Genomic DNA, 576,716 nt, shown 5'->3' with positions numbered 1-576,716 from the left:
TGAGCAAGAAGTCTTTTTTCATTCCCCTTCTAGGAGGAAGGGTGGGGAAGCTGGCCCTGCAACTACCATTAGGACAAAAGATTTTAAGTGTTTGGGCTCTCCATTTACCTTTTATTGTGTACTCCTAGAGGCAGAGGTCAGGCTTAGTTCTGCATCCTGTTTAGTAAGATATGCCAAAAGCAGATAAGGTGTCAAATACTTAAAAAGAAAAATTTATAAGGGTTATATTTCCCTTGCAAAGAATTAACCTAGAGAGAAGATTGCATAAAGAAATTAGTTTGGAAAATAGTGCTGTCAAGGGAGCAACAGAAGAGATGAAAGATAAAACCATGTATTTGGAGTGGGGGGAGAAGAAAAGGGAACAGCAAGTGCATCTTGTTAATGGGAAGACATGTCACAAAACACTAGTTTTATTTAGAAGGCTGTTTTGAAAGCACCATGCACAAATGGCTCCTCAGAGGAACTCCCAGGTGGAACCTGGAAGTCTGAGGTCTAAGTGTCAGGTCCTTTGGCAGATTCTCCAAGGACTCTGCTCTAGCCCTTAGCACACCAGGAGCTGCATTTCAGACTTGATGGTCCTATTCTGCTTTGTGTAAGCTCTGTTCCTTCTTGCCACCAAAAAGAGACACCAGAATTTATGATTCGTGCTGCACAAAATAACTCACATTTGTATAGGGTTTTATAGCCGTGAAGGATGTGGCATCCATTGTCTCATTTTATCCTCACAACAGTCGTGTGAATTCGCAGGACAAGCATTACCACCCCCATCTTATTCTGAGGCATTCAGAGATATTAAATGGTTTTCCTGAAATCACACACTAGGATGAAGCAGAGGATTTGAAACCAGTTTTTCCAACTCCAAATTTGGTGTTTTTTTCCACTTTACCATTTTACTCTTGAAACATTGCTCTCTGTAGGTCCCTTCAGACTGAAAGGCAACACTAATGCCTATAACTAATGCTCTAAGATGATGTAGGAAGGATTGGTAGGCATTAATTTTGGTAGAGAGAGAAAATAGCATGAAATGGTAGAGGTGGCCCCATCTCCATCTTTTAGTCACATACCTTTCTGCCAGGTTACTCTGAAAATGCTCAATTTTCCCTCCTGAAATAGGTTGACCTATATGCAAACTACTGAGGAATAAAGCCAGCATAACTTCTCCCCTGTGGTACATCCCCTTCTCTTGTCTGTGAGGGCAAAGGCCCCAGCAAGATGAAATGGACAATTCCAGTTATAATCTAAGTAAATCAGGCCACAAAGTCACAAGAAATATTGACACAAAACCATTTTTTGCTGCTTTGAATTATCTGGGTAATTACTTTAATTCCCCACAGCCCTTGGGTGCAATGCAGATGCTGATCTAATACACCTACATTTTGGACACCTGTCTGTTTGTCAGTGCCAGTGAGACACACTGCCAATGATGCCTCAAACCCTGTTTGGTGTAGAGGCCAAAATGGCAGCGATTGGCCTTGGGCAACGGAGAACTTCTGACATATGGTCGGCTGCCAGTCATCTGCTCTCCTCACTTGAGTTGCCAGAGAGGCTTGTATGGTTGCTAGAGGCAAGCCGGGGAGACTCTTTTTCACTGCCTACAACCAAATGGCCTTATGCAGTTACCAGGCCATTGTCAATTGACCCAAGTCAATTTACTGATGATCCAAAAAGAAGTCTGCTCTAATATCAGGTACCATTTTCACATTTGGTCCCAACAATAGGCAAGGATAACAGTTTACTGTAAATTGAATTTTCAAATAAGTATCCTGTCAGGTCCTGTTAGGATTTAAAAAATTAATAGGCTGATCATCAATGAGGTACTAAAAACTGGCGTCTGGCGAATATGACAGTTGTAACTTGGATATGAAAGAGGTGGCTTGGGTCTTTGGAAAAAACTGTTTCCTTTTAGAATTAGGTCTCTTTTTTTCTTTCTGATATCTCAATTCCTCTTCTGAATAATAATGCTGAAGCTTTATTAGTTAATCAATAAGACATGATACAGGGTATGGTTATCATAAAATAATCACACCCAGGAGCATTTTGAGGCATGAGCCTCTTGCCTCTAATCAGATTGGGGCGAGATGATCTTTTGATAACCACACCCTGGGGAACTGTCTCATTTCTATTATGAGTACATTTTATGGTAGGGGAAAACATGAATTTCTACTGGGGGGAAATGAAGTTGACACTCTACACTGAGCAGCCATTTTAGCTGGGGTGAGAGATGTGTTAAGTCTCTTTTTTAAAACAGTCACACTGAATATAACTCTTTTTCGAGATATCTCATTGTAAAAGTCATCTAGTTATGGAGAGTCAGCCATGCAACATGATGAAAACCACTGTGTTTTTTTTATACTCACACTGTATACTTCAAATTAATATGAAAGCTTAAATGGGTAGGAGTTGGGAGGAGGGGTGGGAGGAAGGCATTAGAAACTAGATATAGCCATATTGTAAATAGAAGGAACAATAAAATGAAAGTGAATGTCATGTAATTATAAGGAAACTTGGCCCAGAAAAGGAGTTAAGAATATGCCATTTCCCCCTTTCCTTGGGCAGGAGGAGGACTATGAATGTAGAGTTTTATTATACTAGAAGTATGTTAGTTAATTTACTGAATTATTTTTTTCCTTCCTTTGTTACAAAGCAAGTCTCTTTCAGTATGAGAGGAGAGTGGGATCTATTCAGAAATTATTTTGGTATAAAACTGAAAGCATCAATAAGATAAAGAATTTTAAAAAACTATGATAGATTCAAGATGACAGAATATAGGTGGGACTCAACTCTCTCAACATTTCTTTTCAAACAAATTCAAAATAATACCTCAAATTAAATTTTGGAGTAGCAGGGCTGACCAAAGATCAGAGGGAGACATTTTTCCAACCTAAGATAATTTATGAAGTCTGCAGGAGAGATACATAAAACTGGGGTGGGCATAGGTCCAGAAGGTGGCTAGAGTACCACTTGTAGGCTGTGGGGATGCCCACAGCAGTCACATCTCACAGCCGGGAGATGGCAAAACGTTCAGAAGGAGATTATTTGCTAACACTGTATTTAGCTGGTTCTGATTGGCAACTCCATTGCCTTTAAACCATTCTGGGTCACAGTTCCAGGACAAAGAGGAAATCTTGTAATAGCTCTGAAGGGAGCAGGGGACCTGATAACAGTTCCAGAGCCAAGAGAAACACTAGCACTTGGAGTTTTAGGGGAACAGGGGCCCCTTCTGGGAAAAGACCAAAACATTGATTAGAAGAGCAGTGATCACACCTCTCCCAAGACAACAACTCCTTGGAAGAAAGCCAAACCTTGCAGTTTGCAGACCACCAAACCTTGATCTGAAAAAAAGCACAACCCCCCCCCCCCACAAAGCTCAGCAGAACACCTCTCCTCCTTAACTCTAACATAAAGTTTATAGCAAAGAAATAAACAGGGAAATGGAGCAAATAACAACAAAAAAAGAGAACCCAAGAATAAAAAATTCCTAGTCTGGCAAAAACCAAGAAATAAATTCAGAAAAAAGACAACAATGTGTAAATAGCTACAACTAAAGGCTCAATGAAAATTCAATTAGATCCAAGGCCAGCAAGAATTTCTTGAAGAGTTAAAGAAAGATATAAGAGTGGTAGAATAAAAATTGGAAAGTAATACAAAAGAATTAACAGCTTGGTAAAAGAGGTACCAAAAATACTGAAGGAAATAATACCTTAAAAAGCAGAATTGGCCAAATAGAAAGCAAGATATAATAGCTCACTGAAGAATATTCCTTAAAAATTATAATTAGGAAAAGTGGAAGCTAAATTACTCCATGACACTTCAGGAAGCAATAAAACAGTCAAAAGAATGAAAAATTAGAAGAAAATGTTAAATATCTCATTGGAAAAAACAACTGACCTGGAAAATAGATCCATCAAGATAACTTAAGAATTACTGGACTAACAGAGCTTTAAATTGTGTATATTCTTTGATCCAGAATACCGTTACTATATCTGTATCCCAAAGAGATCAGAAAAAAGGAGAAAATACCCACATGTGCATAGATGCTTGGAGTAGCTCTTTTTATGGTGGCAGGAAGTTGAAAAGTTAGGGGATGCCCATCAATTGAGGAATGGCTGAATAAATTGTGGTATATGAATATAATTGAATGCTATTGTTCTATAAGAAATGATGAGCAGGCAGATTTCAGAAAAACCTAGAAAGACTTACATGAACTAATGCTGAGTGAAGTGAACACAACCAGGAAAACATTGTACCCAGTAACAGCAACACTGTGTGATGATCAGTTGTGATAGACTTAGCTCTGCTCAGCAATACAGTGTTCCAAGACAATTCCAATAGACTTATCATAGAAAATGCCATCCACACCCAGAGAAAGAACTATGGAGACTGAATATAGATCAATGCATATTATTTTAATTTATTTTTGTTTTTTTATTTCTTGTGATTTTCTCCTTTTTCTGATTGTTCTTTTATAACATTACTAATGTGGAAATATACTTAAAATGGTTGTACATGCATAACCTATATCATATTGCTTGCTGTTTTGAGGTGAGGGAGAAATAATTTGGATCTCAAAATCTCACAAAAATGAAGGTTGAAAACTATCTTTATGTGTAGTTGGAAAAAATGAAATACTATTAAAAGAAAACAAGAATTACTGGACTGCGTGAAAATCATAATCAAAGAAAAAATTAACTCATATTTCCAGAAATTATAAAGAAAAACTGCCCCAATATTAAAGCTCCCAGGTCAGGGAGAAAATATTGCAAATAGCTAGAAAGAAACAATTCAAATATTGTAGAGCTACAATTAAGATTACACAAGATTCAGCAACTTCCAAGTTTAAGGAGGAGAAGGTTGGGAATATGATATTACAGAGGGGGAAAAAAGCTAGATCTACAGCCAAGAATAATCTACTCAACAAAATTAAGTATGATCTTTCAGGGGAAAATATTGATGTTTAATGAAATAAAGAATTTTCAAGCACTCTTGATGAATAGACCAGAGTTGAATATAAGATTTGACATTCAAAGAAATGTAAAAAGGTGAACATTAAAGGAAATCAATGAATTAAACTGTTTACATTCCTATATGGGAAGATTATATATATAATTCCTAAGAACTTTATCATTGTTAACAGAGTTCAAAGGACATGGATGTGAACCAATTATATTGGGATGATCTCCAAAAAGAAATGAGAAAGAATGAGAAAGGGAGATACACTGAGAAAAGGGGAAGGGAGATGTAAAATAGGGCAAATTTCCTTACATAAAGGAAGTATACAATAAAAAGCTTTTATAATGGAGGAAAAATGGGGGGGGGGTAGCAAGCAGAGCTTGAACCTTATTCTAATCAAAATTTGTTCAAAGAGGGAAAATATTTATATATTCACACCCAATTGGGTATAGAAACCTATCCTACCCAACAGCTAAATTTTGAAGGAAAAGGGTAAGAGATTTTGTGGGGGGGGAAGGTACATGAGAATTAGAGGGGGAAGGGTGAGTTGGGGGAAGTAGTAGTTGAATGAAAAATAAATTTCTGAGGAGGAACAAGATAAAAAGAGAGAAAGAAGGAAAAACAGAAGAAAAGGGTATGGAGGGAAATGTATATATAGTCATTATAACTGTGAATGTGAATGGGATGAACTAACCCATAGAACAAAAGCAAAATAGATTAGAAATCAGAAGCCAATAATATGCTGTGTATAAGAGACATACTTGGGACTGAAAGATACCCACAGAGTTGAAATGAAGAGCTAAAGCAGAGGATATTATACTTTAGCTTAATGAAGAGAGCAAGGATGGCAATCATGATCTCAGACAAAGCAGAAACAAAATAGACCTAAATGAAAGGGATAATATAGGAAACTACATTTTACTAATAGGTACTGTAAATAATGAAGTGTTTTATATATCTATATATTTACAGCAAGTTTCTCTAATAAAGGCCTCATTTCTTAATGACATTTCAAATTTATAAAAATAAAAGCCATTCCCCAACTGATAAACGATCAAAGGATATCAACAACCAGTTTTCATAAGAAGACATTAAAATTATCTGTAATCATATAAATAAATGTTTTAAATAACTTGATTTGCATTCTTGTTGTTACTGAGTCATTTCAACCTTTTCATGACCACATTTGGGTTTTTCCTTGTCAAAGACACTGGAGTGATTTGTCATTTCCTTTTCTAGGGCAAACAGAGTTAAATGACTTGCCCATGGTCACATTGCTAGTATCAGGTCTTCCTGACTCCAGGCCTATTACTCCATCCACTGCATCATCCAGCTATCCTATTGATTGTCATTATTGATTAAAGAAAAGCAAATTAAAACAACTCTGGGTTTCCACCTCACACCTATAAGAAATGACAAATACTGGAGGGAAGGAAGGAAAGTAGGCATATTAATGAGCTGTTGGTAGAGTAATGAGCTAGTTCAATCATTCTGGAGAACAATCTGGAACTATGCCCAAAGGACTATAAGACTGTGTGTACTCTTTGATCCAGCAATACTATTACTACATCTGTAACCCAAAGAGATCAAAGAAAAGGGGAAAGGGCTTATTTGGATTTTTTCCCTTTAATTTATTTAAAACTTAGATACCAAATAGAAAAGGGGAAAAAAGCAAAATAGGAAAAGGAAAGACAGAAAAAGAAAAAAAATGCTATGTGCACAGCAGGACATGAGAGGATTCAAAATACAAGACAATAAATGTCCATTTCAAGAAAGTCTTATGATAAACACTACACATTGTGTTCAGAGTTGTCCATTTTTTCTTTGCTTCCTTGTAGGTTTTCTCTCTGCTCTTTGTACTTTTTCTCTCTTTTTTTTCTCCACCTTCCTCCCAAGAAGGCTACAATTAAGCACAGATATATTTATATGTAATATATATAGATATACATAGATATTTACAATCATAAACACACATATGTAGATATACATATATAGATATATATTCATATACCTATATATACCTCTGTACTATGTTTTTTGTCCTCTTCTTCTGAAGGTAGATAATATCATCTTTATAAGTCCAAGTTTTTTCATGTTTCTCTAAACCCACCAAAAAAAGAAACTATTTGTACAAAAATATTTATAGTAGTTCTTTTTATGGTGGCAAAGAATTGAAAATTGAAGGGATGTCCATCAAATGGGGAAATTGATGAACAATTGTGATATATAATTATGATGTGCTGTGAACGATGATAAAGGAGGTAGCATTTTCTGAACCTACCTCCTATAGAGAGGTAACCTATAGGTTACAGAGAAAACTATAGGAATTGATGCAAAGTGAAATGAGAAGAAACAGGAAATCATTGTGCACAGTATAACAGCAATGTTGTAAGGATGATCAACTGCAAAAGACTTGGTTACTCTGATCAATAGTGAGCCAAGACAATACTAGAAGGCACTTGATATAAATAAATTTTATCCACCTAAAGAGAGAAAACTGATGAACTCTGAGTACATATTGAAGTATAATTCCTCACTTAATTTTTAATTTTTTGCTTTTTTAAAGATATGGTTAATATCTTTCACATGCAAAACTAAAACCTATTGTTTGCCTTCTCAGTGAGTGGGGCAAACGTGGAAGGGAGAAAGACAATTTGGAACCCAAATTTCTTTTAAATATTAAAAATAAATCATAAAATTAAAAAAAATAACTACATAGAGGTGTTTATAAAAGTCTCTTTGTGAATCATCTGGGTTTTTTTTTGATGGGTGGGGTATTTCAGTGTCCAATATGACTATCATGGCAGTAAAAGCCTCATTCTCTAATTTCCTACATAGAGAGACAGTGACGCATGCCTTCTGCCCTAATCCCATGAGGCTGCAGATTCTCCAGCAGCAACTTGCCTCCACTACCCGTCCTGATCAGCAGAAATTTTAATCGAGTTACATATGTTTGAAAGTGGAAAACAGAAAAACTCAGTGAGCTGTGAAATACACTTTCAAACAGTGTTTGCAGCAGTGACTCTATTGGTTCAAAATATCAGTTCTATGAGGCTGGATGAGCGTGCTGTGCCTTGCGATTACAAACTCCCAAGACTGGAGGTTTTTAAATCCTACTTTATTAAGTACAATATTTATATGCTAGAGTCTTTTTAAGGTGTTAAATGCTTTGAAAAAAAAGATAGCAAAAGTACTTTGCCTTGTTAATAGCCTTATGACAGAAATCATTATTTATTATGGCTGAAAAGACTGAGCTGCAAGGAGGTCAGCCAGTTTGCCTAGTATTACATGGCAGGTCAGTAGCAACTATTGTGAATTCCTATAGAATACCTATTCTTTGTCCTGTCATCAACATGATATCTGTCCAAGGAATCAGCATGTCACAGTGGGAAAAAGTGGGTAACTCCGATTAACTCCGAGCTCAAATTTAGGTTCTGGCCTTACCTGTATGAAATTAGTCAAATCCCACTTAACCTTCCTAACTTTCAATTTCTTCATCCATAGAATGAGGGAGTGGGACTAGATGGTTTGTAACCCATCCTCTAGCTCTAACTGGGGAAGCTTCAAGCCTAACTTTGGGAGGGAAAGGGGAAGAGATTGGAACCACAGGCCTTGAGACCTAAAAAAGAATGCTTTCTCTCATGAATATAGTTTTATAATTTTGATTAGCTCCTACATGGCAAAGTTAAATTTAATTAGTGATTTGACATTCTAATAGTTCATTGCTCATAACAGGAGTAGCAAACCCCTCCCTCCAACACAGAACCATCCACCACTACCACCATAGCCCAATCCTGCCCTTCCTGTGTCCTGACCTTAGAATTGCTTGATTCTATCTGGAATTATTGGACCATAACCTGAAAGACTCTTAAGTCACCACCTGTTTTTTGTTCTTAGAATTTCTTTTGACAGAGATATGGACACAACATCAGCCATAATCTTACCAATAAATTTGAGTGATTGGGCATCTGACTTGAAAGAAATAAGGTCAGTTCCAAAAGAGCTGAAATGAGGTTCAATCATGACATTTTAATATTGCTTTTATTGATGTCTTTGTTTTTTGATCTATATCATTACTGGATAAATACAGTCCTCTACCAACACCCCAGTTACAGAATGAACCCTATTTCATGACAAGAGAAACAATCATACAGTGAGTATGTCTAACAAAATTTGCAACATTCTGTCCTGGAAGTTATAAAATCAAAAGACCAAAAATCTGAGGTGAAAAGCAGAGGATAAAAGGATCAGAAAGGTTGTTTTGCTCAAAATCACACAGAGGAAGTAAGTGTAATAAACTAGGATTTTAAACCTAGGCTCATCTTCATGATCTAGTACTCATTCCATTGTACTATCCTGAGTGATAAATTTCATTTTCTTTTCTCTAGGACCATTTTTTTTCCAGTTATGTAGCTTTCAGCTTCTCATATGAGAGTTTTACTTCAAATTGGAAGTACATGTCACAGTTCTGGTACCCACAGGAAATCTGAGAAAGGGTAAAATGTTGGAGCTCAAGTTGCAGATTTGGGAGTTCTCAAGATGGCTCATTCGGTGAGAGTGGGTGAGCTCAAACAGAAGAGAAGAAGGCTGGGGGTTTTCAGCCTTAGGGAGATATTCACAGTGAAAGGACAAAGAAGAGTCAGCAAAGTAAGCTCAATGATGATGGCTAGGGAGTAAGAAGAAAATGCCAGTGACCCATAATGTAAAACAGAAGAAGGTTTCAAAGTGTGAGTGAAATGATACAGAGCAATTAAGAAAGGGAAGGATTTAATTAGGAAAGGAAGTCATTGATGGCCTTAGATGACAGTCTGGTGAAGCCTGTGATTCTATTCTCAGAATCATGCTTTTAAATGAATAAAATAAAATACATAGGATTACAAAGAAAAACAATTATCAAGAAATTTTTTTTAAGTTCATGGATAAAATGTTAAGAACTGCTTTATATTTCAAGTAAGCAGTTTCTGTGGAATTGAAAAGACAGAATTTGGATTGTAAGAGATTAAGGAGAAAGAGAGGGAATGTTGAGGTGATAGAAGTAGTAGGAAGTTTCCACTGTGTCTGGGGCAGTGAAGCATCCTGGGAATTTTCCAGGTCAATGTTAGACCAGCTTTCTCCAGGAAAGTCCTAACTAGAATAGACTCTTCTAGGCTTTTCTTAGTCTATCCCTACCTCCAATGGTCACTCAAAGAACTTAAACACCAAGAATGTGAAGGCAGGGCCAAAATTTGTTTTTTGGCTGATTTTATTTTTCCTAAGTAAGCCAAAATGACAGCCTAACAAAACAAAATATGAGTTACCCATATCCTGAGTAGGGAATGAAAAGAAAAATATTTGGAAATGGAGGTGATTTAAAACAAAAGGAGTCAATGAAACTTTAAAAATTGGGGGGAGCCACTTCTCTTGAGCCTTAGTTTCTCCAATATCAGGAGTTTTTATTTATGTTGTTGTTTTGACTTGCAATCTTTCAGTTATTTGGTAACTCTAAATTTGTGATTTCTTCAGCCCCCTGAAAAGATGCCCCTTTCTAAGTAAAATCATTTAATTTAGTGGAGGAACAATTTAGTGGGTTAGAAAAAAATTAGTTCAGGGGCATCTAGGTAGTACGGAAGATAGAGTACCAGTCCTGCAATAAAGAAGACCTGAGAAATCTGGCCTCATATACCTATTAACTATATGACTCTGGACAAGTCACAACCTCAAATGTCTCCCCCAAAAAAGGTTCATTATGAAGAAAACATCAGTTTATCCAATAACAGTTATATAGCCAAAAGAAGCCAATCTAAACCCAGTTTAGCTCTTCTAAATCAGTCTGTCAACATGTGCTTATAAAATGTTTAATATGTCCTAAACCCAAAACTAAAAAAGACATAAATAGTGCCCACTTTCAAGGAGTACACATTTGAAAAAGATCCAAGTTGCTCCTTATTGGTCTCTTTCTTCAGTTCCTCTTGTCTAGGAAGTAAGTGATGTTTATTTTTCTCTTAAAAATAGAATCCCCTCTGTCACAATTTGAGCTACATTTCTGATAAGAGGGACTCTTGGAATAAGATATTGAACCTTTTTAGGACAGCTAAGTGAAAACAACCTCCATTGGGTGCAGGCTTTTTGACAGTAAAAATGTTAGTAGCAAAATCTGTCACACTCTCAGGAAAGCTGTGCCTTTGACTGAATGGCCTGACAATGAAATCCTAAATTATTTTTAAAACACCTGTTCTGGCTGAATATGGCACTAAAGCAGTTGGTAAATCAAATTGTGACTGAAATCTCAAGGAAAATTGAGCAGAACACTGAGTAAAGGTAGAGGTAATAATTCTTTTAAACTCTGTTTTCTTCTGTCTTCAGTGAGAGTAGCTATTTTTATCAAATCAGGTATCAACACAGTGTTTCAGGCTGGGCCACTTCAGTTCTATCAAGACTTGTTTTTACTTTGTGGACAGACTGAAACTGAATTCAGTTTAAAATGTGCATGCCCTAAATTCTACCTCCATAGGTACCTGCTATTCAACAAGGTCTTGATCACCTCTAATACCTACTATTGCAAGATCTAATCCTCTAAAAAGTGTTGAATGTGCTACAACACATGGGATGTCATTTTTGATAGGAGTCCAGGAAAGGAGGCTCAAATATTTGGCCAGGAAGAAATCAGACAGGCATTTTGTAATGTTTGACTGTGTCTGTGTACACAAGGCAATTCTATTGTTTTAACAGAATTAACCAAACAGCTCAAATGATGGATTCTTCTGATCTTGCCCAAATTAATGAGTTGTTTGATAAACCTAATAGGTTATTTCTGTTAATAGGGTCAAACATGAAAGCCTCAGACTTTCAGATAAGCAATGGTCAATGTTGCTTGTAATTACCTATGTTCAAGAGTCTTAGATTATCGATCAAGTACTAGCTGAAAGAAAATAAACCTTCAGCTTGTCATGAGCCCTTCTTATTGGTTTCTTGATGAGCCCACATGGTCCAGTGGGATCATAAATCATAGAAACATAGTTTTAATGTTAGAGGACCTTAGAAGTCATCAAGCCTGACCATCCCAGCTTTATATGAGAGGAAACTGAGACCCTAAGAGGTTAAGTGACTTGTTCAGTGTTATAGAGTGGATGGGGCTAAACTCAGAAGTGAGAAGATCTGGATTCAATTCCAATCTGTGACATTTTTTACTTTTGTGACAACAAGAAAATCATTTGACCTCAGTTTCCTCACATGTAAAATGGTGTAATGGTAGTATGTATAATGGTGCAATGAAGTAATGTAAAATGGTGTAAAAAAAAGTGTTGTGATGGAATGATGGAGGAAGACAAGGAGGTTTTTTTTATTAGTGGAGAAGGGGCCAAACTATGGTGGGGTGGGGAGGGGTGGTGGAATAGTATCATAGAATCACAGGAATGCTGATCTTGAGCTGGAAGACATTTTTGAGGTCATCTACTTCAAATATAACTCCTTCATTTTGCAAATGAGTGAATCGAGGCCCAGAGAAGTTAGGCATCTTACTTTAGGTCACACAGTTAGGAACTGGAAGAACTCTTGTTCTCTGATTTTAAAACCAGAGGACAGATCAAGAATCAGATGCAGCTTTAACCACTATAGCAAGAATAATAGTAGCATCTATTCATTTCATATCGGCAAACATTTATGTGCCAAGTACTATGGATACAAAGTCAAAGATGATACAATCATCTTCAGCCAGCAGGAGCTTATGCTCTTCTGAGAGGTGGAATGGATGAAGAAAAGGCATGTCTAGAAAGGGAGGGTAACTCTATTTTGTAAAAGATCTTGAATTTCATTCAAAGTCATCTGGATTTGACTCTGTAGGTGATGAGGATCCATTACAGAATTTTGAGTAGAGGAGGAATAGGGCCAAATGTCTGCAGAAGGAAGATTGTTTTTGAAACAATTTGAAGAATACAGTGAAGAGAAGGAAGGAGATTTTGACTAGGATAGCATAACAATAATCTAGGAAGGAAATAATTTGGGATTATAATATTGTGTTGGTAATGGATACACTAGATATTACAGAGGTAAAATTAGCAGTATTCAGTAATTAATCAAGAATTTATTAAACATTTACTATGTATTATAAGTACTAGAGATACGAGTACAAGAATGTCACAAGGAGCTTACATTCTGGAGGAATGCACAGGGCCTGGAACAAACTAAATAAATAGAAAGTAAATGAAATATATATTAAGTACAAGGTAGGGTGTGAGGCAGGGCCCTGGCATTTAGAGAGGTAAAGAAAGGCACTGTGCATCTATGTTTTTTTAGTTTTGTTTTAGGATTGGGAAGACTTGAACATATTTCATGTCTCAATCAATCAATAAGTATTGGAAGAGATTGAACAAATAGAGGGATTAGCCATAGTGAATAGGAATGCCTCTTTTTGTGACTAAAGATGGTGCCAATGTATAGTTGATGGTATTCAGTTCTGAGGAATTTCTATCAAAGTCATATCCCTTCCAGTCACTTTCAAGTCATCATTAAGTATTTATTTTCCTTCACCTTCCATGTCTGCCAACTTTTGTTGACTACCTCTATATTTCTTATATTTGTCCCCCTCTCTCCATTCATATCATATCCTCCCTCATCACCTTTTACCTGGACTATCTCAATAGCATCCTAATTTCTCTCCCTGCCTCTAGCCTCTTCTATATAGCTGCCAGATTAATTTTCTTTCTTTTTTTTCAGATTAATTTTGCTAAAGCGTATATATGAATATGTCACAACAGCGTCCAAAAAACTTCATCAAATTCCTATTGCCTCTATGATAAAACACCTTTATTTATTTGACATTTTAAAAGTTCTCAATGGTCCCACTCCCTTTCTTGGTTTATTTCAATTATTCACTCTCATGCAACCTATGCTCCAGTTAACTTGCCTATTTACTGTTCTTACATTTGACCTTCCATCTTCTCCTTGCAGGCTGTCTTCCATGTCTGGAACATACTCCTTCCTCACCCCCACATCTCTTCCAGTCATAGGATTAGAGTGGTAAGGACCCTAAACATTATGTAGTGCAATCCCTTCTTTTCACATAATAGGAAGTCAAATGACTTGTCCAATGTAACAAAGCCAATGAGCATTTAAGGGGAGATTGGAAAGCTGGACTTCAGAGAGTACATGTTCTTACTTCCATACAATGATGACTTTTAGCTTCTTTCAAAAGTCAGTTCAAGGTTTACCACCTATAGAAGTTCTTTTCTGATCCTCCCAGCTACCTTTTAAGTATATATATTTTGTCCCTCGATAGCATGTATGCTCCTTCAGGGACACAGCTAAGTGGTGTAGTAGATAAAGACAAGCTTGGAATCAGGAAGACCTGAGTTCAGATGCTTACTAGATATGTGACTCTGAGTAAGTCATTTAGCCCTATTTGCCTCAGTTTCCTCATTTTAAAAGTGAATGGCAAATCTCTCCAGTATCTTTGCTAAAAAAAATCCTAAGTGGGATCATCAAAAGTCAGACATGACTGAAAACTAACTGAGCAACAACAAACTCCTTGAGGGCAGGGACTGTTAGGTTTTTAATGTTTGTATCCCTAATGTTTAGTGCAGTGCTGAACACATAATGGATGTTTAAAAATTGCTTTTTGTTTGAGGGAAGCTGACCTGCCTAAAGGTCTCGATCTTTTTAGAAAAGTTAGAGGTTAAGTCATCAGCAGTGTGTTAGAGGTGAAAATTAGGGAAAGAAGAAAAAACTAGAAAGAATATTGTTATTTTTAGTCACTACTGAAGTATCTTCAAACTTATGACTGGTTCTTTATACAATAGTATACTTTTATAATCATTTTCCACAATTATCATCTGAAACATTCTTCATTAAATCATGAATCATTGGATCGAAACAATCTTCATTGAAATTATTGAATCAAGCAGTGTTTTCAACTAACATTTTAGATTAAAACAATTCCTGTCTTCTTTTCTTTAAAAGAATAAACTTGGCAAAGTTTTGTTCCATCAAATTGTCTTGTGAATTTATGATGAAAATTGTTTAATAGGATTATGGCTTTTTTGGTGCCAATGTGTGAAAAAATGCACAGGTTTCAAAACATTTCAGCCTGTGTCACTGTCTCTCCCCTTGGAGGACTCCCCCATTTTACATGAACCTAGTTTGCTTATGCCTGCTGTTATGAGTGTCGTCAATTATTTCAGTCAGCTATGCTTTGGAACGCAGGATTAACTCACTTGTGTTTCATCTCGAGGGCAGGTGGTTTTATTGGCACAGGACCAAATTGGACAGTCTCCATCCTGGGTATTTATAAAAATTACTTGTCACCAATGTGGTAGATTTACAAAAAGCAGACCAGAATCAAGGAGGGCAGAATGGAAGGTTAGCCTCTAGGCAATCTCTACCAGGTAACAGATTTAATTTGGGTCACATTTCAAGAAACGATTGTTTAATAGTGTCTCCATACATGGAATAGCAACTGCTGGTTACACATGGCTGCTTTTCATAAACAGTACATTCTAAATGCATATTCCCCCAGAAATACCTTATTAAAGCAACAAAAACAGAATGATGCTGTGGCTCCCAACAGCAGTTCCCAAATAAATATTTCACACATTTATCACTGAAATGGAAGTGAGAAATATTAAATAACTGCATACATCCCAAACTGGGACTTTAAACTGGGTTCCTCATTTGGTACTGTCTCTGAGTTACCTCTGGCAATGACATCATTGTTTCCTTAGTTACGAAGTGTGGAGGAAGAAATAAATAAACTTGATATAAACCCAATATCTAATGGGGTAAGAGTGCTAGAAACTTTTTTTTTTATTGCTGTGAGCACTGTGAGACCAATAACTCAAAATGTGGTCACTCAAAACTTGCAAAAATAAAAATGTTATGGGGTCTGTCACTTCGTTGCTTAATGAAAACATAACATAGGCCAAATGATGCTCTACACCCTTGGATTCTTATGGGAACAAGACATGACTGTTGTAATAGTGTTAGCCAGTATATCAGATGAGGCTTTGTGGGAAAAAGAAATTTAAAAATACATATATATAAACACACATACACATATACACACAAACACTACACACACACATACACACACACATACTAAGTTGTATTTGTATCATAATTCATAAAAACATCTTAGAGGTATTTGGTGAACATCACAAGCTTTTAAAAATGTATATTTATTTACAAAGCATCTTTGTATTAATTCTAATCCAGAGTTTCTCGATCTTTTTTTATGTGACAGATTCTGGGTATTTTGATGAAATCTATGTGTCCTTTCTCATAGTGTTTGAAAATGCATAAAATATATAGAGTTACAAGAGAAACCATTATGTTGAAATAAAGATGTGATTCTTTTCCCATTTAAATTCATGGACCCTTTCAAATCCATCCATGGACCTCAGATTAAGAATTCTTGTTCTATAGCTCTTTTACATCTATTATCTCCTCTGATCCTCCCAGTAACTCTATGGTGATAGAATAGAAGGTATTATATCCATTTTCCAGATAAAGAAATTAAGGTAATAGGAGATTAAGACTTTTTTTTGAAACATGTAGATAGTAAGGGGCAGAGTTAGAATGAAAATCTGTCTTCTGACATCCTGTCCAATGCTAGAGTCTACATTACTCTATTTTATCTCTCATTATTTGTTGATTTTAAAGATAGTTTGATGGAGAAGCTAAGTGGTACAGTAGATAGAGCACTGGGCCTGGAGTCATGAAGACCCGAGTTCAAATCCAGCCTCAGACACTTACTAGCTGTGTAACTCTGGGTAAGTCACTTAACTCTGTTTGCCTCAGTTTCCTCCTCTGTAAAAATGAGCTGGACAAGGAAATGTCAGACCCACTCTAGTATCTTTGCTGAGTCACAAAAAGTTTGTAACAACTGAACAACAACATCAAAACAGTTTGGTATAGTCGTATTAGAGGCACACAAGACAACAGCACCCTGCTAGTTCAATATTGGTTTGGGGACAAAATGAGACACTTACCAGTTTTTGAGCACAATAAAAGAAAATTTACAAAACTCTAACATAGCAAAGATGCGCAAACCAAAAAACAGTGATGTTTAACTCCTACAGATGTGCCATTAAAATGATAGGTAGCCTTTATACAGCTTTTGCCATGTGTGAGATGGCATTGTGCCAAGTGTTTTACAAATATTTTTTCATTTGATCCTTGGCTACAATCTGATGTCTTATATCCTTTTGGAAAGATGGGTTCAACAAGGCAAAATGTGTTGTTTTGTGTGGTCTTCAGATCTCTAACAAGCAAGAGGACCTAATTTCACCTAAAAAAGACTTTTTATACCCAGAAAGTATCTGGAAGCTGTATCAGAGGCACACAGAGACAATAATATGACTTGAGTTGTACTTGAGACAATGAAAATCTATTAAAAGCAAACAAACAACTGGCATTGCCTCAAACTGGGATGGATCTCCTAGTGAATTCCTCATTGCTTTAATCTTTCATGCAACTAAGGATGTGGATTCTTGCATTAGCTGAAAATTTGGATTCCAATACCAGAGAATTCTTCTCCTAATTCTAAGAACAGTTTTCAGATCTAGGTGGTTTGGTCTTTGATTCAAGTATTAGATGGATGGGAGCTCAGTAAAGATGTATGGTTGGGAAGGCCTCTTAAACTTATCCCTTGAAACAAAAAGCCATAAGAGTAGGTGTATGGAGTAAACCCAGTAGTGAAAATATGAATATGGTTCACATCTATATGGCTTTTTGAAAGTGCTTTCACAGATCTTCTCACTTAATCCTCATAGGAACTCTGTGAATAAGGCAGAAAGGATATTATTATCTCTATTTTATAAACAAGGAAATAAAGAACGCAGAGAGGTTGTGACTTTGTCTGAGGTCACACAGCTAACAAATGGCAGAGCTGAACCAGAGCTCTTTCAATCTTCGGGCTATAAGCATAGATGGCAATCCCTAGGGACACTGATGGTGCTCTTCTTCTAGTTAAAGCACATGACCAAGGTTGACAAATACAACTGTTGCACAACAATCTAAGTATTCTATTAAATATTTATGTAAAAATAGCATATTTTTCAATAATGAAAAAGGAAATTTCTCTAATTTTATAATCACTTGTAAATGGAGAGAAGTCATCCAAAGTATCAGTCTTTGCAAATATTTACTGATTTTATTATTTTATTTGATAATAATATTTCATAGTTCAGTTTGGCTAATAAACTTTATATCTTTTTTATGAAGTTTATTCACCCAAAAAGAAGCATATTACATTAGTCAACTTGGTTCATCAATCTCAGCTAAAAAGCTCATGCAACTTAAAAAAAAAAAAACCTTAATATTTTAAGGCTATTCACAGCATGGTTCTGTCAATTTGAATTAGTACTATATTTTTGAGATTACAGAATTTTTTGAAAAGAACTAATCATGTCCTTCTCATTCTAATATCTCCCACTGGTAACAAATTGTATTTGCAAGTAAAAGAAAAAGAAAAAAAAATAATTCATGTTTGAGACTTAGTAATACAAATGAGATTTAGTTAAGAATATATCTTTTGCAAAGCTGATTGAATCCTGAGCTGAGATACAAATTTCTAAAGTTATATCCAGCAAAAAAATGTCTGTGGTAGGGGACCTAAAGATGATTTCCAAGATTTTCACTTTGTACAGGAAAAATTCCATCTCTGGCATAGGTTAAGGATGCTCTTTCACTTCCCATGGATCCCAGAACAGTAACTTTTGGGAAAACAAATATTACTTTTTACCTTTATTCCCAGATCGTTAGTTTTGATATTTTAGAACACTCTGATTAGTTGAGAGACATAATAAAGGAAAAGAGAAATGGGAAGGAGGCACGACCCATCCTATGATAGACTTTGGGCTAGTTCTCATAGAAACAGAGACCTGGGTTTTCACAGCCTTGAAAGGATCCTCTAGAAGGTATCTTATCTATCCCACTTTGCAGTTTGCTTAACCCTTCACAAACAGAGGGATTGTTTCATTGCCCATGATACTTTTAGTTCCCTTGATGTTAATAGATTTTTATAATCTTACCTGAAGTAACTCTTAGAACTCCTGCATTTTTGAATGGCCTGAAGCATATTTTTTTCTTGCCCTTAGCTTTCATTCATGTATTTCTGTTTTTTAAAATGTTTCTTGCATGCAGCAACAAATAGTTCTATTTTGATTTTCTTAACTAATCTGTTATTCTCCCTCTCTCTCTCTCTCTCTTTAGCTAATCCATTCACAGTAAAGTTTTAAACTATTAAAGTTTATATCCTTCTTCATTTAATTCTCTAGCACTGATTCCCTTATTTTATCCTTCCTCTTCAAATATTTTATATTGTGTGGATGATAATGTATTTACTTTTATTTTTCAGTTTGGTTGGCATATAATGCTACATAGCAATTTCTAATTGTTCTCATTTCTGTTCTTTTCATTGTAAATTTACTTTATTCATTTTAAAAATTTTAATAATTTGATTTTAGTCTTTATTTTTTAAACATTTGGCTAAAAGTATCAACCCCTACTCTTTTTTAAAATACAATTTTAAAACTCTTAGTTTTATGTTTTTTTTATTTCCAATTTTATCCATTTATCTTCTATTTTAAATATTTCCTTTATGGTTGTTTTGGAGTTGTCAACTTGCTTATTCTATACTCTTTTAATTAAAAGATTTGGTTTAAATCATAGTTTTCTGGCACATAACGAACAAAGATACATTATTGTATATTAAACAAGTTTTTAAAAGACCTATATCTTTATTTTCCAGTTCTTTTAGGGTTTTTTTGGGGGGGTAAATTTATTTTCTTTATTCTGAACTTAACAAATAAATAAAATGGGCATTTGTACATACGTAATAGAACAAAAAAGGGGGAGTTGTGCAATAAAATTTCTTTTAAAATCTTTTTAAAAAATTTTTTAAACAAAGTAATTGGGGCAAAGTAACTTGCTCAGAATCATACCGCTAGTGAGTATTAAGTATCTGAGGCTGAATCTGTAGGTTCTCCTGACTTAATGACTGGTGCTCTATCCTACAGGGGTCCTCAAACTTTTTAAATAGGGGGCCAGTTCACTGTCCCTCAGACTGCTGGAGGGCAGGACTATAGTAAAAACAAAACCTTTGTTTTGTGGGCCTTTAAATAAAGAAACTTCATAGCACTGGGTGAGGGGGATAAATGTCCTCAGGTGCTATATGTGGCCCGAGGGCCGTAGTTTGAGGACCCCTGCGACTACATCATCTAGCTGCCCCTTTTTAAAAATCTTTAATAAATTCTATGTGTAATTTTTAAAACTGTCCTGTTTATGATTCTTGCTGGACTTCCTTCTGTTCTCTCCTGTAAATTAAAAAAATATATATTTTAGTGACTTTCTTTTCCTTTCTGCTCCTAAAATTCCTACTACTTTTTTCCTACCCAGCTCTCCAAATTGAAGAAGTAAAAGAAAAGCCCTCATCAAAAATACATAATTCAGAAAAACACTTTTCACACCAACTATACATGAAAATATTACTCTGAATCTTGAATCCATTGCCTCTATTAAGAGGATAAGTTGTCTCAACATCAGTCCTGACACAGTAGAAGGGGGCTTCATCTTTCAGAATGCTGAAGTCTTTCATAGTTGATTGTCTTTACATTGTAGTTGTATAACTTTTTCTCCTAGTTCTGATTAATTCCTTCCGCACCTGATCATAAAACTCTTCCCACAATAGCCTGAAGATATATGCACTATATTTTAGTAAATCTGATAAAAATCAACACACTAATGTATGGCAGCTAAGTGACCCAGTGGAGAGAGGTCTGGATCTGAAGTCAGGAAGACTCATCTTCATGAGTTCAAATTTTGCTTCAGATACTGTACTAGATATATGACCCTACATAAGTCACTTAACTATTTTTTGCCTCAGTTTCTCATATGTAAAATAAACTGGAGAAAAGAGTGGCAAATTACTCCAGTGTCTTTGCTAAGAAAACTCTAAATGGGTTTACAAAAAGTTGAAAATAAACTAAAATGACTGAACTCTAGCAAAAATTATTCTAGTCAGTTCCAATAGTGTAGTAATGAACAGAACCAGCTACACCCAGCTAAGGAACTCTGGGAAATGAGTGTGAACCACTACATAGAATTCCCAGTCCCTCTATTTTTGTCTGCCTGCGTTTTTGATTTCCTTCACAGGGTTCTTTCAAAGTCCAATTCTTCTTGTGCAGCAAAATAACTGTATGGATATGTGTACATATATTGTATTTAACATATACTTTAACATATTTAACATGTATTGGTCTACCTGCCATCTGGGGGAGGGGGTGGGAGGAAGGAGGGGGAAAATTGGAAAAAAAGGTTTTGCAGTTGTCAATGCTGAAAAATTACCCATACATGTATCTTGTAAATAAAAAGCTATATAATAAAAAAGTATAAAAAATTAATTCTAGTCACCAACTCAAAGAAATAAAGCTATTTATCCCCAAACACTTCTGCAAAATTATGACCTACAATTACTTTTTTAGTGTTTTGTCTACTTAAGGTTAAAATGTTAAAAAAAAGAGAGGGCTCATATTTTGTCCCTTGGGATATTATTAAATAATACTTGAGACAGCCACTAGATATTCTTCTCAAAATAATTAAACTTAAATTTTCATTTTTTAACCAGAATCTAATGTCTCTGGTTTTTCCATGTGAGCAAGGGTGGGTCTTCCTCTTTCACAGAACTGGTTAATCCTAATAGGAACAAAAAAAGGGAAGAACAGAAAATATAGCTAAAACAGTCACTATTCTTGGATACAATGATATCCATATTCCTTGTTGAAGTATACAATAATCTAAGACGCAATTCTGGTCTTTTTGTGGGAAAATCAGTTTCTCTACTATGAAAATAATAATTATAGTCAAGGAAAAATGGAAAATCCTCTTGGACATACTGCCACTAGTCAAGTTTTCTAGTAGTCAATCAACCAAATCTTTTTATAATGATCTAAGCAAATGTCAAAATCAAGACATCAGATTTTTCATTCATTAAGGAAAATTGGAATTTCCATTGCTACCTTTTCTGACCTGGTGCTAAAATGTCATTTAATATAAAATCTTTCACGACTTTAACAAGCTGCAAAATCTGTGCAATGTTATAAAGGCACTGATCAACAAAGGGGCACTTAAGGGACCAGGAAGCTATTGAATTCTTTGCTCTTTCCCACCTGGTGCAAAGTCATAACATTCCCCTTTGATTTGTCTCAGGCCACAGATTTTTTCTGTACAAGGTCAAAATGGAGAAATGCTGAAATACACACATGTATTTGTTTTTGGATTTAAACTGGAGCTCTAATTTTATTGGCATAGAAAATTCCCAATAAGAAGTTCTATAGTGAAGCAGATAAGGATCTGATTTAGTTTATAGTTTTAGGGAGCTGATTGGCACAATGGGAGACTAAATGACTTTTCCAGAATCACACCATGAGGTGTGACTTGAACACAGGTCTTTCTGACTTCCAAGTCAGGTCTCTATCCACTATCACACTTATATTTATTAATTAAGTTACATAATATCCTGATAGGGTAATTATCTGATCCCATTCTGCAAATGATAATAGTAATGATCATTGAAAGCAATTCATTTCTTCTCAAAATTATTGGCAAGAGAATTCAGTGATGAAAATGTGTCTGGAAAAGAGATCTGGCAGAAGTATTCAGGGTAGCAAGATATTAAAGAGTTTCTAGAGCCAGATACAGTCCAGGATGCTGTGATATGGGGTGATCATGACTGAATCCAGGTAATGAGAATGAAGAAAATAAGAGTGACTCTGATACGTATTTCAAGATGAATCAACAAGAGTTAGTGAAAACTTATAATACAGCCAGCAAAAGACAGGTGGGAATGACTACTTTTAAAATGTTTTTTGGTCTACAAGGTTAGAGTCTTACACTAAATTTTACTGATATTTCATAATAGCATGGAGGTGACCATCCATTCTTGAAGGCTATTTAGGGCAACTAGGTAGAACAGCTAGGTAGTGCCATAGTGCTCAGAGGGCCCGATCTGGAAGAGTAAGATTCTTCTTCCTAATTTCAAATCCAGTCTCAGACACTTATTAGCCGTGTGACCCCCCAGAGGAAGTCACTTAACCTTGTTTACCTCAGTTTCCTCATCTGTAAAATGGACTGGCAAACCATTCCAATATCTTTGCCATGAAAACTCCACATGGGGTCAACATGAGCTAGACATGATTGAAAAACAACAAATGTAGCACATAACCAATGCGGTGGCAGCAAAGAGGGTGGGCTTAAAAGGTGTCCTCAAGGAATTGTGTGATAGAATAGATGAATTGGTCACCTGGAGAAGTCAAGAGAAATCAACATCCAGAGCTCTTTACTGGCCTTTGGAATGCCAAAAGATAGAAAGGAAGGCCTCCGCACACTAGGTAGACCCATTGGACCAATTTGTAGGAGGACATGGATTAGAGTAACAAGAAATTGGATGAATTTAATCTGTATCACTGATGCAGGTAAAAGTAGTTTACCATAATTCATCCTATATGACAAATAGTATTTTTTCAGAGAGGAGAAAGTAGTCAGAACAATGGATTGATACATTGAAAAATTCTGAAAGCATGTGCAAAGGAGGGGTATGTTGAGGGGTATTTTCTCATATACACCTTAATTTCAATCCCATTTTTGATCTTTATAATTTTGTTAACCTTTTAATTTTCTTTCTTTGGTGTGTAGTTTCTCTTTCCATTTAAATTGTTGTGATCATTGTTTATTTTGTTTTCTTGGATCTACTTATTTCATTCTGTACAATTCAAATAGATCTTTTCACACTTCTCCTGAGTCATCACACACATCATTTCTTAAAACACATTACATTAATGGCCAATAAGGTGTGTAGCCATTCTCCAATTGATGGGCAAATGTTTCCAATTCTTAGCTCTTACAAAAAGTGCTGCTATAAATATTTTGGAATAAGTAGGGACATTTTTTTCTTATTTATAGATTCTTTGAAGTATAAACTCAGTAATGAAATATCTGGTTCCAAGGGTATGGAGATTTTAGTCACTTTATTTGCATAATTCCAAATTGTTTTTCAAAATGGTTGTGCCATCTCACAGCTTCATCAACAATGTATTAGTGTGTCTATCTTCTCACAATCCCTCCAATATTGAATGTTGGCATTTTTTGTAATATTTGCTAATTTGCAGGGTGAAACTTCAGGGTTGTTTTGAATTGCATTTCATTTATTAGTGATTTGGAGCATTTTTTTTAATGTGGTTGTGAATCATTTGCCATTCTTCTTTTGAGAATTATTTTTCATATTCTTTGGCTACTATTGGGGAATGGTTATTAGTCATGTATGTGTGTGTACACACACATAGCATACATGTGTATATGTACATATATATAATATATATGTACATATATACATGTATATACATATACATGCATATATCTATATCCCTATATCTATCCATATGTGTGTATACATGTATAATATATATTTTATACATCTTGAATACCAAACCTTTTTTTGAGAAATTTTCACAATGCCTCTTCTTGAGACAAAGGCCTATTAAAAAAAACAAGAACAACAACACAATATTTATCCAGTGGTACTGTATGGATATGATTCATAGAATACCATAGCCACTGAAGAATTAAAATTGAGAGTCAAAGAGATATGAATAGGTACATTATAATCACAAATAATCTGCAATACAATACTAAAAAAGATGTTTGATAGTGGTATAAAAGATGAATGCCACCAGAGAGATTTATGGTTAATAAAAAAAAAAAGTGGGTTGGATACATTGTGAGGGGAAAAATAAGTGAAAGCCCAAAGACTCCATTGGTATTTATACCACTTCAGGAAATGAAAAGTTTAAGGGATAGAATTAAATACTTAAACAAATTTCAATGTCCAATTCCTCTGTAGGCTTGACAAAGTTATGATTTGTCTCACTAGTACTAACTAGTATCCATATCAATTATGACTTCTCAAGTAATTCTTTTTAAGGAACTTATCATCAAGATGCTATCATGTATGAGGTGCTGTGTTAAAATAATTCAGTAAGAAGAAGAAACTTTGAGAACCACAATCACTAGAAAAGAAAAAAATAAGAAATTTTACTTTTAGAAGGATTAAAAAATGCTCCATGCTATAAATAAAATGGAATAGTTAACATACAAAGTATTTTCAGTTCATAGAAAGAGGCCTTTTCATTTTAGCTAATTCTAAACAACTAATTTTTAAATAATCAGCCTTTTACTCAGCATCTGGAAATGTGCCCAGAACAAGCTAGAAAATGGTTCACTTAACTGCATTAGGCAAGAAGTCATTCAAAGTAAATGCTAGCCCAGTTGCAACTTACAGTGAACAAAATGACAAATCATGTTATTTATTATTGTTGTTGTTGGCAAGGCAATCAGAGTCACACAATTAGTAAGTGTCAAGTGTTTGAGGATGAATTTGAACTCAAGTTCTCCCAACTCCAGAGCTGGTTCTCTATCTACTGAACCACCTAAGTGCTCTCAAATCATATTATTTTAATTCTTACATAAATGCTTCAAAATGAAACCATAAACGTGAGAAGGCAATAAGATCAATTTCTCCTGATTTGGTCTGACTCGACAAAACTAGATCAATCTCTAAAAGGAAATATTAGCCTTAATACACTATTCCTTCACACACACACACACGCGCACACACACACACACACACACACACACACACATACACACACACATCTTATTGTCGAAATTGCAGTTATCTTTGAAACCAGAAATAGTAAATTCATGTCTTGTCTTAGCTAAACACCTAGATGACATATGTGTAAAAAAGTGCTATATTGTGCTCAAAGGAAATAGGAAGTGCATTCTCTTTGCTGATAATCTCTAGTTCATCCTGTACATATCTTGCTTATGCCTAGTTATTTGTATATTTTCCCCAATATCCCTCCCTGCTTCTGTTACTCCCCTCTTGTATTCTAAGTTCTTTGAGGGTAAGGGCTGTCTTTTGCCTTTCTTTGTATATCCATTGCTTAGTTTGATGCCTGACGCATAATAAATACTTAATAAATGCTTGTTGACTGACTGTATGTTTGAATACATCTTGTTTCACCAACCAGCAAATAAGTTTCTCCAGAATGGGCTACCCTGTCTTGTTTTTCTCTCTTAGGGAGAGGGGTTGAAAGAAGATGGGTGGAAGTCTAGAAGTCCTCAGCAAATCCTAGTCAATTATTGGAAGAAAAGGTGTATGACTTGCTATTCATGTTGTCTTGTTTGTGCATACTAGGGAGACTTCCAAAGTGGTACGAGGAGAATTGCATATACATGCTTCAGTCCTGTCTTTGGTGTTGACTGTTATAATTTCTTTGTCACTGGACTCAGGAGTGGAAAGAAGCAGTGTCTCAGGGAAATGGGACTCCTGTTTATACCCTGGCCACCACTATTTCTGTTGGGGAACAGACACGTTTGCCACATGTGCCCTTCTTTGCTACACCATGGCAACTAAGGCTAATCTAGTGAGTATCATTTGGTTGACTGCTTATCTTTAATAGCAGAATGTTTGCTTATTTGAGAGAGATTTTACTTGACCTTATCAAACATTTAGTTAACTTGTTTGTTCTTATTTTCAAAATAGTCTGTCTTAGCCAAGTTAAGTCTTAATCAGCCATGTTTATTCCATTCTCCTAAATTAGTTGGCCATGGGGTTTTGAAGCCCTTAAATTGCCTACTTTTTGTTTGTATTAAGGTCATGTATAATGGCAGTAAAAAGCAGGATGGCATACTGGTAAGAACAATGGGACGAGAAGCAGATTTGAACCCGGGTTCAAATCTTATCCCACATAATCTGTCTTACCCTGGACAGATCATTTAACTTCTCGGCACCTCAGTAACAAGGATAATAGTGCAAGAAGATTAAACCAGTTGTGTTGCTATGATTATTATCCTCAAATCTTCTCTCATGAGCAATCCTTCATAGATATTTGGACAATATTAAACCCTGAAATATTATCTCTGAGATAAAGGAACTAATGAGTAAACCACTATCAGACTCTAGATGATCCTGCAGTGACAAAGAAAAACAACAACAACAACAACAACACTTAGCTTCTCATTTAATTTGCTAAACATAGCTGCCAGGTAAATCAAAATCAAATTATATTTAGGAAGAACTGAACCTAAATAACTCTGCATTCAAAGGGTATTATTTTTGAAAACAACAACACTGAGTTTAAGGTTTACATGGGGAGGTTTTTTTTACATATGTAGTAAACTCATTTCATCTTCCATGTTATAAACTGTCTTTAACAAATGTTCTCATGGTTTTAATGACAAACACCAACTCTGTTTAAAACAGGTACTTGGTGAAAAATCATTTTAAAGCTACTTATTGTTACCTCCAGAAACTTTAAGAACAGAATACTTATTTACTTTCTCCAACTCATCGAAGGCCTGAACTTGAATTAAAAAAAATGTTTTTAAACTCAAAACAAATATTAAAGAATACTATTCCCTAGGTCATTTTCTTTAGGTGTAAGAAATTATCCTAACTCTATCCATCTGAAGGTACAAAGTAATCAATCAATTGGACAACAAGGATTTTGTTAAGTAGCTATTATGGGCTTGGAACTATTCTAGGTACTAAGGATACAAGAATGAAATAACTCCCACCCTCAGGGAGTTTATATTCTAACAAAGGAGACAGAATAAATAGAAAGAACAGATGCATACAAATACAAAATAGATTTGGAGATAGAACACCAGCAGCTGAGGACTTCAGGGGTTGTTATTGTTGTAGTTTGTCATTTATTCTTGATATTAGGGAGGTGATGCCATGACTTGGAGTGAATTGGATTTAAGTGAGGGAGGGTTGTGCAAAGTCACCTGTCTTACTTTCTCCTCCAGAGTCATCTGGGCCCAGTGACCAGAAATAGATGAGACTGCCCGGAGATGGTCCTGGATGCAGTGGGAGACTTAGGTCTTTTTAAGCTCCGGTCTTTCACAGGTCTCAGTTTGATTGAGGCAACATTCATAAGTGATTAAGACTAGATAAGAAATAAGGCAGAGAATGGACTCTTTTATCTAATGAAAAAATTCAATATGAAAGGGGAAGACCCTCAGGGTTTCTGGCTGAAACAAAAATAATTGATATTTACATTCACTCTGAGCTAATTAGGGCCCAAACAATGACCAAATGGGGCTTGACTTGGAACCTATTGTTGGTCTATCATGAGAATCAGAGTGATTTTGGCATTTAAAGCAGGCACAGTTCTAGCCCTTAAACTCCAAGATATCTTGGGGTGTTTCTGAGATCAAAATTAACATTCCTTTGGGCAGAGCACCCACAGCTAAAGATATGATAAGCTAAGGGGACTGAGGGAAGGGAAGAGAAAGTTGAAAGGAAAGAAAAGAAAAGCTTCTTGAAGGTAGAAATTGAGCTGTGTCTTGAAGGAAGGAGACTTTATGAAGCAGAAAGGATGGAGTTAGGACTGGACAGTGGATTGTAATACGTGAAACAGGTAAAAGAATCAAGTAAAAATCAAATTAAAAAGGAAGAAAAATAAGAAAAAACAAAATTTAAGGAAACAACAATAAAAAAGGTGAAATAATATATTGTGATCCACACTCAGTCTCCGCAGTCCTCTCTCTGGATGCAGATGGTTCTCTTCACCACAAGACCATTGGAACTGACCTGAATCACTTCGCTGTTGAAAAGAGCCATGTCCGTCAGAATTGATCATCATATAATCTTCGCATATTTTTCATATCTATTATGTATATATTTATTTCCCTCAAATAGAATGTAAGCATCTTGAAAGCAGAGACTCTTTTATTTTCACCTATGTATCGTTTCGTTAGTACATATGTATAGCACATAGTATTGAATTCTTTCAATAAATGCTTATTGATATATTGAAAAGGCTATATTGAAAAATGCCATTAAAAAAAACTACAATGACCTAATAAACAAGAAATCTATGTTAATTTTTAGATCAAGAAATTTATCATTAATCTTGCCTAATTCTTTAAATATCATGTTTTTCACAGTATCTTTTTCTAACTAATCCTTCAATTGCAATTTACTTTAGTTTCTGAAACTTATATGCCCTAAATTACATTTCTTCATCTTACAAAATAATGATTTCAGTTGATTATAATATTAGTTTTAGGATTTTATAATCCAATATATAAATAAGTAGAAATTAAAGTCACTGTTTTTTTCCCCCTAAATAAAGGTCTTAAACATGGTTCATCAAAGTAAAAAATTTAAAATATTTACAGCATACATACATTTTCCATTCAAAAACCAAATAAAGTAATCTCATACAATAGTTATCTTTTCAATCAACCTTTTCATATTTCTGAATAGTCAGTGCTATGTTTAAATCAATAAGTTATGTGTTATGCATATTCAGCAAATGAATTTTTAAAACGTGTTCTGTTGTATGAAATTATGTTTTCTTGAAACAAGGCAAATGGGCAATCTTTACTCAATACATGTATTGCTGATTGTGGATTTTAAAGTTGAGAGAGATGGGATGGGGGATAGGAAAAGGAGGGAGAGAAGAGGAGAGTGAGGGAAAAATGTAGAGAGAGAAGGGGCAAAGGAGGTAGGGAAAGGAGATGGGGAGGGAAGTGGAAGGAGAGGTTTACTAAGAGGATTTCTAAATAATTCTATTTAAAAAAAAACTTTTCCCTCATAAAAATGGGGGGGGGGGAGCTAACTAAACTTCAATGATTTTTTTTTAATTTCTCTGTAACTTAACATGAATAGAAGTCACCTGTAATCTTGATTATATCTATGATTAACCTTGATTGACTATATTGTACTTCAGTGGATCTGTGATCTCTTCATGGCTGGCACTACCTTTAACTTATCCAAAATTTTTTTAATCCATATGATTTTGTTACCATCTTCCTTTGGCATCTACATATACAAAGCTCTGAAGGACTTCTAGGTCAGGGGTTCTTGAATTTTTTGTGCTATGGTCTACTCTGACAATCTGTTAAAGCCTATGGCGCCTTCTTAGAATAATGGTTTTAAATATTTGATGTAAATGTTAAATTTCAGTTAGAGGTTAATGAAAATAAAGATATAATTTTTTTTCCATCCAAATTCTTAAAGTCCTTCAAATCTATCAAAGTGTTATCTTAAGTGGTCTATGACCCCAGATTAAGAATATCTGCTTTAGGTCTTTTAATGTTTTGTGGGTTACTGGACTGTACTGCAGGCTATATATTTACCATCTTGTTCCTCTTGCTACATAGTCACTCTACTTCCTTTTTTGAACATATATTTCATTGATGAAATCTTTTAAAAAACAGAGTATCCCATAAGTCAGTGTAGTTTTGATCCTTAATTGTTTAAATAGCTAAAAATGCAATAAGAATTTAGAGATATCATATATATGTGTTTATTTTATTTTTTGGCCAGGCAATTGAGGTTAAGTGAGTTGCAAAAAGTCACACAGCTAGTAAGTGTTACATGTCCGAGGCCAGACTTGAACTCAGGCCCTTCTGACTCCAAGGCTGATGTTCTATCCCCCATGCCATCTAGCTTTCCCCTTTTAAGAAATTTCATTGTCACTGCCCAGTGACCACTATCCCAATAGAACCATATCTTCTAATAAAATCTAACTAAATAAAACAATTCATCACAATGGTCAAGTCTTGCAATATATGCTCAATTCCATACCTATGATCTATTACCTTTCCTCTGAAATGGGGGAGACATCACCAATTCTTTAAAGTTAAAATTGATGAACATCTTTTTCAGATTTTTGACTTTTTATAATACTGTTTTGCTACATATACATACATACATGCATATATGTGTATATGTGTATATATTTAATAATATATAAATTGTTGTCTTTATTCTGTTTATTTTGCTCTACTTAGATTGATATTTATCTGTACTTTTGCACTGATCAGCCTCATATTTGTAATGTACTTCTTATTCATTGCTGCTTCTTTTTTTTTTTTTTTTTTTTTAATTTAATAGCCTTTTATTTACAGGATATATACATGGGTAACTTTACAGCATTAACAATTCATTGCTGCTTCTTAAAATCATACCCTTCCTTTAATACACAACTTGTGCACTACTTTATATGTGAAACCTTTTTTGAACTCCCAGTTGCTAATGCCCTCCCTCCCAAAGAAGTGTCTAACTATTTTGTATTTATCCTATTTTATGTACCATATATATTTATGTTGTATGCTTATTATCTTCTTTGATAGGATGTAATTCTTTGTTTCATTCTTTATATTTATATACCCAGTGCCTAGTACATAATAGATACTAATAATGCTTATTGATTGATATTTCTTAAGGTTCTCTAAATTTTTCATATATGTTTTTTCTTATACCACAATGATATTTCATGACCATATATCACAATTTTTAAAATATATATAAACGCTACATATTCTCAATTCTTTTGTACCACAATAAGTGTTGTTTTAAATATTTTTGTATTTATGGAACCTTGCCCTCTTTCTTTGATCTTCTAAGTCAGATGATGGTCCCACCATGTTAGAGTATATACATTTATATTAATTTTTGTACTACAGTTCCATTATATTTTTGAAAATAGACCAACCATAGTTCCAATAATGCATTAGTGAGCTTCTTTTATAGTCCCTCCAAACTTAATTAACATTTTTGTATGCTATTATCATTGAAAATTTGATAAATTAAGAAGAAACTTTGTTTTAATTTGTATTTGTTACAAATGATTTGAAGAATTTCTTCAATTGAAAACTATCTATACCCTTTGACCACTTGTTTACTAAAATGATTCTTGATTATACATATGTATTATTTTCTTTATATCTTGTGTAGAAAACTGTTAAAAGTTATCTGCTGTTAAGATTTTTTCCCATCATGGGCTCTTTTCAATAATGTGATGCCTTAAAGCAATTCTAATAGAATTATGATGAAAAGTGCCACCTGAACTCAGAGAAAGAACTATGTGGATCCCAATGTGGATCAAAGTCTATTTTCAACTTCTTGTTGTTGTTGCTGTTTGCTTATTTGTTCTTTTTTTCTTTTTCACGGTTTCCCCCTTTTGATCTGATTTTTCTTGTGCAGCACAATGAATATGGAAATATGTTTAGAAGAATTTCACATTTAACCTATATCAAGAGAGCTTGCTCTCTTGGGGAGGAGGGGACAGGGAGAAAAAATTGGAACAGAAGGTTTTGCAAAGGTGAATCTTGAAAACTATTTTTGCATGTATTTGGAAAAATAAGATACTGTTAAAAAAATTTTAAACATGTTTCCCTATCCCTGAACTTAAAAGCTTCTCTCCTGATTCTAGCTGCATTTAAATCATATGTAAGTGAAATTCTTTTAAAATTATTATTCTATCTTATATGCCACATTTTCCATGCAAATCACTGTTAGTTATATACTGAAATCCATGTGTGTTCATTTCATGTTTCATAGTCACACAAGAGACTATTAGTGTTAAAAAAAAAAACCCCAAAAAAAGATGGGTTTTTATGCCAGGGAGCAAGGAATGATAATAATAAAATTCTGCATTGTTTCCTAAATATAGTTCAGTTCATTCTCTTATTATTCATATCTAGGTTCCTTCATCCAACATAATATGGTGAAATGAGAAACATTTGGAGCCAAAATATATTTAATTTAATAATAAATATATTAGTAATGCTATTTACTAATTATGTGATCTTAACTATTTTGCTTCTGTTTTCTTACATGTAGACTAAACATATCAGCTAAGATAATATCTTTTGATATTTGGTGATATTTGAACTCCAAATATTCTGATTTATCGATTTGGTTTACCTGTGTGGATTGTTGGGCTAATCATTGCTAAGTGGTCATAAATGCATTGAGGTGGTCCTATGATATTCTGGGACATGACAATCAGAAGCTCATAGAACCATGTTATTTCAGTATATACATCTACCAAACTATTTTGTATGATCATCTCTTTAGGATAGCAACTGTGTTTGGATTACTGATTGAAATACTTTCTAACTAAATCTTGTGCTCTCTAATACTACTCAGTCACTTGTAGGATTGTGAATATATGATTTGCTTTAGAAAATCATCTGCAAAAGACTTTTTACTTTTTAATATTTTTATCAACTATAGCCTCAACAGATATATATATATATATATATATATATATATATATATATATATATATGTATTTTAAATAGTTTTCTAGAGATAAGAGGCAAAAGGTTCTATATTTACTGATATTTTAGTTTCTGTGGTTTGGATTCAATATAAAGAACTTTCTAGCACATACTAATCCCTTTCTCTGAAGTATCCAGTTAGAGACTAATGACAATTTATCAGTAAATGTTGACTTTTTTCAATGAGCAGTTCAGATTTCTTAATCTCTAAAGCAGAATGTAAGTTCTTTGAGAGTAAGGATGTTATTTTTTTTCTTTGTATCCCTAATAGTAATTGACACTAACAGTGGTAGACAAATGTTTGTTGAATTAAAAATATCTCATAACCACAAAAGAACTGTGCTGTTGAGGTAAGATTAGCATGAGCAGTCACCAGTTTTGTCTTTTCTCAGTCCTCCTCGCTTTCTCTGTATAGTAAATTCTCGAGACTTTTTCACATTCAGAGCAAATGGCGAGGGGTGTGTGTGTGTGAAAAAGGCACTGGTGCTCAAAACAATTTAATGAGATGTAATAATTATCTGGAGAACTGGAGAACTCCCATCAGTCTTGTGGATTGTGCAGGTCAAGTGAAAGGTGTTAAGGGATGCTAAGAGCCTTGGCTCTCTTATTGTAAGACCCTGATTTCTTTCCAACTCTGAAGGTTAGTAAAATAATAGTAAGTAGAAGGCTAAAGTCCTCTGGACTGGTGTTCCTATACTGCTCTCATAGGCATGTATAAGGCTCCATAAACACAGTACTAGCTCTCACATTATAGATCCAAAGCTAATTATGTTGAGTGGAGTGCCCAGAGAAGCAAATTATATTTCTTTCCCACAAAGCAGAGCAGATATAAAAAAGGTCTAATATCTAGGTGGTTTCCCCCATATTCCCCCACTCTTAGGCATGGAGTAGGCATGACTTTTGGTCATGCTTTCTTTGTGTTGATAAGTCAAGGAAAGTTTTATCTTTAATAATATTGTTTAAGCAATTCCTATTTGCTTTGTCAGAGAATACGTCTACAATAGTTCCTGAGATTAAATAGTAAAAGCACAAAAAAGAGTAGGATAGTATTTATCAAGAAAAGAAGAAATAAGTGAGAATGAAGACAGCAAGTCTTTTAGTCAATAAATATTTATCAAATGCATCAGGCACTATGCTAAGTGCTGGGGATACAAATAAGGGGAAAACCCCCCCACAAAAACTAGTAGCTGACTAGTAAAAGAGTTTCCTAAGAGTGCTAGAAACTTTATTGCCTAAAACAGCCTGAAGCTAGAGAGAAGGCAGTAGAGAGAGCAACCCAATATAAAGCAATTTAGACTACAGAGAGGATTGTAGTTGGATGATGTATTCTGGCTTTTCCATTTTAGTCAGATGAGATGGACCATTGCTAGAACAAGAAAGGATTGGATTTACATGGAAATAAACCTGTGAAGGTACAATTCTTTTATGTCATTCTTGGGAGGAATGAAAGTAACCAAGAGACAGCCCAAGCTGAATTACTGGTTTGATTTATTTAAGAGATAAAAAATCTTGCCCAGATCAGCCTTTCTTACATGTGCCTCAAGGCAGATGGTGAGACATAATACAAACCTCCCTTTTTACAATAAGATTCAATTGTATTTACGTTGTGGCTCTCCACTACCTAATATGATATCTGGATGATCTCCCACCTTATAGAAACAACCACAAGGAAAAGTTTTTTCTTCCTCTGTCTCTCTGTTTTATGTCTCTGGCTATCTCTTTTCGCATATATATTGAATATTTTGAATAAACAAACAAGTTGAGTATTTTCATTTACTTATTCATTTAATGACTCTATTATATGTACAAAGCACTGTTCTAGGCTTTGAAAAAGGCAGCTAGGTAGCACAGTAGATAGTGGCAGGCCTGTTTCTAAGTTCAAATTTGGCCTCAGACATTTAGCTATGTAATCTTGGACAAGTCACTTATCTATTTGTCTCAGTTTCTTCATCTGTAAAAATGATCTGGAGAAGGAAATGGCAAACCATTCCAATATCTTTGCCAAGAAAACTCCAAATGTGGTCACAAAGCATCAGACATGACTGAATAATAATAACAAAGGCTCTCAAAAAGGTACAAATATGCTTAACATGTGATTTTATTCTCATGAGATTTATAAATCTAACAAACTATGAAAATGACATTTCAGAACAAATATACAGAACCACACAATAAATATACAAGACCTAAAATGCAGAATAGAATATGGTAAGAGCATAAGAAGGTTCAAAATACTATGCATAGTCTAAGAACATACCCATCTAAAGATCATTTCCATCTGTGGCTATCAGACTGACATAGGAAACCAGGTAATTTCTCCATTTTTCACTATAAGAATATTATAATTAAAATTTATCTCCGATACATAGTTAAATATTGAATTTCTCAACTGAAAGGATTCTTTAGATTTTTTAAAAATTGAAACCTAATGTTCTTACTTATTGAAAATTTGTTGATGTCACAATCTTTTTCACTTTGTGACATAAGTTACCACATCAGTACAACTTAGGAGTCAAGTATATATATAAGTCTATAATATTTCAATGAATCTATGATTTCATGGATATGGGCAATTCTTCCAGTTGTGTTGTTCAGAAGTTAACCATGTCTCTTTATTTTGTGCAACTCGTTCACATTCTCCTGTAAACTTTCTCTATAAGGGGTCATTCTTGAAGTCTCAGCTTTGGTATTACATGTATACCACTGCAGCACATAGGTTGATCATTTGTTAAGCCACAACCCTTGATATATGACTAGTCTACATCTACTTTTGTAATCACACATTTCATAATACAATTCTTTATTGTTACTGATAGTCTAAATTATGCCTCGCATAATCCTTTCATTGCTCTTTGAGTCACCTTCAATTGCAAGTTCTCAGTTTGTGATATTTTGTGACTCTTGGAATAGACATATGGCATCGCCAGAAAAACACTTGTTAAAAAAAATGAGGTTTTGTCTCAGGGAGAAAGACCATGGAAAATGCCGTACCTTTTCCCAAATGCCATCTAGGCTGATTTTTCTTCCTTCTATCCAATTTAGTTCCTGTTCATTGAACAGGATAATCTGCATTATCTATTCAAAATGTATATAAAGATAGAACATCCAACTACATTTTTCATGTACTTGGTGTTGATTTTGTAGAGTTAATCTAAACTCTTTTGAGTGTTTGTGGATCTTGCTTTGGTGATTTTGCAGTATTCCAGTGCTAGATACAATTTACAAAATGTCATCTACAAATGACAGGATATGGAAGACCACCCTATCTACAGAGACATTTCTTTCCATTCAGATTTTACACTGGACATTCTCCACAAAAGTGACAAATGCTTTCAATGAGTATCAAGTCCATGTTTTATGACTCATTTGTTATTAATAAGAACATTAAAATTATCTCATTTCAAAGAATGTTGATATGCCTTATCATATGCACCTTCTCAGAAGAATGCCTTGAAAGCTGACATCTGACTATAGTAACAAGAGTGCAAGCATATTGCAAATCATGTATGAGGTAATCCATTCAAACAGAGCAAAAGTAGTGAAGTATCTAAGGGGAAGAGAGATATGGTACTAAAATTCTAACCACTGGATCAAAAATAAAGGTATAATTGAATCAGAACAAATGAATATTGTAAATTGTGTTTTATAAATTCAGGAATACCAACTACCAGGATAAGACTTTCCTATTTAACAAAAACAAAAACAAAAACTATTTAACAAAAACTAGAAATGCATGGGAAAAATTAAATTTGGACTAGTGTTTTATGCCATATACCACAATGAGCTCTAAATGAATACATGACTTAAAATGTAAGTTCATAACATAAAAAAAAATTGGAAAAGAATGGAAGGCTATAATTTTTGAAACTATAGCTAGGTAAAGAATTCTTGACTAAATAAAGGATAGAGGTGATCAAAGAAAATATAATGGACAATTTTCATACATAAAATTGAAAACTTCTTGAATGACACAAACTAATGTATTTTTGTAGCCTTTTATTTTTTAAAAATTATGTTTTATTCTGAGTTCCAAATTCTCTCCCTCTTCTTGTCCCTTCTTTACCTCTTGAAGATTTTTCACTATGATATTCATTATAAATGTGAAGTCATGAAAAACATATTTCAATATTAGCCAGGTTATGGTATTTTGTAGCATGAAACTTTGCTGAAACTATGGCCTCAATTAGAATCTGCCAATTCTCTGTGATTAAAAAACAAACAAACAAACAAACACCATCATTGGCAAATGGGAATAGTTTTATCTCCATTTTACTTTTTCTACTAATTCCTTTTCTCATCTTATTTCAATTGCTAGCATTTCAAGAACTATGTCAAATAATAATAGGAAGACAGAACATCCTTGTTTCTCTTCTGTATTGATTGGAAATGGTTCTAATGTATCTCTAGTTCATATGATGCTTGCTTTTGTCTTTAGAAGTCTTTTATGATTTTTTTCCCCCTGAGGCAATTGGGGTTAAGTGACTTGCCTAGGGTCACACAGCTAGGAAGTGTTGTGTCTGAGGTCACATTTGAACTCAGGTCCTCCTGACTTCAGGGCTGGTGTTCTATCCACTGTACCATCCAGAGCCCCTTTAATTATATTTTTAAAAAGGTTCCTCAATGCCAATTCTTTGAATTTTTTTTTTAGCATAAAACTATTGTTCTTTATTAGAGGTTTTTCCTTCAACTACTGAGATGATCATGTGGGGTGATTTGGGGTATTTTTATTTTTAATGTATTTTGTTAATTGTCTTCCTAATGCTGAATCCCATCCTTGAATACTTGGTGTAAAGCCCACTTGATCATAATGAATGATTTCTTAGACAAATGCATTGTAAAGTTTGGTAGGATTTTACTTAAAATATTTGAGTTAATATTCATTAATGATATTGTTCTCTACTGTTCTTTCCATGTCCAGTTCTTTTTACCTTACTCTCCTCTCCCCCAGTTTAGGTATTAGAACCATATTTGTCTCATAAAAGGATTCTGGAAGGGTTCTTTTGAAAATAATTTGTTAACAGAGTATTAAACTGTTCTTTAGAAGTTTGATAGAATTCTCCTGTGATTCTTTTTTGGTGGTTCCTTTATAGCTAAATCTATTTCCTTTTCAAAGATTAGAGCATTTAAAATCTTTATCTGGTCTTTTGATAGTTTGGGTATTTTATATGTTTTTAAAAAATATTCCTCTTTTTTTGTTCACACATAACTGCATTATATATCCTGATTATTTCTTCTTTTGCTGTGATTTCACCTTGTTCATTTGCTATTTTATTGATTTTATGCTCTCTTTTTTTTTTAACCAGATTAGCTAAGAGTTTATCAATTTTCCTAGTTTTTTTTTTAAAGTAGATTTTAGTTTTAGGTATCATTTGAAGGATGTTGTTTCCAATTTATTTCCCCTCTAATTTTAATACATTTTAAATGCTTGTTTTAGGTTTATTGATTTTCTAATTTTAAAAAATGTATATTCACATCACTAATCTTCTCTTTTTCTATTACTATATGATTATAAGTGATATAGACTCTAAAACCAGCTTATTATCTTCCCTCATCAGGAAATGCTGGGAGGAGCCCATTCTACTATTATCAGGCATAATCAAGTCTCAGACTGTACTGTTTGTACAGAATGATGTAAGGATGGAACTCTTTTTTTTTTTTTTTTAATTTAATAGCCTTTTATTTACAGGATATATACATGGGTAACTTTACAGCATTAACAATTGCCAAACCTCTTGTTCCAGTTTTTCACCTCTTACCCCCCCCTCCCCTAGATGGCAGGATGACCAGTAGATGTTAAATATATTAAAATATAACTTAGATACACAATAAGTATACATGACCAAAACGTTATTTTGCTGTACAAAAAAGAATCAGACTCTGAAATATTGTACAATTAGCTTGTGAAGGAAATCAAAAATGCAGGTGTGCATAAATATAGGGATTGGGAATTCAATGTAATGGTTTTTAGTCATCTCCCAGAGTTCTTTTTCTGGGCATAGCTAGTTCAGTTCATTACTGCTCCTTTGGAAATGATTTGGTTGATCTCGTTGCTGAGGATGGCCTGGTCCATCAGAACTGGTCATCATATAGTATTGTTGTTGAAGTATATAATGATCTCCTGGTCCTGCTCATTTCACTCAGCATCAGTTCGTGTAAGTCTCTCCAGGCCTTTCTGAAATCAAAGGATGGAACTCTTTGTCAGTTTCTATTGTCTACCAATCCAATTGCTGTGACTGTCTAGTTAGTATCTTTAAACAACTTTTGAACCCAAACTATCTTTATGACAGTCCTCATTATCTCAATACACATCCTAATCACTGCCCACATCCTGCCTTTACTTCCTCCTGAGCTACATAAGTCTACCTCTTCTCAATACAAGTAAGAAAATCATTTTTGGATTTTGTCTGTGACCTTTTCTCATGGTAAAGAGAATGCCATTATGATTTTGTCATATGCACCTTGCAGCTCACCTTTTGAATCAGGAATTGCTCTCCCAACCTTCATCAAAAAGATATGATTTCCTAAGCACTACTTTAGCTGAATCCTAGACCTCTGGAATGCTGTTTCATTATTAATCTTTTATATAGTTATTATTATAGAAAAAACAAATTTGTTCTTTGATTAGTTTTTATATACAATTCAATTGTTCAGTCTTCATTTGGGTCTACCTTTTATTTATGCTTGCTTTCCCAGACAATTTCTATTCTTATTATTGTCTGTAAAGGATGTAATAATTATTTCTTCCTTTTTATAGTGTATGTGTGTCCTACCTAATACGTGTAGATTTTTGTAATAGTTTATTATCATTGTGCAGAGAAATAAACATAAATAAGCATATGTCCATATATTCCTTTGCTATCTCATTTAGAAGATGCCATAATTCTTTCAACTTAGATTCTACAGAAGTTTATTTAGTTCCATATATTCTTTTATGTCTGTTAAACTCATACAAAATTGATATGAAGATATTAAAGTTTCTTATCATTATGATGTTATTGTCTATGTCTTCTGGACATTCTTTTATGAATTTGGATGCTAAAGCAGTTGGAATGTATAAGTTTATTACTTATACTGATTTGCTTTCTATGGTTTCTTTAAGCATGTTTCCTTGTTTATATTTTTACTTTTGCAGTGTTTCTGTTTTGTTTGGTAACATGATAGCATTTTTGGTTTTTTGGATTCACTTGATGCATAGGAAATTTTTTTTCAACCACTCAGTTTTATTTTGTTTTTGTCTGTTTTTTAATGCGTTTTTGTAAGCAACAGATTGTAAGGTTTAGTTTTCTTATCCAATCTGCCTTTTTTTGTTTTATTGTATTGTTTAATCCATTCACATTTAAAGTTATGAGTCAGATTTATATTTTTTCTATCTCTTTAAAAGTAGTTTTTTTCAAATTATATTCTCTTCTTCTGTAAGCACAGTATTATATTCTTTTAGTTATTTTACTTTTTAAAGGTGGCTCTGTTCCTACTGTTTCTCTTCCCCTCTCCCCTGGATCTCTTTCACTTTAGGATTTTGTTTGTTAGTTCCTCTTCTGCCTTGATCTGGTTATATATTTCTTCACTGTCTTTTTTCCTCTTAGGCGGATTCTCCCTTCTTTTCTTCACCTTTAATTAGACCGATCGATTTAATTTCACTTTTTTGTCCCCCTTTCCAAAAAAAGAATTTCTTTTACTTTTTTCATTGTTCATTTTCTCTTTGCTTTAGATCCTCATTCTCTAATTCATGGTCTTATAATCATCTGGTCTCTGTCTTTTCTGTGTTCTTCATACAACCAAAGCTTCCAAGATGTTCATTCTAGGCTCTTCTCTCTAGACACTTTTTACCATTGCCTTATAGATTCCTTTTTCCATTGTGTCTTTCTCAAAACAAGGCCAATTACTGCAGTGTCATGGATGATATTGCTTCAAGGTAGAGAACCTTCTCCCTATATCCTTTTCCTCTTCCCCAGTTCTCAATCTCCAGCCCTTTTTGTGAACTTTTTAATAAACATTTTCATGAAAATCTTCTTTCTGGGGTTTCAACTTTTTCTCTCTTGGGAAAAATAGATTTTTCAGGAACCAAATCCCTCAGACTTCACCCAATATAAGGGCCTCACCTTCTTTAATACATAGGAGCATAGATCACTGAAACTTCCTTCCACCTCCAAATTAAGGCCTCCCTTTTCTCTTCCTTCTTAATCCATCCCATTCCTGTCACTACTCCGCTGGAGGCTTTTCTTTGAGACCACTGAAGTCATCTTATTTAATTTTGCCCTGGCACATCACTCATTCTTCTTTATCCTCCAGCTCTCTTCCTCCCTTTCATGTATTCTCCTATATTGTAATGTGGTCCCACAAAAGCAGTGATTCTCTTGTAGGTAGAGTATGGCCAGGTTCTGTCCATAATGTCTACCCTCCACCTCTTCACTGTCACTGCAACTGGACTTCCACTTATCCCTGTATAAAAAGAGAAATCTATTATTGATCTTTCTGTTTTGACTATTGCTTCTGCTGACTGCATGCCTACATTTCTTTTGTTTAGTATGTTTGAGAAGTAAATCTCTTCAGTTTTGGTTTTCTTTCTAAAAAGTTTTCAAATTCTTTTTTATCCATCTTTTGTCTTGTATAGTTAAACTTACATTTATGGGACAGGTCAATCTGGACTCCAATCTGAAGCCCAGTGCTTTTCTACATATTATTCCATTCTTTCTTTTTTCTAGTGAGTCTAGAAAAATCTTGTGTCATTCAAATGTCCCTTTTATCTTTGAAAGTCTTTCTCTAGATGGCTTGCAGTACTTGTTTCTGAAATGAATTGTTAAATTTAACCACCATATGTCTTAGAGTTTGCAGCATTGGTTTTTCTTTTTTTTTCCTGGAGGCAATCTGAGAATTCAATAGCAACTTCATTTTCTGTGTTCAAAATTTTTGGACAGATCTTAAGCTATTTTGTCCTGTCATATTCTTCTGAGAGATCTATGATCCCTAGGTTGTCTCTACACATCTTACCTTTAAGAACCATGTTTTCCTTGTATAGTAAGTATAATTTCTTTTCATGTTATTTTTTGCTTTTCTTATTCTAGGTTGTCTTTTATGTCTGTGTATTTGCATTCCCAGGCCATTTTTTTCTCTTTTATTTCTTTGGTCAAGTTTGCCATTGCAGATTCAAGGTATTCTATTTTGCTCATTGTTTTTATTGTAAAGAACATATATTCTCATAATTATCATTTCTTTTTAAAATCACTCAAGGACAGAACATTGTGGTCCCACGTTTTTGTCAAATTTCACAGGGTGCTTCATCTCATCTCATTGCTGAACCATCTTTTTTAATTGTACAACAATCATTTATAGATGTTTGAACTTATTTACTAGATTTGGGGGCTATATTCCCTATTGTTAAATTCTATTCCCCTGTTGGTTTATCTATTTATGTTCCAGGTCTTTACAATTTCTTCTTTCTAGAGTCTTCAGTATTTTCATTTCTCCTCTCAACCCCCATCCCATTTTCCTTATCACAACTTTCTAACTCATTTTTTTGTGCTTTCCTTAAGCACTAAATTCAATGCATTTTGGCCCCTCTCCTACATTGGGCAATGCATGTATACCTGCCTGGGTCTCTGGCTGCAGCTGGATGTTGTGCTCTTCCTTCAAACTTTATGGAATGCTCCCATATGTATAAAGTCCTATAACTCTCTGTTCTTTAGTTCTCTGGCATAGCATTGTTTTTTCCAGAACAGTTTGCTTTCCCTGACATCGTAAGTTAAGAGCTACCAGTGATTCAGAATTTCATAGCATCATTGCTTTTGAGTTGCAGTTCATAGCAGATTTTTACCTCGAAGGGCTGTGGCCAAGCTAGCTGTCAAGGTCTGAAGAAACTTCCTCACCTTGGACTCAGGGTCTGTATGGCACTGCAAAAAGGGGATCAGAAGGAATTATGATAATAAGTTTGTGTATATGGGTCTGCTGGTATAGTCTCACTGCCAATAATATGGGAAATGGTGGAAAGGTAATGTGTCTTCTCAGAGTCAGTATCAACTTCTGTTGTTGTTGTTGTTGTTGTTTTTTTAATCTTTTGGATTTTGAGTGTTCTAGACCATGGAAACAGCTTAAGTTTATTTGGTGCATAAAATTCTGTTTTGGAGAGATCTGATGGAGAGGGATTGGAGAAATGTCTATTCTGTCATCTTGGTACTCAAATGATTTGCAATTCAGACTAGATGATTTTAAGATTCTGCAATGGTTCTGGAACCTCATTAAGGTGAATATTCTCTCCATTGGTGAAGACTGCAATCTATTCATCCCTTTAAATAATATATATCCTTTCATATCCTTCCAAAGATGCTCTGGAGAGGATCCACTCATTTGAAATCTTCTAAGTCTTTTTTTCATTTCTTGGAGCTCTGACTACTTAATGGTTATTTTTCATTCTTGTTTCATGACTATCCTATACCATTTCCTGGTCCTCAGTGAAAGCACTTATCTCACTTCTTAAGGTAATCATTGGGGAATTTGCTGCTTTAGATTAAGTTATACACTTAATTCCTACAACATCTGATTCCTCAGAAATTGTCTCCCAGTATCCATTACAATACAGCATCATTGGAAGAATATTTGTGTTTAGAATAAGAAAAAATATTGACTTCCAAAGATATTACTATTAAACATATGCTCCAATGAGGTCTAAGACAGAAAATCATAAGAATGAAGTCATTCATATATGTCAAATATTTATAGTAGCACTGTCCTATAGCAAACAACTGAAAACAAAGTAGATGTCCATCAATATGGGAAAGCTTAAATAAGGTAATAGAATACCACTGCACTGTAAGAAAACAATGAATATGAAGAATTCAGAAAAGCATGGAAAGTTTTATATGAACTGGTGCAGAGTAAAATAAGCAAACTCAAAAAAAGTGCAAAATATCTACAACAAAATAAAAGTAACTTTCATAATTATAATCATTAAAATAATAGGGCATGTAAAGATGAGGATTCTTGAATAATGTATATATTATCAGATTCAATTAATGTGTTAGTTTTGTTAAATTTCTTTTTTATCTATTTATCTTTAAATTCTAGGTTACAAGAGATGGTTCGGGGAAAGAAGAAACATTTGGAAATGAAGTACAAAAATATATAAATATATCTGTTAAAAACAGGTAGGTTTTTTGTACTTCAGAGTAACTGGACATTGCTAAATCATTTTCCCAAATATAATCCAAACTACTTTTGTTCTCTTAGTTAATTTTGGACTCATTGTACATCTGAAATATTTGGTTTTAGTATACATACTGATGGACTAATTTCATAGAATGACCATTGTTAGTTTGAATAATTAATATCTTTTCATCCATTTTTCTTTTATGTAATATTAGACCAATATATATTTTTCATAACTATGGATCTCAGTGTGATAGCAATCAACAGAATCTTATATGTAAACAAAAGAACCTACAAGACTTCACAATTTATGGAAGAATCTCTTTTTTTAATTTGGTACTTATATAAGATTCTATGACTGTGCAAAAATCATTTTTCAAGCATATAACCCTGTTTTATACTTCCCTTGATGTTAATAATTAGGGGGTCATTGATTATATTTATTTCTGAGGCTATAATTCTCAAGGAACTTTTAAAAATCATCCTATATATGCACGAAAAACTCCTCATTGGAGACAAGTGAGTATTTTGCTCACTGAGTCAAATGGTTAAAAGGTGTGTGTGTGTGTGTGTGTGTGTGTGTGTGTGTGTGTGTGTGTGTGTGTGTTTGGGTAATCAATCAACAATGAACAATGTGGGATCTTGTATTTGCTACATGCTTCCATGAGTCATGTATCCGCAAAAATAGTTTGCTGAAGAATATTATTTGTGAAAGTATGCTGTCTCTCACATTTTTAACAAGGAAATCTTCAGTATGCATATATATATGTGTGTAATTTGTATAAAAATTATAAAAATGAGAAAATAGGCATATTAATCAGTATTTCTTGATATTCTTTCAATTGCCTTTTGGGATTATTACTCATTTTAGTGTTTTCATTTCTTTTGGTATATTCTTGTTCTGGTCAAGGTGCCACACTTGGTACCAGGGATCACTAAGAACTTGAGAACTCAAACAAATGATCATTTAATAAAAATATATTCAAATACCCTGATACAGTGCTCAATGTGATTAAAAAGCAGTACAGGAAGACAAAAAAAGGAAAAAAGCTAATAGCAAGAAGGCTAAAAGCAGTTAGTAAAAAGATTCCCTGGGTCTCAGGAACTCCCTGATAAAATTCCAAAAATTATTTTTATACTCATATAAAGAGTTTACAGATGAATTAATCAATCCCTTTGGGAGGCAATGTTAACTTAAACTATCCCAGGTCTGTAACACAACTTACTGTGCTGTGGAAATACAAGGGGTTAACTCATAACTTACTGATTCCATCACTATCCAGGTCCACACCACATCTCCCTAATATTGCCCAAAATCACACTTCACTGTGTTTCAGGTTGCATTGCCTCTAATACAAATTTCCTGCAAATATAAGATTTGGTCTGCTCCATCTCCTCTGCCTAATAGTGTCTTGGGTGCTAGTTCCAATTCTCTGGATAGAATATTGAAACGTTAATGTAAACATTTGATGGTTTCTCTATCTTTGATGACAGGACTATATTGTTATAGGAATATTAACAAAGTTGTTCAATTTTCTATTTTTTTGATGTCTTGCCAATTTCATCCATGAAAGCTCTTGCTACTATGTGGGTCTCACAACCAAGTTTTCAGGAAGTTTGTTTTCACTTCCTCTGCTTATTTTTGTTTTGTGAGGAGAAGCTGTTGACAATGTTCCACCACTCTTAGTACCATTTTAAAATCAGTTTGCATTCTAAACTGATGTTGACCTTGGCTACCATCACTTTCCATTTGGCAGTGGCATGATATGCAAGCTGGTTAAGAGGTTTCTGGGCTTTTTTGGCTTCCCTCTAATGGCAATTATTCTAAAAAAGCTAAATATTTGCAATCAATGATTCAGATCTGTGTCCTTTTCATATCTCCCATTTTTGGGGCTTTGAAAGGTCATTGTTTAGTTCTAACTAAAATCACTACAAATATTCATGATACCATATCTATGGATTTTTCTAATTTAAGTTAATTTTGATATTTCTACAACTAGATGATTGTTACACACAGAAAAGGTAACTGATGATTCCTAAACAGGAGAATGTTCTATTAAGATTCTGTCAAATTTATTTTTTGTTATTTTTTTGAGGATTAATATATTCAGTCTCTTCCAATTTTCTATTAGAAGAATACATTCATGGTATAAAGACAAAGCTTCTCTGTATAAACTTTTTTCCTTTTCTTGAACCTGGGTCATATTTTTCCAGAATATATTTTAAACTATTCTTTTTGATATCCATCTTCACATTGAAGCTACAGATTGTCAAATGATTTGTTGGCTTGACTAGCAGTATCGTCACACTGTGCAGCCACTGCCTCAGACCAGCAAATTAAGGATTGCCCTGATCACCTTTAGTACAGAAGTTGTGTTTCTTATTGCTTTTGGTTGTATTAGGTGACCATTATGCCATCTCCTTTTTCTCCTAAAGAAAAAGCCCATGAACTACCTGAAATGATTACTTCTTATATTAGTAATCAATTATTTTTGGAGAGATCCAGGATTTTTTCTCTTATTTCCTCCTTTCCTCCTAGGTCAAATCAGTCCCTAAGAACAGGGCTTAATGTTCTCCTCAATCTTGTTCATATCCCACCAACTGGGGAAACCTATTGTGTTCCTCTCAGGCTTGATTAGGGGAACAAATCTTTTGTCTAAGTTGCCAGAATCAGGGGATGGTCTGGGTAGCTGGATAAATAATGACATAGCCAAAGTCATGGCACCCTGACCCATCATTAGAATAGTTCCACCTCGAATTGTGAATACATCCAACCATTCTGGAGAGCGATTTGGAACTATGCTCAAAAAGTTAACAAACTGTGCATACCCTTTGACCCAGCAGTGTTTCTACTGGGCTTTTATCCCAAATAGATCTTAAAGAAGGGAAAGGGACCCATATGTGCAAGAATGTTTGTCGCAGCCCTCTTTGTAGTGGCTAGAAACTGGAAACTGATTGGATGCCCATCAATTGGAGAATGGCTGAATAAACTGTGGTATATGAATATTATGGAATATTATTGTTCAGTAAGAAATGATCAACAGGATGATTTCAGAAAGGCCTGGAGAGACTTACATGAACTGATGCTGAGTGAAATGAACAGGACCAGGAGATCATTATATACTTCAACAACAATACTATATGATGATCAATTCTGATGGACATGGCCCACTTCAGCAATGAGATGAATCAAATCAGTTTCAATGGAGCAGTAATGAACTGAACCAGCTACACCCAGAGAAAGAACTCTGGGAGATGACTAAGAATCATTACATAGAGTTTCCAATCCCTATATTTTTGTCTGCCTGCATTTTTTATTTCCTTCATAGGCTAATTGTACACTATTTCAAAGTCCGATTCTTTTTGTACAGCAAAATAACTGTTTTGCCATATATACTTATTTTGTATTTAATTTATACTTTAACATATTTAACATGTATTGGTCATCCTGCCATCTAGGGGGAGGGGGTGGGGGGAAAGAGGGGAAAAATTAGAACAAAAGGTTTGGTAATTGTCAATGCTGTAAAATTATCCATGCATATAACTTGTAAATAAAAAGCTATTAATAAAAAAAAGAAAAAAAATAAAATAGTTCCACCTCTTATAATATTCATTCTCTCATTGTTAATCAAAGTTGATTACTGTCTATCAGGAACACCTACTCTTCCAAGAGCATCTAAGCTACAAGAGGCCACCATAATCTATCGTGGTTTAAGAGAGAAGGCCAAATGACTATTTTTATTATTTGATAGTCATAATTAATTATTATCCAGAAATTATGTCTCAAATTATTCATTCATCACATATCCTTATATTTACTTGTATTAAAGAAATCCTCATTCCTACATATATTGATCATTAAATACACAAGAGAAAAATGTATTATTTTCTAAGCCTAGATCTGCTTAAAGAATTTCAAAAAGGAGGATCCGCCCTTTGTCTCTTACTCTGTCTCCTTTGCAATCTGTCCATCTCTGCCTAGCTCAGCAAACCTTTACTTAGAAAAAAATAATAATAAATGCATTTTGATGCTTCTACTCTTGTCCTCTGTTTTTTTCTACTGGGTGTATACAAATATTAAGATTTAATTCTTCCAATAGTATTTGATTTGTTGGTCATTAAAAAAATTCATACTCTACCTCTACCTAATACCCAAGTTTAAAAAACCATAGGTTGTTTTTTGTTTTTTTTAGTATCTTCTGTCCCTGTCTATAATTCTATCACCATCACTATGGAAATAGGAAGGGTTCACACAAAACTGCAGACCATTAAATTTTTTTTGTTATCTTTATGTCACAATGGGATAATAACTCAAGACTTAGAATCTCTAAGTCAATTCTAAAAACTACAACTAACATATATCTAAGACCTTCAACATTCCGGAGTCATTCCCTAAATGTCTCCCAACATCTGTTTGCAAAAGACTAGACCCAAACAGCTGCTTCTATATTCTGAAAAATATTACTTTACGTTTTTACCAAGAGTTACCCAACCATTTTTTTTTTCAGAGACTGAATACTTTGGTAAGTAGGTAGACAGGAATGAAGGGTCTCAATAATTCTAATTGACAAATATGAGCTAGTTTCCAAGACTCTGGAAACTGAGCTAGTGACTTTAGGGCTATTGTTTGGGGAAATGATTTCAAAATAGTCATGAAGTCTTGTTATGGCTTTTGCTGAGGCCAAGCGTTGATATTTAAAAGGGAAAATTTTTCAAAAAGCTTTATATTATGCACATCTCTGAAGCACATCTCTGTAGTACAACTTGGAAGGTTGTACACCTTGCATTAATCTTTCACTGGAGTTATAAAGGGAATGTTTGTTTTTTTCTAAGAAAGGAATCTGATTCTCAGTTCTTCCCTCTCCCCTACTTCTAGAAAAGGTAAAGGGGCTAATATGTTTTAACTACATTGTTTTTTACTTAACAACCATTTATTTTTTTCTCTCTTCCATCTTTTTTCCCTTACTGGGAAAAAAAAAATCCCAAATCTTTACAGCAGATGTACATAATTAGTCAAGCAAAACAAACTGCCGTATTCATTCATGCTCATTCTGCCCATTTAGCCCATCACACCCACACCAATGGAATCATAGTTGATCCTCAGAGTTTTTAAATCTTTCAAAATTGCTCATTTTTATAAGATTATAGTATTAAATAATGATTTTGCTCACTTTACATGAGTTCCCATAAGTCTTGATTGTCTCTCAAGTTGTCCCTTTACTACTGTTTTTCCTAACAAAATAAGATTATATTCCATTCACTTACATAATTTATTCAGCCATTCTTCAATTGATAGACATCCCTTTAGCTTACAGTTCTTTGCCACCACCATATTTTCTGCTAATATTTTTATACATAGAGGACCTTTTCTTTTTTCTTTGTTCTTTTAAGGGTACAGACCTAGTAGTGGGAATGCTAAGTTCACAGTTTAGTAACTTAGGGGGACAAAGTTTCAAATTGCTTTCCAAAATGACTGAAACAATTCACAGTTCTACCAACAAGGTACTCATTTTCCTTTGGAATCCCAAACATTTGTCATTTTTCTTTCTTGTCAATTTTGCCAATCTGATGAATATGTAGTAAAACATCAGAATTGCTTTGATTCGCATTTCTCTTATTAGTAATTTGGAGCATTTTCCCATATAGCTACACCCAGCTTTGATTTCTCCTGAGAATTACCCATTTTTATCCTTTGACCATTTATCAACTGGGAAATGGCTTTTAGGTAGAGGATTAATTTTTAAAATGGTAAAGAGGATTTCTGAAGAATGTCAAGATAAGCATGTGGAAGACTTCTGAAGTAACATAAAATTGCTTCTACGTCTGCTACACCCACAAAATTTATAGGCGTGAGTAGATATATTTATTTTGGGGTTGCTGTTATGTTACATTGGATCCATGTTGCTAAGTAATTTTAGTTAGCAAATATCCATTTAAATGCTATTAAAAATAGACAAAGTTTGATGGTGTTTTTGTTTTGTTTTAAAAGGAACACAATGTTAGTTGGCCTCAAAACTCACCTGTCTTGAAAGCAGCCCCATCTGGACTGTTTTCTTGCAAAAACTATGTCAACCTGTTAGGGCTGAGATGGACTAAAAGTAAATGGACAAATGCACTCAATAATAGTTCACATCAGGAAAAAAAAGCAATTTAAGTTTAGATTCAAATGAAATTAAGCTCCTTTATAAAGATGTGTATTAAGATAAATGCCAAGGTGGGTCAACTTTCATGTTTCCATGCCTCCAGAAAATCCCCTTAAATTAGGTCAATGTGCTTTTCAAAGATTAAAAGCTTTTCTCTTTTTTCCCTTCCCCATTTTTTAATTATTCATGTTTGCAGAAAACACAACCAACAACTTAGTGACTTCATTTCAGTTTATTAACATTTATTGAGGTTTCTGATATAAAAAATAATTAGCAGACACATTTAATTAGAACTCAAAATATACACATACTCACAAACAAACATATATTACTCACTTGTTAGAGAGGTACTGGTAATCATAAAAGAAAATTGAGGGGCAGCTAGGTGGCGCAGTAGATAGAGCATCAGCCTTGAAGTCAGGAGGACCTGAGTTCAATTTTGACCTCAGACACTTACCAGTTCCTAGCTGGGCAAGTCCCTGGGCAAGTCACTTGACCACAATTACCTCAGGAAAAAAAAAAAAAAAAAAAAAAAAAAAAAAAAAGATTAAAAAATAATTTAAAATAAATAAAAATAGTATTTATTATATGGTTGGTTCTTTGGGAGGGGACTCAGAAGAGATACTGAGAAAAATTTGGATTATAAAAAGACATCAATAAAAAATTCTTTAAAAAAAAGAGACCTCGTTAACAAAAAATAGCAAATATATTATTACCCATGTGATACTAGAATGATGTAACTTATATAGAATAGGACAGGATTCATGACCAACAAATGCTGGGCAACTTTACCAAGTTGTGGTAGGAGTGGGTTTTTAAAGAGTTTTCCTGTGAGGTTATAGCAACACCCAATCATTTGGTAATTTTAAGCACTGTACTTTATCCATTTGTTGATACAATTCATGTTATACTTGTAGAATCTCTTAACTAGAGTAGTACAGATCAGGCAACTGGCCAATGATAAAAGGTCCTGACTAACCAAAGTGAATATTTTGATTATTTACAAGCACAAAAGAATAAGGGTCAAGTTAGAACTATCCAAATCTTTCTCGGTGTTTCTTTTGCATCCTCTTCCAGAGAGCCACCTCATATAATTTACTTGTTTAATTTATTTACCTGATAGAAACTTCAAGCAAAGTTTATTTTTCAGTCAAATGCAGAATTCATATAGGAAGTAAAATAAAATCTAAAGTCATAATATTTAAAAAACTAAGCCTATGATCTAAGTAGGAATCTCTTCTACAAATGCAGAACAGCACCTCTTCTATAATTATATATATATATATATATATATATATATATATATTTTTTTTTTTTTACAGAACTACCTACAGCTATGCTGTTTGCCCTTCCTTCTCAAAGAGAACCATGACATCAGGAAAGTGATGTTGTAACATGCAAATGAACTGAATTTAAGTGAAGGAAGGCTGTGTAAGGTCACCTGCCTCACCTTTTTCTCAAGAGTCATCCGGATCCAATGGTCATATATAGATCAGGATAACTAGAAAGAACTTTGGATGCAGTGGGAGACCTTGGCCTTTTTAAGCTAAAGTCTTTAACAAGTCTCAGTTTGAATGAAGCCACACCCATTCAGTGATTAAGGCTGGATAGCAAATGAGGAGAAGAAAGGCTTCTTTCACTTAGCTAAAAAAAATAATTAATTAATCTGGGGGAAAATCCTTCTGGGTTTCTGGCCCAAACAGAAATGCTTGCTATTTATATTCACTGAGTCAAAAGCGACTAGCCCAGGGTGACAAAGTCAATATATATTAGAGGCAAGACTTAAATCCAGGTTTTCCTAACTTGAAGACCAGCTTGTGAATTATAATATCAATTAAACCATATTGCTTCTGAAGGTAAATATGGGCAGAGCCTATTATATTAATTTTAAAACTGTCAAAAGTTTAAATGATTTCTCATATTAGAAAAAATATTAAACATATCAGGATGCTCTGGATACTAATATGATACTTATACAATATTAAGAACTTTTGTTATGAAAGTTTGTCTTAAAGGTTTACAAAAATTGCTTCTCTAATTTACCTGCGTTATTTATCATTTAAATGCAAGAGGAGTTTAAGCTAAAGCTGCTGAAAAATATTTGGCAACAGTAGACCACATATTAAGAAAGGAAAAGAATATTATATTCAGCAGAAATGGTTAAGGAAAAATTCAGGGCATGTATAAACGTATAAATTTTGTAAAGATAATGTATGGTTACCTATCCCTCAGTTCTCTACACAGTCTCTTGACTTTGATTTTATGGTTCATTTGTTAAAAACTCATCTCCAGAAGCCAGAGTCCTCTTATTCCTATTAATTAATTAATTAGATATTAGGATTAAAAAGTCACTTAGTTTTATGAATCTACAAAATGAAAAAACTAAGGTATATAAAGATAGAATGATTTGTCCAAGTCTACAAAGCTAATAAGTGAAAATATAGGGGCTTGCACTTGGTTCTATCTAAATCCAGTTCTTTTGACAGTGTGTTGGCATATAGCAGACAATTAATGTTTATTGACTGCTTTTTAAATAGCACACTTTTGGTCTTTGAACATATGACATAGTATAATAAAAAGCAAAATCTACTCTATTTCATTCAACTGACAGGGCAAAACTTCCGGACAGAGGTTAAAAGCCATGCCATAAATCTTTCTGGACAAGGTCAATGCAGAAATAATTTTGCTTGACTATGTAAGTTTGTAATAAGGTTTCTGTTTATCTTTCATTCTCATTTGGATAGGAGAGGATAAGCGAAAAGGAAGAGAAGATGAACTTTTGCTGTTTGAAAAATATATAATTTTTAACCATCTATACCCAGAGAGAAGACTGTGGGAACTAAATGTGAATCATAACATAACACTCTCACTCTTTTTGATGTGCTTTGCTTGTATTTTGCTTTCTTACTCATTTTCTTTCCTTTTTGATCTGATTTTTCTTGTGCAACAAGAGAATTATATAAATATGTTTACACATATTGGATTTAACATATATTTTAACATGTATAACATATATCAGATAGTTTGCCATCTAGGGGAAGGGGTGGGAGGAAGGAAGAGAAAATCTGAAAAACAAGACTATGCAAGGGTTAATGTTGAAAAATTATCTGTGCATATGTTCTGAAAATAAAAAGCTTTAAAAAAAAGAAAAGGAAAATGCTTAATTTTTAAAATGAATCAACAGGACAAATTTGGGGACTTATAAATAGTTGGGGGAGAAGAAGGAGACAAATATATTTCCTAATATCTAACAAATATTCAACAAAAAAGAAAATTTATTTTCTGCATTTTTTTTCTATTGACTGTCTGACCTCTCTATCTGCTGAGTAAGGAGGAAAGGGCCTGCTAGGAAAAGATGGTAACATCCTAGCCTCTGGTCTGATTGGGCCAGCCATTTCATAATGCTCCCTGGGAGCACCCCCTGCAGCCACATCAATTTCATCTTCACCAACAGCTTCAGCTTAGTCTTCCCTGTTTTTCAGAGAAGGCTGAACATCAAGGGAGCATAACCTATCTGAACTCACTCCTTCACAATTAACACATTCCCACTCCACCATATCCTTCCTTGTCAAGTGATTCTGAATGGCTGGTTGTCACCATTCAAACCCTGTTCTCCAATCTCAACAACCAGTCTCTTACTCCCATCTCCCTCACTCTAAGCCTACTTCACCACAACATCCCATTCTAAAGCTACTAACCTGTTGCACTGTGTTGTTTTCAGTCCCTTCTCCACTGGGAACAAACTTGCTTTCATCATTTTTCTTTATCATTCCTTCATCTTCTTGCACTGAGTGGCTTTTTCCTGACGACATGGTGTCCCTTGCAATCCTCTTTTCCAGCATTAGGTGCATTTTCACTCATAACAAACTCTCCTGGCATTGCTGATGGCAGTGTCCACGGGAGACATGTTGGGTGCTCTGTTCCTCCTGCCCAGCCTCCTGGGAGCAGCTCTGGCTGGTCCTGTGTTCAAAAAGGAAGAATGTGCAAAGGGTCCCAAGGTCTGGTGTTGAGATTTAAAGACAGCATCTGAGTGTGGAGCTCACAAACACTGCTGGCAGGCTATTCAGAGAAAGCCTGCTCTGAAATCTGTCTCCTGGGAAGCATGTAAGAAGGTGGCTATGATAATTGAGGACTTTCTGAAATAAAATGGCACTTAGGCTGGAATTGAGAGTTACCTGGAGAAGGAATGTGAGATGATTCCTCAAGCCATTTGGGTATCTAAGTGCAAGGAGATCATGGAATCCTCCTTATCAGTTATCATCAATGCCATCAAAGGGGAAATGAGCAATCCCCAGGAGGGGCGTAGCATGCTAGTGTTTTGCTGGTCCCTTCAGAAACACATGGCTACTCTGAATCAACATCAGCAAGAACCGGAATCCAACTTGCTCCCTGAAGCGGACCTGCCCAGAATGGTGCCATATGCTTCATGGCCAATGCTCCTCTCCTCCTTTACTCTCAGGGAGAGACCCAGAAAAAGCTGTCTTTGCCAAAGGCCAGAAAGGGTGTGTGCCAAGACTGTGTTCAGTTGGCAACGGATGTTCAGAATACCATAAAGACTAACACCTCCTTCGTTGTGTCTCTAGTGGATCATCTCAAGGAAGAGTGTGATCACCTTGGACCTGGCTTGTCAGACATGTGCAAGACCTGTATCAGCCAATATTCTGAAATTGTCGTTCAAATGATGCCACACATGCAACCCAGGGAAATCTGTGGGTATGCTAGGTTCTGTGCAGACAAGAAAATGGCTCTATAGGCCCTGGTTCCAGCTCATGTGGCCAGCACCAAAGCGATTCCTGCACTGGAACTGGTGGAGCCAGTCAAGAAGAACCTGGTTCAGATGAAGGCTGGTCCTACTTGTGAGCTGTGCCAGTATGTTATCAAGGAAGTCATCAAATTGCTGGAGGGTAACAAGGCCAAGGAGGATATGATTCATGCAGTCAAGAAAGTGTGCTCCATGATTCCCAAGTCCATGGTGGAGGAGTGATGGGGATCTGGTGGAGTCTTATGGGCCGCTCATTGCAGATCTGCTCCTGAACAAGATGAGCCCCAACTTGGTCTGCTGCTTGCTTAATCTTTGCCAGAACAAAAAGTCAATTAACAATGTTTAAGAGTGGCATCTTCTGTGACATGTGCAAAAAGATCGACGGCTCCTTGGGACCAGAACCTGGATAAGAACAGCACAAAGGCCATGATTTTCTCTGCCTTTGGGAAGGCTTGTAGCCTGTTGCCAAGAGTTTACAAGGATCAGTATGATGAGTTTGTGGAAGAGTATGACCTCTTCTTCGAGGTGATTTCTTAACTATTATGATTTTAAAATGAATATAGATGACAAGATCTTGCTTTTCTTGCTTCCTAGTAGAATTGTGGCTGACTCACTCAAGTGTAAGTTTCTCCCTTATTACCAAACTGAGGCACAGTCTCAGTTTCTCCTCTTGTGATAGTAGCTTCTGCTCTGCCTTCAAGGTGTTTGAGGAGGCGAGCCATGTTGTGCTATTAAATGGACTGAATGTTAATTTTTTAAAATTTTGTTCTGGTTTTGCCTTAAAGCTTTCTGTAATTAACAATAAAAGTTCCAATAAACTAAAAACAAAAACAAAACCAAAAACAAACCAAAAAACAACAACAAAAAACAACCAAACTCTCCTCTACCCTTTCAACTCAAGAATCATGGTGGGAGAGTTGGAATGAATAATTCTTGCTCCCCACTGCTCCTTCCAGGCCTCTCTACCCCCATAACCTTTCTTCCAGGTTCACTCAGTCCATATTTACCATCAGTCAAGATGCTGGTAGCTGTTATATTTCAACCTCCACAATTTCCTCGAAAAGTTTAATGTGTAACTCACAGTCTTTCTCTCTTTCTCAGCTCCTGTCCCCACATTGGGAGCCTTCAATATACCAACAATCCAACTTTCTAGTTTCTTAACTTACAAGACCTGGTAAATTATCAGGCTTAAGCTTATACAGATTGATTTCTCATAACCTGCTTCTCCACTTACCTTGGCTATACATAGAAATGGTCACTCTTTGCCATTACCCACATGTTCTATTTTGATGTTCATAAACTTTGAATTTCCCTTATCAAAATCTATTGTTGTTCCATTCCCTCAACCTGCAAACCCAAATCCTGTTCTTTATATTTATTGAGACATCAAATCCTTGCCCTACCTCAGTTCTTTCCCGGGCCAACAACCTTGCACTGGCAAGAGTTTTTTCTATTCCCCATATTGATCTAATGATGAAATTATTTAATTCTATACTGCCCTCTTTTCTTAAACCCTTTGTTCTCTTATTGCCCATCAAGTCCTCTCAAGCCTCAGGGTCGAATTATTCCCACCATCTGTAGCCTTTACTCCTATACATATGATGCTAAATTAAACTGGAGAAAACCATGTTACTGCTCGTTAGGTCCACTACAAATTTATGTTACATAACTTCAACTGGTCCTTCACTGCTGTAAGACAATCCTTTTATAATTCACTAATTGATTCCCTTCCTCATTCACTTCAGCACCTTTCCAAGCCTTTTCATCACTCCTCAAAACTGGGCTTCCCTTCTTCTATTTTCTCTTTTTTTTTTTTATTTAATAGCCTTTTATTTACAGGATATATACATGGGTAACTTTACAGCATTAACAATTGCCAAACCTCTTGTTCCAATTTTTCACCTCTTACCCCCCCCCCACCCCCTCCCCTAGATGGCAGGATGACCAGTAGATGTTAAATATATTAAAATATAAATTAGATACACAATAAGTATACCCGACCAAAACGTTATTTTGCTGTAGAAAAAGAATCAGACTCTGAAATATTGTACAATTAGCTTGTGAAGGAAATCAAAATGCAGGTGTGCATAAATATAGGGATTAGAATTCAATGTAATGGTTTTAGTCATCTCCCAGAGTTCTTTTTCTGGGCATAGCTAGTTCAGTTCATTACTGCTCCATTGGAAATGATTTGGTTGATCTCGTTGCTGAGGATGGCCTGATCCATCAGAACTGGTCATCATCTAGTATTGTTGTTGAAGTATATAATGATCTCCTGGTCCTGCTCATTTCACTCAGCATCAGTTCATGTAAGTCTCTCCAGGCCTTTCTGAAATTATCCTGTTGGTCATTTCTTACAGAACAGTAATATTCCATAATTTTCATATACCACAATTTATTCAACCATTCTCCAACTGATGGACATCCATTCAGTTTCCAGTTTTTAGCCACTACAAAAAGGGCTGCCACAAACATTCGTGCACATACAGGTCCCTTTCCCTTCTTTATAATCTCTTTGGGATATAATCCCAGTAATAACACTGCTGGATCAAAGGGTATGCACAGTTTGATAACTTTTTGAGCATAGTTCCAAACTACTCTCCAAAATGGTTGGATTCGTTCACAACTCCACCAACAATGCATCAGTGTCCCAGTTTTCCCGCATCCCCTCCAACAATCATCATTATTTTTTCCTGTCATCTTAGCCAATCTGACAGGTGTATAGTGGTGTCTTAGAGTTGTCTTAATTTGCATTTCTCTGATTAATAATGACTTGGAGCATCTTTTCATATGACTAGAAATAGTTTCAATTTCTTCATCTGAGAATTGTCTGTTCATATCCTTTGACCATTTTTCAATTGGAGAATGGCTTGATTTTTTATAAATTAGAGTTAATTCTCTATATATTTTGGAAATGAGGCCTTTATCAGAACCTTTGATTGTAAAAATATTTTCCCAGTTTATTGCTTCCCTTCTAATCTTGTCTGCATTAGTTTTGTTTGTACAAAAACTTTTCAGTTTGGTATAATCGAAATTTTCTATTTTGTGATCAGTAATGATCTCTAGTTCTGCTTTGGTCATAAAGACCTTCCCCTTCCACAGGTCTGAGAGGTAAACTATCCTATGTTCCTCTAATTTATTAATAATTTCATTCTTTATGCCTAGGTCATGAACCCATTTTGACCTTATCTTGGTGTCTGGACGTTAAGTATGGATCAATGCCTAGTTTCTGCCATATTAGTTTCCAATTTTCCCAGCAATTTTTATCAAACAGTAAGTTCTTATCCCAAAAGCTGGGATCTTTGGGTTTGTTAAAGACTAGGTTGCTATATTTGTTGACTGTTTTGTCCCTTGAACCTAATCTATTCCACTGATCAACTAATCTAACTTCTTCTATTTTCTCATCTGAGAACCTTGTCTCATATTTCACTGAAAAAATTAAAGATATTTACTAAGAGATCCCTCTTGTTTCCTCTTTTTTATCTCATATCTTTTCACCAACTTTGAAAGATATAATAATGGATGGAAATTCACACACATACACACACACACAAATTGGAGTTCCAAAGGAGATTTTAATTTCATATGGTATAAGTGGGTTTAGCAAATTAAATACATTGCATGCAACATTGTTTCTTGGTTTACATATACCAATGGAGGTATCATATATGGCTAAGGAAATGCTGACAGAGCATTTTCACAATTTAGAGTTCTTATAATATGTGAAAAATGAACTAAACAAATTTATTTTCTATCACCTTTCAAAATCATATTGTTGGATAATGGCACCTGAATATGCAAGCTATCTATATAAATAATGATTTTTTTCTTAGCAGGTGAAATAGGGAAAATTTATAATTCTTTTTAAATGATATGTGGAAATCAAGGAATATATTTAGGATGGCATGCTTTAATAAAGCTGTCAAGAATATACTATTATGAAACTGTATCTGTCCACTTCTTGATTATTCATTTTTTCTTGAAGTACATTTAGATCAATGTGTCCATCTTAGAATATAAACCTACTGGGATAGGAAACATGGCTTTTTAAAATGGATTTATATATTCCCTTTCAAAGGAAGTAAATTCATCTTGAAATCCTAATAAGCACACAATGACAATAGTTTACTTGACATTAAATGAAAACTAGAAAAGATCAAATTCGAACATATTTCTTAAAGCCAAATGCCACTTTTAAAATCCTATCTAAGGGGCTACCCAATTCATTTGGTCATAAGGAATTTTGCTTTGCAACACAGGAAAATTAATGAAAGTAGAACTTCCTACCCTAGCCATCTTCACATCTTCAAATCAGAGACACTGGGAACATACATATCTATAGACACTTTATAAATGATGTTTTGTATATGAAGCTAGCTTTAAGTGTCCTTTCTCAAACTAAACTGCCAAGCATTTCAACTCTACTGCAGAGAGCACAATTCTGTTGGACTAGCCACATTTTTCTTAATTTCACCTTTTCAACATCTCTCCAATATGTCCCCTTCTTTCCTCTTAACACCGTAATCACTGTAGTGCAAGCCCTCATCACTTCATTCCTGGATCACTGCAATAGGCTGCTAAAAAGTCTGCCTCCAGTCTCTCTGTATTCCAAGCTATCTTCCATATAGCCACTAAAATGAGTTTTAGGAAACTTGCAGGTCTCATCATGTCATCCCTCTAACTTAAAAAGCTCCAGTAACTTCCTCTAGCCTTCAGAAGCAAATGCCAAATAATCTATTTAGCATTCAGTCTTTCATGACCTACCCTCCTCTAAACTTTACAATTTTCTTAGAACTTTCCCCCTAAAATGTATTCTTCAATCCAGTGACACTAACCTCATGGCTGTTCCACACACATTCCTATTTCATGGCTTCCAGTATTTTCCTTGGTGTCCCCCATGTCTGGAACTCTTCTTTCTCCATTTTAACTTTCCTTGGCTTCCTTCAAATACCAACTAAAATCTTACCTTCTACAGGAAGCTTTCCCCAACTCCTTTAATTCCATTGCCTTCCATGGGTTAATGACTTTCTATTTATCCTATATGTAGTTTGCTTTGTATATAGTTGTCTGCATGCTGTTCCCATGTTAAATTGTTAGCTCCTTTTGCCTCTTTTTGTATACCTAAAGCTTATCTATGATGTAGATACTTAATAAATGTTGACTGACTAAGACGTAATTCTTTTGAATTTATCTTGAATCTAGTGCTTAAGGAAAAGTAAATTTATTTAAAAGGAGCTGGAAGGTAATCATTGTTGAAGATCCTAAAGGGTCTTGTGTATTCTTTCAGGAACTTTAGAAGTATGACCTATTAGTAAGTCCAGACTCTCAATATACAACAACACTTATTAATTATGCCACATTGCAATATGTAGGGAATATTATTTAAAAAACAACAGGTCCATAATATTATGAGTACCTAATATTTAAGAAGAGTTAACAATCCAAAGCCCCGATTTAAATGCCAATAATCAGTTTCTTAATAGTACTGAAGTACTGATATAAAGTAAAATATGGTACTACTTGCAGCTACTGGGATAGAAGGAATCAGGATAAAAGAACTTAGATTAAATAAAGAGAAAGAAATTGTGAAAGTGCTTTTAGTGGATCTGAAAATACAAATAAATCAGGAGAGTGAGTTTTGGGGAAAAGAGATTTGTAGATATTTGGAAAAATTTGAGGACATGCTGAAGGGATAATAACTTGAACTAAAAAAGAAGAGATCAATGTAAAGGAAGAATCTGTCTAAATGAAGAAAAGGATTAGAAGAAAGAACCTAAGAAGAAAGGAGAAAGTAACTGGCAAGGGAAACAAGAAAAGGTAAGTAAAACAAACTGAAACATACAACAAATTAGTGAAGTGAGAAGTTAGTGGTAAAAGGGAACAGAATCAGAATATGGCTGTAAAAACGCTCTTGAGACAAAGAAAAGGAAGTTGGATATGGCTGACAGATTGCTTAGAGGTGATTAAAAAGCTGTAAAAAATATTAAATAGATTTTAAGGAAGTAAGGAATAAACACCCATAAATAATTAAATCTCAATCATTACAGAGCCATCATTTGTTGTGACTGGATTCAGCATATTTATAGTTCTGCCACAGCAGATAAATAAGAATCTATTTTACAAATATAATTGCTTATATAATACTAATAACTGATTTCTATAAAAATTTTAAGTTTGTAAAGTCATAACTAAGGCTCACAAACGTAGGTTTCTTGTTTTAGGATTACCATACCCCAACATCATATCTCAGTAAATAAAGGACATAATTGTCAATATTTGCAATTCTGGGAAGTTCCAGAAGACAATCAAACATGGTCTTTTAAAGTGTCTTATCTAGGATTTAGCATTGAGTTCCTAAAAAGCCTATCGTTGTCAATAGTATCGCAAATGTCACATAAGTTTCAAGCAATTCCTCAAGTACAGTTCTTAGACCTTTGAAAATTCCAATCTTTGGGGAATCCCCAAAATTCACTCTCCTGATTTATTTGCATTTTCAGATCCACTGGGGAATAGGGTCTATTCCTCCTACAGCAAATGGGCCTATATCACTATCTAGCTCATTATCACTATTAATACAAGAGGTGTATCAATTTAACAATAGTTCATAGCATTTCGTGATACTTTTCTTTTTTCATTATTATAGCTTTTTATTTACATAACATATGCATGGGTAATTTTTCAACATTGACCCTTGCAAAACCTTCTGTTCCAACTTTTCCCCTCCTTTCCCCCACCCCCTCCCCTAGATGGCAGATAGTCCAATACATGTTAAATATGTTAAAGTATATGTTAAATACAATATATGTATACATATTTATACAGTTATCTTGCTGCACAAGAAAAATTGGATCTAGAAAGAAGGTAGAGAAACCTGAGAAGGAAAACAAAAATGCAAGCAAACAGTAACAGAGAGTGGAAATGCTATATTGTGGTCCACACTCATTTCCCCTAGTTCTCTCTCTGGGTGTAGCTGATTCTCTTCATTACTGAACAATTGGATCTGGTTTGAATCATCTCACTGTTGAAGAGAACCATATCCATCAGAATTGATCATCATATAGTATATTGTTGTTGAAGTGTAAAATGATCTCCTGGGTTCTGCTCATGTCATTCAGGATCAGTTCATGTAAATGTCTCCAGGCCTCTCTGAATTCATCCTGCTGGTCATTTCTTCCATAACATTCATATACCACAATTTATTCAACCATTCTCCAATTGATTATGATACTTTTCTTAAACGCATAGAGCTTATTCACTCCTGGACTCTAGTTGCAGACTGCCAACGTAAAATGTATTCTCTCATCTCCCTGAGGCAATAGATGGCCGCCTCCTATCGGTATCCAGCCCCCAGCATTCACTTTTCTCTTTACTGAACTTTCCTTATTTCAAGGAAGTTATTCTAATCCAATACTGTTGATTTTACTAAGTGGTATAAGCCAGTCATGATTACGGTCAGTTTAAAGCTTCAAGTTTAGAAATGGCATAAAAAAAGAGATTTGTCATTTAACAGAATATAGAAAGGCTACTCAAGCAAAGAGACAGCATTGATTAAGCTACAGATTTAGCCAAAGGGAGAGTCAGTCCTGCATTCTATGGGCTAGCTTTTAAACTTTAGGTCACTAGAAAGCTCTCTCAAAAGCTTGAACCTTAGCACCCCAAGCCAATTAAGGAAAAAATGAGCCTACCTTACTTGGCAGACACTGCTCCTACCACATAAGTTCTTGCTGTCCTTCTATCTAGGACATCATCCATTTCTTCAAATCATCCTTGAAATATTTACTCCTACCCTTAGCATAGCCTGCAATTTTAATAAGGGCTTTACACTAACTATGCAGCAAAGTTAAAAAATTATTTCATTGTTCTTTCATAGCATATAACTGTCCCAACACTAATTTACTGGAGTTGTATGTTAATTGGTAACACTGTATCTTGGATTCATTCATTTTACTGTCTATTATGACACTCAGATCTCTTTTTATTGTACTTAATCTGAACAAATCATGCTTTATCTTTTAACTATATGCTTTCCTTTCTCAAATGTATTGCCTTATATTTCTTTTTTTTTTTAATTTAATAGCCTTTTATTTACATGATATATACATGGGTAATTTTACAGCATTAACAATTGCCAAACCTCTTGTTCCAATTTTTCACCTCTTACCCCCCCACCCCCTCCCCTAGATGGCAGGATGACCAGTAGATGTTAAATATATTAAAATATAAATTAGATACACAATAAGTATACCCGACCAAAACGTTATTTTGCTGTAGAAAAAGAATCAGACTCTGAAATTGTACAATTAGCTTGTGAAGGAAATCAAAAATGCAGGTGTGCATAAATATAGGGATTGGGAATTCAATGTAATGGTTTTTAGTCATCTCCCAGAGTTCTTTTTCTGGGCATAGCTAGTTCAGTTCATTACTGCTCCATTAGAAATGATTTGGTTGATCTCGTTGCTGAGGATGGCCTGATCCATCAGAACTGGTCATCATCTAGTATTGTTGTTGAAGTATATAATGATCTCCTGGTCCTGCTCATTTCACTCAGCATCAGTTCATGTAAGTCTCTCCAGGCCTTTCTGAAATTATCCTGTTGGTCATTTCTTACAGAACAGTAATATTCCATAATTTTCATATACCACAATTTATTCAACCATTCTCCAACTGATGGACATCCATTCAGTTTCCAGTTTTTAGCCACTACAAAAAGGGCTTATTGACTTATATTTCATCTCAGTGAATTTTAATCCAATCTAGTACTATTTCTGTAACTTGTCAAAGTCATTTTGAAGACTAATTCTAATTTTTTTTGCAAACTATATATAACCTTCCAGATCAGTGTATTCCATGAACTTAATAAGTGTGTTCTCTAATCCATTCCCCAAATCTTTAAACAACAATGAATAATTTCTAATTTAGGAGATACTTTGTAGAACATTCACCATGCCTTCCAAATAATTTAAAGAAACAAAGTAGGGGCAGCTAAGTGGCACAGTGGACAGAGCACCAGCCTTGAAGTTAGTAGGACTTGAGTTCAAATATGACCTCAGACACTTAACACTTCCTAGCTGTGTGACCCTGGGCAAGTCACTTGACCCCAATTGCCTCAGCAAAAAAAAAAAAATAATAATAATAATAATAATTAAAAAGAAAGCTACAAATTTTGTTTTGAACCCCTGCAAGGTTCAAAATCATCCTGCAAAAAGTTTTTACTAGAAAAATATTAATTGTATGGTAGGGAAAGGCTCTGGGCCTTTCTAGAGAAATTGTTAGAAATGAGGAAAACTATCGAGTAAGGAATAAGGTTGTCAACTGGAGAGCTGTGACCATTTGGATATAGCTGTTTCCCAACAGAAGGTAACAGGATAAAGAGAAACCCTGAATAAGCAGGATTTAAGAAGGCAGGTAGGGCTGGAATAACAGGAAGAATTGGAGACCATTTTTCTTTCTGTCATGGCTTCTAGAGGAGTGCTGCCACCACCTGGGCACTGGATAACTGTTAAACAAGGAGTTACTGACTTCTCAGCCGCCAGGCATTTCACAACCCCTGCATTTGTTAAGCCTATATTCTATATAACCTGGCTAGTACTACACTGCAATTTCTTAACAACCTACAATTCACAGCACCCATGGTGGATATACTGAATGTTTGTTTCTGACACTTCTTGTTTGACTCTGGACAAGTCATTGACCAGTCTGAGGGCATCAGAAGTCACACTCTCCGGGTCCCTTCCAACTGTAAATCCATGATCAAGGGTCCCAAAACATGCCAGATTATCTCCGATGAAATTATGTTATTTGCAGATCAAAAAATTTAGGTAATAAAAAGTGCCCAATTACAGTGCAAGCTATTTTTGTAGATTCCTTTTTGAGGTAGACTGAGAACTATATGATTAATGGACCAAAGTCTCTCTAAAGGGCTCTGGCGATCTGTGGGCTTTCCTCAGCCCTATTAATTCAATCAGCAGTTCTATTGAGCCCTCTTGGGGGCAGTGTGGCACATCAGAAGGAGCACAAAGAATTTGAAAAAGAAGAGGTCTAGGTTTGAATTCAGATCTAGCTGCCTGTGACAATCTGGGCAAATCAGTCATCTCACCTCTCTGAACAGGCTGTGGGAAAGGAGTTGAGTAACTTTATCTATCTTTGAGGAACTATTGAGAGAGAAAAGACCTGGGGAAAAATCACTCTTACATGGATATGTGATTAATTCCCTTCTTTCCACCCTCTCAGCTATGGCCTTGCTTCTTCCTTCACAGATATAATCTGGGTCACTTGTGATATCCCTTTTCTCCTGTCTTCCACTTTGTGCTAATCTCTATAGTTTCTAATGAAGAAGTAGCCCATCTCACCAAGGTTAGACAGACCCTCGATAGGTACTTATATCATCCCCTCCCATCTTCAGAACTGACTCCCATTATCCCCTTACCTTTAACCTTTAATCCCTTCCCATACTCTGGTTCCTTTCTTTCTACCTAAACATATACCCAAGTCTCCACCATTTAAAAAAAAAAATCCCGACTAGTTATCATTCTGTATCTCTTCTTCTTAGCTAAACCCCTTAAAACAGCATGTTTCCATTTCCATTTCCTCTCCTCTCGATCTCTAATCGAACTCACTACAACCTGACCTCTAATTCCTTTATTCACATGAAACTGCTCTGTCCAAAGTTATCAATATTCTCTTGTTAAAACCTATAGTTTTTTTTTTTTGTCATCCTTTGTAACATTTGACTTTGTTGACTCCCTTTTCCAGAATATTTTTTAAAGTTCCTCTTGATTCTATTCCTTTTTCATTTTCTTTGCTGAATGCTTCATCTGTCACATCCACTATGGGTATACCTCATATTGTGTTGAAATTAGTTTATATTATTAGCTTTTGAGAGTCAACTGTTAAATTTTCAGTTTGAGTATTTATACCACAGAAGACAAATGCTATAAATTACAATCTAATGTTTTGTTGATTGTTTAGTCTTGATAAAGTGGAGAAAATCTTAATGCAGACTGAATTAAAGTGTGTCTTGCATTTTTTTAAGAGGGAAGAGCTTATTTGTTATACATTTACCACTGTATTCCTGGTGTATCTCAGTATTCTGTGGCAGGCTCCTCTCCCTTTTCTGTATTCGTGAGACTGCCAAAGGCTTGTACCACATTTCCAACTGTTTACTAGACATTCCAAACTATATATTTTAGAGGCATCTTAAAATCTTCAAAATAGAACTTATCTTTCCCCTAAAACCCTATTCTTTTTCAAATTCACCTAATTATTATTGACAATATCTGAAACTTGTGTCATTGACTCTATTCTTACTTATCCCACCTCATAGTCAAATCTTGTCATCTCTATCTCTACATCTTTTATATAGCCCTCCAAGAAAAAAAGCTGTAATCTTAGACTGCATTAACAGAAGTATAGTACAGAATAAAGGAGATGAAAATGCACTATTTCACATTGTAGTGATTAGGTCATTTCTGGAGCTCTGGACATTCAATGCTTAATGTCCAATTGTAACAGGAACACTGACAAATTAGAATCTATCTCAAGGATAACCAGAATTGTAAACTGTTCTATGCAGAAAAGTTAAAGGACATGGGGATAGCTAGTTTCATTCAAATACTCTTCCTCACTTCTTTCTAAACTCAATTCATATCCTTTCCTGTTCCATTTTTTTCCTCTCTTCCCCCTTCTCCTAGCTGCTAAATGCCTTCCTTCTGAAATTAGCCTCTATCTACTTTGCATATTTTTTAATATACATAGATGTTTGCAAATTGTCTCTCTCAGAGAGAAGGCTATATTTATTTTCTTTCTTTGTATCTCTTTGTAACACTTATGTGCCTGGCACATAGTAAGCACTTAATGTTTAGTGGTCTCTTTGAGAATGTGAATAGCTTAGAATGGCTCTAGTCAGGGAAGGAGGAGAGAATTGGACAAATGGGTGTCTATATTCAGCTTAGTTTGAGTATATTCCTTCTTTTTGTCCAATTGAGCACATTAAAAAAAAAAAAAAAAAAAAGAAGGAGGGGGGGAAGCACTCTATAGCTTTATAGCCAGGGAAAACAAATTTCCTCATTGGTTATGTCTGAAAATGCATGTTCCTGCATTATAAAGTTATCACTTCTCTGTCCTAAGGCGAGCAGTTTTCAACTTTCTTCATTAAATTCATAGATCATAACTATATTGACCAAAGTTCTAAAGTTTCTCAGTTATTTTTCTTTATCATCAATTTTCCTAGTTTTGTTTATTCTATATCAGTTCACAGAGGCATTCTCAGTGTCCTTGAAATCAATCCATTTCATAATTTCTTATGGCATAATTTCTCATTATATTTATATGCTACAATTAGTTTATCAATTTCCCCACGGAATATTCCCTTTGGTTTCCATTTTTTTTCTTTGCACAAAAAAAAAGTTGCTATATGTTTGTACATAGATTGTTTTCCTATTTCTTTGAGGTATAGACCTAACTGGATTTTTTTTTTGGGGGGGGTGGGGGGGTGGGGATAGTTCCAAATTGCTTTCCAGAGTAGCTAGATGAATTCACGTCACCAACAGTGAACACTTAGTATGCCTAGTTTCCTGCATTATTGTAAAATGTCATCTTAATTGGTCTAATAGATGTGAGGTAGAACCTCAAATTTGCTTTAATTTGCAATTTGCTATTAATGACTTAAGACTATTTTGTTCATGATTGATATTTGGAATTCATGCTTTGAAAACTTCCTATTCATATCATTTTATCTATTGGGGACTACTTTTAGTATTATAAATCTGACTTAGTTTCTTATATACCTTGGTTATGATACAGAGAAATTTGTTGAAGATATATTTCCACTTTCCTTTCTAATTTTTACATTAGGCATGTACAAAATCTTAAACTTTATGTAATGAAAACTGCCTATTTTATTTTGTCTATTTAGATATGAAATTTTCTATGCAAGAGCTGAATGGTAATTTCTTCCTTAGTTGTCTGTTTCTAATTTGACCTTTTATATGTGAATCATATATCTATTTGGAGCTTTATTACAGTAAGAGGTGTTGGTCTAAACATAATTTTTGTGGGTTTGATTCAACATAAGAACTTTCCTACAAATGGAAATATTAAAAAGTAATGCACCATTTCATTAATACTGTGTTCTCTTTTTGGGAAGTACTTAAATATTCAAGGAATTTTTGTAATGAACAGGCCAGACTACTTGGTCTTTAAAGCAGAATGTAAGCTCCTTTAGGGTAAGAATGTTTTAAGATTTTTTTTTTGTTGTTGTTTTTGGATTAGTGCTACACATAGAGCAGATGGTAGATAAAAATGTTTGTTGAATAAATTAAACTCTCTCCTAACCACAAAAGAGCCTGTACCATTGAGACAAGATTATTATGAACAGCTACCAGTTTTGTCTCTTCCCAGTTCTCCTTCCTTCCTGTGTGTCTGGGCTTTCTTGGGATTTTCCCAAAACTCAGGGTAATTGGCAGGGGGATCAAAGAATAAAGTGTCTATCCTAGGCTCAAAATAGTTTAGTGAGATGTGCTGAGTGTCAGGAGAGCATCCTGCAAGGAAAAGATACATGGGAACTCAATTTTCCACCTTGGAAATGAGAGGGCCGGGAACTTTGAGATAAGCAGGCTTCTTCATCACACCTGAGGCGCCCTTTTGTGTTAACTAATTCAGGGAGTAAAAAGGCTTTGTACTTACTGGAAGGGCCATAGGACTTTCCCAAAGAAGGGAAACAAATTATAGGAGAAATATTAACCACAGACTACTGAGAAGTTCTTAGATCCAAGGTGTTCCTGTGCCAAGCTTAGAGGTATAGAAACACAAGTAGATGGAGCAGTGAGATAAAAGTGGGAGTAAAAATTTCTTGACCAAGTCCAGAGCTTGTGTCAGGGTAGAAGTTGTGGAAGAACCAGGGAGCAAATCCAAACCTCAGCCTTCCCTAGTATTTTGAGTGATGCGGATTGTGTAGGTTAGGTGGAGAATGTTAACTCCAATAACCCTATTTGTGAAGGAATCAATTGACTATATTTGTTTCACAGATTTTGCTTAGGATATCAAAGATTGGATCTGGTCCCTGGGAGTTCAGATATTGTCGGGGGTAAACCCTGAAACCATGTCCCCTTTAACCTGTAAAAGAAGGGAGTTTTGGGGTCTCAGGCTCTCCCCTGGAAAGAGCATACCTTTCCAAGACAAGCCCTTCCCAAGTAAGTGGTTTCATTCAATTGGAGATCTTGGTCAAATTACCCTCCATTGAAACTCAGATCTTTTGGGGGTGGCCTGGATCCCCTTCAGGGAGTTTCCAGACTCTGGGGAAAGCCTTTAAACTCCCATTTAAGTGATTTTATTCAATTAAAGATCTAAGCCCCAGGCACTGACAACTTTGAAGGAATTCAATTTTGAATGTAAGTCTGAGCCTCAGAGGGCTAATAAAAGACAACTATGAACTCGGAATCTTTGCAGAAGTTCAAAACAAGATTATGCTTGCTAAGGGAGTTCTCTCCTTGGCAAAGATGCTTGCCAGGACTTTTGCCCACTGGGAAGATATTCTCTTCTCAGGTGTTAACCTTTGCCATTTTCCTAATAGGACCTTCCCACTAAGAAGTCTGTCTTCCTAGCAAAGCTGGCTTCTCAGTGCCAATAAAATTCCCTTTTGCCATACAGTTTTTTGGGTTTCCAAATTCTTTTGTATTGGACCTGCGCTGACCAGAGGGGATTCCCCACCCCAATTCTCTCACCTCTTCATTACCACTAGCCTTATCATTTGAACATCATCAATATAAGCTTGTAATAGTTACCTGTTTCCTGAAATCTTATAATTCCATCATTAGTAAGATAAGTTTAGTAATGTAGCTCTAATTTGCCAGACAGAAGTATATTTGGATAGTTTAACTCTACAACTACATTTTGTTTTCTACAACTACATTTTGTTTCACTATGTTAGGCTGAAGCACAAATCAAACTTAAGCATGTTCAAATTTCATCAATTTCATTAACCACTAAAAAAGGTTTTGACAATCAAATGAAAAAATACAAAGTATTTCATAGGATCATAGATTTAGAGCTAGAAGGGAACTTGGAAGTCATCTTGAGCAGATGAAGCAAAAGCTTTCAGTTCCTTTAGTCTCCCTTAATTATTATTAACCCTCATGTACATGGCATCCACTAATCATAATTCTGTCAGTCTTGGTTGAAATTTAAAAACATGACAACAACAAAAAAAGGAAACATGAATTATAATAGAAGGGTTTGTTCCACATGAAGATAATAAATTCAGAGTTTAACACCATAGTATTAAATAGACCCCAAAAGGATCTTGGAGATGGTCTAGTCCTATCCCTTTAAAACCCAGCAAGGTTAAATAGTAAACCTAAGGTCCTAGAGGTGATTCCAAGTCCCAGGTTCTTTTCACTATACCACAGTACTCAAAGTGTAATTATAATCAATCAATACCTGGTACATGTCAAGCTAGTATTCTGTTAAATCAACGGTAGTTCTAGGTCTAGCATTTCAATGTAGTGATTCCAAGTCCTCCTACTCAAGCCAAGATTCCATAACTGGGCCTGAGTTTTATTTTGTTTTTTGCAATTATGATAATTTTTGGTTTCTTAAGCTCTGCACAACGATGTCTCTTTTCATGTCCTCAGGTTTTCAGTTATCCATTGAAAGAGAAAGTCAGGTTAAGTAGGGTTAGAAGGTGGGTATGGCAATCATGCATAGGCAACATGGCTTTCGTGGTTTCCCTCCTTGTGCCCCCACCCCCAGTCCAAGTGTTTTTTTAAAGGGACCAGAGTGACCCAAAGGGAAGATTCTGACTAGATGTAAGGATCCATGAGTAAAAGATTGCTGGTCCATTGCGTAGTAAAATAATATTGACTGCCCTTAAGAAACCATTACAAGAAACAAGATAAAGTTATTTCCAATGCATAAAAAAATTTATATATACAAAACTAAAAAACTGAGACTTCTTTTATGAAACTGCAGGTAGACAAAGCAGTTGAGGCTTAGAAACCATCATTCAAGTTTCCAAACAAGAGTGTGTAAGGATACATCTGCCAGTAAGACAAACTATTCTATAAAAAGAATTTTTCTTAGATTAGTTGTCAAAAGCCCATTTCCTGGTAAAAAACCATAACTGTTATTACACATAAACTAGTTATACATGTCACTACCTGGCACAGAAAATCAAGCAGTCTTACAACACTTAATAGATATAGTCAAATAGCTATTCAAGTAATTACAAAATTTGCTTACCAACCAAACCTGTGTTAATCTTTTATTTCCTGTAGATTCAGCTACATTAACTCACCCTTCCTGCTTGTTGACTTTTACATTCCTTTCACTTATGTATTGAGAGACCAGCCATTGTGAGAACTCTAAATCCCCCCCCCCAAATAAATGTTCAGCAACAATTACTTGGGAAAAATAACATTCTTTAGTGAGATCATTTCCTTCTAATCCATTTTAAGGCAAAATGTGTCAATGAGTGTATAATTTTTAAAAATTTCTTTCATATAGAAAGGGATCTTAACCCAAATTTGCCGGTTAGCAAAAGACTTTTGCCTTTAAAAAAAAAAAAAAAGAAGTAGGTATTCAAGACTTGCATAAAAATAATTAAGAGGGGCATCATAGAATAATGAAAAAAATTGGGTCTGGAATAATAGGCTTAGAGATGGTAGGGAGTATGGAGATCTTCAATCCTCTCATTAGGGAAAAAATTAAGGACCAGATAAATTAGGGGTAAAATAGCACTAAACCAACAAGGGAACTCATTCCAGATCGGACTCACTTCTTTAATAAAAAAAAGTCTTTAGTTCATCTGAAACGTTAGGTTTGCAACCAGCCGAGGGCACAAGAGCAAAAACTAAGGCGGAGGGTCCGAGGCGGAATTGGAAAACGCTTGTCCCAGCGCAGGGGATGTTCTCGCCTCCCCGGGCGAGACTCTGCATCGCAGGCAGTACGCGGCGTAGAAGATCGCGCCCTCTCTCAAAATCCCTTCCAGGAGCCCGGGGCGCCCGGGGCTTCCGGGACCGGATGTCTCCCCTCCAGAAGACCCTGCCGGGACGGGCTCTGCCGAGGGTCAGCCCGCCACGAAGCCTGGGCAGCCGCTTCTCGGCCCGGGTCTTTGTTCCAGCCTCGAGCCCGGCTTCTCCCACCCCGGGGTACCCCGGAATACTAGGGCCTACTCCACCCCTCCCAAGGCCGCGCCTCTCGTTCCAGAAGCGCTGGGTCCGAGGAAACAAAGCCAGCCCCGAGGGTCCCGTTCCAGCCGCCGCCGCTTCCCCTCCGCGCGGCTCGGGCCCTGGGGAAAGCCGGCGGCCTCTTCCCCTTCCCCCAGTCCCGGCACCTCCACCTCGACCGGAGGAAGCGGCTAAAAGGAAAAAGGGCACGCAAACGGCCCGAACCCGGAAATCACCCAGCCGGCTTCCCCCTCATTGACCTCGTTCCTGAGGTCGTGGCCCCGCGTGGCCGCCGAGGAGGCCGGAAGTGAACCCTGCGCGCCGGCACCGGAGGCCCTTCTAGCCCTCTAGGCCCCTCGGGTTCCCAGTCCGGTCCCAGCCTCCGCGTCCCCGCCCTTGCTCAACTCTATGGCCGAGCGGAAGGAGCTCGGGCTTCCTTCTTCCCGTTTCCGGTCGATTGGCTGAGTCTAGGGAAGCTGGAGTCCCGCAAAGAAGGTGAGAAAGGGGCGAGGTTGGAGGGGCGCAAGTCCTCGAGGTTTGGGCGAGGGTCGGCTGGGGGTCCGCGATCGGTGGGCTGCGAGCGGGAGGCATGGGGGGGAGGGGGGGGTGGAGGCAACGAAATAGGCCCGACCTGACTGGTCCTCTCCCCCCCTCCCCCTCCCCCTCCCCCGGCAGCTCCCATCCTGGACTCCTGGGGCTGGGCCGGGCTGGGCTCGGCCGCCGGCGCCCTTAGTCCCAAAGCTAGAAGGCTCTTCCTCCAGGCTCCCGAAGGAGGACGAGAAACTCCCCCCGGCCTCTCAAGTCCTAATGTTAGGGTCTCCAAGTGGTCTCTGGGGTAGAGGGGGCGGGGCGGGGGCACCGAAATCAGCAAAAGAAAAAGGAGGCACCGGGGGTTGGAGACGGTTGAATGCCCCGGGCCCGGAATGGAGGCTTTTCCTTTTTTGTTATAGTGGGAAAACTCGCTTCAGGGTGGCCACATGAGTGCGTGGTCTGATGGATGACGTAGGCTCTGGTTCTGACCCAGAACTGCTGGGTGACCCTGGGCAAGTCACGGGCTCTGGGATGGACACGCTTTGATTCTTAACTTGCTAAAAAGATATGTCTGCCTCGGAAGAGGAAATTTCTTCATTGCAAAATCCGAATGGAAGATACTACTCTATACTGCTCTCTGTCCGGTGACAGGCTGGAGTAGTAGTAGGGACACTAGTTTGGGAGGTAGACCTTGCCACAGTTTATTCTATCTGTTTATCTCAAAAGGGTTTCGAATTCATGACATAATTTGCGTGAAGACTCCTTGTGAATTATACTGATATTTAGCATTATTATTATTCATTTTAATGATTCTTTTACCTGGCTCTTCAAATCTGCTGGCTTAGTTCTTATCACAGTTACAATGCTGTTACCTCACTTTTTCGGGTAGTAGCATTTGGATGCTGATTTAGAATGATATATTAGGTGTTGCAAAAGTTTGCTAAGAGACAAAGGGATTGGAAGCTTTGTTTTCCAAAACTATGGCTAATTTAAATTTTTTTTTTCATTTTTCACCATTATTTTTCTAGTGTAAAACCTCAAGGTTCTCAACAGTGTCAGGAATGGTTCTGCTGTAACATCTTTGGAAAGGTAGTTATTTTTTTTAAAGGCATTTTAATAGCTAGATAAATAATCAATAAACTTGCATATAAATTCATTAGAAGTTTTATTCATATGTGTTAAATACAGCTAGGAAGGACAGAGATTTGAGTAAAATTAGTATATAAAATGCATATAACTAAATTTTTATGATTATCCTGATAAATTTTTAAGGGTTTTTTTTCCTATTCTTAGCAACTATTTTATAATAATGAATCTAAAATTTTGCTTTCCTAAAAGTGTATATAAGTAGTAAAGACCACCTCCCCCCCAAAAAAAAAAAACTAAGAGAAAAGAAACCTACATTAAGCCACCAGTTAATGACCCTCTGGGCATAATGGCTTATAATATGGATCTCACCTGAACTTCAGTGGTTGTCCATCTCTGACCCTTTCATAGAAGGATAACTTGGTTCACAGAAGTAGATACATGTGTGATGAAAGGTGTACAACCCAGTCTCTTACTCTAAAGAGACTGCTGCTTTTTGACCTAGACTAAGTAGAAATTATGCTCTCTCCCAACAATGCTAAAGTGTTTAAAATACTGGAGACTAGCAAAGGACTGTATTTGCTTCTTTTGTTACTTGTTTCAGTTAGTAAAACATACTTAACCTCAGGAAGAAATTAACAGAAAGTAACATATGAACCAAGCAGGAAACAATACATTGTTATTTACTTGAGAGAAAGAAAGAGCTCTAAATGTGGCATCAGATGAACTGTATTCAGTTTCAGCGTTGGCCACTAATTGTAACCATAGGCACACTTAACTTCCCTGGTCTTATTTTTTAAATGGTAACTTGTAGATTCAAAATAGATGATTCTGTAACTTATGGTTGTAATTGGTAACAATATGTCTTTTCAACTCCAGGCATGAAGCTGACACACACTATACAATGTATATTCCTGCTCTAAGATCTTCTTCATGGCCATCATGCTTTTGTTGTCATACAACAGATTGGCCATCTTTTGTAACTTTATTACTGCTTGTACTACATAGAATGTGTTTACAGATTGACAAACTAGATTCAGAATTTTCTTGGGAGAATTAAATACACCTCATAATTCTTAATGGGTGACTGCAGCCAGACAACTTTGTCTTGAATATACCATGTGTGAAGTACTTTTAACTTTAATGAAAGTTAAATTAAAATGTTTATAGAATCTCATAGCTGAAGGGAACTTCATATTCTCTAATTTATATCCAGATGCCTAAAATAAGTGATTTTATGCATCATTTAAAATATTTTAACTTAAATAAATAGCTTTAAGTACATAAATATTTGATAGTCATTCAGTTCTTTGTCTTAATAAGGTAATAGGAATAATGGAGAAGGAGAGTTAAATAACTGCTTATGTAGTTTTTTTGTGTTTCTGATTTTAATATTTGGTTAACGAAGCAGACTTTTTCTGATTTTACATAGGATTTTTCCAAGGACAGCTACGGAGATGATTGATGTAAAAGCTTGGGCTGAGTATGTTGTGGAGTGGGCTGCAAAGGATCCATATGGCTTTCTTACCACAGTGATTTTGGCTCTGACTCCACTTTTTCTAGCAAGTGCAGTACTGTCTTGGAAACTGGCAAAAATGATTGAGGCCAGGGAAAAGGAGCAGAAGAAGAAACAGAGACGTCAAGAAAATATTGCAAAAGCCAAACGACTAAAGAAGGATTGAGGAAAAAATTAAGAAGAAAATCTTTCTCATTTAAAGAATCCACAGTTAAAGAAAAATTATATAAAATGATGCACTTCTTGAAGAAACACTAGGGTGCTTTTGTTGTATTTTATAACAGTATTATCCAACTATTTGACCATGTGAAAAAATTGAAATTCTGTAACTATGTTATAATTTTTCAGCTTGGATACAGAAACTTGTTGGTGCCTGTCAACTGACATTTATGTTGCAAATTTCTTTGAACTCATTTTGCTGTTGCTTTTTGGTAGCCCCTGTGCTAAAGTGAATCTGTGTTAGGGAAGAAAATGTCTTAAGATGTGATTTGTTGTCTACTGGTAGTTTTAAGTTTGGGGTCCTGTTTATGGATAAAGATTTGAAATATTGAAAATTAAGATTTTTTTTCTTCACTGGGGGGGGACAGGAAAAATATTAAGACTTTTTTTTTCTTAAACAGTTTTCTTGACATTTGGATGGATTTATGATTCATTGAGTTGAATAATTTGCTCCACTAGGATATATCACTTGACTTGCATGTTTTTCTCATCCTATGCAATTGTTGATGTCATTCCATAAATCTTTCAGAGAAGCCACCCGATAATGGTATAGCTGTATTCCTCTAGTTCTTTTAATATTGGTGCTTGGGAGAACTAATGTAGACTTGGGCTATCTGTTTTGTTTTATTCACAATATTAAACCAGGCTACCTCTCTTTCTGATCATGCATGTCTTTATGATACTTTATGCTATCCTATAGATTTTATTCACATTTGGTTTTTTTGATGTGGAATCATTTCTGGGAACAAAAGCAAATCTTGATGAAGTAACAGCTCTGCATTGTTAATGTCATCTATACTTGGAAGGTAATAATAATGTAATTTGTAAGACATTTCATATTTGATTAATTTTAATATACTGTGGAATTGTTCCCTGCTTACTTTTTTTTGACAGCATGTTATATATTGAGCAAATAGAGTTATGTGCAGTTATAAAGACTTCTGTCTTCCGTAGGAATCATCTGCAAAAAAGAATTTAGGGTTGCTATAAATATGCTAAACTTAATACTATCTGGCTTATTCATGCTCATATTGTACAGAAGAGTGAAATGGTTAAAAAAAAGTTTTGTTAGCTGATTCTTCTAATACATATTTTTTAATCCATTATTTCATTTTAACCTATGTGGTTAATCTATGTCAGGTGACTCCATGTTACAAGTAAGTTTCTTGAGGCATTTTAAAAACTAGTCCTAAAGACACAAAACCTATTTTTATTTGATGTATTTGGATAAAAAGACAATAAGGTATGTAAATTAAATTGGAATGAAAATAGGTTGATTGTTTTTAAATTTCAAGAAAAAGGCTTTTTAAAAAAAAGTCCTTTCTTTTGTGAAAAATAATTGTCTAATTAAAATTTCATGTATGCTTTTTATGACCTAGTCCATTATTAAATTTTAATGGCTATGATCATTTTTTCCTTTGAAATAAATCTAAAATTTTTTAAGTGTATTAATCTAGTAACTATAATTTAAGAAATAAATTAGTTATAAATAAATTTGATACTTTTTTAAGATGTTGATTGTCTTCATATTTATTGAGTGTAATGTTTATTGTTTTTAATCAAAATACCACACAAATTTCATCAAAAAAAGAAATCTGTGTGAAAATTGACTACATTTCTGAGAATGGTATTGACCATTATAATCACTGAACTTCCTAGGAAGTAACATTTATACTACTTAGCCACCTTTTATAGTGATGTGTGAAATCATTTTTTAAAACTATCAAAGAATAACTTCATTTTTTTACCTTGTAATTGATACTCATATTGAGTGGCATACTTCATCATATTTTGTTAGCACTATCTTTCATAGAGAACTGACATGTAGACCTTTAGGAGGGCATATACTTTGAGTTTTTGTTAGTAGTGCTTTCTGCTTCTCTTTACACTATACAAGTCATAAGTTCTTTATTGCTACAAGAATCTTTATAATGTTAATGAACACTATTAGTACTTGAACATTTTTTCACAGCAGGATTTAGGGTTTTTTGGTTTTATTTCTTTCTTTTGCAAGAATACATGGATATTAGTCTTTCTGGTCAGTATTTTCCACTGTCTTCCCAGTTGAAACAAACAAGTAATAAATTCCAACTCTGTTATTCCTGTGTTTGAAATTTGTGCTCTCAAGTTAATGATCTATACCAGATATTTATCTCTTTTCATTTAATTGTGTCTAGACTTATGATATCTTCTGTGAAAATAAGTTAAAACTATAAAGTACTAGTCAATTACTAAAAATAAAGTTTTTGATGTATCATTTAAAACTGAGCCACATTGTAGCTCCAAGTATTTTCTTGAGAATTCTCAATAAACAAATATTTACTCTGCATCTGTTCAGTGTGCAAGATCAACCTTGAAGCTAGAGAAGCAAAGAAAAAGTGAAAAATTCTTGTCATCGAGAAGTTCACATATTGTATGATAATGTACATGTAAATATAGGGTAATTTGAGAAATTAATTGAGGTGCCAGGTGAGATTTTCTGAGTGAGTTGGAAAAAAATTAAAAATTCCTAGAAGCAGAAGTAAAGAAAGAATACATTGCTATCAAGGACACGGATGGGAATTATAGGTGGAATTCCAGGTTCAGGAGAGCTAGTCGACCAGTTTGACTAGAATGTGTAACGTGTGTGTAAAATAAGGAAATACAATTTAGCACTCTGGATTGTGGACAGCTTTAAAGGCCAGGCAATAGGAAGCCACTATAATGAGTACATGAATGGTATTCTCATTAGGCCTTGAGTTATTTTGACATCTATGTAGCAGAAGGAAGAGAATGAAAGAGCAATTTGAAGGTTATTAAAATCAGGGTAGTGACTTTGTGAATGCAAAGAGGAATGGATAGACAAGGCAGAATAAATGGTATTGGGCAAATAGATAGGGAAGATGAGTCAAGAATGACTTGAATTGAAAAGTTTGAAAGAATGAGGACAACAACAATAAGAACTTTGAGAAAGGACAGGTTTGGAGAACAAGGGAAGTTGTATTCTGGACATGCTGAGTGATCATTTGGTAGGATAGCCAGTCAGTGAACTGTTAGGAGAGAGGAAAAAGAAATAGATTGGGTTGGATATATAGATGGGAGAATCATCTGAATAGAGATAATTAAGACCAAGATCATCAAAGGGAAAAGAAGAGGCCTCAGGGAAAGAGCTTTAAGGGATACCCATATTTAGTACATGGGATAGTGGTTCTCAAAACTTTTGTTGTCAGTATCTTCATGTTAAAAAAAACTATCGAGGATCTGTTCAAACAGTTTTTGTTCACATGGGTTATATTTATAGCTATTTACTATATTAGAAATAAAAAAATTTTTTTGAATTTGAAGACCCTCTAAAAGGGTTTCAGAGACTCCAACAATTTTCTGGACTACACTTTGAGGACCACTGGATGATCCAACAAGAGACAGAAAGAGCAATAAATACTATAGGGAGAAGTACTTTCATAGAAGATAAAGGAAGACAGATCCAGCAGTATGGGATTGACTCAAAAGTTTCAGATAGGTCAAGTAGAATAAACAGTAAAGGTCATAAGACAGTAGTTAAGAGATCATTGATTATCTTGAAAGTATTGACTTTGTTTGGGTGTTGGGGTTGGAACACGCATTTGATGGGGAGTTAAGAAAATAGAATCACTGTATATAGACAGCCTTATTTCAGAATTTGACTACAAAAGGAATATATATGTCATGGCTTGTGGAGTTAAGAAGAATCTTGAAGATGATCACTTCTAACCACTTCATTTTTTAGATATAGGCCTGAAGTGCAGGTCTGAACATGTCATCCCTCCTTTTCAATAAACCCTTATAGCTCCCTATTATCTCCAAGAATAAATATAAAATCCTGGGTTTGGCTTTTAAAGTCCATAACTTGACCCCTTCTTAACTTCCCAATCTTAGCTCTTAGCTTCATCTCCACCCCTGTGTACTCTTTGATCCAGTGACAATGGTCTCCTTGCTGCTCCTCAAACAAGATATTCCAAATTTCCCTCTCCAGACATTTTCTCTGGTTGTCATCCATGCTTAAAATGCTGTTTCTTCATCTGTCTCCTGGCTTTCCTGGCTTCCTCCAAGTCTTGGCTAAATCCAGCCTTCTACAAGAAGTTTATACTAATCTTCCTTAATGGTAGTGCCTTCTCTCTATTGATATTTTTTAAAAATTTATCTCATAACACACACGTATATATGTATAAACACATGTGTATATGCACATATTTATATACATAAAAAAGCTTCCTAGCTCTGTGACAACTGGTCATATTTAATTGCCATCTTGTACATTTCTTAGAAAAGTTACCGTAATATACAAAATGTATGTAACAGCTTCTTTAGCTACCTTGTAAAACTTTCTCACCACTATCCATATTTATGTTTACATACATATTTTTCCTTTCATATGTCATGATGTCTATGTATATTGTTCTGGTCATTTCTTTGGCAATACTTAGGTCATTCAAATTTCTATATATTCTCCATATTTATAATTTTACTTTTTATAGTTTTGAATTCTGTTGATGTACCATAATTCCTTATCCTTAATCACTGAATGGGTAGTTGCCTCAGTCATACTGAGATCTATAAAAGACAAGGTCTTCCACTGTATTCAGTCATCTCCAATCATTCTGATCTATGGTCACTAGACCCAGATGGCTCTGGAGGTAAAAGTGACTTTGTATAGCCTTTCACAGTTCAATTCACTTCTATGTCACGGCATCACTTCCTTGATGTTACAGTCATTTTCAAGAATGACAACAATAGAGTAGCATTATTTGTCTGTTTAATGATATATACATATACCTGGAGAGAGAGTGTGTGGTATTCTTCATCAAAAAGAGTTGTAAACAATCTAAATGTTCGATATTTATGTATGGTTGAATGAGTTTGAATATATCAAGAAAATGTAGATATCAATATAGAGGTGGGCATGGATGTGTATGTGTGTGTGCGTGTGTGTGAATGTGTAAGAGAGGGGGACAGAGACAAAGAGAAACAAAGATCAGTTTTTTTTATTAAAGATTTTTATTTACAAAACATAAATGCATGAATAATTTTTCAGCACTGACCCTTGCAAAACTTTCTCTTCCAAATTTTTCCCTCCTTCCCCCTACCCCTTCTCCTAGATGGCAGGTAGTCTAATACATGTTAAATATGCTAAAATATATGTTAAATCCAATATCTATATATACATATTTATACAGTTATCTTGCTGCACAAGAAAAATTGGGTAAAGAAAAAAAAAAAACCCTGAGAAAACAAAATGCAAGTAAACATCAACAGAAAAAGTGAAGATGCTATGTTGTGCTCCACACTCGGTTCCAGACTCCTTTCTCTGAGTGTATATGGCTCTCTTCATCACTGATCAAATGGAACATTTTTAAATCATCACATTGTTGAAAAGAGCCCCATCCCTCAGAATTGATTGTCAGATGGAATTTGAGTTAAGTCATGAAGGGGACAAGGTATTTCAAGGGATAGATTTTTTTTTTTTTTTTTTTTTTTTTTTTTGATGAGGCAATTGGGGGTTTGATGGGGCAATTGCCCAGGGTCACATAGCTAGGAAGTGTTAAGTGTCTGAGACCAGATTTGAACTCAGGTCCTCCTGACTTCATGGCTGGTGCTGCCCTCAAAGGGCAGATTTAAGGAGGAAGAATATCTCAAGACATGGCAGACAACCTCTGCAAAGGAAGGAAGGAAAGAAGCATTTATTAAGCACACACTAAATGGCAAGCACTGTGCTAAGCACTCTACAAATATTATCTCATTTTATTCTAAGAACTACCTTGGGAAGTAGGTGCTATTATTGTTTCCATTTTCCTATTGAGGAAACAGACATAGACAGAGATTAGGTGATTTACACAGCACCAGATAGCTAGTAAATATCTGAGGTCAAAATTAAACAAAACTTTCTTACTCCTTGTAATGTTCTGGTAGGTTTTCTAGAGGTCTCTGGACCAGCCTTCATTTCAGTTCAGTAATCATCATGAGAATAGCCAGGGATAAAGTCCAAATTCTTTACTGTCTCCTTGCCTGGGGCTGGGAAGCTTTATGGAGAGTCTTTCAGACCAGCCTTGGTCTCGGTGGGAGAAGCAGAACGAGGACAGGCCTGCCACCATGGTGATGTGAGATGGAGTGAATGAATCTGGTTCTGACTCTGGCTGAGTTTGTCCTAGCTTATATGCTCTACACTGAGTATAAACCAATCATTATATCTCTAGGAAACCATTATTTGTTGTAAGATTAAATCAATCATACTGAATTTAGAGAACTATTAAACACCATGCTGAACTAGATAACCATTGTCTCATCAATTCCACTGAATGAGCACCTTGTAAGAATCCTTATTTTAAGTACAGACTTCTGGCCAATAACATTTCCCGCTTTCTTTTATTTTAGAATATAGCTGGTCACTCTCCCTGATTTCTCAAGGAGGTGAGAACCCCAAAAAGGAGGTGATCATGCCCTCCCTGACTTCTCAGAAAAGTGGGTGACAATTCCATAAAAGGAGGTGATCACACCCTCCCTAACATCTCAGGAAGGAATCAAACCAGATTAGCGGTTTTCTGAAGGATTTCACTTGAAACAGGTATACATAAATCCATCAATATGGTAGGTATTACAAACAAACAACATGAATCAACATGAGGAATTATACATGTCCATAAATCCTAGAAATAGTCCAAAACCAATCTATCGTCCATTACTTCATGTGTCAGGAATCCAGTGATTCTTGCAAAGTTTTGAAATTTTGTAACAGTCTCATTATCAGTCATGCTCTTTCATAGTGTCAGATTTTTTTAGGTCTTCTCCTTTGTTTCAAGGTTTTTCTCTTTTTCTGTCTCTTTCCAAGTGCTCATTGGCACCCATCTGATTCCTTCTCCATCTGTAGAGAAACAAGCAAACCCTCTCCTCCAAGCAGTTAACCTATCTGGTCCCTTCCATTCACTACTTTCTGGATCTCTCTCCACATCACTTGGCAATTACATTGGAGCTGCTCACACTGTACACTGCCCTTCTGTTGGGTTAAAAAGCCTGTATTCTCCCCAATTGTAATCCCTTTCTCCCATCTGATTGCTTCTCTGCTGATTGATCATATCAGGGTACTGAACTTCTAAAGACTCTCTGGGTATAAACTCAGCTGCCATCATGCCCACCTGTTTTTTGTTTAAGGTCTTGGAGCTGGGCCCCACCTCTCATTTCCCTGAGTCAATCTACATTCTGAGGCCCAGTGGAAGCCTTTATTGCATGAGTTTTGGGTCTTGTTCTCTCACCCTGTTTTCTCACTCTATCTCTATGCTTACACTGAGCTTTCAGATGCCCTACTTTACCACATTGAAAGCATTGATGAGTCTCTCTGGAAGTCCCTTGCCAAGAAGGACCGTGTCTTCCATGTTCTGCATCATAGCCTGGATATAAAAGGCATTTGTGCCACTGTGGCACAGAATCTTATAATCTCTAAAGGAGCATCTTTGTGTAGTCCCCATATAATTCTTCTACAAACCTCATTAGCATTTTCTTTAGTAAATTGATCATTATTCCTAGTAGCTGCATTTTAACCAGTCGTTCTTTTTTCACTGTCTGCAGATGTCCCACAAAATCAGCAAAGGGTTCATTTGGACCTTGCTCTAGTTTCATGAAGGTTTCCCCTCTATCTTGTTTTCCTGGGAGGGAGCTCCATGCTTTGATAGCAGCAACAGCAATTTGCTCATATGCTATCAAAGAGAAATTAATTTGTGCTGAAGCATCTGTATACTGACCTTTACCTGGCTAATTGGTCAAAGATGATTTGTATATTAACTCCAGTTTGCCTATTTCATTGGGCTTGTATTCTGCATAGTTCACTGTATTCTGAAAGCCATAAGTTTTGTCCAGATTCTAAACATGTCCTTGCTATAGATTTCCAATCACTCGGGGTTAAAATTTCATAAGCCAAATTCTTTAATACCATCTTAAGATGATATAGCTCTATAAAGAGTAAAACCCTTTTTCAAATTTTTAATAATTTCCAGATCAAAAGGAGTTTATCTTCTCCTGACTTGACCTGAAGAGTCAAACTCTTCAATAACAGGGTATGCATTTATTTGTAAATCAGATATATCCTGTTCTTTTTTAGCTTTAGTGTCTTTTGTTATCTTGTCATAACCTACTTCATAGATGTTGCTGATTGTGTCCCTGCTCCTCCCCCTCTTCCTTCTCCTTCCATCCATGAAGGGTTTATTGAGAGGGGAGGGTCATGAGATGAGGAATGCCCTAATGGCTCCTGCTGTGAAGCACCACACTCCTTAATTTCATCAGAATCATACCTAACTCCATTCTTGTCTAATTCTTCATTCTTTTCATCTAGCTTGTCTGTATCCTCCCCCTCTTGGTCTTTCTTCTTTTTTCTTATTCTAATACTTATATAATTCCTTAAAGCCAATTGTATTAAGTTATATGTATAAAATATTTCTTTAGGAATTGAATTAGGACCATTATCATTGTAATATTCACATAGTTACTCTCCTACTAATTTCCACTTGTCTGGATCCAATTCTTTTTCCTTAGAGAACATAGGAGATGTGTAATGTAATGTTTCTAAAAGCAGAATTATCTGCTCCCAAGTTATGATCAAACCTTGGTTTTTTATGAGTTTAACTATGCTTTTGACACATTTTCCTTGAGGTGGAAAAAAAAGGCTCCTTTCTAAACATTTGTCCCATTTCACCTGTCCCATTTCCCTTAACAAATTTTCCTTCTTGTTTATTTTTGTACTTACCCTAATTTTTGGGTCACAGAGACTTTTTCACTGAATGCAGGATTGGAGACTTTTTCCACTGAACTCAGGATCAAAGGCTTTTCCACTGAACTCAGGATTGTGTCAGTCCCTATTTGGGTGCCAAAATATAGTGTTCTTGTTGGTTTTCTGGTGGTCTCTGGACCAGCCTTCATTTCAGTTCAGTAATCACCATGAGAATAGCCAGGGATGAAGTCCAAATTTTTTATTGTCTCCTTGCCTGGGGCTGGGCAGCTTTCTGGAGAGCCTTTCTGACTGGCCTTGGTTGGGGAAGCAAAAGGAGAACAGGCCTGCCACCACTGTGGTGTAAGATGGAGTGAAGGAATCTGGCTCTGACCCTGGTTGAGTTTGTCTCAGCTTATATGCTCTACACTGAGTATAAACCAATTATTATATCACATTTTATTTGAAACTTGGATCATTTGCTCTAGAGAGAAAGTTTGAATTATTAAACTCATTGTGTGATTTCCTAAATGCAATCTAGTCCACTCTTTCTTCTCTTTATTACAGGAATCAACCAATTGTCCATCTGATGCAATAACTTATTGAACTGGCCATCAAATTTAGTGTTAGAAGCCAGACAACAGATATCTTCTAACCATTTGGTTTTTCCTATATGGATTATTAAACTGATTTCTTTTAAGTACTTAAGAATCTTATTGATGTCCGTAGATTTGAGATGAGGAACACAATAACATCCACAAAGAGGACCCTTCATAGGACTTCTCCATGAATATGGAAAACTGAGAAGTCAGGGAGGGCATGATCACCTCCTTTTTGGGGGGTTTCACCTCCCTGAGAAGTCAGGGAGGGCGTGATCACCTATGTTCTAAAACAAAAGAAAGGAGGAGATGTAATGGGCCAGAATTTTGGAGAAATATACTTGAGGCAAGGAATCTTACAACAAGGTGTTAACTCAGTGGGATAAGATGATGGTTATCTAGTTTAGCATGGTGCTTAATAGTTCTCTAGTTCAGTATGATTGATTTAATCTTATTTTTTTTTTAATTTAATAGCCTTTTATTTACAGGATATATACATGGTTAACTTTACAGCATTAACAATTGCCAAACCTCTTGTTCCAATTTTTCACCTCTTACCCCCCACCCCCTCCCCTAAATGGCAGGATGACCAGTAGATGTTAAATATATTAAAATATAACTTAGATACACAATAAGTATACCTGACCAAAACATTATTTTGCTGTACAAAAAGAATCAGACTCTGAATTATTGTACAATTAGCTTGTGAAGGAAATCAAAGATGCAGGTGTGCATAAATATAGGGATTGGGAATTCAATGTAATGGTTTTTAGTCATCTCCCAGAGTTCTTTTTCTGGGTATAGCTAGTTCAGTTCATTACTGCTCCATTAGAAATGATTTGGTTGATCTCGTTGCTGAGGATGGCCTGATCCATCAGAACTGGTCATCATCTAGTATTGTTGTTGAAGTATATAATGATCTCCTGGTCCTGCTCATTTCACTCAGCATCAGTTCGTGTAAGTCTCTCCAGGCCTTTCTGAAATCATCCTGTTGGTCATTTCTTACAGAACAGTAATATTCCAGAATTTTCATATACCACAATTTATTCAGCCATTCTCCAACTGATGGACATCCATTCAGTTTCAGTTTCTAGCCACTACAAAAAGGGCTGCCACAAACATTCGTGCACATACAGGTCCCTTTCCCTTCTTTATAATCTCTTTGGGATATAATCCCAGTAGTAACACTGCTGGATCAAAGGGTATGCACAGTTTGATAACTTTTTGAGCATAGTTCCAAACTACTCTCCAAAATGGTTGGATTCGTTCACAACTCCACCAACAATGCATCAATGTCCCAGTTTTCCCACATCCCTCCAACAATCATCATTATTTTTCCTGTCATCTTAGCCAATCTGACAGGTGTGTAGTGGTATCTTAGAGTTGTCTTAATTTGCATTTCTCTGATTAATAATGACTTGGAGCATCTTTTCATATGACTAGAAATAGTTTCAATTTCTTCATCTGAGAATTGTCTGTTCATATCCTTTGACCATTTTTCAATTAGAGAATGGCTTGATTTTTTATAAATTAGCGTTAATTCTCTATATATTTTGGAAATGAGGCCTTTATCAGAACCTTTGACTGTAAAAATATTTTCCCAGTTTATTGCTTCCCTTCTAATCTTGTCTGCATTAGTTTTGTTTGTACAAAAACTTTTCAGTTTAGTATAATCGAAATTTTCTATTTTGTGATCAGTAATGATCTCTAGTTCTGCTTTGGTCATAAAACCTTCCCCTTCCACAGGTCTGAGAGGTAAACTATCCTGTGTTCCTCTAATTTATTAATAATTTCATTCTTTATGCCTAGGTCATGAACCCATTTTGACCTTATCTTGGTGTACGGCGTTAAGTATGGATCAATGCCTAGTTTCTGCCATATTAGTTTCCAATTTTCCCAGCAATTTTTATCAAACAGTAAGTTCTTATCCCAAAAGCTGGGATCTTTGGGTTTGTCAAAGACTAGGTTGCTATATTTGTTGACTGTTTTATCCCTTGAACCTAATCTATTCCACTGATCAACTAATCTATTCCTTAGCCAATACCAAATAGTTTTGGTAACTGCTGCTCTATAATATAGTTTTAGATCTGGTACAGCTAAGCCACCATCATTTGATTTTTTTTTCATTAATTCCCTTGAAATTCTTGACCTTTTGTTTTCCATATGAACTTTGTTGTTATTTTTTCTAGGTCATTAAAATAGTTTTTTGGGAGTCTGATTGGTATAGCGCTAAATAAATAGATTAGTTTAGGTAATATTGTCATCTTTATTATATTTGCTCACCCTATCCAAGAGCATTTAATATTTTTCCAATTGGTTAGATCAGACTTAATTTGTGTGAAAAGTGGTCTGTAATTGATTGATTTAATCTTAAAACAAATAATGGTTTCCTAGTGATATAATGATTGGTTTATACTCAGTATGTGATGAATTGATTTAATTGTAATAGAGTATATAAACTGGGGACAAAGTCAGAGAAGAGAAGACTTGACCAGCCTCATGGTGGCTCTCCTGTCTTCATCACTTCTCCACTAAGACCAAGGACTCGGGCTGATCCTGAGATCATCCAGAGACCTAGTCTGAACACTATATTTTAATCTACCTCAGTGTGGGGGCTCTAGAAAGCAATAGTGTGTTTTGTCACCCCAACTTGAGGGCTCTAGAAAGCAGGACATTACATTTTGGATGTGCTCTTGTTGTAAGGATCCTTGCCTCAAATCTATCCAGAGTTCTAGCCCATTACAGAAAACCCCTTCCATTCAGATTTTGCACAAGACATTGTATATAATAGTGCCAAGCATCTTTAGCAATCACATATCTCTGTATTTTATGCCTCTTTCCATTAAGTAAACTAAGAGTCACTAAATAGAATAATTTTTGTGGTTTAATTAAATTTACACACAAATCTTCCATGATTGTAATGTATATACAAAAGATTCTTTGTTAAAGGAAAGCTTCTGTTTTCCTTGGTTCAGTCAACATTGTTTTTTCATAATCAACAAATAATACCTTTCAGCAGAATTTTTTATTCTTTGTACTTCTCAGTCAATTGTGACTATAAAAATGTGATCTACTATACAGAATAGATTAAATCTATCTGTTCCCTTCTCATTTTTACTGAGGATACCTAAGATATAGTTGTAGGTCATTCTTATAAATATATTTTTAAAAATGAGAAAATAGCCATATAGGTTGGGAGTTATTAATGTGGTGCCAATTGATTTGAGGAGGGTATTCATTTCTTCCATTTTTTTCTATCCATTTACCCACTCTCCCCTCCCATGCAACTTTCATAACTATAGAAGAAGCATGGGATAAGAAAGGGGACTAGGGAATATTTAATCAGGAAGATTTGGGTTCAAATTTTAGCTTCTGCATATTAGCTATGTGACCCTAAGCAAATCATTTTGCCTCATGTGATTCAAGCAAATTCCTAGGATTTATGTAGGCTCAAACTGTTTTGGTAGAAGACTTTCTACACTGATATTTTCTGATACTATTTGAATGACTTGGCTGTTTTAATGAATGATACTATTTGAAGATCTTTTGGGCATCTTTACATTTTAAAACTTTTAAATACATTTTTAGATATGTTTTTATACAAACTAGAATCTTTCCCAGGAAATATATTATTCTAATGTTAAAATTCTGTTATCTTATATTGTTATTAATTCATTTAAAAAATTTTGACTTCTAACGTGATGAAGGGCAATCAGTTGTATTGTGGATCAGGACACTAGTAAAACTGTGAAGGCTCAAGTTAGTGCTCACATTCCCACTAGACCAATCAGACTTTGCAGAATAGACCTGTGGTAGTTTGAGTTAACTCTACTCCTAAGTAGACTGCCTTTGGATATAGCCGAGTCCTTTCGCCAAGGAAGATACCAGTTTTAGGACTCTGGAGGCAAGAAGGAACTCTTGAAACCCTAGATAACTTCATTGCTGTCTTTAATCTACTTTCCAGTAACTTTTATGTACTTTTTTCTTCGACTTTTTTTTTTTTTAACTGCCTTGAGGAATGCTTTGATGTGGAGGTTTTTGGAAATGTTTCTATGAAAAATATTGCTTATCTGAACCCTTAGGCTCTGAATGGTTTGTTGCACTTAACATGTAACCATGCATGACTGGGACATGTAGAGGATAGCTGTTTGGAATTGCTATCAGGAGACCTGGGTTAAAATCTTAGCCCTTATATTTATTAATTGTATGCTCATGGGAAAATAATCTTTCTGAGACTCAATTTTCTAATCTATAAAATGGGGGAAACAATCCTTGAGTTCTACCTAGTGGTGTTATGTGTATTATTTTTATAGATTCATATAAATCAGTTATTCGTTTTATGCTTTAAATAGGAGTTTTTAATTTCTTTTGTGTCAAGGACCTCTTTGGAAGTCATTGAAGTCCTTGGATATCTTCTTAGAATGATAAAATTAAAAACAAAGTACATAATATTACAAAGAAAAAAAGATGAGTGGAAATAGAGATGTAATTCTTTTCTTATTCAAGTTCATAGGCCTATAAAAATCTACTCAGACTTCTTGGGAGTGGGTGTGTGTGTATAAATCCCAGGTTAAGGTTAAATCCCCTACTTTAATTTCTATTTGCTTTGTAATCTAAGTTATTCCTTTTTTTCTTTCCTTACATTTTCTGAATTAGTCTTCCTTTAATGCATTTATTACCTCATTTATTTTATCTTTTGGTATTCTTCCATCATTTAGGATGCTGATTCAGCTTGCATTTCATGTTCATTATTTCTTTTTTCTCTCCATGGTTCCTTTTTATTGCAGAATTTCTTTGGAGTAAGAGATTTTCTTTGATTTGTTCATTGTCAGATGTTTCCCTTCCTCCCCCTTGTTCTATGGATTTTTTTCCCCCATTTCTTTAATATCTTGAGAAAAGTAGATAATGCTGGACTTAAAACGAGTTTCCTTTCTTTTTTCCACTCCCTGGTTCATGTTCCTTTAGCAATGGAGATGATGATTGTAGGGCAAATGCATGCTTTGTTCCAATGAGAGAAGTGAAGTCATAGTTTTTTTTTTGTTTGTTTGTTTGTTTTGAAAACCTAAGTTTTGATGTGAGGGTAAGGAGATGGGTAATGCAAAGTGATACTTTTTTTTTTAAATTATGTTTTATTTTTTAATGAACAAAAATACATTTTCTCTCCTCAACCCTCAGGAAAGAGAAAAAAAACAAACAAACCTTTTTTGGGTAACAAATATGTATAGTTAAGCAAAACAAATTCCCATGTTGAACATGTCTAAATACATATATACATGAGTGTGTGAAGGTGTGTGTGTGTGTGTGTATGTGTGTGTAATCTTATTTAGCATCCGAAGTCCATCCTTTTTTTTTTTTTGTCAGGAGGTAAAAAGCATGTATTTGTTTTATCAATCCTCTGCATAGTTACTGTATTGATAAAAGTTTTAATGGCTTTCAAAATGGGTTTTTTAATAGTGTTTTTATTGTATACATTGCTTTCTTTAGTTCTGCTTTCATCTGTATTAATTTAAACAAGTCTGAAGCCATACTTCCATCATTTCTTACTCTACAATAGTATTCCATCATATTCATATCATTTTCTTAATTACCAGTTCTTTACTACTCCAAAAAAGCTGCTTCAAAAATTTTGCTACATACCACTCCTTTTACTCCTTCTTTGATTTTCTTGAGGTAATATTGGTTTCACTAATTCAAAGCCTATGTACAGTTTAGTAACTTTGGGGGCACAGTTCCAAATTACTTTCCAGATTGGTTAGATCAATTTACAGTTCCACAAATAATAAATTAATATTCCCATTTTCCCACAGTCCTTCTAACATGTCATTAACCCCTGTTTGGGCTCAATTTTGCCAATCTGATAAAATGTAAGGTAAAAACTTAAGAGATGCTTTAAATGGAATTTCTGATTTGCAGCATTTTCTTTTGCATATGGCCATTGATAACTTGAATTTCTTCCTTGGAAAACTGCCTGTTCACATCTTTTGACCATTTTAAATTGGGAAATAATAAGTGATACTGAAAAAAGGAAGAAAAGCAAGAAAAATGTTAAAGAATCACTAAAAAAAGAAACAGAAGAGAGTAGAAAAAAGTTCAAAAGAGGACACAAGCAAGCAAAGCAGTATTGAAATTACCGAGTTAAATTTGAAATAAAAAAAAAAAAGAAGCACCAAGCTGTCCATAATGGAAATTGATGGTTTCATAGGCAGTCTTCTTTTTCTGTTCTTAACAGTGTAGTGCAATTTCTGGCACTACTTATCCGGCCTCTCTACTTGTACTGGCAGATTGGGTCTTCAGAGTGTGATATTTACTAAACTCCTAAGGGTTCTAGGGGTTGAGGTTGATTTCTAATGCTATGACTCACAAGTGCCACAAATGTACTTCTGCCCATTAAATATGGCAGTCATTCAGGCAATTAGTTTTGAGACATCAGTTTTTATTAGTGATGTAAAGCTAACATAAAGCATTCTCCCAAAGTAGGGGCACACTCTTTTATAAGAACACAGAGTAGGGGAATGTGGGCTTGACTTTAGGGTACATATGGCTTCTGGAAGTCCTTTTTTTGGACTCCTCAAAATGTGGCTCTTGGGTATGTGAGAGCTTTCTTGTAAAGTCCAGAAGGTACCTTTCCTAAATGTGTCTTCTTTGCTCTTTCCTTCAAATGTAATGATTTTCCTTCAAAATGGGGGTCAGTCATTGAAAAGACACCAAAAAGAAGTTAAAATTCTCTGATCCTCTGAAGTTCCTAAGGTCATCCTGTGGTTAAGGGCCCCTGGTAGGGTTTTCAATCAAAATTTTGCCTGAATTTGTCCTTTTCAATAAAGATCTTCTCACTTGATAATGGTATGAAGGATTTGTTATTTTCTTTAAAGTGGGCTTCATTCAATTGACCCCTAAGCCTTAAATTTGTATAAGGAAATATGGAGGACCACAGATATTGGGGAACTCTGAGAAAAGTATACTTGAAGCAAAGATACTTACAGCAGGGTGTTTGTTCAGTGTGATTGATAAGACAATGGTTCTCCAGTTCACATATACTTAGTACTTAGTATGGTTCTACAGTTGGCACATGCTCAGTGTGCTGTATTGATGCAATTGTACCTTAAGGTATATAAGGGCAGAAAGGACTTGAAATAAGCAGAGCTCTATCTCAGACTCCAGACTTTATCCCTGACCATTCTCATGGCTGACTCTCCTGTTAAGACCAAGGCCCATCCAGAGAACCTTGAGAATTCTAGCCTGGACATTACAAGGAATGTTGCTATTTTCCAAATTCTTAATAATAAACAAGAAATTTTGGAAAAAGAAAACCTGAAACACATAATTCACTGCTGGTCCTTTCTTCTAATTTAATGTAAATTTTGACCATTTTTTTTTTTTCTAATTAGTCAGTACCTTGACTTCACTCAGCTCATTCTGATAAGACTCTGACATAAATAATTAGTTATTTACTGTCTTTTAAGATATTTCACCAATTTCAATTTGTGTTTTTAGTGTTTGCCATGTTCATCATCTTCCAACTCTTTTTTGAAAAGAATATTCATTATATATATATACACACACACATATGTATGTATACATATATATATATATATATATATATATATACATATAATATGAGGATTCTGAATAGCTAGTTTATTTTTACTCTCTTTTGTTACTGAAACCTGACCCACCTGCCACTATCACATGGCAACCTCTTCTCCATTGAGATTCAGTGTATCATCTCATATTATTCTGTCCAGATGTGTTTTTTGGGCTTTTTTTTTTTTTTTTTTTTTGCTGTCATTAATTGTTCTCCAGTTCACTTTTTCCTTTCTCAAGGGGCTTAGTACCTGGTTCATGGTTTCCAATACAAACCCTGCTTTCACACTTGGACACTTCAAATAGAAACATTGCTGTCTTCTTGAATTCTGAACCTTCAAACTCAATTTAGTAAAATGATAATGATAATAATAATAATAATGTGTTTATTTTGTATAAGGCAGTGGGCTGTGAGCTGGAGATAACCAAGATACTCACATCCTGGAAGGAGCCCTATTTCTAGTTTCTCTCATTTTTAGTCTAGCACTCTTTCTAAAGCACAGACTTGACCTGGACATTCTCTTGCCTAGATGTCTTCAGTGGCTTCCAATTCCATCGAGGAAAAAATGCAGACTCTTTTGCCTGATATTTAAAGTCTTTGATGTAACTCCAACCTAACTTTCTAGCCTTATTTCAAATTAATTTTCATATATTTTGTTTCAATCACCCTGGATTACTGAGCTATCCCCTCATTCCTGGTATGTATTCACTGATCACTTTAGTCTTGAGATTCCTTTTTCCTTCAAGGATCCTTTCAGGTACCACTTAGTCTAGGAAGTTTTTCCTGATATTCCCCAAATAGACTCCTCAAATTATATTGTATTAAACTTATCTGTGCACATGTTGTAGCTTCCTAATACTGTAAATCATAAGCTTCTTGAAAGCAGGAGCTTTTTCTGTCTTTCTATCTCTAGTAGCCCAGTGCCATGCACATAAGGTACTTAATGTCTGTTGAATGAAAATTTTAGTTAGATATAATTACTACCTTCTATTTAGACTTGATCTATGCTTTACAAAGCTTTTCCAGACTTTTCATGAGTATTTAAAATCCAATATCTAATGAAATGCAACCCTGAATAGTTCTTTACCTTTTTTCAGTTTTGCCTCAGAAGCTGTCCTTCTATATCTTCTATTCTCCTTAGCAATGTTTCACCAAATTTTTCTGCCATGACACAGCTAGGTAACACAGTGGTAAAGAATCTGGGCTGAAGAAAGGAAGACCTGAGTTCAAATCAAGCCTCAAATACTTATCCTGGACAAGTCTCTTAACTCCTATTGGCCCCAGTATCTTCAACCTCTATAGGGTTGTAGAAAGGATCAAATGAGATGTTTGTAAATTCCTTAGCACAGACTTACATCTTATTTCCTTCCCCTTTCCATTTCCATGTCCAATTCTACACTTATCTTGAAGCAACTTTATTTCATCCCTTCTCATCTAGCCTATCATCCCATCCTTCCCTTTACTTTAAAACTCCTAAATTAGGTTTTTCCTGTCTCTGATTTCCCTACTTATACTTCATTCCCAGCTTCTAGTCTGCTACTTTCTAGTCAATGCACTACTTTCATTAAGATTATGAATTGTATCCCTATAGTAGAAATATTAACAGCTCCTAAATTTTACTACTCCTGTCATTATGTTCTTGAGATCTTTGGAAACTTGTCTCCCGATGCCCAACATACTTCCCTGTGGTGTTTTTGTTCTTTAAAATATAATGGTATGATGGTTCTCTCTGGGTGTAGGTTTCTTGGGGAGGTTTTCTGGAGGCAGCCTGCGTTTCAGTTAAAAGTAATAATTACTCCAAATGCAGCCAGGTGATAAAAGTTCAGATCTTTTATTTCTTATCTCTTTCCTTGGGCCCGGTTAGCTCAGAGGCCTATCTCTCTTCTTGGTTCCAAGAGCTCTTGCAGATTGTCCCTTGCTTCTACCTCTGCTTTCTTCAGCCTCCAGCCATCACCTCCTTGCCTGGGGCTGGGCAGCTTTCTGGAGAGCCTTTCAGACCAGCGTTGGTCTCAGTGGGGGAAGTGCAGGAGCCCAGCCACCACAGCTGTGTGAGATGAAGTGAATCTGGTTGCGCCTCTGAGAGTGGGCTTCTCCTGAACTGACTTGATGCTCCCCTCTCAATGTTTTCAGCTCAACTCCCCAAGAGAGCCTCTGTCTGTTTCTTATATATGATCTCTTCTGAGAGAGTGGGATTATGGGTTTCTCCCAGAGTGCTCTCTGGCTCTGAGAGCTTCAAGGGAGGTGTGAATTCGGATATCTCATACTAAACCCTGAAATCTCCCAAATGTGTGAACTTCAATGAGTACTTAAATACTTCTTGCTTATATGAGCTCTCTAAAAGTGTGAACACAAGCATTGTTTCTATCAGTTGTACTTAGTACCTAGTTTCAAGTTCTGGCCCAAAACATCTCCTGGTAGGATCAGATCAATCATACTGAACCATGCTAAATAAGATAATTATTGTCTTTATGACTTAACACTTTGTAAAGATTCCAACACTTCCCCCTCTTGCTCACTGTCTTGATTCTTTCCCCTTTGATGGCAACTAGTGGTTTACTGGCCTATGTGTCTGTCCCAAGTACTTCTGGGGGGACAGAACTGGCCCTAGTTGACTAACACAGTGTCCTGTCCTGCTTCCTCCATTCTCTGGACTGGTATAGTTGTTTGGAATGTGGCTCCACTGGTGCTGTGGGATTGATTTCTATAATGTGGGTATTTGGACCTCTGATGAAGGGGGTACTGAATATGGTGTAGAGCTCTATTTATTTTTGTTTTTGTTATTTTTACTTTATCTTCTCAATAGTATTTTATTTTTCCAAGTACATGTTAAAATAATTTTCCACATTCATTTTTGTAAGACTTTGTGTTCCAAATTTTTCCTCCTTTTGTCCCCCCTCCCTAAGATAGCAAGCAATCACATATAGATTAAATATATGCAATCCTTATATAAACATATTTCCATATTTGTCACGTTGTACAAGAAAAATCAGACCAAAAGGGAAAAAAACACGAGAAAGAAAAAGCAAACAAACAAAGGTGAAAATACTATGCTTTAATTCACATTCTGTCTCCATAGTTCTTGTAGAGTTCTATTTCTAGTCCAGACGCTCATCTTGCTCATTCCTCTATGTCATTCTGCACTCCTGGTGAGATTTTTTGCAATATAGAACTCTGCCCATGGTAAGGTTGGCTATTGTGGCCCCAGTTAGGTTCTGCCCCTGGAGCATTGCCATAGCACTGGCAAATCAAGAGGCCAGGCAAAATTCTGTAGTCTAGCATGAAGATCATCTCCATGACACTGGAAAGGAAAGGGGGGGGGGGGAAGAGAAGTGTGAGGCTGAGTTTTATTGTAAGCAATGTATCCAGTTCATGGCTTGACTAAAAACATCACTGCTAGTAAAATGGGAGGTAAAGGAAGAGTTACTAAGTGAGCTCCAGGCAGATGTCAGTTGATGTTTTGTTTTGTTTTTTAAATCTTCTTTTGAATTTTGGTGTCCTAGATCATAGAGATAGCTGCAGTTGCTTTATCTTTGGCATGTAATTTCTTCTTTAGAGAAGTTTGAGAGATTGTAGGGATCAGAGAATATGTCTAGTCTGCTATCTTGTTAGTTATGTGACTTTTGTTATAAATCAACTATTTTTTATTCCTAGTTTATTTTTAAATTTTCATTTAATTTATATTATTTATTTTTGCTGAGGCAATTGGGGTTAAGTGACTTGCCCACCGTCACACAGCTAGGAAGTGTTAAGTGTCTGAGGCCAAATTTGAACTTAGGTCCTCCCGACTTCAGGGTTAGTTGCTCTATCCACTGCACCATCTAACTACCCCTAGTTTATTTTAACCGTCTTTAAAAAAAATATTCTTAGGAATCTTCTTGTCCTTTCCCAATTCCACAGTTACTTTTTACTGTTTCTTTTTGGAAATATTTATGGGAGATGCCTGAATGATTACCAAAAGCCACAACTTGTTGACTATCCATGTTCCCATGTCTGGTATTTCCCTTGAGTGAGATGGCAATTAAGGGGAGGGGGGGTGTCATAGAAAAATAAAGAAGTACATTAAAACGCAGCAAGAATTTAAGTAGAAGTATTTAATGTGTTTCTAACTTTATGGCTTCATCAAATTCAATTTTTAAAAATGGTTCCTAAAAAGAACAATTAAATGTAATGGAATGTAGCTCAACTGTACATCTAGAAAATACAAAGTGATCAGTTTTTTAATCTGTTTTTATTTTTAGTTGTTGAAATAATCACATCCATTTAATTGAAAAGATTTTACCCACAGCAAATGTGTTCATTTATTTTGGTTACTGCTTTCTCGAGGTATCCAGGATCCTGGCTGGAAGGTTTTACCAGTGCTAGTGGGGTCTTCTGATGGGTTATTCTTTCCAAAGTCAGGAGCTGAAGCATGTCCTTTAATCTGAATTTGAACTGGTGAAGCAACAAGCATCTCCTCCTTGCTGTCTGCTATTTGAAGTTTTTCTTTTTCAGAAATATCTTTGATTTTTATTTTAATATCTTCTCTATATTTCTCATTCTTCATTATTTCCTGCATGAACACACAGTAATGGAAGATGTGAAAAATCCTGTTAGACATAATTTGTGGTTACAAAAAGAAAAAACAAGAAGGGACTTAAGAAAATATATACTTTCCTTAAAAGAAATTAAGTCATATATAATGTCTGTTCATATTTAATGTGTGTCTATTCAGTGTAAATGTAGAATGGATACTACATCTTATCATCAAATTAGAAAATTAAATTGTTTCATCCTTTTGTTTAGTATACAATAATAAAATGGAAGACTATTAAATAGGCATATTCATCACAAAAATGAAACAAATAATTTAATCAAAATGAGCTCACAGTAGCCATCAACATAGACCAAAACAGATAGATAAAATTAGTCTTAAAACACACCATTTGAATTTATTGTTCATTTTTTTTTTTTTTGGTAACTAGTCATTACTCAGATCTACCACAGTAGAAGTGGCTGGCAGTTTCAGGGCCAGCATAGACACAAGAGATGTTAGGAACCAAATTACTGCTATGGCTACTTTCCTTCTCTCCTTAAAAAAAAAAAAAAAAAAAAGATGAACGTAAGAAGTCTAAATTCAAGCCAAATGGGACCAATACTAAATTGTAGATACTTTTCACTGGCTCTCCTCTATTAAGGATTGCATGTTACAGGAAACATAGGTATATATAGAATGAAACCCCTATTCTAGGCAATTGCCATTTGAAAAACTGCACCAAATAAATAACATGAAGGATGGATTAGAAGAAAAAAAAGATTGAAGAGTCAGAAGGTTACAGCACAACATATTAAGGATTGTGGGAATAGAGAAGTACTGTGAAATACTTCAAAAGTAGATTAGATAGGACTTAGAAAATAGTAAGATATGAGAAAACAGGCAATCTTGGTGGATGAGTTACAATTTCACTGATAGAAACAATGAAGTCAGTAGAAATAGACTTTTTAGGAACGATATTAAGGTAGGGTTGCTACATATTATGTATGAAATGCCAGTAGGACAGGTGGGGATATCCTTTTTTTTTTTTTTTTTTTTTTAATTTAATAGCCTTTTATTTACAGGATATATACATGGGTAACTTTACAGCATTAACAATTGCCAAACCTCTTGTTCCAATTTTTCACCTCTTACCCCCCCCCCCCTCCCCTAGATGGCAGGATGACCAGTAGATGTTAAATATATTAAAATATAAATTAGATACACAATAAGTATACCTGACCAAAACGTTATTTTGCTGTAGAAAAAGAATCAGACTCTGAAATATTGTACAATTAGCTTGTGAAGGAAATCAAAAATGCAGGTGTGCATAAATATAGGGATTGGGAATTCAATGTAATGGTTTTTAGTCATCTCCCAGAGTTCTTTTCTGGGCATAGCTAGTTCAGTTCATTACTGCTCCATTAGAAATGATTTGGTTGATCTCGTTGCTGAGGATGGCCTGGTCCATCAGAACTGGTCATCATCTAGTATTGTTGTTGAAGTATATAATGATCTCCTGGTCCTGCTCATTTCACTCAGCATCAGTTCGTGTAAGTCTCTCCAGGCCTTTCTGAAATTATCCTGTTGGTCATTTCTTACAGAACAATAATATTCCATAATATTCATATACCATAATTTATTCAGCCATTCTCCAACTGATGGACATCCATTCAGTTTCCAGTTTTTAGCCACTACAAAAAGGGCTGCCACAAACATTCGTGCACATACAGGTCCCTTTCCCTTCTTTATAATCTCTTTGGGATATAATCCCAGTAGTAACACTGCTGGATCAAACGGTATGCACAGTTTGATAACTTTTTGAGCATAGTTCCAAACTACTCTCCAAAATGGTTGGATTCGTTCACAACTCCACCAACAATGCATCAATGTCCCAGTTTTCCCGCATCCAGGTGGGGATATCCTATAAGTACTTAGAAATTCAAGTTTATAGCTAATAAGAAAGGGGACAATTGGAGACATAGATTTGTGGGTTGGCAGCACAGAAATGATATGAATGAATAATATCAAAGGATTCAGGATAGAGAGGACAAGTGGGTCCAAGACAGAATCTTGAATATCTACTTATGGTGGAAGAGGAAGAGAAAATAGGAAAAGACAAGAAAAGAGTAATTAAAGAGGTAGGCCACTATATCAGAAGCCAATGGGAGGGGAGGAGGGAGAGAGAAAGGATAAGAGCATAAAATAGAGAGGGTGTGGTGAATAATGTCAAATGCTTTAGGGAAGGAAAGGAGTACCAGGGTTAAAAATAGCTATTGTGTTTGCTTATTAGGAAATCTCTGTTAACTTCTGAGGAAGCAGATTTAATTTAATATTCAGGATGAAAGTTAGGTTATGAGAGACAGAGTGGAAAGCAGGAGGAAAAAAGTTTTAGGCAACTTTTCCAAGAATTTTGACCATGGAAGAGAAGAGTCTGATGGATTTGGGTTAAATGTTAAAGAAAGGCATTTTTTAAGGATTTGTGTATATGTGTGTGTGTGTGTGTGTGTGTGTGTGTGTGTGTGGACAAATTAGAAGGAAGAGAGGGATTAGTGAAGATTATGATGGGGGGAATACTGATGTAGCAAGGTTCAGGAGAAGCAAAGAGGTGACAGAGTTAAAAGTATAAGTAGAGGGAATCAAAATTTTTTTGAGACAGGATAGAAAGTAGGGAGAATGAAAGGCTATTCAGAAAGTTTGAGGAACAGAGGAAAACATTTTAAGAAGCTTTGGCCAGATATTTTTAATTTTACTAATTAAATAAGTAGGCTACTTTATCTTGGATGGAAGCCTGGGCTTGAGGAAAAAGGAAGAGTAAGTAGGTTTAAAACAGCTGCCATGGAGATACAGATTAGACTAAAGGGAAAGAAAGACTAGTGAGTAGCAGTGAGGGACCAGTTGAGGTAATACAAATTATAATAGGTGAAATCAGCATAGATGCAATGACTTAATCCAGGCAAGAGTCTTAAGGTGCCACTTGTTTCCTCATCTGTAAAAAAAAAAGGGGCAATAATTGCATCTACTTCCCAGGATTGTTGTGAGGATAAAATGGGATACTTATAAATTCTATTACTATTATTATTGTTGTTGTTGTTTACTGGTATCTGAAGTTGTGATAGAGGAAGTTTGTGGAGGTGGGCAAGAAAGGGAACAAATTAAAATAGATAAGCAGGGTTCAAGGACAGGTATGGAGGTGAGGAAAGCCAAAGTATGGAAGATAAATGGGAATGGCAGAGAATCACAATCAGGGTATGAATGAAAAGTTGAGGTGGAATGAGAGTAAGTTGTATTTCCAATTGGAATGTAAAAGTTCAGGATTTTAAAGACAGTTTAGTTCTGTGAGAGGCAAGGTCTAAAATGTGAAACATGGCATATTGATTAGTGGAAAAAGGGGAATGCAAAGAAACTGAGGAATACTAAATAGTATTTTGGTTAATTTAAGAAATGAAGCTCTTGAGAAGGATGGCAAGAAATGGAAAGGAAATGAACTTGGTGCTGAAATTGGATTTTGAAGGAAGAAAGTTAGTGAAGATGGTAGCAAAGCAGAGGTGGAAAGCTAAGGTATACCAATACCTCTTCTGATCTTTTAAAGTTGAGGGATGTGGGGAACCAGTGGCTTTCTGTGGAGAGAGTTTCTAGGAATGTGGTATTCTCAAGGGGAAAGCCAGGTTTTTCTGTTAAAGTGAGAAGTGGGAAGGATATTATAGAAATCACACTCTATAATAAGTTAATTGCTTATAGTCTCTGAAAATTCAAAATAACTATCTTTTACAGAAACTCTAAAAAATGTGTTGAAGCTGAAAGAAGTGGATACATGAAAAAAATTTTCATTATATCTTAGGGGCTGAAAAGAATTAGAAGTTATTTAATTTTCCATTCAAAGGAGAAATCCTTTTTAAAGAATTTTTAATAAGATATTATTTTTCCAAATAACATGTTGTTTAACTAATTAAATAACTAATAACATAGTGTTCAACATTCATCTTTTCAAAAACTTGTGTTCCAATTTTTGTCCTTCTCCTCTTCCTTCCTCCCCTCCCCAACATGGCAAGCAATTTGATAAACATGTGCAATTCTTCTAAACTTATTTCCATACATATTTGTCATGCTGTGTAAAAAAAAAAAAAAGTCAGGTCAAAAGGGAAGAAAACAGAGAAAGAAAAAAAAAATAACAAGCAAACAAGCAACAACAAAAGGGGAAAATATGATGCTTTGATCCACATCAGGAATACTTTTTATAAATACATTACTAATTATAATTTCCAACAATCCTAACAATTGAGATACTAATAATGCAAAAAACTGTTTTGATGTATCTTTGATCAGTTATTTGGGTTATGAGGAGTAAATTGATGCCATGTAGTGTATGTATAAAACTTTAGTTTTAATTATTCTAAAATCTGAAATTTTACTCCTTAGGGGAATGGCCTGAACTCACATCCCTAGGATAGGCCTGGAGGGATGAGGAAGAAAGCTAACAATAAATAAAGAAGTATGAATATCACTATCTTCATTGGTTCCAGGAAATGACCAAAAACTTGTCTCAATTAATGAGAGAAAAACTAAGAGCAATCCAGTAAGGAGCATAGAGTCAAAAACACAATAGAAAAGGGGCAGCTAGGTGGCACAGTGGATAGAGTACCAGCCCTGAAGTCAGGAGACTGAGTTCAAATCTGACCTCAGACACTTAACACTTCCTAGCTGTGTGACCCTGGGCAAGTCACTTAACCCCCCAAATGCGTCAGCAAAAAAAAAAAAAAAAAAGTATAATAGAAAATTAGTCGAAGAGGAAATCTCATGCTGAGTGCCAACAAGGATGAGAGGTTTAGAGATCCTGAAATAATGATGAAGAAACTTGGGATTATGACCTGTGCATATCAGCTATAGAACCTGAGGATCTAAAAAGAAGATTTGGGGACAGGTGGTAGGGAATGAATTTCAGCATTGTCTTTATCCAAAAGGTTATCATGTGGAAGACTGATTAGGTATGTTCTGCATGGTGCGGCAGAATTATGAGCAATCTATGAAAGTTGCAGACATGCAAATTTAGCTTTTATATGGGCATAAATTTCCTCATTATTATATAGCCTCAAAATTGGCACACACTGTTTTGGGAGATACTGGTTAACTATGGCTTATTAAAGATTTCCAAGTAAAGGTTGGATCAATGCTTGATGATGCCTCTTGTTGAGGCATGGGTTGGATTTGATTGTCTCTAAGATTTCTTTCAACTCTGTGATTCTGTGAGACCTAAGCTTAAGATTTCAGGTCTCTTTTAGAATCCTATTATACTTTTCTTCTAGGTAGAAGAAATAATCTCACAATTTAGGGCAAACCAGTCACTGCATGAAAAATATGATTTATGCAGACCAACCAGGCATCACTCAAATGCATTGAAGGCATCAGCAAAAAGGGCACCTGCAGAGTTAGAGAACTGAGGAAGGTCTGGAGCTCAGAGTACACATAGCTTTGGAAGACAGATACTAAAGTCTTTTTCAGATGGGATCTAGGAAAAATAAATGGGGGAAGGGGGTTCTCCAACTTGAGAGTCAGTAAATCTAGGTGAAGCAAATTTCTTTATATTTTGTAGGACTAAAGCTGATAGTAAGACTAATCATTGGGGGACCATTTCCCCCAAGTTTTCTACACTTGTGATTTATAGGCAGATTTAAAAACTAACAGTTTTTTCAATGATATTCATCAACAAGAAAGCTAAAACTGATCTAACGAGTATCAAGAATAGAACTTGACAGACAGCAATCAGTCACAAGGGAAAAGGGAAAGAAGGACAAGGTCTGTTTTCTTGGAGTTGGTACTTTGAATGATAGGATCATAGATCTAGAGCTGAAGGGACCTTAGAGGACATCTAGTCCAATTTTTTCACTTTATAGGTGGAAAACTGACACCTATGGAATAATGTGCTCAATATTAAGTTTAACTTATAATAATGTTTATAATTTGTAAATTTTATTCTTTATTTTCTATTAAATATCTTTTCTCTATCCTCTTATACTTTTCAGTAAGTGTTTTGAATGGAAAGTGAATTAATGAATAAAAGAGTGTTTTTAAAGCATTTACTATGTACCAAAAATAGTTTAAAAAATTCTTGAGATACAAATATAGCCAGTCTATCTTAAAGATACTGCATTTAAATGGGGGAGAAAATACCTATAGGACAGTGATACTAAGGAAGATCGGTAAGTGGTACTAGGGAAAGGGTGCTGGGCCTATACTCAGAAAGACATGAATTAAAATCTGGCTTTAGAAACTTATGAGCTGTGCAAACCTGGACAAATTACCTAACCTTTGTCTGCCGCAATTTTGTCAACTATAACACTGCAATTACCCTCACATACTGAAGCGAAACAGTTTTATGCATTCTCTCCAAAGAAGAGGTTATGGTCAGAGAAAGCTCATTACACATCAACTCCTAACTCATAGATTAATAGCTTCTGCACCCACATTATCTATTCTATGAAAGAAAAACAAGTTGAACATGCTCTCCATTCTTTCCCCCTCTATTTATGCAATTTCTTTTCCAGAACTCTTCCAAGCCACCACTTCCTTTGTGATAGTTACCACCTCTGCAAATGGCCATGCTAACAGACCACAGTGGTCAGTCACCACAAGATGACCATATATGAATTAGTCACCTTTTCACGTAGACAGATGGGTTAAAACTTTGAGAATTGTTTGAAAAATTTTATTTAAAAAAAAAAAAAAAAAAAGAAAACCTTTCATTTTGGGGAGAAGAATTTTCCTCTTTTCTTTTTAAAACTAATTACAACCAGATCCTTTCTGACATCGTCCAGAAAAACTAAACAGAATATAAATCATTTATGTGAGGGGACCTAGTTTTATAAATATTTGGAATAGTCAAGATGAAGGGAGTTATAGTTAGGTTAAGAAAAGAGCAATTTATATAATTAAAGATAAACAGATGTCATCTGTCAAAAAATCAGCTTTAAAGTGCTTAAAAAAATCAAGGAATTTCCCTTATATTTTCTCAGATATAAAATATTAAATCTCAGTATGTATGTAAAATAAATATTATATATTGCTATTGAATTCTTAAAGGACTATGGAAGAAGGTAATTACTGGACATAAAGTCTTGCTTTTGTCAAAGTCAAGTTGCCTTGAATTCCTATATCTTTTTTATTTTTTTAAAAATTTAAAATGACTAAAATTGAGTGTAGCTTTTAAAAAAACCTGAGTACTCAAGATGGTTCCAGGATTGGCCCAACTTTGGGTAGATAAGAATTTTAGGGAGCTGTTAAAATTTATTTAAGATATTAACATTAATGCTTTAAAAAGAATGATTAGGAAAAAATATGTACATAACTCATTCATGAGTCTGCCCACACATACATAAAAACTGTTTTTAGAGGTCTGATCAGGATGTAAAAAGTGTTGCATTATCTCTAAATTGACTTAAAATGGAATTCTTCTATTACAGATATGAAGGTATTGTTAATGCTTAGGCAAAAATGTTAATTTTATATAAGTAAATGTTGAGGATATACAGAAATAGTTATAAATACGATGAAGTTGGGGAAATGGTTTTCTAATTCAGAGTGGCACCTGAAAGGATAAACATGAGAAATACTTTTATATATATATATATATATATATATATATATACACACACACACACACATAGATAGATCTATGTATAGGGTATTCTAATGGTATATATATATATATATATATTTTTTTTTTTTTTTTTTTCCTGCTGTAAGTCAATTTGGAAGGCATTATGGCATAAAATTGGACATTTTAAAAAATATACTAGGCATGGGGGTAGGATGGATAGCTATTGATATAGGGTTTATATAACTGTTGGTATGTGGTATTTAACTATGGTCAAATTGCTGAATTCCTGGGAATTCAGGAATTACTGGGCAAACTCCCAAGGGAGCCCACATCCAGCTGTATACAGAATGAGAATTGTGAATCACAATTTACTGTATAAATTACAATAGTGAAGCTATCAACTATTATATCTTAGTTCACAACATAATTCATTTTTATACTCTTAACCAACATAGCATCTTTTCCTGTCTACTAAATCAAATTATCTTACTAAATTTTGAAAACACCACATTATCTTAATATTTGAAACCACAAAATTATTCTAAATATCGCCATAAGATTAAGGAACTTTATTAGAAAGTACCTTAGAATTCATCTAGTCTAAACTCAATTAATGCAGGAATTCTTTCAACAATATTATGACATATAGTCATTCCTTTTCTTCTGGAACATTTTCAATAACTGGAACTCAATATTTTCTAAAGTAATTAATTCCATTTTTTGTACAACTCTAATTGTTATAAAATTTTTCCTTATATTGAGCCAAAACCTGCCTCCCTATACTTTTGATCAGTTGGCGTTATTTCTGCTCTCTGGAACTACAAAAAAGAAATTGAACCCCTTTTTTCTATATAATAAGCAATGTGCTGTTGGGAAAGATACTGGTTTGAGCTTAGAAAGATTTGGGTTTAAGATCTACTGAAATAAAGGCCTATGTGACCTTGGCCAAATATTTGAAATTTTCTCATTTGAAAAATGACAGTAAAATAGTTTCAATATTTATTTTACAGGAATGCTGTGGGCAAAGTCCTCTCTAAACATCAATAAGCCATGTAAATATGAGTCATTATAATGATAAACATTCAAATATTTAAAGATAGTCATTCCCCCTTGCCAACTCCTCAGGAGGCAAGGCATGATAGATACTAGACTTGAATTCAAGTTTGTACTCTGACAATATACTAGTTGCATGGTGGGTGACTCAACCTCTCAGTGCTCTAGGCAACTCTTTTAAGACTTGCTGAGGTGCAGACATGAATGAATAGGAATTTTCTTATGCAAGAATTTCCTACATCAATGAAATTATAGGTCCCCAGTCCTTTCTTCACTGGCCTAAACGTCTCTATTGTCTTTAACAATTTCTTTATATTGGCTTTGTTTTCAAATCCTCTAGCATCCTGGTTACCCTTTTTTGGATGCTCTTTTATCAATATGCAAATACATAAAAGGCTTGATATTTAGTCAGACTGTGATTTCTAACCAGATTATGACTACAAGCCGATGACTTAAGAAAGTTCTAAAGAAACAGAGGTTAAATTGCTTTAATTTTTAATTAAATTAATCACTAAAGTAGCAAGTATTCACAGGAGGTCTAAATCCTGATTCAAAGCCTACTACTTTCCACTATTCTGCTGCCTCGCTTCAATTTGGCAATGATTCTTTAAAAATGTGGCAGTTAATTAATTGGATCTGTATCCCAAAGGGATCATAAGAGGGGAAAAGGCCTACATGTCCAAAAATGTTTAAAATGGAAATTGAATGGATGGCCATCAAATGGGGAATGGCTAAATAAGTTTTGGTATATATGCATGTAATGGAATATTATTATTCTGTAAGAAATGATCAGCAGACTGATTTTAGAAAAGTCTGGAAATACATGAACTGATGCTGAGTGAACTAACAGCAAAAGTATGGATTGATTAACTGAAGTAATAGCAAGTCTGTGGGTTGATTAACTATGACAGACTTGGCTCATAGCAATACAATGCTTATATTGTATAATACAATACAATATGGTGATCCAAGACAATTCCAACAGAACTAGGATGGAAGATGCCATGATCATGCAGAGAAAGAATTGTGGTGACTGAGTACAGATTGAAGCATACTATTTTTGCTTTTCTTTCTTTCCTGTTTTTCCTTTTTTGATTTCATTTTTTTCACAACACGACTAACATGGAAATATGTTTTGAATGATTGTATATGTATAACCTATATAGGATTGCTTATTGTCTTAGGGAAGGGGGAGATAAGGGAGGGAGTGAGAAAAAAATTTGGTTTATATAAGTGAATATTGAAAACTATCTTTACATGAAATTGGAAAAAAAACCAAAATGCTATTCAAGGAAAAAAGCTAGACACTAGATTTCAGATGTAATCTGACAAAATCAGGACACAGTGAGGTTATTAATTTTCTTGTTGTGAATACTGTACTTCTATTAATACAGAATGAAACATATCAGCTTTTTTTTTTAAAGCATTTTTATCACTCTAGAAGCTAAATGAAGCTTAGCTGTTAACTTAAATTCTGCAACTATTTTTTTTCTTGTTTATTTAACGTTGAACTGTTAAGTCTTTTCTCATTCTACATTTTATTAAACTTGAATTTTTGAACACTAAGGTGGGATTTTCCATTTATAGCTATTAAGTCTCATCTTTTTGATTCAGGTTCACAATTCTCATCTGTTATCTATTAGTTGATACTCTTTGGGTGCTATGAATTCACTTGATGGTAGGTTAAATTAAATAATTTGCTAGAATCAAATTATGCTATGCCCTACCCTCTATACTATAAAACAAATTACAGGTTTGTTGGATATGGTGTGAATTAAATTCACTTATATTAATTCCATGTAAAATTATTTTATCAAATACATTTTCATTAGACTATCCATGAGATGGCAAGGGTCTCAACAATATATGTATATATAGAATTTCTCAACCAAAATACGTTTTTTTCCTTCTCTTTTTCTCTATCAAGGAAGCAGTATTTGTATGGTCTGGTGGCCAGATGTAGAATAACTCACTGTGCTGAATTCATAATTATGATTATTCACTAGAATGGGATGCTATATGAGAGGCAGCATGCTGTAGCAGATACAGGGTTGGCCCTCAATCAGGAACAACTGGGATCAAGTCCAACATCTGATACATTACTATATGTACCTCTTGCTGCCCCCAGGTGATTGAGGCGACATGTAAATATACAATTGAACTGCTCAAATTCCTCAAACCAATAAAACCACAGATATAGAACAACAACAATAACAACAATATATTTGTGTTATAGACCGTGGCTAAAATCAATTGATTTATGTTATGAACATCAAAGATCATCACAGTAGTGATAGATCATATGATATTTCTGTTTTTAACAGAATGGCTTATTTAAAAATAATTTTCATTAGGGAATTCTTGAATTATTTTGTATTATTAATAATTATTTTTCAGGTGTAATTCTTGTTTTCTCTCCTTAGCCAGAAGGCAGCAGGATACAATAGAGACAGTGCCAGATTTGCAATTTAAAAATATCAGTCCAAATTTCAGCATCACTTTAACAGTGTAAGAAGTTACTTACCCCTAGGGGAATCCAGCCTCCTCCTTTGTTAAATGAAGAAATGAGACAAGATCATTGTTTCTCAAACTGTTGTTGTTGCACGTGGCCTAGTATAATTCTTTTGTTTGAGAAATTGAAGAACATCATGGGACAGTTGAGAAACTCATGCATGTATGACTGCAAGCAGAATCTCTGGGCAGTGCACCAAGGCACACCATTAAAGAACCACTAAACTTGAAATAATTTTTCTTTAACTTAAACTATATTATTTCTATTTCTACTTCTCTAACTTTTTGTTGTTGTTGATATCATCATTTCTATTTATTGTCAATTGCCTATAGTCTGGCAGACAGTTAAATGAAAAAGAATTTTTAATCAAAATAATTATTTTTAATGTCCTTCATTCCTACACCCCCAGTACCCAAAGAAGACTATCACATTTCTTTCTCTTTTTAAAATAATTGGGGATAAGGAATGGGAAGATGAGGCATGGATGATCAATTTGGTCCTGAGGAAGGGATTTGCTACTAAAAAATAATGCTACCACCAGCATGGAATGAGGAATAAATGTAATGAGAAAATGATACAACTTTCTATTTCTTTATGTTGGATATTTAACAATGTGGTTTCACTGCTTGACTTAAAATATGGTCTCAGAATAAGGATATCCATTGTTCAAATATGAGTGCAAAGCACGTTCCAAAGCCAAATATAAATGAATATTTATTCATGTTATTCACTTAACAAATTAATAACCTCCATTTAAATGCATAGCTGACAATAAATTGTATTTTAGAGATGAATTAAGGCAGGGAGCCAAAGTATCTAGTTAAAGCCAAAATTATGACATGGCAATAAAGTTCCTTAATATTTTTAGAAGAAATTAAAACCCATTATTTCACAAAATTAGAGCATAAAATAAAATCTTACTAACATATAGAAAAGGAAAACCAGGACTAGAAAATCACTACAATTTAGGCATTATAAAATATTTCATAATGAAAAGTTTTAGGTGAACAAATAGATTCTGGGGTCAGGAAGATCTAAGTTCCAGTTCAATTTCTGACAAACACTGGCTATATAACCATGGATCATAGTTTTGTCATTTGTAAAATGAGAGAATGGCATTGATAGCCTTTGAGGTCCCTTCAAGCTGTAAATACTCTAGACTATGTAATTCCAATCAAACTGATAAGCAGCTTGAGGACAGGGGCTATCTTTTGTTTTTATTCAATTAATTAATTAATTTTGTATCGCTGGTGTTTAGCACAGTGCCTGGAATATAATAGGTACTTAACAAATGCTAGATGAACATTATGACAATATCTAGAGGCAAAGTCTATGAAGATGTATAAGGCTAAGTCCAATACCCTCATTTTCCTAATAACTGAGGCAGAGAGGAATTAAATGACTTGGCTAAGGTCACACATGTAGGACGGTGCCAGGCAAGTTTTGCAGGGCAAGACCTCTCAGTGTCCCCGAAAGTCATTTAAGACAATAAAATATGATAAAATCATTTGATCTATAACGGAAAAGCAACTTCCATACTGGGAATTCCTCTCGTTTATGAAATCAGAAAACTAGATTTAAAATGTTCAATAGGTATCAGAACTAGACCTTTATAAAAATCCTACTATATTGCTCCACTGGAACATGGAGGTGACCCTGGGTTTTTGAAGTTTATGCCAGCAGAGTCTGATCTCCATGTATGACTTTCTGATATACATATGTAGATACAATTTATTTTCTCTTCTGGGTTCCAGGTTCACTATCACAAATGATTACTGTTTATAGTGAATTAGATGTCCCATAGACACCTCAAATTCAACATGTCCAAAACAACTCATTATCTTTTCTCTTAAATCTATCCTTCTGAACTTTCGTATTTTGAGGATCCTCCTATCAGGCATCTGAGATTTGAAATCTCAGTATTAGACTCTTGCTGATTTCCCCACCTTACACATGTAATATAAGTCCTCAGACCTTGTTATTTCTACTTCACATCTCGTCTCTTGTGTCTGTCCCCTTATTACTTATATAGCCACTATGTTGGTGGACACCCATAACCACCACCTAGACAATTATAAAGGTTTTCTAAATGGTCTCTCCTCAAGTCTCTTCCAATTCCACTCCAGATGCTAAAATGATTATCTTAGAGATATCTTCCAACTTCATAGTCTACTTACATATTATCTCCCTTTTCAAACACTATATTCTCATCAAATGGGCCAATTTGCTATTCCTTACATGTGGCACTCTTCTACCTCATGTGGCACTTCTACCTCAAAGAAACCCCTTCATTTCAAATTGTAACTCAGATAACACCAAAATCAAGCTTTTCCTGATTCTTCCAAATGCTAGTGACTTCCCACCCTAATGTATCTCATTTATTTTTCATTTATTCTGTATTATGTATGTACATGTTTTTTCATTTATTCTGTATTATGTATGTACATGTTGTCTACTCCAAGAATGTAAGCTCCTTGAAGGCAGGGCCTATTTCACTTTTCTCTAGCAATTTACTTCACACATAACATGCTTACTAAATGCTTGTTGACTGTCTGCTTTTTCAGTTGGAAACACTTCAAACACAAGTATAGTAATAAATAGGGTAAAGATCTTATCTGAGAACTATCTTAGTTAAGTTCACAGAGACTCATCAAGATAGGGTGATTAACTTTTTGGCTGTAACAATTCTTAAAGACTACCTATTTACTACATTACCAGAGCTGTAATCCTGATGTTTTCCAATTCAGAATGAAATCTCTAGAAGTCTATTAAAAATGGTACTAGAAATGCTCTGTTCTTGAAGAAACCCATCCATCTTCTAAATTATTTTAGTTAAGAAAGATGTCACAAATTCACATCTTTCTCTTGTGCTATCAGGTATGTTCCATAATTTCTACTGAATATGATTTGGCAGAATTTCACCATTTTATCTCAATAATTTAATGTAGATTCTTTCATAGGCAATTTGTAGTTAAAGGTATGACATTCAAGTATTATTAAAAAAATACCATATCAAACAACTTCAGAATTTGTCTGTGTCTACTTTTGGATAAGTGAAATCTTGATGTAATCTTGGAAGATTCAATATTTGATAAAAAAGACTTACAAAATGCAAATTTACCATAACACTTCCTGTTACATAAAGTGGAATTTGTTATAAGGTGGATTCATTCTGGGGCTTGGTCATCAAGACTGAGTCATACTGAAGAGACCCCAAAACCTCTCATTAATATGGGTTTACCCAGATGGTAGGTCTCTCTCCATGAGGATTAGAACAAGGCTGTGGTATAATCTTGTTTCTAAATATTATAGTTTAATATTCATTGTACATGTGAGTTTCTTCCACAGTTGAGAGACAATTAAAAATGTTACAAACACTTAGGTGGGGCAAATTTTTGAAAATTACCAAATTTGAATGAAACCACACTTTCTTATTCTACTTGTTAAACTGCCAAGATGAAATGCTAGGATATTAGGTCCCCCAGTCAATGCGAGAAAGGAAAAAATAAAAGTAAGAGATGGTGGTCTCATAGATGAGCACTACATACATGTTTTTACCCTAGACAACTCCTTTTAGATTAGCAAATAAAAGTGAATTTAATTTTGCTAAGATGGGAGTGGCCATTAAAAAGGTTAAATTAAAAATGAGCTAGTATAGAAGGGTAACATGTTATAAGATAGAACTGGGGTTGCTAAGAAATCAAGTAGAGTGAAAAGCAGCTAACTTTAGCGAAAGCTGTTCCTACTATGTGTTCTTGCCAATCAGTTATAGATCTCTGCCAAATCAATGTCATGTTTAATTTATTCACATTCCTTCTATTGAAAACACTTACAACAATTGCAATAATTAAAAATGTGTTTTGTTATTTATGCTTTCTTGTGCCCTGCATTTTTTCAAAACATTTCTATCAGCAACAAATTAATCTCTTCTTATTGGAGGAGGTAATTGTAAGCTTTGTTTATATTCTTTGCTGGCAAGAGATTTTTGGCATATAGTGTCTTTTTTCCCCTTTGAACTTGAGCCAGTTTAATAATTAAATCCCCATATGCTGCTAAAATGAACTAATCATAAAGCAAAAGTTATTAATTGTTCTACAGGTGGTGCTTTAATAAAACAGATCAACTTATATACATGAACAAATGAAGGTATCTTTAATAAGAAAAACACAATTATTTTATTGAAAGAAAAACCAGGCAATTACAGCAATAAAAAAAAAGAAAAGTGTAGTCACTTAGCTAGTTTTACTTTTGATATTTTTACTAGTCATTGCAAAATCAATTAAGAAATTGGTATTGATATGGTACCTTTTTTTGTTTTTAGAAAAATGGATAGAAATATTTTAATTGTTAATAGCACAGCAATCTGTGAGCAGTAAAAGAATATTACTTTAAGTGCTGCAAAGCTATAATGTTTCAGTATCATGTACTGTATCTCCTGCTTCTAGACCAGGGTTTAGCATACTCTAGGTGCTTAATAATACATACTTATTGACTGCTTCAGCAATATTATGGGGCACATAAAAAATTTCCAGACTTTTACTCTCCACACGTACTCTGATTTTATAATGTATAATTTACATGCATATTGCACACATGCTGTTGCAACAGATGCTGACATAAAGCTTCATACCTGTACTTTATTGATATAGTAAATATCTATCTTGCTTCTATCCTTACTTCTCTTCTCACGCAGACCTAATCAGTTCGTCTTTTGAAAGGGAATTGGGATAGAAATGCTCTCATAATTATTGTGCTATTCTAGATGGAATATATACCACTGGGGTATTAGCTAAATCAGTACCCTCACTCTTTCCAATGCATTGCTTAAAGGTATACACACAACACTCTCCATCCCCCTCATTTAAAGAGAAAGCTCCAAAGTAACAGTTTGTTTTTCATCAACAGTACCCATTTGTCCATTTCATTTTTAAGAGCATTATTTACTGACAGATGCCACCTGCTTAGAAAAGGTTTTGTCTTAAATATTTGCCACATTTACTTAAAAACATTTGGCTTCCTAATGCCCTTTCTAATACTAGTGAAGGAAATTTACAGTCTGTAAAAAAAGGGTTTGCTTTCAGATGCTGAAATGATTTTCCAAAGGTCACACACAAAAAAGAAAGTCATTGAGGACACTGTTCTTGACCCAAGAATTAATGATTACCTCACCAAATCAGTCTTTAAAGAGGTTTACTGTAAAGTCATACATTAAGTATATCTATTTACACCAAATAAAAGAAAGAAATAAAGATGGCCTGTTAATATAGATTCTTTAACTGTTTAACTGAACAGGCCGGCTAAACATTTATTAAGCACCTATGTACCAGACTGCAAAATATTGGGGATACAAAGAAAGGCAGAAGATAGTCTCTGCTCTCAAAAAACTCACAATCTAATAGGAGAGGCAAAGCTTTAGCATCAAGAGAAACCCAACACACAATAGAAAGGCTGATCTAAAGTAACCTGGGAAATCCTATGTTACAGTGCCTTTAAAAATGGGAATTTCAAATTCTCCAAGGCATGGAAAGCATTACTGAATTATCTGAGAATAATAGTATTTATTTCAGGACAACATGAAACACCTATAACAATTTTAATAAGTCAATGATAATCTCATAAAACGAATACACATCTATGATGTGGTATTTTTTTTTTTTTTTTTTTTTTTTTGTTAAAGGAATGCATTAATGTCCTTGCCTCTGGTGATCTCTTTCTAATTAGCAAGGATAGGTTACAAAGCACATATAATACAAGAGAATGATGCCTCACATACAACCATTAATGCACCAAATGTCACTATGTAAAGCTAATAACTAACATATTTAAGAATACATGAGAATACCAGGCTACCAACATCTTAAATATTGCTTCCCTAGGTCAACAAAGCACTATTTGGTGTTCAAGCAGACATTTTCATGAAATCTCTCTTCAAAAAAGCAACCATGTTCATATTACCTAAGAGAGGCAAACTGTTTTCTTATTCAGAAATAAATTTGAATGTGGAAACAAACATTGCATTTAGAACAGAGAAAATCTTTTATTTGCTTTAGGAAAAATTATCTTCATGTTCTAAAATGGAGTAGATATGGACATCAATAAAAGTTGTTAACAAATCCAAGCATGAGGAAATTTTGCCGTGTACTGGAACTTCATAACCCTCCATTGTGTACTTTCCTTTCCTTTTAATTTTCTACTTCCCATAAAGATTTGTATGTCATTGTCCTGGCATATTTTAGTATGCCTTGTCCTATAGTTTTCAAATACTGTTGGATTTTTCTTTCCATTCTTTCCAAATTAGCATGCAAACATCTGAACACACTCCTCAGTATATATTTTTGCTGAGTATATATATTTTGCCCAGGACAAAAATAGATAAAACATCTCTGATTGAAAAGGTCATGCAGAAGAAGTTGAGATCCCTACACTTGCTTGGTTTTCTCCCCCCAAATTACACCTCCAATTTTAAAATCTATTGGCCCCAATAAAGTTTTTATTCCAATTTGTTTAGAAAAACTGCAGATGTTTATTATTTTATCAAGAAATCTATCTATAACTAAATCGTCTAACAAAAAAAAATCATTTGACAAAATGCCAATCAACTTTATTGTAAGAGGAGATTGTTACAGTATTCCTCACAATATATTTAAATGATAATGCTTTCTAGCATAGTATCTGGCACACAGAAGGTGCTTAATAAATGACCTCTTTTCCACAGAGAAGAAGGGAACAAGCATTTATAAAATACCTACCACATGCTAGGCACTTTACTAAATACTTTACAAATATCCTCACAATCCTGGGAAGTAGGTACTATTATTGCCCTCAATTGGAGACAAATTGAGGTTTTTCTTTTTCTTTTTTTAAAAACGATCTTCCCAAGATTATACAGTTAGTGTGTCTGAAGCCATATTTGAATTCAGGTTTTCCTGACTCTAAATCAAATGCCCTATCCAGTGTGTCATCTAACTGCCTAATAAAAATATTCAGCCAATTAAAAATATAAATAAAGTTCTTAGGAAATATAAACTTTTGAGTATAATTTTCTATTACTAGGATGAACTACTATAAAAATTAACATAACATCTTTACCCAAGATTTCTTTTTTGTACCCCAATGAATTTCCCTGAAATTGTATATGCAGCTTTAGTTAGTTAATAATTCTGAAACTCCCAATTTTGACAAACTTGAGTTTCACTGAATCAATAATGAAACTGCCAAGCATATTATGAGGGCAATAAATGTTGTACAGTACTATGGATTTATTTGACAAACTTACCTACTACCTACCAACAAGCTTTCCATTCTGGTATAATCATCTCCTCTGCTTTCAGACTAAAGATAAAACCTCACTATTTTCATTCAAAGATATATCTTTTGGGGTTTTCCTACTATTCAAACAACTTCATTTTGAATTAATTTTGAAGCATATGCATGTCTGGGATATAGTCAAATATGATGTTTAGATGTAGATTCCTATTTAGTTGTATACCAGAAAAAATCCATTAAAAGCATTTAATTATTTTTATTAGGTAATATTAATTTCTTGGCAACTACTCTAAAATTAACAATATCAAGAATATCTTTCCCTCTTTCATTCCATTGTTTTTCATTCCTTCCCCTGAATTACTGCACAAATTTGTTTTTTCTTTGACAAGAAATCCCATACAAACCTCTTACTTCCAGGAACAATTTTCCATTTTTTTTTTTTTTCAACCAATGATTGGAGAAGCCTAGTATTCCTCTCTCTCTTTAGAAACTTTCTGGAGAGATTAAATCATACTTAATTTATATATTTATTCAACTGGGGCCACCCACTGCATCCATTTTTCTTGACCTCTTGTTTTTGGTTTAGATTTGGAGTTAAATATAGTTGTCTTAGGTGTGGAACTTATCTTCTAAAGAAATGGTTTTACTGTTGTTCAGTTGTTTCTAATACTTTGTGATCCTGTTTGAGATTTTCTTTGAAATGATACTGGAGTTGTTTGACATTTTCTTCTCCAGCTCATTTTACAGATGAAGAAACTGAGGCAAACAGAGATTAGTGATTTGGTTCAGAGTTCACAATTAGTGTTTGAAACCTGATTTGAACTCAGGAATGACTCTAGATCCAACACTTTATCCACTGTGCCACCTAGCTGCCTATTAAGAATGATAGCATTTTATATATAATATACTAAAATTTTGCATCTGATGGTTACTGTTTTGAACTGTATATCTGTTTTACATGTTAACCACGATGGGAGGGAAAAAGCCAGGGCAGCTAGCTCGGGGGAAAGAAGTCAACAGATCACACAGACTTATGGTGTTCTTAAGACTCTCTTCCACTAAGGGTTTGCCAATAGATGGGAAACAAAAGCAGGAAGAAGTACAAATTTGGTGCTAATGGTTATAAGTTGACCCATGATATATCCCAGATGCGGCCCACTGAGGACGTTTATATGGCCCGCCGGGTTATGGCAAAATCAGACCAGAAGTGACATTTGACCTAAACTTGCATTAGCAATGCACACTTCCGGCACTGGGCTGAGACGGCAGAGACAGAGTGTGAGGCGATAGGGAGGTGAGGTGAGTTCCTAGGCCAGGGTGTGTGGTGTGGGGAAGGGAGAGAGATGCAGAAGACAGAGAACTGACAGCCCACGGCCTTGTACAGTAATGGCAGCCACCACAACAGACAGGCACAGGAGATGTACAGTTTATGCTGTGCATGTCACGGCCACTGCAGGGGGAATTCACTGCAGCAGTGAAGGTCGGAAGTGGGAGCGTGAAACAGAGGCATCACAGCGCAGAGGCAGCTTGGAGGAAGTTGGGCATTGCAGTCTGTATGTCTCTGTGTGGGCAAAGTTATTGCTGGCATATTGTTTTTGTAGCGCTGTGTGTATATATATAGTTATTTTACTAATAGCAATTTGTAATCCCTAGGAAACAATGATGTCAAAAAAAAGAAAAATTGACTCGGAGTGTAGGATATTCAAAGAACAGTGGACTTATGATTACTTTTTTATGCAGTACAAGGAAAGAGCTGTATGTCTGATATGCCAGAATATAGTGTCTGTGTTCAAAGAATATAATTTGTGTCAACATTATGAAACTCAACATAAAGATAAATATGATTGTTTGGTTGGAGAAGTGAGAAAAGATAAAATATTAAAACTGAAAAATACATTGACAACTCAGAAAAATACTTTTGTGAAGCAGAAGCAGCTAAATATTTCATCACTGCAAGCAAGTTTTCAAGTTGCCAAGCTAATAGCACGCACTGGCAGACCATTCATGGAGGAAGAATTTGTTAAAGAATGCCTTCTTTCTGTTGCCAAAGAGATGTGTCCAGAGAAGGCCGATTTATTTAGTACAGTGAGTCTTTCAGGACCTACAATTACACGGAGGATTGAAGAAATAGGATATAATCTGCATCAGCATTTGCAAAACTCCATTAAAAAAAATTTCATATTTTTCCTTGGCACTCGATGAAAGCAATGATGTTCATTATTCTGCACAACTTTTAATTTGTATTTGTGGGACGAATGATTATTTTGAAGTCATAGAAGAGCTGATTGCACTGCAAAGCATCAAAGCACTACAGAAGAGGATATCTATGAAAAGGTTTGCCAAAACTATAAATGGTTTGGAGTGGGACTGGGCTAAACTAGCCAGTGTGACAACTGATGGTGTTCCTAGCATGGTGGGGTTTAAGAAAGGGAGTAATTGCTCACATTAACCAAGAGATGGACAAACATAACCATTTTCATCCAATAGCCATACACTGCCTCATCCACCAACAAGTGCTGTGTAGTAAATCACTGAAGTGGGACTCTGCTATGAAAATTGTGGTATCTTGTGTTAACTTCATTAGAACACAGATAATTTCAGGAATTTCTGTCTGAGCTAAATGTTGAGTATGAAGATGTTCTATATCACACAGAAGTCCATTGGCTGAGTTGAAGGAGAGTTTTGAAACGTTTCTATGACTTACTTCCACAGATTACAACTTTTCTGCTTTCAAAAAACAAAGAAGTACCAGAGCTCAATGATGCAGAATGGAAATGGCACCTTGCCTTTCTGACAGATGTAACAGAGCTACTCAACAATTTCAATATGCAACTTCAAGGTAAGGGGAAGCTCATCTATGATATGCAATCACATGTCAAAGCATTTGAAGTAAAATTAGGCCTCCTCATCAAACAAGTGAAGGAGGAAAACTTCTGCCATCTCCCCACAACTCAAAATCTGGTAGCGGAAAAACTGCTGATTTCATTCCCAAACAAAACATGTGTAGATTCACTGGAAAAATTGCAAAAGGAGTTCCAATTTAGATTTAAAGAGCTTCATCTCCATGAACAGGACATACAGCTTTTCCATAACCCATTTTCTATTGACATTGAAAATGTGGATACAGTTTACATTGTGACTCTCTGAAAGACACATTCAAGTCAAGCAGCCTTCATAATTTCTATGCATCTCTCCCCTCTGAGATATATCCTCTCACCTCAGGAACCATGCACTCACAATGGCAACCATCTTTGGTAGCACTTATGTCTGTGAACAGACTTTTTCCAGAATGAAACATTTGAAATCTCCAACCAGATCAAGACTAACGGATGCACACTTGCATCACTTGTTAACGACTAGTAGTGACAAATATGGAACCAGACATTGACCATCTCATTAGCTAAAAGCAGACCCATAGTTCCCATTGAAATACTGTTAAGTTTGTTGATTTAACTTTACTTCATTTTAAATATTATATTTGTTCCCGTTTTGTTTCTTCACTTCAAAATAAGATATATGCAGCGTGCATAGGAATTTGTTCATAATTTTTGTTTTTACTATAGTCTGGCCTCCAACATTATGAGGGACAGTGAACTGGCCCCCTATTTAAAAAGTTTGAGGACCCCTGGTATATCCCTATAGAACTGATAAGTCCCAGGAGGCAATGTGGGTTAAAGAAGAGTTGTTCCTCTTGGAATGGAGGATTTAAACAAAATTCAAAGTATAAACCAGAGGCTAAATTGGGTCAGGAATTGGGGCTTTTCAGAATATAAAATCAAAGGGATGAGAAGGAAGTAGGAAAGATGGGAACCAGGAACCAGGAAGAGAGATTTCAAGACAGATGTCTGCACTAGATCAGAACCATGCTAACAGAAATTCTGATGAAATAGCTTTTCAAAACCAACTTCTTATCCAATGTTTTAGTTTTATATGACAGAATGTTTCTTACCCCAATTTTGCAAGCTTGTCAAGCACAGTCAGGGGTCAGGCCTGCTAATACCTTCTTCTGACCCAGCTGTGTTTTAATTACTATTTGGGCCAGCATAGAATTTATATGATACTTATTCATTCAAGGTCAGAATACCAAGACTATAAAATTTACTGAGAGCCCTGAGATGACAATGTTTTAAGAATTGCACTATGGAGGAGCCAGGCAGTTTGATTTTAAGAATCAGTAAGAGGCAGACTATGGGTTGTGATATGAAAACTGGTTGATGTGAAGGAAGGTGGTAGCAAGCAGGCCTACTGGAAGATATCTACCTGTCCTATTGGAACCTCAGAGACATACAGGAAGATTTGAATGGGTATGATATCCCATAAATACCTTGGCTCACAACATGCTGTGCAAGATGTTTCTTTGGGGAGAAGGTTGGAAGTTCCCCACAACTTTAGTTATGACCAAAGGCTTGACACATACACATGGTCAGATAGGCAGGACTTGAATTATATACGTGTTCAGATAAAAATGGGTGAGTTGATAGTCAGGCTCACCTGATGTACTTCATTTGGGTGTACATTTTTGAGACTTTCAACAAGGGTAGAAAGTTATGTATGTCACATCTTGACAGGGTTAAGAGATGTTTTCTACTATGGTCCCTTATTACTGCCAAAGCTGGTGAATCCACTGGCTGGCTATCTCAGAACTTTAAGGGATGTCAAAAGTATCTCACGGAACTCTTAAAAGAAATGCTTCATATAATTCTATACTCCCCATTTCCCATAAAGTAGGGCCAGTGGGCAGTTAGTACAATTGAGCAGGATACCATTGAGTCCAGCCTGGCCAGGGCCATGGAAATTCATGAGGGCTGAATTCCACAATGTTTACTGGTTCAGAAATCCTGAAAGTCTAAAAAAGAAGTAAGGTTGATTCATAGTGTTTTCCACAGGAAGAGAAACTACTTCCAACTAAAATGTCAGAGCACTGCATTTTCTCCACAGGAATAAAAGGCCTCAGAAGTGAAGCAATTTTAATAGAAGTCTACTCCAATGATCACTGAAGTTCAGATCTCTGTAGCTGCCTGCTAGAGGGTCAGCAAGAAGAAAGAAGTCTTATCACCACAGAAATGTGGGGAATACAGCTTGAAGGGCATTAGAAAACACATTTATCCTAATGACTACAAAAATGTCCAAGTGTCCTCTACCTCCTTTAAAACAAATAATCAAGATCATTTGATTTTACCATTCCTGAAAGTTACTGACTTCTATATCTCCTCTTCTTTTATTCTTCTACAATTGGTGGCTTCATTTCTGCTCCACTTTTTTCTTCTTCTTCTTCTTCTTTTTTTGCATGAATGAATGAGCAAGCATTTATTAAACCAAACACTGTGCTAAAGGCTAGAAACACAAATAGAAAAACCTAGGCAATTCTTTTCCTCAAGTAAGTCATATTCTAGTAGGGAAAAAAACAACATAAATATAGTATTTGTATGTATGGAATGGGATTTTGGTCAGAATAGTCTCAAGCATAGTGAATGTAATCAATGTAATAGTAGAACATATGATAAAATGATAAACCATTTCCAGAAATGCTACTATTGGCTTAATTATTGTTCCTGGACCTTGAAGTAGAAAGGAGAGGAGAATTGTATCAGTTTTGTGATATGTTGTGAGAATGATAAGGAAAAAATTGATGGGAGATTAGGTTAGACTAGAAATGGTGAATGGTCAGAAGCTAAGGGAACTTGGTGATTAAGTAGAGTATTATGCTTTGTTGAACAATATTTGAGCAGCTTAGATTTCTGGTTATAAAATTTTCCTCACTGATGCCCAATCCTATCTCTGCTTTCACCTTACATAGTAGAAATAAGGCAGTGAATGTTATTGAGACATAGCACAGATCAATGAACCACCAAATTCCTGGCTCTCAAACTTGTTTGCATTCTGGTCCCATTGGCTAGTCAGCTATACTACTTCTTCTTGTGCAATTCCAATCCTTTTCCAAGTAGGATCTCCTTAGGCTAAACCTAAAACTCTGCTGTCATCTACCTTCCAGCCTAATCTTACATTACTCATCTCTGACTGTATTATATTCCAGTAAATTCAACTTGCTAGCTGTATCAAGAACTCAATATTCCATCTCTCACCTCCTTGTAATTGCACAAGCTGTCCTCATACCTGGAATTTTTTTTTCACTACTTAGAATCATTATTTTCTTAGTTCAGAGTTCACTTCCTCTTTGAAGTTCTTCCTGATCTCCCTAGCTGCTAATAAATTTTCCCTCCAAAAATGTCATTACATTTACTTATCTATTCATGTCATATCTCTTCAGCTGATGTAAGCTCCTTGAGATTAAGCAAAATCTCACGTTTGTCTTTGCATCTTCTGTATGTAGAAGTAGATTGCCTTTAAGAAATTATACAGTATCTTTTTAATGACTTCAAGCTTTCTCTGAGACAGTCTCATCTTTTTGCAATCAACATTCCTCCAGAGATGTTGTATGACTGTGAATCATGGAAGAGTCTTCAAAGATATCACAAATCACGCAGAGGACAATGGAAAGGGGCATAGCTAGTGCGAGTAGCACTATCAAGCCAAGTCAGATGAAGGGACACTTAGTAATCACTATGTTCCAGCACTGTGCTTAGTGCTGGGGATTCAAAAACTGTCCCACCCAGATGTCCCTACTTTCAAAGAGCTCACAATCTAATGGAGGAGACAAGTTGGAAACTATTACAAGGAAACAAATTATATGCAGGATAAATTAGTGATTAATAATCCACAGAGAGAAGCCTTTATTACCATTAAGGGGGATCAGGAAAGGATCCTTCTAGAAGGTGAGGTTTAAAATAATACTTAAAGTCAAGGAGACCAGGAGATGGAAATGAGGACTCCCTCTAATTCTTTCTTCTAATTCTCTATCATCTGTCTTAAAATTTCATCATTCAACTGAAACAGCTTTCTCCAAAGTTACCATTATCCTTCAATTGCAAAATCTAATAGCCTATTCTCAATCTTTAATCTTCTGGACCTCTTTGAAGCATGTGACATTTTTGATTAACTTCTCCTCTAGCATACTATCTTATTGCTAAGTTTTTTTCTAATTTTATTCTTTTTGCGTTTTTCTTCTACATCTGATTACTCCTGCTCAGTCTTTTTTAGTGTTGTTGTTGCATCTTTATCCTCTGATGCTGCTATAGCATCAGGCGCTCTAGTGCAGGCCCTCATTATCAATGCTTGCATTGTTGCAATTGCATCCTGGTGGCTCTGCTTGCCCCAAGACTCTTTACATTCTCATTCACCCTCCATTTAATCACTAAAGTGATTTTTCTAAAGTGCAGTTCTGATCATATCATCCTTGTGCCCTGCCAATTCAATAAACTTGAATGACTACCTACCATTTCAAGTAGTAAATAGAAAATGCTCCTTTTGGTATTCAAAGACTCATAATTTCTACCCCTCCTACACCTTGCCAGTCCTTTTACTCTCACCACCCCTACAGTGTACACTGTCATACACTGACATTGGTCTCCTTGATGTTCCGCAAAAAGACATAATCTTATCTTGTGAGATTTTTTGTGATCTCCCTTAATGCTAATGCCTTCTGCTTTGTGGTTATATTCTATTTACTTTATAGTCATCTTGTTGGTAAACATTTTCATTTTACCATCCTCCTTTTTGGTTAAACTACTTTAAAAAGTAATCCACAGGATTTCTACCTCTTACCATGCAGTCAGAGACAACAAAAGCTATTTAAAGAGAGATTACAGTTGAACTCTTTTAAAAAGATCTTTTAAAAAAACCAAAAACAAAACAAATAAAAATTTTGGGAAAGGCATGATCTTTATTCAGACCAATACATTAACCACAAAGTTTTATATATATAGTCTTATTGGGAAGGTTTTAAGTATTGGACCAGTAACCACCTGACTATTCTCTTAGCTTCCTCACCCTAAGACAATGTGTGTTAATACAATGCTGCATTAAAAGAGATAGAGCATTCAGAATAGAGGAAGTTAAAGTCCTAATTAGACAACATTAGAGTACTGGATCAAGGTCTCTGTACTATATTTTAACAACAGTAAACATATCTATGGTTGTACTTTAAGGCTTATGCTATACTTTCACTTCAATTCTGTAAGGTAACCGGTAGAGCAAATTTTATAATCCCCCTCTTTCAGATGAAGAGACTGAGTCTGAAAGCAGTGAATTAACTTGCACAAATCTCTCAGGAAGGTCTCCAGGCTCTAAGTTCAGTGTCTTTCTACTACTCCATGCAGCCTTGACATTAAACAAGCTAGAGTATATCCAGAAGATTATAACGGAGAAAAGATGTAAAACTAATGCACACAAAGATTGATGGAACTGGCGATATTTACCCTAGAAGGAAAATACCTCAGTTTTGTTGACACATGTCTTCAAATACTTAAAAGACATGGCATGGAGAAGAGAGAATACAGATTTGGAAATGTGTGGAATAGAGAGATAAGGTGAAGAAGTTATAGGAATGTGTGAAGTCTTTTTCTGTATTTTATTTTCATTATTTCTGTGTTTCCCCTATGACTTGCATAAGTACAATTTGTGCAGGCCCATATTTACCACTGTCTGCTTGATTATCAAAAGCCTGAAGGCCTGATTTTCTGTTTCCTAGAAATCAGATGATCTTGAGGAAATAGAAACCTTCCATTCCAATCTCTCCAGATAGCAAAAACCAATTAGATGCCTCCCCCCACCCTTCTCAATGCTCTTACTTGTGATGTAATCTCTTGTATAAAAGCTATGTATCTTTACTATTTCTTTAGCTCTCCTACCAGGAGCTTTTACTTTCTCTTAATCTTATGATAGAACTGCTCATCCTCTGGAGGATTAATAAACACCTTTTCTGCTTTCTACTTTGAGTGATCTCTGAATAGTCATTTTGGGTAAGGGTCTTCTACACCCCTAACAGAAACTTAGAGATTTTTAGAGGAGAAGAGACTTTAGAAGTCATCTGGTAAAATTCCCACATTTTGCTAATAAAATGATTGAGATTTAGAGAGATTAAATAGCTTGCTTATGACCATCCTTGTTTTGTTTGGCTCTAAAGGGCAGATATGAGCAATAAGTAGAAGTTACAATGAAGTAGATTTTATCTCAACAAAAAGAAAAACTTCCTAACAATTAGTGTGGTCCAAAGGTAGGTGTCCTACAGCAGGCAGGAAGTACAGTGGATAGAGTGCTAGTTCTGAGTCAGGCAGACTCATCTTCCTGAGTTCAAATCTGACCTTAGATCCTTTAAGAGCTTTGTGGTACTGGGCAAGTCACCCTGTTTTTACCTGTTTCTCATCAGTATAATGTGCTGGAGAAGGTAATGGCAAACCACTTTTTGCAAAGAAAATCTCAAATGGGGTCACATGGAGTTGAATGTGACTGAAATGACCAGACAACAAAGTTGCCTTAATGAGTAGTGAACTCTCTATCACTGGAGATATTCAAGTAAAAGCTGAGTGACTTCTTATCAAAGACATTGTAGAGAACAGGCTAGTTCAGGTATGGATAGGACTAGCTGAGCTAATTATGAAATGAGAATCTATAAACCCCTGATTTTAAGATACAAAGGAGGAAGTCACAATTATCATTATAGCTGCTGCGAGGCAGCCATAGTAGTTGTTAATCCAATGAGGGATAATTCTAAAGAGTTATCAGAGCCTTCTACAGCTTCATAAAACACTACATTTACATTTGAGTCTAAATTTGTAAGACCAAGCAATTTCCGTAAGGTATGAAAGGCTAAAGGTGCCTCAAGAGACAAATCAGAAAGTCAAAGAAGCATCTTTGGGTGCTTTATTGGTTCTGCTCATTTAACAAGGAATAACTGTTGGAAGTTTCTGAGACCTCTATGGTGTCATAAAACACTGCATTAAATACAAGGTTCTTTTGCAGGGAAAGGCTGCAGAGGGCTCTCAAAGTTTGCATGGCAAAATACATGGGAAAGCATCAGCCATTAAAAGCAACGAACTTAGTATCTGCATTCTCTCTCTCATCCTAGTATAAGTAATTTTTGCACAGTTATATATAATTAAATGCCTTAAACTTTTCTGCCAAATTCAAATTTTAAACTATATCCATTATAAATAATTTCTTATAGCAATGTTTTCAAAACTGTATTCTATTGACCAGTTATTCTTTCCATACAATGTAAACAGAAGTTATAGAAAAATATGATGCTAGTAATAGTTTCTCCTCTAAAATACTAAAAATGAAATTAGATACTTTTAAATTACTTTTAGGAAACAACTTTTCACTATTAATATGCCCTTAATTTTCTTTATCTGGCTTCAACATTTTCTTGGTTTCTTTATTCACCCCCCCCATATTCAAAAGGTTTTATATTTTAAACATGTAGACCAACATTTAAGATATGTGCACATGTATTTTAAACTTCAATGTGTTGTGACTAAATTGGGTTGGCATATTTGATGCTCAAATGGATCTGTGATCTAATTCATTTGGAAGTTTCCTCCAAAGATACAGATCGAATCATTTATACCTGCCCATTCTATGCTACTCTTAACTGTGTCTTCCTATAAATTTGCCATAGGGGTCCACCCAATCTGCCTGGAAATTTCCTTACTTTTCCCCCAACATTTTGATCTCATCAGTGAAGCACCTGAACTATTCACCTGTCATTGTTCCTTACTCTTATCATTTTCACAAGTGAAAATAAAAAAGGTAGCTTGAGCCACTTTTTCTCTGAGTAATATAATAATTGTCAGGGCATGTCCTATATTAAAGCAGGTCCAATGATTTGCCTCAGTTTAGTCAAGAGAGAAACAATAAAGATGCAACTCCTCCTCTTTATAGGTATAGAACAAAGAATAAAACAGAAAATGTGAGGAAATCACACAAATGGTGACAGAACTGGCAGTATTATGGGAGTCAGAGTAACATGACTGGTTACATTAAAGTAGTTTATACACACAAGGGACTAAGACTACCCCTTTCTGTTTTAGAAAAATGCTTTATGGATTAATGGAAACCAGCTGTATCTCTAGGCCATTAATAGTGGACAAGGAACAACAGACTCACTGGCACTTGGGAATGAGATTAGACCACTTTTAATTGGGCAAGGAGGAGGCTAAGATAGAGTAAATTAGCTTGTCCACTCTCAAAGACAAAATACAAATATCATGAGAGTTTCTCAGGAACTGAAGTTCTAATAAGTTTCCTTGGATAAAGTAATTTGCAGGTGGTTCTAGGATAATAGTTGTTTTTAAGTGTTTTATGACAATACTGAACTTCAAAATGTAGCTCAGAGTTTTTCCTTTAACTAAAACCAATCAATAGAGAAAATAAAAACTTTGGCATCTAACTATGGGAAAGAAGACTGGACTTTTGAATTCATGAACTTCAAACAGAAACAAAGAAAAAGATTAGGTTATATAGAATACAAAATAAAGTTACAGAGAGTAGAATCAATTAAAGTCAAATCAATTTATAAAATACAAAATCAATGTTTACTTTTCTCAACATGCAACTAGAGACTTGCATATAGAGTCAATTTAACCTTTTAAATGTGTCCATACTTAGTAATCATTGTAAGAAATTGAGGAACTCTTGTGACACAGAATGTGAATAAGCCTACTTCTTGAACTTCAGGTACCTTGACTGTAGTAAAAAACTTTTTGTCCCCACTCACAATATACTGTCTCTCCTCTGAATAAGAGCTTTTCTCTACATGGGAATGAGCTCTATAAAGTTACCTTTTCACATCAAAATTCTTATTTATGAGGTACCTAGATGGTGCAGTAGATAGAAAACTGAGCTGGAGTCAGGAAGACCCGAGTTCAAATCCAGCCTCACACACTAATTATATAGCCTTGGGCAAATTCCTTAATCTCTGTGCCTCAGTTTCCTCAAATGTAAATAGGGATAATATAGCTCCAATCTCACAGGGTTGTGAAGATCCAATGAGACAGTATTTGTGAAGCCTTAGCAAAGTGACTGGCTCACAATAGGTATTATATAAATGCTTATTCCCTTCCCCCCTTTTTTCTTTTCCATCCTAGATTTGAATTAGAAACTTGAAACTAATTAGTCTACAAGCTCTTCAAACTTTGTACTTCCCCAGTCCTATAGCTAAACAAAACAAAACAAAACAGAAAACGCTTAGTTTGTGTTGTTCTAATCTCTGTGAATCAGAACCTCTGAATCTGGGCAAAACCCTCTTTCCTGCTATCTCTTCCCATACTTTGCTTCCCAATCAGTTCAGTTGCCACCTTCGTTATTCCTTGGAAATTCATGCAGGAATGAATTCAACAAGATTGAATCCTTCATTTCTAAGGTTAACAAATTGCCCTTTATCTTAATTTCTGGCTTCATATTCTGGAATACAGTGAAGTACAGTTTTTTTCCTGAATTCACATCACCTCTTGTCACTTCCTCCAGACTTGACTATTCTGCCTCCAATTAGGCAGAGTCACATTACTATGTCCAGATTCTTTTTCTGCTGCCATCATCCAGTGATCTCTATCCTTGTAAAGATCTCACCAAATTTTATCAATTCCAAATTCTTCTTCTCATGTAAAAATCTCAAGGTCATTCTCCCTCCTTTCTCAATGAACTCAATATAGACTCAGTTTTTTTTTTTTTTTCTGTATCCTATTAGGGTTTCTCTTGGGAGGTAGACTCTCAAGCATTTTAAATTGTCTGCAGTTATGCTAAATGGAAATTTTCTATCTCTTCCTGGGTTTTATTGGTAATAAATAGAAATGTTCATGATTTGTGTGTTTATTTGATAACCTGCAACTTTGAAGAAGTTGTTGTTTCAGCTAGGTTTTTGATTGATTCCCTAAGTATATCATCATGTCATCTACAAAAAATACCAGTTTTATTTCCCCATTCTCTACTTTTATTCCTTCATTTTCTTTTTCTTATCTTATTGCTAATATTTCTAATACAATAGTGAATAACAATAGTGTAATTTTATTGGGAAGGGTTTTAATTTATCCTCATTATATAGATAATGCTCAATTTAGGTTTTTAATAAATAACTACTTATTGCTTTAAGAAAGGATCCATTTATTTGTTCCCATGTTTTCTAGTATTTTTATTAGCAATGGATGTTATATTTTATATTACATATGTATTTGTTATATATATATATTGAGATAATCATACAATTTTTGTTGTATGCTTTTGTTTTCCTAATTAAGTTTATTGTTTCTCTAGTATTGAATCATCCCTGCATTATCAGTTTAAATCCTAGCTGGTCATAGTATAGGATCTTTGTGATATACTGTTGTTGTTTTATCCTAGTCAAAGTTTATTGGGATTGCCCAGAATCACTGAATTACTGAGAAGAATCAAGTCTTTCATAGCTGATTATCACACAATTTTATACTGTGTACAATGTATTCCTGGTTCTGCTTGTTTCACTTAGCATCAGTTCATGTAAATCTTTCCAGTTGTTTCTAAAATCAGCTGGTTCATAACTTTTTATAGAACAACAACAATCCATTATCTTTATATAAACCACAACTTATTCAGCCATTTCCCATCATCCATGTGATGGACACATACTCATTTTCCAATTCTTTGCTACCAAAAAAAGAGCTGTTACAAACATTTTTGCACATGTAAATCCTTTTACCCTTCTTTATGATTTTCTTGGGATACAGACCCAGTAGTGGCATTGCTGGATCAAAGGGTATACACAATTTTATATGGGCATAGTTCCAAATTCCTCTCCAGAATGGTTGGATTATTTCACAATTCCACCAACAATGCATTACTGTCCTGTGATATACTGTTGAAATTTCCTAGGTAGTATAGTATTTTACTAAATTTTTTTGGTATCATTATTCACTATGGTAATTATAGTTTTCTCTCTCCTTTTTTCTGTGCCTTGTTTAGATTATCAAAATCATTTTTGTGTCATAAAAGGTATTTGGTAGAACTCCTTGTATACTTATTTTTTTCCCCAAATAGTTTATATATTATAATTAGTGATTCTTTAAATGTTTGGTAGAATTCACTTGTAAATCCATTTGGTCCTGGGGATTTATTCTTAAGGAGCTTATCAATGACTTGTTAAATTTCTTTTTATAATAAAGGATTATTTTAGATATTTTATTTTTTTACTGTTAATCTGGGCAACTTTATAGTTTTATAATTATCTATATCACTTAAATCGCTAATTTTATTAATTAATAATAAAATATTAAATATTTTAATTTAATTGAATTAAAATAATATTTAATTAAAAATAAAATAAAAATAATAAGAAAAAATAGCTTTTCATAATTGCTTTAGTCTCATCTTAACTGGTTGTGCTTTTATCATTTTCATTTTTGGTACTGGTAATTTAATTTTATTCTTTGTTTTTAAAAATAAAATTAACCAAGGTTAATTTTTATTGTCTACTTTATTGTCTTTATTCTCCCTCCCCATAAAAATGGCTCCTACTTTTATTTTTAAGTTCTATTTTTCAATATTATTAATCTTTTTCTCCTTTGATTTTTAGGACCTCCATTTTGGTGTTTAATTGGGGATTTTTAATTTGTTCTTTATCTAGATTTTTTTTAGTTGCATGTTCAATTCACTGATCTAGACTTTCTTTTATTGATGTAAGTACTTAGAAATAAAAAATTTCCCCTAAATATTGCTTTGACCATATCTCACAAATTTTTGTGTAATCTTGTGGTGTGTTATTTTTAACTTTCATAAAATGATTGACTTTTTCTATGATTCTGCCTCCCTTGATCTATCCTCCCTATTTCATCAGCCCCCTTCTTTTCTCTCATTCCCTTCTTCTACTTCTCTGTTGGGCAAGACAGATTTCTATTCACAATTCAGTGTGTGCACATACACGTACACATGCATATACACTTTTCTTGCTCTCTTTGAATTAGTTTATAAGTGAGATTCAAGTACTACCCAGCCCTGTCTTCAGTGTAAAAATTTCCTTGTGTACCTCTTTTCTGTGGAATAATTCCCACACCCTTCCTCTCCCTTCTTTTCCTAGAGCACCCCTTTTTCTCACTCATCTATTTTATTTTTGAGACCATCCCAACTTAATTAACTTGTACTCATGTCCTATATCTAAGCAGCCTCCTAAGGGATCTAATAATAATAAAGTGTTTAGGAATTATATTTACCATCTTCTCTTATACAGTTTAACCTCATGAAGTCCTTTATGGTTTCTCTTTACCTTTTTATGCTTCTCTAGAGTTGAGTATCTGAAAGCCAAATTTTCTATTCAGATCTGGTGTTTTCACTGAGAAGGCTTAATTTTTTTCTATTTCATTAAATATTCATTTTCACACCTTGTTTATCAGTTGCCAATTTTGTTCTTCAGGGAATCTTCATATTTTTTAAAAATTAATTTTTATATAAAGCTTCTTACTTTCAAAACACATGCAAAGATGGAATAGTTTTAACATTCATCCTTGCAAAACCTTGTGTTCCAAAATTTTTCTCCCTTCCTTCCTCCCACTCCACTCCAAGATGGCAAGTAATCTGATATATGTTAAACTTATGCAATTCTTCTATACATATTTCTACAAATATCATGGTGCACAAGAAAAATCAGATCAAAAAGGGAAAAAAATGAAACACAAAATGCAAACAACAATAAAAAGTGAAAATGCTATGTTGTGATCCACATTCAGTCCCCACAGTCCTCTCTTGGAAATGGCCTAAACTACCTCATTGTTGGAAAAAAAAAATCACATCTATCAGAATTGATTATTACATAATCTTGTTGCTGTGTTCAATGTTTTACTCACTTCACTTAGTGTCAGTTCATATAAGTCTCTCCAGGCCTCTCTGAAATCATCCTGCTGATTGTTTCTTATAGAACAATAATATTCCATAACATTCACATACCATAATTTATTCAAGCATTCTCCAACTGTTGGAAATCCACTCACTTCCTAGTTCCTTGCCATTAAAAAAAAAAAAAAAAGGGTTGCTACAAATATTTTTGCACATGTGGGTCCTTTTCCCTTTTTTGTAATTTCTTTCGGATATAGGCCCAGAAGAGACACTGCTGGATCAAAAGGCATGCACAGTGTGACAGCCCTTGGGGTATAGTTCCATATTGCTCTTCAGAATGGTTGAATAAATCAGGTTGAATCACAATACATTAGTGTTCCAGTTTTCCCACATTCCCTCAATGCCCTTCATTATCTTTTCCTGTCATATTAGTCAATCTCAGAGGTATATAGTAGTACCTAAATTGTCTTAATTTGCATTTCTCTAATCAAGTGATTTAGAACATTTTTTCATATGACTAGCAATTGTTTTAATTTCTTCATTTGAAAATTGTCTGTTCCTATCTCAAGGTATTTTCTTCAGTATTTTGGTACCTTGTTTACCAAGCTGTGAATTATTTTTCCATAATTTTCTCATATCACTCTTTATTTCTTTGTCTTCATTGGATTCTTTGCCTTTAACTGTTTTTACTTGGTTGTCTTCTTTAGCATTTGTATGTTGATTTTTATTGTCATCAAAATAGTTATTTATCGTCAGGTTCCTTTTTTGTTATTGTTTTCTCATTTTTTTCTAGCCTATTTCTTGACTTTGAACCTTATTTTAAATAAGATAGGGTACTGTTCACCTTGGGTGGGAGACAATGTCCCAAGCTTCAGGCTCTATAGCATTACTGTTTTTATTTTAATTATTTAATTGATTTCTTTTAACATAGCTGTTTTTAGAGTCAGTTCTAGAAATTTGGGATGTTTTTGGTGCTTCTAAGGTGGTGTGATCTTGGGAGAGGTATAGTCACTGCTTGTTCCGATCTAATTCCAATTCAGTAACGACTCCTGATCCCTTGTAGTACAAGAACTACAAGGCTCCTTTGGGCCCCTACTCCTTTGCAACTTGACAAAGTCTTCACCCTGGAACTTCAATTCAGAAGTGGGAATAGACAATGGCTTTGCAAAACAGTATCCAGTCCTGCACCTCTGTAATCTCTTTCTGAACAGTTGTTCAATCTTCTTGCTGTCTCTGGGCTGAGTGCCACTTCCATGTCACATAGCTAGTATTGCCATCATGTGTATTCTTGGCCAGCCCCTACCCCAGAGTGGAGGATTTGTCCTGTTCTTCAGTTCAGTAAACATTTATTAAATACCTTCTATATATGTATAAATAAAACAAATAGGATAAATCCCTTCAAATGTAAATGAAAGGAAATCTGAAAAAAGTTTATTCTCCTTCCTCTCCCCAGCCTCAAAATCACAGAAGCGAATGGAGCACCATATTTTTTAAAAGAGCTCAAGATAAAATCCAAAAAGACATACTTGAAGACCTAAGAATAAACATCAACTTAAAAAAAAAGGGGGGGGGGCATTCAGTTAAAAAAATTTTTTTGTAATTCTTGCAGAAAAAAAAAAAAAAACATCCATGTCAGCAGATCTGTAAATATCTCAAACTAGCAGAAGCAGAAGGCAAGTAAATAAATTCAGCTATCAAGGAAAGTAGAATTAATGAAACAAAGTACTCCACATATCTTTAGAAATTATCAAAACAAAAAAATTAAAAAGAGAAAGATGGGTTTGAGCTAAAAAAAACAATAACAAAGGGACTACTAAAGGATTTCTTTTATAAAAGTACAAAGAGGATAAAGCTGAAGGTGGAATTTAAAGAAAAAGGAGAAATGATGATAGAAAAGCATACATGGATTAAATTCCAAAGTGTTTGTGGTAAGAGAATACAAATTGGGAGAGTGCATAAAAGGGTATTGGGGCTGGGCACAATAGTCATACCTATAATTCCTTTTAATAAAAAGGCTGAAACTAGTGGATTATATTGGTTAGGAAATTCCGAGCTATCATGGGGCTAAAAGCTGAAAAAGTATTCATATTAAGTCTGGCACTAATATAGTGAGCCCTAAGGAGTAGAGGGGTCTCAAGCTACTAATGGAGGAGAGAATCTGCCAAATCATAAGTAGAGAGATTACAATTTCCATGCTAACTACTATTGGAAATAGGCCTAATAGAGCCCCCTGAGTTTCTAGTTTGTACAATCAAGGAGGCCCTGGGCTCAAGAAAAAATAAAAATAAAAAAGAGTATTTGGGAGGTTGTGGATAAAGGGGAATATGTGCTCTGTTCTAATCAAGTTCATGAGCATACAATGAATTTTTTATCAAGAAGACAGGATATAAAAAAAAAAAGTGAAAGTGTCAAAGGGAAAGATGAAAAAAGAAAGAAAAGGAGAGGTCTCTATCCAATGAGGGGAGAGGTTTCATCTGAAGGACGTTTTAATGGGAGAAAATGACTCGACAATATGCTTAGTCTGCAGAGATGTGATATACAGATAGATGATTTCTACTGAGAGACAGATAAAATTCTGTCTTAGGAGAAAGGAAATGAAAGTTCCTCAGGGAAACTGCTATCCAGAAAAAAGAAAGAAACATGGACTCAAAGAACAGATTACATGGTTAAAGAGAAAAAGAATGACCATGGTATGGTGGGCAGGGAATAGCATTGGGCCTTAAAATTTGGGATACAGGGGAATTTCTACCATAGCATAGTATTTCCATCCTTATTATTTGCCTTAATACCTCAAACAATAAGGCACAAAAGAAAAGAAAGGTGACTGGGAAAGACCTAAAGATAATAAAAGTAAAATTGGTTAGAAGAGGAAACTCAGATTTAGAATTTTGAAAGTTTTATTTCCATGAGAAGAAAAAAGGAAAAAAAAAAAAAGATACAGACCATGAATTAAAGGATAAAAGTTCAAAATAAGTAAAACAAGACAGAGAATTAATGAAAAAAACAAGGTAAATAAATCCTGTTTAGAAAAAAGAATTGAAAAAAAAAAACCCCCTAAAACCCAAGAGAAATTGGAAGGGAAAAGAAGAGGGGTATTTTCCTTTAACTAACAGGCAAAAGAGAGGGGACAATTCAGATAATAAAATGAAATAAAAAAGTTAAAATACAAAACGGGGGGGGGGCAATTGAAAAATGAAGAGAGTGGAATTGAGAGTGGTAGTAAGCAGGATTGTAGGAATAAGGTTGCTAGTTGGCAGATAAAGTAAATGAGTAGACAAACTGTTGACTTAGACAAGAAAGTAGAACAAATGTAAACCATAATTCTTTCTTTTTTATTATTATTATAGCTTTTTATTGACAAAACATATGCATGAGTAATTTTTCAACATTGACCACTGCATAAATCCTCAGCATTTTTATACATCACCAACAAAATCCAACAGCAAGAGATACAAAGAGAAATTCCATTCAAAATAATTGTCTATAGCATAAAATATTTGGGAATCTATCTATCAAAGGAAAGTCAGGGATTATATGAGCAAAATTACAAAACACTTTCCACACAAATAAAATCAGATTTAAATACCTGGAAAAATATTAAGTGCTCTTGGATAGACCGAGCAAATATAATAACGATGACAATACTCCCTAAACTAATCTATTTATTTAGTGCTATACCTACCAGACTCCCAAAAAACTATTTCAATGATCTAGAAAAAATAACAACAAAATTCATATGGAAGAACAAAAGGTCGAGAATCTCAAGGGAATTAATGGAAAAAAAAATCAAATGAAGGTGGACTGGCTGTACCTGATCTAAAACTATATTATAAAGCAGCAGTCACCAAAATCATTTGGTATTGGCTAAGAAACAGATTAGTTGATCAGTGGAACAGGTTAGGTTCACAAGACAAAATAGTCAACTATAGCAATCTAGTGTTTGACAAACCCAAAGATCCTAACTTTGGGATAAGAATTCATTATTTGACAAAAACTGCTGGGATAACTGGAAATTAGTATGGCAGAAATTAGGCATGGACCCACACTTAACACCATGTACCAAGAAAAGATCAAAATGGGTCCATGATTTAGGCATAAAGAACAAGATTATAAATAAATTAGAAGAATATAGGATAGTTTATCTCTCAGACTTGTGGATGAAGAAGAAATTTGTGACCAAAGATGAACTAGAGACCATTATTGATCACAAAATAGAAAATTTTGATTACATCAAATTAAAAAGCCTTTGTACAAACAAAACTAATGCAAACAAGATTAGAAGGGAAGCAAAAAAACTGGGAAAACATTTTCACAATTAAAGGTTCTGATAAAGGCCTCATTTCCAAAATATATAGAGAATTGACTCTAATTTATAAGAAATCAAGCCATTCTCCAACTTATAAATGATCAAAGGATATGAACAGACAATTTTCAGATGATGAAATTGAAACTATTTCCACTCATATGAAAGTGTTCCAAATCACTACTGATCAGAGAAATGCAAATCAAGACAACTCTGAGATATGACTACACACCTATTAAATTGGCTAAGATGACAGGAAAAAATAATGATGAATGTTGGAGGGGATGCAGGAAAACTGGGACACTGATACATTGTTGGTGGAGTTGTGAACGGGTCCAACCATTCTGGAGAGCAATCTGGAATTACACCCCAAAAGTTATCAAACTGTGCATACCCTTTGATCCAGCAGTGCTACTACTGGGCTTATACCCCAAAGAGATACTAAAGAAGGGAAAGGGACTTGTATGTGCCAAAATGTTTATGGCAACCCTGTTTTTAGTGGTTAGAAACTAGAAAATGAATGGATGCCCATCAATTGGAGAATGGCTAGATAAATTGTGGTATATGAATGTTATGGAATATTGTTGTTCTGTAAGAAATGACCAGCAGGATGAATACAGAGAGGCTTGGAGAGCCTTACATTAACTGATGCTAAGTGAAATGAGCAGAACCAGGAGATCATTATATACCTCAACAACGATACTGTATGAGGATGTATTCTGATGGAAGTGGATTTCATCAACAAAGAGAAGATCTAACCCAGTTTCAATTGATCAATGATGGACAGAAGCAGCCACACCCAAAGAAAGAACACTGGGAAATGAATGTAAACTGTTTACATTTTTGTTTTTCTTCCCAGATTATTTTTACCTTCTGAATCCAATTCTTCCTGTTCCGGACAGAGAACTGTTCAGTTCTGCACACATATATTGTATCTATTGTGACCTATTTAACATGTATAGGACTGCTTGCCATGTGGAAGAGGGGGTGGAGGGAGGGAGGGATGGGAAAAGTAAGAACAGAAATGAGTGCAAGGGATAATGTAAAAAATTACCCAGTTGTGGGTTCTGTCAAACACGAAGTTATAATTATTAAAAAAAAATATAAAAAAATAAAAATAAAAAAATGGTTAACAGAAAGAAAAGTAAAAACCAAAAAACCCCCCCAAAAAACACTGACCATTGCAAAAATTTCTGTTCCAACTTTTCCCCTCCTTCCCTCTACTCCTTCCCCTAGATGGCAGGCAGTCCCACACATCTTAAACATGTTAAAGCAAACCATAATTCTTTTTAAAAATTGTTTTTCCACTTAATAGTATTATATCTCCCCCCCCCCATCACACATGAGGATAGTTTTTAACATTCATTTTTATAAGATTTTGAGTTCAAAATTTTCCTTCTTCTCTTCACTTGTGGACAGCAAGCAATCTAATATAGATTATACATGGACAATCATGATCATATTTTTATGTTAGTCCTATTGTGGCAAATGGGGTTAAATGTCTTGCCCAGGGCCACACAGCTAATAAGTGGTCTGAGGTCTGATTTGAACTTAGGAAGATGAGTCTTCCTGATTCCAGGCATGGCACTCTTTGCAGTACGCCACATAACCGCCCATAGATTTTCTAAAAACATTAAATACACTTCAACATGTCCCTAGGTACTAAATAATCCTATGAGACAGAACCAGCCTATGTACTCAAGTCTTTGCCTCTCTGACTGAGCAATAGTTTCTTTCAAAATCTCATTTTGAAGAGGGGACCCAGATCATTTATCTCTTTATTTCCCACTTGGGTACACTCCACAATACTTCTCTATCACTCTTTCTTCCCTTTCTTTGAGCTTTCTTTTGTATATTATCTTCCCCCATTAGAGTGTAAGCTCCTTGAGGCTAGGGGCTATTTTTTCTTTTTCTTATTTGTATCCTTAGTACTTAGTCCAGTGCTCAGAACATAGGAATTCATCTAAAGTAGTCCAAAGGGGAAACATTCTATCCCTAAAAATCATACACTAAGAAAATAAAAAAGGAGAAGATTAATGAACTGAATATACATTAAAAAATTAGCAACCATTAATAAATCCAAAATAAAGAACAATAAAAAAAGGATATCCTGAAAATCAGAGGATAAACGTTTGGAAAACAAAGACTATAGTACTGATAAAACTTTTAGCTAATCTGATTTAAAAGGCAGAACATCAAATCAACAAATTTTTAAAAAGAGCAAGTTAAATCCCAAGATGATAAATAATAATTTTTAGAATCTATTTGCCAACAAAATAAATCACAAAAAAAGACTACCAAGAGAAATATAAAATACTCACACTAAATAGAACATAAATCAAGATTTTAAATAATTAACTTTCAAAATTAGACTGTATTATATATTAGGAACTACCAAAGGTGGTGGTAGGGGAACTGGCCCTGATGCATTTATTGAAAAATTCTATAAAAAAATTTAAATATCAATATTTATATTACAAAAACTATTTTCAAAATCTGAGAAAGTATTTTATTAAACTTCTTTTATGAGGCAAATATAGTCCTAACACTTAAACCTGAAAGGGACAAAGCAAAGAAGAACAATAGAGCAATATCACTAATGATATTAATTCTAAAATTTTAAATAAAATCATGTCAAACAGATCAGTGCAATTTATTCAAAAAGTCATTCATATTGATCAAGTTGGATTTATACCAGGGATGTAAGGATAGTTTAACATTGTAAAAAAAAAATCATTTTAATTATGCTTAAAAACAATTCCAAACCACATGATTATTAATAAATATGGGAAAAGTCTTTGACAAATAGTACAATGCTTATTTATATTAAAATTTTTAAAAATAACAAAATTGTCTTTTTAAAAACATATTATAGAGATTTATTTAAAATAAAACCCAAGCAAGCATTGTATGTAATGGATATACACAAGTCAGAAGAATAAAGTAGGGATGTTCCTGTCTTTGCTATTTTATGATACCATGCTAGAAATGCTAGCAATAGCAATAAGACAACAAAAAGTTAAAATTTTGGAATAAAGATAAGCTAAGAGAAACCAAAAGCATCCCTATTTTCTGATGACATGACGTTTTACTTAGAAAAAGCAAAGAAATTCAGACAATAGCTTCAGCAAAGTTGCAGGGTGTGTAACAAAAACACTTTTTATAATATAACAAAATCCAAGAGTCAATAATAGAAAGGAAAATTTCATTCAAAACAACAAAATGCATCGAATATTTGGAAGTCAGATCACTAAAGCAGACTCAAAACTGTATAAATTCCATTACAAAATGCTTAAAGAAATAAAAGAACAACTTACATAGCTGGAGGAATATTTGGTACACATGGCTAGTGCTCATCAATATAATAAAAGTGACAAACTACTGAAGTTAATTAAGAGAGTTAGTGTTATTACAATAAAGCTGTCAAAGGAACACTTTAACCAGCTGCATAGAACAACAAAATTCATTTGGAAGGACAAAAGATCTAGGCTATCAAGGAAAATAATGAAAGGTAGAAAAAAAGGGGAAATAGTACAACCAGACTGAAACTATATTAAAAAGTAACAATTAGCAAAACTATTTGGTAATAAAAAACAGAAAAGTAAATTAATGTAACTCAATAAACTAATGCTCAGTAAACCTGAAAACAAAGATTTCCTTAAAAAGAACACCTTATTTAATAACAATTGTTGTGAAGATTGGAAAGCATGAAGGAAGAAGTAGGAATCTTAAATCACATTCTATGATAAATCTGAAATTGATATATGGCCTGTCTTTGCTGGTGACCTGGTGAATTTTTTGTGTTAGTTCTGAAGTGGAAGAAGCAGCTACTGATTATAGTTTTTCATTGGATTTCTAGATCATTATTTGATCTATTTGGTCAGGATTTTACTAGAGGGACCATTCAGATGGTCATCTTGGTGGGAAGTTCTCTAATGCTTTTGGAGAGGTAGAGGATCTACAGGGATTTAGTAGAACTGCATTTATTAGAATATTTTGATGTCTTGCTGCTTTCATTTTTTTAAAATTCTTTTATACAAGCCATTCCCCCATTGATAAATGGTCAAAAGATATGAACAGACAATTTTCAAATGAAGAAATTAAAACCATTTATAGTCATATGAAAAAATACTCAAAATCACTATTGTATGTACTCAGCAGTGGAGTGGAGAAATACAAATTAAGATAACTCAGATACCATCTCACACCAATCAGATTGGCTAAAATGATAGGAATAGATAATGATAAATGTTGGAGGGTATGTGGGAAAACTAGGACATTAATGCATTGCTATTGGAGTCATGAATTGATTCAATCTTTCTGGAGAGTAATTTGGAACTATGTCCAAAGGGCTATAAAACTGTGCATACCCTTTGACCCAGCAGTGCCATTACTGGGTCTATATCTCAAAGAAATCATAGAAGAGGGAAAAAAACCCACATGTGCAAAAATATTTGTAGCAGCCCTTCATGTATTTATAATGCTAAGTGGCGTCAAAGAATTGAAAGATGAGTAGATGCCCATCAACTGGGGAGTGGCTAAATAAGCTATGGTTTCTGAAAGTAATAGATTATTATTGTTCTATAAAAAAGGATGAAAAAGCTGATTTTAGAAAGGCCTTCAAAGATTTACATGAACTGATACTGAGTGAAGCAAGCAGAACCAGGAAAACATTGTATCCAGCAATAGCAGGATTATGTTATGACAAACTATGATAGATTTGGTTCTTCTTAGTAGTTCAGTGATTCAAGACAATCCCAATAAACTTTGGATGGAAAATGCCATCCACATCCAAAGAGAGAAAACTATGGAGACTGAATGAAGATCAATACATACTATTTTCACCTTTTTTTTCCTTTTGTGGTTTTTCCCCTTTTTTCTTATTTTTCTCTCCCAACACAATTCATATGGAAATATGTAAAAAATGAATATATATATATATGTATAACAAAAAATGTTTTTACATGTAACTGGGGAAAATTTTTAAAAAGTTTTTTGTTATAAAGAATGGTTCTCTGAGAGGAGTTCGGGGGAGGAGAGATAAAGCTTGGTGATGTACAAAAAAAAAATATCAAAATCTAAAACTGGAGGTCTGACTATGATAGCGTCTCTTTCCTCTATGTATTCCAAAAGATCCCTCTGACCTCCAGGATTAACTCTAAATAATCAAGAAATAATGTCATGCTCTTTAAATTTTTTTCAAGAAAACTTTAAGTAATATACAGAATTTTAATTTTAAACATAAACATACATTTTTGGAATTGAGGTAAAGAAAGCACATTGGCTTGTAATGACCTGGCTCCACTGCTGATCCTACTCTCCACATTATCAAACAAGTCACTGAACCTCTCTATCCTTCAGTTTCCTCATCTGTAAAATGAAGGAGTTAAGAGAGATGGCTTCTGATTTTCCTTCTAAGTTCTAGATTTAGATGCTATGAATTATTGCTTTTGTTGTTGTGTTATCCCCTACATGTAACATCAAAGAATGCTATCAAAATTCCTTCATAAGGGAATTATGAATAATTCCTTATGAATAAATTAGAATTCCTTCATAAAGACAGATGATTTTAACTCATTCTGCTTCTTAGTAAATAGTCTAATGGATTTTTTTCCCCCAGCTCTCAAAATCAGAAAATAACCTGATCTGTTGGACCTGAAAATATGAGTTTTCTCTATTTTGATATTGACTTTTCTCTTGAACTTGAAATCTAAACCCTTTTTTGCAAGTAATGTCTTATAATAAATTTGCCCCATAATGATTCAACTCGATGAGCCACGTAGCCAAAGAAAATATTAACATTATGAAGACACTTCACTATTAGAGAATAATGATGCCTCCTTTTCCCTTTTCATGTATTCCCTTGATGTGTATATAAACCACTTTCATAAAGATTTTATAAAGGAAGCATATGAGTTGGTAGTTGTTTATATCTCTGATTATCTTTTCTCCCCTAAGACAGGGCAATGGTCATGATCTTTTTCATCTTTCCCTTTTCTAAGCAAATCTAACAAAAGATCATTTTACATAGCATTGCCTATAGTTGCAGATTTAATTTGTATGTACTCAACAGGCTCTTCTGCTCTACCCAATCTTACCTTAATAAGAATTATTTCTACTTCCACATATGGCATATACAAAAAATCTGCTCCATATTTTAGTCTTTTTGTTGTTTCTCTGCCTTTTTTTCATTTGCAAACACTTTCTAGATAGTCAAATTTAGCTCGATCTCATTTAAAGGTTTCTCAGAGCTAACTTTCTCATGATTTGCCTTTTACTATTATGTGAGGGGACATAGCTCAAAATCTTCCATCTTCCTCATTTACTGATTTTGCAGATAAATTTAAGATGCAAATGGATATAAATTGGTGCTGTCTTTCCCAACCAAATTTCTTTGCAAGATTAGAGTGTGCTGCTATTTTAGCAGCTGCTGTGCTTATATGATACTTTTAGGTTTATAAAACATTTTACATACATTATCTCTTTTAGTCCTCACAATATTCCTTATCTCTGAGATTGCATAAATGAACAAATAGTCCCTAAGAGAGGACTTGAAATCTAAACACTTTTTTGCATGTAATGCCTTATAATGAATTTACCCCATAATGATTCAACTTGCTGGACCATGTACCCAAAGAAAATATTAACTTATGAAAACATGCAGGTTAACAAGGAGTCAACCTAGGTCCTCTGATTCCAAATCTAGAACTCTTTTAATTACATCACATTTCTGACTCCTTTCATCCCTTTCCATTTTCAGAGTTGATAGCTTGTTTAAACAAGGCAAGGTAGCAACTACTGAAATACCATGTAGTTCTTTCTCTCATTCTTTAGTCTAACCTTTGTTTATATTTAGTGACCTTTACTCATTAATGTTCTGATTTGTACACAGATAGCTGATTCTAAAATGACAAAATTTATAATGAGTCTGTTACCTAATATGGTAATTACTAATTGATAGTTAACTTTCCTCCAAGTTCTCTGAAAGGAGACCATAGCAATGCTCTCCAATTCTTTAAAATAATCCTAGCTCCAACTTGAAGATTAAGTCTCTAAAGGAATCAGCATCAGGCCACACTGTATGGAGGGCCAACGTTATGCTGTTACAGAGTTGATTTCTCTCAGTTAAAAATTGAACACTTCCTTTAAAAAGTGTTAGCAGCCTCTGAAAGTAGTCCATAACCAACAGATTTGGCATAGAGCTCGGAATATAAAAGGCTAATTTTGCTTACTTGCTAATACCAAAGGGCTAAAATATATGTGTGTATACATATATACACATATATATTTTTTAAATCTAGGAAGGGGTAATTTTTACCATCTTCTGAGTCACCTGGCTAGACTACTAATAGTAGAAAAGATATAGAGAAAGCACATAGAACTCTTGTTTCATTTCTGGCTTCCAGCCAGACCTGTGGTCGAATCTCCTTCTGGGTCTGAATTGCTGCCAGGCCAGAGGCTACATCTCATTCTCCCTGTTGTCTGTCAGACTAGTGGCCTGAAAATACAGTATCTCTCCTTCCCCTTGGGCATCTAACCAGAAGGTTAAATTTCTCCTCCCTTTTCTTTATAAGCAGATGGGAAGACAGGTGGCCATTCAGGGTCTATTCCACAATCAAACCTCCTCCCCTCCAGAAGAGGAGCTCTATGACATGCCTTGCTCTACTCTTCCACTCATTCTGTAACCCGAGTGACTTTAAAATTTTAGACTTTACATTTGGCCATAGCTGAAGGAAAGAGATGGTAAGGCCTAATCTCTTCATCCATGAATGCTCTATAAATGTTTCTGTGTCCTTAGGGTTACTGTTAAAAGCTATATTTTTAATTTGTGAAAGTCAAATTAGGTCTACTTACATGTCTAAATTGAACTAGACATTTCATCGTAAGTTCCTATGCTTGACAGCTCTTATTGAATATTCTTTTCTTTTCAAGGAAGCAATTTGATTCCTCAAGCAGCCTGTTAATTCAGTGGCTATTTAAGATTTTAGAACTGCATCAACATTAAAATGACACATTGATAAGTCTTGAAATTGCGTGATTCTTAGCACTTTTGCTTCTTCTTGTGCCATACTTCCCTTGCAGAACATCAAAGGGCCTCTCCTTTCTTTACATAGCTATATATATGTTTGTGTATACATGTTGTTGTGCAGGTATTTTTCTTTTTTTAATTTTTATTATTATTATAGCTTTTTATTTACAAAACATATAACATGGGTAATTTTTCAACATTGACTCTTGGAAAACCTTTTGTTCCAACTTTTCTCCTCCTTCTCCCCCTCCCCTAGATGGCAGGTAGTCCAATACATGTTAAATGTGTTAAAGTATATGTTAAATCCAATATATGTCTGCATACTTATACAGTTATCTTGCTGCACAAGAAAAATCGGATCTAGAAAGAAAGAAAGAAAAAACCCGAGAAGGAAACAAAAAGTGCAGTTATTTTTCAATTGTGTCTAATTCTATGTGATCCCATTTGGGGTTTTCTCGGCAAAGATACTGATTTGCGATTTCCTTCACCAGCTCATTCTACAGATAAAGAAACTGAGATCAATAGGGTTAAATGACTTGTGCAGGGTCATACATCTAGTAAGTGCTTGAAGCTGCATTTGAACTCAGGAAGTTAAGTTTTCCCAATGCTAGGTCTGGCACCTTTCCATCTTTGTTGTTTGTCTTTTGCATTTAAAGACTATCATGACATTAGAAGGAGATGCCATGACATACAGTTAACTGGATTGAAGGAGGTCTGTGCAAGATCACTTGTCTCACTTTCCCCTCCAGAGCCATCTGGGTCAAATGGCCAAATCTAGGTCAGGACGACAGGAGATGGCCCTGAATTCAGTGGGAGACTGTGGTCTTTTTAATCTAAGGTCTTTTAACAGGTAGCTGCCCTATGTATGGAGGGATATTTATATAAAGGCTTTTTAGTGTTTCCGTTATTGCCTCTAGGATAAAAAAACAAACTTCTCTGTGAATTATTTAAATCCCCTCATAATCTGGCTCCATCTTATATTTCCAGGCTTACTATATATTACTTATTTTACCTACTCTAAGAGACAATCAAAATAAATGAACTACTTGCTGTTTCTCCCACATGATATCCCATCTCTGCCTTTGCATTAAGTAACCCTCCATGCCTGGAATGTTTCCACCTCCATTTTCATTTTCAACTTCCTTAGAAGAAAGTAATTTCCTTCCAGGTACAATTCTGGTGTTATGTTCTATATGAGGCTTTTTCCAATCCTGAGGCCCCCACAAGAGGCTAGTATCTTCCTTTCTCCAGCCCCCCAATTACTTTGTATTTACTTTGTACATGTTGTTTCACTTTGATAGAATTTAAGTTCCTTGAAGCAGGAACTATTTCATTTTTTGGCTGATACACCACTAGCAACAGGGAGAAACTAGCTACCTAGGAGAGATAAGGGGCCAACTAGCAGAAACAGGGACCCAACTGGTGTGTCAGACAACAATAAGCATAGGTGTATATCCCAGTAGCATCAATTGGAGGAGCTGGCAAAGATGTGAATACCGGCAGTGATGAAAGAAAGTTGCTGGTAGAGAAGCAGGTCTCAGTTGCGAGGGACAGTAAATCGGCTCCCAGCAGCAGTGGCAGAAGAGTGAGTACTGTCTGCTGACACTAGACCCCGCATATGTGCCTGATATCTACTCTGCTGGGGTCAATTGTTAGATACTGTGTTCACTGCAGGTCAATTGCCAATACTAGGATATAGGATCTTTTGCCCTAGACTGGGATCATATTGATGGAGGCCTGAGCATTATTGTCTTGCCACTGCTAGGGCCTGAAGATTGCAGGGTAAGGTGAAGAGTAGGGGAAGAGGGTAGTGAGTTCCTATTGCTCAGACCTGAGTCTGGTTCCTGTTCTGGAGGAATGATACAAAACCCCTCTACAAAAGGCAAGAAAGCCACAGGCTCTTCTAGGACAATACATATGTATTCAGTAGCAATTTTTGATGGGATTTAGAAAATACTCCTGATGTCTGAGTTTTTTGTTCATCAGGAAGCCCTTGCTCAAGGCTCCAGAGAGAATATGAGCTCACAGTTTAGGGTTGAGTGGAAACTTTTAAAATTCAGACAATATCCCACCTATCCCTAGCTAATTAAAGGGAGTGCAACTGGCACAGCCCAATTCCAAAAATATTTCTGGGTTTCTGGGGAGATTTTAGCACAATCCTTTCAAGCCCTCCTAATAGCTTGTGCCAAAGGATCACAACTAAATCCTTTTGGTAAAATTGTGGTTGGTCGCTCAAATTCTAAATTAAAAAACAAACAAAACTCAAGCAATTTCTTCTGCAGAGTTGTTAACCCTAAAATTCCAGAGGTTTGTTTAGGTTTGCATTTGCTTACTCTTGAGATCTCTCATGCCACTTAGCAATTGCTTGTTATATGAATGTATTTAACACTACAGGTTCAGCAACAGCTACACTTCCAAAAAGCCATTTAAAACCAACCTATTTAAATATGATTTCATAAAAGCTTGAAAGGACATTTTTTTCAAGAGATCTCCCTCAAATCTACTGGGCAATGATGACTATTAGCAATTCAAGGATTTGCAGTCCTAGCACTGATTATATACAGCTAGTTCTGAATCAATCCTTTCTTAATGAAGGGAAAATATATTTCTCCCTCCTCAAAACTTCAGTTCCTGCAGGCTGCTTTGAAGATAATAAAATTCTGGAAAGATTTCCTAGAAGAACTTGGAGAATTAAATAACTTAAGAAGGCTTAAATGACCAACAAAACTAGAAGGCCTCAAACCTAGTTTACCACAATTATGGGAATATATTTGCATAGGTTTATTCTTGCTGAATGAATTGATTTTTGATCTCAAAAAGAAGAGTTGGGAGAGGACAATACTTTTCAGTAAACAATTGTCATTTTTAGAGGCATCATCAAGAACATCACCAAAGGCATGGTGGTCAGTCTAGGTTTACCTTCCTCTGTACTACCCATCCCCCACTATAATGAATTTATTATGTTTCAAAATTGGAAGACTATGCTAATTGTTTAAGACTGAGTCTGATTCAAACCAGTTCTCTGGTAGTTTAGATTCAGCACTGGAACAAAAATGAGATATCTGTATCTCCCCCCTTTTCTAGACCAAATATGGCTGTATTTAGCCATAGCATATGCAAAATTATCTTGATTAAGTTATTCATCAAAATTCATCAACCAAGAATCAAAGAGCTCCTGGAGTTCTGCATGGTTGTTTTATACTTAAATGATAAAGAAATGACCAACAGTTTCACTAAAACAGACCAGACTCAAGAAAAGTCTTAACAATTTTTAAGGAGAAACTAACTTAACCTGCATGTGAAGAAGGATTAAGATATTGACATCAGCAAAACTATCAAGGTCTAAAAAAGAAGGTGGGTCAATTACATCCATCAAATGAGAGGTGACAGAAAGATAAGATGCTAGGCTTATCCCACTGAGGCACACCCAAAGAAATTCTCCCAAATTCAAAACTCCCAAAATGTGAACTGAATCAGATTAAAATGGAATTGGGAAATATTTAACAAAATTAAATGAAAATAAAATATGACATAAATAATACTAATTAGTGGTTTTCTAAGAAAATATATAAAAGCAAAGACCCTTTTCTATTTGGATTTGACACTACTGGTGTGAATTATAGATTTGAAATGGAAACAAATAATCTTTCATGATTATTTTTTTCTTCATTATGTTTATGCTCATACCTTAAAGAAAAAATATATTAGTGATGTTACACAGAAAGGTGATACAGTAGACAGCAGGACTTGGAGTTGGGGAGAATGAAGTTGGAATTTTGTCTTGTATCTTGACCAGGTAACCTTGGGCAAGTCACTTAACCACTGTGTCCCAGTTTTCTCATATGTAAAATGGGAAATAATAACATTATCTACATCCTAGAGTTTCTGTGAGAATAAAACGAGATCAGATTTGAAATGTGTAATGTTTTGCCTTGTAAATCTTCAATGCTAGCTATTACTAGTTTTATAAACCGAGTTTTTTAAAAAAACTTTTTGGAGAGGTTCAGGTGAACAACTTCTATGCATACTACTTATGTTTTATCCTTTCCCCTTGTACCTCTAAATTCATTTGCCTTTTATACTCATTTTAAATTTGTCAATATATAATGATTATGATATAAAATAACAATTAATATTTATATAGTAACTAGGTATTATACTAACAAGTATTATCTCATTTGATCCTTATTACAACCTTAGGGGATAGCTTCTATTTTTATTTCCATTTACTCTTAGTTGAGAAAAGTGAGGCAAACAGAGGTGAAATAACTTGCCCATAGTCATAGAGCTAGTAAGATTTTAACTTGGGTCTTTCTGATTCCAGATGTAAGCACTCTATTCACTGTGCCATAACCTATGACTATCGATTAATATATAAATATCTTACTATCCTGCCCTACTAAAATCTGTTATCAAATATAACAGTCTGCAATTATGACATTTAAATTATTAACTAATGTAAACTTCTGGCACCCCATCTCAAAGCTAATTAAAACTGCATCTTGATCTAGAACAGGAATTTGAAAGTGTTATAAAGAAACCAATTTTGCAAATCACTGTTCCCCCCCTCCCCAGTATTTATAAATAAATTATATTAAATAATAAAATTGCTAAGTAATATGATAACCAACAGATAATATAATTATTTTAACTTTTGGGGACCAGACAATTAAGGAAACCTTATGTATATTAGTACTCACTAAATATACCTTTTTCCTTTCATTAAAAGGGAGACTGTCAAAACAGAAAAATTTGGAAAAACCAGAAATAGTATGAAAAAAGACAGAAGCTGTCAGGATGTTTTTTTTTTTTCTCTTTAAAATTTCATTTTATACCCAGCTACAATTCAGAAATAAATTGATTTTGTTACAATATATCAAGTATATCATACATTAGAAATGAAATGTAATCTATGGCATTTATTTTTTATCCATTAATTATTTCTGGAAGTAATTAAGAAAGAAAAATATTAATATCTATTAAAAAGAATCTTAAAAACATATGATAATGATTTGATTTATACCTTAAGCTGCTGAGAAACATTATGAGCTAAAAACAGTGTCACTTTACAAAATAGCACAAAGTGATATTAAGGAAAATAAAGTCGCAAAAGATTTGGAGTGATCCTGACCTCTTCAAACTATTTACACATGAAAGGAAACATCATAACAAATAGATGGAAAATGGAACAGATGTACCAGTGTTGCTTCTGCTATCTATTGATAACAAAAGAATGATTATATTTGGATCAACAACTTAGTAACCAAGGGACTATAAAAAGGAATTAGAAATGGCACTTAAGATGATGAAGTCCAGAAGAGCAGCTGGTTCAGGTCAAGTACACATAGAGAAAATCTGTGCTAGAAGTGACCCAGTTTTGAAAATATCAAGGGATTAATTTTCAAGATCACTATGGGATTTCTTTCTTTCCCCCCCAGGGGACATCACATGGAGGAGATGTAGCTGACCTAGGAAGCCTCTCTCCAAGGAACAGCATTTATTATCTTTGGGTTTTTGCCCTCCTCCTTTCTTCTCTTTCCCAGACCCTCAAGGGTGTTTTTTGATCAAGTCTGATATTTGATGGAACAATTCAGTTCACTTCAATTCAATAAGAAGTTGGGATTCTAGTTCTGGCTCAATCACTGAAGTGATCTTAGGCTAATTACATAATTGAGTCCTCAGCTTCCTCAGTGATATAATGAAAAATTTCAACTCAATGACCTCTCTAAGCCCTTTTCCCCCTCCCCCTGAGATGTAGATCTATGAACTCAACTTATGTGCAAGGAACTGTAATGGTCCTGCTCTCAAAGAGCTTAAGAATCTTCTAGGGATAGTTATAATGCAGATACAAAATAAATACAAAATACAAATAACTTGAGCTTTGAAGGGAGCTTGAAATTCTGAGAGATAGAGAAGGCATTCCAAAAATAAAGGGATGGCCAATGTAAAGGAACTCAGAGGTAATACTAGTTATCACAAATATAAGGTATCAGTCTTAAAAAGGCTTTAAATGCTAAATTGTGTCAAGGATGCTCACATCTTATCTGATAATTAGGCCATAACCATGGAGAGGACAACCTGAGTGCAAACAAAAATATCAAAAAACCCAGATGAAGTCTGAACAACTGATTGACAGACATTTAGCTATAAGCTGGGAACTGTGCTAGGCCTTGGAGACATAAAATACAAATAAAATAATCAATATTCTTTTACTTATAGCTTTTTATTTACAAGATATATGCATAGGTAATTTTTCAGCATTGACAACTGCAAAACCTTTTGTTACAATTTTCCCTCTCCTTCCTCCCACCCCCCTCCCCTAGATGGCAGGTTGACCAATACATGTTATATATGTTAAAGTATATGTTAAATACAATATATGTGTACATGTCCATACAATCATTTTTCTGTACAAAAAGAATCGGACTCTGAAATAGTGTACAATTAACCTGTGAAGGAAATTAAAAATGCAGGCAGACAAAAATAGAAGGATTGGGAATTCTATGTAGTGGTTCATACTCATTTCCAAGAGGTCTTTTGCTAGGTGTAGCTGGTTCAATTCATTACTGCTCTATTGGAGCTGATTTGGTTCATCTCATTGTTGAAGAGGGCCATGTACATCAGAATTGATCATCATACAGTATTGTTGAACTATATAATTATCTCCTGATCCTGCCCATTTCATTCAGCATCAGTTCATGTAAGTCTCTCCAGGTCTTTCTGAAATCATCCTGTTCATTTTTTACAGAAAATAATATTTTACAACGTTCATATAGCACAATTTATTCAACCATTCTCCAACTGATGGGCATCCACTCAGTTTCCAGTTTCTTTCTGACCACTATAAAGAGGGCTGCAACAAACATTCTTGCACATACAGGTCCCTTTCCCTTCTTTTAGATCTCTTTGGGATATAAGCCCAGTAGTAACACTGTTGGATCAAAGTTTGATAACTTTTTGGGTACAGTTCCAAATCGTTCTCCAGAATGGCTGGATGTATTCACAATTTCACCAACAATGTATCAGTGTCCCAGTTTTTCCATATCCCCGCCAACATTCCGCATTATCTTTCCCTGTCATTCTAGCCAGGTGTGTAGTGGTATCTCAGAGTTGTCTTAATTTGCATTTCTCTGATTAATAATGACTTGGAGCATCTTTTCATATGGTTAGAAATAGTTTCAATTTCTTCGTCTGAGAATTGTCTGTTCATATCATAGCTTGATTTAATAATCAATATTCTTAAAAGTATTTATATACTAGTGTTGTTGCTGTTGTTCAATTATTTCAGATGTATCTAACCCTTCACGACACTATCTAGAGTTTTCTTGACAAAGAGTTGTTTGCCAGTTCCTTCTCCATCTCATTTTGCAGATAAGAAAACTGAGGTAAATAGTATGAATGAATTACCCAGGTAATTACATAGCTAGTAAGTATTTGAGGCTGAATTTGAACTTAGGTCTTTCTGACTCCAGGCCTGGAGCTCTATTTCACTACCTAGCTGCCAAGCAGCTACATATATAAGTATATATGGAATAAATGTAAGTAAATACTAAATTGTTTAATACAAGATAGTTTAGAAGGGAGAATGAGTAGGATTGGGAAGGAAGGATGAAATTCATAAAGGGTACATGTAGAAGACAATACTTGAACTGCATCCTGAAAGAAGAGAGATTCTATGACACAGAGTTGAGAAAAGAATGCATTCCAGGGATGGGGGAAAATAGTGTTTGCTACCCAACAACTACAAGAAATGTCACTAGCAGAACAAAGGTCCGTGAACATTGTTTGTAAATCTGACCAAGGCCTTTGATAGTGTCAATCATGAGGACTTATGAAAAATTATATCAAAATTTGGTTTCCCAGAGAAGTTCATCAATACTGTAAGTCAATTTCATGATGGCATGCTTGTCAAGGTTCTGGATAATGAATAATGCTATTTCACCTTCTTAGATACCAGTGGAATAAAAGAAGGCTGTATGCTTGTTCCCATGATTTTTAGAATGATGTTCTATCATCCTATCATCTATCAGCCATGATGTTAAACACTTTCATTGAAGATGAACACAGCATTTGGTCAGCTACTGATGATAAATTCTTCAACTTGAAAAGGCTACAAAGTCAAGACCAAAGTGAAGGTTTATGGTGTATGACTTTTTTTTTTTTCCTACAAATGACTGTGCACTCAATGTAAGCAATCAACCAACCAACCAACATGCAGAAGATGGTACTTGAGCTGCATGTCATAGTTGAGAATGGAATGCATTCCAGGAACAGGGGAAAATTTCCATCACAAAGAAAGGGAGATGGGAAATGGACTGTCATGTAGGAAGAACAGAGAAAACCAGCTTTGTTTGATTGTAGAAGGTAAGAGTAGAAGTAATGTCCAAGGAGGATGAAAAGATGACGAGTCAGAGTTGTAAGGGATTTTAATCATCCGGTAGCAAAATTACGCAACATATCTGAAAGCATAAGGAAATTTTGCTAATTTTAAAAAGACAGGTTCATGGGAGGAAAAAAAAAAGAAAACACAACTAGAACATTTGAAACATGAGGTGGACACAGAGGTGTAAAAGACCAGAAAGTGAAATACTGCATCAATGAAGAGAGAAATGCAATGATTTAAAAATAAGTTTGGATAAATAAGTCAATATCTTTTAAAAATGAATAAAAGAAAGAAAAAGAAATTAAAATCAATCCTGTGTAGTTTTAATGCTCAGTTAAAGAATCATAAGGAAAGTACAGAGATTTTCTTGACACTAGAAAATTTTAAAGTATAACTTTGCATAAAAAAAAATAAGGCAGAAAGAACAACCCAGGTTTCAAAAATTGTAACACATGTTTTTTAAGGAAGCTTTTTCAGATGTCCTTGAATTAAGAGGAGAATATAAAAAAATATGAATTTTGCTATGCTCATGGAACTGTGAACTAAGACAGAAGAAATGCTTCTTATAAATATGAGGTACTCTAATTAAAAACAGGCCTCATCATTGAAAATGATTAGATCAGGAAAAAAAGAAAAAGAAATTTGACATAGGATATTTGTTAGAAACTGGGACAAGAAATCCTTTGAAAAGACTTTTTTCCTGGGGAATAAAATTTGAGATTTCCAAACTTCATTTTACTGATACCATTATTCTTATGGAACTGGAAAAGTAGATAGAATCCCAAAGCAACTTTTAGAATTGAGTAACTTAAAATTTATATTATTTGGTTGACAAATTAACTGGAGATAATCATGACACTTCACATAAGTTCTGGATAGTAATTGTTGGACAAGGGTGTCACACTTTTGTAGTAATGAGAGAGAAAATGACACCTACTCTGTTCTGTTAATGCAACCAGTTTAGATACCAACATTGAGTATGAGTATAGAATTTTTTTATATGCATATGATTTAGAGATTTATTAAATTAGATGATTGTGAATAGTTTTTGATGACAAGAAATTTGTCTCATGTTTATACCAAATTCATAAACTTATTTTTATTTTGATTAGGTATTTAATCAATATAAAAGTTTTGTTACATAAATACAACTAAAATGTACATGTCTACACATAAAATATATAAGAATATAAAATGATTGTGTATATATCTATCTAGAGGAAGAATCATTTGTTGGTATGATCTGAAAAAATCACTTTATGACAGGAACTTTTTTTTTAATAGCCTTGTATTTACAGGTTATATGTATGGGTAACTTTACAGCATTGACAATTGCCAAACCTCTTGTTCCAATTTTCCCCCTCTCCCCCCCCCCCCCCAGATGGCAGGATGACCAGTAGATGTTAAATATATTAAAATATAAATTAGATACACAATAAGTATACATGACCAGACCGTTATTTTGTACAAAAGAATCAGACTCTGAAATATTGTACAATTAGCTTGTGAAGGAAATCAAAAATGCAGGTGGGCAAAAATATAGGGATTGGGAATTCAATGTAATGGTTTTTAGTCATCTCCCAGAGTTCTTTTTCTGGGCATAGCTAGTTCAGTTCATTACTGCTCCATTAGAAATGATTTGGTTGATCTCGTTGCTGAGGATGGCCTGATCCATCAGAACTGGTCATCATCTAGTATTGTTGTTGAAGTATATAATGATCTCCTGGTCCTGCTCATTTCACTCAGCATCAGTTCATGTAAGTCTCTCCAGGCCTTTCTAAAATCTTCCTGTTGGTCATTTCTTACAGAACAATAATATTCCATAATATTCATATACCACAATTTATTCAGCCATTCTCCAACTGATGGGCATCCACTCATTTTCAATTTCTAGCCACTACAAAGAGGGCTGCCACAAACATTCGTGCACATATAGGTCCCTTTCCCTTCTTTATGATCTCTTTGGGATATAAGTCCAGTAGTAACACTGCTGGATCAAAGGGTATGCACAGTTTGATAACTTTTTGAGCATACTTCCAAATTGCTCTCCAGAATGGTTGGATGTATTCACAGTTTCCACCAACAATGTATTAGTGTCCCTGTTTTCCCACATCCCTTCCAACATTCCACATTATCTTTCCCTGTCATTCCAGCCAGTCTGACAAGTGTGTAGTGGTATCTCACAGTTGTCTTAATTTGCATTTCTCTGATTAATAATGACTTGGAGCATCTTTTCATATGACTAGAAATAGTTTCAATTTCTTCATCTGAGAATTGTATGACAGGAACTTAACTGAATCAGTTCTGGGCGAGTTTGGGAGAGCTTCATATTTCTTCTGCACTACCAAATTTATGAGAGTACAGCTCATTAATGAATTAAAAGTAAGTAATAAGTAAGTCTAATGGGAGGATATACTCCAATGGGTGAAACATGTTCTGGAGTCTAGGATTTCTTGAATAAGCAGCTGAGAGTTTTACATAGTGACCTTACTCATCAATGTTGGTATAACAGTCTGTGCAACATATCAGTAATCATTTCTGATCTGTTATCATAGTAAGGCTGGAGATTTTCAGCTTGGTGAATTCAATCATTCACAATTGTCTTTCATGTCTATAATACCACTGAGTTGGGGGCTAAGATATAAGGATCTTTGGAAAAAGGCATGTAGCCTGAGTAATCTTAGTATATCTATCATGATATGTAGGAGATCAAGTGGCTTAGGGAGCCTAGTTCCTGGAATAATACCAGATATTTGGTATTGAATAAAGAGTAAGTGAGCTTACTAGACCTTTGCAAACGTCAACCTGCAGTATGAATTTAGGATTTTTTAAGAGATTAAAGATCTAGGGAGCCAAGATGGCGGAGAAGACACACGTGGCTTTCTAAGCTCCTCTTATTCCCCTCATAACCAACTATTTAGCTTCAAAAATAGCTCTTCACTCCTCAAATTCATGAAGATTAGAAGCACACAATTTACCAGCAGAAGATAATCTGGAAGATCCCCAGGAAAGGTTTGTCCTGAGTGGCCAGGAACAGACTAGCGCAGGCAGTGAGAGGCTAGCATCCTGAGTAGACCAGGGGAAGGGGTGATCTCTGTGGCTAGAGAAGTTATAGAGACAACTCTGCTATAGGCTAACTGCTCTGCCTTGATTACAAAGCAGAAACTGGCAGAGAAGGTACTCTAAAAAACGCCAGAACCTAACAAGATCTGGCTGTAACTACCCAAATCTGGAAGTGACTCAGGCAGACTGAAATACAGCCCTGTAGCCACATCCTGCAGTTTGGGGGTTTTGCAGGGGCAGTTACAAATCTGCACAGCAGGGGGACACAGCCTGGGCAGCCTCTAATCTGCACAGTGGGGGGCTCGGCCTGGGGCAATAGAACTTCCCCAGCAGACTGTGCTTCCCGGGGCAGAGATACTTCTGGTCCCTGAAGGGCCACTCACTGCTCAGCTGCTAATAGCCCCAGCCCCAGGGTGGGATTTAGCTTGGGATAGTGAAACTCTCACTGCTCAGAGTCTAGCCCCAGGGCAGGCATTATCCAACACAGCGGGGGTTCTTTGCAGGGCACTTTCCTAGCTCGGCCCTGCAGGCCTGCGTTACTTCCGGGTGGGTAACTCTTTCCCAGAGCACTCCAGTACCTCCCTGCTTTTTGTAGCCAGCTGGCAGGACAGGTACACATCTATACACCTATCACTGCTCTGCAGAGGAAGCTGGTAACCTCCTGGTTCTGACCCTACAGGTTTTCTCATAATGAGTAAAAAAATCAAAAGTACAACTGATAGTTTCTATACAGAAAGAGAGCACTTTTCAACCCTGAAGAGACCAATAGCAGACAGTCTCCAGACAATTGTCGGTCCCCAATACAAAAGGCTCTCCTAGAAGAGACTATTAAAAACCTTAAAAGAGAACTAGAAGAAAAATGGGGAAAGGAAAGAGAAGCTATGCAAGAGAGCAACAACTTCCTGAAATGTGAATTAGAAAAGGTAAAATTCATCGAACACCTTCTAAAAAAGACCCTAAAATAAAGATTCCGAGGAATATTGTGGCCAAATTTCAGAATTTTCAGACTAAAGAAAAAATATTACAAGCAGCCAGGAAAAAACAATTCAAATACAGAGATGCTACAATAAGGGTCACGCGAGATCTGGCTGCCTCAACATTAAAGGATCGAAGGGCCTGGAATCTGATATTCTGAAAGGCAAAGAACTTGGAATGCAGCCAAGAATAAGCTGAGCTTTTTTTTCCATGGAAGAAGATGGACATTTAATAAAACAGGGGAATTCTATTTGTTTCTAAGGAAAAAACCAGACTTAAACAAAAAATTTGATCTCCAACAATAGGACTCAAGAGAAGTAGAAAAAGGTAAAAGGAACTCTTGAGAACTGTATTTCTGTTGTGGATATACATAAAAACCACATGTATAATTTGACTTTACTGATATAACATAAAAAAGGGAAGTAGAAATAGAAAGGGGATAGTGTCAGAAAAAGGGAAAAGGGGAGATAAAAAGAGGGAAACTACATGCAATGATGAGGCAAAGGAAACCTATCATATCTGAGGGAACTTAGAGAAGGGGAGGAACATTGTGTGAATCCTACTCTCATCAGAGTTGGCTCAAAGAGGAAATAATTGACATATTTGTTTTACAGAGAATCTTCTCTCATCTCATTAAAAAGTGGGAGAGGAAAAGGGAAAAGGAAAAAGAGTTTTAAGGGAAGGGTACAAGAAAGGGGAAAGGATTCAAAGGGAGGATGGAGGGATCCTAAAGTAGGAGAGCTGCGTGACGCAAATGGGACCAATAAGTTTAATACTAGGGAAGGGGGTAGGGGGGGGAAGAAAAGAAAAGCATAATCTGGGGATATCAGGATGGCAGGAAATACAGAATTAGTAATTTTAACTGTAAATGTGAATGGGATGAACTCTCCCATAAAGAGGAGGCGGATAGCAGACTAGATCAAAAGTCAGAACCCTACAATATGTTGTTTACAGGAAACACATTTAAAATAGGGAGATACAATGGACCCACACTTAACACCATATTCCAAGATAAGATCAAAATGGGTCCATGATTTAGACATAAAGAACGAGATTATAAACAAATTGGAGGAACATAGGATAGTTTATCTCTCAGACTTGTGGAAGAGGAAGAAATTTGTGACTAAAGACAACCAGAGACCATTATTGATCACAAAATAGAAAATTTTGATTACATCAAATTAAAAAGCTTCTGTACAAACAAAACTAATGTAAACAAGATTAGAAGGGAAGCAACAAACTGGGAAAACATCTTCACAGTTAAAGGTTCTGATAAAGGCCCTCATTTCCAAAAATATAGAGAATTGCCTAATTTATAGAAACCAAGCCATTCTCCAATTGATAAATGGTCAAAGGATATGAACAATTTTCAGATGATGAAATTGAAATCATTATCACTCATATGAAAGAGTGTTCCAAATCAATTATTAATCAGAGAAATGCAAATTAAGAACAACCTGAGATACCATTCACCCTCGATTGCTAAGATGAAGGAAAAAAATGATGATTGTTGGAGGAGATGCAGGAAAAACTGGGACACTGATACATTGTTGGTGGAGCTGTGAACTAATCCAACCATTCTTGAGAGCAATCTGGAATTATGCCCCAAAGTTATCAAACGGCATACCCTTTGATCCAGCAAGTGTTTCCTATGGTTATACCCCAAGGAGATACTAAAGAAGGAAAGGGACCAGTATGTGCCAAAATGTTTGTGGCAGCCCTGTTTGTAAGGGCTAGAAGCTGGAAACTGAGTGGATGCCCACCAATTGGAGAATGGTTGGTAAATTGTGGTATATGAATGTTATGGAATATTATTGTTCTGTAAGAAATGACCAGCAAGATGAATAAGAGAAGCCTGGAGAGAATTACATGAACTGATGCTAATGAAATGAGCAGAACCAAGAGATCATTATATACCAAACAACGATACTGTATGAAGATGTAACTGATGGAAGTGGATTTCTTGACAAAGAGACCTAATCTAGTTTCAATTGATCAATGATGGACAGAAGCAGCTACATCCAAAGGAAAAAAAACACTGGGAAATGAATGTAAACTGTTTGCATTTTTATTTTTCTTCCGGTTATTTCTACCTTCTGAATCCAATTCTTCCTGTACAAAAGAAAACTGTTTGGATCTGCACACAACATTGTATCTAGGATACACTTAGGACATATTCAAATATATAGGACTGTTTGCCATCTAGGGAGGGTGGAGGGTGGAGGAAAAATCGGAACAGAAGTGAGTGCAGGGATAATGTTGTAAAAAAAATTCCTGGCATGGATTCTGTTAATAAAAAAGTTACTATAATAATAAAAAATAAAAAATAGGAGATACAACAGAGTAAAGGTAAAGGCCTGGAGCAGAATCTATTATGCTTCAGGTGAAGTCAAAAAAGCAGGGGTAGCCATCCTTATCTCAGATCAAGTAAAAGCAAAAATTGATCTAATTAAAAAAGATAAGGAAGAAAACTATATCTTGCTAAAGGGTATTATAGACAATGAAGCAATAGCAATATTAAACATATATGCACCAAGTGTATCTAGCTTCCTAGAGGATAAGTTAAGAGAGTTATGAGAAGAAATAGACAGCAAAACTATAATAGCGGGAGATCTCCATTATATACTTCAACAACAATACTAGATGATGACCAGTTCTGATGGATCAGGCCATCCTCAGCAACGAGATCAACCAAATCATTTCTAATGGAGCAGTAATGAACTGAACTAGCTATACCCAGAAAAAGAACCTTGGGAGATGACTAAAACCATTACATTGAATTCTAATCCTATATTTATGCACACCTGCATCTTTGATTTTCACAAGCTAATTGTAAATAATTCAGAGTCTGATTCTTTTTGTCAGCAAAATAATGTTTTGGTCATGGTATACTTATTGTGTATCTAAGTTATATTTTAATATATTTAACATCTACTGGTCATCCTGCCATTTAGGGAGGGGTGGGGTGGGTAAGAGGTGAAAAATTGGAACAAGAGGTTTGGCAATTGTTAATGCTGTAAAGTTACCCATGTATATATCCTGTAAATAAAAGGCTATTAAATTAAAAAAAAAAAAATAAAATGAGAACCATCATAGCAAAAAAAAAAAAAAAAAATAGCGGGAGATCTCAATCTTGCACTCTCAGATTTAGATAAATCAAATCACAAAACAAATAAGAAAGAAATTAAAGAGGTAAATAGAATATTAGGAAAATTAGGTATGATAGATCTCTGGAGAAAACTGAATGGTAACAGAAAGAAGAATATTTTCTTCTCAGCAGTTCATGGAACCTATATAAAAATTGACCATATATTAGGACATAAAGACCTCAAAATTAAATGCAGGAAGGCAGAAATAGTAAATGCTTTCTTTTCAGATCATGATGCAATAAAAATTACATTCAACAAAAAATTAGGTGTAAATAGACCAAAAAGTAATTGGAAACTAAATAATCTCATCTTAAAGAATGATTGGGTGAAACAGCAAATTATAGACACAATGAATAATTTCACTCAAGATAATGACAACGATGAGACATTATACCAAAATTTGTGGGATGCAGCCAAAGCAGTAATAAGGGGAAATTTTATATCCTTAGAGGCTTACTTGAATAAAATAGAGAAAGAAAAGATCAATGAATTGGGCTTGCAACTTAAAAAGCTAGAAAAAGAACAAATTAAAAACCCCCAATCAATTACCAAACTTGAAATTCTAAAATTAAAAGGAGAAATTAATAATATTGAAAGTAAAAAAAAAAAAAAAACTATTGAACTAATAAATAAAACTAAGAGTTGGTTTTATGAAAAAAAAACCCAATAAAATTGATAAATCTTTGATAAATCTGATTAGAGAAAGGAGAGAGGAAAATCAAATTAGTAGTCTCAAAAATGAAAAGGGAGAACTTTCCACCAATAAAGAGGAAATTAAAGAAATAATAAGGGGTTACTGTGCCCAACTTTATGCCAATAAATTTGATTACCTAAATGAAATGGATGACTACCTCCAAAAATATAGGTTTTCCAGATTAACAGAGGAAAAAGTAAATTGCTTAAATAGTCCCATTTCAGAAAAAAGAAATAGAATAAGCTATTAATCAACTGCCTAAAAAAAATCCCCCAGGACCAGATGGATTTACATGTGAATTCTACCAAACACTCAAAGAACAATTAGCCCCCATGCTTTATAAACTATTTGAAAAAATAGGGAATGAAGGAGTCCTACCAAATTCCTTTTATGACACAGACATGGTACTGATACCTAAACCAGGTAGGCTGAAAACAGAAAGAAAATTATAGACCAATCTCTCTAATGAATATTGATGCTAAAATCTTAAATAAGATATTAGGAAAAAGACTACAGAAAATCATCCCCAGGATAATACACCACGATCAAGTAGGATTTATACCAGGAATGCAGGGCTGGTTCAATATTAGGAAAGCTATCAGTATAATTGGCCATATTAATAACCAAATTAACAAAAACCATGATCATCTCAATAGATGCAGAAAGCATTTGATAAAATCCAACATCCATTCCTATTAAAAACACTTCAGAGTATAGGAATAAATGGACTTTTCCTTAAAATAATCAGTAGCATCTATTTAAAACCATTAGTAAGCATCATATGTAATGGGGACAAACTGCAACCATTCCCAATAAGATCAGGAGTGAAACAAGGTTGCCCACTATCACCGTTACTAATTAATACTGTATTAGAAATGCTAGCTTTGGCAATAAGAGTTGAAAAAGAGATTAAAGGAATAAGAATAGGCAATGAGGAAACCAAATTATCACTCTTTGTTGATGATATGATGATATACTTAGAGAACCCCAGAGATTCTACTAAAAAGTTATTAGAAACACTCCACACCTTGAGCAAAGTTGCAGGACATAAAATAAACCCACAAAAGTCATCAGCTTTCTTATATATCACTAACAAAATCCAATAGTTAGAGTTACAAAGAGAAATTTCATTTAAAGTAACTACTGATTGTATAAAATATTTAGAAATCTATCTGTCAAGGGAAAATCAGAAACTTTATGAGCAAAACAACAAAACACTTTCCATACAAATTAAGTCTGATCTAACCAACTGGAAAAAACATTAAATGCTCTTGGATTGGGTGAGCAAATATAATAGATGACAATACTACCTAAACTAATCTATTTTAGCGCTATAACAATCAGACTCCCAAAAAACTATTTTGATGACCTAGAAAAAATAACAACAAAGTTCATATGGAAAAACAAAAGGTCAAGAATTTCAAGAGAATTAATGGAAAAAAAACCAAATGAAGGTGGCGCCTAGCTGTACCAGATCTAAAATTATATTATAAAACAGTGGTTACTAAAACCATCTGGTATTGCTAAGAAATAGACTAGCTGATCAATGGAATAGGTTAGGTTCAAAAAACAAAACAGCCAATAACTATAATAATCTAGTGTTTGACAAACCCAAAGACCCCAGTTTTTGGGATAAGAACGCATTATTTGACAAAAATAGTTGGGAAAATTGGAAATTAGTATGGCAGAAACTAGGCATTGACCCACACTTAACACTGTACACCAAGATAAGGTCAAAATGGGTTCATGACCTAGACATAAAGAATGAGATTATAAATAAATTGGAAGAGCATAGGATAGTTTACCTCTCAGACCTATGGAAGAGGAAGGAATTTATGACCAAAGAAGAACTAGAGATCACTATTGACTACAAAATAGAAAATTTTGATTACATCAAATTGAAAAGTTTTTGTACAAACAAAACTAATGCAGACAAGATTAGAAGGGAAACAATACACTGGGAAAACATTTTTACAGTCAAAGGTTCTGATAAAGGCCTCATTTCCAAAATATATAGAGAACTGACTCTAATTTATATGAAATCAAGCCATTCTCCAATTGGTAAATGGTCAAAAGATATGAACAGACAATTCTCAGATGAAGAAATTGAAACTATTTCTAGCCATATGAAAAGATGCTCCAAATCATTATTAATCAGAGAAATGCAAATTAAAACAACTCTGAGATTCCATTACACACCTGTCAGATTAGCTAGAATGACAGAGAAAGATAATGTGGAATGTTGTTGGGGATGTGGGAAAACAAGGACACTGATACATTGTTTGTGGAATTGTGAACACATCTAGCCATTCTGGAGAGCAATTTGGAAGTATGCTCAAAAAGTTATCAAACTGTGCATACCCTTTGATCCAGCAGTGTTTCTACTGGGTTTATACCTCAAAGAGATACTAAAGAAGGGAAAAGGACCTGTATGTACCAAAATGTTTGTGGCAGCCCTGTTTGTAGTGGCTAGAAGCTGGAAAATGAATGGATGTTCATCAATTTGAGAATGGTTGGGTAAATTGTGGTATATGAATGTTATGGAATATTACTGTTCTCCAAGAAATGACCAGCAGGATGAATACAGAGAGGATTGGCAAGACGTACATGAACTGATGCTAAGTGAAATGAGCAGGACCAGGAAATCATTATATATCTCAACAATGATACTGTATGTGGATGTATTCTGATGGAAATGGATTTTTTTGACAAAGAGAAGATCGAACTCAGTTTCAATTGCTCAATGATGGATAGAAGCAGCCACACCCAAAGAAAGAACACTGGGAAATGAAATGTAAACTGCTTGCATTTTTGTTTTTCTTCTTGGGTTATTTATACCTTCTGAATCCAATTCTCCCTGTGCAACAAGAGAACTGTTCAGTTCTGCACACATATATTGTATCTAGGATATACTGTAACCTCTTTAACATATGTAGGACTGCTTGCCATCTGGGGGAGGGGGGAGAGAGAGGGAGGGGAATAATCGGAACAGAAGTGAGTGCAAGAGGATAATGTTGTAAAAAATTATCCTGGCATGGGTTCTGTCAATAAAAAGTTATTTAAAAAAAAAGAGAGATTAAAGATCTAGATGAAATGTAAACTTTGTAGGACTGAAATGAATTGGAATGATGAGTACATAGATTTAGAAAATCCATTTTGGTTTTAAAAGAGTTCAGACTATCTGTCGGACAACTGACCAGCAGAACAACAATCTTTAACAACATTTGTCTTAAATTAGACCACTTTAATCTCACACAGCTTCATCAATCTGTATAACTTTCTGGCTACTCTTTGGGCTAAAGACTCAAATATCTGGTTAAACACTATGTTTTTGCTGCCACTCACTATCTTTCTCCACCTTCTCACTGTATTGCTGAGAATTAAGTCTATCATAGTTTATCATCACAATTTTGCTGTTACTTGTGTATGATGCTCTCCTGGTTCTGCTCCATCACTAGCCTCAGTTCCTGTAAATCTTTTCTGAAGTTAGGTTGCTCAGAACTTTTTATCAGGCTGCTCCCATTAACTTATTCAGCCATTCCCCATTGATGGGTATCCCTTAATTTTCAATTCCTTGTTGCCACAAACATTTTTGGACCTGTGGTTCCGTGTCCCTTTTTAGTTACTTTTGCTAATTGCATTCCCTGAATTTATTCTTGCTCTCCTTTCATTCCTTCCCTTCTCAAAAGTATTTTGCTTCTAACTAACCCCTATTTCAAATTTTTCTATCACTTGCCCCAACTTCCTTTTTCCTGTCCTACTGTCCTTTAGAATAAAATAATTTTCATACCCAATTGAGTGTGTATGCTATTTCCTCTTTGAGCGAATTCAGATAAGAAAGTAAGGTTTATTCACCCCCTTTCCTCCCACTCTTCCCCCTTCTACTGTAAAAGCTTTTTCTTGCCTCTTTTATGTGTGATAATTTACCCCATTCTATCTTCTTTCTCAGTATATTCCTCTCTTACCCCTTAATTTTATTTTTTAAAGATATTTTCTCTTCACATTTAACTAACACTTCTTGCCCTTTCTATAATTACTCCTTGTAACTGCCCAAATAATGAGAAGATTCTCATGAATTTTAAGTATCTTCCCAAGTTATTCTTGTTTGTAATCCTAGGTCATGTACTCTCTGGAACAGCATATTCCAACCCTTCTGATCCTTTAATGTAGAAGCTGCTAAATCTTGTCTTTTCCTGACTATGGCTCTGCAATACTCCATCATGAAAAGAGCTGCTACAAACATTTTCACACATGAAGGTGTCCTTTTCCTTTTATGTTTTCTTTGGGATACAGGTCCAGTAGTTATCCAGTTCTATTTTTAAAGAAGTTGTTTTCTTCAGTGGATTTTTTTCCCCCATTTGGTCAATTCTGCTTTTTAAGGCAATCTTTTTTCATCATTGGCTTTTTGTTCTTCCTTTATTATTTGGCCTTATCTATTTTAAGGTGTTATTTTCTTCATTTTTAAGGGGGTGTCTCCTTTACCAAGCTGTTGACTTGTTTTTTATGATTTCTTTGCAACATTTTCATTTGTCTACCCAATTTTTTTTCTACCTCACTTATCTGACATTTTCAAAATATTATTTGAGCTGTTCTATGTTCTAAGATGACTTTCTATTTGTTGGGGGGGGAGACTTCAGATGGGGGAACTTTGACCTTTGTTATCGTCTTCTAAATATATCCTTGTCACCATAGTAACTTTCTATGATCAGATTCTTTTTCACCTATTTGCTAATTTCCCTAATCTATTATTTGGCTTTTATCTGTTTATTAAAGTAAATAAAGTAAACTCTGCTTCCAGAGTGGAGGGTGCACTGTCCCAAATTTCAGGCTTTTGTGCAACTGTTTTCAGAGATGTTTCTAGGGACCTGAAAATGTTCAGTTCTTCCAAGGTGTAAGATCTAAGGAGAGGTTTTTACACTACTTTCCTGGCCTATGCTCTGGTCTGTAAGTTACTAAAAGTACTATTTTCTGCCATGGCTGCAAGCTCTGGTGTGCTAGTGCTTCTCACCTTGAGACTGCCACCTAAGACTATGACTCAGATTGGAATACGGACAAAACAACAAAGTCCTGCATCAGTTCTAGCAAAAAGACTAGTGTAGGGGCAGCTAGGTGGCGCAATGAATAGAGCACTAGCGCTGAAGTCAGGATGACCTGAGTTCAAATCTAGTCTCAGACACTTTAACACTTCCAGGCTGTGTTATCCTGGGTAAGTCACTTAATCCTAACTGCTTCAGGAAAAAAAAAAAAATTCTGTAATTTCCTTCAAACTAGATTCAGAACTTCTTACCATCTGTGGCTAAGAGTTCGGGCAGTCTCTATTGCTGTTACTGCTGGTTAAGTGGCTTCTAAGGACTTCCTGGTTTGCTTAGGGTAGAACTGTGCCAGTGTGGCCTGTGCTGGAAATATGCTCCATTCTCACCTAATATCAACCTTTCATGCTGACTTTCCATGTCCTGGGCTGGAAAATTATTTCACTCTGTCTTTTTGTGGGTTCTGACACTCTAAAATTTGTTTAGAGTCATTATTCAAAGGTATTTGGGGAAGCTTGGGGGAAAGAAAAGGCAAATCACTGCTTTTACTCTGTCACCTGGGCTCTACTCTCTGCATAGATTTCTGTATACTATCAAAAATAACCTACCATAGATTTAAGACAAGCCTCACAACCTTATTCAGGCACTTACAGAATATATAGTTCTTTTCACCCTATTATTTGCTACAGCAGATAATTTTAGAATAAAACAGGGGCATATCTATAATGAATCAACTGAAATGCTGCCTGAAGAATAAGAACAGTTATATAAGAGATCCACAAACTAATGAACATATATCATACTTCAGATTGGTTTGTAGGAGGCAAAAATGGAAGAATGTGGATGTACAATAAGGCTACCCATTCCAGCATCACCCATGCCCTTTATACTCTTTTAGAAATAGTAATAAATAATATATTTTTAATGTCTTGGCCTAAACTCTTTAGTATTGAGTGAGGAAAAGATTTAATCAGTTTTCCCTAGTGTAGATGGCATGCAAAGGAGGAAGTATTCTATATCACTCATACTGAAAGCCTAATCAGTTTTTAAGAGAGAAAGCTGATGAAGTCAAAGGACTCCCTGAAACTTAAAGAAAAACATCTTTACTTAATTCACTTAACAGAAAAATTGCTGGAGCTCATCTAACCAGGTTGGAACCAGGTTCTCCTTCCACATAGGGAGTGGTTATAGATGGATAGAGTGGTTTTAAGAAAATGATTTCCAAGAATATTCCAAGAGTGAAGTGACTACTATTCTACTTGTCAAATCAAAACTGTTACTTGAAGTGTGTGATTGCGTTTTATCTTACTGAATTTTTGTCCCTTAGCCCTATAAATTGTCATCTGAAAATGGTTGACAGAGATAAATTTCCAAAGGCAGGATAAATCTCTGTCTTTGGATATTCTCTTTAAGCAAACATGCTTAAAATTAATAAAATATTCTGGCACATGTATGTGCCTAAATTAAAGAATACAGAATATGTCTTCCCCACATTCACTGACAAGATCACCTATCACTTAAGTGCTGAAGCCACATGAAGGTTTACAAACACAAAAAGCTTTCAATAACTTTGGAATTATATAGTTGCCTATAACATCTGGATGTATTACTGGGCCACTCAAGTCCTGATTCCTACTTAGAATAAGAGAATAAGAGATTTTTAAACTGGAAGGGACCCCAATGGATATCGTAATCTAATCCCCTCATTTTACAGATGAGGAAACTGAAGCTCAGAGACAAAAGCAAATGCCTACGGTCATATAAATAGGAAGTAGCAAAACCAGGATATGAGCATAGGTCATCTGATTCTAAAGCTAACACTTTCTCTACAATGTGACATTATTTCTCTGGGATACTTCAATGGATCTGTCATTATAGTAGAATCTTCTATTCTTTGCAGCATCTTTTCATCAGTAGTATGAGTATAAAGAATTGGACTCCTATAGAATATAGTTTGTAAGAGCCTGGTTATTTTCATTCATACAATTTCATCAAGGATGGTCTCAATATGTATTTAAATTATTCTTTAAAGGATTTTGTAGAAATGGGAAAGTAAGCATATGGGGTTGGCAGTCACTGCTATTTTTCTTGTTTTCTCAATCATTTCTTAGAGGATTAATAAATTTCATAATTTCTTCCAAGTTATTTATACCCTATTTCCTCTTTTAAATATCTTGAGAAGAGATTCCTAAATTCTCTTAAAAGTAAGTGATCTTCTGAATCTACCTCTTTTAATTTACATTCGATTTAGTTCAGATATTCTTACATTTTTTCTTTTTCTCTTCACTGACATTTCAATTTCATTCTACTAAAAAAAAAAAAACTGGCAAAAGTCAAAATCCTAGTTGACAATTTAAGACAATACTGAAAATAAAGGAAATGTAAAAGCAACTTGAAGGATACTTAAGAATTTGAGTGAAAAGTTCCACAGTCACAAGTAAATTTCCCACATGCAATAAATACAATTTTTTGTCTGCGTCTCCTATTGAATTCTGGGGCCATTTTATCATCCTTTTACAGTTTCTATCCAACACACAAAAACTTCTTAATAAGCCCTTTGGGGTTACCATCTAACTTCATGTTATATTCTGGAAATTGGGAATTATTTATGGTTTTTTCAATGTGGAAAATTAGTCTGATCTCTTAAAGTGATTACAAATTCTAGTTTGAATGCTTCACAGAGTTCTGGGGCTTAACACAGTCAGTATATCAACTACATACTGAAGAATCTGGAATAAAGAACTTAATATGTTAGGGAATTTCTTTTACATCTAGAGTCAGTGCTGAACAACTTCTATGTATGACAAAGGTGAATACCTTTAGCAAACATAAATCTCTCTATGTTGTACCCAGATTAACATTAATCCTCTGACTAAAGAAGAGATTTGTTTAATAAGTAATGTGCATAGTAATCACTGAATAAATGTACATCTGTTGAATTTACTGTGTGGTACTTGATTCAATGAATAGTAAACATTTTTTCTTTCTTTCTTTTTTTTTTTAACTTTTATTTATTTTATTTTAGCTTTTTATTTACAAGCTATATGCATTTCAGCACTGACCCTTGCAAAACCTTGTTCCAACTTTTCCCCTCCTTCCCCCTACACTCTCCCCTAGATGGCAGGTAGATTAATACATGTTAAATATGTTAAAGTATATGTTAAACACAACATATGTATACATATTTATCCAGTTATCTTGCTGCTTTAGAAATAAGATAAAAATAACCTGAGAAGGAAAACAAAAATTCAAACGGACAATAACAGAAGGAATGGAAATACTACGTTGTGGTCTACACTCATTTCTCATAGTTCTTTTGCTGGGTGTAGCTGTTTCTCTTCATTACTGAACAATTGGAACGGATTTGGTTTATCTCATTGTTGAAGAGAGCCATGTTCATCAGAATTGATCATCATATAGTATTGTTATTGAAGTGTATAATGATCTCTTGGTTCTGCTCATTTCACTTAGCATCAGTTCATGTAAGTCTCTCCAGGACATTCTGAAATCATCCTGCTGGTCATTTCTTACAGAACAATAATATTCCATAACATTCATATACCAAATTTATTCAGCCATTCTCCAATTGAGGCGCAGACATTAAATTTCAGTTTTTTGCCACTACAAAAAGGGCTGCCACAATTATTTTTGCACATACGGGTCCCTTTCCCTTCTTTAAGATCTCTTTGGGATATAAACCCAGTAGTAGCACTGCTGGATGAAAGGGTATGCACAGTTTGATAACTTTTTGAGCATAGTTCCAAATTGTTCTCTAGAATGGCTGGATGCATTCACAATTCCACCAACAATGTATCAGTGTCCCAGTTTTCGCACATCCCTTCCAACATTCCGCATTATCTTTTCCTGTCATCCTAGCCAATCTGAGAGGTGTGTAGTGGCATCTCAGAGTTGTCCTAATTTGCATTTCTCTGATCAATAATGATTTGGAGCATCTTTTCATATGGCTAGAAATAGTTTCAATTTCGAATGAATAGCAAACATAAAACTTGTTATTGTAATAATTTTGAGTTCCCTCTTCTCCCCTAATCTACATCTCAACACTTTTAATTACCTGAGGAGGACTGCAGATATTGTGAAACTCTGAACCCTGTTCAAAGACATCCTCCTTTTCAATATTTAGGATATAATATATATCCAAAGGTGCTTACAGTACAAAAACTTTCTTTAAGAACAGAGAAGTTGAACAGTTTAAATGATTTTCAGAAATTGATAGGAGATCTCTAATAGATGTATTCAGTGTTAGGCTTAACTCTCCATCACTTACAACCATTATATGACATTTTAAGAGGAAACATTGATTTAAACTTACCACACCAGCTTACAAAAGAAGCTCAAGAGGCTTTGAGAGAAGTTGAATTGGCTTTATCCAATGTAATTGAGTTACTCAAAAACCTTTGGAAATAACAGGTTTTGCTATAAAAGAGGCACCCACGGTAGTCCTTCATCAAGGAGACAGTGTGATAGAGTGGGTGAACCTCCCAGCATAACCAGAACAAAGTCTTACCCCTTACCCAGTGCTTGTGGCTAGAATTTTATTAAAGGCCATTAAGTGAGCAGTACAATTATCTGGGATAAGACCTGACAAACTATACACCTTTTATACCAATGCTGCGAAACCATCCCAGAGTAGCAAATTTTATTAGCCACAGCTCCAAATTTTACACACGGGTCTCCATTAAAGATAACGTGGCTATTACATAATTGGCAATGGATTTTTGAAGAAAAGGTTTCTAAGGTTCCTCCTCTTCAAGGACCAACTATCTTTACAGATGCATCCAAAAATAACATTTGTGCTGTATAAAAACAGTAGTCAAAAACTCCTTTTCAGTCTACTCAGCAGAATGAATTGTATGCAATCATGCTAGCTCTTACTTTTTATCCAGGAAATGTAAATATAATATTTGACTTGGCCTATTCAGCAGGTATGGTACAAAAAATTACCACAGCCCAAATAAAATTTGTAGTTTTATATAAATATCAGCTTTTTAAGGAACTTCAAGAGCAAGTGAGAAAGCATTCAGGTAAGATTTATATCTTTCTTGTATTGTCCACTCTCATAGTAGATTTCCAGGTCCCATTTTTTATGGATAATAATAGATAGATAGTTTTTTTTAACTAAGTTAGCCAATACTCCTTTATTTCAGGCAGCCCAAGAATCTCATTCTAAATATCATCACGCTGCTCAAACTTTACATTTGCAATTTGGGATAACAAAAGAGGAAGCTAGGAGCATAGTAAAAGCCTTTACAGCTTGCCTTCCTTTCCACACTCCTATGCTCACTCCAAAGAAGAACCCTTGTGGTTTGAGACCCAGTGAAATTTGGCAAATGGATGTGACCCATTATAAATCTTTTGGTCATCTGTCTTTTATCCACGTTGTGGTAGACACCTTTTCGGATTTACTTTTGCAATACCAGCAGCAAAAGAGACTGCCCAAGTAGTCACTGAATTTCTTATACAAGATTTTGCAATTATGCATGTGCCACAAGAAATAAAAACAGATAATGGACCTGCATATACTTCTAAACATTTTGCACACTTTTGTGCACAGTATCAGATTTTATACACCACTGGCATACCTTTTAATGCTCAAGGACAGGCAGTAGTAGATAGGAGAAACAGAAACATCAAGATGCTCCTCCAAAAACAAAGGAAAGGGAGAGCCACAGGTAACCCTGGATCACTTTTAAATTTAGCTCTTTATACTATTAATTTTTTGATTTTTGATAAAGATGCTTTGGCTCTGCCAGATAGGTTTTATAACCCACCAGAAGGGCAGTGTCCAATGTGAACAGCTCCAGTATCTTTAGATAATTGTCAGGTGATGTGGAGAGATCCAGAAAGTGATGACTGGAAAGGACCAGATAGGTTAACTGCTTGGGGGAGAGGGTTTGCTTGTATCTCTACAGATGGAAAAGGAATCAGATAGGTGCCAATGAGCTGCATTCGCCTTGTCCATCAGAGAGACACAGAAAGGGAGAAGATGATCCTTGAAACAAAGGAAGAGACCCAAGAAATATCAAATGGTTCAATCTCTGACTGCACGTGCCACTGATGTGTATGGCAATTGACTCATGAACATCAAAAATTGTTAATGAGATTGCTGTAGGACTTCAAAATCTGCAGAAATCATTGGATTCCCTAACACATAAAATAATGGACAATAGATTGGTTTTGGACTATCTCTTGGCTGCTGAAGGAGGTGTATGTGTGATGGTTATTTATATACCCTCCTTCTAGGACTCATGGACATATATAATTCCCCATGTTGATTCATATTGTTTGTTACATCTCTACTAGCCTGTGTTATATTACTATGTGCTTGTGTAATACCTCCCATGCTGATGGATTTATGTATACCTGTTTCAAGTAAGACCCCCTTCAGCCCAGAGGAAACCTGCTAACAATATCTGGTTTGACTCCCCATTTTCCTTTGGTGCCCACTTCCCTTCCTGAGAAGTCAGGGAGGGTATGATCACCTCCTGTTGTTGTTCTCACCTTCCTTCCTAAGAAGTCAAGGAGGGCGTGATTACCTCCTTTTTGGAGTTCTAACCTCTCTGAGAAGTCAGGAAGGGCATGATCACCTGTGTTTATGCTTGAAGCAAAGATACAGTGGGTGTTTACTAATGGTTCTCTAGTTCACATATACTTAGTATGGTGATATAATGATTGTATATACAGAATCACTGGCACATGCTCAGTGTGCTGTAGTGGTATAATTGTACTGATATTTAAGGGCTAAGAGAACTTGAAATAAGTAGACTCGAATGTGTGAGCTCGAGCTCAGACTCAAGACTCCAGACTCTATCCCTGGCCACCCTCATGATTACTTTCCTGCTAAGATCAAAGCCCATCCAGAGACCCTTGAGAAAGCTAGCTCGGACATTACAATCACTCATTATCTTCCATTTTCCTTTTACTCCAGTCTCCAATCCTCACATCATGACCAAGCACTCTCAATGTAACCTTGATTCTATGTCCTTTCACTATATTCCAGCAGGTTTTCCCATAATAATAACCTCCCCTCCTTTTCATCTTTAATATTCTACTGGTTCCCTTGTTTTTGGCTAAAAATGATCCTAGGTTACCTTTTCATATTTAAAAAAATCTTCACAAGATCTATAATCTCTTCAAATTAACTATATAACTACAACTTCAAATGAAATAATAATATATTTAATTCTCCTTTTCACAGCCAAAGTCTCAGAAAAGGTGTTCATATTCCTTTGTTCCACTCCCTCCTCAACTCCTTAAAATCTGGCTTTGTATTTCACTGGTCAACTAAAATTTCTTTTCAATGTTACTAATTAACTCATAATTGTGAAATCTCATGCTTTTCTTCAAATCTAGTCCCTTTTGATTTGATTGTAGAATTTTATACTCCTGACCACCCTTTCTCTTTCCTGGAAACTCTGGGTTTTCATTACATTGATCTTTCCTCTTATTTATAATCTTCCTGGTCCCTCTTCCTTAGTCTGTATCATGATTTATATCCCACATACTCATTGGGGATATAAACCAAAGATCTGTCTTGGGTCCTTTTTCTCTATTTCCTCTTTATATTCTCATTAGTTCCAATTGAGTTCAATTATAATTTTAATGCAGTCAACTCCCAAATCTATATATTCAGCCTCAGTCTCTCTCCTCTCAATTAGATATTACATGGTGAATTCCCACAGAAGCATCTAAAACTCAATATGTTTAAAAAAGACTTTATTCTGGCTCTTCCCAAATCAATTCCTCATCGAACTACTCTATTTCTGTTGATATTATCACAGTTCTTCTAATTATATCAAAAACATAAGTTTGGAGTCATTTCCTATTAGGTAGCCTCTTCTTCAATATTCAGTCAATTTTCAAGTGATGCTGACATAACTACTGCAACATTTCTCATATTCATCTTCTTCACTAACATGGCAACATTCTACTTTAAGATCTCACCTAAAGATCATAAATTTAGAGTTATAAATAGACTACTTTTCAGAGGACAAGCTGAATACCCAAGATTAAACTTGTAATAATACACCTCACCTGGACCACTGAAATAGCTTCCCAATCGAACTCTCTACTTTAAGCCTCTGTCCTCTCCAATAAATACTCTATATAGATCCCCAAAGGAATATTCCTAAAAATAAATCTGACCATGTCACTCTCCTACTTAAACAGCTTTAATTATAAAGTACAAATTAATGAATGACTATAGAGGGTCACAGACAGTGGGGAAACTCTTGGTGATGTATAAGACCCCTCAAGCCCAGAAGGAACCTGCTAACAATGTCTGGTTTGGCTCCACATCTCCGCCAAGGGCTCTTGGCCTTCCTGAGAAGTCAGGGGATAGTGACAGCCTTTGTTGTGATTAAAGCAGAGTGATATCAGGTGGTAAAAAGTGATACCAGGTGGCAATCTATATACAATAGCAAGTTGTTTATGTGGTCCCACATGAGCAGTATATACTAGGCACATGCCCACTATTGTTTTTGTTACATAACGGTATAAAAAGGGGAAAGTGTTTTTGGAATTTGGAATAAACAGACTCCATTTTCCCATCATCCTCAGGAATCCCACCTTATTACTTCTCCACTAGGAAGGGATATTTTAATCACCCTGGGGTGGGGGCTCTAGAAAGCAATGGTACATTTCGTCACCCCAACTTGGGGGCTTTAGAAAGCAGGACACAGCAAATGACATTTAAAGTCCATCATGATCTGGCTCCAACCTACCTTCCTATGCTTAGTACATGTTATGCCTCAGCATTCAACTCTTTGATTCACACTCCACATTCTATGAATTTTCATGTCTTGCAAGGACTATTCCCCGTGTCTGAAATGCACTCCATCATTTTCATCTCTTAGAACACTTTGCTTTCAAAGCTTAATTTAAGGACAATTTTTTTAATGCAAACTTTCCTGAAGCATCTCATTCTTACCATTCCCTGTCTCACCAGCTAAAGCTCTTCCCTTGAAAACTTAATTTATATTTCATTTGTACATTTTCATTTTCTTTCTCCTAAAAAAATACAAGGTCTTTCAGGGCAGAGAATGTCTTGTTTTTTGTCTTAGTATCTCCACTGTCATGCATAATTGCCTGCCATACATTAAGCATTTAAAAATTCCTGATATTTGAACAGCTTAAAAACTAGTGTCCTGAAATGAAGTTTGGGGGCTTGATGATTTTTAAGAGGTTCTTTTCAAGCTTTTTTTCTACAAGTCTTTGAAAAGTGGGTGCTGCAGGACAGGTAGGTGACACAGTGGATAGAGCACCAGCTCTAAAGTCAGGAGAACCTGAGTTTAAATCTAGCCTCAGACACTTAACACTTCCTAGTGGTGTCTGGGCAAGTCACTTAACTCCAATTGCTTCAGCCAAAAAAAAAAAAAAAAAGTGGGTGCTGCAAAAATCTTGGAAAGTACAAATGATTTCTGAATTTCCCTATATGTATTATAATAATATTCAATCTCTTATGACTGATTTCTTAAATTAGTCAACTATGTAGGACATGTGGCAAACTACCACTTTATCCTTGTCATATAATAGCACCATATTTTATGATAAATAGAAAAATTAAAATCATATCTTTGGATATTCCTGATTTTCCTGCAGTAGGGTCATTCATTTTTACCTTTTCCCACAAGTTTGTTGTCTATTTCTTCTATGTGAATTTCTATCTCAAAGTAGAGAAAAGATTAGGATATCATTATCTACAATTCTAAATGCAACTCCTTTAGTAGTTAATTCAAACTATTGTGAGGAATCCAATAAATGAAGACAATCATGAACATTAATCATTAGAAAATAAAGACAACTCGGGTTAATCTGGAAATAGTTTGACAAAACTAATGTTTTCCTTCTGTAAAACTTTATTCCTAATTAAGATTATTGTGGACTTGAAATATTCTTAAAAGAGACAGTTCCTAAAAGAGGAATATTTAGTTTAACTATTTGCTCACATATTAGATGGATAAAAGGGCCATCTTGATAACAGAAGTTAGCATCATTATTAATAATAACAGTTAATATTGTTGTAATGCTTTAAATGCAAAGTGGTTTACAAATATTATCTCATTTGATACTGAAAACAACCCTGAAAGTTAGATTCCCATTTAACAGAAGAGGGCACAAGTTAAGTGACTTATTCAGGGTCACATTAATTTATCAAGTGATTGAGGTGAAATTTGAAATCGTCTTCCTGATTCCAAGCCCAGAAACCCACAATGCCATGTAGTTGCATCAATTATTATACTACACTATATTATTATTAAACTATTACAATGTGTGTATACATACACATATTTATTTACAAATCATTTTCTTGACCTGAATATATTTGTGTTGGCTATTTGGTATATGAAGATATGAAAATCCATTTAAACATTAAAATACAGAAACCACGTATCAAATGAGATATATTATAAATGTGCATACTCTTTATTATCACAGAAAAAGCGTATTCCAACATACACAAAAATTAGCTAATGAATATAATTAAAACTGTTTCAGCAGCAGCATAATTGCATTGAGAACAAAATATGGCATATTTCAAAGTGAAGTAAAAACAGGAAGTTAAGTGTCTCTATTGGTTCTGTATCCCAAAGAGATCATAGAAAAGGGAAAAGAACTCACATCTGCAAAAATGTTTGTAGCAGCCCTTTTTATAGTGGCAAGTAATTGGAAATTGATGCCCATCACTTGGAGAATGGCTAAATATGTTATAGTATCTGAATGTAATGAAAGATTATTCTTCTATAAGAATGATTTCAGAAAGGCTTAGAGAGACTTAAATGAACTGATGCTAGTAAAGTGAAGTCAGCAGAACCAAGAGAACATTGTACACAGCAACAACAAGATTATGTGATGATAACAGTGATGGACTTGGTTCTTTTCAACAGTGGGGTGATTCAGACTAATTTTATAGACTTGTGATGGAGAGAGCCATCTGCAGCCAGAGAGAAGACTATGGGAACTGAATGTGGATCACAACACAGTTATTTTCACTTTCATTGTTCTGTTTGTTTGCTTTTTTTTTTCTTTTTCATTTTTTCCCTTTTGATCTGATTTTCCTTGTGCAGCATGATAAATGTGGAAATATGTTTAGAATTAAATTTAACCCTATGTTGGTTTACTTGTCTGGGGGAAGGAGATGAAAGGGAAGAGAGGAGAAAAATTTGGAACAAAAGGTTTTGCAAGGGTGAATGTTGAAAACTATCTGTGGAAAAAAAAAAAAAAGAAAACTATCTGTGCATGAATTTTGAAAGATAAAAAGCTATTATTATTATTAAAAAAAACCCTACAGGATACTATAATTCAGCATGCAAACTGACTTTAAAAAACCAAATTATTGACAATCAATATGATCATCAGCTTAGTTCAGAATTTAACATGACCACAAGTGCAAAGCTGTAGTTTGAGATGTAAATACATTTGTATTATGCTTAGTAATACTTCTTTAAGGGAGTAGAGAAAAAGATTATGGAAAATTCTTTTGTCAAAATATTTTTTGAGTTGTAGGTAAGAATTCTTGGCCATTGCAACTTCCCTAATTTTTAGCCCATCTTTAAAAAAGATGTACTTGTGTTTCTAACCAATGATATATATGACTTGTCACTCACTTCTAAATCAAAGTTTTACATTTAAAAAATATATATGTATCTCTTTTTACTCTGAAGCAAGAAATAATTGGGAACATGAATAGACCTAAAAAGAAATGAATAATAGCAAGTTTTTCCCCCAGGTTCCTATCATCCTTCTTCTTAAAAAAACAGAAAAAAGTCAAATAAGATGAAAAGAAATGTGTTAATAAACCAGGTCTGAAATCAGAAGTCAGGTTTATCAAAGACAACTCAGCAGCAATCCATTTGTGTTAAGATGCACCAATACTTTGTTATGAACAGATAGAACTTTTAAAATTTGTAGGACACTTTTTATTGTACTGCAGCAAAAGCTAACCTCTTGAAGGTCTGTGAAAGTTTTACAAGGATTTGTAGCCAAACTTGGATCTCAGTAAAAAATACAGTCACAAAATTTCAATTGCATAGCTACATCCAGACTTAATTAGTCTAAAATTCAAACTAGTACAAGAATGGTTGAAAGTAACATTCAAATATTTCTGCCCAGTCCCCTAGTGGCAATTAATAAAGACCTATAGTTATAGATAATGTAACAGTCTGAAGATGGAATGGATTTTTTGTGGAATTTGATAATTTTCTTTACAGTTTAATGCTTTAATTCAGAGGAGTCCAGCACTTAAAATAATCTAATTTAATTTCTTTTAAAATGTTTTCTAGATATTATTGAATTAACAGGAGCAATTCAACCAAAACCCTAAGTTACACATCTTTCTTACTGTCAACCCAAACCCTAAGTAGACATCTTTCTTATTGCCACACATCAAACTATATGACATAAGGGAGAAAGGGATGAGAATTGGTATCAATTTGTGGTTTAAATCTGTGGGTGTAATGTTCTGCTATAAAATAAGTTCTGCTATAACTTTTTATCTATACAAACAAGTATAACTTTATACATATACATAATTTCATATAAATAGAAGTTCAAAACACTTAAGCAAAATTGACTAATATGAGTTTTCAAAACCAGGTTTGTTGATCACTTCAATGATTGTACTTTAAATACAAATCTCATTGAATGATCAAAACAATGAGTGAAAAAATATTTATTTATTGGATGTTTACAATGGTACATAATTAAGCGAGATAATTCCTCCTTTCAAAGTTCTTTTGTTCAAATAAGAAAAATATAACACACATACACACACACACACACACACACACACACATATGGAAATGATAATTAGGGAAGAAAGCTTGGTCTGTGAAGTCAGATTTTAGTAGTAAGATTTTAATCGACATGCCTCTTGCAAGTGGCATTCTTGGTTTGCTTACTATGTTGAGAGAAAAAAATGGGATGGGCAGGGGGTGGGGTAGAAAAGAGATGATGCATATGATGGTAGAGAAGATGACAAAATGGCTTGGATAGAAAGCTGGAAGGGATATGAAACTATAGAGGTATAGTGATATATATATAATAGCTATAGGAGGCTAGGCAAATCTGCATTCACTCAAGCAGCTAGCTCAACCTTAGTGGTAGGAGATCCAAAGATGAATAATATAACAGTTATAATTGATACTTTCAGTATTATTTTACATTGAGGTTACTCAACATTATGGGATGATACTTAAAGACAAATATACTTTTTAAGTGAAAAAAATGAATTAAAACGCAGTTTGAAAATAACAAAGTTCCAAACTGTCCATGGATCTTATCTAACAATTTGCCACATACTAATTTAGAGCTCTAGGTGAAGTGTATATACTTCATGCTCATAGAATACAGTTTTTCATATTACAGCCTGGAAAAAAGCAAGTCAAAAAGCAATAAATTTGCCTGATATTTTAGTTGGGCTTCCATATTAACACAGATCAAAATCTGGAAATTTTATGTTACACCAGTATACAATCTTCCTAAACCTGCATTCAGTGTTTAACACTGGGGCAGGATAATAAATGAATCTTTCAACATGTAGCCAACACATGATAGAATTTAGAAGCATGGGACTCTTGCGTAATTGCCCTAGGACTTGGAAGGCATGCCCACAGAGCACACAGTCCAGAAGATCCTACAAAACAAGAAAGGCATTTCCTACAGACAGGGCAGTGCTTAAGGAATGTGCCACAAAAGGGAGGTTTAGCAGAAGAGGTCTTTACCACCAGAGAGTGTTTTGAAATGTTCATATACTTTACACTACTATCTTTAACAGGTGGCAGAATATGTTGACAAGAAGTGAAAATCATTAGTAAAATATGAATTTTTATGGAAAAGTGTATTACTAACCATAAAAGACTATTCAAAGTATAAAGGAATATTTATATATTTCCCACAAATCTGCTATGGATTATTAATTTTAAAAAATCAAAGAACTATGCTCTTGAAACACCTTTAGTAAGAGACTTTTCTTGAGGAGTTTTTTTTTTTTTTTTTACTAATTTACATTTAAATCGTGAGTAAGTAGTTGCTGATATTTTGTATTTTAAAATTCCATAGACTGTATAACAAACATAATTAAATATTTATTCAAGTGGAAAATAAACATAGTTTTCATTTCTTATGAGTAAATACACTAATCAAACATATTATTAGAATGTTTTCATAGTGAAATCTTACCTCAATGGTAGGTGGATTCTTTCTTGTTTTCCTAATCCAAGCTGTAAGGAAAAACAACACTGAAATGTATTACCCCATTATAGGAAAAAATGAAAAAAAAACAAAACTGATTTATAAAATTAATTATAATTACAATGGAATATGACTGAATTTCTTGAACCACAGACATAAATTGTGTAGGGGAGATGGGTGAGAGAAGGGAGGGAGAAAAATTTGAAACACCAGGTTTTTCAAGGGTAAATGTTGAAAACTGTCTTTATATGTATTTTGAAAATTAAAAGCCATTATTATTTTTGAACCATACAGTGAGTCTCATTCCTTAAGAGTCACATCTCATATAGTCTGAATTAATTTTAAGGTACTACAGCATTAAAGTGAACTACAATGAAAACTATGATTGTGCCAGAATTTGGCTTATTAAATTGAGAGGGCTGAGACTTAAGAATCCTTTACTCATAAAAATTGTTATTTTCAATATTCTAAGGCTCAATGATGTATTTGATGTGAGTTCTTCCTCCACTGAGAATGATTGCAATCTACCCACTTTTTGACCTCTGCCCATCTCCTCTTGTCACACACCTCCCTAAAAGGTATTCTCACCATGCTGAAGGAATCTTTTTCTCCGTCTCTTGAGATTGTTTGGACAATTGACAGTGGGATGTTCATTTTCTTACTTTCATTCTCCTTAAAGACCTGCTCTGCCCATTTTTCCACTCAAAAAGATGTCTAATAACATTATTTACATCTGCTCTGCCCAGTTATTCCTCAGTATTGTATATATAGTCTCATTGTATATATATTGTATATATAGTCTCATGCCTACTGTGAATCCAAGTCATTGTCCTTTGGTTGACCTACAACTTTAATTCTTTGGAGACTGGGATATTACATGATTCACAGTCATATAATATCTTAAGTGAAATAATGATGTTGAAAACATGGGCCTTAGTTTCAAGAAGAAGCTGGAGTTTATTATAAATCTTTCATGATTTCCCAAATACAATAAAGCCTACTTTTTGCTTTCTATTCCATTCTAGATCCAGTTCATTATCTTCAATGTATACCCAAAAATATTTACTGATACTTAACTGATACAATTCTAGTTTGTACATTCAATTGCTTGTTACAATTGACATTTCAATAGAGTTTGCAATATACTCAATTTTGATTCTCATTTAAATCTAAAACTTAAAAACACTTTTCTATGTGTCATGGCCCCTTATGGCAGTCTGATGAAACCTATAGATTTTTAGAAGTAAAAAAAAAATTACAATGGAAGGAAATGGTAAATTTCACTTAGAAATTAGTGAAAAGAAGTATGCAATTTCCTCCTCAAGCAAGTTCAAAGACCCCCTGAAATCTATCCACAGATCACTTGGGGCCCCAAGTTAAAAATCAATGTTTTGAGGGAAGATAGTGTGTTGTTATAATCTGTGTTTCATAGATGAGAAAAAAGGACTAGAAAGAAAGAATAAATAAACTGTGTCACACCCAGTAAATACCAGAGGGATTTAAAACTAGGTCTACCTAACTAACCTAAGTCTAACATATGGCATATCCACCAGACATCAGAAATTCTTCATCTGTTTTTTTCTGTTTGGAAAGGCTTAATTCTTTTGAGGAGTAACTTACCTCAGAGTTATTGTAAAAATCAAATGAGATAGCATATGTAAAGCACTTTGAAAATTTCAAAATGCCATGTAAATATTGGGTGGTATTATTATTCTATTCACAACATTTATGAGCTTGATATAATCAAAACAATATCTACAAACATCATGTACAAGGAGTTACTTCTATTTGGATTCTGTGCTGGACTTTTTCTGGGATACTAACAGACATCTTTTGTGAGTATATATGATCCTGTTTTATATTTTTCTTGATGTCTAGTAATCTTTGTTACATCTTGACTCTTATATGATTTTAAATTATGTATGGGAGTTATTTTATTGGACACTGAGGTAGTGTTTGCTCTGCCAAATAAAATGCTTTCTTATAGTCAACAACCAATAAACACAATGGGATCTTCTCCTATGTATTTCAGTAAATTATATATTTATAAGGATGTATCTCTCTGGTTCCTTCTCACATCCATCAAATATATTCTTCCGGATATGTATAGGCACAGAGGTCAGTAGTTGACATTATATCAGTAGGTTTTCTTCTTTGATTATAAAACCTGTGATTTTATTTCTAAGCATTTGAAATGCTTCACTTTTCACCATGAGACTTCATCTATTAATGTCCTCAAGATTTAACAATAATAGTTAAAATTTCAATATATTTTTTCTTTGAGTAGGGCTTTAATACCTATTGAAAACAAGGTTCTTTATAGAAATAGTAGTAATAATCAAACCTTTCAAATGACTCTCTATAGTTATAAGCTAAAGTCAGCAATCTAATGGTGCTAACATTTCTTAGGAATAAGGCCACTTTTAGAAAAAATTAGTGCATTATTCAGTTAAAGATTTTTCCTTTAAGCTTTTTGATTAATCCTTAGAATGGTATTCATTCCAATGTTGTAGGTACTTTTGATTATATCAGTGTCCCTGTACTCTCTCCATTGCTAGAGAATGCAGTTGGTTCATTCTTCAAATTAATATTCTTCTAGTCACAGAATTTGAGCTGGAAGGGACCTCATTAGCCATCTAGTCAAATCCAAGCAGGAAATATAGCCTTGTGCATATTGTTCCCAAGTGTTTAGTCATCAAGACTTTATTATTGAAGATCTTTAGTAAAGGGGAACCCACACCTTTAAAAAAAAAAAGTATTTTTAGTGTATCTAATATGTGCCAAATACTGTGTTATGTCCTTTAAAACAATAATAAAACCTCACTGAGGTTGGTGCTATTGTTATTCCCATTTTACAAAGGAGGACACTGAGGCAGATAGAAGTTGATGGACTTGCTCAGATTCACACAGCTAACTGTCTGAGGTTAGAATTTGAATTCAAGCTTTCCTTTCTCCAGGCACAGTTCTCCAACAATGTCAGCCTAATCAAACCATTTTTGCATATCTCTATTAAGAAGATTTTCCTCAAATTAAGCCTAAATTTTCCTATTAACTTTTAAACTTCAATCTGGCATCAAGTAAAAAGCAAGGCAAGACAAAAGCACATATTAAGTGTACCAGGAACAAGATGATTCCCTCTTAGGAGGACCTACATGTGCAAAAATGTTTGTAGCAGCCCTTTTCATAGTGGCAAGGAACTGGAAATTGATGGCCGTCAGCTGGGGAATGGCTAAATAAGTTATGATATATAAATGTAATGGAACATTTTTACCTATTTTTGTTATTTATTTTCTTGTTTTTTTTTCTTTCTCATGTTTTTTCACTATTGATTTGATTTTTCTTGTGCAGCATGATGAATATGGAAAAGAATATGGAATATGCACAGCAAAGATGACTATTTAAAAGAACTGCAAATGTTTAACCTATTTTGGATTGTTTGCCGTCTTAGAGAGGAGAGGGGGAGAAAAAAAAAAACCCGAGATTTTGTAAAGGTGAATGTTGAAAACTATCTTTGCCTGTATTTGGAAAAATAAAATATTTCAAAAAAGTAAAGAGAAAAAAAAAGATATTTCCCTTTTCCACAAGATAGCTCTTTTTTTTTAATCTATCTACTTTCTCTTCTTCAGGCTAAGTGTCTTTACTTCCTTCAATCAATTCTTATATGGTGATATCAAGGACTTTCTCCCCATTCTGGTTGTCCTCCAGTTTAACAATAGTTTTAGTAAAATGTGACAACTAGGAGAAAATGCAAACAATGGAGATGCAGTCTGGACAAGCAGAGCATACCTCTTACTGCTCTGGTCCTGGAGGGCCTACTTCTCTTTATACAGCCTAAGATTACACTTATATTTCTTCAGTTATAGTATAATTAAGTTGATATTAAGTCATTAATAAAACACATTAAAACTCCCAGGCCTTTTACAGAAGAATTGGGATAGTATCTTGTTACATTTCCTTTGCCTTATATTTATGATCCCACTTTATTAGACATCATCTTAGCAGCAACTCACTAATTTTCTAGTTTGTCAAGTTATTTTTGAAGCATGCAGTGGGCTAGCCATCCCTCCCAGTTCTCCATTATCTGCCAATTTGATAAGCTCACTATTATGCCTTATGCAAATCATAGATAAAAATGAACTAAGTACAAATTCTGTGTCATTCCACCAGAGGTCTCTTTCCAAGCAAAGATCAAAATACTGAAGATTATTCCTTGAATCTTACCAATCATGCATTTTAAAATCTACTTCATTGTATTATTATTTTGTCAAATGTTTTATTAAATTTTATTTAAAATATTTGCCATATTCCTTGATTTATTAATCTAACAATTATATCAAAAACAGAAATAAATTTAACTTGACTTATTCTTTGGGAAGTTAAGCTAACTAGTAGTTCCATAAAAAATGCAAATCCTTAATACATTCAAGAATCTTGCCAGAAATCAAAGGTAAACTCACTGGCCTCTAGTCTAGAGACTTCATTCTATTTCCTTTTTTCAAAATTAAAACATTTGTCCTATAATTCTATGACTTTCATTTTCTATGCTTTTAAAAAAAACTTATTTTTAAAAATAATATCTCATTGTCACTTCTTAGTACCATCCTCCTAAGAAGCCTTCCTTGTAATAAATAATCAACACAAACTGACAAGAGAACATATTCTTTTCTTTATACCTGTAATTCACCATTGTTCTATGAAAAAAAAGAGATCTGACTAACATGCCCTTAGAGTCAGTGGTGGCCAGTGCACTGATCTAAGTTCTGATGTCTTTTAGAGTTATGTTCTTTACTTTCCTGTGGTAATTATGTATTCTAATTTTTTTTTATTTAATTCTCTTTCAGTTCATACAAGTTATCTCAAGTTTCTTTAAATTTTCTATATTAGTCATTTCTTCATAATACTTTTTTTTAGCCAATTCCCCAACTGATGAGAACTTACTTTGCAAAAAGTATTGTTAAAGATATACTTGTATAGATAGTTCTTTTAGTAAACACACATACACTCACATAACCTTGCATTTTTAAAATACATTTTTAAGGATTTTAGCTTGTTCTTTATATTGCTTATATTTTCCCTTATGTCATTTTCTCTTTCCTCACTCAGACACATTGTTTAGAACCCACAGTCCAAAAAAATTCTTTCAAAGAAATAAAGAGGAAGAGGAAGTATTCAATAAAACCAATCAACACAATGAAAAATATGTTTCAGGCAATATTCTGTGCTCTTGGACCCCGACTTCCACAAAGAAGCAGGTGGAAATGTTTCTTCATATCCTTCTTTAAGGACAACTTGTCCTTTACATCTTATAATGTTTGTAATATAATGTTCTTCACATACAGTACTGTAATCATTGTGTATATTGTTTGCCTAAATGTTTACTTCACTTTGCATCAGTTTATGTTCATCTTCCTATACTTCTCTATATTTATTTTGTTTATAATTTCTTACAGCATAGTAATATTCCATCACATTTATATAGTACAATCTGTTTATCATCCTTTATTAGATAGTACACTTTAAAATTCTTTATCACATAAGAATTTTAAATTATTATTTCTCTTCCTTGAGACAAATGACCAGTAGTGGCATCATTAGGTCAAAGGGCATGAATAGTTGAATCCTTTTAATAGTTTAATAGTTTTCAGTAAAATCAAATTGTTTTTCAGAATGGTTAGACCAATTCACAACTTCACGAACTGTGTAGTGAAGTATCCATCATTTCATAGTATTTGCAGCCTTTAACTCCATCTTTTATCATTTTTACTTATTTGAAAGATACAATATAAAACTTCATAGTTTTTTTTTTAATTTACAATTCTTTTACTTTTAAGTGACATAGAGCATTTTCCTCACATAGCTATTAATCATTTGCATTTTCTTTTCTTTTGTTTTAAAGTTAAACATGTATAATCTTTTAAAACATATATCCGTATTTGTCATGATGTACAAGGAAAATCAGACCAAAAGGGGAAAAAAAGGATGAAAATACTATGCTTTGATCCACATTCAGTTTCTAAAATTCTCTCTCTGGATATAGATGACATTTCCATCAAAAGTATATTAGAATTGTCTTTAATCACCGCATTGCTGAGAAGAGCTAAGTCTACCACAGTTGTACATCACATAATTTTACTATTACTGGTGTGTACAATATTCTCTTGGTTCTGCTCATTTCATTCAGCCACAGGTCATATAAGTCTTTCCAGGCTTTTATGAAATCAGTGTGCTCATCATTTCTTATAGAACAATAATATTCCAAATACATTCATATACTATGATTTAATCAGCTATTCCCCAAATGTTGGGGAATTTCCAATTTCTAATCTCTTGCCTTTAAAAAAAGAGCTGCTACAAACATTTTGCACATGTGGGTCCTTTTCCTTCTTTTATGATTTGTTTGGGATACAGACCCAGTTGCACTTCATTTTCATAACACAATTTATATTTTTTGATCATTCAACAATTGGGAAATACATATTTTAAAAGATGACCCATGGGCAGCAATATCTCAGCAGCAGTGGTGAAGGTAATTTCTTCCTTCTCTCTTTTCTGGAACATAGCCTCTCGTGTAGATATCTCATGTCGGGAGATTAATGTGTTTAACAACACAACAATGCACATTTTCCCCCCACTTTTGATCCCTTTTCACCAGAGAAATTTTTAAATGACTCTGGGTATAAAGGTATGTAAAATATGTATAAAAATCAAACATTTATTACTAAGTCGATTTCATGACCTCTACATTCAATTATGAGATCCCTTATGGGGTTGTGAACTACAGTTTAAGAATCTAGGTTCTAGATCACAAGAAATAAAGAAGTCCCCCACCTCCATAAAAAAAAAAAAAAAAAAGACAACAACATTGTTTTGGAGAAAAGACAGATCAACTGTGGATAATTCTCTCCATGATACTTTTCTCAATGTGCCTACAAAATATGGATCTTCCATGATACTATAGGTAGTATAACTACGCACCTCTCAGATTGGCTAAGATGACAGGAAAAGATAATGACGAATGTTGGAGGGAATATGGGAAAACTGGGACACTTATACATTGTTGGTAGAATTGTGTGTAGAGGGCTGGAACTCTGAAAAGGTGAACTTGAATCTAAGGCAGCAGAGTACTTAAGGCTAAATACCTATTCAATGTGAAATAATGGTTCTAATAAACATATACTGATATGGTGATGTGATGGCTCTCCTCACTTGTTGAATGTGGTGTGGTAAGATAATTGGAGGGAAGGATTGGAGGGCTGATGGAGAGACTTGAGAGTCTCTTTGCTGCAGCCTGCTCAGTAGGGAAGACTTCAGGATCCAGACTCCAGAGTCCAGGTGCCATCTTAGAGGAGCCACATGGCAGCTTGCCTGCCTCCTTCTCTTCTCCTTCTAAAGACCAAGGACTTTGACTAATCCTGACTCTGATTGATCCTGAGGTTGTCCAGAGAGCTAGCCCAGACATTATAATTGTGAATGGATCCAGTCATTCTGGAGAGCAATTTGGAACTCTGCCAATGTATAAAGAGCTTCGGGTTCTGCTCACTTCACTCAGCATCAGTTCATGTAAGTCTCTCCAGGCCTCTCTGAAATCATCTTGCTGACTGTTTCTTAAAGAACAATAATATTCCATAACATTCATATACCATAACTTATTCAGCCATTCCCTAACACTCAGTTTCCAGTTTTTTGCCACTACAAAAAGGGCTGCCGCAAACATTTTTGCACATGTGGGTCCCTTTCCCATCTTTAGGATATAAGGCCCAGTAGAAACAGTAAAACACTGCTGGATCAAAAGGTATACACAATTTGATAACTTTTTGAACAGAGTTCCAATTCTGACGGGCATGACTCATCAGTGAGATGATTAAGGCCAGTTCCAATGATTTTGTGATGAAGAAAACCATCTACACCCAGAGAGAGGTCTGTGGGAAATGAGTGAGGATTACAACATAGCATTTTCATTCTTTTTGTTTTGCTTGCATTTTGTTTTCTTTCTCATTTTTTTCCCTTTTTGATCTGATTTTTCTTATGCAGCAAGTCCAAAGATCATTACTTTTTGCAAAACAAAACAAATGAACAAACAACAAAACAGCAACTTAGAAGCAAAATAAGCACCTCCTACCTTTTCTCTGTCACTGATTGTACAAAAAACAACTCGAAAGCAAAATAAGCACCTCCCGCCTTCTCTCTATCATTGATTACCATTGTACTATCAACCTGAGCAGCAGTTCTATCCATAGGACCAGTTATTTTTCTGGAACAAAAAGAATTTATCATCTCATAAATATCTATCCTCTTAGTTATAAGAATAAAGAGAATTAAGAAAAATCCACTGAATTAATTTCAGCAGAATATAACAATTCCAAAATATAAGTATAAATAATAAAAACCTCTACAAATTAATCAAAATTAGTATGCTACTCAAAAGTAGTATATCATATAAGGAGTACATTTTATCTAGTTAGTACAGGACAATGATAGACCAATGATGTGGGTTTTAGCTATTGTTTGGTTAATCTTGTAAAGAAAAAAAAGTTGAAGAGTTAAACCATGTTTCTCCCAATTTTAGAGAGACAGTTCTTAAGTTTTATTACTGGTTACAAGGAAACAAGGTAAACAAATGTAGATAATACAATTTAAATTCATCATCATTACAGCAAAAACAACTTAAAGATGCATGTGAAATATACTATATTCATTATTCAGGGCTATGTAGGAAAAAATGAAATATTTTACTTCAGCAGTAACTGTCTAAAATATTTTAGTTAGAAAATGGTAGCACCATGTGACAGTTTTAGTATGGGGTATAATAATCATGTGAAAAATCTGATACACAATTAAAAAAACCTTTCAAAAATACAGAGTCCCACTACAAAGAAGCATTTAATGTATTATAAAATTATAACAATAATGGACATTCTTAAGGTAGAGGAAAATGGTTTATAAATTTGATGCAGGCAAAGAGATATTGGGGATCAAAATGTGTTTTCCTTAAAGACAGATGGCATTGTATTCCTAAGATCACCACAATTATTATTACAATGGCTAAGTTCACAGAACTGTACAGAAATATAATATTCTTTCTATCTCAATAAAGAGGAACCTGGTAGCTGAGAATACAATGCTGGAATAAGAATCTGGAAGACATGAGCCACATCTTAGGTATTTGACCTTTGGCAAATCACCTAACCCCTTTTTCTCTCCATTTCATCAACTTTAAAATGGGATATTATAATAGCACCTTTTCCCCTTTCTCCCCTCCAGGTCTACCTGTCTCAAATAGGCTGGAAATGGATTATCTACTCACATGTCCTATCTCAATGGTGAAATTTATGGAAACTTTGATCTGCTTGTTCACCCCTCCTTCAACAGTCTGATGGTTTTCACATCATCCATGGGTTTATCATATTAGTGACAGACTTCATGTAAAAACCTGAGCAACTTAAAATCTACTGAAGCTCAGTACTCCTAAACTTAAAACATCTACCAGTCATAGTTTCCTCCAAAAGCATCTTGAGATCAAAGGCATTGTATAACTACATGAGGCTAAAGTGTTTTTAATAATACCTACCTTTATGTCACGAAAAAATACATAGTATGATTGTTTTTGATATCGTAGTGAAGATTTGTGCTCAGGTACAGATTTGTATAGACTGGATTAATGTTCTCCAAGATTCATTCCAACTGTGAGTTTCCTTGAGATTTTATAACTCTATGTGGTTCTTTAATTTAATTTTAAATGGATGACAGGAAAGGAATTTCTTTTACATAAATATGTGAATGTTGTTACTGAAACATTCTTCCTATTTCAACTAGAATAGAATCTTAATAATTGAAATTATGTCCTTATAACTGTGATGATAGTTGATGCTTGTTCATCATTTTCACTTATATATTCAGTAAAAGTTGCAGTTAAAAATTTCAATGTGAACATTTATTTATGGAAATTTCCCAAGTCCTTAAAGAAGGCAAAGGTTAGGAAGAAATTAAAATATATGTATTAATATTAAATTGTTGCACTTTTTTTTTTCTCTGAAACTGAACCTGTATCCAATTTTCAATGGTATAATTATGTTGCCATTGCTAATTATGTCTATGTGGTATATCCTACATTCAGCATTCATTATAATACAAACGTTGTCTGTGTGGAATTTGGAAAGATAACTGGACATTTCATACTTTTGAGATACTGGCATTCTTTCATCAATGCTTATTTGCATTCTCATTAGTATGCATGAGATTTTCATTGAACTTTAATACTCCTACTGGCACATAACATACCATAATGAGTGTAAAAGTGAGCATGCAAATTAAAACTCCCATTAATCACTGAATGTTACCAGCTTTTTTTTTTTTTTTTTTTTTTAAAAGAAGGACAGAAGAGGAAAGCAGTAAAATCCTGAAGGAAGCAATCACTGAGTCTCCAAAGGCATTGAAAATGACTGATATCCTTTCAGAGGCATTATTGACAGGGGTGAGGAGGTAAATGAGATATTCTATCACTAGATATAGTAGGTGACCATTTAGAATTAAATTACAGAAAGGTTATCAGTAGTCTGCATCTGTGCAATATTACATTAGGAATATCTATTATTTCCTTTTCTAAAAGAGAATGAAAAAATATAGTATTGTGATGAAGCTTTATCACCTAAAAAGTCATCTTTGTTAATTCTGTGTACGTATATTCATAAAGGATATTAAAATACATTCTATTTTTAAATTTACAAAAAAAGGTATACTTCAAAGAAAAGATTTTCAAACAAACTTTATATAATAATTGCAAAGGAAGGTGGCCTAGTTGTACCAGATCTAAAACTGTATTATAAAGCAACAATCATCGAAAGTATTTGGTACTGGCTAAGAAATAAAGTGATCATTGGAAGAGGTTAGGTATACATGACACAGTAGCAAAAAACGTAGTTAATTTACTGTTTGAAAAACTGAAAGACTCCAGCTTCTGACATAAGGTCTTATTATTTGAGATATTGATTTATACCTACTTTTTGCAGCAATTTTTGTCATACTCTAAACTAAGATAAAGTTGAAATAAGCAAATTAAGAGAATAAAGAACAGTTTACCTATCAGATCTATTGAGAAGAGAAGAATTTGTGACCAAAGATAGAGAACATTATATGAAATGCAAAATGGATCATTTTTATTACATTAAAGTATTTTCACAAACAAAGCCAATGCAACAAAAGATTAGAAAGAAAGTAAAATCCAGCTATTCTGGAGGGCAATTTGGAACTATGCTCAAAAAGTTATCAAATTGTGCATACCCTTTGATCCAGCAGTGTTTCTACTGGCAAAGAAATCTTAAAGAAGGGAAAGGGACCTGTATGTGCATGAATGTTTGTGGCAGGTCTCTTTGTAGTAGCCAGAAACTTGGAAACTTAGTGGATGCCCATCAATTGGAGAATGGCTGAATAACTTGTGGTATATGAATATTATGGAATATTATTGTTTGGTAAGAAATGACCAGCAGGATGATTTCAGAAAGGACTTACACGAGACACTTACACGAACTGATGCTGAGTGAAATGAGCAGGACCAGGAGATCATTATATACTTCAACAACAATACTATATGATGATCAATTCTGATGGACGTGGCCATCTCCAGCAATGAGATGAACCAAATCAGTTCCAATAGAGCAGTAATGAATTGAACTAGCTACAATCAGTGAAAGAACTCTGGGAGATGACTATGAACCATATTACATAGAATTTCCAATCCCTATATTTTTGTCTGCCTGCATTTTTGATTTCCTTCACAGGCTAATAAGTACACTATTTCAAAGTCCGATTCTTTTTGTACAGCAAAATAACTGTTAGGACATGTATTTAATTTATATTTAACATGTATTGGTTAACCTGCCATCTGGGGGAGAGGAAGGGGGAAGGAGGGGAAAAATTGGAACAAAAGGTTTGGCAACTGTCAATGCTGTAAAATTACCCATGCATATAACTTGTAAATAAAAAGCTATAGTAAAAAAAAAAAAAAAAAAAAAAAAAAAGAAAAAGAAAGTAAGAAAGTAGAAAACTGGGAAACAATTTTTATAGGCGATGTTTCTGATAAAAGCCTCATTTCTCAAATATATAGAGAACTGAGTCAAATTTATAAGAACACAAGTCATTGCCCAATTGATGAACAGGATATGAACAGGCAGTTTTCAGATAAAGAAATATGTAGTCATATAAAAAATGGTCTAAATCACTATTGATTAGAGAAATGCAAATGAAAATAACTCTGAGATACCATCCCGCACCTATCATATTGGCTAATATGACAGAAAAGGAAAATGATAAATGTTAAGAGTTGTAATGCCGGAGAAACTGAGCAAGATAGAGATTAGAGAGTATTTAATAATTTATTTAATGGGAGAGATTTACTGGGACCAAATGGATCCATGGTTTGGTCCCAGGGCTGAATGAGAATATCAGCTCCAAGAATCCAGCAAACAATGTGGGTTCTCAATGACCTATATACACACGGCTCAGCCTCAGGGGACAGACTGAGGTGGGGGTGGAGTCAGAGTGCTGAGAGCAGGAACACGATTCTAGGACTCTCACAATCCACTTCTGACATGGTGAAGGGAGGCATGGGGGGAGGAACCCTAGAGATGGGGAGAGGAATCCTGATAAGACAATATCTGACATTCTTGGGATGGGGAAAGGCATTCTGATATTCTAAAACATAAGATCTTTTATCCTTATCAAATATTCTGATAAAGAGGGAGGGGAAGTTTTGCAGGACTTAGCTTTGAGAAGCAGGGAAACTGAGTCAGGACTGGGTCAGGATAATTATGGAAACTGAGAACCAAGAGAAGATGTGAGAAAATTGGAACACTAATGCATTGCTGGTAGAGTTGTGAACTGATCTAACCATTCTGGAGAAAAATTTGGAACCATGCCCAAAGGGACATAAAACTGTGCATACCCTTTAATCCAGCTGTGCCAATATTGGAGCAGTAACAGCAACTCTACATGGTGACCAACTATTACAGACTTAGCTCTTTTCGCCTATACAATGATTCAAGACAAATCTAAAAGATATGTGATAAAAAATGTTATCCACATCCAAAGAACTATGGACTCTGAATGCAGATCTATTTTCACTTTTTTTGTTGCTTTTTTTTTCTTTCTCATTTTCCCCTTTTGTTCTGATTCTTCTTCCACAAATGACCAAAATAGAAATATGTTTAATATGTTTGTATATGTCTAACCTGTATCAGATTGTTTGTTGTTTTTGGGAAGTGGAGGAAAAAAGAGACAGGCAGAAAATTTAGAACTTAAAATTTTACATAAATGAATATTACATGTTCTAATTAATGTATTTGGAAAAAATAAAGTGCTATTAAGCACAAAAAAAAATGAGAAAGGAACATGATTCCTTGTGAAATATTCTTGTAGAATATCAAAACATATATGGAATAAAATGTGAGAAGATCTGCATTTTTCCTCTAAGTATTCTCAGAAAATGGGACTGAGGTAGTAGCTAAGAATGTGATACTGTAAATTTTACAGATTACTGTTCTTTTAGAATAAGAAACTATTATAACTGCTACTTAGAATAAATGTTGGTAAGAGACAGTAATTCAAGACCTTAATGGGGCTCCTTCACTAATATCTGTGGCCATTTTTGATTTTAAAAAATACCTACCATATGCCAGAACTTATACAACCAGTCCCTGACCTCAAGGAGCTTTATTTGGTAAAGTGTCTACTTACTGATTTAAAAACAACAACATATTTTAGATAACAAACTATAAGTTTTAGAAATGAGAAAATGATGGTTAAGAGCTTTCAGGTGCTGCCTCAGCTTTGCCAGGCCCCATTCAACTGCTCAAAGCAAGGTAGTCCCTAAATGAGTTATCCTCTTTTTGGTGATTACTCCTATTTGGAAAGTCTCCGCATCCCACCTAGAGGGCTACTTGAAGCAAGGCTTCTCTCATCTTTCTATTCTGTTCTTTCCTCTCCATCACTCCTTTTAGGCTAGACTCTCTTTGCTCTTTAGGTGACAATATACAATTCCGATAAAATTCAGTGTACTAATATTCTAGTAGAAGGCTCATAGGAGCTCTTCAGGGGCTCACTTTCCCTTTCTATGTATCAAGTATAGATTATAACAAGAACCTTCTAGAGATAATGAGTAATTAATATTAGATCTATTGTATTAACCTGTATAAAGAAACTGAAATAATAAAAACATAATAATCAGTAAAGATTAGATTAATGGTAAATGATTAACATCACCTACTTGTCTATCTTGTTCCTCTTGGTAGAATAATAGGTCACTATGGGGAGCAAAAGACTGAAGCTGCTGTCAGAAATAATTCCTGTGTTAGCTGACTTTGTGATTTTGCTCAACTACTTTCTTAAAAACAATGGAGGATTATATCAGAAAGGCATATTGGGAAATAGTTGTGACATAAAAAACTCAAAGGTTTTCATTAAAACATAATACATACATATATAAACATTAAATTTGGCTCTTCAAAAAGTTGTATTCAATTTTTCAAATGACTTGTTTTAAGAAATAGGAATTCTTTATTATGTTAATTATTGAGTAGGGATTCTTAATTTGTTGTTGTTGTTGAGGCAATTGGGCTTAAATGACTTATACAGGGTCACACAGCTAGAAAGTGTTAAGTGCCTGAGACCAGATTTGAACTGACTTTAGGGCTGGTGCTTTACTTACCCACTGCGCCACATAGTTGCCCCAATTCTTAATTTTTGTAACACGAATCCTCTGTCTACAGATACTTGAAAGTGTTTTTAAGTGCATGAAATAAAATACATAAAATTATAAAGAAAACCAATTATATGGAAAGTTTTTTCTTAGTGCTACTTAACTGTCATTGATCTCTTTCTCTGTATCTTTAACATCTAAGTTCACAGATACCGGGGTTAAGAACCTCAGTAGATAGGGTAACAACCCTTTCAATAGAGTAATTGACTGGATACTATAGAGGTAGTTCTGAGAGAGTTATATGAAGGTGTTTTATGCTGTGCTAAAAAATATTCCTCCTCTGAGAACAGAAAGTGCATTGGAAATAAATGGAGAATAATAATATGAAAATCTACTTTCTTGTAATAATTTGTCATCTCAATGCAAGTTATACTCAATGGAGAAATTATCAAAAGTTACTCCAGTTAAAGATGAAGGGGACAGAAAAAGATAAAGGCATTGCTATTTTTTCTCAAGCAACCTGGTTAAGCTGAAGGAATAGAAAAGAAACTCTGGGTGAGAGTTTCTCATAGATTTCAACCAAATTTCATAGATCCTAAACAGAAAGCAGGTCTGAAGACTCTTTATTAGCAGAACAGAAACTAAGAGGGTTAGCAGATGATAAATATTAACACGAGAAACTCAGCAGTGGAAAAGATTAGATACAGAAGACCCATGAGGGATTAAATAAAGAAGCATTGTGTTTGATAAAACCCAAAACTTCCAACTTAACGAGCTAAGAACTTACTATTAAACAAAATATTGAGAAAATCAGAAAGCAGTGTGTGGCAAAATTTAGGTTTTGATCATGTCAAATTGTTAAGTGCCAAATGGGTAAATATCCTAAATTTAAGAAGTCAAATCATAAACAAATTGAGTAGAAAATAATCTTTTACATCTGTGGATAAGGGAAAAATTCTTGAACAAGGGATAAAAAAGATCACAAGAGATTAAAATTGGCAATTTTAATTTTAAAAGTTTTTGCACAATGAGATGTAGTTAAAGTTAGAAGTTGAGGCATTTACTAGAAAAAATCTTTGCAGTCAATGTCTGATATTCAAGAGATATCCATAGGGAGAATTAATTCAAATATATAGGAACAAGAAGTATTCTCCAATAGATCAATGCTTAAACAGTATGAAGAAGCAATTTTCAATAGAAGAAAAGCAGATGATCATAACAACTAGATGGAAAAAAAGCATTGCATCATTAATAAGAAGAAAAATACAAATCGAAATATTTTAAGTTCTACTCTACACCCATTGGAATGGCAAAGATAATTTTTAAAAAAGATAATGAAATTGTTGGAAGAATACTGGGAAAATAGACTATTAATGTATTTTTGGTTGAAACCATGAATTGGTTGAGTGACACAATTTATAACAAGGAAAACAAATTGGAACTTGATTCCTAAGTCATTGAAGTATATTATACATTCTCTTTATTCAGTGAATTCCTGACTATGCTTATATTCCAAAGGAATCAAAAGAATGGAAAAGAAGTTCTTAATTGAGAATGGCAGAACAAGTTGCAGAATATGAATATAATGAAATATTCACTATAATAAATAAAGGGGCAGTTTCAGAGGAACTGGAGAAGACATATGAAACTATGTAGAATGAAACAATCAGAATGAGAAAAATAATTTAAACAATAACAACAACACTGTAAAGACAAACCTGAAAGAATGGAGAATTTTTTTTTCTTGCTTAACTTTACATTTGTTACAAGGGTTTTGTTTTGTCTTGTTTTTCTAGATGGATGGAAGATTTGGGAGAAAGAGGCAGACCAAAAAAAGAGTTGTTTGCCCGTAAGTCCAACCAAAGTAAAGAAAAGAAAAAAGGCATCATAGAATATATATGAGTGTATATATGTGTGCATGGATTTGTGTGTATGTGTATGTGTACAGGTATAAAAGGTAAGGCACAAAAGAGAACAGAGAGTCAGAAACACAAACAAAATAATTGTGAAAGTTACATAACTATAGATAGTCGAGAATTCAACAGGTAAGCTATAGAAAAGACTACAGAAGATAAAATTGGTGATTTTTATTACATGAAACTGAAAATTCTTTTCATAAATAAAATCAACATATTTAAAATTAAAAGAGAAAAACGGTTAACTAGAGGAAAATATTTGCACTAAATTTCTCTAAGTTCTCACTTCCAAGGGAAATGATTCAAATATATAAGAATCTTTCCTAGCTAGACAAAAGATATGAAAAGACAATTCCAACCAAAAGAAAAGTGAAATATCAAAAACGTTATGAGAAATGTTCCAACTTACTAACAGATAAATGCAATGCAAAACTCAACTTTGAGGTTGTATTTTACACCCATCAGAAATATACCAAAAAGGAGCTGTTTGAGAATATGTACACTAAGGTATTGCTGGTGGGGCTATGAACTGTTTCAACCATTATAAGGCGAGTATTTTGGAGTCATGCCCCTAAAAATCAATAAACTGTGACTTTAACCCAGTAATTTCAATACTAGGACTATTCTCCAGAAAGATCAAAAGAAAAGGATCTATATGCATAAAAATATGTTTTTTTCTTTTTCTTTTTTTTTTTTAAAAAGAAATGGAAACAAAGTAGCTGCTCAGAAATTAGGGAAGGGCTGAACAGATTATGAATGTAATATGAACATAAGGTATTATTAAGTCACAAGAAATTACAAGAGGGATGATTTCAGAGAAAACAGAGATTTCTATCTCAGTGGGTAAACTTAAGGCAGCAAAGTAAAGTGAGGGGAACTAGGAAAATATTTTATATAATGACTATGACACTGTAAACAAAAACAACAATGATTTAAGACTTAAGAACAATAATTTCAATTAAGGAATGACAGAAGTAACATATATATATATATATATATATATATATATATATATAAATCATGAAGTTATGATTGTTATGATATGATAGATGAATATAATGCAAAAGTACTGTATGAATCTACATATCTTGTACTACAAGAAATGATGAAGGCGATGGTTTCAGAAAAAACCTGGGAAGATTTGCCTGAGCTGACACAAAGTAAAGTGAACCAGGAGAACAATTTATGCAATAACAATATTATAAGATAATCAACTGTGAAAGACTTAGTAGCTGATCAACACAACAACCATAATTCCAAAAGATCCATGATGAAACATACTTTTTATCTCCAGACAAAGAACTGATGGTCTCAGAGTGCAGACTGAGGAATATATTCTTTTTTCCTTTCCTTCCTTTCTTTTTGTTTTCTATTTTTTGGAACATGACTAATAAGGATATTTGTTTTTCATGATTATACATATAATAGGTTTCTTCTCCTTGCCTTCTCAGTGAGAAGAAGAAGAAGAGCTGGGAGAAAATTTAAAACTGAAAAAAAAAATAAGATTGAATTTTAAATTAAAAAAACTATTCAATAATTTTACATATTAAATGATCAAAGCAATGGCCAATAATAACTCTCTACAAGTTCTATGATAAAACATGTTTCCCATTTATTGGCAAAAAAGCTGATGGACTAACTAGAGATCATAGTATGGCCAGTGTGTGGATTTGTTTGATGAAATTATCTGTCACAAGGGAAGATGTTTTACTTTAAAGAGTTGGGCAACAACGATAACAATGACTAAAAAAAGTAGAAGAAAAGAATATCAATAAATCATATGAAGATACAGAAAAGAAAAGGAAGTCAAAAAGGAGACAGACAAGTAGGGTATTGTTAGAACTACCATGCTAAATTTGAAATACATGCAAAAACGGTGTATTTAGCAGAGATTTGATTTCATCTGGACCTTTCTTTTTTTGTTCTTTGTATAGGCAAGTGTTCCCATTTGTTGGTTTCTTAAGATTACAGTAATAAAGAGGAAAGATTTAAAAAAAAAACTAATAAAAATAAATTGGCTAGTTTAACTTGGAATAATTTTAAAATAGTTAATTGTAAATCATCTATAATAATCCCTAGGAAAAGTTAGTTCACATAATCTTAACTTCATTTATATTTTACTTTAAAAATCCATTCCTTTCATCTATATTTGAATATGGATACATATTATGCTATAGAAATTTGTAATATTTCAAAAAAGTTAGGAGTCATCATATGAAGACTGGTTCAGAAAGAACTAGAAATCTGTCAAGCTTTTTTATCCTGTTTTGACTTCTTCCCATTCTAAACTGAAGATGAAGAACACATATAAGACATATCATGCATTAAGCAAGCAGAGATGTTCAGTTTAATACCCTATCTGTACTTAAAAGTTCTTTCCTTCCAGTTCTTGGTAGACTGTAGTAAAGTTGCTGGAAAAAGAAATGATCATGCACCAAGAAGTGAATCAAGCTAAATAATGTAATAATAAAAAAAGAACCAAAGTTATGTCAATGGATCATCCCCATGTTGAATAGATACATTTATATGTACTGCTTTAAACAATGGCAATAAGATGCTGCATTCTCCTTGCTTACACAGGAATACTTATAGTTAAGTTTACAGTTATGAACATCTTTCACATATAAAGCTTACTTAATTATTCAATACTGTCCTCAACAGTAAGACAGAACTTCATAAAAAAGGATGATTTAAAGGAAAAGATAAGATCTTTTTTAAAAGATACCTTTGAATATCCACTTCGAGATACTTAAGAGACAACTGTGTGAGGTGATATGTTACTTTAGCTCATGAGAGAAGTGAGGATTAAAGATGCAAAACCGAATCACTTGAACAAAGATGGTAAGTAAATCCAATGATAACTGATGAGAATAATAAGACTGTATAGAATAAAAATAGAAACCCTCAGATTAAAATCAGGGCAGATACCTACCATAAGTAGAATGACATGGATGAAGCAGCAGCAAAAGAGACCTAAAGAATGGTAAGACAGATAGGGAAGAACCAGAGGAGATGAGTATCATGGAAACTTAGAAAAGAAAATATCTAGGAAGAAAAGATAAATCAATAATTAACAAATACTGCAAAGAGGTGAAGGTGGATAACATTATTTTTGTTCTTTGTAGTTATTCAATGGTGAGAGCTATTACAACCTGTTCACATTCATCATGCATCTTTCCATTGTATAGTATAACCCATGTATAGTATTAATTTGTAATTCCTTGATAACCACAAAGAAACATTAGTTGGTGTAAAAACTGTTTAGACTGTTGGAGTAAAAAAAATTAAAAGAACTTTGCAATTTCCTATAAGACTATGTAAATCAATCTCTCTTTTTAAATTCCAGGCCCAACTTGCATACAAATACTGATACACAACTTTACATCTATCAATAAATACATAGGACATAATCTAGGCAACAGACATTTTCTATTCACTTGGTCTTTCCTGTGTTGATGATCAGCCAAGTATTTCATAAAGGTTACTCGTATGTCTTTTAATTCAAGAAACAACTTGATATAACCAGAGCAAAAAGAGAATTAGAAACATTTGGAGGACCTCACCATTTATAAAAAATTCTTCAAGTTGGCTTCAGTGATATAACCATTCGTGAATATATAGAACTTATTCAGGAATGATTCCTACATTATAGTTATTTTTTCCTACATATTAAAATATGTTTAGTCATGCTATTTGGCATTTGCCATATCTAGTACCTATCAGTTTTTTCCCCCTCAAAAAAAGCATTCATGATACAACTCTGGTGTGGGCTACAGGTCCCCTATCATTTCTTCTTCCTGAACCAACCTTTCTTTTACATACAGCTATATATAGGTGTATGTATCTATGGTTTTTTAATACACGGATACACACACACACATATGTATTTTTTCTCACCATTTTCATCTATTCCCATTTTTTCATTAAAGCCATCAATATTAAATGTATTTGATTTAATTTGGATGGTCTTAGCAAGTTTCTAATGTAATTTTCTTTACCTCTTCATACTCTGCAACCAATATTGGCACATTATAGCTGCAATTATCTTCTTTCTCTCAATACTAATCTTGAATACTTCAATATGAAATGACTCGTCCATGAAAGAAAATTTGTATTGCCTTAAATGAAAAATAAAACTAACTCTTCAACTCCTTTTTTTTTTTTTTTGAACTTTCAAGGAGTGCATATGAACTATTTTTTCGTTTAAATTTAATTTTTCTGTTTCTTTTGATCTTGTTTATAAAAAGAACATCAAGACTGACAATATTCAGCTCCTTCAGTAGTATGTTTATCTCTTGGTCAGGACAGGGATCTCACATTTAGATTATCAAGTCAAGTAACAACGTACAGATGATTTAAAAATTGATATTTAGATCCTCAGTTCCCTTCCTTTTATCATTTCACAGTCATTGCAGAAATGGAAGGGGGATACATAAGATTGAGGCCATTTTCTGGTTTTGTTTGTTTGTTTATTTGAGTGTTTCATGGTTTGCCACTATCAAAATATTCACTACTAAATGGTCATTTTTACTATTTATATGACTCTTTGTCCCTAGCTAAGATGGTCCTCAAAAAGCAGACTTAGTCTGGTACTAAAATCATACTCAAAATCATTGTGGCATTGCAAAGAGGATGTCAGAATTCATGCTATGTGGGCATTGCCTTTGAGAACTCATGAGCATCTGAAGTACCAAATGAGGTATCGAGTAAGATTAGATAGGGAGGTGAAATAATTATGTCACTGGGTCATATAACTGGGTAGGATGGGTTTATTTGATTTTTTTTTTTAATATAAGGAAGGGTTAACAGTGGGATAAAAATAGCTAGAAATGACTATAGGTATCAAACCAAAAGGCTTATGAACAAAACTTTTTAAAAAAAATTTTTAATTGATTTTGAATGATTTAATATTTTTCTTTTTATTTATTTATTTTTCTTTATTAAATCTTTTTATTTTTCAAAACATGCATGGACAATTCTTCAACATTAGCCCTTGCAAAACCTTATGTTCCAATTTTCCCCTTTCCCCAACTCCTACCCCCCAGATGGCAAATAGCCCAATATATGTTAAATATGGTAGAATATGTGTTAAATTCAATATATATACATATTTATACAATTATCTTGCAAGAAAACCAAATCAAACCAGAAAAATTAGAATCAAAATAAAATGCAAGCAAACAACATGAAGAGTGAAAATGCTACATTGTGAACTAGTTCCCCCAATCCTCTCTCTCTCTCTGTGCAGATGGCTCTTTTCATCACTAATCAATTTGAACTGGTCTGAATCATCTCATTTAAACAAAACTTTTGAAAAAAAATAATGCTTTAAAAAAAGCTCAGCTTGAAGTGAGCAATTTTACCTCTCAAAATGAGGAGGTTAGAGAAAAAGAGCAAATTAGACTGTAGTTACATATGTTTAAACCATTATTGTTTCATAGTTAACAAAACAAGAAAAAAAGTACCTTCCCATTCTGTTGGAATATCTCCTTCTGTGTAGTCTACTTCTTTCATATTTCTTGCTTCTATGAGTCTTCTTTCTCGCATTGTTTGTCCTACAAAATAGAAGGTGAACATATTTAGAACAGGAAGCAGCAGCCCTGGGAAATACTTTCATATAACACAATGTTATTAATTATTACCATCTAATATGTCACCACTTAGGATTCTATCACAAGAAGAAAAGTTACTATCAAAAGAATGGGTAGGGATTTTATCTGGACGTAGGGATACAAATTGGGGAAGTTTCAAATATCAAAATCAGCAAACCCCTCCTCCTTAAAACCATTTTCCTCTTCACATAGACAAATGAAAAAAATTTATAAAAAATTTTGGTAGCATTTTTTTGCCTAAATCCAGGTACTGTATATAATAAACATAACAGTTCTACCATAATGCTTCTTTCAAAACCTGAATTTGTTCCAATGCCATTAATTTATTAGGTATATTATGAACATAACATTAATTTTGAGTTTCCTTCTGTATGATTTTTTTATCATGACTTCCCATTCATGGTCTTTACATAACAATGCCCTTCACAATGTAGCTGAGAATGGAGTGCTGTAGGCCTCTAAATCTATGTCTACAATAGGGCAACAGTATGGCAGTTCCAAAGAGGTCTTTGCACTTGTTCTCTTTTTGGATTTTAATTTCATTTCTGACCTGCTAGAGATACTCTTTATCTTCTGGGGAATTTCCAGGCTAATGACTGGTGGGGAGCTAGTCAGGTAGTCAATAAATGTTTGTTAAGTGCTTACTTTGTGTCAAATACTGTGCTCAGAATTGAGGATTCTAAGAAAAGCAAAAGATAGTCTTTGTTTTCAAGGGAGTTATGATCTATTGTAGATTATAAAAGGGAATCAAATATGTTCAAACAAACTATATGTAAGATAAATAGGAAATAATCAACAGAAAAAAGGAATTAAGAGAGATTAGGGAAAGGCTCTCTGAAGAAGGTAGGTTTTTAACTGAAACTTGAAGGAAGCCAAAGAACTCAGGAAACAGACAAAGGAGAAGATCCTTTAAGAAAGAGAGGGACAGAATGGGAGAAAGTGTGGCGGGCAGGAGAGCATGGAGGGAGTGTAAGGAATGTGTAAGGAAAGCGTGAGGGACCAGAGATTGCTGAGTGGTGGGAGTGTGTGAGGAACCAAAGAGACTGGCTTGCGTGGCTGGCAAGGGCAGACGGGGATTCAGAGTCTGCTCTCATCTACATTGGGTCTTCCTGAAATAACTATGTTCCACATGCAAAAAAGAAAAAAAAAAAAAAAAAGAGAGAGAGGGACAGCCAATAAAAACATACAAAACTAAAAGAGGAAATATATTGATTGTGGAATAGCAAAGAGGTTGAATCAAAAAATATGTGGTATCACCTAACACCACATACCAAGTTAAGGTCAAAATGGGTTCATGATTTAGACATAAAGAGTGATATTATAAGCAAATTAGAACAACAACCAGATCTGTGGAGAAGGAAGGAATTTGTGACCAAAGAAGAACTGGAATTCAGAAGTGAACACCAAATAGATAATTTTGATTATATTAAGTTTAAAAGTTTTTGTACAAACAAAACTAATGCAATCAAGATCAGAAGGAAAGCAATAAAGTGGGAAAACATTTTTACATTTAAGAGTTCTGATAAAGGATTCATTTCTAAAATTAGAGAATTGACTCAAATTTATAAGAATTCAAGCCTTTTTCCAATTGATAAATGGTCAAAGGATATGAACAATTTTCAGATGAAGAAATTAAAACCATTTCTAATCATATGAAAAGGTGCTTTAAATCACTATTGATCAGAGAAATGCAAATTAAGACAGATATACACACCTCTCAGATTGGCTAAGATGGAAGGAAAAGACAAGGACAAATTTTGGAGGGGATGTGGGAAAACTGGGATATTAATACATTGTTGGTGGAACTGTGAATAGATCCAGCCATTTTGGAGAGCAATTTGGAATTATGCTAAAAAAAGTTATCAAACTGTGCATACCCTCTGATCCAGCAAGTGTTTCTATTGGGTTTTATATCCCAAAGAGATCTTAAAGGAAAGAAAGGGAACCACATGTGTTAAAATGTTTATGGCAGCCCTTTTTGTGGTGGCAAGAAACTGGAAACTGAGTGGATGCCCATCAGTTGGAGAATGGCTGAATAAGTTATAGTATATGAATGTTATGGAATATTATTGTTGTATAAGAAACGATCAGGAGGATCATTTTAGAGAAGCCTGAAGAGACTTATATGAATTGATACTAAGTGAAATAAGCAGAACAAGGAGATCATTGAACATAGCAACATCATATTATATGATGATCAATTCTGATGAACCTGACTCTTTCCAACAATGAGATGATTGATGCCAGTTCCAATGATCTTGTGATGAAGACAGCCATCTACACCCAGAGAGAGGACTGTGGGAACTGAATGTGGATCACAACACATAACATTCTCACTCTTTTTTGTGGTTGTTTGCTTTTGCATTTTTGTTTTCTTACTCATTTATTTTTCTTTTTAATATGATTTTTCTTGTGCAGCCAAGAGAATTGTATAAATATGTTTACACATATTGGATTTAACATATATTTTAACATTATAACAAATATTGAATTGCTTGTCATCTAGGGGAGGGAGTGGAGAGGAGGGGGAAATTTGGAACAACAAGGCTATGCAAGGGTCAATGTTGAAAAATTATCTGTGCATGTTTTGAAAATAAAAAGCTTTTAAAAATATGGTGGTAAGTTATAAGGTATAAAAAGACTGGAGAGGAGTGTGTGAGTGTGTGTGTGTGTGTGTGTGTGTGTGTGTGTGTGTACACATATATATTATGAAGGGCTTTGAAGATCCACCAAACAGAAGATTTTACATTTGATCTTGGAAGTTATTAGGAGGTTAGGAGAGCCTAAAATGTAACATGGACAGACCTGCCCTTTAGGTAAATCACTTTGGCATTTGAATGGAAGATGGACTGTACTGGGAAAAGACTTAAAACAGACCAACTCAGCAGTAGGTTATTTCAATACTTTAGACATGATATGATGAGGGCTTGCTTTAGTGATGCTAATATCACAGTAGAGAAGGAGGCCTTATTTGAGATATGTTACAAAAGTAAAACTGACAGGTCTAAGGAATAGAAAGGAATAAGAGGACAGGAAACAAAAATGAAATGGCAAGGGTAAGAGCTGACAATATCTGAGTGAGTGAGGGGAGTTAATCACTTCACTTTACAGAGAGGGTTGGGGAAACTCTCAGAAAAGAAATTCTGAAGACACAAAGATGATTTTGATAAGGAAAGGGACAGCTGTCCAAAAAAAGAATGTTATGGTTTACATGTGAAAATCACTGACCAATTTAAATTCCCAGAAGATAACAACAGCCAGCATTTATATGATGCCTAATTTATTCTGAGCACAGTAATCAAATAACTATATGTAAATGCTTTCTGAAATATTTTATGTAAAAGGTATTATGTATTATTAAAAGCATTTTTTTCTGTACTGTTAGATTCTGAAACTTCTTTTTCATGTAAGTAAAATGAAAGGCAAGATAGAGAAGACATTACACAAAATGCACTGCAAAATTCTGCATTCTATAATTCCTATTTTATTTTGCCCCTTATTTAAAGGGGCATAGTGGAATATGGTATAGTGGAAAGTGTGAAAAATCTGGAATCAGGAGAGAACATAATTTGAATGCCAGCTGTAATATTAGGTATGTTACCCTGGATATGCCAGAAACTTCCTGAGTTTCAGTTTTCTCATATAGTCACCATTATTTGCATTACTTTCTCCACAAGATGGCTGTGAGGACAGTACTTTGCAAATGTTAAAGTGGCACATATAAAAATGCGAGATGCCACAGTGGACCAACATAAATAAGCAAACAAGCTAACAGATAAAAGAATGAATACATGAATGAATGAATGAATGTTGAATACCTGATAAGTCATGAAAGACCTGTGTTCAAATTTGGTCTCAGACAGTTATTAACTGTATATTCCTGGTAAGTCACTTAAGTCTCATTCCATTTTGATTATCTCATCAATAAAACAGGCTAATAATAACACCTATAGATGTGTGAAGATCAAATAATATTTGTAAATCACTTTGTAAACATATGTTATATAAGTGTTAGCGCTGCTATTACCACCACCTCTACCATCATCACCATCATGATTATCACGGAAATAACTTAAACTCATATTCATCATATCCCTGCCTTTTCAGGTCTATGTCTCTCTGAAGTACTAAGAATAAAATGAACACAAATTAGGCCATAATTTGGCTCTGTGTTGGAAAAAGGAACCTCCTACATTAAAGCTAACATTTTGTCCATATCTATTATGAGCAATTTTCTCTCCCCCATAGTGATTAAATTGGATGTTCCAAGCCATAAAATTCTGTGATTTTACACAATTACCATATGTTTTGTTGGCATGCAAGCACTAACTTTGCATTTGGCACTTTTGTTTTTTTACAGGCCATTAATGTAAGCTTACCAATATACTTGCATACCTCTTCAGTTTGCTGAAACACTTATGTTCAGCTTAACCTGAACTTTATTAACATACTGTTTCCCAGAATTCCATACATAAAGATTTAGTAGTCCACTTTTCTAATTTGAAGAAATTTGAGTCATAGAAAGGTTTGATGATCTAAATTTACCTCTTTTATCATCACCTAATCAGCATCAATATGCTTTCCCCCAAAATTTCTGGAGGCAATTCAATTTTTTCCAATCATATCAGATGCTTAGGCAAGAGAAATATGGGCATACTCTTTTTCTATTCCTCTTTTCCTTTTGGTTCATGATGGTCTAAATTTTTTTGAATGGTTGGGGAAGGAGAACTTTTTCATCTGAATCCACTGCATAATTTTGCTTTGTGATTCTAAAATATTTCTCATAATTAGCTTCAGGTTGTGACCTTTATCTTTTAGCTACTAAGGTTATCAAATATATAAACAGATATCAGATTAATATTCACAAAGTATCACACAATCTTCCTAGTTTAATAAAAATACATTAGTTTTCTCAAAGAAAGTCTCTACTTGCCTTAAAAAGACAGAAGATGAATGTTTGTAAAATGTAAAGTTGAAAATAAATGCAAATAGTCATATAAGTTAAGCAGTAGAAAAGTACTAAATAAGTATGTTTACTCTTCCCAATGCAGATGATGAATAAATGTTTTTGAACTGGTAGTAATGAATATTTTCTAAACATTTTCTAAAAGTATAAAAGAGTATCTTTATTGCGAGAAAAAAAAATTAAATGTCACAGTCTATTTCTCTAAATAGATTTATAATTAAGGCTAAAAAAGGTTTCTGACTTCATTCCAAAATCAAGCATAAAGGATTAAGAAATACTTATTATTAGGCCTTATCCATAACCTCCTTCTCCTCCATTAGTTTGGCTAATCAAAAATTGAATATATTTCAGTACTCACTTAAGAGATAAAAGAGAAAACAATTTGAGTACCACATGAAGAGATATCATTCATTCTCCAAAATGCAAAGAGATAATGCCTGGATCTTTTAGAGAAAATACAACCTTCATATGATACATACCAGTTAAGCACTAAAAAGAAAATGGTGGGGGAGTGAGGAAAGAATAATTTGAATTCTTACTAATAAGATGCATCTACTATGTGGAAGTGCAATAAAGGTAGCTATTTAAAATTTTAATTAATGTGCAAAGAATCAGCTTTTGGAAGCAGAATATATTCACCTAACACACATTCTATAATCCTTTGTAGAGAGAACCTTATCTCCAATTTACAAAGCACATTTCTGAATAAGAATACAAGTCTTTAAAAATGAAATCACAAGAAACAAGCGTTATGCAACATTGTTTTAACTTTCTGTTTGAATCATGACAGATGCATTTTAATATGTCTTAATTGTTCATTCCAAAGGAGCTGAAAACTTTTTGTCCAAATTAAATAGGCTTTAAGATAGATGGCATGGAAAATCCTGGTTTTAAAAAGACTCTTTTACAATAAGAGGAAATTTAATTACTATAATTAAAATCTTCCATTTTGCAGTGAAGTTAGCTAACAAAAGCAAACAAATTCAAGTCTGGTAAACTACTGGCATAAAAAGAAACAATATTCTTTATACTCCAAAATCAGCAAACTTCATATGTACTGTGGCATGCATAAATACAATGTTATGTTTATTTTTACTCTCAGAATATAATCTGATGATCTAAAGGTAGAAAGGTAAAGGGGTAAAGGGAAACAGAAGTATACGTGTAGGAAAAAAAAAGAAATGCGGTGGAAAATTGCATTAGCAATAGAGATTTGGACAACTTCAGTATTTCTGAATTAGGAAACAATCTTCAATTTCATTTCATAATTTCAAACTATGGCTATTTATGAAATTACTGATCAATTGATACAAATAGCCTCACAAAAATTTAGTGCTTGCCTATAATGTTCAGGCTAACTTTCTGGAGGTCCTTCAGATGGGCCTTGGTCTCAGCAAGATAGACATCACGAGAATAGTCAGGAATAGAGTCTTTACTGTCTCCTTCACAGTCTTCTCCTTTACAATTTATGTCGGGCACAGTCTGACCCAGTCTTGATCTCAATGGAGGAGTGCAGGAGGCAGGAGAGTCACCAGGAGGATTGTCAAAAATGGAATGTCTCATTTCCAGTACTTCTCAGCCCTTAAATACCTTGGTATGATCATTCATCATTACATCATTACACATCATTACAGCACACTATGTGTCAACTAGAGAACCATTACATCACCATGCTAAGTTCTAAGTATATGTATATTAAAGAACCATCATCTCATCAATTCCACTTAGTTAACACCTTGTTGTAAGTATCTTTGTTTCAGTATACTTCTCTAAAGTTCTGGCCCTTTACACCTGCCATATTCAAAAGGTTAGTAAAATGAGTAAGAACTAAAATATTGGCAAATGTTAAAATGTATACTGTTAAATGACTGATTAAAAAATAACAACTCAAATGTATATGGTACATCTTGTGATATATTATTCTTAATGAAATTAAACAATATATTTCATAGAAATATACATATTTCATTTATGTAGTATAGCCTTATTTATCTTTAGTCTAGGGAGGAGAGAGAAGACATGTTGACATATTATCTATTAAAATCCTATTATCTGATGAAATGTAATAATACCTAAAAATGACCAAAAAAAAAAAAAAAACCCAAAACAAACCTCCCAGTAACTTTACCAGTATCAATAGTAGGGAATGAGAGGGAAGGCAGAGTCAGAAAGCAATTATATTTGGGATGAGGGTGGTGTACCAAAGAGCATACATTTACATAGCACTATGTTCAGAACACCACAATCACTATGTTAGGTAAAGTAAGAGATTTTTTTGTTATTAATGTTTGGGAATCAATTAATGATTTCCTCATGATAGAAAATATAACATTGTCTAAGTCCTAGAGAGCTGACTGGGGTACTAAGGGATTAAGTGGCTGGCCCTGCCAAGGAGAAGTTTAGATCTTCCACTACTTTACATCTTCTCTCGGAGACAAATACTATTCTTTATTTACAGAGTAGCACATAGGTTTAAAGAAGTTAACTGACTCAACCCATCTTTTCACAGCTAAAAAATGCTAGGAAGGTATACATATTCAATTCCAAGTTTCTAAGACTAAGGTCTTTACAATACATGTCCTCTTTAGTTAGAAGTATAACTTTCCAATCAAAAGCAAGGGTCAGCTTTGTAATATCGTCCGTTTATTTTTTTTTATTTATTATTTGTTTTTATTATAATAACTTTTTATTGACAGAATGCATACCAGGGTAATTTTGTTACAACATTAGTCCTTGTACTCACTTCTGTTCTTATTTTTCCCTCCCACCCTCCACCCCCCTCCCCTAGATGACAAGCAGTCCTATATATGTTGAATATGTCCTGGTATATCCTAGATACAATGTATGTGTGTGCAGATCCAAACAATTTTCTTGTTGCACAGGGAGAATTGGATTCAGAAGGTAAAAATAACCCGGGAAGAAAAACAAAAATGCAAACAGTTTACATTCATTTCCCAGTGTTTTTTCTTTGGGTGCAGCTGCTTCTGTCCATCATTGATCAATTGAAACTGAATTAGGTCTCTTTGTCAAAGAAATCCACTTCCATCAGATTACATTTTCATACAGTATCGTTGTTGACGTATATAATGATCTCTTGGTTCTGCTCATTTCACTTAGCATCAGTTCATGTAATTCTCTCCAAGCCTCTCTGTATTCATCCTGCTGGTCATTTCTTACAGAACAATAATATTCCATAACATTCATATACCACAATTTCCCCCAACCATTCTCCAACTGATGGTCATCCACTCAGTTTCCAGCTTCTAGCCACTACAAACAGGGCTGCCACAAACATTTTGGCACATACTGATCCCTTTCCCTTCTTTAGTATCTCCTTGGGGTATAAGCCCAGTAGAAACACTGCTGGATCAAAGGGTATGCACAGTTTGATAACTTTTTGGGCATAATTCCAGACTGCTCTCCAGAATGGTTGGATTTGTTCACAACTCCACCAACAATGTATCAGTGTCCCAGTTTTCCCGCATCCCCTCCAACAATCATCATTATTTTTTCCTGTCATCTTAGCCAATCTGACAGGTATGTAGTGGTGTCTCAAGAGTTGTTTTAATTTGTATTTGTCTGATTAATAATGATTTGGAACACTCTTTCATATGAGTGGTAATAATTTCAATTTCATCATCTGAAAATTGCCTGTTCATATCCTTTGACCATTTATCAATTGGAGAATGGCTTGGTTTCTTATAAATTAGAGTCAGTTCTCTATATATTTTGGAAATGAGGCCTTTACCAGAACCTTTAACTGTGAAGATGTTTTCCCAGTTTGTTGCTTCCCTTCTAATCTTGTTTACATTAGTTTTGTTTGTACAGAAGCTTTTTAATTTGATGTAATCAAAATTTTCTATTTTGTGATCAATAATGGTCTCTAGTTCGTTTTTAGTTACAAATTTCTTCCTCCTCCACAAGTCTGAGAAATAAACTATCCTATGTTCCTCCAATTTGTTTATAATCTCATTCTTTATGTCTAAATCATGGACCCATTTTGATCTTATCTTGGTATACGGTGTTAAGTGTGGGTCCATGCGTCCATTTGTTTATATAAGAACATGTCCTCCAGAAGAGAAAAAGAAAGGGACATCAGTCATATTGACAAAATGAATCACAAACTCTTTAACAGTTTATGTGGCAAACCAGGTTTTCCAATAACTGTCCATCTGCAATCTCTAAGCATCTATCCAGTTCTATGGATACATTTCAGAATGGAAGCCATGACTTGCTTCATATGTATAAGATCTGTCTCTTTTTTTAAGCTTCTTTGAAAAAGCTAAATTGCCTACTCCCTCCTTCCCTTTCAAAATTCTTTTAAAAAGACCAAATATCATGCTCCACAACAATTTTCACCCAAAGACAACCCATTCAAGGTATACTTGAATACCTTGCTGATATATAAATTTATAAGTATTACTTGAAATATGTGAAGCATTGCTCTGAAGAATAATTTAGGAACAGAAAATAGAAAAAACTATCAAATCTTCTAAATTTTGTAAGATCAGCAGACTTTGGAGTACCTTTTAGGTTCCGTAGCACATTATCTAGTTCACCTCAAGTGCAAAAGAGACCCCTACTAAAACATATCCCAAAAGCTAAACTTTCTTTAGATACATTTAGACACCACAATCATCTATAATCAGACTGAGAACTTCTTCAGAGCATTAACTATCTTGCTTCTTCTACTTGTGTCTCTAGAATTTAGCCAAGTTTTCATTAATAAAAACTTTGCATTTATTCATTCATTCAAATTTGTGATTCTTTGACTCATTTTGGAACAGAAGGTTCTCAGAGAAAAACTTACTAGCTACAGCAAGAGGAGAAAAAGTCACATGTAATTTTCTGCCACATAAACTTTGTAAAAGGCACTTTACTTGTTTCTATGAGACAAATATAAGCTTTACACCTCAACTCCAGAGAAATAAAACAGTAAAAGAAAATCTCAGACAAATAAAGTGAATTCTGATGTAAAATATTAGACAAAATATTAGAAAAGAGTATAGTAATAGCACACTAAAAATTGATCTTCATAAGCTATACTGAAAACAATTAGATTATCCTATAAAGAATGCCTCTCAAATTTTAACCTTCAAATCATCTTATCGTAACATCTTACCTCCATATCCATCTCTTATCCTTTCTTCTTTTGCTTCATACTCAAAGAGTGGGGAGGGGGTTTCCTGTCAATTCCAACCCCTCTTTTTGTGTCATCTATATCAGGATCCTTTTAAATCAGCTTTTCAGCTTCTCTCATTTTTAGCTTTATTTTATCTACTAACTTCTTCCTGGCTGCTTATAAACATAAGACAGATTACCCTTACCTTAAAAAAAAAAAAAAAAAACAAAAAACCCCTCACCTATAATTTCGTATTATCTTTGCCTCAAATTATCATTCTATGTGACTTTCCAGACAAATTCCTTTTCTCAGTGTTCATCTTTCTTGACCTCTCAAACATCTGACACAATTCATCACTTTCCTTTCTGAGATTTCTGGATGCTACTGCGACCTGATTCTTTTCTTACCTATCTGATCCTTTTCAATCTCCTTTGTAGGATTCATCTACTGTTTTTCTTGTGTAGTCATTTTCAGTCATGTTCAATTATCTGTGACCCTGTTTGGGGTTTTCTTGGCAAAGATTAACATAGTGATTTGTTGTTTCATTCTTCGGCTCATTTTACAGATGAGGAAACTGAGGCAAAGAGGGCTATGTGCCTAGGTTCACATAGTTAGGAAATGTCTGAGGCTAGAGTTGAACTCAGGTCTTCCTGATTCCAGGCTTGAAATTCTATCTACTGCACCAATTAGCTACCCTATTACCACTATTACCTTGTATGTATAAGTGAACTGCATATCTTTCTTCTATGCCTCCTTTTTATTTCTTTTCAAAACAATGTCATCAGTTGCCAAATATTCAATATCACTGCTATACAGATAATTCCCAAATCTACCAAACTTTCCATTACTGTAGAGGGTGCCAACATCCTCTACTCCTTCAGTCTCAAATCTAAACATCATATTTTAATTCACTGTCTCTCAACTCCCATATGCCATATACAATGTGGTGCCAAGCCAGTTCATTTGCAACATGTCTTGAATATGCCACTTTCTCTCTTTCAATACTGTCACCACCATGGTGCAAGATCTTATCACCTCAGGCTTAGATCATTGTAATAGTATGTTGGTTATATCTTTCATATTTCCCTTTTCACTCCAATTCATTCCCCATTCAACTGCCCAAGTGATTTTCTTAAAGGACAGTTCTAGCCATGCCACTCCGTATACAAAATAATTCCAATGAGACTTTATGGCCTTTTAATAAACACCAATGGCTCCTTATCATTTCCAGGATCAAGTTCTTTATTTGGCTTTCACAGCCATAAGTAACTTCCACTCCCACCTCTATACCCCCAACTTTTCCAGTCTTCTTACAACTTACCCCTTGCCAAATACTCTTTAATCCAATGACATTGGGTTTCCCTTCCTGTGCTGTGAACAAGACACTCATTTCTGAGCATTTTCTCTGGCTATCTTACCATTCCTAGAATGATCTCCCTCCTTGGCTTCCTTCTGAATGAAATAATTATTTCTCAAAAGTAGGACATACCTTAGTCCTGAGGTTCAAGAAATCATGCCTTTAGAGGACTCTAGGGTAGGAAGTTTGAATCCTAGGACTGAACCTCAGGAAGTCATGTGACCCACACAAGAAGTAAACAGCATAACTGACCACTGGTCAATAGTTACTTTCTTTCCAATCCATCCAATGAATTTAAAAATCAACAGGAAGAGGGACTGTACTTTTGTCTTGGTGCTACATAAGTAATTTCCTGCCCTAAAAATGTTCTGCCCTCAACTATTCTGAACTGCCCAGATAGTATGTTAGGCTCTTCTTGCAAGAACTGAACTAAAACTTCCTGATGTACCTAGAGTTGCCTTCCAGTAGACAATTGGGTAAGAGGGATTTAATGCTCCAATCCAAATAGTTTGTTGGGATCAGGCCATCCTCAGCAACGAGATCAACCAAATCATTTCTAATGGAGCAGTAATGAACTGAACTAGCTATACCCAGAAAAAGAACTCTGGGAGATGACTAAAAACCATTACATTGAATTCCCAATCCCTATAGTTATGCACACCTGCATTTTTGATTTCCTTCACAAGCTAATTGTACAATAATTCAGAGTCTGATTCTTTTTGTACAGCAAAATAATGTTTTGGTCATGTATACTTATTGGGTATCTAAGTTATATTTTAATATATTTTAACATCTACTGGTCATCCTGACATTTAGGGGAGGGGGTGGGGGGGTAAGAGGTGAAAATGGAACAAGAGGTTTGGCAATTGTTAATGCTGTAAAGTTACCTATGTATATATCCTGTAAATAAAAGGCTATTAAATAAAAAAAAAAAAAAATAGTTTGTTGGGAGCTCCTTAGGGATTGTGGGACTTCCCAGGTCTCTCCCAGATTGTAGGACAGATGGGGCTCTGATAAAGGGGGCAGGCACCTGTTGAAAGGGTTTTCTCCAACGGTCCTCAAGAATGAATTTCCAGCCTCCCTCTCCATGAAGTATTGACCGGAAGGGAACAACTTGGCAAAACAGAAAGTGAAAAATCTCCTAAATCCAGTTGGGGGGAAAGAATAGTCAGACAACTTATGCATATAACTCAGATGAGGTAAGAGACACTGCATGTGCCCTTGGGCTATCCTTAGGCTGAAAAGGGGACCCTGGGACTTAATGACCCAAGGAAAGGGGTGGCTCCCAGTAAGCTGGAAGAAAGTCCTGATAAATGGCACAGAGGAGGGGCACTCCAGGTGACTGCTAGTAGGAGTGACCCCTATCAGACTTATTGATCTGAGTTGAGAAATTAGTTGTGCATTTTACAGGATCACAAATTAGATTGGAGTTGTTCTTCCAGAAGGGAAGCCTTCAGTAAAATAGGTAAGGACTAGTCTAAATCCAAATGTTCAGAGCAAAAATCTAAAATACCACTAGATAGTATACTAGGTAGCCAGCTACAAAATTTGAATGAATTACCAAATTCTCAAGAGAAAGATAGAAAATAATAAAAATACTGCTGTCTTGTTGGAGATGGGGGGCTGGAGAAGGGACAATTTGGACAAAATACAGGTCTTCTGAGGATTGGGTATCAGAAGCTAAACTTGTATCTGAATGGGAAAGCTCCTATAAATCCAGAGAGGAAGTAGTTTATGCAAACCTCTAGTTGTCTGAGGCTCATCTCTTCCTTTCACAAATAAAGAAGGATGGAAAGAGAAAGGCAGAACAAGAATCTGTCTTACCACATCCATGGGACCCTCTTCTCTATCTTCCTCCTCCTCAGGGAAGGCAGCTGTGCCCTATTGCTCCATCCCCAACCACCTCTGGCCCTAGCAATCCTCCTGAGCACTTATTAATTCCCTCCACTCTTCTGATATCTGAACAGCAACTTAAGAAGGATTTAGTGAATTTTCTGATCCTTGACCATTCTATACCTGGGGCCCATATGTACCCACTAAGAGAGATGCCCTTAGCCAAAGGGGGATTAGGGTTTGTTAATGTACCCTTAGTCCTCCTGAGATGAAGAATTTTAAGGAGATGAAACCACTGATGGAAGACCCAATGGGTCTGTCCAAACAATTAGATCAGTTTCTGGGCCCTATTATATATACTTGGGGTGAGTTAATGTCTATACTAAATATACTGTTCTTGCCAGAGGAGAGAACTGAGAAGGCTGCCATGGTAGAATGGGAGGGATGGCATCCTCCCACAGCTGGGGTAGTACCAGCTGATCAGAAATACCCCAAACAGGAACCCTAATGGGACCATGATAATGAGGCTCATTGTGGTCAGATGCAAGACCTAAGGGAATTAATAATCATAGGAATTAAGAGTGCGGTGCCTAAACCACAGAACCTGAAGAAGATATTCAACATATTTCAAAATTAAAATTACAAAAGCTAGACAGATGGAATCATAGGCCATTAGGAGACCTATTGGAGGAGGCAACCAAAACATACATGAGGAGGGATGATGAGAAGCAAAAGCAAAAAGCTAAGATGTTAATACAAAAGGTCAGGAAAGTTAATCAATCAATTGTCTGATTGCCCAGAATGTGGGAGGAGACAACAGAAAGCCTTTATAATCTGTTGTGGATGTAGAAAGAAAGGCTACTTACTTAGAGATTGCCCTCAATGGGAGCACAAACAGAAGTTGTACTCCCTAATAGAACTTGAAGATTAGGGAAGTCAGGGGCTGCTCTAGATACAGATAAATCCCACCCAGAGCCTTTGAAAAATATAGCAGTGGGACCCAAAGGCAATGAATTGGAATTCCTGATAGATTCAGAAGCAGTCTGGTCATCAATCACACACTTACCCCAAGGGGTAGGATTATCCTCGAAAACATTAATTGTATCTGGAGTAAAAAGGGAGAACTTCTCAATTCCCCTCACAAAAATCACAGAAATAAAGTATCAAGACACTCAAGTATTAGGACAGTTACTCCTTCCTCCAGAAGCAGGGATTAATCTATTGGGAAGAGATCTAATAACTAAATTGTCTATCAGCTTAATATTTAAGTGGCTTCTGTTAGTTCCCACCAGACTGAGTCTGATGAAAGAGGGAGAAAAAAACCAAATTGATCCTAGATAGACAATTAGACATTGTCCCTATCAGAATCAGACAGTGTCCCAAAAGGTAAAGTGAGGGCAAAAACAATAACCCCTCTCCCTCCAAGGAAGAAAAGGAGTAAAGCCAGTAATAGACTCTTTATGACAGAATTACTGGAACCCTGCATTTCCCCATTCAATACCCTGATACTCTCTATAAGAAAGAAAAGATGGGAAATACAGGATGGTGCAAGACTTGTAAGAAATCAAAAAAATAGTTTTGCCCTCTTCTCTAGTAGTTCCCAATCCCTATTTTGGAAAGAATTCCAGAAGACGTGGTTGGTTTAGTGTGGCAGACCTAAAGGATACCTTGTGGATCTGTCCACTTGACCCAGAAAGCTGGGATATTTGTCTATATTTGGGAAGATCCAAATACTAGAAGAAAATAACAACACAGGTGGTGTGTCTTACCACTGGGATAAACAGAATCTCCTAACTTGTTTAGGCAAGTCTTAGAAAAACTCTTGGAACACTTAGACCTCTACCCAGGGATCAGAGTACTTCAATATATAAATGACTTGTTAATAACTGGGAAAAAGAGGGAGGTGGTCAGCCAGGCCACTATTAGGATGTTAAAAAAACTTCCTGGGATCATGTGACTTGAGGGTGTCCAAAGAAAAATTACAGTTTGTGGAAAGAGAAGTAAAGTACCTGGGTCCTATTATTAGTGAAGGAAAAAAGAAACTGGACCCTTCTCGAGTAGAAGAAATATCTCAAACACCAAGACTATTGACCTAAGACTAAGAAGAAACTAAGGAAATTCTTAGGTCTAATAGGGTACTGTAGAAATTGGATTGATTCATATGCTACCTTAATTAAACCCCAGTACAGACACTTGCTTAAAGAGAAATCAGATCAGATAATGGGATCCTGAAAGTGAACATCATTTTGAATAATTGAATGAGAGCCCAATTTCAGCCCCAGTGCTAGTACTGCTCTCCCTGGAAAAACCCTTTCACTTATTTGTAAACATAGATAGCCTTCTTGTCAAAAATATTAGCTCCTAAGGCTTGAGCGTGTGTGGCCTATCTGTTCTCAGGCCATTTCCTCCTAGTGAAGAAAAGCAGGAATACACATTTTGGGGGGAGGGTAAGTGGGGGTGAGGATCTAAATAGTCAGTGTTCCACACACAATCATTCTTCTAATCACTTTGGTTTTCAGCTTAGGTAGAATATCCATTTAATTTTTATTTACCTTCTTCCTAAATCCAATCAGTTGAAAAGTCTAGAAAAAAGATTTACCTCCTCAACATCCCACATATCTCTCTCTCTTTTCTCCACTAACATTTTATAACCACAGCTCAGACCCTCAACCTCTTCCATGGATTATTACAATAGTCTCCCAAAGGGTCTCACTGCATATAACTTCTCTTCAATCCATCCCGCCACACTATTGTCTGTCAGACCAATATCTCAAATGCCTAGGTTTGATGATCTTACTATGTAATCTCAGATAAAGCATAAAATACCTCTATTTTGCATTTAAAGTCCTTTGCAGTCTGGTTGCAATCTGCCTTTCAAGGTCTATACATATCACTCTAATATACTCTTCACCTTAACCAAATGGTCTAATAGCTGTTCTGTATTTATGATACTCAGTCTTTACACAAACTGTTCCCTAGCCCTGAAATATTGTTCCTTCTCACCTCTGCTTCCCAGTACACAAAGCTCCTTTCTATGCCATATCTTTCACAAGGGCTGAATCCACAATAGTGCCAAATTCATCCTCAACTACCTTTCATTTATTTTACACACATCCTATATATATATGGGAATGTTTTGTTACCTTATTCTCCTGTTGTATACGGTGTTCTCTTCATTCTACCTACTCCAGAGAATCAGTTTAAATAATTGTTGATTTTATTTTAATTGCTGTCTTCATGTTATGTGATGAAAAAAAAAAAAAATCCCCCAAGCGGCCAATATTAACCTGCTTAATCAATGAGGATATATTTCTTAATGGTTTCACAAGTTATTGTGTAGAGGGCCACAGATAGTGGGGAACCCGGGGCAAGGTATAAGACCCTCTAGTCCAGTAAAAGGAACCCTACTGATATAACTGGTTTGGTTCCCCATTTCCATAGAAGCGACTCGGCCTTCTTGAAAAGTCAGGGGGTGTGATAACCTGATAACTTTTGTTGTAATTAAAGCAGTTTATACTAAACCGCACACAATAGCAAATTGTTTATGTGGTCCCACACGTGCAGTATCTTAGAGTTAGCTCATACACAGTGTGATATACTTATATAAATGTATTAGGATATGTAAGGCTGAGAAAATTTTGAATAAATGGACCACTGTTTTACCATCTTCATGAGTTCCGTCCCTTCACTCCTCACCCAAGATCAGGATTCAAGCTGTTGCCAAAATCTTCTAGTAAGCAGGTCCAGACAAAATTGCTTTACTGAGTTTTGATAATTCATCATATCTTTCATTGTTTTTACATAAACTAGTTTATCTACAGTTGTTAACCAACCCATTTGAAAAGAAAAATTCTGCCTGATATAGAAGCTATATATCCTTTTATTTTTTCAACTACAACAGCTTTCAATGAAATTCATGTTTTTCTTTATTGTCTCTCTCCCTTTCCCTCCATCCACTAGAGTGTGTGTGTGTGTGTGGTGGTATAAAGATATATGTATATAATATATATATATATATATATATATATATATATATATATAGATATGGATATAGTATTCTCAAATATATACTATATATAGCATATATGTGAGACTTTCTCTATATTGAATGTTTTTGCTGAGTTTTTCCTTTGTCACTAAAGAGTTCAATCTGGAGATGGTAAAGCCAGCAAATGACTAACTCAAAGAAAAAAGATATTAAAATGTACTTTTTTCAAGTACTATATTTCTTTGTCTTGATTCTACCAGACAGATAACATAGTCACATAAAGTACAACTTTGTATCAAAGCAAACTTGGAATATAAAATGAGCCTTGAGAGTGGGTCCAATTTCTTAATGAATATTGATGAAAAAAATCTAAAATAAAATATTAGCAATGAGATTACAGAAAGTCATCCCCAGGATAATACACTATGACCAAGTAAGATTTATACCAGGAAAGCAGGGCTGATTCACTGTTAGGAAAACTATTAGCACAATCAACTATATCAATAACCAAACTAACAAAAATCATATGATTATCTCAGTACATGCAGAAAAAAGCATTTGATAAAATCTAACACCCATTCCTATTAAAAATACTAGAGAGCATAAGAACAAAAGTACTTTTCCTTAAAATGATCAGTGGCTACCACTACACACCTTTCAGATTGGCTAGAATGACAGGGAAAGATAACGCGGAATGTTGAAGGGGATGTGGGAAAACAGGGACACTGATACATTGTTGGTGGAATTGTGAACACATCCAGCCATTCTGGAGAGCAATTTGGAACTATGCCCCAAAAGTTATCAAACTGTGCATACCCTTTGATCCAGCAGTGTTACTGGGCTTATACCCCAAAGAGATACTAAAGAAGGGAAAGGGACCTGTATGTGCCAAAATGTTTGTGGCAGCCCTGTTTGTAGTGGCTAGAAGCTGGAAACTGAGTGGATGCCCATCAATTGGAGAATGGTTGGGGAAATTGTGGTATATGAATGTTATGGAATATTATTGTTTTGTAAGAAATGACCAACAAGATGAATACAGAGAGGATTGGCAAGACTTACATGAACTGATGGCGGAGTGAAATGAACAGAACCAGGAGATCATTATATACTTCAACAACGATATTGTATGAGGATGTATTCTGATGGAAGTGGATTTCTTCAACAAAGAGAAGATCTAACTCAGTTTCAATTGATCAATGATGGACAGAAGCAGCTACACCCAAAGAAAGAACACTAGGAAATGAATGTAAACTGCTTGCATTTTTGTTTTTCCTCCCGGGTTATTTATACCTTCTGAATCCAATTCTCCCTTAGCAACAAGAGAACTGTTTGGTTCTGTACACACATATTGTATCTAAGATATACTGTAACCTCTTTAACATGTATAGGACTGCTTGTCATCTGGGGGAGGGGGAAGGGAAGGAGGGGAAAAAATCAGAACAGAAGTGAATGTAAGGGATGATAATGTTGTAAAAAATTACCCTGGCATGGGTTCTGGCAATAAAAAGTTATTTAAAAATAAATAAATAAATAAAATGATCAGTGGCATCCATTTAAAACCATCAGCAAGCATCTTGTGTAATGGGGATAAACTGGAACCATTCCCAATAAGATCAGGAGTGAAACAATGCTGCCCACTATTACCATTACTATTCAATATTATATTAGAAATGTTAGCTTTGGCAATAAGAGGAAAAAGAGATGAAAGGAATTAGAGTAGGGCATGAGGAAATCAAATTTTCACTCTTTGCAGATGATATGATGGTATACTAAGAGAACCCTAGAGAATCAACTAAAGAATTACTAGAAACAATTTACAACTTTAACAAAGTTTGAGGAGACAGAATAAATTCACATAAATCTTCAGCATTTTTATATATTACCAACAAAGTCCAGCAGCAAGAGATAACAAAAAGAAATTGCATTCAAAATAACTCTCGATAGCTTAAAATATTTGGGAATCTATCTGCTAAGGGTAAATCAGGAACTATATGTACACAACTACAAAACACTTTCCACACAAATAAAATCAGATCTAATCAGTTGGAAAAAATATCAAGTGCTCATGAGTAGTCCAAGAAAATATAATAAAAATGACAATACTACCTAAATTAATCTATTAATTTAGTGCCATAGCAATCACTCCCAAGAAATTACTTTACAGATCTAGAAAAAATAGTAACAAAGTTCATCTGGAAGAACAAAAAGTCAAGAATTTCAAGGGAATTAATGAAAAAAAAAAAATGCTGATGAAGGTGGCCTAGCTGTGTCAGACCTAAAACCGTATTATAATGCAGTGGTCATAAAAACCATTTGGTACTGGCTAGAAATAGAGCAGTCAATTAGTGGAATAGGTTAGAATCACAGGACAAAATAGTCAATAACTATAGAAATCTAGTTTTTAACAAACCCAAAGACCCCAGCTGTTGGGATAAGAACTCACTATTTGACAAAAACTACTGGGAAAATTGGAAACTAGTATGGAAAAAATTAGGGCTTGACCTGTACCTAACATTACATACCAAGATAAGATCTAAATGGGTTCATGATTTAGACATAAAGAGTGATATAAACAATTTAGAAGAACATAGGATAGTTTACCTCTCAGATCTGTGGAGAAGGAAGGAAATTTGTGTCCAAAGAAGAACTGGAACTCATAACTGAACACTAGATAGATAATTTTGATTATATTAAGTTTAAAAGTTTTTATACAAACAAAACTAATACAGACAAGAACAGAAGAGAAGCAATCAAGTGGTAAAACATTTTTAAATTTAAGGGTTCTGATAAAGGCCTCATTTATAAAATATATAGAGAATTGACTCAAATTTATAAGAATTCAAGCCATTCTCCAATTGACAAATGGTCAAAGGATAAGAACAGACATTTTCAGATGAAGAAATTAAAATTATTTTCTAATCATATGAGAAGGTGTTCTACATCACTACTGATCAGAGGAACACAAATTAAGACAACTCTGAGATATCAGTACACACCTCCTCCTCTCAGATTGGTTAAGATGATAGGAAAAGGCAAGGAGAAATTTTGGAGGGGATGTGGGAAAACTGGGACACTAATATATTGTTGGTGGAACTGTGAATGGATCCAGCCATTTTGGAGAGCAATTTGGAATTACGTTCAAAAAAAGTTGTCAAATTGTGCATACCCTTTGACCCAGCAGTGTTTCTACTGGACCTATATCCCAAAGAGATCTTAAAGGAAGAAAGGGAACCCACATGTGTAAAAATGTTTGTGGCAGCCCTTTTCATAGTGGCAAGAAACTGGAAACTGAATGGATGCTCATCAGTTGGAGAATGGCTGAATAAGTTATGGTATATGAATGTTATGGAATATTATTGTTCTATAAGAAACGATCAGGAGGATCATTTTAGAGAAGCCTGGAGAGACTTACATGAATTGATACTAGGTGAAATAAGTAGAAAAAGGAGATCATTGAATATGGCAACATCAATATTATATGATGATCAATTCTGATGAACGTGACTCTTTCCAGCAATGAGATGATTGATGCCAGTTCCAATGATCTTGTGATGAAGAGAGCCATCTACACTCAAAGTGAGGATTGTGGGAACTGAATATGGATCACAACATAACATTCTCACTCTTTTTTGTTGTTTGCTTTTTCATTTTGTTTTCTTACTCATTTACTTTCTTTTTTTATCTGATTTTTCTTGTGCAGCCAAGAGAATTGTATAAATATGTTTATACATATTAGATTTAACATATTTTAACATGTTTAACATATATTGGATTGCTTGCCATCTATGGAAAGGGTCGTGAAGAGGAGAAAATCTGAAACACAAGGCTATGCAAGGATCAATGTTGTCAAATTATCTGTGCATATGTTTTGAAAATAAAAAGCTTTATAAAGAGAGAGAGAAAGAGAGAGCAGTCCATTTGAAATATTCTTCTGCTTGAACCAAAAGATCATTATATACGTCAACAATGATACTGTATGAAGATGTACTCTGAATTCAGCTTCAAATGATCAATGATGGACAGAAGCAGCTATACCCAAAGAAAAAACACTGGGAAATGAATGTAAACTGTTTGCATTCTTGTTTTTCTTCCCGGGTTATTTTTACCTTCTGAATCCAATTCTCCCTGTGCAACAAGAAAACTGTTTGGTTCTGCACACATACATTGTATCTAGGATATACTACAACTTATTCAACATATATAGGACTGCTTGCCATCTAGGGGAGGAGGAGGAGGGGAAAAATCGGAACAGAAGTGAGTGCAAGGGATAATGTAAAAAAATTACCCTGGCATAGGTTCTGTGAATAAAAAGTTATTTAAAAAAATAAAACAAACAAACAAATACATGTAAAGATAACTTAAAAAAAAAAAAATCTTCTTCTGCTTCCATTAAAGTCTCCCTAAAATCAACTGTAGTCAGAATTCAAGTTTGCATATGATTCCCAAATTGTTTTTTCCACTACTGAGTACTTTCTTCTTGTAAGAGATCATCTCTAAGTGCAGGTAGGGAGGACATTCTAGCATTATAAATTTTTCAAGAAACAACATGGAGAATTATAAAAAGAGCTCATACTTGAATATAGAGCTAAAATTCATCTAAGACTTAATTAGTTGAGGTATAATGGTTTAAAACAAGATTCACCTGGGAATTTGCTATTGAAAACAAATTTCCCTGATGCAAACATACTAGACTTTGTCATTCTTATCTATCGTTTCTGAAAACTTATTCACGGAAGAATATTTAAATTGGCAATTTTAATTTCTTATTTTAATTGAATATAAATAACAAATACCATTTCTGTTTCCAACAGCTTTGAGTATCCCATTTGATTAAATAAGATTCATAATTTTAACTTAGCCCATTTCTTTAAATTGAAATGATCTAAGCAAGCACCAGCTTATAGGTTGACAATCAAGCCACTAGGAGTGAAGTAGCTGAGCATTAATCTTTTTGTTTTTCTCAATTTAAAATGGATAAACAAGCAAGTATATCTCCTTAGTGAGAATCATCCATATATTATTTACTATCCAATAGAAAAAGAAGTAGCAAGGAAACACATTCTTTAACTCACTTTCAACATGAATGAGTACTTTTTTTTTTTTTTATATGAAGCAGTGGGTCTTATTCAGAGATCCACTTACACTGGTGATATAGAAGAAAAATGAACTCATTCAAGAGCCTTGTATAGCATGTTACGATCAATAATAAGGCAATTTTGGAGAACAAAATTTGAAAGGAAACAAGTCTATTCAGGTTTTTTTCCCCTTCACATTTAATAAATTGCTTTTGAAGCAAACTTTCTCTGGTCTTTTGTTCCATCTGCTATGGAATGAAAACTTCAAATTCTTTGATGAATGGTTTGAAAGGATCCATTTTTACAGTCGTGCTCATATATAATGCTAAATAAATGGCACTTAAACTCTAGGCAGACATGGCTCTCTCTCTTTCTTTTTTAATATCAAAAGGCAGTTTAGGAGTACTACATAATACCAGATGGCCTCAAGTAACTAAGTCAGATTTACATTGAAATTGGGAGAGCTCTCCTAGAGTTATGAAAATTTTGGAAGGTTACCCCCATTTGGCAAAAGCAAGAACCTAATCTTGGTTTATAAGACATTTTGGCAAAAAAGAGAAGCATGATTCCTTTCATAGTCAGGCCAATGGGGAGGTCCAGATGGGTCCCCAATAGTTTACTGGAGCAATCATTAAAGGAAGTATAACGCTAAATACTTCTTCCTTGAGTTCTGTGAACCTATCCCCAGGACACTTCAATAATTGTCCACAGATATAAATAAGACTTATATTCATTTTTCCTGAAGACAACAAAAAAAAATGTTTAATAAAAATAATATTGAAAGCTAATTTCCTACTTACGTGCTGATTTAATTATATTTCATATAATTCACTGGCAACTAGATGAAAATGATTTTGTATTGATTTTTTTTTTTTGAGATTGGAAGACTCAAGCAAGAGCTCAATAAAGAGTATACCTTATTATCAGATCTGTTACCAGAATATTAGCAAGGGAGGCATTCACAGAATCACAGATTTAGAATTGTAAAGGACTTTAGAGATTTAAAGCTAACTTCCCCATTTTACTGATTAGGATATCTTGAGACTCAGAGAGATTAAATGATTTGCTGATAGTCACACAATTAGTAATCATCTAATGTGGGATATAAATCCAAGTCTTTCTGAATCCAAGACCATCATTATATCTACTACATCACATCATATCTCAAGCCAATTACACATTTACCAAGAGTCTACAATATGATATCACATGATGAAATGATATTTAGTGCTTAAGACTTACCTTTGTAGCAAGGGAAAACAGAATAGAGAAGTAAGAAAAACAAGTATAAGACAACAATGGTCCTGTAAAGAGGGAAATTACTCTGTAATCTAGAGGATTTCAAGTCACAAAAGTTATAAAAACCCTACTTCTTCAATATAGGGAGAAACATATCTGCAGAAATAAAAGAAGACCTTGGACAAACATTTCCTTTAGATTCAAAGAAAGAGACTCAGATGACAATATAGATAAAATCTGTATTTAACCCTTAGCTAAATCAAAATCCATACCATTTTCCCTGAGACTTGAGTTTGAATTAAGATTCTTGTGAAGAGAATATTCCAACAGGAATTTACTGATTTGAGGAGAAATAAGAAGCTCAAAGAAGGAATTTATGGAAAGTCAATGGGAAATTCACTGGACTGGAGTTGTAAAATCTTTTATTATCTACAGCATTTATCCAAACAATCTTCTTGAGATTAGCCTTATAAAATTAGTTATTTTTTTAAAAAATTCATCCTGTTTCCTTCTCTTATCTCAATATTATGTACATGTCTCTTAAAAGCTCTCTGATGTCCCATTTACTCTTTTTCCTCCCTCAGTGGAATCACTTGGGAATGCTTTTATCATACCTTTTATAGGGTCTATGTGGGGGTGAAGGGGAGAGTGGTAAAAAAGGGAGAAAGATGATATAGTAGAAGTCAGTAAAGATCTAGGTTCCCAAATTCTAAGACTTGATAAGTGACCATGGGCATAATACTTAACTCTGCTTGCTTTTAATTTACTCATTCATAAGATTGGGATGATATCCATAGTTGTTTCCATATTAGGTAACTGTATTACATGAATGCCACTGTTATTGTTTCTTCTTTGGGTTCTTAATGGCATTTTCTAATAACTCATAAAATAATTCAAAAGGGAAATATTATGGTACTCATCTTGTTTAGTACCCCTTCACTTTGCCTTAAAGAATGCCATGATTACTTTTAGTGGAATATGAAAATAGATGATATGGGGGAGGTGAGGGAGGTGGAATGCCATTTATCTCATTTTAGGTTTCTTTATTTTCAAATCTGGGGGAAGAGAATGGTGATCTTAGGGGTTCTGTTGTGTTTCACAATAGATATGCAAAAATAATATGCATTTCTCTAATTTTGAACACTTTTTCATATGACTATTGAATTTTTCTAATATATTTCGCAGTGATTAAAATTTCTCCTATTGGAAACCTTCACAGAAGACACTGAGGCTAAGAGAGGTTAGTGATCCATTTGTCCAAGGTCACACAGCTACTAAGTATTTCCAATATCTTTTCTACAAATGTTCATATTTGCCCCTGATTTATCTGTGGTTAAATCTTTTAAATTTTGTATTTTTTCATTCATCAGCTGAAAATTTGTAAAGATGTGAGCACCACTTGAAAACTGTTCAGCCAAATCTTCCTTCCCATGATAGTTTCCCTATTAACTGATTAACCAAGGATAATTGTCTAAATTTTTTTAAAAATTGAATACCAATTATCTAATTCATTCTCTAATAGCTTTTTTTTTTCCAAATTTGTATTTTATATTTAAATTTTCCTGAAAGTAAAATATGCCAATATTCTTTTCTAGAAGAAATTGTTTAATAGGAAAATGAACTCATTGTGTTCAGTATTTTAGCAATGAATTTCAAAATTGGAAGGTAATAATTTTCCAAGACTAAACCAGTGCTGTCAACATTATTCCACCCAAGTGGGTAGAGGCTATATCTTTATCTTTGTATTCCAAGGCTCACTTAGCACCATAAACATAATTTGTGGAATGAATGAAACTGGATTGACCCAAAAGGATTTCTAAATAAGATTTGTAACATCAATGAAACATTTTAAAAAATGCTTCTTGTCTAACCTGAAGTGACAAGTTTCTAATTATTCAAACTTATGACAATGTAAAAAAAAAAAGTTGTCAGGCATCAGGAAACATAAATGGTTTGTCTACAGTGACCTCAGAAATTTTATTTTGATTAATAACATCAGAAACCACCACTGGGATATAAGGAATTAAGGAATGGTCTCTAAAGCGTACCCCTCTACTTGGCAAAAGTGTGTTACATGAAAGCCAAGGGAATTTACAATGGTATAGAATGTAAGTTTTTTTTATGTTGATTATTTTTTGCTAATTTCCTCTTTTTAAAAATTTTTTTAAATTTTTTAAATTTTTTAATTTTTATTTATTTTTTTTAAATTTTTTTTTGTTTGTTTTATTTTCTCTCTTTTTAAAATCCTTTGTTATTAGAATTGGCTTTTTGGAAGAAAGGGAGTGATACAGGGAAAAATCTAGGTGATACAAAAATTTAAAAAATTATTTTAAAAAATCAATTTAAAAAGGAAAAAATGGTCTTCAAAATCTGATTCTATAGGGAAGCAAGGAGAAAGATGTTTTAAAAGACATATATTAGATTTATTAAGTAAAATAAATTAGTTATATTCTTTACAGGCAGAGTATAAATGAAGTATCTGCCTTGGACAAAAAAATTAAACAAAAGTGGTGATTAATTCATTGGGTTGAACAAGTTATATTTAAAATCCAAATTTTTGAAAAGACTTTTTTTTTTTCCCACTTGAGATTGATATTCACAAATTCAAGCAGTTTGCTAAGCTTTAAATTTGGGACCCTCTCTATTCTGTTTGGTTCATTTCCTTTATCAAATTAAACATTTAAAATTTTTTACCTATTGTCTTCCCCAAAAGGCAAAGCAATTTTGAATTGAGGATTTTCTATTAAAATTCATGAAAGAATTATGAAACAGGAAGAAAAAAAGGAGCTTTTTGTAAAAATACTTCTGAACAGCATACTAACTACTCTTTTTTTGGTTAGTTCTCTTTCACCTCTTTGCTAAAGTGTATTGAGTGAAGTATTACAAAACTACTTATACCTTGAAAGATGAACATGACTAGAGATAATGGAAAATATGCTTTTAGGGACACATACACATTTATGCTGGTAACTAATTACAGCCAACAAATTCAAGAAATAAGGAACCAATTCTTTTTTTTTTTTTTAATAGCTTTTTATTTACAGGATATATGCATAGGTAACTTTACAGCATTAACAATTGCCAAACCTCTTGTTCCAATTTTTCACCTCTTACCCCCCCCCACCCCCTCCCCTAGATGGCAGGATGACCAGTAGATGTTAAATATATTAAAATATAAATTAGATACACAATATGTATACATGACCAAAACGTTATTTTGCTGTACAAAAAGAATCAGACTCTGAAATATTGTACAATTAGCTTGTGAAGGAAATCAAAAATGCAGGTGTGCATAAATGTAGGGATTGGGAATTCAATGTAATGGTTTTTTAGTCATCTCCCAGAGTTCTTTTTCTGGGCATAGCTGGTTCAGTTCATTACTGCTCCTTTGGAAATGATTTGGTTGATCTCGTTGCTGAGGATGGCCTGGTCCATCAGAACTGGTCATCATATAGTATTGTTGTTGAGGTATATAATGATCTCCTGGTCCTGCTCATTTCACTCAGCAACGTTCAGTTCGTGTAAGTCTCTCCAGGCCTTTCTGAAATTATCCTGTTGGTCATTTCTTACAGAACAGTAATATTCCATAATATTCATATACCACAATTTATTCAGCCATTCTCCAACTGATGGACATCCATTCAGTTTCCAGTTTTTAGCCACTACAAAAAGGGCTGCCACAAACATTCGTGCACATACAGGTCCCTTTCCCTTCTTTATAATCTCTTTGGGATATAATCCCAGTAGTAACACTGCTGGATCAAAGGATATGCACAGTTTGATAACTTTTTGAGCATAGTTCCAAATTACTCTCCAAAATGGTTGGATTCGTTCACAACTCCACCAACAATGCATCAATGTCCCAGTTTTCCCGCATCCCCTCCAAATCATCATTATTTTTTCCTGTCATCTTAGCCAATCTGACAGGTGTGTAGTGGTATCTTAGAGTTGTCTTAATTTGCATTTCTCTGATTAATAATGACTTGGAGCATCTTAGGAACCAATTCTTTAATGACTCTATAATGTTTTTAAAATTATCCCATTTCCATTTATATAGCCCTTTTTCAAATATATTAGCCCTTTGTAAATATGTACCTGGGTCCTGTTGAAACTAAAGTTGTAACCTAAAGATTTTAAACTGTTTGCTAAAATGGCAAATCCTATTTCAAAGAATACTCTAATCCTCTTCACATTTATTAATTTTAGCTATATTTAATGTGGCAAAGTCAAGATATTAATTCTCAAGATGTATTCATCTATAACAAAGGGATAATCATTCTTTTGGTCATGCTGTCTCCACAAGTTTTCATGTTCAAGAACTCAGAAACTTCTTTATATAATTAAAAAAAAATTACTATTCCATCTGCTCCTGTGTCCTACAGCTGAAAAATCTCTTCTTTGTTCTCACCCCAAATACCTCCAATCTTTAATATATTACAAAGTTATTATCAGTCTTAAAGTAGCTACAGTCTCTTTTCCAACCTTTCCAATCTCTACCTTTTAATGAACCAGTTCAACTATATGCTGTCTCATAGTTGAATCCCTTTGTTCTCTTGTCCTTTTGCTGATCATGCTTTGTCAAAACCCAACCCTCTCTTACTTCCATCATCTGGCTCCTTTGCGCCTACTCACATCACATACTGCTGGATAAAATAACTAAACCAAGCTAATTTGACAGATTACATTTTATGTTAGCAAACTCTGTTGAAGAGGGGTCCCTTATGGCCAATGTCAACTCCTCAAAGTGTACCCATTTTTTCCCTTCGCCTTTCACCTTTTACAGGAAAACATCATCCCTACTCCTTAATCTTCAGTGTCTCCATATCTAATGGTTCCTTCTATGCTTCCTATAAATCCATCCAAATTCTTGTCATCTTTATATAAAAATTATTTATATACAATTTATATAAAGTTATAAAAAAGTGTATATAAATAAAGCTCATTAGATCCTACCATTGCCACTGAATATACCCTCCCATTTTCAGGTAAATTTCTTGGGAAAAACTTATCAGTATTAAATGCTTCCACTCCTCATATTCTTCTAAAATGTATGCAATCCAGTTTTCATCTTTATAATTCAACTGACACTACACTCTCAAAGTTATCAATGATCTTTTAAATGCAAATCTAATGTTTTTTTATACTCATCAACCATGTAGCCCTCTTTGTTGGATTCAGCACCAAGATCACCTTTTCCTCCTTGCCTTTATGGCAAGTAGTATTTTTTGGGGTTTTTTTTGGGGGGGAGATATTCTTAACACTGCCCAGTATCTAAGGCACAGTCACGATAGGGACTGAAGCTGTAATTTCACTGATATGGCAAATTCTCAAATAAGAAAAATTCTTTTACTAATACAGGTCTACAATTTTTAGTCTTACCAATAAGAGGCTAAATGACTGATCCAAAGGCAGTGGACAGAGACAGTCCTTATAATATCAGAGGCAATACTTGTTCCTAAGTTTTCCTAGTTTTGAGGCTGACTTTCTGTCTATTATTCAGTGCTGCCAGAACTTAATCAGTGCTTGTCAATTGACTGACTTCAAGTTAGTAGGCTTAGATACAAATCCTGCCTTAAATACTTACTGGCTTTATGATCACTGAGAAAATCTTTAACGTGTATTTCAGTCTTTTCATCTGTAAAAAAGCAGTTATAATAGCTATACTATCTACATTATATTGTTGTTGTAGAGGTCAAATGAAATAATAGATGTAAAAAATCTTTTCTAAACCTGTGCTATTCTATAGGACCTATGCTATTCTATAGGTCCAAGTTCTAACTAACCACCAAACCATTGAATTCCCAATCAATTATTTATGAAATGATAGGCAAAAATCCTTTGGATTTTTTTTGCTCTAGCACTTTTAGGCCAGTCCACACTTTTTTCATTTTCAAAGTGGTATCCAAGACTTTCTTTTTGCATTAAAACAATGGACCACAAAGGCAGGCAAAAGACAAGTTAAATATGTTTCAGAATTTCTGGGTCCTCGATCACCAGCAAGTAGAGATATCAATCATTATAATGGAGCAAGTGCTGTGTAACATCCAATTAAAACTACAACAAGCTGGTCTGATGCCAACTGATACTATGCCAGCCACTGACATGCATGGAAAGAGGAACACCAAAGGGTGATCTTTTCTCTTTTCATTTTTATTTATCCCATACCTATTTCTAGGGCTCCACTACATATAGGCTACTGAGATCTGAAAAAAAGTAGTAAATATATCTTTGTAAATTATAGAGGCTGAGGTTTATCATAGCTATAATTCTTCTAAATAGAATATTTTAAGCCAGAGAAAGAGTATATTATGGTTATCTGGTATTTTCAATCATCCCCAAATTTAGAGAAAATATACATATACATAATTTCCTAAGTCAACTACGTGTAAATGCACAGAAGAAATATGGAATTATATTTGGACTTGACATAAAGAAAAAAAAACATTCACAATTAGAGTTATTGCAGAATAGAATAGACTGATTAAGGAAGTAATAGGATCTTTCTAATTAGTATTCAAGTAAGAGCTAGATAACTGTTTAGCTAGAATGTTGTAGAGATTATCAAACTTACAATGCACAGACTATCCCTAAAACTGTAGATTGTAGTTGAAACCAGATTAAAATGTAACTGGGGAAATGCTTGATAAAATAAATAAAAATACAATACAACACAGATAATGTTAACTTGTATTTTTTTAAGTCAATATGCAACCCACAGGGATCCATTTCTATTTGAATTTGATACCACTGTGCAGAGGCCATCTTTATTCAAAACATATAGGAATACTTAAAATACATGTAACACATATACAAGAGAAATCATGGCACAGTACACAGATAGCTGGCATCAAGGACAGAAACACTTGAATTTTATCCAGCTTCTGCTATACCCTGTCGATGTAACCTTTGATAAGCCATCTTAGCCCCCTAGATAACTTTCTAAGATTATAATTTGGGTGCAGACCTGCATTAGTAGAGAGTTTCCTACAGAAACGAAACCAAAGGTCTAGGTCTTATCCCTCTGTGCTTTGTACAGGATTGATAAAGTGCTTAATAAATGCTTGCTCTATCTATCTCTCATACCCTACTATCTCTCTGGAAATACAAAGGTCAGGCTTGGAATTACTAGAATTATTAAGATCCTTAGCAATTAGTACTTTACAATACTAATTGTACTGTAGGGCCACTTAGTCACCTCTAGAAGTTCTTGAAATCTTCAGATTTTAGAAAATAATTAATCTGTGGACTTGGGGCATTTTAGAAGTGGTGTCCAGACTTAAAGTACTCAGTCACAAAAATATGAACTGCAAATATTTATAGCATGATCTATGACAAGAGTTCTAACTGAAGCTCCAAGTAATAAAAAGCTACTCTGCATTAAGTAGAAGGATATGTTGAGCAAGTCATAGAATAAAGGACAGCATTACCAGTAAGCTATTGAACAACTACTGCCATAGCTCCAGAAGGCAAAGTCAAGAACCCATGGATGGAGGTAATATGGAGGCAGATTTAGGTTTATGTAAGGAAAAACTTGTTGACAATTAGAACTATTACAGCAGACTAGACTGTAGAGGGCCAGAACTCTGAAAAGGTATACTTAACACTCAGCATGATTGATGAAATAATGATTCTCTAGCTAATGATGTAATCACCCTAGTTAAGTATATATACTTAATGTGATGTATTGTTACTATAGTAATATAGTATACACTTGCACAGTAATGGCTACAGTTTGCGCATGCTCAGTGTGGTTGTACAGCTCAGTGTAATGTAGTGATGTAATTGTACTGGAGTATTTAAAGGAAGTCTCAGACACAGAAAACTGTCTCTCAGCCACAGACACAAGAGAAGACTCCGGAGTCCAGACTCCATCTTTGACCAGCCAGGTGGCAGCTCTCCTACCTTCTTCACTCCTCCACTAAGACCAAGGACTCGGCTAATCCTGACGTCCTCCAGAGAGCTAGTCCTGACGTCCTCCAGAGAGCTAGTCCTGACTTTACACTAGACTGCCTCAGGAATTAGTAAAACTCCACACCTCATTAGGAGTTAATCTCTTGTATGGTAGGATTTAGAGGACACCCTCACTTGAGTGTAAATTAAAGGTATAAATTAAGTAAAATAGCCTCTGCAATCTCTTCTAATTATGTAATTCTGTGATCCAGTCAAAGTGGCTTCATTACTTTCCTTTCCTCTCCAGCCTAATCTTCCCCCCACCTCATCTCATGTTTATCTTGTTGACAACCTTACTTTGTTGGACCAAAGTAGTAATAATGGATCAAATTTTATGTAGTCTTGTTCCATTCTCAGTCCCTTATTGGCCCCACTCACCCCTACTATGGATCAAACAGGATTTTTCCAATTCATAGACTGTTAGGAAATAAACAAAACAATGAAAAGTTATTGTTAGCAAGAAAATCTCAACAAATTTGGGAGTAATAACATTTATTTTTTTTGGATAAAAATCTCTTTGTGGTGATATGACATTGAATAAAAACCAAATGAATAAAATGTTCATCCTAACCAAAAAAAGACAGAGCCTGCCATTTTCAGAACATTAATAATAATGGAAGAGATCAATTGCTCCATTGGTTGGAGCAGCTTCAAGGATCCCTAGCTGTTTCCAAGACCACAATCTGAGAAACTACTGGTTAATTCTAACAGACATTGCCTGCAGAGGTTAATCAAGTTTTCTTTCTTTCTTTTTTTTTTTTTTTTCTACTATGTTCTAAGTAGAGATTTCTTTGTTGGGTAATAACATTAAAAACCCTAACAATTTTACATAACACTTAAAAATAATGGCTATCTTCTGCATTTGTAGGGATTTATTTTTTTCCTGCAGAATATCCACTGCTTCCTGTTCTTTTTGAAAAGCTATCTTAAAAAAATAAAACTAATAGATGCTTTTCCATAAAGGTAACTATTTAAGAATAAATTTCATAATACACTTGCTACAGTTATATTATTCTCTTCCAATTCTTTTCCCCACCACCATTTTTTCAACAGAGGCTTAAATAATGCAGGTACAAATGCCACTTCTTTAACTATCTGATGGCTCCTCAGCATTCTGGCATGGGGTAACTTTGTCCCTATTGCCTTTTTTTTTGGCCTGTCAGCAATGAGAAACAGTTTTCTACCAATTACTGTCACAATATGAATAAATTCAAACCTGGAAATACAAGTACTGAATATTTCCTTTAAATCTGTCCTTCCCCCCCACAAAGCTGCATAAAGCAAGGATTTAGCATGTATAAAAAGAATTTAGCAAGCAATGAAAAGGAAGAAGCACATTGTACTTTGTTTTATAAATAAAAACATAATGTAATAAGGTAAACAAAAAGGCATTCATGCAGAGAAGAAAAATGGGCAAATGACACCAAGAGTATGAAATGTAAATTTAATAAAAAGAAAGTTACAGCTGCAGAGAACATCAATTAAGCAACGTGACCCAAAATAACAGTGTTATGGTCTTTACTGGGTGATTAATTATGCTTTAATTATAAATCATTTTAAAAGGTTCATTTAGCATTTTATTCCTTCCTTAACATCAATCAGTTAATTTTAGTTTACAGCCCTACATAAACACCAAGATTTTCACTTAGGTGCTAACAAGTTTTTGGTTTAAAAGTTGTACTTGTTAAAGTACAAATATTGTACTGGTACTGGTTAAAGAATGAGCAATATTCTTGGATTATTACAATATTAACCATTATTAACTCCTGATCTAAATAGGATACAGTTATCCTTTATTTAAAATATCCCTCAAACAGAACTCATACATTTTCTTTCTTTCTTTCTTTCTTTTTTTTTTGAAAACATTTGGAAACCAACATTTTTAGAAATTCAGACAATAAATGTAGGTCATAAACACATAGTTTATTTCTTTTGCCTCAGGAGTCTAGTCCAAAGTATCAAACATAAAACCTATGGGGCCACATGTAGCTAGAACCAGATTAAAATGTAATTGGGAAATATTTAACAAAATAAAAATATAATAAAATATAGATGTTAACGTGATTTTCTATATGTAGACTGCAGGGATCTTTATGTATGGCCTATTTTCTATTTGAGTTTCACATCATTGGTCTAAAATGTCCTTTAACCAAGAGAAAGAAGTGGTCTCACCCTCAGTTGACTAATAATAGCTAATAATAATAATTAACATTTAGAAAGTGCTTACTATGTGCTAGGCACTGTGTTAAGTGATTTATAATCTTTATTTCATCTTCATAAGAATCCTAGGGGGTAGGTATTATTATTATTATATTCTCATTTTGCAAATGGGAAAACTGAAGCAGAGGTAAAGTGACTTGTCCAGGGTCACACAGCTAGTAACTATCAGAAGTTGAATTTGAAACTGAGGTCTTCCTGACTCTGGATGCAGGGCACTATCTACTGTGACACCTAACACCATAGTTGACACTGGGTTGTCTGTCTCTTTTTCTCCTCTCTTTCTTAAAAACTATTTTTAGGTTGTTTTTCCTTAGAATTTAATCAGTTTTACTTTTTCTTTAGCATTGTGTGTTTATGCCTTTTTCTTTCTCTTCTTCAATTTTATCATCATCATAATGATTCACTTTGGCTAAAAATAAAGCTCATCAGAATTTAGAAGTCCTTTGACAACTTTTTTTTTGTCTATTTCCCACAGACTTATCAAAACCTGCAAACTTTCCACATTTTCTCAAGTAACCCTGTGCAATTCCACTATCACTTATCCTGGTGGAGGCCGATTAGTTCAGATGATTACTTCAGTGGCTTCAATAGCTTCCTGATTAGTGATCATGCCACTAGTTCTTATCCCACTCCAATCCATCCTGTACAACTCTGCTACATTAATCTGCCTAAAACATTAATCTAGCAATGCTCTTTATATGACAGATTGGAAGGGGGGAAAGACAAGAAAAGCTCACCAATTAGAAGGCTCTTACAATCTATGAAGCATGCTACTTTCCTATTCAGAAATGTTCATTGGCTCCCCATGATCTACATTATATTTGAAATGTCATTTTGGTGGCTTTAATAAAATTGTTTCTGCTGAAAAATTATTGACATATTGCTCTGCTTCCAGAAAACCACAAAAAGCACAAGAAAAAAACAAGTTTGTGAAAATATTTTTTGCTTTAATCCAAATTTAGAGAGGTATTGATCCATGGAAAAATGGTCCATAGGGGAGAAATCTTCACTTTTTTTTTTTCTTTTAGATCAAATACTGGCAGAATTGTTGCTGACATTCAAGTCTGCTGAAATTCTGTCAATTAATGAGCACTTAGAAAATATAAAATCTGGAAGTCTATTGAATTGAATATAAATATATGAGGAACCAGTGTGCATATTGGAATGTGAGACACACACACACATACACACACAAACACACATATATATCAGAATTTCCAGGAAAAATCATCAGGTTCAATAGAACAAGTCCTTTTTAAAAAATTATGTGGACCCCCTCTAATTAGAGAAATTGGTTAATACTTTCATCAAAAATACTTTGTCATAATATTAGGAAAATCTGAGCTCCATTAATTGACCTTTCAAAGTTTAATTTCCATAAACATCATATATCAAAGCTGTTCTAGACACCTTGGTATAACTAGTTTCCTCAAACTAAGAAGTACATTTACATCCCAATTATTCACTTTATCATGTAGATATCATACAATAAAGCTGTCCTAAACATCTTGGTATAATTTCTTCAACCTAAGAAGTACATTTACATCTCTGAACTACTTCTGCTCTTGCCATTCTTCTTTTTTATCCTTCCTTCATTTATCCCAATTATTCACTTTATCATCTAGTTCATCCCTTCCTTGATCTCTTTAGCCTACAGTTATCACTTCCTTCTTCAAGATCCAGCAGAATGCAGATATATGTGTATATATATATATGTATAGTTTAGCCTATTTCTTCCCTATTGTAAGGTTCCTGACAAGAGATCATGTATTATAATTCTTTCTGTGCCCTACAGCATATAGCATAGCACAATGAATATATCAAATATATAACAAATGCTTAAAAAATTAAATTAAACAAATCAAAATTTTTAGATTGCTTGGTTGCATTTGCTCAGATATATATAATCACAGAATCTCACAGACAAAAGGACACTTAATGTGCATCTAACTAATCTAACTAAGATTCTTTTCTATAACACACCTAATAAATGATGACCATCCAGTTTCTGCTGAAAAATCTCTGATGAAAGGGAATTCACTGTGTTCTCAAGGGGCCAAATCCCCTTTTAGTGTTCATTTTGAGGCAATTTACACAAGCATTCAGCCCAAACAGGTTTCTTTGTAACAGTGTCATAGACTCATAGATTTAATCAATCTGTCAATAAATATTTATTAAAGGTCCACATGCTAACTCAGGAAACTTACATTCTACTAAGAAAAACAAATATATATATGTCTGTCTATCTATCTATCTGCAAAGTTAATAAAAGGTTACGGGGAAAGAAATTAATAGCTGGAAAGAGCAGACAAGATTTTATTTAAGATGCGATATTTGGGTTTTGAAGGAAGTCAGGGAAGTTCAGGAACAAAGCAGAGGGGACAGGACATTTGTGAAACAAAAGAATAAAAATAGGAGATGAAGCTAAAGAATATCAAGCAAAACAGTGCTGCTAGATCATGGATGGCATGAAAAGTTTAGTTAAGTAAGGGAGTTTACATTTGATTCTACAAGTAAGAGGGAGTAACGAGAGGTTATTAAATGGGGGGTTGGGGAGAGCAAGATTACATTTTAAGACCTTAACTTTTGAAAAGTTACTTTGGCAGCTAAGTGGAAGATGGATAGGAATGGGGAGAGGCTTAGAACAAGGAGATCATTTATTAGGCTTTTACAATATAACAGACAAGATGTGATATGTTGGAGGCAAGTTATAGAGGGCTTTAAATGTTATATAGATACATTTGTATTAGATTCTCTACTATAGCAAGCCCTCTGAGTTTACTGGGGAAGGGGGAAGTGTCTTGATCAAACTGTGCTTTACAAATAATCTCTGTGGCAGGAAAATGGATTAGAAAAGGTAGATATTTGAGGCACAGAGATCAATAAGCGGTCCCCTGCAACATTACAGGTGAGAAATGATGAGGGTCTGAACTAAAGCAATGGTCATAAAAAAGTGGAGAGTAGAGCTCAAATAGTTTGTGGAAATAGAAATGGCAAGATTTAGCAAAATGTTATGTGTGTAGAGTTAAGGAAAGGGAGGCATTGAAGATGACTCAAATGTTGAGACACTGAGTGAATTAAAGAATGGTTGTGTTCTCAAGAGAAATAGGGAAATTCCAACTGAGTGGCAAGTTTGGATGAAAGGGAATGAGTTCTATGTTGGACATACTGAATTTGAGAAGTCTGTGGAGGAAAAGTTGGAAAGATCCAATAGATAGGGAGTTGTACTGGGACTAGAGCTGAGCAAAGATATTAGGATTGGATAATTTAAAACCAGAAGAGATTAAGTAATCATCTAGTCATACTTTTCATTTTAAAGATGAGAAAATGGAGGCCAAGAAAGGTTAAGTGGCTTCTCCAAAGACACAATCCTGCTATGTAGTAGACATAGGATCTGAACTTGTTTTTTAATTTTAAAAAATTTTTATTTCCAGGTTCCTTCTTCCCAGTACTCCCACTTCTGCCAACTGGGATAAAGTAGGGCAAACCTAATCCCTCTTACATATGATATTTATTATCATGTCTCTTCCCACCTCCAGTTTCTCCACTTATTCCTCAGATAAACACAGTCTCCAGGGCCCTCATCATATTTTCTTTTATTTCTTTTGGATATATGCTCTGGCATGTCTTTATCTTTCTGAAAATGTGTTCAGAATTCAACTCAATACTTTTGATGTGACCTGACCAGTAGCTAAAATGGAACTTTCATCTTGTAGTTAAAAAGATACAAGAGAAATTGGTTTGAGACTCAGCAACTTAGGCTTGTTGTGAAGTGAACACTTTGTAAACTGGAAAATGCTACACAGAAGTGACCTTTTAGTAAGGATACTTGGGAAAAAAAATCATTAAGTATCATACACTACCTTTCATTTACTTGCTTCTCTTCTAATTTTAATTGCATTGGTTTTGCTTGTACCAAAACTTTTCCAATTTATGGAACAAAATTTTTCTATTTCACTTTCTATTATAATCTTTGTCCCTTGGTCTGGTCATGAACTCTTTCCCTAGCCAAAGATCTGATGATTTCTTCTAATTTGGTTATATCATCCTTTATGTCTAAGTCATGTTCACATAAGGAGCTTTATCTTGATATGTGATATGAAATGCTGATTTCTTTCCAATATCTCCAACAGCTTTTGTCAAATAGCAAGTTCTTATTTCAACAGCCTGATCTTTTTGTTATCAAATATTAAGAATCCTATACTCATTTGTATTTATATATTGCTTTCCTAATTTGTTCTAGTGATCAACCATTTTTTAAACAGTACCAAATAATTTTGATGGTGATTCCTTTATAGATAGTTGAGACCTGGTATTTTACTTTTAACAGGCAGTCTATAGACATAATTAATTGAAAACAAAGCAGGGAAAAGCATAGGGCAAAAAATAGTAAAAACATTTCTCCCATAACCATATAGTATCAGCAGAAAGAGTGAGGTGCAAACACTGAGTATGTTAGTAGAGTAGCACCTGCTAGATAAGACACAGTCTATAGAACTCAAACATCTGGCATTACAGGAAGATTGCTCATCTTGATTCTCTGTTGGCGATCACTGACGGTGCAAGTTGTCCTATAGTTTCACCTTGTAGCTAGGTAAATAGTTCCATCAGAAGATATTATGAGAGGAATGGGAAGAAAATGTGCTTCCCTTTTCCCCCTCTACCTCCAGGTAAAGAACTTGTTTTTTGAGGACTAGGTTTCCCTCTACTCTTCTCTACTACCAGAACTCATCTCGTGCTTCAATTGACTCCCTAAACAATGTCTTGCTTATTCAAGGGCACCAAAGACATTCAAGAAGTTCCTGGATAGCTGCCCTCTAAATCCATCAAATCTGACTCAAATGTTCATGGTTATCTTAATTAAACCCAATTCTACATATAAGATATAAAACCTGTTTGATGTCTCTTGCCTGAAAATTCAGATGTATGGAATTCATCTGAGACTCCAGTTTGGGATGTCCTGGCTTTTGTGTCTGATTACAAAGAAAATAGTGGTAACTCCAAATACCTCACTTAGTAATTACACCAAATTTCTGAATATTTTCAATTCTGCTAATTTTTTATTTTTGAACACATATGCCAAGAAGTGTGCTGACAGGATTAGTAGGAACTATTAAGCACTTGTTAAGTCATCACTGGTCAATGAGAGAAAAGAATTGGATATATAAAAATTTTGTTTAAAAGGTAGGAAAGCAAAAACTCTGCATATCAAGTGATTTTTTTGAATTAATAAAATATTCTTTAAAAAAGAATTCCATTGTTACTTAATCTCATCTTTTCTGTTTTAGCTCTGTTTAGAGGGCTTTTCCCATTTTTTAATTATTTGATTAAACATAAGATCTTTCACAAATAGCCCATAGCAATATTGGTGAATTCTTTTTTGACAGGCCAAACGAGATCAACTTTTAAATAATCAGCACCATAACTCTGGATAAAACATACAATTTTTTTTCTCTTTAGACATATTAATCAAATTGTTTCTTTTTTTTTTTTAAACAAATTAAAATAAGCAAGATCCCTTTTGTTTTTCCTCCACTCAAATGAAAAAAAAAAGCCTAAAATTATGGTAGCATTCACACCTGTCCAGAAGAGTGAATCAGATACATTTAAAATATAAAATTGATTACAATAATTAAAACAACAGTACAATACAACTAGAAAATGAACAGTTCCAAGTATCTGATAGTTAGTGATTACAGATTGTGCAGATGAGGAAATGATCCCTTCTACTCAAGAATCAAGTCACCATGACCAAAGAAATTAACTGAAGGTTAGAATCTACTGATAATTATGACATCAAATTCACAATGTCTATCAAAAGCAAGCTTAATTTATAAGTTTTAAAAAGTAAGCAGTCAGCATTTTACAGACTGTTAAAAATTGCTGCAGAACTGGCGTGAATTCAGATTGATAACTGAGAAAAACTGATGTAGATCAAAGCCCTCATTGATCCTCAATGTCTTCATTTGTTTGAATTTATACTGCTAGATCATAACAAAAGTGAAATTAGGGCTGTAAACTTCTTTTTTCTTATTTCTTTTATAATGATCTATAAACATTTTTTGATTGTGTACCCCATCAGCAAAACAATTTTAAATGTAGTATCTATTTATAAATATACATATATAATCTTTATTTTTTTGTGTAATCTTTATAAACTTTATATGTTATAAAGATTATACAAAACAGACATTTTAAAAAGAATGAGATAAATGTGAAATAAACAAATCATCCTAGTTTCAACAGGGAGCCATTAAAGTTTATTAACTAGGGGATGGACATGGTTAGATTTCTGCTTAGGCAAACATAACTTTAACAGCTTTGCAGGGGACGGGTAGGAGAGATGAAACAAGACCAATTAGGAAGCTATTCTAACAGTTGAGAGGTTGATGAGTACCTGTACTAGGGCAACTTAATGAGTACAGAGAAGACAATGGGTGCAATAAATGTGGTGTCACATAGTGAGATTTGGCAACTAACTGAACATGTGACATAATGAGGACTTGAAGAGAAAACTGGAGCAATGAATATGGGTGAATGGAAATATGGTGGTTATCCTTAACAATAAAGAATTTTGAAAGGGGGTTGGGTTCACAGAAAGATAATAAAATGGGTTCTGGCATACAGATCACAATGCATCCATGCCACTATATCCTGTGTGATTCACTCTGTTCCATTCAAAATGGAAAGATGGTAACTCTGGTCACAATCCAGAATGAGGGTCAACTTCTGAGGGGCTCCAGCTACAGTCATAAAGTGATTGTGGGAGCAGGCAGTGGGTATAATGGAGATGAGATGAAGAAAGGTTATGGAAATTTCTCAAAGAAACCTACCTATCTGCTAATGTAAGTGCATTGGTAGTATTTAGGTTTTAATTGTCCTAAGGGATTAATGCCCACTCCATCATGGGATAAAAGGAATATTAGAGAAGATAAGGGTAAGTGTAGGCATGTTCAAAATAATTCCCACTAATTCCTATCAAGAGGAAAGTAAAATATAATTTATATTCACACCATTTGACTGGTTGGTATGGATAGATAGCTCACGGTGTAAGGCAACAGACCATTAGGGCCCTTGACCTCACTATGAAGACTAGGGTTCTATTATATAATGCTGACATAATGAAATAATCCATTATAATTTAACAAGTACAGAAAAATTCTCAAAGGGATTCCCCATCTGAAAATTTATAAGTACTTAAGTAAAAGAAGTGACACTCTTTAAGACTCAGTGTGGGCTAATAAGTCATTACAAAGGTATAAAATTTAATTCTGTTCGAATTTTTTATGGAATTACCTTAACTATTCAGGCCATATATCCATTTGCCAATGACTTGGATGAAGATATACATGATATATAGTATAGAGAATAGTTTTCTGCATAATTTATGTTATCAGATTTGTTGTACATTATTAGTCAATTCAGTTATGCCAGATTCTTCCTTATATAATTTGTCCCACTGAAATACTTTTGTTTTAATCAAATGTAACAAGATCTAAAATTACAATTGCCATTTTTTATTATTTCCCAAGGTATTCCACATCCTTTGTTTTTCCAAATGAATTTGCTATTGAATGTAAAGTAACGCTGCTGGTATGATAGTATAAAACTAAATAGGTATAGTTACTTTACTAGTATTGTCATATTATTATATTACATGGTCCAGGCATGAACACTAAATGCTCTATCTTCTTTTATCTCTAGAGAGTGTTTTGTAATTGAATCTATATAAGTAATGCGTATATTTTGTTAGATTGACTCCCAAATATATGTATTTTCTAGTTACTTTGAATGGAATTCTCTTTTATGTTACCACCTCATACATTGTTATTATCTAGAAATAGTAATGACTTTTGAGGCTTTATTTTGAAGCCTTCAAGTTTGTTCAAGTTATTATAATCTGATTTGGATTGTTGCTTTCCTAAAATTTTCTAAATAATCCATTTTATCATTAGCAAATAAGGATAATTTTCTCTCCTCTTTGTCTTTCCTTTTTCCTTCTTCCTTCTATTTTATTACTATTATTAGAATTTCTAGACCTTTAAGAAATCTTTTAGTATTATCTCCATTGCATATAATGCTGGCTTTTAATCTTAGACTTTTTATGAAATTAAAAAAATAATTTGTGTTTATACTTTGTTGCATTTTTGTTTTGTTTTCAGCACAAATACAAGTATTTGTCAATACTATAATGTACAAACAGTAGTTTTCTGTACCAGGGTCCTGAAAATGTCAAGAATGACGCCCCTTCTTCCCAGGTGACATAATTTATCATTTCCATCTTTATCTGGACTCTCTGTGTGTACTTGGGAAAGCTGAACCAAACAAAACAGGTACAAAACAGGTGCATGTCAGCATTAGTGATATTTGTTGTCTGATTTACCCCTTATTAACTTTATCTTTCCCTGGTTTAGGTATTGAGAATATATTTGTACATAAAAAGGAATATAGTAGAATATATTTTCTCAAATTTGTGAGAACAATTTCTTGATGTGCAGTATTGTTCTTTAAAATTTGATAGAATTCTTCTGTGAATTCAAAATGATATTTTCTTTGTTAGTTGCTTTACAATTAAGTTCAACTTCCTTTTCTTAAAATGAATTATTTAAGGTTTCTAATTGGTCTTCTGTTAATTTGGATAAACTTCTGTTTATTTTGTGTTCTCAGTTCTGTCACCATAAAACTATGTACAGTAAGAAATGAACATATTGATTAAAGAGAACTATGGATTGACTTATATTAAGTCCAAGTGAAGTTAGCAGATGCAGGAAGGCAATAAACACAATTACTATAACAATATAAAGGAAAAGCATACCACCACCACAAAAAATCAAAACTGAATATTGCAAAATTATAATAGCCAAGATTGGCTTCAAAAAGAAAAATAATAAGAGACTTTTTCCCTGCTCCTTTACAGATGTGGGAGCCCATGGGCTATCCAATGGGAACATTGTATAATCAAATTGTTTTTGTATATTGACTATTTTTCTTCCTCTTTTTAAAATCCTTTGTTATAAGGGATTATTGTCTGGAACTAGGGAGGAAGAAAAATACAGATGGAAATGCAGGTGATTTCAAAACAAAAGTTACAAATAAAAGTATTTTTACAAAATAAGAGCTCACACTGAAGGGGGAGGGAAACTGTTCCCTTTACTGAAACTGGGCCGGATACTGATAAGCATCCAAGCCTGGGAACCTTGGCTTCCTGAAGCCTCAAGACTCCTTTTAAAGGGCAGTTTCTAAATTCACTCTTTGCAATGTCCAAAAAGTAGCTTGCTCAGCTGCTAGAGCCTACCCACTGAGAAAGCATTCTCTTCTCAGTGACAGACTCCATTTCCCTAACAGGAGTTTGCCACTAAAGAAGTCAGTCTCTTAGAAGAACTGTCCAACAATAAACTTTTATTTTTGCCTATTAATAATTTGAGGTTTCATGAATTCTTTCATGAAGAACCTGAGCCACCAAAAGGGGATTTTAACAATTCTCTTACTGCCACTAACCTCATCAACACCAGCTTAACTTCATTGAAAAGGCAAGCATGATCTTATTTTTGTGAGTAAGTTATTTAACCTCTCTCATCCTCAGATTCTTGAGTCCCAATTTCCTCATATGTAAAATAAAGATAATAATAAAGACTTACCAAAAGATTCTTCTGAGGCTCAAATAAGTTAATCTCAATAAAGCACCCCATCAAAATTTAAAAACTCTACATAAATTTCGTTGGTAGCTGTTAAATGACTTGCTTATTTTCATATGATACAGGAGATTCAAATCTAGAGTTTTCTCACGATGAATTATTTTTAATTAATCAAGCATTTATTTATTTATACATTTATTTACTTATGTTGGAGCTGTTGGGAAAGGAACAAAAACAAAATTGTTTCCAAATTGGCCATTTCCAGTTCCATTCTGCATATTTACTCTATCATTTCTCTCAGGAGAGAGGTATTGTTTATTGTTCCTTTCTTGGAATCACAGAAGATCATTGCATTGATAATTTCAAATACAGGTATTTGTCAAAGCCCAGCACTATCTATTCTAACATAATGCTTCTCAATAACATCTATAATGTCACTGGTTTGGCATAGAAACACTGATGTGCATACCTTAAAGTTTTATATAACTATGAACTATTATTATTTCCTTTGACAGGGCTATGAGCATCAGTGAATCAGGCAAACATGGAAAAACTGTCAAAGACCTTGTTTAGATTCAGATCTACTAATTCTCTTGTGATTTCCACGTGAGCAAGAAGAAAGGAGGTATATCAGGTAATATTACTGGTGGGTAAATTCATAGCTGGCTGAATGATCATACCTAAACACTATGATGAATGGATCAGTATCATAAGAGTGAAGATTCTTGTTTTGTTTACTATTTCCCAATGACAGGGGAAGAAATATGTCATGATTATTAAATAAAAAAGCATAGGTATAGCTAGTACCTCAGATCTGAGAAACTAGATCCTAAAGGATTGGGAGGATGGAATTATGAGCCAAATTTAACAAGGCAAAATGTCACGTGGATCAGTGCAAAGTTCTGCACTTAGCTTTGAAAGAAAGAAATTTTAAGTCCAAGATCTTAACATAGATGTTTGGAGAGAAATGTCTAGTCAATAGTTTATATGAAATAAACAGCAATTTAGGTTGATTATAATCTCTAACGGAGTCAAAAAAGTTAATGCAATCATACTGCAATTAAGAAAAGTATGTTGTCCAGAATAAGGCAATTCTAATCTGATTTCCTATAGTCTATATCAGTCAAAGTGATGGTAGTGGAGTGAATTCAAAGAACGATGGCCAATATGGTAAGGGGATTTGAAATTGTCATATTAGAAGTGATTAGAAGAACTAGGGATATTTAATCTAGAGAAGAAAAGATGATGAAAGAGTCAAAATTATATTAATACTACAAAAATTTTATAGTGTCAATCAAGGATTAAATTTATTCTGTGGTGCTGCAATATAAAGCACTAGGAAAAACAGAAGGAAGTTACATGGCAATAATTTTTTACTTAATATAAGATTCTCTAGGACTTTAAATGACTTTCACAGGTGGTACTGTCTTCTCCCTCACTTAAAATTCTTAAGCAAAGATTACCATTTTTTTTCAGAATGTTGAAGGAGTTTATGGTATATGGTATATGAAGGGGAAGGGGTAGAAGAGAAAGGTGGTATATGGCCTAAGTGATCTCTAAAGCAATTCTTGAGATTTTGCATTTTTAATCCACCTCTATAGTATATATTAACTTTTTGAATGAACAAGGCATTTCCACTTCAATTTGTGAATATAAGAATTAATATTAACACATGACATTTCCTTACATCTTTAAAATATTTATTGATATTATTTTCAAGGGTTAATGTTGAAAACAAATTGCACATTCTCAGAATTATAAAATCTCAGAGTTGGAACTTGGAAGTGATGATGTATACGAATCTCATTCTTCTGCTCAGAGACACAGGTTCAGAAGCTTAAGAATTCGCTAACCCCAAAGTCTGTGGCAAAAAAAGATTTTATTTTTCACTAAGAGAATTTCCCTTTGAGGGCACATTAATGAAGAAATTTGCAAAGAATAAGTTGGCAAAAATCTATTTTATGAGCAAATCTGGGGGCAGTTTGAACGGATTATCAGACCAGGATCTCCCAACTGAATGAAAATCACTTTGAAGATTTTAGTTTCCTGAATGAGGATAGGACTCCCAAAAAGATCAATGGGGGATGATTTGCCCTTGAATGATAGGGCTTATCTCAATCTGGGAGGATGTGCCTTCTTTCTAGACTCTTTGGAGCCTGGGAGACCCTGATCTCTCTTCTTTTGCAGATCAAAAGGGACATCGTTTCAATGATTATTTTGCACAATTTTTACAAAGTTCACCTATGTCAGAAGGTCCATATAATCCAATATATACTTACAGAGAATTTTTCTCTACAAGATCTTTAAGAGATTTCTATAACATCCTCAGACTTTAAAAACGCTGGTGAAGGGGAACCCACATCTATGCTAATTTTAAATTTTGACAATTCTCATTGTTAGGACATTTTCCTATGATTTTCTGTTAAATTTCTGCTATCTTATTCTAATTTTTTTTCCTCTAACTTCAGTCTCAAATCTGCAACTGCCTACCAGACATATTTTAAACAAGATGTCCATAGACATCTTACAGAAAGTCTATTCAAAACTGACCTCCCAAACTCTTCCTTCTTTCTAACTTCCCTATTACTATCAAGGTTACTGTACCATCTTAGTTACCCAGGTTCACAACTTATATGTTATTCTTAATTCTTTTTATTTCTCACTCAACATCCCTTTACCCCCAAATTATTCTCTCTTCCTTCTTAAGGAATCTAGTTCCTAGCTTAGTCTTTTTGTTTCCTTCACAATTCCTGATTTTATGTCAGGGAAATTCAGCATTTGTGCTGATACTCCTTCAAACTCACTAAAGTTCCTTAATTTCTTAAAGACTAATGATTACACAGAGGAATTGTTATAGCCTGGATAGAATCCAAAGTCTTCAAATATTCTATTGTCCCCTATGTTCTACTCCTTCTAAATTTATTCTTCACATCTGATCAAAATCTTTCATATCTCAAATTCCTCAGACCATTTCTTGGGTCCGGTCAGATTTCAGTTTCTTTTTCTACCAATGTCAACTCTACTTCAACTTTACACTGTCACTTACTCTGAATCTATGTTGTCTTTGTCTTAATGACATTTCTTCACTCCTATACTCAATCCTTAAATACTCCCCCCACCACCTTCAACCTCTGTTCCTACTCATAAAGCTACTAAATGCAATTAGCCCAGCTGGGCTCTCACTTCTGCAAGACAATCACTTTACTTCTCTCTGAAACTCTTTTCTATTCCCCAGAGAAGCTGCCTCAAATTTTATCAGGCTTCCTCAAGCTTCCCATAGCAAATCATGCCTCTTCTTTGAGCTTTGAACCATGTTTCTTACATGGCAAAAAAAAAAAAAAAAATATATATATATATATATATATATATATATAGAGAGAGAGAGAGAGAGAGAGAGAGAGAGAGAGAGCCAAGTCATCTCGAACCTCTTTTTGTTCCTTTCTACTTATTTCAAATAATTAATAGAATAGTTTTATGCCTTTGGGTATAAATAAATAGGCTTATGCCTTTAGGCTTATAAACCCTAGATTATTTTCTCTTTCCCATCTCAGATAATGAGGTGGCCCTTTTATTCAAGGCCAATCATATGTTCTTCCTCCCATTTTCTCCAAACGTCTCCAGAATCTACTCCCTCAGTGATCCTTCTTCTCTTTCCAATTTTAAATCTTTTTCTATCTACTGTTTCTTTTTCTGATGTTTTCAAACATGCTACATTTTCATAGCATCTTTTAAAAAAGGCTTTCTCATCTATCATTCTTTACTTGTCCTCTCGCTCTACCTGTACTAACTGCCTCCACTTCTCTCATTTCTCAATTCTCTAGTAATCTGGCTTCTGATCTCAGCAAATAACAGAAACAACTCTTTCCAAAGTTACCAATGATTTTGACTGACAAATAATGGTCTTTACTTAGTGTCCTTATTTGCACAATTTTACACAGTTTATTACCCTTTTCTCTCCAAAATAGCATAATACCTAACCCAAAGCAGGAGCTTAATAAGTGCTGGTCAATTAATTGATTTCTCTGGGCTTTCATCCCAATTTTTTCCTCTCTGTCTGACTGCTCCTTCTCAGTTTCTTTTCCCTCATTTTCCATAACCAAAGATATCGCCCAAGAATTTGGACTAGATGATTTCTAAAACCCATCCCAGAATTCTGTGATAAGTTATTTGCTGGTAGTGTTTTCTGCTTGAAAATGAGAGATCAATTCAATCTCTCTGGCTTTAAATTGCTGGTCAGGAGTATTTTGGAAGTTGGCAAATTTAGTGTTGGCATGGCTAATGTATCTCAAGTCTGCTTTGTGCACAGTGCCCTCTGGTGTGAGGAAGTGTCTTCATAGCATTAGTCACCACATATGACACTACAAGTGTTTCTGTGACATTATTTCTGAAAAACACTGGAGGCAATGAGCCTGGTGCAGAGATTTGATTTCATAGTCAAGATGGAATATTTGATAGCTAGCAATGACTTGGCAAATGCAATTTTTGAATCCTGGTCATAACTATGTTATGCTACATAAAAGAAAAAATGTATGCCATTAGGTTTTATGCCTTCTTCTAAGTAAAATCTGCTTTTAAATGCTAAGCCAAGTCTTGATTAACAAAACTACTATAGGACACCAATAACACAAATAATCTAAAACATCCAAAAGTCTTTTATAGTTGTTTTTGAGGGCAGAAATTTCATTTGCTTAGTAATACTGTTATTCAATTAATTTTAAATTTAGTTTTCATTGTCCTAATACAAATAATATGAGTATCAGGAAGGTATTATACAATTAAAAACTAGCTCTACACAATACACAAAACTAATTAATAACTGATTTAGAATTTGCTACAAAATAGATGTATGATTTTACTTAGTTATTACCAATATCTTTAAAAGCTTTTAAACAGAAAATGCATAAAATGAAATAAATTTTGTAAAGTATGAAAAATTAACACAAAGAAACAAATACTATAAATTTTGTATATATGGGAAAGGGTAAGGAGAGAGTACTACCTTCCTCAAATAGTACTACATAAAATATAGCATCTGATATTAACGTTAACAATATTTGAACTAGAAGACAAGATCAATTAAAAAGGAAAGCAAATTCTAGTTAGAATAAGCACTTCTTATAGCATAATCTAATATTTACTATTAATTTTGAAACTTTGAAAAATAAGTACCAAGTTGCACATGCATATTATAATTATCAACAGAAATGCATACTCCTCACCAAATAAGAAAACTTTAATATGTAAATATTTGAGATTTTCCCAAATATAATTATATCTATAAAAAGTGCTGAAAAAACAGAAGTGTAGGAGAATGTATCTAGGATTAAATATCACACTGTACTACCCAATTCTATACAGGAAGGACTAACTAAAATATATATACACACACACACACACACACACACACACACACACACATATATATATATACACACAATTCATTATGTTACTGTTTTGTGGAGTAGCAGTCCTACCATTTTATATCCTGAAAATAAAAGAAAGATAAGAGCCTGCTCAATAAGAATGTGGATACTTTCACATAGTAACATGGAAACTCTGGTTTCCATGTAAGGCCATCCAAGTGCTTCCTTTATTGGTCAAAGCATGGAGTGTTGTTACACAGAGACAAAGCCCTGTGAAAGAACAATGAAAATATATCCTTAAATCATTTCATCAATTAAATATTCATTTATATTTTTGAAAAGTTATTGATAAATATATATTGAGAAGTTAAATCAATCAGAGGAAAACAATAAAATTTCTGCACCGAAAAGAGCTTTCCTAGCTATCTCAAAACAAAAGAATGCATTTTATACCTTTAAATGAAAAGGAATTAATTTCTCTAAGATGCACATTATTAAGTGCTTAATGGACATTTTTGTGCTTATTTACAATTTTTAAAAATTATAAATTTTTAAAAAATGTTATTCAAAAAATGAAATCTAGGTTTCTTGTAAGTACATAAAATGATTAGTTTCCTTTCCATAAAGACAAGCTTCTTTTGTGTTCTTCTGGTGCATATTTTCTGTCTTGGGAAGCTAGTATGAAAATAACTTACATGATAAAATCTTCTGTAATTGTAAGAACTACCTTATTTTTCCCATTTGAAAAGTAAGGAGAAATTTTTAGTTACACATTACATTTGCTACAGATGACTACACACATATTTGGATATAAAATTTAGACATTTTTGGTTAAAATCAATTAAACTGAGAAGTCCTTCCCTTCAGGCTGTCTATATTTTTCTTTAATCCTGGTCAGTGTAAACCCTTATTACAAGTAATTTGAGACTATAAGGCTGAGGAAAAATGCTAGCCTCACGATTTTTGTCATTTCCCCCCTCTCTTCCCCTGCAGGCTGCTACTGTTGATAGCCTTTATGGAAATATAAATTCAATCAGCAGCTGCAAATTTCATGAGACGTCCATCTTCATGCTGAATTTCTAACTGAGTGTCAAAACAATCTGTGGATTTCTCCCTGATGAAACACACATTGAATTGTAAATTTCTGCAATTTCCTCATGTTTGAATTTCAGCTGCAGTGCTTGCTAAAGCAGTGTTAGCTGGGATTCAGCACCTACCAGGCTGAGACAAGTGATTTTCTCTGTTATCCTCTCTCTGCCATTTAAAGAGTTAAACTGTAGAATCTCCTGAAATAAGATTTTTATTTTGTATTCCACTGCAGGAAATAAGTATATAAAAATCAATACTAAATTTTCTTTTCAAGTAAATCACTTCATCTGATGTCTTCCATTTTAGTTTTACTATATTTAGTAGTGATAAATGGAAGAATTATGAAAAAGCATTTTCTAGAGGGCCAAAATAGGACAAAAATGTGAATTGAAAAAAGGTAAGGAAAACAGGAACTTGAGTAGGCTCTTCTTTAACATGTCTTATTCTTAAATATTGCCAAAGAAAAATGTTAAAATACAAAATTAATTAAAATTGCTGGCACAGGCACTACTGTTAACACACACCCTCCTCACAAGTTCCCTCTTCACCTGATTGCAGTTTGTAAAGGGGCAGCTTCATCCAGATAGCTATTTATATCAATAGCTGGAAAAGAATGCATTGTATGCAAGCTGCATTAACTAGACATACCACAAATGTTTTACTTCTTGGAAAGACATGTCTTAAAACAGTCTTTTAAAGAAAAGAATACATGGCAAAGTAAAGAATGCAAGACATTTTCCAATTTCTTGCACCTGCTACATTAACAACTTTAGCAATTAAATAGCTCAGAAATCCACTTTAAAACTGCAAAGGAATAAAACATAGCAGTGACCAACCTAGTCAAGTGATTAATAAGTACTGAATGAAATTAAAATCAATTGAGTGACAGCTGACAAATCTACAACAAAACTCTTTGCCATTTGATTGAATCAGTCATCTGGTTTCTAACATAATGGAGGTACTAAACCAACCCCAGTGAAGGAAAATTAATGTAAAAACAAATTCACCAAAAAAAAAATTGTGTATAGTAATGTAGATGGGATTCAGTAAATATTCTAAAAAACAAACAAACAAAAAAGTCCAACAACAACCATGCTCAAATTTTGATTTGATGAACAAAAAACAATTATTATACAATAGAAAGTTCCTGGAGAGCAAAGGGCAGACCAATGTACTGAATGCTATTTAACTGCTAGTAGAGCAAAACATGTCAACCTTTGGTAAATGTTTAGGAAATGATCATTTATAATCAAATTTACACATTCAATTTTCTTCCCAAAAAGGTGACAGGACAAGTGCTTGAAAAGGGAATAATTACAGGAGGGAAAATAAAAAAGATTCTAAGACAACTGACTAGCCTCCAAATTTCAATTTGACTATATTCATCAGCCATGATATTTTTCAATGTCTTTCTTACAAACATCATGGCCTGGCGTAGAACTCTACAAACTGAAGCATATTTTAAAAATTATCTCAGTTGATGTTTAAAAACCCCCCCAAAATTTGTAAAGAACACCAAGTTCCCTTTCAACTTGAAAATTCTATGACTCTTATAACATAAATTGCCCTTTACAACAATTAAAATTTAATTTAAATAATAATAAAATTTATAGAAGTTATGTCACCCAGAAATTTTTAATTTCTGCAAAATAACCAAAATGGCTTTACTGACTCCACTGACCAGGGACAGGTCTGAATTTTGTGTTATAGGAAGTCAATTTATGGCTAATAAATTTTTTCAAAAATAAATTCTATTATTACTATATAGTTATACAAAGAAGGCAATATGGATAGAGTACTGGCTCTGAAATCAGAAGGCCCCAAGTTCATATCCATTCATCTCACACCATCCAGGTGTGAGCTCTTGGATAAGTCACTTAACCTCTGTCTATTTTGTTTCCTTATGAAAAATAGGGACAATAACAGCACCTACCTCCCAGGGATACTGTGAAGATCAAATGAAATATTTGCAAAATGCTTTGCAAACTTTAAATTGCTACAGAAGTGCTAGCTACGGGCAACCTATTAAATGTATTGTCTATTGATTCTGATTTATTTTATCAGCAATGAAGACCTCATATTTGAAGAGATTTCACATGGAGGACACATTAGGCTTACTTTGTTTGGCTCCTGAGGGTAGAAATGGAAACAAATGATAATACAACAAGGAAAATTTAGACTGTTAAGGGAAACCCTATTAACAATTAAAACTGTCGAAATTGTAGAGTAGGCTGCAACAGCAATTAGCAATTTCCCTTTCTTTGTAAATCTTCAGGCAAAGATTAGATTCACAATCTTGGGAAAGTAACTTTCTTCATATTAAAAATATAACAAAAAATAAGAGTGTAGAAAACTGAATCAAACACTAAGCAAACTAGATCTTAGGAAACACCGAGAGAGCATAAAAGGAAAAGTAAATAGCATTCTTTTCAAGTATAAATGGAATATACAATATTGATCATATAAGCATCACAAATACAAAGAAAAGCATTAATTATATACACTGTTCATAGAACAGAAGGAAATTAAATAAATAGTAAAAAATAATTCAATGAGTAAAAGGCACAAAACCATTTGGAAATTTAAAAGTGATTTTTTAAAACAAATATGGTTGAAAGAAAAAATTAGAAAGACAAATGTAGACTGTATGAAAGACAACAAGAATACAGATATAATAATTCATTATCTTTGGGATACAACCAAAATAATACCTAAAGGCAAGATTGTACTATCTAATAAGAGCATGAATAAGAGAAAAAGATTTTAAAAATTAATTGAATCTTCACTATAAAAAACTGGAAAACAGAATGAAGCCATATACCAAATGAAAAAAGGATATTATCATGACCAGAGCAGTATTCAGTAATATTAATCTACTGAAAATAAATAATTAAATTAAGTCCAAGAGCTGTTCTTCACAAAATTAAAATAATTAACAAGTTACTAGGTAAATCTATTTTAAAATTTTAACATAATTTAAGGATTTATTGGTAGAGTATGGTTTTCATATCACAGTTATATTTCCTGATATTTAGCTCCATCACAATGAATTCCCCCATGTAAGAAAGAAAAACTGTAAAGCAAAACTACTTGACAAAGTGACTGAGGCTGATGGTATAGATCCATTTTTTAACTTGTACACCCATACAGGCTAGTGCCGACATTTAAAAAGTACATTTCATTTAGGGTTTGGGTTGATCATTACAATTTGTCAGAGGTTTTTAAATATGGGTTTTCATTTATATTATTGTAGTCAATATATGCATTCTGATTCTGTTTTCTTTGCTGCTCTTGTAAGTCTTTTTATGTTCCTCTGAGTTCTTCCACATTCCTTACTAAGGCTGGGAGAGAGGAAGAGGACAGAAAGAGGAGAGGGTTAGGAAAAGAAAGAAAAAAGAGAAAAAAGTAAGAGGAGAGGAAGAAAAAGAATGAGAGGAGAGAGAAAGACAGAAAAAAGGGAAAAAGAGAGAAAAGGAGAGAGAAAAGAGAAAGGAGGGAGAAAGAGGAAGAGAGGGAGAAAAAGAGAGTATACATTTATTAAGCACTTATACCAGTAATTCTCAAAAGTCTGGTCCAGAGCATCCTCGGAATCTCTGAAATCCTTTCAGAGAGTCTACAAATTCATAATTGGGTTTTTATTTTTAATGTGATCAATATCTATAACTATAACCTACATAAACCAAAACTCTTTGGACAGATCCTCAATCATTTTTAATAGGATATATTGAGAACAAAAGTTTGAGGACCACTGACTTATATCCCATATGTGGGAAGGGATAATATGAAACACAGGGATATAAATTCAGCTTAACAAGATAATTTCTGACCTCAAAAGCACATTCTAATGGCAGAATCACACAAAAAAAGAAAGCTGGAAGGGAGGCAGGGGAGAAATATATCATGGCATACTGCAGAAACACTAGGGAAGTGTAATATTCTTCTCTAAAATGTAATGTTCTCTTGTTGGAATTTCCTTGGGTCTCTGGAGGCAGCTTTCCTTCCAATTCAGTAATCACCCCAAATGCAGCCAGGTATTAAAAGTCCAAATCCTTTATTGTCTCTTTCCAAGTCTTATCTCCTTTCCTGTGGCCCGATTAGCTTTCTTAGAGGCCTTCTGTAGTCTTGGTTCTGAGAGCTTGAGCTCCCCAGCCCCTCACCCCTGCCTTCTCTGGCTTCTGAATCTCCCCGACTGAATCCTGGCTGAGTCTCTGAGAGCTTCTAGTGCACTTGTCCTTCTGGCCCTGAGAGCTTCTTGTTTATATGCCCCACACTCAGTATACACCAATCATTTTATCACTAGGAAACCATTATTTGTTGTAGGATTAAATCAATGCTAAATTATATTTAACCATTGTCTCCTCAATTCCACTTAGTACCTTGTTTCAAGTTCTGGCCCATAACATCTCCTTGTAGGATTAAATCAATCACACTGAACCCACGCTAAATTAGATAACCATTGTTTCCATCAATTCCACCGACTTAGTACCTTGTAAGCATCCTTTGTTTTAAGTTCAGAGTTCTGGCCCTTAACAGGCAAGTAGCCTGGAAGCCTAGTTACTAGAAAGATATGATAGGTGGAAATTCACCTATCAATGCCAGGGGAACAAAAAGCAAAGGCCAAGATTGAAATTGCCAATGACCTCAAATTTAATAGTCTTTGCTCAATCTTCATCCTTCTATAGATTTTGACAATGTTAATCATTTTCTTCTTGATACCTGACTCTTTCTTCTCAGCCTCCTTTAGTGAATCTGTAGGTTATATTCACTAATTCTGGGTATTCCCCAATGCTTTGACCAGGCTCCTCTTCTCTTCTTCCAGTATACTATTTCATTTAGAGATCTCATTAGCTCCATAGTTTCAGTTATGTCACCTATGGGGATGACTCTCAGATTTATTTGTCCTATCTGTCCCCTTTTCTGACCTCTTGTCTCACATTAAGCACCTGCTTAATAGTTCAAACAACCCAGATATTTTAAGTTCAACATATCCCAAACTGAAATGATTCTTTTTCCTTACAAATTCTCCCATCTTACTAACTTTTCTTTACTAAGGAGTAACCATTTGGCTACCTGGGCTCACAAACCCAGTATCATCTTCAACTCATCATCCAACTTCTCTCTCATCCTCAAAATTCAAACAGTTTCCAGATCTTTAGCAACAACTCTCTTAGGTCCTTAACACCCCTTGCTGGATTATCACAATAATCTGCTGATTGGTCTCTCTGCTTCAAATCTCTCTCACATCAATCTATCCTCTACTACACTGGTCACTTTAAGCACTATACAACATTTTAAAGTGCTGATCTGAACATCTAACCCCCTTTGTTCAATCAATTCCAGTGGTTCCCTATTGTTTACAGCACCACAATAAAATCTTTGTTTGTTTTATAAGGCCTTCCTAAACCTGGCCCTTCTTACTTTTCCACTCTTATATCACACTCTCCCCTATATACACAGGCCTCATTGCTTTATCTTGCGTAAGACACATTCTACCTCCTGACTGAGAGTTTTCATTGACTGTCTCCCACGTCTTCAATTCTCTTTCTCTTCATCTCTTCCTCCTGGCTTCCCTAACTTCCTTCAAATTCCATAATTCTTTGCTAAATCCCACTCTCTTCCATGGTAACATCATGAAGCTCTTATGGTTTTAATACCTTTTTTTTTTTTTCCTTCTGCAGATCACACTGAGATCTTTATACCCAGCCCTAATCTGTTCCCTGAGCTTCAATATTACAACATTAGGAGATATCTTAAATCATTATCTAAAATTGAATTCATGATCAGTCCCACTAAGATTTCCCCATTCCAAACTTTCTACTTCTGTCAGAGGCATCATCAACTTTCCAGTCTCCCAGGTTCATAATTTTGGAATTTTCATGAATTTATTCTCCCTCATCCACTTAGTCAAAGTCACCAAATTTTGCTATTGCTACCTTTACAACATCTTTTATGTTTGCCCTTTTCTCATAGCTCTTAGTTACCAACTTAATCAAAATCAGTAACCTTAAAGAATTCAGTCTAATGGAGTAAGGCAACATGCAAATAACTACACAAACAGAGCTATACTAATACATATATATTTCACATGTATATACATATTTCATCTGTAAAATATATATTATACACATTTATATACATATTTATCAATAGAAAGATAATTAGACATATATAAAATAAATTGGAGAGGATGTTCTCAGAGAGACAGCCCTAAGCTTCTTGCAGAACATGGAACTTTGAAAAAGAGAGAGACTGCTAAAGTAATTTAAACAGATGTGATGCTGTGTCTCCCCTACTCTATTTAAGTATCTTTTATCTCTAGGATAAAATATCAATAGCTCTATTTAGCTTTTAAAATCCTATAAAACCTGGCCTGAATTTACTTTCCCATGATCACTGGCCATTAATTACTTCTCCTGACATACTCTATAGTACAGCCAAACTGGCTTTCTCTTTGTTTTTCATAAACAGAAAATTCTCCTCCTGTCTCCATGACTTTGCATGGACTGTCCTATAAGTCTAGAATGCTATTACCACCTTATATCTGCCTCAGTCTCTCTTCTTCCAAGATTTATCTAAAACACTATCTTCCACATGAAGTCTTTCCTGATATGCAAATGCTAGTATCCTCCTTCCCAAACTAGCTTGGCAATTAAATATCTTGAAAACTCACCTTTCTCAAATGGTTTATGTAAGTTTTACTATTCATAGACAGTGGAACACAGTGTTTAGAAAGTAGACTTCAGAATCAGAAGACCTGAGTTTAGGTCCAGCCTCCCACAAAACTGCCTATGTGACTCTAGGTAAGCCATTTATATTTCCAGGGTCCTGAGCAACTCATTAAGACAGCAATTAATCATTCAAGAAGTATTTGAGTTCTATTAGCTGTAAAATGAGTGCAAAGAATGAAACAATATCTGTTCAGAAAGAACAACAAATGTATATGAAAAATCTATAGCATAAACAAGATGTTAATAAACATATATGTGTAAGTGCAAAGTAGTTTAAAAGCTAGTTTTGGCTTAAGTCTCATCTCTGTGATTTACTTAGCCATATGATTTTGAACAAATAATTTTACCTCTCTTGAGTTATAGTTTCCTTATCTATAATAGTTTTTGATGCAAACCAGAAAACTAATATTTGTATTAAATACTTTATAGAGTTTTTGTGAGGATAATATTACGATGTGTGGCAAATGCATTATATAGCTATATATAGATCTATAAAGATCTATACAGATAAAATAATCTTTTTAGGGAATGTGTATCCATGCATTAGCTTTTAAAATTATTTTATTTTTAATTATTTTAAGTATCACCAAAAATGAACATTTCAATATATGATGAGGAACAAAGAACTTATAGAGTTCCCTAGAGCTTCATTGCTACCCAATACATAGAATTTGATTGTAGCAGAGATACCATAATCATTTCTACAAAGAGTACATTTCAAGAAGACTGTACCACAACCAATGCTATACCTCAACGACGTTCATGAACTCAATCTTTAAAAAAGGGAATAGAAAAATGAGGGAACCACCAGATGCCTGAAATAGCAGAGAGTAAGCAAGGAGTTCCCTGGATATGTTGGGAGCTGAAGGGATATTAGTAAGAAGCAGCAAAATGTATGAAAAGTAGCAGCCAGTGAAGAAAATCCAGAATCAAGATTCAAATGCTTAGGATTTCTTTCTGAAACATCAACCAGTCAAGTGTTTATTATAAGCCTACAATGGACTAGATAAATGAAAAAAAAATCCTATTCAACATTTATATTCCTTTGGGCAGAGTACCTGCAGGTGTGTCCCTATGTTGACAGAAAGAGAGGAAGGGGAAGGAAAGAAGATAAAGAGGAAAAGTACTAGAGTTATAGGAGAGTAGTAGCCACTACCAAGAATGAGAAATTAAATTGCTCTCTTAAAAAAATCCTTTCTAATAATCAATTATTTGTCCCCAGCTTTCATGCTACTTGACTTTTACAGAACAGAAATGTTATAGACCTAATTTAATAAAATGTACACAAAAAAGTGATCAAAAAAAAAAAAAAAGAAAAAGAAAGAGGTATGGATTTAGAACCAGAGAATCTTCATGGTTCACTCAAACTTCTTTAAACCTATGTGATTTTATACAAATCATGTTATATTTCTAGGCCTTTCCTATTTTTAAGAGACCAAGGGTCCTAGGCAATCTCTAAAGTTCCTTCAAGCCCCAAATGTATAATCTTATGAATACATTAAAAACTAAGAGAGACAATTTTCTTTATGAAGAACAGTTGTGTTTTATATTGAATAACTCTCATCCTTAATTTCCCATTTTACTACATCACACACTTGGATTTTCAGTGGGGAAAATAGTCAAATCCCAAAAATGAATGTCTGTATTGGTAAGATCATCATAAATAGTTAATATCAATCATTTTAATAAGTGGAAATTGTTTTGAGAGAAAGTATTCCAATTACAGAAACACAATCTATCATAATTGCTTTCTTCCCTGCCCCTTCAGTTTAATATATATTTTCTGAATGAAGGCTTAGAAAATTTACTAAGAGGCAAATCCAATATGTCTACTTAATTGGTATGCTGGCTGTATAGATACTACTACATAGTAGTAGTAGGATGGGGTGATTTATCGGTAATAAAACACACAGAAATATTATAGCTAAGCCATCATACTTTCACAACCATCTTATATTTCACTTGACAACATTTTAAGTATATTGCTTTAAAAAACAATTGAACATTTAGGAAAGTATTTAGGAAAATACTGATTTGGATAAAATTTAGACAAACCTAGTGAGGAAAAAATTAAATAGTCTCACAGAATCCAGGTATTTCTTAGCATTTTTTGCACATCTCTTTCAAAATGAAGGGAGAAATACCATCTTCCCTGGCTAGTAGTTTTTTCTGCAATTTCATTTTAGTCTCAAGAGAAAACTAAGAAACTTGAAAACTAAAAGTAAAAGAAGAAAGGAGATCCAGATCTTTAGGTGAAGAAGTTAATTGCTATATAATGCCTAGCATACAAAGCAAATATCAAACGCATGCAAAAGACATTATCTCCTGTCTTGAGAATCTTCTGATTTAACATAAACTTAAGTGAAGATATTTTACCTAGATAATTAACAAAAACCAGAAATTGATCAGACCTCTCACTTAAGGAATTACTTTAAAAACAGGTGAATTGTTAACAAAAACAAAATTTAAAATGGTAGGATTATTCTAAGGGTTATTCTAGCCAAGATTACAAGAGTTTAGATCTATATAAACTGATTTACATAGAATATGTTCCCACAAATATCACAAAGTATATTATCAGGTAAATTTCAAGATTTTGTGGTATTTTGTGGTAGGATGGTGGTTGTTTTTAAAAACTTTTAAAATTCTATTATTTCTTCATTTTTCTTTCTCCCAGTCCATAAAATCTTCAAAAATGAATTCCAATAGAGAACAAAAGTAAAAAATAGAAAACAGAAAAAAAAACCAAACACCTTTAACTAAAGGAAATAATTAGTACCATAAGAAGTCTTCCCTAGGCCACTTGACAACCCAAGGGCTAAATTCTGAAAAATACTAAACTATGCAAGTGCATATGAATCATTTCAATGATAAACAATTTTATTTTATTCTGAAATTTCAAACACTCACACAAGTGTCCAACAGGAAAGAATGGGTAGGTTATAAATGATTCAATTTTTTTTTTAAACAATAGATTTAGGATAGAAAATGCCATCCACATCCAGAGAAAGGACTATCGAGATTGAATGCAGATTGAAGCATACAATTTTCAGTTTTTTCCCCCTTTCTTGTGGTTTTTCCCTTTTTCTTTCACAACATGACTAATAAGGAATTACATTTAAAATGACTGTCTTTGTCTTGGGAAGGAAAGAAGGAAGGACAAGAAGGGAAAAAAATCTGGAACTCAAAATCTTTCAAAACAATGTTGAAAACTATTTTTACATGTAATTGGGAAAAAAGTTGGAAAAAATCTTTACATGTAATTGGGGAAAAATACAAAATATTATTAACTGGGGGGGAGGGGAAAATTTTACAAGCAAAATAATCTAATGTTCAATACTCAAAAAACCAACAAGAACATTCATGCAATACAACTTAATTCTTACTTACCTTTAAATAAAAGCTCAGATTATATGCATTCATTTATTGGAATTTATTTGTTTAAGGGAGATCAACAAGTTTCCAGGATGGTCCTCAATAGTCCAACACATAATTTCGGTAAAATGCTAATTCTTACCATAAAAATAACCAATACTTTGCAATACCAAAAATTTAAACAAAATAGATGAACAAAAATTGTTTATCATGATTGTCAGGTTTGATGAAAAAGTAATCTTCCTGATTCCAAGTGTGGAAGTTCTATGTACCAGTCTAATTATTCTACTTGCTATTCTCTGCTTTTGTCCAGTCTCCAGCTTTTTTTTTTTTTTTTTTAAATGCTGTCCCTCACAATCCAACTCAATTGCCAACTACATTCATGAAGTCTTCAAGCACTTGCAGTTGAAAATTTCTTAGCTCCTTAACAAAATATACAGCCTAGGTATAACATTTGCATCAGTTGTCGGTAAATCTTTTCTCCAATTAAATTAGTTTGCAAGAGACTTGAAAATATCTAATGTGCATTTCCATAGCATAATTCTTTGCAAATGGCAGGCACTTAAAGTTGTTGAAAGATTTTTTTAAAATTCCCTTCTGACCTATGACAACACATTCCATTTCTGCAATGACAGAAAACGGTGGCAAGAAATGGAATACATTATATGACCTACAATTCTTAGATGATCAACAAACTTCAGTTTGTCTGTTTTGAATCTAAAAGTGAGATCTTTGTCCATTTATCATTCTTGACACTCTTCTTATGAAGAAAAACATAAATTGTATCTAAATGTAAGGAAATGGCTTATAAGGGCACTTTAGAGAAATAAAGAAAGGAGTAGCCAGAATGAGTTTCATTACATACCCAAAGGTTACAAGAAACTTTTATTTCATGGGACATTTGGTTATCATGAATTTTACTCTCAAGGATAAGTAGTTGCCTAAAAGAATACCATGGAAATAATTGCAAGTTACATACTGTAACAGTGGCTGAAGATAAATTGGCAAAGTTAAAAAAAAAAAAAATGACATAAGATCCTCCCAATTTAATCAACATACCTTCTGATGAGTTCAATGCAAAAACAGAAATAAATATAGGGAGAAGTATGATTCAAAAGGAAAAAAATCCATGCCTTTTGTCAGGTTCAAAATCTTAGTATTAACATTGATTATTCACCTTCTCTTACCACCACATACTCATACATTCCTACACTACTTATTACTTCTCACCTAGATTATTCCAAGAGTCTCCTAACAGATCTCCAGTACAATCTCCATGTTGCCATCAAGAAATTTTCCTGAGGCAGCTAAGTGGCATAGTGGATAGAGCACCAGCCCTGAAGTCAGGAGGACCTAGTTTAAATCTGGTCTCAGATACTTAATACTTCCTAGCTTGTGTGACCCTGATCCTGGGCAAGTCATTTAACCCCAATTGCCTCAGCTCCCCAAAAAAAAAGAAAGAAAGAAAAATTTTCCTTAAAAACAGATACAACCATATCACTCTGTTCAATAAACTTAAATAGCTCCTTAATTAATGCCTAGGATAAAATATGAATTCATTTGCTAGCATTTAAATCTCTTTACAACCTGACTCCATACTATCTACCAGGCTAATTGGAAATGGTCTTCCTTCCTATATTCTAAGAAATCTTCATACTATTTTCTCTTCCTCACACACAACTCTCCAATTAATAACTTTGTACCTTTGTGTTGGTCAACAACCAGGTTGGAATATATTTCCTCTTCACCACTACTTCACAGCATCTATCCTCCTTTAAGACAGTTTAAGCAGCATTTTCTATATAAATTATTTTGCCCTTAACTTTGTACTTAATTTGTGTTTATATGCTTAATGTTTATTCTGTATAACAATACATATATCCTAGTTGTCTCTCCAATTAGATTTTTCTAATATATAAAGGTAGGGATTATTACAATCATATTTATATCCCAGGGAATATTACAATGCCTGGCATATAGGAAAAACAACATTTATTGATTGATTAAGGATACATGATATAGAAGCCTATAATAAATGTTTTATTTTTTTTTTAAAGATGGACAAGTATTAGACATAGCAAACATCAAATAACATAACAAATAAAATCAACTCCATTTATTAGATAAGAAAACCCTGATTATTTACATGGGAGTAAATCCTGAGACTATGTATCAAAACTCAGAATTATGATCAGAATTTATAATGTGAAAAAAGAAATGTAACAATATAAAGATATAGTATATGATTTAAAAGATTTAACCCTGAATATCTTAATCAAGTTATTAGGAAATGGACAATAGAAATGATATAGACAATAACTATAATTTTGAATAAAACACTAATATGAAATAAATGCTGCACATCTATTTAAAACCATCAGTAAGCATCATATGTAATGGAGACAAACTGCAACCATTCCCAATAAGATCTGGAGTGAAACAAGGTTGCCCACTATCACCGTTACTATTTAATATTGTATTAGAAACGCTAGCTATAGCAATAAGAGCTGAGAAAGAGATTAAAGGAATAAGAATAGACAATGAGGAAGCCAAATTATCACTCTTTGCCGATGACATGATGGTATACTTAGAGAACCCCAGAGATTCTGCTAAAGTTATTAGAAATAATCCACAACTTTAGCAAAGTTGCTGGTTATAAAATAAACCCACATAAGTCATCAGCATTCTTATATATCACTAACAAAATCCAACAGTCAGAGTTACAAAGAGAAATTCCATTTAAAGTAACTACTGATAATATAAAATATTTAGGAATCTATCTGCCAAGGGAAAATCAGAAACTTTATGAGCAAAATTACAGACCACTTTTTCACACAAATTAAGTCTGATCTAACCAATTGGAAAATATTAAATGCTCTTGGATAGGTGAGCAAATATAATAAAGATGACAATATTACCTAAACTAATCTATTTATTTAGACTATACCAATCAGACTCCCAAAAAACTATTTTAATGACCTAGAAAAAATAACAAACAAAGTTCATATGGAAAACAAAAGGTCAAGAATTTCAAGGAATTAATAAAAAAAATCAAATGATGGTGGCTTTAGCTGTACCAGATCTAAAACTATACTATAGAGCAGCAGTTACCAAAACTATTTGGTATTGGCTAAGGAATAGATTAGTTGATCAGTGGAATAGATTAGGTTCAAGGGATAAAACAGTCAACAAATATAGCAACCTAGTCTTTGACAAACCCAAAGATCCCAGCTTTTGGGATAAGAACTTACTGTTTGATAAAATTGCTGGGAAAAATTGGAAACTAATATGGCAGAAACTAGGCATTGATCCATACTTAACGCCTGATGACACCAAGATAAGGTCAAAATGGGTTCATGACCTAGGCATAAAGAATGAAATTATTAATAAATTAGAGGAACATAGGATAGTTTACCTCTCAGACCTGTGGAAGGGGAAGGTTTTTATGACCAAAGCAGAACTAGAGATCATTACTGATCACAAAATAGAAAATTTCGATTATACCAAACTGAAAAGTTTTTGTACAAACAAAACTAATGCAGACAAGATTAGAAGGAAGCAATAAACTGGGAAAATATTTTTACAGTCAAAGGTTCTGATAAAGGCCTCATTTCCAAAAATATATAGAGAATTAACTCTAATTTATAAAAATCAAGCCATTCTCCAATTGAAAAAATGGTCAAAGGATATGAACAGACAATTCTCAGATGAAGAAATTGAAACTATTTCTAGTCATATGAAAAGATGCTCCAAGTCATTATTAATCAGAGAAATGCAAATTAAGACAACTCTAAGATACACTACACACCTGTCAGATTGGCTAAGATGACAGGAAAAATAATGATGATTGTTGGAGGGGATGTGGGAAAACTGGGACAACTGATTCATTGTTGGTGGAGTTGTGAACGAATCCAACCATTTTGAGAGTAGTTTGGAACTATGCTCAAAAAGTTATCAAACTGTGCATACCCTTTGATCCAGCAGTGTTACTACTGGGATTATATCCCAAAGAGATTATAAAAGAAGGGAAAGGGACCTGTATGTGCACGAATGTTTGTGGCAGCCCTTTTGTAGTGGTTAGAAACTGGAAACTGAATGGATGTCCATCAGTTGGAGAATGGCTGAATAAATTGTGGTATATGAAAATTATGGAATATTACTGTTCTGTAAGAAATGACCAACAGGATGATTTCCAGAAAGGCCTGAGAGACTTACAGACTAACTGATGCTAAGTGAAATGAGCAGGACCAGGAGATCATTATATACTTCAACAACAATACTAGATGATGACCAGTCCTGATGGATCAGGCCATCCTCAGCAACGAGATCAACCAAATCATTTCTAATGGAGCAGTAATGAACTGAACTAGCTATACCCAGAAAAAGGACTCTGGGAGATGACTAAAAACCATTACATTGAATTCCCAGTCCCTATATTTATGCACACCTGCATCTTTGATTTCCTTCACAAGCTAATTGTACAATAATTCAGAGTCTGATTCTTTTTGTACAGCAAAATAATGTTTTGGTCATGTATACTTATTGTGTATCTAAGTTATATTTTAATATATTTAACATCTACTGGTCATCCTGCCATTTAGGGGAGGGGGGGGGGGTAAGAGGTGAAAAATTGGAACAAGAGGTTTGGCAATTGTTAATGCTGTAAAGTTACCCATGTATATATCCTGTAAATTAAAGGCTATTAAATAAAAAAAAAAATAAAATAAAAAAAAAAAAAAAAAAAAAAGAAATAAATGCTGCAAAAAGAAAAAGAGACCAAAAAAACACTGAAAAGGTCTTGGAAACATATGACTTATTTGTCAAAAGGAATTAAATAGCCATCAAAGACAATATTGTCTTAGAATATAAATCTACATTAGAAAGATGAGTGAATATGAGCAATATCATCTCATAAAGTGAAGCTTAGTATATTCCACATAATAAGCCATCCCAAAAGTACTCAGGGACGAAAATGGTAAGGGAACTACAAAAAGAAAAAAAAATGGAAAATTTACAAAAAAAAAGTTTCAACAAATTAGTTTCCATTAAGGACATGGAACCACTCTACATGCACTCTAACACCATGGGATTTAAAGTACTCACTGGGGAAAAAACAAAAGGCTTTAAGGAAACAATTATGACCAAAGTAACTGGATTGGACACCAAGTATATGTAAAGCTGATCAGTGCTGGAGGTGACATAATTATGATGATGTCTCCTATCCAAACATCAAGCTCATTTAGATACAGAAACAGAAATTAAATTTATTCAATGAACCTCTGAAAATAAGTATTAAACATGTCATAAAACAGGGAGCTACATTCTCACTAAAGATATTTACCACTCTGATGAAGTAGAAGAGTCCTGGTGGAAAAAAAGATTTTTCATACATATAGAGGTTCTACAGAAAAACTATTTGCAAAGGATATCATACTACACCAAGCCTGAGATACTAAAGAGTCTCTTAAAAGAGATCAAATATTGCTCAAAGGTATGTGGCCTGTCTACAAATAAGACAAAGTAGATGATGAATAAAAGCTAAATAGTCAATAAATATTAAACAGCAACTAGGAAATACAAAACTAAGGACAGTTATAGTCCGAAGGAGTTCATAATCTAGCAAGGGAGATATCATAGAAACAACTTTGTTGAAATAAGCTATATATGGGATAAATTGGAAATAATTAACTGAGGGAAGGCAGTAATATTAAGGGGAGGGGTCAAAAAGTATTCTTGTAGAAGAGATTTTAAATGAGATTTGAAGGAAAACAGGGAAATCATGGAGGCAGAGATGGGGAAAGAACACATTTCAAGCATCAGGGATAGCTAGAAAAAAATTTGTCCAGAATAAAGAAGTGAAATGTCTTATTAAACGGCAAGGAAACCAGTATCACTGGATTGAAGAGTAGAGAGGATGTGGTATGGTGATGATAATATGTAATTAGCCTTGAAAGATAAGAACTGGCCCAGTTATGAAGAGTGGAAGGTGGGAGTAAATTGTTGTTGAAGTTTGAAAAGCAAGGAATTTATATTTAATTCTGAAAGTAATAGGAAGCCCCTGGAGTTTACTGAGTAGGGGAAATGACATTATCTAACCTGAACTTCAAGAAGAGAAGATGGGGGCGGGGGGGAGAATACTACTTGCAGTCAGACCCCACTAGTAGGCTGTTGCAACAGTCCAGGATTGAGGTCATGAGGGACTGTACCAGGGTGGTGGCAGTGTCACAGGAGAGAAGAGATTTTGAGAAGAAAAAAATGACAGGGCAGCCCTAAGCCACAGATGGGATAGGGGATGAAGGTAGGGGAAGGGAATTTGAGGATGGTTCTAAGGCTCCAAATTGTCCAGAATATAACAAACATTTGGAAGGACACCCTAGAATTATATCTGGGACAAAAAGTCATTCCCAGAGATGATAAAAAAAGAGTTTTTGAATGGGTTGGGTTACCTTCAGGAAACTAAAAAGTGCTTTTATTCACTCCAAGTTTCCTATGAAAGCAAAGGTTCATCTTTTCAATAATATTTTACTAGCATTACTACATGGCAGTGAGATCCAGAATAGTATTACTCCAGTTCTACAAACTATCTCTTATTTACAGCAGATATCCAAGTTTAAATTGAATTTAAACTACATTGTAAAATGTATCACCTTTTCTCATAAACCACTCACATTTATGTAAGACTTTTGTATATACTGAGTACTTTCCTTACAGTGTGGTATTATACTTATAATTACCATGTCTATTTTATTGATGAAGACTCTGAGACTTAAGAGTAAATCTAGTCTCTTGCCAAAGGTCACAACTAGCCGATGTTAATAGTTTACATTGAAACCAAGGTTTCTCCTGACTTAGTAAGTCAGGAGACTTACTGAGGAAGACTAAAGTAAGGAAGTGAGAGCTAGGTGCTGTCATTGAAACTTGAACAAGGAAGTGGAAAGAGAGGAAAGATGCCGGACATTTTGAAAAAAGGAAGGGACTGAGGAGGGGAAATTAATTCTATGCTTTTTATCTTTAAAAACAAAAAGGAGAAAAAAAGAAAACAAGAACAAGAACAAAAAACCCCACAGAATCATGTATCCATTCTGCACCAAACTGGAGAGAACACCAGGAAGATCCCAGAATTTGGGGACCCCAATTTTTTGAGAACTTTATGTATAAACTTTTGAAAGATTATTTTCATGACAGCAAGTGACTTTTAAGAAGTTGCTGTCAGGGACACCTGAAACCAAAATCCAATAGGTTTTTAATCAATTGAACATAATAAGAAATAGTATTCTTTCCATTACCTCATGATGATATAAAACTAATGACAAATTCAACCCACCAATCAATCAACAAAAGCATTTTAAATTCCTACTATAAGTAATGTGCTAGGTTTTAGAGATACACGAGTTTATATTCTAGAGACAGTACACATGTAAATATGTACAGTATAAATATAAAATGTATCAGTAATTGAGTATAAGGGGTTTAAAGGGGGAGGGTACCAGCAGTTTCACACAAATGATTTGTCTATCTTAAAAGAGATGGACTGCAGGACGAAGGTTTAGGAAAAAGACTGGAGCAGGAATCATCTACAAGAAATAGTAATTAAATGCAAGGGAGCTAATGATGTAACCCTGAAGGAAAAAATGTAGAGAAAGTAAAGGAAAAGAGAAGAAGACCTAAGGCAGAGTTTTAGGGATTTGCAATAGTTAAGGGCATAAGGTGGATGAGGAGCCAGCAAATAACACTATAAAAATGTGGTTCAACAAGTAAGAAATGGAGCAGAAGAGAGAAGTTTTATAAAAATGCCGAGAAGAAAGATGCTATCATACAGCAAGGCTTCTTAAATATTTTCCCTTTTCACTCACGTTCCCGTTTCAGCCAAGAAATTCTAACAAGATCCTGGGTATTTAAGTATATAAAATAGGCTATAAATCAGATACTGATGATAAATTTTAATTTCACAACTCCCACATTCAGTTATGAGAGTCCTTATGGGGTTTTGATTCACAGTTAAGAAGGTTTGCTATAGCATGAAAAGGTGGTCAATAGTACCAAAAGCAACAAAACTGAAAAGGATTAAGGCTATGGGGAAAAAAGTCTCAAATTTGGCAATTAAAAGATTAGTTGATAAATTCAGAGAAAATAATTACAGATGAGTGACAAGTTTGCAAATCAGACTCAAAAGGAAGCAAACAGAGAATGATTTAAAAAAAAAAATTTAATTCTAAATTTCAACACCAAAAAGAGCATTTATGTATGAGGAATACACACAAAACACAAAAGTGAAACTAAATTTCCACTTAATTTAATTTGCTTTATGTAGACAATTTTTCAAGCAATTAAGCTGAAATAAAGAGATATAGAACACCGCAGCTTCAGAATATAATATGATCCAGTGAAAAAATTTTAAGGATAAGGAAGACTTGGGTATGTTTGCAGACAATAAGGGAAGAAGTAGTTTATATAAGAAAACTGAAAATTCAAGAAAGAGGGAAGATGATTGACGATTCAATTTCCTGGAAAAGATAGAAGGACATGAAATCAAGTGCACATGTAGTTGGTCTGACCTTAATCAGGAGAATAATCAATTTTTTATCAGACTGGGAAAGTGGAGGAGAAAATAGGAGATGATAGCAAAGAATTCTGAGGTGAAAAGAAATGGAAAAGAGGAAGCTTGCATCAAATGATCTCATTTTCCCCATAAAGGAAAATACAAAATCTTCAGTTGAGAAAGTTGGGATGGGACAGCTATGAGAGGATGAAGGAAGAATAAGCTTTGGAAAAGATTTTGTGAAAACTAAGATAGGAATCACTAATTATTAAGAAGTACTAAAATAATTCTTGAAAACAGATAATATGAATTTGTAATATACTCAACCAGCAGTTTTGAAATTTCATCCAATGATGCTTAGCAAGAAAAGAGCAGAAATAGGATAAGAAAGTAAAAAATTCAAGAGTAGAGGGCAATATGGAAGTTAAAATGGCTAATTACTGTGACTGGAATAGAAGGAAAGTGAAGTTACAGCAACGGTAACTGATTACGAAAGTACTTCTATAGGGACTGGGGGAAAGAGGATTGAAAGTATCAATGAGGTATATATATATATATGTACATGGAAATTACAGGAAACTGGTCAGGTAGGGAGAGTTCCTTGGTTAGGAAAGTGGAACATTTTTCAGGTAATGACAAGTCCCAAGGTGTGACCATTTCTTTGTGTGGATGCAATTGAGTAGAAGAACAAGTAATGGGATTTAAAAAGGCTAAGGAATGGGAAGATCAGTGAAAAGTTTCTGAAGATAAGAGATTAAAGTCTCTTTTAATATGTGAAAATGAAATTAAAGTTTGACAATTGTCCAAATACAATCTTCTAGTGCTTCTAGAAAACAGACTAAATGGTATGGACATTATCAGTGGAGCAAAACCAAGTATCTGGATGGACTAATGAAAGAAATGTGAAAGAAAACAGGTCCACAATGAGGAGTGTTCACCATGAAAGAAGAATTTCAGAAGACACATTGGAAGAAATGGGCAGGGTTTTGGGGTCTGAATTGAGCTTCTTAAGTTTGGTGTTAAGACAGAGATATGAGAAAATATTAGGAAGGGGCTGGCAATAGTTTTCTCCTAAATGGCAGTGATTGATAAATAGGGAGTAGGAGGGAAACAGGAGAAACCATAAACGTAGTAGTAAGCAGTAGATGAGTGGGGAAGTTCAGTCTTCAAAGGATGCAGGGAAAAGACTTGAACTGGCTTTGGGCACACTCTTCTTGCGATTTCTCTGAGAGGTAGAGAGGAATGTGTTTAGAGTACATGATAAATGGTCCCTCCCATCAATATTGAGCAATGTTTGATCAACAGGGTCTATCCTAGGACTGAGATTGGTCCAAGGTTTCCTGTTGAAGATGTTCCTGATCCCAGTCCTGAAGGGATGGGAAATAGTGCTGGTTTTATAATTATTTTGCATTAATTTTTTCCAGTGATCATCCTTTTTTATTTTTTGCAGTTTCTGACTCTGTTGCACACTCCCTTAAGGAAATCTCTATTCCCTTTGTTTCTCTCCTGAATGTTTCTACCTGTCCAACTGCCCTTTTCTACTTTTGTGCTCTATTTACACTGTCATCACTATATGACTTCCAAATTTATGCTCCTTCTCTGAACTTCAGGGTCACATGGCTAGTGATATGTTAAATCATCTACTGCTATTTCATCCACCAATACCTCAAACTTAGCATGTCTAAAAATAAAACTCTTAATCAAACCCTCCTTACCACACATATTTAAATCTTCTACTCTTGATTCCCTTATATCTGAGAGCATCACCATGCTGGACAATCAGGTTTGCAACTTTCAATCATGCTTGATTATTTCTACTCTTTCTCATTCTTCATTAGTTTAGTTAGTATGCAACATCTTGCAAATTTTACATCCATAATATCTCTCATCCATTCCTTTCTCTCTACTTAGATGGCCACTATACTAGGTCAGTCCCTCTTCACCTTTGCTTAGTTCAATCTTTCAAGTTTAGTTCAAACTTTTCCCAATGAGCCCCTCCATCCACATGAAAACCATTACCTTTCTCCTAGATCCTTTCTGCCTCCTAGCCTATTCGTGTACAGGCTAGCAACCTCTCAATCTTTCAGGCATGTAACCTAGGAGTCATCCTGGATTCCTTATGATCTTATCTCCCATATAGCGTCTGTTGCCAAGACCTATCAATTTCACCTTTGCAACATCTCCCATATACATCTCTTTCTCTTTCCTGACACCACCACTCACTTTAGAGCAGGATTCTCATTACCTAATGCCTGGACTGTTGCAAAAATTTGCCAATGAATCTATCTATTTCAACTGCCAATGAATCTTTTAATTCTCTCCCTATTCCAATCCATCCTCCATTTAGCCACCAAATGGATTTTTCTAAAACACTGGTCTGAACATACCACTCCCCTATTCAATAAACTCCAATAGCTTTCTATTGCCTCTAGAAGAAAATTTTAAAAACATATCTATTTATCAACCTTCAGATGAATGAAGTTTTAATAAGAAATATGGAAAAGAATGACTTTAAAAAAAAAAAGCTTTCCCTCCATTAATCCAGAAATATTATATTTGTTAAAATAATCAGGTGGTATTATTGCTTGTTAAGTTGTTATTAACTTGGATATTTTTAGTCTCAGTTTCTAATGAAAATCCACAATAAAATTATAGTGTTTTAGTGAGTTAGAGATGTGCACTTTATTAAATAACAGCTAATACAACCATCCCCCCCCCCCCAATTCAATTTTACATCTAATTTGGGTTTTTTTAAAGCTCACAGAAAGTACAGTTGAGAAACAGTCATTGTGAGAAGGCTGCAACATAATTCTAATGGAAAAAACGAACAGGAGAAAGTTTTTATTTTTTTTTGTTCTGTTTTTTAAAAAGGTCATGAGCTGAATGTGAAGGAAAAGTAAGTGGAAAGAATGCGAGATAGCTGATAGAAAGTTTGCATGCTTCACTATTATAAAGTATTCAATATCAAAAGATCAAGAGAAAGGCCTCCAGTATCTGAGATGCATTCTCAGTAAAGGGTTTATAGAAGGACATGGAGAAGAACTGTGACAGAACAGGAAGGCTTGAAGAGTTTGTGATCAGTGTGAATGAAGAGTGCTTGCTTAGATCCATTGCTGAGATTCATCCAAGAAAATATGTTTAAAATAAAAAATGTCAATAAAATTCAGTATCATCAGAAGAGTCATAGCATTACTTTATTGCTATTAATATTTTGGACTACAGTTTTTTGATCTTTAAAATCATGCTAATTTTCATGAGTAAAACCAAACTTTTCATTTAATATGAACAAAACCATAATAGATATTCTTATAAAATTTGAAATAGAGTATTTCTGGTAACTGAGTAATAACTGAGATTGAATTTTTCCAATATGGTCTGTAATCAAAAATACTGGTTTTGATTTTTTTTCATTATTCATGTTTTCTGGTAAATGAGCACAATAATATACTTCAATCTACACTATCTACACTGATACCAAAGATTTTTCTTTTTTTTTCCTCTCTCAGCAGCATTGTATTTTTCCAAAAACATGTAAAGATAGTTTTCAACATTCATTTTTGTAAGCCTTTGTATTTCAAATTTTTCTCCTCTCTTTTATCTGCCCCCTCTCCAAGATAGCAAGCAATTTGATACAGGTTAAACATATACAAAACATTTTTCCATATTTTCATCTTGTGCAGAAAAAAATCAAAATAAAATGAGAAAAAAAAAAAACATGAGAAAAAGCAAACACACAACAAACAAAAAAGGAGGTGAAAATAGTATGCTTCAATCAACATTCAAGTCTCCATAGTTTTCTCTCAGAATGCAGATAATTTTCGATTGGAAGTCTATTGTCTTGAATTGTCTTTGAATCACCACATTGCTGAAAAGGGCCATGTCCATCACAGTTGATCATCACATAATCTTGCTGTTACTGTACACAATGCTCTCAGTCTGCTCACTTCACTAAGCATTAATTCATATAAGTCTTTCCAGGTTTTTTGAAATCAGCCTGCTCAAAATTTCTCATAAAAATAATATTCTATTACATTCATATATTATAACTTATTCAGCCATTCCCCAACTGATGAACATACACTCAATTTCCAGTTCTGTGCCACTATAAAAAGAGTTGCTACAAACATTTTTGCACATTTGTTTCCTTTCCCCTCTTGTATAACCTCTTTAGAATATAAACCTAGGAGTGACACTGCTGGATCAAAAAGTATGCACAATTTTATAGCTCTTTAGATATAGTTCCAAATTGTTCTCCAGAATGGTTAGATCATTTTACAATTTCACTGACAATGCATTAGTGTCCCACTTTTCCCACAAGTAATCGAATATATGTTAAACATGTTAAAAATATATGTTAAATCCAATATATGCATACATATTTATACAATTATCTTGCCGCACAAGAAAAATCAAATCAAAATGGGAAAAAAATGAGAAAGAAAATAAAATGCAAGCAAACAAAAAAAATTGAAAATGCAATATTGTAACCCATACTCAGTTCCCACAGTCCTCTACAATCCTTTCTCTAGGTGTAGGTGGCTCTCCATCACAAGATTATTGGAACTGCTCTGAATCACTTCACTGTTGAAAAGAGCAATGTCCATCAGAACTGATCATTGTATAATCTTGCTGTTGCCATGTACAATGATCTCCTGGTTATTTTATTTAGCATAAATGAGTTCATGCAAGTCTCTCTAGGCCTCTCAGAAATTATTCTGCTAATCATTTTTAATAGAACAATAATATCCCATAATATTCATATGACACAACTTATTTAGCTATTCTCCTACTGATGGGCATCCTTCAGTTTCCAGTTTGTCACTACAAAAAGGATTGCCACAAATATTTTTGCACATGTGGGTCCCTTTCCCTCCTTTAAGATCTCTTTGGGATATATACCCATTTGAAACATTGCTGGATCAAAGTGTATGCACATTTTGATAGTCCTTTAGACATAGTTCAAATTGCTTTCCAGAATGGTTGGATCAGTTCACAATTCTACCAACAATGTATTAGTGTCCCAGTTTTCCCACATGCCCTCTAACATTCATCATTTATCTTTTCCTATGACTTTATTTTTGCAATACTGAGATTTTATCCCAGAAGCTAGAGTCACTGTGTTTTATCAAACTTTATATGAGCACTTGATATACTTCCAATTGTTTAGATCTAACTTTAATTCTGTGAAAAGTGTTTTGTAATTATGTTCATATAGTTTTTTGGTTATGACTTGGCAGGTAAACACTCTATTTTATGCTATTTACAGTTATTTTAAATGTGATTTCTCTTTCTGTCTCATGCTGCTGGGCTTTGCTAGTAACATATAGAAATGCCAATGATTTATATAAGTTTATCCTACAACTTTGGTAAAGTTAATTGTTTATAGTGGGTTTTTTTTAGTTGATTATCTAAATATGCCATCCTGTCATCTGTAAAGAGGTATAATTTTGTTTCCTCATTACCAACTCTAAATTCCTTCGATTTCTTTTTCTTCTCTTACTGCTAAAGCTAACATTTCTAATACAAAATTACTGAATAATAGTGGTGATAATAGGCATCCTAATTTCATCCCTGATCTGATGCTTCTGGCTTATCCCATTATATATAATGCTGGCTGATACTCTCAGACATATACTACTTGTCATTTTAAGGAAAACTCCATTTATTCCTATGCTTTCCAGTTTTTTAATTAGGAAGAGGTGTTATTTGTCAAATGCTTTTTCTGCATTTATTGAATATTTATTGAGATAAATCATATAATTTCTGTTAGTTAGATTTTTGATATGGTCAATTATGTTGATAGTGTTTTTTTTTTTTTATTTAACTCAGCCTTAAATTTTTGGTATAAATCCCACTTGATCATAATGTATTATCCTGGTGATAAATTGCTGTAATCTCTCTGCTAATATTTTATTTTAATATTTTTTCATCAATATTCATTAAAGAAATTGGTCTATAATTTTATGCTTTGGCTCTTCTGCATTAGGAATAAGTATCATATCTGCATCATGGAAGGAATTTGATAGGACTCCTTTTCCTATTTTTTTCCAAATAATTTATATAGTAGTGGAATTGTTCTTTAACTTTTTGATATAATTCACTGGCAAATCTATCTGACCCTGGAGATTTTTTCTTAGAGAGTTCATTGATGGCTTGTTCATTTTTTCCTTCTAAATCGGGGCTATTTATTTTAGTTTCTCTTCTGGTTAATGTGAGCAATCTGCATTTTTGCTCCATTTCCTTAGATTCATCCATTTTACTTAGATTGTCATATTTATTGGTATATAATTGGGCAAAATTTTTAATAATTATTGCTGTATTTCTTCTTAATTGGTAGTTAAGTTCACCCCTTTTCATTTTTGATACTGGTAATTTGGTTTTCTTCTTTCCTTTTTCTAATCAAATTGGTCAAAGGTTTAACTTGGCTTTTCATAAAACCAAGTCTTAGTTTTATTTATTCAATAATTTTCTTTCAATTTTATTCATCTCTCCTCTGATTTTCAAAATTTCTAATTTGCGATTAAGTTGGGGAGGGGTTAATTTTTTTCTAGCTTTTTAGTTGCACTCCCAACTAATCCCCCTTTTCTCTATTTTATTCATGTTAGCATCTGGTGACATAAACTTTCTCCTAAAAACTGCTTTGGCTACAATCCTTAACTTTTGGCATGTTGTCTCATTATTGTCATTTTCTTGGATGAAATTATCAATTGTTTCTATGATTTGTTATTTGACCCACCCATTCTTTAAGATTAGATTAATAAGTTTCCAATTAATTTTTGGTCTGTTTTTCCATGACCATTTATTTCATGTAATTTTTACTGCATCATGATCTGAAAAAGATGCATATTTAATATTTCTAACTTTCTGCATTTGATTGAATGCTTTTTTATGCCCTAATATATAGTTAATTTTTGTGTAGATGCCATGTGCAGAGAAAAAAGTATATACCTGTCTATTCCCATTCAGTTTTCTCCAAAGATCTATCACCTCCTCAACTTCTTTCTTTCTTTTTTTTTTTGGGGGGGGGGGGCTGGATTTATCTAGTTCTGAGATAGGGAGGTTGAGATTCCCCCAGTAGTATGTATAGCTTTGTTGTCTATTTCTTCTAGCATCTCACTTCTCTGCTAAGAATATGAATGCTATACCACTTGGTGCATATGTTACTACTTCATTATCTATGTACCCTTTAGCAAGCATATTTTAAAATTAGATCTATTTTTGCTTTTGCATGGGTCTGAGATCAGTATTGGTTTGCCTTTTTTTTTTTTTTTTTTTTAAGTTCAGCTGAAGTATAATACATTCTGCACCAGCCTTTTACCTTTACTCAGTGTGTATCTCTCTGCTTTAAATGTGTTTTTTGGAAACCACATATAGTAGGATGCTGGCTTTTAATCCCTTCTGCTAAATGCTTCCATTTTATGGGAAAGTTCACCTCATTCACATTCCCAGTTAAGATTATTAACTTTGTATTTCCTTCCATCCTATTTCCCCGTTTATACTTTACTCTTTCCTTTCACCTTGTCCCTCTTCAAAAATGTTTTGTTTCTGATTCTCACCTCCTTCATTCTGCCCTCTCTTTTATCAAGCCCGCCCCTTTTCTTTTCTTTCTTTTTTTTTTTTTTTGCTGAGGTAATTGGGGTTAAATGACTTGCCTAGGATCACGCAGCTAGAAAGTGTTTAATGCCTGAGACCAGATTTGAACTCAGGTCCTCCTGACTTCAGGGCTGATGCTCTCCACTGCACCACCTAGTTGCCCCCCCCAATTTCTTTTTTTATATCATCATATTAATGCTAACTTATATCTACACTCTCTATATCCCTTCTAAATACCGTCACAAATATATAGTTCTCAAGAGTTACATATAAAATCTTCACATGTAGGGATATAAAAAATTTAACCTTTAAAAAATATAGTTTTTTTTACTACTTCCCTTTTTTACCTTCTTATGTTTGAGTCTTATTATTTATTTGAAGATCAATTTTCTGGTCATTTCATCAGAAATCATTGAAAATCTTCTACTTCATTTCCATCTTTTCCCCTGAAATACAATACTTAATTTTGCAGGATAGTTGATTCTTGGTTGTAGTTCAAGCTCCTTTGCCTTCTGGATTATCATATTCTAGGCCCTCCAATCCTTTAATATGGAAGATACTAAATTCTAGGTAAGCCTGATTATGGGTCCTCAATATTTGAATTGTTTCTTTCTTGCTTCTTGCAGTATTTTCTCTTTGATCTGATAATTCTGGAATTTATATATATATATATATAATATATATATTTCTTGGAGTTTTCATTTTGGGGTTGCTTTCAGAAAATAATCAGTGGATTTTTTTCAATGACTATTTTATTCTCTGGTTCTAGAATATCAGGGCAGTTCTCTTTGATGGTTTCTTGAAAGATGTTGTCTGGGCTAGTTCTTTCATCATGGTTTTCAGGTAGTTCAATAATTCTTAGATTATATCTTCTGGATCTATTTTCCAATGTTGGTTCTTTTTTCAATGAGATATTTTACATTTTCTTCTATTTTTTTCATGGGGGGCGTTGTTTGAGTGATACTTGATGTTTCATTGGATCATTCACTTAGTATTTATGGCTCAAAGGAGAATTTTTAATTACTAGGATATTTTTAATTGCTGGAGTATTAAGGGAGGCATTCGAATAATTTTGCACTGAAAAATAACTGGAACATATCATTAGTAGGCATTCATCTTGCTTTTGTTGTTGTTGTTATTTTGCAAAGTATAATCTCCCTCAAGACTTTGCTTGACCAGTCAGCCACCTGCATCAAAGAAAACACAGCTCTGCATCCATTTCTAATGTAGATAGTTATTGTTTTCCATTCTACAGCTCTTAACTCAGAATTTTTCCTTCCTACAATTTCATACATTTCCTTATTCTAATGGTATTTTCCACATGAGAACATTGACTTTGTGAGTTAATCTATGTTGAAAATGACATCATTTTTTTTCCCCTAAATTTGCAACATTATTTTTAAAGGTCTAATATCATTTATGTCCAAAAAAATTTGTCATTTAAAGATATCTTGGCATTTTCTTTTTCCAGGCCTTGTAAAATATTACAAAATCTTCACAAAATTTATTGCTGATAATATTTTGAATTAATTTATTTAAAAGTATGCCACAATAATGAAAGAAAATAAATTTTATAGGAAAATAGGATCAGAAACAGAAACTGAGCCATCATCTAATGATCTAATAATCATTTTACTGATGAAGAAATTGAGACATAGAAAAGTTAAGACAATGATGTAACAGGTACAGCGTTATCAATGTGAGAATGCAAAGAAAGGCAAAAAAACATCTTTCTCATCAATAAGCACACAGAAAAATGGAGAAAAACAATGAAAGTACCTACATAAACACAAAGATATAGACAGTAAAAAAAAAAAAAAGTAATTTTATAGGAAAGGAATTAGTTGTTAGAGGGATAGCGCAAGAAAGGCTTACTGAATAAGGAGGAATTTGGCTAAATGTTGAAGGAATCCAGAAAAGTCATAAGGTACAGATGAAATGAGAGAAATTCCCAAGTTCAGGGAACACCCAATGCAAAGGTAGAGAGGTGAAAGGAGAAATACTGTAAATGAAGAACAATAAAGAAGCTAGTGTATCTAGATCATAAATTATACAGAGTGAGGAAAGTATAAGAAGACTAGAAAGATATAAAGGGTCTAGGTTCTGAGGGGTTTTAAAAGGTCAAATGAAGCATTTTATAATTGCAGCCTTATATTTGTCATAGGAGTTTACTGAATAGGGAAAGTGATCACCATCAATCTATGAAGGGTCTTATGGCAGCTGTGTGGAAGACTGATGGAATAGGGAAAGACATGAAAGCAAGCAGACCAATTAAAAGTCATTATAAAATCTGAGCATAAGATAGTGAGAGCCTTCAAAAGATGTGTGTGAATAGAGAGAAGGGTGAGATAATAACCATGATAATAATAATAATAACAGCAACTAACATTTATATAGCATCCATGTACCAAACATTGTACTATGTACTTTACAATTATTATCTCATTTAATCCTCACAATATCTGCAGGAGGAAAATGCTATTATCACCCACCCACCCCCATTACAACTGAGGAAACTGAGGTAAAATAATTTGCTCAGAGTTGCACAGATAGTAAACAACTGAGGCTATATTTGAACTCAGGTCTTTCTGACTCCAGGCCTGGCACTGTGACATCCACATTTCCACAGATTTTGTGAAGGTAGAAATCATTAGAGCTGACAATATATTGGGTACATGGGATGAGCATAATTATGTAAAAAGCAGAAAATGAAAAGGAAGATTCCAGCCTGGGTGACTTAGGTCATTTTAGAAATCTATTTATGCTCATTTTAATATAAAACAGTTGATACAAGTTGATTCTCATAGTTCTCTACATCACGACAACAATTATACAGGTAAATCACACAAAACATATTTCTACATTAACCATATTACCAAAAGAAAAAAAAAAGCTAGGATAATAAAGTGAAAAAAATTGCTTCCATCTGCACTTTGACATTATCTTTTTTCTTTTTCTGGATTTGGATAGCATTTTTCATCATGAGTCCTTTGGAATTGTTTTAGATCAACTGTATTGATTGGAGTAGTCAAGTTTTTCAAAGTTGATCATTATCACAAGATTACTGTTATGGAGTACAATATTCTCCTTGTTCTCACTGAGAGTTCATATAAGTCTTCCCAGATTTTTTCCTGAAACATCCCATTCATCATTTCTTAGAACATATTACATTACAATCATATATAATAACTTGTTCAGCCATTCCCTATTGAAGAGCATTCCCTCAATTTCCAATTCTTTGCCACTTCATAAAAAGCTGCTATAAATATTTTTGTACAAATAAGCCTTTTCCCCTTTCCCTTTGATTTCTTTGGGGTATAGACTTGGATGCATTGCTGAGCCAAAAGGTATGCACAGTTTTGTAGCCCTTTGGGCATAATACCAAATTGCTCTCCAGGATGATTTGATCAGTTCCCAACTCCACCAACAGCTCATTAATGTTCCATTTTTTTTCCACATGCCCTGAAACATTTCTCATCTTTCTTTTCTCTCATGTTAGCCAATTTAATAGGTATAAGGTAGTATTTCAGATTTGTTTTAATTTCCATTTCTCTAATCAATAACTAATTAGAAAATTTTTTCACATGACCAAAAGAAAGTTTTGATTTCTTCTGAAAACTGCTTGTTCTTATCTTTTGATCATTTATTAATTGGGGAATGGCTCTTATTTTTACAAGTTTGATTAAATTATTTACTTATCTGAAAAATGAAGCCTTTAGCAAATACTGTAAAATCCACTCCCACCCCTCCATTAAATTTTCTCCTTTCCTTATAATCTTGACTTCATTAGTTTTGTTTCTCTAAAGCATTTTTAATTTCACTGCATGAAATTATCCATTTTACTTTCAAGAACCTCTTTGATCTCATTTGGTCATAAATTCACTATCCATAGATAAGACAGGGCAGTTATACAGCACAGTTGATAGGATGTGATGCAGGACAGAAGTCAGGAAGTCTCATTTTCCTGAGTTCAAACTTCCTGAGTTACTAGCTCTGTGATACTGGAGGCAAGTCACTTAATCTTGTTTGCCTTAGTTTCCTAATATGTAAAAATGAACTAGAGAAGGAAATGGCAAACTGTGCCAATATCTTAGTCAAGAAAACCCATGTCAGTATACTGGCCAAGGAAACCCCTAAATGGGATTACAAAGAGTCTGACATGACTAAAAGAACTGAAAAAGAAATATATGTAATGAGCACATTTTTCCATCTCCCCTAATTTTCTTATGATACCATCCTTTATGATTAAATCACATACTCATTTTGATCTTATCTCAGTATATGGTATGAGATATTGTTTCTGCCAAACTGCTTTCCAGTTTTCCCAGTAGTTTTTGTCAAATAGTGAATTCTTGTCCACAAAGCTTGGATCTTTGGCTTTATCTAACATTAGATTACTACAGTCATTTACTACTGTATATTTTGTACCTAATCTATTCCACTGATCCATCACTCCATTTCTCAATCAATACCAAACTGTGTTCATAGTTATCACTTCATTAACATTGAAATATGATGCTTCTAGGCCATCTTCCCCACCAATATGCTTGATATTTTTCACTTCTTGGTCTTCCAGATAATTTTTATTATTTTTTTCTAGCTTTATTAAAAAATTTCTGTTAGTTTGGTTGGTATGGCATTGAATAAATAAATTTAAGTGTAACTGTAATTTTTATTTTAGTGGCTTGACATACATATGAGCAATTATGAGCAATTAATATTTCTTCAACGATTTATATCTGATCTGTCTTTATTTGAGTGAAAAGTGCTTTGAAATTGTGTTCAAATAGTTCCTGGGATTTTGTTGGCAGGAAGATTCCTTAGTATTTTATATTGTATGCAGTTATTTTAAATGGAATTTCTCTTTTTATCTCTTCCTACTGTACTCTTGTAATATAGAAATGATGTATGTGGGTTTACTTAGTATCCTTAAACTAGTTGATATTGTTTCAACTAGCTTTTATTCTCTAAGCATACCATCATATCATCTGCAGAGAGTGATAGTTGTCATTTCTCAATACATATTCTAATTCCTTCCATTTTATTTTCTTGTCTTGTTGCTATAGCTAATATATCTAATACATTACTGAATAATAGTGTGCATAATATACATTCTTGGTTCATTCACCCCTGATATTACTGGAAAGGCTTGGATTCATACTTTACAATAATGCAATTATTAGGCACTGATTTTTCTTCAGTTCTTTGTTACAACAGAGGTATACTGCGATCAGTTTGTATTCATATTGAATTGTATTGTATTAGTTTGAAAAAGTCAATGGATAAATTTTCAGTGCAGGCATTTACACTTCAGAAATCAGCAAATGTTACAAATCAAGGCTTAATTTATTCATTTTATTGATCTCTTAACTTAAGAAACTGATGGAGAAAATGTTAATAAAGTGTTATATGTATGAATTGTTTTTTTTTCCCCCTATCATGGACAGATCACAATTTTTAAATCTTTATCAGATTCCTCCTGTTCTCTATCTTGAATCTTTTAGGGCAACAACCAAAGAAATAGTGTAACTGAGTCAGAGATTATGCACAGTTTAATCAATTTTGGGTTATGATTCTAACTTTCCAAAAATGGCTGGATCAATATATAGCTCCATCTACAGTATATGATTGTCATTTTCCCAAAGCTCAAAGCCACCATCAACAATTATTTCTCTTTTTAGTTAGCATCGTCAATATGATGGGTATGACATGGAACTTCAGAATTGTTTTAATGTACACTTCTCTCCATTGATTTAGAACTTTTTTCCATATGGTTGTTGATAGCTTGATTTTCTTTTAAGTACTATCTATCTGCTCATATCCTTGTACAACTGTTGTGCTTACTGGAGAATGGTTCATTTTTCTTAACTCTATATATCTTAGATGTCAAAGCCAGAGAAATCCACTCTAAAGAACTTTAATTTGTTAAATGTTTCCTTTCTAATTTTAACTGCACTATTTTTAACTTTCAATTTTATATAATCAAAACTGTATATTTATCTTTTATATTCTCTTCTATTTCTTGTTTATTCAAGAACTTTTGTCCTAGCTATAGCTAAGAGAGTGTTACCTCTGCTCTTCTGATTTGTTTATGATATACTTTATATCTAATTCATTTATCTGTATGGTATGAGAGATGCTAGCCTAAACCTGATTCCTGCTAAATTAATTTCACACTTATCTACCAGATTTTGCCAAATATTTTATCCTTAACTTCAATAAAGGGAGACCTTAGGCTTTACAAACACTCTGCTACATTTTATTGCTTCTGGCTCTTAAGCATCTAATCTGTTTCATTTGGTAAACTTTTCTGTATTTTAACTAGGAACAGATAATTTTGATGAGGCTTGCTCTGCAGTCAAAATTGAGATCTAGTACTGGTAGTTTCTTTATTCCATTATTTACCACCTTCTACTTATCCCTTATCCCTTACCCCTCCACCGCTGACATTATTTTCCTTGATCTTAGGTTACTCCAGAAGAATTTTGTTATTTTGTCAAGTTCAATGTAAGTAACTCTTTTATAGTATGATTGACATTGCACTAGATTTGAATATTAATTTTATATTTTGTCACTTTTATTGTATTGGTACTACCCTACTACAAAAAATATTTATCTGGTTTTTAAAATCTTACTTTTGAATTTTCATACAATAGCTTTTACCACTCTCTATGCTGGTTCTCAATACTCCATACATTTAATGTATTGTTTAATAAACATTTTTCTTCAAGGCAACTGGGGTTAAGTGACTTGCCTGCCTGCCTGCCTGCCTAACCCTCCTTCCCCCCCCACCCACAAAGCTATTAAGTGTTAAGTGCTTAAGTCCAAATCTGAACTCAGATCCTCCAGACTACAGGGCGGGGGTCCATACATGTATGTCGCCTCACCAAACATTTTTAAAATGACTTGATATGCTAATATTTATCTTAAATTTACTTTATATTAATATGTGAAAGAGATGAATGTTATTTAAGCCTTGTTCTTTCATACTACCTGAAGGATAGTTTATAAAAATCATATAATCTAACCTCACTTCACAGATGAGGAAAATGAGGCCCACAGGACTTAATAATTTGTCCAATCTCTGACATGTTTATCAAGATCCTTTTTCTAAATGGCTTTACTGAAATATCTTCATTTAATCATAAAGTCTGAACAAGGAAAATAACTGATTAAATGTTAAGTAGAAATAACAACTTGTTTGAGCTAAGAAAAAAGAAATTGATAAGGCTAATAACATACAGGGTAGAAAACAGCAGAATTTAGTCCATCTGTTTCATATTTGGTTCAGTTCAACTTTAATACAATGTAGAGACTGTAAGCACAGGAGGAAAAAACTAAACATGACGTGTAATTACTTTGATTTTACTTTTTAAAACTGTTAATATTAGATAATGGTCATATCAGACATGTACCAGACTTTGAAACAAAAGAACATTCCATGAATTAAATATAAATTATTACAAATATAAAATCTGCTCCTTATTTCTCTCTATATTATTTAAATGCTTAGTAATCTTTTTTAAAGAATTTGTAGTATCAAGATTATTCACAAATCATTCCTTTTATGCATATATTTATTCTTCTATATTTAGCAAGAATGTCAATAATTATTTTCTATTAAATACTAAAGTATTTATTTACAATAAAATAGCATGTTCTCATAATTACATTAAGAGTATATCTGAAATAACTGATGTGGTCGAAAACGTCAGTACTACAGGGCTTTGAGAAAACTAGTACAGGAATTTGCTGCTGAAAGGATTAGGAATTGGTCTCAAATATTTTTGAAAATAATTTTGAATTATACTTGAAATGTTACTTAATGGTTAGTATTCTTTAATTAAGTAATCTATTACTTTATCTATACCTTAAAGAAGCAATGACAGAAAAAAAAAGATGTGTTATCAAATTAGTTATAATAACATGATTTGCAAGCCATTCTCCAATTGATAAATGGTCAAAGGATATGAATAGACAATTCTCAGACGAAGAAATTAAAACTATTTCTAGCCATATGAAAATATGCTCCAAATCATTATTAATCAGAGAAATGCAAATTAAGACAACTCTGAGATACTACTACACACCTGTCAGGTTGGCTAGAATGACAGGAAAAGATAATGCGGAATGTTGGAGGGGATGTGGGAAAACAGGGACACTGAAAAATTGTTGGTGGAATTGTGAATACATCCAGCCATTCTGGAGAGCAATTTGGAACTATACCCAAAAACTTATCAAACTGTGCATATTCTTTGATCCAGCAGTGTTTCTACTGGGCTTATACCCCAAAGAGATACTAAAGAAGGGAAAGGGACCTGTGTGTGCCAAAATGTTTGTAGCAGCCCTGTTTGTAGTGGCTAGAAGCTGGAAAATGAATGGATGCCCATCAACTGGAGAATGGTTGAGTAAATTGTGGTATATGAATATTTATGGAATATTATTGTTCTGTAAGAAATGACCAACAGGATGATTTCAGAAAGGCCTGGAGAGACTTACATGAACTGATGCTGAGTGAAATGAGCAGGACCAGGAGATCATTATATACTTCAACAACAATACTATATGATGATCAGTTCTGATGGACCTGGCCATCCTCAGCAAATGAGATCAACCAAATCATTTCCAATGGAGTAGTAATGAACTGAACCAGCTACGCCCAGAGAAAGAACTCTGGATGATGACTAAAAACCATTATATTGAATTCCCAATCCCTATATTTTTGCCCACCTGCATTTTTGATTTCCTTCACAAGCTAATTGTACAATATTTCAGAGTCTGATTCTTTTTGTACAGCAAAATAATGGTTTGGTCATGTATACTTATTGTGTATCTAATTTATATTTTAATATATTTAACATCTACTGGTCATCCTGCCATCTGGGGGAGGGGGTGGGGAGAAGGAGGGGAAAAATTGGAACAAGAGGTTTGGCATTTGTTAATGCTGTAAAGTTACCCATACATATAACTTGTAAAAAAAAAAAAAAAGAAAGAAACCAAAAAAAAAAAAAAAAAGAAAATATCTTGTAGCAAATAATATGCCCAACTAAACTGTCAAGTGACTCAATAAAATGTACATAGATATATAAATATAACTATATCTGCACACACACACACACACACATACAAAAGTAACAGAAAATTACTTTGCTGAAAGGAATAATTAAGAAGGATTCAGATAAGTTTGGTAATATTTATATGAATTGATGCAGAGCTAAAATAAGAGTATACATAACATTTACAAAAATATAAATGAAAAGTAAAGGACAAAAATAAATAGAAAAAATCAGTTTACATAACACTGGACAATGTTGGTTCTAAAATGCTTAGATCAAGTTATGCTTCTTTCCTTTCTATTAACAAATGATAAACTTCAAAAAGGAAAAGTAATATACTATCATTCACAATTATTATATTAGATAGTTTTGCATAATTGTTTTTCTTTTGGAAAGGTATACTGAGAGAGGATGGTTATTACTAAATGAATGATGTATCAAAATGCAGTAATACATTTTGCAATACTTGGTCTGAATAAAAGAGATTAGTACTTTGGAAAAATCCTTGCCCAGTTAGATGCATGTGACCTGTTAAGCTAACTGCTAAAATATTGATATTTTGGTACCTTGGAAGCTTATGAGACTTTCAATTCACCTGTGAGGTACTTACTGGATATACTGAATATCCTTTGACTCAAAAGTTTCCATTGCTTGATATATCCAAACAGAAGTCACTAATAGAAAGATTCCAACATACTCACATAAATATTTGTTATATCAGCAAAAAAGGGGAAGTAAAGTTGGTCATCAGCAAATTGTAAATGGCCAAACTGTAATACATTAAATGTAATAGCATAGTAATGCATCATATAATATTATATATATATATAGAGAGAGAACTGAAAGAAACTTTGTGAAACTTTATGACAATAGTACATGAAAGAAACAGAACCAGGAATAATGACTACAGTGTCAATGAGAATATAACTAAAAGGAAAGTGAATGCTATGTATGAATAAGTTCATTTTATAGGTGAGATTAGAAATGGATCTCTCTCTTTTTCTTACAGAGCTAAGGTAAAATAAATGTGGAATGCTATATATGTTGTCAAAAATGATTAATGTGTTTTGTTTCTTGTGTTTTTCTTTTTAATCACTGATACAAAGAAATGACATGCTGCAAGACTTGGGAGAAGGAATATATATTCAAAGATGAAAATGATATAAAAACAAAAGACATGTTTTTAAAAGGGGAAAAAAGAAAATAGTTTAGAGCTCTTTTCTTACCACTTGGAATATTAATTGATATGTTTTAAGTACTGGGAGTAAACAAGAAAGTTATTATATAAATAACAAAGGGAGTTAAATAAGAAACAACAGAATGGGATAGTGGCCGATATTGAAGCCTTCAATTGCGGTGAATTAAGACTCAACTTGAGCTTATTTTTGAAATGTAAAATGTTTTAAATGTTTTAAATACTAAATAATTTTAAATAATATTTTAGAAACTATGACACTAAAAGGAAAAGAGAGAAATAAACTAAACAGCATTGGGGCTTTAAAAAAAAAGTGTTAAGAAATTTTTTTAATATTGCAATTCTCCTTAAAATTGGAAATAAGATGTATGACAACTATATTAAATTGGTGCAGCAATAAGAAGTTACTGTTTCTTGGAAGCAGAACAATTTGATGACCTTTAAAAATGTTCTCTTTTTTCAATGAATGTGTGAAATAGACTAATAAAAATTTATTTGATATAAAAAAAATCTTTTTTTTTTTTTAAAGAACCATGTTTTTATTCATGGGATTGCCAGAAGTTTTACTCAGTAAAGAATGGCATAATGAGAAAACTACAAAGTGTTATAAACATTGGATTCTTGTGACCTACACAAAATTAAAACTGATAAATGTCAAATTCTCATGTTTAGACAACTAATTCAATGAATTTGTGGTTTCACTTACATAGACATTTGTCCATCTGTATAGACTGTAACCTTTTCATATTTTCCTATCCTTGTTCTAACGTATATTGTTTATAGAACATTCACTTAAGCTTTCCTTAAGATCTTATTTCCTTACATAGAAATTAATGGAATACATGCTATTATCCCTAGCTCTCTAGACAGAACTATGACATTACCTTTTCTAATAAAACTTTTCTTCTAATTTCCTTCACATCATTTCTTTAAGATAGGTTATGAATAGAAATATGCAGCAGCATATTTGTCCCCAGAATGTGTGACTCACATGCCTAAGTTAACAAATGGTTCAAAGGACATGAACATTTTTCAGAAGAAAGAAATCAAAGTTTTCTATAGTTTTTTTTTTTATTTATTTTTATTTATTTTTATTTTATTTTTTTAAATGCTCTAAAATTTATTTCTTTACCTATCAGTTGATAAGAAAAATGATAGATAGAAAATGATAAAAGCTGGAATGCATGTGAAAAAATTGGAACACTAATAAACTATTGGTAGAGTTGGGAAGTGATCCAATCATTCTGGAGAACAATCTGGAACTATGTATACCTACTAGATCTGAATTCCAAAGAGATCAAAGAAAAAGGAAAAGGGCATATTTGTACAGAAATATTTATAGTAGCTCTTTTTGTGGGTGGCAAAGAATTGGAAATTGAGAGGAAGCACATTATTGGAGAACGTCTGAATAAACTGTGGCATATGATTGTAATGGAATAGTATTTTGCTATAAGAAATGACAAATTCGGTGGTTTCAGAAAAACCAGGGAAGAGTTATATGAACTGATGCAAAGTGAAGTGAGCAGAACTAGGAGAACTATATATATAGTAACAGCAATCTTGTAACAATGATCAACTGTGAACAATTTAGATTTTCTGACCTATATAAAATTCTAAGACAATTTCAGAGAACTTTTGATAAAAAAAGACTATCTCCAAAAAGAGAGATGATAGAGACCAAGTATAGGCTGAAACATATATTTTTTTTTACTGCCTCTATTTTTACTCCTTTTTTGCAAAATAGTTAATATGGAAATGTGTTTTGCATGATTATATATATATATATATATATATATATATATATATATATATATGAGACATTATATTTCTTGACTTCTCAGTGGGTGAAGAAGGGACAGAATGAGAGAATTCAGAACTCATAATTAAAAAAAAATAAGCTTGGAAAAAAAAAAGAAACAAGAAAAGGTCTGACTGTTCATGAAGCAAACAAAAACCACCTTGATTAAGTGAGCTAATGGGGATCAGTTTAGTCTCATAGTCCTACCCTCTGTGGAGGTCATGAGTAGCCCTACCTTGCTATGTTCAGTCAGAAATCTGAGTTATGTCAAACCCCTGAAGGTAAATTTCCCCTATAAATCTATATGTTCTCCCAACTCAATTTTATATTTAACTTAATCCACAAGCCATGAACTTCCACTAAGGTTTTATTTCTTTTTAAGGCATTCAGACTCCCTATAATTAGCTTTTGCTCTGAGGTTACGTTTTCTCTTTGTATATTTATTAAGTTCTACTTATTAGACATTTTGGCTTGTACTTTTTTAAATATTTGGAAAAATTGAAAGGCTATACTGTACAACTTTATTTGTGAAAGGAAAACAATGGTGATGCCTATATTACTAATATCAGATCAATCCCCAAAATTCATTGGGTTCACATGATATCTGTTCTCCATTCACATTTAGTGTCTTGCATTAAACCATTTCCACCTATGAAGTTTTAATCTCAGTCTTATGAAAACAAAATTTGTTAGGTCTTGAGGACATGCTGTTTAGTTTGAGGATACTTATTTAACAAGACGAATAGAAGCCAGGACTTTAAAAATATCTTATTTCATATTAAATTTTTATAATATTTCATTAGTTTATAATTATGACTTTAAATTAATGGGGTTCTTATTTTCCATTATTCATATTATAGTGAATTATATAGTTGAAATCTTTTCCCATTAATATTCCTATATCTGCTAAGCTGCAGTTCTGGGCATTTTAGTTTCTTAGCGCAGTGGCCTTGGTTCCTTCTACCTAAAGAAATCTGCTCTCTTCAAGGTGTGGTATGGATTCTCTGGAAATACATAATCCTTGCCTCTGTCAAGAGGTCTAGCTAGATACAGTGCATTGTTTGCTAATTTCCCAGTATTTATATAATCAGGTACTTATAAAAGGGTCAGAGAAGCTTCCCCAAGGAGTCAATTCCTAAAGTTTTCAGTGACTAATTGGAAAATCAATACACAAGGTAGCCAGATCATGTGTCTTTGAAAGAATATCCACACTAGTAGAATAAATATCTCTACAGTGAAGGAGGATTTCATATTTCTATTTCTCTGGTTAATTTTTCTTAGGATCCAATACTTTCTTTGAATTACCAAATTATGTTTAATTTTTTTTTTTTGGAATGGATACATGATTTTATAAGTAAATTGCAGTGAGGAAATTCCTTCTGTACATACATATATGTATCTGCTTTGTGATTTAGAGTTTTAGAGAGAATCGAGAGGCTAAGTACCAGCATCACAGAGGCAGCAGATGACAAAAATATAATATAAACCCTAGTCTTCCTCACTCCAACATCAACTATCCATCATGTCATGACTTTTATACAATAATCATAATTTTAAAGGTGACAATAATATAGGATAGAAAGAAGAGAATTTCTAGCCAGGTGACAACTACCAAGAAGGACAAATTGTAAAGATAGATTTCAACATTCATTTTTGTAAAATTTTGAGTTCCAATTTTTTTTTCTCTCCCTCTCTCCCTTTCTTCCCCTCCCTAGGACAGCAAGCAATCTGAGATACAGGTTATACATAAACGAACATTTTAAACATATTAACACATTAGTCATGCTGTTAAAGAAAAACCAGATCAAAAGGGAAAAACCATAAGAAAAAGCAAACAACCAAACCAAAAGGTGAAAATAAGTGTGCTTTAATTTGCATTCAGTCTTCATAGTTCTTTCTCTGGATGTAAATGGCATTTTCCGTTCCAAGTCTATTGGAATTGTCTTGGATCACCACATTTCTGAGAAGAGTTAATTCTATCACAGTTAACCATCATATAATCTTGCTGTTTAGTGTGTACAATGTCCTTCTCATTCTCCTCACTTCACTTAGCATCAGTTCATGTAAATGAAGGTTTTTCTGAAATGATCCTGTTCATCATTTCTTACATAGAACAATAAAATTTATGTAACTTACTCATCTATTTACCAATTGATGGGCATTCATTATATTTCCAATTCTTTGCCACAACACTTTGTGTAACCTTCAAGAAGGATCAATGGACTGCTCCAATGAACTGCATCAGCAAAAATGATTACTTTCAAATTTTCAGCCTCAGAACAACAAATAGCTGAGTTTCTGGGATTTAGCATTAATCACCATTTTTTTTGTGAAGTAAAAGTGGAAAACTAGAAGGATCTTGGGCAATGTGACCATGGGTGCCCATCAGTACAATGGGTGTATTTATATTAACCTGCTATAATCTATTTTATAGCATTCTTTTACCACATTAGGTCCCAGTAAGTGAACTTAAATAGAATGCAAATAAGTAAGAGATCAATGGGAAGAACCAATGGGATACGAAGGCATGCCATGAGATTGTATTCAATGACAGAGATACAATATTCCTTCAATATGATATCATTAATTCAAATACAACAAGGACTTACTGGGTGATTACTGGATGCCAAGCATTGTGTTAGGTACAAAGACACTACCACCCCCATACTCCAAATAGTTTGTGTCTTCAAAATGTTTACATTTTATTGGGGAAAACAGGAAAACAACACATACACAATATTTACAAAATACTGTTTTGAACTAGATTTTTGATGTCATTGGTATAGGATAAGAGACTCCAGAAGAGAATTCCCAGCCAATGAAAAGCTGCATGTGCTCTTCAACTTAATAACCTGAAAGAATTGTCTGGGATACAGAAAGATTAAGTAAATTGCTATGAATCACAAAGGTAAGATAATTCTGAAGGTACTAATTGAACTTCTAGAATTTCCTAATTCTCAGACCACGACTGAGGTGCTACTCAAACTGTAAATATAGATTACAACATTTGTTTTTGTAAGAATCTAAGAATTACTTCTATACAAAATATGTACAAAATAAATATAAAATAATATTAGGGAAGAAAAGGGCCTAATAATGAGGGAGATCAGGAAAGGCCTCATGGTAGGAAGGAGCATCCCTCAAAAATTTCTGAAAGTTTTGATTTTAGGAAAAGAAAATATTCTTTTAATTGATATTTTACAAAAGAAATATCTTTTGTCAGAACATGTGTTCTAATTTCTTAATTTGGAAAACACAGTTGCCACATAAAGTTTACCACATTTCAATCTAAGTAAAAGGGCAACAACATTCATTTTTGACTCTCCCAGCCCTCACCAAGATAAGTAACTGTCTCAATTCAATCAAGTGTTACTTTTGTTTTTCTTACTCAAATGGTATATTTGTCTGATTCACCTCAATAGCTGCTTCTTCTTCCCCCTGACCCTCCCCATGTCTGTTCACTCACCAGGAGACTAAAACATTGTGCAGATGTACTGTTGGATACAATGATGCCAATATAATATATGCACTGTTCAATAATTTATTTTGTATCTGGAGAAATGCATCTGTTTCCTTCTTGTGGGGTTGAGATGAAGGCTTTCCACGTCATTTTAGGTACTGGTCCAATTCTTCCATCCAGTTAACCAAAAATGAAAATTTCCATCTGTTCAATTGCCATTCAGAGGAATGTTTTATCTCAGAAGCACATTATGACAACTAAAATTGACAGCATAATCTGTCTCCTTTCTCTCACTTTTACTCCTTTTTCATATTTTCTTGAGTTTTAACAAGAAAAAAAAAATTCTTTTTACCTGTCTAAAATGATAGGGCTTATTCTTCCTTCTTTCTAGTGACCAAGACCATAATGCACTAATAGCTGTTCACTATTCACTTCTTAAGATTTTTTTTTTTTGTGTGTGTCTATTAGTGACCCTCTAAGTAACATACTTGCTGGCATACTATTAACAGAACAATGCAAACATAACCTTCTCTCTTTCATATATGGGGAAATAACTGCCAGCTATAACTGGCATTCCACTGAATCAACAGATTCTTTCCAACTGAAGTTTGGAAGATAAAGTTGGAGATGATTTTATTGATCATTCTGTATTTTAGAAAGTGACTAAAGAGCCTTCAAAGAAGTACTGCTTCAGATGGTTTTAAATTCATTACTTGGCATTAAAGGTGATAGCATCATTTTACACAAAAAATGAGAGATATGCATACATAGACACATAAAGTATATACTTATGTGTATATATATATATATATATATATATACATAACTTCCAATTTTATGAAAAATGTGTTTATATATTTTATATTCACATATAAATATATTTATCTCTATTATTTCATTACTGTACTTAGGTCTTATACAATTCTTTCATATTTTCTAAGGTAAGTTTAGTGATTCCCAGAACCTCAAAACTCATCACCTAGTAACCAACTTTCTCCTAATTGTCTCTGAATTGAGAGGACCTAATCCTCACAAGATGTCCAGTCTGTCTCTAGCTCTATATTCAAAACCATTTTAGCATAAAAGGAACTCGCCAGAGCTGAACCTTGTGTTCCATTAATATTTCACCTTCGAGAACCAGGATCATCTTCATATCCCATTGTAAAGAAATAAAAACAGGACTTTAGAATAGTATATTGATATGTCTATATGTGGATTTATTATATGGAGAAATCCATATCCTGGGTCTATATAGAGAGAATCTAATTAAACTATGTATGGATGCCTATTCTATATATTCACTCTTAGGAAGCCTAAATCCTGATGCTGAACTATATTGACTGTGTAATGCTGAGCAAGTCACTTAATCTTTCAGTGTCTCAGCCTTTAAAACTACAGATTAGAGAGACGGTGCCAATATGCATCAGAAGTGGAAGTTTCTTTATATGTGAATTAATCATATCTCATGAATCATATGTCTAGTTCCTATCCCTATATCACACTCTATGTGGGTCTATAGATGGATGGACAAATAGGTAGATGAATGGGTATGAGAAATGATATCCTTTTTTATTTTTCAAAGTGACTACATTTTCTTAAGGATCAAACTGACATTTATTGAGTGCCTACAATGGGCAGTATTGTTATTTTAAGAACATTGCCTTATACTATTAAAGAATTTCCATTAAAAATGGGAAATTCTAATGTTTTGTGATACAAAAGACTATAATATAAAAGATAACATACAATGGATTTCAAAACATAAGTGTTCAAACATTGGATTTGAGCTCCAAAGAAGTACAAAATGCCCAGCTGTAAATAAAACTAAAGAATTAAATCTAGCATGAAAAATACATTTTAAATATATAATAAATGATTATTAAAATTTAAGCTAATATTACAATATTTAAGAAATTCGATAATCTTGATGTGAAAGCAGATATTCCAATTTCCTTAAACCTTCAATTCCAACTACCCTCCATCCTCAATCCTTTCTTGTAATAGATGACCTAATCTACTTTTCAGATAAAACAATTTCACATGTTTTTCAATATTTCACAGTTCTCTGCATTTCTTTACATATATCATCCTTCTTTTCTTTGTCATAAGATGAAATAGCCTTTCTTTTGTCTAGGCTAACACCTAGTACTCCTCTTTGTTATCTGACCCTTTCTCCCTTTGTTCTACACTTTATGTCTTTCCACACACTCTGTATTCTAGTCTTTGCTGTTCCTCACACATGATACATGATGGAAACAAGATGGATTCCATCTTCTTGATTTTGACTGGAATAGCCCTCTCCTCATCCTAAGACTAAGGATTTCACCTCTTTTTCAATTGGGGTTATCACCTCCTTCTTCCTGATAGCTGCCATATGGTTAGATATTTTCTTTTTTTCTTTCATAATCTGTCTTTATCAACCTTTTCCATGTACTTATCAATTTAAAATTAAGATTATTTATATGAAAATCATGACATAATACAAGGTAACTGTGTATCTTTGGAATCAGGAAGACTTGGGTTCACATTTCATTTCTGCCTATGAACCTGGGCTCTAAAACTCTAAATTTCATAGCATATACCCATTTCTACTTATAGAAGGGGAAAACTTAAAAAAAGAATAAGTTAATACTTCTACTATAGTTATAAAACTATTCCCGAAGTAAGGACAAATCTACTCACTTGAGTTGCTGGGGGTATACCAAGTAGCTTTTCCTTATAATCTGATAGTAAACTAGTTTTCTAGATTCTTGTCTCTCTTCTCTCAAACCTTTCCCTCCTTATTCTGACCTATAACCCAGATGCTGAGGTGACATAGCTCAGACTCCTGAGGCCCTCTTTTTTTTTCCAGGCTGCTTGCTAGCTCTAAGCAGAGATCTTTCTAATTCTACTTTCCTATTATGGTAATAATGCTTTTGCTCCCCAGGCAGACCTTTAGAAGCCCCCAAACTCAATTTCCCCTACCTAAAGCTCTGATTTCACTAGTACTGGGAATTTCACTAGTATTGGGAAATTTCAACTAAAATGGATTCTAATATCAGAGCCTGAGGCACTGACAGGTTAAATGACTTGCCCTGGGCCAATACAGCCAATGAGTATCATAAGCAGCATTTTCCTGACCCAGAAGATCTTTCTGATTCTCCAACTACTATTAGTTCTCTCATTTCAGTGATATACCAATGAAAATAATACGATGACTTCAGATATGTTTTTGGCTTTTCATACAAATTTAACCATGGTGTACTCATCTAAAAATATAAAACAAACTAAAAAAAATTAAATTAAAATTTTGAAATTACATACTTTATTTTAGTATAGAAGGCAAGCACATAAGCATATAAAAGATTCCAAAAAGAAAAAAATTCAAATTCTAACTAACTATAATGACTGATTTTAGGATATTTCCAAAATTTTCTGAGAACTCAAGAAGGAAGTTAAAAACTGAAAGCTTATTTGGCACACTAATAAGGGAAACAGGATTAGAAATCAGCAGATCTAGATTCAAATCCTGGCTTTAATACTTACTGCTTGGACAAGTCACTTAAATTCTCTGGGCACCAATGCCTCATATATAAAATGACAGGGCTAAACTGAATGACATCTAAGTTCATTTTCAATTTAAATCTCTGACCTGATGTTTAAAACAATAACTACTCAATCTATGGAAGATAAAAATTAGTCCTGCTCCTTTAAACAATGTCTCCTAAAATGTTATTAGGCTACCTCTTTCTAAGAACATGAACACACACACACACCTCTCTTAGTCCAAACTCTTTAATTTATCCTGACTCACAAAAGGAACAAGAGGAAACAAGAATACTCATTCCAAATCACACTCTTGCCACCTTTCCAGTGTCACCCAACAGTCTTTCCTTCCCCAAGACTCATACCATCTGGTTATATTTTCACTGGTTTTGTAATCCACTTGATACCACCCCAAAAGACATTCTCCTTTACCCTTAGTGATTTAAACACCTGGCTCACAGATTCTATCCCTTTCCCAGCCATAATCTTCAATAATTTCAATATGCATGCTGATAATTCTCAATGTCATGAACTTATGATTCCTTTTCCTCAGTTCCAATAACCCTTTTTATCTCCACTCCATTTTAATAATATAGCAGCCACATTTTAAACATCATCACCCTGGACTAAACCAGATTTAAAATCCTGAATTCAGAAACTCTATTCTTTGACCACAGTCATGTTTCCTACTGTCTCCTGAACCTATTGGTCATTCTCTTCATTACCTCAACTCTGCTTTTCTCCAAGTTTGTCAACCCCTGTTCTGTTGCCTTTCCATCCAAAGGACTAAAGCACATCAGTTATTTGCTAACTACTTCTAGGATACAAATATTCTGTGGAAAGAAAAAAAAAAAAATATATATATATGTATATATATTTTCTCCCTCCAAACCTACTCCTCAGGTTCTAAATTAGCCTTATCTTTCACTCCTCCCTTTCTATTAGCCTCTACATTGAACCAATTTGTCAATTCCTCTCAATCTGCCACATGCTAACATGCTCATCTAATGATCTTATGTATTTTTAAAATGTTTTGTTAATACTTCCCCTTCCAAAAAAAAAAAAAAAAAGTATTGAAGAGGGGAGGGAAAGTGTTCCCTTTACTGAAACTGTGTTCCTTCTAAAATTATCATTCTGAAACTGTGTTCTCTTTTGATCTGTGATCCTTTTGGAGTTTCAGCTCCTCCTGGGGAAGGCATATTCCCCCCAGATAAGTTATCTTGTGGGGATGCCAGACCCTCTGATTCAATTAGAAATCTTGGTCAAAAAGTACTCCTTTGAAGTGTTGTTAATTCCAATAGGAGATCTGGGCTGGATACCGATAATCATCTAGAGGGAACTTTGGCTTTCTGAAATCTGAAGCCTCAAGATCGCTTTTAAGGGGAATTTCTCTAATAGGACTTTGCAGAAGGTCCAAAGCAGCTTGCTTTGCTTTTAGGACCCTGCCCGCTGAGAAGGCATTTTCTTCTCAGTGTCAACCTCCATTTCCCTAACAGGACTTTGCCACTAAAGAAATCAGTCTCTTAGCGAAACTGGCTTCCTATCCAACAATCAACTTTCATTTTTGCCAATTAATAATTCGGGTTCATGAATTATTTCATGAAGAACCCGTGAGCCGACCATAAGGGGATTTTTAACAACTCTCTGCCACTAACCCCATCAGTATCATAATATAATTCCATCCTCTATCCCTCATACTCAAATAGAAATCTTTTTCTCTCTGTCCCTTTCTCTTCCTTCATCCTTCCCTCCCTCTCTTTCTCTTTGTCTCTGTCTTTTTCTCTCTCTTTAAGCAAAATTAAGTAATATATTGAGGTATATTCTGTCAGACATGGTCATTCTGTTTGTAGTCTACAACAAAAAGGAAGGAAGTATATTTCATCAATTGTTTTAAAAACAATCATGGTATTGATCTGAGTTACGATGTGACATCAGTACGAATGGCCTGGACCAAGATCCAACAATAGAGACAAAACAGGAACAGTTAGAAAAGTAGGAGTAGAAGCATATTAGCATTATTGTAAGATGAGGGTTGTTGTATTATTAGTAAGTGAGGTGAAGTCTTGGGTTCTGGGAAAGATAAAGCATAATCCCCATCTTACAGACCTCTAAATAGTTCCAGAGAGAAGTCCATGTTTCTAATGGGGAAGAAATAAGATTGTAGGCCAGAGTACAGGTGACATGTTTGGGAAATGGTAGAAAATATTGCATTTACTGATAGATATGGCTAACAGATATATCTGATTGTATTTGTAACATTTCATACTCAGTCATCCCCTTATACAGTGAAGATAGGAATGTATATTTTCTCATCTCCTTTCCAGGATCAATTTTGGTTATTATAATTATAAAATTCAGTCTGAAATTTTTGGGGAAGAAGGAATTCTTTCTATTGATGTTGTTTTCATCAAAGTATATATTTGTTTTTCAGGTGTGCTTGTTTCACTCTATATCAATTTATAACAGTATTTCTTCACTTCTCTGAATACTTCTCCCTGGATTCTCTGCATTCTTCCTCATCCTCCTCCTACTCCTTGGCTATTGATATTGCTATATTGAAGAACTCTAATAATTGAGATCCTCCTCTCCTGATTGGTGATTTCCTTCTTAGGATTGCCATCTTAAGACTCAAGCTTTACTTGATCACACTTAATCTCTCTTCCAGACCTATCATTATTCTCCTTAGTTGCTACATAATTCTCTCCCGTTGTCTCCCCATTTCTAATTCCCACATAAAGCATTGTATTCCCCCAATGTAAATTCCTATCTTCCTTTTATTTGTATGATTACAAACTTAATAGCAATCTATGACTATCAACTACTGCAAATACTATTGGACTTGATAAGTGAGTCAATTAGTTTTGCTGAATTGAATTTTTTCCCTTTTTTACTTTATGGCATAAGGGAAGATTTCTTTAGAAGGGATATATTGACAAAAGGTAATTAAAAAACAGAAGATATCAATAAAATAATTAACAATAATTCATGGTTCTTAAGTGTATTAATGGTTTAATCACTTACAAAATGGGGAATGTCTCTGTATTTATATTAGTTCCTTCTATATCTTGGACATCACATCCTTATTAGAAATTTTATACAAAAATTATTCCCTAATTAACAGCTTTCCTTTTTATCCTACTTGCATTGATTTTATTTATGTAGCAACTTTTTAATTTCATATTTCATCTTTTATGATCTCTTATATTACTTACCTTTTTGGCTAAGAATTCTCTGTCTAGCTAAAGGTGTGAAAGATATCTCCACTAAATACGTAGAGGAGAATTGCGCATGTTTAATATATACTGGATTACTTGCTGGATAGGGAAAGGATAGGGGAAAGGAGGGAAAATTTTGGAGCACAAGGTTTTGCAAAGGTGAATTTTGAATTTTGAAAATTAACCACACATATGTTTTGAAAATAAAAATTAAAAAAAGATATCTCCACTAATTTTCCTCTGAGTTGCTTTTCAAAAAAATTTTTATTTGAAACTTAAGAGTGGTATATAGTATTGCATTTGGCACTTTCTGTTTTCCAATCTTCCCAGTAACTTTTGTCAAATACTTTTTAAAAATCCACCCATGACAGGGAAACTAGTTAAGAAATCCATTCAAGATTTCTTACTCTTGGACCATTATTGATCACAAAATAGAAAATTTTGATTACATCAAATTAAAAAGACTTTGTACAAACAAAACTAATGCAAACAAGATTAGAAGGGAAACAACAAACTGGGAAAACATCTTCACAGTTAAAGGTTCTGATAAAGGCCTCATTTCCAAAATATATAGACAATTGACTTTTTTTTATAAGAATTTATAAGAAATCAAGACATAATCCAATTGATAAGTGGTCAAAGGATAGGAACACAATTTTCAGATAATGAAATTGAAACTATTTCCACTCATATGAAAGAGTGTTCCAAATCACTATTGATCAGAGAGATGCAACTTAAGACAACTCTGAGATACCACTACACACCTGTCAGATTGGCTAAGATGACAGGAAAAAATAATGATGAATGTTGGAGGGGATGCAGGAAAACTGGGACACTGATGCATGGTTGGTGGAGTTGTGAACGAATCCAACCATTCTGGAGAGCAATCTGGAATTACGCCCAAAAAGTTATCAAACTGTGCATATACCCTTTGATCTAGCAGTGCTACTACTGGGCTTATATCCCAAAGAGATACTAAAGAAGGGAAAGGGACTTGTATGTGCCAAAATGTTTGTGGCAACCCTGTTTGTAATGGCTAGAAACTGGAAAATGAATGGATGCCCATCAATTGGAGAATGGTTGGGTAAATTGTGGTATATGAATGTCATGGAATATTATTGTTTATAATTGTAAGAAATTGTAAGAAATGACCAGCAGGATGAATACAGAGACTTGAAGAGACTTACATGAACTGATGCTAAGTGAAATGAGCAGAACCAAGAGATCATTATATACTTCAACAACAGTACTGTATGAGGATGTATTCTGATGGAAGTGGATTTCTTTGACAAAGAGAAGATCTAACTCAGTTTCAATTGATCAATGATGGACAGAAGCAGCTATACCCAAAGAAAGAATACTGGGAAATGAATGTAAACTGTTTGCATTTTTGTTTTTCTTCCCGGGTTATCTCTACCTTCTGAATCCAATTCTTCCTGTACAACAAGAGAACTGTTTGATTATGCACACATATATTGTATCTAGGATATACCGTGATTTATTTAACATGTATAGGACTGCTTGCCATCTGGGGGAGGGGGTAGAAGGAGGGAGGGGAAAAATTGGAACAGAAGTGAGTGCAAGGAATAATGCTGTAAAATATTACCCTGGCATGGATTCTGTCAAAAACTTATTAATAAAAAAAAAAAAAGAAAAAAAAAGATTTCTTACTCTTGGCATATAAAAATTAAGAGGTTTGTGGCAGTGCAGAGATTTGAGGTGTGGGAATACTCTTCTGGTCCTGGAAGATCTTTCATGAAAGAATTCACGAATTCGAAAAGTTTAAGTGGCAAAAAGGGAAGTTTATTGTTGGATGAGAAGTCAGCTTTGCTAGGAGACTGACTTTCCCAGTGGCAAGATCCTAGCAGAGAAATAACAAAAGGTTTTTCCCCCAGTGGCAAGATCCTAGCAGAGAAATAAAAGGTTTTTCAGCTGAGAAGAGGGCCTCTTCACAGCGGGCAGTAGTCCTTACAGGTAGCTATGCCAAGGGAAGAGGCATAGTCCTGCTTTGGACATTCTGCAAAAATATGAGTTTCAAAATTGCCTTTACAGAATTCTGAGCTCAGGTTTCAGGTTGAAAAGAAAGCCAAAGCCTCCAAGGTATGTGGAGTTTCAAGCAACTCAGTATCAGCCCCAGATCTCCCAATAGAATTTGATTGGGGATCCAGCTATCAAAGAGGGGAGGGGCGGGTGATTTGACTTAAAAAGGTCCAGCCTGAGAAATATGCTCTCTTATAGACCCTATGGAGCCTGGGAAACCAGGAATCTCCCTTCTTTTACAGATCAAAAGGGGACGCAATTTCAGAGTGATAATTTTACAGATTAAAGGGAACAAGGTTTAACATCCCCATCAAACCTCTCCAAGTAGCCTACCTTTTCCCCAGCCTGTGATGATTTTTTGTTTGCTTCCTAACAAAAATGACATAAGAACAAAATCTCCAAAGAATCAAAGCTGTAAATAATCCAAAGGATAATAAAGGCATCTCATTTGGCCTAAGGAACATATAATAAATGAGCATCTAAATTCCGAAAATAATGTTAAAATTGTTTAAGAAAAGTTTGCTGGAAAAGGGAAGTGGAAGATTCAAATAGCACAAGTGAGGGCTAACAGATGAGCAGCAGTGCTATATGAGTACATAATACTAAGGACCTAGAGAAAGGTTTCTATTTGAACTTCCTATTTTGGATCTATGAGAAAAATGGACAAGAGTTGCAGAGAACAAGATGACATGAAAGGCTTACTTTCTACCATGTAGAAAGATAAGCATAAAAATCCCTTTAAAATAAAGAAACATTCATTTAATTGACCATACATCAAGGAATCAGTTTAAATGTATTAAAATAAATTTACATTTCAAAACCTTATTTATAATTCAATAAACATTTTTTTCACTTAATAATATTTTATGTTCATCAGTCACTTTTGTAAGATTTTGAGGTCTAAAAGGTTTTTCTTTCCCCTGACATCCTTACCTCCCCCCTCTCCAAGAGAGCAAGCGATCTGATACAGGTCACACATGTAACAATCATTTTAAATATATTTCCTTATTAGTCATGTTGTGAAAAAAAAAATCAAAACAAAAGGGAAAAACCACACACACACACAAGCACACACACACATACACACACACAAACCCAAAAAATAAAAACAGTATATTTTGATCGGCATTCAGTACCATAGTTTTTTCTTTAGAAGAAAATATCATTTTCCATCCCAAGTCTACTAGAATTATTTTGAATCATACTGCATTGCTGAGAAGAGCTATCACAGCTGATCAATACATAATGGTTTTGCTCACTTCAATCAGCATCATATAAGTCTTTGCAGGCTTTTTTGAAATCAGTTTACTCATTTTTTTTTTTTAAATATAATAGTATTCCATTACATTCAAATACCACAACTTATTCAGCCATTCTCCAATTTATGGACATCCACTTAATTTCCAGTTGCTTGCCATCACATAAAGAGCTGCGCTAAAAACATTTTTATACATGTGGGTCCTTTTCTCACTGTATTATGATCTTTTTGGGATATAGAGATACTGCTGGATCAAAGGGTATGTATACAGTATCTCTGATAGCCTTTTGAGTATAGTTCCAAATTATTCTCCAGAATGGATCACAGCAGACGCTACCAATAATCACTAAGCATTTGTTAAATCAGAGGTCCTCAAACTTTTTAAATAGGGGGCCGGTTCACTGTTCCTCAGACTGTTGGAGGGCCGGACTATAATAAAAACAAAAACTTTGTTTTGTGGGCCTTTAAATAAAGAAACTTCATAGCCCTGGGTGAGAGGGATAAACTTCCTCAGCTGCCGCATCTGGCCCGTGGGCTGTAGTTTGAGGATCCCTGTGTTAAATGGCGTAAAATGCAAAGAATTGTGCTGAATTCTAGGTATAAAACATTAAATATATATATATGTGTGTATGTGTATATATATATATATATATATATATATACACATACACACATATATGCACATATGTATGTGAGTATACAAACACACACACACACACACACACATATACAGTCTTGATTTCAAGTACCTTATAATCTATTGTGGAGATGCACTATATACATTGATAAACATATACAAGGCAATTTTAGGAAAGTATAGCTGATGGAATTAGGAAAGATCAATAAAACAATAAATAAATCACAACAAAACCAGAAGAAATAAAAAAGTACTCAGAATATATTTTGTTAATAAAACTGAAAATACAAAAGAAATAGAGGAATACTTTAAAAAATATAAAGTATCCAAATTATCAGAAGACCAGTTAGAGATATCTGAAAAAAGGAAGATCTAGTTGTATAGGAACTACCAAAGGAAAAAAAAACAAATAAACTCTGGTCTTGATGAGAATTCTAACAAATCTTTAAATAACAGAACATATTTATACTTTGCATTGTGTCCCACTTTTCCCACAACTCCTCCAACATTTATCAGTATCTCTTCCTGTCATCTTAGCCAATTTGAGAGGTATAAAGTGATTCTACAGAGTTGTCATAATGTGCATTTTTCTAATCAATAGAGATTTACAGCATTTTTTCATATGAACATAAATGGCTAATTCCTTCATCTGAAAATTGCCTGTTCATATTCTTTGGGCCTTTATAATCTGGGGAAGACTTGTATTCTTACAAATTTGCCTCAGTTCTCTATTTTAGAAATGAGGCCTTTATCAAAAACACTGGCTATAAAGATCTTTTCCCTAGCTTTTTACTTTTTTTCTAATTCTAGCTACATCAGTTTTATTTGTGCAAAACCTTTTTAATTTAATGTTATCAAAATTATTCACTTTTGCACTTCATAATTTTCTCTAGTTTTTCTTTGGTCATTAATTCCTCCCTTGTCCACAGATCTGGGCAGTAGACTATCCCTTGCTAATTTGCTTATGGTATCATCCTTTATGTTTAAACCATGAACATGGTTTGACCTTATCTTGGTATATGGTGTGAGATATTGCTCAATACTTAGTTTTTTACCATATTATTTTCCAGTGTTCTTAGCAATTTTTTGCCAAATATTGAATTTTTATCCCAGAAGCTGGAGTCTTCAAGTTTATCAAACTTTAGTTTGATTACAATAGTCATTGACTATTGTTGTCCTGTGTACCTAATCTATTCCACTGATACACAAACTATTTCTTAGCTAATATACCAAATGGTTTTGATGACAATTGCTTCATAATATAGTTTTAAGTCTGTTATGGGTAGGCCACCTTCCTTTGCACTTTTCCCCTCCATTAATTCCTTTGATATTCTTCTTCTAGATGAATTGTGTTATTATTTTTTCTAGGCCTATAAAGTAATTTTTTTGGCAGTTTCATTGGTATGGTTAATTGAGTAATTGATATAATTGAGTAGGTAGAATTGTTAATTGATTAATTTAGGTAGAATTGTCATTTTTATTGTATTTGCTCAGCCTACCTATAAGTACTTGATATTCTTCCAATTGTTTAGATCTAAGTTTACTTGTGTGAAAAGTGTTTTCTAATTATAGCTTTGTCTTTCTTTGTTTTTTGGCTTTGTCTTGGCAGGTAGTCGTAAAGATATTTTATATTGTCTACAGTTATTTTAAATAGGATTTCTCTTTCTATTTCTTGCTGCTGGGCTTTGCTGGTAACATACAGAAAGGCCAATGATTTATGTGGATTTATTTGATATTCTGTAACTTTGCCAAAGTTGTTTCTAGTAGTTTTTTAGATGATTCTCTAAATATGCCATCTTATCAGTTTTAAAGAGTGATAGTTTTGTTTCCTCATTATCTACTCTAATTCCTTCAATTTCTTTTTCTTCTTTTATTGCTAAAGCCAACATTTCTGATACAATATTACTGAATAACAGTGATGATTATGGGCAACCCTGTTTCACCCCAATCTTATTGGGAATGTCTCTAGCTTATCTCCATTACATATAATGCTGGCTGATGGTTTTAGATAAATGTATAGCAGCATTTTTGGTAAAAGCTTAGAATTGAAAACAAAGTAGACACCCATCAATTAGAAAATGACTAAATTAATCATAGAACATGAATGCAATAGCATTTATTCATTAAACATATTATTTTTTACTATTCACACAATGAATACAAAGAAGGAACAGATGGAATAAAGTAAACACAAGCCAATAAAGCAATATACACAGTCACTACAATGTAACTAGAAAGGACAGCTTTATGTATCAAAGAAAAAGTGAATAAAAACAAAGTGATACAAATCACACTGAAATTGAATGAAAGGACATGAAAGGACACATTTATCTACACTTCATGGAAGGAGGAGGTTTACAGGTATAATTCAATGCATATGTTTTCAGGCTCTTTCCTCTAAAAAATTCTATTTGTTACATGGGATGGTTCTATGGGAAGGTGAGAAGAGAATTGATATATAGGATAACTATGATGACATAAGGAAAAGAAGACATCATTAAAAGTACTTTTAAAAAGGAACTACTGTATTATCTTGTATAATATTTCTATTGTAAACTAGGCTCTAACCATTATTAAATTATAAAAAGAAAACTATCTATGAGGCTGACAATACTAGGAATGCATTGGGGACAATATCAATAAAAGATTAGAAATACTCATTGTATGCAGACTTAAACAGAATAATAAGAGTCAGGAGTAGCTCCTCCACTACAAAGGAAAAATGAGTAGAACTTAATATTTCAGAAATGGGGAAAAAATCACTAGGTATGGTTTTCTGTATTTACTAAGTTTAAAAAGTAAAGACACAGGAAGTCAATAAGCATTTATTATGCATCTACTATTTGCCAGACACTGTACTGAGATACGGGGTTACAGAAAAAGGCAAAAAGTTCTCAAGCTCTCAAGACACTCTAATGGGGGAGGCAACATGAAAACAGTTAGGTAAAAATTGTTAGATACAGACAGGATATAATGGATTTAATAAATAGAGAAAAGGCACTAGGCATTAAGAGGGATTCAGGAAAGTCTTCTTGCAAAAGATGGGATCTTAGCAAGGCCTAAGAAGCTCTGTTTGAACAATCATTTATTCTTTTTGAGACTTCTTTTCTGAGAGGCTTAACCATCTTGTCTTGTCTACTTCTGATTCTCTAAATTAAAACACAAAACAAAGCTTCTACTTTGATTAGCTTGACAGAAATCTGAAGACTTGTGATGGTATTAAAACCCATTAGCTGCTTAGAAAGAAATTTTTTACATTTGCAAATGCCCTAAGAATGAATTGACTATTAAAAAAAAAATCAAAGTTAATTGTAAAAGCATATTCTGATCAATGTATATGTGTGATATTATGGTTAAAATATGTGATAGCAGCATAAAAGTTCCTAACAGCTAAAACATACTAAAGACAAAGGCTGAACGAGATGAAGATCTTGAGTGCACTGTACAAATTTCATTTTTTAAAATTTAACAAGAATTTCCAATATATTTATCAAATATGTTAATATTTATATAAGATATTTTATTTATAAGCAAAATTTTAAAATAGTCTAAGATGTCCATGGTGATGATATATATATTATTCTGCTTTTGACAACTGATGAGAAAAAATTATATGTATGACAAGTTTTTTTTAAAGAGAATTCTTCAAAATAATTGCTACTTACTTCAGTGCACATTACCCATTTGGAATAATTCGTACTGTCACTTCACAGTCCTTGTCCTCAAAGTTGGCAGTTTATAACAACGGTGCATGGTTTATTTGGAAGAAAAATTGCATCCAATTATTTTGGAGGAAGAGAATTCTCCCTCCTATCAAACATAAAACCAAAACCTTTAAGAAACTGTCAAGTTAAAACTGTTTTTCAAAACAATGCTGCCTCCTTCTGGACAAATAAGCAATATAATTTTTGAAAAGACTAAAACCAGAGAGCACACTCAATGATTTTTCAAAATAATTAATGAAACCAAAATATAACAGTTTACAAGCATGAAAATTTGAATTGCCTCAATTATTAATGACCTCCTTATATTTACTGCCTAACATTTTTGTTTGTTTTTAGCATATTTTTAAAGCAAATCTACTTAGGAAAAGTAAAGATTTCTGAGAAAAATTATTTAATAGTTAGGATTCAAGTAAATTACAAATGGAAAAAAAAATTCCCACACATTAAAAAATCGTAAGTGAATGTAATAAAATTATGAAGATCAAGTTGAATTCAAATGAAGAAATATAAGAAGACATGCATAATTCACCCCTTTGTGGAGATGGGAGGTCCACTGATGATATTACATGTTATACCTGTTTTAAGCTTTGCCAATATAATCAATCAGCTATGCTGATTTTTTTCCTTTAAAAACACCATTATATGAGATGGTTACTGGAAGGTGAAAGGGGAGAAGAAAAAATACTAGGGAAATATGACGATATAAAAAGCACAATAATAAAAACTGATTTAAAAATAAACTACATATGGCAGTGATATATCTCTAAATATTCTATACTTTTACTGTAAAAGATTGTGTGTGTGTGTGTGTGTGTGTGTGTGTGTGTGTATAGTACCTGATACCTGAATTCAGACATTATATGAAGTTAGGTAGAACTGATTCAATAACAGTTTCAAAAGGTAGTTATGATTTGGTTGGTTTTCTACTTTGCAAGATTAGAGGTGGCCCAATGATTTATCTTTGGTTCTATACTAATCAACATTTTCATAAGGGAGTTGGATGAAGGCACAATCTTGTTTATTAAATTTGAAGATTATAAGAATTCCAGGAGGAAGGTAATACAGTATAGGATAAAGAATGGACCAAGAATGATCTTAGCCAACTAAAATGAATTAAAAAGAATCATGTTCAATAAAAAGTTATACATTGGCTTAAAAAAAAATTAACTTCACAAAATACAAGTGGATATAACTGGACAACAGTTCCCGTGAAAAAAGATCTGGGGTCTAGAACTGTAAACTCAATGTAAGAGTAAAAAAAGTAGCCAAATAAGCTAATATTACCTTATGTTTTATTAAAAGTGTTACAGTTCTTAAAACAAAGAAACAATATTTTTGCTCTACTTTAACCTTGATCAAGCTACATGTGATGTATTCACAGTTGTGCCCACATTTTGGGAAAAATAGACATATTAAAGCATGAGGATGGCAACTAGGATCATAAGAGGATAGGAGAATGTACTGAATCAAAGGAATGAATGCATATGGAAAAGAAAAATATTAACAGAACACCATTTCCATCTTCAGTGAATTGTTCAAATGCTTATATATTTTTCTACTTGGAAAGAAAAAAAGGATTGGTAGCACAGGAGAGAAGTTTCTAAGAAATTTGATATAAGGGAAAGATTTCCACACAATTACAACTATCCCAAAATGGAATGGGCTGTTTCATTAAGTTGTGGATTGTAGTCCACTTTAGATTTTTAAGACAAGAAAGAATGGTTAGACTTTGGTTTTATATTGTAATTCAATTCTAATAACATATTAGATGGCCTCTGATGTCTTGCCTTCCTAACTTCTGTGATTCTATAATGCTGGCAAAATTCAATCTCAAATCTAAGCCACTTTGGTACTGTTATTATATATACCAGCAAAGAGTATCAAACTCTTAAGTGCTTACTACTATGTGCCAGGAAAATTTTTGTTTGTTTTAAAGAATGTCAGTTAGGGGAACCTAAAATTTTAAAAAATATTGCAGTTAATTATTTTAAGATTATGTAGAAATCAGATCATTCCCCAAATTCTTAGTTCCTCTAATGATATTGAACATTTAAAATGAAACTAATTCACAAGTGTTCGTAGTATTGCTATAATTAATAATTTAAATTAAGAGTTTAAAAGGTGAAAATCATGCAGTTAAAAGAAATATATTTTCTTGTATCAAACATATAAATCCATAGTAGAAGGACTATTTGAATCTTACTTCATATCATAAAATAAATTCTTCAAATAGACCATAGACAGTTCAGAATGCCAGACTAAGGGATCTGGATTCCTAAACCTTAAATAGGGTATACAAAAAGTCAATGCTTGATTCTCTGTATTCTGTTCACACCCAATATTAAAAGCTTTCTGTGGGTTCTCAACTACTTCAAGGATTATCAGTTCTAAAAACAAAACACCAAAACTTATTCCTCCTATTTCATATCATTAACTGCTTACTAGTTATTTTTACCTAAGTGGACTACTATGACCTAAGCCTCAAGGATCTAAAATCAAAGGCATCATATTTTCTACTTTCAATACCTATATATATTTCTGAAAATTAAAGAAAAGAAAAAAAAAAAAAAAGCAATACTCAACTTCTCTATAACACTGAACTATATTTTTTCCCCCAATTGTTCAAGTGCAAAATCTTGTAATTCTTCAGTATAACATAAGGCTATGGTACATTCTTTCTCTTGTCTCCCAACAATCAGTTATCAAGTTCTATTCCTTATATTAATTAAAAAAAAAACAGAATAAGAAAAACAGAAAAGGAATACAAAACAAAATAAAATGAAACAAAAGAGAATATTGTCATGTGCCCATCAGAATATCAGAGAGGATTCAAAATATATAATAACAAATTAACAATTCAAGAAAGTAAATATATATTAGAAGAAATTCTATTCATGAGTGTCCATCTTTTCTTTATTTCCTTGCAAACTATTCTTTTGTTCTCTGCTGTGCATCTTTTTTACTTTATTCTTTTTCTCCCCACCACTTCCATCAAGTGGGATATATATATAGAGACACACACACACACACACACACACAAGGTTCCCATTCCTGCAGACTAATTCTGCTCCTTAATTTGTATTGCTATTATTTAACCTCCCCCCACCCATGGATCCCTTCCTTGTCTTCTTCTAGTATCCTTTGTTTCCTTGTCTGCCCATTCCTCTCCGCTTATTTCTTTATAGATTTTGGAGGGTGATTTACCCTTCATGCTATATATATATATAGTATTGCCTATTTGACCCATTTCCGATGTGAGTAGTTTTCAGAACTACAAGCTCTTCTCCCCTCCTCTAATGCCTCTGTATTCTTCCTCTGTACCTTATTTGTATAACATAATTACTCTTTTTACCTAAAACTCTGTTCCAATCTTTCTTTTGAGGTACCCTATTGCTAATGCTGCTCTTAAACATATGGTATATATTTCCCATTTAAAAGAAACATTAACAATCTGTCCATGTTGAGTTCCTTGAAACTGATCTTTGATACTGGCTCTAATATGTTACATTTTCTATTGAGTTTAGGGTTGGTTAATAGAAAGTCCCAGAAATCTGCAAGTTTGTTCAATGTCCATTTTTCTCATTCAAAATACTGTGGATAATTTTGCTGGATATGATATATTTGGCCACAGGCCTAGTTCTTTTGATTGTCAGTAGATATGATTCTACCTGAGATCTTTAATTGTGGCTCTTGATATCCTGTACAATTCTAATTGTAGTTCCAGCATATTTTGTTGGAATCTTTACAAACTGTTAAGTCATTAGAGTTGATGGACAATAATTATCTAATTTAGCATGGTTCAGAATGATTGATTTGATCTTACAAGGAGATGTTATGGGCCATTCTATCACACATCTGACAAAGTGATATTCCTAAAGCCCGGGTCTGAGCATGTCACTTCCCTGCTTGAAAAGTTTCCAGTGGCTCCCAAGTGCCTTTAGGATAAAATACAAACTGATTTGTTTGACATTTAAAGTGCTTCACAATATGATCACCCTATTTATTGCCTATGACTTGCCTTCAAGCTCTCTACATTCCAATGAAAGTGATTAATTTGCTGGTCTTTATAAGTGACATCCTGTTTACTGACTCCCTGACTTTTTACTAATGAGGTTTTTTTCCATGCTTCAAATGAACTTCTACCTCAAGACCATCTAATTTCTATCTTCTTTAAAGTTCAACTCCACAACCACCTCTTAAAAAGAAGCCAACACTGAGGCTCAGTCTTTGTTTATTTTCTCCCAGTGCTTTGTATATATGAAGTATCCCCAAACTTTTAAAATAGTCAAACTATTAAAGCTTAAAATTTCACTAAAACTATTTATTCACCCATGTTGACTCTGAACCCTTCATAGAATGTAAACTCCTTGAGAATAGGGACTGTTTGATTTTTGTCTTTATATCACCAACATGTTACCCAGAGTTAGGTATAATAATGAATCCTTTTTCAATAAATACATTAAGTTAAAATTTACTTATAAATGAACTTATTAATTCAATCAAGGGACCACTTTTTAGAATTAAAGAGTTTAAGAATTTATTTTCTGATATGAAGTAAAATTCAAATAGTCCTACTATGAATTTATACATGTCTTACACATGAAAAAATACACTATTACTCAGTTTTCTCTTAACTGCATGATTTTCACCTTTTTATGAGAATTTAAAATAACATGTGCAAAAAGACCATTCAGCTGTCACAAAAATATATCAGAATTCAGAAAATAGGACTGTGAAAATGTATATATAGTGAAAATTTAGACCAAGACAGGATTTGGTTCCTATTAAAAACAGATAATTTTTTAAAAGACATGGAAATGTTTACAGGCAAAACTTAAAGCAAGTTTCACATTTTGTGTGGTTTATTTTATACAAATGTACACTAAAAAAAAAATGTTACCTTCATGGAAAATTTAAGGAGTTAAATGGGAAAAAGTATTTCCTTAAGAACCCAGACACTGTATTCTATAAAACAACATACACAACTATAATAAAATGCGGAAACTGTATAAAGGTTTCTTTCTGTAATGACTAAAATATGAATGGTTTGAAAACTACTGCAGGTTGCCCAGCAGAAACAATTCATCATGAAAAAAGCTTTGACAGTATGTTATACAGTAAAAAATAAATATATTACATAGATAAATTTACCCAGTTTGGTGAAATATTTGTCCTAGATATTAAAATAAGTCATCAATCACTGTTACCTATTGTCCCAATGCTACCTTATTGCCCTGCCTTTCAAGTCTCATCTAGCTTTAGAAATAGAAGCCATATTGCAGAATGAATATTAGTCACAGGCTAGATACAGCTTCCAAATCTAAAATGATAAATCTCTCCTATTTTAATCACATTTGTTTTTAAAATTTTTTGAAAGTGAATATGTAAAAAAAAAATGTAGCAAAAACTTATTGTATCTCACTGAAATTGAATTAGCTAACCCAAGGATTGCATTTTTGTCACAGAAATTTTATCATCTTTCTTTTTTTAAGTATGATTTGAATTCCCCCCCTCCCCCCCAAAAAAAAAATTAACATGAAGTTTTCAGACTTGGAAACTATTTAAAGAATTAAGTGTCAAACATACTAAAAACTGAACTACATATATGATAAAAATAATTTTACCTTAAATATTTACAATATACCATAGAACCTAAAAGCCAGTCAATACTAGTTATACAAAGATAGAAAAAATATGGAAAATAGGAAATTGAGAGTCAAAATTGGGATCTGTAATTGATCTATTTTTCTCAGTCTATACCATATGTACACTCAGGAAAGCACAAATGGCATGAGAAAAAAAGTTACCTTATCCCACTATAAGGGCATGTACCCAAAAGCAATGAAAAACAGAAACAAAAAAAGAAAAAAAGCAATATGGAAGAAAATAAAATTAGACCAACACTTTTGCAATGCATTCTAAATGAATAGATGACCTTAATTTTAAAAATAATACTTTTTTTTTTTAATTAGGAAAGAAACCTCTCACAACTACAGGTGTGAAGTTGTACTTAGGCAAATAAGGGAAAGATGGAATTACAAATGATAAAATAAATTGATTTATGAAATTGAAAAGCTTCTGTCCCTATAATAAGAAGACAAATGTGGACATTATATCAAATTTCTCAGATAAGGATCTGACATATGAACAATTAACATATATACATATGTAGATCTAGTTAGCCATCTACTTACAACAGTTATTTTCCAATAGATAAATGGCCAGGGATTGCATAAACATGCAATTTTCAAAAGAAACATCAAACACTACCAACAATTGGAAAGAATATTCCAAATCACTCATAATGAGAAAAAAGCAAATCAGAATAACCCAAGTTGCACATCACAACTTGTAAACTGGCAAAAATGCCAAAAAAAGGGGGGGAGGGGGAATTAATGTTGAAGGGATTGTAGGAAGACAACTCATTAGCAGTGGAGTTGTAAATGGATACATTTTGAAAAGCAATTTTTAATTAAGTGAAAAAATTTTTAAAAAAAGACTAAACTATCCAAAACTCCATTTCTGGTTTTACCCTCTAAGGAAACCATTTGTAAGAAGAAAGTCCCCATTTATATCAACATTTACTAGCAGTACTTTTGTGATAGTAAAAAATTAGAAACAAAGTAAATGTCCATCATATGGGGAATGGCTACATAAATTGTGACTTATGAATACAATACAGTGATGGATACAGAGAAGCATAAAAAGAGTTTCACGAACTCAAGTACTGAAAGAAAGCAGAGCCAAGAAAATAACATACACAATGATACAAGATAAATTGAAAAACAACCACACAAATCAAATCAAAAGTGAATGTAACATGTTAAAGAACAGAATGGTTTGGGAAAAAAAATGAGAGAACCTTCCCAATTCATCCTTTCATGGAGGCGGAAGCTTCATAGATATTGTACACTTAACATGTTTTTGAACTTTTTCAATGTATTGAAGGATATTAGTGAAAACTATGATGATATAAAAAGTAAGACATTAATAAAAATTTTTCTAAAAAAAGAAAAAGCCCTGCATTTACAAAAATATTCATAGCTGCATTTTTTTAACAGTAATAAAGAATGGGAAACAAAATCAATGACCATTAATTGGGGAATAGTCAAGTAATGGTACAGAAATGGAATGGGATATTACTATACTTTAATATTAGAAGACTATGAAGAAGTCAGAGAAATATGGGAAGACCATTATGACTCCAAGGTCATAAATGCAAATAAAAAAACCAAAATTAGTTGCTGTACAATTTTGATGAATATTAAGACTGGCCCAAAAGAAAAGCTGAGAAAATTCACTTTCTTTCCTTTTCTGACAGAGGTTGGGGACTATGGGTATGAGACACACTGTATAAACAGCTGATATATTGGTTGGTTTTGCTGAACTGCTCTTTTATTCTTTTCTTCTTTTTTAAGTCTCTTTTTTTTTTTTTAAAAAACAAAGAATGGCTAGCTGGATAGGAAAGAGGAAAAATAGAAATTAGCAAAATATAAAAACAAAGGACAGCAATAAATTTTTAAAAGAACACTGTAAGCAACTTGTCCATAGTCACAAAGGTACTAAGTGGCATTAGTATACTGCCCAGTGAGTTTGCATGACTTGTCCAATTTACCTTCTCATTGCTAACATCTGTCTTCTCTCCAATCACAAGGCCACCACCAACACCATAATTTACACTCTCTCCATCTCTTACTTAGATTATAGACTCTAATCTCTGAAGTCTCTCTGACTTCAAATTTTCCCTTTGTAAGTTAAATTCCACAAAAATGCAGATTCATCATCCTGCAATATTAGTCTGATTTTATTATCCCTTGCTCAAGAAGCTTAAATGATTCCATATTATCTTCAACAGAAAATATGAAATCCTTTTCTAGGCCCTTTAAAGCTGTTTACAATCTGGTTTTAGATAACTATTACTTTATGGACTTACTATACATTATTTTCTTTCACATATCCTCCAGTTTAATCAAACTGTTCTACTTCTTCCTTGCAGAAGGAACAATCTGGTTTTAGATTACTATTACTTTATGGACTTACTATATATTATTTTCTTTCACATATCCTCCAGTTTAATCAAATTGTTCTACTTCCTTGCAGAAAACAACCCATCTTTTAAATTTTGTTCAAGCTGCTGCTTATACATGATAAAAGAAACAAAATGCCAACACCTCCAAAATTGTTTCATGTAAACTTTGTATTTATCTGTACATGTTATAGATTCCCAGTAGGGTGTATGGTTCTTAAAAACAGGGTCATTTTCAGTTGTTTTTGTATGAGCAGCACCTAGTACAGTTCCTTGCACACAGAAGATGCTTAATAAATTCTTGAAATTTTAATTGGGAGGGGCAGCTAGATGGCACTGTGGATAAAGCACCAGTCCTGAAGTCTGGGGACCTGAGTTCAAATCTGTCCTCAGACACTTAACAGGTCCTAGCTGTGTGACCCTAGGCAAGTCACTTAACCCCAATTGCCCCAGCAAAAAAAAAGAAAAGAAAAGAAAAAGAAAAAAAGAAAAAGAAATTTTAATTGGATTCCAAACTTTAGCATCATTGACTTTCTTATCAGACCCAGTTTATACTTTGAATTCATTCTTTCTAACCTGTAATTTCTTCCACTTCTACATATGTCTTAAATTGTTCATCAAGTTCCCTATATATTCACATCATTTTGGCAATCTGTCTGAGCAAAACTGATTTTCTTTTGAGACTTCAAAATCTCTCTCTAAGGTGCTCCTCTTGTATCCAAGATTGACTTCCTGTGTAATTTTAGCTCATGAAATACTATCTAAGCCCTAACTCATTTTAATAATGCTGTCCCAGAAATCTGGGGTTTGTGTCAGACTATGCTCTGTTTTCCTCTCCATTATTGCAAATTCTCATATAGAATGCTCAGTTCCCCACCATGGTTCCTATCATTTCTCCTTCACCAACAAGTTTTTCCTTGTTAATGAGAATCAGGAACCCATTTTTGTTATTATGTCCTTCACTTCTTGAATGATAAAATTATTGTTAAGACAAGTAAAGAATACCACTTTGCTTTTGGCAGAAAGAGCAAGCTCCAACAGATGTCTACAAAACCCCAAATCCCTCAATACACTATATCATGTCTATATTTCAGACTTGTGACCTCATCTATTTTCTCTCTGTGTACAGATGGTCAGTGATACGCTGCAATGATAACTGGGCTTGTTACTGTCTCCATTAATCTTTACCCAAATAACATGCATCTTGTTTTCTTCCCTCTCATTCTTAGATTTCCTAATAATATCTAATGCTACTCTACCATTCTTTCATCCCATAGCCAATCTTTTTTCCTTTGAATGAGTTAGTCCAGAATCATATTTCAGCCACTGGTCCTGTGTAAGTGGTAGTCCTTCGTGAGCCAATCTAAACCTAAATATTTGATGGTACAAATTATTGGCTTGGCATATGCTGGGGAGATAGAAGAACAGGCTGAATTAACGTCTAAGGATATATTGTGGGGAACCGCCAGATATTAGTTCACTAGTGTAAAGTCTTCAATTATGTATAAAACAAAGAAATCTTTAGGTTCTAAGCTACCTATGTAGGAGGGACCTCCTCTCCATCAGCATCCACTAACTCCTAATGGCTTGGAATTCTATCTGCCTTGTAACCCAGGAACTTCCCCTGTGAAATTCTATCCTAGCTGTACATTCAGACTTGCTTCTTCCCTTGTAATGTATATGCACCTTGCCATAACCAACTAAGTCCCATTCCACTAAGTTTCCATGATATTTGTTAGAAAATATTTCTGTCTTTCCTTTCTCATCAGGTAAATTTCCAATTATCTTATCTGAGATAACTCATTTTCTTAATTCATTTTTCACTATAAATCCTCTTGACATGAAATAATTTGAACTTTATTGAATTTTATACTTTTCCAAACACAAGTCTAACTTGACCTATTATCCCCTTCTTTACAGAAATGGAGTGATTGGAGTCTCAGACTCAATTTCAATAGAAAATTGTGGGCCAGAAGGAATGGAAAAGGAATAAGGACATTTGGAAAACTGAAATTTGTCACAAAACAAGAAAGATCTAAAACAATTAATGTGGATTCACCGTACAAATAGTAAAAATCGAAGGAAAAGCAAGTAAAAGATAAAATACCAAAGCATTTAACATTACTAAAAGAAGACTGTGAATTCTGACATGAACAATAAGTTCTTGCTGGGGAAGAAAGCAAAGGCAACAAAAATGGTTTTCTAATCTCTAATAGAAAATAAGGAATAATGAAGGGATAAAATTTTTAAGCAAGCTCAAAATGGAGATGAGGATGATAACCAACGTAGATAGCAAGGCAGAAATGTTCAAATCTTATTTGCTTTCTTTTTCTCCACCCAGAAGAATGGCTGGAAAAGACAAAACAAAAACAGCTAATAGGGAGTTGGTAACTTAGTTGAATAAGGAGATTGAAAGAGTGCTTAGCTTCCTTAATGAATTCAAGTCACAAGGTCCAAATGAATGACATACTAAGGTTTGAAATGAAATGATTTATTGAGCCACCATGAGGGATAATGATTGTAGGATTAGAGAAAGACATAAAGCATGTCAATTTTCAAAAAGGAAAAGAAAAGGAAGGGAAAATAATAATAAATCATAGGCCAATGAGCTTTGGTCCAGTTCTAGCAAAGTTATAGAAAGTATTATTAAAGAAATATTTATGAATTTCTCTCTAAAGGAAGAAAAAAAGTGATCATAAAAAACTAGCATGGTTTCATATAGAATAGGTTAGGTCATATACCCGCTGAAGTCAAGGACAAAAAAGAAAGGCCTTATATACACCAAAATATTTACAGCAGCACTATTTGTAGTAACAACAAAAAAAATGCACACCAATTAAGAACTGGCTAAATAAACAAATATACATAATTATGCTGACATCACTAGGCTGTAAGAAGCAATGTATAAAGAACTAAATTGGGGAAAACATAAGAACTGAAGCAAAGAGAAGTGAGCAGAATCACAATAATAACATTAAAAAAATAATGATCAGAATGACACATGTGGAAAGAAAACAATTCTGTAAAGTTATAATGCCGAAGTTTAGCCCCTAAGAAAAAGAATAAATCTTTCTCCCTCTGCTTCTTAGGGGAAAGGAGAAAAACTATGAAAGATCTAATCCTGAAATTAGTTAACACTAGACTGTCAGTATTGTGATCAGGTTAATTTTGTTGAACTGGGTTTTCCTCTTTTACACCCTTCTCACACTTACTTCATATTTCAATGATGTTGAATACTCAGCTGCCAAGGTACAAAGAAGGAAAAAGAAACTTTTAGAAACTTTAGAATGCTCAAAAATGCAATGACCAACCAAGATTCCAAGAGATTGACAGTGAAACACTATCCATTTCTTTTTCAGAGGTAATGGACTCAAGATGCTGAATAAGCTATAAATACTGGCATTATAGGAATTTCTTTGGCTTGACTAAGAACATGTATCAGGAGGGCTTATTTTTCTCCTCCCCCCATACCCTATAGAGTGGAGGAGCCGGGGGAGAAAAGAGAGACAAAGATAGACAGATCAGGTGTGGCAGGACTGTATAGAACAAGCATTTATTAAGCGTCTATTGGGTTCCAGGCTCTGTGTAAAATGTTTTACAAATATTATCTCATTTGGTTTTTCACAACAATGAAGGACAAATAACAGTTACAAGGCTTTTGTTGCTGCTCAACTGTGTCCCAACACTGTGACTCCATGGATCATTTTATTTGTTGTTTTAAGTTCAAAATTTAAAAAAAGAAAATTGAACATGTAACAAAGGATCAAATTAAAAATAAAATGAAATATAGCAAAATATATTCTAATTCTGCAAAAGGATTGTTTTTTCTTTAAATCAATGGTACAAGTGTAGGGTTAGATAATCCTGATTTAATAGCAGTTCAAGAAAGAAGAACTACAGATCATTATTGATCATAAGAGATAATTTTGAATATATTAAGTTAAAATTTTTTTGTACAAACAAAACTAATCTAGACAAGATTAGAAGGGAAGCAATAAACTGGGAAAACATTTTTATGTGCAAAGTTCTGATAAAGGTCTCATTTCTAAAATATAGAGAGAATTGGCTGAAATTTATAATAGTTCAAGCCATTCTCCAATTGATAAATGGCCAAAGGATATGAATAGACAATTTTCAGATGAAGAAACTGAACTATTTCTAGTCTTATAAAAAGGTGCTCCAAATCACTATTGATCAGAGAAATGTAAATTAAGACAACTCTGAAACACCACTACACATGTCAGATTGGCTAAGATGACAGGAAAAAAATAATAACGAATACTGGAGGGGATGGGAAAACTGGGACACTGATACATTGTTGGTGGAACTGTGAATGGATCCAACCATTCTGGACAGCAATTTGGAATTATGCTCAAAAAATTATCAAACGGTGCATACACTTTGATCCAGCAGTGTTTCTACTGGGATTATATCCTAAAGAGATCCCAAAGAGATTTTAAGGAGGGAAAGGGACCCAAATGTGCAAAAATGCTTGTGGCAGCCCTTTTTTGTAGTGGCAAGAAACTAGAAACAAAGTGGATGCCCATCAACTAGAGAATGGCTGAATAAATTATGGTATATGAATGTTATGGAATACTATTGTTCTATAAGAAATGACCAGCAGGAGATTTCAGAGAGGCTTGGAGAGACCTACATGAACTGATGCTAAGTGAAATGAGCAGAACCAGGAGATCATTATACATGGCAACAACGAGACTATACGATGATCAATTCTGATGGATGGGGCTCTCTTCAACAATGAGATGATTCAAACTAGTTTTATTTGTTCAGTGAAGAAGAGAGCCATCTACACCCAGAGAGAGGACTGTGGGAATTGAGTGTGGAACACAACATAGCATTCTCACTCTTTCTGTTGTTAATTGCTTTTATTTTGTTTTCTTTGTTTTTCTTTTTCTTCTTTTTTGATCTGATTTTTCTTGTGCAACAAGATAACTGTATAAATATGTATAGACATATTGATCTAACACATATTTCAACATATTTATCATGTATTTGGACTACCTGCCAGCTAGGAGAGGGGATGGGGGGAGGAGGGGAAAATTTGGAACAAAAGGTTTGTTGCAAGGTCAATGTTGGAAAAAATTACCCATGCATATGTTTTGTAAATAAAAAGCTTTAATTTTAAAAAAAAGTTTCTTCCAAAAAAAAAAAAAAAAAAAAAAAAAAGGTGAAAGGGGCCACAGGACCAAACAGAAAAGATAGCTGAGGCATTGTGGCTAAGGGAGAGAGAGAGAAAGGGAGAGGAGAGAGACACAGAAACAGAAAATGAGAGAGAGACAGAGACAGAGACAGAGAGAGAGAGAGAGAGAGAGAAAGAAAATATGGACCCTGACAGTAAAACTAAAATAGTGGTGACTTCAATTATACTTCTCTTTCAGAATTAAATAAATCTTACCACAAAAAAAAAAAAAAGTAAACAAGAAAGAAGCTAAGGATGTGAATAGGATTTTCTATATACTAAAGAATCATCTGTTCTCTGGAAATTACAAATAGGAAGAGAGTTTACATATTTCTGGACTGATAAATGAAACAATTGAATTTTTGGGTGCATTAAAAATGCAGAAGAGAAATAATAAATATATTCATTACTGATCACAAAATAAATAAAGTATGACAGAAAACACCAGGACACAAGGTCTGGCTCTGACAAATATTATCTGTGTAACCCTGGACAAATGACTTAACTTTTAATTATCATTCTTTTTCAGGCTGCATTCAGTAACCAACTGTATCAGATTTCCCTCCCCAATCTTTTTTTAGCTTTCTTTTATGCGTTATCTTCCTCCATTAAAACGTAAGCTACCAGAAGGCCAAGATTTTCTACTTGGGTTTGTATTCCCTTCACTGCTGTCAGACACATAGTAAGTACTTAAGAAATGTGGAATAACTGAATTTAACTTTTTAGCAACTCACACAACTTTAAAAGATAAATTTAAAAGCTAATTAACAATAATTGTTCTTCTGTAGTAATAGAAAAATCATAGGTCTAATCCCTCACACCTCCCCCCCTCCAAAAAGTAGGAAATTTGGGGAGAATTTTAAATATAAATAAAGTAATTTCATCTTTTACTACCACAGTAGCAACCAATAGATACTGACAATGGTTAAAGAGAATGTGCAGGCAACTAATTTAAGGCAATCCTCAGTTCCACCAGTTTCCTTTCAAACTGATTATCTTGTTATTAAACTCTTAACTACTTCATAATTTAACTACAGCCAGCTTATGTCTCGGCATTTTCTGTACAAATGTGTTGATCTATGTTGTTAGTTTACATCTTACAAACGGTATGGCAGCCAAAGTTTAAAATTTGTTCTTATGCTTTGTATAACTTAAATTACTTGCAAACTTTTAACAAGTAGTTTGTGAGGAAAAGTAAAACAGGGAAGGGAACAAGAACTTATTAAGCATCTAGTATGTGCCAAGCATTGTCTAACTGCTTAACAAATTTTCTCTCATTTGAGTCTCACAAGAACTCAATGAGACAGGTGCCATAATTATCCTCATTTTACTGTCAAAGAAACTTGAAGCAGACAAAAATTAAGTGTTTTCTTACCCAGGGTCACATCTAGGAAGTTTGAGGCTCAGGTCTTTCTGAACTTCTTGAACTTTTCCTTCAAATCAGATCTTCCTGCCTCCAGGACCTTTATCCCCTATGGCACCTAACTCCCATAGCAGATTGTTTATTATATTTAGGTTAATCATTTTCATATTTCTTTGTAATCAATGCACAAGTATTTATTGGGCAGCTTGGTCCCACAGTGGATAGTGTGCTAGGCTTAGAGGCAGGAAGATTCATCTTTTATTTGCAAAAATGGGACTAAAAGCACCTATCTCCCATATTTATTATTAGGATTAAGTGACTATTTATAAAGCACTTAGTCCGGTGTCTATCACAAAGCAGGACCTTAACTTGTTTCCTTCCTTTCTATTTCATGATGTCTCTGCCCAAAACATCTTCTTTACCCTAATAACTGCAACCCACTTCTTTCCAAAATTCATTACATTTTGAGAGTTTGGGAATCACATCACAGATTTAAAGCTAGGTTGGACTCTTAGTCATATAGTTTAATCCTTTCTTTTTATACATGCAGAAACTGAGGTGAAGACAGGCTAAGTGAATTGCCCAACATTACACAGATAATAAGTAATAGGATAGGTCCTCTGCTATTCAATCCAATTTTGGTTAATTCATAATGAATCTTTGGTCCTGGATAGTATATGTTCACTTGCTTAACTGTAAATGACTTTACTGAAATCTTTCCACACTACTGAAGAATACAAATTTGGACCTAGAAAATGGAGAGTGGTATCTATCCTTCCAAACAAAAAAGTTCACAGGTAATCTCATCAACTTGCAGGTATCTTTTGACTCCTCTCTTTCCTTTACCCCATTTATTTATTAGATAAATTGCTAAATCTGGCCAATTCAGCCTCTACAATATCCCTTCTTATCATTTACTCCTCAACACTAACACAGTCACATTTAAGCTCTACCAAAACTGGGCCACTGAAATATCCTTTTAGTTGGGCTATCTCCAGTTTCTCCCCTCTTCATTCTTCACACAACTGCCAAATTGATATTTTTACAGCAGAGTTCTGACCATGTCACAGTATTTTTGAAGAAGTTTCAACAATTCCCTAGTGGTTTTAAGAAAAAATACAAACACTCTATTTTGGTATCAAGATTCACATTTCGGTCAAAGGATATGAACAGACAATTTTCAGATGATGAAACTGAAACTATTCCCACTCATATGAAAGAGTGTTCCAAATTGATCAGAGAAATGCAAATTAAGACAACTCTGAGATACCACTACACACCTGTCAGATTGGCTAAGATGACAGGAAAAAATAATGATGATTGTTGGAGGAGATGCAGGAAAACTGGGACACTGATACATTGTTGGTGGAGCTGTGAACGAATCCAACCATTCTGGAGAGCAATCTGGAATTATGCCCCAAAAGTTATCAAACTGTGCATACCCTTTGATCCAGCAGTGTTTCTACTGGGCTTATACCCCAAGGAGATACTAAAGAAGGGAAAGGGACCAGTATGTGCCAAAATGTTTGTGGCAGCCCTGTTTGTAGTGGCTAGAAGCTGGAAACTGAGTGGATGCCCATCAATTGGAGAATGGTTGGGTAAATTGTGGTATATGAATGTTATGGAATATTATTGTTCTGTAAGAAATGACCAGCAAGATGAATACAGAGAAGCCTGGAGAGAATTACATGAACTGATGCTAAGTGAAATGAGCAGAACCAAGAGATCATTATATACGTCAACAACGATACTGTATGAAGATGTAATCTGATGGAAGTGGATTTCTTTGACAAAGAGACCTAATTCAGTTTCAATTGATCAATGATGGACAGAAGCAGCTACATCCAAAGGAAAAAAAAAACACTGGGAAATGAATGTAAACTGTTTGCATTTTGTTTGTTCTTCCCCGGTTATTTTTACCTTCTGAATCCAATTCTTCCTATACAGCAAGAGAACTGTTTGATTATACACACATATATTGTATCTAAGATATATTGTGACCTATTTAACATGTATAGGACTGCTTGCCACCTGGGGGAGGAGGTGAAGAGAGGGAGGGGAAAAGTCGGAACAGAAGTGAGTGTAAGGGATAATGTAAAAAATTATCCTGGCCTGGGTTTTGTCAATAAAAAGTTATAATTATTAAAAAAAAAAAAAGACTCACATTTTTCAATTATCAGTCCCACCTCTGATGATTACCACCTTAAGTGATTTTACTTAAAGTAGATTACTACTGTTAAGTCACTTTACTTAAGGTAATCAATCACAACTATTAAGTCATAATACTATTAAGTCACAATCTCTCTGGGTATCAGTTTTCCTCTGGGTAAAATGAAGGAGTTATACTGGATAGCTCAAGTTAATATAAGTAAAATACTTTGTAAAACTTAATAAGTGTTTTATGAATACAAACTTTTATCATTTTTTTTTATCACCACTAGGAGTTGGAAGACTTACTTATATCTTAAGATCTTGAAGAAACCTGAGATTCCTCCAGACCATTCCTCTTTCAGACAGATCTCACATGTTCTAATAACCCTTCATGTTGTAAATTCTGCCCAAAATAACCTATCTGCTGTTCTCCATACATACATTTCATCACCCAGTTTTCTGTCTTTCCCATAAATTGTCATCCCTCCTTCTTGAAATGCTCTCCCTTTTCACCTTTGCCTTTTAGAAAACCCAGCTCCCTTCAATGCTCAAGTGAAGTCTGCTCTGATCTTTCAGTAATTTTTAACCTCTATCCTAAGTTACACTTCATGCTAGTCTTGCACAAAGTTTCTATTTACTAATATACATATTCATCACATAATTTCAGGCAGGAATTGTGCTCCAGCTCCCATTCCTCCCAACCCTTCAAAAGGGAAGATTGCAAAATTCTTAAGGACAGACACTCTTGTTTTTGTCTTTATATCCCCCAGGGCCTGGCACAAAACAGATATTTAATATGTTTAACTGAATCAAATCGGTGATGCAAGCCTAATGCCAAAATCAAAGTACCAAAGGCACCCGCTAAGGACAGGTCAATAAAATTCTCCATTATTTTGCTTTTTCAAAAGCAGTCTCTTTCACCCAAACCAGTCCCCAAAACTTTCAGGCCATAGGGTACGGCAAGTTTCAGACTAGGAAGCCAATGGACTCCAAAACCCTGACATGCCAAAGATAGCCTTTCTGTCCTGGCATCCAATTCCTTTCCCGGTTGCCAGGTTGTGTGGCTCACACTTGACACCTGAGCAGACCAGCCCTGACACCAAACCGTTCCCGTTCCCACCCCCACCAGCAGACATTAACGGGGGTTACACCCATCTCGGCTCGAGTAGGATTGTAAAACATTCCCCAGGAGCGACACTTGGGTCAGAAAGTGAAGCCCCAGGAGCGTGCGTCAGGCAGTAGCTAAGGCCCGGGCGTCCGTCAGGCAGTAGCTAAGGCCCGGCCCTCTGCGGTGGCACTCACTTGGCAAAGGGCACACTCCCGCTCGGGAAGGAGCACCGTATTGACCGCGGGCAGACCCCCCTAGCCCGTTCCCAAGTACGTGATGGGAGGGAGGAGAGGGAAAGGACGCCCTTTCTGCTACCTAATCAGGTAGTTGACGTCTCCCCTTTACTTGAGCATCGATCGCCTCTCGGGGCACGTTTTAGAGCATTTGAATGACCGGACGAACTAAGAAAGTGCCAGCACTCCCGAGGAGGGTCACGAGCGCAGAGGCGGCGGGTGAAGGTCATTGGCCCGAGGCGCGCGTCCCCTCTCGCCCCTCCCCCACCCCTGCCCCGGCGTTCTCTCTCACCCAGCCAATTCTTGCGCTCCGGGATGTAATAGTATTTGTTCCCGAATTGATCCGTGCCCACATGCTGCTTCACTTCTTTCGAAAAGAGCCTGAAAAGGGCGCGCAGCACACCCTGGGATTCATTCATGCTGCCTCTCAGCGGAGTTCTAGCCCTGGAAGTCGAAAAGGGGCGGAGACATCAGAGCCGAAATCCCACCTCCGCAGCGGCTCGGGGGGGTCCTCTGCAATCACCCGTCCGGCCACGCCTCCACTACGCCCTTTCCAGTAACAACAGGGCTTTCTATTGGTTTCGGTGTCCGTGGATCAGCCAATGGGTGGCGTTGCTCTTGAAGCCCCGCCTCCCTGAGCGAGACCGACCGGATCGGGTCATGGCGGTGCGGAGGCCGCTACCTGGTAGCGGGCGCGATGCTGAACTTCCTGGAGGCGCGGCAAGCGGGTCTGGACGATCCTGGGAGGCTTCGGAGAGCGGAGGCCACCCGGAGGTAAAGAGAGCCCGAGAAGCCGGTCAGGGTCAGCGGTTCTGTTTCTCTCTTTCTCGCCGCGTCCCACCAAGCTCCTTTGCCCCTTTGATCCACTTAGTACTCTTCTAGGTTGCAGGTTCCGTGCAGTTCCGAGGCAGGCCGGCCCCTGTGGCCAGAGCTTCTCTGGTCTCCTCCGGGCATTTTCCTCCCCTCTCTCGCTCGAGATCCCCGCTGGACAGTCCGCACTCCGCCGCTCTGTCCCTCACACAGGATCTTCCACCCTCCATCTTCGCACTTTTGCACTAGCCGTCCTTCATCCCTGAAATGCGCCCCCAAAATACTTCTCCCCTTCTAGACGAAGTTAAGGGGTGACTTTCTCAGCTCCCCCTCCCCCCAGCTGCTCGTGCCATCACTTTTTTCTATTGATTTGCGCTAGCTCTTTTTGTATTTTATAGATACGTTTATATGTTCGTATGGAAGGTTCTTGACGTAGGCGTTCTTTCATTCATTACATTGAGCACAGTCAAGGACCTTTGTAATAGAAACTGGAGATACAAAAAAAGTTAAAATCAGCCAGTTAATGAACTTCTTTGTCTGCTTCGTGTCAGGGACAGTGTAAAAAAAAAAAAAAAAAAAAGGCAAAAGGGCATTCCCTCAAAGAGTTTCACAGTCACATAGGGGAGACAACATGGAAAAAAGAAAAAAAAAAAAAACTACCGACAAGCTATAGACCTTGTTAGTTGGAAATATTCAACAGAGCAGAGGCACAGAAATGAAGAACATAGGATCTGGAAAAGCTTTCTGTGTAGAAAAGAAAGTGGGACTTTACTTGGGACATTAAGAAAGCCAGGAGGCAGAGATAAGGAGGGAGAATATTCCTTTCATGAAGGCAGCCAGTGAAAATGCCAGGAATCTGAAGATGGATTATCTTGGAGGAACAATAAAGAGGTCAATGTATAATAGTATACTTGAGGTTAAGTGTAAGAAGACTAGAAAGCTAAGGAGAAGGAAGCAGGTTATAAAAGCTTTTGAATGCCAAAACAGTATTTTATTATTATTATTATTATTTTTTATTTAATAGTCCTTTATTTACAGGATATATGCATGGGTAACTTTACAGCATTAACAATTGCCAAACCTCTTGTTCCAATTTTTCACCTCTTACCCCCCCCCCCTCCCCTAGATGGCAGGATGACCAGTAGATGTTAAATATATTAAAATATAAATTAGATACACAATAAGTAGTATTTTATTATTAATCCTTGAAGTAATATAGGAAGCCAGTGGAATTAATTGAGTGGAGTGTGAGAAGAGTAAAATGGTCGGACCTGTCTTTTAGGAAGATCACTTGACAGCTACTGGATGAAGAGAAGTAAAGAGGCTTCTAGTAAGCAAACCAACCAACATATTTTAGTGTTGAGAGATGAGGCTCAATAACAAGGTGGCAGCATTGTCAAAGAGAAGAGATCCAGTTTGATGAGAGGTTATATGAAGGATTAGTCAAGCTATGGCCTCAAATTGGATCTAGTGTGTTGAGAGAGTGAAAATAACAAGTTCATTTTTGGACAAATTCTGTTTAAAATATTCACAGAAAATCCAGTTCAAGATATCTAAAAAGTACCAGTTCAAGTACACAGTTGGGGACAAAGTCTAGATTGGAGTTAGAAGAAAGGTTAAAGCTGGCTAATAGAGATGGGAATCATCCAAATAGACCAAATAATTGAAGTCAGTGAAACAGAGTAAGATCCCCAATTATAATGATTTAGAGGGAGAAGAGGAAAAAAAAAAACCCAGGACGGTGCCCTGTGAACTTCTATAGTTAGAAGGCATTCCCTAGATAAAGATCCAGCAAAGAAGTCTGAGAAGGAATGATCAAAAAGGTAGGAGGAGAACCAGGAGAGAGAATTGGGAACCTAAAGAGCAGAGAATTAATTATCTGGAGAACAGGGTAATTGACAGTGTTAGAGTCTTCATAGAGATGGTGGAGGATAAGGATTGAGAAAAGGCCATTGTTTTGGCAATTAAGAGGTCATTGAGACTGCTCTTTGAGTACATGCTTAACAAATGCAGGTTGATGTTAGGGAGTGTTTCACTTTTTGTATTTCTAAAGCTAATATCTAGCACAAGAGCTGGCCTAGGGTAGTTCTTTAATAAAGGCTTAATGATTTAATATTTCCTTATAAAGTTGACTTTTTTTTTTAATTAAAAACCTGCAAACATGCTCTGGTCTTGCCATAAAATTATTTGCTTTACTCTGCCATCCTTAAAAGTTATTATCATCTCTTTTTTCTTTTCATTGCTGTATAGCCCTTAAGAGTTATGTCACTTATTCCACTTTGATTACTTACTCACTTCCACCTTAACCCTTTATTATAATTATGCACCACTCTTTTTTTTTCTGAAATTACTTTGAGATTTTGAGTAATGAAAAAAGAATTCATAATATGTAACCCAAATGTAAAATTTCCAATTTTTCAGAAATATTCTCATTGAATTATTACAGTAAATAACAAAACAGAAATTAATATAACCCAAGAAATAGTAAATATAATGATGTTTCCTTTCATTTATGACTAAAATCTGAAAATATTAAAATATAAATAATTTCAAAAAATCAATAAATATGTATTAAAGTGTTTCCTTTGTGCAATGTACTTGAGATAGAAAAACAAAATTGAAATAGTGTCCTGCCATAGAGCTTTAAAGAATTCACTATTTCATTTTATGTAGATACATTCCCTATCTTGACAAATTATAATATCTGCATCTTTAACAGATGGTATTCATGAGTTACAGAATCCAAAGCAATCAATTACCTGATGGCCAACCTTGTGATGAACCTCTTTGAACATTGCTATGTTGGTCTTTGGAGACAGTTATAGTGTTATAGACTATCTCCAGATCCATACACAATGTTTAACTTGGTAACAACATATCCTATGTTCTGTTGATACAATGTTTAAGAACTCAAGACTTTTCCATGCCACAATAAAAGGTAAAACTTTAATAAAGTAAACTCTGAACTAATGGGAAATTAGTATAGTCATTGTTTATCTTAATAAAGATTCAAAACAGAATCATTTTCTAGTCTACTTGGGCCACACACACTTTTTTTATAGATCATCATTTTGAGAATATAGAGGTACCCAACATAACACAGAAAGTAAGCATCAGAAGTTGGTCTTCTGATCATCAGCATCATCCCTAGGGCCTCTGTCTCAGGAGCCAGTACTCATTCTACTGTTCTAGACTGCCTCCCTAATAAATGATTAATACTTAAACTGACTAAATTTAAAGAAATGGACTTTTTTCTTAGTGTTTTCTCTTGTCTATAACAATATATATTTATAAACTTTCCTATATCTCCCCTTTCTTTCCCAGCCATATTTCTGCAAAAACTGTCTGTATCCATTGTTTCAACTGAAACTTCTCTAGAATTAACAGTGACCTCTATTTTTAAAACATAATTTTCAACATTCTAAAATCTTGTGTTCCAAATTCTTTCTACTCCCTTCCCTGGATGGAAGGTAATCCAATAGATGTTAAACATGTGCACTTCTTCAATATATATTTCCACAATTCTCTCACACTGCACAAGAAAAATCAGATCAAAAAGGGGAAAAAAATGAGAAAGAAAACAAAATGCAAGCAAACCACAATGAAAAAAAGTAAAAATACTGTGTTGTGATTTATACACAGTTCCCACAGTCCTTTCTGGATACAAATGGATCTCTTTATCACAATATCATTAAAACCAACCTGAATCATCTCATTCTTGAAAAGAGCTACATGCATCAAAATTGATCTTGTTGTTAACAGTAACCTTTTATTGTGATAAATCCAATTAACTTTTTTGAGTGCTTAATACAGTTGTGTAACATTTAACATTATTGATAAATTCCTTCTCATTATCTCTTTTTTTGGGTTTTTGTGACACTGTTCTTCTAATTCTCCATCTTCCTGTCTTCACTATTCCTTCTAAATTTTCTTTAGAAAAAAGATCATCCATGTCTCATCCTTTGTGAGTATAACCCAATTCTGGGTTCTTTTTTTCTTTCTGAGAAATCTGTATATCTAGACTTCATCTCTGTCCTGAATTTACAGTATCCAAAGCAGAGCTTATTATCTTTCCTCCTAACCCATCCTACTTCAAACTTCCTGAATTCTCTTAAAGGCAGTATTCACTCAGGTCAGCAACCTAGGAGTCATTTTTATTTCATCCCTTTTCCCTATCCTTCAAACACAGGCAGATCCCAAATCTTTTCCATTCTATCATCACAACATTCTTTGCATCCTTCTTTTCATTCAGCCACCATTTTACCTCTTTCTTGGGCAATCCCACTAGCTTTTGTTGTTGTTCTAGCTTCTTAGTTTTTGATGTCCTTGTTTCCGTTATTCTCCTTAGCAATACTTATTTCACATAGCTGCCAATTCAGTGTTTATAAAAAAGCAAGCTGATGGTGTCACTACCCTTCAGTATCCCCCAGTTGCCCCAAAGGGAAAATACATAATCCCCTATTTGTTATCTAAGCCCTTCACCGAATGGCTCCATTTTACTTTTACAGGACAGTTACATATCACTCCTCTCCACTCATTCTTCTACCCAAATTGGCCTATTTATTGTTGCTCACACTTAACATTTCTATCACCTGCCTTTCTGTGTCTATACCCATCTGAAATGCTCACCCTTTTCATTTTTGTCTCTTGAAATTTTTATCTTTTCAAGTATCATTTAAGTACCAATTCCTACATGATGTCTTTGCTGATCTCCCTTATCTTAGTCCTTCCCCAGATTTTCTTTTTATATATTTTAAAATTTATTTATCTGGTACGTAATCTGCTCTGTCCTTCCTTCTTCCTCACTCCCACTTTAAGTATGAATTCCTTAAAGTCAGGAACCATTTCCTTTTTGTCATATCCCTAGCAGAATGGCTGACACAGAGAAACAATCGGTCAAAAAGCATTAAGTGCCTGCGATGTGTCAGGTTCTATACTAGCCAAATAACAATTCATAAAACAATCTCTACTTCTATGGAGGAAACAACACATATAAAAGTGAACTACAGATGCTTAATAGTTATTGAATTAAATTTCCTCTCATATATATCAAAAGATTAGAGTTGTGTATTTTTAAAAGTTTCCTTGAGTGAGCTTTTAGAACACTGAATCCTTCATTTTAGCAGGAACCTTGTAAATTCCCTATTCCAACTAGCTTGGGGTAAGATCATTTCTGCTATATGCTTGGAAAATAATTTTCCATTAACTCATGAACATTCCTAATGATAGGAATCCAACACTCATGGCCTAAGTTTTCTGCATTGTTGAAAAGAAAACACATTGTATGTCAATTTATGCTACTGTCAGCAAGGAGCAAAGGGTTCCTAAGATCTGAACAGTGAAACTTTTTTTTTTTAAACAGAATTGGGTTGGGGGACTATTAACCCTTTCCTAGGAAACCTGAAATGAGTCTAGGACTGTGATTAGACTTAAAAAAAACCAACAATCTTTCATTCTCTTGAATTTAGAAAATACATTTCAGAGATAACATGGGGAAACAGTTTACTTGAGACTTAGATAATATCATTTGATTCAACTCCTTCATTCTTTTTAAGGGAAGAAATCAAGACCCAGACTAATGATTTGCCCTTAGATATAAAGTTTATCACGTATTAGCTGAGTTAGGATTCAAATTCAGCTCTTTCAACTCAGCCAAAAACATGAATATATTTTTAATGTTTAACTTCACTTTTGAAAAATCTCTAATTCCAAATCTATGAATGTGAAGAACTTTATGAAATGCCTTTCTGTTTTTTTTAAACAAAATGCCTTTTTATTTAATTCACTTGGTAAAATCGTACTAGGAATGATACTAGATTTCTGTTAAAAGTATGAAGATAAAGAAGGGTTTAAATATGAACCAGAAAGTATTACTTTACCGAATTTGTTTTACTGAAATAAAAAATCTCTACATTCTTAAATTATTTTTAATTTGTTCTTTTTAAAAATTTTTATTTTTTTTTCTAAAGGGTCTTAAAATTGGAATTAAACAAAGACAGAGAAGTGGAAAGAATACATAGCAATGGTGTCAACACCCTTGATATTGAACCTGTTGAGGGGAGATAGTAAGTTCATTTTTTGTAATTTAATAAAATTTCTTTATTAAGTAAATATGATCCCATAACTTTGTCAGTAAAAATTGCCACCAAAAGCCAATCTTGAAGTAGTAAAAAACAAACAAATTACTAAATTGTTTGGATTTTTTTAAAAGTAATTTTATACATGCGACCAAACTTAAGTACAAATTGGCAAGTAAAGAGCCTGCATAACTGGCTTTTGTGAAGAATTAGTCAATATTAGCACCACTGTCTAAATTTATATTTCTACAGCCCTTGAAGATTTACAATGCTCTTTGTAAACATTTTACCATTTGGTCCTCATAAGCTTGATAAAGTAGGTTTTGCAAATAATGTTTATGCACTTTACAGTTGAGGAAACTAGAGATCACAAAGATTATAGTCACATGACTTATACGTGATGGATCTAGAATTCAAATTCAGGTCTTATTCCAGCCTAGTATACCTTCTGCTACACTTAATACTGTTGCTTAGCATAATAATATGCAAAAGTCTGAAAAAACAGTTTGTTCTAGGATGGTTCAGTGTGACTGTTACAAATTTCTTTGTAAAATGGTAGCAAACCATGCTTTTATGGGTAGTACAGTGGTAAACTCTATTTTGGTCCATGTCAAATTGTAATAAAATAGTAGTATAAAATTGAATTTGTTGAACATTTAAGTATTTATTACATTTCAGTTATTTGAAATTTAGTCCCTTGATGGAAGTAAAGAATCAGTTATCACAAATAAATGGAAAATAAAAAAGTGTCTTTCTTTTTTTGACAGCATGTTATCAGGTGGTTCAGATGGCATTATTGTACTTTATGACCTTGAAAACTTCAGCCGAAAAGTTCATTACACCTGTAAAGCTGTTTGTTCTGTGGGCAGGTATGTATCCAGAATGTGATTAGTCATCAGAGAGCTAATATAAATATTTTCTGATATAAATGCAAATTTGAAAATAACAGTATATTAAATGAAAGGATAAAATTGTATTCAAAAAACACATAATCATTACCTCTAAATCCTCTAACTTTTCAAAATATTAGCAAAAATATAAGGAGAGTTGTACTTTCCAAATGATATTAGAATATACTTTTTAAAATGAGAATTTATAAATCTTTTAGCATATTTTTTTTTCTTTGTATTCTGTCCTAGATCTTCAATAGTCTTCATGTCCATCTTGGACATCTTGATGACTGACTAGTCTTATTCTAACTCCAATTGACTCCCAAACTAGTTTTCACTTTATTATGATAGTTCACTTTATGATTTCTTATATACCATCCTAGAACCTATCATTTTCCCTGACCTCCCAACATTATCTTTTGATAATCTATATCCTAGGTAATTCTACTATTTCTTCTCACTTCTTAACCATTAAAATAGTAAAGAAATTCATGAAATCTCACCGATTTCACCCACTGTCTAAATTTGTGGTGCTTATTCTCTAGTGCCTTACTGCTCTTCTTCTTCTTCTTCTTTACTCTCTTTCCTATTGTAGCAGTTTTAAGATTTTTTTTTAGGAAGTTCTCAACCCCTGCCTTTCTATACGTACATTATCTAGCCTTTTATTACATTGAGATTCAACAATCTGCTTAGTTTTCTGAACTCCTTTCTTTAATTCTTTGAAATTTCTTAATGTTCTTGACTATTTTCTGCTTTCCTCTTGCCTCAAGAGAAGCACTATCTTTACCTGCCTCTTGTCTCAAGAGAAGCACTATCTTTACCTTTCTGGGTCTGATCCTTGTCTAAGTCATTGTTCCCATCTCCTGACTTATTCAAATAAATATCCATTTTGTCTTCTACAACTTCAGTTTTTCTTTTTCCATTTGTATTTAATTTCCTATTGAAATTACTCAGTAATTAATAAGGAACTTATCAATTACATGGTATATGCAGTCCCTGGCCATTCAGTTATTGATTCTACATATCTGAAGTACATCCACTCTCTGGTGGAGTTTAAATGAAGAAATGCATAGAATATTGTTGTTCTCTATATTGAATAAAAAAGTCATTTCCCTTTCATTCTTGAAGTTCTTTATATAAGTTGAGAGAAACGCTTTTATTGTTATTGTTATTCAGATTTCCCTAATAAATTTCCCTAATAAAAACTCAAACTAAACCAAACCAAAAATCCTTTAATATTTCCCCTTGTCATATTCTCCAACATAATCATATTTCTTTCTTTCTTTCTTTCTTTTTTTAATAATAGCTTGACAATGCCAAACCTTTTGTTCCAATTTTTCCCCTCCTTCCCTCTAACCCCTCCCCTAGGTGGCAGGATGACCAGTAGATGTTAAATATATTAAAGTATAAATTAAATGCAAAATAAGCATACATGTCCTAACAGTTATTTTGCTGTACAAAAAGAATCGGACTCTGAAATATTGTACAATTAGCCTGTGAAGGAAATCTGAAATGCAGGTAGGCAAAAATATAGGGATTGGGAATTCAATGTAATGATTCTTAGTCATCTCCCAGAGTTCTTTCCCTGGGTATAGCTGGTTCAGTTCATTGCTCCATTGGAACTGATTTGGTTCATCTCATGGCTGAAGATGGCCAGGTCCATCAGAATTGATCATCATATAGTATTGTTGTTGAAGTGGATAATGATCTCCTGGCCTTGCTCGTTTCACTCAGCAACAGTTCATGTAAGTCTCTCCAGGCCTTTCTGAAATCATCCTGTTGGTCATTTCTTACCGAACAATAATATTCCATAATATTCATATACCACAATTTATTCAGCCATTCTCCAATTGATGGGCGTCTACTCAGTTTCCAGTTTTTGGACACTGCAAAGAGGCTGCCACAAGCATTCTTGCACATACAGGTCCTTTTCCCTTCTTTAAGATCTCTTTGGGATATAAGCCCAGTAGTAACACTGCTGGATCAAAGAGTATGCACAGTTTGATAACTTTTTGAGCATAGTTCCAAATTGCTCTCCAGAATGGTTGGATGTATTCCCAATTGCACCAACAATGTATCAGTGTCCCCATTTCCCCACATCCCCTCCAGCATTCCGCATTATCTTTCCCTGTCATTCTAGCCAGTCTGACAGGTGTGTAGTGATATCTCAGAGTTGTCTTAATTTGCATTTCTCTGATTAATAATGACTTGGAGCATCTTTTCATATGGCTAGAAATAGTTTCAATTTCTTCGTCTGAGAATTGTCTGTTCATATCCTTTGACCATTTATCAATTGGAGAATGGCTTGATTTCTTATAAATTAGGGTCAATTCTCTCTATATAATCATATTTCTTAAAAAAAAAAAAAAAAGCAGTCTACATCAGGTAGTACCAGTTTCCATCCACTCATGCATGATCCCTAACCATTTTTCAGTTTGATTCCAGGTCAGCTAGTCAGTAAACATTAAGCACTTAGTATGTGTGGGGCACCATATTAAGTACAGGGGATATATATAGAGGTAAAAAACAGTCTCTGCCTTAAAGGAAATCACAAGCTACAAGATGAGAAAAAAACAAACACATATGTATAAACAAGTATAGACAGAATAAATAGGAAATAATTAAGATAAAGGCACTATAATTAAGAAGGATTGTGAAAAGCTTCTTGTAAAAGATGGGATTTTAATTGGAAATTGGAGAGAGCAAGGAAAGCCAGGAGGGAAAGCATTCTAGGTGTGGGGGGACAGCTAAAGAAATTGTCTAGAAATGAGAGATGAAGTTTCTTATTCATAAAACAGCTAGGAGATCAGTGTCACTAGATCAAAAAGTACATGTGGGGAGTAAAATGTAAATAGATTGGAAAGGTTGGAGGAGACTAAGTTATGGAGGGCTTTGAATGCCAAACAGAGCATTGATATTAGAGGCAATAAAAAACCACTGAATTTATTAAGCAGGCAAATGATTTGGTCAGACTTGTGCTTTAGGAAGATTTCTTTGGTAGCTGAATGAGGATGAATTGGAATGGAGAGAGACTTGAGGCAGGCAGACCCACCAGCAGGCTATTGCAATAGACCAAACATGAGATGATAAGAGCCTGAACTAGAGTGATTAAATTGTCAGAGGAGAGAAGGGAAGTATTCAAGAGATATTGCAAAAGTTTTCATACTGACAGGCCTTGGCAACAGATTGGATGGGATGGGTGGATGAGGTGGAGAAATTTAGTGAGAAATACAGTATGACTCCTAAGTTTCAAGTCTGAGAGACTGGCTAGATGGTATTGTCCTCTACAGTAATAGGGAAGGTGGGGGAAGGTTATTGGGGGAAAGATAATGAGTTTTGTTTGACATATTGAGTTTGAAATGTCTACTAGACATCCATTTTGAGATGTCTGAAACATATTTGGAGGTTAGCAGGGAATTTGGAGCAGGATAAGTAGATAGAATTATTAGCATAAAGATGTAATTAAATCAATTTTGCTGATGAGATCACTAAGTGAAGTAGTTTAGAGGGAGAAGAAAAGAGGACCCAAGAGAGAATCCTGAGAGACATCTGAAGTTAGAAGGCATGATTTCCATGAGGGAAATCATCTAATGAGGGAGAAAAAGGAGTAGTTAGATATGTAAGAGGACCAGCAGAGAGAAGTGTCAAAAAATCCTACAGAGAAGGGAATATCAGGGATAAAAGAATGATCAACAGTATCAAAGGCTGCAGAGAGGTCAGGAAGGTTGAGTTAGAGAAAAAACCATTAGATTTGGCTACAGGAATTCTTTGGAGATTTGGTAACTTTAGACAGAGTAGTTTCAGTGAAATAATGTAGAGAGTAGGAGGAGAGAAACTGGAGGTACCCATTGGAGATGGCCTTTTTACCATGTCTTAAAATTAATCTCTTAAAGGTCAACAATGACTTAAATTTCCAAATCAAATTTTCTCAGTCCCTACCCCCCTTTGATCCTTCTCTATCTTTCTTTACCATTTACCATCTCTTCTCTGTTTATTCTCATTGCCTTTTGATTTCTGAGGCATTATACTCTGTCTGTTCTGCCTTTCAACCAATCCTCCTCTGTTTCTTCATCCTTGTTCCTTAAGGTAGAAGTTTCTCAAAGTTCTTTTTACTTCTTGATTATTCTATACCCTTAAATTACCTCCACCATCTACCTTTGCTAATACTCATGCTTGACTGAGTAGCAGTGGACAATATCCTACAAAATGACCAACTGGTTGTCTAAAAATTAATGTTACCTAATTTCAACTGAACCTTCATTACAAGAAGACAATCTTTTATCTTGTACCTAATTGATTTGTTTTTCCATTCCCTAGGGAGGCTATTTCAAATTTCTCTTTTCCCTTCAAACCACTCACACTAATCCCTTTCTTCAACTACTCTGCTAAGGAACTCAATTTATAGTTCACTAAGAAAATAAAAACTGTTAACCAAGAGCTCCCTCTTTTTTTCTGCTTTTAATTTCAATTTTTTATGAATTGAAATGAATTTAGTTTGTTTGAATTGCCAAGACACTTCATTTACCCTTGATCCCATCACTTTTCATATACTGCAGATTTTCCCCATTAATCTCCAGTCTCTCCCTATCTATCTGATGGCTCTTTCCCTATCCCTTAAAAATGCACTAGAGTCTCTTCACCCTTTAAAAGAAAATTTTAATAGAGCTTACAGTTCCCCAAAACACTTAGAACTGTATTCAATCCCTCTATTTCCTCCAACATACTTGTTAACCCTTTAAATCCATCTTCAGTCTCATTACTCTTCTAAAACTGGTCTCTCCAATATAATCAGTAATTGTTTAATTGCTAAATCTGATCATATTTTCTCTACTCATCTTTTTGTTCTCTGCAGTATTTATCACTGTCAACTATCCTTTCCCTCCAGATGCCTGTAGGATATGTCATCTAATAATCTGAATATCTTACTACTAGTACCTCAAACTCAGCTTGTCCAAAATCAAGTTTATTTTTTTCTCCAAAAAACAAAAGAACAAAACCAAAACAAACAAAAAACCCTTGCTCTTCTTTCTGACTTTTCTTTCTACCAGTGGTACATACCCCTTACTTTTCATATTCTCATCTTCACAATCTTGGTAAATGTTTGAATTTACATTCTTCTTTGGGTCACTGAGGAGAAAGTAACTTGAGAGAGAATCAAATTCATCCTGTTCTTGGCAGGTTCTTTAAAAAAAAAACTTATTTAAAATTTAAATACAAAATAAGAAAAAACAAAATAGAAAAAGAAAGACAGCAGGTTCTTAATAGCTCTAAATTCTACTGTGTATTTCCAGGTGCCAGTCTCATAGTCCTTTCTTCTCTACCAAAACCCAGTCTCAAGAAAAGATCCAGGTTTTTTAATAAGAAATAGGACTGCTTAGCTTCAGGCAGCTCTGACCTCCTTTCAGGGGAAGAGCAGCATGGGAAAGAGAGACAGTGTGTATGATTTGAAATTGGGAATATCTGGGCTCTATAGCTGAGACTTGGAAACTTTATCTAAGTCACCTAACCTCTCAAATCTTCTAGTTTCTTATCTTTTAACATGCAGATAACAGTATGTGTACCTATTTTACTTACCTCACAGATTGTCGTATACGAAGTGCTTTGAAAATCTTAAAAGGGCCAAAACACTCTTCAACTCAGACCATCGGCCTTCACTTCCCCCATTTTCTAGCTCCCCTTTATTCCATTAGAATGTAAACTTTTTGAGTACAGAACTGTCTTGCTTTTTTGTATTTGTGTCACCAATATCTAATACAGTGCCTTGCATATAGTAAATAATTAACAATACTTTATCTATCTGAAAGCCTACTATCACTATTTTGTTTAAATGGTCTCCTACCAAGAGATCATCATTTCTACTTTGGTAGTAATTTCCACTTAATTGGTTAGAATTGGGTCCAAACAGTACTTCTGATTATCATATCCTCTCACTTTTTTACAAATCAGATTATTAGTAGGGCAAGTTAAAAATTTATCAGCTGTTGTATTTTTAGCAGAAAAATAGTTGTCTGGATATTTGAAGTCTTCTATCACTCTCTTAGCGTGCCTCAGTGCCAGGTATGGGATCTGTTTTCCAAACAATCAGTATATCCTCCTTCTGCTAAAGTAATTGTAATGTCTCTCCACAGTTTTATTACTCCTTTTTTTTCTTCCGTTGATCCTCACTTAAATGTTTTCCACTCTGCTTCCTGCTTCAGGTTCATGTAATAATGTAATATCCTCATGTAATAATAACTGATTGTTTGCACAGTACTTTAAATTCTGTAAAACACAGTTAGGTATATAGATAAAGAAAGTTGTTATATCAAATGACACATGATGAAACTGATACTCGGAGAAGTTAAATGACTTGTCTACATGTTCCCAACTAAAAGATATTAAGTGGGGGTTTGAAGTCAGATTTTCCCAATGCACAGTCTACTAGTCTAACCATTATACCTTGCTGCTTTTCATATTAATTTATATTCTTAATATACAGTGCATATGGTCTTCATTAGGAATATTGCATTAGTAGCTAATAGTACATTATTTCTATATCTTATCTGCCATATCCAATCATTTCACAAATTCTTTTAAACTTACTTTCTAAGTAGTCCTCAAATCCATCATCTCTCTATTCCTCTGCTTTTTTTTCTGCCCCTAATTATAAGGACTTTTTTGGCAGCAGCCTCCTAAAAAGTCTTCCTACCTCCACTTTTTTCTCTGTATAGGACATAGTTTTACATAGTAGGTACTCAATGAATGTTCATTGAATTGAATTCTACTTAACTCATTATAGTGGTTGAGTCATCTTCTCTAAAGATTTTATGATTTCCTCACCCAAATGAAAAAAAATAATCTAGAGTTAAACTTGATTCTGATTTAAAGAAAATGTTTTGAGGACTGAATAGATAATAAGGCAGTTTACATTTTTAACTGTTCTATTCATTCAAAGCCACTTAATTAGACCCATATTTCAGTTTCCTGTTTTTAATCTGTTGATTAAATGGTTTCAGTTAATATTCACAGCAAGCACACCAGTTAGACAAGATAGGATGTCTTGTCCATGCTTTTGCAGGTTTTTTTGTTTTTTTTGTTTTTGTTTTTTTTTTTTGGGGGGGGGGAGTTTTTTGAGAATGTCTCTTAGACCATAAGAATATTTTGTGATTAAATTGCTTATATTTAGGTAGGCCTTAAAAATTACAAAATGCTTCACTTTGTTTTATTTGATCTCTGTAATATCCCCATGAGGGATTAATTGGTGGATCCAGTATCTGCACCTGGTTTATAATTCTAAGTCTGATATTTTTGTTTCTACTGGGAATGTGAAGCTCTGCTCTTTATTCTAGTCACCTATGTTTGATCATATCCAAAGCAGAGGTGAAAAAGCAAGAAAAGTAAAAAAAAAAAAAAATTCTGAGTTAGTCTCTTCTAAGGTTGTTCTAAGAATCTCCAGTTCCTAGAGAAATTTAAAGAAGTATTAGTTCATATTTTCTGTGACAGGTTTTTTTTAAAGAATTCTGGGGCATCTAAATCATCCACCAAGAGATCATCTAAATTAAAAGAAGGAAAAGTAAATTATTGTTAATTCAGTGTTTAATGTGTATTATTCTGCACTAAAGTCCTACTCTGATACTTATTGAATTGAATTTAGTAAACAGTTGTAAGCAGATTCACATAATGGATTGGGAGCGAACTTCAGTCAGGAAGATCTGGGTTTGAGGCTGGCCTCTGACACATATTGGCTTTGAGTGCACCAGGTAATTCTCTTAGGATATAAGTTGCAAAACAGTGGATGTTCTTAATTGATAAAAAGGAGTTTCCTCACTAGTTCCCTATACCAAACCATAGCTGTAGATCAAATGAAGCCCAAAACATTTATTAAGTACTTAACATATATAAAGCATTATGTTTGGTCTAGGGCAGGGCTTCTTAAAACTTTTTCCACTCACAATCCCTTTTTGCTCAAGAAATTTTTACATGACCCCAAGTATATGTGTACAAAATCAAACATTTACTGAAAATAAATCATAGTTTCCTGACCTCTGCATTCAATTATGAGACCCCTTATGGAGTTGTAACTCACAGTTTAAAGAAACTTTGCTCTAGAAGTACTTAGACAGAAATGAAAACTTGTCCTCAAGAAACTTTGTCTTCTTGGGGAAACAATAAATATACAGATAAGTGAATGTAAAATAATTCAAGAGAGAGAAGCAAGAATAAATGGGGCAGAAGATGCAGGAATCAGAAACAGTTTAGACTAAGAGTTACCCCTTGATCTGAACCTGAGAGGGTAAAGGGAAATTTGTCTCTAGTATAGGCCTCTCCATTGGCAGAATAGCTAATAAGCCATTTTGTTTATATTATGGCATACATAAAGGGGAATATATCATTCTTTAAAGGTAGGAGAGGTGCCAGATTGTAAAATGCTTTAATTGCTAAACTGAAGAGATGGTATTTGGTCCTACAGGTCCTAGGACGCTTTGAAGAATTTTAATCAGGAGGGTTTCAAGGTCAGTCTTCTATCTTAGAAATATAAACTGGCATTTAAATAAAGGGTAAAGCATTTACGAAACTATTACAGTGATGAAGACCTTAACTTAGATGTTAGCCTTGTATTTGGAAAGAAAGATTTAGAAAATTTTGCTTTAAAGGTTGAAATGACAAGATGTGGCAGCTAATTGTGTGTGTGGAGAGGTGTAGAAGTCCAGTTTGATTTTGAGATCATGAACCTGAGATGAATGGCATTTGTGCCTTTTTTCCTAAAATGGGAAAGTTTAGAAGAGAGTAGAGAAGGACAGACAGCAATGACAAAGTATTTGGATCTACTGTGTTTAAGATGTCTCTGGGACTTCCATTTTATTATTTCAATAGTTAGTTAATTGGTGCTAAAAGACTAAGGTTCAAGGGAGAGACTACGGCTAGATATAAAGATTAGGGAGTCATTTTATAGATTTGATAGTTAAACTCATGGAAACTTATATGATTGCCAAGAAAGAATATAGAAGAATAAAAGACTATGACCCAAGACAGAATCATTCAGAAAACTCTGAATTAAGGGATATAGTATGGATGATGATCCAATAAAGTAGGCTAAGGAACAGTTAGACAGGTAGTAGGCAAACCAAGACAGTAATGTATGGAAAATCCAGAGAAGATTGAGTATCTAGAAGGAGAGTTAGAAAAGACCATCTGATTTGACAATTCAAAGATCATTGGTTATATGAGTAAACCAAGGATGTCCACTTTCCCCACTATTATTTGATATAGTTTTAGACATTCTAGCAATGGTTTTAAGACAATAAATTAAAGACAATAAATAAAAATAACTAAAGAGAAGAGAGAAACCACCCGTGTTTGCCAATAATATGATACTTTTTAGTGGGAAATTCTAGGGAATCCACAGAAATACTGAAATAATAATTTTAGCCAAATTGTAGACTACAAAATAAACCTTCAAAAATCAAACTCATTTCTGTGTAATAGCAAAATAGCAAAACCAAGAGTCAGTAATAGAAAGAGAAATTCAATTTCAGATCACAACAAAATTTATAAAATGTGTGGAGATCAATCTACCAAAGCACTAAAATGCCTTGTATAAATTTAATTACAAAGTACTACTAAGGAAATAAAGAGCAATTTTAAAAACAGTAAGAATATTCAATATTCATGACTGGGCTATGCCAATATAATAAAAATCACAGTGCTACCAAAGTTAATTTATGTTTTTAATGCTATATAGATCAAATTATCAAAGATATTTTATAGAACTTAATAAAATAACGATTCACTTGGAAACACCAGAAGATCTAGAATATTCATGAGAATGATGAAAAGAGGAAGAGAGAAAGGCGGAATAGCATTTCCATTCCTCAGACTATTTAAAGTAGCAGTCATCAAAACTTTCTGGTAATGGTTAAAAAAAAAATCAAAAGGTAGCTAGATGTGAATAGATTAGACAAGGGAAAATTAGAAAGAATAAAATTCAATAAACCAGAAAACAAATTACTTAGGAAAGACAATACTATTTGATTAAAACTCCTGAGAAAACTGGAAAGCAGTCTGGCAGAAAGTATGTTTAGACCAGCATTTATATCATATTCACAATACATTTTAAATGGAAATGTGACCTTAATTTTAGAGATCATACTATTAAAAAACATTAGAAGTGAACCAAATTACATACCTGTCATAGTTATGAGTATGAAATAGATTTTGAACCAAACAAGGGACAAAGGCAATTACAAAAGATAAAATAGATAACTTTGATTATATGAAGCTGAAAAACTTATGCGTTGGTGAAATTAATGTACCTGGGCTAAAAAGGAAAGTAATCATTACATCAAATTTCTCTGATATGTAAATATTTAAGATATATATATATATATATATATATATATATATAATCAATTAATAAACACTCATGTAAAGCCAAAAAACATTCCATAGTAGATTCATTGTCAAATGATATGAACAAGTAATTCTCCAAAAAAGAATTGCAAATTTAAAACATTAAAAAGTTCCAAACCATTAATAAGAAAAATGTCAATCAAAAGAACTCTTGGGTTTCACCTTACATATAATGTCTTTTATATTGGCATAGATTAGAATATTCAATATAGAAAAGTTGTGGAAAGATAGCTATGCTGGCACATTGTTGGTAGAACTGTGAATTAATACAACCATTTTGAAAAGTAATTTGGAATTATGCAAATCAAAGTGACTGTTGACCTAGAGATTCCATTACTGTGATTATACCCCAAAGCAACCATTAATAAAAAAGTCACCATATATGCTAAAATATTTATAGCAGCATTTTTTGATGATAAGAATAGGAAACAAATTATATACCTATCAATTAGGAAATGTGATACTGCACAAAGAGTCCTCAGTTATAATGTAATGTTTCTGTGTTCTAAGAGATGATTATGATGAATACAGAGAAGCAAGGAAAGATGTATCTAAACTGATAGCTAAGAAGACAATATACATAATATGTAATATACAACCATGTAAAAGGAAAGGAAAATCACATACAAAAATTCAAAAGTTTATGTTGTGAAATTATAAAAGAATAGAGCAATGTGAGAAGACATGTGAGAAGACACTTTTTCCCTTGGCCCTCTGCAGAAAAGTAGGAGAGCCAAAAGAGTTGAACATTGTACATATTTTTAGACTTAGACTTTTTATATTTGTTGATCATTGATGCTGACTTTTTAAAAATTGTGTCCTTAAAAAAATATCATTTGTTATTTGAAATGGCTTCCAGGAGGCAGAGGTGGAGGAGCTTGTGGGAGGGGGATATGGGAAATTATGATAATGTTAAAAAAATCAAAAGAATTTATTTGATCACTGGTAACTTTGAAGTGAGCAGGTACAGTTGAGTGATGAAGTCAGTTTGGTGATGTTAGGATGAAGAATAATGTTTTGTTTGAAACATTTGGAACCTAATATTGTCTATTCCTGCTTTGTAGAAACCATCCTGATGTTCACAAATACAGTGTTGAGACAGTACAATGGTATCCTCATGATACTGGCATGTTCACCTCAAGCTCTTTTGATAAAACTCTGAAAATATGGGACACAAACACATTACAAGTAAGTGTATTTAAATTGCTAAAAGGATAAAGATTAATTCAATCCTTGGTCTATTTATTGATATTGCTATCAAGGTTGATAATTCTGACAACACTGAAAACTAATACAGCTTATTAAATATAAGCGACAGTGAAAATTCATGTGATCTTTTGGGGAAATTATTTTATTCATCTTTATTGCCAGTTTCTAAAAGGAAAGATTATTAGTCCTGATATTTATGTATAGGCAGATGTATTCATTTAAATCTATCATTATTATAATTAATAATCTCACTTCTTTAAAAATAGGCAAGAAAAGTAATATGGTACCATAGAGAGTAAAGCTAGATTTTGGCCCAAGACTACAGGTCATTTGACTTTTCAGTGCTTTAGAAACTAAATTATAAAGGCATCTAAAGTGTAGAAAAACTCTCTAAATTATACTGTAATTTTCAACTACTGTAATTATACTGTAAATTTCTTTGTAATTTTCAAAGATGTTGATCTACATCGGTAGAAATTCTTTACCCAAAAGTTTCCTCTAATCAATAAAATTTTTACACACATGGCTGTACACGTGCATGTATGTGTGTGTGCATGTGTATGCACACATTTGGCAGGCCTATAGTTCCTCTTGCCTTTGATGTCATCACATCAAACTCAGTATATCCAAAACTCCTCATGAGTTTTCAATTCTCAAATTTCCTCTTTCTATTTATGGTCCTATTAATTGCTTTAATTGGAAATCTTTCTGAAGATTTTCTTAATTCTTCATTATCTTTTATTCCTTAAAGCTTAGTTGTTCACTAAGTCTGTAAATTCTTCCCTTAACAATGTTTCATTTATCTCTTCTTTCTTATTGTTGCCATCATCTAAATGAGACCCTCACTTCCTCATAACTAAATAGCTTCCTAATTCCTTCCCTATTTCTATTATCTCTCCCTTTGGTCTATTCCTGTCACCAAAGATGAATCTTCCTAAAATCATGACTTTATCATGTTACTTTTTTGTTGAAAAAAAATTTTTTTTTCATCTTATAAGAGGAATTTCTCAGTCTGGCATTTAATGTCCACCTTGATATTGATAGCTTACATTTCTATAATGTTACAGATTATTAAAGTTCTATTCTGGCATCTCCTTTTGGTGTGGAGGCAACCCTGGTCTCTCAAAAGCTGCCAGCAGAGATAATCTAATACTGAACTTGGAAGGTTTTGAATAGAGAAACAGGAATGGATTATATACTTATTATCTAAAGATCACCCTGGCTATGTACAGTGGAACTCTGATACCTCATTAGTCACAGGGTAATGAATTTTTTGTCCACCAAATACTCAGAGACCATCTATTGAGGGATTGTGATCTATATCAATGGAGAGGTAGCAAAATTGTAGATGTTTGAAATATCAAAGTATTTATAGTTTACATAATTCTTATATATTATCTCATTTAATCCTTCCCTAATATTTAAAAAACTTTTTTTCCTTCCCTTTTTACCTTTTTAACCTTCTTATGCTTCTCTTTAGTCTTATATTTGAAGATCATATTTTCTGTTCAGCTCTGATCTTTTCATCAAAAATGATTGAAAATCCTCTTTTATTGAATGCCCATCTTTTCCCCTGAAAGATAATGCTTAGTTTTGCTGGATAGATTTTTGGTTATCCAAGCTCCTTTGCCTTCTGAAATATCATATTCCAGGCTCTTTGAAGCTGGTAGGTTCTAAATAATCCCGATTGTGACTCCTCAATATTTGAATTGTTTCCTTCAGGCTTGAAGGAATGTACTATTCTTGCAGTACATTCTCCTTACTTTGATAATTCTGGAATTTAACTAGAATATTCCTTAGAGTTTTCATCTTAGGGTCTCTTTCAAGGAGGTGATTGGCAGATTCTTTCAATGACTATTTTATCCTCTAGTTCTAGAATATTAGGGCAGTTTTTCTTGATGATTTCTTGAAAGATGTCCAGGCTTTTTTTTTCCCCCCATTATGGCTTTCAGTTAGTCCAGTAATTCTTAGATTGTTTCCTGGATCTATTTCTAGGTCAGTTATTTCTAGGTCAGTTGTTTTTCCATTGAGGTATGTTACATCTTCTGGGGTTTTTTTTTGGGGAGGAGAAGGGTTGTTTGACTGATTCTTGATGTCTTATTGAGTCATTCACTTCCATTTGTCTAATTTATATTTAGTGAATTATTTTCTTCATTTAGCTTTTTTTCCCCTCTTTTTACATTTGGTCAGTTGTACTTTTAAAAAAGTTGTTTTGTTCAGTGGATTTTTTTTTCTATTTTGCCAATTCTGTGTTTTAAGGAGTTGCTTTCTTTTTCCATTTTGCCAAATTTATTTGTTAAGAAACTATTTTCTTAAATATATATTTTTTCCATTTCACCAAATTAATTTTTAAGTTGTTTTCTTCAATTAATTTCTGTGTTTCCTTTTCTAAGCTATTGGCTCCTTCCCCCAACCTTTCATACTTCTGCATAACACTCATTTGTTTTTCCATTTTCCTTCTAGTTCTCTTAAGATCCTTTTTGAACTCTTCCAAGAGAACCTTTTGAGCTGGAGACCAGTTCATATGCCTCTTTGAACTTTCATGTGAAAGCTTTTTGTCTTTGCTGTCCTCTTCTGGATTTGTCTTCTGATCTTCCCTGTTTCTGTAGTAGCTTTTGATAAGAGTTCTTTTTTGCTTTTTTTGCTCATTTTAAAAAGTTGATCTCTGCTTCTCAGGTCCAAGAGAAATTGTCCCAAGCTTTTTTGCAGGAGGGCTGGGCTGGGGCTGGGACTGGTCGTTCTGCAAACTTTCCCATTGCACTGGATGATCCTGGACGATCAGGGCTGCGATTCAGGGCTCACAGTTTACCTTCTATACTTAAGTTGGAGGTCTCACAACTGATCTGCTGATCTACTGGCCACCTGAGGCAAGACACCAGCGCTACAGTATTCTGGCTAAGAGCCTCCCACTAGATTCTTTTCCAGCCCTTCCCATATTTGGCCTCTCTTTGCCAGTATAGGGCTATATTACCCCTGCCCAATGATATAGACTTTTCCACAAGTCCTTCTAAGATATCTTAAGTAGGAAAATTATTCCATGCTGAATGTTTGTGGGTTCTGATACTCCAAAAATCTGTTTAGAGACTTGATCTAGGGTTCATTCCGAGGGAAGCTAGAAAGAATTTAGGCAATGTCTACTTTCTGCCATCTTATTTCTTGATATTCCAAAGCTACTCTCTCCTGCTGTCTAGGTTGATCCCCTACTAAACATTGCAGGACCTTTATGGGTCATTAGTCTTTATATGCAGCCTCAGGTCTTAGAATTAAGACTATTATCTAAATTCAAGCATTAATTTTGATGGTCCTTTTTCCTTTCTGAAATTTTCTTATCCAAAATAGTCTTCCTTTTCTCTGAATTTCTTTTGTCTTTACCATCTACTTGTATATTATTTGTTTTGTTAAATGACTATTATAATCTATCTTGCAAACTAAATGACTGTTCTATACTCTGTATTTCTTGTATAGCTTCTAGCACCTTTAGGCACAAAATAGATTTAACAGTTATTCAATGCAAGAATAAATAATATTGATCAATATAAAAATATGAATCTAAATTACTAGTGAACATTATAGTTACATGCCTTTGCTAATTAAAATTATATAGTAACATGCCCTTGCTAATTGAAATTCTTGTATGATAATTCAGTAAGTAAGTACAAGAGCAACTTTGTGGCTCAGAATTAATTAATACTTGATTACTGTCATTATTTTGACCTGCACCATATTTGAATAGACTTAGGTAACAAGAAAAATAGAATTTAGGAAAGTGCCAATGCCAAAAAAAATAAGAATCAATATTTTTTTTCAATTTGCTACTGCTAATTATTTAAGGAATTAAGGGATGATCCAGTAAGTAAGTACAAGAGCAACTTTGTGGCTCAGAATTAAATAATACTTGATTACTGTCATTATTTTGATCTTGGCCATATTTGAATAGACTTAGGTAACAAGAAAAATAGAATTTAGGAATGTGCCAATGCCAAAAAATAAGAATCAATATTTTTTTTTTCAGTTTGCTACTGCTAGTTATTTAAGGAATTGTGGGGGTTTTGTGTTGTTGTTGAGGACTAATGCAGTCTTGTATAGGTGAGTTTAGAAGGCTAGACAACAATCAAATTTTTGTCAATCTTGACTATTTTCTTGAAAAGTTTTGTACAACTGAGGAAATGCTTAGGAATTTCTATAAAAACAATTTTGTAAAGTCATACTAAAATCCTATAGGAAAATTTTCTATGGAGTTAGGAAATATACTCTTCAAATAATTTTTGAAGTGATTTTTTTTATAATTTTATCATGAAAGATTTATGTCTAATATAGTTAGCTAATAGCTTATTAAGTATTACCCTTGAATTTTGCAGCATTATTTTGCTCTGATTCTCTTAGTTTATAATGTTTTTTGATAAGGAATACAATTATGAGGTTCCTAGTGAAAGAAGCAGTGACTGCCACCCTAAGGTTGCAAAAGGGAACTTTTTTCAATCAAAAAATGAAAATGTGTCCATTGCTTTTATTTTTTTCTTTCCTAATACAGCGTATTACTTTGAATATTTTTCTGTATGTACTCAACATAGAGGAACTCAATAAAAATGTGTTGTTTATGTAATAAAAAAATCTTTTTCTAATTTTGACAACTGTAAGCACAATTTATTTTGCTAGATTTCAAGAAGAAAACTTTTAAAATATTTGATAGATCATTTTGAAAATTTGTCTTTTTTCTACTTTTAAATTATTTGTCTTTGTTTAAAACATGCCATTAAAAATGAAGGTAAGGCAAATCCTCAGTTCTTTAAGAACAGAAATTAATGTTTCATCTATTTAGGCTTTCTGTGAAGCAATTTTGCTGTGCTAGCATATAAATAAAAATCATAGGATTATAAATTTAGAGCTGGAAGAGATTTTAGAAGTTGTTCAGACCATCCATTTTATTTTGTTGCTGAGAAAACTGAAGCCCAGAGAGGTTGTAAGTTATCAATCTAGTAACAATCTCATGTGAAGATTAAACCTAGGTCTTTCTGATTTGAAGTCCAATGCTCTATCTACTGTATCAGTGTTAGAGGAACTCATTCACTTTATGCCAATATAATTTCCCTTTTCTTCTCCCTCACTTCTTTTTTCCCTTCCCAAGAAGTAGCATACTGGTCCAGTCAGCTCAACCTCATATCTGAAAGTGCCACTTATATGTAATTTCATAATTTTTCTCCCTGACATGAACCTCACAAGGAATGGCTTATGCCTCATCATCCCTAATTTCCCCCTTATAGTTTTAACATATGTGAATTTATTTAAATCCTTCAAAAATGAATACTTAGAGCCTCAACTTAACCAAAAAATAAGTTCTTCCTCCCCTTTATACTAACAATTTAAGGAGAATATAACTTTATAATACCTTATGATCCATTTTGTTTGTTTTCTTCAAATTTTACTTCGGACAGTACTAAGGTACTTTGCTTTTTTTTTTTTTTAAAGTATTTTGCTTATTTTGCATTTAAACACTAATCCAAAAAGTGAGCATTTCTGTATTTAAAGTTGAACCGAAAAAGAAGATTATATATGAAACCATGAACCTCTTTTATGCAGTTTACTCTTTTTAAAAAATTGTCCTACTTGTAAGGTTCTCCCTTCCTTTTATTCTCTTCTGTGCATTTTTAAAAAAAAAAGTTTTAATGACCCTATTTTTTTCTTGAGGGGGGTGTATCACTATTGTTAGCCTTCTTAACTTCCATTATAAAAAGGAAAAGGAAAAAAAAATAAAATCTTGCAACAACTAAGTGTAGACATGCAAAATAAATCCAGTCAGTGACCATATCCAAAAAAAAAAAAAAAGTTATATGTCCCTGCATCTAAAGTCTATTGCCACTTTATCAAGAGGTAGATAACAAATTTATTATAGGACTTCTGGTGCCATTGTTTGTCATTGCTCTACTAATTTCTTAAGTCTTCCAGCAATTTGCTTTTATTTGGTTTACTCTGTATCAGTTCAAGTATCTACTCTTTAAAATAGACATTTCTTTTGCTTACACCCTTTTTGTCCACCTTCTTTATATATACCCCATCTATGCCTACTTGATATATTTCTGCACTAGTCATTTTATGAGTAAATGTGCAGTCACTTTGTTCAATCTTCTTTTGGTCTATATGAGAGTAAATTCATCTGATAACTACTCTTGCCACTCCTTGCTCCAGATTTGTATACTGTTCTCACTTCTGATGTGACAAAAAAAATCTTCAGTAGTTAATTCTTTTTATCTTTTTTTTCCTTTCTTTCTTAAAATTGTTAGAATAGAACCAGCACACTCCAGTTTCCTTTGTCTTGAGACCTTCAATGTCTTTTAGAGATATTAAGGTTGCAAAATCCACTGGTTTCTTCTTCCCCTTTTAGAATGTTAGCAACTTAAGGTATATCTAATACCTCAAATAAATTTACCTTTTCATATTTCTCATGACTCTTCTGTTTGTATTTCAAAGTTTCTACTCAGATCTTTTATTTTTCTATTTAATTGAAAATGTTTCAAAGTCTTCTATTAAAGGGCCATCCCTCCCACACACACATAAGTATTATACTCTCAGCTTTGCAGGGTAAGTTATTCTTGATTATAAGCCAATATTTTTTGCAATATATAAGTATGCCAATATTTTCTCTTATTTATAGTAATTGTTGCTAAATCTTATATGGTCCTTCCTCTAGTTCAATGATATTTGAACTCCTTCCTCACCCTTTGCAGTATTTTTTTCTTTATGTGGAAACTGAGGGTTTCAACTATTTGTCATTCCTGGGACTTTTTTGCGGGGGGGGCGGGGAGGGGAAGAGTATTTTTTGCAGAGGTGATCACTTGATGGTTTTTCTGTTTCTCTTTGCTTCGGATTCTAAAAAATTTGGACAATTTTCATTTATAATTTCTTAAAATCTAGTGTGTGTTCTTTTTTTTTTTTTTTTTTTAATGATTCTTATACAATCTGATGATTCTTAAATTCTCTGTCCTGGAGAGAATTCTCTCTTCTAGTTGTTTTTGTTAGAAAGCATCCTATATGTGGTTCTAATTTTCAATCTTTTGATTTTGTTCTAGCAATTCTTGTTTTCTCATGGAATCATTGATTTCTTATTAGTCTGTTCTAATTTTCAAGATATCTGTTACATGAGATGTACCACTTTCTTTTTTTTTTTTTTTTTTTTTTTTTTTTTTTAAAATTTTTTTTTTTTTTTTTTTTTTATTTAATAGCCTTTAATTTACAGGATATATACATGGGTAACTTTACAGCATTAACAATTGCCAAACCTCTTGTTCCAATTTTCACCTCTTACCCCCACCCCTCCCTAAATGGCAGGATGACCAGTAGATGTTAAATATATTAAAATATAACTTAGATACACAATAAGTATACATGACCAAAACATTATTTTGCTGTACAAAAAGAATCAGACTCTGAATTATTGTACAATTAGCTTGTGAAGGAAATCAAAGATGCAGGTGTGCATAAATATAGGGACTGGGAATTCAATGTAATGGTTTTTAGTCATCTCCCAGAGTTAGATGTACCACTTTCTAAGATAATTATTATTTATTCATCGTCTTGCTCTGGAGATGTTTTTCTTCTCTCTCTTTTTCTCTTGTTTCCTTTTGGATATTCATATAGTCCTTGAGAGAAAAAAATTCATTTAACTCTCTTTTAGTTTGGATTTTTAGGTATTTCTGGTTCTGTTCTTTAAAGTAATTTATATTTTCTCCTGCTTGTTTACACCTACTACACTAATTCTGATTTTGGAATTTGTGTTAGGACCATTTTCCATCTCCCTTTATGATTTTAGGTGGGATTGTCAGCCGTGCTTGATCTAAACCTGGTTTCCTCTGCTGATCACCTGGGGTGTGGCTATACTAAAAGCACTATTACACTTTAGGGCCCCCTGGAACTTTGAGATTCAGAGTAATAGCTCTTTAGCACCTTTTATGTCATTTCATTAGTACTACAAATATTAGAGTCTCAGATGTCCTATTCTGAGCACTGCTAAACCTGAATTGGTGACTGCTATACCCAGTGAGTTGATTGTGAGTTTCTGACTATTCTAAGGCTTTCTTATGGAAACCCTCCCCTTCTCCTGAATCTGGATACAGAGATATTTAGACTACAAGTGTCTCTGGTTCATCTCTGGTCAACTCATAGTCTCTGGTTTTATAAGCCTGTAGTAACATTGGCCTTTCTAACAGAAAGAAACTTACTGTCTTTAGGGTTCTGGGTGACATTTTGTGAAATCACACATGGTTGACGTCACATAGTCTTAACTTCTCACTAAATTTCTTATTCGTTATTCAGTCTAGTGCAAATATTTAGCTTTTTGCTGAGGTAAGTGTGTGAGAATCGAGATGTCTGTTTCCATTCTGACAACCATTTTAGCCAAAAGTACTGGAGATAATTTCATAAAGATATATACTATTTGTTCTGAATTTCTGGACATATAAAATTGTATTTTATAATAGAAAATTTCACACATTAAAAAAGAAAAGAAAAAACTATTGAAAATTTGTTTGAATTTGTACTAAAAATAACAATTATATATTATTCATTTTTAAATGATCAATAAAATAAGTAGCAAAAATGTTTTATTATGATTTTAATTAAAACTCAAACATTATAAATATTGTCTTTTGATTATCAGCCTGCAGATGTATTTCATTTTGAGGGAACAGTCTATAGTCATCATATGTCTCCAGTTGCCACCAAACACTGTTTGATAGCAGGTGTGTATGTAATTATAATTAAATTGATATCTTTTTCCTAAATAGGAAATTTATTTTTTTTTATTTCTAGCATGTTTAGGTAAGTGTAGCTGAAATAAAAACAGCATTTAGCAACTTTCTAACAAAGGAGGTGATGGACTCAAAATATAGAATGAGATATGATACTTCTAGCCATTTCCATTGTGGTAAATAGTTTTGTTTGACTATTTGTTTTTGTTAAAATAATTTTTTTTTCCACTAGTAGGGGAAAGTGCAGGAAGAAAAATAATTTGTCAATAAACAAAATAAAAAAATATAGCATGTAATCTAAATATTTCATTTTAAAAACTAAATGAATTTTATTATATTTCCAGTTGAAATATTTAATTATTGTCATTTGTGATATTTGTGTACTTTGTAAATTCCTGTGTCCCCTGTTGGACACTAATAATTTGGCCTGATGTTACACTGGGAATTCTCTGTACCAATTAAATAGTATATCTGACCTCTTCCTCCTTTACCAAAATCAATTATTACATATAGATAACTTAAATAATTTGAGAATTTTCTTCAGCAAAATGTTTTTATTTTCTTTAGAGACATGTCATCTTTTAAGTGGATTATCATGAAAGGGAAATCTTTTTTTAATCTAAGTTAATATGTTGCTGATATATTAAATATATCGCTTATATAATTAAACTACTAAGAATTGTTGGAAATAAACTACATTTTTTAAAAAATTATTATAACTTTTTATTGACAGAGCCCATGCCTGGGTAATTTTTTTTACAACTTTATCTCTTGTACTCACTTCTGTTCTGACTTCTCCCCTCCCTCCCTTCACCCCCTCCCCCAGATGGCAAACAATACTATACAAGTTAAATATGTCACAGTGTATCCTAGATACAATATATGTGTGCAGAACCGAACAGTTCTCTTGTTGCACAGGAAGAATTGGATTCAGAAGGTAAAAATAACCTGGGAAGAAAGACAAAAATGCAAGCAGTTTACATTCATTTCCCAGTGTTCTTTCTTTGGGTGTAGCTGCTTCTGTCCATCCTTGATCAATTGAAACTGAGTTAGATCTCTTTGTCAAAGAAATCCACTTCCATCAGAATACATCCTCATACTGTATTGTTGTTGAGGTATATAATGATCTCCTGGTTCTGCTCATTTCACTCAGCATCAATTCATGTAAGTCTCTCTAAGCCTCTCTGTATTCATTCTGCTGGTCATTTCTTACAGAACAATAATATTCCATAACATTCATATACCACAATTTACTCAACCATTCTCCAATTGATGGGCATCCATTCATTTTCCAGTTTCTAGCCACTAAAAAGAGGGCTGCCACAAACATTTTGGCATATACAGGTCCCTTTCCCTTCTTTAGTATCTCTTTGGGGTATAAGCCCAGTAGAAACACTGCTGGATCAAAGGATATGCACAGTTTGATAACTTTTTGATCATAAGTAAACTACATTTTTAAAATTCTCATTTTAAAAGTGTGATTTGTCAGCTTATGTCTATAACTTCCTTGCTGTTTTTTTTCTTTTTTATTTCACAAAAAAGCTTGTTGTGTTAAAGTATTTTTATTTTTATTGTTGCAGTTGGTACTAAAGGCCCTAAAGTACAACTTTGCGACTTAAAGTCTGGATCCTGTTCCCACATTCTACAGGGTACGTTTCAATTTGGAACATAAATGTTAGACAATAACTACTTTGAATAAATTGTTCAGTGTAAAGACATATTACTAACAATTTATTCTTTGTCAGTCACATAACTGATGTATTTTGTGCTAGCTGTTAAAACTAGAGAAGAGAAAAGCTCCTTCTGTGCATTGTTCTAGTGTTACTGAATTTGAGAAGAAGCATGTAAATGTCCAAGGGCCAATTGGAAAATATAAGATCTACCTCATACAGTGTAATTTCATTTGAAGTTTATGCTTGGTTGAAATATCTAAATCCAAAATAATAGTGGTAGGTTAATCTGTTGAAATTATACAAAATAAACTGTTATGCTAACATTTTACCTATGTTGTCAACTTTTGTTGACATCCAATAGCATCTTTCCTCCCCTCTAAAAGTACTTCTGGGATATTAAAAGGCATGTTTAAATAATGGGATTATGAAAACTTTTATTAGCTAAAATATAACAACTGAAACTTTGAACACCCCAATTTTTTTTTTCCATTTTAGCTATTTGGAATTGTATTAACATGAATTCTGAATCACTGAAATGTCACTAAAACACTGAAAAATCACTGAAATAAGGAATTTAAGAAAAGCAATATTCAATTTTATTCACTTTATAAAATATAAGCCCGACATCTTTCTTTCCTACCCAAAGCTTCAGTGCTTTTATTTAACATTTCTTTGCATTAACTAAAACATCACAAAAATTTGCTGAAGATCATTTTTTCAAATTTCATGAATTTGTTAATAAAAAACAGATAAATGAAGTGTCTAAGTAATTCAGGGAGAAAAATGATTTGATTAACAATGCCAGAATTAATCAGTATTGACTTCAGATTTTAAAACAATTCTATAATCATTTTTAGAAATATGTAGTTCCTAGGCTTTCTAGAAAAAAAAATTTTGAAGAGATTCTTTTGCATGACTGTATATATATATAATCTTTATCAAATTGATTGCCTTCTCAATGATTAGTGGAGGAAGGGAGAGACTTTGGAACTCAAAAGTGTAAAAAAACGACGAAGGAAGGAAGAAAAGGAAAAAAAAGATTAAAATAGTTTTTTTATGTGTAATTGAAAAAATAAAAAGTTAAAAAAAAAAAAAGATGCTTACCCTTGAACTAAAAAGTATATAAAAAAAAAACTAAGTATATGAAAAAAAAATCATGTTTTCTCCCCTAGTTCTGTCATTTAGCACTTCTGTAATCTAACTTCTTTGGGCCCTACTTTCTTTTTTTACCTTGTAAATTTATTTTTAATACACATTGTTTTATGAATCATGTTGGGAAAGAAAAATCAGAGCAAAAGGGAAAAATCATAGCAGAGATTTAAAAAAAAAAAGTGAACATAGCATGTGTTGATTTACATTAAGTCTCCTTAGTTCTTTTTCTAGATGTAGATGGCATTTTCTGTCCAAAGCCTATTGGGATTGCTTTGGATCATTGAACACTGAGAAGAACCAAGTTTTTTGTAGTTGATCATGGCACATCCTTGCTGTTATTCTGTACGCTGTATTCCTGGTTCTGATTGTTTCACTCAACATCGATTTGTATAAATCTTTCCAGGCCTTTATAAAATCATCTTATTCATCATTTGGTATAGAACAATAATATTACATTACCTTCATATACTACAACTTGTTCAGCCATTTCTCAATTCTTTTCTACACAAAAAGAGCTGCTACAAACAGTTTTGCACATGTAAGTCCTTTTCCTTCCCTTATGATTTCCTTGGGATATAGACTTAATAATGGTACTGCTGAGTCAAAGGGTATGCACAGTTTATAGCTCTTTGGGCATAGTTCCAAATTGCTCTCCAGGAGGGTTGGTCATTTCACAACTCCACCAACATTGCATTAGTGTTCCAATTTTCTCATATCCCTTCCAGCATTTATCATTATCTTTTCCTGTCATCTTGGCCAATCTGAGAGGTATGAATTGGTATCTCAGAGTTGTTTTAATTTGCATTTCTCTAATAGTGATTTAGAGCATTTTTTTTCATATGGCAATAGATGGCTTTAATTTCATCATCTGAAAATTAACTGTTCATATCATTTGACCATTTATCAGTTGGACAATGACATTAGTTGAAGAATGACAGCCCTACTTTTCTTACATGTAAAATGAAATCAGGCTAGTTGACTTTTAAGGTTCCATCTAGCTTTAAATCTATGATCCTAACTTTGTGAATATGTGGAAAAAATATCTTTACTCATTTTGTGGATGTTTGTTCAAGGGGCTATGTGCATTAATAATTAGATCTATGCTGACAACTTTGTCTTTTAAAAAAGCCCACCCAATTGTTTTGATTATTCTTCCCAAACCAAAACCAATCATTGCCTGATAAATGCCAAGCATTCTAATATGTGCCGATTTGTGACCCAAATTTACATTTTTATGTAAATCTCAATTATTAATGTAATAAAATGCCAGCTGTTTAAGTTATTTCACATTTTAATTTTACTCTTTCCTTAGATTTCACTTATCCCTTAATTTTTAAAAAAACCTCACAAAGCTTTTTATGTGCTTCTATTTGTAGGTCACAGGCAGGAAATATTAGCAGTTTCCTGGTCTCCACGTTATGAATATATATTGGCAACAGCGAGGTAAGATGTATTTTAAATTTTGTATAAAAGTTAGAACAATAATTGCTAATCAGCATTTTGAAAAAAATCACATTCAGTATAAGTGTTTTGACTTGATATAATTCTGTTGTTTGAAAATGTATTAGGAAGCTATGTGGAATTTTAGTTGTAAGCATATCACACTGATAATTTCTAGTCCAATATTGTTAACCCAGCTAATCATCTTATAGGTTTCCCTTTTTCACATAGTGAGAGAGATAAACAAGAAAGTATAGATATATGGATGTCAGTTTGTGAAGTCTACTGACAGAATAATTCATGTACACCCAATAATGTTATGTATGAGTACAGTAATGTTTATCTCTTAGGAAATGAATGTCATTCATTCAATCACTGTATACTTGCTAGAGTTATCTGTTGTGACTTAAATTTTGTGTGACTTGAAATTTGTAAAGTGAGAGAATTTTATCCTAATGGATGTGTGTTGCATGTGTTTAGATAAGTGCGGTATGTTAGAAAATGGCTTTTTTCAGAACTGAAGTTATAGAAATTTCCTGACTCTGTTTCAAATCTTCTGAATAATATCATAATTTTGAAATTTATTAGATACAATAAGGCCTCAATTCATTATCCAAGTCTTCCAAGTTCTTTATTATCTCAACCACTCTGAGATTTGTGTGGTTATATTAAGCTATCATGGCAGGAAAATTACACAAAATCTCCAAAAATAGGACCTTGAACAAATGACAAAGAGAAATGGAGAACTCCAATGGTTTTCTGTGTTTTGTTTTGCTTTTATTGGAAAATTCTCAAGGTTCTATCATAGTCCCTAGAATTGTTTTTATTGTTCTAGTTTCCAAAGGCAGCTAAATCTTAAAAGAAAAAATATATATTTATTAGGGTGCAGGGGTGGAGAGATTTTTGAAATTTTGGTAAAATTTTAGAATAATTTAATGGTATGTTATTTATCCATGGTTAAACATTACTAACTTATTTTGTAAATAAGATTCTTTTGGGAAAGAATTCTTATTTTGCAAATAAGATTCTTTTAAGAAAGAATTCTTATTTTGTAAATAAGATTCTTCCAAAAATCTTGATATTATTATTTTTCCTAAATTTTCCTCAAATATGAAAAATCAGAATACTAAAATTTGAAATTAAATTGAATGGGGAAGGAAGCCTATCAAGCATTAGTGTACTACTTTAATCAATATTCTTACACTAGTGTAAGAATATTGATTAAAGATGCACACTGAATGTAAGGAGACAGATAAATATAATGCCCTCATTCCCCTAGAAACTATTGTGTATCATAGCTTTAATACAGATCTAAGTAGCAGTGAACCTGAGAAGTTCACGCTTATTCAACCCTGGATCTTTATCATTCCAAAAGATTTTATAGAGGCAATCACTTCTCTAGATGCCATAGGCATTTATATCTCTTCCAGGAAGGACAGGATCAAGATACAGACATGCCCAAACTGACTTTTCAGACGACTAGAATCCCAAAACCTATCCCAGTTCAGAAACAAAACTAAATTGGAAGTAGAGAAAGGATTATTCATTCTGCTATTACAGAATTCATGGTCAGTTGTACAAAGAATCCAGATTATAAGCAAATAAACATTATTACTTAGGCTTCTTTACATTCTGATATACATAGTTTTCCTGTACTTAATAAAAACACAAGACAGACCCAGTGGTGGAAGGATCTAACATATGTCCTAGTGAGTTCTGATTCTATATAATACCAGTATCTTCAGATAATAAATTGTAATCACCAATGAATGTACAGATTGATGTTTGTTAACAAAGTCTTGTCTTCCTTCTTTAGGCATATTTTCCATGATTTGAAAAAAGAATAAAACAAGTGTTTAATTTCTAGATCATCAAATTTGTCACTTGTAAGCCCTTGAGATGAGTAATTTTGGTATACTAAGTTGAGTGAAATTACATTAGCTTTTACTAATCTTACTCTTGTCTTTCTTAAAGAAAAAAAAATGCCATAAATATGATAGCTTGGATGCTTAAATAAAATGAAGTTTTATCTGCTTCATAGCCTAGACAGTATTTGAATTACAAGCAGTGAGAGAAATGTAGTTAGAAAATTGCTAAGGAGCAAACTACAAGCCTCTCTAGTCCTTGGGGGAAGAGAAATACTAATATAATTAAAAATAACTGTGTAAAAGCAGCAGATGTTGGGTTGTGTCCTTGTAAACTAAAAAGGAAAGGTTATTTTCTTAGCTTTCTCCCCCCACTATTTTTAATGCTAATGTTGCATATTGAACATCTGCCGAACAGGCAAAGGTACAACAACCCAAATGTACAGACACATTTGTGCAAATGTAATGATCCTTGCTGTGATGACTGATGAGCAGGGGGAGGGGCAGAGTCTTTGACCTAGGTTTAAATCATTGTTACTCTTCTTTCCTCTTAGTGCTGACAGTAAAGTAAAACTGTGGGATATTAGGAGAGCATCAGGATGTCTGATTACTCTTGATCAGCACAATGGGGAAAAGTCAAAAGCATCTTCTGAAGCAGGTAATGAAGAGATTGAATTAATAATATAAAAAGACAATAGTTGTATATATATGTTTTGATCTTGATGCTTTCTTAATATTAATATGTTAAACTTCACATTTTATAGGTGGGAGAAAAAAGGCATCCACTAGAAATCCTACATCAGTTTGTGTCTTTACACAATTAAATCACTTGATAAATAAGAAATATGACAACTTCTAATTGCCTCTGAATTTTGAATTATAGAAATATGTCTGAACCAAATTGTCCATTTTTTTTTTCCTTTGGCCACCATTATAATAGTCTTGGGTTAAGGGTATTGAAGAAATGTAAATGCAAGGAGTGCTACTTAGGAAGCCCACCACAAAGTAAAGAAATAGCAGGATTTTATTTTCATTGTGTCAGCATAAAAATTGCAGGCTATGCTGAATATGAATCAGCAGGAATCCAGGTGACAAAATACATCAATTGCATTTTTATAGTTGTATTTTGATGGTAGTTTAAAATTTGATTCAGAATTGACTAGAAATTAATTATTTGATTAAATGGTAAAATCGAATGCTACTTTTAGAAACAAGTTTTCAGAAAGAAAAGTAAAATCACATATTAAAGGAACAATACTATCTCAGGACAAAGCCATATGTTTGAAATCATTTTAATTTAAAGACTAGAACAGCTATCCTTTCTTTGCTATAATACTCTTTCTACCACATTTTATGTATAATAATATTGGCTGATTTCATTAAATATGACCATCATATTTAAAAAGGGAAACATTGAAGGAAGAGAAAATTAAATGGTTTTCTCTGCTAGCCAAAAAGAAACTTAATATCAAAGCATTTGATAAACTTCATCCAGTTATACTGCATTTAACATATTTTTTGCTTTTTAAAATTTTTCTTGAGTTATTTTTTGCCTTTACCATATTTGGATTTCACAATTCTAATTTGCATCCTTATGAAGATAAAAGCATTATTTATTGATGATTGCTTTTATTGACTTCAAATTATTTCTATAGCAGTACATTTTAATATGCCTAAATAATGTTAAAAGTACTGAACTGTTTTTGTTTTTTTTTTTTAAATATGGTAGCAAACACAGCCCATAATGGAAGAGTTAATGGCCTGTGCTTTACAAGAGATGGGCTTCACCTTCTGACTACTGGAACAGATGATCGAATGAGGCTTTGGAACAGTTCCAGTGGAGAAAACACACTAGTAAGATATCTGATGGTATTTGAAATAGAGTTGAGGATGTTCAATTTAAAAATAACTCATCAATACATACTTTAGGTCATTTAAATTTAACAATGTAACTTGCCATTGAACCACAGCTATTTTTCTTATTTAAATAAAGTTAAATATAAACATTTTGTATTAAGTATATCAGGCAACAGATACTTAATTCTCAAAACAACCAAGCAGTTATTTTTAATAAAAATTTAATATCCTAGCAAATTCATATAAAGCCTTTTGTTTTTAAGGTTACAGCATGGAATTGATAAAAAAAAAAAAAATGAAGAAATAAAGTGCACTCCTGGATGACAACTCATTAGAAATACCTTTCATTGGCGGTGCTTTATTTTTTTCTTGGCTAAAAATTCTACTATCCTTGTGCACATTTTAGTACCCTCCAAAGTAGTCTTATAAAGTTCTGTAGTTGGTGCTTCCAAGACATTTTATAGGTGTTAATATTAATCTCATTATCCCTTTGTTTTAGCATCTGTACGGGCTAACTACTCCCTTCCAGATGCTTGTAATGTCATTATAATAATCATTATTACTATTGATTTTACTGGGGAAAGGCCAAAGTCATTTATGTCTAGATTATGTTAGAGCACAATATTCCCTTTATATTTTCTCAGGAGACACTGACTTAGTTAAACCACAGATTAGAAACTCAGAAAGTGAATTCTAATTCTCTATTTCTTTGCACTATGACCTGTGCAGGACTCAATTTGCTCTTCTCATTTAGAAAGGCAATATAGACAAATGGCATATTAGTGTATTTAAAATAATAAATAATAATTTATAAAATTTATAAAATAAAATCATAAGCACAATGCATAAAATGATTTTGAGATTATATTACATCTAACTGTCTAAAGTTTTGATATCTAATCATCTACTCGGGGTATTGATACTCCACAGAATGAAGCTAGCACAATTCATTCAGTATCTCTTTTTACAGTTTTACATAAGTAAACATTGACCTAAAATTCAAAATTGCCCTCTTCTTGATGACTTATTCTGGGTTTTCTTTGATTATTTATTTATTTAGATAAGATTATTATTTTGTACTCTGTGTTTATCAGATCCTATCTAAACTATCATGTTCAGATATGGATATCTTATTCTAAGAGGGATGTTAGCTAACTAAAGAACCTTTCGTGGGCAACAAGAATTCTGATGCATCTGAAAACTCTTTTAAAAAGAATGATTAAAGGCACACTAGGAAAGGGCTAGTGTGTAAAGAAAGGATGAAGAAACTGAGAGCTTCCTTCTAGTATATGAAAGGCTATCATGTAGAAGAGGAAATCAAGAGAGAACCTGTGAGTGATGAGCAGAGGAGACAAATTTAAATTTAACATTAAAAAAAAATCCAAAAAAACTTTTAAAAATCATGAACTTCCCTAATTGTGATTATGTGGAAATTTAACTACCTCAGTAATGGGACAGAGAGTGAAGGCAACATTTTATTAGTGATACTTGAATGGGAAGTTATAGTAGGTAATATCTAAGATAGACCTTCCTTCATCCAGGTTCTATCATTCCTCTGACAACCACTCAAAAACCATTTTGCTTATTCATATAACCTATACGTAAACCATATAGTTTGAATGGATAGAGTTGGCCTTGAAGCCAAAAAGAGCATGTTACAAGTCCTGCCTCTTAACATGTGTTCAGATCATTTAATCACCCTCCTTAACTTCTCAGTGCCTATAGGCAAATTTCTGAGAAGAAAAATTGAAGAGAAGATTCCAATCTGCATTGGAAGAGAGAATTTCCTTACCTGGGAATTCCTTGTTACTAAGGAAATCATAGCTCCAGTTTCTATTCCCATCAGTTGTGATTGTTGTTGAGTTTATTTCCAATCATATCCCAATCTTTGTGACTCCATTTTGGGATTTTCTTGGCAGAAATGCTGGTATGGTTTACCATTTCCTTCTTCAGCTCATTTCACAGATGAAAAACAGATGAGAGAGACATCTTTTATCCTAGATTCCAGGCCTTTTCTTCATATTAAGTGGAGAGTTTATGGGCTTTAGAGAATTGTTGTTGTCAGTCTACACTCTTATTTATATTCTCAAACTTTCATTCATTTTCATTCATTCATTCAAGCATTTCATTCATTTCATCACCTTTGTAACAGAGAAGAACACTGAGGAAGATAAAAACGGTCTTTAATTTTAGCAATTTTGATTCTGATCAGTAGTAACCTTTGAAAGAGCAATTTCAATATAATATTGTATATAATTGAGGAAACAGACCTCAAGTGAAGATTTTTTTTTTCTCCCCATCTTTCCTACTCCAAAAAACCCTTTGGCCATAGAAGAGAGAAGAACTGAGAATGAAAGGTTCGTTATCTATACCGTCGTACATACATAGTCTTTTAATTGCTAAGGAAAAGCAGTGTTATTTCTCTCATCCATTTTCTACATATGTAAGCTGCACTTGATGTTAGAAAGTAAATGGAGCGAAAAATATATGTTGGACAATAGAACAAGATTCAATAGATTTGTTCTCCAGATCCTTTTAATTTCAAATATTTATATGCTGCCTTAGCCATTTTAGGAGAATAATGATCCCATTTGAGTACAAGTCTAACATTAGTACATTGATTCTGAATCTTTTTGTTTTCTGTAAGAGACTTTATGGAGACTCTAAAAAATAAAGTCATTAACTCAGACTTCTCATACTAGGAAAACTTTTTGAAAAGGCACGTCATCCAAAAATTACCTCTCCCTACATTTCCAAAAACAAACCAAAAAATGCTAAGTTGTTAAAAAAAAAGTTTATTAATTAAACATTTAATATTATAGTTGTTGAAGTACAAAAATAATTAGTTCTCATTAATTTTAGCCAAATCTTTAACAGGATTGTACTATATATGTTTTCATTATAGCCTATTGGGAAATGTTATATTATCAATATGTATGGTTTGTGAATGTTTTGTAAAATTTGTAATTTTAATTTTGCCATTTGAAATTATCATAGTAAATTATAGTTGCATAATTATACTTAAGCTACATTGTTAATCATATCTTTTATTTATTTAACGCAGAGTTCTCACGCTGAAATATTTCCCCAATTGCATTGTTACTGTGGGCAAATCACAATATTTTATGGTGTGGTTTATAGGAACACATTGTGACATAAAAGTGGCAACTGTCTGTTTTTGTAACTAAGTTATCTTAATCAGTGTATGGATGAACTCATTAGTGTCTTTTTAAAAAATTACTGATTCTTTCATCACTTAAACATCTAGGATAAAAATCAAAGTATAATATTATTTTATATATCTTCTTATGTAGCTTTGAAATTCCCACTGCACTTTCCATCCTTCCTCTCTTCCTTTTCTCCAATTTGTTCTTTTCTTCTCCATGGGATTTTAATTGAGATTTAAAGGAAGCCAGGAAGCAAAGATGGAGAGAGAGCTTTTCAGATATGAGGAGCAGCCAGAGAACATACCAAGAGTTGAGAGATGGAGCGTCTTGTTCATGGAGCAGCCAAGAGGCCATTGCCACTAGATCACAAGAGTATGTGGTGGGAAAAAGTATAAGAAGGTTAGAAAGGGAGGAGGTAGGTAGGTTATAAAGGTCTTTGAATGCCCAGTAAAACATTTTGTATTTGATCCTAGAGGTCATTAGGAGCCATTGAAGTTGACTGAGTAAAAGGGATGATTTTACTGGACTTAAGCTTTAGGAAAATCACTTTGGTAATTGAATAGAGGATAGAGACAAGCAAATGCAGGATATAGCAATAATTTGTGTGCAGTGATAAAGGCCTCCACCGTAGTAGTTGTAGTGTTAGAGGAGAGAAAGGGGGCGTATTAGAGAGATGTTATCAAGGTGAAACTGAAAGGTCTATGCAAGGAGTGAGAGAGAGTGAGGAAATTAGAAATGACTCCTAGGTTGTGAGGCTTGATGATTGGGAAGGATGGAGAAGGTTTTTGGGGGAAAGATGATGAGTTCTATTTTCAACATGTGATATGAAATAAAGAAGAGGGAGCTCTAGGATAATGGCTTCAGTTTTTTCTTTATATATGTCAGGATTTTCACCTCAGAGGGTAGGGGAAAAAGGGAACTATGAGAGGTTTCAGGAAAGATAAAAAAGTTCAGAAGACCTTGTGTGGAGAATGGGTTAGTGGGTTGACAAGGAAATTGCAGAAAGATTGCTAAGCATCAGTGAGAATCCAATTGAGGTTGTGTAACAAGTTTTTAGTGGATCCAATCAGAACACTGAATGACTTCCTTCACCATCATTTAGTAGCATGTATAGGAGAAAAGGTATTAGATAATAGGAACGTTACAAGGCTGAAGCTTGACAAGGCACAATCAGTAAAATAAAGGAGTTGGATATGTGACATATCCTTGCCATCCTCCACTATCTACTGAAATTTCTTTACTTTAAAATTTTTCCTTATTATCTTGGCACCCATATCTTTATAATCAATAAACCTAAGATGATAACTCTAAAAAAAAATAATAAGGAAATTAAGATTATTTTGGTAATAAAACCCTAATACCACATATATTTTAATACTACAATATTTTAAAAGCCTCATTATCTTACTGTGCATATTTTCTTACATAGTTTATTTTGTCCTTAACCTGGGGATTTCAATATATGTCTTTAATATTCTTGCTGGTATCTCTTTCAGGTGGTGCTCAGTAGAATTTGTTTTTGTTTTTGTTTTTTTATCCGTTTCTACTTTTTCCTCTTGTTCTAATTTTTGAGGACAATTCAAAAAAATTATTTCTTGTATTATTGTATCAAGATTCTTCTTTTTTGGGGGGTAGTTTTCAGGTAGTCTGATTAGTTTTATGTTTTATTTATGAATATATATATTATATATTATACATAATATATAGTTCTTTGTGATCTGGAATTGAAACCAAGAACCCTGCTCTCCTGAAAGTGCCTACAGCCAACAGTGTCACTGCAAGTTCTAATGCTTCTGTATTCATTGGGCATTTGCTGGTTCCTTGTTGTCCAGGACCATATCTCAGCAGCACAACCAGGATTAGCATCCCCTGTCAACAGAGACCCTTTCAATCTTTCTCCACTCTCAGAAGATGCCCAATTCCTCACACTATCTAGGGGTGAAAATTCCTGTGATGGAAGCAGAGGCTACCTTCCAACCCAGCTAGCCCCAAGGTTTGCTGCTTGCTGTTTCAGTGGAGTTTATCTGGATGTGTTAGGCCAAACTTCTACCATGGGATCTTTGCAGCTCTACATTCACCCTGAGTTACTATTTGTCTCATTTTTGAAGGCAATTTGGAAAGTGTGAAATTTTCTGACCTCCACTATTTTCCCAGAATCTTTTCCATAATATTTATGACTGGGAAAAGATAGATCGTCAAACATCAAGAATGGGTGAAAATATTGACATCTGAAATGGAATATTCATATTTCCAAGATACAAAATAATAGAATGAGAATATCTAGCACTTTGAGATGAGGGTCTTTGGAGGATTTATGGGAAAACATTAATGAGAACTGAATGAGAGAAGAAGGCTGAGGAGATGCTATCCATATTGGCAGAGACAAAACCAGATCAAAGAAATCATAGCTCTAATTCAAAGGACCAAAAGTCAAGTACCAATTTATAGGTCTTTGAAGATTTGGGGGAGAGCTAGCAAGATGAACCTGATAACTCTAGAATGTATTAGTGCTGCTGTACTACTTGCTGGCCTAGAAACTGGGCACTGTTTTTGGTGACAGAGGCATTTTTCCAGAGTTGGAAAAGATCACCAACATGCACAAGTGATCAGCGCGTAATTTGAGTGACCAGAGGGGCAGTAAGGCATAGCCTCTGCCATGAAGCCAAGAATCTGTCAGTGGAGAAGAGGTTTCTTTTCTGTCCCTTTGTGGGGAGTGTGCCTACAGAATCCAAAGGGAAGAAATCAGGCCAAATACTCTTATGGATTTATATCAGATAATTCCAAAGTGCATGTTGTCACATTTTATTCTAAGTGGTATGTAAGGAACAAATATATTAGTAGTGTCCTTCCAGATTTTCAAAGTATTGATTGGTGCCTTGGTGTTTGTGTTATTCCCTCATTCTCCCCATCCACTGGCCAGCTAAAAATGGATCATCATATCTGAGGAAAAAGGAAATATGAATATTATAAATCCAGACAATCCCCCAACTTATATCCATTGGTTTTGACCTTTGTCTTAGCAAACTTTATGAAGACTGTAATCACTTAAATCTCTAATAGAGATGTTAACATATCATGAGGCCATGTGGAAGAGAACTAAGTGTCCTGAATATTTCTTTAGTAATTGAGAATTGGTTTTATTTGTATATGCTAATATTTAATGTCAATTTGTCTTAATGACATTCATTTTCTAGCAAAATTATAAAATGGTATTGATTATTTTCTTAAAAAAAGCAATGGCCATTTAAAGGAAACTTAATTTGAATGAATAAAACTGACTTATGGGAAAGGTTGTTTTAAATGGAAGAATTTTTTTGAGCAATAGCTATGAAAACTATTAAGTGTTCTAATTTTAAAATATATCAAAAACTATGTCAAAGTAGGTTATAACTAATTTTCTGTGGTCTTGACTCTTGCAGGTAAACTATGGTAAAGTCTGTAATGAAAGTAGAAAAGGATTGAAATTTACCATCTCTCATGGCTGCAGTCCAGAATTTGTCTTTGTACCATATGGTAGCACCATTGCTGTTTATACAGTTTACTCGGGAGAACTGATAACTATGCTTAGGGGACATTATAATACTGTTGACTGCTGTGTATTTCAACCTAATTTCCAGGTAAGTAAAGTACTTAAGGGAATTTAAAATGCTCAGGCAGCTTGCCAGACCAGTTGTGCATAAAATAGTGGATTGTGATTTGGTCCTCTAGAATTCCAATTGGAAACCAGAAGTAAGTCAGACACATAGATATATCTAAGATAATAGTATATGACTTAATTGGAAAAAATTAACTTTCCTCTGCATATGGACTCCATTTATTTGACAATTAATAATCTTATTCTTATTGGGTTTTACAGAAGGTATTTTCCTATAAGTAGTCTTTGCAGGGGAAGGGGGGGGAGGCAATAGGATAATTATAAATAAAAATAAAAATATTTCTTTAGGGTTATTTCATTCCTTTTTTTTTTTTCTTTCAATAACCAACTATTTGATTCAATGCAACGTTTTTTTCTATATGTGTTTTTTTCTTTCTCACTTTTTATACTCACTCAAGGGATTAACTATGTCCCCAAACTCTCTTTTCCAGCAGAGCTAAGAAATAATGTTGCAGTATCTCTTGATATGCCATATGGGAGCACAACATATCACTAGTGATTTTACTGAGTTTCTCTACATACAGTTTTTGTGGTGTAGTGGTATTTATATACTTCCTGCTGACAGTTTAAATTATTTTTATGGCTAAGTCATATCTATCTGTTTTCCTAACTTCTTGAATTTTAAACATTACCTTCTCCACACTGACCCACCTTTAAACAGATTGTGATTAAGATATCTTCTCTTACTAGCTTTATCCCTAAGCAAAGTATCTCTTCCTTGTAGATTCTTTTGCAATTTCCTAAGAGGAATAGAATTACAAATATATAAAGTGAGAAATATACTAATGCAGCCATTTCTTTTTTGAGAATTTTTTTTTCTCAGAGAAGCCTTGGATTTTTTTCCCTTAAGTCAACCATTTTAAGCAAGTGATTTTTGTTTGCCAGCTCCTATAAAAAAAACCTCTGAACATTTCAGTCCATTGCTTGTGGTTTTTACTTCTTGTTATATGTCTTGTATTTTATGAATGCTATTATTTTGTAAAGTCTTGAGAGCAGAGATAAGGGTTTTTTACAGAGTGCATGTATCCATCTTCAACAAATATAAATTAATGAAGATTGTAACTAGCTTTACTCTGAGATATATCTGCTATTGAAATAAGCATGTCCTGGTGACTTTATTACTAATATGTGCTATCATCTTAGCTGCTTTATTTGCTTTAGTTTCTTCCTTTTGTTTTAATGACTCTTAATTTTTAATGACCTGCCTGATGAAACCATATCAAATCTGAGTATGGATACTTTAAAATTTTTGTATCGTCCTCTATAAAGCAATATTCTCATATTCACACATTAAAAATTAGAATTGAACTTTAAGACAGACACCAGTGGCACATGTCACCCACTAGTTCTAAATACTTTTTATAAAAAGAATACCCCAACTTTGTTTTTGTACTGCATTTCTTTCTTTCTTTCTTTTTTTCTTATATGCAGCAAAGTCTGTTTAAATAGAAAAAAAAAAAACAGTGCTCTGTTCTTTTAGCTAAGTACATGCCTTTTCTCTCATATTACTGCTATGGTTAGTCTATTATACACCTATGAATTTTGTTGTTTAGTCATTTCAGACTCTTTGTGACCTCTTGGGGTTTTCTTGACAGATATTGGAGTGGTTTGCCATTTCCTTCTCCAGCTTATTTTATAGATGAAGAAACTGAGACAAATAGGATTAATTGCCCAGACTAATTTTTCAGGGATAGTAGGACTATTGTCTTAAAAATTTTACATTTTAAAAATATGGGGAGATACTAATCAATTTCAGATTCATTCTAAATCTTAATGTTGTCCGCTGTCACATTTTTGCATTTTGTATCATAGGAACTTTATAGTGGTAGCAGAGATTGCAATATTCTTGCTTGGGTGCCAGCTTTACGTGAACCTCTCCCTGATGAAGATGATGAGGTAAGTATCCTTTTTACAAATTGTAGATTTTAAATAGTAAAGAATTAAGTGGACAAATTCTGTCATTTTGTTTCTCATAAACTTCCAAGCCAGGAATATATACATTCAAGTCTCAACTCTGATCCATACAGACTTTGTGACCCCTGGACAAGTGACTTAAACTTTCAGTGCTCTAGGTTGCTTTATAATTATAGAAATTGCAGAAAATATTCTCCTGTAACTTGGTAGAAGGAGTTTTCTCACCTGAGAATTAATTCCCCATGCCAATGAAATCACAATGAAATACTCCTTTATCATTCAAATACTTGATAGTAACTATACAATTTATAGTACTCAGAGTAGTAGCATATTTTAGAAGAAGCTAAATGAAAAGCCTTGAAATGGATTAATAATTAGAAAAAGAATATTTCACTTTGGCAAATTAAGCTTAAGTTGATAGTCATTACAGATTTCATTTCAGCCTAAACATGTTTATTTGATTTTGTGAGGTTCTGTCTTTGAGTCATCAAGTGATAACTGATATGAAATGGGTGGACTTGCCCAGAGAAAGGTTTGGAGAACCATTACTGTGGGAGTAAAGGAAAAGGATGATGAAGTCCACAAAAGGAGTGATTTAGAGGTTGGCATGTAGTCAGGAAAGGGACAAAGGAGAAAAGAGTTGCAGGAAGGAAGGAATGATCAACAAACGTTAACATTAATATAAATGAAAAGATGAGAACTTTGAGAGGATGGAATTAGTGATTATAAGTTCATTGATCAGTTTCAGGATAACAGTTTAATTAGAATGAGTATAGATGACTGTAAAATGTTGAAAATTAAGCAGTTAGGAAGTGGAGAAAACCATTATAGACTAGTGTTAATGAGATTTTTCATTGATGATGATGTTGAGGATTTTGAGGGGGGAGGGAATAGAATTATGGGTTATTGTAGAATATTATGAAAGTCTTAAGCAAATGAGAAGTAGCCAGGGTTGGATTGAAGATGCAAAAGAGAGATGGAATGAAAATGATGATGATGATGATGGTGATGATGTTCTAAAGTTTGCTTTTCAACTTTTCTAAAATTCTGTTTTGGGCCTCACAACCCTGTAAGGTAGATACTACAGATGTTATTGTTACCATTTTAGACGTGATGAATCTGAGACTCAGACATATTAAGGAATTTGCCCATCACATACCTAGTAAGTATTAGAGAGAGAGAGTTGTCAGTCTTCCTGACTCCATCTCTAGTACTCTATGTACTATCCCAGGTTAAGATCTAATGGAATAAACAAGTTTTGAAAGGAAGAGGAGCAACATCTTTCTCTTTAAAAAGAAAAGAATGAGTAAAGATAGTAGAGAAATTTTGAAAGAAGAAATATTAAGCAACTCCTGCAGAACAAATTAATAAGTTAGTGCTGTCATTTTAAAGAACTTAAATTATTACATCACCACTATTCCAATATCCAATTCCAATTGGTATTCCAATACCAATATCACCAGAGCTATTACATGGCTAACTTGCTTGTATATCTGCCATTTAGCCAGCAAACATTTAATAAGCACTTACTATGTGCCAGACACTTAAATGGTGGGAATGGAAGAAAAGGCAAAAAAAATCCTGCTTTCAAGGAATTCACAGTCTAATGAGAATAAGAACATTCAAGCCACTATGTATAAATAAGCTATAAATAAGATAAATTGGTGAACAGAGGGAAATCATTAGATTTGAGAATCATTAACATAGAGACGATAATTGCATACATGTGAATTAAGTTAACAAATAAAATAGTATAGAATAAGAGAAGAGGGCTCACAACTGAGCTTGGAAAAACCATTTTTTATCAAGTGTGACCTGGAAAAACATCCAGTAAAGGAAACAAAAGTCATCAGACAAGTAGAAGGAAAGCCAGGGTAGAGGACTATCACAAAACTTAAAAAGAAAATTATCAGTGAGAAGAGATTAAGAGTGTCAGAAGCTGCAAACAGGCCAAGAAAGCTAATGATTGAGAAAAGCCATTAGACTTGACAATTTAGAGACCACTGGTAACTTTGGAGTGAATGATTTCAGTTGAGTGATGAGGTTGGAAGATAATACTATAGAGAATTGATAATGAGAGGAAAGGAAGTGGAAGCATTTGCTTATAAGTGACTTCAAATTTAGCCATAAAAGAGTGCAGAAATATAGGACAAAAGCTTATGGATTAGTTGGTTGTTGTCTTTAATGTTTGAAGAAGACCAGACTTACATTACTATGTCAAAACAAGATATAGACCAATAGTGAACATTTGGAGCAGAGATGCCTCTAAATTTGTGCATCTTACATTTATTTTGTGAGCAATACAGTAATTTTGCACTGCCCATAGAGCACAGCACAGGTCCCATCATGTGTGGTCTTATGGAAGTTTCTCCCATGACAATCAATTTCATTTTTCTCCAGAGAGACCTCTGACCTTCCTATGAGCGCTTACCATGTGTAAGTTCTCCATAAAGTTTTAGGCAAATATTCTTTTGGCATTTGAGTAATGTGGCCAGCCCCACAGAGTTGTGCTCTTTGCAGTAGGATTTGAATATTTGGCAGTTCAGCTCAAGAAAGGACCTCAGGGTCTGGTACTTTATCTCGCCAGGTGATCTTCAGAATCTTCCTAAAATAATCCAAATGAAAGTGATTCAGTTTCATGGCATGATGCTGGTATACTGTTTTTAGGCAGACAACAATGACATCAGCATGATGGTTCTGTGGACCTTCAATTTAGTAGGCAGCCTAATATCTTCTTTCCCACACTTTGCTTCAGAACTTTCCAAATATTGAGTTAACTCTGTTAATATATGCATCAATCTCATTTTTAATGTGTACCTCTCTGCAAAGTATACCATGTAAATAAATAAACTAAAAATTTCTCTATTTGTTGTAACCCATGCTTCCACATATGGATGATATGGTGGTGGAAAATCTGTTAGTGTTAATTGTTTGGCTAAAATTAGCACAAGCAACATTAAATTGATCCATAGTTTGTTGCATTTCAACCTTAGAAGCTGTATTGAGTGCACAATCATCTACAAACAAAAAGTTGCACACCAATTCTTCCACTTTGATCTTGGCTTGTAGCCTTTTGAGTTAAATATTTTACCATACATTTGGTAGTTTACTTTCATGCTGTTTTTGTCATCATTGATGATATCCAATAGCATCACCAAAAACATCATACTAAAAAAGCATGGGCACAAGCACACAGCTTTGCTTCAGTCCATTGGTAATTGGGAAAATATGAGAACATTGTCTGGTATCCAGAACTTGTAGGCCATCGTGAAACTGTCAAACAATACTGTTGAACTTCTCCAGGCAGCCAGATTTTGCCATCTGCTTCCCCAGGTCCTCATGACTAACAGTTTTAGAGGATTTGGTCAGATTAACAAACATTGTATACATATCTCTTCTACTGACATTTCTTCTAGAGTTGTTGGGCAGCAAACATTGTATTGATTATTTTTTGGCCCTTTCTGAAAGCACAGTGGCTCTCAGGTAGATGACCATTTTTCAGGTGAAGAATCAGGAGGACACTGGCAAGAATATTGCCTGCAGTGACAGCTTAGAGAGAGACAATTCTTCCTTAGTCCCCCATCCCATTACCAACTTTTTCCCCTTTCCTTTATAAATTTGCATAGTGGAGGCATCCTTGAACTTTTATGGGATAACCTCTTCTTGTCATATCACCTAGAAGATTTTAGTCAGTTTTGTAAGTGCAGTGAATCTTCTACCTTACAAATCTCAAATGGAATAGAATCAGCACCAGGCATTTCACCATACCAGAGCAGTATAATGACATTCAAAACCTCTTTTTCAGTTAGAAGTTTAGCTAGAAAGAGATTAATTTCAGCCTGAGATATACTATGAAAAGCTTCAGCAGGGGTTGATGACAATCTGTTGAGAATGCTGTGGTAAATTTGCAATCAGATCTTCCTGAACGCTCTATCCACTCCACCACCACCAGCTGCCTCACTGAATCTAAATCCCTCATTTTATAGATGATGAAACTGAAGCCCAAAAAGATGAGGTGTCATGGCTGAGATCTCCCAGGTCATAAGTTACATAGGCAAGATTTGAATCTGGCCCTAAAACTCCAAATAATTATGACAATTATAACAGTAACTAGCGTTCACATACCATTTTAAGGTTTGGAGAGTGCTTTATATATAGGTAAATTGACTAGTCACCCAGCTACTTTCTGAAGCCAAATTTTCATTCAAGTCTTCCTGACTCTACACCTTTAATTCCTTTTTAATTTTGATGATCTGGACCTTTACATTAACATTCTGAGATGCTGATTGTCTATTTAGATGTCTATATCCCATATTAATATGATTTCCATATCTGTCATTTCTTGACTGTTAAGACTGTTTGTTTTTTGAGATGCTGTTCAGTGCCTCCCTTTCTAGCACCTTTTGACTTACTTCTGGAAGAATATATTCATTGTAGGGCTGGGGTGGAGAAATATTGGCAAATTCTTCTTAGAATTTCTCTACTTGCTCATCTTTTACAACAGATTTTTTTCAAAGTCTGTTGTCAAAGATGAGCAAGTAGAGAGATTTTGTTTATGTTTATCACAAATATTTTAATACAGTATAACTAAGTCTCTAATGAAATAATAATTTGATATTGCCTTTGAGAGCACAATGAAACTAACTCTTCCGGCTTCTTTGAACCAACTTTTCCTTTAGTTACAACTTCCTCTTGTCTTATGGCCTTGTGACAATATCAGTATTAATGTGGTTCCATTTTTTCCAGTAATATATTTGTTGGCTAGTCATTGTACAAAAACCTCACATTTGGAATACTTGCGATTAAATTCATCTTTCTGAAAACTGTGGTTGTCTAATAGGTCATCATAAGGAAAGAATCCATCAGCTAATAACCAACCTACTGATTAATGAGTGAACCTGTCAATAATTGCGAGATTTGTTTCAAGGCAACAGACCTTCTCTGTTTATTCACTTAAAATAGCATGTTTAAAAAACACAAAAGGGCATCAGTTCTGAGTTAACTTCTAAAAATCAACACTACACATATTAATCTGAGACAGTGTCAGTGTATTATGAAAGAACAAGATGGAAAATATTGAAAATAGTATTAAATATAATGGAGTTTACTTCCTATTTTCTTTATGTTCTTAGCAATGTTTGCTTTGTAAAATAAAGTGTTCAATTTATTGATGAAGTAGAATTTGGGGGGCAGGTGGATTAGATTATATAACTTGAAAATTGCCTAATACTTTCTTACCTCTAGAGCTTTGCTCAGATGCTTTAGTACTTAAATAGTTTCCAGTTCAGGTGCAGTGCATATCATTCAATACAATTTCAATTAATTTTGTAAGTCACCATAGTAAATTATTTATAAGATTGAGTTCTAATGATTTTATTTTCTTCCTTTATTAACTTTTGAATTGTTAGAAAAATCTGTCATTTTAGGTTAGATTTTCTTTTTTAAAAAGAGCACTGATCTGGAAGAAGACTTCTGAGTTCTGGGTTTTACTTTAAGCTCTCCCATTAACCATATTAACTCACTTAATTTTCCTGGACCTTCTTTTACTTATTCATAGAATGTGAGAGGTATCCTAGATCAGTGAATTCCAAATTTTGTTGATCATACAACCATCTTAATAACAAATTTTTTGTTATATATCCCCATAAGTTTATATTGGTTTTTGAATTATATCCATATAGTGCTGTACTAATAGATTGGAATGGAAAACATTTATTAAGTGCTTATTATGGGCTTTGTGAATTAGAAATGTAAAATTGTCCCAGTTATCAAAGGGATCAGATTCAATTTGAAAGAAACAATATATATATAAGAGAGTTCATCTACAGGTTTGGTGATTCTTAGGGTACATTGTCAGGGAAGGTAGCATTGCTTTTAAGCATCCATATCCATCCCTTGGCCAGAGATCTAGAGCAGTTGTTCCCACAACCATTGGGAAAGATAGATCCTTTTGGAATTAGAGTAAGAGGTTTGGCATTTGGCAATTGGCAATGCTATAAAACCCATACATAAAACTTGTAAATAAAAAGCTATTAAAAAAAATTAGAGCAAGAATATAGCTGGAGGTTTGGGGAAAGATATGATCTAGAACTAATCTGATGGCCTCTCCTCTCCAAAAACTAGAGTACTAATAATCATATATGTTAAACAATTTAAAAAATTGTAATTTTAAAAGAATGAGATAAAGATGAAATCTCATTTGATCCTGAAGTCTATAGGGAGCTACTCGAGTTGGTTGAATAGTTTATTGAATTATTAGATATTGGTAGCTTCCATGAGTGAGGGAAGGGATTTAATTGGGGAGTCTTTGGGAATTTGGGTAGATATGGTTGTGTTTAAGAGAAACCTAAATCTATCACTGGAAGAGTGTGATGGCAGGGAAATGTTGGAGCCAATCAAACAGCTTGTAACCCTTGGGAGCGAGCTGATTGTTATATGTTCAATATGAACATTTACACCTCAGAAATCAGCAAATGCTACAAATCAGAACTTGTTTTGTTGATTATCTAGACTTAAATAGAGAAAATGTTAATGATACAATGTATATAAACTTTTTTTTTTCGGAGAGCTGGTTATTAAACATTTACCAGCACATTCTTGTATGTGAACTGTATTTCCATCGTCTGACTCATTATTGCACATTTTCTGAGGTCACCCCACATCCCTTATTATGGAGATCACTGATATATAAGGCCTTTTCAACTTTAAAATTCAGTGATACTAATGAATCTGATTTCCAGTATCTTCTGTGTTTTTGAATGTCATTACTTGATTCTTGTCTGAATTTCAAAGTAAATCACACTGGGCATATGTAATATTTTACCCTTTTTGTATATTATCAAGATTGCTACATTGTTACGCTGTATTTCTCTTATTACCTGTTTCAACTTCAGATTTCAATGTAATATAGACTCAAAGAATTACTGGAGTTGAATTTAATTTTCTAATGGTGACTGGGAAAGAGATGACCTTAAAAAGAACAAATATCAACCTATTCCTATACTCTGTATGAGAGGCCAGCTGCCAGTTTTATTTATTTTTTGTTTCTTGTTTTTCTTTTAGTTCTAGCATATCCTTTTGGTGTGTGTTTTAAAGTTCCTAATAAAAGTGTAATTCAGTTCAATTCACCAAAAAGATTATTAATCATTTATTTTTAAGGCACTGTGATAGTTTGTGAAGGGAGGTACCAAGACAAATGAAGTCCCCTTGTGATTTGCCACATATAAGGATAGAAAAAATAGCATCTATGATTGAAACACTCTCTACTAGGACAAGTCAGCACATTGACTGCAAATTATAGGCTTAGAAAGTCCATAGAAAGAACTATCCCAAAAGTTATTCTGGGATAGTAGTTAGCACATTGTTAATGGGGCACCACAGAGGTTATAATGACTTTGAATGCAAGGAAGATCCAAACTAGAGAGATACACTATACAAAGAGACAGGCTGAAGACCAGAGATTATAATGGTCACACATTGTAGTGTAATTGTAGTAAGACATTGAGAGGTAGTCCAATAAGATACAGTTTAAGGGTCATATGGGTGGCATAGTGAAAATTGCTCTGTATTTAGTAGCCAGGTGTAGCATCTACTAACACTTTTGACATTTGGTAGTTGTGTGATCAGAAACAAACCATTTAAACATTCTGAAATCAGTTTCTTCATCTATAAAATAAAATAAGAGCTATGATACCTACTTCAAAGATAGTTACAAGGATCAAATGAGATCACATATACAAAATGTTATATAAATGTCAATTGTTGTTTTTAACAGTATTAGAGAATAAAAATTTTAAATTCAGTATCTTTGAGGATGCTGTCATTAGATATCAAGGTTTAAAGTGTTTGATGGTTAAATGGAAAGTAGGAATAAGATTATTGAAATTGAGGTGAAGGAATTATATGATCTAGATATTAGAGGGGACAACATGAATATTGATGTCCTGGAGTCTTTGGTTCCAGATGGTGATAACGTTTTTTAAAGTCATTAAGGAAATAATAGAGTGGCATGAAAAAGAGGAAAGAATATAGATAAATTGCACAGATTTCAAAGGAGAGCAACAGAAGAATAGTCTGGAGGCAGTAGATAACAAAGAGTTTTCAAATCCCCCCATCCAGGTCTTGTGAATCAGGAAGAATGGGAAAATGGGTACCCATCCATAGTTAGGGTTACAAAGGATATGATATCCCCAGGAAAAATCCAGATTTCACTTTCATCAAGAAGATTAAGGAATTGCTGAAGAAAAATTTAAGATTAGTGGAGAATTTGTTACACTAGAATTCATGTTCCAAGGGCACTTATGAGCTGAGCTAAGAAAAGGGGAAAAATATGTTAGGTAGTTCTCATAAGGATAAGGATTTAGGAGAAGGTAGCATGTATCTTCCAGGTAGTATATCTCTTCTGTAATTTACTGAGATATGAAAGATCCAGTTTAATGAGAGAGGTAGATTGAAGTTGTATGTAAGCAATAGCACTTTTTTGATTTAACTAGTTATATTTGAGGTGAAATGTAAAATATTATTTCATTTGAAAATTAATGTAGCTGGAATGTATGGGATTAAAATATAAAAGAAAAAGTCCAGAAGTAAGCACACAGATGAGTTTTTTCTTGCTATCAATAATCTTCCTGGAATATGGCTTATAGTAGTGGGAATCTTCAAGTCAAAGAGTTTGAAACTTTTCTTACATAGTTCCAAATTTGTTTTTCATAAAGATTGAGCCAATTCATAGCTATACCAGCCATGTGTAAGTATGTGTTTCTTTCTCACATTCCTCCTGTCAATGAATTTCCCCACTTTTTAGCATCTTTGCTGGCTGCATGGGCATAAGATCTTAACAACAAAGTTGTTTTAATTTGCATTTCTCTGATTATTAGGATTTAACATTTTTTCAGGTTCTTTTCAATGCTTAATGTTTTTTGTGGAAGCTTTTTAAGATTAATAAAGTTTCAGAGTGCCCAATCTTTCAAAAAGATTTGCCATTACCTTTAATGACTCAATTTGAATGGATACATAGTAATGAAATGTCTGCCTTCCTTCCTCTCTCTCTCTCTCTCTCGTTCTCTATCTTGTCTGTCTGCCTCTCTTGTTGTCTCTGTCTCTGTGTATGTGTCTATCTCAGTTTCTCTCTGTATCTGTCCCTCTCTCTTGTTATCTCTCTTTCTGTCTCTGTCTCTTTCTCTCGCTCTCCTTCTATGAGCATTTATTAAGTACCAGTGCTATTCAAAGACTGTGTGATCTGCTTCAAGCTATAGTAGCATCTGTTTTTTTTTCTTACTTTTTGAAATATTGTCCTGCTCACCAAAGATCATTTCACCAAATAATACTAATTAGTTATCTAGAAATTTCTGAATTAACACCTAAATTTGAAAGAGTAAAAGTGATAACACTTGACAAAATTAATAGTACAAATGATCACAATTAGAAACATCTTTAAATTAAGTTTTACTTAGGGCGCATTTAAAACTAAATATATTTGTATGAAATAAATTTGGGATGGAACCATATCTGTTACTATAAAATGTATTCTTCCTCAATGAAAATAGCATTATTTAAACCACCAGGATGAAAGAGGATTTTTGTGGTAATATATTGCCTATGTGAATGATAGTGTTTTTTACAGCTACTGTCTTAATATGTTTCATAGCTAAATTTACAACTAAGATACTTGGCCATAGTACTGAGCTTGTGAATTGTTTTGTCTTGGCCTTTTCCCAAATGAAAGGGAGGAAGAAAGCACATGTTGATGAATTTTCCAAGTGGTCTGGCCAAATGCCACTTGACTACTTACAGATTTCAACACCTGTCTAATTTGGTTTATTATGGTTTGATCAGTTTTTAGCATACAGCTGCCTCAAATGAGAGAAATTTCTACTTTGAAAAAAATTGTCAAATAATTTAGGTTAACCATTTGTTTTACATTATTATTTAATAAGTATATCCTACTGTGCTGAAACTACCATATATATTAAATCCAAGTTATAACACAATAGATGATGTTAAATAGCATAAGAATAGCTTGCCAAATGAAAACAATAAAAATAAATTAAAAGTAAATCTACTGTGACTTATGTATAAAAAGGATATTGGAAGAAAATTAAATTGCTTAATTTAGTAAAAAGCTGTGTACCGCTGATGGTTTCTGTTTATTTCCCAGTTACGCAATTATATCAGCACTTCTGAGAGTAAAACTCCTTTTCCAGTACTTACTTGTAGACATTTCATTTATAACAACAGCAGAAATAAAGCAAAACAAGCAGAGGATAGACTAGGGGGAAAATAAAACAAGTCACACTCAATGGCTTTCACTTTTAGGCATGCAAACATAGTACCCTTATAAAGTATTCTGATTAGATTATTAAAACTTCATGATTGCTTTCATTGTTATATGCCACATCATATTAATATGAATTAGGGTCATGTTTGTTAACAATTTTTATTTTGAAAGATTTCTAGCCATGCAGACATTATAATCACGATATTGATGCCATGTAGGTACATGTCAAGAAAAGGTTATCTATATAGGACCCCACTCAAAATAATACATATAAATTCCAAAACCATTTAGACTTGTAGGAATTTTTACCATATATTGGCTCTACCCATATTCAGCACCCCCATTGTTTTACATTTTTCATCACTACAATATCTTAGGTCTACACTTTTCACAAGAGTAAGAATACCTATTTCACCACCAGAATAAGAACAGAATCTTCTGCCTACTTTAAGGCTGTTCAACAATTTTTTGCAAACCTAAATTTCCACCCTACAAAAATTAAGATGCTAGAAGGAAGAGGCTCTCAGTTCTCAAGTGGATCAATAATATCATCCATTTGAAAATTCTTTCTAATGAGCAGATAGAAAGTCATTTCAGCCTTCTCATCCTCTGTAATTCTTGTCCATGTTCTTCTCAAGTAGCTACAAGGGGTTTAGCTGGTAAAAGAAGGAGGAAATTAGTTAAATTTATTTCAGGTATTTTAGGTTAACCATTTGTTTTACATTTTTATTTGAGCAAATAAATGCCTCCTGAAATTAGGAGAATATATTGTAACAAATACTATTTGGCTTTATTATAAAGGGCATGAAATCATGAGGTTTGAGATTGCTAACATTTCAGTTTTGTAAATCAATATCTGTAGTGATGATAGAAATTACATTTTAAAAATGAAATGGTAAAGGGATTTCTATAGTTTTTAGGTCTAGATTGCATTAATAAGTGCTATAAATTAGAAAATTCACCTAAGATAATTGCATGTAGAATTATTAAACTAAATTATCTCTATATATACCTTATCACAAAAATGTGGACAGAACTGAATGTTCTAGATGCTTTCTGACAATCATGCCCAAGATCTCTGAAAAACAAAAGGTACCCTGTGCTTTTTCAATTAGCCATTTAAAAGTGAGTTGCCATTTAATAGTATCTAAGCACACAATCTCTGCCTTTCAGGAATTTGCACTCTCTGCAGACAAATCTTTCTTGGAGACACTGGGAATTTGCATGTGATGGGGAGCAGGAAGGAGAGGGACAAAGTAATTCAATTTTTATAATGATAAAAAGAAAACCTAAAAAAGATATATTCATTGTATTGTGAATGCTGATTCATTTTAATCATGCATATAAAAATTACCTACATGAACGGCAGATCATGTCACCTTTTTGCTAATTTCTCAGTGCCAGAAATTAACAATTTATTGGAGATTTTATTAATGGAGATTGAAGGGATAGAGGCAAACAATAAATGTGTAAGATCACAGATCTAGAGCTAGAAGAAACATCAAATGAAAGCCCTAAGAAGTCAGGCAGCTTTCTCCTTGTACCACAATTACTAAGTAAACTTCAGAGGTAGGATTTGAAAGCAGATCCTCTAACTTCAGAACCCATATTCACCAAGCTTTTTGGTCTATATATTACACATATATGTAGAATGCTTTTGTTAATATATTATTATTGATAATGCACATTTATGTAGTGTTCTTTAGTCTACATGTTGTACAGTAAATTTTAGTTGAGAGCAATCATGATCCCAAAAAAGCTGACATTTTTAATAGCCCCCAAAACAGCATCAGTCTCTGTAGTTCTGCAGCTTGATAGAAAGAGTAAGGTGAAGCCAGGGATGATGGCTACAGGGGGTTAAGAACCAAATCCAAATCATTATAAAGCACAGTATCATATGATCAACACTTGTGAGAATCCCAAAACAAAGTGCTATATGTTGGACTTAAGTCAGCAGATTGTAAACATCTGTTGGAAATTAAGGAATTCTGAGGGGTTGGGAGGTAGGAAGGAGGAATAATTAAACTGGACTTTTAAAAAAGACATTTAAATAAGTATAAAAAGGTGAATAAAAAGGAAGACCATGAAAAGCACAGAGTGAGAACAGAGATTATATTTGGGGACCAGGAGTGGTCTAGTTTGACCAAAATGTAGCATTTATGGAAAAAATAAGAGATAAGAGACTGAAAAGTAAAGGTGATAAATCATGGAGAGCTTTGAGTATTGAGCACAAGAATCTGAAATTCACTTGGTAGGCAGCAAAAACCCACAAAAGATTTGTGAACAATGGAGTCACATGGGTATTCAGAAGACAAGTCTGGCCATTTTATGAACATATAGTCAAGAGGATGAAGTTAAGGTGCATTGACCTGTGATTATTGACCTTAATTATTCAACTAGCCCAGGCATGTGATAATGAGGGTTTATTCTCTCATAGTACTGACTGGAAATAGGTCTTCTAGACTTCTTTTTCTTATTTAAATAGTCTTTTTTCCCTCTAGACTTTCTATTTTCACACCTTGTTCTTCAAATTTGTCTTTGTTTTTATTGTTCAGTCATTTTTCAAACGTGTCTGACTCTTTATGACCCCATTTGGGGTTTTCTTGGCAAAGATATTGGAGTGATGGATGTGTCATTGGCACACAAAGTGCCATTTACTTCTCCAGCTCATTTTACAGATGAGGAAAATGATGCAAACAGAGTTAAGTGACTTGCCTAGGACTGCACAGTTAGCAACATGTGAGGCCACACTTAAACCAAGAATATTAGTCTTCCTGACTCCAGGTCTGGTATTCTATCTGCTACATCACCTAGCTACCCTTTCAGTTTTGGAGGGAGGATATATGAGGAGAGTAAGCTTAAAAAAAAAAAGAATCCTAGATAGAGTATCGACCTTCAATCAGAAATCTGAGTTCAAATTTGGCCTCAGACATTAATATTTACTAGCTTTGTGACCCTCAACAAGTAACTTAACCCCAATTGCCTGGACAAAAAAATTTTTTAAATGAATCTTAGGGTTACAAACCTAGGGATAGAAGGAACCCCAAAATTCCATCTGAGCCCAATTCCTTCATTTTATATAGGAGAAAACTGAAGTCCACAATAAGGCTAAGTAACTTGTCTGAGATCACTCAGGGAGAGTGAGATATCAGATTTGAACTCAGATCCTTTGACTCCAATGTTCATACCTGCTTTTCTTTTCTTTTTTTAAAACCAAAACCCATTATATTCCAGCTTGATTATGCTCGTGATTTATCCAATGATACAGCAAATTACTTTTGCCAATTTCCAAAAGACATATCTACTTTCCCACAATAGGGATCCCTCTTCCTTGAGGAAATCCAAAGGCCCATTACAAGATATTTTGAGCTAAAAGCAGGATCATTGAAATGAGCATACTCTTTCATTTCCATGTGGTAATTTTGAAGGGTACTATGGTCACATGGGTGTATAAATTACATTATATGTATTTTTTAAAATCAGTCATATTACTTGATAGTTTCATCTCTTATGCCTAATATGTATTATATCTGTATAAATTTTCATTCTTTAGTTATTATTAAATTATTTAAAATTCTCTTTTCTAAATTTTCTCTTTTGCTTTTGAATTAGGAAGTCATCTTTACCCTTTTTTTTGGTATACTTTGTGTTAACAGTTAAATCATACTCATATTTCACTTATTACCTTCTTCCTATCATGGTAACTTAAGGAAGAAAATAAGTGAGAACTTTTCTTTTCTTTTAGGTTGTATCTCATTCACAGAAAAACCCAGCATTTCAAGATGCATGGAGCAGCAGTGATGAAGAAGGATGAATTAGTTGATAGAGTAAAAGTAACTTTATGCTCTCCATTGATGAGATTCTTGAAATTTAGAAAACTTTATCGAGTCATTTTGTAAAGTTGTAAGAATTAAGTATCAGAAAATGGAAGTGTTCTTTTTTTTTTTTGTCTTTTTGTATTTAAGTCTAAAATGAATAAAACAAAAATTGAATAAAGTACTAGCTAATGAAATTGCCTTTCTTTGCTTTTCATACTTTTTTTGAGAGTAGAGAGTGTACTACTGGATTTGTGACCAGAAAGCCTGAATTCACATCCTATATGTTTGCCTAGAGGCTGGCTATTTGGCCTCCCTGAACCTAAATTTCCTCCCTTAAAAAGTCTAAAAAATGAGGACAGTAATACTTGTACTATCTACCTCACACAGATATTGTGAGGAAAGTGTGTTGTAAACTCTAAGGTGATATAAAAATGTGAATCATTATTATGTGAATATCACAGCGACAGAAGACTTGATAGGAGTTTCTCAACCTAACCAAGAAGAAAGAAAAACCAGTCATCCACATTTTTTGAATGATGTGCACTTTTTGAATGACTGCAAAGTACTGTTTAAGTTTATAGCCCTAAAGGAATTTGCAACAAAATAAGGGGACTATCTATAATATAAAACAATAGAATTAAAGACACTTCAGTTCCAGTTTTGACTTTACTATGACTTCTATGTGACGGGTAGTACAGCAGATAGAGCTGTCAGGAGGACCCAAGTTCAAATGTGACCTCAGACAATTACTACTTGTGTGATTCCAGGCAAGTTATTTAGCCCTGATTGTCTCAAAAATAAATAAATAAGTAAATAAAGGATGATTTATGTTAGTCATCAACATTAAAGAGTCTATATCTGTACTGGGCCTTGTGAACACAAATTCCTCTATTTCCTCTATTCAAGGAACTTATATACTGTAAATAGGGGAATATAACACAGAACTGGTTACCAAGGAATGGAGTTTTGATCTACATAGATAAAGGGATAGGAAGTGAAGCTATAAAGCAATAGGTTTTATTGCCCTTTCTAGTTGCGAAAATAATAGATTTATTGTTGAGTTGGGGTTTTTTGTTTGTTTTGCAGGAGATGGGGAAGTATTACTCAATAGGGCTGATGACAATATGCTCATATTGTAAAGATTAGTGTCCTGGCTTAAATTATTATAATAGGCAATGAAGCATGTCTAAGGCAAAATAAATATAATAGATTAAGTTTTCAGCTGCCATTGAGGGCAGTCCAGGGAAGAGTATCAGATATTAGAATCTACTCATGCTTAATAATGGCAAGAAAGTTACCCAGAATTCTCAAATGGCAGTAGAAATCAAGCTATATACAAGTTAGTTAGTAAAAAATTCAAGTAAATGGAAATCCCCAGGAATGTAGTGAAGGAAAAAAAAAATATCTTTCAATGAGAGAGACATTTGAGATATTCCTACAACGAAAGACAAAGACACACACACGCACACACGCACACACACATGGCCAGTACATTTGACATGTAAATGTTCTGAACAAGACAGGAAAAAAAATAAAATAGAGCAGGAAAAAATAAATAAAATAAAGCTCTTATCAAAGAAAAGCTAATAAAATAATTTTTATATTTATAGGCAATTTAAAGTGGATTAAGGGGAAAAGAGACAGAGGATCTAAGATATTTAAGATTTAGCAGGTAGACAATAGTCAGGTTATAGAAGAGTTAACATCATCATTGCAGGAATCAGAGCAAGTAATACATTTAGTGGGTTGGAATGATGAAGCTCATAGTGCCCACAGTATGTCATAAGACAGCATACAAGGCATATACATAGGTATCTTAACACCCTAAGAAGGTTTCAGTATTGGGCATGAAATCTAATACGAAGTTTCAGTTACTGAGAATTTGTGGGTTCAGCACACAAGCACACACATTTAGTAGCAGAAGCAACAAAGAACAAATTTGTGGAACTGTATGGGGATGTAGTTTTGGAAAGAGCTCATTTGGGAAAGGGTATTATATAAACCTTGCATACCTCAGGGCATTTAGAGTATTGAAAAATGATGGCTTGATAATATGGAGTCATCTTCCTCAGACATGAATGCCTGGTCCTAAACAAGACATAAAGATTAGGTTATAATAAATAATAAATTAGGTTAAAAAAAAAAAAAAGAAGCAGGATCAATGTTATATGAATTTAATTTGTTAATTAAATTAATGGTGTATGGACTAAATCCTATACTTCTCTGAGAAATAATTTTTCAGCATGAAAAGTAACATATTGGTGAGAAGTCATTCAAGTACGGAAATATGAAGGAAAAGATGGAATCTCTGGGAAAATAGGCTAAAAACAATGGATAGAAGGGACTAGAATAGGGAGACTAGTAGTTAGGTTTTGTTCCTTACGTTTCATCCTAAAAAGGGAAATAAAATGACATTAAAAACATTTTCATGGAGGAAATAGAAAGTAAATGAGCCTTATAATGGGTTTTGTTTAGGAGCAATAGACTCATTAGGAGTCTGCTTTCAAGAAGTTATGCTTCCAAAGAACTACAACGCACACCAGAAAAAGGCAAGCATGGGTCCCAAGTGGCAGATAGCATGCAGATTGGTAGAGGGGACATAATATCAAAGATAGGATACTCTGACCTTAGGAATAGTAATTATGGCAAAAGAAAAGGTATGCTAGAGTACCTAGCAACAAGAATGCCAGGGAACAGAATACCAAGAGTCTGCATTAATCTTGAGACCCTTCATATCGTGTACCTTGCACACAATGCCCCATTTGCATAAGCAACAAGTTTGTGCAAACAACCCTTGTGGTCTTTGGCTGGTTGGATCTCAAGTCAGCTCACTCTTGGGAATGGATGTTGAGGCTTCGGGTGTGGGTTCTGCCTCACTGGCTAAAAGTCTGGGGTACACACCCTGTAGACACACCAGGACAAGCATCCAGCATGAACCAAATCGAGATCGCCCCCACCGTCTCAGGAGTGAGGCTCCTGGATACATAATCTAAACACATACTTGTTGGGGCATGTTGGCAGGGGAGATGTGAGGAGTATAAGAACAAGACAGCAGAGGGAGAGAGAGGAAGCAGGAGGAGAGACAAGATGATGTAACCAAGCAATAAAGCTTCTTTAACTGCATGAAGGGTGTCAGAACTGCTCTGTCATATCCGGAGAGATGTCCATCTTCCAAAGGTCGTAGAAGCAACGATAATTGTGGGTAAGTGCTCAGACACCAGTTGATGTCAGCAGGTCTGCACTAGCTGGGGACCCCAACAAAGGTAAATACTGGGCTTCAACTGGAAGTGCAGAGTGATCTATTATAAGATATTACTACTTTATGGATCAGTATTTCTCATAAGCACTAAAAATAAAAAAAAAAATTCACAAAAGGGAAGGGTTTTGGAAGGTGTGAGATATACAAATGTAATAACAGGAATGGGATCAGGAAGAATCTCAAATCTGATACTACAAGCTCTACCATCAAAATAAACAAGGGATAAGGGTATATGCCATGAATGGGAAAAAAAATATTCAGAAGGGTACTATAAGAGAATAAAAATAAGGAGGACAAAGTAAATTACAAGAGACCTCTCAGATTGGCTAAGATGACAGGAAAAGATAATGAATGTTAGAGATGTGGGAAAACTGAAACACTAATGCATTGTTGATGAAGTTGTGAAATGATCCAATCATTCTGGGAGAACAATTTGAAACTATGCCCAAAGGGCACACCCCTTGATCCTATAGTATCTCTACTGGGTCTGTTTCCTAAAGAGATCATAAAAGAGGGGAAAGGACCCCCATGTGCAAAAATGTTTGTAGTAGCCTTTTTTTTTTTTTTTTTTTTTTTTTGTAGTGGCAAGGAACTGGAAATTGAGTGGCTTCCTATCAGTTGGGGAATGGCTAGATAAATTATGGTGTATGAATGCAATGGAATGTTATTGTTCAAGAAGAAATGATGAGTGGGTTGATTTCAGAAAACCCTGGAAAGACTTACATGAACTGATGCTGAGTGAAGTGAAGTTCAAAAAAACATTGTTCACAGCAACAACAAGATTATATAATGACCAATTATGATTGGCTCTTTTTCAATGGGGTTATTCAAGATGATTCAAATAGACTTGGGATGGAAAATAGCATCCACATCCAGAGAGAAAATTATGGAGACTGAATGTCGTTAAAAGCACAGTATTTTCACCTTTTTTTTTCTTCTTTGTTTGCTTGCTTCCCCCTCCACTTTGCTGTGTTTGTTTTTCTTTTGATCTGATTTTTAAAATTGTTTGCACAGCATAATAAATATGGAAATATATTTAGAAGAATTGCTCATATTTAACCAAATTGTATTGTTTGTTGTTTTGGGGAGAAGGGAGAGAAATGGAGAGAGAGAAAAAATGGAATACAAGGTTTCACAGAAGTGAATGTTGAAAACTATCTATCTTTACATGTATTTGGAAAAAATAAAATACTATTAAAATAGAAATAAAAAAACAGGACAATACAAAAGAATTTCACAAGCTAAGAAACTGGAGGGCATAAGAGGAAAAAAATTCAAACTAGACACTTATCTAGACAAGGAAAGTTAAAGATTTAAGATAAAGGAGGGAATGCCAATTTAATAAATAAGAAGAAATTAATTTGTAAAGTAATTGAATTTCTGAAATCACACTAGTTTCATAATTCCTGGAAGTCCCCCAGTGCACAGAATGCCCAGAAGCTACACTATCCCTGACTTACTCTGTATCAAAGATAAAAGTATTGGCCTTAGAATTCTTCAACTCTAAAAACAAAAACATAAATTACTGGAGGAAAGTCTCCAATAATTAACAAGAGCTCTTGGGAAAAAAATTGGAAAATAGTTTGTGCTTCTCTCCTCCTTTGTCCCAATTAGATCTACACCAACATTGGATAGCATTATACCACAATAAGTTCTAAATGAATAAGTGGTCAAAATATAAAAGATCATTAAAAAAAATACTTGTTAGAAAATGAATGAAAACTGAGTAGCATAATATCTAATCTCTCTAAAATTCATTATGGAGCAGCTTGGTGGCACAATGAATAAAGTTTTGGCTTTGATGTTTGGAAGACTCATCTTGATGAGTTCTAATTGATCTCAAACACTTAATATGCTGGGAGAGTCATTTAACCCTGTTTACTTCAATTTCCTCATTTGTCAAATGGATTGAAGAAAGAAATAGCAAAACATTCCAAATAAGGTCACAAAGAATGGGGCACAACTTAAACTATTAAATAACAATGTTCCTAATAGTTCTAGGTATATAATTCTATAAGTAATGTATTGTAACTTTAACTATAAAAAAAGTTACCAACTTAACATGAGGTAGAAGTGATCGCGCTAAATAAAGAATACAATTTTGATTACATGTTATTTAAAAGTTTGACACAAACAAATCAATAAAGTTTACACATGAAGAGAAAATATTTGTGGGAAAAATCTTTACATGAATTATCTCCAATAAAATCTAGTATCCAAAGTACTTGGAGACTTAATTCAAATACAAGATAAAGATCTATTCCTCAATAAATGAGTGATTAAGGGAAATGAACAAGCTATTTTTCAATAGAAGAATTGAAAATCAACAACAGTATAAAAGATGACTCAATCAATTTTAAGAGAAATGCAAATTAATATAATCTAAGGTCTCACCTCATAACCAGCAAATTGGCAAAGATTACAAGGTTGATATAATGAGTGCTGGAAGTACAAGAAGGTAAGCACTCTAATATGCTCTGGGTAGTGTTGTAAATTGATCTAATATTTCTGGGAAATAACTTAGAACTGTGCCCAAAAAAGCAAATGAAATGTCTATATCCTTTGATCCAGAGATGCTTTTGTCAGACATATACCCACAAGGTCAACAGTAGAACATAAGGTTCCATATAGAAGTCCATCCTTTGGTGACTGGCTTAACAAATTGTGAATGACATGAAATAACATGGTATAATAACATAAGAATGAGGAATATAAGTATTTCAGAGAAGCATGTAAAGGCATTAACTGAAAAAGCAAATAGAAATTAAAAAAAAAATGTACCCAATGATTATAAGGTAGATAGAATAAAAGGTAATTGAAATGCCCAGAAAATAAATGACAAATTAATGAACATTTATTAAGCACTCTGTACCAGGCACAATATTAAGAGTTAAAGTACAAAAAATAAGGCAAAAAACATTCTTGGCCTTAGAAAGTAATCTTAGAGAATAAGACTTAAAAATGTGGAGATGTGAACTATGATGTGTTAGAAACTGATTATTCAATGCTCTGTGACAGTGTGAGGGGAAAAGTTTGGAAAAGCAGAAAAATCCTGGTTTTCTGGTTTCCAGCTTTACAAGAGAAATCAAGTTGTTTCAAACTTTATCTAAGCCCCTGAAGGGAGAGAAAGGCCCAGGAAAGAAGGTAACATGTAGAAAAGTCAACACCTCAATAATGCCCCTCTGCCTAGAGAGTTTGGGAAATTTCCTCTTAGGTGAACTTGTGTGTGTGTGTGTGTGTGTGTGTGTGTGTGTGTGTGTGCTCATCCCCCTCTGTGAAGATCGTGTATTTTTAAATCAGCAGGAGTCAGGAATTCAGGTTAGGGGAAAACCGTCAGTCTTTATTCTCAGTGAAGAAGGATCGGAGGTGGAAGAGAATCGGCGTGAATGTGTCAGTTGGTCAAAAGCTAGCTCGACCAGCAACCAAACCCACTCAAAGTCTCGGGCCCAAACCCAATCTCCCCAACCTTTCCTTCTCTTACCCACCCTGGTTTTCTTACAAACCATCAGGACTTGCCGGAGAGTGGGCAGGGACCATTCTTTATCCAATCATTATATTAATAAGTATAGCCCAATTACTATTTGCCTCATGTACTTGGGACCTCATCATCAACCAAACCTCACCCTTTCATCTCCTGCTTTCTTTTATTTTAGAACACAGGTGGTCATGCCATCCCTGACCCTCAGGGATCAGAGCCCCAAGGGAGGTGATCCGCCTTCCCTTTCTCAGAAGGATGGCACCAAAAAAGGGGTGATCACAGCCTCCCTGACTTCTCAGAAAAAGCGGTGAAAGTACTAAAAAGGAGATGATCCGCCCCCTGACATCTCAGGAAGGAGATGAAAAGCACCAAAAGGAAATGGGGGTTGTAGGTTTCTGGGCTGAAGGGGCTTGTTCAAACCCATCACAGGGGGTATTACACAAGCACTGCAATGAATGCTATTAGGGATGACCCTCCCCTCAGTGTCAGGCTCAATGTGGTTAACAAACATAATTTTACATCAAGTAGTGGAATAGCAAACAATATAAATCAACAGGTTTGGAAAAGATCACCGAAGTCCTAGAAGGTGGGTATAAACAACAGTCACCAATACACCTTCCAGCAAAGCGATTCCAAAAATCAATCTTTGTCCATTCTTACATGTCAGGAATCCAATAATCCCCTGAGTTTTGAAGTCCTGCAAAAAGTCTTTTTTGTGTTAGGGAACAATTGAGATTTTAGTGTTCATTATCATTTTCAGAGAATCCAATGATTCCTGAAGGTTTTCAAATCTATGGCTCAGAAAACCAATGATTCCTTTTTAAATCCAACAATTTTATGTCCATAGGTCAAACCCATAACTGCCCGCTCTTTCAATGGTGCCAATCACAACAGAACCACCCGATTTTCTTGGGTCTTCTCCTTTGTTTCAAAGGGTCTCCCTTCTTTGTGGACAAAGGAATTGGCTGTTGGCACCCATCCAATTCCTTCTCCATCCTGTAGAGATACAAGCAAACCCTCTCCCCAAAGCATTGCCTATCTGATCCTTTCCATTCACCCTTTCTGGTCTCTCCCATCACCTGGCGATTATCTAAAGATAGTGGAGCTGCTCCCACTGGACACTGACCTTCTGGTAGGTTATAAAACCTTCTGCAGCCAGTGCATCTTTGTCAAAAATCAAAGTTAAATATAAAACTAGATTTAGAAGTTCTCAAGGGTTACCTTGGCTCCCCCCTTTCTTTTGTTTTGGAGGGCGTCTTTATTCTTTTCTCCTCTCCCTTTGCCTGTCCTTGAGGGATTAAAAGTATGGTTGTGTAAGATCTTATACTGTGCACAAAGTGTCAAAATGTTTTAAGTATAAACAGGACCATTGTCTTTTTTTTCTTTTTCAATTGGCAAATGCTTGTGTGGGAATTCCAGTGACCCTGGGCTGTCTCTTTGCTGCTGGCTTTGCAAATGTCCCGAAAATTCTCACAACATGGATGAAAGACAGGCGACCAAAAGATTTATAATGGTCCATCCATTTGCCAGATTTCATTGGGTCTCAGAATGAAGGGGTTCAGGGGAAACGGGATGGGGAGGGCCCAGCCCAAAGGGGGCAAAACACTTGGGCATGATAAAGCAATGGGGGCTGGGGAGATAAACCAAGGCAAGAAAGAGTGACAGCCATTCCCAAACTTGATTAAAGACAGAAAGGGAACACAAAAGTTCTGTCTGTTTTTTTTTAACATAGGGGTAGAGGATTGATCTTAAAGAAATAAATAAAATAGAAAATAAATAAAACAGAGGGTATAGAGGGAACTTCCACATTGGAAAGAGCTGTAGGGATAGTTTTCCAATCTCTCGGCTACAAGAATCCGTGATCAGTGGAGTAAGACCAAAGTCGGCTGATTTCATCACTCTCTGTTTAGATTCCTTTATCTCCACATAGAAATACCTGCCTCCATCAGGGTTCCATTGGAAGCCAGGCTGAGATTTTTAAATCTTTCCGACTTTGGCTCCTGGCACCAATTCAGCAAGATATTCTGCATTGGATTCAGGATACTGATTAATTTTAAGGTTGTTGCTGACGTCTACCAATATTTTTCCTTGGAGCTCCTCAGCTAACTTTCCAAGAAACTTATAATGATCCCTGTGGATTGCTATAATTATAATATCAGATCTCTGGGCAGCTTCTGCATGGCTTAAGACTTCAATTTCTTTGTGGCACAGACTGGATTGCTCAGGATTTCGGCTTCCAAAGACCACAGAGTAGCCACATTGGAACATCTTATGGCCTAGTGATCTTCCAAAGTCTCCTGTTCCAAACACACACACACTGACTCTTTCTTGACAGAAGAGTTCACATTCATGGCAAAAGAAGCCTGATCTTTCTCCATAACTGCGAGGAGCCAGGCTTCCAAGTTCGTAACTCGGTTGCAGCAGCTGCTGCTGCTGTTTACAGCTGATTAGATCAGTCCTAGGTGGGGAGGGTTGGGAGCCATATGAATGTTACTAGCACTATGCCTCCCCACCATCCATCCACTACAGCCTCTTATGGAGATCATGGAGGTCATGGAGGTCATGGAGATCATGGAGGTCATGGAGGTCATGGAGGAGGAGGAAGCATGATGCCCATGACCTTCTATTTTGGCTATAAGAATGTGGAATTGCTGTTTTCTGGATTGGTGATCAATACACCTGGGAAATGGCTGGGGCATTTTGGCTGTCTTTTGTTAGCGATGTTTATGAAGGCCTCAAGATAGCCCGGGAGAGTTTGCTCCGTAAGTCCCAGGTCAGCATTCGCTACAACTCCATGCCAGTCCCAGGACCAAATGGAACCATCCTTATGGGAACGCACAAAACTGTTGGACAACAGATGTTGAGTTTCCCTCATCTTCTGCAGACAGTGCTGCATGTCATACAGGTGGTCATCAGCTACTTCCTTATGCTTATCTTTATGACCTACAATGGATACCTCTGCATTGCAGTGGCAGCAGGTGCTGGAACAGGCTACTTTCTCTTCAGCTGGAAGAAGGCAGTGGTAGTGGACATCACAGATCACTGCCATTAATGTCACACTAGGATGTGATGTGGCCTTATTTACCACAATGGGAAGTAACTGGAGACTGAGGGAGTTGATTTCAAAGTCCTCCCATTGTCCCTCCATGGCCCCTTGCCTACCATCACTTGCATAGACAACAAATCAAGGAGGTTTGTCTACTAACCTCCAAGCTGGATGATGCCCTCCCCAAACTGTTGATTTCTGCTACTAGACTGAAATCCTCAGTTCTCCACTAATCAAGGTAGTCTTTTTTTTTTTTAATGAATTTGATTATCTATTTCCCCTTTTTAATTTTAATTTTTAAAAAAAATTTTTGAGTCATGCAGAAGGGGTAACTCATACCCACCACATAACACTATGTTTGTTGGACTGAGTGAGGAAATAGGGTGTGCCTTTGCTGAGGTGTGAAGTGTTGCATGGCAATCTGATTTGAGCTAAATAAAAGTGTGATAGCATAAAACATGTGTTCCCTTGAATAACAGCATTCTGGGTCAGAAAGCTTCTGTTTACCTTTTTATTCTGATCTCACCAATCACAATTGACAATCAACTTAATAGAAAATATTTTCAAATAAAACCATTGGCATATTTTCATCTTGCTCCCTTAGTTGTTTATAGCTTTGTGAAATGAAAATTCTCATGCTTGTCTGTAGTAGTTATTGGGGAGGACCCCAGCACAAGAGTCCTCGATTAAAAGGGAGGCATCTATGAATGATTTGCATTTCCCAGATTCCTCTGCTGGTTCCACCTTACCTCCATTTCCTACTAGAGAAGTCTCCCCTCCTCCAGCCTGTTCTGTCAGTGTCAGTCTTGGCCCATGGGGCAATGTATTAAAATAATACAAGGTCTGTCTTTAGCTTTAAAATAAGGACTGATTTTGACCTTTAGTTTAGCCTCTAAATTCGTTCAGTTTTTTTTTCATTTGAGGACTTAATTGCCTAAAAGAATGACCCTTGTGAATTGTGATTTCTTCCCCAGTATTCTCAAGGGTCATTCTTCCTGTTGATCTTACTTTGCAAAAATCTTTTTATGTGTTAGGGAATCCAATGATTCCAGCAGATTTTGAAGTGTTGTAACAGTCTTATCATTTCTCAGAGAATCCAATGATTCCTGAGAGTTTTCGAGTCCTACGGCTCAGAGAATCCAATGATTCCTGAGGGTTTTGAAGTCCAACAATCTTTGATGTCCATGAGTCAAACGCCATAACTGCCACGCTCTTTCAATGGTGAGCACAATCAGCAACAGAACCACCCTCGAACCCAGGCCCATTCTCTCCCAGCTTCTCTTCCTGTCTCTCTCTCTGCCTCCACCCACCAAAATCGTCATTTCCTATACAACACATCAGGACTTGCACGGAGAGTGGGCAGGGACCATTCTTTATCCAATTATGTATATTAATAGAGTATAGCCCAATTACTATTTAGCCTCACGTACTTGGGACCTCAGTGCATCAACTCAAACCTCAGCCCATTACACCCCTCTCTGTGTCTTTCTCTACCTCTCTTTCTTCCACCCCCATCTTTTTCTCTTCTTTTCCTTTCTTTCTCTTCTTCCCTCTTTTCCTTCCTCCCATTACTCTCTCTCTCTCAGAATTGAGATTTCTCACTCCAATTGGGAAAGCTCATTCTCTCTGTGTATTGCTTGTAATATATCTTTTCATAAATACTTCCTCAATTTTTGTTATTTGTTTGGATAAATGTATCTATTTCCTATTTGCTATTTGTGTTCATTGTGAAATCAGCATTTAGTGCAAAGGGAGTCAAACAAATTCATTTATCAAAGAAAAAATCAAAGATAGCATATATATAAAAAATTATACCAAACAATACAGAATGAATGAGCTTTTTTAGTGGGAGTGAGAAATCTCAACTCAACCAGTGTAGAGAGAGAGCCTCACATATGATGTAAGGGAAAATTACCCAAAGTCTCTACAACAGTGAGCTGGGAAAAGGGATAAAATTGAGGTGCCACTTCTTCCATGGGTCTGTCATTCCCTTCAGGAACTCTTCCTGTCATATGTTTATAGATCATTTAATAATTTCTTCTAATGTGGAAATTCCCATTCAAATGGTTTTTAAGGTAAAATTACATTCTTTTATTTTAAGCACTTTTTAAAAAGCACTTTAACATTTATTTTTTAAATAACTTTTTATTGACAGTACATATTCATGGGTAATTTTTTACAACATTATCCCTTGCACTCACTTCTGTTCTAACTTTTCCCTTCCTTCCCTTCCCTTTACCTCCTCCCCTAGATGGCAAGCAGTTTTATACATGTTAAATATGTTAGAGTATATCCTAGATGCAATATATTTGTGCATTTGTGCAGAATCTAACAGTTCTCTTGTTGCACAGGGAGAATTGGATTCAGAAGATAAAAATAATCTGAGAAGAAAAACAAAAATGCAAACAGTTCACACTCATTTCCCAGTATTCCTTCTCTGGTGTAGCTGATTCTGTCCATCATTGATCAATTGGAACTGAATTAGATCTTCTCAGAGTGAATGTAAATAGCAATTCTGACCCTGAGGGTCTTTCCCTTCCAGATTGGATTTCTGTTGTTGTTGTTGCTTACTAGGTAAAAAAGTCCATTCTCTGCCTCAGTTCTTAATGGCCTTAATCACTGATTGAGTGTTGCCTCAGACTGCAATCTGTTAAAAACTTTTATCTTAAAAAGGCCAAGATCTCCTCTTGTATGTAGGGCTATCTTCAATTGTTCTGATCTATAATCTTACCACTGGACCTGGATAGCTCCCAAGGAGAAAGGCTGATATCTTGGCACAGTCCACTCTCATCCAAATTCAATTTACTGTCATGCTATGGCATCACCTCCCTGATGTCACGTCCTCTTCTATTAGAAATTAGATCAGTTCAAATTGGAACAAGAGGTTTGGCAATTGTTAATGCTGTAAAGTTACCCATGCATATATCCTGTAAATAAAAAGCTATTAAATAAAAAATAATAAAAAATTAAAAAAAAAAGAAATTAGATCAGTTCACAACTCTACCAACAATATATGAGTGTCCTAGTTTTCCCACATCCCCTCCAGCATTTGTCATTATCTTTTCCCTTCATCTTGGTCAATCTGAGAGATGTGTAGTGATACTTCAGAACTGCCTTAATTTGCATTTCTCTGATCAGTAGTGTTTTAGAGCACCTTTTCATATGATTAGAAATGGTTTCAATTTATTCATCTAAAAATTGTTTGTTCATATCCTTTGACTAAGTTGGAGAATAAGTGCCTTTTTTTAAAAAAAATTGTTTTTTGAAATTCACAACAACCCTAAGAAAGAGATGTTGTTATTATTCCCATTTCATAATTGAGGAAAATGAGGCAATGAGGTTAAATGACTTACTCAGAACCACATAGCCAGTGTCTAAGTCCAGATAGTGATAATAAAATAGTAATAGCTAGCATTTATCTATTGCTTACCAAGTGCCAGGCACTGTGATAAGTGTTTTACAACTCATATGTCACTTGATCCACACAACAACTGGGGAGGTAGATTATCTCTATTTAGCAGATAAAGAAACTGAAGGAAATGAAATTCAAGTGACTTGCCAAAGATCATACAAGTATCTGAAGTCACATTTGAACTCAGATCTCTCTGATTCTAGGCCCGGTGCCCTTTCCCATAACCTAGCTGTGTAGAGACCAGTTACACTTTGCCTGCCTTTATGACTTCTTTTGCATTGAAGTCATCACCTATTAAAATATGTTTAAATTTAATTTGGGTCTTATTAATCCAATGGAATTCCTTTACCTTCCCATCCTCTGACATTTTGGCAATAAGCCTCAATTATCTTCATGGTAATAGTATTTGTGGATGATTTGGATTTGAATTTGGATCATGTGGATTTGTGGATGCTTATTTGTAATGAGCAATGTACTATGAAATTTCTAAGTGTCCCTTGAAATAATATTTAGGTTCTCTTTGGATACAGAAAAATGGCCTTTACATCTTCTCTTTTTGGCCTCTTTTAAGAGAATCTCTTAAAAGCAATTCTATTTATCTGCAATTACCTTTTGTCTTTTAGATTTCTGTATAGCAAGAATGTCAAGACATAGATGATCCAGTTTCTCCAGTGGTATTTCAACTTGTTGGGCATTATAAAGAACTTGATGTTCAAAATTTTAATCTACTCAAAATAAATTGCATTATTATTATTTTTTGTTTTTACATTGCCAAAATCTCTTCCTATATCCTTCCCCCTCAATCTTCCCAGAGTACCATCCTTTATAGCAAAGTTTTTTTGTTTTTAGGAAAGGAAAAAGGTAGGGGGATGAGAATAAGCTAAACTAATCAATGATTTAAAAACATGCCAATATGTGAGGCAGCTATGTGGTATAGTGGACAGTGTACTGGGCCTACAGTCAGGAAAACTCATCTTTCTGAATTCAAATCTGGCCTCAGACACTTACAAGCTGTGTGACCCTGGGCAAGTCATTTAAACCTATTTGTTTTGGTTTCTTTGGTAAAATGAACTGGAGATGAAAACAGCAAACCTTTGTAGTACCTTTGCCAAAAAAAAAAAAAATCCATACCTAAAAAGGATCACAAAAAGTTGAAAATGACTGAAAAACAATCAAACATGTATAATGTTCTGCCTCTGTGGATTTCTCATCACTACTGTGTTGGAATCTTTACAAATTGTTAAGTCATTAGAGTTGATAGAGACAATAATTATCTAATTTGGCATGGTTCAATGATTGATTTGATCTTGGAAGGAGATGTTTTGGGCTGGAACTTGAAACAAGGTACTAAGTACAACTGATAGAAACGATGCTTGTGTTCACACCTTTAGAGAACTCATAAGTATCTAAGTACTCAATGGAGTTCACACTTTGGGAGATTTCAGGGATTAGTATGAGATATCCGAATTCACACCTCCCTTGAAGTTCTTAGGGCCAGAGAACACTCTGGGAGATAACATAGAATCTCTCTCTCTCCAGAAGGAGGAGTTAACCTTTGGGAGATGATATATATACAGGAAGCTCTTAGAGCTTGAAAGAGTTACTTGGGAACATTCCCAGGGGTCGGAGAGGAGCACTCTGGAAGGAAGCCCACAAGCCCTATCTTCAAGGCAAGGGAGATTCATTGCATCTTGCAGCTTGGTGCTGGCTGGAGGCTGAAGAAAGCAGAGGCAGAAGCCAAGGACAAAGCTGCAAGAGCTCTTGGAACCAAGCAGAGAGATAGGCCTTAGCTAACCGGGCTATATTGAAGGACACAATAAAAGATCTGAACTTTTATCAGCTGGCTGCGATTTTGGAGTAATTATTTACTTGTAACTGAAAGTAAGGCTGCCTCCAGAAAACCTCCCCGAGAAATCTGCTTTCTCCCAGAGAGAATTATTATTATTATTTTAAAGAAGAGAAAAACACCAACACTACTGAAATCTTATTTTAATGCCGGAGAAACTGAGGCAAGATAGAGATTAGAGATCTTCCCAGGTTATTTTTACCTTCTGAATCCAATTCTCCCTGTGCGCAAGAGAACTGTTTGGTTCTGCACACATATATTGTATCTAAGATATACTGTAACCTGTTTAACATGTATAGGACTGCTTGCCATCTAGGGGAGTGGGTGAAGGAAGAGAGGGGGAAAATTGGAACAGAAGTAAGTGCAAGGGATAATGTTGTAAAAAACTGCCCTGGCATGGGTTCTGTCAATAAAAAGTTATTATAATAATAATAAAAATGATAGAGATTAGAGAGTATTTAATAATTTATTAAATGGGAGAGATTTACTGGGACCAAATAGATCCATGGTTTGGTCCCAGGACTGAATGAGACTATCATCTCCAAAAATCCAGTCCCCAATCTGAATTCTCAATGACATATATATATATATATATATATATATATATATAGCTCAGACACAGGGGGTAAACGGAGCCAGAGTCAGGGTCAGGGTCAAGAGCAGGAATAGAACTCTGACAGGGTGGGGTGAGCCCTGGAGATGGGGATGACATAATGGGGGGAGGCACCCCCGAGATGGGGAGAGGCATCTTGATAAGATGATATCTGATATCATGATAGCTTGGGATGGGGAGAGGCATTCTGATTTTATAAGATCTTTTATCCTTATCAAATATTCTGATGATTAAGAGGGAGGGGTGGTTGCAGGATTGAACAGAACAATTAGAAACCTAGGCAGGACAATTTAGGGAGACTAAGTCAGGATAATTAGGGAAACTGAGTCAGGACAATAAAGGAGAACAGTGGCATGACATTATCTTCTCAAATTTCTTCTTTGGGGAAAAACTTGGGTTTTTTAAAAATAATTTTATAACATTCATTTTAAATTACAGTTATTTTTCTTTATATTTCTATTGTAGTAATCATTTTACAAATCATTTTCTTTCCTTTGATTACTGAATTTTGCGTCAGTTCCTGGAAGTCTTACAAGTCTATGTTTCTGGGTATTCATACTATTAGTAGTTTCTTACAGCACAGTAATATTCCATTACATTCATACCACAATATTTTATGTATTATCCAGTCATTAGGCATGTTTCTCATTTCCAGTTTTTTGCCATCACCACAAATGCTACTACAAGTATTTTGGTGTACATGCACAAAATTTCAATTGTTAATGTTTATTGATAATCATAAAAACTGATTTTTAGCACCTTCTAACCCCTTTTCTACTATAGTCACCACAGCAACAAAGAGAACTGCATAAAGCTGATGTCTATTTTGTATTTTATTTTATTTCATGGCTTGCCATGTTTAAAAACATTCAATGCTAAGTAGTCAATCTGCTAATGAATGGTCTCTCCAAGCTTTATTCTCAGGAAGTCAGTATAGTCTATTGACTGGATTCTACTGAAAGCCATTCTATAATGGTATAACTTGACAAAACTTACATTGCATTGGCGGGGCCTTTAAAAATATGGGCTCATCCCCATGTTATAATAAAGATATCAGAGTCTTACTCTGAAAATTTGTACATAGTAGGTACTTAATAAATTTTTCTTCCATTGAAGTTCATTTTAGTGATACTATTTTTTACATTATAAACATTTCTAACATATCTTCATTCCATGAGAGTTGCTTTGTAACAAAGTAAAAGTAAAACTAACAATTCAGTGACTGCATTCAAAAGTATATGCAAATAGCTATGTACCATGAAGTGGCCCAAATCAGGACTCACAAAATTTCCAACTCAATGAATCTGTATAATTTACCTTACTCCTGTCTATCTCAACTTCCTTATCTTTAAACTGAGAATAATGATAATGATAATGATAATAACACTACCTCCCAAGATTGTTGTAAGGTTAAGATACTACTAAGGACAGCTAGCTAGATGTGGATAGTAGATAGTGGAAGAGTGGATAGTGCTAGACCTAAAGTCAAGAAGATCTGGATATAAATCCAGGCTGAGATAACTTGTTATGTAGCTATGTAACTCTGAAGAAGTCACTTAATTTTTGTTTGCTTCAGTTGCCTCAACCCTAAAGTAGGGATAATAACAGCACTACTTCCCAGAGTTGTATAGATTAAATGAGATAATAATTGTAAAGCATTTAACATAGTTCTTGGCACATTATCTGGAGCCACCCCCCAAAAAAATCTCCACTTAAAAGTGTATTTTTTAACTAACAGAAATTTATTTCCTCTTTTTTTTTTCCTCCACTGGGGTGAGGGAAAGAAAAATGAAAAACAAATTCCTTGCAACAAACATTCAATCAAAGCAAATGAGGAAATTTGTACATTTTGATTATGATCTATATTTTGTCTATTGGCATATAGATATCTATAGTCATAGATATTGTTTCTGACTTTCTACTCAATTATTTTCTCTTTAATGAATTTCCTCTTCTTTGTATTTTGTATCATGCCTACTATTTTGTTTGGCTTTTTGCATATTTAGTATTTACTTACTAGAGTATATGATGTTATGCTCTGTTAGAGTATAAGTTCCTTGAGAATAGAGACATTATTATTATTGCTGTTTGTCCTTTGTTATTAAAAAGAACCAATGACATTACATAAATGATGTCTTGACTATTTAATTTTTGTATCTCCAAAGTCTACTATAGTGTTTGTTAAACAGTTGACATTTAATATTTGTTTCCTAAATGAGAAGAGAATAAGAAAGGATTAAAAAACTGAGTTAGATCTCAGGGCAGGGCAGTAAAAGGACTTTATAGAAGGACAGATTTAGGATGGATTTTAAAAAATCAGAGCTGTTTGAAAATGAAATGAGGGGAGAGTAGATTCCCCTTCATTAGAGGTCTTTAAATAATAGATAGACAACTATTTAAATTTTTAAAAATAACTTATTTAGTGGAGTTCCTTGCTCGCCTCTTTTAGGGTAAGCTAGTAGAATAGGTTTAACATTTGTCTTCTAAATTAAGTGCAAATTTGAATTATTATTATCTCATATATTCTTTAAAAAGAAATTAAACTTTTAAAATCTTAAAATTTAGAAAAAGAAACATGAAAATTATGTGATATCCCCCATTTATTTTAAAATTTATCATGTATTTGTTTATACATCACATTAATTTCAACTTTCCATTGAAATTTCCATTGAAACTTCTCATAAAAAAGGACAACAGTTAACCCCAAAGAACAGAGTGATTGTATTTGACAAGAATTGTATGCAAGAATTTATTCCCATATTCTCCTTCCTTCCTACCAAAAAAGAGGGGGAAGGTTTCATCAGATATGTTCTAGATTTCAGGCTTATTTGACTACTTGTTGAGGATGCTACAGAGAAGATTCTCTTTTAAGCATAAATAGAATTTGATGGCCTCTTTAATCTTTTCTGCTTCTGTGCTTCTGTGATTTCCATCTAGGCCATATGGAATTTGAACTCCCATCAGTGTAGTTTGTAGGAAGTAGAGGGCAACTTGCTCTGCAGATAAGATAATATAATTTCCAAATAGCTTAATGAGTTCTATGGGCAAAGGTATATGGGAGTCAGCTTAAACTTACTTTGTGAGAATCAATTGTTAAATTTTTAGTATAAGCATTTACAACTCAGAAATAAGCAAATCCTACAAATTAGGGCTTGATTTGTTGTTGTGTTGATTATATGGACTTAAATTTTTTTAAAATGTTAGTGTCAATTAAATTTTAAAGTGTGTCATGCAAATTTTTTAGAGAGTTGTTTGGCAAACATTTATGAGCATATCACTCACTACCTAGAGAGTAATGGAAAGGCTAATCCCCAGATAAAGAGTTATGATCAGAAGGACAAAAGTATAAGTCTGGTCAGTTTAGGGAAGAGGTAAGTATAAAAGAGTGGTGTCCATTGACTTCTGTACATGAACCAGGCTTTGCCCTGGTCCTTTTTGGTCTGATGCAAAACTGTAGATCTAGAGGTGCTAGTGTACTTAGAGACACCAAATAGTTAATTTGACTCAAGCCCTAATGATGAAAAAGGAAATAGGATTGTGATGGAAGAAGACCACCAGACTAGAACTAACCAGAGAAGAGAAACCATTGCTGGGTTATTTGTTTTGATAAAGTGTCATTATCAAATGGAAGGTCACACAGAGAATTAGGTCCCAGAAAATTCAAGAACTTGGAAGTGATTAGGTTTGTGCTGGAGTTGGGAGAATGGCTCTGACTTTGGGATATGGTGCTGAACTGATGAACAGGGACCTATAACTTTCTGGCCTAGAATAACAATAATAATGATGATAATGATGTTCGCAAAGTACCTACTATGTGCCAGGCACCGTGCTGAGAACTTTGCAATTTTTATCTTATTTAATAATCACAAAAACCTGGGAAGTAGGTGTTATTATTATCATTTTGCAATTGAGACAATTGAGGTAGATAGTGCTTAAATGACTTGCACAATGTCGTGGGGCTAGTAGATATCTGAGGCTGTATTTGAATTCAGATCTTCCTAATTCCAAGACCTCTGGTCTATTTGCTATACCACATACTTGTCTAGATCATGGTAATGAGTCCCAGGTTCTCTGAATGTAAAGTTCCTCAGATATCCAATCTGACTATAAAGATTTACAAGAAATGTTTAGTTGTGAAAGGGCTTTGGTATTTGCCAAACTACCTAAGATGGAGATACCAGTGACCTGCTTTGGGAAGAATGCATTCTGTGTTCACCAACCACATGGTTGAGACAAGTCTCTTTTCCATTGGATGTACAGCTAGACTTTATCGTTCAGATTTGTAGATTGAAACAATCTCTTTCTAGTGGTATCTAAGGGTCATTCATCTCTAGCACAGTTACTCTTGTAGTACTTGAATGGGGAAGGTCCACCTTATCCTTCAGCTCTGTGTCCCTGAGAAACAGAATATGGATCTTGATAATGTTTTGTTTGCTCTTTTAGATCTAGGTGCAGGTAAAGGAGTCCTAGACTTGGGACACTGAGCCATAAGGACTTTGGAGCCTAGGATCCCAAGCCAAAGCTTAATCAACTGAACGGTGAAGCACTGAGAAGCCAGGGCCCTGTGATGCAAATCTAAGGGGGCTTTAGATTTGAAATTTCATGGGATCCATATTAGAACTGAGCTGAGTTGTGACCTAATATTCCTCCCTAGATACTGAGGGGATTCTGGATTATCATACCCTATGTGGCAGAAGGAATATCTGTATACTTGTTTATATCATATCTTTGAAGTAAATATTTTTTCATAAAATATAATCTGGATGAAGAAATTGAAACTATTCCTAATCATATGAAAAAGTACTTGAAATTGATTAGAGAAATGCAAATTAAGACAACTTTGAGATACAACTATACACCTCTCAGATTGGCAAAAATGACAGGAAAAGATAATGATGAATGTTGGAGGGGATGTGGGAAAAGTGGGACACTAATACATTGTTGGTGGAATTGTAAACAGATCCAACCATTCTGGAGAGCAATTTGGAACTATCCCAAAGAGATCTTAAAAGAGGGAAGGGGACCCACATGTGCAAAAATGCTTGTGGCAGCCCTTTCTGTAGCGACAAGAAACTGGAAACTGAATGGAAGCCCATCAATTGGAGAATGGCTGAATAAAATATGGCATATGAATGTTATGGAATATTATTGTTCTGTAAGAAATGACCAACAGAATGATTTCAGAGAAGCTTGGAGAGACTTATAAGAGCTGAAGCTAAGTGAAATGAGTAGAAACAGGAGATCATTATACACAGCAGCAACAAGATTATATGATGATCAATTCTGATGGACATAGCTCTCTCCAACAATGAGATGATTCAGACCAGTTCCAATTGTTCTGTAATGAAGAGAATCATCTAGACCCAGAGAGAGGACTGTGGGAATTGAGTGTGCTTCACAACATAGCATTTTCACTCTTCTTGTTGTTTGCTTGCATTTTATTTTGCTTCTCTTTTTACCTTGTGCAGCACGATAATTGTATAAATATATATACATATATTGGATTTAACATATTTCTACTATGTTTAACATATATTGGACAATTTACTACCTAGGGGAGGGCTTAGGGATAGGAACACAGAGTTTTACAAGGGCTAATGTTGAAAAGTTGTCCCTGCATAAGTTTTGAAAAATTTAATAAAAAAAGAAAACTATATATATATATAAAATCTGGAAAGTGGTTAAATGAAACTGAGTATGTCAACCTCTTAAAACTGGGAGAACATAATCAATGAGGACTCTTGCCAGTTGCAGATGAGAGATTCCCCCAATCTCCTAAGGATATTAACATATTTTAGGAAAGTGGATGAAAATAAAATCCATCTGTCCTTCAGGCAGTGGAGGAATAGAGTTGAATCACTTTTATATAAGAAATAACGATCATAATGCCTTAAGTCATATCAAACTATTGCTAGAGGTTGTACTCCTAGAGGGACAAGTCTAAACCCGCAGTGACTACAAGGCCTCAAGTTGTTGCTACCAGAGATGCAGAATTAAATCCATAATCAGGATGGATGACTACAGTAGAAAAGTGAAGCAGATATTAAATCTATCTAGAAAAGAGACCAAGTCCATATGCAGAAGCTAGACTCAGATCCAATGGAGCTTAGAGTTCCATATCTATTATTTGATCTTGGTGCCTCCTGCTGACCTGTGCCAGTTACAGCCTCAGTCAAGGTGTCTTAATTCTCACAGGTTCTGTGTGTTTATACTTCAAGTATCTTTCCACAAAGGCCACCTGGTTGTTTATTTGTTTGTTTGTTTTGGGGGGGGATGGGGAGGAATTTTTTTTGGGGGGCACACCTGAATGTAACTATTATTTATTCTGAAGAAAGTAAGTCAATGGAGGCATGGCATTAACTCTTTTAGTTATAAATGAGATTTTTGTCAAGAATCACTACATCCTTAATCTGTGTGACACTGGTGAGAGACCGTGAGACATTGATTTAAATAAAACAGTTTTTGTTTGCATTTTTGTTTTTCTTCCTGAGTTATTTTTACCTTCTGAATCCAATTCTTCCTGTGCAACAAGAGAACTGTTCGGTTCTGCACACATATATTGTATCTAGGATATACTGTGACATACTTAACATTATAGGACTGCTTGCCATCTGGGGGAAGGGTGGAGGGAGGGAGGGGAAAAATCAGAACAGAAGTGAGTGCAAGGGATAATGTTGTAAAAAATTACCCACACATGGGTTCTGTCAATAAAAAGTTATATAAAACAGTTTCTGGAAGGTCTATGATTTATGGAATTTAGCTAACGGATGGTTTTTTAGTACATACTACAAACAACCGTAACTATAATTATATATGACTTTGACAATTTCAAAGCTCTTACAATGTGTTATCTCATTTGATCCTTATAATACCTATGTGAAGTAGATGCTTTACTATCCCATTTTGCAGATGAGTAAACTAATGCCCAAAGTCACATAACTAGTAAGTGTCTAAGAATAAAATAATGTTCTACATGGTTTCTTGGGGACAACACCATTTCAAACAACCTATTCTCTCAGACATACTTATACTTAGTGTATGTCTCAAAAATAAAACTAGAGTTTTGATCAGATTCCAAAAGATATGAGTTCTTGAAGTACACAAATGATAAATAAAAGACAAGCAGATTAAACATAATTACAGGAGCCAAGAGACTTAGCTGGTTCAACTATTTGTACTTATCAACTTAGATATTTCATGCCCTATGCAACTGATTTTAGAAATCATCCCTGATTCTCAAATCTATTAGTCTTGATATATATATACTCTAGGTCTCTCTTTCAAATTTTTATAAAATCTATCCTGCCTTCCTCAGACTTACTTTACATCCTATGACTAGTAGAATTTTTACAAATAATAAATAGCTCAGTGTCCTGACTCTAGTTCGTGCACAAAATAGAATACCTTGTCAAAGAAGCAATGAACAACAAAAAATTTAAAATAAGATGATTCTATCTTATTTATCAGAAGGGAGATAAACTGGAAGAATGAACCTGAAAGAGTGTGGAACATATTAACATTCAGTGACTGACTGTCAAATTCTACTACAGGCATTCAAGGAAGTCCCACCCATTCCACCTAACATAGCAAGTTGGGCTGCTTTTGTTTGTACTTCATTCTTGAAGGGAACCAAGACATCAAGGAGGTGATGCCGTGCATGAAAATGAATTGGATTTCAGTGAGCGAGGACTATTCAAAGTCACCAGCCTCACTTTTTATTCTATAGCCAGCTGGGTCCAGTGGCAAATCACAGATCAGAACAACTGAAGATGACCTACATGTAGTAGGAGCAGCAAGTTGGGTGAAGTGAAATGAGTTATACTCACTTGTAGAAGAAAAACTATTGGCCATGATAGTTATTCAATATGTTAGGATCTAATCTGGCCTTGGAAAATTGCCTGCTGGCTCATTTTATATATATGACATCCCAATACAGTATATAAAGTATAGGATAAAGGGTCCTTCTATCTACTCTATAAGTATCTTGTATGAACTTAATTATTTACATGTTGTAAATTAGAACATAAGGTCTTTGAGGTAGATAGATGAGAGATAAATAGAGCATTTATTTTTGTGATAGGCATTATGATATGCACCAGGCATACAAGAACTGTGGTACCTTGGTACTAGTAGTTAGTTGGTTTCAGACGACATGACAGTGGCAAAAACAATGAGTACTGAATTAATTTTTCCCATTAGGAGTTCACCTCCAGTCCATATCCCAATTATCCCTTTCCATCCAATTCCCCAAAAGGGCACAAGGGACTTCCAGCTGAAGAGAAACAAACCATCCAGCCCAGTCCAGCTAAGCCCCTCCCTTATTGACTCACTTTCTGAGAGGAACTGAGATTTTATACTCTCCATACACCCCATGCCATCCAAGCTTCCTTGGGAGGGGTGGGGCTGGATATGTAGGTAGAAGCTATTGTCCCACATCCTCTGCCACCCAGGGCTCTGGCTGCTGCTTTGACTTGCGCCTGCCAAGAGTCCTGAATCTTCTGCTATGAGTGCTCCCACTCTTGCTGTTTCTCCTCCTACTGAATATAGCAGCTATTCCATGCCCCTTCCATTACTACTGTTTTGGAAGCTGGGAGATTATAAACTGCAGCCACAATGTCCTGCAGGTCCCCTGACCTGTTCACCTATGTACACAACCTCAGCATCATGGTTGACAGTCCTGTGCACTGCTTCCTTGCCTTCTCTGGGAAGGAACTGCACACAGCCAAGGGAAATAGCAGTGGTAGTGGGTGGAAGCTGGGTAGCACCTCACATCCATATTTCTCAACCAACCTCATATTTATACTACTCAGCCAACACAACAACCAAGTGCAATGAGTGCTGAGCAAGTATCAAGTGCTGAAGCATTTTTTTTTCTCCTCCAAATGCATTGAATACTGAATTTGACAAGATACAGAAGACTGCTGAAGTACTACTATAGAAGCCATTAAGATTCTACCTTCCCTAAAGAAGCTTATATTTTAATACTGAAAAACACATAACTTCGAATTTTCTCTCCATACATCTTTATCACCCCTTATCTGCACCCCCCCCATTTTTTATCTTCTGGTTAATTATTATCTTCTCCATTGAAATGTAAGCACTTTGAGAACAGGAACTCTTTATCATTCTACTTGTATTTGCCTTCCCAGCAATAAACTCAGTGCTTAGTACATACTAGGTCAGTGGTTCTCAAAGTATGATCTAGAGAATCCTGGGGATCTCTGAAACCCTTTTAGAGGGCACACAAATTCAAAAATAGTTTTTATTTCCAATATGGTAAATGTTTATAAATATAACCCAGATAAACAAAAATGCTTTGGAGAGATCCTCAATAATTTTTAATAGGATAAAGATACTGAAAACAAAATTTTGAGAACCACTGTACTAGGTGATTAATACATACTCTTTGATTTGACTTAGCTATGAAGCCAGGTTTAAGGTGAGATGAAATGAAGCAAAAGTTCATTTATTGGAGCAGACTTCAAGTTTCCAGTGAAGATGAGAATGTTAGATTTCAGATACTATGTAATAAAGATAGTTTACAGTAATTTGTTAACAAATGCTCATTGATTGATTGAGTGATTGAATTTGAATGTTAGCATGTTATATATAGCAATTTCTAGAGCCTGGAGATTGCTTCCATCAAGAGATGAATCAGAAATTCAATCCATGAATCAACCAACTGTGGCACTTTTGTTCTTTATAAGAAACCACAGCCACCTAGGCAGGGGAGAGTTTTTCAAAAGCCTAGTCAAGGTCATAAAAAACTGACCTTACTTCTCCATTATTGAAATCCTTAAAAAAATTAAAGAGCCTCTTAATATACTTTCAAAAAAGAACCTTTCTTGTACACAAAAGGAAAGTTGTGAAGCCATCTTTGTAGTTATTACACACATACCTCATACCAATCTAAGGTGGTGATGGAGTATACCACCAAGAATTCCAATCTGACTATAGACTTGGTAAAATATCATCCCTAATCCACCCCTACAGAACATTTTTTACTAAATCTAATTTGGATATGTAAGCTTTGTGGATGGGTTTTTTTGGTCCCCATCCAATTTTCAATCTGTTGCTTAAGATGATTTATAATATAATTGCTTATTTGGAGAGACTTTTGCTAATAAATATAGGAATTGAAATAAGTAAAACTGGTCAAATAGTATTTTAAAATTTCTAGAATTCATATGAATATCTCTAATTCAAAATGTTGCAGAATATGGCTCTAATTTATTCAACCAAATGGCCAACTAAAAATATTGATCCTTAAATGCTAGGAATAGTTCAGAGACAGACCCATTTGACAACCAGCACTGATACACACATTCTTACTAAGTTCTCTTTGCCCACCCCTGACATAGCATGCTGAAGTACAAGTTTGAGAACTTATACCTCCAAAATTTGGAGAGTAGGATTCAATGCACTGAAAAAACCTCCCCCTGTAGCATCTAATGATTTGTTTTCTGGTCTTAGTTTATGAGTTCTGTTTGTCCTGCCCTGGGGCTGAAGCAGCTGCCACTAACCAATGTGGGGGTTTTGCTATCTTCTGTGAACACATGAAGACAAGCACTCCATTTATAAGAAAGTTAAGAAAGGTGTGATCTTTTGTTGAAGATGGGTGACAGGGAGGGTTTTATGGTAGAGCTGGACTGTAAAGGAGAGAGATCTTAAAAAAAAGAGATTTGATGCAATCCTCAAGCTGTGCTCAACCTGGAGATGGTATTATCTAATAAGTCCAGAGGTATGCTGGTAAATGTTGTCCATTTGGACATTGGACACTTCCAATTGGATATTTCTTTGTCCAAAAGAAAATGCATGTATAATACACTTTTAAGTTTATTCTGACTTATTAACATTTTCTCCATCACTTTTGTAAGTCTAGATGACTAGGAAAATAATACATTTAACCTTGATTTGTAGCATTTGCCAGTTTGAAAATTTAACAACTGATTTTCAGGAGCTCCCACAAAGCTAGAAAATCAACTTAACAAGTATAAGTTTGGGAGGACATAGCTAGATCTCGTTCAGTCCAAAGATCTGAAGTTTTTGTGGATTATATTCTCAATATGAATTAAAAGTTTGATTTGATAGCTAAAAAGCTAATATGATATTAGACTTCATTGAAAGGCAAAATATCTAGGGCTAAGAAAATTAAAGCCTCACTCTCTCTGCTCTGGTTAGACCAAATATGAAGTACTTTGTTCAATATTTGATATCACATTTTAGAAAGGCACTGAGAAGCCTCAGTTAGTAGCCACCAAGAAGATGGACATCAAGATTTTATCATATGTCTAGTCTAGATAAAAAAATAAGAGAAATATACTCTTTGTCTTCAAATATATGAAAGTTTGTCAGAAGAAAGAATTAGATTTCTTCTTTTTGGTCCCAGAGGATAGAGTTCGGAGCAAGGGATGGCATTTATAGAGAGTTTCAGGCTTGGCATAAGGAAGACCATTCTAGCAAACAGCTTTCCAGAAGTGGAATAGACTGTTTTGGAAGAGAAGTAGTGGGGTCTTTAAATCTTCTAGTAGAAGCTTCAAGTAGAGCCACTTCTGAGATATGTTGAAGACAGGATGCTTGGTATTATGTGCATTAGATTAGATATCTTCTGAAATGTAATTCAACTCTTCTGTGATTCTATGATTCTGCCCTGCCTTATATTATTGTAAAGATTTCCACTATAATTTCGTTTCATTTAGACTTCCATAAGATTTTAACAAAAAATTTAAAAGTCTTCACCTTCAACATATATCCTCCAGAGTTAAGGTTAGAATTGGGAGTAGTCTTAGCCTATATTGTGTTTTCACTTATTACTTCAAAAAAAAATCAAGATAGAGAAAGCCTGACAAAACTCAAGGCCAAGGCAAGTACCTACCTGAAATCAAAAGGCAATAATATTGAGAGGTGAGAAGTAGATTTGGAGGTTATAGATAGAATGAAGACTTGGGAGATATGATTTGCCTTTGAAGGTAGCAGAGATATTAAGTAAAGAATGAAAGACAAAATAGTCAGCAGGATGATTTCAGAAAGGCCTGGACAGACTTATATGAACTGATGCTAAATCAATAGAACCAAGAGAACATTGTACACAATGAGAAGAAGATTATATGATGATCAGTTCTGATGGACATGACTCTTCAATAGCGAGGTAATTTAGGCCAGTTCCAATGAACTTGTGATGGAGAGAGCCGTCTGCACTCAGAGAGTACTGTGGATCTCAACATAGTATTTTCACTTTTTTGTGGTTATTGTCGGCTTGCATTTTGTTTTCTTTCTCATTTTTTTCCTTTTTAATCTGATTTTTCTTGTACACCAAGAGAATTGTGGAAATGTGCATAGAAATATTGCACATGTTTAACATATAATGGATTATTTGCCATCTAGAGGAGAATGTAGGGGGAAGGGAAAGAGAAAAAAAATTGGGAACACAAGGTTTTTTCAAGAGTGAATGTTGAATCCATTCCTAATAAAAACACTTGAGAGGATAGGAATAAATGGACTTTTCCTTAAAATAGTCAGGAGCATATATTTAAAAACATCAGTAAGCATCATATGCAATGGAGAAAAAACTGGAACTTTTCCCAGTAAGATCTGTAGTAAAGCAAGGTTGCCCACTAACACCATTATTATTCAATATTGCATTAGAAACACTAGCCTCGGCAATAAGAGTCAGATAAGAGATTAAAGGAATTAGAGTAGGTAATGAGGAAACCAAACTATCACTTTTTGCAGATGATATGATGGTATACTTAGAGAACTTAGAGAATCTCTGGGGAGAGATTCTACTAAAAAGCTATTAGAAATAATTCATAACTTTAGCAAAGTTGCAGCATACAAAGTAAATCCACAGCATTTTTACTCATCAACAAAATCCAACAGAAAGAGATACAAAGAGAAATTCCATTCAAAATAACTGTCGATAGCATAAAATATTTGGGAATCTATCTACCAAAGGAAAATCGGGAATTATATGAGCAAAATTACAAAAAACTTTCCACACAAATAAAGTCAGATTTAAATAATTGGAAAAATATTACATGCTCTTGGATAGGCCAAACGAATACTCCCTAAAGTATTAGGGGATGACAATACTCCCTAACCTAATTATTTAGTGCTATACCAATCAGGCTCCCAAGAAAATATTTTAATGATCTGTAAAAAATAACAAAATTCAAATGGAAGAACAAAAGGTCAAGAATCTCAAGGGAATTAATGAAAAAAAATCAAATGAAGGTGGCCTAGCTGTACCTGATCTAAAACTATATTACAAAGCATTACAAAGCAGATCTAAAACTATATTACAAAACAATTACAAAGCTTTGTATATATACAAAGCAGTAGTATTGGCTAAGAAATAGATTAGTTGATCAGTGGAACAGGTTAGGTTCACAAGACAAAATAGTCAACTATAGCAATCTAGTGTTTGACAAATCCAAAGATCCTAACTTTTGGGATAAGAATTCATTATTTGACAAAAACTGCAGGGATAACTGGAAATTAGTATGGCTGAAATTAGGCATGGACCCACACTTAACACCATATGCCAAGATAAAATCAAAATGGGTCCATGATTTAGGCATAAAGAACAAGATTATAAATAAATTAGAAGAACATAGGATACTTTATCTCTCAGACGTGTGGAAGAGAAAAAAAATTGTGACCAAAGATGAACTAGAGATCATTATTGATCACAAAATAGAAAATTTTGATTATATCAAATTAAAAAGCCTTTGTACAAACAAAACTAATGCAGACAAGATTAGAAGGGAAGCAATAAACTGGGAAAATATTTTTTACAGTCAAAGGTTCTGATAAAGGCCTCATTTCCAAAATATATAGAGAATTGACTCTAATTTATAAGAAATCAAGCCATTCTCCAATTGATAAATGGTCAAAGGATATGAATAGACAATTTTCCAATGATGAAATTGAAACTATTTCCATTCATATGAAAGAGTGTTCCAATCACTATTGATCAGAGAAATGCAAATTAAGACAACTCTGAGATATCACTACACACCTGTCAGACTGGCTAAGATGACAGGAAAAAATAATGATGAATGTTGGAGGGGATGCGGGAAAACTAGGACACTGATGCATTGTTGGTGGAGTTGTGAACGAATCCAACCATTCTGGAGAGCAATTTGGAACTATGCCCAAAAAGTTATCAATTTGTGCATACCCTTTGATCCAGCAGTGTTACTACTGGGCTTATGCACCAAAGAGATACTAAAGAAGGGAAAGGGACCTGTATGTGCCAAAATGTTTGTGACAGCCCTGTTTGTAGTGGCTAGAAACTGGAAAATGAATGGATGCCCATCAATTGGAGAATGGTTGGGTAAATTGTGGCATATGAATGTTATGGAATATGATTGTTCTGTAAGAAATGACCAGCAGGATGAATACAGAGAGGCTTGGAGATACTTATATGAACTGATCTTGAGTGAAATGAGCAGAATCAGGAGATCATTATATACTTCAACAACGATACTGTATGAGGATGTATTCTGATGGAAGTGGATTTCTTCGACAAAGACCTGTCCCTGTGACTGAGTGGGGTCAGATTTTAATAGGGTTAGACTTTGACTGACAAGCTAGCCCCACCTATCCTAAGGGATGGGGAAAGTGGATTTCATGAAGAGATCTTGAATCAGGAGGGAACAGAATAACAGCTGTTATTCTGGGGATACCCTGGAGAATTAACCTTACAAGTGGTGGAACAGAAGATGAAGAAGACAGGAACCAAGGAGAGCAGTTGACATTGAGAATGGAGCTTGCAACAGTAAGATCACCAGCACCACCTCCAGGGTCACATGGAATGTCTAGGCAGATTCTGTTTTTAATGAACTCACCCAGAAGGATAAACATAAGGCTGGTGATTTCTTACTTCCCTCTTCCCTTTTCTTCTGTCTCTCCCTTCTTTGGAGAACTTAACCTCTTTTTCTTTAATGTTAATTTTCATTCCTGTTCATCTTGTCTCTAAAGATGGTTTTGGATTAAATGTGATTAAACATCACATGACTGATCTATATGTTTTCTTGCTAAAATAAAGCCAAGAAAAACAATGGATCAGGAAATGCTTATCTGGTACAGCTTGTTGGACTGATACAATTTCTACATCATGTGGAAGAGTCTGGCATAACTTAACATGATGGCATGTTATGGAAGTGACCTATTCCCCAGACTTGATTACATGAGGGCAGTAAAAGCTCAGTCCATTGACATCATATACTGGTTGTCTAAGTATAAAATATAAAATAACTACAAGGAGCTCCAGGCATGTCTCATGCTTGGCTGATCAATCTTAATTACAATTAAGAACCTGACTCAGATGAATCATTTTCTTCTAAGTTTAACTGAAATTTTTTAAAACGTTTTTTCTGTTTAATTGAATCTTTTTTTTGTTAATTGTTGAGTGACCTACAAGTGTTTCATTGCATTCCAATATTTAATCTAAACTATTAGAGCACTGGCCTGAGTTATTTCTAGCTTGATCAGCTCTATATGTACCTATTTTCCCCCCTTAAAATATAAGGTTCCTGAAAGCAGGACAGTTTTACTTTTGGCTTTACAATCCCAGAGTTTAGCACTATGCTGAGCACATAGTAGGCACTTAATAAATACTTGTGGACCCATTCTTTTGTTGTGTCTGTTTTGGGGTCTTGCAACCCAACAGTGAGAGCTCTAAGGAACCTAAGATAATGATTGTTGGAGGGTGTTTAGTCATGTTATTGTGAACTGTGTTGGCAGCCTGACAAGAACAAACATGACAGAATTATAAAATTTAAAAAAGAGTGTGTTGAAACAAGATGTGAGTAGAAGAAATAAGGCTAAGGACAGAACAATGAGCTTCTCGGGCTGAGGATAGCATACTATTCATTTTTGTGTTTGCCTTAGGGCCTGGTGCACACATGGACAGCTCTTCCTATAGAAAGTGGCTATTATTAGAACTGGAGCCAAAGCATATAGATTCAGCTCTAAGAAAAAATACTCTTTAAATAAAAGATTGGACACAGCTAGATATAACATTTGAGGCACTAAAGTGTGAAAAAACATGGCAGAGATTGGGGAAGAAGTTTGATTACATAATAGTTCTATGACTATGAATTAAGTCATTTGACGTATCTAGGACTGAGCTTCCTTATCTGTAGAATAAGGGGCTCAGACATGATTAGCTCTAATATCCATTCTAGTTCTAATCCTAAAACCATCCATATGGTAGATGCTTAATACTTATTTGTTGAATTTAATTAAACTAAAATTCACAATTCTATGTAACTTCTTTGGTTCTACTAGAATAACATTGCTTTAAATGAAAGGACCTATGAGCGAATGATTCCAGAGGCTAATAAACTATGTTAACCATGTTCTGACCAAGAGATGAGGGATTCAAAATACAGGGTAAGACATGAATTTTTAGACATGGATAATGTGGGATTTTTTTTGATTGACTGTCTATATGTGAAAAAAGTCGTGTTCCCCCAACAGTGTGTGTGTGTGCGTGTAATGACAGAGACAGAAAAGAGGGAGGGAGGGAGAAAAGGAAGGAGGGAAGGAGGGAAGGAGGGAGCAAGGGGGAGAGAGAGAATAAATGCTTCTTAACTGGAAAATCAGTACTTTTAAAAATGATTAGAAAAATAAAGATTTGAGAAATTTCACAGCATAACATAAGAATGGCTGCATAGTGAAGCAAAGCCAAGGAAACAATATACAATATACAATGACTATAGAAATGTAAATGGAAAAAGAAGGAAGAAATATTATACCATGCAATTTTAATGATCACCCTTGATCCTAAAGAAAAGGCAAAAAAAATGTACCTCTCTTCCTTCTTTGAAGAGGTGGGACAACATGGCTATGGAACATTACATACATAATCAGACTTGATTAATAGATTGGTTAGTTTTCCTAGATAGTTTTTTCCCTTTCTTTATTCTTTTTATTTTTTGTTAGAAGAGATAATTCATTGAGTACAAAAAGGGGACAGACATATTCTTTTTGGAAGGAGAACTTGGACTAAATTTTTCATTTTGGGGGAGTATATTTTACTTTATTTTTCATTTGATATTTTATTTTCTCCTAACTACATATAAAAACAAATTTTAAAAATTTTGACTTCTAAATTCTCTCTTTCTCCATCCTTACCTCCCTTATTGAGAAGACATGTGTAAACATGCAAGACATATTTCTATATTAGTCATGTTGATATAGATATGTTCTAAAATGCAAGTTATAGAAAAACAAAAGAGATCAATAAAAATTTTAAAACAAATAAAACTGGTCAAGCCTTGGAAATCCTTTCATAATACAGAGCCTGGGTCCTAATGGTGCCTATGATATTTATCTAATAGCTCCTACTGCTCTTTCTAGATTTAAGGTGTTTAGAACTTTGCACTCTTCCTTTTTCTGTTGAGGAGCTCCTCTGGAATTGACACCATTTACATATAGATCAGCTTCAATCCTGGGACAGCCTGGACCTCTAAAAAACAACAAATTACCCATCTCCTCCCCCAAAACAAGAAACAGACAAGGGTCTATTTTATTACTCTTCAGTACTTTTTACTATTATACCAGAGTCCCAGAGAGGAGAAAAAAAAACACCTTACTTACAGTTTAAGTTTGGATTCATTTGATTCTGAAGTTTCCTCAAAAGGGATAGTTGAAGAGCATTCAAGTTACAGTTTAAATCAGATATGGAACGGTTATTTTTTTCACACAAAAGAAATTCTTGGCATATGAAACTTAAAAATGAGCACTGTAGTTATGAGATGATGAATCAGGCTCCTTTTTAAACCTTAATAAGAATACTTACTAAATCAATGAATCTTTACAAAAGATAGAGTAATCCCCATCTTCTTCCTTGTCCCTTTCTCTCATGATTTCATCAAGATCTTCAGAGTCCCTTTCTGGAAGGAAGATCTTAAGATAAAAACACTTTAAAAACAGTTAAAACCAATGATTTTCTTATTTCTCTCTCTTTGGAGGTTGAAATTTAAATGGGCAAACATAAAGCAGTTAGAACTACTGTAGAGCCATTTTTCAATTTGCTCTTTGCCATTCAAACAATTCCCTCCAATTCTACATATTTTAGTAAACCAAGCCTGGAGATAGGCACATTCTTCTGCTGGTTATTAGATTCTTCTCTAAGAAATGTGGCAATAGTTAGAAAGAAGATACTTTTCTTAGCATAACTGGCACTAATTGAGGACCCATAATCTCAATGTCTTTTTGAATCAAAAAGTCACCTCCAAGGCTGTCCATAACTGAATGGTGATTCAGTTACCTATTTATAGAGAAGGAAGCCAAACAAGGTTGATCTTTCAGACCCAGACTCAGTTATGTCAATTCAGATGTTTTAGCTTCCATATGTATATATGTTGCCAGCTTGGGAAAAGGTTGGATCCTGCCAACCAAACATCTAGGAAAAGGCTGAAGTGGTCCTGACAAAATCATAGATGGAAGGGAGAAAAAGTGAGGGAATGTCACTCTTATTTTTCTTTTAAGGCTCTTTTTACTCAGAGTTTAATTAGGAGATCTGTTCATCATCTCAAAGCAACAATCCCTTTGAGCAATTAGCCATAGATTCCAGGAATCACTGGAAATTTTTAAGAGAGTTCTAGGAACACTGTATGAGATGATCCTATAGTCTCATTTCCATGCTTATTCCATTGGACGCAACTCTAGCTACTTACTATAAGTTTAACTTATAGTTACACAAAGGAATTTTCATTCCCTTCATATTCAATGAACTCTCAGAAACTAGTCAGTAATTGCATCAGTATTCTATAAGAATTCTATAATCTATCAGAATTCTATAATTTCGCAATGGAAAACATGCTGAATTTGGAGCACGACATTTGAAGTCATGAGACCCAAGTTCAAATCTAGGCTTTGTTGCTTAGTATTTCTATGACTTGGACAAGCCATTAAAACGGTCTGAGCCTTAGTATCTTCAATGAAAAAAACTAAGAGCATTATGCCTCAGGGTTCCCTTCTGGGCCTAAATCTTTGACCTTAAGAACTAACCAAGCAAATTTCTGAGACATGAATATTTTCTACTAAGCAGAAACATTCACTGAGCAGTTAATTCAATACTTCAATGGATCTGTGATCAGAGATGTAGGATCTCCCCAATTAAGATTGTGGCTTGTTCATCCCTTCTCATCTGGTGAAACTCTTAGAGTCTGTGATTTCCTATAAATCACTCACAAGGGTACTAAGATGCTGGAAGCCTTCCTCTAGGTCTCTAAATATTACATGTATACCAGTGCAGGACACAAACTCTGAGTTCTTGACAAGTTCACTTTACTGGATGATATATCTATTTTTTTTTTTTTGCCATATATCTTTTCACGTATATAGCTATGCTGGTTCTTCTGTACATAATGCATTGGCAACATGTAGAAACTTATTTACTCTCATAACATATCTTCCTATTATCCTTTGAGTGACCCATAATTTTGATAATAGGAAGACTGTTATTTCATGAATTCTAGCCATAAACCATCACTGAAATATGATTGACTATTAAAAAAATAAAGCTGGACATTATGTTACAAGGAGAAACTTGGGGTCCCTGAAAGCACTACATAATTTCCTTATAGCCATCCAATCTATTTAATTCTGGATCCAATTCACTATTCCTTTGGAACATATGTCAAGACAGATGGACTGATAGATCAGCTCTTTGGGCTGTCCCTCCAACTGAGTTTCCTGGACTGTACAATAGTATTTTTATCCACTTGATTTTTCTGATGAGGAGATTTATGCTAAATTCTTTTGTGTGATTATGGCTCTCTTTCAAGAGTCTTTATAACATCATTTTAAAGGAGTCTATATTCCTTTTAAGTCTACACTGGACATGCCCCACAACAGTTGCAAAAAAGCTTTCATAAGTACATCTCCTTGATTTATTAATAAGCAGGTAAGATATTATGCATTAATAATGAGAGAAAAATGATAACCAGGTCAAAATATCAAAATATTAAGAATCATAGGAAAATGAAACAATTATTTCTGGTATTTTATCTGTTGAGAAATCTTGAATGATTTTAACATATACATGAGATTTCTTTTTAGAGAAGAAATTTATGATAGCATTTTACTCTATGGAGACAAATATTCTAGTTTGGACTTTTTTTTAATTAAAGCAAATCAAACAAAATAGAACCAAAAGATACAAATCTTTTGCAATGTTCAATCAGTTGTAAGATAATGAAAAGAAATAGCTTGATATGCAATTTCATTTGTGAAAACTGGCCTGTTGCTGTATATATTTTGTCCTGATATAGCTTATTATTTATGAAAGCTGGCTTATTTTCTTTGTTTTCTTTATTATTCCCTTTCCTCATGAAGTACATATAGCATTCAGATATATGTCAAAATACATGTTCATACTCAGTGATGAAAAAAAAATTTTATATGGATATTGACAGATGATCCCTGTTTTTAATCCTTTTTCCAGTTTCATTGTTAGGTGTTCTTGGAATGCTCTGATTTAATTTGGTGTCAAGGTTTCTATAAACTCATTCTTTCCTTTACCAGTTCTTACTTTTTTATGTGGTAGTATTGCTCATAATGTTCCACCATTCTCCTTCTCTGAAGATTTCACAAGTGAGTTTATATTCTAGACTAGTATTACCTAGGCTGCCCTCTGCTAGGAAAAAAGGTCATGTCTTTGCTGACTGAAGTAATTTCTAGGCTCTTTTGGTCTTTTTGGAAGGATAATTACTTTGAATTTGTCAAATTTCTGAGACAAGCTTATTATTTCATGTTGGTTCCCTATCTCTTAGAAATATCCCTTTTGGGGGACACAGTCAAGATGGTGGAGAGGACACACATTTCTTTCTGACCTTTTCTAATGACCCTCAGCTAATTAGCAAATTCAGCAAATTTAGTTCTGGACCAGCAGAATCCACAAATGTTGTAAGTGCAACAAATTACCTGTAGAAGATAATTTGAAGATCTCCAGAAAAGGTCTGGTTTGGTCAGGCGCAGAGGGAGGTGGCGAGGTGCAGGCAGGCAGAGCACGGCTGTCAGCACATGCTGTGCAGAGTGGGGGTGAGGTGCGATCTCCCCTGGGTAGTGCGGACTCCATGCTGTGGAGTATCTAAGAGGAGGAATATTCACCAGTGTTGGCTCCTCTGCCCTTGTTGCAAGCTAGTAGATTAGCAGAGAAGTTATAAAACATCCAACTAAACACAAAAAGGTAAATAGTAAACTCCAAAGCACGGGAGTCTCATGGGACCTGGCCATGATCACCCAGCACCAGGAGTGAGTCAGCACTGACCCAGCAGTGTGGCTGCTTCACAGCTGCTCATAGAGGAAGCTTGGAAAACCTCCCTTGCCCTAAAAGCAAATCCTTACTTTTTTTTTTTTTAATGAGTAAAAAGGCAAAAAGAACTCTAACCATATATAGTTCCTGTGGTGAAAGAGAAGAGCATATTTCAAACCCTGAGGAAACTAAAAGCAGATTGTCTCTACATGAAGCTCCAAAAGGTGATATTACCTGGTCCCAATCACACAAGCTCTCCTAGAAGAAATTTAAAAGGATTTTAAAAGGCAGCTAGAAGAAAAATAGAGAAATGAAAGGAAAACTTTGCAAGAGGGTTTGGAAAAGGCATATAACTCATTAAAAAATAGATTTGACAAAATGGAAAAAGAAAACAACTCCATGAAAAACAGAATTTGTGAAATGGAAAAAAAATCCATAGAATAGAACAACTCATATAAAAACTCAATTGGACAAATATAAAAAGAAGTAAAAAAAAAAAAGTAAATGAAGAAAATAATTCAATAAAAATCAGAACTGAACAAATAGAAGTTAATGAATTGATAAGATATCAAAAATCAGTTAAGCAAAACCAAAAAAACTGAAAAAAATGTTAAATACCTAATTGGGAAAATAACTGACTTGAAAAATAGATCTAGGAGAGACAATCTAAGGATTATTGGACTCCCTGAGAACCATGATGAAAAAAAGAGCCTAGATACTATTTTTCAGGAAATCATCAAAGAGAACTGTCCTGATGCCATAGAATCAGAAGGTAAAATGGCCACAGGAGGAATTCACCAAACACCTCCTGAAAGAGATCCCCAAATTAAAACTCCAAGGAATATTGTGGCTAAATTTCAGAACTATTGGACCAAGGAAAAAATATTTCAAGCTGCCAGAAAAAATCAATTCAAATACTGAAAAGCCACAATAAGGATTACTCAGGATCTAGCAGCTTCCACCTTAAAAGATAGAAAGGCCTGGAATCTGATATTCTGAAAGGCAAAGGAACTTGGAATGCAGCCAAGAATAAACTACCCAGCTAAACTGAGCATTTTCTTCCAGGGAAGAAGATGGGCATTCAATGAAACAGTTGAATTCCATTTATTTCTGATGAAAAAACCAGAGCTAAAAAAAAATTTTTGACCTCCAAATATAAGACTCAAGAGAAGCATAAAAAAGTAAAAAAACATTCTTGAGTACTGTATTTATGTTATGGGTATACAGAGAGAATGTGATAATTTGATTTTACTGTTATAATATAAAAAAGGAACTAGAGGTGGAAAGGGGATTGTACCAGAAAAAGGAAAAAGTAGAGGAAAATGAGGGAAATAAATAAATTGTGGCATATGAATGTTATGGGATATTATTGTTTTATAAGAAATGACTAACAGGATGATTTCAGGAAGTCCTGGAGAAGCTTACATGAATTGATGCTAAGTGAAATATAGCACCAGGAGATCATTATACATAGTAACAAGATCATTCGATGATCAACTCTGATGAAGGTGGCTCTCTTCAATACTGAGATGATTCAAACCAGTTCCAATTATTAAGTAAAAAAGAGAATCAGCTACATCCAGAGAGAGAACTATTGGAACTATGAGTTGCTATTCTCTGACCTCCCTACTGAAAGGCAGTTTGTTTTCTCTAACCTCTCTCCCCTTCACTCTGCCTCCAGTTTATTTCATTCCCAGTCCACAAGCAACACCTGTGTCAATAAAGGCTGCTTTGAAACTCCTTCAGATGTTATGATCCACAGCTGTGGAGGCTCTTGGAGAATTGAACTGCCCTTTGACTTAGGCATGGTCCTTAACAAGGGTGGACCACAACATAGCATTTCCACTCTTTCTGTTATTGTTTGCTTGCATTTTTTCCCTTTCTTTCTAGACTTAGATTTTTAAGTGACAGGTATAGAAGATAATGAAAAGGACATGTCATAGAGGATAAATACCAAAACTATGCCCTGCATCTATAAAAATAGTGTCAGGATTGATAAAGGTCAGAATGAATGGAAGGAAAAAATAGGTAATTAAAAGAGATTTTTAAAAAATAAGTTATGCTTAGGATAAGAGGTAACTCCAAACAAGGAATATGTGACTGCTTCGTGAAAGGGACAATGATGATAGCGAGAAGACAGAGCTTCCCAACTTTATGTTTTTCTTCTGTTTTCCATGCAAAAGAGAAAATTCTTTGGATTAGAAAGAACAGAACAAAATTAGATAATATGGAATTGCCATATAAGATATGTATGGAGGTAGTCAGAGATTATCTAGATGCTCTCAATGAGTTCAAATCAACAAGCATTAAGTGCTTGTTATGTGCCAGGTAATGTACTATATTCTGGGTTCTCAGACAAAAATGAGTTTCTGCATTCAATAAATTACATTCTATGAGGAGGTGGAAGTCAAAGAATAAGTATATATGTGTGTATATATATATATATATATATATATATATATATACATACATGTATATATAAAAACCTAAATGTACACAAAGTAATTTATGAAAGAGGGAGGATGCTAGTATCTGGGAGAACTCAGGAAAAGACTTGGGTAGGAGGAAATTTATTTTTTTTTAAATAGAAAAAAATTTATCAAAGCTTTTTATTTTCAAAACATATGCTTAGATAGTTTTCAGCACTCACCCTTGCAAAACCTTGTGTTCCAATATTTTCTCCCCCTCCCCACTTTTTCCTCCTAGACAGCAAATAATCCAATATATGTTAAACATCTATACAATAATGATAACTGGATATTTGCTAATGAGCTTCCTAAGATATAGAATGTAGGGAGAAAAGAGAAGGCAGGCCAGGACAGAATCTTTGCATAAGGAGGCGAACCATGGATGAAAATATAACAAAAAGAGACTGAAGAATAGTTAAATAGGTGGCAGAAGGACCAGAAAAGATCAGTGTCATGAAAATTCAGAAAAAGACTGAGTAAAGACCATTAGATTTGTCAATTCAGAGAGATTGGTAACCTCGAAAAAATAATTTTATTTTCAGTGATAAAGAGGGCAGCCTTAAAAAAATTAAAAGTGAGAGGTTACAAAGTAGAAGCTATGAGCTTAGCCAGTTTGAGGAGGAGTTTTATTATGAAAACAAGAAAGAGATACAGGATGATCTATTGAGAAGATGGTAGGATCAACATTTTTTTTAAATGAAAAGAAATTTGGTTATACATTTTGGCAATAGGGGTAAAATAGTAGATAAGGGGAAATTGTAAGTTAGGGAAAAGGTCTTGGAGAAAAAAATGACAGATGATGGGAGCTAAGGCTCAAGTACTGCCATTGTCTTGGCAAAAAGATTAATTCTTCCTCTAAATCTAGAGAAGAGAGAATGGAAGATTATGCTAAATTGACATGAAAGGGTATGGAGCCAAAATAACTTAAAAATAATGCCTCTAATCAAATTCTCTATTGACAGAATCCACAAAAGGAAGTTTTTAACCCAAAACAAATAGCACTACAAACAGCATCAGATCCTGGAGGTATCAGGTGCATCAGTGACAGCAATAAGTTCCAGACCTTTTACAATTAGTTAGAAGGTAAGAAAGAAATTATAGGGGATTTTTTGCTGGTCCTGCATGCAGGGATCCTGTCACATTACCCATGCATAAATCTGCATTACAGTCCTAGGACAAAGAGCAAAGTTGATGGATGTAACCTCAGATTAGAAGGGGCCCTGGTCATAGTTTTTGGTGGGGAAAAATGCTTTTGGCCACTTACAAGAGAGTAAGGACCCTGATCTGAGTTCCAAGGCAAAAAGGAGAACTAGTGCTTGTAGATGAAGAACAAGAGATGATCACAATTTCAGGGTCAAAAGAAATGTTAGAACTTGTGACTACAGGTTAATAAGGTCCCTTCCTAGTTAAAGAACAGAGCACAGACCAGGCAACAGTGACAACACCTCTCCTCAGAGCATACCATCTTATCAAAGTATTAGACTCTCCAAAATTTAGAGGGTCCTCAAACTTTTTAAATAGGGGGTCAGTTCACTGTCCCTCAGACTGTTGGAGGGCCGGACTATAGTAAAAACAAAAACTTTGTTTTGTGGGCCTTTAAATAAAGAAATTTTATAGCCCTGGGTGAGTGAGATAATCGTCCTCAGCTGCCGCATCGGGGTGTGGGCCATAGTTTGAGGACCCCTGTTAGAGACTTACAAACTTCCTCCTCCCCAGAACTAGCTCTAAAACAGCAACACAAAAAAACTGAAGTTTGGCAGAGTACCTCTTCCATCCTGAGAGCAGAGCTGAATATCAACTTAAAGATAAAAGTTAAAAAATAGGTGGGAGTGGGGAGGGAGGGAAGGAGTAAATACAACAGCAAAAAGAACCTGAGCATAAAAAGTCACTTTTAATGCAGGGAAGTTCAAGACTCAAACTCAGAAGAAAACAATGATGATCAAAACATCTACAAGCAGAATCTTAAAGAAAAAGTATAAATTGGTCTCTTGCCCAAAAAGAATTTCTAAAAGAAAGAAAAGGATTTTTAAAAAATCAAATGAGAGAGGTAAATGAAAAATTGAGAAAAGAAATTATTATTGCAAGAAAATTATGAAAAGAGAGACAAAGCTTACAAAAAGAGGGGCACAAATAATAATAATAATCATCATCATCATTTAAAAAGCAGAATTGTCTGGACAGAAAAAGAAATACAAACATTTACTGAAGAATTCATTAAGAAGTAGAATTGGCCAAATGAAAAAAAGAGGTACAAAAGGCCATAGAAGAAAATAATTCTTTAAAAATTAGAATTGGTCAAGTGGAAAGTACCGACTCCATGAAACATAAGAAATATTAAGACAAAATCAAAAGAGTGGAAAAAATAGAAGATAATGTAAAATGTCTCATTGGAAAAATAGCTGACCTTGAAAACAAATTCAAGAGAATTAGTTTAAGAATTATTGGACTTTCTGAAAGCCATGATTTAAAAATATTGTTAAACATCATATTTCAAGAAATTATCAAGGAAAATTTCTCTGATATATAGAACCAGAGGGTAAAAAAGAAACTGGAAATTTCTACTGTTTACCTACTCAATGAGATTCTAAAATGAATTTTCCCAGGAATATTATAGTCAAATTCCAGAGCTTAAGAAAAAAGGTCAAAGAAAAAAATATTTCAGTACCCCCCCTCCTCCCCAATTCAAACATTGTGCAGCCTCAGTCAAAAATCACACAAAATTTATCAGCTTCCACATTAAACAACTGGAGGGCTTGGAATGTGATATTTCAAAATGCAAAAGAATTACAATGTAGGATTAAATAAGAGAAATAGTAGGGAAACTAATAACCTTAAACTATTTATATTCCTATACAGGAAAATGGTACTTGTAACTACTAAGAACTTTATTTACTCAAAGCAGTTAGAAGTATACATTGGCAAAGAACATGGGTGTAAGCTGACTATTATGGTATGATTTTAAAAAAATAAAAAGTAAGAGATAAGAAAGAAGAAAACGATGAGAGATGGGAGAAGGGGAGGAAGAATGAGGGAAATTAACTTACATAAAAGAGGTGCAAAAGGAAGAGCTTTTCTAGTAAAAGAAGATGAGCAATTTGAAACTTACCCTCATCCAAGTTGGCTCAAAGATGGAATAAAATATAAAGATATTAATCTATCTTATTTTACATGGAAGTAGGAGAGGAAGGACATAAGAGAAGGTTTTGGCTGAGGAAGGGGAAATAAAATAAGGAAGGCAGTGGTCAGAAACAAAACAGACTTTTTAGGAGGGATAGAAGGGAGGAAGGGAGGGAGGGAGAGAGAGAGAAAGAGAGAGAGAGAGAGAGAGAGAGAGAGAGAGAGATAAAGAGGGAAAACAGATGGAGAAAAATATACAGTTAGTAATCATAACTGTGAATGTAAATGGGATAAACTCACCCCCAAAATGGAAGCTAACAGCAGAATGGATTTGAAACCAGAATCCAACCATGTGTTAACCTAAAATACACTTGAAACAGAGAAATACATACAGAATAAAAATAATGGATTGTAGCAGAATCTCTAGTGCTTTAGCTAAGGCTAAAAAAAAAAATAGCCGAGTAGAAGTTCTCAGTCAAAGCAAAAGCAAAAATAAAACCAAGAGATAAGCAGGGAAATCACAATTTGTTCAAATGTATGATAGAGAATGAGGTAATAAGTAATAGGAAGAAATTGATAGTAAAACTATACTAGTAGAAAAAAACCTCAATTCCTCCCTCACAAAAGTAGATAATCTAACCATAAAATAAAAAAGAAGGAAGTTAAAGAGATGAAAAGAATTTTGGAAAGATTATATATGGTAGACCTCTGGAGAAAATTGAATGGGAGCATACCGTTTTTTCTTTTTCTTTCTTTTTTTTTTTAAATAACTTTTTATTGACAGAACCCATGCCTGGGTAATTTTTTACAACATTATCCCTTACACTCACTTCTGTTCCGATTTTTCCCCTCCCTCCCTCCACCCCCTCCCGCAGATGGCAAGCAGTCCTATACATGTTAAATAGGTTACAGTAGATCTTGGATACAATATATATGTGCAAAACTGAACAGTTCTCTTGTGCTCAGGGAGAATTGGATTTTTGCTTTTGCCATACCGTTTTTTCTCAGCAGTACATGGCACCTTTACAAAAATGAATCCTGTATTGGGACATAAAAATCTTGCCATGAAATTCAGAAAAGTAGAAATATTAAACAAGTCCCTTTAAGACCTTTAATGTAATAAAATTACATTCAATAACAGGCCATGTAAGATAGATTAAAAATTAATTGGAAACTAAATAATCTAATTCTAAAGAATGAGTGGGTCAAAGAACAAAGCATACATACAGACAATCAGCAATTTCATCAAAAAGGACAATAATGAAACAATATACTAAGATTTATGAGATATAGACAAAACAGTATGTAGGGGAAATTTCTTTCTCTCTAAATACTTACATCAAGAGGATAGGAAAAGGGTAAAGCAATGAACTGGAAATGCAACTGAAAAAGTAAAAAAGGAATAAAATAAAAATACCCAATTAGACACCAAATTGGAAAGTCTGAAAGGAGAGATTAATAAAATTGAAAACAAGAAAAACACTGAACTAATAAACTAAGAACTATTTTATGGTAAAAAAACCAAACAACAATAAAACAGATAAACCATTAGTCAATTTCATTTAAAAAAGAAAACCAAATTACTAGTATCAAAAATGAAAAGAATGAAGGTGAAATTAAAGCAATTATTAGGAGCTATTTTGTCCAATTACATGCTAAATAAATCTGACATTCTAGGTTAATTGATTGAATATTTACAAAAATATAAATTGTCCAGACCAAAGTAAAAGGAATAGAATATTTTAAAACCCTGTCTTAGAAAAAAGAAATTGAACAAGCTATGAATGAACTTCCTAAGGAAAAAAAAAATCTCCAGATCAGATGGATTCATAAGTGAATACGATCAAACATTTAAAGAACAATTAATTCCAATTTTGTATAAAACTATTTGGAAGAATAGGCAAAGAAGTCCTACCAAATTATTTTTATAACACAAATCTGCAATTACCTAAACTAAGAAGAGTCAATACAGAAAAAGAAAACTATAGACTAATAGAAAACTACAAAACTAGTGAACACTGATGATAAAATTTGAAACAAAATACTAAGAAGGAGATTACAGCAATATGCCACAAAGATAATACACTTTGACCAGGTGGAATTTATACCAAGAATGGAGATTTGGTTCAACTATCAGCATAACTGACCACATCAATGACAACACCAACAAAAACCATAAGATTCACAATAAATGCAGAAAAGCTTTGACAAAATACATCATTCATTACTATTTAAAACACTAGAAAGAATAGGAATAAATACAACTTTCCTTAGATGATAAATAGTATCTATTTATTTATTTAATTAATCTATTAAATTATCTATTTAAAACTATCAAATCAGTGGAACAGATTAGATATACAATACATAGCAGTAAATGACCATAGTGATTTAATATTTGATGAACTCAAAAACACAAGCTTTTGTAATAAGAACTTTCTATGCTGGATGAAATGAGCAGAACCAGGAGATCATTATATACCTCAACAACGATACTGTATGAAGATGTATTCTGATGGAAGTGGATTTCTTCGACAAAGAGAAGATCTAACTCAGTTTCAATTGATCAAGGATGGACAGAAGCAGCTACACCCAAAGAAAGAACACTGGGAAATGAATGTAAACTGCTTGCATTTTTGTTTTCCTCCCGGGTTATTTTCACCTTCTGAATCCAATTCTCCCTGAGCAAGAAGAGAACTGTTTGGTTCTGGACACATATATTGTATCTAAGATGGATCTTTAACATGTATGGGACTGCTTGCCATCTGGGGGAGGGGGTGAAGGGAAGGAGGGGAAAAATCAGAACAGAAGTGAGTGCAAGGGATAATGTTGTAAAAAATTACCCTGGCATGGGTTCTGTCAATAAAAAGTTATTAAAAACAACAACAACAACAAATAAGAACTTTCTATTTGACAAAAAGTGCTGGGAAAAATGGAAAGGGGATTCCAGAAACTAGGTATAGGCCAACAACTCATACTATATACCAAGATAAAGTCAAAATGGGGATACAATATAGACATAAAAGGTGACATCACAAGTAAATTAGGGGAGCATGGAAAAATTTACCTGTCAGATCTATGAATAATGGAAAATTAATGACCAAATGAGATAATCAGTATTGCTGTTGTTCTTCAGTCATATTTCATTCTCTATAATCCCCGTTGGGGTTTTCTTGGCAAAGATAATGGAGTAGTTTGCCATTTCCTTTTCCAACTCATTTTATAAATGAGGAAACTTGTACAATCAGGGTTAAGGATTTTCTCGGGTCACATAGTTAATAAGTTTGAACTCAGGAAGATGAGAGTTTACCAAGGGAAATTATGAGTCAAGTCACATGGCCTTGGTCAACTCTCAATAAAGCAATTAAAAGATGTTAAGCAGTTGGTATGTGGTAATTGCTAGGCATGCAACTGGAAACAGTCCATGACCTCAAAGTACTTACATTCTTGTGGAGAGATAACATTCATATATGATATAGGTGACTAACTGATGCAATAGATAAAATGCTACATTTTGATTCAGGATGATCTGAGTCCAAATCCTGCCTCAGGTACTTCATAGTGGGGTGATCTTGACCTAGTCATTAAAATTTTTCTGCCTCAGTTTCCTTAACAATAAAATAGAAATGAAATCAATAGCACTTATCTCCCCAGGTTATTGTGAGGATAAAATGAGATTATTTGTAAAACACTTTTCAGACCTTAAAGAGGTATGTAACTGTTAGCTATTATTATAGAAGAAGGGATTACTGTGAAAGACTTGAGTAAAGAGATTTGAAACCATATCTTACAATATCTTAAGAACTAGCAGGAAATTCATCAATTTGGCAATGAAAAAATTAAATGAAATGTTATTATTTCTTAAGAAATGATAAATTTGAAGAATTTGTGAAGCCTGTGAAGACATATATGAACTGATACGGAGTGAAATAAGGAGACCCAAATAGCATACAAAATGACTATAACAATGTAAATGGAAAGAAGGGGAAAATGAATTGAAACATTGTTTTATTATAATTACTAAGTATGTTCCTAGTCTTACACTGGCAAAGGCTGGAAATGGTAGGGATTAGAAGCTATGGCTAAAAAGTTTTTAATAAGGAAGATATTTTTCGATTATAAATATGCATAAAACACATACACATATGGATGTGTGCATCTATATGTAGATATGTGCGTGTGTGTATACACACACACACATATACACTTATAGATATATATCCTATTGTCTAGTGCTAACATGGCTGATAAGTGACAATGAAGAGATAAAGCCCAAAAGATGAGAGTAAGAAGCAGCAATGCTCAGCAAAAATTACATGCTCCCAAACCACCAATGGTAAAATTTTGTTGTTTTTCAGTTGTGTCTGACTCTCTGTGATCCTATTTGGGGTGTTTCTCGCAAAGATACTAGAGTAGTTTGCCATTTCCTTATCTACTCATTTTATAGGTGAGGCAAACAGGGTTAAATGACTTTTCTAGGATCACACAGCTAGCCAGATTTCCATTCTGGAATGTGAATCTTCCTGATTCTAGGCTCACTACTTTATTACACCACTTCTTAAACTTTCTCTGCTAGCAATTCCTTCTCCTCTAAGAAATTTTAATGTGACCCCATCTATACAGGTATATAAAGTAGATATACAAATCAAACATTTATTGTTTATAAATTATGATTTCATGATACCCATAATCAGTTACACAACCCTATATGTATTTGAACACTGGTTTTGTCACTTAATGCCTACTCACCTTGGCTAATCCTGACATCTATTTGTATTTCTTCACCTAGAAATGAGCATTCACTACAAAACTCAAAAGGTTGCTATGAGGAAAACTCGAAGCACAGTATAAATCTTTTATCATACCATCTCTCTTTTCCTTAATAGGCCTAAACTCTGTTCTCACTCTTCAATTCCTCCATCGCTTAGTTCTTTTTTCTGGTAGTCATTCTTGCACTGGCTACACTCTTCTCTTCCCTATCTTGACTCTTTGCCTCTTTATTCTGTCATTGATCTTACCCTGACAAACTTCAGTCTGTGAGCACTATTACATAATCTCAAATGGAAATCTACTGTGACAAGATAATTCTTTTCTATATCCCTAATGTATTCTCTATCCCACCACAAAGCCTTCTCCAAAATTTCATTCCTTCTCAAACATTCTTTGACTCACCCCTACCCTTACCTTTTCAGCTGAAAATCTTGGCTTGTAATTCATTGAAAAATTGAGGCTATTTGCCTAAAACTCCTTTTCCTCTCACCTGACACGATGACTTAATTGCCTTTGACCACTGTCTCTTCCTTTACCCCCTTTCACATAAAGAGTTGGCCTGTCTCCTTACCAATATTAATCTCTCTACATATACTCTTTATCCCATTCCATCCTGTCTTTTTCAGCAGATTACTCCTTCTGTTATCCTTACTCTCTCATAATCTTCTATCTCTCTCCACTTACTGGCTACTTCTCTCTACTGCCTATTAATATGGTCATGTCTTCCCCATCTTAAAAAAAACCAAACAAAAAAACCTCTCACTCGTCAGTCTATCTCTGCTAGCTATTGTCCCATATCTTCCTCATTTTGGTGACTAAACTCATTGAAAAGGCTATTTACAATTTGTAGATATTTCCTTTCCTCTCACTTTCTTCTTAATTCTTTGAAATCTGGCTTTTGACCTTATTATTAAAAGAAAACAATTCTAAAATTATCAACAATCTCTCTTTAAAAAAATATTTAGTATTTTATTTCCCCCAATTATATGCAAAATAATTTTTAACATTTGTTTTTAAAATTTTGAGTACCTATGCCCAAAAGGCTATAAAACTGCAAACCCTTTGATCAAGCAATATTTCTACTGGACCTGTATCCCAAAGAGATCATAAAAAGGGAAAAAGATTCACACGTGCAAAAATGCTTTTGGCAGCCCTTTTTGTAGTGACAAGGAACTGGAAACTTAATGGATGCTCACCAGTTGGGGAATGGCTGAATAAGTTATGATATATTAATGCAATGGAATATTATTGTTGCATAAGAAATGATGAGCAGATTGATTTTAGAAAAGCCTGAAAAGACGTACATGAACTGATACTAAGTGAAGTGAGTAGAACCAAGAGAACATTGTACATAACAACAGACAAGATTACATGATGATCAGCTGTGATGGACTTGGCTCTTTTCAACAATGAGATGATTTAAAGCAATTTCAATAGACTTGTGATGGAAAGAGTTATCCACATCCAGAAAGAGAATTATGGATACTGAATATGAATCAAAGCACAGTATTTTCACCTTTTCGCCTTTTTTTTGGGGGGGGGTAATGGTGGTGTTTGCTTACTTTTTTTCTTTCTCATGTTTTTCTTTTCCTTTTTAATCTGATTTTTCTTGTGCAGCATGACAAATATGGAATTCCTACTCAGGACTGCAACCCAGATGATCTAAGTATGAACAAAGCAACAGAGTCCTGCCTCAGTGCTAGCAAAGAGAACACCTGTAATTTCTATCTATCCAGTTGTTCAACCTTGCTGTCTGTAGACTGACAGCTCTGGAAGCAGCTGCTGCCTCTGCTGATGCAGTGGCTTCCAGGCCTGTTCTTGATTTGCTGGGGCTGGATCTGTGCTAATACATCCCTTGCTGGATTGTGCTTCACTATCACCCAAGTGCAACTACTGCTGACTCTCTCAGGGATCCTCAAACTTTTTAAATAGGGGGCCAGTTCACTTCCCTCAGACTGTTGGAGGGCCAGACTATAGTAAAAACAAAAACTTTGTTTTGTGGGCCTTTAAATAAAGAAACTTCATAGCCCTGGGTGAGGAGGATAAACGTCCTCAGCTGCCTTATCTGGCCCACAGGTCATAATTTGAGGACCCCTGCAGTATCTTTGGTTGGAAAATTACTTCACCCCATCCTTTTGTGGCTTTTACTGCTCTAGGAATTGTTTGATGGCATTAATTACAGGTGTTTAAAGGGGTTTGGGGGAGAGCTCAGGTAAGCTTCTGCCTGGGCTCTAACTTCTCTGCTCTAAACTCTAAATGATATCTTAATTACAATTTTATCCTCTCATTCACATGCTCTATCCACATCCCAATCTCTATAACCTTTAACACTACTGATTGCCCTTAATATTCTCTTCTTGAAGTAGTTGATGGTGCAATGGATAGAGTGCTAGGTCTGGTGTCAATAAGAACTGACCTCAAATCATTGTGCACAACAACAATAAAATTATACGATTATCAATTCTCATGGATGTGGCTCTCTTCAACTAGAAGATGATTCAGACCAGTTCCAATGTTCTTGTGATAAAGAGAGCTATCTATCTCCAGAGAGAGATCCAGTCTCTCTATCTATCTATCTCCATTTATGGGAACTGACTGTGATTCACAACATAGCATTTTCACTCTTTTTGTTGTTGCTTGCTTACATTTTATTTTCTTTCTCATTTTTTCCTGTTTGGTTTGATTTTTCTTGGTAGTAAGATAATTGTATAAATATGTGTACATATATTGGATTTAACATATATTTCTACCATTTTAAGCATATATTGTATTGCTTGCCATCTAGGGGAGCAGCAGGGGGACAGGAAGGAAATTGGAACACAAAATTTTGCAAAAGTTAATGTTGAAAAATTATCCATGCATATGTTTTGAAAATAAAAAGCTTTAATAAAAAAAGAAGTAAACTCAAATCCAGCCTCAAACACTTCCTAACTGTATGACTCTGAGCGAGTCATTTACTTCTGTCTGCCTCAGTTTTGTTAACTTTGAAACAGGAATAATAATAATAGCACCTTCCTCAAAGGATTGTTGTAAAAATCAAATGACAAAATATTTTTTGGGAAAAAAACACTTAGCAGAGTACCTGGAACATGATAAGCACTATATAACTTATATATAAATGATGCTTATTCTTTTTCCTTCCCTCCTATTTCAGCTTTATATAGGAAACTCATGATCATATATGTTAATAAGAAATATGAGTATTGAAAAACAATGTATAGTTCAGAAATGTTTATATTTAGCTTTGTAGATGAAGTTACACACAAATACATACATAGAGATATATTAATTCACTTAGCTAACCTCTCCCAGAACCAGGACAAAAGTTTTTGTGTGCAATACAACATTTGAAAATTGCCTCTCCTTCCATTTGAAAATTGCATTTCCAATTTACTTTATACCAGAAACTTTGGTCCTCAGAAAATATATATACCCACATGCCCTAGGGAGTAGAAGTCTTTGGCATTAGAGGGAAGCAATATTTAAAATATGCTTCCTGTCTGCACCCAACTTATTGTGCCTATGAAGGGCTACTTTGCTTAGCATTAATCCCTTCTCTTGTGTTCTTTTAGCTTAGCATTACTGTGGGAAGATTAGGACTAGGATGGTAGGCAGGAAAACACTCCAGATTTCTTGGTATTATATGAAACTATGGATGATTAGCAGTTAACTATGCTATATAGAACTAATTTAGTTTAAAAGTATGCAAAAACAGCTTATTACATATCATACCACTTCTGGGTGTGTACATATATCAGTGTGTTCATTGTCTTGATATATTAATATATATATTGATATATTAATCAATATTCTAAAACACCCAAAGTATTAAATGAACATACACCTTGGTATATATATTTTTAAAAAGTCAAACTAATGCCCTCAGATAAATTCCAAATAGCTTAATGTTTTTTAAAGGAATTTTTTAACCATAAAAGTTGTGAAACAATCATAAAAAACTAAAATCTCTACTAATACTCTACTAATAAAATAAAATATTATTTGTCTTCCTTATTGGCCAAAGAATGTTTATTTTTCTTCAAATCTGAGGAATTAGGAATTAGTTGTCCAATAAATTGGGTGGTTCTACAAGTAATATATTTAGTAAGAAAGATACTAGGAATTTTTAAAAAGTGATAAATGTAATAAATAATAAAGTGATAATAAGAATATAATTTCTTTTGTTCAACCTCTGCTTACCCAGTTCGGTTTTCAAAGTGATTTCTCCACTGCTTTAGTTATTTTTATATATAATACCATATTTACTTAAATAGGGGAGAGGTGAGAGATATTTTTGGAACCTAGCAAGAAATATTCTTGTTGCACAATAGAATCATAAATGTAGAGCTTTTAAATTTTGTTGATCTGCCTCATTTTATAAATGAGGAAACTGAGCCTCTGAGATTAAGTGAGCTATCCAAAGTCATACAGAAAGCAGTGCCAGGAATCAAATGTAGATTATCTGATTCCAAAACCACCTCTCTTGGGGTAGTAGATGGTGCAGTGGGTAGAACACTCCCCTGAAGTCAAGAGGATCTGAATTCAAATGTGCTCTCAAATATATAATACTTCCTACCTGAGTGATCCTGGACAAGTCATTTAACCCAAAATGCCTCAAAAAGAGAGAGGAAAACAAGAATTTTTACCCTCTTTCAACAGACTTTCATACTTGAGGTTAGTTAGACTGTGGCATCCTGGAGAAAAAAAATTTGTAGGATACTTGTAGCAGCACATAGCCCACAATTAAAATTGTTGTCAGTTTCTACATTATTGGGCTTTTTTTTTCCAGATGGCTTAACAAAATATGTAAAATACCATGACATTTGAGAAGAAAGCATCTCTTATCTCCCTTATTTGACTGGCGTTGTTGCAACTCAAATCAATATGAATTATCTTTGCACTGAAATAGTGATTTAATTAATTTCATTCAATTTCCAGTTTCCATGGAAGAAGGAGCAGAAGAAAGATTGGAGCCAGTTTAATAAGAGGAAAATTGAAGTGACTTAAGTAGTTCAGAAATTGAATTTGGGATGAAGAAATCAGGCAGAATTTGAAAGAAATTGAAGAATTTTTAAAGGAACAGAATCTCTAGTTTCAGATAATTTCCCCTGTCATCAATAACTTTATTTTTTAACCCTGTTACAAACTTGTAAAACAAATTCCCATATTGATCATGAAAAAAAAAAAAAACTGCATTCTGAATCACCTCCCTAACAGGAAGTAGGTAGTATGTTTCATAATGAGTCCTCAGGAAATATAATTGGAAATTGTGTGAACCAGTTTGAAAAGATGGTCATAATTCTTAGAATATAGATCTATTTATATATCTATCTATCTAATATGCAACAATATATCATGAATATTATACTTTAATACATTTCAAATGAGCATATACCTTAACCAAAGGTCATTTTGTACATGTGCTCTGAACATTACACAGGACACAGTTTTATAAATTGAATAAATAAAATCAACTTGCAGCTAAGCATTCAAATTCTGATAAAAAATATTAAATTATAGAAATTAGTTGCCAAACTACTCACATAATGTATTATTGCATAATTTAAAGAATGCATATATGAAGTTAGCAAAGGGGAGCTCTTTCAGTCACACATTAAAATGACTGTGTCATTTGCTGTAAATGCATTCTATGGGAACACATTTAAATAAGAATCATAGTTTACATGGTATTTTAAAAATAATAATATTTCTCTATGTTTATTTTATAGAAATCTCATTTTGTTAATACTTAATGTGAGTATTCTGCATATTTAAATTTTAAACATAGCTTATTTTAGTTATATACTAGCTCCTAACAATAAAATACAATATTTATGCATGTATGTGTGTATGAGTGTATATTAACCATTAAAGGAATATATTTTGTTTGATTATGTATATATGTTCAAAGAAATTGGGTTGTTTTGTTTTTCCATGGTGTGGGTAGTGAAAGCAAGAGGAAATAGGTTTCTCTGTTCTTTTGTTTTTAAAGGAGAGATAGGGAATGCTACAGATGTTAAATAAAGAGTGCACTTTCAGATGAAGTCACTGTATTATTACTTTAACTTTACTGTTTTACTTTGTTACATGAGATTGCTAAGTGGGAGGATGGTTTCTAAATGTTTGTAATGTAAAAACAAACCACATCAATACATTTTAAAGAAGAAAAAAGCAGGGAGTGGAAGTTCCAAAAAATCAATTGAAGCTTGCTGCCAGGGAAAACTTCCAACAATTGGAGCTGCATGCAATGGAATGGGATCCCTTGAGAGGTGATGGTTTCTGTTCCTTGGAGGTCTGTTATTGGGAATTTCTTTTGTATATAGTTCTGGACGGTTTGGCCTCTGGGTCCCTTCTAATTCTCAAATTCTATGATTTTGTGAATGACTTTGAAGTTCACATGATTAGAGCAGAATGAGCTACGGATGATGAAAAATTCCTGCTGAGGGGAGGTTCACTCTACCAACAGTGAATGAGCCACTTTTTGGAGAATCACCTGCTAGGTCAATTTAACCATTGGTGTACACAGACTATCATCCCAGCAGGAAATGGCAAAATATGTTATGGACAATTCTCAAATAGCAATGATTCAACAGGAAACTTTTGATATTTGATCAGAACATGCCCTAACTGACATTAGAATAGTGGCACAGGGGATGTAGGAAAAAGGGAATTATCAAGGAGCCTCAGGAAATTTGATGCTGATATAGTAGTAGTATTTAAAGCATCACCTTGCCATGCTATATTAGATACAGATATTAAGTAGCTAATTTGGAAGTGCCACAAAGTTCCCAATGAGAGGGAAAACTATGATGAAGCTGACAAAGCTACTGCAGAGGGCCATGTTCAGAGGTATAGTAGCTACAGGTCTAGTTGCTATAGTTAGTATCTTTTTTGACCCTTGGATTTAGCCTATCATTCCAGCTTATCCATATCTGATTCCTGATTCTGAAATCAGGCACTTAGGTGATGCCATAGATATACCACTGAGGCTTGTGTCAGGAAAACCTGAGTTCAAATTTGTCCCCAAACACTTACTAGATGTGTGACTCTGACAATTTCTGTCTGTTTTAGTTTCCTCAAAAGTAAAAAAGTTATCATAGTAGTACGTACTGCCCAGAACTATTACTAGAGTCAAATGAGAAAATGTTTGTATAGTACTTAGTAATAGATATTGGCATATGATAGGCTAAATTTTCTTCTTTCTTTAATATCGTGGTTCTGCCCAATATTTAATGAGTTTTAGTACCCTGAGCAAATAATTTAATTTCCCTATCTGATTTTCCTCATGAGTAAAATAATATTTTCCTCATCTACATCATATACAGGCACATCTCTTTTTATTACACTTCACTTAATTGAGTTTTGTAAATATTGCATTTTTTTTAACATTGATGGTTTGTGGCAATTGCATTGAACAACTCTATGAGCTCCATTTTTCCAACAGCATGTGCTCATACTGTATCTCTGTGTCATGATATTTTTAACTTTTTCATTATAATAACATCTGTTAAGGTGGTTTATGATCAGTGATTGTTGGTATTACTATTATACTTGTTTTGGGATACCATGAACCATGTCCATATGAGATGGTGAATTTAATCAATAAATGTTGTGTGTCTTCTGACTGCTCAACTGACTGGTTCCCCTATCCCTCTCCTTCTCCTCAGGCCTTTCTATTCCCTGAGACACAATATTGAATAAAAGTATATAAACTTAGTTGAAAAAGCAACAACAGGATTTAAGAAGACTGAGTTCAATTTTGAAAGAAATCCCACTATGGGTAAAATACTATAGAGTCAATCAATGGGACAAATTTCATTATCTTTTTATTTTTATTTTTTTGCTGAGGCAATTGGAGTTAAGTGACTTGTCCAGGGTCATACAACTAGGAAGTGTTAAGTGTCTGAAGCCAGATTCATTATCTTATTTTAAGACCTTGCCACAGCCACCCCAACTTTCAGTAACAACCCCCTTCCTCCATCAGTCAGCAGCCATCAACATCGAGACAAGCACCTGTACTAGAAAAAAAAGTTTAAGATTTGATAAAGGCTCAGATGATGGTCAATGTTTTCTAGCAATGAAGTATTTTAAATTAAGGTATGTACATTTTAAAAGACCCAATATTATTGTAAACTTAATAGATTATAAAAGTACAAACATAACTTTTTATATGTACTGGGAAATAAATTTGTGTGACTCTTTATTGTAATAATCGCTTTATTGTGATGGTCTGGAACTGAAACTAATATCTTTGAGATATTCCTGTGATTACTATGAAGATCAAACAAGATTATGAATATGAAAGTTCATTAAAAGCAGTATATAAGTGGAAGTTCTTATAATAATGCCATCTGTATTTCACATACAGTTAAATTCTATGATAAACTTTGGTGTTTAAAACCCTTCACAATTTGGCCCCTTTGTAGCTTTCCAAACTTTACAATCCAGATGTGATATAACCATATCGTAAACATTTATTAAGCACCTTTATCACATGTAAGAAATTGTGTTAAGTGCTGGGGATTCAAATAATAATGGGGAAGGATATCATACAAAAGGAAATTGAAAATGGAGGGGGAAATGTAAGGAAGAATACTGAAGGTATATGGAGCAGGAGGGCATGATGATGATGATGGTAGCTGCAAAACTGATCAGAAAAGCTCATGGCAAATGAGGAAATGAGCTACAACTGAGCTGATGGGTATGGTGGAACCAAAAATAAGCAGAGTAGCTGGTAGTAAACAACACCTTACTTTTATATCTCCTGTTCCTCCCATATACCATTCCATATATTTGCAATAGCTTACTTCCATTCCTAGAATATTTTCTTTCCTAAGTTCTGCCTCCTGACTCCCTTCAAGACTCAGTTCAAATACCACTACCTGCAATCTTTCATGTTTACAAATATTTATTTGCTGTCTTTCTCATTAATATGTGAGCTCATTGAGTGGTTTCCACTTTTCTTTGTATCAACACTTAACACAATGCCAGGTATATAGTAAGTATATCACCCAAAATAAAATTTTAAAAGAGGATTGTGAAATGCAAACATGTGTGAAACACTGGACTTTGACTAACAGGATTAAGGAGGATCAGCATATTATAACACAAGATCAAAATGCCTTGGACTAGCTGAACAGTGATTTTCAATGCTGGACTTAGTCAATGGGCATTTTAGAATCCAGATGTCAGAGAGTAAGGAAAAAGATAGTATTCCCCTACCCAGTAGAATCTATAATTTTGAGTGTTTGTCTAATAAATTGTTGAATATGTGCCATTTTCAACATGTCATAGAGAACATGGTCGATGATATGAACTCTTTGAAGGCTTGGTTAATTGTTCCTGTGTTGGCATTTGCAGATCCAAGAATTGCTAGCCTGGAAGATATATTATACAGGTAGAGTGATGGTTGCCAGAAAAGCATTATATTTGTTGATAGAGGGCTACTGACAATGAGATATATTCCATAAATTGGAATTATTGGTTATAATATAAACTGATGCTGAGAAGTTTGTAAACCATGTCTATTGGGCTCACTTCCAAGGGAATGCACATAATTCACTGACATAACTGTAGAAGCATAAAATTGTATGCCTATACCTATATGGTAGTGCTAATGAACTTCAAGTTAAGTGTGCTAGGGAAGAACAATATATGTGGAGAATCACAGAATTTGAACTGGAAGGGAATTGAGCAGCCATCAGTCTAAACTATGCTCCTCAAAAGGAACACTTTAATGTTCCTGGAAAGTGGTCATTTAATCTTTTCTTGAAGACCTTCAGCAGAGGATTATACTTTACCACAAGGCCTGTTCATATTCTTAGGAAAAGGAGAAAAACATATATTTGTTAAGGGAGATGAGCCACTGAAAAATTCTAAGAAAATCCTATAAACTTTGATTGATAGGATGTTTACTAGAACTAGTAAGCATCCTATCAATGAAAGTAATTGTTATAGCATATTTTGGGAATGTGCTAGTATAATGTTCTTCTCTAAAATATAATGTTCTCTGGGAACAGATTTCTTGGGAGGCTTCTGGAGGTAGCCTTCCTTTCAGTTCAGTATAATCACCCCAAATTCAGCCATGAGTTAAAAGTCCAAATCCTTTATTGTCTCCTTCAAAATATCCTGGTTAGTTTTCTTAGAGGCCTTTCTCTCTCCTTGGTTCCGAGAGCTCTTGCCACTAGTCCTTTGCCTCTGCTAGCTTCAACCTCTTGTCCTCCCAATGTCACCAGCCAGCACAAAGGTAGAAGTTGAATGAATCTGACTTCACCTCTGAGAGTGGCTTATGGACTTCTGTCTTATGAATCTCTTGGACTGAATCCTGGCTGAGGCTCCTAACTTATATATGCTCTCTTAAAGGTGTGAATCTTGTGGAACTGTTGTAAGTACTAAGTACATCTAGAGAACTGTTAAGCACCCTGCTAAATAACCATTGTCTCTATCAATTCCACTGACTTAGCACCTTGTAAGAATCATAACATGCTAGTAAATGTTTAACAACTGGCTCTTTGAGAACATGATACACTTTGGGTTTAATTTGCATTATTAAAATTTTCTCCATCAATTTAAGTCTAAATAATACAAAATAATAAATCAAACCTTGAATGATAGGTAGTAAGAACTAGTACAAGAAGAACATCCAGATGAACTGATAAAAGCCAAGGAAGAGGGATACAACAAGCTTAGTTCCACAGATAGCACCCTCATACTGAGTTCAGACATTGGAGGTGTACAAGGTAATACTAGACTTTAAATGACTCAACAAACCTGGAGAACATAAGCACCAAAAAGCCTTTCGAAGTAGCATGACTTATCTTTTGCAGAAAAGAAAAATATAACCAAAATCCTAGTTTACTATTTCACTTGCCATACAAGGCCTACCCAACCAAGCATCTTATAATTTCCACAGTAGCCAATTGTTATTGAAATAGTTATCTATGTATGGTATTTCTGCCAAGATTTGTTCTGATAAAGATTAACATAGAACAGAAATGATATACTGGCATCTTCTGGCTATTCAAAGAGGTGCTAGCTTGGCTAAAATCTAGAAGTCTAGATATATATCTTATTATTCTAAAGGGAACCCACAGTTAGAACATTCTAATCACATTATTGAACATGTGAAGACCATGAGATTCATTAACAGGAACATGTGACATTTCTAAAAATGCATATAATATTACTGTGAACAATGACAAGAGAGTTTACTCCATATCTGTAGCTGTGTGGATATGAGGCATGTTTGCCTATTCATTTATGTCTTACAGATTCTGAAGTTTAAAGAGATTTGGAGATGAACACCAGCATATCACTTGGCTAAAATTGCAACTGAGGCTAAAAGATCAACATTCTACAAGTAAAGGAAGGTTTTAGCCCTAAGAGGAACCAAAAATGATATAATCGTTTCACTGTGAAAGACTCCAGCTGGGAGTATGGTACTGCTCTGGAATTTTGATGTTGGTCAAATATAAAATAATGGTTCATTAAAGAATTACTCCATACCAAGTAGTTGAAAGATTGATCAATTTGTCAGTTTATAATATAGAACCTGAGAAAAGTTGGGTCGTAGAGAGCTAATGCCTCATAACCACCTGCAGCCCACAAAGGAGTTAGCTATACTCTCTGGAAACCAATAAGGGAGGCATGAGGAATCAAGCTCCAAGAATATTCTTGGAGTCCACTAGCTATAACTGAAAAGCATATGACTTAATAGTAACAAAATAAAGATGGGGATAAAAATGAAATCACCTCTTGAAACTGGGGTACTTGTCACGACTGCTTGTAGGAAGTAGTCTTTGTAGAAAGAAGTTTAAATTCACTATCTATCCCATTCCTACTTACAATCCAGATGTGACATCTCTAAGGGAACTGAAATTACTCATAAAGTTTGAAACATTAAGGGGTTGGAGCCAGTGGTATTCATCCTGGGCCATTCACAGATCCAGTACTGAAACAAAAAGACAATGGATCTGAGGATATAAAGGGTCAAAGTTGATTGAAACAAGTCACCACAAAATTATGAGAACTATTTGGCCAGTGAACAGGCTGACAATATGATATATTCTTTATGAATTAAATGTCACCAATGTATCTACTAGTTGTATGTTCATGATATATTCTGTATGTAACCATACCGATGTGACATAGCATAAGCTTTCCACCCATAAAATTACTGCCCTAGTTCATGCACAACTTCTTGCCTGGCCTATTGCAATAATCTTTTAACTGGATCCTCTACTTCAGGGTTCTTTTGATTCTAGTCAATTCTTCACCTAGTTGCTAAAGTGACTTTATTAAAGCCTTAGTCTGTTTTGCCCCATCCCAAACACTCAGCAAACTCCAACAGTTCTCCAATACCTCTCTAGTATTTCTTTATTCATACTAAATCTTAGTATGTTTTGCCCCATCTTAATCAGTCAGCAAATTCCAATAGTTCTCCAATACTTCTAGTATTTCTTCGTTTGATATTTAAAAATCATTGTGAAAAATGAAATAATCAGGACCAGGAAAATGGGTAAATAGAACAAAAATATTACAGAACAAAGAAAAGTGAATGTTGAGAAATTATAAATAAGCATCTTCCCCTCCCCAAGAAATATGAGATCTCTTTCTCTAACTCCTTTGCAGAGGTAAGAGAATATAGAGCAGCACAAATGCAAACACACACACACACACACACACACACATACATATATATACATGTATGTATATGTCCTAATAGAGATATATGAACAAGTATATATATATAATATATATATGTATGTAAAAAGCTAGCACATGTCAAATGTTAAGACCAAGTACTACAATCGTCAAGTACTATAATCACTATAATCATGTGAAGTACATAGGCAAGTACTGTAATCATTAAGAGGAGAGGTTCATTAAAATCAATCAAGTGTTTTGACGGGCCCTAAGGTAAATGTCATCAACAATTATTCAAGTTGCTAACAGGGTACACAGTTCTGCAAGACCAAAGTGCCTTTTATCTAACTCAAATAGGATGTCCTATAGAAATATGTCCAAAACAGAACTCATTATTTTTTCCCTCAAAACCCTCCCCTCTTTAAACCTTTGGGAGGACAAAATCTTATTAAAGTGAAAGCTGAAAACTATTTTACATGCAATTAAAAAAAATCAAAATCAAATAAATAAATGGGAGGGAAAAGAAACCTATTGGGAGTACCACCATTTTCTCAATCATCCAGGCTTGCAAACTTTATGTCATCCTTGAGACCTCACTCTCACTCATCACACATATTCAATCATTTGCGAAATTTTATAATTTTATCTTCACATCATTTTTTGTATGTAAATTCTCTTCATTCACATAGCTATTACCTGAATTTAGTTTCTCATAACCCCTTTTGTGTATTGCCTATTTCAAGGTTTTCTCATCAATCCAATCCACCATTCATTTAGGGCAAAAGTGGTTTTTGTTTTCAAAGAATTGGTCTGATCATGTCACCCTTCTCCCCTCCAGTAAACTTCACAGTGTTCCTATTACCGTTATGGTGAATTTTAAATCTCTAAATTTAGCCATTTAGAGGTCTTCATAACAAAGTGAAATAAGCAGAGTCAGGAAACAATATATCCAATAATTTGTTGTTGTTTAGTTGGGCCAATTCTTTGTGACTTTATTTGGGATTTTCCTGGCAAAGATACTGAAGAGGTTTGCTACTGAAGAAGAAATTGAGGCAAACAGGGTAAAGAAATTTGCCCTCTAAAGGGTGATACTGCTAAAAAGTATCTGAGGCCAGAGTTGAACTCAGGAAGCTGAGTCTTCCTGACTTCAGGTCCTACTTTCTATCAACTTCAATTGCAACAATGTAAACAGAAAGAAAAACAAACTAAAAGACAATGAAAATGAATTTTGCAAGATTACAAAGAAACACACCAGAGAAGAAGTATAAGAATATACTTTGTCTTAACTCCTTTGTAGAGTAAGGGGCCCAAGAGTATAGAGCATTACATATAGTAGGATTTAGAAAAAATATGGATTAGTTTTGCTAATTTTTTTCTTTTAAAAAAATTCTTATGGAGATTTAATACATATCAAAGCATAGTATTTTAACCTTTGTTGTTTGCTTTTATTTTCTTTCTAGTGTTTTTTATCCCCTTTGATCTGATTTTTTTCTTGTGAAGCATGATGAATATGGAAATATCTTAGAAGAATTGCATATATTTAACCTATATCAGATTGCTTGCTATATTGTGTTGGGGGGGAATGGAAGGAAAGGAGGAAGAAAAATTTGGAACATAAGGTTTTGCAAAGGTAAATGCTGAAAATTATCTTTGCATGTATTTGGAAAAATAACTATTGAAAAAAATTCTTTGTTGTATGAGACATGTCTGGGAGAGAGAGAAGGATATAAGGGGGAAATTTAGATAATGTAAAAAAATTGATAAAATCTATTTTTAAAAAATTAAAAGATATTCTTTATGATAGGGAACCTTTCTCTCTTTCCAGTCTTATTACACTGTACCCTGTCCTTAAAGCTCTAAGATCCAGCTACATTGACCTTCTTTTGTCTGTTCCCATTTCAGTTCCATCAATATTCTTGTGAGCCTTGGTACTGACCTGTCATCCTTGTCTCTGGAATGCTTCTCTTTACTTCTTCCTTTGAGTCTTCCAGGCTTCTTTCAAGACTCAGCTCAAATCTCAGCTTCAGCACTAGATCTCTCCCAGTTTGTCCCAGATAGCTAATAGTGTCTCCCATATATTATATATATGAGATATTTATCTCCATATCTATATCTATATCTATATCCATAAACTTATCTTTATTCTTGAGGGGGAAAACATCATGAAAATAACTAGATACGTTATATATCTATAATGTATAGATGTATCTACCCATCTAATAAGCTATGCCTATAATCTATTTGTGGCTATCGACAGATAAAGATGTTGTGATCGATAATATGGATATAGATAGATTTAGATCTATATGTTATATCCCCTGGTTATTTTTATGTATGTTTCTCCCTTTAGAGAATAAGCCCCTTGAAAGCAGGAATTTTTGTTTGTTTGTAGTTTCAGGCCTTAGAAAGATGCAGTAGATGCTAAATAAGCATGTTAAAGGAATGAATGGATTCAGCCAGATCTTTCCATTCCACATTCCCTTAACACTGTACATCTGAGGTCATCCACATTTACAAGGGATGACTAAGCATCCAGAAGATATCAAAATGGTGGGTGGCATTTTAGTCCAAAACAAGCGAATAGATAAATCGATCAGGAGAAATATTATTAATACATAACCTAATATTTTAAACAGAAACTGTTTGTTCCCTCTCCCTACAGTTCTGTTCTGGGAAGCAGAAGAGCTTTGGCTTCAAGTTCCAGGAGGCTTGTCTATATTCCTTGGCTGCAGTCGACTAGCTGACGGCCTGCCAGATGCCCCACTCCCTGCCTGTTCCCTTCTGAGCTGGGGCCCCCAGGATCTCTCTTTCTCTTTCTCTCAGTACCTGACCGCGCCCGGGTGGGTTGGGCTGGGCTACCCCGCCCCCCTAATCATGCTACGGGGTGGGCGGGAGAGCTGGGCAAGTAACTCCCTCGGCTGGTTTTTCCCCTCCCCTTTTTTCTACTTTTTTTCCTAGCTGCTCTTCTGCGAAGGCGGTAGGGGCCGCTGTGCGGAGATCGGCTGAACAACTCCCTTAAATCCAGTGGTGTGCGCTCCGCTGCGCTTCCCTCCTGCTCTGTCTCGGTTCCCAAGACTCACGCTCGGCCAGGCGTCTTTCCCTTTGCGCGCCGCTCCGCTCCACCCTGCGCCAGCCCGTGAGTGCTACTCTCCCTCGGTGAGAAACGAACTTTGTTTGGAGTGGAATCTCTCTCCAAGGTTTGGGACCTGGGCGAGGTATCGGGAGAAGAGGAGAACAGAGTAATCTAGGGGAACCTGAAAGCTCTTGAGAATCCAGGTGTTCTGAGATTGAGATGCCTGGATTTCGGGGTAAATAGGAATGGAGCCCCCGCATCACGATGGGAACGACCTTTTAATAGGGATTTGAAATGAGAAAGGAGGCCATTCTCTCAGCTGTAGATCCCGTAGTGCTGCTCTTAATAGGGTGGAGTTGGGGGGTTGGGGGGGCCGGGAGACAAACCGAAATGTGATGCACACCAGCTCTCTTCTCTTCCTCCTCTTCTTCTGTCTCAAGGGAATCAATTGACAGATTGATGTTGTAGACCACCTCCGAGGGAGGAGAACTAGTAGGAAGTTCTCTCGGTTCCGGGATGGCAGGTTTCGCTCTCTATGGAGTGCCCCCGCACGGCGCCCTACACTAGGCTTCCAACCGCGTGGGGTCCCTGGAGAGAAAAGGTGCTCAGCGGGGATCTGCCCTTGAAGTACAGAGGTCATCCTGATTTGACCGTGTGACGGTCACATTCTTGCCCTCATTTTTGCCTACAAGGTTTAGCTCTTTGGATTTTCAGAATTCCCTAGCTTCCTTGCCCTTCCTGGTCTTTTTGTGCTCTGGCAGCCCGGAATCCACTTTGGGCGTTGCACTTGGCGCTGTGTACTATTTCTTTGGCTCCCCGAACTGCATCCTGTACTGGTAGCTTTTGCTGACGGGAGAAGGATGAGTAGTAGTTTTTACTTGTAAAACTGGTCGTGCCAGAAATGGGAAATGGGAAAAGAGTTGTTGCTTTTTTTCCTTCCAAGTTCTTGGATAAGGAAAAGTATCTTTCTAGTCATCCAACTTTTATTTTGTTCAATGTTAAGTGTCTGCTATGTGCAGAGCACTGTCTTAGATAAAGAATGGAATGGATATAAAAATACAACCGATTTTTGAGAAGCTTATAATTCAAGTAATCAGAACTATTTAAGACCTCTTCGCCAAAGAAGTATTTCTCCCCTTTGGATCCTTTATCTCTGATCTAAACTTGTTGGTGTCTCCATTTATATACATTTTTCCTGGGCTCTTCTTATCACATTAAAGCTCCATTCTGTTACTTTATCCCTTGAGATAAATGGATGGGAACTACTTTGTAAACCCTAACGGAATAATACAAATTTTTATTTATTACAAACTTTCTTTAAAAATAATGTTCTATAGGTGAAGCTCACTTTAATTTCCTTCACACATACTTTCTTTGTCCTCTTGAAGTCTGGCTTCCTGTTCCAACCCTAATGAAACTGTTCTTTCCAAGGTCACCAGTCACCTTACTTATTGCCAAATCAAGTGGCCTTTTTGTTAGTCCTCTTTTTTCACCTCCCTGCTGTTTTAAAAACCATTAACTCTCCTTTCTTTGATTTCTTTTTTTGTGGTTTCTCAAAAAAACACCATTTTAATTCCCTCTCTGGTTTTGATATTCTTATTCTGTCTCTTTCCCTGGCCTCATTTTTCCTCCTCCCAGCCTTCCCTAAATGCATATAGTCCAAGACTAAGGCCTCTGCTACAACTTTTTCTCTTTATATGTTCTTTTCTGATGAAGGTCTCATCCAAGTTCATGATTTCAACTATCTCTTCTTGATAGTCTCCTTGTTTAACTTTGCTGCCCTGATTTCCTTCCTGAATTACCCCACAGCATCTTGAATTGTCTTCTAGAAATTTTCATTTGGATTATTCCATTATTTCATAGTCAAACTTTATGAAATAGAATTCACTTGCCCTTTTCTCTCAAAGAAAGTTTCCCCTCTGGACTCAAACTTTTTCAGTGGTACTATTTATTATTCTCATAATTGCCAACATTTGAAATTTTGAAGCCAGCTATGACTTTTTCTACTACTTTATTTTTACATACTCCCATCCCTGATGTCCAGTTTTCTAAGTTCTGCTGATTTCATTGTAATCTCTTGCATTCACTTTTCCCCTTTCTACTACTCCTCCTCCTTCTATTACTACTCTTATCACCTTGAAGCTGAATATTTCAATAGTGTTCTAATTGTTCTCCCAGATTGTAGTATTCCTTTCCAATCTGTCCTAACCACCACTGCAATTTTATTGGCAAAACAGTTTTGTACATGAAACTCCCCTGTATTAAGAAATTCAATATCTCTACATCCTACAGAATAAAGTCCCAATGCCACAGCTTCATGTCCAAAGGAACATAACTTTCTTACCTTCTCTCCCATTTCATTCTTATATGGACCTTCCATTCCAGGCAAACTGACTTATAATACTGTCTACAACCTCTTCTTTTTTCTTGATACCCTCTTCTTCCTTTACTGTTCTAACACTGCTGTCTTCTGGTTTTCTTACATGTCCTTCTGCTTCATCTTCCACCAATTAACTATGGTGTCTTTCAAAAATTCTACTTTTAACTCTCTTTTTTTTCCTTTGGTAATTTTATCCACTCCCTTTTGGTTCACCACTTCTCAAATGTACCATGTTCTAGGCACCATGTTAGGAGCTGGATATAAAAAGCTAAAGACTTTCTGCCCTCAAGGAATTTATATTCTATTTGTGAGATCTAATGTGCTCACAAGTAAATAACAAGGGTACATACTTTTTTTTTTAATTCAAAAAAGAAAGAATGCTAATAACTAGGGTTATCAAGAGAAGCCTGCTATACGAAGTGGTACTTGTGCAATGTTTTGAAGAAAACCTAAGATGTAGGAAGGCAAAAGTGAAGTGGGATAGCATTCTAAGCAGGAGAATAGCTTGGATAAAAGTACAAAGACTGGAGATGCTTCTCAAGCCAGTTTGACTGGAGAAGAGAGAGCATGAAGAGGATTCTTTCTATTATTGCTTTTATATAGTAGATTCCCAGATTTGTATGGTGGATACTGGTCTCTCTTCCAACTTCATTCCTGAATCTCCAACTGGTATGTTCAATATTTTCGTTTTATACTACCTCAAAATTAACACATCTAAAACTAATGCTCCTTTCAAAATCTCTCTCTTCTCCCAACATCCCAACAGCTTCTAGAGCTGACATTGCCCACCATCCTCCCAGATTTCATATTTCCAAATCATCTTTGACTCATCTCTCTCCCTTTGCTTTCCTTTTTCCCCCTCTAATGAATTTATTTATTTTTTAATACACATTGCTTTATGAATCATGTTGGGAGAGAAAAATCAGAGCAAAAGAGAAAGACCATGGGAGAGATTAAAAAAAGAAAACCAGGAAAAAAAAAAAGAAGCGAACATAACATGTGTTGATTTACATTCAATATTCTTAGTTCTTTTTCTGGATGCAGATGTTATTTTTCTGTCCAAAGTCCATTTGGGATTGCTGTGGATCACTGAGCTGAGAAGAACCAAATCTTTCGTACTTCGTCATCACATATTCTTGATGTTATTTTATACAATATATTCCTGGTTCTGCTTGTTTCCTTGAATATCAGTTCATGTGAATCTTTCCACGTCTTTCTGAAATTAGCTTGTTCATTTTTTAATATAACAATAATATATTACCTTCATATTCCACAGCTTTTTCAGCCATTTCCCACCTGATAGGCATCTCATTGTCCAATTCTTTGCCGCCACAAAAAGAGCTGCCACAAACATTTTTGCACATGTGGGTCCTTTTCCCTCCTTTATGATTTCCTTGGGATACAGACCAAGGAAAGGCACTGCTGGGTCAAAAGTTATGTCCAGTTTTATTACCTTTGGACATAGTTCCAAATTGCTCTCCAGAATGGTTGAATCATTTCACAACTCCATCAACATGTATTAGTGGCCCAGTTTTCCCACATTGCCTCCAACATTTGTCATTATCTTTTCCTGTCATCTTAGCCAACCTGAGAGATGTGAGGTGTGCCTCAGAATTGTTTTAATTTATATTTCTCTAATTAATAGTAATTTAGAGCATTTTTTCATATGACCAGATGGCTTTAATTTCATCTTCTGAAAATTGTCTGTTCATATCCATTAAACATTTATCAATTGGGGAATGATTTGAATTCTTATAAATTTGACACCATTCTTTATATATTGTAGAAATGAGACCTTTGTCATAAATACTAGTTGTAAAGATTTTTTCACAGTTTTGTACTTCCCTTTTAATCTTGTTTATGTTTGTTTTGTTTATGCAACAAATTTTTAATTTAATGTATTCAAAGTTGTCCATTTTGCCTTTCATAATATTCTTTATTTCTTAGTCATAAATTCTTCCTTTCTCCAAAGATTTGATAGATAAATTATTCCTAATTTCTCCTAATGTTCTCCTAATTTGTTTCTATCATCCTTTATGTCCAAATCATGTACCCATTTTTGACCTTATTTTGGTATGGGATGTGAGATATAGAGCTATGCCTATTTCCTGACATATTATTTTCCAGTTTTTCCAGCAATTTTTTTTCAAATAATGAGTTTTTATTCCAGAAGCTGGAGTTTGGGGGTTTATCAAATACTAGATTGCTCTAGGCCCTGATTATTTTGTTGTGTGTATCTAATCTATTCCACTGATCCACTACTCTATTAGTGTACTACTCTTAGCCAGTACCAAATGGTTTTTGACTGTTGCTTTGTAATATAGTTTTAGGTTTGGTGCTACTAAGTCTTTAGCCTTTGTATTTTTTTTTCATTAATTCCCTTGATATTCTTGACCTTTTGTTCTTCCAGATGAATTTTGTTATTATTTTTTTCTAGTTCTATTAACATAATGTTTTGGCAGTTTGATTGGTATGGCACTGAACAAGTAGACCAATTTAGACAGAATTGTTATTTTTATTATATTAGCTCAGCCCTACCCATGAGCAATTGATATTTTCCCAATTGTTTAAGTCTGACTTTATTTGTATGAGAAATGTTTTGTAATTATATTCATATAATTCTTGGATTTGTCCTGGCACGTTAAACCCTCAAGTATTTTATTTTGTCTACAGTAATTTAAAATGGAATTTCTCTTTCTATCTCTTGCTGATGGGCTTTGTTAGTAATATATAGAAATGCTGATGATTTGTGTGGTTTTATTTTATATCCTACAACTTTGCTAACACTGTTAATTCTCTCCAGTAGATTTTTGGATGATTTTCTAGGATTCTCTAAGTATATCATCATATCATCTGCAATCTCCGTTTGCTTTTGAATCAAATCAGTGTCTAAATCATGTTTATTCCACATCTTTCATAGATCCTCTACTCTTCAGTCATGCTGTCATAATCCTAATTCATGCTCCAATTTTCTTTTTCTGAAATATTCTAATAACCTCTTCATTGGTCTACTTGCTAGCCTCTTCCAATCTAATCATAACACAGACTTCAAAATAATCTTGGAAGATTACGAGGAGTACAGATCTAATCATGTCATTCCCTTGATTAAATGTATTCAGTAACAAGGGTTTTCTGTAAGGCAAAGTACAAACTCCTTAGTCTGTTAATAAGATACTCCAAACGGCTGTAATCTACTTGTTATAGCTTTATTTTACTCTCCTTCTCTCTATTCCAGCCAAATTCAATTTCTAGACATTCCCTAAAATGACTTTGAGTGATCTCCTTTTTTCCATGGTCTTGATCTTTGATTTTAATCTCTTTTGCAAATACAACTTTCACCAAGTATTTCTACTATTATTTCCCAAGTGATTTTTAATAGCAGCCAATTGCATGTCATTATATCTGGTAATTTTCAGATGCTGTTTAGTGTTGTGTTCTGACTCTTTTGGCAATACTATAAATTATCTGAGGAAAAAAGGAAATACTGATCTGCCATATAGAAGCATATCATTTAAGCAAGATTGCCTCACATCCTGCCTGCATTGGGCTAGATTGATAGATTCATAGATTATCAGGGCTAGAAAGGACCTTAGAGATCAAGTCTAGTCCATGTCATTTTATAGAGGACATGCCCAAAGTTCCTTCTGGTGACAGAACTTCTATCTAGTCCACTCTCCTATTTTGTGATTCTCTGATCCCCCAAATCTATAAGGTCTTGAATAATTGGTGTTCCAAAAACATTTATATCTGATGAAAGGCAAATTTCTCCAGGAAATGTATTGAGGGAGAAGAAAAGTTATTTAGGTTTGAGAATGTAATACTTCCTTACAGATGTAAATTTTTATGCAGGTTTTGAAGCACACACATATATCATTATATATTGATATTATATGTAATCATTCTACACATACTTCTATTTGTCAGCTCTTTCTCTGTTTGCAGTGTCTTTCTTCATATGTTCTTTATACTTAATTTGGGTATTTATAATAGTCAAAATGATTTATTCACTCAAAGTCATTCTTAAAACAATGTTGCTATCACTGTTTACAATATTCTTCTGGTTCTGTTCATTTCTCATTTGCTTGAGAAACTTTACTAGAAGCAACTAAAAGAGAACAGTGTCTTAGATACAAATACTTCAGTAGAACCACAAATCATGGGAAAAGTGTGCTTCAATGGCATGAATATTGCATGAAGGTTGCATTGCATTGTTTTCCATTAGTTTATTAATATAAGATTGGGTTTTCAGGGTTTAAGAGCATAACTGAGGAAAATACAGGTAATAGAAATGTTTGGGGACTTCTGTTTAATAATTATTTCTTATATCTGATAGAATGTGGGTTTGAAACTTTTCATCTCCAGTTAGAGATTGATCACCACTTATGAAGAGGTCCTGATTTGAATCATTAGAAATCAGATCAAAGAAGTCACAAGGGAAGATGTGGCAGCCACATGAAGAGAGAAGGAAAGGAAATAGAAAGAGCGGGAAGTACCCTAGCTGTTTGAAATAAGCAGAGCAGAATACAATAAGGAAAGACTCATTTCTTTGGGCAGAGCTTGATGAGACTGATTGAAATTAGTCAAGTCAATCAGTGTACAAGCAATGCTACAGTTTCTTTGTCCTCCCAAAGGGGATTGACTGAACAATAGCTGTGCTAGGTGTTGAGGCTAGTAAGGAAAAGAGAAAAAAAGCCAAGTCCATTCCCCCTCACTTACCAAAAAACCCACCCCCTAGTTTCAGGGAGTTCACAATTTAATGTAAACAGGATAACTTGGAGATAATTTTAGAAGGCACTATAACATTTAAGGTGATAGTGACTGACTTTATATTTATTGTTGGAAGGTCATTGGAGAGTAGATGCTTGGAGCTGTTTAATGGAAATAGACTGGTTGGCTGGATTTATCTTATTGCTTTTAAGTACCATCTATAACTTGAAAGAGGAAAACTTCTTGAGTCAAGTTTTGACAACTTTTGACATGTAGAGTCAGAGAGAGAAAGACATTGTTATGAGTCCAAGCATCTGGAATATCAACAAGTGATAACTGGCAGTGACAGGAAGATTTCAGAGACAGGAAAAATCTTGTCCCTTTGCATGTAATGTGTATTTTGTGTGGGTACTAGCTTTTTATCACTTTGTTTTGTTCTGCTTGTCTAGGACTCTGTTGCCTAGACTCTGTGACCTGTGTAAAATAATTTTACAATGTGTTTTTTCTAGAGAAATGGTGTCAAACTCAAAGTAGAAATTTGGCCATTAACCTGTACATTCAGGTACATATTGACTTAGATATTATCTATAATGTCATTATCTATATTTTATTTTATTTGTTTTGTTAAATGATTCCTAATTATCTTGTAAGCTAGTATAGTAGAACTGCCCTGTACACCATTGTTCTAGAGCACTGAAGGTAGAGTCTGGACTCTAGCTGTTATAAACTGGGTAACACTGACAAATTCACTTAATCTCTCTGAATCTCAGCTTCTTCAATTGTGAAATGGGGATGATAATGTCCCCCATGCCTGGAATGTTCCTCCTCATCTCTACCTCCTAATTTAACTGACTTCCTTCAAGTCTCAGTTAAAATCCTTTCCTCAATCCCTCTTAATTCTAGCACCTTCTCTCTGTTGATTATATCCTATTTATACTGTACCTACGGTTGTACCTAGTTGTCTTCATGTTATTTCCCCTATGATCTGGGGAACTGAATTACTTGACCAAAACGTGTGTGTGTGTGTGTGTGTGTGTGTGTACGCGTGTGCATGTGGCACATGCATGGTTTTGTTTGTTTTTTGCCTTTTCTTTACATCCCCAGCACTTAGTATGATGCCTGACACATATCTCAAATGAGAAAGAAACATTTACTAATCATCTGCAAAGTGATAGACACTGTAGTGAGCACTAGACAAACATGATTTCATTTGATAGTAGGCACTTATTAAATGATTATTAACTAAACTGAATGGACCTAGAGTCTGAATTCAAATGTGGATTTAATTATTTCCTAGATATGTAACATTAGGTAAATCATCATCTATAAAATGGAGATAAGAATAGCATCTGTCTCCCAGGATGAGGGGATAAAACAAGACATTTGTAAAGTGCTTTGCAAACCTAAAAGTGCAATTAAAATGCTAGCTATTAGTATTATTGACCATGTTATAAATCTGAGCTTTTATTATTCACTGGGGATACAAGTAGTCCCATATCTAGAAGTCTTAGTAATTTAATTAAATGACAAAATGTGTTATATTAATACTAAATTATGGGAGATGATGAATGAGGAAAAATCGGTGTTGACTTGATTTTTCTACAAAGGATTAATGGAAAGGGTTCCAAAGATAGATTTTGTATTTATTGTTTGAAAGACAGTAGGACTGAGAGAACAGAAGAAATGAAATTGTTCATGGGAGGGAGGGGAAGAGAGGCAGTCAGGGTTAAGTAACTTGCCTAGGATTATACAGTTAGTAAATGTCATATGTCTGAGACTGGATTTGAATTCAGGCCCTCTTGAGTCCAGAGTTGGTGTTCTATCTCCTGTGCCACTTAGTTGCCCCTAATAATTCTTTTTTAAAAATTAGAGTTTTATTTACTTTTAAACACAACTAGTTACATCAGAATCAGAATTTGAGCATAGGTCATTTTGATTCAGATCTCTCTGTACTTTACCAAACTGCCTTTCACATATATAAATATTCTCAAATGATGCTCTTCCAGTTCTTCAGATGGACCTAAGGATAAACTTGATTCAACAATTTTGGGATGAATTATAGAAATTTGGAGTCTGGAACTAGTGACCATATCTCCATTTTCACAGTTGGCTCATCTTTCTCTTAAGAAGGATTAATGGGATCAAGACCAGTTATGGTGGTTAGAGATCTAGTTCAAGATAATGGAACTGTTGGGTTGACGACATTGTTCAAATGCCAAACATATACTTACCAAAAAGATTATTTTATGTTGAACTTATACAAAGCAAGAGCTCACAAATAGTCAGAAAAGTGATACACAGACACTTTCAAGATCTCTCTTAAGAACTTTAGAACTTGTGGCAGTCCTGTTTGTAGTGGCTAGAAACTGGAAAATGAATGGATGCCCATCAATTGGAGAATGGTTGGGTAAATTGTGGTATATGAATGTTATGGAATATTATTGTTCTGTAAGAAATGACCAGCAGGATGACTACAGAGAGGCTTGGAGAGACTTACATGAACTGATGCTAAGTGAAATGAGCAGAACCAGGAGATCATTATATACCTCAACAATGATACTATATGAAGATGTATTCTGATGGAAGGAGATTTTTTTTTTTGACAAAGAGACCTAATTCAGTCTCAATTGATCAATGATGGACAGAAGCAACTGCAGCCAAAGAAAGAACACTGGGAAATGAATGTAAACTGTTTGCATTTTTGTTTTTCTTCCCAGGTTATTTTTACCTTCTGAATCCAATTCTCCTTGTGCAACAAGAGAACTGTTTGGTTCTGCACACATATATTGTATCTAGGACATATTCAACATATATAGGACTGTTTGCCATCTAGGGGAGGGGGTGGAGGGAGAGAGGGGAAAAATCGGAACAACAAGGGATAATGTTGTAAAAAATTACCCTGGCATGGGTTCTGTCAATAAAAAGTTATTATAATTAAAAAAAAAGAACTTTAGAACTGATTTGTAACATGGGAAACATTGGCACAGGACCACCTAGCATGATGTGCCCTCATCAGAGAAGATGTTGTGCTGCATGAGCAAAGCAGAATTGAAGCAGCTCAAAAGAAACATAAAAACACATTTAGAGAATTCACTCCAAATGTTCACATGGATTATTTGTGCCCAATCTGTGGTACAGCATTCCAAACTCATATTGGTGTGATTAGCCATGAGCAGTAGGACACACTGTAAATTGACTCTAATGTAGTGATGTCATTTTGGTACCCTTCAAGAACGAAAAACAATAATCAACCAATTGGCCTCTAAGAATGCGAAGAAATATAACCTGCTCTTTCTAGCTGGTGTTTGATTGAGAGAACGTTTATTTAATGCCTCTCTTCCCTTCTTTCTGTGCCAAGACTAGAGGCTGGAGATAGTGTAGTGGAAAGACTGCTAGATTGGGAGCCTGAGAGCAATTTTAAAATCAATCTGGTTTCAAATCCTTTTTCTTTTACTTCGACTCCCATTTGTGATATTGGGCAAGAAGTAACATCTTTGAGCTTCAATGACCTCATCTTTAAAATAAGGGACCACAGGTTCTTTCAGCTATAAATCTATGATCTCTATATTATATATTTCTGATATGTCTGGCAATTCTATTCCCTCTATATGCTTTCTACTCTCGATAATACAAGTTTTTAAAAAAGTAAGTCCTTGGGATGCATTCTCTTCACTGATAGAAGTATTATTCCAAAATGTATTTCATTGTATTTGGAGAAATGGAAATTAAACAAAAACTTAGTAGTGTTCATTCAGTTTAAGTTAAAATCATCTTAGAAGCTCATATCTAATGTGTATGGGGAGAACCCAAACAAACCAAAACTCACACATAAAAAATATTTACATTTTTTCTATTCTTTGAGTTATAAAGTATAGGAAACAAATTTACAGGGTTTGTGATGGTTAGTGTTAAACTATATACTATGCTATGTATGAGAAGTATATAAGTGTATAAGTGATAACCATTTGACTTGACATATTTCTTTGAAATTTTTGCTTCTCCAAAGCTTGGGTCCTCAGGCTAAGACTTTGCAATAAATTAGTACTTATATGCAAATCATCACCATACATGCCTAATATGTACTGTTTATTTAAATATGTGTGACTGACCTTGCAATCCTTCTCTAAAATGTTCCCAATTCTTTTTATCTCTAAACCATTTCTCTCTCACGCCTTTCTCTCTCCCTCCCCCCCTCTCTTTCCATTTCCTTCTCTATCTCTCTCTCTCTCTCTCTTTCTCTCTTTTTCTCTCTCTCTCTCTCTTTCCCCCTTCATCTCTCTGTCCCCACTTCCTCCCCCCCACCTTGTCTCTCTTTCTTTGTCTCCTGTCTCTGAGTCTGTTTCTGTCTTTCTCTCTCTTCCTCTCTTTATAAACATATTTGCATATAAAGACCCATATAATATATACATGCATATTATATGCATTATATGCAATGTATAGGGAACTCTCAATAGAAATTCTCTTTACTGAAACATATCTATAACTCTTAGAGCCTCAGAGAATTGTCTAGGAAGGAGAGGTTAAATGATTTGCCCGGGGTACAAATCACTGTGCAAATTACTATGACTAGTAATTACCACAGGCTGGATTTAGGGTCTTCCTGCCACCAAAGCCATACCCCACGTTATTTCTCTTATTTTTATTTAACCAATATATGTAAAAAAAATTTGAGGAACATTTAATACACACACACACATTCTTTTTATTTAGAAGAAAATGCTATAAGTTCCTTTGAGATAGTTTTATTCATTCCTCACATTTGCCTTACATGCTGAATAAATGACAGTAAGAAGTCTGAGTTATGGAAGTATTTGCAGCGTAGATAAAAATATGTCAAGGACTGACTTTCTAAAGGAAAGATCTCATGGATTTATATATTTGATTTCTTTCCATTATTTCTTGATCATTCTTTAGAAAGGAGTTTTTCTTCTAAAACCTCCATTTTTTGTTTACACACACACACACACACACACACACACACACACACACACTTATCTTCCCATATATACACTTTCACAGATATACTCACACAAACCCACATATGTGGGTACATGCACAGACTCACAATATAAACACTGACATGCATGTGGCATTCTTTCTTGGATTGTAACATGAATCTTGGATTTAAAGAAGGATCTCCTGAATCTGTCTGGATTTTGATCCAGATTCTGCCTCTCTGTGACGTTGGGTCACATAATGAAGTTCCTTGATTTCTTTTTTCCTTATATTCCTGGATCCTAAAGCAAAGGCACTGGACCAGATATTCTAGTGTTAATATTTTTCAGATCTTAGAGCATCACTGACTTTCAGAATTTGGGCCAAGACATCCTAGTGCAATCTATGCTCTTAAAGGCATTTCCTTTTGCCATAACCCAGTTCTTTCATTAGAGTACACTACTTTTGAAAAGCAGAATGTTGTCTAAAGTTGCTGGTTACTGGTTGGTGTAGTTCTCTTTTTCCCTTTTAATATTTTTGTTCTTACTTTCCAGGGGCTGGTTTCAAATTCTGTAGCATTTAGTTTATCTCTGGCACCAAAGGCACTTAGATCCAAAGGGAAACTCCACAAGGAAGCAATTACTACACTTCATTCATTTGCAAATTTTTTGTGTTTCCTCCCACAAAGAACTGGCCTCTAACACCTTCTTGCCATTTTTTGTAATTCCTCCTGACACTTTCACTGAAGCAGTTGCTGAAGTAAAAAAGCTTTATGGATAGATGACTTCTAATCAAATTTACAATATTACTCAAGTTCTGGTGGGAGGAGTGTCATGGGTGTGGGAGGGATAGTGCCATAGTTTTTACAAATGGGATCAAGAAGCTGGAGGATTAATGAATTTAATAGAGAAGCAGGATCAGGCAATCAATCGGAAGAGAGAAAAGCTACATAAGCAAGATATGGTACTTAACGTTAACCATAGATATATTTTTGAAATTTGCTTTTTGGAGGACTTCTCATACTTGTACTTTTTAAAGAGTTTTTTGTCCTAGGTGTTGCTTTTCTCCTTTTTACTTGTAGCCATATGTCTGTTTAAAGCTAATTTCTCATGATTAGAGAAATTTTAAACTTAAAAACAGTTACTTCTATGTACTATTTAAAAAGCTAATTAAAGATACCTTATGATTTACACTTACATATACCATTAGTCAGTCAATCAACCTTACTTTTTTTTCCTTATTACTTAATATAAGTAATTCTGGTTGCTTACTTGACCTCTTATTTTAGTTATTTAGTGAATATCTATTGCCTTTTTTTAAGTGTTGTTTTTACATTACCTTCATTTCCAAATCTATAACTCCCCCCCCCTTCTTACTAAAAGAGCTATTCCTTGTAACAAAGAAAAAAAAAGAGGGAGAGAGGCATTTCAGCAAAACTAACCAACACATTACCTGAATCTGATAGTATGTGTAGTGTTCCATATCTCAACAAAGAGGGAAGGAGGTGTATTTTCTCTTTTGGAATACTGAGCGTTTTCATTATGATCACATAAAATTCAATTTTGTTTTTGCTGTAGTCACTGGGTCTATTCTGGTTTTATAGAAATCTAGGAGGTACAGTTATAGAGCTCCGGGCCTGGAGTTAAGACCTGAAATAAAATCCAGCCTCAAACACTTATTAACTGTGACTTGAGAAAGTCATTTCACGTGTTTGCCTCAAGGTCCTTATCTGTAAAATGGTGATAATATTAGCATCTATCTCCTAGGTTTGTTTTGAGGATCAAATGAAATAATAATTTTAAATTATTTTTGCAAAAATATATCTATGGCTAATATTAAGTACTTTGCAGAGTGCCTGGCACACACTGAATGCTATATAAGTGTTAGCTGTTATTTATTTACTATTATCTTTCCATATATCTCTGCATTCCTCATAATCATTGTACTTTTTGAAGCAGTAATGTTCTGTTACATTCAAGTGTCACATTTTGTTTAGGCATTTTAGACATTTAGATATTTCCTAATTAGTGAACATCTATGTTGTTTCCAATTGCTTGACATTACCTGATATAAGTGTTTCTATAAATATTTTGTTATATATGTTTATGTCTTTTGACCTTCTTATATTTCTAGCTTTGGGATCTCTTGGTCAAAGAGCATGGATATCTGTCCTCACTTTCTCAACATAATTTCAAATTGCTTTCCTGAATGGTTAGAACAAATGACAACCCTACCTGCAGTTTATTGGATAGCTGTTTTTTCTACAACTCTTCCAATACTATTCCCATCTTTTGCCATTTTTACCAGCTTGCTAGAATGAAGTAAAACTTGAGTTTTATGAATAACATTTTTAAATTAAGAATTTGGAGTATTCTTCCCCCCCATATCAGTATTTTGAACTTCTTCTTTGGAGAACTGTTTGCTCAAATCTTTTAACCCCTTATTTATTGGGGAATGTGATAATTACATTAAAAAAAAACTAATATGTACTTTAAGAAATTCATAGGAATGACTAATTTCTTCTGAATGACCCCTTGTGTCCCTTCTAAAATATAGATTAGGATATACTCTGAAACATTGTTAATAGAAATAACTAACATTTTAATAGCCCTGTAGAGGCAGCTAGGTGGCACAGTGGATAGAGTACCAGCCCTGAAATCAGGAGGATTTGAACTCAAATCTAGTCTCAAACACTAATATTTCCTAGCTGTGTGACCCTGGGCAAGTCACTTAACCCCAATTGCCTCAGGGAAAAAAAATAGCCCTGTAACATTTGCAAATCAGGTTGCATTATCTTTTTTCAACCTTAGCACTGATATTATGAGATGTCTTATAGATGCTATTATACCCATTTTTTAAATGATAAAATTGAGACTCATAGAAATTAATTTATTTTTTCTAAAATCATACCACTAATGTGTGCTGGAGACAGGAAATGGACCTAGCTCTTCCTAATTCCAAATTACTTATTCTGTCATCTACTACCAAACACATATCCTTTAAGATAAACAAATCAAGGACTATCAAAAAAAAATAGCAACAAAACAACAATAACCCAACAACTATATGATTCATTTGAAATTTAGTTATCTATTTTTAAAAGTATGCTTTAGTTTTAAATGAAACGATTCTTTATTTTTGTAGGAATTATGTCTATTAAAAATGAGACCACTTTATGATGTGATCTCCCATGCATGTTAATCATTCAAACATTCAACCATTCTATGAATGTAGTGATTTCTAGGGATTTTTTCCTTATTCCTTTGAATCTAATAAAGATAAACTTTTAAGAAAATTATTTCTAGTAGGAATATATTAGGTCAAAATTCCAGTTCTCCTTATTTTTAAATTATGTTCTTGTTTAGCATCCTGGTGGCTTTTAGATTTAGCAAAGTGCCAGGAAATGGGTCCCTTTAGGGAATTTAGAGCAGGTTCCCATCTGATTTTAATGAGTAGCATGTGAATTGAAGCCAAAAATGCGCATTACAGCATTAACTAAAGTCTTTAAACTTGAAAAATGCCTCAAGACTTTGAACCAGTGTGAGTGAAACTAGTGAATGGAATCTTTCATAGCATTCCTAATTTGAGATACAAACAACAATTAGGTGGCCTTTATTGAAAGCATAATAAAATCCTGTTTTTTAGATTGACAAGAATAAGTTATAGGAATAGATCATATAGCAAGAAGATATAAATGACAGAGGTACAAATAAACTGTATCTTTGAAATTCCCTTAATCTGCTTCCGAGTCTTCAATATGACCTGTAGTGTTTTTATTTTTAAAGATTGATAGAATCATAGAGTATTAGAGCTAGAAAGGACCTGAAAGATCACCTGATTACACTTGCTCCTTTTATAGGTGTAAGCTCCTGAGAGAAGTACCTTACTCAAAGTTTACTTAAGTGGAAGAGCTGGGGAATAGAAATTGGGGTTTATTATTTTTTTAATCACAGCTCACTTTGGTTTCCATGACATCATAGAGGGGTTTACTTATTTTCACATTCAATCTCACTTGTCTTTTTTTTTTTCCCTTTGTCCTTCAATGATTATTTCCTCATTTGGCACACAATAAGTAAATGTTTATTGATGGATTGGATTAGACTTTAATAAGTGTTTTCTAGAGGTCAGTCAATAAGCATTTATTAAACACTTATTATGTGATAAGGCTGTGTGCTAAACTCAGGAAGGAAGGGAAAAAGCCTGTATAGAAGCAAAAGATAGACAAGCAGGTTTAGCTGAAGTAACAGGAAAACTCGAAGGTGTGATAGGAGGCAACAGGTATAAGGGAAAGTAAGGGTATCATTACCACCTTGTCTGCCATATCCCCTCAGACCTTGACAGAGACAGCTCAGCATCCTCAGCCATGAGCTCATGGCAATGTCCACCAACCCATCAGACCTGTTTCCAGCAACCCCTCCCTGCCTCCAGCCATCAGTGAGGAGGGAAAAATCAATATGGAGAGGGGACCCACCTTCTTACCACCTGCTACTGCTGCTATTCAGTCATTTCAGTCATATTTGACTCTTTGTGACCCTCATTGGGGTTTTCATGGCAGAGATATTGGAGTAGTTTGCCATTTACTTCTCCAGCTCCATTTATAGATAAGAAAACTGAGGCAAACAGGATTAAGTGACTTGCCCAGAATCACATAGTAAGTATCTGAAATCAGATTTGAACTCAGGCCCCATACTTTATTCACTGTGTCACTTAGCTGAGTTACCACTACAAGTAACAATTGCTTATCAATTGCCATCTTCTGGCAGATAGGTGCAGAAACCCTGCTCTAACCATTAATTCTGTTTCCTATATGGCCCTCAGTCATCACTAGACAGAAGAATAGGGTACAATTTCTGTAGAGAAGGGGCCATTAACTACCAACTGCAACTTACAGGAAGGGCAAGCTAGCCTAGGCATCTTAGGGTCCCTTGCTGAAGAATCAAGACCCCCTTAGGGAAAGACAGGAGGCAGCATGTGCCAGGCAAGTTATGTCACTACTTTGACTACTGTCTCCCTTCAGATTTCCATGGAGATAACTCAGAACCCAAGAACCTTGGGGTTGCCAATGTTTCTAGCTTAATATCCTCAATCATCATCCTGAAGAGCAGCCTCTGTGGAAATGGCAATCTGGCAACTGCTCCGGAAGGTGCTATAGCTGTGCCTACAGAAGACATAGAAAAGAAAGCTTATCCCTAAAATCTTCTTTGGCATTCAGAAAGTGATATGATTTTGTCAGTGAAAATTATATTTTAAAAAGAGAGAATATACCACCTGCTTTGCTATAATACCCTAAATATGGGATCTTTCCATCTGACTTGAAGCGAAAATGTTCCATATGAACTGTCTTCCCATTTGAATGTAGGCAGCTTGAGAATAAAGATTTTCTTTGCTTTTCTTTGTATTCCCAGGGGTTAGCACAATGCTTGGGTACATAGTAGATACTTTATAAATGCTAGTCAAATAACTGATACAAAGGGTAAAAACATGGTCCTGTACTCACAAAGCATATACTCTAATGGGAGAGGAACTATGTATTACTAGGTACATACAAAATATGTAATCTAAATGGAAGACAATATGAAATAGGAAAGGATTTTCAGCCAAAATTAAATTTGAGTTTAATTTTAAAAGAAGCAAGGAAAAGAAGTTCTGGTGGTTCTTAGTTTTGTTGCACTCTTGACATGAGAGACTCCATCTTAATTTATAAAAGAACGATAGGTAATATTAATTAAGATATTATTAACAAAATTCTAGCCCTCCTTATATGAAATTGACAAGAATAGTGATTATTTTTATATCTTAATAGATAGCAAAGCTAAGACCCAAAGAGTTTCAGGATAGAAATCATTCACTGAATCTGCAGTAAGCCTAGTATTAAAATATAATGTCATTCATATTCATTGGCTTATATCAGCCAGGTGTCCATTGAATGAAGATTTGGCTAATTTAATATTAATATTTAGCTGGTTACTCCTGATATTAACCATTGAATCAAAGCTAATCTGATGGCTATTTGTAGACAGATGCCTTCCTGCCGGTCTAAGCCAATTAATAAATAAACAATAAATAAATAAATAAATAAATAAATAAATGAAATAAAATAAATAATAAATTAATAAATAAAGAAACAGTGAGTGTTTTTTTTCTTTTTTTTTTTTTACTTTTGATTCAAGGCCCAAAAACTTGGGCCTTGGCAAACTATCCATCCTCCATGTAACATACTTAAAAAAACCAAACAAACCAGTAATAAAGCACATTCACCACAATCCACATATCCTACTTTAATTGGAAAAATAGCTCTCCAGTTATGCCATTAAGAAGAGAGGCCATTAAATCTACCCACACATAAAGAAGGGAACAGATAGTTGAGAACTTTTTAATCTGTGAAGAAATATTAATATACTAATATATAATTAAACAATTTGGCCATTTCCCCAGATTATATGGATTTTTCTTCGTAGTTTCTTTTATAATCTAGCAGGGGTCCTCAGACTTTTTAAATAGGGGCCAGTTCATTGTCCCTCAGACTGGTGGAGGGTCGGACTATAGTAAAAACAAAAACTTTGTTTTGTTGGCCTTTAAATAAAGAAACTTCATAGCCCTGGGTGAGGGGGATAAACGTCTTCAGATGCTGCATTTGACCCGTGGGGCGTAGTTTGAGGACCTCTGATACTATATAAACTTGTAATACTAATTTCCCCATCTCAAAGTCCCTCTGATTTATTTCAGATATGTTAATAATTGGGTTGTGGAGGAAGAACAGAGGAGAAAAGAGACATGGAGTTATTTTTATGTGAACTTTATGTAAAATACAGCAGTTTATCTTTTCTTATGAGTTTCATGATAATATTAATAGATATTTTCAAATTTAGAACCCATCAACAATTTAGTAAAATAAAAATAGGCTAACAAAATGGAGCAGATCCATTATGCACAAGGTATGTTTTAATCGATGAAATTGTTTTCATGCTCTTCAGAGTTTTTCTAGAGCAGAACTTAAAAAGCAGAAATAAATAAATTGTTACAATTCCTATTCTAAGGCAATAGAACACAATTCCTGCCATTGTATAATTTGTTATTTAATGGGAACAGAAACAACATAACAAATGACAGAAATATGAGGTAAAAGATAAGACCAATCATAATTGTTCAAAATTATAGCTGAAGAACATAAAACAGAAGAAATACTCACGGGCTGAATGGACATGGTTTCTGCCATAATAAGAAGATAGGATGGGCGAGTGTTGAATGTCAGGCTCCAGACTTTACTAAGGAAAAAATATTTCAATCAACATCTGTTAAGTACCTTCTGCATGCTAGGCATTGTGCTAAATGCTTGAGATATAAGTAGAGGCAAAAAACAGTCCTTACCCTCAAGGAGCTCACAATCTAATGAGGGAGAAAATCCTCAAACAAATATCTAAAAAAAGACAAGCTATGGATAGGAAAAATAGAAAATAATTAACAGAGGAAAGACAACAGAACTGAGAGGGATTAGGAAGAACTTCTTATAAAAAGTGGGATTTTAGTTGAAACTTGAAATCAGGAGATGGAGTTGAGGAAGGAGAGCTTTCCAAGCATGGAGGACAGCCAGAGAAAATGACAAAAGCCAAGAAATGGAGTGTCGTCTTGGTGTAACAGACAAGAGGCCAAGATCAAAGAATAAGTGGTAGGGTATAAGATATAAAAAGAATGGAAAGATAGGAGGAGAGTAAATTGAACACCAAACAGAGTATTTTGTATTTGATCCTGAAGGCGATAGGGAACCACTGGAATTTATTGAGTTGGGGCTGCCATAGTCGGACCTGAATTTTAGGAAAATCACTTTAGATGCTGAATAGATGAAGGGAAAGAACTGAAGCAGGAAGATTCACCAACAGGCCATTGTTGTGAAAGCCTGCATCAGAATATGGCAATGTCAGAAGAGGGAAAGGGGCATATTCAAGAGATGTTGTAAAGGTAAAATCAACAGACCTTGGCAGGGTGTAAGATATGAAGGGGGTTGAGGGGCTAAAAGAAGGGCAGCAAGAAGTAATTCTGGAAAGAAAGGCAGAAATATTCACTCTTTCAGCTCACAGTTAGGAATCAGGATATTTGTCTTTAGGAGCATGGAATAACTTATAGCAATGCAGAGCAGGTAAAGGACTTATTAATTTGCCAGGCTAGAAATCAGCAAGTGAGAAAAAGGTGTTTATGATGGTAGCCGATGTTCTAGGATTCTTTGAGCTCAAAGAACAAGACCTGTGTTCAAAATTATTTCTGTTATGGAGAGCTGATTTATCCATGAATATAAGCTGCTACTGGCAATAATGTAGGATGGGCATAGCTAATAGAGCCATTGGAATTAGTGAAAGTAGTCAAATGAGACAAAAGTGAAGGGAGAATGTTCCAGAATAAGCATAAGGAGATAGAATGCACCATATGAAGAACAAAGACCAGTTTGGCTGGGTTCTAGGGTCAATCAAATTGATAAGCAATTATTAATTACTTATTAGATACTAGGCATAATTTTAAGTGCTTTCTTTGTATATAAATTTTTCCTTTCCTCAAGGAACTCGCATGCTAATGGGGGAAATATGAATATAATTACATACATATGAGACATATAGAGTATGAACTCATGGAGGGGAAGCATATAGTTTGATAGAGAGGAAGAAATTATGGGAAGGAGAAATGATATACACCATCCTTGAGTATGGAGGAAAGGATGACTTATGAATAGAGACTAGCAAGTAATAGAGGGTCACATTGGGAACTGAAATATGACAGGTAAAGCTTCAGTGAATCACAAGACTGAATTTTTATTTGGTTGAAAAAATAATTGAATTCACTATGATATTTTTCATTTTATTGTGTTGACTTCCCATCTTCTTCATGAGTTTTTCAAACATTTTTGGATACCTTTTATTTTAATAAAGCTTTCTTTCTAAATGTTTTCCCTGTCCAGCAAACCAACCTTTAAGAAAAAAAAATGCAGTTCAATGAAACTAGCACTGTTCAAAAAGATTAAAGAGGTTTAAAGAGGTATATTTTCTCACCACTTTCCTGGGGCACAGCTTGGTCATTATAATTACATAGTCAGTCAATCAATCAACAGACATTTGCTAAATACCTTTTATGTATTAAGCATTGTACTACATACTGAGGGTATAGATAAAAATAATGATATAATTTCTACTCATAAGGACCTTACCTTCTATCTGGGAAAACAGTGTGTGTGTGTGTGTGTGTGTGTGTGTGTGTGTGTGTGTCAATCAGTCAGTATTTATTAAGCTCCTACAGTTTGTCAGACATTGTACTGAGCTCTGGGATACAATGAAAGGCAAAAGATAGTCTCTGCCCTTGGAAATAACTTGCAAAACACTAAGTACAAACAAGCTATAAATAGGATAAATGGGAAATAATTAATAGAGAAAAGACATTAGAATTATGAGGGTATGTATTTATATGTAAAACACATACAAAGTACTTAGGGAGGATGGTCAATAGTGGTGACCATGGTGATGGGTATCAACAAAACCTTTATGTAGCAGATTTCAATGGAGACAGGTGCTGTAAGAGATAAAAGTGAAGGGAGAATGTTCCAAAATAAGCATAAGGAGATAGAATGCACCATATGAAGAACAAAGACCAGTTTGGCTGGGTTCTAGGGTCAATCAAATTGATAAGCAATTATTAATTACTTATTAGATACTAGGCATAATTTTAAGTGCTTTCTTTGTATATAAATTTTTCCTTTCCTCAAGGAACTCGCATGCTAATGGGGGAAATATGAATATAATTACATACATATGAGACATATAGACAGAAGATATTTTGAAAAGAAATGGTTAATATCCAGGTGACTGGAAAAAGCCTCCTGCATTAAGTGGGATTTGAGCTCAATCTTGAAAGAAGGCAAGAAAGCTAAGAGGAAGGATGAGAGTATTTGGGGCATGGTTAAGGCAAAGGTGATTAGTTGGGAGATGGACAGTTGTATATGAGAATAGCAAGTAGGCTAATTTTGCTGCCAGTGAAATGCTCTAATGGGCTGCTAAGGTGGGGCAGTGAATCAAGTGCCAAGTCTGGAGTCAAGAAGATATCTTCCTAAATTCAAATCTGTCCTCAAACATGTCCTAGCTGTGTGACTTTGGGCAAGTCAATCCTTTTTGCCTCAGTTTCTTAAGCTGTTAAATGAATTAATGAAGGAAATGGCCAACCACTTCAGTATCTTTGCCAAAAAAACACCATATAGGATTATAAAGAGTCAGATAGGACTGACACTACTGAACAACAACATTGACGTTATGCTTGAGTTGAGTAAAAGTATAAGAAGACTAGAAAGGTGAAAGAGGAGAACCAATTTATGTTTTCTTCATTTTGTCACTGTCCCATGTATATAAATGTACTCACAAAAAGAATTTGACTTCTTGTAATGAACAGTGTCTTTTTTTCTTTTCTCTTTTTAGAGACAATGAGTATTTCCCTCATCTCTGACTTTCTATTGGGGTCTCTTAGAACCCACTATTCAATCCCATTTCCTTCTCTTGTAGTCATAGAATTCTTCAGTCCCAGTCTCACTGTTGTGACCCAAAGAATAGAGATTTTTTTCTCCTAATAGCAAGGATGAACTAGTTCAGAAGATAAATTCTTGGAGTTTCAACTTGGAACTTGACTTGGATTTTCATCTAGAAAGTTATAAATTCAGGTTAGATTCATAATCTTATAAAGAAGGGGGGGGGGGAAATAATGTATAATGAGGCTGGAAAGAGAGATTTGGGCCAGATTGTGGAAAGTTTTAACCCTCCCAAAAATATTATAATTTATCCTAGAGACAATAAAGATTATTCTAGTTAAGCAGTGAAACAGACAAATTTTATTTAGAAGAAATGCTTTGAAAGTTACATGGATTGTAGACCGGAATAGAGAGAGATTTGAAGTAGGGAAACCAATTAGAAAGCCATTATAATAGTCTAAATGAGAAGCAGTTTAACAATATAAGCTGTAATTATCTCTGAGTGACAGACTTTGCTTTATATTTGCCCAATCTGTAGTCCTTTCTTTGGAAAAGGGATGAGGTCGGTGTATTCACCCTGGCCCAACTTTCATCCATGTCCCTTTGCTTGCTTTTGAACTTCCTTAAACAATATCGATTGAAACACATATGTGTGCTTTAAAGATCTTTAACTTTGCTGATGTAGGTGTTTCGTCTGCTAATCCAGATCCTGGGAACTCCATGTCTAAGACTATCTTTGGTCACCATGGCAGAAAAGAAGTAATCACTGGTATCTATGCCTCCATTGCTTGACTGAATTAAACAGGCTGGCCATGTACAAGAATATGTGTAACATGTCACCATGTTTCTGGAAAAAAAAATAATTGCCCATCAGTTGGTAAATGGCTAAAGAAACTTCAGAAAATGAATATAATAAATATAATAATAATGAATGAATAATATAATATGAATATAATAACAGAAATATGTGAATGATTCAAAAAATTGTGGGAAAATTTATTTGAACTGATAGAGTAAAATGAGTGGAACCAAAATAATTTTAATAATGATCATAACAATGGGAAAGAAACAGGTCTTTTAAAAAAATTAAAATTATATCTTTTTATTTACAAAACATGTACATGGGTAATTTTTTCAACATTGACTCTTGCAAAACCTTCTATTCCAAATTTTCCCCTCCTTCTCCCTACCCCCTCTCCTAGATGTCAAGTAGTCCAATACATGTTAAATATGTTAAATTATATATTAAAACATATATATATATACACACATATAGTTATCTTGCTGCACAAGAAAAATCAGATCTAGAAAGAAAAAAAAACCTGAGAAAGAAAACAAAAATGCAAGCAAACAATAGCAGAAAGAGTGAAAATGCTATGTTGTGGTCCACACTCAATTCCTACAAGCCTCTCTCTGGGCTCTTCATTACTGGACATTTGGAACTTGTTTGAATCAACTCATTGTTGAAGAGAACCATGTCCATCAGAATTGATCATCGTGTAGTCTTGTTGTTGCCGTGTATAATGATCTCCTGATTCTCTCATTTCACTTAGTATCTGTTCATGTAAGTCTCTTCAGCCCTCTCTGAAATCTTCCTGCTGGTCATTTCTTACAGAACAATAATATTCCATAACATTCATATACCACAATTTATTCAGCTATTCTCCAATTGATGGACATCCATTCAGTTTCCAATTTCTAGCCACTACAAAAAGGGCTGCCACAAACATTTTTGCACATGTGGGTCCCTTCCCCTCCTTTAAGATCTCTTTAGAATATAAGGAAAGAAACAGGTCTTGAAAGACCTTCAGAATTCCTTTCATTCCAAAGCTTGATGGAGTAAATTAAATACTTCTCATCTCTTGGGACAGAGGTAATAGACATAAGGAACTGAATGAAGTATGAATTCTCAGACATGATCAATGTGTTTATTTGTTTTTATTGATTATATCTGTTAAAAGAAAGGTCTTCTATTTGGAGGGCATGTTGGTATGGTAGATAGTAACAAACATGCCCCTCCAAAAAGCAAAAATCTTTTAAAAAGCCAAACACAGAAGGAAAAAGTGTAATAATGGATGCTGACAGAACAATTTTACTACTTTTAAAGATTACATATTATATACATTCTTTAAAAAGCAAAAATTCAGAGTTTTACATAATCTTTTTAGTACTACTTTGTAAATTGAATTGTTTGATTAATTTCACATTTAAAAATAATTTTTTTTTGCAAACCCCAGGTCACTTCCATGCTATGATAAGGTATCATAATAGGACTTTAATGTAGTCTTGCTGAACTATTCACTAAAAATTCACTAAAAGCCAGAGCTATACTTTTTCTTTGGTAAGGAAAAATTCACTTGCTCTATGAAACATAAATTGCAGAAGATCTCAGTTCACCATCCTGGATCAACATTGACTCTAGCATGGGCAAAAGATCTGAAGTAAAGCTACTTTATTTCAACCCTGCCACTTAATTGTGTGACTCCGGGCAAATCATCTCTCAAAATCTGTTTCCTCATTTATAAAATTAATGCAATAATATTTGCATTAATTATATCAAAGAGTCATTGAGAAGAAAGTGGTAAAAGGAAAGAACTATATAAAACATAACTTTTTTTCCAGAGGTTGCATCTATCTAGCAACCATAATTATCTGGAGTATCACTGAAACTATGCAAAGCAATGGAATTGGAAAAGGACTGAACTTAGGAGTCACAGGACCTGAAATTTAATATTGACTGTACCATTTGAAGTGGCCTTTGACAAGTGACTTCATTCCTCTGGGCTTTGGTTTGTTCATAGGTAAAACTGGGTTGGGATGGTGCAGATAGACTACCTGCCCTCTGAAGCATCTTTTAGTTCTATTTCTATGATTTTATGATGATATTAAAAACTGTGCCCCTCTGAACCAGAAAGGAAGGAAAGAAAGAATAAGACTTCTTAGCAGGCAAAAATGATGCCATAAATGCCATCTTATGAATTCCATATGCTCATAGGAAAGCTAATTCCTTAAGTCTTTACTTGTGTCTATTTTTATTTTAATCAAAATTATGGTTAATAAAATGTATATTTTTTCAAATAAATGTAAAAATATTTTGAAACATAATTTTTTAAAAAAAGTTTTGAGTTCCAAATTCTAGGCCTTCTTATTCCTTCTCCCTCCCCATATGGCAAGCAATGTTATATAGTTTATACATGTGTACTCATGTAAAATGTTTCCATATTAATCATTTTATAGAAGAAAACTTGAACAAACAAAAAAAAAGGAAGAAAGTGAGAAATAGTATACTTCTGTCTTTATTAAGATGCCGTCAGTTCTTTCTCTAGAGGTGGATACCATTTTTCATCATGAGTTTTTGGGATTGTCTTGTATCATTGTATTGCTGAGATAACTAAATCATCCAGAGTTGTTTATTGTTTATTGCTGTTACCATGTAAAATGTTTTCCTAGTTCTTCTCACTTCATTTTGCATCAGTTCATATAAGTCTTTCCATGTTTTTCTGAAATTATTCATCATCATTTTTTATAACAGTAATACTTCATTACAGTCATATATTACAACTTGTTTTACCATTCCCCAATTGATGGGAATCCCCTCAATTTCAAATTCTTTTCACCACAAAAAGAACTGCTACAAACATATTTGTATAAATAGATTATATCTCCCTGACACACCTTTTTTTTAAAAAAAATCTCTTTAGCAAACAGATCTGGTAGTTATATTGCTGGGTTAAATGGTACATATAATTCTGTAGCCCTTTGGGTATAGTTCCAAATTGTTTAGCCATAATTCTAACAAGTTTGTCTAATTAAGTTTCCATCCCATAAAAGATTAAAAACAACACATTTAAGAGTGAGGGACAAGGAGGAGACATGCATGATGCTATTAGAAGTAAGAAATAATTGATTGGCCTGAAGATAATAAAGAGCCAGAAAAAAATCTACAAAGAACACATATAAACCTCCCCAAAATATTGCAGTCTTGCATTATTCAGTGAAGGGATCCTATTCTTGTAAGAACCCTCTAAAGTCACTACTCAATTACAATTCAGTACAATTTTAGATTTGAATTTTCTCAACTATAAAAGGGGAATAATAATTGCACCTGCCTCTCAGGTTTATTGTTGGGATCAAATGAAAATATTTATAAAGTGCTTATACAGTACCTGGCATATAGTAGGTACTATATAAATGCTGATTTTAAAATTATTGTTCTTATATTTTAAATAGTGGCCTCTAGTCATAAAGAAAAGATTAAATTATGTTCACTGTGCCTGCTGAAGAAATGAAGAAGCCAAGGAGGGATAATCTTCCTGCTAACTAGAAAGTTTCCAGAGATTACTGTATACTCTTGTTGATGACACATAAGTTTAACTTATATCCTTGAGCTGATCCCTCAGCTTCATGGACAGACAAGTTACCATACTCTTCTAGGTGCTGGAGCACAAAATTCTGTGTAAACATAGGCACCTCTATAGTCTCTTCCAGGTCCCTTCTAGATTGAAATCTATAAACCTATGGTGACCCAGTAATCCTTTGACTGGAGTACTAGGCTTGACCAGAAGTTGGATACATCGTCACATCTGAAGAATGTTCTATCAGGAGAGAAGATGGAGCAGCATTGGGACTAAAACCTAATGACTCATTGGTCTTTTTTTCGTTTTGTATTTTAATAGTATTTTATTTTTCCAAATACATGTAAATATAGTTTTCAACATACATTTTTGTAAAACTTTTGTGTTTCTTCCTTTACCTTACCCCTCCCCAAGATAGTAAGGAATCTGATAAACTTATTTACATATTTGTCATGTTGTACAAGAAAAAATCAGATCAAAAGGGGAAAAAATGAGAAAGAAACAAAAAGGTGAAAATACTATATTTTGATCCATATTTAGCATCTGTAATTCTCTTCTAGACATGATTGACATTTCCCATCACAAATCTATTGGAATTGTCTTGAATCACTGCATTGTTGAGAAGCGCCAAGAACCTCATAATTGATCATTACACAATCTTGTTACTATGTACAATTTTCTTCTGGTTCTGTTAACTTTACTCAGCATCAATTCATATAGATCTTTCTGGATTTTTTTTTTAGCAGCTTGCTCACATTTCTTTCTTTTTTAATTTGTCTGCCTATCTGTTTATTTTTAAATAATAATTTTCTACTTTCAAAATATATGCAAAGATAGTTTTCAACATTCATCCTTGGAAAACCTTGTGTTCTAAATTTTTCTCCCTCCCTTCCTTTCTCTCTTCTAGACAGCAAGTGATTCAATATATGTTAAACATGTGCAATTCTTCTCTATATATTTCTACATTTATCATGCTGCACAAGAAAAATCAAATCAAAAAGGAGAAAAAATGAGAAAAACAAACAAACAAACAACAAAAAAAAGGTGAAAATGCTATGTTGTGATCCACATTCAGTCCCCATAGCCCTGTCTCTAAGTGCAGATGACTTTCTCCACCCACAAATCTATTGGAATTGGGCTGAATTACCTCATTGTTGAAAAGAGCCATGTCCATCAGAAGTGATCATCATATAATTTTGCTATTGTGTGTATGTTCTTTTAGTTCTATTTACTTCATTTAGCATCAGTTCATGAAACCTCTCCAGGCCTTTATGTGCTCATCATTTCTTAAAGAACAATAATATTCCCTAATGACTCATTGTTGCAAAGAGCAATAGGATCAAGGTTTCACTTTATTTTAATTAGTGAAGCTCAGAAGCAGATCTGTTGCTTCAAGGGTATAACATCTTCTTGTCCTACATGCTTTCCTTTGCTGTTTTTACTTTCTTGTATGTTGGGAATGATGACACAGACCAATAATGGCAAACTCTCTCTATCAATATAGATTGAGACTTGCTCACACTCTGTAATTAGGCTTTGAGAGCTCCAGGATATAGTGGATAGAGATCTGACCTCAGAATTGGAAAGACCTGGTTTCAATTCCCACTTATGACACTTCTTACTCACTATATGACCGGGGGCAGACCAATGTCCTAGTTAACTCTTTAAGGTTCTTGTGCTTCACTAGCACTGAATGGATGCTGCTTTGGTCAAACTGAAACCTGTTGAAGACCTTAGCTTAAAAAATCCAAAGTCTCCCTTTTCATCCAGGGCCATCTCCAGTCATCTTGATCTATATCTTGCCACTGGACACAAATGACTCTAAAGGGGAAAGTGAAGCAGATCACTTTGCACAGCCCTCCCTCATTCAAATCCAATTCACTTGCATGTCATAGCATCACCTCCCTGAAGTCAGAGTCCTCTTCAAGAAAAAAGAACAACAATAACAACAGCTAATTAAGAGCAACAACTGACATTTGTAAAATTTGCAAAACACTTTACATACATGACATTATTTGAGTGGCCTAAGTCTAGAGATAATTCCCATTTTGCAGATGAGAAAATTGAGCCTCTGGGAGATTTTCATCACAATAACAGAACTGGCGAGTTGGAATTTGAACCTAGATCTTCTTGACTGGTAGTCTAGTTCTCTTATACTTTGCTGTCCTTAAGGTTTTTAACCCTATTACTCCTATTTTACAATGTGAAGAGTTAATCCCCCCCCCCCCTAAAGTTAGTTCTTTTGCAAAATCTGAGACTCTACTTAACTATTACTCAGTTAAACTAATCAGCAAACATGCTAAGAATGTCCTGGGGATAGAAATGCAAAAATGAAACAGCCCCTGACCTTGGGGAGTTTACATTCTATCAAGGAGGACAACAAATAAATATAGAAGTATATGCAGACTATACATAAAGGTAATTTGAGGAGGAAAGGAAGGAGGAAGAGAGCAATGTCAAGATATGGAATGTTTCATCAAAGTGGGACTTGAGCTGATTTCTAGAGGCATGGCAGGGAGGGAGATTATGGGAACCAGCCAGGGCAAAGACTCATATTCAGATGGAGTGCTTTGTGTGATAAACAACCATTGATCCATTGATCAATAAGACTGAACTGGAGTATATAGAGAAGAATATTGTACAATAAGGGTAGATTGTTAGGAAAGGGGTAGATTAAGAAGTAGGTCAGGAAGACCTGAGTCCAAATATAGCCTCAGAAACTTCCTAGCTGTGTGACTGTGGACAAGTCACTTAACGCCTATGGATCAAGAGATTTGGAGTAGGCAGAGAATTGTGTGGTAGTGGGGCTAATTAGAAGGCTTTTGCAATAATCTAAGTGTTAGATAATGAGGTGCTAAAGTAAGGTGTTGATGATGTGACTAGAGAGAAATGATAGTTCATAAGAAATGATGTGGTGTAGAAATGGCAAGATGTTGTGACTGATTAGATATATGGGGTACAAGACTCTAGAATTAAACTGAATTATGAACCTTAGACTCTAGAATTAAACTGGAGTTATGAATCTAGTAGCCTCAATAATCCCAAAGGAAGTTTGAAAGACCAGTGGGTTGAAGGAAAAGACAATGAATTCTGTTTTGGACATGTTGAGTTTGAGTCGCCTACCACATATTCAGTTTGAAATGTCAATTAGGCAGCTGGTGATGAGGGATTACAGCTCAGAAGAAAGAGAAGGGCTGAATATGTAGTTCTTTGAATCATCTGATTAGAGATGATCATAAAATCTATTGAAGTTGATGAGATCACTAAAAGAGATTTAAGAAGGAAAAAAAGAGCATCCAGAACAGAACTTTGGGGACACTCACACTTATGGCTATGACATGGATGATAATGCAGCAAAGAAAACCTGAAAGGAGTTGTCAGAGAGGTAAGAGAATCAGGAAGAAATCATGTCATGAAAACCTTGAGAGGAAAGATTATCCAAGTGGAATGGAATTCAAAAAGGATGGAGCTTGGTTCTCTGAATGAGCTAGCTGTCCTGATTTCTACTGTGAACAATACAACACCAATCTGTCTCGTGTGGTCTACTCATTTTCCTGCCTCAGATTTGTGGCAGAATCAGAAGTGGCTGGACTTTGGTAAAGGGATTCATTGTCCCTTAAAGTGTTTCTTGTGTTTCTAGACGTTAAAAAAAACATAAATAGCTGCTAACCCTTAAGCATTAGGGTTATACATAAGAAGGACTGAACAAGAGAGACTGAAGGAATGATAAATATTTTTCATGTGGGTTCTTTAGAGAAAAGAATGCAAAAATTCTTTTATTCAAGTGAAAATCACATTTGTTTTGAGAAGTCAGATAGATGGTTATTGTACAATATTAATGAAAAGTGGGAGTATTCAGAAAGAAACATATAACTTGCTAACATCTAAGTTTTAATTGATAATTAAAAATAAATATTTACCATAGATAAAAATTACCATTTTCAAAAGAGATGAAATAAAAATGTTTCAGTTTTGTACATGACATTAATGAAGGAAGAAAATAAAGGAGGAAGGAAATAAGCATTTTAAAGTACTGATTCAGTGCCAGGCACTATGCTGAGTGCTAAGTCATTTGATCTTTACAACTACCCTGAGAAATGGATGCCATTACTATCCACAATTTTAAAGTTGAGGAAACTGAGGCACACAGCTCGTAAGTATCTGGATCTGGATCTGAACTCAGGTCCAGATAGCTATTAGGAAAGGGAAAGAAGGGAAAGGAAAAGAAAAGAAAGGGAAGAGAGAAAGAAGAAAAATAATGAAAGATAAGGGAAGGAACTACAGTTCTTGTGAGGTAGATATTATTATCATCTCCTTTTTACAACTAAGAAAATTGAGGCAAACCAAGGTTAAGTGGCTTGCCCAGGGTCACACAACTATTAAATATCTGAAACTAGATTTGAACTAGGACTAGTTACTTCTTAGAGGGTAGTACTGGGCAGATGAGAGAGATAATGTACTTTTCTGCAATGGGGAGAGGGAATATAAATTCCTTTGCCCTGAAATATTAATTATAATATCAAAAATTTATGTTTTATAATCTTAAGAAGGATATTACTAATCCAAATGTAAATAAAAGTAGGGAGGAAAGGCATTCATCTTGAAATGTTCCTTTATCATTTGAAGTCCCACATCAGATGACTTCAAAATATGTGTAAAATTAAGCTTTATAATTCTTTCTACTGCCTTGAAATATAATTTTAATCAATTAGGTAAGGACTAGATCGGTGATTTCCCTGATATCAGGACCTCCTGAATAAAAAAACTCTCTATCAATGCAGGTCAACACCTTCTCTGCAACATATATTCTTGATGGTCCTAGAACATTGAGTCATTTGGTGACTTTCCCTACCATCACACAAAGAGTATTTGAGGCAAGATTTGAACCTAGATTTTTCTTCCTTTGAGGCCTTCTGTCTAGCCTTTGCACTGATCGAAAAAGCTGTGCAACAAGCTGTATACTACAAGTATATTTGAAGAGCCTCTTATTTGTTTCCATACACGTTTCAGGGCTGTTATCATTTGTTGCATTGCAGACCCCATGCCTCACTAAAATAGAAAATCTCTTCAGGATCATAGATTGAAAGCTGGAAAGATCCCTAGATTTGGAGTCAGGACTTGGGCTCAAATATTTTTTTTTCATTGCATAGATAAGTCATGTAACCTCTTTATGTTTCAATATGTATAACTGTATAAAAGAGGAGTTGTGCTACTTTTAAATTATTTTTCAACCCTAAATCTGTCATTCTAGGAATCCATACATCTCACTTTTTTTTTTACCCTCAGTATAAGAATGGGATCAGTTGGCCATTGTAGGTGAAATGTGAAATGGTTACATTCATGGAATCATCACGGTCATCTCCAGCTTTCTCCATTCCCAAGCCATTCACCTGAGGGATAATTAGACTTTGAAAGATGATTTCATTTTAACACAACCAAGGATAGCTGGAAGAGACCCCAGGGTTCACCAAATCCAACCCATTCATTTTACCAGTAAGGAAACTGAGGTTCAGAAGTTGTGACTTATTCAATGTCAGGTAGTAAACATCAAAGATGTTCAGATTTTCTGACTTAAGAGACTATTCTCTTTCCTTTATTTCACATTGCCTACTCTTTTATAATTGGAGATAGACACGGTTTCAGAAGCAAGATACAATTCTGCTCAGGTAATCATATTACAATTCAGTAGATCACTTGGTTGGGCATAGAATTAATGCAAACAAAATTAAGTGTTAATAAGGGAGAGTTGGGGCAACTAGGTGATGCATTGGATATTGTACTAATCCTGGAGTCAGGAGGACCTGGAGTTAAAATTTGGCTTCAGACACTTAACTAGCTGTTAGAGCAGCCCCATAAATTTCTTGTCTTCATTCCAAGGATATTTCTGTGGCTGTGTTAAGGACTGAGATTTGGAACACCCTCTTCTTGGTATAGAAAATTTTGTCCTCTATAGTTTTTAGATTCCTGGCAAGTCATCACCCTTTTGATTGTATTTCCATATGATATCATGATCCTTCTTGATTTCAACATATATTCATAACATTTTACAATTTCCAAGTTTATGAGTTTTTCCTCTAATAACCATTTAGGTTGGCATTATGACATACATCCTAATAACAGATGGGGAGGTACCTTGATCTTATCAGTAAGCTAGCTCCAAACCCCAGAATAAGACGGGTTACTCTGTGTTGAAAACTTCCCATAGAAAGTAACTCCCATTGTTGATTAATCTTACGTTCAGGCCATAACTCCCTTACATGCTTCCTAAGTTGTAGAGTTGATGTCTCTGCCCATGATACATATATTGTGTGTGTGTGTGTGATTTTTTTTTTTTAGTTGAGAATCACAAGGTTGAGAAATAATCTAGACTATAAAACAGATATTTGGGTTGGATTAGTGCCAGAAAGAAACTTAAGAGATTTTGGTTTCAAGGAAGAGGGAACCTCAAATTGTCATGTTTTTGGAGAAGTTTATTCTAGTTTGAAAGTTTGATATTCTTAAGAAGTTCTCTTTGGACTCAAAACAAAACTTAATTGTAGTAGCTGATATTTCACCCCATATCAGATATTTCTAACTGTTGCTGTTTTTGGATGATGCTTCAATCATCTTAATGTAACTGTTTTAATTTTTTAAATTTATGTTTTTTTACTTTAACTCTATTTTTTAAAGATTCAAGTACCTACTTATGACCTGTTAGAGAAAAATGATATCACTATCTTGCCTTTAGTTGGTTTAGTTAGTTAGTAACAGTTGCTTTCGGGAAAAATCAAATGGCAGCCTGATGTCCTACTTTCTTTTTTTAAGTTTCTTTTAAATTGATTTACTTACTTCCATTAAACTACAGGGGAAAAAGCACTGGGCTTGGAGTCAAAGGAACTTCTCTTTGTGAGTTCAAATTTGTCCTTACTAGTTGTGTGATCCTGGGTTTAGTCCCATTTGCATCAGTTTCCTCATTTGTAAAATAAACTGGAGAAGGAAATGGCAAATCATTCTAGTATCCAAGAAAATCCAAATGGGATTACAAAGAATCTGAAATGATTTAACAATAAAAAAACTTGTGAAGCTTTATTTTCAGATTTTAACCATTCAAAATTCTTCTTTTATCAATACATAAGATTGAAACTACCAAGACAGGACTAAATGCCATTGACTACGATTCTGATCCCTCTAAATGAATTCCTATTGTATTTATTTATTTTTTTATTTTTTGCTGAGGCAATTGGAGTTAAATGACTTGCCAAGGGTCACACAGCTAGGAAGTGTTAAGTGTCTTGATACCTGATTTGGATTCAGGTCCTCCTGACTTCAGGTCTGGCACTCTATCCACCTAGCTGCCCCTTATATTTAAAAATTTAATTGGTTTGTTTTCTAATTTTGACTACTTAAACTAACTCCTTATTTCTAATTAATATTTTTCTTCTGGACAAAAATGTTAATGCAAAATATGAATAAATTTAGTCAACACTAAATAACTATGGCTAAGGTTCTTGAGCAGTTAAATTAAAAAGAGAAAAGCTAAGGATGGGAGGAGTGGAATGTTTTGGACCAGAAACCAGCATTAAAATCACTCTCCTTCCATTTTATAGGCAAAACCTTTAACTTCTCTGGGCCTCCATTCCCTCATTTGATATTGAAAATTTGATTAGAGAAATGCAAATTAGGACAACTCTGGGGTACCACTTTACCCTTTTCAGATTGGCTAAGATGATAGGAAAAGACAATGATAAATGTGGGATAACGGGGACACTGATATATTGTTGGTAGAGTTGTGAACTGATACAACCATTCTGAAGAGCAATTTGGAACTATGCCCAAAGAGCTATTGAATTGTGCATACCCTTCGATTAAGCAGTGTCACTACTGAGTGTCTTTCTCAAAGTGATCATAAAAAAAAAGACAACCATCCACATGTACAAAAATGTTTATAGCAGCCTTTTTCATAGTGTCAAGGAATTAGAAATTAAGTGAATGCTCATTGGTTGGGGAATGGCTGAAAGTTATGGTATATGAATATAACAGAATATTATTGTTCTATAAGAAATGATCAGCAGGATGATTTCAGAAAGGCCTGAAGAAACTTACATGAACTGATGCAAAATGATGTGAATAGAACTAAAAGAACATTGTACACAGCAATAATAAGATTATGTAATGATCAGCTGTGATGGACTTGATTCTTTTCAACAATGAGGTGATTCATGGCAATTCCAAGAGATTTGGGATTGAAAGAGCCATCCACATCCAGAAAGAACACTATGGAGACTGAGTGTGGGTTACAGCATAGTATTTTTACCTTTGTTATTTGTTTGCTTATTTTTTTTCTTTCTCGTTTTTTCCCTTTTTGATTTTTTCTCAGGTAGCATGATAAATGTGGAAATATGTTTAGAATAATTGCATACGTTTAACATATATTGTATTAATTGATGTCCAGGGAAAGGGGAGGAGGGGAAGGAGGGAGAAAAACTTGGAACACAAGGTTTCGCAAAGATGAATGTTGAAAACTATTTTTGCATTGATTTTGAAAAATATAAAGGTATTATATTTTTAAAAAGAAAATTAAGATTTGGATTAATTGGTTTCTGAGGGTTCTTCTGATTTTAGATATATGATTCTATGATTCTTCCACCTCTTAAGTTCTGGTTCCATCATTACATAAGTTTGTCAATATAAGCCACACCTGAACCACCCTTGTTCAGTGTTTCCAGCTTTTCATGATTCCACTTGGGGTTTTGTTGGCGAAACTATTGGAATAGTTTTCCATATCCTTCTCTAGCTCATTTTACCATGAGAAACTTGAGACAAACAAAGTTCAGTGGCTTGCCCAGGATCACACACCTGGGACATATCTGAGATTGGATTTGTATTCAGGTCTTCTTGACTCCAGGTCAGGAATTCTATTTACTGTACTTACATTTAACTGTCTGACATTTGTACTACCTACCTTTAAAGGATTATAGTGAGTACTTTGTGGATTTGAAAGTGCTATACCAATATGAATTATTAAGGATTTTATATCTATATCTATATCGATATATATATATATTTATACATACACACATACCCCCATTGTACAAAGCCTCCCATCAGAGATAATTGTGTACTTCATTGGGTTACCAGTAATTAATTTGGTATGGTATTATGATTTTGTAAGTTCAGGGAATGCCTAAGCCCCAAATTTGGGGAAATAAAATACAATAAAAAATATTCTGGCTTATAAAATCTTATTAGAAGTTGACTTTTCATTCCTAAAGTCTGGGTCAACCCAGAAAATCTGATCCATGTGGTCATTATGATAGTAGCACCCTGAAGCAGACCTTTCTGATTTTCATCACTGCCTTTGTAGTCAGATTGTTGCTAACTTATTTTTAAACCTTTTTGTTCAATTATGAAAGTAAAGGAACTAGATCTGTGGCCAGATTCCCTTAGGAAGTGTTTTTTTTTTTTTTGTCTCACATCCATACCCAGTGCTCAGTGAATAGAAATAATAATGACAAGAACAAACATTTTGGTTATTTTGTTTTAAAAAAAATTTTTGTTGATATTTAAATGGTTGTTTTATGTTCTAACTGAGCCTTTAAGGAGCAAGAATGTAATTACTGAATGTTCTTTTAAATAGTGCCAACAGACTTAAGAGTATTGGATCACCCCTGTTATCAACTAACTTTGTATTCTGACCCTCCCAGAACTCAGTTTTCTCATCTCATCTATAGCATGAGGCAACTAGAGCAGATCACAAAAGTCTCTCATTTCAAACATTGTTATCTGAAGAAACCTAGAAGTTAAAGAAACTGAACCATGTCCCCTGAATTTGTAGCCCAAAGTTTCTGTAATAGAGAGGGGGTAGTAAGTCATGATGAGTACTAATTTAACTATATGTCTTACTTTTTTATATTTGGTGAGCTGCTGATTCAGGACATGAGTTTATTTTAAACATCTATGTTCATTCATGCAGATTGTGAAATTAACAAATGTGATTGTGATCCTTATGCTACTATTTTACTTCTTTGTCCCTCCCACCAATGAGAGCTTGTGCTTATAAGTTTGGATCCAAAAGTCAACAACCCTTCTGAATCCAGCCCTTTAGTTATTGAGTTCTTCCAGTCATATCTAACTCCCTGTGACCCCCCAAACCCCCAGGATCTCTGCTAAGGAAACACTAAATGGAATTACAAAGACTAGGATACAACAACTTTAGCAAATAGCTTTGGAGTCAGCAAAATATCAGGTGCTTACTAGCTGTGTAATGTTAAGCAGATTCATTTAACTTCTTCCAGCCTCAGTTTCCTTATCTGTAAAATAGGGGTATTAATAGCACCTATCTCACAGAGTTATTGTGAGGATCAAATTACAATAGTAATTGTAAAGGGCATAGACCTTTGCAAATATTAAAACTAGCTATCAAACCAAATTATCCATAAAATACTCCTTTTGTCCTCTCTTCTTTCATCTCTGTGCCCATGATCATCTGCATGGAATAGACTTTTTCCATCCTTATTTTTGTCCATTGAAATCCTTCTTTTCTTCAAGTCCCAATTCAAGTGACACTTCAAAGACTCATAAAGGTAGGACTGGAAAAATAAGTGTTAAATTTTTAGTTTGTCCTTTGTTTTTCTTCTAGGACAGGCAAGAATAAGGATCAAGCTATGGCTAGATAGAGGAGGGAAGAATTGCTACTCAAGAATGAAGTAATAATGGGAAAGGAGCTCTAGGAAGAGAAAACAATACATAGTTTGGGAAAAAGGACATTGTCAGACTTGAAGGAAAGGGATAAGCTATGATGAAAAAAAATTTTTAGACCTATAATTCCAGTTTAGAATCATCCTTGAAATGCCTTTCTTGTTGTTGGTGGTGGTAAGTCTTTTCAGCTATATACAACTCTTTGTGAGCCATTTTGGGGTTTACTTAGTGAAGATGCTGAAATGGTTTGCCATTTCCTTCTCCATTTTTTAGATGAGGAAATTGAGGCAAATAGGGTTAAGTGACTTGTCCAGGGATACACATCCAGTAAGTGTCTGAGCCTGGATTTGAACTCAGGTAGACTTAGTCTTCCTGACTCCAAGCCACCCAGCTGCCCAGAAGGTCCTTAACAAATCCATTTTACATTGACTACCACAATCAGGCTTAGGATAATACTAGGTGGAACATACCTAAGGACTGGCTATGATTCTAGGTCCTTGTGGATTGGGGGTGATGATACAATATGGCTGGGATTCTGGTGGTAGAAGTGTTACAAGGCAGTAACCTCCTTCTGTACTGGCAGGAAGAAAGCCAAGTAGTAAAAGGCAAACTCTTCATTATTTAGATCATGCTATTTTGCTGTACAGTCTTTTAAAGCAAGAAACAATTATCTGAGATAGGAATTTGCATTAGGAACATTTCTTCATGACAAGAACCAAGGCAGTGCTTTTGCACCATCATCCTGATGCCTATCTTGGGAATTTGTTGTCTTGCCTGTTGTTTCAGTAATAATGTGTATTGATTCCTCTTCTTGGCCCAAGTATTATTTTCTTTTTATAGTTGTGTGACTAGTAAGTCTTGTTTGTTTGAAAAAAGGAATAATGTTATAGATGACTGGCTGTTTTTCACACTTTAATTTTTTTTTTTGTTACCTTGGTTTTTTGCTTTTCCATTGATAATAGCACTGATGAGAGGTAAGGTGGAAGAGGAAGTCTTTTTTTTTTTTTTTTTGACACATTCTGGCAGTGTGATCATGGACAAGTTACTTAAAGACTCACTGTCCTCAAGCAACTGTGTAATAATGTAGTAATGTAGGCCAATCTGCATTGAAACTTATCTAGGAATTTCCTTCTATTAATGAACATAGTTTCAATAAGAAAAAAATCATTATTGTTATGGACTAATTGGAGAATGCATAAAAATAAGGCAGATGAAAATCCTTACATGTATGAAATTTCATTTGTTATTGATAATTTAAAAATACATTTTGTTATTCAGTCATTTCAATCACATTTGACTGTGACTCCATTTGGGATTTTCTTGGCAGAGATACTGGAGTGGTTTGCCATTTCTTTCCCCAGATCATTTTGCAGATAAGGAAAGTGAGTCAATCAGGGTTAAGTGACTTGCCTAGGATCACACAGCTAGGATGTGGTCTGAAGTCAGACTTAAACGCAGGACGAGTTTTCCTGATGCCAGACCAAGTGCTGTATTCACTATCCCATCCAGGTGTTCTAAAAAAATTCAATGTGTTTAAATATGTTTTGAGTTTTATCTTAGGGTATCTGAGCTTCTTAGGACTCATAGAATTCACAGGGTCATAAATTTGCACCTGCTTTTACAAATGAGAAAAGTATATCCCAGAGAAGTTAAGCATGTTTGGGGGATGTGCAGGGGATGAAAGGATAAATGGATGAATAGAAGTTAGATAATAAATAGTTGCAAGGGATGAAAAGACATGGATGTATTGTGATGTGAAGTGTTAGAGGCACAACCCATACCAGTATGAACACTGATCTATTCTCAAGTATTCTTAGCATCACATCACCTTACAGCTGGGGAAAATATCTTTGAGAGTCTCTGATCCAACCATCTTTTTTTATGGATAGGAAAACTGAGGTATAGAAAATGTGTTTGAAGCTAAGCTAGTGTGAAACCAGATATGCATCAATATGTTTTGATTTATAGAGAAGAAGATGGCTTTTTCCTGTCTTTTTCACTCTCCCTTCTAGCCCTCTCCTTTCTGTCAAGTAAGAGCTCAGGGAAAGTTTTAAATTAATGTAGACCATTAGCCTAAACAAGGCTGTTAAATTCAAATATAATCATCCTTTTTATACATTATTCTGTCATAATTTTTTTCAGATGCTATCTTATAGCAGCTTGTGATGGTAAAAGTAAAGGAAAGAAAATACAAAACAGTATGTGTTGCTTTTTACTTTAGGGAAACCCTAAAGTAAATTAACTGAAGTTTTAAAAATATCTGAATTTCATTTTTAAAAATCATCAGAACAAATTTTGCCCTATAAAATTCTAACTATATTCTGCAATACCTTTATCTCTTCTACTCTGGATTAGAACAGGATAGAGAACTCCTGCTATTTCTTCTAGACAGGATGATAACAAACAGTGGTAAAAAAGGATGGACTGGCTACTCAGTATGGGACAATGAAGAGGAAGTTCTAGTTACAGAACTTGTGTTCAAATCTCAGCCCATCTTTCTTTTCACATGCTCGACAAGTCACATCATTTCAGCTCAGCCTACAGCCTCTTGAAGCACTCCGTTATCTCTTCTCCAGTGGCCTTCTAACAAGGGCAATAACTGCTACACCCAAAACCTTCTCTTGACCTGGCATCCTTTGCAAAGACCAAGGGCAGTTTTGCTACCCACATTCAAGTATTTAAAGTAACTAGGCATGGGTAAATTATATCCTAGAGTACTGATAGTACTAGCAGATAGAATCTATTTCTTTTGACATCAATTTCTTCAAGATAAGATTTGGATTTTGTAACTTCAAAGGTCCCTTCAGATCAAAGCCTATGATCTATGATATTTGAAAGATCTGGAAAAAATGGAAGAAGTTTCATAGGACTGGAGAAGGGCAAATAATGTCCCAGTTTTCAATAGAAGAAAAAAAGGAAAGAAAGTGAAATCTGATAACTGCAAATTAGTGAGCATGACTTTTATTCTTTAGGCATCTTTATAACATTATTAAAAGGATAGTTTATGAGAACTTTGAAAGGGAAGCAGTGATCACTAAAATGCCAAATAAGTCAATATAGATAAAATTCATTTCCTTTTGTGACAGAATAATTGGAATGGTTAATTAAGAGAATGCCATAGACATATTTAGATTTCAATAATTTCTTTGATAAATTTCATGCTATCCTTGTAGACAAAATAAAAATATTGGTTAGATGAAAGCAGAATCAGCTGAATATGGAACTGGTTAATAATAAACTCCAGTTAATTCTTATTACTTCCGAGACTAAATACAAAATGCTAGGTTTAGCATTCATAGCATTTTATAACCTAGCTTTTTTCCTATTTTTCCAGTCTTTTGTCACCTGCTCCCCAACATGCACCCTTCAATTCTATGAACCTGGCCTCCTAGATGTCCCATGAACAATATCTCATAACCCCATATATTCTTTCTGGCTGTCCTGTATACTTGGAATCCTCTCTCTCCTTAGTGCTAACTACTGACTTCTCTGACTTCAAGTCCCAATTAAAATTCCATTTATAGAAAGTCTTCCCCAATTCTTCTTAATTTTGTGGCCTTCCCTCTATTAATCATTTCCTCTTAATTCTGTTTATAGCTTAAAAATATTTTTTTTGCATCTTCATTAGATTAGATTGTAAGCTTCTTAAAGGTAGAAACTAGTTTTTTGCCTCTTTTTGTTTTCTGTTGCCCAGTAATTGACACAATAATATTTATAACAGTAGCACTTAGTACGTGTTTATTGATTGGTTGATTAACCATGTCCAAAGATTATATTTTAACTGAGAGTTATCATCTTACAGAGAGATCTTTAGAAGAATGATTTGGAGATCTGTATTTGATCCTTGCTGTTCACCTTTTTTTTTTTTTATTACAATCTTGAAAAAGAGATAACATTTATTCTTCTTGGTCTCAAGGAGCAGACATAGTTGTAAGTTGTAGATAGCTTGATTTAAACTGTATCTATAAAATGAGCCAGAGAAGGAAATGACAAACTAGTCAAGTATCTTTGCCAAGAAAACCCCCCAAAGGGTCTCAAAGAGTCAGATAGGGAAGTTTTCTTTTGCCTGGGGTTGAGAACTGAGAGGATTAGGGTGCTATCTTTTAAGAAGTGTCACTCCAGATAAGTATATATCAAGCTTTCCAATGTGTCTGTTTGTATATTGGGTCTTCAGAAAAGTTCCAGGACATATTATGGTAGTTGATTTTAAATTAAAATTCATTTTTTGGTCTTAGAATCTTTTGAAAAATTACAGTCATTGGGAGTCGTTAGCCATCAAACTTAAAGAGAAATTGCTGCTTGATATAAGCAAATGAGAGTTAAGTATTGAAATTAACAGGAGAATGTTTTCATAGTCTCCCCTCCAGCTCTAAAGAAAGATCAGAGTTAGGGTGGTTGTAGAAGAAGAGAAGGGATCAACAAAAGTCTATCTCTATTGCTTCATCTACACTTATACACGTGTGCATGCAGATCTAGATAAGCAATTTTTATCAGTGTGAGTATATTCTTCACAATTTAGTCCAATGGTTCTCAAAAGTGTAGGGTCTCCAAGACCCTTTCAGGAGTCTACAGCATCAAAACTGTTTTTGTACTAATGCTGAAATGTTATTTACTCATTATAATAGTCTTCCAACTTCCTGTTTCTGTGAGGCCAGATTTTCTTGATACACTAAAACCAAAACAATATATCACACAATAGATAGAATGTAGAAATAGATTTGAGAAACCATATCTTCTGTGAAGCCAGACAGTAAAGATATTGGCAAGAATATATAAAATAATGCTCTTCTTTAAAAAACCTTTTAATCCCTAGCAATCTATCTTCTCTTTCCATACTGAACTGAAACTGCCTTCTTGAAAGTCATTGGTGGTGCCCTATTATCTAACAACCCTTTCACAGTCTTTATCCTTTTGGACTTATTCTATAAGTCTCCTTTGGTAAGCCAGTCCACTTGTCCTATGTCTCTGAGTAAATTTCTCTTTTTCTTTCTTTGGCAACCTAAATATAAGTATTTTACAAAGTTCTGTCCTCTTCATTTAGAGAGCTCATTTGTTCCTATTGCTTCAATTGTCATCTCTATCCTGTAAGTTCCAAATTTTATCTTCCTCTTAATCTCTCTTTTCATTTTAGTTTCAAATTTCTGACTACATGTTGAATAATTTCACTAGAAAAATCCATTAGTACTTAAGAAAAGCTAAAGCTAAACTCATCGCCCTCACTCCTTCCATTAATGTTATCATCTTAGACCCCCCCAGGCTCAAAATCCCAGAATCAACTTTAATTCATTTGTCTCTGTTACTGTTTTCCCAATGCTATAAATTCTTCCCTTTCCCCCATTTCACAGTCATCCTTTCTTTTTATTTTCACTACTGTTACCCTATTTTAGGCCTTTATAACTTGTCCTACTCTCCTAATTAATCTCTCAGCCTCTAGTCTCTCTCCTCTGTTATCTATCTTGCATTATATTAACCTTTAGAACATTACTCTGAACATAACTCTCCCCCATCCATAAACTATAAAGGATTCCTCATTACCTATATAGAACAAAGTCCAAATTTCTTACCTTTTGTTCCCAGTTTACCAGATCATCCAATATAAAGCTCATGTCCCAGTCACTCTGGAGTTATATCCCCAATCTCACTTTCTTTTTCCATAGTGTTTGATGTTCTCTCCTCCTGGAATGTTCTCCTGCACCTCTGATTTCATATTAAAACTAATTGTTTGTCCAAGGACAAACAGCCAATATGTGAAAAGGTAGGCCATGAAGCCTGGTCTTTCTGTTTCCAAGGCTGGCTTTTATCTTCTTGCAAAGTTGTTTCTATTTGTGGAATGCAAGAGCTACTTGAAACACAAAGTGAGAAAGATTGTAAATGTAAGACTATTCCCAGGCCTAAGGGGTAAATGATTATTGTTTTTAGTCATTTCCCTTGAAACCAATTCTCTATGACTGTACTTGGATTTTTTTTTTTTTTTTTTTTTTTTTTTTGGCAAAGATACTGGAGTGATCCACCTCATTTTACAGATAAGGGAATTCAGGTAAACAGAGTTAAATAGCTTTCCCAGGGTCACATAGTAAGTGTCTGAGGTTGGATTTGAACTTACATCCCTCTGACTTCAGGGCTGATGACCATTGTGCCATTTAGCTGACCTGATTATAGGCTCACCATTTTTTTTTTAAACAAAGATTCAATAGTTGCCTCTAAAAACTCATTTATCTGCCTAAGTAGCACTTTTAGGACATTCTTTTAAATTTTTTTCTTATTTAAAAAAATTAAATTGGTATTTTATTTATATGAAAGATAATTTATTCCATGACAAGTATCTTAGCTGGGACTACATATTCTAGACCACGTACAAATATTGTTCAAATTCTATGGAAGTTGGTGGACTAATAACACATTTAGGACATTCTTAATAGTAATCCTTTCCCATCAGGTCACTCTTCTGAAGCTTACTGATCCCTAAATGCTATAATTTTTTGACACTGGCCTCCCTGCTGTTCCCTACACAAGATAATCCACCTTTAGACTCCAGACATTCTCATTGGATATTTCCCGTGGGTGGAATACTCTGCCTTATTTCCTTCAAGTCCCAGCTAAAATCCAATCCCTCTGTTGATCATCTCCATTTTTTCCTGTATCTTGCTTGACCCTGATTATTTACACATTGACTTCCCTTTGAGCTCTTTGAGATTAAAGTCTGTCAAATTTTTCCTTTCTTTATCTCACTAGAGCTTAGCATAGTACCTGGGACATATGGTAAATATTAAATAAATATTTCTTAACTAGCTGATAAAAAAACACCAGACCTATTAGGAGTAATAAAATATTAACAGTGTTTTATAACTATATAGTAGTAGTTATAGTATATATATATATATATAGCATATATATAACTGCATAGTTATAAAACACTGTTAATACTTTTAGATTTTCAAAGTATTTACATATGTTACCTTGTTTGAACTTAACAGAAGTACTATGAGGTAGTGCTACAGGTATTTATTAGTCACATTTTGTGGATAAGAAAACTGAGACTATAATGATTAAATGATTTCTCCATGTTCTGAAAGCTAGTGAGCATTAGAAATGAGATTCCAAGTTAAGGTATTCCCTGATTCCATGGGTTACACTTTCTTCATTTATCCCACTTTATCCAGTACTCTCTTCCATATTCCCTAAAATGTGAAGCTTTGAATGGGCCTTCTAAACCATGTGTCCTAATAAAGGCTTTGATCAGTATTAAAGAAAATGGAATAATTTGCATAGCTATATGCAATTTGCATATAGCTTGTTGGCTATATCTGAACCCAGGTTACCTGACTTCAAGTGTAGTATTCACTGTTGAAATGCATTGCTTCTGTATGCTTTTGTATGAACAACAACAAATTTGGGGGCAGCTAGGTTGTGTAATGGACAGAGTATATGGCCTGGAGTCAGGAAGATTCATCTTTCTGAGTTCAATATGGCCCTACTAGATATGTGATTCTGAGCAAGTCACTTAACCTAGTTTACCTCAATTTCTTCATCTGCAAATTGAACTGAAAAGGGAAATGAAAAACTATTATTTTTGCCAAGAAAAGTCCAAATGGGGTCATAAAGAGTTGAATATGATTGAAAATCACTGAACAATTACAACAATCTATATGCTAATCATAAAGATCAATAACAATGATGTATTAGAAAGAATTTTCAATAGCAGTTAGGACACTTTGGTTTGGGGTCTACTATTTAGCTCTGATATTGGGTAAACTTTGTTTTCTCATCGGGGATCTTCTATTCAACATTTATTAAATATATATTAGCAAAGTAAACTCTATGCTAGGCTGAGAATGATTTAAATTTTAGCAAAGGTAGATACCTTGCCCTTGGCACTTGGTTTATTATCCAATGAATAAAATGTATATTATATGATAAAGTATATTAAAGAGCTGCCCCTAAAAAAGATATTTGGGTTTTTAGAGGGAATGTTATTGCCAGTGGAGTTCAAGGTAGATTTCATGGAGAAGAAAAATAGCACTGAGTTGTGCTTTAGAGGATGGGTAGGAATTCAACAGTTAAGGAAAAGGGAGGAAAGACATTCCAAGAATTGGGAATAGTAATTACTGCTTATGAGGAAGTAGAGGTAGAGGAAGTCCAGAGGACTGTTTTTGGAAAGAGGTGGATCATAAAGAAATGGGGGATAAGGATGGAAAAAGCATAATATGGAGCAAAGTTTCTTAAATTTTTTCCACTTGCAACCCCTTTTCGCCTGAGAAATTTTTATGACACCTTAGAGTATGTAGGTGTATAAAATAGGTATACAAATCAAATCTTTACTGTTGATAAATCATAAAGAAATTTATTTCAAAACAATTCTTTGGTATACATATAATTTTATCATTTATTAAAGACAAAAGCAAATTTGCATACTAATGTGCTTGTTTATTTTTACATAAAGAATTAAATCTTGGCAGAATATTTGATACCATATATTGTTGCCAAATTTTTCACTACCCCCATATTCAGTTACAGGACTCCATATTGTGATCCACAGTTTAAGAAGCTTTGATATAGAGGACCTTGAATTTTGGGTAAAAGAATTTGAACTTGACATGGTAGGGAATAGGGAGACATTGGAGATTTTTAAAGTGAAACATGACCCTTTTCAGTTTCTTTTATGTCCTGCTCCTCTATTAGATTGTGAGCTCCTTGAAATCATTATTTTGTATATAGTAGGAAATTAATATTTGTTTAATTTCTTTTAATTAAATAGCTAGGTGACTTTGGGTAAATGACAACCAAGTCACAAGCACTCCAAGCCTCAATTTGTCCACCTGTAAACCTTTTTTATTTGGCCTTGGAGTGAGTTTCTTATGCAATTATGGAAAAACCAGGATAAAATAGATGAAATTCATATTTCTCTTCTCATTTATATTTATTTAAACTACTTTTATAATGAAATTACTTTCTTTGAACACAACACCAGTTGGGCAGTGGGAGAAGGAACTTATAAATTCCCTGGATAACAGGGAAAGGACAATCCATGTTTAACAATTCCCTGCAGACAATCTTTATTGTAGATAATTCCTATTTAGCTATTTGAGAGTTGACTATGTTTTTGCTTCTTTAGTGTATGTTCTTTTTAATACAACTCTTTTCATAACAAAGTTTGTTGTCTGTCAGTTTTTAATTTATTAAGTAGCCCTGGATTCTATTTTTTAAATATATGAAAATTTCATGTTTATACAACTCCTTTGTGCCAATATTTTTCAAAATGTATCTGCCCTTGAATCATAAAGACATATGTTCCCTAGACTTAAGTTACATCTTGTATGTTCTTCTGAATCATCAGAGAAGTCTTTGTTAATAATGATACTATCTCTTGCTCCCACCCTTCCTCCCCCAGATACATAACTCAACATCTAGATGAAATGCAGTAACACTCTCATTTCCCCATATGTTATTCTTCCAGCTTATTTCCTGTATTGCTTGGTTAGGTGTGTGAGTGATTTATATTATATAAGAGGCTAGTTAGACTCTACTGGCTTGCTCTGTCCTCTGTAAGGTTTTGTTTAAAAGTAATTCATAACTTGAGAATTGTGGGATGTGTTGACTTGAGAGATGTCCAGCTGGTATCTAGATCTGTATGATCACCAATTTAAATATGAAAATAAACAAATCAGGATTTAAAGAAATATATGCCTGTCACATATTTCTTAGATGACCCTTACAATGTAAATATCTTTTGATGTCCTGGGAATGAATTGTCTGCTTTCTTCAGGAGTTAAAAAAGCCCACAAATTCTTTCCTGATTCCCATTCCGTATCCTCCATTATTGTCACTCCATAATTATTAAAATTACTTTCAATTTCATCCTGTTTACTTTCTTAAATGTCTGTTACATCTCCCCCACAATAAAATGTAAATGCTTAAAAACAAGAATTTCTTCTTTTTTTCTTTAATAATGTCATTATCTTGCACATAGTAATTATTATTATTATATTATATATTATAGTAATTATTGCAATGCAATTCTGGATAAGTTAAAACTTATCCAAGTCTCAGTTTTTTCATCTCTAAAATCAAAATAGTGATAGTTTATGAGCTATTTCACTAGTGGTGTGGATTAGGTGAGAATTTACAATAAAAAACTTGTAAAATTTAAAACTCTTTATAAAATCAGTTATTTAATCATTATCTCTTTTTTCCCAACACTTTTAGAAATCAAGTCTTTTCCTAACAAGATACTATAGGGAATAACTAATTGTTGTTCAGTCATTTCAGTTGTTTTTGACTCTTTGTAAGCTCATTTGGGGTTTTCTTGGTAAAGATACCAAAGTAGTTTGCTATTTCCTTCTCTAGCTCATTTTATAGGATGAGGAAGTTGAGGCAAATAGAAGTTAAGTGATCTGGCCAGAATCACACAGCTAGTAAATGTCTGAGGCCAGATTTGAACTTAAATAATCCTGAGTCCAAGCCAGGCCTTCTATCCACTGTACCATACAATTGCTCTGTATAACTAATTATTGTAAAATTATTATGGGAAAAGGAAGAATAAAAGGTTACATGAAAGTTCATTCTTAAAAGTGCATCAACATTAGTCCAGGTGCATGAATACAAAGTACATATTGAACAATTAAAATCACTTTTAAACTAAAATTCTTCTTAAAACAAAAGACCAAAAGAATTGGTCAGATTCAGAAAGGCATACATCCACTTGAATGCCTATGAAAGGGGCACAATTTTGCAAATTACTTATATGCATCTTATCTTGGTAGCATGTAAGCTTATAAAAGACAAAGATGGATTTTCATCTTGTGTTTGGATCTCCTGTGCCTGCCCAAGTGCTTATTGAATTGAAAAGAAATTCTTAATTAAATATCGTAGTGGTTCAGAAAGAGGATGGACAAAAAATTGTATGTGTTTTGTGGTTTGCTCCTAAGTCTACAACTGGACTTAAGCTTTTTGGTAGCATAATTATCCTTGTTATGGCTTTTCCCAGCAAGGTTTTTATATATCTTAAGTTGGCATAGGAAATTAAATAGGAATTTGCAGAATTTTGCAGAAACTGCAGACAATACACAAAAGGCCAGAAGATGACACAGAAAAAGTTTAGAAACACAGAAATGTATAATATATATATAGTATAATATTATATAATATTTATATATTTATATTATATATTTGTATTTGTATATTGTATAATATTATATTTTAGTACCATAATAATTTAGACTTCTTCTCTGGTACTTTGGCTCTGGAAGGCCAAAAGCTTTTATTTGAATTTTCCAGATTGCAAGGGCACATTATCCCTAACCCTTATGATATGTAAAGGATAACTATAGTAGTGCTTCCTGTCATGTTTGGCACAGTGAACGCTTTTTCATAATTTGACAGAATTGAGTTTTTTAAACTTTTTTAGAGCTTTCACACTTTTCTTCCCAAGGATCCCAAGCGGTCTATATTACAAGTAACTCTTATCTCCCTTACATTAAGGAATACTGAGTCATAGAGGTGCTAATTGGTCTGCATAAGATCAGAGATTTGAAATTATCTGTGTTAGAGTCCAGTCAGAGTTTGAATTCAGTCTTTCTTTCATGTTGCTTCTCCGCCACATGGCATTTCACAGGATACATGGGTTCCTCAGTTTTTCCATTCCATTTTCCACAAAAAAGAAGGTGGGAGTTTCAACAAGATGATCTTCAAGGTTCTCCTAGCTCTAAAATGGAATCAGAGAATGATGGTGGACATGTGCTGTAATGAAAAGAATTAGAGGATCCAGGTTCCAATTTCATCATGGTCACTTAGTAAGTACCTTTGTAACCACAGGGAAATCTTTTGTAACCTCAGTTGCTTCCTTTCTAAATGGAAGAGGTCAGACTAGTTTATCTCTGAGGTCCATTTCCACTCTGGATCTGTGATCTTGCCACGTTAGTACTGCTGCTGATTTGACTTTTTTGGGGTTTCTTTTCTTACTATGTAATCATTAATATAGTTAAGAGATCCTCTTGGTAAAATTTGTCTGGAAATTGACTAAGATGAACAAGTTTCTTTTGAAGACTCAGTGGATAGAGTACTGGGACAGAAATCAAGAAGTCTCATCTCCCTGAATTTAAATATGGCCTCAGACACTAACCAACTCATTTAATTCTGTTTGCCTCAGTTTCCTCATCGGTAAAATGAGCTGGAGAAAGAAATGGCAAACCATTACAGTATCTTTTCCAAAAAGCCCCAAATAGGGTCATGAAGAGTAGGATATGACAAATAAAACTGAAAGACAAAAAAGTTCCTGAAAACAGCCATCTAAAGCAAGGTATTTTATGTTGAACTCTGTCTTTCTATTAGCTTCTACTAAGAGATGTTTTTTAAGAGGACAAAATCTGAAACTGAGATTGACAAACCAGCTTGCACTCAGTGTCATGCACATTACAATAGAGGAGAGAGTAGTTTTACTATCATTTGTCTTCCTGAGGCATTAAGAACCAAGGTTAGGGTGTCCTTGTGCATGAGCTACACTTGCTGGTAAAATGTGAATGACATTGAGGCAGCTTGTTGGTACAGTGGATAGAGCACCAACCCTGAAGTCAGGAGGATCGGAGTTCAAATCTGGTCTCAGACACTTAATACTTCCTAGCTGTGTGACCCTGGACAAGTCACTTAAACCCAATTGTCTCAGCCAAAAATAAAAAGTTAGTGACATGAAGCCCAGCCAATTGCAAAGCTCTCTCTTCTCGTCATGCTGGTAGACTTGATTTAAGTTTTCCTGTTAGTTGTCTGCGGGCATTGTTCAAAATGTGTTTTTGTTATTTGAAAACCAAGAGAGAGAAAGAAACAAGGGATTTTAAATATGCTGTTTTTTTTGTTTAAAGATCACTGATTAATAAATTGGTTTGCTGACCTGGTTCAGGAAGATAAAGTGTAGAGGTAATTAAACCCTTTTTCACTTAATGAACTATTTTAATCAGAATTTGCACATCCCATGGTCAACAAATTTGACCATTTTGAAGGGGTCTCCAGTTACTGGATATCAAAATGAAGTGAAACATTAATTTTTCATTAAAGCTCCTCCTTTCTTGCACTCTGACCATTGCAGTCCTCAGATTAAAAATCCTTCAGTTTTAATATTTACCTTTTTTCTTCTTATACACCAAAATATTTGTAGACAATAAGAATTTGTATTTGTAGCAGCAAATTTTTGTAATAGAAAAGGACTGGAAATAATAATTACTTGGGAAGTGGCTAAACAAATGACAGTTTATAAATGAAGTGAATAATTATTGTGCTGTAAGCAAGGAATATGAAAAATTCAGAGAACTTTGGGAAGATATATGAATTGAGACAGTGAAGTAGTCATAAATCAGGACAACAATAGATATAATAATTACAAGATAAAATGAGGAAAAAAATCTTTTTTTTTTCTACTTTTTGTGTTCTTTTCATATGGGATGGGCAGGTGGGAAAAGTAGAGAAAAGCATATTAGGAGTTGAAGATGAGCTAAAAAATTATCAAGGAGTCATTTAACTTCTCTGTAATATGAACAATGAGGATTTTTTTTTTTCTGATGAGGTGGCATAAATCTAACAATAGCTAACTATCTAGATAATTAGTCTGGAGTTTCACAGATATAATTAAAATGACTTTAAGCTGGAGACAGAGAAACTGCCAACATATATTTATCAAACTACTATAGGAAGAAAAATCATCTACACAGATTCATAGAAAACAAAAACCAAGACAGGAGACATCAGCAAAATTTGATTTCAGATTTCTATATTTTTATTGTTATTCAGTCATATCTGACTTTTTGTGACCCCAGCAGAGCAGGCCTTTCTTTCCTTCACTACTTTTTGAAATCTGTTCACATTCATGTGTATTGTTTCCATGACACTATATACCCATCTCATCCTCTGCCATCCTCTTTTCCTTTTGTTTTCCATCTTTCTCAACATCAGAGTCTTTTTATTTATCTATCTATCTGTTTGTCTGTCTCATTCTTTTCTTAAGAAACAAAACTTTTTTTACTTTTTTTCTTTCTTCCCTCACCCCACCTTAGAAATGCCTAACATTAGACACAAATACATACATACATACATGCATGCATGCATACTATATGTATGTATATATGTATGAATATAAAATTATTCTATTTATCTATTTACTAGTTCTTTTTTTGTATGCAGGCTGTGTCTTCCTTCATGGGTCCTTTGAGTTAATTTGGGCATTTAGATTAGTCAAAATGACTTACTCAAAATTGTTCTTTAAACAATATTATTGTCACTGTATACAATATTCTCTTGATTCAGCTTATTTCATTATTTTTTGCAAATCCAATCGTGTTTTTCTAAGATCATTAACCTCATCATTTCTTATAGCTGTAATATTCCATCACAATTATATGTCATAACTTGTTTAGCAGTTATCCAATTGATGGGCATCCCCCCCAATTTCCAGTTCTTTGGCACCATATAAAAAGTTGCTATAAATATTTTAGAACATATACATTCTTTTCCTTTTTCCCTAATCATCTCTGGAAACAGACTTAGTAGTGTTGTTGAGTCAAAGATCTTAATGTAAGGGAGATAGCATTAAGCCCATAACTAACAGTAAATTATCAGTAAGACTTGTGATGTGTGTGATCCAAGGCTGAAGCATGGTTTTGGAAAAGAAATAGTTTATTCCAAAGGAAACCAGGAGATAAAGGGAGAGGGGGAAAGGGTGAAACAGACTGTATATTAAAAAGATCTTCATATGTGATGCAATCCAGGAATAAGAGCAAAAAAACATGGTAAAATCATTTAGATATTAACATTACTATAAGAAGGCAAAACTACTTATCATTTTGCTTTTTTTTTTCTGGTAGAGAATCAACTTTGGACTAGAAAGGACAGGGCAAAAAATGATTTATGGGAATTTTTAACTCCAAGATAGGGAGATTATAAGAAATTACCTATCTTCCTATGATGAATTTTGACCTACAAAGCAGTAAATTCCTTTTTACCCGAGTTCTTAAGGTCTCCATGAATATGTTATAGAGTAGATTCTTCTTTGGGTACAGGTTGGACTCGATGGCCTGTGAAGTCCCTTTCAACACTGAACTCCTATCTTTTTTTAAAAAAAATTATTTATTTGTTTTTGGATATGTATCTTTTATTTATTTATTTTTTATTATAGCTTTTTATTTACAAGATATATGCATAGATAATTTTTCAGCCTTAAGAATTCCAAAACCTTTTATTCCAATTTTCCCCCTCTTTCCCCTCACTCCCTCCCCCAGATGGCAGGTTGACCAAAACATGTTAAATATGCTAAAGTATAAATTAAATATAATATATGTATACATGTCCAAACAGTTATTTTGCTACACAAAAAGAATCGGACTTTGAAATAGTGTACAATTAGCCTGTGAAGGAAATCAAAAATGCAGGCGGACAAAAATAGAGGGATTGGGAATTCTATGTAGTGGTTCTTAGTCATCTCCCAGAGTTCTTTCACTGGGTGTAGGTGGTTCAATTCATTACTGCTCTTTTGGAACTGATTTGGTTCATCTCATTGTTGAAGAGGGCCATGTCCATCAGAACTGATCTTCATATAGTATTGTTGTTGAAGTATATAATGATCTCCTGGTCCTGCTCATTTCACTCAGCATCAGTTCATGTAAGTCTTTCCAGGCCTTTCTGAAATCATCCTGCTGGTCATTTATTAAAGAACAATAATATTCCATAATATTCATATACCACAATTTACTCAGCCATTTTCCAATTGATGGGCATCCACTCAGTTTCCAGTTTCTGGCCACTACAAAGAGGGCTGCCACAAACATTCTTGCACATACAAGTCCCTTCCACTCCTTTAAGATCTCTTTGGGATATAAGCCTACTTTTGGGATATAATCTACTGCTGGATCAAAGGGTATGCACATTTTGATAACTTTTTGAGCATAGTTGCAAATTGCTCTCCAAAGGCTGGATGTATTCACAGTTCCACCAACAATGTATCAGTGTCCCCGTTTCCTCACATCCCCTCCAACATTTTGCAATATCTTTCCCTGTCATTGTAGCCAATCTGACAGGTATGTAGTGGTATCCCAGAATTGTCTTAAATTGCATTTCTCTGATTAATAATGACTTGGAGCATCTTTTCATATGGCTAGAAATAGTTTCAATTTCTTTATCTGAGAATTGTCTGTTCATATCCTTTGACCATTTATCAATTGGAGAATGGCTTGAAAATTAGAGTCAATTCTCTATATATTTTGGAAATGAGGCCTTTATCAGAACCTTTGACTGTAAAGATGTTTTCCCAGTTTGTGTCCCTTCTAATCTTATTTGCATTAGTTTTGTTTGTACAAAAGCTTTTTAATTTGATATAATCAAAATTTTCTGTTTTGTGATCAATAATGTTCTCTAATTCTTCTTTGGTCATAAATTCCTTCCTCTTCCACAGATCTGAGAGGTAAACTATCCTATGTTCTTCTAATTTATTTATAATTTCATTCTTTATGCCTAGGGTCATGAACCCATTTTGACCTTATCTTGGTGTATGGTGTTAAGTGTGGGTCAATGCCTAGTTTCTGCCATACCAATTTCCAATTTTCCCAGCAATTTTTGTCAAACAGTGATGAACTCCTGTCTTTTGTTACAAATGGAGGCAAAGCCAAATAACTTTAGTGCAAGTACAGGAGAGGTTGACATAAACTTGGTTATTGTGATTAGATTGAAATAAAATGCCATAAATAAACATTCTAGAGGCTGTTTACAGAACTAGAAGGCATGAAAGCTTGAAACTTTTTTCTGTATGAATTTTGGGATGAATTTTTAAAAATTATGAATATAAAGAAATCTTTAAAATCATTTAATCCAACCCTCTTCATTTTTTCCATTTTTTAATTTTTAAATTTTCCCTTTTTTTTGATTTTTAATCCCCAATAACCAAAATTTTTTACCAACATTATTTGAATCAAACTTTTCTTTTTCAAAATTTTTAAAAATATTTCCCAGGGAAGGAAAACAAAAGCAAAAGTTTACATTATTTTATTTTCGGTTATCCCCATCATGTCAATAAACGTTTTCTTTTGTTTCCACGGGTTTTTATCAGAAGGTTTAAAATACCGGGGCCAATACACAGTTCATTAATTTCCCTGTTTTCCTTTGGTTTTCAAGAAAATAATTTCCTAAATTCCCATATACCAATTTTCCCTATTCTCAATTGATGGGATCATAGTTTCCAGCCAGCCACTACAAACAGGGCTCCACAAACATTTTTGGCACATCGGTCCCTTTTCTTGGGTATCTCCTTGGGGTATAAGATGAAACACTGTGGATCAAAGGGTATGCGTTTGATAACTTTTTGGGCATAATTCAGTTCTCCAGTGGTTGGATTATTCACAACTCCACCAAAATGATAGTGTCCCAGTTTTCCCATCCCCTCCAACAATCATCATTTTTTTCCTTCATCTTAAATCTGGGTGTGGGTTAGTCTCTCAGGTTGTCTTAATTTGCATTTCTCATTAATAATGTTTGGGAACACTCTTTCATTAAAGGTGGTAATAATTTCAATTTCATTATCTGAAAGTTGTCTTTCTATCCGACCATTTATCAATTGGGTGGTTTGGTTTCTTATAAATTAAGTCGTTCTCTATATTTTAAAAAATGGGCCTTTTAAAAATTTTAATTGAAGATTTTTTCCCAGTTTGGCTTTCCTTCTAATCTTGTTTGCATTAGTTTTGTTTGTAAACTTTTTAATTTGATGTAATAAAATTTTCTTTTTTATTTTTTCTCTAGTTCATCTTTAGTCACAAATTTCTTCCTCCTCCACAAATCTGAGAATAAACTATCCTATTTCCTTCAATTTGTTTTTCAACATTCTTTTGTCCCAAATCATACCCATTTGATCTTATCTTGGTATACGTTTTAAGTGTGGTTCATGGAATTTCTTAACTAATTTCCCCTTAATTTCCATTATCCCAGGTTTTTGTCAAATAATGTTCTTATCCCAAAGTTAGGATCTTTGGGTTTGTCAAACACTAAATTTATAAAGTTGACTATTCTTTTGTAACCCTAACCTTTCCATGATCAACTAATCATTTCTTAAATAAATGGTTTTGGTGACTGCTCCTTTATAATATAGTTTTTAAGATCAAATTTTACTGGCCACCTTCATTTGTTTTTTCATTAATTCTTTTGAGATTCTTACCTTTTATTATTCAAATAATTTTGTTGTTTTTTTAGATCATTAAAATTTTTCTTGGAAGTCATTGGTATACATAAATAAAGATTGTTTGGGTTTTTTCTTTATTTATTAAACCTATCCAGGAGCATTAATATTTTTCAAAGTTGTTTAATCTGCTTTTTTTGTGTGGAAATTTTTGTAATTTTGCTCATATAATTTCCTGACTTTTCTTTGGTAGTTAGATTCCCAAATTTTTATCTTGGAAAAGTTATTCTGGATGGAATTTCTCTTTGTATCTCTGTTTTGGTTTTTGTTGGTGATGTAAAAAATGCGAGTTTTGGTTTTTATTTTATAACCTCCTTTGCTAAAGTTGGATTATTTCTAATGCTTTTGTAAAATCCTGGGTTCTCTAATATACCATCATATCATTGCAAAAGGTGATAGTTTGGTTTCTCACTCCTATTCTGATTACTTTTCTTTCTTGACTCTTATTCCCGGGGTGTTTTCTAATAAATTTGAATAATAATGGGTGGGAAAACCCCCTCCAGTCTTAAGGAAACATTCCAGTTTTCCCCATTGCATTGTTTGTGGTTTTAAATTGCTCCGCTATTTTGAAAAAGTCCATTTTTCCTATACTCTCAAGTGTTTTTATTAGGAATGGATGTTGGATTTTTATCAAATCTTTTTCTGCATCTATTGGATGATCATGATTTTTGTTAGTTTGCTTATTGATATAGTAATTATGCTAATGTTTTCCTACTATTAACCACCCCATTCCTGGTATAAATCCTACTTGGTCATAGTGTATTTCCCTGGGAATGATTTTCTAATCTTTTGCTAATTTTTTTTAAGATTTTAGCATTGATATTCATTAAGGATTGGTCTTAAATTTTTCTTTCTCTTTTCAGCCTACCTGGTTTAGGTATCAATTACCATATCTTTTCTGGGATTTGGTAGGTCCTTCAATCCCTATTTTTTCAAATGTTTATATAGCATTGGGGTTAATTTTTCTTTTTTTGGTAGGTTTGTAAATCCATCTGGTCCTCGGAATTTTTTCTTAGGGGTTGGTTAATCTTTTCTATTTCTTTTCTAAGATGGGATTTTAGGATATTTCTTCTTCTTCTGTTAATCTGGGAAGCTATTTTTGAAGGTATTTTCCATTTCATTTAAGTTGTAATTTATTTTATAAAGTTGGGCAAAGTAATTCCTAATTTTCTCTAATTTCCTCTTCATTAGTGGCAATTCTCTCTTTTCATTTTGATTAAAATTTGATTTTCCTCTTTCCTTTTTAATCAGATTTACTAAGGGTTTGTCTATTTTTTGGTTTTCTAAACCAATTCTTAGTTTTATTAATTAATTCAATGTTTTTTACTTTCAATTTTTTTGATCTCTCCTTTTATTTTAGAATTTCAAGTTTAGTGTTTGACTGGGGGTTTTCAATATTTTCCTTTTCTGTTTTAGTTAAAATTCGTTGATTCTCTTTCTCTATTTTATGAAGTAACCTCTAGGATATGGAAATTTCCCCTTATTACCCTTTTTCTCCACATTTGGTATGATGTCTCATTATTGTCATTTTTCTTGGGTGAAGTTTTAATTATTTCTATGGTTGCTGTTTCACCCATTTTTTAAAGATTATTTGGTTTAAATATTTTTTCACTTTCCCCTGGCTTTTTGTTGGTTAATTTTTATTGCCCGGGTCTAAAAGGTCATTTCTTTTCTGCTTTGCATTTGAGTTTGGGGTTTTTTTCCTAATATGGTTATTTTTGTATAGGTTCCAAAGACTCGAAAAGAAATGCTCTTTTCTGTCCATTTCTTTTCTCAGGGTCATTTCAACTTTTCTAGTATTCTATTTACCTCTTTGCTTCTTTCTTATTTTTTTGTGGTTTGATTTTCTATTCTAGGTGCAAGGTTGAGATCTCCCCTATTTTGTTTGCTATCTATTTCTTTAAGCTCTCTTAATTTCTCTTTTAAAATTTAGATGCACACCACTTGGTGTATATGTTTTAATATTGATTTCTTCATTATTTATGCTCCCTTTAGCAAATAGGTCCCTTTTATCTCTTTTAATTAGATCAATTTTTGTTTTGCGTTGAGATAAGATGCCCTCTTTTTGACTTACCTGGGCGAGATTTTGCTCTATCCTTTGCTTTATTCTGCATGTATCTCCCTGCTTTTGGGTGTTTTTCTTAAACAACATATTTTAGGTTCTGGCTTTTAATCCATTTGCTTTGCTTCCTCTTTGGGGAGTTTACCCCTTCATTTTTGGTTAAAATTAAATTCTGTTTCTTGTCTTGCCCCTGTTTATGCTTTTTCCTTCTTTCTCCCCCCCCCTTCCCAGTATTAAACTTTGGCCCCTTGTTCTACAGCCCTCCTTTTTTATATCCCTCCTCCTCACCAAGGTTCTTCCCCTTCTTACTCCTTTCCCTCACGTTTCATTCCCTTCTGTGCTTATTCCTTCCCTTTTCCTTTTCCCTTCTCACTTTTCAATGAGATGGGAGAAGTTTCCCTCATTGAATATTCAAAATTTTTTCTCTTAAAGTCATTCTCATGGCAGTAAAATACCCCTATATTCATCCCCTCCATTCTTTCTCTCAGATATAAATTTCCTTTGCCTCTTTTGAGGATATGGTACCCCCCACTTTCCCTTTTTTCTGATCAATGTCCTTTTCCACCTCTAATTTCTAGAACAAAGGTATACATGTATTTTTTATACATCTTTGCAGAAATATAGTTCCCAAGTTTCCTTATTCTTTTAGGTTTTCTTGGTTCTATATTTGCAGATCAAACTCTTGTTAAGTTCTGTTTTTCACAAAAATTGAAATTCACTTATTTCATTGTGGTTCTTCTTCCCTGGAAAAAGATGCTCATTCGGCTGTAAGTTATTTTTGGTTTGCATCTGCTTTTAGCCCAGATATCATTTCCAGGCCCTTGATCTTTTTAATGTGGATGCTTAGATCTTGGGTGATCCTTTTGCTCCTCTATATTTAGTTTGGTTTTCTAGCTGCGGGTATTTTTCCTTTGTTTGGGGTTCTGGCATTTGGTTTTTTTTCTTGTGTTTTGATTTTGGATCCCTTTCGTGGGTGATCATGATCCTTTCAATGTCTTTTTCCTTCTGTTTTCTTGACCGGGCAGTTCTCTTTGATAATTTTCTGGAAAATGTGTCAGGCTCTTTTTCATTGCATTTTCGGGGTCAATAGTTCTCAGATTGTCTCTCCTAGACCTATTTTCCAGGTCTGTTTCCCCAGTTTTTCACATTTTCTCCATTGTTTGTTTTTTGGTTTTGTGCTATTCTTCTTGTCTCTTGGTCATTTCAATTCCATTTGTTCTTTCTGATTTTCAATGGGTGTTTTTTCCTCACTTTTTTATCTTTTCTAATTGTCCAATTTGTTCTTGGAATGTTTTCCATTTCACCAATTTTATTCTTTAAGAGCTTTTTCTGTTTCAGTTACTAATCCTTTTTCAATGATTTGTTTTCTTTATCCTCTGTCTTTTGGGTGGAATAACCTCGTTCTCTTGAACCTCCCTCTCCTTTTCCATTTTCTTCTAGCTCTCTTGTGGGCCTTTTTTTTTCTAGGATTCTCTGTGCTGGGAAGATGATCTCCTCCTATAATTCACCTGGGAATAATTTTTTAGTCTCCTCAGGGTTTTGAGTCTGTTTCTGTCTGTATAAAAGCTGTCAATCGTTAAGGTCCTTTTCAATTTTTTGCTCATTTTTGTCAGAGAAGAATCAGGAACAAACTAGCAAAAAAAAAGGAAAAAACCCCCCAAATAGAATCTGCTTTTTTGGGGGAGGGGCTGGATTGTGTTCTGGCTTCCTGTCAGACTGGAGCACGAGGCACTACAGGACTTGCTGCACCTGTGCTCCGAGACTCTCAGAGCGTGTAGATTCTGTGGGGGAGGGGTGGGGTCCCAAGGAACTCTGCTGTTTGGGGTTCTTCACCCCCGGCGTTTTAGCTTTCTGTGGGCTCTGACTTGCTGCCAGGGAAAGTATCCAATCCTGTGGCGCTCCCCAAACGCGAGATCCCCCAACCCCTCTGGTCTGCTCGGCTGTGAGCTGCCTGCCGAGCTCTCGCTGCCGCTGACCTCAGCCTGTGCCCGATCTAAAACCCTTCCGCCCTCAAGCAAAAACAGACCTTTCCTGACGAATCTCAAGGATGTCTTCTCTTGGTAACTGTTTGTGAGTTTTTTTTTCGTAGTCTTAATTCAGGCTTTATTGGATGGATTCTGAGAGAAAATGCAGAGTTTACATAGCTGTGTGCCTCCTCGCCGCCATCCAAGCCCAATTCTAACCCTCTTCTTGCTGTCTTGTCCCACCACACTCTTATCCACCTCACAGAAGAAAATAGTAGCATCCTCAAAAAGGTTTGCTTCATAATACAACAAGTATACTGGAAAGAATAAAGCTAAGATTTGAACTCAGATCCTCTAGAACTCCTTCAAACGCATCATATTGCTTTGTACAATGTGAGCAGCAAAGCCAATAAAAAATTAAGTTGTTCATTATCTGGGAAAGATTTATAAAGAGGAACTGTGACTCGTTTATGTCTAAGCTGATTATATCATGGATACTTAAAGTCTAAAAACTTTAAGAACTCAGTGTATTCTCTAATTTCAAACCAAAGAAAGGAGTTGTGGGTTTTTTCTACATATAAAACAATTTTCACTTTAAAAAATTCATAGTTAACTGGAAAATAGAGCATCTTATGCCCCACCTCTATCTGCTATCATTATGATGGCATATGTTAACTAAACCTAGCATTTATCATGAGAAAAAAGCAAACCTTTGGTCTTCAAAGAATTGAGAGCTTCATCACCTCATTGAGAGCTTTTACTGGATTCCATCCCCTCAATTGTCAATCATTATTTTACTTAAACCTTTGTAAGATTACCAATATTTCAGAAATCCTGTGAAGGCAGAAGTATAGTAAAGGGAAAGAATTCCAAGGGATCCAGGATGGTACAAAAGGCTGCCTTTTAACAGAATACTCAGCAGGACATAGTTACAAGTATTGTTCCACTCTCCATCCCATCTACAGGGGCCTTTCCAGATAAGTGGTACTCTTGAAAGTCAAAGATCTTCATGATAGTGTGCATACGATTTAGCCATCTTTGGAAAAGTGGCTGTTCCTGAAGGTAGCAATCAACTCTCCTTAGTTAACAATTAATGAGAGAATAAATATTATTACATTGGGGAATATGCTTATTCTAATGAGGATCTTGGAGGAATCAGTATTTGGATCACCCAAATCTTGGTTAAAGAGATCTGACAAGAGAGTCCACTTTTTCCTCAGACATGTCTGAGTAGACACAATGAGCAAGAATCCACCCATTTTCCTAAACTTAGAGTTTCTTTTACTTTCTCTGATTAGATCTTTTTTTTTTTTAATTTTTTTTATTTAATAGCCTTTTATTTGCAGGATATATACATGGGTAACTTTACAGCATTAACAATTGCCAAACCTCTTGTTCCAATTTTTCACCTCTTATCCCCCCCACCCCCTCCCCTAGATGGCAGGATGACCAGTAGATGTTAAATATATTAAAATATAAATTAGATACACAATAAGTATACCTGACCAAAACGTTATTTTGCTGTAGAAAAAGAATCAGACTCTGAAATATTGTACAATTAGCTTGTGAAGGAAATCAAAAATGCAGGTGTGCATAAATATAGGGATTGGGAATTCAATGTAATGGTTTTTAGTCATCTCCCAGAGTTCTTTTTCTGGGCATAGCTAGTTCAGTTCATTACTGCTCCATTAGAAATGATTTGGTTGATCTCGTTGCTGAGGATGGCCTGATCCATCAGAACTGGTCATCATCTAGTATTGTTGTTGAAGTATATAATGATCTCCTGGTCCTGCTCATTTCACTCAGCATCAGTTCATGTAAGTCTCTCCAGGCCTTTCTGAAATTATCCTGTTGGTCATTTCTTACAGAACAGTAATATTCCATAATTTTCATATACCACAATTTATTCAACCATTCTCCAACTGATGGACATCCATTCAGTTTCCAGTTTTAGCCACTACAAAAAGGGCTGCCACAAACATTCGTGCACATACAGGTCCCTTTCCTTCTTTATAATCTCTTTGGGATATAATCCCAGTAGTAACACTGCTGGATCAAAGGGTATGCACAGTTTGATAACTTTTTGGGCATAGTCCCAACCTCCTCTCCAAAACGGGTGGATTCGTTCACAACTCCACCAACAATGCATCAATGTCCCAGTTTTCCGCGATCCCTCCAACAATCATCATTATTTTTTCCTGTCATCTTAGCCAATCTGACAGGTGTGTAGTAGTATCTTAGAGTTGTCTTAATTTGCATTTCTCTGATTAATAATGACTTGGAGCATCTTTTCATATGACTAGAAATAGTTTCAATTTCTTCATCTGAGAATTGTCTGTTCATATCCTTTGACCATTTTTCAATTGGAGAATGGCTTGATTTTTTATAAATTAGAGTTAATTCTCTATATATTTTGGAAATGAGGCCTTTATCAGAACCTTTGACTGTAAAAATATTTTCCCAGTTTATTGCTTCCTTCTAATCTTGTCTGCATTAGTTTTGTTTGTACAAAACTTTTCAGTTTGGTATAATCGAAATTTTCTCTTTTGTGATCAGTAATGATCTCTAGTTCTGTTTTGGTCATAAAGACCTTCCCTTCCACAGGTCTGAGAGGTAAACTATCCTATGTTCCTCTAATTTATTAATAATCTTCATTCTTTATGCCTAGGTCATGAACCCATTTTGACCTTATCTTGGTGCTGACGGCGTTAAGTATGGATCAATGCCTAGTTTCTGCCATATTAGTTTCCAATTTTCCCAGCAATTTTTATCAAACAGTAAGTTCTTATCCCAAAAGCTGGGATCTTTGGGCTTGTCAAAGACTAGGTTGCTATATTTGTTGACTGTTTTATCCCTTGAACCTAATCTATTCCACTGATCAACTAATCTATTCCTTAGCCAATACCAAATAGTTTTGGTAACTGCTGCTCTATAATATAATTTTAGATCTGGTACAGCTAAGCCACCATCATTTGATTTTTTTTTCATTAATTCCCTTGAAATTCTTGACCTTTTGTTTTTCCATATGAACTTTGTTGTTATTTTTTCTAGGTCATTAAAATAGTTTTTTGGGAGTCTGATTGGTATAGCGCTAAATAAATAGATTAGTTTAGGTAATATTGTCATCTTTATTATATTTGCTCGCCCTATCCAAGAGCATTTAATATTTTTCCAATTGGTTAGATCAGACTTAATTTGTGTGAAAAGTGGTCTGTAATTTTGCTCATAAAGTTTCTGATTTTCCCTTGGCAGATAGATTCCTAAATATTTTATATTATCAGTAGTTACTTTAAATGGAATTTCTCTTTGTAACTCTGACTGGGATTTTGTTAGTGATATATAAGAATGCTGATGACTTATGTGGGTTTATTTTATAACCAGCAACTTTGCTAAAGTTGTGGATTATTTCTAATAACTTTTTAGCAGAATCTCTGGGGTTCTCTAAGTATACCATCATGTCATCGGCAAAGAGTGATAATTTGGCTTCCTCACTGCCTATTCTTATTCCTTTAATCTCTTTCTCAGCTCTTATTGTTATAGCTAGCGTTTCTAATACAATATTAAATAGTAACGGTGATAGTGGGCAACCTTGTTTCACTCCAGATCTTATTGGGAATGGTTGCAGTTTGTCTCCATTACATATGATGCTTACTGATGGTTTTAAATAATTGCTGCTGATTATTTTAAGGAAAAGTCCATTTATTCCTATACTGTCAAGTATTTTTAATAGGAATGGATGTTGGATTTTATCAAATGCTTTTTCTGCATCTATTGAGATGATCATATGGTTTTTGTTAATTTGGTTATTAACATGGCCAATTATATTGATAGTTTTCCTAATATTGAACCAGCCCTGCATTCCTGGTATAAATCCTACTTGATCATAGTGTATTATCTTGGAGCTCTGATTAGATCTTAACCATACTGGCTTGGTAAGTGTTTGAAAAAGATTTCCTATACTGGTTGTTTTCTGGATGAGGAAATAGAAAAAGAGAAAAACCTTGATCCTAATTCAATAATTGATTATTAAAATAAGAGAGAAATAATCATTTCTTTTACCTTAAGAGATATATAAATGCTAACTATTATCTGTCCATCTATCTAAATCTATCTACTTATATGTCTATCTTTATTACTGTCTATGGACTGAATTCTTAGATATTTTTGTAGAGAGAATTCTTATTCAGGTACAAGTTGTATAGTTAGATATGAGAAAGGCCCTTCTATAGGGGAATGCCCTATTATGTATGTATTTTGCATGGGAGTATATGTGTCTATATGAAGTTGCATATGCCACCCACATAGAGTCATTTAGTGCATACACACACACACACACACACACACACACACACACACACAGACATTTGCATGCATTTTTATGCATTTATATATTGTTACCAGCCCTGATGTGCAGGGGCATGATGGAAAGATGCTGATAAGAAGTCCAAAATCCTCTTAAGTCATTGAAGGCTCACAAAATCCTCCTTCAGCCAAAATAATGAGGTTAAGGAGATATAAGATTAGAATATGTTCAACTTCGCTTTCAATAGCTAGTTGTAAAGTTTTTAGTGTGAACATTTACATCTTAGAACCAGCAAATGCTACAAATCAAGGATTGATTTATTGTTCTGTTGACTCACTAGACTTAAGAAAACAATGGAGAAAATATTAATAATAGAAATTAAACTTAAATTCTATCTTGGGTACATTTTTCCCCTTGGACAGCAATTGTTAAATGTGGTTCTATCTAAGATCTAGGCCAAAACCAAGCTTAGAGTCTCTTCCTCTGCTCCACCTCTCAGGGTTTGCTGCAATTGCCTCTCTTTTATTTGCTGTTTTTAGAATGCTTCATTTTTAAGTTAAATTCCATGCTTTTATACAAGTAGTTCCATAAGGCATGATAAAATCCCTGAGTCAATTGTAACACAGTTCCTGTTTTACATCATTTCATTTTCATACAACAGCTTTCAAAGACATGTTTCACATTATGTCTAAAGTCTCTGAGATTGATTGAATAAATATCTTATTATTGACTTGTGTCTTCTTTGTATAAATATGTCAACTCCACCTTCACACACAGATATATAGAGAGATAGAAATAGAACTCCCTCCTCCCATATCTATTTATCGAGAGGAAATGAAGAAGGGAGAGAGGGAGGGAGGGAGAAAGAGGGAGAATGAATGTATTTGACATTTGTAGCAATGCTCCTATGTGGTGTCTTTTTGTCAGTTTTCCGTACTATCAAATAGCCATCCCTGAGCACTTACTTATTTACTCCCAAATTCTTCTAGAGTGTAGGAAGACAACTTGTTTTGCTCTGTGATTGCATCACTGTTGGCACTTCAGCCAAAGATGCAGGTGGCAACTTGTCCATGTCTTTCAATTCAGTGCAACTCTTGAGTCTCTTCTGCCATTAATAATACCTTCATTTCAGTCCATCAAATAGTTTGGGAACCTTCCTCTGTCTTCCTTGGCATTGCTTGGATACCAACAGAAGATACAGATTGCCTTATGATTCTTACTATGTAATTGACTTATCTTCCTTTCTAATCATACAAGCTTTTAATGACAATTTGTTATCTTTTCTGTAGAAATCTTAACAGGTAATGTATTGTACCCCATTCACAGCCATGTACATTTCTCCAATGTTTTCTTGGGGGAGAAGAGGGAGTAATCCTCAATTTCAATTCTTCAGAGTCTTTGTAGTATATCACTTACAACCACAAAGTATTCCTGGAAGAATATTTCTGTTAAACTTCTGTTAAACTCAGTGTGAAACTGAGTTCATTGAAAGGTACTAAAATCTTCTTAGCTCCTTTTCATTACTAGGCATAATTTATTGACTCTGATAAATATTCAAGGTAAAGACATATATCAACTCTGGGGGTTGTGACTCTAACTGCATATTGTTTAGGAAATAAGCCCACATTTCCCCCTTCTAATACTATCTCCCACCCCCATTCAAATAGGTTAAAACCTTCAGGGTTATGAAGTATCATTTAGAAAGCTCCATGGGACCCAATATGATGAGCCCATTGTTATTTGCAAACAAGAGATTCTGGAGAACATCATCATCTATAGAGGGGTTCTTAACTTGATACCCATAAGTTTTCCTTATTATGGAGATCAGAGCTATTTCCTCCTTTATATATGTCAGTGAAGCTGATTTCCCCTGTAGTCCATGTATTTTATTTTATACATTTAAAAACATTATCCTGAGGAATTCATAGACTTGACCAGATTGTCAAAAGGGAGCCAAGTCACAGAAAAATTTAAGAAACCCTGATGTAGAGGAACCACCTGAATTATAATGGCAAAGAGGTGGAAGACCTAGGTCTCCCTATTTTAAATGTCTTTTACTATTAGTAATCAGAGGGTTCTAGAACAAAGTTATATCCATTGTTACATCTTTCATACAATTTCAAGCAATATGAGTTTGATACATGTAAGGGGGGATAAATTGTTGGGATAACAAAGGCATACAAACTCAGATTTCTAGCCTTCATTCTTAGAGAGCTTTAGGTAAAAGATTTTTCACATTCTCTTAAAAATTCTTCTACCAGCCTCATCAATAGAAAGTTCTTCATTATAGATAGCTCAAATTACTCATATTCAACTCAAATTCATTTTCATTTGTCCTCGGGGTGATAAAAATGGCTATCCCTTTGTTTCTTATAATAATTTTTCATGTAATTAACAATGTGTTATTTTGCTGATCGTCATGAAATCCTTTGGCAAGATAAAAGCCAAGATGGTTTGGAATGCAGTAGATGATCTTGGTCTTTCTAAATTAAGTTCTTTCTAAGATATTAATTTGTATCAGTCAATGAATGAGGAGTAAATAAAAATTGAGACAAAAAATGGCCTATCATGAATTATCAATCTGGGAGGGGAAGACTCTTCTGAAGATGATAGAAGGAGGGAGGGAATAATTGATAGAACTAGGTCTTGTTGGAAGAGGCTGGAAATGAGATTAAGGATGCAAAAGGAAGAATTATCCATGAACTGGAGAAGAAAGAATTCTGAGGATTGAAAAGGAGATAATGGTTGAATAATAATAATAACTAATATTTATTTATACCTCATTTAGTTCTCACTTATATCTCATTTAATTCTCAAGGCCTCTTTCTAGTAGCTGCTATTGTTATTTGCATTTAAAGGTTAAATTATCTGTCCAGGGGTATGTAGCTAGTAAATGTACAAAGTGAGATTTGAATATCAAATCCAGTAATAAACCTACTAAAGCATGAATTTATCCTTAAGTGAATTTGAAAGAGATTATACCTATTTGAAGATCTGTGGGCTCAATAGAATAGAATGAAGTCTTTCACAGATTTTGGGCAGGTTTGGGGTAGGGCTTTGAGTGGAAAAGATAACCTGAGTAGGGGAATTCGATTGGAATTCTACAGAAGATAAAGTCTACTAAATAACAGTAATACCCAGTTATCAGCACGAATTTGTATGAGTGACTGTTGACCCAGTTTTATTATTTTTCTCTAAAGTATGAATGTAAAAGTTGAGAAAGATAATAACAGAATTTTAAACAATTTTTGGAGAAGTAAAAGGGTGAATGGGATGAAAAAACAAAGAAACCAAAATGTCTTATTGGTACTTTTTAATCATGATTTCACCATTTTTCTAAGACCGAAAAATCTTTCCTTGTTTCCTATCTGAGTTTTTCCTTCTAACAAAGGAAAACCAGCCCTAAATATTTGAATCACTGATTATTTGTGATAACTCTTGCAGTATTCTGTCCTAGTTACTCTTCCTCATCTTTCATCTTTACAGAGAGAAGAAGCTTTCATCATCTATTTTCCCAGACCATCAATGATTTTTTTCCAGTTTAGAGTATGATTTCCTTTCAGTGTTCTGTTTTGTAAAATATTCTTCTAGTTTACACTATACATAATACATTTTATACTGTTCATTATTTACATTTCATTATATATATGTAAATATATATATAATTATTTTTGGGGTTTTGCTTATTTCACTCTCTGGCAGTTTATATAATTTTTTCCTCTATGTTTCTGTGGCTTCCTTATAACCTTATTTTTTAAATTGCCCAATAATATTCCTTTGCATTATTATGTCACAGCTTGTTCAACAATTTCTCAATTGCTGAACACCCAATTTGTTCTATTTTTTAAAAAGAAAAAGTCTTTTGGCTTTATTGTTTGGATAAGGCTTTAAAATAATAGGATCAATTAAAAATATGGATCATTATATATAAATCCAAATGACTACTTTCCTTCTAAGCAATCACTTGTCTTTGAAGGATGCTTAACACTGGTATACTCTTTGTAAGTGCCTTCAAAACTAGTTTACAAGATAAAAATCTGTTTCATTATTTTATTATTTCCATCAATTGCCATCACTAGATTCAGTTCTGAATGACTTGAGGCTGGTTTTTGGAAAAATGCATCCATTTTGAAAGGATAAAGATTAGCTACCATTTACAAATATTGAAAAGAATGTGATGAGGTGCAAATGATGAGATATGAGAATAGAGGGAAAGACATCCCCTAATAGCAATGGGATCCCCCTTGGCCAGTGGCAAGCTTTGCAAAAGAAAGAATTCACAAACCCCAATGAATACAAGCATGACGTTTGTGGCAGAAAATGGAATTTAATTATCCTAAGAAGCCAGCTTTCTAGGAAGACAGACTTCTTAGTGGGTAAGACAAAGGTGGATTACACCGAGAAGAAAATATCTTCCAACACTGGGCAAAGTCCTGTTTAGGATGTCTACAAAGATTCAGAGTTGTCTTTTACTAGCGTCTGAGGCTTGGGACTTCAATTCAATTCAATTCAAAACTGAATGAGATTACTTAACTGGCAGTTTGAGCAACTCAGTAGAGGACTATCAGGCCCAGATCTCCAACTGAATGAGACCATTTAACTGGGAATTTCCCTCAAGAACAGAAGAGTGTAATTTTCCCAGGGTTTGAGAATCCCCACTAAAGGGGACAGTTTACATTGGGGCCCCAAAAGTTAAGGGGAACACAATTTACTTCATATGCACCAGAGGCATACATCTTTCTGAGGACTATTGTAAAAATATTTTAACTGATTTTGTATTCCCATTCTTTTGTGTTTTTGATCCTGCTTAATTCACCATTTGGGACTAATCTTCTTGACGTATGACTTTATTCATGTTATCCCTTTGCTCAAAAGTCTTTAATACTCCCTTACTAAATCTCACCTTCTTAGAAGCCAAATATTTGTCACTCTATAGTGTGTTGTCCAACTAATTTGCAGTCTTTATTTCTGAATCCTCCTTTTTTCATACATTTCACTTCTCATACCATAGGTATCCCTCCATTTATCTCCTGGCCCTGATTTTCTGCCTTTAGTCTTCAAAATAATCTCTTTTTGTAATACTTTTTCCTTCCTTTTATGTATATTCACCTACTAAAATATAAGATCCTTAAATGCAGTGATCATCTTTGATTGTGCTTGTATTTATATTTTTAGTGGTTAGCATGATGCCTGAAACATAAGTGCTTAATAAATCTTTCCTTAATTTCTTTCTTCCTCCTTCCCTCCTGTCGAACTTAAAAAGAAATGGGGGCCATTAAACCATATATAAAGGATCCCAGGAAGCTGAATATTAACTTAGTTTTTGTTTAAATATTTTCTGATTACATTTTAATCTGGTTTGGGCCATATTTGGGAGTGTTGTATACCATGGCTCATATTGTATGTGCTTGATACCTCTGCTCTGAAATCATTGTATTGTGCTTGACTAAACATGTCCATTTCTTTCAATTGATAGGCATATGACATGGACTCAAGGCCCATCATCCTGGTTGCCTTTCCTTGGTTTGCCCTCAACATATCAGTATTCTTTTGGTGTCCAGAACTACTCTAAATAATGTCAAGTGTGGGCCCAATATAGTGAAACTATGACCTCCCTCTTCCTGGAAGATATCTCCCACTTAAACTAAGATCCTATTTACTTTTGTTACTGATGCATTACACTACTGCTTCATTGCATTTGAAGTGTACCAGACTTTTAGTTCTTCAGAACTACTTATGTCTATCCATGCTTCCCATATGCTCCACTTTTTATGTTGATATACCCCTGTATTTCACACCAAAGCTCTAGACTCTCAAGGTTGGTTTGGATCCTGACTCTGCGATTTATTGTGTTGGCCCTTCCAGATTTGTGTCATCTCTAAAAATAATGAAAATAACACCTATGGCTTCATCCAAGTCATTGATAAAAATGTCAAACAGCACAGGATCAACCACAGATCCTTAGGATACTCTACTGGACACATACCTGTCACATTGACACTAAACCTTTCACAACCACTTTTTAAGGTGTTCAGCCAACCAACCAGTTCATCTGAATGCATCACTATTGCCTACTTTATTTTTTCCATAAAAATATTATGAGATGGTTTTTTCCTTTTGTTCTGATTTTTCTCTCCCAACCTAACTCATATGAAAATATGTAAAAATGAATGTACATGTATGCTCTAAAAAATGAAATTTAAAAAAGAATATTCTGAAAGGTACTTTATCAAAAGCTTGTTAAAATCTTGGCAGACTACATCCATAACTTTTCCTCTAGCTTTCCTCCTAATTTACTTATCATGTTAAAAATCATGAAATGAGGTTATTCTGGAATGACCTGTTTTTCATGAAGTCAAGCTGATTATTGTTGTCACCCCATTTCCTTTCTAAATGTTGACCAACCATCTTTTTAATGATCTGTTCTAGAATTTCCCCAGGGACTTGAAGTTAGGTTTACTGGCCTATAATTTTCAGATTCTGTCTTTTACCCTTGAAATAAAAAAAAGCAAGACATTTGGCCATCTCCAATTTTGTAGTCCCTTTCTTATTTTTTATGATCATTTATATATCACTGACAGTGACTCAACAGTCCCATCTGCCTTTTCTTTCAGGATACAAAGATATAGTTCATCTGAGCCAGAATTTATCACAGGTAGCTACATGTTATCTTTGTATTAATCTAGAGTATCAACTCCCTATTAGTCATTTTTGTTCTGTCATTCCCAGTATTAAGGCCATTGTCCTTAATAGAGAACATAGGAAAAAAAAATTCAGTAGCCTCACCTTCTATCTGCTATCAGTAGTCATTGTTTCATGGACCCTAAGCGAAGACCCTATTCCTTCTTTGAACCTCCTTTTTTTCCTCCAATAGATTAAAAAAACACCCCTCTTCCCTTTTTTTTTTTGTCCTTAGCTTTTCTGTTCAGCCTTATCTCATTCTGAGTTTTAGCCTTCCTAACACTATTTTTTACATCATGTGTTATGTTCTTATATTTGCATTTATTTTTCTTGGCCTTGCTTCTATACATTCCTTTAAAAATGCCTTTGAAAAAAAATTATTTTCACCCACCCACCCAAATTTTTAACATTTGTTTAAAAAAGTTTTTGTATTCCAATTTTTCTCTTTCCCTCACCTCCTCCTGCCCTTAGTTCTGAGACATGTTTAGTTTTGCAAAACCTATTACCATTTTAATCTACATTCCTTTTAAAAAATTTAAGTTGGCCAACTCATTTTCCTTGGTCTTATTTGAATTAAACAATTTTAAAATTACAATTAAGTTTATAATTAAGCTTTTTTATTATAGCTTTTTATTTACAAAATATATGCATGGGTAATTTTTCAGCATCGAATTAAACCATTTTTCCCCTTATTAGACTTATTTCCCTTTTGTGTCTCCATAATTTCCACTTTGAATATCTTCTTGATTGGATTGATATCTTCTGAAGTATTTTATTTAGTTCATGGAATCCAACCTATTTTTGTTTTTGAAATCTGCTTTCCTCAAGTCTAGGGTTTATGTCAGACTATGTCTAGTTTTCCTCATCACAGAGTCTAGGATGGAATAGTCACTATCCTCTCAAGTTATCTACTTTCCCCTCCTTGCCTCCAGCAATTACCTCCTATCTGTTAATTGATTTAGATGAATAGTATTTCCCCTTGTTGGTTCATCCAGTTTTTAAATAATGAAATTATTATGAAGGCATGTCAAGAAATTATTAGTTGCTAAGCTTTTGGCACAGAGAGTTCCAGAAAATGTCTGGATAATTGAGCTATTGTTTTAGACTTATGATCTACTTTTAAAATTCATGATCCATTTCCTCTTTTTGTTCAGGTGGTCTATGATATACTCATGATAAAAATCATTTGTTTCTCTCTCCTCCCAACCAAATATTCTGTTATACACTTTCTTCTAAATGTCTGGATTTCCTCACATGAGTTTATTTTCTTAATATATAGTGCTCTCTAGCACCTCAACCCTTTTGTTCTTAAATTGCTTTTCAACTGTGTCCAACTCTTCATGACCTCATGTATGATTTTCTTGGCACAAATACTAGAAGGGTTTGCCATTTCTTTCTCTTGCTTATTTTATAGATGAGGAAACTGAGATAAATATGATTATGTGACCTGCCCTCGTTCACACAGATAGTAAGTATTTGAGGCTGGATTTGAACTTGGGTTTTCCTGACTCCAGGCCCTGCATTCAATCCAATGTGCTACCTAGCTCCCCAATTATAACAAACATGTATAGTCAAACAAAACAAATCTCTGTGTTGTCCATACTTTAAAAATGTCTCATTCTGCCTCTTTGAACAGCACATTTCATCATCAGTCTTCTTGAGTTGTGTAGGTCATTACATTGATCAAAATTCTTGAGTCTTGTTTGTTTTTACAATATTGTTTTTGTATAAATTATTCGGTTTTGCTTCTTAACTCTGCATCAATGCATATAATTCAAACCAAATTATATTAGAATCATCCCTTTCATTATTTCTTATGACACAATAGTATTCTATTACATTCATATATCATAATTTGTTTGGCCATTCTTCATTTGACGTCTATTCCAGTTTCTAACTATTTGCTACAATAGAAAATATTGCTATAAATATCTTTGAATATGTGTGTTCCTTTATCCTTGCTTTGATCTCTCTGGGATATAGGTTTAATGATACTGTTGTTGGATCAATTTGTTGGATTTTTGGATACAATTTAATAACTTATGGAGCATGGTTCCAAATTGCTTTCTAGAATGATTGGACCAGTTCATTGCCCCACTGGTATATTCACATACATTGGCAATACTTTTTATCTTCCTTCTGGATGTATTATTTTTTCTACTTTTTGTGACAAAGAAAGGAATACTTGCCTTTAGTTCTGTTCAGTTTTGTGAGGTTTCTGTGTTAGGTTTTGAATGTATACCCCTGGAAGACAATAGGCTTACCATCCCTCAGAAGAGGATTATCAACTATTATTTCTCTTCTCTTCTGCCTCTTATTCAGCAGTTCTTAAAGTGTGGTCCAAAGAATCTTGGGGTCACTGAAACCCTCTCAGGGGGTTCAAAATTAGTTTCTATTTCTAATATGGTAAATAACCATAAATGTAACCCACATAAACAAATTCTTTGGACACATCCTCAACAATTTTTAATAGTATAAAGAACAAAAGTTTGAGAACTACCATCTTATTCGATAAGAGAATGACTGTTTTGTAATTTATCATTTGACTTATCATTTGGTTTCTAAAGGGTTAAATGATTTCCCCAAAGACACATTGTCCTTTTTACTCATTCCAGTGACTGACTCCATCTGGGTGAACCTCATGACAACTCTTTAGGTTGGTAATTGGTCTGCACAACTAAATGGAATTGTTTCCTTTTATCTAATAATCCCTCTCATGATCTCATAGTCACACAATCTCAGGACACTATTGTATTTGGCAGAGATTTTTCATTCATTACCTCCCAATATTAGCTTAAAGGAGTATATGTTCACAACTGAAAATGAGATTACATTTAGTGTAAATGAGACAACAGAAAAAGAAAAAGTAAAGAATAGATCTGACAACCAACCATTTTACTAATTTAATTCAATTCAGTAGTAAATTAGCATTTACCAGGTACAAAACATTGTGCTAAGCACAGGAAAAATAAGTATAAAAATAAGAATGTTTACCCTTTAGAACTTTATCTTCAGCTGGGGAGATTCAACATTATACCAGTAAATTGTTATGAAATTTATTCAAAATAGTTTTAGAAGAGGAAAAGCACATACAACTGGGAAATGAAGATCAAGAAAGACCTTGAGAAGCCATGGATCCTGGGTTTTTTTTGTGTGTGTGCATACATATTCATATATATGTATACAAACATACTCATATATATGTGTATATGCATATATCTATACCTATATCTATATTTCTCTATCTACATACACACAAATACTTGTATATATGTGTGTATAGAGTGATATATAAATGCTAGTTGTTATCTTTGTTATTCCAAGAGACAGAGGTGAGAGAGAAGTACATTCTAGTTATGAAGGACTGACTATGCATTGTCATGCGTATGGGAGATGGAATACTATACATGGGGGCAAGAAAATAAGGCAGTATTGTTTAGCATATGTGGATTAAGGTAATGTACAAAAAATGTTTGGAACATTGCATTGCTGTCAAATTATTCTTGGCCTGAAATGACAAATGGCAGAATTTCTTTTATTCTAGAAACATTAGAAAGCCATGGAAGATCTTATGGGAGGAGAGTGGAATTGATTAGATTTGTGCTTTAAGATTATTTTGGTATTTGTATCGAGGATAAATTGAACAAAGGAGACCATGGAAGCAGGAAATAGAATTAGGAGGCTATTGAAGGAGTTTAGGTGAGAGATGATAAAGACCCGATTTATGGTGTTGGTTAAAAAGTAAAGTGAGTAACAAGTAGTAAATTGGATGGGCAAGGATTTGTGGTGGTTGAAATGATGAGACCTAGCAAGCAGAATGAAAAGTTGGACTACATATTAAGAATTTCTGCTTATTTTTAAGGAGAGAATTTAAAAGGAATGAATTATCTTATCTTGTCTTTTTTTTTTTTTTAAAGACAACTCTTCAATCTTCCACACAGCTTTAAACCAGTCAATTATTTCTCTTTCCCACCCTTATGCTGTCCAACCTCTCTGTACCAAGAGGGAAAGAGTTTCATGGTGGTTCCTTTCCCCTCTATATATGGGGTGCAGAATCCCTAAAATACTGTGTTCTGAGCTTATTAAGTCTCTGCATGAGCCTGACTAACTGGAAGTATGGTCATTCTCTGGATAGAAATAAGGATAATATGGTGGAGGCACATTCAGGGAGAGAGATAGTGATTTCTATTTTAGTGATGTTGAATTTGAGATATAGGTAAAGATGTCCATTTAGCAGTTGCTGAAGAATGTAGGAGAAAGAGCTGAAAGTTGGGTCTATGGATCTAGACATCACATGCATAAAATAATAACTGAACTCATAGGAATTGGTGAGGTCACTGAGAGAGGTGTAAAGAAAAAGAGGAGGGTCAAATAAAACCCTAGAATACACCTATTCTTTAAGGGGAGGTTCATTGGGATGATCCATGAAAGGAATATTCTAGGAGGAGAACCAGGAGAGAGCAATGTCCTAAAATCTGATGGAGGAGAGAGTATTCAGTAGATGAAAGGTGATCAACAGTACAAAAGTCAAAAAGGATCAAAAAGTATGAGAACTCAGAAAAGAGCATAGTATTTAGTTATTTCTAGATCATTGGTAATCTTGGCAAGTACAGCTTTAGTTGCCATGGGTGTGGAATCCAAATTGCAAGAGGTTGAGAAATGGGAAGTAAATTAAGTAGATGTTTCTTTCTTGGGAATTTGTCTGTGACAGGGAGAAAAGATACAGGATAACTTGAGAGGTGATCAAAAATTTTTTTTTGAAATGAAACATCTTCTACTTGTTCATTGTGAATCTGAAATTTCAAATTTCAAAGCAGTATTTATTTAAAGATCTTTTTTATTTTTATCTTAAGACTTCTCTCACAATTAAAGGCTAATAAAACATTTTGTTACTTTTAGTTGTAATGTGTATATGATACTATATAGGAAGGAGGGGCCTTGATTTTGAAACACAGACTTCATATGTATGATTAGGAGGCCATGACTTAGAGTCATACTTGATTTACTGGATGGTAATAGTGTTTTGAAGAAATTAAGTTCTCTAACCCTCATTTCCCTTTTATATCTTCTTTAGCTTCAGCAAGGAAATTCATATGTAACTCCTTCCCTACTTTCCCACTTCACCTGCTAGCAGAGACTCACATAATTGTGTCTAGCTTTTGAGGGCTTATCTTCATAAATCTTTTTTTTCCCTTGGATTTAACCCTATATAGTTGTTGGGATGGGAGTTAGTCTTGCTGTATTTCTTGAAATAATATTTCTTTTACAGTTTTTCCATTTGGTATATGAAATTGCAACCATCTTTACTGAAGTAAGCCATGTCTCTGAAATAATGGAAAACTTGACTCATCTGCAACTGCATTGGGTCCAATATAAATGTATTCTGCTAATGCATTAGCCTACAATTAAAGCTTATTGCTTTGCCAGTTGTCCCTATTAAATTTTTAGCATTTTTGAATATTGCATTCCACAAAGATTAAGCTTATTTGCATTTGTAGACCATAAGAGCTTTTTTCTTGCTTTCTTTTAATGAAGAATCCATCCTGAAGTCCAATAACTTTTATGGGAAATGGTCTTCAGTGATCTTACATCGAGGACTGTGCACCTTTATGATGAATGGATCAAAGATGCTGGTAAGTTACTAAATTTCTTGTATGCCCCATAGAGATCTCCTGTTCTCTTTTTAAAAATAGGATATTTAATACTATTTTGTTGCATTTAAATGAGTACTTTGTGGTCTAAGTGAAAATTTTTCCTTTCAAGTTAAAAGAAATGATTAATTTTATTGCCAGGAAAGAAAGTATGTAGAATTATATAATTTAAATGAAACATTCAAACTGAGAGAGGTTAAAATGATTTTTCCCAAGGTCACATAACTAGATGTCAGACCCGCCTCTCAGTCTGAAGCTAATATTTTAAGTTAGGGTTTAAAATAATTTGCCCTTTTACCATCACCACACAAACACTTAATAAGCTCAGTAGACTATATATTGAAGATTCTATTACCTCAAATGTAAAGGGGAAAGGAACCACTTTGAAGCCATCTACCTCATGATATAGGAAGTTGGGGCAACATAGAATGGGTATAATAAAGTAGAGAGAAGTGGTCTACCAATCAATGATTGGTCCAAAGCTGGTCTGAAATATAGAAGAATTGAGCACCAGGCCAGAATCACAAGGGACCTGAATTCAAATCTGACAAGACACTTAACACTTACTAGCTTGTCACTCTGGGCAAATCACTTTAACCCCAATTTCCTCAACAACAACAACAACAACAAAAATATAGAATTTTCTTCTTCATCTTTTTTTTTTCAAAAAATCATCTTTTCCTTTTAAATTCTCACCTTAGAGAGAAGTAGGGTTTTTGTTTTGTTTTGTTTTGCTTTGCTTTTTTAAAAAAAAAAAAACATAGTTCAAGATTTACTCTTAAGATTTTGGGTGGCATTGTACATAGATATGAAGAGGTTGGTGAACTTGGGGAAAAATATTACATCTTTATTTTCACTGATCTCTAACTAAAACTTAGCATTTCCTTTAATGATTTAAAAACATTCTGAAAGAAGTAGTTTACAGGTTTCACCAGCTGTCAAAGGATCCATCTCTCTCTCTCTCTTTCTCTCTCTCTCTCTCTCACACACACACAGAGTTAGAATACTGCTTTCCAAGTTTATTTCCTCTATTTGGCCAAGAGCTTCTGTAGTCAAGGATCATTTTGGTCCTTCCTGTGTTTTTATTTGCTCACCTTTGAATATATGTCAAAGAAGAATAAATTAGTTAAGACTACAATAACCTGGGCTCAAGATTGAGGGCCTGGAATCTTGACTTTGACCCGAATTCTGGTACCCATAGCTCTTGGGAAATTTGCTGATGTTAATAGTTTTTTGACCTGTGATGGCATGGACATCATGACTATTAACGTCAGCAGGAAAATTCCATGGTCTAGGAACTACAAAAAGCCAGAATTTGGCAGTAGATCAAAAACCTGCAAATCTTCCACAGGTTCAATAACAATGCATGTATTTCAAAGCAAAGCTAATTAAAAGTAACATTTGTCAAGGGCACCTTTGATCCCTACATACAGATTGCTGGATCTTAGTGTAATATAACTAGTGCCAAGTCATGTGTATCTGATTGTTCTGGGCACACTCTCTGGCCAGGTCTGTTAGATTTTATTCCATCCTTTCCACTAGGGTTTTCCAGGATTGAGGAGTCTCCCTTTTCTTGTCATTGGCTGGAACCACTAATGATTGTGTTTTTTAAGGACTGACTTACTAGCATCCTAGTTTCATTTAACTATTTAACATTAGATTGGTAAGAATAAATACATCAATATTTTCTCCAGTGCTTAGTGGACATTATAACTCCATTAATATTATCTCAGTCTTAGGGGGAAGGAGTAGAATTCAGCTCACAGTTCAGCTCAATCCCTACATGGCATTTGTCCCGCTAAATTGAAGTTCAAAGCTCCACTAAGCCAAGATCCAGGACCCTTGCTCCTCAGGGCTTCCCTATGGGACTGGATGGATAGCGAGGTGGCACAGTGGATAGAGCACTGGTTCTAGTGTTAGGAAAACTCTTCCTGAATTCAGATTTGGCCTTAGGCATTGACTATCTGTGTGACCTTGGACAAGTCACTTACCCCTGTTTGCCTTCAGCTTCCTCATCTGTAAAATGAACTAGAGAAAAAAATGGCAGACCACTCCAGTATCTTTGCCAAGAAAACTCCATATGGAGTCACAGAGAATTGGATATCCCTGAAAAATGATTGAAGAACAACTGGTTGCTAAATTTCTGGATCCCAATGATTTGAGCTCCCAGGTTAGAGACTTGTGTTTCTATACCTAGAAATGAAAAGGATGATCAAAAAAAAGGTCAGAACTCCCATTCTATTTCTTGGGGCCACATGGTTTAATTAGGTGAAGGAGAGAGATGGCTCTTAGATCCTCCCCTTTTATTGCTTGTTGTACCTGATGTGAGTGACAGTGCAAATGCAGAAAAGATCCAGCCATTCAGTCAGACATTTTTAAAGACATGGTATTTCTAGTTATATGGCCAGTGGAAAAAGGCTTCTCTGAACCACACGGTACATCAACTCTGAATGTCCACACATGCACCAATTCTCCTGTCTCCTGGAATCAGGCACTTGGTATTTTTTATGTGAGTGAAGCCATCTTAGATGATCTGGGCTTATACCAAATGCTCATTACAAATGTAATTAATGAGTAAAAGGAAAGTATTATTCTACTAATCAAGGAGCTAGAGAGAACTGTACATTAAATAGCTAGGGAAATAAGAATTTTGTTAGTGTTTTAAAAATCTATTCTTTGTATCCTTTAAGGATTGAGAAATTAGTATCCTGGTTCCATTTAACTACTTAACAATAGATTAGCCTTCTTTGAACTCGTCCAAAGAGGCAGAATGGCATCAGGGCTAGAGAAAATGGAGTCAAAAGTTTGAGGATCTCCATTCAAGTTTCACATACGACCTGTGGGATCCTGGGCAAATCCCTTAATTTGTCAGGTCTTTCAGACAACTCTTTAGAGTTAGTTGTCTAACTTCTTATAGTTATAAGAAGAGCAGGTATTAAATTGCATTGGTAGAGGGAGTTTCCTCATTTGGAGTTCCCCTATACCAATGAAATCAACTAATCTGATTCCAAAAATATGTATAACACATTATTATTATATGGAGCATGTATGAGACTAACACTTTTTTAAAAATGGCTTTAAACACTTAGAAGAAATTAATTGTTTCAACTTCTTTTTTGTGTCTTCCTTTTTTTTTTGGAGGTAATCAGGGTTAAGTGACTTGCTGGGAAGCCTATGGACAGTGAGGTTGTATTTGAACTCAGTTCTCTTGATTCCAGGGTCACCGTACCACCTACCTACCTGTTCTCTAGACTCTGAACTTCCTAACTTCACCTTGTCTGTTCCTTGACTTGTGTTGAGAAGAACTGGTTTTAGAGTCAAAAAAGCTGATTTTGAATATAATATCAATCACTCAGTCCTTAGATTTCAGTTTCTTCCTCAGTAAAATAAAGATCTTGGAATTGATAAATAGCCTTGAAAATTACTTCCAGTTCTTGATCTGACAATCTGCAATCTTACTGCCAGACTATGAGTCCTTTTTTAAGAAAACAATACTTATACCAATGTGCATTCATGGAAAGCAGTTGTGGGATGGGAAAGAAGGGACAGGAAAAAAGCCACATGTTTTCTCTGTCTCCACTGTGAGCACACCCAGAATAAAATTATTAGCCTATATTCAGTCAAAACATCAAAGGAATCTGGAAATAAGAAATTTTTTATACAATGAACATGTTCCTTAATTAAAATGTCTGTTAAAAGACAATACATACATATATATACACATATATGTATTATGTATATATTATATATATGTATATTATATTATATATATACATGTGCACACATAGACATAGATATATTAATATAAAATGTCCCCCTCCAATTATGTTAAAACAATTAAAAAAAATCTGGGTTTTTTCCTGAAATCATCCTGCTTTGAAAATGAAAAAAATGACATCTTTTCCCAGAGGACAAGATTTCTATCATTTCCAAAGATTGGGGAGGGTCTCTAGAATTATATTTCTTGGTTCAACTTACTTTGCAAGAACAGAATGTATTCATTTTTTTTAAACACACACATGATAAGCAATATGGCATAGTTTCTGAAGTGCTGGAATTGGAGTTGGGCTTTCTAACTCCAAGATTTGAAGATTTGGAAGATTTGAACCCATTGCTTTCTAACATTTACTAGTTTGCTAGCTTTATGATGATAGTCACATCATGTGTGTCCTGGAAACTCTCTAGGACTATAAGATCTAGATCTATATTATTTGAGGGGGTTTCCATGTGGGGAAAAAAATAATAAATAAAAAGGACCTTGAAGGTCATCTATTCTCCCCCCCCATTTCACAGATGAGGAAACGGAAAAGTTATAACCTGTCCAAGGAAACCTCTACATTGGTAAAATTATAGCTTCTAAATACAGAAATCTAAGTCCACTTTAAATCAGAAATATTTAAACTTTAAGCTGAAAGAAGTTTTGATCAAAGTAAAAGATTATTTTTAAAACAAATAATTCATTTTCTTCTTTCTTCATATGAATCAATAATCCTATGTCATCCTAAATCACTTTTATTTATGTGTTCTCTTTATGCGTACAGTAGTGGGGGGGGGAAGTCCTAGATGATGTCTTTTAAAAGAAAAAAATAATGAATGAGATGCTTTCCCAAGTCAAGAAATGATATAGTAAAATTAAAGTACATTCTGCTTATCCAATCATTCCAGAGAGTAATTTGGAATTATGCCTAAAGGGCTATAAAACTATGCATATCCTTTGATCTAGCAATACAACTTATATATATATATATATATATATATATATATATATATATATAATTTCAAAGAGATTGGGGGTGGTGGTGAGAATCTATTAGTACAAAAATACCTCTTTGTGTGGTGGCAAAGAATTGGATGTTGAGAGGATGCCCATTATTGGGAAATGGCTGAATAAGCTGTGGTATATGATTGTAATAGAATATTGTTGTGCTATAGATGAGTGTGATAAGTATGAGAAACTGGGTTTCCACAGATATTGATAGAACAGGAAAAGAGGAGGTAGAGGTAAAATATCTTGTTGGGGTATATCCAGTCACCTGTGAGTGGAGGAACTGGTTAGACAACTAAATTCCTAACAAATGGGGTTTAGGGTTAAACTGCCCCAAATCGGCTATGATCAGTGACAAGGCATAAAACTTTTTCAGGGGATTGTAATCCAACCCAATTGCTATTCAGATGGTGAATCTCTGACTAATTGTAACCAACCCGGACTGTAAATCTGACCAATCTAAACCTTCAAAGGGGAGTTAAAGAAATGAGTTACCTGTATAAAGTTTGTTACCTCAAAGTAGTCAGTGTGTCTCATCTATGAATATACCCACTTCTCATGAGAATCACTGAATAAAGGATTCTTCTCTCACTCTAAACTAAACTCAGCATTGGTTGTAACACTACTCCTGGACCAGCTTGCAACTGGGGAAGCAGCGGGCAGTGGCAGCTCCTCTCCATTTATTCCCCAATTCTGCTGAGTTCCAGAGTTCTTTGGTAACACAAGCATGCTAATTTCACAAAATCCTGGAAAGACTCACATGAACTGATGCAAAACGAGATGAACAGAACCAGAAGAATATTGTCCACAGTAGCACCAATATTGTGGGATGGTCAATTGTGAATAACTTCCTTAATCTCAGCAATATAATGCTCCAAGATTATGTCAAAGGATTTAGGATGAAAGTGCTGTTCACCACCAGAGAAAGACCTGCTAAAGTCTGAATGCATACTCTTTTTCACTTTATTAAAAATAAAACTCGCCTGTGTTTTCTTTCATAGTGTGAACAATATAGAAATACATTTCACATTATTGCACATGAATAATCGATATCAAATTGCTTAGTATCTCTGGGAAGGAGGTAGGGCAGGAGGAAGGATAGAGTTTGGAATTCAAAGTTCAAAAGAATGTTAAAACATTTTTACATGCACTTGGGAAAATATAAAATATTATTAAAGGAAAGAAAACTAAATTCTGCCTTTCAGGCAATTAGATTTGAGGTAGAAGGGACCATTAGAATCATCTAATTCAACCTTACTTTATAAATCAGGAAACTAATGTATACTGGTGTTCTAGTTTCACACATGTTCTCTGGATTCCTTTTATTAAGAACAATAGATTACTTAATATCATTCTTTAGGGATCAGATTATCTCAGAGTTAACTATTGAGTTTCTCAGTCACTTCCAACTTTGTCACAAGCAACTTTTGTTTGTGATCTATTATGGCTTCCCTAGTCACTCCCAGTTCTGTATAATTGTAACCATTTTTTGAGGGATAATTTATGTAAAGTATTCTGTAAGCCTTGGCTATGCCAAAGTAAGGGATTATTTTTGTTCCTAAATCTTCTCTTGGAATGGTGTTGCTTAAAGGTAGTGATTAATGAATCAGTTTCTAGGCTTCCACTGGCCATATTAATTCATAAGACAATGATGGTCTAACAGATGCTCCTTTACTTTTTTTATTGTTTTAAAATTTTTAAAATTTAAATTAAAAGGTTTTTTTGGTCTTTTACTTTTATAAGTGAAGGGAAACTTCGAGAAGCAGTGCAGACTTTAGTGAGGTTTACTAGGCTAACTAAATTTCTCTTTAATTAAAACTATAATATATGTTATAGAAAAATAAATATAAATATATAAAAATAAATCTTGAAAAAAGTATCACTTACTCTATAGTATAGGCATAACTTGGAGATACAGCAGGTTTGGTTCCAGAACATCTCAATGAAGTGAATATGGCAATAAAGCCAGTCTCATGAAAGTTTTTGTTTCCCAGTACATATAAAAGTTATATTTACATTGTACCATTGTCTATTAAATGTGCTGTTATATTATGTCTTAAAAAATGTACATGCCTTAATTAAAAATACTTTACTAATAAAAATGCTAACTGTTAGTAACTCATAATTTTTGTTCTGGGTGAAAGATATTGCTTCAATAATGATGGCTATTTGGGGTGGTGAAAATTTAGGTCTCTATGGCAATTTCTTAAATAGGACAATGAAATTTGCCTCATCAGTTGACTCTTCATTTCACTTGAATACTTAGAGGCCATGGTAGAGTTATCAATTGACCTAATTTTGTTATGAATAGAGAGTCTTATAGAGAGGAAAAGAGAGGGGAAGCTGTTAGGTAGAGCATTCAGAATACGCACAACATTTATTAAATTCCCTGTTTCACATGAGTGTAGTTCATGGTCCCCAAAACAAATTTGTAATATCAAAGGCCACTGATAATAGTTCACCCTAACAGATGTGATAATAATTAAAAAAGTTGGAAGTGTTTTGAGAATTACTAAAATGTGAAACAGAGACACATGTTGTTGGAAAAATGGTCCTGATAGACTTGCTCTTTGCCACAAACCTTCAATTTGTAAACAACAATCACAGCAAACCCCCCCCCCCAAAATTCCCTATAATATCTGCAAAGCACAATAACATAAAACATAATAAAGCAAAACACAATAAAATGTCTGTAAACTCTTCCCAAAAATGCTGGAAAAGAAAGAAATGAAATAACTTGTAAAGATTAATTTATATAACTAATGGGCAAAGTGAGAATTAGGGATTATTTCAACTTTGTCCATTTGCCTGTTAACCAAAACTACTACTACATAAATTTTTTTTTAGCTCCTAACTCACATTCTCTCTACTATCAGTAGAACTCTCCTTTTTGTTAGAGGTGACAATGAGTGGTGAAATATCCAAAAGGGATGGAAAAACTCTTGATCACAAAGTAATAGGCAGGCCCAACTCTGTATCATTCAAGACACTAAAATATAAAGGAACATTTAGAATTTGGTAAACCAAGATGCTAAAGAGGTTTAGAAACAAAGTCATCAGGGGGATGATTGTAGAAATTGAGAATTTTTAGTTGAGAAAAAACAAATAATGCATGAAAAATATAAGGTAAATGGAAGACATTAGTTATCAAATAAATGAGAAATATTAGATTTATTCTATAGCCTTCCATTGGATAAACCATGAGAAGATGTGGATTCAACTCAACATAAGAGAAGCTCCCTTTGGTATGATATTAAAGGAAAAAAATAATTGATTATTTTAAAATTATTTTCTAACTTGATGAAAACATTTTTCAACCTAAAATTGAACACAGGTAAGTTTTAGGTTGAAAAATGTTTTGTTTAATTTAAAGGTGGTCTAAAGTCTAATTTAAGATTTCCTTGGACAAGTCACAATTTTTCAGTTTCCATATCTGTGTTAGGACAGTGTGGCACAGGGAAAAGAATGCTCCATTTACTACCAGAGGACTTTGTTTGAAACCTGATTCTCTTTTTCACTTTTTTTGTGACTTTAGGCAAGTCACAGTTTTCTCATCTGTAAAGTTTATCATCTTAGATAAATGATGGAGGTAAGAGGAATTAAATGATTTTTCCATGATCACACAATTAATAATAATAGTGAGGTTGAATCCAAAGTGGTTACCTATATTATTATGTATTCCAATTTAGACACCTCATCTAATCACTTGAAAAATATGTAATCTACATTAACTGTCTCTTGATACAACAAACATTCATTGACACATGATTTTCTTCTAGATCCCAGAGTGGGAGACTGGCCACTCATGTCTTCTCCTCTGCCACAAGCCATTATCCTTGGGCTCTATGTCTACTTTGTCACTTCTCTGGGTCCAAAGCTTATGGAAAACCGCAAGCCCTTTGACCTCAAGAAATTGATGATTACATACAACTTTTTAATAGTGCTCTTTTCTTTATATATGTGTTATGAGGTAAGCATTTTTAGTTTTTCTAATGGGAGATTTTTTTTATTAGAATATAAAATAAGCTTGCTTCACATACTGTCATTTTAATAATTATTATGATTTCAAGGAAAAGTACAGAGACAGATTTTTATTGACTGAGTTGAGCCTTAGAAGGCCTTGTCATATGCTTCCTTTAAAAACTCCAAGAATTGTCTTAAAGATAATGAATCATTAGGAACAAGTTCAGTGTAATTCAGCCTAGAGGCAAAGTGAGAAATTTGTTAATTTATCAATGCAGTGTGAATTTTTAATAGCTTTGAAGTTAACAATTCCAAATGAAATTTTAGCTTTAAAGTATGGGACCTAAATTTTTTGTGAAATATTAAAAATGTTTCACATAAAGATTATGATTAGAATATTCAGGAAATGGATTGGGGTGGAAGACACTGAAGATAAAGTAGAAATTTCTTTATTTTGACATTGAAAAAAAAGCTTTCTAATGACATTTTTCCTTATCATTTTCATCTCCAAAATACTTTTTGATGTATTAGCTCCTCTTATAGTTACCACATCCTAATATTGCTTTGTGGAATACTATTTGTAAAATACTTTGAAAACCTTAAATCAATATGTAAATACTAGTTATTATTAAATATAGTTATTATCAGGAAGACAGATCTTCTTGATTCCCAGGTAACTGTGCAATCTTGCAAGCCAAGATGTAGTAAGACATAAATGATATAAATATTCTTCAAAAACCTATGTAAGTATATGGTAGTGTCGCATATTATGAGAAGGCTGTAGTTTGCTTAAGCATTTAATTTAGTCTGTATTTCAAGAAATATTTTTTAAAGTTTTCATCTTTAAAAATCCATTCTATTTCTATTAAGCTAAAAACTGTGGGGTTTTGTTTGTTTTTCAGGTATAAGAAATATTTTATTAAAATAGTGTTTATGTAGTACTTCATTTAAGGGGGGAGGGGATGTGTTATAATGAATTTCCAAAATGTTTAGTTGTAATGGAATTTTACTAAAATGAATACACCCAAAGGGCAAGTCTTGAAAACAAAACATATTGATTATGTATCCTCTGTATAGTAAACAAATGCTTATTAAATTAAATTGAGAATGAATTAGTGGACTAATTGCTACTGGTTAACAAAAAATATTCTCTTCTCCTTTCCAATGCTTGAACCAATCTGTATAGTGGAAAGAAAACTGGATTGAAATCAGAGTACTTGAATGTGGGAATCTTACCATGTCTCTTATTATATATGTGGTCTTAGGCAAATCATTTAACTTCCTTGGCTTTAGTTCTGTAATCTGTAAAATGAGCTATTGGTTAAGATCACCACTAAAGTATCAGCTTTTCCTTTTTAGAGGTTGATATCTGAAGATAGAATTTATTACATAGGGTACATGGACAGGGACCAGAGAAAGGGGGACAGATTCCATTGTTGTGATAACAGCAGATGGTTTGTAAGAGTTTGGGGCTTGGAAATAGGCTAGTTATGCAATTATTCTATATAGTGATGCTTGTAATGGCAGCTAGATGGTGCAATGGATGGAGCCTGAGCCTGAAATCAGGAATACCTGAGTATATCCAGACTCCTATACTTACTAGCTGCACTACACATAGTGTCAGTATGGGTGTGTCACTTAAATTCACTTTGCATCAGTTTCCTCATCTTTAAAATGGGTTTAACAGTACCTCCCAATCAGGTTTGTTGTGAAGATCAAAAGAGCTAGTCATTATAAAGTATTTAGCATAGTGCTTGGCCCATAGTAAATACTATAAAACTTTTACTTATTATTATTGTTGTTATTATCAATAATAATGCTTTACTCCTATGGGAAAATGGTTGAATTTGTCAACCTCAGGGAAAATTGTGGCAATCCCTTGTACCCCAGTAACTAGTACTTCTGTGACCTCATTTTCTTCTAGTAAGTAGTAACCAAGCTACATTCAGCTTGCCCTTTCCCTTTCAGAGCAGAATGGGGCCAACTTCATTCTTCATCTTCCATAAAAAGGAATTTAACTATTTTCTTTGTTCCTTCTACTTGCTTCCCCAGGCTGCTTGTACCAACTATTCTCATTTCTCTTTATGCATTGTGTGATAAGAAATTTAAAGTATTAGAAATGAGATAAGAAGAGAATGTCTTTTCCTCTTAGTCTGCCTTGAATTCAGGTAGCCTAAATGATTATTACTCATGCACCAGCTTTTTCTCACAATGAAATGGGTGTTCCTTTTGGCTTGGATGATGTAAGTGATTTCTGATCCTTGTTAAATAGCTATTTTGAAAGACTCAAGTATATGTGAAATGAATATATGCATATCTTACTGTGGCATTCTTAACTAATAGGAAATTTAGAGATAAGAAAATGATGAAAAGCTGCAAGAGCCCCACCTCAATAAAAAGGTTGCTACCTTTAACAGATAAAAAAGATGCCTTCTTGGTTGTATAGCACACAAGGTATAGTCATTAGGTATGCAGGCTAAATAACCTCATCAAGAATGTAAAGATAGGCCCTTGTTGACCCCGGGTCAAATAGGGAATGAGATAAAGGAAAGAAACATTTATTTGAAGAACCAAGCCTGGATATTATGTTTAGGATATTATGCTTTCCCTATTCTATGTATATTCAAAATCTCCTTAAGAGAGTTAGTTACTCAGCACACATTAGAGACCAAAAAAGAGTCTAGGGTAGAATGTAAAAGTTAAAAATTTCATGTACTATCTCATATTCAATATAGTGTTTATTTTCTATAGAATAAGATAGTTATCAGTTGAGAACTTTGTGATCACAGCAACTTATGAAAACAATCTAATAAACTATGGGGCCATTATGATGAGCAGTAAGGGAGTGCTCACTTGGTCAAAATTAGAGTTCCTTAAAGTATGACTTGATGAAAGGTATTTATTAAATACATATAATATGCTAGGTTCTATGTTGAGTGCTAAGAATGCAAACAAGAAAATTATGGTCTTTATCTTTGAGGAGTTTATATTCTAATATAGAAGACAACACATGTAAAGGAATAGTGTTCAAGGAAAGATGGCTTTTTTGGGGGGAGAAATTCTCTAAAAAGGTAGTTGGATCAGTCAGTAAATATTTATAAACTCCTACTATGGGTTAAGCATGATACTAAACACTGAGGATACAAAAGATAAAAGATAGTTTTGTTTTGGAGACCTTGTAATCTAGTGAAACAGGCAACTTGCAAAGAATCATATACAAACAAGCAATATATAGGATAAATTGAAAATCATCAAGAGGTGTTGGGAAGGATGTCTGTAGAAGGTAGAATTTTAGCTTGGACTTCTTAAAGGAAGCTAGGAGGTAGAGATAAAGAGAGAGAGAATTTGAGGCATTGAAGACAGCTAGAGAAAATGCATGGATGGTGTTCAAACATTAAAGAAACAATAAAGAAGCCAGTGTTGCTTAAGTGATAGATATTGGGAGCTAAGTAAAATAGAGAAACTCTGGAAAGCTAGGAAGAGATCTGTTATGAAGGGCTTTAAGAGCTAAACAGACGATTTTGCATTGGATACTGGAGATAAGAGAGAACCACTGGAGTTTATTGCATGAGGATTAGGGGACAATAAGGTCAAACTTGTGCTTTAGGAAGATCACTTTGATAGCTGAGTGTAGGAGAGACTTGCCAAAGGGAAATAATCAGCAGGTAATTGATTGGATATGGTGGTGGTACTGATGGGGCTGGTGGTGGTGGTGGTGGTGATGATGATGGTGGTGTGTCTGTATGTGTGTATGAAAGAGAAAGAGTCCTAAGTCAAGCATGATGCATAAGATGTGAGCCTGGATGCCTGAAAAGATGCTGCTGCCATCAAGAGTAATGGAAAGTTTGTAAGGGACAAGAGAAGGGATAACGAGTTCAGCTTTGAATATGTTGAGCTTAAGATGTTTACATGACATACAATTTAATGTTTAATAGGCAGTTGGAGATCAGCTAAAAATGTGGGGCTAAGTGGATTTGAGAATAATTAGCATGAGATGAGATCAGGACATGAAGTTCAATAGAGGGAGAAGAGACAAAGGACCAGGAGAAAAGCCTTTCTCCTGAGGTTAACAATGTGATCTGGATGAAGATCCAGCAAAGGACACAGGTTAATTATTTATTGATAATTATAAATTAATTATTCATTACAGTTTAGATCTTTGGAGCACATAGCAAAACTTTAACTAAGGTGAAGACTATGTCTTAGTGTAAAGGAGAGTACTAATAAAAAGATTTCCAGATATTAGCAGATTTAGCTTTCCCTTAGTGGAATCAGTCATGTCTTTCTACATGTCTCTCATTCCTGTGGTGCATTTTGAAATTTTCTCAGCTGATTTAGAAAAGATAGTCCTAACAATGTATTTATGCATATATTTTTATCAAAGTAGGAAGGCAGTATGTGTTCTGTCTCAGATATATACTAAATATGACAATGACCAAAAATCATAACCTCTCAATGGTCTGAGAATATAAATTAGAGATAACTTGTCAATCCCTATGAATAGAAGAAGTTCTACATTGGTTGTGTTCTCAATAATTGAAATCACATATATGTGTTCCTTTAATCTGTGCATGGGTACATTATGTATTTGTATCTATAGAACTATGTTTTCTTTATAATCATTCTATTAATAACATGTCTAAGAATCTGTCATGTGTAGGGAAATAAAATGATTAAATGGGAGGGCATGCCTGTCAGTTATATTGACTACATCAATTGTGTTTGCTTTTGCTGTATTTCTTTGTTACAAAGGAAGGTACCTACTGCTGATTAGGAGTAGGAGGATCTATCAGAAAATAATTATGTTGTAAAAGTACTAATAAAATTTAAAATTTTAAAATATATATGCTATCCAACTCAGGTGCTTGTATTTTTAAGATGAATTTTTAATGACACAACCTTCATGATATTTCATAGTCTTTTTTTCTTCCTGAAATGCCTCCATATGTCCTTGAAGAATCATATTTTCAAGTTTAAAAATGACATGACTACATTTTATCTGTAATAGACTATTTGTTTAAGTGGGTGTCATCACATGGTAAAATAAAATTTTAAGTTAAAAGTTTTTGCATTAGATTTATCAAATTAGAAATGTTCAGACTGAAGGGAAGACAGGACATCAACTGTCCTACTCAGTGAAAATTTCTAAGAAAGGTGAAATGTGGGATATGGGCACTTGTGGGCAAATAGACTATTACCAACCACTTAGAATATCCCTTACTTTTAAAATAAATAGAAACCTTGGTTACTCACTTTCAAGTACTGTTTTAATAGTAAACTTGATCACAATCAGACTTGAAAGTATGTTGATACAGTATTTATATTCAATTTCAAGCCATCATCTTCAACAAACAGTTTATTCTTTTCTTTACTGGACTAAAGCCATTTTGTGGGTGTGTTAGAATTAAAGTCTACCAGTTTGCAAAACTGTAGCTGACTTACTAATAAGATTGTTTTGTTTTTTGGATGATCCAAAGCCCTAAAGAAGATTAACTAGTTTCCCTTATCTTTAAAAAAAAAATGCTACTTTGTCCATTTTCTTGAATTTTTATTTAAAAGAAAATAGTGTCATTTGATCTATAACTTAAAGATGAACCCTGGGCAGAAGGCAAATAAAAACACAGTTGTTATGTTTACCTAGAAGATATCCAATTTAATGTTTATTTGGTTATTTGCTTATTTCTTAAGTCAAATATTGATTATTGCCAACTATAAGAAAAGATTTCAGGTATTAAAAGCTGAATATATCATCTTTCTTCACCTGGCAATCATCTGAGTTAAATTCATTTTGGAAAATCTTTGCCTCACTTTTCTTCTGTTTGTTGTTTCAGTGGAATACAGTATGTTGGGATAACTATCCAAAGAAAGTTGTTTTATTTGGAACTATTTATATGAACAACAAAATTAATTTGACTATGATTCATACTTGGTCACAACTTTAGCTAACCTTTTTCCTTCATTGTTGAGATTTCTCATTCAGGTACTCTTGTAAGAAAGGTGTGGGTCAAACCTAGTTGAAATACTTAGGTGCAGGTGGGTAAGCAAATATTTCCTTATTTTTCTGTGTGTTTTCTTTTTTCTTTATCTGTAGTTCATAATGTCTGGCTGGGGTGTAGGCTATTCATACCGGTGTGACATTGTTGACTATTCCAGATCACCTATAGCCCTAAGGGTAAGTTGTTGTTTAGTAATTTTTCAGTTGTGTCTGACTATTCATAACCCCATTTGGGGTTCTCTTGGCATAAATACTATAGTAGCTTGCTATTTCCATCTCCAGATCATTTTGTAGATAAGGAAACTGAGGCAAACAGAATAAAGTAGTTTATTCAGAATCACACAGCTAGTATCTGAGACCAGATTTGAACTTGGGAAGAAGAGACTTTGACTCCTAGCATGGCATTCTATCCACTGTGCTACTCAGCTGTCCTCAAAGGTAATTTGTTACTATTACAGCTGGACAATTTTGAAGGGTATTTTTAAACTGAATTTTAATCACATTTACTGTACCATAGATTCAAAATCAGTGGGAGTATGGAGCTAAGATGATAGAGAAAAGGCTGGGTCTCACCTGAACTCTCACAAATTCGGTTGTAGAACCTACAAAAGGAGGAGGTAAAATAATTTTTCAGCCCAAGAAGCAGAGGTAAAAATATAGAAATCAAAAGAATCCACTGATTATCTCCTGAAAGTGGGCCCCAAATGAAAACTCCCAGGAATATTATAACTAATTCTAAAGTTTAGGGCCAGGTTAAAAAAAAGTAAGCAGGCAGAAATAAACAATTCAAATATCATGGAACTACAGTCAGAATAACATAAGACATAATAGTTTTTTCACTAAAAGGTTAGAGGTCTTGGAACATTCCAGAAGGCAAAGGAGTGAGGATTACAATCAAAAATTATGTATTCAGCAAAACTGAGTGTAATCCTTCATGAGGAATAAAGTAGATATTCAATAAAACAGAGGACTTTCAAGCATTCCTGATGAAAATAACAGAGCTGAATAGAAAATTTGACTTTCAAAGATCAAGACACAAGAGAGCCATAAAAAGGCAAATAGGAAAAAAAAGAATCATAAAACTTTCAATAAGGCTAAATGGTTTATATTCTTCCATGGGAAAATGATACTTGTTAATTTGTAAAAACTCTAGAGCAGTTAAGAGTATACCTATTGGGAGGGCACAGGTGTAAGTTGAATACAATGGGTTGATTTTTTTCTTAAAAAATAAAATTAGGGGGTAAAAAAGAGAAATGCACTGGGAGAAGGAGAAAGGGAGTAGTGGATGAGATAAATAATCTTCCATAAAAGGGTCATAAGAGAGCTTTCAAAGTGAAGGGGAAGATGGGAAAGGTGGGGTAGAGAGGAATAAATCTTACTGTCATTGAATTGACTCAAAGGGGGAATAATATACACATTCATTTGGGTATAGAAACTATCTTATCCTATAGGAAAGTAAAAGGGGAAAAGGAACAGAGAAGGAGGGGTGATATAAGGGAGGGCAAATTGAGGTAGGTAAAAGACAAAAGCAAAATATTTTAAAAGAGGGACAGGGTGAAAGGAGAGAAAGTTTAGGATAAGCAGGGTGGAAATAAAATGGAGAGAAATACACAGTAATCATAACTGAAAAAAATTTTACAGGTAATTTCTCTAATAAAAACTTAATTTCTCAAATACATAGAGAACTGAGTTATATTTATAAAAATAAGAGCCTTTCCTCAGTTCTTAAATGGTCAGAGGATATGAACAGATAGTTTTCAAAAAAAAGTAATCAAAGCTATCTATAATCATATAAAATACTCTATGTCACTGTTGATTAAAGAAATACAAAGTAAAACAACTTTGAGCTACCATACTAGATCTATCAGAAAAAGAAAATGACAAATGTTGGAGTGGATGTAGGAAAATTGAAACATCAATGTATTGTTAAAAAAATTGTATATTGATTCAATCATCCTGTAGAGCAATTTGGAACCATGACCAAATAAGTATAAAACCATGCATATATTTGATCAAGCAATAGCACTATTAGCTCCATATCCTAAAGAGATTTTTTTTTTTTTTAAGGAAAGGACCTATATGTACAAAAATGTTTGTGGCAGCTCTTCTAATGGTGACAAAGCATTGAAAAATGAAGGGATGTATATCAATTGGGGAGTGGCTGAACAAATTGTTATATATGATCATGATGAAATACTATTATGCTATTGGAAATGATGAACAGGATACTTTGGGGAAAACTTGGAAAGACTTACATGAACTGATGCAAAGTGAAATGAGCAGAACCAGGAAAACATTGTACACAGTAATAGCAATATTATAAGATTATTGATTGTGAATCACAATTATTCTCAGCAATATGATAATCTAAGACAATACAAAAGGCCTATGATGAAAAATGCTATCCATCTCCAGAGAAAGAACTGGTGGAATATGATTGCAGATCAAAGCATACTTTTTCTCTAATTTCTTTATTTATTTATTGTTGTTGTTGTTTGGTCTATGTTTTCTTTCACAGCATGGAAATATGTTTGCATGACTACACTTGTGTAACCTATATCAAATTGCTTGCCTTCTCAATAAGGGGGTGGGAGAGAGAGAATTTAAAACTCAAAATTTAAAAAGAAAACAAGGTTAAAAATTGTTTTTACATGGAATTGGGTGAAAAATACAGTATTAAATCAACATAAAATCAGTTTTAAAAAATCCTTCTGATTGTCCAGCTATAATAGTTGCTAATTGTGACGTCTGAATAAAAAATCTATGAATTTTAATTTACTAAATTAAAAACTGATGATGTATGAATGAATTCAGATTTGAGGCTGAAAGTCTTGGGGGAACTTAAATTTTTTTTAATGAAAAAATCAGAGAAAATTAAACATATTTTCCTTTTCCTTCCTTCTCTTTTGTTTTTGGTGGGATAGAAAGTGTTAGTATCATTATTTGCAGTCTTTAATTAAAATTTTTTGTTCTCCTATGTATGTTTTTGCAGATGGCATGGACCTGCTGGCTTTATTACTTCTCCAAGTTCATTGAGCTATTAGATACTGTAAGTAGGAAATCATCCAGTTAAGTAAATATAAAAAAGTTAAAACAGTATTATTTTGATGATGATTCCCTTTCTCACTAGCCACTAGCTAGTACCTTTCATTAGCTTAATTATCTCTCATTTATAAAAAAAAAAAAAGAATGCATAGAGAAAAATAATTCAATTTTCAAAGTGTTTCCCAAATCTTAAAAAAAATATATCTCTATACATCAAATAATGCCAAATTATTAAGTACTAAATTTACTTAAGCGCAACTTTCTTATAATCCACATAACAGTTCTCCTTTACTCCACTGATTTGAGTTCTACAAACTGTCTCAAAATCCTTAAAATATCTTTCCATTACTTTGAGTCTTTTGATTAAGTTCAGGACAGGAACAAATCTATTCTAGGCTCTTTATAATTCAGATTTGGGAAGGACTACTGCTATTAAACAAAATTGTTCCTATCAGAGGGCAAAGGACCTTCAGTTTATAAAACACTATAAACTAATGCTAAACTATTCCCAAAGAATGTATCTTATAAAACAAAAGCAAACAACAACAACAATTCCTCTCACAACAAACTTATCATGGATCTATAGAGAGCATAATCCAAATGCATTATTTCATACTAAAGCCCTTGTTTATTAGGTCTCCTTTTAATCTTCCTTGTAGGTATGCTAAGTAAGACAAACTTTGGCCTCAGGATCTGCTGAAATGCTTCTACCAAAGATTCCCTTTCTCTCAATTCAAATGATCCCGTTAGAAAAAAATCCATGTGTATTTATTTTTCTTTTCCTTCTATGAAAGTTAGGACAAAAGAATCACTCCATTCTCTGTTGCTTCTAACTCTAGTTAGACCTAGTATGAGAACCTTAAGCCTCAAATCTTTTCAATTGTATTCTCCCATTAGGGCTATACAACCATGTCCTGTGTTTCAAATCTTCATCTCACTTATTTCTCTATTTTATTATTCAGAGAATGTTGGAAGTGGAAGGGATATTAAATATCCTTTAGCCCAACTCTTTCATTTTACAGATAACACAGGTGAGGCTCAGAGAGATAAACTGATTTTTCCAAAGTCACAGAGTGAGTGAGTCCTGGGTGGAAACAGGCCAAGGACCAGAATCCTATTGACTCTCATCCAGTTCAATTTTCTTTCCACTGAGCCATGTTGCTTCTTTATATTTTTGTAAGCATATATATTTTGGCTATGTTGTTATTTTGCATGTTCTCGGTACTATGCAGAATACTGTGCATTTACCTTCCAATAATCTTCTTCTTTCCCAATATTGCTACATAACATTGTTCCTTTGGGCTGTTCTGTTCTTAGCTAGCTTATTCCTATGGAATTCTGGATTTTTTTTTCTTTTTTACTTTTTTTTTCCTTTCAAATTTCCTATTAATTTTTCTTTCATACTTTGCAAACCAATAGGCAGATTCCATTTTATAGTGCCTTGACTTGGCCATGTTTCTTAAATTACTTTGCCTTTTGTTTCCCAGATTAACTCTTTGGAGGTAGTATTTAAAAAACACATACCACATTATTAATATTATGCCTTGTACTTTTTCTTTTTGGATGATTGCTAATGGTTTGAAAAGAAAATCTTCTTTATTTGCTTAAGTCTGAATTTATCTAAATTTGTTTCTAATCCCAAGAATTAAGGCCAGTCTATTCCTATCATTATTTCTTTTCTCCCATTTGCTTCAAAAAATCACTCTGATTTCTTTTATTTGTTCCTACTCCTTCTTCTGTCCTGCCCATTTGACCAATTCATTCCATTTCTACTTCTCCATCCCTCATAACACTAAAACCTTAATATCTCTTGAATTATCTGACTTCATAATCAGATAAAGGAGAGACAGTTTCTTTGATGTTTCCCCTTATGAAACCATCTTCTGTAAACATTCCAGAAAACTTGATTTTTAAAGCAAATTATGTTTGTGTACTTACTAAAAATATTTCATACTTTCCCTGTGTTTGTGTATACTAAATGAAAATTGCATGTATTTTAAATGTGAACTTGATTTTCTTTAAATTATTTCAGATCTTTTTTGTTCTGCGTAAGAAAAATAGCCAAGTTACTTTCCTGCATGTCTTCCATCACACCATCATGCCATGGACCTGGTGGTTTGGAGTCAAATTTGCTGCAGGTAGTTGAGGGAGAATTGGGATCATGTGTTATAATAATAATAAAATTTCCATGTTATAAAAACAGTAATAATTATAATGGCATTTATATTGCACTTAAAGGTTTTCTAAGTGCCTTGGCAAATATTATCTCATTTGATCCTCAAAACAACCTTGGGAAGTAGGTGCTAATATTATCCTCACTTTACAGATGAGGAAACTGAGGCAGAAAGGGATCTTGCCCAGAATAATACATTATAAATTGTCATTAAAATAAAAAATATTTCCTGGAAGGTCAGAAAAGACATTCAAATGAAACTCCTGACTTTTTAAATTCCTCACTTCATTTGTGGGGATCTTACATAGTTTTTTCTGTTTTGTCTATTTATTTTTTCCTAGCCCAAAATACTAGCTATTTAGTGTTCTTTGGAACATGTATCCTTTATTTGAGAATACTTTGGGTCCTCTTTTTAGAAGTATCATTTGCTCCATAATGGGATGTAAATCCTTTATTAGTAGGGATTTTGTTAAATAATTAAGAGGCAGCATTGCATAATGCATAATAAGCTAGTTAAGTCTAGAAGACCTGGATTTATGTTCTTCCTATGACATGTTCAGACTATATGACCTTGAGCAAGTTACTTAATTTTCTAAGGCAATCCTCTGAGACTATAACTTGTAGAGAAGGTGTCAGTCTCTGTTGGTGAGAACATTTCTTCATTCATGAAATACTGAGATTTAATTTATTTCAGTTGTGTCTGTTTGTCACCTTAGTTGGAATTTTTTGGCAAAGATACTGTGTAATGGTTTGTCATTTCCTTCTTCAGCTCATTTTACTGATGAGGAAACTGAGGCAAATAGGGTTAAGTAACTTCCCCAGTGTCACACAGCTAAGTGTTTGAGTCTGGATTTAAATTTAGGTCTTCCTGATTCCAGGCCAGGAACTCTATCCATTTCACCACCTAACTTCCCCTTCTATACTGGAAAGTTAATGTCAATATCAATGTTCAATATACTGTACCTATATCTAGATTTTTTGCCACCAACATTTATTAAACATAATCAGTAATGTTCCCATTAAAGGACCTGTCCAAAATTGACTTGAATTTTTGTGCTATTTTTAGTACTGAAGTATCCTCTGAACATGTTCTTTTTTTTTTTTTTTAATTGGTCATGAATGGTGTTTGAATTTAGTTCTTTTGAATTGATATGATTAATAAACTCTGGAATTATTTTGTCTTTTAAGTTATTTAAAAAGACAAAGCTATTCCAACTCCTAGATTAATTTACGAACTGACTTTAAAAGGAAGGCAGCATGGTATAGTGGGAAGAACACACTTCACTTCTGAAGTCACAGGATATGGGTTCAAATCTCATTTCTGATGATTATGACCTACATAACCTTGGGAAAAGTTGTTTCTGGGGCTCAATTCTGTGATTTATGAAATGAGAGGGTTGTATTAGATGGCCATCTGGGAGGTCTCTTCCAACTCTAGACCTATGATTCTTATAATTTCTTTGGCAGAGAGAACTTTTTTTTTATAGGAACTCTTTTTTTCAATACAGATCTCAATTAGCTTATGACTGACTAGATCCAAGTCTTAAGGAACTGCACATTGTTGTGCTTAATAAATATATATTGAGTGAATGTATTTTACATGATAGGTCTTGAATATTATTAATAGTCATAATTATATAGTATAGTCATAATACAATTATATCTAATCATTTAAATAACTATTTAATGATGTGTTTATAATTATAAATATTAATCATTATTATTAAATTATATATTGGGACTACAAAAAGAACTTTCAGAGAATTTATCCTTTTTCTGATATAGAAATCAATTTCCACTGAGCCTTTTTTCCTTCAAGACTCATCCAAGATCTCATACAAATAATACAGTCCAGGATCAATTCCCATCTTAAATTTATAATGTACTTTAAAAAACTGCAGTTTGTATAACTGAGATTATGTACAATCCTCTTTTTTGTACATAGAAATGTTTTTGTTTCTAGATGTTTGTTAAGTTCAGAATGGAAAAAAGAAAATAAAATTTTAAAAATTGAACCTTCTTTTATATAGTATAAAATTTTGGGGAATAAAGTTTATAGCTGTTCTCAAGTTTAAGAAATCTTTAGGCTGCTGGAATAAAGTTTTTTTTTTTAACATAGTAATATGCAACATAATTTTAAAGATTAAGGAGAAAACTTTTAGAAGTTTCCAGATCCAAGCTGACATAGCAAACTCACAACCTTGCGAAAAAAACACTGCAATTCAGGGGTAAGAAAACTAAGAGGAAATTGTAGCAGAAGGAGTTGGCAGAGCCTACTGTGACTTCAGACTTGCTTTTGAGTTCCCTGCATACCAGGAGACATGTCAGCCATTGAAATTGTTCAAGGGGGCAGCTAGCCAAGGAGAATTTTTCCTGAGGAAACAGATCTGATTTTTTAACCCAGTTCATGAAATAGAATTTAGGCTACAATTATATTTCTCAACTGTATCTATTTCATTTTACTTTCATTTAAGAAATGTTTATTAAGTACCTGCCATTCGCAACACAGTACACTAGACTCGAGAGAGAAGCCAGTGCAAATGGGAGCAGCACCCCACTCCCATCTGAGACATTTATAATCCAATAGGAGGGAGAGAATATTCATATAAGGTGAAATGTAAAAATATAATTCCAAGAAATCCTTGTTAGGGATTCATAGGGAGAAATCATTGTTGCTTTGCTACCTTCTTTTACCCTATCTTGTTTCTATTTGTTAAAGGTTTTAAAAATATTCTTACGAGTTCTAAGTCATCTTGGTTGTTTGTCTGTCATATATAAAAAGTCATTGACCTTTTGAGGACTAGAAGTCCGTGGTATAATGCCTTAGTAACTATGTTATAGCTTTCCAATAAATATTAAATCAAATCTCAAAAAAGTATTCAGCCTTTTTTTTTTTTTTAGAAAAATACTATCTAATCTATATACTAACACTATTTTACGAGAGACTTTTAAAGCCATAAAGTGAGAAACAACCAAATATCTGACTCCTTAATACCAGATTAAGTTACTTAAGCCTAATCTTTAAATCCATATTTCAGAAAAATGTATTTGTTGTCATTATTCAGTCATTTCAGTTGTGTCTGACTCTTCATGATCTTATTTGGGATTTTCTGGTCAAACATACTAGAGTTGTTTGCCTTTCCTTCTCCAACTCATTTGACTTAAACAAGGTTAAGTGACTTGCCCAGAGTCACACAGATAATATTTGAGGTCAAATTTGTACTCAGGAAGGTCAGATTTGAACTTCTGATTCCAGACCCAGCACTCTTATTCACTGAATTACTTAAGAAATTGAGTCTTTTTGATTACAGGCCCAAGGCTCTATTCACTAGCTGCCTCAGCTCTTGATTTATTTGATATCAGGGTAAGTTTAGTAATTTTTCAGTCATGTCCAATTCATCAGACCTCATTTGGGGATTTCTTTGGCACAGATATTAGAGTGCCTTATCATTTCCTTCTTCAGCTCATTTTACACATGAGGAAACTAAGGCAAATAGAATTAAGTGACATGCCCAGAGTCACACAGCTAGTAAGAATCTGAAGCCAAATTTGAACTCAGGGAGATGAATCTTCATGACTACAGGCCCAGAACTATCAACTGTGTTACTTAGCTGCCCAAATATATATGTTTATAAATATTAAAATATAAAACAGATATTACTCCAATCATATTCTTAAGTATTAAATGTGTACATATACATATGGAAAAGATTTTTTATCTACAACTCACACATCATTAAGTAGCCCCTCTATGCAGGGGATAAAATTTCAGCAGACAGGGGGATAGAATCTGGCCCCTAATTTCATTGGTATAAGGCATTTCCAGGCAAGGGAATTCCTTCTACCAATGAAGGTTTACTGCTTCTTTGCACCTTTGAGTTTCTTTAAAAATTTTTTTTTTGCAAGGCAATTGGGGTTAATTAAGCTAATACGTGTTAAGTATTTGAGGTCAGATTTGAACTCACTATCTCCTGAACAACGCCAGTGTTTAGTCAAAGCACCCTCTAGCTGCCACACCTTTGAGTTTCCTAAAGTAGAATTACTCTAACATATCCCTGAGCAGCATGCAAAACACAATACTCCCATTGAATCATATTAAAATGTAATTGTGAATTCTCAATAGAGAAGTAAAACCTTACCTAAAAAATGTAAAGGTGAAAAATTTAACAAAATAAACAAAAATACAACAACACATATGATAACATTATATTTTTATACTGAATCAGTGGTATGGACTGCAGGGATCTTTGGTTTCTATGAGTTCGACACCACTGTCTTAAGGCACTGAGAGTGTAATTTATTTGCCCAGCATCCCATATAGCCAATATGTCTGGCTTCAGAGCCAACTCTTGATTTGGTTTTGTTCAATTGTTTCAGTCATGTCTGAGTTTTTACGGCTCTTGGGATTTTCTTGTCAAATACACTGGAGTGCTTTGCTTTTTCCTTCTGCATTCATTTGATAGATGGAGAAAACTGAGTTAAACAGGGTTAAATGACTTGCCCAAGGTCACACAGCTAGTGTCTGAGACCAGCTTTAAGAGGAGTCTCTCTGAGGGCTCTGTGTAATATGGCATCACCTAGCGGGCTTAGGTGATTTACTAGGATATTGATTTACTATGTAGATAATTCAAGTTAATAGTGCAAGAAAGGATTTGAGAGGAATTGAGAATTATTTTACATTTTACTTTGTGCCCATTGACTCTTAAAATCTTATTCTTTATTGCTTTTGAGAAAGAGTTAATAAAAATACTAAGAAATTAGATCTGGAAAGGACTTTAGAGGCCCTTTGGGCCAGCACCCACTTTAAAGTTTGAAGAAATAGAAACTTCTGAAAGTCGTCAGAGCTGGAAGGGACTTTAGAGACCATTTATTTTAATTTTCTAAAGACAACAACTTTGTTGATATAATACACTGTATTCCGGATTCCCTTAAATCAATGGCTTCTACTTTGTAAAGTTTCTGTCATACTTGCTTATTTTTTTGCATTCATGCATTTTTGAAGTAACTATATCACTGGACCTGGAGTCAAGAAAATTGAGTTCAAATCCAGCTTTAGATACCAGCTAAGGGACCCTGAACAAGTGATTTGATATTTGTCTACTTCAATTGCCTCATCTGCAAAATAGGGATATGATAATAGCACCTAACACCCTGCCCTAGGATTATATAAAATAATATTTTAGAATACTTTGGAAACCTCACAGAACTATATGAATTATTTTCTTGACATCTTTGTTTGGTCTTCCACACAGAGTTCTTTCAAATACTTTGTTCATGGGATTCAGTGCCATTCAAGGCAACAATATCTAAATATTTTCAACTTGTGGTTCTAACCTTTACTCAGAATGAAATTGTCCAACTTGGAACAGATTTTTTAATGCATTCCAGCCCAGTGGATATTTATCCTGACTGCCTGTTGAACTTCCTTATACAATAACATTAGCATGGTTTTCCTCTTTGTTTTCCTTTATTTAAGAGTATATACTTAACAGATATCTGTAGATAAGTTTGAAATTTACTTTGCATATGTCCAAATCAAAAGAAAGAGAAAGAATGGCAAGAATTGCCCTGCTCTCCAGGTAATAAAACATTTTGTGTTGTATATCTACAAAATCTAATGCATTTGAAGATTCAAATATTTTGGGAGCCCTGTTGTCAGAGAAAGAAAAACAACTTCAGAGAAAAATAATCTTTTATCAGGAAAACCTTGCAAAACCAAGTATAACAAACTTAAACCTAAACTATCAAAGATAAGATTAAGTCATATCTTAAAGTTCTCTAAAACATTTTACTGCTTTCCTGGCATATTTGCTTAAATTTATTTTCCAGAAGATTGTACAAATTGCAAATAATAAAAGTTTGACTAATTATAGTAGTATGGGTTTCGTATATGATAAAATCTCATTTTAGGCATCTGCCAATAGACTTAAAATATTTTAAAGAGAATATTACCATTACTGGGGATTAACCATTTACTTTGGCACTCTGTGTAATAGCTTCTGACTTGCTAGGTCATTGATACTAGAATCTATATTTTAGAACCCTTGCCTTGGTGAAAATATCAGAATTTCATGATTTAATAGATAGTTATAATGATGGCCCCATGCTAATGACCAAAGAAATATTTTTCCATCATAGAATCATGAGGCTCAAATGAACATCTAAAATGTGTTAAATATGGAAGAGCTTTTGTGAACTGCCATAAATACTCAAAAATGGACTGTATCTTATAGCTCTCCAGAAAAATTTTGCAACTCTTCTAGTATATCTGTTTAAATTTATGTTTTATAAGGTTAAGAAAAATGTGAATAATAAAAAGTTTAAAAATTTCAATAATCAGGATTCCATACATAATAAAACGTCATTAATTCTGACTCCAGTGGGAACTCTGGGGGCACAGAGACTTGCCAAAATTGAATTTGACCATGCTTATAAAGAAAGAGTTTGCTAAAAGCAAATTGTATCAACAAGATTAGAGGAGGGAAATGCAATTGCTTGAGAGAATAAATTATTTTAGGCACTCCCTTGGCGCTTTGTAAGCATGTGTTTTGTGTATAATTATTATGCTGATTATAAATCTTATATATTCATCTGATCTCTTTGAAATAACATTTTGTTAATCCAATTGAATTTCTTGTATATATTTAAAAGTAATTGTCTATTTCTATGTTGATCACTAAACTACTGTGTTAGAAAACCAAATGGGGCAATATGGTAAAGAAAATTTTGGATTGGGATGCAAAAAGACTTGGATTAAAATTCCATGGTTGGCACTAATTGGCAGTGTGACCCCGGGCAAATCACCTAATCAATCAGTGCCCAGAGAATTCCTTAGAACTGATTCCCTAAGTCATAGACAGTTAGTTGACAAAGGGAGTTCTCAATAAGGACTCATATCATATGTAAGGTATTGCTCCACAAAAGTCTTATTCCATCCTTAGAGGGTAACCTGGAACCTTGATCGTTCTTTCACATAGTCTGACAGTTCCTATCAAGCTTTTGGAAGGTCTTTAGGTATAAATCTGCTATCTACGTTCTAAATTGCAAGAGGTTTAACACCAAAAATTGTCCAATAGTTGATAACATTTTGTGGCCACTAAAGTTCATATAGATAATGTAGTCTTTTCTGAATGTCATCTGAGTATCTCATTAGCATATTAAATTCATTAAGTTTAATATGAAACTTTTTGTCTTTTCCTGTATAACTTTTCTTCCATCACATTTCCTTATTGAAATGAAGGCATCATTATCCTTCTACTTTCAGATTTGCAACCTTATAGTTAATCTTAATTTTCTTTCCTTTCACCACCCATATCCAATCAATTACTAATTCTTATGGATGCTATTTCTATATTTCTGAAATTGTTTCTGACCTTTTTTGTCTCTCTCCTTGACTATTGCAAAAATAATTTGGATTTGCTTCTTGCTTCCAACTTCTATTCAATTAATCTTATATGCAATTCCCAAAATAACCAATAACGTAGTACAGGTCTGACCATAGTATACTTCTGCCTAAAAAATCTTTAGGGGCACTCTATTGCTTTGGAAATAAAACACAAACTCCTTAGCCTAACATTTAAGGTCCTTTCCTAGCTTATTTCCATGTAAATTCCTCTCAGGCATTCTACCTTCCATTCAAAATGTTCTCCTTGAAATTTCCAGAATTCCGAATTCCATTTTATAGGCTCTTTACCTTCATACAATCCATTCCCCCTATGCCTGGCTTGTATTCCCTTCTTATCTTTGTATCTTAAAACAGGATATTTTAACCTAGGTTAAATGAACTTGCTTTTAAAAATATTTTGTTAACTATTTCAGCATAGTTGGTTTTCTTTGTAATCAGTCCTATGTTTTACATTTTATCATTTAAAAATATTACTCTGAGAAGATATTCATAAGTCTTTTCCAGACTCAAAGAAGTCCATGATACAAAAATGCTTAATAAATCTTGTCTTAGAATTTTTCACTTCCTTTAAGGTTTTGCTCAGGTACCACCTCTTACAGAAAGTCTTTCCTGATTTCCCCTCAATTTTTGGCATTCTCTCTTTTTTCAAATATCTTGAAGCTGCTGCTCTGTTTACTACTTGCCTCCTCCATTACAAAGTAAGCTCCTTGAGGATAGGGAATTTTTTTTTTTTTTGGTTTTGTTTTTGTTTTCGCATAAATAGAATATAACTCGGTGCTTCCATATAGAAGCTACTAATCTACATTATTGGAAAAATAACACAGTGATAAAAATACAGATCTTACAATTATTAGAAGGTTTAAAGAATTATTTTCTTTAACATTTTGTAATTTTAAATTTTTTTTAGTTTAAATTGAGTTTCTCCAGTAAATCTGAAACTTTGGGGATTTGTTGTATTAATGAATTAAAAGAGCACCATTCTTTGTAAAAAGCAAAATGCTTTTATTATTATATTTTAAAGCACCAAAACTAATACCTTCTCTTACAACCATGAAAAATATGTTACCTATTGTGTCTTTGGTGGAAGGAGAAACCTTTGTAATGTTTGCCTGTCAGTACTACAGATCATTGTTCTACTTGAAGAATATTTTTGAAAAGTATTGTGGGTAGAAAAAATTTTTAAAATGTATATTGTAACATAAAACCATTATAAATGAATACATGTTGTATTTGAAGCAAATAGCCATTTGAAGCAAGAGCCATTTTACACCTCATATAAACAAATTATATTGGCTAAAGTCATGGATTTTGCCAATTTTGGTGATTGTTCATATATTTTTTCTAATTTGTTGTCTGATTCAGTAAACTTGAGTTTTCATGTGACATTTTCTTCCAATTAAAAATCAAGGAATAATAACATTAAAAATCTTCAATCATATATATTTATCTCTTAGACAACCAGTGACAATGCTGAATTTTTGCAGGTGGTTTGGGAACATTCCATGCCTTATTGAATACAGCTGTTCATGTAGTCATGTACACCTACTATGGATTGTGTGCACTGGGACCAGCCTATCAGAAATATTTGTGGTGGAAAAAATATTTGACAACACTACAGCTTGTGAGTAATTCACCCCTCCGTCCCCCCATAGTGGATTTTAAGGCCAATAAGTGGAAATCAGTCCATTTCTATGTAAATTATATTCCCAACTAAATAGTCCACAAGGCAAACAAATAACTTCATCATTGTACAGTATGTAGTTAATCTTTTTGATATAATTTTAGTTTTATCACTAATCTAGCTGAAAACAATTGAGTATATGTATAAAATAGTAAGTACTAATTATAAAATCTTAAACCAGATTGATGTGTGTACTATCCTAGTTGTTTCCTTTAATTAAATCAAATAGGCATATTTGAATAATTAACATGAATCAGCCTAATGGGATCTATTATGACTATAATACTCAACTGAAAGAGAAAAGATTCTCTTTCTTGGTTTAAACATTCTATAGGTTATCCCACAATATTGAATGAATTATTTAATTTTTAAGTAATTAAAAATTACTAACCCTTCTTCCTCCTCTGTACTATTTCCAAACTTAATATGTAGAAATTCCCATATTTCTTTAACATGAGAGGATTATTGTCAGAACCAAAAACCAAAATTCAGAATGTGATAAATCAATATGCTTTTAAAAATTGTTTTCCAATCACAATTCGTAATTACTCTCTAATCAAATGAGTGGTCATATACCTAAAACACATGCCTAAAAAATCTATCTAACAGAATACCTCTCCAACATGTAAATTTAAATTCTGCATCATATAAATTTCTACAAAAAATATGACATGTAGCTATATTTGCTTTAGAAGTACTATTTAAGACTTAAGCAGAGTATTAGCTTAAATGTTTTTGTATCAGCAACTTACTGTGTCCAGCAAAATGACTTCACATTTTACCAAAGCTAAAGAAGAAAGAATAGATTTAGAGTTGTGTGGCTAGATCTGACATTGAAAAAGGGAACTTCTAGTTATTGTTTAACAATGATTGAGTGCCCAGAAAATGCTAGGTATCCAATGAAACAAATCTAACATGCTCTATGTATTAAGATAGAAGAATTAATTTTTGATTCAAGACCTGTGCCATATTTGAATGTGTGCTTAGAGTCAGTTTGCCTTGAGTATATCCAGAAGGAGCTACTCTCTGTTCTCTCTATAGGAAGCCTCCTCTAGAGGCTTCATGGTGTTATAGTAAAAATACTGTAATTGGAACCAGGAAAACTTATAGCTTCAAATACTGCCTCTGACTTTTAACTAGCTTTGTTAACTTAGTTTACTTCTTTGAGGTTAAGTTTCCTCATCTGTAAAATGAAAAGGTTGGATTATATTGCCTCTGAAATCCCTTTTAGATCTAGATTTGTGATCCTAAAATCCTTAAAAAAAATAGTAAAAATCCTTCTTTGTAGAACATACTCTGAATACTTAGAAGAATAGCAGGGAAAGGGAAAGCCATTTTTGCATGCAACAATGGTTCTCAAAACTCTTTTCAGATTAGTAACAGTATCATTTGAGAGGCTTATGTATGTAATTATAAGTATGAAAATGTAAGTTCAGTCTAATTCCTGAATCATACATCTCTATGTAATTGAAAGTGGACCTTCCATTTCATTTGGGACTGACTAAACTTTGGGGCGTGCTTTTGAAAAACTAAATTTAGTGTGTGAGAAGATGATAGGATTTTTTTTTTTTTTGATTATTTAAAAGTCAGGGATGCTCTTAGCTCATTTTGCAAAGAGAACTGCTATACATTTAGATTGTTGTTGTCCAGTTCTGTATGACTCTTTGTGATCCCATTTGAGATTTTTATGGCAGAGATGTTGGTGTGATTTTCCATTGACTTCTCCAGTTTATTTTATAGACAAGGAAATTGAGGCAGAGTTAAGTGAATTGCCCAGTTTCACACAGTTAGGACGTGTCTGAGGTCCAATTTGAACTTATGGCCTCCTGACTCCTAGATCTGCACTCATTTAGGGATATATTTAGGACAATCTAGATTCTCCAAAGAAGATCTTCTCTGTCGCTAGTGGCAATCAGTCCTGACCTGATATCCATAGCAAAATAACTCTCAAGGAAGTTACTTTTTAATCAAAATTGTATGGCCCAGGAGCAGGCAGTAGAGGTGGAACAGAGATACAAGTTGGTTGTGCAAATAGTTAAGAATTAAACTATTAATTAATTAAAATATTTAAATTAATTAAATTAAATTATTAAAATACCTGACTATTTTTTTTTTTGTTGTTGTTCTCTTCTTTAGGTTCAATTTATAATGGTGACAGTCCATATAGGACAGTCTTTCCTTGTCAAGGATTGCAAATACCAGTTTCCAATCTTCCAGTACATCATTATGTGCTATGGGTGTATCTTCCTGATTTTGTTTGCCCACTTTTGGTATCGTGCTTACACTAAGGGGCAAAGGCTGCCCAAAACTGTGAAAAATGGAGTCTGCAAAAGCAAGAATAATTGAAATCTCATGTTGACACAGATACTTCAGACTGTTATCCTATATTCTAGACAATCAAAACATATTTAGATGTGCAGTACATTTTGTATGTTTTTCTTCAAAACCAAGAGCTTGTATTTTTATGATAAGTTATTTGGGTTTCTCATATTTGAGAGGGAGGGTAATATGCAGATTAGAAATGAATCTTCAGGGGCAGCTAGGTGGTACAATGGATAGACACCAGTCCTGAAGTTAGGAGGATCTGAGTTTAAATCTGGCCTCAGACACTTAAAACTTCCTAGCTGTGTGACCCTGGGCAAGTCACTCAATCCCATTTGTCTCAGCAAAAAAAAAAAAAAAAAAAAAAAAAAAAAAAAAAAAAAAAAAAAAAAAAAAAAAAAAAAAAAAGAAAGAAAAAAAAAAGAAAAAGAAATGAATCTTCAGGGTTGTTTTTGTTTTTTTATCTTTTTGGCATTTTCCATTGCTATACAGAATCTAAAGGTCTTGCTCGACACCTTTCATTGCAATGATACAAGACAGTTAAGGCATAATACTCTTCAAAGAAGTTCAACATGCATGAAAAATATCTCATATTTTGAGCACTGAGAAGAGGTGAAACCAGTAGCTTAGATATTGTTGAAGGTGGGCTGGCTTTATAGATGATCACTGTTGACTTCATAAAACACTTCAATGATCCTGGAATTTATTTTAACTCCAGTTAAAATCTTTACCACTTCACTTCAGTGGCAAACATTAAGCAATTTTTTTGGAGTCTGTCATATTAAATATAATTTAGAGGTAATTTGTAATCAGTGGGTGCTTTAGATAGCAGTTTTAGTTTCTACTGGCAAACTTTCCTACTAGAACATTAAGAAAAAGTTTATAGGAACTAATAGGCTAATTAAAAACAACCCATTACAGATATTTTATCCCTGGGTAGAGTTGAAATTGTCAAGAAAAAAAAGCAATTTGAAGTTCAGCTGTGATCCTCTTTTTGAGTATTTTTATTGAATCTTTTATACTTTAGCATGTCTCAGCTATCTTTTCACAAGTATGACCTATAACTTAAAAGAAATTACCTTTCGTTACTGGGCTAACAGACTTGGTGCTCTCAGGCTGCCTTCATATCCACTATTCAGATATCTTTGAGAGATAGCTTTTGAAGCAAATGAATGCAAATAAAAGGGAAAGTGTTTAAAAGTAAATATACCTGTTTATGTATTATGTTTTTTTAAAAATAAAAGCAATCAGAGAAAAATGATTATGGAATCATTCAAATGCTAGTACCGCAGAATAATTAATTGTCCCTCTCAAAAAAAAATGTATCCTCTTTAGAGGATAGTTTTTATGGCTTTTAGCTTTAATCTCCTTTGAGATTTCTACAGTGTTATGGCACTTAAAAAAAGTTCTGAAGAGTTGACATTCACTTTGAATGTTATCTGTCTCTTTAAAAGGTCCCCTTTCACTTACATGAGTTGATACAAAGTGAAATGTATGATCCAAGATAACTCTGAAGGACTTATGATGAAAAATACTATCCATCCTCAGAGAAAGAACTGATGGTTTCTGAATACATATGAAAAAATAATTTTTTTAACTTTATTTTTCTTTAGGTTTGGTTTTTTGTTTTTTGGTCTATTTTTTTCACAACATGACTAATGTGAAAATGTTGTGCATGACTACATATGTCTAACCTATACTGAATTTCTTGCATTTTCAAAGTTGGATGAGGAAGGAAGGGAAGAAAAAAGAGAATTTGGAATTCACAGTTTTAAAAATAAATGTTAAAAATTGTTTTTACCTATAACTGGACAAAAATAAAACGCAAAATAATTTTTTAAAACCCTTTCTAAAAATGCTAATTTTCACAAATTCAAGATAATGTTAGACAATCAGAATTCATTTTTAAACCATAGATATACTTGGGTCAAGAATGAGGTGAAATCAGAAAATTCTGAATTTTTCTAGACTTGTTAACACCAAACTTTGAATAATAATTTTAGATGTCAAACTGATTTTGGCCACTAAATAGATATGCTACCTATCTAATGTGTGACCTATAATAAAAAATGGTTTATTGCAAATCTAGTGGATTGTGTCAGACTAACAAGATTATATTTTTTCTGCATATCTGTTACTCCATGACTTAAAGTCCATTCTTTGCTATAGCCCTGTGCCTTTATTCTTGCCAAATTCTCAAGTTCTCTTGTTTCAAAATTATGTACAAGAATATGATTCACTTAGCATACAAAATTTAGATGGTGTGTATATGACAGATTAAGAAGAAAGGAGTTTACCTTGAGGAGCACAGGAAAAGATACAGGGATCAAAGAACCAATCCCTCTCCAGTCATCTCAATATCAATGGTATACCACAGCAAGTCTTATAGAATGCTATGTACCTGAGTGTTATATAGCTATTTTTTCAGTTAGATGGAGGTTGGTAGTAAATTATAATAATAGAATGCTGTGGTCTTTGCTCTCAGAGATCCTAAAGTTCTAAATTGTGAAAAGCAAAGACCTTAAGAAAGGCAAAAGTGAAAGAGAAAAGAAAATATTGCTTTTCTTACATGCTTTTCTCAGATCTTGTCTCCAGTAACTACCTACTTTCTCCTCAATTTGCCTGCTTTGTTTTCTCTATAAGATATTTATAAGCATGTAGCTTTGGTTGAGAAGAAGAAAGGAAACAGTTTTTGCTCTGATTAGAAATAGATTCAAAATCAAATGAAGAGGAAATTGGGGAATAGAGATTTTCAAATATCGAAAAAATCATAATTACATCTTCCATTAAACAAAGAGGATCATGAATTCACTATTAATATTGCTAGATGAGAAACTAGTCTAGACTTAGACTGGTAAGGACAGGCTCCAAATCTCTTGAATCATATAAAGATATTCTATCTAGTAGGATGTCTGACTTTTCAGTATTTCATTATGTTTGGTTTTAAACCAATTTATTTGTGAGTTTGTTGGCTACAAGGTTTTACTTAGAATTTGTGAATCCTGGAAGGGACTAAATCTATAATGGATTTCCAAATGCACAAATTACTAAATATTATGGAACTTTATTTATCATTTTATGGTTTTATTGTATTTTAATTAAATGGATTATATTATTTGCTCCAGGAAATTCTATTTCTTCCCTCATATTTTGTTTCCATTGACTCTTTCAAGATTGTAAAATACTCTATGAATAATATAAGAATAAAATTTGGAACTCTGTATATTGTAATAAATTTGAGATATTATATCACTTTTTTTCTGTGCTTTTTTTCCTTGCTCTTTATTTAGCTTGTACTCATTTTGAGGTGAGAATGTCAAATATTCATTCAACACCATATAACAAATATTTGATAAGCATCTATCGTGTGTCATTAAAAAAACATCCATTGTATATAAATGACTAGATTTTGTGGGGGATAATAATAATTAAGACATGGATCCTGCCTTCTAGGAGCTTGTTGTAGAAGAGTGATACCACACACAAATAGTTCTTTTTTTTAAATAATAGTCTTTTATTTTCAAAATATATGCAAAGATAATTTTTAACATTCACCCTTGAAAAACCTTGTGTTCCAAATTTTTGTCCTTTCCTTTCCTCCATCCCCTCCCCTAAGACAGTAAGTAATCTAATATATATTAAACATGTCCAATTCTTCTATACATATTTCTATTTCTAATGCTGCATAAGAAAACTCAGATCAAAAAGGCAAACAAACAACAAAAAAAGGTGAAAATACTCTGTTGTGATCTGCACTCAGTCCCCACAGTTTTCTTTTTTGGATGTAGATGGCTCTCTTCATCACAAGTCTATTGGAAATGACCTGAATCACCTCATTATTGACAAGAGCCACATCCATCAAAGTTGATCATCACATAATCTTGTTGTTTCTGTATACAATGTTCATTTAATTCATCATCAATTCATGTAAGTTTCTCCGGGCCTTATTAGAAGGGAAGCAATAAAATGGGAAAATATTTTTACAGGCAAAGGTTCTGATAAAGGCCTTATCTCCAAAATGTACAGAGAACTGACTCTAATTTATAAGAAGTCAAGCCATTCTCCAATTGATAAATGGTCAAAGGATATGAATAGATAATTTTCAGATGAAGAAATTGCAACTATTTCTAGTCATATGAAAAGATGTTCCAAGTCATTATTGATCAGAGAAATGCAAATTAAGACAACTCTGAGATACCACTACACACCTGTCAGATTGGCTAAGATGACAGGAAAAGATAATGATGAATGTTGGAGGGGATGTGGGAAAACTGGGACACTAATAAATTGTTGGTGGAGTTGTGAATGGATCCAACCATTCTGGAGAGCAATTTGGAACTATGCTCAAAAAGTTATCAAACTGTGCATACCCTTTGATCCAGCAGTGTTACTACTGGGCTTATATCCCAAAGAGATCTTATAGAAGGGAAAGGGATGTGCAAAATGTTTGTCGCAGCCCTTTTCATAGTGGCTAAAAACTGGAAACTGAATGGATGCCCACCAATTGGAGAATGGCTGAATAAATTATGGTATATGAATGTTATGGAATATTATTGTTCTAGAAATGATCAGCAGGATGAATACAGAGAGGCTTGGAGAGATTTACATGAACTGATGCTAAATGAAATGAGCAGAACCAGGAGATCATTATACACTTCAATAACAATCCTATATGATGATCAGTTCTAATGGATGTGGCTCTCTTCAACAATGAGAGGATCCAAATCGGTTCCAATTGATCTGTAATGAACAGAACAAGCTACACCCAGAGAGAGAACTATGGGAAATTAGTATGGACCACAACATAGCATTTCCACTCTTTCTGTTATTGTTTGCTTGCATTTTTGTTTTTTCTTCTCAGGTTATTTTTACATTCATTCTAAATCTGATCTTTCTTGTGCAACAAGATAACTGTATAAATATATATACACATATTATATTTAACATATTTAACATGCATGGGACTACCTGCCATCTAGGGGAAGATGTAGAGAAAGGAGGGGAAAAGTTGAAACAGAAGTTTTTGCAAGGGTCAATGTTGAAAAATTATCCATGCATATGTTTTGTATATAAAAAAGCTATTAAAATAAAAAGTTTCTCCAGTCCTTTCTGAAGTCATCCTGCTAATCCTTTCTTATAAAACAATAATGTTGCACAACATTCATATACCACGATTTATGTGCTACAAACTACAAATGCTACAAACATTTTTGCACACATAGGTTCTTTTCCTTTTTTTTTTTTTTTTTTTTTTTTAAATTATGCCTTTGGGATACAAGCTCAGTAGAGACTTCATTGGATTAAAGGGTATGCAGTTTTATAGCCTTTGTGCATAGCTCCAGTTTGATCTGCAGAATGGTTGAATCATTTCACAACTCCACCAACAATGAATTAGTGCCCCAGTTTTCCCTTATCCTCTGTAACATGTATCATTATCTTTTCCTATCATCTTAGCCATCTGAGAGGTATGTAGTGATACTTCAGAGTTGTCTTAATTTTCATTTCTGTGATCGATAGTGATTTAGAGCACCTTTTCATATGACTAGAAATGGTTTCAATTTCTTCATCTGAAAATTCTTCATATCCTTTGACCATTTATCAATTGGAGAATGGCTACACAAATAGTTCTAAAGCAAAACAGTGTAAAATGTTTTATGAATGGTACTAAAAATAACTACTATATAGGAGTTCAAAAAGAGGAAATACCCTTATGGCTGGAGTGATTAGGAAGTTAGATTTTAGCTAGGCCTTAAAAAAATGTCTAACTCTTAAACAGAGATGGGTATAAGAAAGAAAAAATCAGGGAATTCTTTCAAAGTAGAAGAAAGAGAACAAGTTATAGAATTTCAGAACTAAAAATGAATCTTACAATATATTTAATTCAATCCTCATGATAAGGGATTGAGGAAGAAAGGTGAAATGATTTTGCTCATTAGAGGTAGATGGTGAACTAAAGGTGGGACTTTCTGAATCCTGGGTCAACATATTGTCCTCATACTACAGAGGCAAAGACCGAGAAGAAAACATATGGTCTTTTCAAGCCAGTGTGGCTGAAGTCAAGAATTTCTGTCACTTTGAGAGAAGTTAGAAAAGTCAATGGAACTAGATTGTAGAGAATTCTAAATATATTAAACTATGGAATTTAGATTTTTGTTTGATAGAGAACAGGAAACTATTAGAAGTTTCTTAGTAAGTGACTGATAATCAAAACAGTATTTTAGGAAAATAAATGTTGGTGCCATGAAGAATCACTTCCTGGCCTCTCCTAGTGCCAGCAGTTTCCCTTTGAGGTTATTTCCCTTTTGTAAGTAGTTTTTGAATGTTTTCTCCCCAATTAGAATATGAATTCTTAAAAGGTGAATTTCTTTGAATTCCCAGAATTTAGAATAGTATAATTTTTTTTTTCCTGAGGCAATTGGAGTTAAGTGACTTGCCTAGGGTCACAGCTAGGAAGTATTAAGTGTCTGAGGTCAGATTTGAACTCTGGTCCTCCTGATTTCAGAGCTGGTGCTTTATCCATTGCACCACCTAATTGCCCCTAAATATTTTTTTAAATGATGTTTAGACTGATAGGTTAAAAACCAACGAGGAGGCTGTTAACAACAGTACATATACATAAAGGGGAAGTGGGTCTGGATTGAGGTGTTGGCACTCAAAGCAGAAAATAGGAAATTGTATAGGGTTGTGTCTTGCTTTCTAGAGCCCCCACACCAGGGTGATTAAAATATACTATCCTAGAGGAGAAGTGATGAGGCGGGACTCCTGAGGATGGTGGAAAAATGGAGTCTCTTTATTCCAAGGACTTTCCCCTTTATATAATGTAACAAAAACACTATGTACATGGAGCCACATAAACAACTTGCTATTGTACGTAGTTTGCCACCTGATATCATTCTTCCATCTGATATCACTCTATTTCAATCTCAACACAGGTTGTCATATCCCTGACTTCTCAGGAAGGCTGAGAGCCCTTAGGGGAGCTGGGGAGCTGAACCAGACATTGTTATCAGGTTCCCTCTGGGTTGAAGGGTCTTATACCTCACCCAGAGTTTCCCCATTGACTGTGACCCTCTATATCTTGCCCTTTTGTTTTAATTGAAGCTGTTATATACCAGTAGTTAAATCCGTTGCTATGGGAGGAATCACACAGGCAAGTTGTAATACAAGAAAATAGTAACATAACAAACAATATGAATAAATAAAATACTATAAAATTTCCATGAGTCCTAGAAGGAAGGTGTAAAAAATAACTATCAATTCACAACCACACATACAATTCCTTCAGCAGCCAAGAAATAGTCCAAAGGCAATCTATTGTCCATCACTTCATGTGTCAAGGAATCCAAAGATTCCTGCAAGTTCTGAAGTCCTGCATCAGTCTTATTGAGAATAATTTTTGATGTTCATGAGTACACAAAGGGTTAACTGTCAGCAATGGAACCACCCAATGTTTCTTAGGTCTTCTTCGTTTTGAGGGTCTTCTCTTTTTCTGTCTCTTTCTGGTGGACAAGGCAGATGTCGTTGGCACCCATCTGATTCCTTCTCCATTTGTGGAGATACAAGCAAACCCTCTCCCCCAAGCAGTTAACCTATCTGGTCCCTTCCATTCACCACTTTCTGGGTCTCTCCACATCACCTGGCGATTATCTAAATATAGTGGAGTTGCTTGCACTGCCCTTCCAATGGGTTATAAAACCCGTCTGCAGGAGCCCGTACATCTCCATAAAAAAAATTAATACATAAAGTTAAATTTAGATGTTCTCTAGGGTTATCTGTGGCTTCTCCTCTTATTTTTTGGAGAAGCATCTTGATTCTATTGTTGGGAGTCAAAATCTGAATAAATATCACCAAATTGCATTTCAGGAGTGTATATCAGTATATTTTTTCACTGATTAAGGAACACTGTTCTACCCACACCGGTATATTAATTTTCCATTGAATGGGAACAGGTGAGAGTACTGGCAGACCTTCTACAGAAGCCCTGCTTAAAAAGCCGAAGTACTTAATTGTTTCCTAACTGTTGTAAGATATCTCTTCCCCATAGATTATGGGGATCCTTTTTTTTTTTACACTAATAAAGGAGCAAAATCCCCTGCTTCATCCTCAAATTTCCACCCCAAAAGGGCAGCAACAAATTCAGCGGCTATTAATCCTCCTCTGCCAGTTATATAGATGTTTGCCATAATCTTTGGCCAGTGAAATCAATAAAATGCTAAAAAAAAAAAAAAAAAAAAAAAAAAAAAGCTTCCTTAGCTCTGTCCCATGTGCTGTATCCTACATGACTACAGGCACCAACCCTCTGCTTGTTTTTCTCCCATATATGCTGTTTTGACGATCCATGTTTAAAATCTTTCCTTGTTTTTAAAACTTGTAGGATTCCTTAAAACCAATTTTACTTCACTGTATTCAATTAGTTGTTCTCCCACTAACTTCCACATCTCTGGTTCCAAACTCTCCTTCTTACAAAGCCACGAAGACGTGCACTCCAGAGCATCTGAGAACTCAGTGATCTGCTTCTGAGTTACCAACAAACTGCTTCTCTGTTAATCTAGATCACCATGCTTCATACTTCCCTTGGAGAGAAGTTCTTTTCTTAGAATTTGCCTCATTCAGGTTGAAAAACTAAAGTGATTAGATTATCCCTTACTGATTGTTCCCACTTAGCTATTTCTATACTTACCCTTCCAGGTCACAGGGATGTCTCCACTGAATTTGGCTGATCGGGTCAGTTAGTCGAGCTGATTTGTTTAGGACCTCACCTGGAGCTCCACAAACGTTGTGCCCTGCTTTCTGGAGCCCCCAAGTTGGGGTAATTAAAATATACTTTCCTAGTGGAGAAGTAATGAGGCAGGACTCCAGAGGATGGTAGAAAAATGGAGTCTGTTTATTTCAAGGACTTTCCCCTTTTTATAATGCAACACTGTGCAGGTGGGATCACATAAACAACTTGCTGTTGTATATGGTTTGCCATGTGGTATCACTCTTTCACCTGGTATCACTTTGCTTCAATCTCAACACAGTTTGTCACCACCCCCTGACTTCTCAGGAAGGTTGAGAGCCCTTAGGGGAGATGGGGAACCTAGACAGACATTGTTAGCAGGTTACCTCTGGGTTGAAGGATCTTATACTTTATCCATAGTTTCTCCACTGACTGTGACCCTCTACAATACAGGAATTGACAAAAATTGATGATTGATTAGATATAAAAAATGAATGAAAAGGAAGAATAAAAGATGATTTTGCAACTTCCAAAACAGCTAAGATCATCAATTAGTCTATATTTAGGGGACCTACAAAAGCTAAAGAAATGTAAGCAAAGCATAATTATGCTGCTTAAGGAATTTATAATTTTTAGGAATACTTCACATATGCAGAGATTCTAATATAGGGCAAAATATAAGTGGCAGATGAGTAGCTGAAGAAATTTTAAATCGTTATTTTTTTTATGTGATATATGCTATGTTCATGTCAAAATAAGTCTACTCTTTGAAAAAGTCACTTCATGTAGTCCTTTTCTAGCTTCAGTTTTGGAGTCTTAAAACGGACTAATTTAGTTTTAAAAGTAGTTACTATATCAATTATGTGCAAGGCATGGTGATTACAAAGTCGAAAACAAACACTCCCTATTTTCAAGAAGCTTGCATCCTGCTGGGCTGATTCAAAACTACCTCATAACTAGCTTTCAAGATGAAGGGGGACACTTAGAATTAATTTAGCTCAGGTCAGAACTGGGAGGACACCAGTCTCTGAAGTACAGCTTAGCCAAAGAATCTACTCCAGAAGAAAGAAAATTTTTCTGTAGTCGGACACTTGCTTCAAAAAAAAGCATATTGGAACATATATAACCTTGTGACTCTTAATAGGAGGGGAAATGTGTTATTTAGATGAAATGATCAAAGGAATTTAAGCTATTTGTGAAACTAGCTGTAAGAGAGTAAATCTAAGTAGGTTTATCTTGAATCTAAATTTTAAAACATCATATTTTTGTTTTCCTTTGATGTTTTTTTTATTTGATGTATGTTTTAATATTGTTTTATTTATCATTGGTGATATGAATTGGCCATGCTTTTGCAAATATGTTTGTTTTCATAATAAAATTCAATCAGTTTTTATTAAATGCTAAGTTTTGGGTATACAAAAAGAAGCAAAAGAGTGCTCCTTGACTTCAAAGAGTTTGTAATCTAATGGAAAGATCATAAACAAACAAATATGCATAAAAAGCTATATATATGATAAATAGGAAAAGAGGGGTTGGGAAAGGCAGCTAGATGGGACAGTTTATTTGAGTGCTGGGTCTGAAGTTAGAAAGATTCCTCTTCTTGAATTCCAATCTGGCCTCAGACATTTGCTAGCTATATGATTCTGGGCAAGTCATTTTACCTTGTCTGCCTTGGTTTCCTCATCTATAAAATGATCTGGAGAAGGAAATGGCAAGCTACTCTACTATTTTTTTGCCATAAAAATCTCAAATGGGATCCCAAAGATTTGGATACAGCAGAAATGACTCAACAATAACAATAATGGGAAAGATTTCCTGTAGAAGACAGAATTTTAGTTGGGACTTGGAGGAAGTGAAAAAGTAAAGTTGAGAAGGGAAGAATTTCTGACATGATGTATGTAGAGAAAAATGCCTGGAGCTTAGAGATGGAGTGCCAGGTCAATGTGAGTGGATCATAGAGTACCAGGGCAGGAGTAAGGTAAAGAAGATTGGAAAGGTAGGAAGGAAAATTGGGACACTAATATATTGTTGGTGGAGTTGCAAACTAATTCAACCATTCTGGAAGCAATTTAGAATTATGCCCAAAGGTCTATAAAACTGTGCGTACCCTTTGATCCAGCAATGGCTGTACTAGGTTTATATCCCAAAGAGATCATAAAGGAGGGAAAGGGATCCACATATACAAAAATGTTTGTGGCAGCTCTTTTTGTAGTGGCAAGAGGTGATGTCCATCAGTTGTAGAATGTTATGGAATTTTATTGTTCTATAAGAAATGATAAACAGGATGATTTCAGAGAAGCCTGGAGAGACCTACATGAACTGATGCTAAGTGAAGTGAGCAGAACCTGGAAATCATTTTATATGGCAACAGTAAGATTATATAATGATCAATTCTGATGGATGTGGCTCTCTTCAACAATGAGATGATTCCAATTCCAATAGTCTTGTGAGGAAGAGAGCCATTTGCACCCAGAGAGAGGACTGTGGGAACTGAGTGTGGTTCACACCATAGTATTTTCACTCTTTTTGTTGTTGTTTGCCTGCATTTTATTTTCTTTCTCATTTTCTTCTTTTTGATCTGGTTTTTCTTGTGCAGTATGATAAATGTGTAAATAAGTATAGAAAAGTTGCACATGCCTAATATATATATTGGATTACTTGACATCTAGGAAAGGGAATGGGGGCAAGGGAAGGAAAAATATTTGGAACACAAGGTTTTGCAAGGTTGAAAATTATTTGTGCATATGTTTTGAAAATAAAGGGCTTTAATAAAAAAAACAACTGTTAAAAATAAAAATAATAATAGTATTGACCTTTTGGGATTACTGTGAGGACAAAATAAAATAATATTAGCAAAGCACTTTGTAAAACATAAACTGATTTATAAATACTAGCTGTTATTATGTTGATACATGACCTAGTCCCCCACACCACAAAGCTATATATAGAGATTGTCATAAGTTTGATTTTTGCTTTTCACTCATATTTGTTGTAATTTCATATTCATAAACTCTGAAATTCCTTTATTTGATTATAACCTTTCATCATTCTATCTTTCATTTTGTCTTTCACCCTGTTTTTTGTCCTCACTTGAGAACTCCAAATACTCTTGCTACTGAGAACATGACAACCATAATACTTCTACTGGGTGTACTTTTCTTCCCTTTCTTAATTCAACGATGCTTATTCTCTACATTTGAATCCATTGTCTTCTTGATCTATGCTCATTTATGATTTGCAAATACTAGGTTTGTATTACTCTCATCATCTGCCACTTTTGCTTCTATACATGCTTTTATGCTACTTGACTACTATGTTCCAGGGATCATGATAAGTATTGGGGATACAACTAATAAAGGAAACTAAATCTTAGATCTAATGGAGGCAGACAATACAAAAAAGAGCTAGGAGTGCAGATTATGTTGTTCAGATAGAAATACCTAGTTCAAATAAACATGGGACAAATTCACAATGGCCATTCTCTTTGGCAAAAAGGTAGATTTAATTAGGGTAAGAGGTTACAGACAAAATGCTAAATGTGAAATTGACTTAGGAGAGCATATAGTTAGATTAAAGAAAAAGACAAGTTCTACAAAGGAACTTACAATTAACTAGGAGAATGCTAATACTGTTGTGAGGTGGGAGAAAGCCAATGTCTGGCAGGTTATTGTGACCAAAGTTAGTCAGAGAAAGGAAAATGGTGCCATTAGAGGGAAAGCACTATGGGAGAGAGAATGAGTGTACCACAAAGTAGGCTTAGTCCTGAAGAGAACTTAACAAAGATCTTTATCATAAGAAGGTCTTTTATAGGGTAAACTAAACCCCTAAAAATTATAGGGGAAATCAGAGAAGCTGAAACTCAGAGGGAGGAGTCAGGGTCCAGATCTAGCTGACTAGGTCTAAACCCTGCCTAAAGATATGCTAATCAATATCTCAAAAGGTTATTTGAAGATACCTGTAAAGGGCTGAAACTCTGAGCAGATGCACTTGGACAACCGAGCACTTAAGGGTAATTACTTATTGGACAATGTTAGCATATTCTTGGAAAATGGGCCACCCCACTATTCTGTGCAGGCTTGATCTGTTGTTGTATACAGAAAATTGTAGGAGGGATTAGAGGGTGGAGTCAGACAAGCCAGAGTTACTTTTTGGGGGAAGAAGGAGAGAAAGAAGGTGTGGAGATTGTTGTGTCCATTCCCTTCAATTCTGCCCCTAAGTCCAAGAATAAAGACCAAGGACTTTTGCTTATCCTGACTCTGGCTGATTCTAAGGCATCCAGAGTGCTAACTTGGCTTTCACAGATACCCTGAGATTAGGAGATGGCCAACAGGGATTGCTAAAGAATTCCTTCATAGGTAGTCTGATTATTATCTGATAATAGCTTTTTCCTGATAGGAGAAGAGAATAAGTTACATCAGGAGACATCAGGTGCTATCTGAGTCTTTTGAGTTCAGAGTCCCAGGCTGTCTCCATCAGACTACTGAGAGGTGATGCTAGCCTGCTTTTTGTATTCATCCCAAATAGTTGGTCAGCAGTTGGTATAGGTGCTGTTGGGAATGGTAAATTCCTTTTCCACAAAGTTTGCCCCCCTTCTATTATCATGCTACATTGTACTATAACAATGAAAATACCATCTTAAAAATTTTACAGAGCTCTATCATTTCAAAGTCCTTTCATATTCATTAGACCCTAGACAAAATGCTTAATTCCATATGTGGATGTTTTATCTCCAAACTAAAGAATAAGCAAGAATCTTTGATTTATTCATAACACCTAATGTACTTCTTGGCATGTAGGAATTTGTGGGACACATATATAAAAAAGAAGATCCTTTTATTATTCATTAACAATATTTTTAAAGATAAGAATCATTTCTATTCAGGTGATTGATTGTATATAAGACCCTTTTCTAGATTCTAGAGGAGGATAGAAAGATAAAGAAAAAAAGATGATTAAGGTACAATTCTTACCTTCATAGAGTTCACATCCAGTTTGGTAAAGGTCTACTTTTACCCTAACTTCATAGGAATTCTAAATATAGATATTGACTTGAATGTGATTTTCCTGACTCTTTTAAGACAATAAAATTAACTGGTCTGATATTTCTCTAGAAAATGATTTAGGGCTTATTCTTAATGTATTCATGTATTCTTCCTTTCCCCCAGTTTGAGCAGGAAATCAGGAAACCCTTCCATTTTCTCTCCTTTAATGTATAAATATAATCAAGACTGTTGGTAGAATGACTTCAAGAATAGCAGCCAATTTCAGGAATGCAGGCAATGACCCAGTATAGCTAGGCCTCCCTCCCTCAGAGATCTATTTTTGCTGCCATTTTGATGTTCTGTTGGAAAACGCTTTTTCATAAGCCTAAAGATGCTTTGTCCTAAAACTGCACAAACGATTCTGAGTGAAACATTTTATTGATTACTGAGAGGTAAAACATTTTGAGGACTAAACAAGGCATATGTATTTTTGCATACAGCCACTGGGAGATTTGTTTTGCTTGACTATGCATATTTGTTAGAAGAAATTTTTTTTTTCCCAATGGGGGAAATATAAAAGAGAGAAAATAAATTTCTGTTCATTTATAAAAACAGATGAGGGCATAGTGCTACAGATGTGGAACTCTACATGCATTTTCATATGAGATCACTGCACTTTTTAGTTTTGTTTATTGTTTTACTTTGTTATGAGACCTCCAATGAAGTAAGTAATCTGTCTCTCTTTTTCTCTCTGTCTCTCTCCATGTCTTTGTTTCACTCTCTCTATCTCTGTCTCTCTTTGTCTCTCTCTCTCTCTCCATGTCCCTCTAGGTAGTGATTATCTGCATATGAGGAAATGGAAATCCAGAAAAGCACAATGACTTGCAAAGTCATGTCTTTTAAATGGTAAAGGTGATATATGAATCAGGTCCTCTGGTTCTAATAAATCAACCAATCAATAAACATTTATTAAATGCCTACTATCAGGCATTATACTATATGCACTGGAGATACAAAAACAAAAAAAGACAATCCTAACCCTCAAAGAATTCATAATCTAATGGGGGAAGAAAACACCAAAAAAGAAGCTACAAAGTGGGGATAAGGGCTTTGGAAGAGAACAGGGAAGGTATCCAATTCAAATCAGAGATGTCTCTAAATAGTTCATCCAGGTAAGAATTGAGATGTTCTGAGATAAGCTCTCTCTTTAAATATAAGTTTTGGATTTCCTGGCTTCAATACTCCCCTTCCTCATCTTCCATTTAGAGGTGATAATGAGATAGACAACTAAGGCTAGGGAACCAGTGGAATTTTGAAGGATGAGGATGTGGCCCTAGTAATGAGTTTCCAGGGCACAGTAAAGAAATCAATCAGAAAAGTTTCAAACATGTACAAACAGGTGACTCCAGGACCAGCCCTTGTCCTCTCTAGCATACTGACTCTCTCTCACAGATACAAGGTTGATTTCATTTTCAGAGAATGCAACTTTACAAACTGGTATTAATATTTTGTATTGTTAATATTATTACTCTTTAAAAGGAGATCTACTTGGTCATCATTGAATTATAAAATTAAGTATCATGAAAATTAAAGCAGACTACAGTTTTTCACATAATCAAGGAATTTCAGAAGTAGAAGGGATTTTGATGACTATTTAGTTTATACCATAACTGAGTAAGAATTCCCTGTACAACATATCTTGAAACTGGTAACATAGCCTTTGCCTGAGGTTCTTCAATAAGAGGGAATTCATTGTTTCTAAAAAAAAGCAGTCCCTTTGCATTTTGGAAAGTATGAGTTGGTGGGAAAAGTTTTCTTATGTCAAACCTAAATTTGGTTCTTTGCAATTTTCACCCATCTCTCCTACTTCTGGCTTCTAGGGCGCAACTGTACAGGTCTAATTTCACTGCAGTATGACAGACTTTCTCTTTTCTTTTTAAAAAAAATTTTATTAAAGCTTTTTATTTACTAAGCATATGCATGGATATTTTTTCCAACATTGACCCTCGCATAACCTTTTGTTGCAAATTTTCCCCTCCTTTCCCCCACCCTTCCCTCGCTGGCAGGTAGTCCAATACATGTTAAATATGTTGAAATACATGTTAGATCCAACATTTGTATACATATTTATACAGTTATCTTGTGCAAGAAAAATCAGAACAAGAAAGAAGAAAAGGAAAAACTGAGAAAACAAAATGCAAGCATACAAAAACAGAGTGAGTGAGAATGCTATGTTGTGTTCCACATTTTGTTCCCATGGTTCTCTTTCTAGGTATAGATGACTCTCTTCATCACTGCACAAATGGAACTGGTTTGAATCATCTCAATGTTGAAGAGGGCCATGTCCATCAGAATTGATCATCATATAGATTTGTTGTTTCCATGTATAATGATCTCCTGGTTCTGCTCATTTCACTCAGCATCAGTTTCTGTAAGTCTCTCCAAGCCTCTCTGAAATCATCCTGCTGGTCTTTTCTTACAGAACAATAGTATTCCATAGCATTCATATACCATAATTTACTCAGCTATTCTCCAACTGATGGGCATCCACTCAGTAGTATGACAGATTTTCAAGTACTTACTCTTACCACCCCAATAACAATACTATGACTACTATGTTTACTTCCACTACCACCACTACAGAGATTACTAGTAGCAAAAATGCAACTTTTTATTTCTATTACTACCTTCATTCTTCTCTTTGTTGTAGTTGTTCATTCTTTTCAGTTATGTCTGACTTTTCTTGACCTCATTTGCAGTTTTCTTTACAATTTCATTCTCCAGTTTATTTTACATATGAGGAAACCAAAGCAAACAGAGTTAAGTGACTTGCTCAAGGTCACACAGCTGGAAAGTATTTGAGGGAGGATTTGAACTCAGATCTTCCTGACTACAGCCCTGGTGCTCTATCTGTTGTGCCACCTAGCTGCCACAGGATGATACATTACAAATTCCTTTAAACAACTTCAAATTTAGATGCTAGACAAAAGTATAGTCCTTTATGTTTGGGAGTGCCTACCTATCCAACTGCATATCTATGATCCTATGTTCCTTATGGACTGTCTTTATGTGACATCTCCTTTCCCCTTTCAGACTGAAGTGGGGGCTGAAAAGGATCAGTGTGACAAGGAAAAAACTTGAGCACATTTTTCTAAAATAGGAAACAAAGTAGATGTCCATCAATGGGACAGTGGTAAAACAAATTGTGATTTGTGAATGTGATGCCATACTACAATGCTGTAAGAAATGATATATGTGATAAATACAGAGAAATATGGAAAAATTTAGAAGAAGTGATGCAAAGTGAAGTCAACCGAGCCAAGAAAATAATATACACAGTAGTTACAAGTAAAAGGGAAGAACAATGACACACTAAAAAATTAAAAAATAATTGTACTAAAAATTACACAGTTCAAATGAAGAGGTATGAGAAGACACCCCAATTAATCCCTTTATGGAGATGGGAGTCCACAGGTATCATTTGTGGTACATATTTTTGGACTTTTTCAACATATCAATCAGTTGTGCTGACTTTTTCCTTTCTTCTTTTTTTGTCTCCAAAAAATACAATTCCCCAGGGGATGGCTCTTTGGAAAGGAGAAAGAGAAGCAAACATGGGATAATATGGTGATGTTAGAAACAGAAAATATAAATTAAAAATTATTTTTAAAAAATATATCTTCATTCTTGTCATCTGTAATTAGATGAATGATTTCTTCATTTACTTTTCTTATTTTCTGGCTTTCTTATTTATAAAAAGAAATAGAAGGGAAATTGCTAGATTTTTTGTGATACCCCATACCCCATACCCTGTGTGCCTCTGAGTTCCTTGAGATCATACATCATTTCTTATACTTCTAATACATTTCATAGTCTTATCTGATTATTCAGTGATCAACGGTTCAACAAGTGACATCAATTTATGTAAGCACACAAATGGAAATGAGAGAGTTTACTAATCCCCAGAATTTAAATTAAATAGTATTTATTTCAATATTTCACTTTTTGCTGCTTTTAGAAAAATAAATTTTATTAAATTGTCTATTATAAATACATAAATCAGCTATAAAATCAGATATATGAAGAAAGATACACACTTATGTATACACACACCTATTTGTATTTATTAGTAGCTATCTCTACAAAATTTATATGATAATTTTGTCATGTATTTGAAATGAATAGCAAGTTGTATACAGTATTTGTAGTTTAATGTGAAACCATCTTTTAAAAATTGTACTATACTTGTATTCCATAAAAAATATTATACAGTGTCTAAATGGATATAGATTTTATACTCCACCCTCCAACATAGGTCATACAAGATTCCAGTGAAATCTTACTCTAATATCTCACTGTTTGACCTCATAGACTAATTGGTTAGTACTTGGATTTGAATCAGAAAGTGCAAAAATTGATTTACACGAGAGATTTATTTCAAGGATACACAGAAATAGATGTCAATCTGCAGCCCTTTTTCCAATAAGCTTGATAACTGGTAAATCCGTGTATCACTCAGGACCCTTGATTTTCAAATATTGTATGCAAGGCAGTAGGACCTTATCAATATATAGGGTATCCCCAAAGCTTAATGCAGTAAGCTTTAATAGCTTGGCACAGTGTGTATGCAATACAGGTTCTTTAAATTTTAAGGGCTTATAAACTACATTGGATACCCTGTAGAGACAAATAGTAATACATAATGGATGAAGACTACTTCCCTAAAGACTGAGTTATACATACCCACTGTCTTCACTTTCAGGGAGAGACTTTTATACTTCCCCCTCCCCCAAGGCTAGGTATGAAAATATTGTGTAGTTAGGTCTGTTCTACTGTGACCCATGGGCTTGGGAAGCTCCTGGTAGGGTAGGAGTGGGGATGGGAAATACTCTTTAGTCTTATGCCTAGCTGGGGATGGTAGTAAGTTACTGCTTTCATAAAATAATAAATTTTTAGGTTATTCTTTTTTATATGTTATGATTGTAAAGAGCTTTATATAAATTATCTCTTTGAGTCACATAATAACCCATGAGACAGGTACTATGTGTATTATTATCTGTATTTTACAGATGAGGAAACTGAGAATCATAAAGATTAATTGACTTGCCCAGGGTCATATAACTAATAAATATCAGAAGTAGGATTTGAATGTAAGTCTTCCTAACTCCACATGGAGCACTCTATTCAATATCCCACATGGTTTCAATTATTAGCTGTTTGATGCACCGCTGTCTTATGAGACTGTCATAGCACTTAGGCCCCTTGAGATAATATACAGATTACTAATCCATAAGGGGTCTTCTACCACTCTGTGTGACAAGGAAATAGTGACTTTGCACATTTTCAAAATCTAAGTATATACTGACAAGTCCTACCCCATTAAATTCAAAAGATTACAGTATGGATCTGGCAATTGATGAGTGTGGAAGGCTACAGAGGATTATAAGTCTATGGGCTAACTCAAAAGTCACATATTCACATTTCCTTGTGTGGCACATGCATACCAATTATCCTTAGCCTCTTCAGACACTCCTTTCCCAAAATATATCACATTTATCACATCACAAATGTCTCCTTTAACTCCCACTAGGATACTTTATATTAGAACAATCTAGAGTTAAGTCATAAGGGTATTGATATATATTCATCCAGCCCTACTTTGGGAAATAAAAACTGTGTGTATGTGTTTGTGTGTGTGTGTGTCTGTAGGGAGTAGTCAGGCCATTCCAGTTTTGGGCAAAGTGTCCTTTATATTTGCCACATATTTTGCTTAGAGCATAGTAGGTGTTTAATAAATGCCTGCTTATTGACTGATCATTGATGAAGGAATTCACAATTCTTAGAAAGTAAGGACCTGAACCACAGAAGTTGGCTCTACTTACTGGGGGGTTGCTTTTGCTGAGCCAATGAGAATAGGTTTCATCGGTCCTTATTTGCATCTGATTCTGTGTGTGCTTCATTGAATATTTCTAGTTTCCAAAATCTCTCCCTTACAACAAGCATCTTGCAATTCTCCTCAAAGACTGATCAATTAAGCTAATACATACTGATTTTTGAAGCATTGCTAGAAATGATTTGTTGAAGTATTGCAAATGAACAGAAGAAATAATGTCAATACAAGGGCAGGAAGACCAGAAAAAGAGCTTCCCTTTTTTGAGTTAGAACCTTGAAATGGGAAAAGTAAAGTCATTAAATTCTCTTTTATAGGAGAAGCTGTAGCACCACTAGTATGAGAAACTATTATGTAGAAAAGCCTGGTCAATGAAATAGATGGAGCATCTCAAGTCAAGCCTCATGAGTCAGTGGCCCTAGGGAAGATTAGGTAGAAAGATGGGAAAAGCAAAAAGATAACTATCTTCTTTCCTTTTGCCTCTACAGAGAAGGATGGGGAAAGGGAACAAGGATTATTAATAGAAGGTCTATGAGTGTCCATGTAAGATATATGTGTTCACATAGTTGCCTAAATGTGACTCAAGGGAGGCATTGATAAATATAGCTCTAGAATCAAACTGACCCTACTCCAAGGGATAATGCAACTCCTGTCTTGAGGGGAGCTGGAAAGGGGGGTCACCAAGCCAGTTGCTATTTCAATCTTTATTAGAGGGTTACTAGATTGGAATTATTTCTATCTTTCTTCCTAAATATAGCTTGTCTAGGGCACAATTGGATCAAGAAAAAAAAATGCTGCTAATTTCCCTGTTGGCTAAAAAAAAAAAAAAAAAAAAAAAAAGAAGATAGGGCTTAGCTTATATTTATCAGTTTGATTCCTTCACAACAAATGATAATTATGCAAAAGATCATTCTATATTGTGAAGGGCAAGTAAACCCATTTATCCAAACAAAGACTAAACAGTGATAAAAGAATTATTTTAAAATTATGTGTTGCATATCATAAAATAAAAATTATAGAATTATTTAGAAGAAATGATATTAAAACAGGAATTTTTAATTTGAGGTCAATGAACTTAAAAAAAATTTTTTTTTTAAAGAACTTCTATCTTGGAATATACCTGAAAATACACAGGGGGGAAATATATTCTTTTCTGGGAACAAGATGTCTGGGGTGGGGGAGAGAGAGAGAGAGAGAGAGAGAGAGAGAGAGAGGTGAAAGAAAGAAAGAAAAAGAGAGAGAAGAGGGAGGGAAGAAGAGAGGAAGGGAGGGAGGGAGGGAGGTATAAGTTTTGAGTCTCTCTCTCTTTCTCCCTCCCTTCCTTCCTCCCTTCCTTCCTCCTTAACTTTGTGCTCATTTATTTTATGTTTAAATTTATTTGGTTCTGAAAGGGGTTAATTTAGGCCCTTCACTAGTATAGGTTTACTGAACTTCTTGTAATTTGTTTAACTTTTCCTTTAAGAAACTGGATACTATGCCATTTGGCGCGTATGTTTTTTAGTATTGTTATTACTTCATTGTCCATGCTACTTTTAGCAAAATTCTGTTTCTCTAATTATCTCTTTTGGTTAGGTCCAAATCTGCATTGGCTTTATTTGAGATCATGCTATCCCTGCATTTTGTTTTTTACTTAACTGAGGCACAATAGATTCTGCTACAGTCCCTTATTTTAAATCTGTGCATATCTTTGTGTTTTAAGTATGTTCCACAGTAAATAGCATATTGTTGGATTTTCATTTCTAATACATTTGTGTGTTTGTATGAGTAAAATGAGAGAAGAGGTCAGGGAAAAAAAGAAATTGAGAGATTCTGTAGAGAACAAAATTGAGAGTAATTGGTAACTGATTTGACTATGTGTTGATGAAGGGATAAAACTCAAAGATGTTTCTGAGTTTGAGAACTTGGGTGACTGCAAAGGGATGATAGTACCCTCAATAGAAATAGAGTAGGGGCTATTTATGAGATCAGATAATTAATGAGTTCCATATTGGTCATAATGAGGTATATAAACTGAGGCATATTTATGTGAATTTCTCTCCCGGTACAGGGTGGACTAAGCCTTTGAGATACCTTCCAATTCAATAACATGATAAATCTGTCGGGATATCTTAGAAAGTTTAAGATCACTTACTTCCAATTGAAATTTCTCCTGTTCTCTGAGCTGAGGAAACTGAAAACATAATATT

The 576,716-nt window shown here is 34.2% G+C and overlaps 4 protein-coding genes, 1 long non-coding RNA gene and 2 pseudogenes across 8 annotated transcripts; 5 read left to right on the top strand and 2 right to left on the bottom strand.

Annotated features, from left to right (window-relative positions):
* Positions 1–54,253: 54,253 nt before the first annotated feature.
* Positions 54,254–55,647, top strand: LOC100918085 (annotated as a pseudogene).
* Positions 55,648–72,500: 16,853 nt separating this feature from the next.
* Positions 72,501–77,892, top strand: SMIM15 (small integral membrane protein 15). Of its 2 annotated transcripts, XM_031965396.1 has the most exons (3): positions 72,509–72,767; positions 73,832–73,892; positions 75,322–77,892. In XM_031965396.1, the coding sequence occupies exon 3, from the start codon at positions 75,347–75,349 to the stop codon at positions 75,569–75,571; it is 225 nt and encodes a 74-aa protein (XP_031821256.1). In that variant the 5' UTR covers positions 72,509–72,767; positions 73,832–73,892; positions 75,322–75,346; the 3' UTR covers positions 75,572–77,892. The 2 variants fall into 2 exon arrangements, with proteins under 2 accessions (XP_031821258.1, XP_031821256.1); XM_031965398.1 differs by lacking the exon at positions 73,832–73,892 and having other exon boundaries at positions 72,501–72,767.
* Positions 77,893–96,721: 18,829 nt separating this feature from the next.
* NDUFAF2 (NADH:ubiquinone oxidoreductase complex assembly factor 2) lies at positions 96,722–325,792 on the bottom strand. The gene is made up of 4 exons (XM_031965383.1): positions 325,546–325,792; positions 201,045–201,134; positions 178,963–179,003; positions 96,722–97,061 (listed from the first exon to the last, which is right to left on the bottom strand). Exons 1-4 carry the CDS (start codon positions 325,670–325,672, stop codon positions 96,807–96,809), a joined length of 513 nt encoding a protein of 170 aa, XP_031821243.1. The 5' UTR covers positions 325,673–325,792; the 3' UTR covers positions 96,722–96,806.
* A 142-nt stretch (positions 325,793–325,934) lies between these two features.
* On the top strand, positions 325,935–384,402 carry ERCC8 (ERCC excision repair 8, CSA ubiquitin ligase complex subunit). 3 transcript variants are annotated; one of them, XM_031965356.1, is made up of 12 exons: positions 325,935–326,027; positions 332,033–332,128; positions 332,908–333,009; positions 344,484–344,607; positions 353,279–353,360; positions 354,950–355,018; positions 357,571–357,637; positions 360,054–360,157; positions 361,229–361,353; positions 367,943–368,140; positions 369,991–370,074; positions 384,114–384,402. In XM_031965356.1, exons 1-12 carry the CDS (start codon positions 325,951–325,953, stop codon positions 384,180–384,182), a joined length of 1,197 nt encoding a protein of 398 aa, XP_031821216.1. In that variant the 5' UTR covers positions 325,935–325,950; the 3' UTR covers positions 384,183–384,402. The 3 variants fall into 3 exon arrangements, with proteins under 3 accessions (XP_031821216.1, XP_031821223.1, XP_031821227.1); XM_031965367.1 differs by lacking the exons at positions 325,935–326,027; positions 332,033–332,128 and adding an exon at positions 341,480–341,522 and having other exon boundaries at positions 332,929–333,009; positions 384,114–384,400; XM_031965363.1 differs by lacking the exons at positions 367,943–368,140; positions 369,991–370,074; positions 384,114–384,402 and adding an exon at positions 363,689–364,146.
* On the bottom strand, positions 380,964–446,968 carry LOC116423232. The gene is made up of 3 exons (XR_004233742.1): positions 446,051–446,968; positions 386,199–386,274; positions 380,964–381,024 (listed from the first exon to the last, which is right to left on the bottom strand). It is a non-coding gene; the product is annotated as an uncharacterized LOC116423232 (long non-coding RNA).
* On the top strand, positions 393,410–393,986 carry LOC116423229 (annotated as a pseudogene).
* A 131-nt stretch (positions 446,969–447,099) lies between the features above and the next one.
* ELOVL7 (ELOVL fatty acid elongase 7) lies at positions 447,100–555,218 on the top strand. Its single transcript, XM_031965375.1, has 8 exons — positions 447,100–447,270; positions 523,475–523,572; positions 532,135–532,325; positions 538,410–538,490; positions 541,306–541,362; positions 543,391–543,496; positions 552,421–552,557; positions 554,754–555,218. Exons 2-8 carry the CDS (start codon positions 523,509–523,511, stop codon positions 554,961–554,963), a joined length of 846 nt encoding a protein of 281 aa, XP_031821235.1. The 5' UTR covers positions 447,100–447,270; positions 523,475–523,508; the 3' UTR covers positions 554,964–555,218.
* Positions 555,219–576,716: the final 21,498 nt, after the last annotated feature.

This window comes from Sarcophilus harrisii, chromosome 1 (assembly GCF_902635505.1).
Source record: "Sarcophilus harrisii chromosome 1, mSarHar1.11, whole genome shotgun sequence".
Lineage (NCBI taxonomy): Eukaryota > Metazoa > Chordata > Mammalia > Dasyuromorphia > Dasyuridae > Sarcophilus > Sarcophilus harrisii.
The sequence above is the reverse complement of the archived record's forward strand: the minus strand, read 5'-3'. Positions and strand labels throughout refer to the sequence as shown.

Bases quoted from the DNA above. Each gene is read 5' to 3' on its own strand.
- SMIM15 (XM_031965398.1), top strand. From the start codon at position 75,347: ATGATTGATGTAAAAGCTTGGGCTGAGTATGTTGTGGAGTGGGCTGCA.
- NDUFAF2 (XM_031965383.1), bottom strand. From the start codon at position 325,672: ATGAATGAATCCCAGGGTGTGCTGCGCGCCCTTTTCAGGCTCTTTTCG. The intron at 201,135-325,545 runs GTGAGAGAGAAC...TCTATTTTGTAG, and splicing joins GGAGCGCAAGAATTGGCTGG to GACAAACAATGCGAGAAAGA. The intron at 97,062-178,962 runs GTAAGATTTCAC...GTGTTCATGCAG, and splicing joins AGAATCCACCTACCATTGAG to GAAATAATGAAGAATGAGAA.
- ERCC8 (XM_031965356.1), top strand. From the start codon at position 325,951: ATGCTGAACTTCCTGGAGGCGCGGCAAGCGGGTCTGGACGATCCTGGG. The intron at 326,028-332,032 runs GTAAAGAGAGCC...TTTTTTCTAAAG, and splicing joins AGAGCGGAGGCCACCCGGAG to GGTCTTAAAATTGGAATTAA. The intron at 344,608-353,278 runs GTAAGTGTATTT...TTTGATTATCAG, and splicing joins GGGACACAAACACATTACAA to CCTGCAGATGTATTTCATTT.
- ELOVL7 (XM_031965375.1), top strand. From the start codon at position 523,509: ATGGTCTTCAGTGATCTTACATCGAGGACTGTGCACCTTTATGATGAA. The intron at 538,491-541,305 runs GTAAGTTGTTGT...ATGTTTTTGCAG, and splicing joins GATCACCTATAGCCCTAAGG to ATGGCATGGACCTGCTGGCT. The intron at 541,363-543,390 runs GTAAGTAGGAAA...AAATTATTTCAG, and splicing joins TCATTGAGCTATTAGATACT to ATCTTTTTTGTTCTGCGTAA.